At 43.6% G+C, this 492,466-nt stretch overlaps 3 protein-coding genes and 1 long non-coding RNA gene across 10 annotated transcripts; 2 read left to right on the forward strand and 2 right to left on the reverse strand.

Moving 5' to 3' along the window:
* Nucleotides 1-787: 787 nt before the first annotated feature.
* IKZF2 (IKAROS family zinc finger 2) lies at nucleotides 788-137,566 on the reverse strand. Of its 6 annotated transcripts, none has more exons than XM_054070404.1 (9): nucleotides 137,416-137,566; nucleotides 133,985-134,020; nucleotides 132,655-132,703; nucleotides 131,829-131,933; nucleotides 68,552-68,740; nucleotides 56,772-56,939; nucleotides 27,672-27,809; nucleotides 18,657-18,800; nucleotides 788-11,446 (listed from the first exon to the last, which is right to left on the reverse strand). In XM_054070404.1, the coding sequence occupies exons 3-9, from the start codon at nucleotides 132,686-132,688 to the stop codon at nucleotides 10,722-10,724; spliced, it is 1,503 nt and encodes a 500-aa protein (XP_053926379.1). In that variant the 5' UTR covers nucleotides 132,689-132,703; nucleotides 133,985-134,020; nucleotides 137,416-137,566; the 3' UTR covers nucleotides 788-10,721. The 6 variants fall into 6 exon arrangements, with proteins under 6 accessions (XP_053926379.1, XP_053926376.1, XP_053926377.1 ...); XM_054070401.1 differs by having other exon boundaries at nucleotides 68,474-68,740; XM_054070402.1 differs by lacking the exon at nucleotides 137,416-137,566 and adding an exon at nucleotides 134,431-134,496 and having other exon boundaries at nucleotides 68,474-68,740.
* Nucleotides 137,567-187,486: 49,920 nt separating this feature from the next.
* LOC104067403 (sperm-associated antigen 16 protein) lies at nucleotides 187,487-222,843 on the forward strand. The gene is made up of 10 exons (XM_054069929.1): nucleotides 187,487-187,575; nucleotides 194,509-194,555; nucleotides 194,971-195,069; nucleotides 200,298-200,425; nucleotides 206,050-206,187; nucleotides 212,354-212,461; nucleotides 212,927-213,044; nucleotides 214,413-214,482; nucleotides 220,607-220,756; nucleotides 221,505-222,843. The coding sequence occupies exons 1-9, from the start codon at nucleotides 187,536-187,538 to the stop codon at nucleotides 220,711-220,713; spliced, it is 855 nt and encodes a 284-aa protein (XP_053925904.1). The 5' UTR covers nucleotides 187,487-187,535; the 3' UTR covers nucleotides 220,714-220,756; nucleotides 221,505-222,843.
* A 6,463-nt stretch (nucleotides 222,844-229,306) lies between these two features.
* LOC128852503 (sperm-associated antigen 16 protein-like) lies at nucleotides 229,307-483,622 on the forward strand. Of its 2 annotated transcripts, XR_008450376.1 has the most exons (6): nucleotides 277,096-277,181; nucleotides 280,702-280,849; nucleotides 398,941-399,089; nucleotides 424,654-424,839; nucleotides 454,594-454,720; nucleotides 483,425-483,622. XR_008450376.1 is itself a non-coding variant. In XM_054069936.1 (5 exons), exons 1-5 carry the CDS (start codon nucleotides 229,545-229,547, stop codon nucleotides 483,479-483,481), a joined length of 480 nt encoding a protein of 159 aa, XP_053925911.1. In that variant the 5' UTR covers nucleotides 229,307-229,544; the 3' UTR covers nucleotides 483,482-483,622. The 2 variants fall into 2 exon arrangements, 1 of the variants encoding a protein (XP_053925911.1); XM_054069936.1 differs by lacking the exons at nucleotides 277,096-277,181; nucleotides 280,702-280,849; nucleotides 424,654-424,839 and adding exons at nucleotides 229,307-229,559; nucleotides 252,154-252,285.
* Nucleotides 324,675-336,440, reverse strand: LOC128852504 (uncharacterized). Its single transcript, XR_008450377.1, has 4 exons — nucleotides 336,338-336,440; nucleotides 330,014-332,282; nucleotides 326,942-327,226; nucleotides 324,675-325,142 (listed from the first exon to the last, which is right to left on the reverse strand). It is a non-coding gene; the product is annotated as an uncharacterized LOC128852504 (long non-coding RNA).
* Nucleotides 483,623-492,466: the final 8,844 nt, after the last annotated feature.

The following is a 492,466-nucleotide window of genomic DNA, read 5'->3' on the forward strand; positions in this document are numbered from 1 at the left end:
TGACTTTCATCCTGACACTTCAACAAGCACAAACAGCACACTGGCCATGAATCATGGCCAGCAGATTCCTAAGACTCTCTTCCATAACAGCAAAGAATCATAAGGTTGGAAAAGACCTTAGAGATCATCAACTGGAGGTGTTCAAGGCCAGGTTGGATGGGGCCTTGGGCAGCCTGATCCAGTGGGAGGTGTCCCTGCCCATGGCAGGGGGGTTGGAACTAGGTGACCTTTAAGGTCCCTTCCAACCTAAACTATTCTATGATTCTAACTCCAACCACACATGTCTACTACTAAATCACGTGCCCAAACACCTCACATGCTTGGGCACCTCACATGAGGCCATGCACAGAATCTCACTCCTGCAAATGACTCGGCAACCTTAATTGCTATCAATCCCTTAGTTTCCGCCTACAAGCTTTCCCCCTCATCTTCTCAGACCCTTCCCTGACATCAACGAAAAGAGCATCATTCTCTCTAGTAAAGTTTTGGGACAGGACCTCGAGTCGCTCAAGTCAGTCACTTCTGTCTTACAATGGCACAACGCGATTTCTCCTCTATGCACTAAATATTCGGAGTGGTCCATTAGTTGAATCTTGGGTCTTTTTGAAGCAAACCCAGTAATGTCGCAACCCTGACTGAAGGAAGAAGGTTTATCGAACACAAGCATTCCTTGGAGACAACATACATCAAACATGACTTAAAGGAAGATTAAGTTTTATTCAGACGATATCTTAAGGAGTTTCCATTCCCGTGTCAATGATGAACACCTTTATTACGGGAGAGGCTGGTTAATCTTTAACCAAGAATTCACAAGAGATTCTTAAAACAAACAACAAACAACTTACGAAGCCTCATAAGATCTTCCTTTTATTCTGAAGAGCTCGTACCATGAATGCTACCGGACTGATAGCTGCGTTACGAAAGAAAGAACGCGTTAGATGATGTGAACTACTCAATAAATCCCTAACAGGAAGATCACTTCTCAAGAAAAAGGAGGGAAACTCAGCTCAAACCCCACGCTGAGGGAAGGGTTCAGAGGAATTGTTTATGTGGTCTGAGTGTCTTCCAGCAAGAATTGGACCTTGGGCCACTAACTCATTTCTGTAACATCACTGACCATATGGCAGGTGACCAATGCCGCCATCCGACACGGTAGGACCTTAGAGGGGGGACTACTTCACGCTGAGGCTGATGAAAAGAATGTCACTCGCTTCAATGAATAGTTAAAGTGGATCTGCACCCAATTCACCACTCTCATAACCCATAACCCCAACCCCTAACGCATTCAGACCCTCTATTGGATTCACAGGAGTCGATATAAGGTAGAAACGCAATTCCTTTCAGGTGCCAAACTGCCACACGCGTTTCCTGCTGCAAGAAAGAAAAATGTATGCATACACCAGTGCTTCCAGAAAGCTTGAATGGAAACCCCTTTCATGTCAGAAGTTTATTTTTATTGGTAAAATATTAAATAATATACAGAATTAAAAACTGCACTTACACTTCTGAGAAGAAATAATTCTTGGACAAATTATATGCTTGTTCCTGAGATTCCCTACATTTATTCCAGTAGCTGTGCACTCAAGACAGTACAAACCTTTATAATATAATCCTTTTCACAAAGTATTACAAAGTTTCTGCAGCTTTTTTTTTTTTTCTTTTGTATTTATACACACACACGGACTCACACTCGCACGTGGCTGTACAACACTCACACACGTACAGAGTACACACATACAGATGTGGAACCATGGGTATGCGTGTATCCTAAGGAGAAAAAAAAAAAAACCAATAACAAGTCCCACAGTTCAGTCTACAGTGGCAAAACCTTTTTAGCAGGAGATACGGGCTTACATTAGGATTGCTCACATGCACCACTGTCACAGTGATCATTTCTGAATTCCTTTTATAAGAGCGTGTTCCAACGACCACATGAAGCGATGGGACAATTCCCAGCGTCTTCACTGGCTGTTGGAATAAACTCTGATGGATTTTTTTTATATATATTTGTTTTCATTTAAAAGATTCCTCAATTTCAGCTCAGAACGCGTCAGAACTAAAGAAAATCCCGGGAGAAAAGCGGTCATTTATCAGGTTACCCATGTGGCTTCAGGAAAACAGCACTGGAGTGGGCAGAGCGCAACTCTATGAGTTGGGAAGAGGCCGTGACAAATGGGTCAGACCCATTACTCACAAAACAGTGTGGGCTTTGCCACGATCCCACTGCTGCAGTGCGGTCCCTTCTTGCGGGAGGACCTGAACAACCTATGTGAGGTCACCAGAATTTGGCCCTAGGAGTGTGAATCCGTGGGCGACCGCGGGAGTCACCCACCAAACGTGTTTTTCTCTTTGAACTCAAACGCAAGAGTCTGGGAAATTCATTTTGGCAATCAATCAGAATGGGTTACAGACTTCTCAACTCGGTTATTATTAAACAGGAATATCTTAAATACAAATTTAGAGGACAAAAGTGGCTACTGTGCATGCGCAGTAACTGCCTTTCAAAGAAACCTCGATGGGATTTTGTTTATTTTATTACGTACCTAAATGCATATTTACAGAACAGCGGCTTCAGTCTACGGGGCGGGGAGGAAAAAGGCATTAAAAATACACTATATATAAATATGTATGATATGTAAAACAAGTCCCATCTAAACTTATATAAGACAAGGACAACTCTAAAGAAGCTTTTCTGGTCTCTCAGGTAGATAAAGGACACGAGTCCGGTCGTTCTTACGCAGGCAAATCTCTCCCATTAGAGCAAAGGGCAGGTTTGCCCTAGCTAAGGGATTAGGACTAATCCAAAATCCATCATCAAAGCCAACAGGAGCCTCCACTGAGTGGGTTTTGGATCAGACCAAGAGATCTTTTTTTTTTTATCCTTTTTTTTTTTTTTTGTTATTTTTGATAAACATCAATATTAAGTGCTTTTCTTAAAAAGAAAGCCTCAATTAAAAAAGAAAAGGAAGGAAGAGGCAAGAGCAGGTATGTCCTTAATTCCAGCACTGGATGTGTTCCAATGTCAAAGAAAAGCAGGAGTTAAGGTTCGGGCTTTAGCCTTAACTTACAGTTTCTCACCTTTTGTCAGTCACAATCTTAATTTATGCAGTTCCTTGAACCTTATCTTTGAATGTATTTAAGACAGAGCATTTTGTTTCACTGATTTGTGAGGAAAGCAAAAAGAACCCATTATACATCAATAAGATGTCAGGGAAGGTATTGCACTTGAACAGAAAAATAACCCAAAAAGGTGATTTTGTTGGTGATTTTTTTTTTTTTAAAAACTAATATAAGCAAATAATCCATATCTGTAATGAGCATGTTTAGAAAGCAAGATCCAAGAATGAAGCCATAAGAAGCAAATTTGGGGTTGGTAACCCCCACCCTGGAATACAACAGTAGTAAAACTTTTTTTTTTTTTAAAGCATTTTCTTCCAACAGGAAAAAAAAAATTATTTTTTTTTTTTTTTTTTTACTTTACAATTTTAAATCTTTCTAAACATTTGCATTAAAAGTTTCCAGTTTCTCATAAAAAGATATACATTTTAGGAAAAAAAAAATACAACCAGAAAATAAAACCAACTAAAGAGGAAGGCAAATATACAGTATTATAATCACATCACTGTGGAGTCATCTTGGAAGGTACCCTAGGTCTTTAAAGTGTTTCAAAGAGTACGTACCTTAGGGTTTTGCTTTTTTTGTTTTTCTCAAATTAACTTTCTTTTTTTCTTTTTCCTGTTTTTAATATAAAACTATGCTTGAGTACAAAAATATGTAAACAGACTGTACAGCCAATGAACAAAATAACCCCCAAAAACAACCCCCAAACCCCTTCGACAGCCCAAAGCTACGGGAGAGAAGAGCAGGCCCAGACTTAAAGCTCGGAGAAGGAAAGGGGGGAGAGAGGAGAAACCCACTGCAAGCCGGAGGAGACCGAGAGGACGCATTCAAGCTCTGAGGACAATTGACAATTCGTCAAATAATTGATCACAGTTTTGGAATCTACAAAAATAAACCAGAAAGTCCTTCCCTTGTGTGTTCAGGAACAAACATCCGTTTCCAGTAAGCAATGTCGAATCCCAGTAAGTGCATAGTAGGGGATTCAGTGACCTCTATCCCTTCAAGAAGATTTTCTTACTCGCTATCACTTGAGGTAAAACCAAAATCGCCCGATTTACTGCAAACTGGCCTCGTCGTGCCAATACTGGAGTTGTGCTCTCCGCTGCACCTTGTGGGAGAATCCATATTTTATCCGTGACTGGGAATACCAACTAGAGGCTACCGGCATTCGCGTACCGCCGAGTGCGAGGGATTAAGGCTACTACACAACCGTAAGCGACCATGCCTTCGCCGCGGAGCCCCACCACCGAGGACTGGGAACCGAGACCTGCCCAGAGCTGCCGTGCTGCACCGATCAGCAAATAAGGCCCCGATCTCACCAATAATCGGAATTATTAAGCCCACGGTTAATTGCAAAGCTCCTGTGGGCTTCCAGATCAAATCAAAGGGATGGCAGGAGGCTAATCACGTGCTAAAAGGTTTTCTTGGACTGCAATGCAGTTGCCTAAGTCAATACGCGCCGCAGGGAGGAAGCATCAGCCCAAGCTTTGGGCCAAGCTGCTCCCTTTCTCCCAACAGAGTACGCATCATACAAGCCCCTCTCAAGCCACGATCTGATTCAATTCGCCGTCATTCACTCTCCTAAAATACTTTGTGTACTGCTAGTAAACTCATGACAGTATTTGTGTCGTACCTGTAAATAATGTTAAGTTCTACTATAGCAACGTAAGTCCTTGTCAAAATGGTCATTTCTGTCCACTGATTAATCAGGTCTCATGATTTTTATGTAAAGGAAAAGCTTTTACAGAAGGAGAGAGCATGGGCGGTTTTCCCTCCAAATCAGGATCCATGTGAGCATACCGATAACAACCTTTCCGAAGGCTGGAAGTGAACAGGAACTGGGAATGCTTGCCTACACGATCAACTGAAAAGCTGGATGATGTAAACAGACACTTTCCGCTATTTATCTGAGGGGATGGACAGAAATCACACGCTTCCAGGCATAGCTGTAGGAGGCTAAAGCAAAAACCAGTGCTGTTCTCCTTGGCCTATAAGTCAGGACAACTCTTAATGGGATAAAAGGGAATAGCTTTACCACAAACTGCCTCGTTTCGACCCAACTTCTCCTCCTGCAAACTCTCTGTGGCCGCAGAGAGATGGGTGCTGAGGGTCTGACCGAAGGCGTGCAGGCCTAGCACCTATCCCTGCCGGCAGCTTCATGCCATGCCGGCACGCTTAGACGCTGTGCCTGCGCAGGGTGAATAACTCCCTCTGAAACTAGGTCACCAACCAGCCGGGAAAGTACCGAAACACCACCGCGCCTCTCACCAAAGCGTTCCAGCTCACAGAGCCCCGTAGCATCTCCTACAGATGGGCTTCTCTCATCTTTACATCACAGATTAGGGCGGCAGCAGCACCGCACTCCAACTTGCACACCATTTCCAAAGGACTTTTGTTCTTGCCTGATTTCTTTATCCAGGTTGAAGCAAGAAGCAGATGCTTTGAAGTCTGCTCCCGTTCCTCAATGGGAACTTAAAAGCGCAACAAAGTCCATTTCTGAGCGTGCTTTACTTAAAGCTGTGGAGGGAAACCTGTCCCAGCGCTGCGCTGCTGAGGGCTTTTGCAGCGAGTCTCGGGACGCTGTGTTGGTTGGGACCAGCTCCGAGACCAGCTCTGGCTGGAGAGCTGGAACGCAGGGTGATTTTCAGCCCTTCCCACTCCCAAAAGCCAGCTGCCTCCAGGAAATCTCACAGCAAAGCCCTCAGACGGCCCTCTCGCCGGGTCAAACTGCCAAGGAAGGTGCAGAACGGGAGCGGGATCTGCCTCGCGACACCGTAGGAGTAGGGATGTTTACTTTGGGTTGTGTTTCGTCACGCATTCTGAAAGGGGATGGGGAGATACCATGAACGACAGCACGAGCTTCCAAAATGCATTTGAAAAAGGCACATAGACAATAAAGCATATATCTCCTTATACAATACCAGATATAGAAACTAACTTCCTCAACATCTCCAGCCACCCTGGACCACGAGCCATTCCTACCACCCATTCCTACCTTGAAATGATACCAAGCCAAGCTAAAATACAGATTTCTATCGTCAAAAGCCAATTTCATCACACTTTCCCTAAAATCCCACACTGAATTTAGGCGACACAGGTACCCAAGTATTCAGGCACTCCCTTCTTCCTCCTCAGTACATTATATTATAATTACGTTACATTAGAAAGTACAGCAAGAGTTAAGGAAAGGAATATTATCTTGGGAAGGAACTCTACTACTGCAGCTCCCATTCTTGGCTGAACCAGGCACCTATCCCTAAATCACCTCCAAAGTTTCTTTCTGGAGGAAGAAGTGTCTGCTGTCTGGCTTCTTTCAGAGACGAAAAAGCCAGCTCAGGACCTAGACAACACTAATACTGTCCTCTTAAAGGCCAGTTTCGAAGGGTTTGGTTCTGTTCCCGGCCTCCCCTCCTGCCTGCCAGCCCCAATTCAACCCCTGTAAACAGAAATCAATTTGGAAACTCCTAACATTGAGAATTGCTTTTACTAAATATACTACTTTGTGAGCTGTGTCCTCACACTGTAGACGCTATCACTAATAAACCCACAGGAAAAAAAAAAACCAGGCCAATTAACACAGCCGGATTCTTTCTCTCTAATACAGACCAATAAAGGTTAACGCCAAGAAACCTTTCCCATCACATCATAGATAGAAACGCTTTTTAAGGAGAATAAAATTGTTTTAATCCCATCAGTTACTGAATAGAGCACTGGCTTTACTGAAAAATGCTATATTTTTTGATGTGTGCTCCTAACTGACTGCAAAGAGAGGCAGCTGTAAAATTCATTGGCCGTAACAGCAGATAGATAGATAATGCCCTTTGCTCCAAGAATATGGATCATACCAAGAGCAGAAGCAACAGTCACACTTCTATTTCAATTAATAGGCTTGTGATCCTCTAAATTGAGGCAGAATCTTGCCATTTTTGATGTAAAGAGAAGTGAGAGGGTTTACTGGCAGGGATGTGCGCAGAAACCGCTTGCTTTTTTTTTAATGAAAATGGGGAACGCTCACAGGAAGCCAATTCTAAATTTGCAAATGCATGTTTTTAACTGGAACTCTGATTCCAAGAATTTCAAGATCAGCCAGGTTCAATTTCCAGCACCAAATACTTAGAACAAATGGATCTGCAGGCCAAGGATTACCTACTGAAATTCCCAGTAGGCTGTGAATGACTAATGAACTCGACCAAACTCAAGAGTTTTTCTTAGAAATCTTCAGAGAGCAAGCAAGAATAAGAAAAAAATTGCCGATCTCCGAGACCCATTCTGCACACTTTGTGTAGGGGCAAAATGCTTTACGTAAAAAGCCTCCGCTAATTTTTAGAAGGAAGTGAATGTTAAAATAAATGTTAGCCCAACACTTTGTTGAAAATCTGGACTCGAATTGGACTTTTCTCCTTTCCATAGCTCTGGGATAAAAAACTTCAGTCAGTGATTAGTAAAGAACACGGATAATAAAAATTAATGTATGCCCTCAGCTTCTGGCTCTCCAAAAAAACACGGGGTTTGGGAGATAACTAAACCAGCGTGTCCCGCGCCGCCTCCCCAGATCTCGGGTAGCCGTGCTCCCACACAGATCTCAAGTGCTACTATTGGGACAAGAAAGTGGAGCTAAAAAACCACCGTGTTTCCCCACCTGATCTTTTAACCATCGACAGAATATACACTGCAGGAGGTATCAATGAATCATCAATGAATCAAAGTGCAGACTAACAAACTGCAGATATAATTGCAGCCAACTGATTTGTGGATACACAAGAGATTCTCTGCTTTTCCCGTATTCCGGTGCTTTCCCAAACGCAGAGTTTTTGAACCCTTTTTCCCTAGCGCTAACTATTCCAAGAAACCATAGCCCGTACCCTTTCTGCTGACCACACAGCGGAAAAGGGAGTGTTGTCCCCCAGAGACTGAGAGGGATTGCGGGCAACTCCTTTCTCTGGCCCAGGCATGTGCCTTTCTGGTGGCCCAAGCCAGCCTAGTGACCTTCAGGCCCATCACCTTCTTTTCGTGGCATGCTGTATAAGCAATCCTCTCCTATTCTGAATTTCCAAGCACATCCTGAGGCAGAAGATGCCTGGCTGCCTCCTAAACCAACCTTCACAGCCACACGGCATAAAAGCGATGCCCTCCAGCACTTTCCTGTTTTTCTCCTGCACAAACTCCTTTGACTGCACCAAGCACAAGCAAACGAGTCCGGTCCGGAGGGTGGCAGTGGTTAATTTGCTTGAGTTTCCTCAAGAAAGAAGGAGGGGGAGGAACCCAACGACATTAAGAACAATGTTGGGAATAGGTCTTTAAATCTGTCTCTCCAAAGCCCGTATATTCCCAGCCTTGATAGCTCTCACATTACACGAGATGACATTTCTCTCCATATTGTATTATAATTAATAGGCTACTGCAAGACTTTACCAGCTCCTACTTAATAGCATTTCAGTGCTGGGAAGCAGTCATCAGGTAATCTGGCCATGATCTACTGTATCCTTTCTAAACACAGGTTCTTGCTGCCAAGAATGTCACCATAAAAAGATTTCAATCAATACCACTCAGCTCCTACTTTCAAAAGCTCCAGGCCTAGGAAGAGAAGAAGGAAAAAAAAAAACCCAACCCAGTACCCTCAAAACGAACAGCAAACTGTCAAATGCATCGAGGACGCAGATTGAAGTGAGCAGATGGGAATTCATTACGGCCCGATCTTGCTCTCTCTTTTATACTTTAGTAACTTTATAGTTTGGAAAAGGTCTCACCAAATGCACGGAGACCATGTGCACGGAGGGGGTTAAACCCATGCCGATCTCTCCGTTCTCAAGCAGTGCTCTTGTTGCCAAACAACAACATTTCAATTGTGATTGGTACAAACAGTTGGGTTTCAATGGCAATCTGTCACGTAGGTTTAAGCCCAGTTTTTTACTGATGCAACCTGCAGCTTGCGGGGTGGTTGCTGGCTTTGTTATTTATTGGGAGAGAAAGAAAGGAAGCAAAATGGATTGGTGGGGCTTTTTTCTTGTCCGGTGGGCAGCTCAAGGACATGCTCCGGAGCTGGTTTCTCCATTTATTTTCCATACAGTGAAATTAATAAATCTGGAATAAAAATGAAACCCAAAACCGAAGCACAGCACCCGCATCTCCACGTACCACTTTCTGAAGAAGCGGAGAAGGTCCTATGTGATCTGTTTGCTTGCAGGGCTTTGGTGCTCTCCAAGAGCAAAGGTTATCCAGCAAAACCTGTAAACACCTCCACCTCTAAACTAAAGCAGAACGGATGACTTAAAACCAAACGGAAGCCAGCAGTTCAGCAAAAGAGCAAATAAGATGTCAACAAGAGAAAAACAGTCAAGGCTCGGATCCTGATGCAGCTGAAGTAGTTGGAGTAGTTCCATTGAATTCAATGGAGCTAAGAGGATTAATGCTGGCCAAGGATCTGGCTCCTAGAGTTTTCCCAGCTGCAAGTCTTAGTTTAGGCTGCTGCCAAGAGGTTAACACTGTGATAATAGAATGAGAAAGTATTTATATATCTCTATATACCTATATTTAAAGAACACTTTCCTATGAGTAGTTTTGTCATTTTAAAATCCATACTTTTAAAACAAAATTATATCAGAAGAGCAGCAGAACCTCTTGAGTAAACTACAGACTCTCTCACCCACTCCTAAGCCACTTACTGTCCTAGAAGCAAGTTTAAATGTTATTTCTAAATGCTATTTCTTAAAACATAGGGTGCAACTAAGTAAGTAAGGCTCCCGAGGGTCTCCAGGAAGCCGGTGAGTTACCACACAGGCATGGAGTAACAGCAAATCAACAACTCTAAAAAAGGTGCTTCATAAGTTAAGGAAAATAAAAAATACGAAGCCTCAGACTTACCACAGAAGGCCCTCAGACTTATGAAACTAAACTGTTGTAACGTGGTACAGTGTTAAGACGTACAATTCATTTTTCCATTTTTATTATTATTGGGTTTTTTTTTACATTCTAAAAGGGCGATACATACTGAACCCAGGGAAACAGCTCACCCTAGAGAGTGATTCTGAAAGGAATATTGACTTTGATCCGCGCTCCTAAATCCCTAACAGGTTTGCTTTAAGAAGAATTGTTCATTCTGCAGAATAAAGCTCCTTCCACCAACCACCGAACCCCCACACTGTACGTACACTTTTGAAAAAGGCTCTCTGAAATGTTCCTACCTATTCGTTTGAAATCATAAACGAGTGGCATCTCGTTGGGACTTTAAAGCACCTAGCAGGGTTGAGCGATAGCCCAAACCAGGACACGATGTACAGCTGCTCAAGATAGACGCCGACTGCCTTTCCATTCCCCTAGAAAGCGAGGCGGGTCGCTCACCACCAAGCGACGGCAACAACAAACCCGTCTTTTATCCCTTCCCTTTCCATTCTTAAGCTGGGCAGAGAAAATGAGGTTGGGTCCACAAAAAAAAAAAAAAAAAAAAAAATAAGGTTAATAATAATAATTAAACAACAGCAACAACAACAACAGCAACAACAACAAAATAGGCGTCTCAATGTCTGAGGAAAAGGAGGATTGTAAGTGCAGTATTTCTTCATGTGCAGTTCTACTTCATACGAGTCCCCTTTGGATGAGAAGGCCTAGTGGAATGTGTGCTCCCCTCGGACTATGTGCGACGAGAACTCATAGCGGTCCTGGCTTCGGTAGCCACAGATGTTGCACTCTAGCGGGTCCCGGTAGCCGTGGCAGCCCATGTGGATGGTGTACATGACATGGTCCAGGAAAAGGACGCGACAGTGCTCGCACTTGAAAGCCCTAATCTGCTCCCCTTCTCCGTTGATGACCTTGTAGATATCCTTTAAAGAGCCCTTAGAAGCTTTTGTGGCATCCAAAGCCTTGGGGTCCTCCTTCATATAAGCCGGGCTTGGCTTCCTCTTGGGATTTAAGGCAGAGTTTCCTTGGTAGGACTGGCGGTCTTCGTGGCTGCTCTCTGAGTCAGTAGAATCCAGGCAGCTATTGCTGGGGGAGCCCTCTCTATCCTGGGTTCGACTCTTTGGTCTGATGAGGGAGATCGGGCCATCCATGTTGTTCTCGTGACTGTCAGCTGTTTCCCTGCTAATGGGCCTTTCTATCCTGTTGGGATGATAGACCTGAGCGTAAGCTGAGCTGATGACGGGGGCCACCTCTGCAATTGTGCTTGGTGTGTGCTGCATCAGGGGGTGAAGTGCCTCAGCTCCAAGGTAGGTGATTGCATTGTTGATGGCTTGGTCCATCATGTGAGACTGCATCAGCTCAGCCTCCTTCTCATAGGTTAGGTTCATATCAAAGGGAATATCTGGATAGCCAAACCTCATGAGCTTTTCACCTAAAGGACAAAAGCAAACGAATGAGAAAAATTAACATAATCATTCCAAGGTTTACCTGTAAAAGGGGTGGGGAGGGACCCTGAAAAGCCCCTGATTTGGGGTGAAATTAATTCCAGAGTCCAAAGTTAGGCTCCTTCTACTTGTTTACTAACCTCCTACAAAGCTTTTTCCTGAGATGGGTAAAACAGCAACCTCAGCAGCAGCTTTTTTTTTTGTTTGTTTTATTCCAGGTGAAACATGCAGCTGCAGCGACATCCAGACTGATACCAAACCTTCCACTGGACCTGACTGTGCTCCAAGTTAGGAAATACACGTTAACTGGTAGAAAATGGGATTGAACCACTGAGATCCATGAAGCTCCGCTGGTTTAGACCATTAGACGTACACTCCCAGAATTAAGAGGCAGTACCACGTCCCTCGCACTCCAGGGTCCCTCGTACGTACCTTATAGGGCTGCACAGCGAGAAACCTAAGCAATAGGTACAGAGGGCTCATAAAGAGTCACCTTTAGAGCCAGAATATATAAACCCTTCAATAAAATAACTGTGCGCAGCCACAGAACAGAGCAACTGCCAGGGGCACAGCGGGTGACCGTGCCCTTCAGGCTATAATATCTCTGTAATTCATCTCAAAAAAAAACCCCTCTACCCCCAAAGTTTCAAACAGAGAATTAAAGATCCCCCCCCCCAGTGTCTATTTCGGGAAGAAAACAGAATCAACTGCAGGTATAGCTTAGTTTCAGTCGGTAAAAGGCAAAAGCAAGTTTTCTTGACACAAGATAAAGAAATACAAAGTGATGATGAAGCTGGCGGATTGACCACTGTGTGAATCCAAATTCACATCCTCGAAACCTTTTTAAATCAATGGCGTTACAGATAGGGGAAACCAGAACCACACGCTGGTGAAACCATGCTAGTCACAGGGCTCACTGCGTATCGCAGATCTCATTTGAAGTTAATAATTTATCAGGGATGACATCAGGGCTCAGCTCGGCACCACTGCTTTTCCAAGGATGGCTTTAGAGTGCCAGTACAAGTTCATACAACAACTCTTCTTTTGTGTTAGAAAAGGCTATATGTATATAAGATACAAGATATACAGGCTTATATGTGTGCACACACACAAATATTAGCTCATGGTAAGAGTTTTGAAGCTGATTTTACAAATTCTGATAAACAATTACAGTTGGTTTTCACCGTCTCTGTTACTTTTCACCGCCTTCGTACATAAAACCAGACTTTTCTTCAGTTCTGTAGGCAACTAAATTCATAGAATTATAAAACCACAGAATGCTTCGGGTTGCAAGAAACCTTAAAGCCCGTTCAGTTCCAAGCCCCTGCCATGGGCAGGGACACCTCCCACTGGATCAGGGGCTCCAAGCCCCATCCAACCTGGCCTTGAACCCCTCCAGGGATGGGGCAGCCACCACTGCTCTGGGCACCCTGGGCCAGGGCCTCCCCACCCTCACAGCAAAACATTTCTTCCTAAGATTTCATCCCGATCTCCCCTCTTGCAGCTTAAAACTGTTCCCCTCATCCCGTCTCTGCCCTCCCTGATCCAGAGCCCCTCCCCAGCTTTCCCGGAGCCCCTTTCAGCACTGGAAGCTGCTCTAAGGTCTCTCCCTGGAGCCTTCTCTTCTCCAGGCTGAACAACCCCAACTCTCTCAGCCTCATACAGGAGGTGCTCCAGCCCTTGGATCATCTTTGTGGCCTACTTTGGACTCGCTCTGGAGCTCATGGACAGATCCATGTCCTTCCTGTGCTGAGAACTCCAGAACCGAACGCAGGAGTCGAATTGAATTTGAGGAGTCACTACATACAGCTGATTTGGCTATCCAAGAATTAAAGAATTCAAGAATCTTCTATCACCTTTTGCCAAAATTGTTTGGAACAAAACGCATACAAACCACCATAAGAAAGGAACAGAACTGCAATCCCAAATCTCTTCCAAATAGCATCAGTACATTTCAACATAGCTATCACTCAGCATTTTATTTTTGACTATAATAATTCACTCCGCTTAGTGTGGCTTGTCTTAAAGTGATGCATAAAGAGAGAAATAATTTTATATTACCCATGGAACAATCAGGTTCTCCTTGGAGATGACGCATTACTTTAGTTCGCAAGGTAATTAAATGCACGTCTGGAGTGAAGCACGCGAACATTCCTGCTCTCTTCAGCAGTTCTGTTCACACGCTCCTGATCAGACACAACGTTCACATCCCTCACTATGTTTCCCTACAGCCCGCTGTGCTATGCTTACAGCTTAACGAAAGAAAGCATAATGTAGGAAACTGTTCCTTTGTTACACATTATGTATTCGGGGAAAAATAGGGAAAGAAGAAGCAAACAGTACTACAGTGACGGTGTTCGTAATGTAACACCACCTGAGGATGATCTTTGCTATCACACATCCTCTTTTCAGTGTTTCTGCTGTGGGCTGGGAGTCTGTCTGTCTGTGACAGCTGTCCTGATGCTACTAGGATGGACAACTCTGTGATGCCAGGTGGATACTTGGAGTGGCTCCTTCCCAGGTGGGCCAAAGTGGGACTGGAGAAGAGTTCCATAAGGCACATGGTGTCTTTGGCACAGTGGGAAGGAAGAAATCATAGAATGGTTTGGGTTGGAAGGAACCTGACCTTAAAGCCCATCCAGTTCCACCCCGTGCCACGGGCAGGGACACCTCCCACTGCATCAGGTTGCTCCAAGCCCCATCCAACCTGGTCTGGAACCCCTCCAGGGATGGGGCAGCCACCACTGCTCTGGGCAGCCTGGGCCAGGGCCTCCCCACCCTCAGAAGAAAACATTTCCTCCTCATATCGAATCCAAATCCCTCCTCTTTCAGTCTAAAACTGTTCCTCTCCATCCTGTCCCTGCACTCTGTGACAAAGAGCCCCTCCCTGGAAATGAAAACAGAGAAGTCCAGTGGTCCCTGTCACCTGCTCTGGCCACCTGTACTGCTCATCTTTGAAAAAGGAACTGCATCCGAGGAGAGTCTGACCCAGCCTCTAAACACGCTGTCTGGCCTTCGTAGGCTATATAGATCGAGAAGTCATATCTATCTTTTATGGACTACTTGGATGAACGACATAAACCTTACTTTGATTCCTTCTATCTGCCACATTTTGTTACTCCACCACAGACAGCAGAGCACAAAAAGCTGTAAATTGCCAGTGACCTGGCAATTATTCGTTCCTTTAATTACGAACTTGTTCCAAAAACGTCAGAGCCTTAGAAATACGATGTGACAGAAAAGTAAAAGAAATTACAACATGGGGAGGAGGGGGCATAAAACAGAACTCAGAATAAACATTAATAAATCAGTCCAACATGGTTTTCAATTTTAATTCCTCTTTAACCAAATCAGTACTTAAAATTAAATAGTTAGGTTCATAATTTTGAATTTTCATGTTGAGATTCTAGTTATTTTCGCCCTACACTGGTGAACTTGAAGAACTGTTTACCATTGTGGTTACCTTATCATATGATGACCAAAAAGCCCTCAAAGCTGGTATCTAAGACTAGCCCAAAGCTCACCAACACAGTCGTCCTGCGATACCTGTAGTCCACCTCCTCAAGTATCTAAAGCAACTGCAACGCTTGACACTTGGGAGACAGTTGCAATAAATCCTGGGAAAGTAGTTCCAGAACTCACCACTGGGTAAACTTCTTCCTGACCCCCATTAACTAGAAGTTGACTCTAACTTTGAAGCTCGTTGATCTTCGTTCCGAGACGCCTGCGTGTTTTTACTTCTTGCTATAACAACCGTGGTCTTATCGTAAGCCTCATAAACCGCCTCCTTTTGTATCCTGCCAGTTTTTAACCTCAGCGATGCCCTGTGAGAGTGAGCGTCACGTTCAAACAGAAAATACATTAATTGCCTTCATGTGATCAGCTTGGAGATGGTTGCTTTCCGTTTCACTGGTGTCAGCTTCTGCCTTCATTAAGGAGAGGCAAATACAAGTACTTGGACGCGTGCGCATCATAAACTATACTTTTTGCCTTCACTATTTCAACAGGTTTGTTAAGACTGGCACCTCAATAGCAGATGTATAACCAGGTCTCTCACTCAGAAATTAACTCTATTTGCTGTGTGCTGCTTCCTTTCCTCCTAAAATTTCAGTCAGAGAGAGGCTGTGGTCCATAACCAAGGTCCCTTGGAGATTACTGATCAGAAAGAGCAGTAAAACATTGATAGATGTAGCATGCAAAGATTTCAGCTTATGCTTACGTGACCTTCTCATAAACACCATTAAGTTGTTTTGGACAGGTGCCACACTTGCAGTACGCACAGGAAAATTTCCTGCAAGCTCGAGAACCATTACCAGTTCTTCCTGATAGAGTTGAACCATATTGCATCGGGGTGAAAACGGGAAGAAAAGTAAGGTCATGGAGAAAAAAAGAAAAGTAGCAAAGCAGAGACTGCTGTTTTTTTCAATTCAAACACTCTAATGCCATGAAAGAACAGAAAAGGCAGAAAGATAAGTTACAGTAAATAAGAAAGAGGACGCTTTCTCCTTGGAGCTGGATCTGGATAAAAAGCTGTATGTCACATCTAATTCTGAATTGGTACCCTAGAAATACAGAATACCAAAATGATCTGTTACACCTATAGAAAAAATAGGTTTATCTATCAATAAGCACTATAGCCAACCGAAGAGAATAACAGTCTGCTGCTGCCCGTAGGAAAACAGAATCACAGAATGGTTGGGGTTGGAAGGAACCTGAAAGCCAAGCCATGGGCAGGGACACCTCCCGCTGGATCAGGGGCTCCAAGCCCCATCCAACCTGGCCTTGAACCCCTCCAGGGATGGGGCAGCCACCACTGCTCTGGGCAACCTGGGCCAGGGCCTCACCACCCTCACACCAAAACATTTTTTCCTAAGATCTCGTCTCAATCTCCCCTCCTGCAGCTCAAAACCGTTCCCCTTGTCCTCTCCCTGCACTCTCTGATGAAGAGTCCCTCCACAGCTTTCCCAGAGCCTCTTTCAGCAATGGAAGCTGCTCTAAGATCTCCCTGGAGCCTTCTCTTCTCCAGGCTGAACAACCCCAACTCTCCCACTCTGTCCTTGTATGGGAGGTGCTCCAGCCCTCACATCATCTTTGTGGTCTCCTCTGAACTTGCTCCAACAGATCCATGTTTTTCCTGTGCCGAGGACTCCAGGCGAGGATTTGCACTCAGTAAGCTTGCCTTAGTAGGCAAAAAGGACATATAGTCAACTGCGCGTGAGTGGACAAATCAAATAACCTTTCTCGTCTAAAAAAAAGAGACCATGATGTAAAGCTTCCAAAACCAGATTCACCATATACCATCCAAAAAGTGCATTGGCTCAGTTCTGAGGTGTAGTTATCATCAGCTCAAAGAGGGATGGGTACAGGCATGGGCACACCAGGATGTCAGGGAAGGGAGCGAGGTCTCCAGCTTCCCTCTCAGCTACAGCCTCTAGCCCCTGCAAAGATAAACTCGGAGAGGGAGTGCAAACACAACTCTCTCCGAGCCTGTGGACAACGTGGATGGAAATAGAGTGCGAGGTGTGAACTGCCCTTCTTCCTTTTGTAGGAGTCTGTAGCGTTTCTGAGGCCAGGGCGCAGCGGTTGAAGCTTTGCACGGTTAACTGTCGCTGTTGATCGCAACATGCAAGAACACACAGCGCTTGCTGAGACAACACCGGGGAACCTGCTTTGATAGGGCCATGTTTACACTCTCATAAAGCCGTATTTGGCTTGTCAGTAGAGAGTTCTGCTCCCATTTCCACCCTCTTCAATCCCAACTGTTGTCACAGCAGTAAATTACATCAGAGTATAAAGCCTCCAGCTCTTATCAGCTCTACAATAATTCATCCAGACCACTCAAAGACAACAGTTTAACAATTACGCTTTTGTCTCAGAAGGACTAATAACAATATAAGGAAATACGGATGCCTCCCAGCATTCCTCCTGTGGGTCAGATTGTTCCTGACCCAACCTTGGCTCAGCACTGATATTCGGGAATGGTCAGAAGACAGCGAGCAGCCAGGTCAGTGTGTCAGAGCCCCCCAGGTGAGCTGCTGCTCTGCTCCCCCCCACTATTTGAAACCACGGGGGTTAAGATTTACACCACCTTCTGCAGCAATATAACATACACAGCGGAATCTGCATTTAGCTGAGGGGCAATGACTTTTCTAAATGGCCGTGTTAATTGCTTACAGCCTCTATCTCTCTCCAGAAGTGTCCTCAATGCAGGCGAATGAGTATGTGACACCCTTAGAATGCATAGGGCTGTCCTTCCGGGGAGCGAGTGTGGAAAATGTGGGTTACGTGACTTTGGAGTTTAGCAGCACTTACCCCAAATAATTTGCTGTCCCATCTCCCCTGCTAAAAAGTTTAGCAGTGCCCCAGTAGCAGCAAAGTTTTAAGGGACAGCTCAAACCAAGTAAAATTCCCAATACTGTCTCCTGTTGGAAGCTGAGCAATTTAAACATGTCAAGATCCAGAGCAAAACATGAATTCTGGGCCTCGGATTTTATATTTGGTAACCAAAAGTCACCCCGTGCTGGTTTATACTCATGTGTGAACCAGTTTGTGTGCAGAAAGGTGCTCTTGCAGCAAGCACTTCTTCCAACAGAAGTGATGTGATTTTACCTCCTCGTGCTGGTATTATAAGAGCACTTGTTGCCAGGTCTCAAGGATTTAAGATAATTACATGCCTTGAGATACTTGCATTTTTCTTAACACGCACATGTATGGAGACAGATAATTATATGAGAGTCTTAATTTTTATTTGCTGGGCCAAGGGGAGGGAAGAATGGCAACTCTAAATGTCAAAAGGGACAGAAAAAAGGTAGAAAAACCCAAACCAGCCTAATGCACAGTAAAAAGCTCAAGATTTTCTAAACCAATTTCTAAACCATTGGCACCAAACGGTAGCATTATTTTCACAATTGTGATGACGTCGATTTTGAAACCTCTTGGTGGTAAAAGTAATTCAGTAATTTTCATGATTTCTTAAAATTATAGAATGGTTCAGGTTGGAAGGGACCTTAAAGATAATCGAGTTCCAACCCCCCCTCAGTTTCTTGCTGTGGTTGAACCATCTCCATTGTTGTCCCTCCCCATCACAACCAAATTCTGAGCACGATGCTTGTCCTCTCTTGTTCTTTTGGCTGTTACAAATAACAAGTAACCTATACCTACGCACTAAAAATAATAAAAGGCGTATTTCAAGCTTACCCACAAACTTCTGTGGGGTGGAGCTTTTACGCTTTCCCATGTTGCTTGTCAGCTTCTCTATAACAGCAGGTCTCTCAAAAGGCACCAGAGAAATATTGTTGTCCATCACAGGCTCTTGTTCCTTACAATCTTCCATAGGAGGTACTACATAAAACCAAAAAATCGGATCAGACAAGTCTGGTCTACACTTCACAGACAACACAAAGCATTTGAGCCCTGCTGAGCGCAACAAGTGCAACACAAAATAAAGCGAGGTGCGAGAACACACTGGGCATCAATTAGGATAGCGTTCACCTTTGAGCAGAGCCACACTGACAAAACGCCTCTGCCTGGGACCATCTTATTTAGCAGAAGCCCAGCTTTAAGCTTTTATCAGAAGATTTGTTTTGTTCTGAATACTCAAGATCCCCAGCGTGGAGGAGATGCTTTTGCAAACTCACTCTGTAAATGACATTTTCTTTATTCTCCCTTCAACACAGTCACCTGTTGCCTGCATAACTTTGCGGTTATCCTTCTTTGTGCACTCCCTCTTCATGCTTACCAATCTTATTTTCCTTTCCCCCTAATCTCAATAACTAATAAACATACAAGGCATTGATGATTTGTGTTTCCTGGGCCCGACCGTGTATTCCCCAAGACAAAGGCTTCTGGAATGAAGGATCTGTTTGTTAAAGTACGTTTCCTCTTTCTATAGGCGAGTCTGTAAAATCAACACACGCTGTACTGGAATTACAGGATTAACATCACATGGAAATTCCCTTCAGAACCAGTTGCAGAAAATATCCATTGTTTGATTAATATTTTATCCCTTCCAACAAAGACCAAACAAGTGGTGAATGCAGGTGTTCCGTGCCCGTCTTCCCACTTTCTGGGAACATCCCCGTGCTTAACTACATTAGCAGAATGCTCATACACCACCTTTGAGACACCAACAAGAAGTTACTATTCTATCTTTACTTATTTCACTCTTCGTTGCATGTTGGGTTAGGAAATGAAGAGCTAGAGCAAAAGGGTAGTGACCGGCTTGCACAGGGCTTTATGTCACTTGCTGACACAGCTGATCACTAAACACCTGCAGAGTGCTCTGGTTGTGTTGAGCATCCTCTTAGAACACCAAGAAGCGTGGTACCACACTGCAGATCAGCCTCAGACAGTCCAAGTCGCTTGCAATATATGTCAAAAATGTGATGCCACGTGTAGCGCTTCTCACTGCTCCGTTGCCATGAATTTAATACGCGGCCTGATTGTCCCACATTCACCTTCATAAGGTAGCAAGAGAAACCTGAGAAGGATCAGCCACTAGTCCATGCACTAATGGGATGGTGGAGGTGTAAAAAGACTGAGGAGAAGAAAGGATGGCAGAGAAATAGAAACCGAGATGATCTTGTCAAGAATTCCAATGATTTGTAAACTGTGAGCAACCCACTATATTCTCTGTGTTAGATAAACCTTCCAGGAAAGTCCTGGGTGGTATCGCAGAGGTGGCCTGAAACCAACATCTCCTGCAAGTCCTCCTCTGGTCTCTCAGGGCAGCAGACTTTCACGTAGCAGATACCTCCTCCCTGGGACTGAGCCATAAGCAAACACCACCAGCCTACTTCCCTCCCACCTAACTTCACTACCTTCAGGATCCTAATACAGAATAATCACTCCTCTGGTTTTAAACAGGCAGCTGTTTCCTAGCGCATCATATATGAAAAATAGAGTGATAAAAGCCTTGTCTTTGCCTTCTTTGTAGTAAAGGAGAGCAAACACCAGGAAATTACAAAACAGAGTATCTGCTCAGGTGAGCTTCTCAGTTCAGGCATTCATAATAAGAAAACATGGCAATTTATTCATTTGATTCCATTTGTGGCTCTGCAGCTAGGGAAAGCCGAGTACTTTGAGGCTTAGAAGCTACTATACGCTATAAAGTGATTTGCGCTGCTGCTTTTTTATTTGTACAGGATGCTCCCCCTGAGAAACACAATGGTCTCTCATTTAGAAGGCGGCTCCTGCTGGCATCAGTGAAAGAGAGGAAGAAAAAAAGCAGAAATATGAAATAAATCTAATGTTGCAACAAAACGAGATGCAGTGTTCGAGTGACCTAATTAATGCTCGGTGTGGACTGGGAGGTCTGGAATACTTTAATAGCCATGGCTATATTCCTAAGGTGATTTAGATACTGTGTTAGCTCCAGAGCTCTCTGCACTAGGAGGACTCAAGTAGAACTGAGGAGGTTGGGAAGAAGGGAAAGACGACGTCTGTTGATTTTATCCGGGAACTGGTGTCCAACTGTCCTTTTGGCTGACCAAAAACCGGCGTGTGCGGCACAACCCCCCACACTCTGCATGAAACCCTGGGTCCCTGCTCAGTGGCAGCGCTTGTCCTCGCTGCGATGGGCCAGGTTCGGACCCTTCAAGAGCTGCCATCTGTTTGTGTGCAGGACACAAGGCTGATGGTGGGGACCTCGGGAGCTGCAGAGGGTTCTACATCCCTCCTAGGAAGCCTTCCTTAAGGAATGCTGGCTTTGGGGGACCGTACTTACCCCGAAATGAGCTAAACCTCACGTTATTACTCCCACAGCCATGTGAGTAAGCCCCAAATGTAGTGAAATTTGTCTTCTATTATAACAATTAAGTAACATTTAAATAACTCTAATGCTGGGCATATTGTGTGTAAGATTTCCTAGACGGAATTTGAAACCTTTCTTCCATGAAAAGTGAATAGTGCTAAAAAAGACATCTGCTCTTCTCCAAGACAGGCAAAAAATCTGCTTGCATTCCTTTTAAAAGTAAAATCATCACCAATAAAAGCATTTTCTTTTCTACTTTTCATACTGCAACGCCTTTTTCCCACCTCAGAAGTCAACTCTATAATCCAGGACACGGCTCTTTTGCAACAGAATCACTGAATTACATCAATATTTGTGTTAGAAAGGTAACAAATAACTGGAATGTGTTTTGTTAGGTAGATTTCTGAGAAAGGAGAGATGGAAAGAGCTTCATTTCTGAACCCATTTAAAATGCACGCAAAACTGGACCAAACAAGTGAGACGTCACATTTTAAAACCCCGAAGAGTTAAGCTAAAGACCACATTGTGAATTCTAAATACATTCATTCTCATTTCAATTTAAAAATATACAAATAAAGGACAAATATAGCCCAGCCTGCATCGCTTTTTTTTTTTTTTGGTTTGTTTTGTTTTGAGGGAAAAGAAAATAAAAAAGAGGACACCCCTCTGATCACACACAACCAACAGCTGCCACAAATCAGTTGCTCCGTAGTAGAAGCTCATGTGTAGACATTTACTCTGCAGTAAACGCAATTCCTTTCTGTTGTATTTCATTGTACTTCATTACCTCGGTACCAGGGAACAGCTGACACGTTATATCTGGCTTCGATACAGCCATTTATTTTACGCTGCAAACTTTTGGTCTCAGCTCAGGAAGGCTTTTTGAATGTGAAAAATCAGGTGTCTCTCCATGAAAAGCCCACACTTGAGTATGTTTTGGCTCAGGGATGTTCTTCACTAGCGATGAGGGTGCGCTCCTAGGCTACCCATGCAAACGTTCACCTTCTCTGACACAGCTTATGACCTCAACTGCAGTTAACACCAAAAGTGGTTGCTCAGCCCAAACTCTCGATACACAAACCTGGATGGCCTTCAGAACAAAGTCTGTATTTTCATACAATGGTTTGGGTTGATAAGGGACCTCAAAGCCCATCCAGTTCCAACCCTGTCGTGGGGCAGGGACACCTCCCACTGGATCAGGGGCTCCAAGCCCCATCCAACCTGGCCTTGAACCCCTCCAGGGATGGGGCAGCCACCACTGCTCTGGGCAACTTGAGCCAGGGCTTTGCAACCCTCACAGGAAAACATTTCTTCCAAAAATGTCATCTCAATCTCCCCTCTTGCAGCTTAAAGCTGTCCTATCATCCTGTCCCTGCCCTCCCTGAACAAGAGCCCCTCCCCAGCTTTCCTGGAGCCCCTTTCAGCACTGGAAGGTGCTCTAAGGTCTCCCCACAGCCTTCTCTCCTCCAGGCTGAACAACCCCAACTCTCTCAGCCTGTCCTCGTACGGGAGGTGCCTCTCTCACCATTTTTTGGCCTCCTCTGCACTCACTCCAACAGCTCCATGTCCTCCCTGTGCTGAGGACTCCAGAACTGGATGCAGGGCTCCAGGTGAGGTCTCGTGAGAGAACAGTCTTTCCTGAAGACACTGGTCTTTCAGTCATAGTGCTCATAGTGCCTATCTTTTAGTTTTTGCTTCTTAATTTGTAAGAAACCATACACACGACTGAAAAAGTTTACGCTGTCCCAGTGCAGAAAGAATGAGGGGGAAAATGAAGTAAAAAACCCTCCCCAGCGTGCGTTTTGCTGATAAATACTTTTGTGTGCAGACAGCAGTCTCTGGGCTAAGTTTCAGCTGGTATAAATTAGTATTACTCCATCAACCTCAATTTCCTTTCCTAAGCTCACAATATTGCTATTTAGAAAAAGCATGTGTGTGCAGAGAAATGACAGGCAATAATCCCATGGACCCTGGTGCAAACCCTCCTGTGGGACCAGCATTTTAACACCGTTTTAAGCAACTATGCAAGAGGGAATGGCACAAGGCCATTGTGTTTTATGTGAAGCTGGTGTTTGAGCCTCCTGCAGCCTAGGGCTGGGCTTCTTTCTCCTAAAAAAAGTACCCTTTTCTACCCCACCTTCAGAATCTCCCTGGACTTTTCACTTTGTGGAGATGGAGAAGAACATGCAATCAGATGTAAACCACAGTTAGCCTTCAACTTTTCTCCCTGCTCATTCCTGTAAAGGTCATGTTCTTGGCATTCACTTTTTTCACTCCCAACACACCACTAGCAAGGAGACCACGGACTAATTTCTAACTCCAGGGTCAGCTCTGCTTAGCCAGAAATTGCCAACAACTAAGTCCCTGGAGCTCTCACAGCAGCTGTCATGCTCAACAAGGACTAGGACCCAGCCACAAGGAGGGGCAGCTCAGCAAGCAACCAGCACCCGGTGGGGAACGGAGATCTGGATACTAGTACATTCCTACCCACACACTGAAACTAGCCCTCCTTCTCCCTGACACTTCCCTTTGTGGCGTTAGTCAGGTGATTTAGCCAATTGTAAGACAAAGATAATTGAAATTAAAGGCCGCACCAGGCCAAGGCAAAAGCACCTGAGGAGATGTCTACAAACTGATCAACTTGAGGACAACGGTTGAAAAAACTCCACTCTCTCTAAGGGTTGCTTCCAGTTTCTAGAACAATTCATCTCCGCAGAAATAATTCAGACTGATGTTAAATGTTGGACTGTGTTGATGAGAATCGGCACGGCCACCTTCACCCTTAAATCAGGATACTAATAGGGATAAGAAAATCACAGAATAGTTTGGATTGGAAGGGATCTCAAAGCCCATCCAGTTCCACCCCCTGCCACAGGTGGGGACACCTCCCACTGGATCAGGGGCTCCAAGCCCCATCCAACCTGGCCTTGAACCCCCCCAGGGATGGGGCAGCCACCACTGCTCTGGGCAACCTGGGCCAGGGCCTACCCACCCTCACACCAAAACATTTTTTCCTAAGATCTCATCTCAATCTCCCCTCCTGCAGCTCAAAACTGTTCCCCCTTGCCCTCTCCCTGCACTCTCTGATGAAGAGCCCCTCCACAGCTTTCCCGGAACCCCTTTCAGCAATGGAAGCTGCTCTAAGTTCTCCTTGGAGCCTTCTCTTCTCCAGGCTGAACAATCTCAACTCTCCCACTCTGTCCATGTACGGGAGGTGCTCCAGCCCTCACATCATCTTTGTGGCCTCCTCTGAACTTGCTCCAACAGATCCATGTTCTTCCTATGCTGAGGACTCCAGGCAAGGATTTGCACTCAGTAAGCTTGCCGTAGTAGGCAAAATGGACATATAGTCAACTGCACTTGAATGGGCAAATCAAATAACCTTTCTCGTCTAAAAAAAAGAGACCATAATGTAAAGCTTCCAAAACCAGATTCACCCTCCTCACCCTCACTAGAAAACATTTCTTCCTAAGATCTGATCTCAGTCTCCCCTCTTGCAGCTTAAAACCATTCCCCCTCGTCCTACCCCTCGCCTCCCGGATCAAGAGCCCCTCTCCAGCTTCCCTGGAACCCCTTTCAGTACTGGAAGCTGCCCGAAAGTCTCCCCGGAGCCTTCTCTTCTCCAAACTGAACAATCCCAACTCCCTCAGCGTGTCCTCATATGGGAGGTGCTCCAGCCCTTCAATCGTTTTTGTGTCCTCCTCTTGACTTGCTCCAACAGATCCAGGTCATTCCTGCACTGAGGATTCCAGAACTGGAATTCCACACCCACCACTAGTTTGTGCATAACTGTGAAGCTGTAACCACGGGTCACACCAAAAAAAACATTCAAAATGCTCACGAAAATACTTATTTGGAAATAGAATCAGCAGAACTTAACCCCAGTGTGATGCAAAATAAACCAATGATGAAAATCTCCAAAGCAAGCGCTCACTCACCCTCTGGAATACTCCCTTCAAGTGAAAGAAGGAAATGAATGCATTTTTCAGGGTTGGACTAAGATCTAACTGTAAGCTGAGTAAGCTTCTCTATGTTTGTCCCTAGTGTCTTTATAGTCCCAGGGGGGAGGATCTTGCTGTAGACCTCTACAGGCCGGTGCTCATGACCCTCACTGCCATGCTGAGCTTCACTGGTGGGAGTGAGGTTTGTTACTGGTCCCAGCTACATCTGGAGCTGGTTGTTGCTGCCTGTCCTCGCTGTGCCCTCACTAAACAGTGCAACGAAGCCGGTGGATCAAACATCCCTTCAACGTTCACCAGGGGAGATTTAGGCATATTTGCCCAGAGGAGAAAGAGGCAATAGTTGAATTCAAAGTGCCGATTTAAGCTAATTTCGTTGAGGGAAGTAAAGTGGTTGTGTGAACATTCCTATTTAAGCTCAAGCAAAGTCAGTCGAGCTGTAAATAAAAGAACTGTCCACATGGGGTTTGCTCTGGCTTAACTTCAGCTGGTAGAAAAATCAATGCAAGGTCAACCGTTCCAGCTTCTTTGGATAGACAAGGTTAAGGACTTACCCTTCTTGTCACAGCATTAAGCAGCTTAGAAAAAGCTTTGATTTCCTCAGAAGTACACTATCAACTACTCTAAACCCTGTTTTAATAAATAACTGCAAAATAAACCCAAAAGTTGAGTGGAGTTTGGGAAGATCCTCCACAACGCGTTCTCTGAAACACCCTGGCTGTCATAACTCTATTGGGTCTCCGGTTATTCCCCCAAGGAAAGGCTGACTGAAAGGATCACCTTGCTGGTTAATAAGATGAGCACATCCTTGCAGAGCAAAGAGTGCGCGTTTTGTCGGGAAACGAGTTGGTGGTTAAACTCCTTCTATCAACAAAGCACTCCATCTAACAGACCCAGTGCACAACAAGCACCTGCAAAACCCCCAAATCAGTCTTCCCACAGCCTTTTACAAGCATAAAGCAGATAATCACTAACTTCAATGGCTTTAAAGTCACCCCTTACGTTTTAAATGCTGATTTTAGTCTCCAAGCTCGCCTACGAAGATATCAATTACTTGCTAGAGCTGTATGAACATTTTGGCAATAGGTACACTAAACACATTTTGAATGCCTTCATAGGATTAGAGCGTTCACGGAAAAATACTCTTCATGGTTTGTTGGTGCTCTTTTTCACCAAAATACAGCCCGTATTAGAAACGCAGAACAGATTTTATTTCAGGCTGTAATTTTAGGTTTTTAGAAATGACCTTTCCGAGCTTTTGCATAATTGCTTTCCAAACGGAGCCATCTGACTCCACTCAACAATGAAAAGCAGAATGGAAAAAACCCCAGGAAACATTCTTTCACCTTTTCATTTGCCTACAATCAAACTTTTTGGTATTCTATGATAATTTTCAATCAAACAGAAAACATAATCTTGATGTTTTCTCATTAGCAATGAATTTTAAATACTTCAAGTACCAAACATCTAAAGACAACTTTTAAAAGTTAAAAGATGTTCAGTGTTATAAGAGTTCCTGAAATGCTGATTTTGAATGAAATCACAACAAGTTTTTGACAGCTACCATTTAGTATTTGGTGCTACAGACAAGCCTGCAGCCCTGCAGGCTGAGACATTCTGCTCATTATCCATACTAATAGCTACGGAAATTTTTAGAAAACAAATTCATGGAGTTTGACATTTCTTGCTTTCAACAATCTTTTTGGCAATCTTCAGTCTTTATGTATATTAACACATGCAGTGTTAGTTAACATATTAATACTAACATGTGTAAATGCATATAAACATTTCTCTGGGTTATAATTACTTTCATCAATACTGTTGAATCCCATTCTGCTCTGGAGGTGTTTATATCATAGAATCACAGAACGGGGTTGGAAAGGACCTCAAAGCCCATACAGTTCCAACCCTGCCATGGGCAGGGACACCTCCCACTGGATCAGGGGCTCTCCAAGCCCCATCCAACCTGGCCTGGAACCCCTCCAGGGATGGGGCAGCCACCACTGCTCTGGGCACCCTGGGCCAGGGCCTCCCCACCCTCACAGCAAAACATATCTTCTTAAGATCTCGTCTAAATCTGCCCTCTTTCAGCTCTCCTCCTTGTTTTGGGACACAAGATAATATTACAGGTAGGAGAAATAATGATGGAATATCCCTACCATCCTTCTCTTTTATAATTATCAGAAAGGAAGGGGAGGGAATAATACATTTTATACGTGGCTTAGTCCATTTTCAGGATAACCTTGCACAGGTGGCTTTGCTTTTTTTTTTCATGTCTGCATATTTATACATTAAAAAAATCAGCAAACCCAGCACCGTTAACTCAGACAGAGTGAGGATTTAACCCATCTTTTCTCCTCCTGGGTATCTGAGCATAAGCAATCTATAAGATGGAAGTGAAGCAAAGCTGAAAGGAAGGAAGGAAAACAGATGAAAAAAACCCCCAAAACCCGCAAGAGATGCTCCAAGTCCAAGAGACCTCAAGAGGCAGTTTCCACCCACCATGGTGACTCATGACCTGCCCGGCAGCCTCCATACTGACATTCTGCAGATAGTTGTGGCAGCGTTCCTTGTGCTCCTCCAGCGAACTGCGCTGCTTGTAGCTCCGGCCGCAATAGTTGCACTTGTGAGGCTTCCCCACTGCGGAAAGAACGAGAGCGTGAGGTCAGACCCACAGTAACCCACTTCTGGCTATCAAAACCTCACACCTTTGCAACAAACAATTCTTGCAATGGAAAGACACCTAAGAAAGGTTAATCAGATCCCAGACCTGGTTCCCAGCCCCACTTTCCCACCGCACACATCTTCTTCCACCCACCGGGTACTTCACCCCATCCATTTTTCACACTATGAGAAGGAAAAAAGAGGCGGACTTGTTGGTTGCAAAGCAAATAAACAGACGAGAAGAGGGGAAACCAAACCAAATAGCTGAATCACACCCCAGGACTGCCTGTGTGTCACCAAGTCTCGTGGGAAAGAAAATTCTGAGACATCGCGCCCATGGTAGGAACAGTCGCCCACAAAAATGGGCTGCTCAACTGGCCTAATTCTGCTCCCAGCTGTGAGGAAACCCATTACCTGACCCAGAGATGTTCTTCCGTTGAGACAGCTTTACCAAAACTACTAAAGGAAGGTTGGAAAATAAAAGACAACAGAAAATGGCTTTGATAACAGCACTGTTACCTGTCAGAACTGAGCTGCCACCAGTAATTCATAGAGATCAGCTAATATTAAAATACAGCTAATACATATAAAACTATAAGAGGCCACTTTAGGGTTGTTCAGCCTGGAAAAGAGAAAGCTCCAGGGAGATCTCGGAGCAGCTTCCACCACTGACAAGGGCTCCAGGAAAGCTGGGGAAGGGGCTCTGGATCAGGGAGGGCAGGGAGAGGATGAGGGGGAATGGTTTGAAGCTGAAAGAGGGGAGATTGAGATGATATCTTAGGAAGAAATCTTCCTGTGAGGGTGGGGAGCCCCTGGCCCAGGTTGCCCAGAGCAGTGGTGGCTGCCCCATCCCTGGAGGGGTTCAAGGCTAGGTTGGATGGGGCTTGGAGCCCCTCATCCAGTGGGAGATGTCCCTGCCCACGGCAAGGTTTAAACTGGATGGGCTTTGAGGTCCCTTATCAACTCAAACCACTCCATAATTCTATGTACAAGGAAAATCAAGCCAAATGAACGCAAGACATAACTCCAACGTTTAATTTGTTTCTGTTTCACTCCGCAGCATTACGAACAAATGGCAAATGCGTCTTAATACATGCAAAACCTGGCACCGGATTCTCATAAAGCAAATCTGTTTTGCAGTGCGTCATTAAGAAACCACAAGAGTGGCCTAACCCAAGGCCAGAAAGCTGGCCAGACATGTGTTTTGCCAAGCCATGCTAATAAAGGTTTTTAATATAATTTAAACTTGTAGAACACAAACATTTATTCTCTAATAACTAAAGAGCTATTAAGTCAGTACCGCAAGTCCAGTAAAACACCACTGGCTGCGATTTTCAAAGCTGGCTGAGGGATGGGCAAGGTCCAACTTCTTCCAGAGTTTTGAAAATCTTAGGTAAGAATTTCAGTTCCTGGCCAAAGAAGTTGAGAACATTCTCTGTTGGACAATATACATGTTTCTGTTGGGTTTGTCCCAATATCGAGAGCTTTTCATGGCCATTTACTTAATGAAATCTAAGCTGTACCAATTGCAGCCAAAAAGCACCGTCACCACTGGGATGGGAAACGCAGGGAAGAGTGCAGGGGGGATACCTGGAGCCAACACAAAGCCAGGCCGAGGGCTTTTTGCCCAAGGCCTGGAGCTCCAAACATCAAGGACCAAGAGTCAGAGAAACTCTCTGGGGCCTCTGCAGGACCAGTATGTACCCCAGTGTGCACCCCATATCATGTGGTGGAAGGCAATGAAGCCTGAGCCTCTGCTACCCGAGGTGGTCAAGAAGTTTCAAATGTTTTGTGACACAATCAAGTCTTCCACCAGAGACACCGCCCCCATCGCCAACCCCCTTCCTCGCTTTTAATAAGCATTCAGAGTGCATATTTCTTTTTCTTTAGTGAGAGACAAGATTTATCCCCAGGAAAGTATCATGTCTTCAACAAACAGTTGTTGTGGTCTTTATTTTATTGCGCTCACTAGCTTACGGTGTGGCCATAACTAGCATTGGCGCTGGGAATCTCCATGGAGGCCAAGTGTAAGGCTCATTATCATTCCCAGAGTAATTGCCCTTGATGTGAATGATCCAGATCAAGCCTCAGCTCAAACATAGTCCAGCCATCCCATTCTGAAAGCACCTTTAGAAAACCATACTGGCAGCTCCCTAGCATGGAGAGACTCCTACCATCACCTCTACGATGCTTCATCAAGCATCTAGATGGCATCAATGCCTGCCAGCCTGACACCAATATTACAACCTAACTTGGTGTCTCATCAAAAAACCCAATGCAATTGGAAGGGATTGCTACCAGGTTATCACCCCGAGTCCTGCGTTCAGTTCTGGGGTCCTCAGCACAGGAAGGACATAGAGCTGTTGGAACAAGTCCAGAGGAGGCCACGGAGACAAAGTGAGAGCTGGAGCACCTCCTGTATGAGGACAGGCCGAGAGACTTGGGGTTGTTCAGCCTGGAGAAGAGAAGGCTCCAAGGAGACCTTAGAGCAGCTTCCAGTGCTGAGAGGGGCTCCAGGAAAGCTGGGGAGGGGCTCTGGATCAGGGAGGGCAGGGACAGGATGAGGGGGAACAGCTTTAAGCTGCAAGAGGGGAGACTGAGATGAGATCCTAGGAAAAAATATTCACTTGTGAGGGTGGGGAGGCCCTGGCCCAGGTTGCCCAGAGCAGTGGTGGCTGCCCCATCCCTGGAGGGGTTCAAGGCCAGGTTGGATGGGGCTTGGAGCCCCTGATCCAGTGGGAGGTGTCCCCGCCTGTGGCAAAGGCGAGGAACTGTATGGGCTTTGAGGTCCCTTCCAACCCAAACCATCCCATAGATAAGCTGTAAGATGCAAAGGAAAGGGATGACTGCTTTCAGCTATTCCAGAGATTACTACAATTAATTAAACGTATTATCGTTTAGCGCAGATAAACATACTCCCCTCCAAACTCACAGTACAAAAAACTGATTCAACAATCAAAATAGTTGGGATTGCACCTCTTCGAAAGCTTGCTCCCTGCATTGCTAGAATTTCACAAGCTATTCACACACACCCCAAAGCTGAGCTTTTCCAACGATGGTCAGCAATCCAAATTCCATCAATTATCAAGGTTCAGAGAGATGGTAAAACCTCATGATAAATGCATGATTTCTATACGTGATGTGGGATTTGAGGAACAAAACTCCCTAAGGAAAGAAATCCTCCAGCACACACGCTCCTTCCTCCGGGGAGAGGATAAGAGGATAAACAACATGTGACAAACGTTAGTCATGTTGCCTAATACACAACTGGAAGCTGATCAGATGCAACTGTAGAGAAGAAAGTTTGTGAGCTCCAGTTGAGTAGAACTGAACACAGCTCCCTTGGGTTCATTCCCAAATGATGTCTCCTTGCTCTACAGATGCAATCGTATCATAGCCTCATACACACAAAATCTGATTTACACTACAAAATTACCCAAAGTGGCCGTGACTTGGGTTGCAGAGCAATTGATCAGGTCAGACCACAACGAAATCCGTTCTGATAGCACCAGTTTGCATCACCTGTTTGGTAAGAGATGCAGCCAGCCGAGGCAGCAATTACGATCCAAGTCTGGATTTTAGAAACCTTGTGGCTGTGACAAACGTCAAGTGATTGAAACAGCTGCAAATTTCCCCTTGGATTCTCAAAGCAACTCATGAAAAAATATATATGCTTTTGGACATGAAGGATGCCACTTTTCCCTGTTTCGGATTACTCCATAGAAAGATGCAGAACTGTCTATAAGAATTCAGCTCTGGTGATCTCCTCAACAACATACTTTGTTCCACATATCAAACCACCATATGAAACCAAATGAATGCCAAGAGAGATTTCAGCCTTTCTCAAATACTCTACAAGAAGTAAACACGAGCAGTAAAAATTTGCTCTTTGTCAGGGACTGTAGTGATAGGACGAGGGGGAACGGTTTTAAGCTGAAGAAGGGGAGATTTAGATTGAATATTAGGAAGAAATGTTTTGCTGTGAGGGTGGGGAGGCCCTGGCCCAGGTTGCCCAGAGCAGTGGTGGCTGCCCCATCCCTGGAGGGGTTCAAGGCCAGGTTGGATGGGGCTTGGAGCCCCTGATCCAGTGGGAGGTGTCCCTGCCCATGGCAGGGGTGGAACTGGATGGGCTTTGAAGTCCCTTCCAATCCAAATCATTCTATGAAAAGTTGCCCCCAAAACATACGGCTTGCACTACTGGGCAAGAGCTGCCTTGGTCTATAGGCCATTGACTGGAAGGGAAATACTCCAACAATGGTACAGTCTACCTAAATCCACTCCAAGCACCCACTGAAGGCATCTGTTTCCATCATCGAGCTGTTTCCACAGAGCCATTTTCTATGCAAAGCTACTCTAAGTTTGGCTCAGCTCACTTGGTACAGAACCATTAAGTCTGGAAAAGACCTCTAAGATCATCAAATCCAAGTTGCCTTCTTTGAGATCCTCACTGTAGTCCATGGTACAGAGACACCACACTTAGCGTACATAACCACCTCTGCCAATGGTGGTGGCACCAAAGCAAAGTCAGCTTGGAAATTCCTTGTTAAGGTAATTAATCCTTGTTCACCTTTTCAGGGAAACCAATCAGATAAAAAATTACCACCGCTCATTCTCTTAGAAATAACACAATACAACAAACGCAAAAAAGCCCAAAAACCTTGAGAAATCTTTGCTTTGTCGTTGAACTGGGAAAGGCCAGGGCACTGGGCAAAACCCCGTGGCCACGCCTATGAAACAGCTAACTTTGAGAACATAAAAACCCGCTTTATATTTTATATGTCAGAATTTCCACACATTTAAAGCTCTGATTTGTTCAGATGACGATGTGGCACAAAAAACCCACAGTGGAGTCACAGCCTCAAATGGAAAATATTATGACAGTCACAGTGAAAAAGACATTTCAATACGAAGTATAATTTTTACCATGAAACAGGTAAACCACTTGTCAAAATTCACAGAGAAATAGAGTTTCCTTGTGAAATTAAAACGCTCGTGTGGAAGGAGGAGGGGGAAGAGGAGGAAGACTTAAAAGGCAAGGTGTTTCTGAGTTAGGAATACTTTGAGTTCTGTAGGTGAACTTTGATAGCTGAGGAGCCTGCGTGCGGCAACAATGAGATGGTGTAACTCTAAGGTCAAGATTTAAGACAGAAAGCAGACTTGGGCAGAGGGAAACTTCTTTATAGTCATAAAAAAAAGGTCAGTGAAAGAGAAAGAGCCCGTAAGGCATTTGCGTGGCATTTTGTTCTCCAAAGACATGGGAGTGCATAGCAGAACACAAAGTAAGTCAAAGGGAAATAACAAGGCATCCCAGGTAATATCTTGCCATAAGCACGTAACATGAAAAAGGCCTACATAACAGGTTAAGAGCAACGACGCACTCTGCTGAGCCAAAATCCTGCCTACGTTAAGACCAACAACAAAACAAGCACCGGTTTCAGCAGTCAGGATCAGCTTCTCCTTCGTTCCCCCACTTCAGGTACCATGTTCTTCTCTGCTGGAGCGCAGAGCGGAACTTCCTCCCATCCAGCTCCCCAGATCCTGACTCCCTACGACAACTCAACTGCTAACGCAACCACTTCATACAGCAAAGGGCATTACTAGGGCCGCGTGACGTCTGTCAGCCCAACCCAAGGACTAGAGACTTTGCACTGAGCTTTGTACCAGACTTTTATTATTTTTGCATTATTGCCCCACCAAGGCCTTGCCAGGGATGCCAGCCAAGACTTCTGAACTAAACGGCCTTCTGACGTAGCTACTTTTGGTCTGAGGAAGTCCATCCAATAGCAGCACACTGAACATGACTTCCTTCTGTATAAACGGACCTCCCTCTTGGTCCCTCGCAAAGGAAACCCCTGTACTCTCCAACGGAAGTTTTATGAAGAAGCATCAGAGAAGTTTAAATGTCCTTTTGGGCTGATACAACTATTAGTGAGGCTGAAGAACTGTCTGACGTGATCATAACCAGCACTAAGAACATGATCTGAGGACTAGAGCATCTTCTGTACGAGGACAGGCTGAGAGACCTGAGGTTGTTCAGCCTGGAGAAGAGAAGGCTCCGAGGAGACCTTAGAGCAGCTTCCAGTGCTGAAAGGGGCTCCAGGAAAGCTGTGGAGGGGCTCTGGATCAGGGAGGGCAGGGATAGGACAAGGGGAATAGTTTTAAACTGCAAGAGAGGAGATTGAGATGAAATGGAGAGACCCTGGCCCAGGGTGCCCAGAGCAGTGGTGGCTGCCCCATCCCTGGAGGATGTTCAAGGCCAGGTTGGATGGAGGCTTAGAACAACCTGATCCAGTGGAAGGTGTCCCTGCCCATGGCAGGGGTGGAACTGGATGGGCTTTGAGGCCCCTTCCAACCCTAAGAATTCTAATTCTCATTCATTAACTCATTATGTCTCCTTTCTCCCCTAAAACTGGAAGCTGCTTGGGAGAGGAGAGCTGCCCTGCAGTCACTCCGTGCCTACCACCAAGCAGTCCTTTGCCTCAAATTGGGAGTGATCACAGTAAGCTCAGTTTTAACGATTAATACGATTAAGGCGCCTGGGTTGGGTCTAGGCAGCGCAGGGTTCAACTTTTAGTTACGCCACAAATTCTGTGACTGCAGGCAAGTTATTCCGATTTCTCATGCTTCAATTATTCATATGTATGATTAAGCTAATAATTCCCTTCTTCATCGCATGTAAATGAATCCGTGCACTTTGCGAGATGCACAGAGGCTAATTCGGTGAGGCTCACAAGAAGTAGGCAGAAACAGAAAAAAATGTCCCGTATCTCTACTGAGAAATTAAGGACTTAATACACCGTGATTTTATTAGACAGGGGAGCGAACATTAAAGAGCGGGAGGTGATATTTAGGAGAGCAGAGGATGAAACAGGAATAAGAAAATCAAATCAGAAGAAAAACAGGTGGCATATAAGGCGATTTCACAGAGTCGTTTAGGTTGAAAAGGACCTCTGAGATCACCTAGTCCAACCATACCTGTCCACTACTAAACCAGATCCCTGACATCTCGTCTTTCTGTCTTTTAAACCCCTCCAGGGATGGGGACTCCATCATCTCCCTTGGCAGCCTCTGCCAGAGCCTGAGAACCTTTTCCATATTTTTCCTAATAACTCACTTAAACCTCTCCTGGCACAACTTGAGGCTGTTTCCTCTTGTCCTATCACTTGTCATTTAGGAGAAGAGCCCAGCACCCATCTCACCACAACCTCCTTTCAGGCAGTTGTAGACAGTGATGAGGTCTCCCCTCAGCCTCCTTTTCTCCAGGCTAAACAACCCCAGGTCCCTCATCTGCTCCTCGTAAGCCCTGTTCTCCAGCCCCTCCACCAGCTTGGTTGCCCACCTCTGAACAAGCTTCAGTGCCTCCATGTCCTTCTTTGCAAGCACAGTGTCCTTTCAGGCCATGAAATTGTCCAGGGCAATGCAAAACACCCCCTGGCTTGGTGATATTTAACACAAGACCAAAAAGGAGACTGTGCAACAGTCATAAAAAGGTGGATATAACAGCTGCTGTGGTTCTTCTCACCTCCAGCGGTCCAGAGACGAGGAAGCGACTGTGAGAGCCAGGGAGGACGAAGGCCGTGCTGAGGTTTCAGTAGGAGAGCTGAGGCTGTGGGGATGCAACACACAGGCCCTGTGGTTCACTACTGTAATTAAACAGCACACTTTGGCTTCCCTAGAGCTGCCTAGCTCAGAGCTTCACACACGCAAATATTTACATGAATAACAGACCCTTGAACGAATTAATCACCAAAAAAATTAAAGACAGACCTAAGCCCATGCTGGCGCTGAGCAGCGAGGAACATTGCAAAGGAAACTGCCTCCCACTCCGATGCTGCACCGTGCTGCTGTGCTTAATGACTGTAAATGTGTTCATTGAAATTCATGGGGGATCTTGGGTTTGTTGCTTTTATTTTTTTTTTTTTTTGCCTAGGAGATTACACACACACAATAATCGGTGTACACTGGAGTTTGGAAATAACACCCAACCTGAGATTGTCCAAGACACCCTGCATGCAGAAGCCACAACACATAAACAGAATCACAGAATCACAAGGTTGGAAAGGACCCATTGGATCATCGAGTCCAACCATTCCTAACACTCCCTAAACCGTGTCCCTCAGCACTTCATCCACCCGTTCCTTAAACACCTCCAGGGAAGGCGACTCGACCACCTCCCTGGGCAGCTGTTCCAGTACCCAATGACTCCTACTGTGAAGAATTTTTTTCTGATATCCAACCTGAACCTCCCCTGACACAGCTTCAGGCCATTCCCCCTTGTCCTGTCCCCTGTCACTTGGGAGAAGAGCCCAGCTCCCTCCTCTCCACAACCTCCTTTCAGGTAGTTGTAGAGAGCAATAAGGTCTCCCCTCAGCCTCCTCTTCTCCAGGCTAAACAACCCCAGCTCTCTCAGCCGCTCCTCGTCAGACTTGTTCTCCAGCCCCCTCACAGCTTCATTGCTGTTCTCTGGACACACTCCAGAGCCTCAACATCCTTCTTGTGGTGAGGGGTCCAGAACTGAACACAGTATTCGAGGTGCGGTCTCACCAGTGCCGAGTACAGAGGGAGAATAACCTCCCTGGACCTGCTGGTCACACCATTTCTCATCCAAGCCAAGATGCCGTTGGCCTTCTTGGCCACCTGGGCACACTGCTGGCTCATGTTCAGTCGGCTGTCAACCAGCACCCCCAGGTCCTTCTCCTCCATGCAGCTCTCCAGCCATTCTTCCCCCAGTCTGTAGCACTGCATAGGGTTGTTGTGCCCCAAGTGCAGGACCCGGCATTTGGCCTTGTTAAACCTCATGCCATTGGTCTCAGCCCAGCAGTCCAGCCTGTTCAGATCCCTTTGCAGAGCCTCCCTACCCTCCAGCAGATCCACACTTCCTCCCAGCTTAGTGTCATCTGCAAACTTGCTGAGGGTGCACTCAATGCCTTCATCCAGGTCATTGATAAAGACATTGAACAGTGCTGGACCCAGCACTGAGCCCTGAGGAACTCCACTTGTTACTGGCCTACAGCTGGAGTTAACTCCATTGACCACCACTCTCTGGGCCATCCAACCAGTTTTCAACCCAGGAAAGCGTGCGCTTGTCCAGGCGCACAGAATTATAGAACGGTTTGGGTTGAAAAGGACCTCAAAGCCCATCCAGTTCCACCCCCTGCCACGGGCAGGGACACCTCCCACTGGATCAGGGGCTCCAAGCCCCATCCAACCTGGCCTTGAACCCCTCCAGGGATGGAGCAGCAACCACGGTTTCTCTGGGCAACCTGAGCCAGGGCCTCTCCACCCAGGCTACCACAGCACACAACCACACAGCCTCATGATGGGCAGCCTCAAGCACCTCCACTACTGAGCGCCCAACTTGTGACATCTTACAGCAGTCTGATTTTGAGAAAGAACCAAATCTCTTATCACATCATGAAAACTTTGCCTTCACCTTTTAACGCTTCCCAGCTCAAGCATAGGCAGCACTGCCTGGAATACATTTCATAGGATGCAGGTTTCTAGACCTCATGGAGTTCTCCTGTCTCCATTCTGCAAGCACATTAGAGATTATTGTATTTTGGGCCAACTATTAGGGTTCGTGAAAACATGTGGTGAAGGACAGCGTCACTAGATTTTCCGGCAGAGGAGACCACACAGCTAGATCTGTGCTTACAAACATTTCTGGACACCTCAAAAGGTTCAAAACCCAAAACAAAGCATTAAAACAGGAGAAGCCTACATACACACCATTATGCAACTAGTACTTTCTTGACTTGAAGATTAAATTTCATAACCTCGTGGTCCAATGCCTCTTAAAGATTATTATTAGTTGCCTATTGATATATATGTGGCTGTTCAACATCTCGTGAGCTTCCCATTTGAATTTCCCATTCTTCGATTTCAAATGAAAAAATGGCTTGTCCTGACTTTTTGCACAGCGGTCATCAATGATAAATTATTTCTGTTGACAACTACCACGTACTATTACAGGAGTCCTAGGCAGCCAGCAATGAAACACCACCAGTTTACACCAGCATGCAGTAAAACAAAGGCAAAACACTGCACCTATGCACCCTTTGTTTTCTAGACATGCCGGCCTTTGCTATAAATATCTCCAGGGCACAAAACACCGGCTTGACACCCGCACCTACCTGCCGGTTGTTTACGGTGCTGTAAAATAAGTGGCTAGTGGTGAAATACCATACCAGCGTTCAGTCCTTACTTGATCTTTGTGGTTAGCAATACCAAACATGACATTAGAGAGAAACTTCGCAGACTTCATCCATGCTACGTTTGGGCTAGAACCGATCACAAAAGCACACGCGTGCACGTGAAAAACAAGTAAATGCACTGGGCAGGACACACTTGCAAGTATCTATGTCTTCTCTACATATAAAACCACGGATCTGCTGTAATCAGGGAACATCAGCGCTTGTGTACAACAGTTTAGGGGCTGGCATGCTTCTTTGTACCTTCAAGGTGGTTCTGTTTGCAGCCTCTTATTACTTAAACAGTTTATGACAATTTATGGCTCTGTTATTTAATCCGATTCATCAGATTGTGTTTATTTATTAGCTGATCTGCAGGATTTTACAGATAAAACAATGTTCCAATCTGTCACAAGGGTTGTTTAAGTAAGTAGGTGGCTTTTTTTTGTGCCAGAAGTTTTACAAATAGACAAACAAACTAACTCCTGTTGCACTGGCACAGTCACAGCAATACTGAAAGCTCCTCAACTGTCCAAATACTTGCAAGGCTCCTGCCACAGCCTCTCAGCACCCATTAAATAGTTAAAAACGGAAAAGCCAAAATCTTACACCCCATTTTCTTCCTTCACAGCACAGCAAACAGTTCACTCTGTAAGTTTTTATGTCATATGTGTGAATAATGAATGAAAATATACATGTCTACATGAAACCATGCAAATAAACTACATAGTAAATAAAAGAAAATACAGATAAGGATGCTAACGGTGTATTTAGATCTGAAAAATGATAAATCCATGGATCCTTGCTCCAATTCCGTGTCCCAAAAAAGATACAGAATCACAGAATCACTTAGTTGGAAAAGATCTTTAAGATCATAGCGTCCAGCCGTACCTACTGCTAAACCAGATCCCGGAGCACCTCGTCTGCCCGGCTTTAAACTCCCCCCAAGGACGGGGATTCCACCACCTCCCTGGGCAGCCTCTGCCAGGGCTTCACCACTCTTTCAGTAAAGAAACGTTTCCTGATATTCAGTCTAAACCTTCCCTGGGGCAACTTGAGGCTATTTCCTCTCATCTTGTCACTTGAGAGAAGGGACCAGCACCCACCGGACTACAACCATCTTTCAGGCAGCTGCAGACAGTGATGAGGTCTCCCCTTAGTTCCCTTTACTCCAGGCTAAACAGCCCCTGGTCCCTCAGCTGCTCCTCATAACCCTTGTTCTCCAGTCCCTTCCCCAGCTCCATTCCCTTCTCTGGACATGCTCCAGCCCCTCAATGTCCTTCTTGTAGTGAGGAGCCCAAAACTGAACACATTTCAAGATACCACAGCAGATAACAGACAGAAGCTCTCCTCACATATCTCTCTCGGCTTACCTTAATTTCCTTCATTATAAGAGTCTCAAGGCTGGCAAATGGCACTCGATGCTCATATTTTAGTTTCTATTAATGTCAAAGGAGCTCTCAGATCCCTCATATACATCTGAAAATCTCAAGTGCAAATGTCTGAGCCTGTGGTGTGAGGCCACTGAGCTGGGCGTGCTGTCCTTGCCCTGTCCCAGTCCTCCAGGCACCCCTGGCACTGGTGGCCTTTCCAGGAATTTTACACTGACTCCAAAATGGTTAAACTCTATTAAAAAGGGACTCTGTTTACACAGCACTCTCCTGGTGAGATAAACTAACAAAACCCAGGAAGTCCACAAAATAATGGGGTGTTTTATCACCTGGCTAGCTTCAAAATCACTTAAAGGCAGCCAAGTTTATTGCAAATTACTTTTAAAGGGGGACAAGCCCCGCAACGAAGACGAAGGAGGTGACTTTGGGAAGGAATGCCTCCACGCTACCTAGATGTAGGTGGGAACTGTCTTAAGACAGAGGTTGAACCTTAACTATACGTACCAGCTCTATACATTCCACACTATTTCAGGCTTTAACGTTACATTAAAGTCAACTTTATAAGAGGAGCGTCAATTGGTTCACACCACAAACCTCCCAAGGAATGCTCATTGGCTTTCCCTCTCTTCACTTTAACTCTGCTCCAGCGATAGGGTAAGCAGGAAAAACGCAAACGAGTTTAGGTGGGCCTGTTGCTGTTCTCCACTCCTCATCGGTGCACAGTGCAGCAGGAATTTAAGGAGGTGACTGGAGATCCCCACATCATCACAAGCTGAGGTCCAACTGCAGGTGGAGAGTAAAAGCTCACACACGCAGCGCAGGGTGTGGGTACCTCGGTGCAGATCAGGAATGCTGCTGGACAAACACTCCCTTGTGAAGTGCTTTTGTTTGCTTTGGGTTTTTTTTTTTTTTCCCCTTTTGCCTTTGGGTAAAACAAGTGCAGATGTTGGGACAAATTCGGAGGCAGTATCACTGGAAGCAACACCCTGAAGGCAACTCCCATCAGCTGCTTTCAGTTTATATTCATTGCAAGCGCAGCCCCCTCGCCTGTCTCGTAGAACCCTTTAGCATCAAAAAGCCGACAGAAGCTATGAGTTATTTGAAGCAAGCAGCGTCAGAGAATTACCAGTTGTTTTGTACTACACAAACAAAATGAGATGGAAAGAACACATGACAATGAACTTCCACTCCAGTACCAGATATTTTTCTTCTACATAAAACCACTGAACGAGCCCTTAACCCTAGCTCACTTCTTCCCGTCCCATGGCAATGAGCTCCAACTACGAGGCTCCTACACAAAACCAAGTATTTCTCTTAGCGCCTGGCATTTTTCCCCGTTGTCACATATTGACAGGCTGAGAGTTGGGCTTGTTCAGACTTCTCTCCTGCAGAAGAGAAGGTTTCAGGGAGACCTTAGAGCAGCTTCCAGTGGTGAAAGGGGCTCCAGGAAAGCTGGGGAGGGACTCTGGGTCAGGGAGGGCAGGAAGAGAACAAGGAGGGAATAGTTTGAAGCTGCAAGAGGGGAGATTAAGATGAGATCTTAGGAAGAAATGTTTCCTGTGATAGTGGAGAGACCCTGGCCCAGGTTGCCCAGAGCGGTGGTGGCTGCCCCATCCCTGGAGGCGTTCAAGGCCAGGTTGGATGGGGCTTGGAGCCCCTGATCCAGTGGGAGGTGTCCCTGCCCGTGGCAAGGGGTTGGAACTGGCTGGGTTTTTAAAAGGTCCCATCAAACCCAAACCCTTTTGTGACTCTATGATACCAGGAGACAGGAAGAACGTGCTCCAGTTTCCCTTTACATATGTTTTCCCTTTTTCTGTCACTATCAGAAACAAAGTTTTGGAAACACTCTATTAACAGCAAGCTGTCACGAAGATAATAGCCACACGGGAGGGATAATATTGACAGCTCCTCTTCTTTTCCTAACCACTGATGTTGGGAGTTTTCAGTTATTTTGATCAAGGCCAGCACTGAAAGGGAGCCTTGCTTCCAAAAGCAGGTCAGGTTGTGAAACTAATGGGCTCCTTTGGGACATGAAATTTTTATCCATGCTTTCCTTACTGCCCAAGCACCCGTGTGGTCCACGCCTTTGTGTCACCCTCGTGAAGATTTGCTGTTCAATCGTGGTTTTGTCATCTCTTGCACAGACGTCAAATGAGGTCAAACAGAAGAAGAGCTGACTGCCTCCTTTTACCCAAGCAGTTTTTCCTCTCTCCTCCTGTTGCTCTCTGCCTGACAACACAGATATTTACTGAGGAGCTCGAAATAAGGGTGGTTTTCTCCAGCAAGCAGTGCTGAGCCAAGCTATGCTGCAGACTTCAGAAAGCCTCACTTGCTGAAGGCTCCTCCAGGGTGAAGCTTTTTAGCCCAGCATTTGCTCCAGGTTCATCGAGACAAATAAATCTGCTGCCACCAGGGCTGGACAGACACCTTCTTTCTCCTCACAGACACTTGTGGTCTTCACCGCTCCACACCCAAAGTTAGTCAAAGTATGTGGGAAGGGGAATCGGGACTGTTTTGTAAGATAACAATTCTTAGCACAACAATAAATTAACAGAAAAGAGATCTCTTAAAAGCTGATGTGATCCTTTAACTCTCGAGAGATGAATCTGGGATACTGGACAGCTGCTGTTCCAGCACAAACCTCTACCTCACACGTCCATGTCTGATGTTGAAGCTACATTAGTCTTTTAGGTAATAAGATTCAGTGATTCCCGTTAGCATCAAGATCTTTCCTGGTTGCTTTTTTGTAACACAAAAAATAATGAGTGTTCCAGAGCACTCTCTAAAGCCCGGGGTCTTTCAAGCTTCCTCAGTGCAGAAAATAAGAAAGCAGGGAGGAAGGAAAAATCTGGGATTTCAGGGTGTTTCTCTTTTGGTGCGATTAGTTTTGCGCTACAAGCCATGGAAAGATTCAGAAACTGTTATCGTGGTTGAAAAGAAGGCAGACAGAATGAAAGGAAATTAAATATGGGTGTGAAATTAAACCAAAAGTAAGAAAAAGAAAAGAAGGAACCAAAAAGCAACCGCATGAGCTGAAAGTAAAGACAGAAAAGGTAGAGAACACAAAACAGCTCTCTAAACATCCAGAAGCACTTTTAGGTTTCCTGTTAAACCATGGAATTTAGGAAGCTCTGGACATACTTAACTGCACTCCTTGATGGAAAAACATCCAAACAAAAATTCATACCAAAGGTTCCACGAGGCGGTTAAAGAGAGGCGATTTCTCTGAGAGGTCTGAATGAAGAGTGATAGAGTGTAAAAATTCTCAATACCTGGGAGAAGAAAAACCTCTCTTTCTCATTTTCCTACATGTAATTTCTGTTCTTTGTGCATGGAGTCTTGTAACCGACTCAGCAGACAAAGACTTAGGACATCTGGGTTCATTCCTATCTGTGACATTCATGCCTTGAATGCCACAGACAAGTCTCTTTCTGTCTGCACTCTAGGTTCACCCTCTGCAGAAGGTGGCTGGGCAGCAAACCTTGCTGTCATCTTGTCTTGGGCTTCAACAATCTGATAAACGACTGTCTCTCGCTACGAGTTACATATCACCTGACACAAAATGGTCCTTACCCTTCTCTTCATCAACAGCACAATCCTACGCAGGGGACTGCACGCCAGCCAGGTCAAACCCATCCTGGACTTCACGCTGATCAGAAATCTCATCCATCTCAACCAAAACTGTGCTCGCAGTCTCCTCAAGTTGGCTCATCATTAGCCCCTGGGACAAACTCATCGCTGGTAGAAGACTAATGATATGAGCATAATGGACACATTTTTCACAATATCGCTAACGCCAACATTTTCCTGTGGCACGCAAAAGTCAAACAAAGCACTTTTCCTGGTGGATGATCTATTTGTTGAAGCTGAGCAGCTTCATTCCAACTAAACATGCTAAATATGCACCCTTTGATGCCGCTCAGTGGAAATGTAGCTATGGATATGGAGACAGACCTGATCCTACGGCGTTACCAGCACCTTTGTTTTCACACTAGCTCAGATGCGATGCTGTGCTTCCCTTCATCTCCAGCTCCTAAGACTCTTAACCAGAAAGAAAAGTTAACTCGTGTGTTCTCTCACTCCTTCCCCACTCGTGAAATGAATATCATAAGGTAAACAGAAAAGCAGATTTATCACCTTTCACTCTTCTCATTTCTAAGTGTCTACGACGTGGCAGATCCAGATTAATGATTTTATAATTCCTGGGGTTAGAAACACATCAACAGCGTAAGCTCTGAGGAATCATGACAGCATCACTGGAGTTTCTAGAGATCAGTACAACTACAACTGATAGCAAAAGCTCAGTCATTTTGTTGAAAAACACTTCTGCAAATCACGTTTTCCTCCTAGAAATCTTCCATTTTCCTGTTTAAAAATCCAGTGGAATTAAGGTGATTTTGCTCCCCAAAAGTGCTTTTACTTATGCTTTAAATCATTTTGCTATTCCATCTTAGTGTTTTATAGGAAGAAAACTAATATTATATATGAATCACAGGATAAAGTGCCTCCTACAGAAGACATCACTCTACAAGGAGCACATTGTAAGTAGCACACTCACTCTGCATTTAATTCTCATTTACAGATGAGCTCCACAGCCAGAATGCTGCTCGTATCAGTTTTTGTTTTCATAACCTATTCCTGACACTTGACAAGAACTGGGAGTGCTGCTCCAGGATTTGGCAAGAAGGAACAGGTTGTGGATGAGCAGGTTTCTCTGACTCACCTGCACGGATCAAGAAGGAAAAATAAAAGGGAGAGGGTGGAGGTTGCAAAGGGAAAAAAATAAAATAGAGAGAGAGAGAGGGAGAGAGAGAGAGGAGTGACGTGTTCCCTTGGATGCGGTGTGTAATGCAGCTGGCAGGCTGCCTGCTCGCGGTGCCACAGAGTTCCAGACATGCCAGTCCAGCTGACTCAGCTCTTCAGAAGAAGGAAAGGGAAGGGAGAGATTTCACCACCGTTTCTGATATCTGAGGGACGGGAATCACTCAGCTCTCCTTGAGGATCTTTGACCCAGCCTTTCACACCAGGGACTCAAGCGGTGTCCCCAGCGAGGTATTAAAAAGAGATGCTCCCTCGATAACCTTGTACAGAATTGCTTATGCTCGTATCAAATCGTGCCTCTGCGGCTGCTGGAAAACTCAGCAGTGCAGATTCAGCCCACAAAGCAGAAATGTCAGGCCTTTCCTAGCCAAGGCTAGCTGCTCTCAGACAAGCCACTGTCTCCAAGGAGACGAGCGAAATGCGCGCACACGAAGGGTATCCAAGTGAGAGTGAGTCTATGGCCCGTGTCGCCTCTCTATATAAAAATTTCATCATCAGACTCTCAGCAGCAGATCTTTTGCATGCGATTTATTTTCTAGGAAAAGCCTGAAGCCCTTGAAGGGTCTGGGCTCTGCCTGCCTGTGAGACCCATGATACAACACTGTGCTGTCAGCCGCTCGGAACAGCCCCGGTCCTATTTGGATGGGGACGGACCCTGTGCTGTCCTAGACCTCCATTCCAAACCAAAGAGACAGAAAGCACCTATTTCCCGGCAAAAGGAACAGAACCACAAGCTAACAGCCAAGCCGTCAAAGCCTCAAAATGAAGCAGACCTCAGTGCTTTTGAAGATAAGAACCATGGTGAACTAGCCTGAAAAATCAGAATGAGGAAGAACTTGTTTTAATGTTCCAAATAGGATCCTCACCACAGGCCCTCGACCTTCTCGGAGCACGTGAGAGCATTCACACTTGGAAGGGAGGAAGGGACATGTGCTTGGGGAACGCATTCCCCCATCCTTAACCCAGCCCAGCTGGCTCTGCGGCAGGACGAGTCTCAGGGTGGCTGCAGCACCCGGAGGAACTCCCTGCCTTACACTGAAAATCCTACTTGGATTCCAGTGCCCCACTGCCCCCTCACAGCCCTTCCCACAGAGCCGCAGGAGGAATTCCCTACAAAAAGAACACCTAACCTTTGAGTAGAGGCTTTTCCGAAAGCGAGGGCTTTGCAGTGTACGGATAACTGGGTGGCTGGAGAGCCTCCCAGCCAGGTGCTCTTTGTCAACGTTGCAATAGGTAGGGGCCTCAACAGCATTTCTCCAGCTTCAGGAATGAAGATAGGGATCTTGGCTCTCTGTTGCAAGGGAACTTGGGGCACCCTGTCTGAAATCAACACAGCACAGTTATGCAAAACATGTGTGCAACTGGCATCTCTTGTGTAATCCTGGCTGTAATCAACCTCGCTAACCACTCCAGAAAGGAAGGAGGGGCAGAGGGTGGAGAAAGTTCACACTTAGATCAAATAAAAAAATGGGAAAATATCCAGAGAGCTTTAGTCAGGTAAAAACACAGTTCCCTCTCACGGGAAACCTCCAGGACAAATTTCCTTGAACTTCACGCAGGGTTATAAATAGGAGGGAGTCACACAGAGTTCAGTACGGGTTCACTGTAAAAAAAAAAAAAAAAATCTACACATTCTCATTTTCCTTCTTGAGTGATATCCATCAATATCTTAGCTGCAAGCCAATTCATAATTACAGGTTGCTGAGAGCTCGGGAGAACAGATCCGAGTCGGCTTTCTGCAGCTCTGCTATGGCACGGCCTTAACTGGGTTAGTTTTTTCCCCTTTAGTTTCTCTTGGCTTCCTTTCCGGATGGCAAAAATACCCCTCTTACACCTTAAAACACTCATATGTTATCAAAAACATCAGTGGCGGTTCTCCATTTGGCACTGTCCCACAAACCAGCTCTAAGATAGCAATGAAAGATGGCCTCAAACCACCGCTTCATTCCAAGCTCAAACCTTCTTGAGCTGAAAGGTGTCTCAAACTCCTTCACGAGCTGACAAAGGCCAGCTCTAAATTCTGGCTCTCCTTTCCTCAGAGGCAATGATTTTTTTCCTCCTTAGAGCTGCTGTGGTATTCTGCTGCTCAAACGGAGGACGTGTAAGAAGTGCTCTCAGTATGGCTGAGATGTGGCTTATAGAATCACAGAATGTCCTGAGTGGAAAGGGACCTATAAGGACTACCGAGTCCAGCTCCCGTCCCTGCACAGGACAACCCCAACACTCACACTGTGGGGCTGAGAGTGTTGGCCAAACCCTTCTGGAATATTGTCAGGCTGTGCCTGCTTCCCTGGGAGCTGTTCCAGGGCTCCACCACACTGCGGGGGAAGAGCCTTCTCCTAATGTCCAATCTAACCCTCCCCTGCCACCTTCCTGCCATTCCCTCAGGTCCTGCCCTTGGTCACCAGAGAGAAGAGCTCAGCCCCTGCTCTCCTCCCCGCCTCGTGATGAAGCTGCAGAGCACCATGAGTTCTCCCCTCAGTCTCCTCCAGGCTGAACAGACCCAGTGACTTCAGCCGCTCCTCACACAGCTTCCCCTCTAAACCCTTCCTCCTCTGGATGCTCTTCAGTAGCTTTAGATCCTTATGCTGGCTTCATCAAGTCAAAACCACGTTCTCATCTCAAGTGCACAAGGAAGCGCTCACTGCAGCTCCCTCAGAAGGCCGCCTCTGGAGTAGGAGGCCTCCTGAAGCTCTGCATAGATATAACGTTTTGGATTGGAAGAGACTTGAACGATCATCCAGTTCCAAGTCCCCTGCCATGGGTGCAGGGGTGTCCCTCAAGCTTATCCTAATGCAACCCACTCCCACAGACAGTCTGGAGCCTAGCCGTGCAGCAGCGCCGTTTACAGCCACAACTTAAATTCTACTTTTGTACGTACATACAGCAACTCAAGCATAAAACCCATTGGATTTGTTAAATGATCCCCGATGACAAGGAAATCAAGGCCGAAAGAGGCCTCTATAGCATGAATTTCAAGGAGCAAAGGACTACCCACCTTCAAATGGGCTGACAGTTGGACTGGATGATTTTAGAGGTCTTTTCCAACCTTAATGATTCCAAGAAACACCTAAGCTACTGCACCCTCATCTGCCAGCTTGTCCCTGCCAGTGCTGGTGTAGAAAGGCAAAGAATTCACATGAAGCGACCTTGGTGCTTCGCTACCTGAATTCACGAACTGAGTCTCATAGGGGGTTTTTTTTTATTCTATTTCACTTCCCATCACTGAAAAATGGATAACGACGAGGCAACAACACATCCCCACTTCACGCAGGCTTTGGGCTGATGAAACAGATAGGGTTCATAAAAGAAACAAGCACAAAAATTGCAGGCTAAGTAGCAAGTCCTTTAGCATTATTAATAATCACCTTACTATTGTGTCGAAGGCAATCACGCTGGTATCAGGGTATAATACCTCGGTGGTTACGGGAACAATACAAAGTTATTATTCCTTCCACTTTGTAATTATCTCATTTCTCTGTTGCACAAAGGCTAAGAAAAACTAAGGAGATAATATGCAATGCCATGCAGCAAGGGCGTATGGAATACTCTGCTACGCTCCGACACGACCTTCATTGCAGCAAACTGTGAGTGCCTTGCAATTGTTTGTGCATCCTGCCCTCTCCCCATTGTGACAAGGTTAAGAAGTGCTTTTTATTTCGATTTCACCGCCAGGCAGCCGAGGCAGAGACGAGGTTAAGGGTCTGCATCTGTACTGGCCTGTGTTTCCAAAGCATAAAGTGACTTTCGCAATTTAGGTCCCTCGTAAATGAGTGAATAAGAGTAGCAAAAAAACCCAAAATTAGTACTAAAAGTAAAGATGAGAGGATTGGAAGATAAAGACAGACTAGAACAGAATCGATGCCAGACATATGACTACAGCCTCTCGCAGTGTAAACTGAGCAGAGGAATTACTCACAGTCAGAGCAGACAGTGCTAGGAAGAGCAATAATGTACAGCGAAAGAAAGGACAGTTTAGGTTAAATATCAGGATGAGAGTCACAGCTATAAAAAGCAGATGGGAAGTGGAATTGTCTCCCTAGGGAGGCGATAGAAACACAGCCTCTCTGGATGTTTTAAGACGAGGTTAGGTGTGCTCTTCAGAAGGATGGATGCTCTGCATGCAGTAGTCTCATCACATTCATCTGCTTTGTTGATGCCACTGAAAACCCACACAGAGCCCTGTGGCAGCATAAAAGCCCAGGGGAAAAAGAAAGTCAGTGGCTTGTTTTCTCCTCCAGAGCAGGATGGCTGGCATAAGAACCGGCATCCCCCAGCACTGGGGAAGGGTCCATTTTCTCTCCAAAGAGCAGTGCCAGGTGCTTTGCTCTGGTTGTCTGAGGCCTGAGGCAACACAAAGGACAGAATCTGGCTGGTGATGCCAGGATGTGAACCGCTAATGTGGAGACGAGATTGAAAACATGCAGAAAACTGGACATCAAAAGTCCCATCCCATATACACGCTTCCATCTCGGCCCAGGCATCCCACGAGGAAGAAAGGAACCAGTCAAATTTAACAAGGGAAGATCCCACGTGAATCTTTCCGGGTGCTGATGCTCTCTAAACAAGGACCTTGTTACCCCCAAGTACTGCGGTGCTGTCTGAGCTTCTGGATGCAGTGACGGCAGGTTCAGGAGGTCTGAGGAAAAGGGCAAAGGACACTCCGTCCCCTCCTCAGGAGCAACTCATTGCGCTGCAGAACAGCCATCTGCCCTAGGGAAACTTTCCCTCATGGTGAAGCTGCAGTGTTGGGGCATTTTGGGATGCAGGACCTCCTGCCTTGACGCAAAATAAGGGTCCAGGGACCTAACCTGACACCGATTCTACCATCCTGTCTCAATAAGGAGAGGAAACCGGGATGATCAGGAAAAAGAGACGATGATGCAACCTCCCTCCAGGCCTGTCCTCTCGCTTCTCTCTGCTGAGGAGCAGAGGACCTGCTGGTAGACCTGGAGGAGCTGAGACACAGGAAGGTCGCATTGCACCGAGACAGATAGCAGGAGGCACAAGACTTGTCTTGCAGACACCATGAGAGATCTTAGCACCTACGAAACTTGCTGTGAACTGATATTTAGAACGAGGATACTCCCATGGTGCTGGCATCTCTCATCACTGGCAGAGGGAACGCTTCTCTATTCAGCCAGTTTACAGGAAGCCCTCGGCACCAAAGGAACAGGTCATCTCCTGCTCACACTGGGGCACCAGGAGAAGCAGGGAGCTGCGCAGCGTCTGTTCCCCTGTCAACTCAATCGCACTCTCCCGAGAGAAATAAACAGAAAGGGAAAGAAAAATCAGGAAAAAAAAAGCTGATAGACAGTCCTAGGAGAGAGATTCATGAGGCTGGCGGGACACATCTACCTTTGCTTGCCAGGGCCACTTCTCCTTATTCTTCATCTTATCTGTCAGAAACAGATCTCCTGGTTGAATCATCAAAGATCAATCCGTAACTACTATGACAGAGGGAATCTTGATGGAATTTCAAGACTTTTAGAAGTCTTCAAAGTGAACACTTCTTGCTTTGGGTGGAACCGTATCTTTTCACAAGCTCCCGCCGCAAAAAAAAAACCCAAATGCCTAAATGCACGTTTTCTGGAGAGAACCTACAGCATCTTTAAATCCAAGATGATTTCTCAGTGACAATTATGCGCTGTGAAAAAGGCTTAGCATGACCAAGCTTGTACACGGAGATAACTCTGGGCACATAAAAGACGATCTTTTCATCTAGCTGCAAACAAGACTTGTCACAGTAGTGCTCTGGAGGGGAAGAAGACCCCACCACTTCAAGGATCAGGTTCAGAGGGGGCTTTAGTGAAGTTGATTCTACAGAGGATTAAACTTTCAATAAAGATGCTAAAAGGATGAAAGATCTAGTGTATCAAACCCTTATCCTCGTACACATTCTGGTCTTACCTTCCAAAAAAACACACAGAGAAACAATGCAGAAAGCAGGATATCAGAGATTTTTGACACCCTACAATACAGAGTGAAGGCTTCCAGGTACTGGAAACATTAATGAGCAAGCAAGGCTGCTGCAGGATTATCTACATGCTAACAACAATTTGGAACCTGGAGTCTGATTAGAAAGAACACAAACTCATTTTGCGATGAGGTTAATTCCACTGATTTTAAGTTCAAGAAAACCGGAGAAAAAGAGCAGCTCTGCCTGACTAAATAGAACTCTAAGCATCAGATCAGCAGAATAAATGTCCACTGGCTCAGCACAACCAAGGGAAAATGCTCTTTGCTCATCTATTTGCAGATTTGTATGCAAAATATCCCCGAGCCTCTTCACATACTTGATTCATTTTTCACAGACAGTATTCCAACTTGCTCACATTTAGGTTTTCTCCCCATTTGCAATGCATTTGAGTCAGTCCAGCTCAGAATATAACGACAATTTCAGGTGCCAAGATTCTTCTTCATCCTCAAAAACATGGTAGCAGAGTAGGTCCTAGGCCTTTCGAGAGCGGAAACGTTAATAACGGTAAAAATGTGTTCAAACTGAAAAAAGCAGCTTAAAACATTAGCTCTTCATTATTCTGAATAACCATCCTTGTCACGGTTTCTGTAATTCTTACTGGCTTTTGACAGGCAGCACTTTGAGCACAACATCGCGGTTTTTCAGCACTGTGCTCGTTCCTCCCGTTTTTCAGCCGGGCTGAGACGCTCACAGGTGGGACGACTCTCCCCAACGTGTATTGAGGCAGGCACCTCGCCAGGATTAGGAACCAGGTTCCTTCTGCCTCAGAGCAGAGTGGCACACGCAGATATCACTTGTCAGTCGTGCCGACAACAGCCGCGCGACTGCAGACGTGCAGGACATCTCAAATGGCTCGCTACCACACAAGAGGAGAAGAAAGCCCGGATGGAGAAGAGGAGATGAGAAGGACTTGCAAACCAAGAAACACAGAGTTCCTCAACAACCTTTCCATGAACAGACTGCTTACCTTTTTAATTATACATGCCTTTTATCCTGTGCATTGTACAGTTCGCTGAAATTGTGCTTTTGGGATTTTTTTTTTTGTGCCTAAGCTTTTCTTTTCAAAACAAATGCTTTGCTGCTTTTCTTTCACGAATAAAAAGGTACCATTAGTTCAGTGCTGTTGAAGAGCTGAGCAGTAACAATGCACAGCAGTCACACAGGAAGAAGAGGAGCAGGAAAAAGCAAATATTTGTTAAAAGCAGAAAAGGAGGGAAAAAAAGCATTTTTCTAAGGAGGAAATAAGGAACTTGGACGGAATATTTAAAATATATTCTGAGGAAAAGCTTCTGCGACAGGAAAAAATAATGATCTGACTACCAGGTTTTTAGAAAGAAATAAACAGTAAAGCTGCTTTCATATATGAATAATGCTTAAACACTCTCACAGTAAGGGAAAACGACTGAAGTTGCCAAAATAAAGAGAAAAATCAGGAAATTCCCGAATGCAGGTTGCCGGAGAAGGCTTTGTGTGGCCAGCTGGTATGTCTACATGACAACATACTCTTTAACCAAAAAATTCACAAACTAATTTGCCCACAAGACCATCCTCACCGAGCGCAAAGGACGGATCGACGGTTCTCACTTCATCAAAATCTAGTCTATGTTTTGTTTTCCCCTCAGGAAGCGATCCCATCCCTCATTCATGGCTTACTGCCGAGCTCTGCTCTGAAAGATAATGCACTGATGTCTTCTCTACAGGCTTTTCCAGGTCGCTCATCATCGCAGCCCTGACTTTTTTGAGAAGCATTTCTGTTAACAAAAGCATTATGAGGGGATGGCTGACTCGGCTCCATTTCAGGCACAAGAGAAATTCATGTCAAAACATAACTTTTAATTTTACGTGCCCGTTTGAGGACACCCGATTTTTCAGGGCAAAAGAGCATCAGGTTGTGCCTAAGTAGGGAGGTCAAAATCAAGATGCTTTAACTAATCAGGCTGATCTGTCAAATCAACTGTCCTCCTTAAAACTTCGGGGTTTTGTTCATTAAGTGCCTACAGCACGATTCATTTCAGCTGTTTTGTACCTTCTTTTGTCTTGTTGTGCAATTCTAGAGCTGATGGAGAAGACAGACACATGGCAGGGTGAGAAAGCAGGTCCTCTGTGACCACCACGAGGAGATGGGCTTTGCCTGGATGTTTTCCTCTCTAAAACCAGCAGAAACCAGGCAAGGTGAAAGTCAATCCCTGCTGGTTTATCACCCTGCAGGAGGGGGCTACCAGCCCCTACCCTAGCCCTCCACAGCCTGTTCTTATGCTCGTGTCCTGGAAGCCCACGCAGGCACTTCTCCTGGATTATCTGTGTTGTGGAATGACGGAGTTAATTCTGATAACAACATCTGAAAGTCCTGTAAGTGCCTCAAGGCTCGTGCCCACTCAGTGTAATTCTGAGCATGAATCTCTCCCCAGGCATTATCCTACTGATGTCCTGAAGGCATCATTATATTCCTGGAATCAAAGAAGCCGCGTGTGGGAGGAAAAGAGACACAAAGTTCATCAGAACTCCGTATGTCAGTAAAAGGTAAATAATTGCAGGAGTAAATCACTGCAAGACAAGTCCTTAATTATTTAGGGTTAAACAGCAGCAGCATTACGGATGCGAAGCAATATTTTTGTTCAGCGCTCATCCTAGTAACACTTACTACATAAGATATTATTCTGCATAAAAAGGGGAGGCTAAATGTGCATTGTGAGGCTTAGACACATTTTTGAATAAATAGGAAATAATATTAAAAAGCATAAACCAAAAAAAAAAAAAAATCACAGAATCATAGAATGGTTTGGGTTGGAAGGGACCTCAAAGCCCATCCAGTTCCATAGGTGCCATGGGCAGGGACACCTCCCACTGGATCAGGGGCTCCAAACCACATCCAACCTGGCCTTGAACCCCTCCAGGGATGGGGCAGCCACCACTGCTCTGGGCAACCTGGGCCAGGGCCTCCCCACCCTCACAGCAAAACATTTCTTCCCAAGATCTCATTTCATCTCAATCCCCCCTCTTTCAGCCTAAACCCGTTCCCTCTCATCCTGTTTCTGCCCTCCCTGATCCAGAACCCTTCCCCAGCTTTCCCGCAGACCCTTTCAGCACTGGAAGATGCTCTTAGGTCTCCCTGGAGCCTTCTCTTCTCCAGGCTGAACCACCCCAATGACCCATTCAAAGCAAAAAAGAAAAGCTGTCATAAAATATTTGTTAAAGTTAATAGTAATTTCAGCTATTTCAAGTATCTCCGAGGTGCTTCTGCTAATTTCTGCAATAACATTTCCTTGTTTTTTCACCTTTCCTGTCTTACTCTATGAAAACCCTGCACCAAGCACAGGAAAAACTGAGTAACTGGCAGCACTGAGAGGGTGTAACTGTCGAAGCGGTGACACAAACAAAGCGCTTTCAAATTCACAGATCAAACTAGCTCGGAGAAACAAAAAGATATATATATAGATATATATATATATATATAAAAAAAATCTTCAATTCCTTTCTTGCATGCTCTGCTTTCCATAAAAAATTAGTAATTTAAAACCTTCTTGGGAAGGAAAAAAGAGCGAGGGTTTTTTGGTAAATAGTACTCTCTTATTTAAGGAGGAAAAGGACACAAAAACAAAAAAGGAAATTGGTCTTGCATTTATGAAATCATGTGCCAGATCCTCAGCTGGTGCAAACAGCAGTACTTCCTTGCTTAGGAGATGCAGCTCTAATCTAGATCAGCTGTGGATTTGATCTAAAGAGCTCTTCTCTTCTAAAAACATATTCAGATTCACCCCAAATAAGACATTATATCAGACTGAAATTGGATTGAAGTCTCATATTTCAAAAGAGTTTCCAACTTCTTTCTATGTTTTACCTGATATCCTCTACTCTGGTGAGAAATGGCAGGAGATGTGATCATTCACAGAATCACAGAGGTTGGAAAAGATCTGCAATTAAGTTTACTAGATTTGCTGTACCTTCCAGATCTACTTACAGACTTTGGTGCAAGCTTTATTAAAGCAGAAATTGCTTGTATAGGAATTATAGAACCGCTTGGTTGGAAAAGATCTTTGAGATCATCAAGTCCAACTGTACCTGTCCACTGGTACATCCGAGCACCTCATCTACCCATCTTTCAATCACCTCTAGGGATGAGGCCTCGACCACTTCCCTGGGCAGCCATTCCAGGGCCTCATAAACTCTTTCGGTGAAGCAATTTTTCCTGATATCTACTCTGGACGTTGATATGAAACCATTCAAAATCTCTAGGGAACACCTAGTCATCTTCTCCATGAACCAGGTTAGCATATGTATGCACAAACCAACCCAAGTTACCTATATGACAGGGACAGAAAGACATCTTAACTCCTGTGGACAGCCTGATCCAGTGGGAGGTGTCCCTGCCCATCACAGGGGCGTTGGAACTGGATGATCTTTAAGGACCCTTCAAACAAAAACAATTCTATGCTAACTTTCAGGTTGGCATTTCACCTTCACACAGATGGATGACAGGTTTTAAGACAATATCCCAAGTTTTTGACTCTTCATCTGTGAATGCTACTCTAAGGATTATCTTGGAGAGGACCACTTGTCTGTTCCTGCTGGCCCTCTGCTCAAAACTGATTAGAGGGGCAATACTTTCTACACTGAAAACAGAACACAATAAAAACTGAGCACAGGCAAACACAGCTAAGTCAGTTAGGGATGGAGCTCCAGGGAAACGGGTCTGCCCAAGCAGCTTAGGTGCTTTCTGAAAACCCCACACCTCCACGTTTCCTCCTCAGGCAAGCAGCAGAACCACCGGCCATGTACTCTTCGCACAGGAAGGACGAGCAATCTCTATCAATGGCTGTATCTAGGTAACAAAATCTATATTCATGTTATGAAAACAATCTTCAACCACAATGTTCAATGTTTTGTAATGTGGGCTATTCTGTATCACATTTCCCTTTTTTTTCTTTTAATTGTGAATATTTTTATCGTGTTTTCTTTTTTACCAAATTTCAAGTTGAAACTGCAGCTATGGTCAGATGTGTGAAAACTGCACCCCACAGTTCCACAGACATCTTTCCTTTTGATTTTCAGATCAAATCCTCTCAGCCGACAGCTTCCAAGCAATGCTGTCTCAGTCCAATCCCACAGTTGCGCTCCCTCATGCTTTCTGTCAGCAGTATGTTTGCACTAATACAGCCTCCTGCCTGCTCCAAATCCTACCTGGAGAAGCTCACTAGCTCATCCTACATAAAGGGTGTCTACCAAGAGGATGGGGACTCCCTGTTCACAAGGAGTCACGTGGAAAAGACAAGAGGTAATGGGTACAAGTCGCTCCTGGGGAAGATTCCAGTTGGACTCTAGAAGGAAATTCTTGTTGACAACAGTGAAACATTGGAATAATTTCCCCAGGGAAGTGGTGGAGTCCTCTACACTGGACACTTTTAAGGCTCAGCTTGCCAGGGTGCTGGGCCATCTCATTTAAACTAAAAAAGTGGGATCGGATGAACCTTGAGGTCCCTCCCAACCTGGCATTCTGTGATCTTACAATCCTTTCCACTTCTTGGAAATGTCAAGTCAACTCCATATCCTAAAGACCAACCTGATGTTCATAAAACAAAAACCTTGAAGCAACGCTGATCTCATAGAGGAAACACTAATAACGAGTCAGTAAGCTCCACAATTACATTTTCACATGCAGAGTTTCTGTCTGCGACTGCACTTCAACCAACGTTTCAGTAGCCACACACTTGCTAACACCTCAAAAAAGTTCATCTGCAATGCTGTCACTTGTAACCAGTCCAATTATCTCTGCTCACTCAACAATGAAAAACACAGTCTCCTATAATGGCCTGGACACAAAAACTGAACATCCTCAGAGATAAAAAACACAGCAAGTTAAGATCTGACTCAAGAGTTCCCTACACAAATGAGTAAGTGGGCAGAATGTGGCCCCTTGGTGTAGCACACAGGGACTAGAGACACATCTGATCCTGATCATCAGGGCTACCAACGTGATTACTAACATGCAGTTAAGCGACTGGCATTTCTTATAACAAGAAACTATCAAGTAGAGGTTATGTAGACACGATACTATCAAGTCGCAAGGCGAGATAAACCCAATTTCTCTCTGTCACCTTCTGCTTCATGGTAGGTGCTGTGGCTGCCGCGAATTGGGACTTCACAGCAAGACTGAATCTAAAATGCAACTCCATCAGCACACGGCATTTCTGAGATGAACAAATGGGTATGAACTGCGAAGCAGGCTTCCAAGAGCACAGAGTCCTTCTTTGGAATCCGACAGCCTCTTCGGGGCTGAGTGTCAAAACAATCTGCCAGCGAAGCCTGGATACACCCAAGGAGACACTCAAAGGGAAGCGTGATAGCATCACCAGAGGAGCTCAGTTACACAAAAGGAGAGGTGCGGCTGAACCACAAGTCTTCTGATTTGCATCAAGGCTTTCCCAAAGTTCAGGGCTGTGCTATCTGAACAGGATGGTGCAGACCCGGAGGCACCAGGAACGCAGCTGTTTTCACAATCTGCTTCACTTGAACGGTAACAACAAAGCAAAACGTGAGTGGGAACAGAAGTCGGACTCACCAGAGTGCGTCCTGAGGTGTCCTGTGAGGGCGTCCCTCCGTCGGCAGGCGTAGCTGCAGAAAGGACATTTGAACGGTTTCTCCCCAGAGTGCAACTTGATGTGCCTCAGCAGGTTCCCCTTCTGGGTAAAAGAAGCTCCACATTGGTTACAGTGGAAGGGGCGTTCACCTGGAAGGGGAATGGAAGGGAGAGAGCTGTCAAGAAACATCAGAGTCCATTATCCTGCTCTTTGTTACAGTGCCATATAACCCAGGCACAGTCCCCACCACCCCACAGCCCTTGCTGAAGTTCGAGACAGTTTCTTTTGCACAATGGAAAAAGCTTCCCACAACAATTTGAGGCTCTTTCCTAGAGGTGATCAATGCAGCCTGATTTTCTTAGACTTCTCCACTTCAGAGGTTTTATCCTTCACAAAAGATGAACTCTGCTCAAAATTTAGATCCATAACTGTGGTTTTGTAGTGTTTATCTCTATGGTTTTGCGCTTATTTTTAGCATAGGTCCAATCCATATGGATATTTAAACCAATCATAACAATTGGACTTGGACAGACGTTAAGGTCTTGGCTTCAAACCAAATCTTTTGCTTACATTATACTTGAACAGAAATCCATTTTTAAAGGCTGCTTAGCACTCTTAAAGTTGTACCAAGAGAATCGATGCAAGCGAGGATCAGGCCCACAAGCTTCAGGCAGTAGCAAACGCTGACAAAATTCTTACACCATTAAACTGTGAAATAGGCAAATTGGTGCTCTAAATAAAACCAAATGAAAAGACTTTTTTGATGAATAAAAACTCCTAACAGAAACTCTACACTTTACCCTTTTCATTGACCCCATGCACTCAAACACACACATCCAAAACATGTTTTCATGTTAATACTTTATATTCGCCCAGGACGGTGGGGACTGGGACCATAACAACACACATCACTTGATATTTTTATTATTATTATTTAGAGGAACCCCCCTGAAAAACTCACCCGGGTTCCGCAAAACCTTATCAAAACTGTACTCTGTGTCAACAATTGAGGCCACTTGGTTTGTTCCAGCATTCTTCTGCAGGCAGTCAGCTCTAATCACCTCCTTGCGTCCCACCAGGTACAGAGCAGATCAATAGGGCACAAGCACAGACTCGTGCTGGCCGCTTGCCCGAGTGCTTTAAAGCAGCTGGGCTCTAGATACTGAAATGTTTTCACCAGCCAGGGCCCCTGTTCAACAAAATCTTGAACATCAGATCTCAGACACATGTGGTCCCGTTCATTTTTATACCGTATTGCCTAATACAGAGCTTTGGCCAATGCTTGGTGGGACTTTGGGGTCGAATTCATTGGTCTGAAGCACAGTACCCATGAAAAACATATTCTGTGATGGGTCACAGCACTCCAAAGCTTTTTTTCAATTGTTTCAAACTGATTATAGAATCATAGAATGGTTTGGAATGGGAAGAACCTTAAACCCACTCAGTTCCAACCCCTGCCATGGGCAGGGACACCTCCCACTGGATCAGGGGCTCCAAGCCCCATCCAACCTGGTCTTGAACCCCTCCAGGGATGGGGCAGCCACCACTGCTCTGGACAACCTGGGCCAGGGCCTCCCCACCCTCGCAGCAAAATATTTCTCCCTAAGATCTCATCCCTATCTCCACTCTTTCAGCTTAAAGCCATTCTCCCTCATTCTACTCCTGCCCTTCCTGATCAAGAGCCCCTCCCCAGGTTTCCTGGAGCCCCTTTCAGTACTGGAAGGTCGCTATAAGGTCTTCTCAGAGCCTTCTCTTCTCCAGGCTGAAGAACCCCAACTCTCTCAGCCTGTCCTCACAGGGGAGGTGCTCCAGCCCTCAGATCATCTCCATGGCCTCTTCTGGACTCGCTGGACAAAATTAACACTATATTTTTACCAAAGTAGTTCATGTCTCTGTCCGTGTAAGGTCCGACACACATCTGTTGATTCAAATGGAAAAAGAGGGAGGAAGAGACCTCTTAGGGATGTCCACAAGCGATTCTTGCTTCAGCGGTTGCAAGCCCTGCCAACGTTAACAGCAGGTGAGCCATATATATGCCACGTATATCTGCCATACATCTGCTACTTCACTGAGCTGGAAATTACACCTGAAACCACTGCAGCTGCACTGAAGAAGATACTAAGGTTTCTACAACCTTGCCAAGAACATCATGGAATAATGATGAAAAAAAAAATCAGGGCATAAAACTAATCTTCCCATAGACGGAACACGAGCTCATTGGAATTGATAAGAATTTGTGGTTTCCCTTTTAGACTCCCACACTATAATTAAAGGATGTGATTATCTATTATCTTCTTCTACATCATTTCAAAATGCCCATAACAGAGAGATGTAAAGAGAATGCAGTTAAAAAAATATGAGCTTTTTTTTTTTCCTCTGTTTTGCTTTCACTGTTTGAGAGAATGGGCAAAACCCCTTGCTTTGACACGTTTCTCAGTATTCAGGAATGATAGCTTCAGTTTCAGGATGACAACATTAAAGCAGGTAGCGAGTTTCTTACCAAGTCTGAAGCCTTTCCTTTTACCTGTGCTGTATTCAAAACGATGCAGTTAATGCGTTTTACCCACTACATCGCCCACTTATCTTTGATATCTTGGGAGGCCCCAGATGAACAGGTATCATTCCTCGATAAACTGACGGCTGAAGAGAGATCTGCAGTGAGTCTAGTGATGAAGGGGAAATGTTTGAAGCTGCAAGAGGGGTGATTGAGAGGAGATCTCCGGAAGAAATATTTCGCTATGAGGGTGGGGAGTCCCTGGCCCAGGTTGCCCAGAGCAGTGGTGGCTGCCCCATCCCTGGAGGGGTTCCAGGCCAGGTTGGATGGGGCTTGGAGCCCCTGATCCAGTGGGAGGTGTCCCTGCCCATGGCAGGGGTGGGACTGGATGGGCTTTGAGGTCCCTTCCAACCCAAACCATTCTGATTTTAAGAGATGTTGAAAGTCTTCGGTCAGGAACTCAAAGACTGCACTAAAGTTCAATAGCAAAGATGACACGAAAACACTCACCACAAAGTCATCACCAGTCTGCCCCATCTTTTGCAACAGACAGAACCTGCTGTGATTGCACACCTTACCTTAAATAGCCTTTGTATCTATTTAAAGGCAGCATGAATTATTTTTTCCTACTGGCTTAAGTCTGGGTAAACAACTGCTCTGATCTGTTTGTTATACTTCTGCCCAATCATTTGATTCCTGCTCCTTGTTTGAGCTGCTGGCTTATGGGGTGACCACAGTTCCAGTCCTACCTTCACACTATTGATTAACAGCTTTTACGTCTAGCACAGCTAACCTGAGAGACAATAATTCAACAGAAGAGCGCACAAACAAAGCAAAAAGTGAATAATAAGAACATTTTGCTGGGTTTGCAAGAACTCTGCTGTGCGATGCCCACTCTGGATACTAGCAAACAGCCTTCTTGATCACTTCAGTGCCTTAAGAAGACTGTTTTCCAATTACCTCTCCTGCTGCCTTTTCCTAGTAGGCTTGTAAGCAGTTTTCCAGTATTATTATTTCCTAATAACAAAATAACAGCCTTGACATCCTTATTCACTCTCATAACAGTTCTGTGAAAAATAAGAGTTTCTATCCGTAGGTGAAATTAATTGCACTTCAAACTAAACATCTACTGACGGAAAGTCTTTACCTGAACACGTCCTTTCTCTACACAACAGCCCATGGCTGAGTTTAACATGTTTTGGGGTGAGGGCAGTGCAGACATTTCATAGACAAATCAAACAAGTGACGTACATGACTACGAGAGGCTGCTGACAATCAGAAGCATTTATAACTAGCTATAGATTTACCATTTACTTCCTAAATTGACTCCGATTTATTAAAATAAGAAGTCTCTCTAAGAAGGACACGTGCAGAAATGTGACTAAGCAAGCTTTTAGCTTTTCAGCAGTGGAAAATACGCTGCAAAATATTTTTAGGCCATTTTAGCTATTCAAACTTTTCTCTATTTTAGAGCACACCCAGGGCGAAAACCCCTCAAACATTAGCGATTAAAATGGTTTCTGAGTTGGGAGAGGGGGAGGAACAGCTAAGCAAACAAAAAGCATGTTTCTTTTCAACTCTAGATTTAAAGATCTAAAATCAAACAAAAGCAAGAATGCCTAAAAAGCCTTGTTCTCCAGTGCAGGGAATTTAATTATCTAAAGTTACTTCAGGAACAGACCAGGCAAGGTGAGCCACAGCTGAAAAGTATTGCCTTTCCTAAAGGCTTAGAAAGAGGGGCTTGTGCCAGGGAGCACCTCTTATAATTAAATTCAATCAAAAAATCCATGGGTTTTAGAATTTTAGAGTTTAAGTATTAATTAAAAGGTACGATTTCCAATATTTACCTCTAAATTACAGTAAAATACTGCTGAAACGTCACAATTCAGCGTTTAACACACAGCCATCACAGCTGTCTGTCCTCCAGTAAAAGATACAATGAACTACTGTTGCTCTTTCGACACTAAACTACAGAAGTTAACTTGCTATTTCTTAACAAACACTGAGCTGAGAGGTGCGGTGGAACATGGGAGTTGAGGTTATTAGCAAGACGTGGTCCTTCACAAGTATCTTTAATACACGGCAGCTGGAGACTCCATGGCACAAGCTACCGATGGCGCCAAGCTGATACAACCTGAAACCCGGCGAACCAACCAATTAACTTCCTACTAAGAGCTTTCATATTTTACCACGTCTATGTCAAACGTTCTTGCAGAAAGCAAACCTTTTTCTGCTTAATTGGAAGCTTCCCTGTGCAGTAATTCTCCTTTACCGCCTCAGCACGGAAGTGCTGCGCAGAAGTTTCAGTATGAGTTATCCTTCTTCGAATCTCATACTGGTGCAAAACACATCAGTGATATTTGCTGTATTGAAACAGAAGTTTAACTGAGGACAGAGAGCCTCACAACCAAAGAGATGTAGATTTTTCATAACCTTTGGCTGGCAATTTTTGTCCCTTTGAAATCAAGTGGAGGAACTCACTAACGGGCTAATTCTCACTAACAGCGAGGCCTGGTTCTTTCTACAGCAGCGCTCCACTCATAGAATCATAGAATAATCTGGGTTGGAAGGGATCTCGATGCCCATCCAGTTCCAACCCCCCTGCCATGGGCAGGGACACCTCCCACTGGATCAGGGGCTCCAAGCCCCATCCAACCTGGCCTTGAAACCCTCCAGGGATGGGGCAGCCACCACTGCTCTGGGCAACCTGGGCCAGGGCCTCCCCACCCTCATAATGAAGAAATTCCTCCTTATGTCCAGTCTCAATCTGCCCCTCTCCAGTTTATACCCATTGCCCCTCATCCTATCACCACAAGCCTTCGTGAACAGTCTCTCTCCAACTTTCCTGGAGCCCCTTTCAGCACTGGAAGCTGCTCTAAGGTCTCCTTGGAGCCTTCTCTCCTTCAGGCTGAACAACCCCAACTCTCTCAGCCTGTCCTCATATGGGAGGTGCCCCTTCCTGTGAATCTCTTAATTGCCTCTGCTAAATAAAACCCAACAAACTGGTTGTAAAGTCTCTTCACCATAAGAAGAAAAGCCAGGATAGAATTCTACATAGTAGAACTGGGTTCAGAGGGACTACACTTGACATTTGTCCTGGCTAAAGGTATAAAGACCTCAGCCTTTTTGTTTGACACATCTTCTTGATATGTGAAGGATGGCTGAAGCACCTAGAATCACAGAATGGTTTGGGTCAGAAGGGACCTCAAAGTCAATCCAGTTCCACCCCCTGCCATGGGCAGGGACACCTCCCACTGGATCAGGGGCTCCAAGCCCCATCCAACCTGGCCTTGAACCCCTCCAGGGATGGGGCAGCCACCACTGCTCTGGGCAACCTGGGCCAGGGCCTCCCCACCCTCACAGCAAAACTTTTCTTCCTAATGTCTCATTTCAATTTCCCCTCTTTCAGCTTCAAACTGTTCCCCTCGTCCTGTCCCTGCCCTCCCTGACCAAGAGCCCCTCCCCAGCTTTCCCGGAGCCCCTTTCAGCACTGGAAGCTGCTCTAAGATCTAAGCTCTAAGCCGTCTCTTTTCCAGGCTCAACAACCTCAACACTCTCAGCCTGTCCTCATAGCAGATGTTCTCCAGCCCTCGGATCATCTCCGTGGCCTCCTCTGGACTCGCTCCAACAGGAATTTTATTTAATCTCTTAATGCAGAATACCTGAGCCCCTGCTGCCATCGGGAAGCACCTGCTCATACAAACAACACTGATTTTCACCCCTCAGTAGTTGCTTTCAATTAACATTGAGTTGAACTGAAACATTTCTCCCGATTCCTCAGGTGGTCCAACTGCTCCATCCCTGCTCTGTCCCAGGAGCACAAATGAAACACCGGCTGTGCAGGCAGTGAGTTACGACCTGCCTTCACTCAAACAGAACACAGAGCAGCAGCCTTCGCTACATCCCTGCAGTTGTTACTCCAGGAACTACCTACTCTGCGTGTCTACTCGCTGTTCTATCAGATTCACTTAACCGGCTCCACATCACTTGAAATCAATTATTTCACTGGTTTTATTTTGTTGGGAAAAACCTACTTTCAGATAGGGCAATTTATTATAATCCAACATGGACAAATCTCTCATGGAAAATTCCTGCCCCGTCTCTACACTTATTTATGACCGGATCCTTAAGAGATAAAAATCCTTCACAGGAATTGGTATAAAACATCAGATGAGTTTAGTCACCAAGTAAAACATCCTTAGACAGAGCGACTGGAAAAAATCCGAGCTTTCCTTCCTTATGCTTAAGTAGAAAACAAGACTTGTGGAAAAGTTGGATTGAGGAACCTAAGGAGAAAACATCAATTGTAGAAATTTGGCCCTACAGTTCTTGATTTGGTGCCAGCTTGACTCATACAGCAAGAGGTAGGAGTCTGCGCTAGGTTACAAATTAAACCAAATAAAATCTTTCCACTAGAAGAATAAGTCAGGCAGCCCAAGGGAGCTAATTGCAATGTGTTAATAGGACCATTTGCTTAAATTCATTCCTGCTTTGCTTCTTTAGACATAAAAGTCTTTTATACTGAACAGCGTGGTTGGGTTTTCTTAATTTATTAATTGTGTCCCAAAAACTTGAACTCTGCATGAAAAAAAGTATTAAATAGCATTCAGAGTTCCAGTGCTGCATATGTTCAGTTGTAACACGAGGGATGCTAACACAGAACTTGAACACGTCCCTCACGGGCCCATCATGTATCTCATTTCACCGACCTTATGGTATTAAAATGCAGTAAGACATCAGAGAATGACAGAATGGTTTGAGTTGGAAAGGACCTTAAAGATCATCCAGTTCTACTCCCCCACCAAGATCTGAGACCCTCCTGCAGCTGGCACCCCAAAAAGCCTGAAAATAACCTCTCAGCAGCCCCAAGCGAGCGTTTAACCTCTAGGTATTCTTAAAACGAGAAGGAGGATCCCAACCCTCCCTTAGAAACATCAATGTTTTGGAATCCAGCAGCGGACTTGATAAAGGACGAGACGTCACAGTGGAGAAAGATCGCAATTGGCAGCAGAAGGGAGAACAATGCGTGGACCTAGCAAAGCACTGAGGCAGCAGCACGGCTGTCCCAGCAGATGGTTTCTCCATTGCCAAAATGGCCATCTGATATGATCAGTTAAAGCATCATAGAACCATTAAGGTTGAAAAAGCCCTCTAAGCTCATCCAGTCCAACCGTCAGCCCAACCCCGCTATACCGACAAACCATGTCCCAAAGTGCCACGTCTACACACTCTTTAAACCCCTCCAGGGATGGAGACTCCACCATTGTCCTGGACAGCCTCTGACAGTTCCTCACCACTCTATTAATACAGATTCTTTTTCTAATATCCAACCTAAACCTCCCTCAGTGCAACTTGAAGCCAGGAGATCATCTCCTGCAATAACAAAAAAAAAAAAAAGAAATAAAAATCTGATAAAGACCCTTTATTTTTAAAGATAAATAAAATTGGGGCATGTGCGGGGGAATACGGAATTTGGCCCAAAAGAAGACAGTATGGACAAGGAGGAAAGCAGATCAACCCTGACACCACGTGTTATTTTTCTGACGTGAGGACAGGACAACGAGGGAGAGGGTGTGGGGTTACCCCGCTTGCTAAAGCAGGAAGCACCATGCTTCATTCCCACACGAAGCGCTTGATTTATTTCCTGTCAGTGATGATAAATCAATAGAGCGGCCTTCTCCTGATGGCCATGCAGATTACGATACCACTTCACCTCCGTTATCAGGGCTTCAGAGAAAGGTTGTGTTCAACAGCCTGTGATGCGCAACGCCAAGGGCTCTGTGATAGAGGTGCCGTGGACCAAAGCATCACTTGCACAACTGTGCAAGGCAGCATTTCTGCATATCCAAAGGATGAACGGGAAATCCCTGGCTCAGTCTAATGAAGCAGGCAGCAGAGAAAATGGATCCTCCAGCACCTGCCCTACGAGGACAGGCTGAGGGAGTTGGGCTTACTCAGCCTGGAGAAGAGAGGGCTCCAGGGAGACTTTAGAGCAGCTTCCAGTAATGAAAAGGGGCTCCAGGAAAGCTGAGGAGGGGCTCTGGATCAGGGAGGGCAGGGACAGGATGAGGGGGAACGGCTGAAAGAGATGAGACTGAAATGAGATCTTAAGAAGAAATGTTTTCCTTTGAAGGTCAAGAGGCCCTGGCCCAGGTTGCCCAGAGCAGTGGTGGCTGCCCCATCCCTGGAGGGGTTCAAGGCCAGGTTGGATGGGGCTTGGAGCTCCTGATCCAGTGGGAGGTGTCCCTGCCCATGGCAGGCGGTGGGACTGGATGGGCTTTCAGGTCCCTTCCAACCTAAACCTTTCTATGAGAATGAGAGCTGGGACACTGAGCTTGTCTACTCTGGTCTAATCCACGGCACAAATTAATTTTCCCCTTCCCTATATTTGACAGAACTACCACGGTGTGTCACGGGAAGACATCTGCTGCTCAGGAACTGCACCCGTCTAGATGGGTAACGCGGCCAAAGCCATACAGCAGGGCTTCTCGCAAATCCTGGGTCCCCAGTGTAAGGAAAGCCACACTCTCTTCCCAGTGTACATGCAAATTACAGCCTCTACTATGGACCGCAGCATTTTGGATGATTTATGATGTTACATTTCTTGGGAAGGGACAAGGACTTCAGTTTTTGCCAATGCAAACAACTGGCCAGGCCATGTTGTGGTTGCGTGCAGATAAAGAGGAGAGTAAGGCGGGATGGATTCAGGTCCCAAACTGACTTAAATTGGCTTTGAGAGGTAAGGATTTACGTGCCAGTTGCATTAGCTGATAAAGAATATCATCCGTTCCCACTCACTAGGGACAACCTCCCTTCCCTCCACTGTTCTCCCTTGGGCTGCAAAACCAGAGTCCCCAGAGGTCAGGGCTCATTCCAGAGCTGAGGTCAGCCCATCACACTCCTCTGGCCAAGGAAGTGGTGATGTATTTTACAGTGCTGCACTTTAAGAGCTAAATACCAGTACGTTAAAAATACTCCTAAAATCAAGGATGTGGAAATCCAAGCAAACTTCTCCTTCTGTTGTGGACAGTGAAGTAGCAGCATGTATTAAAAAACAAACAAACAAAGCGGGGGAAAGAAAAAAAATCCCCCGCAAAATGTGCCAACTGGTTCAGAGCACCGAGCTGCACATTAAAAGGAATGCCATTTCTATCTGCTTGAAATCATCTGTATAGAGTTATACATCACAGCTCCTCGGCTCAGATGGGAAAAGAGTCAGAGCCCGATGAGGAACCAGCAGTAGCCTGAAGGAGAAAGCCACCGGTTATGCAATTCCTACTCATCCACGTGCGCGCAACCATCCTGCCTGCCCGCAGATGAGATTGTGCTCCCTTCGCTTTGAATTTACATGTTGTCTTCAACACGAAAAAGGCAGCTTGTCTGCCTTGAAACGATGCGCTGGCTGTTCAGTATCTCAAAAGATGCAGACCATTTAATTAAGTACCTAAATCTATATTTAGCTGGTCTAATTTAGCTGTTTGAGTTCAAATACGTGGATTCCAATGCACCTACCATACATATGCTCAGATATGTGTGAGTGCCAATGAAAAAACTTCTAGGGAGGTTGAAAGCTGGGGACTCAGTCTGTTACGTTCTCTGTTCTCTTTCCCTTTCCTAGTAATAGCATGTCAAATTGTTAATCAAGATTTCGCTTCTCTACCTAATGCTTTCCCCCTGTTGTAATTGCTGTCTAAAACCGTGACTGCATCATAAACGATGCTGCAAAGCTTACCATTATACATTTATGTTAAGTTATTATCAATACAACTTATATACAGCGCATTAACTATGTAATATATATTTATTATTCCTCTGTACAGGAATTCATTGATTTCTTTCCCATCAAGCGCACGCTACTTGACTGCAAACTACCAGGTTTACAAAGGGATTACACAAAGTCTGTCTTACTCTACCTTAAATCCCCATTTTTCTTTTTACATCCTAGCAGACATCTCGCAGTCAGTGGGAGTCTCTCACCTCATTAAATAATAGCAGAGAAAGATAAAAAACAAACTATCTTTCAGTTTCTCCGAAAATGATGAAGAACAAACACCCACTGAGGTTTCAACACAGAAACCTGTGCTTAACCTTAATAAGATTTAAGTGGGTATCTTAAGTTAAGCCTATACGGTAGCACTTCAAGTGCCTTACGTGTGCCTAAATCTCATAAAAGTTAAACACATGCTTAAGTGCTTTTTTGAATCAAAGGCTCTGCCAGGTAGACCTTTGCAAGATGGGAGGGCACTGCCTTGCGGCACCATCTCTGTTGGAGTTAACTGTTATTCCCACCTGAGGAGAAGGAGCCTCTTAGGCACTCCGATTTGTCATATTGGCCCAAACTCCCCTGAAATTCCCTGTTTCGAATTTGAGGACTCATTTTTCAGGCCCCAAAGACCCACTTAATCACCACAAGGTGAAGATTTTGGCTGGCTCTTGCACTCTCAAATGGCTAAACTTAGTAAAGCTGGTTTGGTCTCCAAACAGCAGCAGTACTAATAGCAATAAAAATAAATGATAAGGAAGCGCAAGCTTTGACCAGTGCCACAGAAATAGTACCTAGATGGTGAGGGGGAGCCAAGCACCAGCCCACGAGAGCGGTTCAGGTGAGGTTTCCGTGATGGAGATGTTAGGCCGTGAACAGCAAACCCACTCTGGCATCAGGATCACTGGGTAGAGTGTCTGCCCTGTAGAGCTTGCTAATCTCAGGTTTGATGGGCCACCAGCATCACCCCCAGCCACTTGCAAAGGACGTGTGAGATTCCCAGCAAGCTGCTGCTCTCGTCCACCTGGAAGCACCTCCATGGGAAGATCATCTAAGATCCACCTTAAAGACTCAAAAGTCTTGTGTGTGCACACACACAAACATACACACACCCCCCATGACAGATAATGACTCTAACCATCTTGCCCCTGGTCAAGAACAGTAAAAAAAAAAAGCAATTTCCAGACTTCTGTGGTGTTTTTCAGAACCAAAGACTGGAAAACAATGTCATGGAAGCACCATGCTTGCCAGAAAAACAGCATCACCGCAACCTGCAGAGCAGGGGGAGAATCAAACCAACGAAGCCCGTTTTTCCCCTCCCCAGCCTCCTGCTACCCCACAAATGGAAAGGGAAGAGAGGAGAGTTGTCAGGTAATATCAACATCAGACGCCACAGGCAGTCATCGGATTTTCTTTCAGCTGCTTACCAGTGTGGCTCCTTTTATGTACCATTAGCACATTGGGCCCAATGCAAACCATGCCACAGACGTCACATTTCAGTTTACCATTCGGAAGCCGGATTCCTCCCTCGCTCGATAGCTCCTGGATCTTTCTGTTATCCATCATCTCGTTACTCTCAATGAGGGGCTCTTCCAGGCTGCTTCCTTCATCATGAGCCCTGATCTCATCTTCCTGACTCAGGGGCTTCCTGTCACATTCCTCATCACTTTGCATTTCTAGCTTTACTGAATTTGCTGAAATAAAAACAAAAAAATTGAAAAAATAATTAAAAATGTGTATTTTCTAAGTTCCCAATCGCTAATATCGTGATAAATTTCTACTGTTATCAACATTAAAGCACAGCCTTGAAGCTCAAACCAATACAAGCAGAGGGGCTGGGACCGGATGTTCTTTAATACTCCTTCCAACCAAAACCATTCTATGATTCTATAAAAGCACCACAAGTTAAGAATGTGTTTCTTCAAGGCTTTTTGTTTGTTTGTTTGTTTTTTAATTCCTAATTTCTATCCTTATTTTACAGCCTAGATGCTAAGGCACGACATGATCCAGAGACCTACCAAATGTTGTAGAGATGCAGCAGGCTGAAGAAGTGACTTTCTGCTTCTCTGTTGGAAAGACAGGAGCCTCCTTCCCTTCAAGGAACCCAAGTCATAGAATTATAGAGTGGTTTGGGTTGGAAAGGCCCATGAAGATCATCCAGTCCAATCCCTCTGCAGTGAGCAGAGACATTTTCAACTAGATCAGGTTGCTCAGAGCCCCATCCAACCTGACCTTTGAAGTCTCTAGACGGAAGGACTCAGCTCCAGCTGCTTCCTCCGAGTCCCTCCTGCCTAGTGCAGCATTCCCAAAGACAGGACACTGCACCACCGCAGCTCACGGAAACAAGAACCATTCATGGGCAGGATTATTCAAAACGCAGCAACCCAGTGAAGCCAAGCTTATGGACGTGTCGGGAATCTCCAGATGAGCCTGCCTGCACAGACAGGTTCCTGACGGAGGGACGACCAAGCTCCAGGTGCCTCCAGTGCTTCCTTGCTATCATCCTCTGGTTCATTTAGATGGGACCCTGCCAAAGCAACAGGTCTGAAGTTAGACCCGTGCTGCTGCCTTATTTACACCTGCAAGTGAAGTAAGCACAGTTGAAGACCTTTCCTATCTGCCTGGTTAGACTGACGGGCTCACCACTGCTTTTCATGATCTTCAGGTCACAGGACAAACCTCCTCCAACCAGCAAAAGCTTGAGTGATAGCAAATCTTTGAAGAAAACAGCTGCATCCGTCTTTTTCACACAGGGGTGTCCGAGCAAAGGTGTTTTAATCCCCAGACAGCCCCCATTTCAGCGCCTCACTGGTGGGTCGAGACAGCTGAAAAGTCTCTGCCAGAGCCACTTTCTCCATCCATGCCGCCAGCCGGAAGGCGAGCCCACGTGCCTGCCTCCCTAAGCCTTGATCCTGCTGAGGGGTTTAAAAAGGAGGTGATTCAGCCTTCATATCTAAGCAGACTTTGACCTCTGTACTAAGACCATTAGCACAAGTGCCGGTGGCAGCAGGGGACCCGGACTGCAACGGTGTGCCAGAGGCCCGGCTGGTGTCTCCCAATCCCAGCCAGGAGGGCTCCAGAGCGGCTGCCCAAGGAGATTCTGTCCAGGAACCCAGGGAGAGAGTTTGGAGTAAATGTGTCTGATCGCTGTGAGGCATCGCAGTTTCAAACAGCTGGCCTGGAAATGTCAGAAGAATGAACCCTACTATTTAGATTTCCTCCTTCAACCTCCTTTCCCAGAATTTACGGTTAAAGAAAACACAAGGTTCAGAAGCTGATGTTGATGTTGCAACTCTAAATCACTGCTGTTACTCCTCCAAATCACTGCTGTTACTCCTAGGCAAAGAGTAACGAGCAGAGCAAAGGCACTAGAGACCGAAAGCTGGTAAAATGATGCTTTTTAACCATAAAACTGTTATAATGCATCTTTTGCAATTCATCACGGTGCTAAAGGGAACTAAGAAATGATAGTATTATCACAGCAAAGCTCATCCAGAGCAAGGACATAGCCAGATTGGATCACAGCAGATGAGAATAAGCTCACGCACCACCACAAAAGGGTCTCTAGATACCAAATCATAGAACAAATCATGGAATGGTTTGGGTTGGAAGAGACCTCAAGGCCCATCCAGTTCCAACCACCTGCCATGGGCAGGGACACCTCCCACTGGATCAGGGGCTCCAAGCCCCATCCAACCTGGCCTTGAACCCCTCCAGGGATGGGGCAGCCACCACTGCTCTGGGCAACCTGGGCCAGGGCCTCCCCACCCTCAGAGGAAAATATTTCTTCCTTAGATCTCACCTCCCTCTCCCCTCTTTCAGCACAAAACCATTCCCCTTATCCTCTCTCTGCCCTCCCTGATCCAGAGTCCCTCCCCAGCTTTCCCGAAGCCCCTTTCAATACTGGAAGGTCACTATAAGGTCTCATTGGAGCCTTCTCTTCTCCAGGCTGAACAACCCCAACTCTCTCAGCCTGTCTTCTTACAGGAGGTCCTCCAGACCTCGGATCACCTTCACGCCGTCCTCTGAAAATACTTAAGCGCTTCTTTTACAGAAGGGAATGGATATTTTTTTTTGCCACAGAGATATGTTTAGATATGGACTGAGATCTTGACCATGCCCTGGCCTCAGCCGGTTACTCGGGGGCAGCACGTGGCTGGGTGATGGCCATCCCCACCTGTCCCCAAAGTGGTTGAAGAGCACTGGTCCCCAGGGACAGTTTTGTGCCCCACAGTGCTGACTCTGGTAGCAATGCATGAGCAAACACAGGGACGAATGCAACCTCTTGTTGGCAATAGGAAAAGATGCTGTAAACCTTATGCAATTGCAAATCATTCCCCAAGGACAGGATACATTTTCCTTAACAGCTTCTTCTGTGAGGCCACCATCACCTCAATGAGGGGAGAAGAAAAGTAGAAACCAGTCAACAGGAGGCTGGCAGGCATGTCAAGAACAAAGGCAGGAAGAGAAGCAACAGTCAGTCATCTGATGCTTGTGAGGAGCCCAAGGTACAGTGGGTGGCACAGCCATCGCCAACCTCAAGACCAGGAGGATGCATCCTCAGCGGAGGAGCTGAACAGAAGGGTGGAGGAGTGGGAGCTCTGCCAGCTCCAAAGGCCAGCAGGGAGAAAGCCGAGGTCCTAGTCCCACCTCCATGTGGAAAGCAGGCGCTGGTGATTTATGGACAGCCCGCTTTCAGAGCTAAGGAATGGCAGTTCCCTCTAATAATAGAAGCCTTTTGGGGTATTCAGCAAGTCTAAGAATGAAGCCCGAATAAACACTGCTGTCTTCAAGAACTGGATTTAATACACTCGGCCACACAAGAAGCTAGGGCAGAGCCAGAAATAGTGCCCCGTGCTCCGCACCTCAAAGCCTGGGTTGCTGCCACGAGCCTGTGCACTCTTCACATGCAGCGATGCACAAAATAACTAAACGCCCTCATACCGATTGTGTATATTTATACCTACTCACAAGACAGAGAAAAAACCTTGTACCTTACATCTCTTGCTATATATACATACTCATTTTTGTCTCTATTTTTCTGACATAGAATAATAAATGTTTGACTGTGACAAGTGCTAAAGCACCATGAGATCCCATCCGAGTCTGTGGACGTCTGCCTGCTCAACACATATGAAAGAAGGCTACAAGAGCTTGCAAGCTTGAAAACTGCTTAGTTTATCTCACCCTAGTGTTTCTTTCCGGTAAAGGACACCTTTCAACCAACAGGACAAACAGCACAACAAAAGAGTGAGTCCTTTTCCAAAACGTAACCTCCCCAAGCAGATATTGCTCCACAACAGCAAGCATAACTCTCAAAGACCACCTAGTACACAGAATCATAAAATGGTTTGGGTCAGAATGGACCTTAAAGCCCAACCAGTCCCACGCCCTGCCGTGGGCAGGGAAACCTCCCACTGGATGAGGGGCTCCAAGCCCCATCCAACCTGGCCTTGAACCCCTCCAGGGATGGGGCAGCCACCACTGCTCTGGGCAACCTGGGCCAGGGCCTCCCCACCCTCCTTATGAAGAATTTCTTCCCAATGTCCAATCAAAATCCTTCCCCTTCCAATTTAAAGCTGTACTCTCTCATCCTGTCCCTGCCCTCCCTGATCCAGAGCCCCTCTCCAGCTTTCCTGGAGCCCCTTTCAGCACTGGAAGCTGCTCTAAGGTCTCCCCGGAGCCTTCTCTTCTCCAGGCTGAACAACCCCAACTCTCTCAGCCTGTCCTTGTACGGGAGGTGCTCCAGCCCCCCCAGTCACCTTCGTGGCCTCCTCTGGACTCGCTCCAGCAGCTCCATGTCCTTCCTGTGTTCTTCATGTCACATCTTTCCCAATATCCCAGCTATTCCGCAGAGCTGGTCAGGCTGTCTACTCTTCTTACTTCCCTCACCTTCACGCACAGACAGAGCACCGTTGTTGCCATTTTCAGCAACCCTCCGCTAGCTCTTGTTGCTGCGGAAAGGTTTCCTTCAGCTGGGACCAGTCACAAGTCTCCAAGGAGGGGAGCACTGGTGCAGCAGGGATCTCCTCAGCTAATTGCGAGGGCTTTGCTAATCAGGTCATCTCTGCTGCCTGGTGTATGTATTAGGGTTGTGTGGTAGACTGCATACAAACAGGTGATTAAATTGCATACAGTTGGTTTTCTCTGCTCTCAGCCAGCCTTTGAAACTACAAACATTGTGTAGCACCGTCTTCGTTTTCACCTACAGCCACAAACTCGGAGAGCATCATCCACATGTCTCCATGGCAAATTTCACCCCGAGTTCCCTTGCCTTTCTTGTTCACGCGCTTGCTAAAAGCGAAGGGCTTTCTCGTTCCTTGGCAAAGCAAAGCAGAAATAAGTAAGTGGAAGCATTTTCAAAAGTTTTTAGCTTTTTTCCTAAAAATCACAGCGAAAGGGATAAGCTGAAACCCAGCTCACTAGGAAGTTAAACTACTTCCACCCCCGAGTTAGGAGAAGTTCCTTCAACTTCTTCCTAGTCCACCACAACACCACGTGGGAAGAGAGAGAGACCACCCCAAAACCTACTACCTATGGACACGGAGCTCATGGCACATTTCACCACACCACGCAGCAATACTTCTTTCCTTTATTTCTTCTTGAGCACCAACCAACCGATCCTGAATCATACTTTACCCCGAGTGGCCAAATCAAAGACAATTATCGTTAATGTCTCACAAGTGCTAATTAAACTGCGATTCCCCGTTAAACAGCATTTTGGCAAGTTTTCAGTACCAAAGTACTTCCTTCACCCACAAATTAGTGCAGCTGCAAACCAGAAGTTCTTAGATCCACCTAAGAAAAATATCCCTAGTTCTTAATCCTCTTTCACAGAAGTTTAGTTGGTTTTTTTCCCCCTCAAAAGTGAGATCTGGGGCAGGATGGGGAGGAGACTCATCCTGTCTTGCAGAGAGATTTGATCCCCATTTGGGGTGTAAATTAAAGCACTAGTGATTTTTTTCTTCAGCGAGTAAGCAGGAGAGTAATTCCTACAGGACAAAATTCCTTCTGTCCAACGCACCAGGAAACAAGCAGCAAGACTATGGCACTCTGTCTTCTCCACTGTCTGCTGTCCTAGGTCATTGCTTATTTTATCTGTGGCCTTGGAAAGCCAGGCTGGCCACTGTCACCAAGGGTTTGTGGTCTCCAGCTAGAGGTTAGCCTTTCCTGGCAGCAGCCATCCACCACCAGCCTCTTCCTGCTGCCCCCGGAGCGGCAGAAAAAGCAAGGCTGACCCCTCAAGCCCTCTCACTCTTCTTTCCTCAGCCTTCTTCTCACACCAGCAAGAAACAAAGCTTTGGCCCAGCTTCAGCTACTCATCCTTGAGGAGGCAAAATTCAAATCTGCCGCCCCCGAGGAGCCTTGGGGTGGCTCTGTGGGCGAACGAAGCGAAGGACATGGGTTAGAGAACACAATGTGTCCGCATCGGCTGCCAAACGCCTCCGGGAATGGGGGGCAGGTGGTGCAAACTGTCTCGGGGTCTCCTGCAGATTCCCCATCCAGGACACAATCTAATGCAATATTCAAAGCCTGGATTGTGTGTCTGTCTTTACCGCAGGACGCAAAGAAACTAAGACATTGTTCCTTCCCGCTGGAAAATAAGACTGAGCTCCAGCTACCCCAGCACAATGACAGGCAGCGACCACACAACCTCCCGCATATCATCCTGTCAGCGGTCAGTGACACTGCCTGCTTTAATCATCAGCTTCTCCTAGGCAGTGGATTAATGACAGTGCTAATTGGCAACTAAAGACAAATAGAAAACGACCCAGCTTCTTGCACGGTTTGAACTCGGGTACCTCGTTCGTACCCATTGCAAGGCTCGGATGAAGAGTGTTGCTTCACTATTAAACACTCTGTTTCCATACTATCTAAAGCACTCGTTAAAGGCGAGTGGAATACAGTTACTTTTACAAACTAGACCAGCAAACCAGTGTTTTGTAAAATGAAAATTAAAAGGAGGAAGAGAGAACTCTTCTGTCCTGATGATTTCGAAAATTCAAAGTAAGGAATGCCAAAAGCTGGAAACAATGAGCCCTGAGTCTTTTTCAGTCTAAGGGCACTTACGGAGCAAAAAGGGTCCTTAGAGAGGCTGTTTACACCACTCCAGAAGTGTAGCGAGACTTTAATGCATGTTTAAACATACTTTCCTCCTGGAATAGTATGGGGGTTTAGTAAAAAGAAAACATCATCTCTGAGTTTCTTGGTGGTGGTAGAACTTGGCTATTAATTAATGAGGCTTTTCAAGTCTATTTTGGCTTAATTGCGATCTATTAAACATGTAAGCACTGACAAATCTTCCATTTTTCAAAAGTTAAGTGTGCAAAGGGTGAGAATGCAAGCCAAGCAGTGGTGACACCGAACCAGGCAAGGAAACTGCTCTGTTGTCACCCTCAGAGCACTTGGCAAACAGGTTGACATTAAAAAGCAAATTAGCTGGAAATTGTATTTCCTTCCTAAGAAACAAACTTCTCCTCGTGTTGCGTTGGTGCAAAGCAGGTATCGTTCCAAAGCAGCGTAGGTGTGAGGCTGCGGAATAAGGAGAGTCGGGTCTGCGCAAGGCACTGGCAGCACATCTGCTGCTTTGGGGCTGATAACTGCGATCTTCAGGAGAAAGGAAGACGTCTCTGAAATGACACCTGCAGGCAACGCTGCCCTGACAACACTGTAATGGAAAATGTTTCAGTTGGGGGTTAGGAAGGTGTATTTCAAGGGAGCCAGCTCCGCTTTCATGGTAGATTGAGGCTTTCTGGAGGCTTAGAGAGAAGTGAAGCTGCATCTGGATGGAACAAGTGAGGGTGAACATCACCTGCAAAGGAAGGGGAATTACCCAACTCCTTTCCGAAGTCAAGAGACAGAAACTGAGGCAGTACCTCTTACATTACACACGGACATCCCCAACGCCGGCTGTCAAATCTGTTTATTGCAAACAGCCAAAAGTTTAGCTTTTGGCCACGGAGCAAGCACAAAGCTTAGATGGTGACACCATGCTGTCACGGTGACCTCAGCGGCGTTATGTCCAGTCCTAACGGTTAAATCAGCCCAATTATTTCATAATTAATAAAAAGGAGGATAGAGAGAAGAGATATAGAAGCTTTGTAGCATGCAGAAAAGAACTCGGCACAAACGGGATTCTTCAAGCCCACACAGAGGTGGTTAATACGCCAAAAATGCAGTGAGAAATGATCGGCTTATTTAGGCATCCTCAGAAATTTTTAGTTTTCACATTGAGGAATCACAGTTTAAGCCTGCTACCTCTGAAGTCAATTTAAACAGTCACTAAATGCAACAGAATCCTTATTTCATGTCTTCTGGAGGTGGTGTGTGCAGTAAGTGTAGACTAACAGGTCTGTTACACCCAAGTTTAGTTTAAATTAGGATGTGGTTGCAAAGCTAAGCCAAGCTTCAGTCAGGCCTTAGCTGACACAAGCTGTGGTTGCCATCCTCACGTTCCCGCCCCTTCCACTTTTGATACCGGCACCAGTGCATGTGGAACTGGGTGGCAAACCAGCCTGGCTGCAAACCAACCTTCCTGAGACAAAGCAACTCTGACCAGGAGTGCTGTGCCACCTCAAGAACCGGCTTCGGCCGATAAGAAGCAGCCCCTGGATGTCCCCGCAAGCTTTCAGAAGCAATGGTTTCAAAATACCAAGCGGCTTCTCCCAACCCAGCTGTCCGTGGCCAGACACAAGGAATGAAGACCGCAGCGGAGGAACCTGTGGAACAACTTTTCTGCTCAAACGGCTGTAGAAGCTGACAGTAACACAAAACTGCAAAGACCACAGTTACGGTCAGGAGGGCTCTATTTAAGCACCCAGTGTCCCAGAAAGTGCAGCAATACAACCTGAAATTTCTTTTCCATCCTAAGACCGAATTCTGATGGCTTCAATGATTTTTTGAGTCCCACGCAGTGAGAACCCCGCTGAAGTCCAAAGGCTGAGATGCTGAGCAAGAAGCACCGTGGTATAAGGATGGGAGTACCTAGACCAGAATTTGCCCCAGATACCCAACCTTTAGGCACGACCGTTTGCTCACCACAAGTCACCTGCATGCAGAGTAAGATCTCCTAATTGAATATGTATGATTGCTCAGTGTCGCAAGATTCCTTTCCAGAAGGACTTCAGGCCAAATTTCACCCACAAATGCATCTATGCAACTTGTACTTACACAAGTGAGAGTCGTGTATTCGTATCCCAGGGTAGGAAAAGTACTCCGGATGACCCATCCTCCCCCTCCTTTTTTTTGCCTATGCTTGCGAAGTAGTTACGGTGCAACAAGTATTGTGCTCAACATAATACAAGGTTTATGCCAATTCCCTTTAGGTGCAAGGAAGAGCTTCCTCACACCCCCCTTATCCATTTGCAATGCCAGAATCCGGTGAAGGATGACCGGAATGCAGCAGGGCCTGGCTCCAAGCTGCTGTCCCCTCTACTGATGGTCCAGCTAAGCCAGTTATTAGGCTTAGTCTCATGGATTTTTCCCTAAGGTCAAATTAGGAGCAATTGCTGAACACCCATTTATTTATCCTGCTGGTTTTTGGGCTGTTTTGGGAGGGAGTAGGATTCTTTATTTCCTCTCCTTTTTCTGCTACATGAAACATACTTTACGGAGCAAATCTAGCAAACTTTACGCAATGCCTTCTCAGCCTCTTTGCTCCCTCCCGTATCACCCAACCTTCCTGCCTTCATCTCCACGATTTCACGCGTGTCACGGACAGGCGGGCGATGCTGAGGGAGTGGCCGTGGTGCATTGCAGGTGCTCTCCAGGGCCCCTTTTCACCCTAAACTCCTATTTCACAGTCAGGGTGAGCTGCAGGAGGCAGCGTTCGGGGATGCGGGTGGGTTTTGCAGCCCTTTCCCTCGCTGACCTGCAGCAAGTCTCCTACTGTCCGCAACACGCATGTTAAATACCGTCAGGCTCCTCTCCTACCACAGCTCTGCCACTCCGATAATTCCTGATGCACCGCCGAAAGAGGAGAGAGGAGGAATCAGGAAATCAGGCTCAGACCTGACACCATCTCCCAAAACATGAACACCGTGAACAGATTTTAGTTTTACAACCAGTTGGAGTTCCAATAAGGGAACAAAACCACACACTCATTGAGCAATGACACAACAGTCACCTCTAAGTGGATTTTCGAAGATGCTGTTGAGAGCTCTATATGGTACCCAAAACTGGAAGTTTGTAATGGAAAATGCTGACACACTACAGCTATATATGGATCTAATCAACAAAAATAAAGTGATTTATAACATCCATTTAAAGTGACCAAACCCTCACTGCTCACTGTCATCTCTGCCGCTTAAAAAGTGCACGACTTCCTAAAATGCTTTCCAACGTACGCAAAGAGGAGTAATTATAACAGTAATGATTATTTCATTTATAAGGAACTTTCCATTAGGGATCTGCGCTATATCTGAAAAAACACCTGTAGAAGTTGTTTCAGGCTAATGGAATGACTTGGACCAGGTACTTCACTTCATTTTCTGGCATTTTTACCACTAGAAACATTATTTTAAGTAAAAGGCTTTCATTAAAGTTATACCTCTGGATCATTCACAGCTTTCAGGAAAAGATGTATTTATTTTCAATTATATAAACTCCAAATCATCTTAATGCAATCTGACCTAGCCACGTCCTCCTCTCCTCTGAAGGAGGCACCTCCCCTGACTCATCAGCCCATGGAAAATTATAGGATAAGCACCTGCCACAAAAATATTTTCAGTCTTTGTCACTACATTGTAAAAAGGAGATTAACAACAAACCCTGTGTTGTTTATTTGAGGCAAAGCCTTGTCTGCACCCGCGGCTGATGCACAGGGATGGGCAGAGCCCCAGGTACAGGACCATTGGCAGCCCTGGGTCACAGCCAGCGCCGGAGCACAAGGATTTCTCACCGTGTGCTTCATAGTCACTGTTGTGCTGGATTCTACTGTAATTATAAGAAAAAAGAACACACAATTTTGCCTAATCACACCAGGACTGCGTAGAGTAGAAGGAGAAAACTCTTAAAAGCCAGAGACTGTAAATGCCCAGTTCTCTCAGTGCTGCTTTCAGACACGGATTTCTACCCAAGACAGCTAAAAAGTGCATTTCCCTTACGTTATTATTTCTTTACTGATTTCAGACGGCAAATAGGGAACAGGATTTGGGGATCTGGGATCGGGAGAGCCCTGCTTACAGTTCAGTGACCCTGGCAGTACTGAATCAAGCACATTACGGGAGGATCAAGAGCACAAAAAGATCTCCTACATCTAAAAACGCAAATGAAAAGTACCTGAAGGGGCTACAAGGAAGCTGGGGAGGGACTGTTCACAAAGGCTTGGAGTGACGGACGAGGGGGAACGGGTATAAACTGGAGAGGGGCAGAGTTAGAGTGGACATAAGGAGGAATTTCTTCATGATGGGAGAGGTGAGGCCCTGGCCCAGGTTGCCCAGGGAAGCTGTGGCTGCCCCATCCCTGGAGGGGTTCAAGGCCAGCTTGGATGGGCCTTGGAGCCCCTGATCCAGTGGGAGGTGACCCTACCCATGGCAGGAACTGGATGGGCTTTATAGGTCACTTCCAACCCAAACTATTCTATGATTCTATGACAAGGCTACGCTGAGAGCTCAGCGCTGACAGTGTGTTATAAAAACTGGTTTAGGACAGAACAGCTTATAATCATTTTCCACTTTGAGAAGTCACTTCAACAATCTAAATCTATTTAAACCCAAAATTTAATACACTAAAAATGGGGGAAGGGTATCTCTGTTGCCTCCTTCCCACAACTTAAAACACACCAGCTATTAAAGCAGCAAGATATTTAAATGACTATTCATTCTGATTTTTTTTTTTAAAGCACTGCTAGGCTTTCACCTGTATCATTATTATGTAGGCAGTGACAGATGGCAATGGAAAAATATAAAATAACTCTTAGAGTATTAACTTTTTTTCAGTACCGTATGTGTCAGATTCTTTAGCATAAATAAATGGCATTACACAGTCTCATTAAATCTATACATCTGTGTAGTAACTTGCAATTTATGGATATTTTCTGACACAATGTTCAAACCAACAGGTTTAGCTCACATGTTTCTTTTCTCACCATGCCATCTCCAAGTCACCAGAAAAAGCAAACAAAAGCAAAACCCTACAGTAAATATTCCTGAAGAACTCTATGAGAAGATTTGCTATTCATCATCTGCACATATTTAAGGGAATAAGAAAGAAAAAGGGTGGTGGGACCATGGAAGAAAAGGGCTGGAGGGAGTTGGCAAGTAAAACAGATAATTAGGTACCTAAAAATTTACATATCTAACAAGTAATGAATTTTACCTCAAGTCAGATGAAAACAATAAGACTGTACACACTACACACATTCTCACATCAACCCATTAAACACCAAAAGCACCCACCACACTTCACCACAGTGCTGCAGATCATCGAGCAGATACCCCCCCATCAACTGCTGAAATGGCAAAGGATTTGGGAATGGAGAAGCCAGCTGTAAGCTGAAACACCTCAGGCTGCTGAGGAGGCCACATCACGGACCACCACCCAACAAGCCCAAAGAGGCCGTTAGTGGCTTTGAGTGCCGCTCGGTGAAGAGTCAAGAAGATGGGAGATGCAACAGACAGACTGAAGCATCTGATACTTCCTAGAGAGACACATGCAGACCTTCCAAACACATCCCATAAACTCAGCTGCTCCGTGGAAACTGCACATCAAGCCGTGCACACAGCCTCCCTGATGGCCAGCAGAACCATCTCCTTAGTTTGCCTTCAGCTGGCTGTGAAGCAGAGTCTCCTTTGTTTTATTAAGGGGTTGAGGCTGGACAGCATCACGGAATGTCCTCGTTTGCCTCATTCTGGCTTCTGCAGCCCAGGTTATACGAGGAAAGCAACAACAAGGCTCCTTCTGGGTTGGGAGGAGAGGACTGGCTTGTCCATTTGTACACACAAACCTACCCCTGGGAGGATTCCCAGGCCCCCCTGAGTCATCCTTGAGCAGGACAGCTGCCAGGACCTGCTACAATCTGTCCCAGTTAGAGGAGAAAGAAGTTGTCTTTGGGAGCCTCCCCTTTAAGACAACAACCTGAAGGTCCAGACCGGTGGAACAGGATGCAGCACCACTCGCTGTTATTAAACGGTCATTAAAGACATCAACAAGAGATAAAAACCCCATAAACACAGCCAGAGAAGATGCGCTGCCACAGAGGAGTACAGCAGCCCTGCAAGTCCATTCCTGATTGCCACGTCTCAAAAGGCACCTCCTTTTTCAACTCCTGCAGTAGTATCTTTGGAGATGTTCTCCAAAGACCTCCAAAGGGTCCGGAGAGCTGTTAATACCACCAAAACAACAGAGGATCAAAGAACATCCCTGCTTGAACGTCAGGTCGCAACTTATGGACAAACTCAAACACATGTATGTGATGCGCACCCATTGGAAAGCTTAAATATGGCATTAGCAGCAACTTGTGCGCGTCACCCTTTTGTCTCCTTGGGTGAAGGATCTGCTGGGAGCTATTTGCGTACTGGCTCTTTTCCTCTAGGAGGAGCTGGTATCTCTGCCTAAAATTAAGATTGCTTGACACTTCCTACGAGGAGGCCCTGTTTTTTACTTGCTAATCGCTTTGCCAAAAACAATTTAGGCTGAAATTTATGGGCAATATTTTAAAGTTTTTTGTGTGAAAACTGCAAATCAAAATAGCTCAACTGGCTCTGACAAAGAGGTCGGAGAAACCACCACCACTGGTTCCTAGTGTTCAAGTAAGGGGATTCACGACCAGCCAAACTACCAAAGCCTGCTCTTCCATGGATTTGCATCCATAGCCTCTTTCAAGCCCCCTTCCCCTGCAGGAATCCCAAGCTGAGGTACCTGTTGCCAAACAATGAATAACATTTCAGCTCCACCTGCCCTTCCCCTCAATATCAAAGCATGGAGGAAGCAGCATGGATGGCTTCTCCAGGGATGGAGAAAGCAAAAGTCCAGCCCATCATCAACCCGAGCAAGCAATCCCAAGAGATCCTCAGGCTGTGCTCCAAATTTCATCTCCTGGATACACCTTCTCCTATGTCAATCCAAGGAAATTGAGATCCAGAGATACGAGACATCTCTGACAAGCTTCGCCTTACTTTGTTTTTGAGGATGGGTCACATGCATTTAAAAATCATTACTCACTGCAATGAAAAGAAGAGGAGGGAAGAAGAAGAAAAAAAAAAAAGACAAGGAAAGAATTTGGCATCCTAAGAGCCTCACTAAAGCTCTTTAAAGTGCATAATTCCATCACCGTACTGTACGCAGCACACAATCTCTGAGGGGTAATTATCCATGGATTGGAAGTCAGTGTGAATATACACACAGGCAGTCGATATGATGCTGTGCTTGCTGCTGCTTCTCTTTTTCGTTTCTTTTTTTTTTGTTTAAATCAATTTTAATTGTTGTGGATCTATTTCTGCTAATAAAAGAGAGTGAACCGATTCTGGTCGGATAGATTTCTGGATACGGAAAATGAGTGAGCAAAACATGTGAGAGTACTTACTGTATTACCAGAAATATTTATAAATGGCTCTTCCCTCCCTTTGTTGGCAGAATGTCAAAGCGGGGAGGAAGCAGTACGGATGGCTTCCGAAGGGATGGAGAAAGCAAAAGTCCACTCCATCATCAACTTGGGAAAGCAATGCCACAGAGCACCGGCAGAAGCCCAGACTGGAGCTAACAGCAACATCTCCCCTCTTATCAAAGGGGTAATATTATTCTGAGTACAAATGGTGTTAGAAAGGATCCCAAATAAACCTCTCCAGGGAATACATACTGTGTCTAGAAAATCACAGGATGGTTTGGATTGGAAGGGACCTCAAAGCCCATCCAGTTCCACCCCCTGCCGTGGACAGGGACACCTCCCACCGGACGAGGTTGCTCCAAGCCCCATCCAACCTGACCTTGAACCCCACAGGGATGGGGCAGCCACCACTGCTCTGGGCACCCTGGGCCAGGGCCTCCCCAACCCCAGAAGAGAACATTTCTCCCCCATATCTCATCTCCATCTCCCTTTTTTCAGCTTCAAACCATTCCCCCTCACCCCGTCCCTGCCCTCCCTGATCCAGAGACCCTCCCCAGCTTTCCTGGAGCCCCTTTCAGCACTGGAAGCTGCTCTAAGGTCTCCCTGCAGCCTCCTCTTCTCCAGGCTGAACAACCCCAACTCCCTCCCAACCTGTCCTTGTATGAGAGGTTCTCCAGTCCTCGGATCATCTTCATGGTCTCCTCTGGATTTGCTCTAACAGACTCACGTCCCTCCTTTTCTGAGACTTCAGAACTGAACACGGGACTCCAGGTGAGGTCTCACAAGAGCAGAGACCAGTGAATTATGACAACGTATGAACTGCAGACCCAAGTTCTTTGTAATTCAGATGTGATTCCTGGGACTGCCACCCATTCCATCATATTTTCTGAAGGCTTCATGCCTGTCTACACCAAGACCAACTCAGAATCCCTGAGCTTCATAGCATCGCAGCCTTCTCTATAAAACACAGCGCTATCACCGTACCCTAGGTGTATTTAGATCAGCAAAATAAAAACGTGGAGAGAAGCACATTAAGGAGGCACACGGATAATAATCCACATCCTTGTGCGAGAACTCAGCTAAGAAAGAACAAACTCTGTGCCGTGAGCTCCTGCAAACAGGGTTTCTACAGAGCTACACTGAGATGGAAATTCCTGGCACAGACACGTGCTTTTGCATAACTCATACCTGCACACAGACTAATGAGGCTTCCTAGAATTGGATTAACCGAAGACATACTCTGAATGCTGTCTAACACGGTGGTTTGTTTCCGCACATCCCACCGGCGTTAATGCACGGGCAGATCTCCCTCAGGGTAGACGAGCACCCAGTCAGGCTGCTGTGTTCCCAAGCCAGGAGCTCACTGTGACGGCCAGGCTATGGGAGTGTCCCCATCCTGCTGTTCATTCCCATCGGTGGAGAGCTACGGTGAGGTGCACCAATTCCCAAGATCGCTTGGGCATGTGAAAACGCCTGGGGGTCCTGATTCAGTGCAATACTTAAGCAATCACTGATCTTTAACGTTAAAGTCAACAGGACTTCGGTACATACATAGGTAATTACATGAATTCATCATTGGGCTGAGCAAGCATGTTCCAGCTCACAAAAGCAATGAAAGGACAACGTGCAGGAAGAACGAAAAGCCTTCAGGAAAGGATTAGTAGTGTCACAAGTTAAACATCTCCTCCCTGATGACATACAGGATCGGGTCAACTGTGCAGACAAGCGAGAACGGTGTAGCATGAAGTCAGGGACGGTAACAGCCTGCTCGAACTACTGCTGTAGTAGCACTGCAGATAACAGACGCAGAATACTAATGTACAATCAGCGATAGTTTTAATAGCTCTCCTGTATGGGAGAGGCAGAGATTTTTCAGCCTTTATCCGCACATAATTTCTATTCCAGACCTCCTACTCAGCTGTTTTAACTTACCTAGCAGATTTAAGCATAAGAAATAACAATAAACTTCTCTTCGTAAGCAACCGCTGAAACCCTGCAACTCTTGTTTTACCGTTCTAAAACCCATAACCCAGGAAGGCTACAGCCTAATCACAATCTGCTGTCATTAGCAGGCTACTGAATTACAACAAATAACGTAGAAGGATCTGAGTGACAACCCCATCCCACTGCTTTAAAAACAGATAACAGGGGCTCGGTGACAATACGAACATATCTCAGTTGTACAGCATCAAGTAACCTACCACTGGTTATGACTAATCTTGGTCTTTTAAGAAAAAAAAGCATTAAAATTGGTCCTAATCCACACTGAATCGGCCAGTTCCTCTGATGAGAATGTCTTCTCATAAGCAGAGGGAATAGCCAGAATTTACATTAGGTCGTTTGAGTACCCTTGTTCACAGCGAGCAGGAAGTAGTTCAGCACCTGCTGGAATAATTGCCAAGCAAGGTAAAGATAAAGATATAAAACAAATTTATTGGCTGTCTAACGGATTTTACATTCAATTTTCTCTTGTCACAGTCTCATCAAGTGTGTGCACCCACACAATTCCAGCTGCAAAGGCTACTATCTGAACTGTGTCAGCTTCAACTACCTTGGTGCCAAATTTGTTCTGGAAGGCAGAACGCATACTCCGAGGTAGAGCACATAATTTTATATATCAAGTGCGATACTTCATTTATCTGCTTTCACGTGCAAAGCAGATCCATTGATTTCCTTTAAGGCTCCCCAACATTCATAACCACTATTATTCCTGCATATATGCTTAACAGCCTTGGCAGAAAGTGACTTGTTCACGTAAGCAATGCCTCGTTACTGCTCTGTTGTCAAGTCCTGACCTGGGGCTTTGGGATCACTGCCTTCCTTAAAGATATCATCAACAGGGGATTCTCACTCGAGGGGAAGAATAAAGCAACTACCACGAGGCAGAGCCTGAGATGCATAAAGCTTGGAGATTTATTTTAGGCACCTGCACCCCGCACACACGGAGGTGGAATATTCCAGTCTCCAACTTTCAGTTCTGGTGGGAGACATAAGGAAAACAGTTTTTTGCAGTGACGACTGAAGACAAAAAGAAAGAAAGAATCACATGGGTCAAACAAACAAACATTTCATATGCTATGACAATAATTTGAGTTGTCTCAAGACATATATTTAAGCAAAGAGAAAATGAAACGTTTCTAAGGTTGTATAACCTCTCCCAAGCGTTGCTTGTTTTGAGCTGAACTACGTAATTTAGAAACAAACAAGGAAACGTTTTCTACTTTCAAACGTCAAAAGCCATTTCGACGTTGCTGAAATGTTTTCTCCCCCAACGTTTTCATCTAACTTGACTCAGATTTCATTCTGGTCCTGCTCACAAGCTACCCGTTTTGACAAATTCATTACTTGCCATTTCCACCTAGTGGTTTCCACAGCGAGCTCGGTCCCAGCAGGCTGTCAGGATGCAAAGAGGTCTCGCGTTAACCTTCTGTATCAGGAGCTAAGGAAGCACTGAACTCATTTAAACCAAGCAAATTCTGAAACAGCGACTGTGTAAAGCTAAATAAGTTAATTGGAAAACATTCAAAACTAAAAAGCAAGCACGTGAAACCTCATTATGTCCACAACTGTATGATGGCATAGCTACCTAATATGTTGGAGAGAGGAACACTAACACAGTTGTGTCTCCTATCCCTTTCTTCAGCACAGACAGTCAATTTGGAAGCCTTCCCTGTGTTCCTGGTCACCCAGCCACAACAGGGATACAGAAACTTTGTGGTTACTGCACCTCTGTGAGTCCTTGACCCTCTGCTGGGTCTGGAATTGGTCCACAGAATCACAGAATTGCCAGGTTGGAAAAGACCTCTTGGATCATCGGCTCCAATCATTCCTGTCTGCCACTAAACCACATCCCTGAGCACCTCGTCTACCCGTCTTTTAGACACCTCCAGGGACGGTGACCATCCTCCTCCCTGGGCAGCCTCTGCCAGTGCCTCATGACCCTTGCTGTGAAAAATTTTCCTGATGTCCAGTCTGACCGTCCCTTGGGGCAGCTTGAGGCCATTCCCCCTTGTCCTGTCCCCTGCCACTTGGGAGGAGAGGCCAGCATCCTTCTCTCTACAACCTCCTTCCAGGTAGTTGTAGAGAGCAAATTTGTCCAGCTGACAAATAACCAGAGATGGGAAGGGGGTTGCTGGTAGAAGTATGAGGCTGGGAATAAACGGAAAGGGGAAATAGTGGCAGCCTGTCTGTGTGCGTTGTGCTGTCCCTAAACCCAAGCTGCGGGCTCCTCAGCAACCCAGCTTTCATCTCCACAGCAAGCACTTTCTGCCTACGACGAGGTACAAGTCTGGTTCAGCTCCAGCTCTGCTCCCAAACACAGCTGAGTCCAGGGAACTGCTGTACATGCTCCAGTGCCTGGCTGAATTGATCAAACTACCTTACTTCCCCGGGCCCTGAATTTCCATGCAAAACCAGTTCAGACACTTCCATAAGTCTTACTGGGCATCTAGGTGCATCCTTAGGTGCCTAAACACATGTTTAAATAGGAATCTAAATCTCTTTGCAACTCAATTTATCTACAAAATAGAGACAGTAATTGTTTACCTTATGGGGGTTCAGCAACAATAAATTGATTAGTGCTGGAGATTCATTTCATGCGCTGAAGTCAATGGCAGTGGAAACAAATCCTAACTCAGCACGAGCAGCGTATGCTGCTTATAGGAACCCCAGCATTTGTAGAAGCAGAGTCTTCCCTATCCGGGACCAGATAGATCTGCTCGCAAAGAAACTTGCTCAAATTCTCACTGTGTAGGTTTTGGCTCAAGCCAGTAGTAACAGCCTGCCTCTTTATGAGCCCTTCAGGAAAAATATCTCCATACATCCTTTAAGTTCTCTACTGTTGGGTTCAAAGAAATGGATGCAGAAAAGCTTGGAACATAAATTCAAGTGACAACAGAAGTTTAACACAGGCTGTAAGAAAAAGGCAGGCAGGACTTTGCACATGTTTGCACAAAAGAGAAATTGTTCAAGCGAGTGGGAAGAAATTTCGAATGCTAATTTCTTCTAACATGACCCCATGCCAGTCAAGACGTCTTTCACAAAGACTACACCGCGTGCTGTTGATTCCATGACTCATTATTTCCCGTGCTAGAAGAAAAAGTATGGCTGGATAGTGTGCTAAAAGTTTCTCTTATACTGCAAACAGAATATATTGATAAAAAAATTTAAAATAATGGATAATATGTCATGGATAGTAGTTCAGAATGAAAAAGCAACTGTATCTACTAAAATAGTATCTATTTGAGAAGACACGGAATAAATCCCTATCTGATACTTAATGTGTTTTATTTTCCCCTTCTATAAACACAGCAGAAGAGTATTGTTGGTGTAAAGAAGGGTTTCATTATACAGAAAATCACCATCATAAAACAGTTTGAGTTGGAAGGGACCTCAAAGCCCATCCAGTCCCACCTCCTGCCATGGGCAGGGACACCTCCCACCGGATCAGGGGCTCCAAGTGCCATCCAACCTGGCCTTGAACCCCTCCAGGGATGGGGCAGCCACCACTGCTCTGGGCAACCTGGGCCAGAGCCTCCTCACCCTCACAGCAAAATGTTTCTGCCTGAGACCCCCTCTTTCAATTTACACAGAATCACAGAATCACAGAATCACAAGGTTGGAAAGGACCCATTGGATCATCGAGTCCAACCATTCCTAACACTCCCTAAACCATGTCCCTAAGTACTTCATCCACCCGTTCCTTAAACACCTCCAGGGAAGGCGACTCGACCACCTCCCTGGGCAGCCTGTAAAACCATTCCCTTGTCCCACCCCTGCCCTCCCTATATAAGAGCCCCTCCCCAGCTTTCCTGGAGCCCCTTTCAGTATTGGAAGCTGCTCTAAGGTCTCCCCACGGCTTTCTTTTTTTTCCAGGCTGAATCACCTCAACTCTCTCAGCCTGTCCTCGTGACAATGAGGCAGACCCCAATTCAAGCAGGGGGTGGAACCCCACCCTCCTTGGGTCTATGGTGCCACTTTGAGCATCTGCTCAGGCTGACTGAGCCCAAGCTCTCCACGGCACTGCTGCGGCCCCGAACTTTTCCCCTGGCAAGGGTGCTGATCAGATGCCTATTTTCATCAGAAATTCCAGCTGGATTTCAGGAATCTTCTCAATTTAGATCTCATCAAACTCACACACATCTGCAGAGAGCTTTGATTTCTAAGACACCAAAGGCTTCCAGTAGGGGGAAAAAAAAAAAGCTTCTCTGAACAGTTTCCCACCCACTCACGCAGAAAGATTGATCACAGCATATTTGTGCCTGTGATTTTGGATAGAAAAGGGGCGCACACGTATACGTACACGCATGTGCTTCTGTTGGTGAAGCTACGCTCCCTTCTTAGCTTGGGTTTGGATGCCCTTGCTTGAAAAACATCACAGCACCCCAAACTCATGGGAACGCTGTCTGTCTCAGAGCTGAGCAGCACAGGTTTGAACGAGGAAATGTCTACGCTGGTAGGTTTTGTTTCTGCCATATCTCTATCTGCTGGCTGGAAAAATTAGGCGCAGGAAAGAACGTGGATGCCAGCTGGATACTTAACACCATTGGCCACTGGTGAGTCAAGCAAACGGCAGGACTGAATGGAACAGATTTGACCCAGAGGTCACCAACTTTTCAAAACATTACATGTGACCAATTCCTTAAATAGATCAGATGACACATCCTCAGCCAAACACAAACCAGAAAACGGGAGCGTTATCTTCCTGTTTGCCCTCTTTTCAGGGAAAAAAATAAAAATAATAAAAGGAGGGCAAACTTTCAACCCTCTCAAAAAGGCAGTGAGCTTTCTGCATTCCTGACCTTTCACTTGCAGAGGGAATGCCGATTTCTTGCTGAGCTATGGCTCTGATCATCCTTGCCAAAGCTAAGATGTACACGAGCTGGCTTACCCTTGTTTCCACGGGCTGCTGGAGCGCGCCAAAGAGACTGTGTGCCCTACTGCCTTCCGCACCGAGCCAAGCAACGCGATACTCCTCAGAACCTTATATAGCGCCTTCGGAGCTGTATAGAGGAGCTCAAAACAGGATGACACAGGGCAGCGGTGGAGAAACATCTGCTTCTGCTCTCAAGCAGATCAAATGGTCAGTTCCAAAACGGGGCTGATCAATTCCCTTAATTTCTGGAGTCAAAAAGTGAGTTGACAGACTAGAATAACACAGAGTAGGAGGGGAAAGGGGATGCGATCACCCACAGACAAACCCAGAAGGTTTATTCAAGCATTGCAGCGTGACAATCATGCACTGCAAATGCCTCAGTGAAGGGAAAATCTGCAGTCAGTACTGGAGGCCCTGTTGCTGTCTGAGCAGACTGACCACGACCTCTTCCTTCCACCAGAGTCGTGCCCCTGCAGGTCCCAAACAACGCCAGGGGCCCGGCGCTCTCTTTCACCCAGGATAAGAAAGAGAGGCAACAGCAGAAAGCCAGGACGGCTGTACCCGCAGCACCCACTGCTCTATCCTGGCCTCTACTGCAGCCTCACCACCCCAATTTTAATTCTGAACGGATAAAAAGGGGAGCAGAGTTTCATTTTAGCATCATCGCCGCATAGATCTGGGGTGCTCTCTACCAATATCAGCATGGACAGACTGTATCTTCAAGCCCAAGGAGAAGAAACTTTGGCCCAAGATGTTAAAGGGTTATTTTAAGGAATGCCTTTCTCTCTCTCTGTCTCCATTTGTTTGTTTTGGAATTGATACCAGGAAAAAAAAAAAAAAAAAATGTAACTAGGAAACAGAATACATAACCGCCTGAGGTGATGTACAAGAAGTTTCTTCGCATTCTCTGCCTTTTTCCTGGTTAAAACCAGTTTGCCTGGGGATGGGCCAGCTCGGTTTCGGCTTCTCCTGCTTTCCCAGCATTCCGCAGACTAACATGACCTTCATTAACTCAACACAGCAACTGGATCCAGCTAACAAAATCCAACACATGTAGGCACTTGTCCCCCTCGTCCTCAAGGGTAGAGAAACAAGGATACAGTTGTTCCAAAACTGGCCTTGCCATTTCCAATCCTCATTGTCGTATAACAGATGCTATCAAGACCGCAAGTTGCCGGTCAAAGGCTGCAGCAGCTTCTTGGAAGCAATCCCTGCCTGCTTTCTGCTCTCTAGATTAACACCCAATTGCTTTCTTAAGGAACTATGGACCCAGGGAGGGAACGTCATGAAAAATAGGTTACAGCAAATGATAAATAACCAGTAGCCAGCCCTAGACTTGTGTTGGCTGGGTCTCAGGGTATTTGTTACCGAGAACATGGACTTGTCCCAATTCTGAAGCTAAAAAACAAGCAACAGCAGCAAACCTCAGAGTTGGAGCAATCTGGACACGGTTTGGTGGATTAGAGGGCATGGGGGAGGGACAGATCTCGTTAGCCTGCAAAGCTAAGGATCTGGAGATGCCACCGAGATAGTGGGGAATGTGCTGCAGGTAACAGGCTGGCCTCGTATTTCATCAGTTATTCAAACTTTTCACGTTTTCAGCAGAAATTTCTCTAAAAAGGAAAATAAAAAGCAAGTCCAACCGTTATCAGCCGCAGAAAGCAGGACACACTTATGAGTTACACAGGAAATCTCTCTCTCTATCTATCATTGACGCTCAGGACCAACACTCGCGAGCCCAGGCTCGGCAGCGGCAGTTCTTACACGCTGCCTACAGCCCACTGCCTTCAATAAAGCTGTTTCTTCTGAATTTACACGTTAGTGAACAAGAGAAGCTTCAGAGCCAATAACTCCAAAATTGGACTCCGCACCTCACCTAGAGCAGAGAACTACAGTACATAGAGGAACTCTGATATTTTATTGACTACGCTGTTTGTCAGGCTGCACAATTAGTTGTGACAACCTTACAAATGTTAAATTAGATCTTAATCCACACAGGCTCCGTCAGTGAAAGCAGCCCTTTGCGAAGTGGCCATGCCGTTCAGCTACGGATGCAGATGCTTAAGCCTCGCTCTAGACAAAGCCTAAAGTCACTCTGAATCCATCCAGCTGTAAATGCATTAGCCAAGAGAGGGAACCAAAACCAGTCAGGGGTGATGCTGCTCTGACAATTCCCAGGAGGAGACAAAACATAGCAGCTACTACTCAGGGACCATGTAAGAACAAGACCTTTGACATGTTTCTGACCATGATATATAAGCATAAGCCGCTTCTAGGCTGAAATCTTTCCCCTGTTCCTTCTTAAACATCACAGAGAACTCCCTGAAGTCGACAGACTCAATAACCAGAGTGGAAACGGGTAGTGGGGATGGTGGAGGAACAAGCCCCAGTGAAGCGTTGCACAAGGAGCGTTCAGGTTTTAGCGGCGATGGTTAGTTTAGCTTGTCATATCAGCAAAGTAAGCAGAGAAAAGCTAAAGCGTTTCCTACTTATGAAGTTAAATAAATACTTCTGGGGACTTTGCTCCTTGGTAAGGTTTCCGGCTACCACAGTAATATCAGAAGGAATAAACAGTGTTATCAAGCTTGCACAGCAATTATTTGGTCTCTCGTATTTGAGCAAATGGACAACTCTCTGATTTCTATCCCCGGTTTAATTCTCCGGCGGTGCATGTATTTAACCAAACTCCCCTCTACAGTGCACGCGAGGTCCACTGGCAGACGGCACCCTGGGTGATGTTACAAAGCTCAGCGCTGTTATGAGCATACAGTATATCAAAACAACCACTGTATTTAAAGCAACCAACATGAGAGATGTCCTCACCATGCTCAAATTCCAGACTGGTTTTGTGCACACATTCCCATCTTTGTCCTTCCCCCATGGTGAGTTTAACTATCACCTCACCGTTCGCTGCTGCAAGGGCAAATTTATGCCACCTCACTTTACACATCTAACAGCTACCAAGCCAAGTCCCAGCTAGCACTGTCTAGGTTCCCTCTGAAGTCAATCCAAATAAATAAGCATCTCCAGAGGGCAAATAATTTCATCCCACTTGCGTGAGATTTTGCGTTTTGGAGGAGCCTACAGAATAAAATGAAATCATTAGTTTGGAATAGGTATCTGAAGTTCCTCGAGATGAACTCCACGTGGACAGGAGTTTCTTCCCTGCAGAACTTCACAGATCCTTCCATGAAAGTAAGAAAATCTTTCACCAGCGATTTCAGCTGAAACTATTTAAACGGTCTTCAGAGCAAGGCATCCTCCCTAGCTAATGAGCAAGGCTGGACCATATTCCTCTGCCTGCCTGACCTCTGGGGGAACACCTGAGATTCCCCACCACTGCCTCTGGTCTACATCTTTGCCCTTTTTATCCCTTCAAAAATCCCAGAAGGACATGGCTTACTTGTGCCTTCATTTCCGTGTTTTACACATGATGCTGAGTCAAGTTCTTACAATATTATAAGCCCTGTCTGGATTGAGAAAGTTTTGTATTTTACGTTACTGGAATTTCTTATACCAAATTTCTTTTCACAGATCACGGATGAATTTATGCCAAAAAAAAATCTTGCACTTATTGTAATTATTTTGTTGATTCTTGGTGAAAAAAAAATGAACTTGAATTGGGAAGAGGGAAAGGCAATGCACACTTAGGTATTAGGAAGAAATTCTTTACTGTGAGGGTGGAGAGACCCTGGCCCAGGTTGCCCAGAGCAGTGGTGGCTGCTCCATCCCTGGAGGTGTTCAAGGCCAGGTTGGATGGGGCTTGGAGCCCCTGATCCCGTGGGAGGTGTCCCTGCCCATGGCAGGGGTGTTGGAACTGCATGATCTATAAGGTCCCTTCCAACCCAAACCATCCCACGGTTCTATGATAAAAAACCCTTCAAATGATCCTGGTTTTAATAATACCTGAGATCAATTCTTCTGTCCCTCTTTTTTCCCCTTTTCCCATGGGAGAAACAACTGCAGAGAAGCAGCAGGAATGGAAAGACATGGAGACACATTCACCTATGAAAGCTTTCACATACTAAAATTCTGCAACAAGGCTACAGGGATCGACGCAAAGCATCACATCGTGAGACGGAACCAACCATTAAAGTCACCGTCAAACAGTGAAAGCAAAACTAGCAATAGCACAGCGGGTAGAATGGTTTGAGAAGTTCAGAGCCAGGCAGGATTTGGACATCAGAAGAGGCTGTGATGATGTTCTAGTGGCCCCTCTCCCCACAGAGCTCCTCCTCTCAACGCCTGCCCAGAAGCCACAGCTCGCTGGCCGCTCTCTCTCCCTGGCTGACGCTCGCTCTCTGCGGGTAGCTCCAAAGTTTCTATCCTTTTACTTCACTCTCTTGTAAACGACAAGCGCATTACTTACACGGCTCTTCAGAGGACAGTCCTGAACTCTAATGGTGTGATCAAAGTAATTAACTTGGGATTCATTACGGGCATGCTGTGATCCGCCCTGAAAATACCGGGACACATGGCTGCACTCGGCTGTCCACCAAGCTAAGTTTTCCTTCCCATCAAGCTTCCAGCCAGGACACCAGGCAAGGTTTAATCCCAGGTTATGAGCACGTTCTCAGAGCATATCGCTGCAAACGAGTGGATTAACAGAAGCTGGAGTTCCTCCTAAGCCCACAAGTACTGCGAGGGCAGGAGTCCTGCAAGCTGACTCACAGCTCCCCACCCTCCCCGAGAGAAGCAATCTTGTTGAAGAGACCTATAAACTTAAACGGACAACAAAATAAATACGGGTTTCCTCAAAGGTCAAAAATAAATAATGAAAGAAACAGGCAGAAAAAGGGTCCTAAATAAACAGACTGAGAATTTAGCTAACTTGGGATATCTTCTAGGACATTAAAAAAAAATTAATGAGGAAAGAGAAATATTTTATTAAAAAAATAAGAACCTCTAAAAATTTAAGTAATTTTTACGAATGTTAGCGGTCCAAAGAGTTGTACCAGCTATGTTCTAAACCAGATCCACAATATAAAAACTAGAAATTAAAACATGCTCTTGAAAAAAACATGGGGTTTTGGTTTAAAAGCTGGCTTTTCCAGCTCCAAGTTTTCTCCCTATATTTGAAGCACAGCCTGGTCACACATAACTCAACTAGAAGAGCAAGCAGCGTGGTAGAAAGGACATGAGAACATACAGGCAAGGGATAAGGGTCCTGTCCTCTCCCTGTGGCCAGCAACACTCTGCTGGAACAAAAACATGGCAACACCATGTGAACCTGGAATCTGATCTGAGGGATCACAGATGGTTTGGGTTGGAAGCGACCTTAAAGATTGTCCAGTTCCAACCCCCCTGCCATGGGCAGGGACACGTCCCACTGGATCAGGGACTCCAAGCCCCATCCAACCTGGCCTTGAACCCCTCCAGGGATGGGGCAGCCACCACTGCTCTGGGCACCCTGGGCCAGGGCCTCCCCACCCTCACAGCAAAACATTTCTTCCCAAGATCTCATTTCAATCTCCCCTTGAAAAAAAAGAATCACTTCTTCCTACAGTAAAACTGCGAAGGATGAACAGGTTTTCTGTGTTACTTAAGGGGAAAAGAAGTGACTACTTGGCTTATACTAAGAACATCTGCTCTCCGGTTAGACATGATTCTACTGGGCACCATCGCCAATTAGTGCGACCTCTTTGCCTGCTGCCTGAGCAGAGCCGGAAAACAGATATGCACTCCTGCAATAAATTCCAGACTGCTCTGAGTCTCGGGAAGCCCAAAGGTGTGGTCCTGGCGGGCAGCGAGAGAGTGGTTGGTTGCCAGCCTTTCCCTCAACTGGAGGAAAGGTGCTCATAAAGTAAGGCGCTCACCAGGAGAGGAGCAAAAAGCAAGAGCCAGGATTGCCCTACGTGACTTTTTTGTGTTTGGGGGACACATACGTTTTGGCCACATTAAACAACCGAAGTGTACATTGGAGCACAAAGGCACCACGGCAGAAAACCAGAGTTTAGGCTGGTCTGCACCCAAATCCGGGGAGACAGATGAACCTTTGCTACATCCCTTTCTTCAGAGCCAAAGGTTAACAGTGAGGAATGCAGAAAGCATAGAACACGCATGCATCGCACGGACCGATCGCAGAGCAAATAAGGACAGAGCATCACCGGGTATCAGACCTCTGTTAATACCCACTAAAGGATAGCGCCCCATTAGATGAGGTTTCCAAAGACTCAGGTGTGGTGTTTCATCAGCTATTCTACTCAAAACCCATCCCGAGAGGCAGGCAGGGAAACGTCTTTACCCCTTTCCTACCAGAGGGAAGAAAAATGAAACAGAAAGGTGAAGCAGCTTGCTTAAGTCTGCCCTGTGAGCCAAAACTGGATTTCACCATCTCCCAGCCCAGTTCTCATTCCTGCAGACACCACCACCTCTCAGATCTGCTCCAGGTGAGCAGATAACAGGCATGTACTTCATACCACAGGGGAGAAAAAGGCACAGGGAAAATGACTCAAGGATTCAAAGGTTTGCCGTGATTTATAACTGATGATATCCAAAAGCCAGTAGGTAAAAGGATAAAATTAGGACTGGAGCTAAGGTGCTGTGCCAAACCCAACCACCTGACTGCAAAGAGCGACTCCTCTTGCTCTTCTCCAGTGCTCTCAGATGCCTTCAGACATAAAACGGCTCAGATTTCTTTCAGCAATCTCAGGTACTACATCTAGCCAACAACTCAGCACAGTCTTCCCACCTTTTTCCTCTTCTTGTAGCAAAAATCAGTTATAAGTTTCAGGGGGAAAAAGGGTATCATCTCTTAAAACCCAAATTAAATGCCTTGTGTCCTTCAATCTTGTGAAGTCTGAATCCTAGGGGTTTTGGTTCCTGACGCGTTCAAACGATACCAGGTAGTTCAGAGTTACCCTTCATCGGTGCTTTTGCCATTCTGAATTCCTATTCTTAAACACAACTGTTAATTCCTCTACAATAGGAATTGTATTAAACCAGCCCGTTCTGTCTCATATCATTACAATGTAATACCTTTTGCTATTTCCCGCTTGTAAGAAGTTGGACTTTAAAACAAAAGGTCGGCTCTGGAAACAGAAAGATCTCATGTCTGGACTTAGAGCAGTTGGAAACGTAAAAATATTCCAAGGTGAAATGCCCTATGGCCAGCAGCTCTGGAAAAGAGCAGACTTAAAAGCCCTGTAGCTACAGGCTAATTTCAGTACTTGGTGAATCTTAAAATAAAGCCTCCATGCAAGCCTTTTTAGGATTGTGGCCCTCGTTTGTTTCTAACTGAAGAAATGAAAACTATCATTATATAGCTCTGGAAAAGGCTTATTCCCAAATAGATCCTATTTACAGGCCAAATTCTACCCTCTCATGTTTACACGCAGCTCCCATAAAAAAATTAAATGCCGTTCCCTGAAGATCATGAGATCGTGCAAACACACACGGGCTTGCAGGCATGCTCAACACAGCCAGAGCCAACTTTAGAGGTTGTTCTCCAGCAGCATCTGTGGCTTCGTTGCTCTCCTGGGTACCAGAGCCGTGGCTGCAGTGCCCACAGCCGGGACTGGTACCCAGTGTGTGCTGAGCCAGTGCTGCTGGGACGCAGGAGCTGCGTTCACACCTCTGACTACATCAGAGACGCACTTTAGTAGAAATATTCAGTTGCCTTCCAGTACTGAAAGGGGCTCCAGGAAAGCTGGGGAGGGGCTCTGGATCAGGGAGTGCAGGGACAGGACGAGGGGGAATGGTTTTAAGCTAAAAGAGAGGAGATTGAGACAAGATCTTAGGAAGAAATGTTTTGCTGTGAGGGTGGGGAGGCCCTGGCCCAGGTTGCCCAGAGCAGTGGTGGCTGCCCCATCCCTGGAGGGGTTCAAGGCCAGGTTGGATGGGGCTTGGAGCCTCTGATCCAGTGGGAGGTGTCCCTGCCCATGGCAGGGGGTGGAACTGGATGGGCTTTGAGTTCCTTTCTGACCCAAACCATTCCAGGATTCTAAGACCCCGAGTTCTTGGGATAATCTAGCCTTTGACGGTGTAATTTCAAAGACAAACTTTTTCACTTATCGCAGACTGGACAAATTTACAGTTACAGAAAGATGAGTTTCCACACACATAAGAAAGGCGCTGCACGTTACCTTATTGAAGAGTTAAGACCTTCAAGATCACAGGCATTTTCCCCGTCTCGGTGAAAGCCCCACCTCAGCCATACCTCGGTGGGCCAGCATCGGTGAAACCGAAAGGGCGTGTCAATACGTTAAATCAAAATCACCACCTTTCCGGATGATGGATTGCAGCGTTTCTTGCTGAAAATAATTTTCAGTTTCTTTCGGTAAAATATACATTTGTTTCTTTCAAACGCTCCTTGTGACTAAGTAAATCCGCCTGGCAACCCCCTCTCTCCATGGAGCTGCTGGATTTTGACTGCGTGGGGAAGACGGGATTGCTGTTAACCTCTGTATCATCGGGTCAGCATCACAACAACACGCTCCTCTGACAATCCTACACCTCCCATCAGAGCATTCCTCTACCTCCGCTTGTTTTTCCAAGTTTAATTAAAATCCACCACAATTTCTCCCTCCCACCCCGTCTGCTCCATGAGGGGGGGGTTGAGCGCCTCTGCCTTGTTTCTGCTTTCTGGAAAGCAGCAGGAACGGAGGGGTTAACGCTCCGTATTCAGAACAAAAACCACAACGCCGAGGCAGATCTGCACTCATCCAATCCATTCCCTGACAAAACTTGTTGCTAGTCCTGTCTGCACCATCCTAGATCTCCCAGGTTTCACTGGCCTCTAGCCAAGAGTGTCGGTTTACTCTCATAATGAAGGGGGCCAGAAGGATTTATCTTTCCCAACCTCTCCCTGCATTATTGTCCATCCCTGCAGAGCAATCTTCTTGTTTTTCCACATTTTCTTGCAGTCGGAAGCCCTCCCAAGGGCATATCCCCAAGGACCTGCTGAGACGGAGGGCTTCTCAGCTTACAGCTTCTGCCTACAATGCTGTATTTAGCCCATTAAAAATCCCAATAAGGTTACACATAAAAGCTCCTTCAAAGTTTTGGCCCCGACACTTTACTCCTCGCCTTCTAAATCAACTTATGCCTTATTTGAAAATCTTTAGAAATTGTTTGGAGGAGCGAATGACCTATTCTGCGGGTTTAAAATTAGATCAAAAGTCTAAAGTTGCTTCCTCCCAAGCCACTGTATTACTAAACAAGGAAGCAGTCGCACAATAAAATTTCCACAAGAGGAATGGAACCTGCAAACCGAGGCTGTCGCAGGTGAAGCAGGGAAAAAAAAGAAAAGGGAAAAAAAAAAGCAAAGGCTGATGCTTCAGATCCTGAGAATTAAATTCAAGTATATACAAAATACAGTTCCCACCTTCCAACATGCATTGAGAATCACCTCCCTCAAAACAACCACTCCTCCATAAAACTAGACCTCGGGGTCAAACATTTTCCCTAGAAACGTGGTGCAGGCTGAGAGACTCAAGTTCATGGGGGCAATGCCAATTTTATCTTTATCTGCTCAAGGACCTTGCTAATCTGCCCAAGTCAGGGGACTATAGACAAACACAACTACCAAAATCTGCCCAGTGGTTCCTTCCTTTCCCTTCTCAGTCTCTTCTTCCCCTCATTGACCAGGTTAGTCATGACATCCCCACTGATAGCCCTCACAAAGCACCAAAGCACACCTGAATAGCCAACAAAGCCCAGCTCACACAACGCTATGCTAGTTTGCTCTGAAAGGATGTCTTTTCCCGAGCCCGGAAGGCTAATCCAAGATTTAAATTGTTCTCCTGCGCTGCGAAGGAAACTCAGCAGTGAAGGTTCTGCAGCGGGACCACCATGGCACAAATACCTGTTCTTCTAATGTGGCAGTTAGGACTCTACTGACTCAGTCAATGCCATGGTTGGAGTGGAAACCAACCTTAATTGTAGGCAAAAAGAGCAAATACAAGTCTGAAAGCAGGAGGACGGATCCTCAAGCCAACAAGTGTTACTTTTACACACTAACTGCCAATAAACCCACACTTAAGTAAAGAATGAACTTCAGCAGCACATCTATTGTTCCCCATTACCATGGTCTATTGAAGGGAATCTCAACTAGATTGAGCCTGCCTGGAGTTATACTTTGTGTTTTGATTCCAGCTTTGATAAGGTCACACCTTAGAAGAGCCATGCACAGTGTAACAGATGGGAATAAAGCTTTCAGCTACTCCCAGACTCTGCTAATAGCATTTCCAAGAGAAGAAAAATGATTTTTTTTTTTCTATCTATATAAATAGGTACGAGTTTTCAAGTTACTTTTGCTCCCACCTCATCCCACCAGCCCACACGGGGATGATTTCTGCTGCAGCGGAGGCTGCAACAGCCCAGAGCGCAGAGGCAAATACCCACTCAGGCAGGTGGAGCCCTGCAACTGCCTCCCCCCGAGGACTGTGATCGTGTCTGGCCTCCTCTCTGCTAAGCCACAGTCCTCCAGGAAGCATCTCCTACCATAAGCTCTGCAAACCACCCAGATCCCCCAGCCCAACCTACTCGTACCGTATCAAAGATCAGCTTCTGCTCAGACCTGCCTTCCCAAACAAGCCAGACACAGAATCATGGAATGGTTTGGGTTTGAAGGGACCTCAAAGCCCATCCAGTTCCACCCCTGCCATGGGCAGGGACACTCCACATTGGCTCAGGCTGCCCAAGCCCCATCCAACCTGGCCTTGAACCCCTCCAGGGATGGGGCAGCCACCACTGCTCTGGGCAACCTGGGCCAGGGCCTCCCCACCCTCACAGCAAAACATTTCTTCCTAAGATCTCATTTCAATCTCCCCTCTTGCAGCTTCAAACCGTTCTCCCTCATCTGATCCCTGCACCCCCTGATAAAGAGCCTCTCCCCAGCTTTCCTGGAGCCACTTACACCTCTTTCACTGCTGTTCCCCTCCTAACACTGACTTCACACACTCAATTCACCCCTCGGGAGCCTCAGACCTTTCCTGTGGTCTCCTTCCTCCTGTCAGCCAAGGATCCAACCCACCCGACCAGTGGAGTGTCACTGGTCCGACAGCAACAGTGTCAACTACAGGATTTAAGGAAATAAAAAATGAAGTAGTGAGGTAATGGTGACCTAATTTCCTAGACTGGCTGGCTGCTAACCACAACGTTAAAGTTTCAGAGTCTTTGGCTCACTATCAGCTCGCTCTAAAATTGCCTTCTCTGCAAACCTGAAATAAGCATGTTATGTTGTTTTCAGATAATACCATCCAAAGAAAATAAAAGGAAGGCAGGCTACAAACTCGCCTCCCCCTGAGTAACAAGCAAAAAAAACTCTTTTATTCCTATTAAAACTTGAAATAGATACGAGCAAATAAATAAATATACAGGAAGGAGCTTAACTCTACCCCATCACAAGAATGATGCTGTCCCAGAAATGATCCCGTACCAAGACTTGTACAACACAGCCTTAATCTTCAGTGAATTACGTTAGAAAAGCCTTCGGTTTAGTATCACTTTATCTCAGGTCAGAGATAAGCGGTAACATTATTAGCCACAAAGCTGAAAATCGACTGCAGGGAGAGACTTTTGGAAACTGCATGCCATAAAGGACGAAACGCCAGGAAAATGTGGAATGCGATGAGCTTGAGGCTGTGGCGGCTGGAGCGAGGCAGAAGAGGTCACGCTTAGCAAAGCCTCAGGAATTCCCTGGGGACGGTACTGCAGCGACACGAAGGAATTTCGGGGGATGTTGTATACTCTGAGCGCTAAAAAGCATTTCACAGGACTCTGCACCAGGCAGCAACAGCTAGAGGTGAAGAGTCTTGGAAGAAGATCTAAAGTAGGAGCCTGCACAGTAAATAGAATTAAGAGCAGGAGTCAAAGGGTACCCAAAGTGAAAATATTTCAGGTTGGAATGAAATCAGAAAATCACTCCACAGGTCAGTTTAAACCTCTTTTAAAAATACATAGATACTCATTTATTTATAAATACGTAAGAAAAAGCCTGTATATGTTTGACAGAAGTCCATAATGTGGTTTTGGTTCACTCTTCCCTTCCACGTTTCAGTGTTCTACATTTGCACATCACATTACAGTTGCTGAAAAGCAAAGGAACGAAACTAAATCAAACCAGAACTGGATCAGTGAAGGAACAGAGCCATCATATGTCAAGTTTGATGGGTGAGCCTGAAGCAGCTTCATCAAGATACAGCCCTGTGTGCCTAACCGGTTCACACCTGGCGTACACGAGTGCTCAACATCACAACCCACCACAATGGTCAAGAAAAGAAAAAAAAAAAAAAGATTAGGCTGCTTTTATACCGGTCACAAAGATGCTGTGGAAACCAGAAAAGGTCTAGGAAGAATGGGGGCAAAAAGTCCAGCTAAATTCAAGATCGAGCTTAAGAGAACAGAGACAGTTGCTCCTACCACGGCTAAAACAGCCAGATTCCTCCATTCTTAACTGCGGACCACGGCAGAAACGTGGCTGAGAAATTCTAGTATCACACAGGGGAACGACTGAAAGAGCAAAGTACGTGGTTATTTTTGTAGAAGGCTTCATTCAACAAGGCTTTTTAGTCCACCGTCAAATCCTGCACAAGCTAAAGGGGCCTGCAAGCATCTTCAGACCCTGGGTTGAGGAGAGGATAACTCACAGGTAACCAAGCGGAAAACCAAACACCGTGCTATCAAAGTTGGACCGAAGCATTTGCTAAATACTCATATTGATTAACTTCTATAAATCCCAATACAGTTCCTCAAAGACATTTTATTATTTCAATGAAAAAAAGCCAGGGAGACGGCAAATACCAAACCCCACACGCTCTGAAGAACAACCGAAGGAGGCAGGTTGGTTCCCAGCAGAAGGGACAATTTCTAGGAGACCTTTATGAAATGTTTTATCAGTACAGGAGGGACAGACATCGTTCACGTGCCAACTGTTTCACAGGAGTAAAAGGTCCAGAAACGAAGGGGCAGTGTGAAAAAAGGAACAGAAGTAAACAGATTTGCTTCGATGCCTGGCTCACTTGGGCCAGTATTGTAACTCGGAGAAGAAAAGTGAAGTTTTTAACTGAGGAGATTTACTAAGTAGCAGCTCTGGATGAATCCACCTAAGCTCCCCGATCAGCTGGTTTGTGTTGGACTGGTCTCTGCTGAAAAGCCAGCTAACAGCAAAAATACAGCTCCAGGAGCTCAGAAGGAATAAAAGACAGGGAGCACAGGCCACGTGATACTTCCTTCAGCAAATAAAAGTAAAAAAAATAAAGTTATCCTAAAGACTGTCTCCTCTCCCTGAAGTGCCCTCAATTTTGCCAGTTTCACCGCCATCAGGCAGACACAAAATCAGATTTGATCATCTGCACCGAGCACCTCAAACTCTGCAGATCACCGACATGGTTTAAGAAAAAGAGGAAACAACGTTCTTATCGCACAGCACGTCTTACATCCAGCTAAGCGTTAGCTTCTCAAAACATCCTATACCTAAACTGCAGCTTCTCTAACGTGTCCCGGCAGTTTGCCAAGTGATTATTCAGCAGAACTACTATGAGAACAGAGCAAGACGCTTCCCTGCTGCCTGGCTTTTAGACACTGAATTTTCTCAAGTCAACTGTTGTACTTGTCTTCAGCTTTACTGCCTGCAGTGGGTATAGAGAAACCCTGGACCAATTTGGTCTTAGTAACACTGGTGATGCAAAGGCCCTTGTATCAAACCAAGGTCTGTCCACACATGCAGCTCCCAGGTTCCATTTTTCAGCTTGGCTCCAGCAAAAAGGTTCCTTTACAAAATGGAAATACACTACGTTCGCATTTAAAGGAAATGGGCAAAAACTCAGTCGGTGACAGTTTTCACCACTGTGCTTTTCCTTCGTCTTGTTAAGCAGCCCTGATAGAGACAGGAACCCAGCAGGGGAAATAGGACCTGAGGGGACAGCAGGAAGATGTGCCGGAGGAGGGTTAGGTGGGACATTAGGAGAAGTTTCTTCCTCAAGAAGGTGGTGGAGCCCTGGAACAGCTCCCAGGGAAGAAGGCACAGCCTGACAATATTCCAGCAGGGTTTGACCAATGCCCTCAGCCCCACGGTGTGAACGTCGGGGTTGTCCTGTGCAGGGACAGGAGCTGGACACGATGGTCCTTGTGGGTCCCTTCCAACTCAGAACATTCTATCGTTCTATGAAACAAGTGTAGACACAGAAATAAATTTGCAATAACCAATCCCTATTTGCCACCAAACTGTCCATGAGATAAGAAGTTATCGTACTCCAAGAACCAACCTCAGGTACTAATCTGCGGCGACTCTTCTCCCCCCAAAGAAATCACCAAAGCACCAAAATTATATTCAGTGTGGATACGTGCGCTATTTCTTATTGTTCACATTTGACAGACAAGATATCTTGAGGCAAGAGTGGCTAGAATAGCCTTTCTTCTGAATAGCACTAGAGATATACACTAATACATAAATATAATGAGCATATTTATCTCCTAGAAAAGCCAAGCCTCTTTCACTGTCACATCAGACAGCTCAGAAATGTGAAAATTCTGTATTAAAAGATAATTTTGAGGTTGACTTTGGTTTGTTTGTTGTTTTTTTTTTAAGAATCACCTGTAGTTTCTTCCAGTATATACTTTAGACGCAACACAAACTGACACTACTGGGAAATGCCTATTCTGAGCCTGTAAAAAATACAGTAAGTCTTCAACACTGGTTCAGAAAACTTCTGACACTTACAGGTACGCTTTCAAAGCAGCTCGCAGGAGGTACATGCACAAATTGCATTATTATGGCTATAAACTGGAGAAGGGCAGATTTAGACTAGACATAAGGAGGGATTCCTTCACGATGAGGGTGATGAGGCACTGGAACAGGTTGCCCAGGGGAATTGTGGCTGCCCCATCCCTGGAGATGTTCAAGCCAGGTTGGATGGGGCTTGGACAGCCTGATCCAGTGGGAAGTGTCCGTGCCCATGGCAGGGGGATGAAGCTGGATGGTCCCTTCCAACCCAAACTATTCTATGATTCTATTTGATAACAACATTAGTTAGCTTTTCAAGCTGCTTTGAAAATATATGCCGGCCTGCTTGGCATTAACATGCACATTTACAATTCTCAAAGTCGTTATTACTTATTCTTCATAGGACACCACCAGCTGACCGACTATTGCCTAAAATCCCAGTTAGCCAGCTCCGATGAACCCCTCATCTCATTTACTATCGGGGCAGCACACTGTTTGTTTGACAAGTGACTTTGCACCAGCCTATTTCATAGCAGAATCAAGGTAAATTATAAAATGGAATTGTGATCACTGCAGTGAACACACTACAGAAGAACGGCATTCCTTCTCTACAGAAAATAAATACCTGGTTAAGGAAACCCAACGACGGTTTGCTACCGAGCCTTGTGATAAACAAAAACAAGGACACATTTTTTAAAAGATATAAAAAATTTCTGCCACCACTCATTCATTTAAAATTGAGGACTAAATTTGCCCTCAGCAAAGCAAGTGGAAAAAGGAACCCACGGGGTTTTCAGACTCCACATGTACCGCTGCCTGTGAAGAACACAGAATCCGCAGACATACTCTTTCCATCTAACTTTCCCTTTGTACTCAAGATTACAATCTAAGTAGAGGGGTACAAAAAATCATATGAAAGTCAATTAAAATGCACATGAGAGGTATGAAGCATAATTTTCAAGGGGAAAATGTCAGACTAGAAACTATGCATTATGAAGACATTTGTTAGGAATAGGGACATATTGCTTAAAATGTTCTTTTACTCTATTCCTTCTTCCCCTTCTCAAAATATTTAGGTTGCTGCATGGCTGGCCTCAGGTTTGGATAGCAAGGGTTATTACGGAGAAATGAAGTCACCTTGCTCCCACAGCTAATGAAAGAGCAACACTGAACAGTGCCAAAGTACCACATCATTTAGACTCCTTCCACAGCTGCTCAGCGAGACTGTTTTCTTTCTTTCACCTTCCTCTTGTAAGGAGAGGAGGAAACACAAATGTCTGAAGACTCCAATTTTGGCATAGCCTTGCGGCCCAGAAGAGACTCGACTCCTAACTAACTCCAAGCTCGCACAGCTCTGTAGTACAATACAGAGCATGTCATCCAACTACGGGGATCTCATACACACGCCTCAGGCATCTTGGGACTTCTTGCAGGCAACCACTTCTTTGCTGTAGACCTAGTGCAGGTCTCGTCAAGGAAAACCCTGGCTTCCCTACTACAGCCCACCTCAAACACAGCAAACTCATGCTAGAATTGCAAAAAGTAATCAGAAGTACATGGAAATGAGGTTGCTGTCGCAGCACAATTGAACTGCGGCCCATAGAATGGTTTGGGTTGGAAGGAACATTAAAGCTTATCCAGTTCCAACCCCCTGCCATGTGCAGGAACACCTCCCACTGGATCAGGGGCTCCAAGCCCCATCCAACCTGACCTTGAACCCCTCCAGGGATGGAGCAGCCACCGCTGCTCTGGGCAGCCTGGGCCAGGGCCTCCCCACCCTCACAGCAAAACATTTCTCCCTAAGATCTCGTCTCAATCTCCCCTCTTTCAACGTAAAACTGTGAAAAGGATGACCTTGTGTACGTGTACAGACGTTGCCGGCCTTGGCCTGGGCTTCAGAGCAGAGAGGGAATGCCGCCAGCCTTTCAGTGAGAATTTGAGACGATGTGGAAGGCGTTGCTTAGGATCCAGACAGGCCACACCATCGGTGACCTCTATAACATGAAAAGGTGCCTCGTAGCCCTACGTGACTCTCAGCCCTTCGCCATCAGGCTGTCGCGCCATATGATCCCGTTCAGAACCGTGTCTGACTCCTGCCCTCATTCTGGCAGGAGCGAAATGGCGACTTGGCTTTATTCATTGTCTGCTGCTCCTCGTGACAACTCAGTAAGTTTAAACAGCTTGTCACCCTCCCCAATATTCACCCCTTCCCTTCCTTTTCGATGGGCCCCATCCCATGCCCTTTAACTCACCGGGCTGACTAGACTTGGCAGAACACCCCTTCATTTCTTGACAGAGAGGAGAGATTCCCGAACTAGTTTTAAGAGCGAGTTCACGAAACGGAAGACGTCTAGTCGCTGCAGCGCAGACCTCTGCGTGGGCTCACCTACCCTGCTTCTCAGGCTTGTGAAACGGCGTCAACATTTCCCTTCTCCACTGGAAACGCTTTACCTGCAATATCACATCATGGCATGGGCTTTATCCGTAACTTTATCATGTTGCTGCCTGACATGGTGTCACCTACAGTCAGATCTTTCTCCTCCCCTGTCATTTTCAGGCATGCAGGCTATAACAGAAATCTTTATTAATCCCCGTGTGTCCAACCTTGCCCCGTGCATTATCACCTTTCATTTCATTTTCATCGCTCCAGCCCAACTGCGTCAACTCCTTCCGTACAATTCTCCGATTCTCTTTCACGTTGCCTTCTGATTCGACTCAGAAGATAAATCAGTACCTCTTCGTTTTTAATGGCAATTCATTAATGAATATTTGAAACAAATCCGTTTTGAGACTGAACGAGAAGGAGCTTGCACCCTTCTTGTAGTTTGATAATTCCCACCTATTATAGCCTGCCGTGATCTTCCATTTAGATCTTTTCTCATGCGCTTTATTACAGCCACATCAATTTCCATCTTCTTAGTCTAAATAACAACTTTCTCGGTAAGAGCATATCAGCTACTCTACCGAAATCAGACTATTTATACTGTGTTTCTTGTTTTTAAAGATAAATATATTTTATTGAAGAGAAAGAGCTGGTGAATCAATTCATAATCAAGTGATTTAATCACCTTTTAAAGTTGGGGCCTAAAAAAGCAACCAGGAAACTTCAGTTTAAAGACTTAACCCTGTCCTGCGTTTGGACTTGTCAGTTGGTTTCTAAACACCAACTGTTAGCCACAGAGACCAGTGACTTTTTAAATAGACCCAAGATATAGTAGCTTATAGCAGCTCGAGCGCTCCTTTTTACTACCTCAGGGGATATTCCATGCACTTATTTAAAAAGCTTAACATGCATTTATTCACACGTTTGGTTTACATGTTAATATATTAAAGACAATTAAATGCTTCATTTCCAAGATGAATTTTTAATTTATTATTTATGTCAACCTTAACCTGAATGCAAATTGGAATTGGCCTCAACCTCTCAAACCAGTTTTTATTTACCAGCTTACAGAGGACAAATCCTTCTGCTTTTTTACCTCTGAGCTGACTTGCCTGCTTTGACTCAACTCTGAATAAACCAATATCCCTGCACTAACAGAAAAAGCAACAGCAACAACAATGATAACACACTTTCAGCAAGAGGCTCTCCTTTTAGGCACAGATTTTGAGACACCCCCAGTTTTAGTAGCTAGGTACACTTCAACATAGCAGCAGCAAATATTTAGGCAGTGCTTTTGCTGTTATTAAAGCTATGTTTCTGTTACAGATGACTTACGTTTTAAAACAGGTTCTCAATTTCCAACTTAAGCAGGGTTCTATAAAGTTATTAAATCAAGCCTGAAAATCCAATTGACACTTTCAAATTTCCTTTCTAAGTCATGGGATATTTCTGCACTCTGGCGTTTACCTTGCTCACCCTGCCTTTGGACAACTTGGTTGCATAGATTTTAAACTAAAAGAGGAGAAGTTCAGAGCAGATATTACGAAGAACGTTTTTTATGCTGAGAATGGTGAAACACTGGCCCAGGTCGCCCAGAGCAGTGGTGGCTGCCCCATCCCTGGAGGTGGTCCAGGCCAGGTCGGATGGGGCTTGGAGCCCCTGATCCAATGGGAGGTGTCCCTGCCCATGGCAGGGGTGGAACTGGATGGGCTTTAAGGTCCCTTCCAACCCAAACCATTCTATGATTCTATGTTCCCAAAGGCATCTTAAAGCATTTCCCCCCTCACCCTCTCTCTTTCCTTTCTTTCTTCAATTCTTTGTCCTATTGAGGTCACGTTAATCCAGCTATAGTTGCTCACATGACTTATGTCCTGAGAGATGCCAGTAGCTACTGTGCCATCCCTCTGAGTGGTATTTATGTTAAATTCTGCCTTTGTGGGCATTTATTTAAAAACCTCAGGCTTGTGCAGAATAGCGTTAGCTAAGAGGAAGTACAGGGAGTTTAATAGACAGGGATGGGCATGTTTTGCTAACCAGCTAATCAGACTCAGAAAAGAATAAACCCATTTCAAACTTCCTGGTAAAACCTGGTGCTGTCACAACCAGTCTCTGGAGCACAGAGGAGTCGCTCTCCGTATTGTCCTCCTCCCTTTATTTTCTGCTCCGCTCACTCTGTGGGTTCCTGCTTTGAGCAAAGCAGTGTTTAAGGCAGCGTGCGCTGCACTCGGCTGCACCGGCTGGCCAGGTCAAACAGCTTCCCGGGGACACCGAGCATCCACACGCTACAGGATAATCCTGGAGTCCTGCCCAGCATTCCTTCTCCTGCTTTCATAATCACACATAAATTAACTGGCACTAATGAAACATTCATAACTGTGTGTGGAATATTGTTGTGTGCCTAATGTCTATCTTCAGGTACATAATTAATTGCTCTGCGAGGCATTTTTGAGGCAGGGGGAATAAAAGCTCAGCATAAACGCTGATACGACAGTCTGTAAAGCCAGTGGACTAGAACAGAAAGGCCTCCGAGATCAGTAGCTTTCAGCTAAGACTCCCGCTATTGTTACGCAGAGGACTAATTAGGATATTATTTGTTACCATTTGGAGGAGCCGCTTCTCAGTTTGGTTAGAGGTGAGCACTAATCAGCTGCTGAAATTTAAACTGATTATGTCTGAAGTGCCAGCAGATGCAGAACTCCCCAAGTGAACAATGAACATGTGTCAGCTTTTTGTGACAAGCCGAGGGAATACTTGTTCAACAGAAAAAAAATAATAATCTGTATTATCTAATACCGTGCAACGGTCGTGTACAAATGGAATAAATCACATGGAGAACCATGGGATTAAATCTACCGGACTAACACACCAAAATAATTAGATAAAAAGTCCTTTTTCTTCCTAACGCAGAAGAGAATCATGGAATCATCAAGGTTGGAGAAGACCTCTCAGCTCACCCAGTCCAACCGTCAAGTCAACCCCACCGTGCCGATTAAACCATGTCCCCAGGCGCCACGGCCACACGCTTTGTGAACACCTCCAGGGAAGGAGACTGCACCACCGCCCTGGGCAGCCTGGTCCAACCTTGACCACTAACAGAACCAAACTCTTTCCCCAGCGATGCTTTTCTCTTAACAGAGACATTTGGGATCAGAGAGGGCAGAAAGCAAGCAAAACCTCTCAGACTTGTCAGCACAGCATCCTGGCTCATTGCTTTGTAGAACGTGCGTTAACACTGTTGTTTCAACAAGTGTTATAACTTAAGTTTTCCATTCCTCAAATACTAAGCTCCAATCCTTCCCCGGATCCCAAAATGACCTCTGCATTTACATTTTTACACAGTAACCTACCCGATATATCTACACACAACAAAACAGCAATCTTTGCCCTAAGGAATTTAGAAGGGAATTTAATAGTAATGCTCCCATCCCTGCTTCAGGGCAGTTCTGAAGCAGCAAAAAGGTCCCAGTTCTAACCAGGACACCTCGAGGGCGGCCAGGTAGGACTGCCGAACTTGGCAGGCCCATAAAACATTTTAAATGTTGCCAGAGGGGCACTCCATCCTGCTTGCAAAATGCCATGGCACTGGAAAGGAGAGAAAACCAACTGATTCCCTTTGATCTTTCCCCTAGAGCAGTGGGGTCTCATTCAAAGTGTCTCATAGAGCCAGGATGGAACAGCCCAGCACCTCGCAGGGATAAACATCAACGCTCCTCTCCGTACAAGTTATGCAAACGTGTTAGTATTTGCAGGAACGGGGCTTCAAAGACAAGATTTGAGAACTGAAAAGAACAGATGGATGCAGCATCAAAACTGGGATGTTTCAGCATCATCACCTGTGCACACAATTACCAGATACAAGACAAAGCGTTGCCGTCGTCATGCTTGTTGCTCTCAGCGAGGCAACAACTTGCACGCCGATCCTGTCCACGCTCGGCTGTTCCAGGTACGTGGCTAAAAACGTGCAACAGTTCAAACTGCTCTTTCCTAAGTGATGCGATGAGTTACAAAGCCACTCTGCAAAAGCATCTAAACTACATAACGTGCTGAGTATATATATATATACGGAAAAGAGACAGCCCATATCCCAAAAAGCTTTAATCCTCCTGAAAATTAAAATCCAAACGAACGTGTGGGTTTGAAATGTCATTGTTCAGCACCAGCCAATGAAATATTCCAGTCTGAGTTTCTGAACCATCTGGTAAAGCATCACAACAGCTTTAAGCATCCAAGGATCTGTCAGGGGCTTTAGTTTAGAAATACTAATAATCCCATCATGTGCAGCTCCTGCTGAATGGGAGATAGACCTACTCAATGATTTACTCCCCCCTTTTTCTCCTGACCAAGCAAGGGAGAATTAGCCTGAACGAGATTTGTTAACATTTCTCCACTGGAGACAGCGCATTGCTCAAATGATTTGAGAACGATCGCACTCCTTCAGCTTACGAGTCCTGGTGAGGACCTTTGGTGGGACAAAATAGAAAAAGAATTTCCAGGACAAGCATTTAAGGAAGAGAAAGCAGTTTGTTTTGAACTACTTAGAATCATGGAATGGTTTGGGTTGGAAGGGACCTCAAAGCCCATCCAGTCCCACCCCCTGCCATGTGCAGGGACACCTCCCACTGGATCAGGGGCTCCAAGCCCCATCCAACCTGGCTTTGAATCCCTCCAGGGATGGGGCAGCCACCACTGCTCTGGGCAACCTGGGCCAGGGCCTCCCCACCCTCATAGGAAAACATTTCTTCCTAAGATCTCATCTCCATCTCCCCTCTTTCAGCTTCAAACCATTCCCTCCCACCCACAATTCTACCGACTTTATGGTAGGGATTTCTTTCTTTTTTACAGTTGACCTAGACTTTTACTGGGTGGGGGGTGAGGGGAAGAAGGGGGACTAGGAAGCAAAATAAATAGGGAAGGAGCTTCATTAAACACGTTTAACCCTTCCACACAACCCACACAGTGAGAAGTTCTGGTCTGGTGCAGTGAACTTCTAGGTGGAAGACAGGGATTCCAGCTTTGTTGTGGCTCAGTCACTGACTCACTGCCTCTCACTGACCGAATCACATAGGAGCAACTCTTGAAGAGTCCAATTTCAGATATACTCAACCCATTTGCAAACGGTCTAGCAATCCACATCATCTCTAAAAGTCAAGCCTACAAACTCCCAAGCGAGACACCCCAAAGACGGGTGGCTTTTCCTGAAAGAGAGCATGAGCTCTTATCACTGTTCTCTAAACAGACAGAGGATGCTGTTTGTTCATCCTTAAAGAAGACTTTGAAATTTTTGGATGAAATACCCTTTCTGAACCTTATCCATCACTCTTCTAAAAAGTGAGTTTGGGGTTCCTTCTCCCTTTTAATTCTAAAATGTTTTCAGCCACATCTACAAGCACAAAGTTGATCAGGCAGTTTAGGAGTGTTGGCCCTAACATGTGGCTTGTGGTCAACGTGTTGCACTTGGGAGACTCCGATAACGCTCACAGCAACAGAAATAGAAAAAGGAGGTGACACAGAGACCTAAATACGATATGTTCACAGCAGTGTTATTGCCCACGGGCTGAGGGTGGCTGGCGACTGTTTCTAGAGCAGCTGTTTGCAGTCGCTTCAGCATGGGATACTCATATGGGGGCACACACAGAACAGAAGAACCACAAAGCTGTTATAAACAGACTTATTCGCTCAGTGAGGCCCACAGCTGCAACACAAAATGGGTTCGGGTTTGGAAATGAGGAAAATAAATTGAAAATACGCACTTTTTAGAAGCGACCAGCCTTACTAGAGAGGCACTCTAAGCCTAACATGCAGAATCTTCATGGAAGTCATTTAAAAATGCTTTGTACACAGCCAATTAACTCTGACTTATTGATTGAGATGGCAGCTCTTAGCTGTTCAATTTGTTAAATATTTCTCTTTGAAGAATTTTCTTTCCGAAGAGCCTCTTACACTAATTTCTGTAACTCGCCACTCAAGCTATCGGTGGACGCGTACACGCTCATAGGTGTTACGGACATGGTGATGAGCTTTCTGTACCTCAATAAAAGAGCATCAACACAAAAAAAAAAAGGCAGAAAAGGTTTGTTTTAGAAAACCACACTGGAAAATAACCACTCAGGTAATTCTAAATAGAGACTTGTGAAGTAAAGACATGCAGCTGAGAGCTAATGAAGCCCTATCTGTTAACTCAGCATCCTGTGAGCTGATATTGGGCTTTAAGCACTCCCCAGTTTGCAAACCACTGGAAAAAAATGGTAATGGGTAAAACCCAAAAAGACGTGATAAAGTCTTACTAGTTCGCTGAAAAGCCACATGTCATTTGCATGAACGCTTCAGCAAATCATTGCAGAACAATCAGCTGTCAATCAGCTGCTACTTCCACATCACGAGTTGACCGGAGGTACAAAAAAAGTGGTTTTTCAACATGAAGAATTGTGCTGACGTATAAAACCCATTGATCAGTACGTGCGCCAGCAGAGAAGTGGCATAAAACATTGAATTAACAAAAGCCAAACCCCACAAAGCGCCACTCCTCGCTAAATTCATAAGCTTCCAAGATGCGAGCAGGACGGGCAGGTTTAGATAAATGAAGAAGTATTCTTCACCGATAGGAAAACAACCCAGTATGGGGTTTGTGGCCTTAGAGAAGTTATAAACGCAACTCGCCAGACAAAAAGTTCATGCTGAATGGAAACCAACTGAACATGATTGACAAGACCCATTTTTTTTGATGGTATCTGGGCCTTTTCCTGTTAGCATCACAGCTTCACGTTTTCCACTGCAAACCAGTAGGAGTCAAGCCGCCCCACCATCAAGCCACGCATGAAAGCTTTCCCATGCAGGATTACAGCGAGGGAATTTACCATGACAGCAGCTTGAAACTGTTTTAGAGCAACCAAATAGACGAGAAACAGTGTCTGCTTCCAAGTGCCCATTTTCACTCATCACCAGCTCTTCCACAACCCCTGGTTAAGAGGAGAGCCTGTGAACACAGAAATATATGGACAATTCCAGACGCGTGGGTATTCTCACGGCTTGCTCTGATAAACCAAGGTACACATGAGCCAAGTTACAAGTAAAACCCACGCTTTACATTGCTGGTCCTCTGGACATAACCCGAGATTCCCAAATGGCAAAAAGAGAGGTCTGATGAAAGCTCTGGTCTTGGGTTAGAGGGGACCTCAAAGCCCATCTGTGGGCATGGACATCTCCCACTGGATCAGGCTGCTCAAAGCCTCATCCAATCTGGCCACGAACCCCTCCAGGGATGGGGCAGCCACCACTGCTCTGGGCAACCTGGGCCAGGGCCTCCTCAACCCCAGTAGAGGACATTTCTCCCCCATATCTCGTCTCAATCTCCCCTTTCTCAGCTTCAAATCGTTCCCCCTCATCCTTCCCCTGCACTCCCTGATCCAGAGCCCCTCCACAGCTTTCCTGGAGCCTCTTTCAGCACTGGAAGCTGCTCCAAGGTTTCCCCGGAGCCTTCTCTTCTGCAGGCTGAACAACCTCAACTCTCTCAACCTGTCCTCGTAGAGCACAGGCTCCAGGAAAACTCACTGAAAAAAAGCCAAAAGGCCGGTGAGTGTCCATGCACTAGATGATAACGTTCTCAGAAGAGTAAGAGGCAGGCACCAAGTTATCCCACCCATTCCAAGCTGAACATGCCTTTCATTGGTGCAGATGAACAAACAGGAGTGAAGTTAGATCTGGACCACAAATATGTAAGAGCTAAGTCTATCATGAGACGATGCCCCATTTTTCAATCAATAGCTAGCTAAAAACAATAGTAATTTAAACTCAAATAGAAAATGGAGGTATTTTCCATTAGAAGTGAATTTGCAACCTGTTCTCATAAAAAGGAAGTAGAGGAAGAATGAAAATAAAACACACGGAAATGTAATATTAAAATATGCCATGTTTGGTGGCTCATCCTACAGCAACAGCACCTCCCTGCCCATCCGCAATTTTGTTTGCGAGAACAAAACCAGACGGGACCAGTACCTCGCTCCATATCATTTAATCTTCCACTAAGAAGCATAAGTAATACCCTCTGTTTCCCTCCTACAGCCTGCTATTTATCAGCTACAAACACCGTTACTCCAAGCTAAAGCAGGTTCTGAGCTCTGCAGGTCAGGGGATAACTCATAGCAGCATTTCAGAACGATGTTTGCCCAACTGGGGAGGATTCAGAACGGAAAGGCAAGTCCTGCAGGATGCGCTAAGCTCTGACAGCCAAAGCTCTGTTCGGTTCTGTGAAGAGCCAAGGCTGAATGAGGAGGAGGAGGGAGGAAATGTACACATAACGCGACTTCGCATTTACCCAACACTTCCTCTCCACAGCCCTCTACGGAGAAACAGGGCATGAAGCTTCGTTGCCTTCAACTATGAGGGATGAAATCCAGGCAGAGAAGAGGGGGAATTTCCCCAAGATCGAAAGGGAACTGGGGAGAAAGCAAAGCTCACAATAAAAAGTTTTACTGGCTCTTGTGCTTATGCTAATACCACCACCCTTGTTTTTCCAAGAGAAGAGTCCTACCAGATGATTGCTTCTCCAACACGGCAAAGGAGTCTGAATTTGGAGTCGAGGGAAGCAGGAGGAGGGGGGGCGGAGAAGGGGAGACAAGCAGACTTTCAAATCTTTGGTGTGCATTTATAACGCTGTAGAGAAACTGCATTTCGGGATGGAATGATTATTGATTTCTTAATGGATTACTGCTGCACAAATTTACACTGCCCCCCCTACCCCATCAATCTTAGGATAATAATTATAAACCTATCACGGTGTAAGGAGCATTCTGACAGAGTAGAAACTTCTCGCTCTCTGCCAGGAAATGGCCAGTTTTCTATTTCTCCCCCTCCGACCACATTACAGCACGGCATGGAGCTACTGAAAAATACATGCTATTATAAAACAAAGTTTGTAATAGCCACAGGCTGTACCTCCAGTCAGCTTCCGTTAAACACACTTTTAAACTGCTCCCCTTAAGATAATGCTCGGTCCATTAATAAACAACTTAATTAGTTGTTATAATCCTTTTCTGTTATTTTTTATCATAGTACTGAAGCAGCCCCAGCATAGAACGAGACTCCTTAATGGGCAACATACATTCACAAACCCACACACACTCACTTTTTCTGCTTACCAGCCTACAGTCAAATGTTTCTGTAGCTAAATAATTTCTTTGCGAAGGCATCGGTAAAACAGCTTTGCTACAAGCACCATCGCTTTGCAAAAATGACTGAATAATTGCAAGGACCCTCCCTTGACTTTAGGAGGTGTCAGACCAAGTCACGGGAGACGGGGCACTACGGAAACTTGAAAAGAAGTTAATTCTAGAACAAAAAAAAGCCTCAATAGCCCCAAGTTTCTGCAAGGTGCAAGACCGGGGAAGACATCGGCCGGGCTCCGTTTAGTGGTTCCCACCCATAACACCGCCTAGCTTCACCCCACTGTTTAACTAGAGACATTATATGGGGTTATAGTCCAACTGTGAGCCAGGAGCTAAAGGTGACCGGCAAACAGGTTGGCTGTGAAGCCGGTGCCTCGCAGCCACTGGCCTCATCTCTCTGCAAGAGGTAACTGGGGCAGAGACAGCAGAAAAAACAGCTTGCTGCCTCCTTGACCAACGCCACGTACAGATGCGTCAGCTCCAAGCGTCATTTCAGCTTACACTTGCCTCGGCAGAAACGTTGGCACCAGCAGCTTCCACCCCTGCCCAGACCCTCGCACTGTGTGAGACCACACAGTAAACTGAAGCGATCCAAGGCAAAAATACCCTATTTTTGGAGTTTGTTTTTGCTTTTTTTTTTTTTTTTCAGACCAACTGCTGGCATTTTCACAGAGAACGAGGCACGCAGAACTCCGCTTGGAATGCTTGCCGTAGGAACAGTCACCTCCGCTAGAAGATCACGTGAGGCACTTGCCAGTCTTGACTTCTTTAAACAGTCCTAAGTCAATAAAGCCCATCCGTCCAGTGCCACTGAAACGCAGGCAGGTTAAAACCGGGCACACAGCAGGTTTTCATGCTCCCATTGTGCTGTTCGACTGTGGCTTTCTCCGGAGCGGAGTTGAAGTTACACTCTGCTCAACACCAGTCCAGCTGAGCTTGCTCCAAGTTGTGGGTAACAGAAGAGCTCAGAGAAGCCAATTTAAATGAAAAGACAAGGTACAGCTGAATCGTCACCTGGCTGTTCCCTTCCATGCCTAAAACAATTCCATATACTAACGCAGGCATTTGATATTCCCCCAAACTTAAGCTTGTCACTACCTACGACTTCCTAACCATGGCAGAGAGCAGCTCCAAAAGTGCGTGGAACTAGGCACGGAGTCTCCCACGAAGTGCTGTGGGCTTTGGATGGGTCCTAAACGACTCCTGAGGAGGCTCTCCAGTTACACAGCACAGGATCAGCCCCTTAACTCCCATTCTCTCTAAGAGGCTACAACTCAAGTAGTGCTGTGACTTACAATCATAGAATCAAAGAATGGTTTGGGTTGGGACACCTCCCACTGGACCAAGGTGCTCCAAGCCCCATCCAACCAGGCCTTGAACCCCTCCAGGGATGGGGCAACCACCACAGTAAAACCGCTCGGGGCCTCCTTACCCTCACAGGAAAACATTTCTTCCTAAGATCTCATCTCCATCTCCCCTCTTGCAGCTTCAAACCCTTCCCTCTCATCCTGTCCCTGCCCTCCCTGATCAAAAGCCCCTCCCCAGCTCTCCTGGAGCCCCTTTCCGTACTGGAAGCTGCTATAAAGTGTCCCTGGAAACTGCAGAAATTGCTCCCAGCAAAAGCATCTCCAAAAAAAACCCCTCATTTACTCCAAAGGGGGTTAACACAAAAAGAGAAAGCAGCGTTCTCCGAGGTACACAGGCCACATAAAATGAAAGCAAAGGGCCCAGAGCACAACACTTGCCATCAGCTTCAATTAACAGCCAAGTGGGGCTTGGGAGAAAAGGGGCCTCTTCCGAGCTGCTATAGGGCAAAGAAGAAATCCCAGAATTAAAAACAAAATCCCCACATGCACATTAATATTCAGAGGCAATTACCTTTCAGCTTAAAGTCAGCCAACATGCATCTTACTCCAGCAGCTCTTAAAGCAATCTTGTTTACAATTGGAAATGGATTACATTATCCCAGCTCCACCTATCCACATAATGCCGAGCAAACTGTCAAACATAAAATTACAAAACGGTTATTGTAAGGTATCCCCTTCAGCATCAGAATTAATTTGACCTATTTTATTACTAAATTATTACTCCCACACAAATTTTCTATCATAGATATCTATCAGCGCTGACATTTATATTCCAGCGAGGCGCTCTCAGATGCCTATTTTCTTCTTCTCCATCTCAAAGGTGTATTGAGCAGATTTGATGTAAACAGCCTCCTGCCAAGCTAGTTAAAATCTTTAAACTTTACACATACAATTAGATTGTGACAATAACAGTTTGGTTATAAAAAAAAAAAAAGAGAAAGACAGAGAGAGAGATCTACACAGAGTTTCAGATTCGGAAACAAAATGCTTCACAAGTCAAAGAAATGATTATTCTGAATTTAAGGAGGACCTACAAATATTTTTACTCCGGCTCCCGCAGGTCGTTCCGATTGTCACCAAGAGACATGGTTTGACACAATGGCCCTGATTAAGAATGTGCTTAAGTCCTATTAAAGCCAATGGAAGTTAATCATCTGTTTAAGAGCTTTGCTAAATCAGGACCAGAACAGGAGCCATTTCCAAAAAATCTGGCCCTAAACTGAACGCACACTAATTAGCTGCGCACGCCAATTACATGATTAGGGATGAAACGGGGTTGTTTAGCATTTACAACAGCACACTTTGGGTGGAATCATTCAGAAATAAGGTCTAATTATCATCCTGTAACAGGTCCCACAATGCATTATAACCCACATATAGCATGTTAATTTTAGTCAAAGGAAGAGCTTAAAAGGCAAAAACAGAGAGGAAAAAAAAAATCCTTCCAGTGATATTTCTCCAAATTCTCCAGTGCATCAAGATCTGACCCTTTTGGAGCTTCCCTGCGTTCACAGCCAGAGCAGCCGAGCACTCCAGCTCAGCTCTCTTTCCTTACTGCTACATTTTGCTTACGGAAAAATCCTCACTCCTGCATTTCCAAACCTAACATTTGTACTCCGTGCTGCCCAAGGACTTAAGCCCTGCATTCGGGGGAACAAACGCGTCGGCACAGATCTGCACATCCAGGATTACAGACACCAGCAAATTATTCCTCGCAAATCATTGCGCCATAAACCAGGAGGTGCTAAAAGCGTAAGAATATGAATGATCTCAACCATCTGAACTATTTGACATTAGCCAGGATTCCCCACTCTCACCTTTATGTCTCTTGGCCCAATATTTACTGATTTTTCAGCTTTTTACAGGAATCTCCTCTTCCATTAAACTAAGAACAAAAGTCATTCCCAAACGCAGAGCTAGCTGGAAAGCCACACTTCAGTGCAAAACCCAGCTCAGAAAGGCAAAGGCACATCGAGAATTACATTTATTAAACAAACACACACAAAATCTCACGGCATGCGAGGCAATCTTGCGCTATAAAACTTGACTCATGGTTGTGAAAGTTTGGAGTTGGCACGCCAACTCGGTGAGCCATCTGCTCACCAACAATTTATAAACGCGACTGCTGCCAAAGCCACCCGATTACTCACTTCTAATATTAGTGATGTAACTAAAACACGTTCGGAGGGTTTTTCTCCTCTTGAACCAGGAAGCTCAAGGAAAAAAAAAAAAAAAACCCACAAAAACTCACAGAGGAAAAGTTAAAAATAAAATAGGTACAATGTATTAATGGTCAATATCCCTTTCCGGACTGATTAGTAGGGACATTCAAGATTAATTTCTGTAATTCTCTCTAAACTAAGTGAGAGGGACAAAAATCAGTAGCAATTACACGTGATGAGACAAAAATCTTCAGGATGACGGTGGCGAGGCCCTGGAACAGGTTGTCCAGGGAAGCAGTGGCTGCCCCATCCCTGGAGGTGTTCAATGCCAGGTTGGATGAGGCTTGGAGGAACCTGATCCAGGGGAAGGTGTCCTTGCCGGGGGCAGGGGGTGGGAATTGCATAGGCTTTGAGGTTCCTTCTAACTCAACCCATTCCCCAACTCTATATATCCTGCATCCAGTGCCCACTTCTTTGTTAATGATTCAAATAGGAGTTTGTTAAAATAAAACACACCCCAACGCCCCATAACAGCATTTAACGTGTTTTGACAACAGATTAAAAAAAAAAATACATCAAGGAATCGTGCATCCAGGCTAGCAGGTACAACTGCCGATTTCACTGGAGATTATTGTTAGAACCGGGCAATTTGGGATAAAAACACTTCTCTATTCAAACAACTCCCGTCTTATTAAAATTCCAGGTTTCGTCCAGCAGTGAAAACCTGCTGGAAGTTAATCGACAGTAAATAATCCTTGGGGCAAAAGATGCTGTAATGAAACCACATGGAAAATTACTCACTCAATCATTTTTAAAACGTTGAGTCACCATTCAGTTTTGTTGGCCCGAAACTCCCGATCTATCTCCATGGCAAGCAGGTGGCAAATCCCGAAGCGCAGTCAGTATTCCCAGAGCTCAGAGAGGTGGATGCGCTGCTACAGAAGTAAAACCAGGAGCGTGCGATGTCTTACGCCAGTACCTTCCTCTTGTAGAGGTGAAAAAGCATTTCAAGTTCTGGCTTTGATGGGAGCAGGATTAGGACATTTCCCAGGGACACCAATAAGACTTAAAAACCAAGCAATCCTGGTGGCATCACGTGAGAGGACAACGACAGCGATAAGCACCCCACTTCACTTCAGAACACCTTGCTCTGGTGCTGCCAAAAGGAATAGCTTTTAAATCTGCATTTTGAAATTAAACGCGTTGTCATCGCACAATTATCATTCCAATTAGCCTCCTCAACAACAGATCGCCTTTATTTACAATTAATTTTGGTTAATGAGTTAGTGGTAGTTTTATCTGATGGGTAATGGTGAGAATTAATAATTGCTTAATCCACAGAAAATTTTGTTGTTCAGATAGTGCATGAAATTTTGACAAATGTTTCTGAACCGGAGCCAGCAGCCACCAGCACATTTTCACTATCTGAACGCAGCCAAAGCTCAGCAAATGTTACCGTAGTATATTATAGTAGATTAAACTGTTTATATATATAATTAGAATTATTATTATAAACTACAGTCATAATTATAAATTGAAATTTCATTGCCAGCTCATAAGGAAGCTTTTGCCTTCCAAAACCCCTGGCCACAACAATTCATTCAGGTCATCTCCTTGATGGTCTACCAAGACCAATTCCAGTAAAAGTCATGTGAGAAAACGATGCAGAGACCCAAGCTGGAGAATCATGGAGTGGTTTGGGTGGGAAGGGACCTCAAAGCCCATCCAGTTCCACCCTCTGCCATGGGCAGGGACGCCTCCCACTGGATCTGGTTGCTCCAAACCCCATCCAACCTGGTCTTGAAGGCCTCCAGGGATAAGCAAGTACTTTACAGAGCATCGTAACTAATTATTTCCTGGAATGTGCTGCAGATTGCTTTGGTTTTGAATCCATATGTGATATATATTCATTATTGCAAAAATCTCACTACTATCGATTTTTCTATAAATACTTAACGGTTACCAGTCCGAAACTAAATTTAAGTAACAATAGCGCTAATGACATTAAATAAACGAAGCGCTTGAAAAGCGCAAGAGAAAAGCAAATACCTTTTCACAGCGTTCTGACGCAAGAGCAGCGAGACGGCAGCCCAAAACCACACTAGATGCCGATACCCCAAGTCACATCTGGTCTCATAGCCCGACCAGCGAGGTGATTTTGCACAAAGGTATAGCAAGAAGTAGGTTCTGCGAGCAGCAGGCTCTGCAGGGACCGGCTTCTAACAACTTTTTCCACATGCATTTGACAAGGTTGGTGCTGAACAGCTTTTTAATCAGCAGAGGCACAATTCACACTCCTCTCCTCTTTCAGGCTTCCTGGCTTTGTGAGACTTGCACGATTCCAGTATCTGTCAGGCCTGTACATCCATCATATCTGACCAAAACTCTAAGTGCCTTCAGTTTGTATTTACACACACATCACACGTGCACAGGCTTGTTATAAGCCAGGGCTGGACATGTTTTTTTTTCCTCCCAGTTGTCAACCTTTTTACTACTCCAAATGAACTAATTCGCGGGCAGCTGACTGGTGATAACATTTACACTCTGAGAACACTCTGGTTTAGGATTCACATGGGATATTGGAGAAATAAAGAAATAGTGCAATTGATAGAACACAAATTTAAGAGAACACAAGAATAAACTCGCAGAGCTCTCATCGTCTGCTAACATCAGCCTACTCGACCCTTACACACACAATTAGGACATCATTCTTCCAGACTTGAGAGCTACCTATAATCTGACATTTTGAAGTCACACACACAAATGATGACCGCCTCCCACCTACAGAGGCTGAATTTATATTAATACTATCACTAATTGCTCTGATTTTCCTCCACCTCTTCAGCCTATAGTTTTATTTGTTTCTCTTTAACTCGCAGCCTTTGTGAAGCTCTTAAAGAGTCACTGTTGAAAAAACATGATGTAACAAGGAGATATTATCACACTACACTCCATAAAAATGGATTATGCCATGGACAGTACCTAACAGGGATGGAGAAAGAGGCCTGTGATTTAAGCTAGAGGAAAAATCTCAAACAGGGGGTGTCAAGTTAAGCTGATGCCCCTGATCATTCCATGCAGCTGGATGAAGATGTATTAAACTCACCCGGGAAGCACCTGTGCTGGTAACAAGGTCAAAACAACTGCTCAAGTTGACCCAATTTTGGGAGATTAAACCTTAAAACTATTACAGGCATCTATGTCTAGGACATGCCTACATCTGAAAGGTGATGAGGATTAAGGCACCGTGTGAATTTAAGGCCCAAGGGTGTATTCTGAAGTGGTTTTGTACTGGGGCAAACAGTGCCAGTGCCAGACCCTGGCAGACTGAGCCGCAGAGAGAGACCCCTCAGCACAACTCTACACACACAGCACCACGGCCCTGCCGAGGAACAGGCAATTAAAAGCAGCCTGTAAAATAGCTAATTAATAAGATTTGCTCCCCTTCAGGGGCTACGATTTGGACAAGGCAAAGCACACACTGCAGGATATCAGTTTTGCAAGATTAAAACCCACCAAACTCCGTTTTCTTCTTCTGCCTGAGCCTTCTCCCCCGTCACAGATCCGACTACTGAGCAGGACAAACTCTCCACTCTACAGCAACTCCTTCCCTTAAACTTTTCAGTCATCCATGATTTAAAGAGAAGAGCTGCTCTTCCCCAAAATGAACAGATCTCAGCCCTCTTCGGTGTGAAAAGACTTGCCATCCTCACACAGAAAGAGGCAACTTCTCTCATTTTCAGAAGTCATGCTCACTGCTCTTTGGACAGAAGGGGTGTTGAATTGACGCTGCTGGAGTTTAAAGGATGCACAGATACAGTTACCAAAAATTCCCTCAGTTTGTGTTTTATGGCTAAATCATTACCCTAAAGGAGCTCATCCCTTGCAGAGGGAATCATAAAAGGTCCAAAGGCTAAGCTGGAGACTAGGAAAGAGGTGGTGTGAACTCTTGTATGACTGCGTACACACACACATCCCCAAATCAAAAAGTAATTATGAGAGAAATATTGACACAGACTTAAGCATATCACCAGCTTCTCCAGCCACCCTTCTGCGCCAATAACCAACATTCATGGACTGACAGAACACACCCCTTGAGAACAAACAGGACAAAACCACTTTCTTCCAAAGAAATTAAGGGGGTCGGGAGGGGAACGCAAAGGAAATATGACTAATAAGGAGCTGAGAAGAATCCAGCTTACTGTTGAAGGTAACTTGTTTTGTTCAAGTGAAGGAACAAAAAGGATAAATACAAAAACATCTCTCACCGGAAACTCAAGCTTCATCACGTATGGGGTTTAACTGCATGTGAAGCACCTCTACTGTAAGCCCTGCCCAGATCATCCATTAGCTAGAGACGAAACATGGACTGTCTCACCACCTCACAGAAGAAGAAACTTCACAAGAAAAAAGGTGATAGACAAGACAAACAGACAAGATGAATGTATTTTCCATGCTTCAGTACTTCCTACCTTCTTTGGAAACTTTTTCAGTCTTCCACTCCCCAGGACAAAGGATCTGACACTGGCAGCACCAAAACATCACTGCGTCTTCTATTCCTACCCCACAAAGCTTCACAGTAGAACAACAGTAGAAGTACAGTTCCTAGTAGAGCTGACCCCCTCAGGAGTCCTTCTCAGCCTAGCGTTAGGAAAAGCACTAATATTCCCACTGCTCCTCGCTCTCCCTCTCCCTGAGTGACTACACCTGGGTGCAGGACCGATTCACAGGTGGTACCAATACATCAGCAGAAAGAGCAGGTGAGAAAAAAACCCAGATCTGTGCAGCTTCTCCAGCTAACACGAAGGTATGGTGGAAATAGTGAAGTTCACCCTGGAGCCAATCAGATTCCTCAGTTCATTCCTTACCTACAACCCACAGCCTGCTAAGAGGGTCTCCTATGTGTTTAGGATGCACTTGAACCCTGCTGCGTGTCTCACTCGCCACCGGCTTGTAGATGCAGATATTCAGTCCCTCCACACCACAGCTGAGAGAGCAGCTTGGCCCGAGGACTGACCCCCAACCACATACCGGTGTTCTCCATTCCCAAGGTAGCACACGGGTCCCACCAGCAACCTCAGCTTTGCCAGAGAGGGGAGCAAGAGCCCCGTGACCTCTCAGACCGGGCTGAACACAGACCAACAAGGAGCTAAAAGAACAGGTTCGGCGCACATGGAGCCCACCAACTCTGTGGTGCTATACCTTGGCCACACAGTGTGGAAGGAACAAACCCCAAACTGGAAACCAGAGCCAAAAATAAGAGGAGGGGAGAAAACAGAAGTCATTTTTTTAACTGACAAAAGTCAGGTTTTTAACCTATTCACAGAAGTTTAGATGACTTATCAGCACGGAAATGAAGGAGATTAATCAACCTGACACTTTCCCTGGAACAGTCTCCTGTTTTATGGAATAGTTTATGGAACGCCTCAACATAACACCCGCAACACCACCTGCAGTTGACCCTGCCAACGAGGGCTCTGCTCACAGCAGGAGCTTCTGCCAGCATCTCTCCATCTGGGAAGGGTTAGAGCTCTTCGAAGCCACCGGCTGACACAGCAGTGCCAGCAGAAGCCGGTAACGCAGACCCGGCTCCGCACCAAGGGCGGGCTTTGCTGGGCAGTGTAAACACGGGCTTGTCCGCATGGAGACCTGGTAATGCTCAGCTGCACGGGAAGAGTTAAAATGCTGTGGTTGCTCTAATGTCATTACAACAGAACAAGGTGCTTTAGGACTACCGCGATTATTCCTGCATGGGATAGAAAATAAACTACACTGGTATTCAGAGACTTTGGAGAGCATCACGTTACAGGGCCGCAAAAATTAAATGTAAAACAATCCCCAAGCAAAGCGGCTATCGTAATAGAATTCCTGCTTTTGACACGACCATCCAAGCCTCCATCCCAGCTGATCTGTGATTCAGAATCAAAGGCAACATGGCAAAAAAAAGAAAGCAGCACAGAAACATGGAGTTAATCCCCTATGACAAGAGTCCAGAGAAGAATCAGGCCTGTGGTCACCTAGCCCAGAACCGTAACTGTCAAACACAGCTTCTCAGTGATCATCACAGCTCTGCTTCTTCCCGTTGGGACGCAGCACTTGGACTCCCAACAAACGTTGACTGCCCTAGACAAGGGACAACACATCATGGCACGGGCTCCACACCTGAGCTGGCAACAGGTCTTCCTAACTACAGAGAGCAGTGGCACAGCCTTCTCTTCAGTCTTTTACAGAGCTGCTTCAAGGTGGACCATCCAAGGAGTTTCACTCCCTGGAATTACTGAGGACAAAGCAGAAGGTGGCTACACCTTTTCCTCCTGGCCAAGAATAACATCGCTCCTCCAAGGTGCCCTCTTGGCACTGGAAGGGGATTGAGCACTGCTCACCCTCGGTAATGACTCAAGTAGCTGCATTTTCACCTCTAAAACAGTCCTGCAAACTGTCATTTAGCCAGAGGATTCGAGTCAGTGGCACAGAGGAATGGGAAACAAGTCCTGGATCCAGTTTCCCAGGAGAAAATACCAATCCGTTTCAACAGGAGTGGCACCTTCCCTCAGATTCTGCGATGGGAAAGGCAGAGAGCTCTCTGTCTCCTCATCTTGCCGCTACCCAAGCGCCGCATTCAAGGAAGATGAGGCTTGCTCTTTTTGTTGGCATGCCTGAAAAGGAACTGAAATTCCAGAAGCAAATGTTGAAAGCTTGCTGACTGCAAAGCTCGCAAGAGCACCGAGTGTCATAACAGGGTGTGGACCGAGGAAAGTTAACCGAACCTGACAGTCCCAGAGAACAACAGGAGCTCCCCAAGAAAGGTGTGGGCTGCAACAAAGCCCTGGCGGGTGACCTCTGCAGAGACTGCCATCACAACGAATAAAAACCTATTTAATGAGATTAACTGATCATTTCGCTCCACCCTCCTTATAACACCCGCCGAGAGCGAGGAACGTTTGTGCAGGCGAGTATCTGATCCCATAAGGAATGCTGGGGAGACCACGACAGAAGAGATGCAAAATAGACAGGAGAACTCCTCGCTGTTGGAGTGAGAGCTGCAGACAGGAGTTCCTAAAACACTCAGTACTTTCAGTGACCTGGGTTGCATCTACGCACAGAGTTCATAGCGGAGGAACTATTTCATGATTTTAACCACACCAGAGAGAAAACTCTAAGCTGATGTGTACGAAGGTAAAACAATCCAAGACGCATTCCAGAGGCAATTCATTTCCAGGTAACCTTTTCTTTATTTCTTACGAAAAAAGAAAAGAAACAAAGGGTGTAACACTACTATAGAGCTTTGGTTTCATAGAATCATAGAATGGTTTGGGTTGGAAGGGACCTTAAAGCCCGTCCAGTTCCAACTCTCCTGCCATAAGCAGGGAGATACATGTGAACAATCCCCTAAATTTCTGTTTAAAGCCTGATCACAACCTCTTTTTTATTATTTTATTTCTCCTCCTTAAGCGTCAATAAAGCTAAACCCATCGGCTAAAACTTTCATGACTATTATTGCCGTTACATTTCATGACCATTGGGAATTCTCAGGGAGTCCGAGGTTAAAAGGCTGAAGTGAAGTCATTGCTTCTGTAAGTGTCAAAGTAGCTCACTTTTACCAGTCCCCTGCCACACTCTGAGCTCATCCCTTACACCTAAGCTCACCTTCTCCTAGTGCATCTTCTTCAACCTGTAAACCACAAGTACGACCGTATCGGGCATCATCCACAGTTAAGCTCTCTAAACACCAAACTATCAAGGTTGGAAAGTGAGACAAAAAGGACTGAAGGACATCTCAACTGCCAAAAAGAAGGACTGCCAAAAGTCCACCTCCCTCCACAAAAGGTACAAAGGTGCCCACAACCAACAGATGTTGCCTACCCTGCTCCTCAAAGGCCGCTGAGGAAAGATTCCTCAGGATCTCGAGGTTATCCAGTCCAAGGTTTTAGCACCATATGCAGCATTTCACACTTTCCAAGATACTTGGAAGAACTGGAGACCTGAATCGCCACTTCAGAGCACAGCACTTAGGCTGCCAGTACTCTTCATGCCTCAGCGCACATCTCAGGGGAGTGACTGCCCCAAAGCACTAATTCAGTCCCCTCACCGCAGCCGAGCCCCGGCTTCAACCAAACACCGTCCCTAAAGAAAAGCTCCTGCAGCAGCTCAGCCTCCAACACCTCATCCCACTAAAAAAAAAACCACATTCCCAGCCAAAAAGAACCCCAGTGCAAGATTCAGCCTCATGTGCTTGGCTCTGGCGATGGCAAGGCTTGTTTGCCACGTAGCTCAGACATGAAGTAACCCCTGATTTTACCCAGTTTCATTCGAAAAGGCAGATTCCACGGTTACATTTCTTTATCCATACAGATGTGGTGCAGATACAGCTGTGGTGCATGAAGCTTTCTGCTTGGGGCAACACAATGGTGAAAAAGTAGAGCTTGTATGACAATTTAGAGTTGAAAAATGATAGTGATCATAAAGATCTGGGGCTGTGAAGTTACAAAACGGCAACTGTTAGTCTACCACAGTCTATCCCGAACTCTGGGAATACCATATTGGCTACATTATAGGACAAATTTGCTAGAGTTCTCTTTAGACATAGCTGCTGAAAGCACTTGCACTCACTACTCTTGTCCCAAGAGCTATGTTGTCAGTGCGATCATTCCCCACCGCACAGAAAATGCAATCGCCTCATTCGTTTCAGCAACCGAGGCAGTCGACAATCCTTATTTTCTTAATAAACTAATTCCTCATAACTTACTAACGCTTCAAGCTACTATAAACACATCTTGAAAGTGTACCACAATTTTAATCAGTCTCAAACATCAGATGTCGGGTTTGATATTTATGATTGTTCTGACTCCATTTTATTTAAGGGCTCTTTTTGTTTACGAAAGCGGAGATAAGAAAGTTATCTAGGACACCCTCTGTAAAGTCTCTAATTTAAGAGGAAGTTTCCTTTGTCACTGACTGTCAGATGCTGGTAACTGCTGTTATTTTCTGTATGTGGTCTTTATATAGGATGGAGGATTCTTCTCTGAGTGGCCACCGAGTCAACGACTAGAACAACCATGCCCCTGCAATTTCCCAAGGGGACGCTCTTCCAAGTCCATTTTAACCTACAGGAAAAACAATAATATATCTCTCTAATAATTATAGTAAGAACTGTGTGGTATCATGAGGAGGTGACTGAGAATTATTTCTTTTTAAAACTGCTTTTATAAAGGATTCCCTGTCAGCCTTTAATTAATAACTAGTTGCTCTTCAGAGGTTTCCGACCGCTTTCAGCCCAGTTCAACACTCACCAAAGGCAACAAGACAGACTCCCTTGAACACCATGGGGTTTACAGCGGGGCTTGAGGCCATGCAGGGAACTCTACTACCAGTACAAAGTTAACTGAGCCGGTCTTTGATGCTCAGCTCTGGGTGTCAGCCTTTGGAAGAGCTTTTCTATGGAAGATCAGAAGAAAACTCAGACTTCCAGATATTGGGGCTATGTAAACGTATCAACGTATCGTCTGTACTCAGCAGGTATATCACCGATTACTTTTGCTGTAGAGGTAAATGAGATGATCTCTCAAACCTACTCAGTTTGACTATTTACATGTATTTTGAATCTTTGCTTACATAAAGCTACAGTAAAGTATTTTAGAACAGAGCACCTGCCAACATACATACAGCATTCTGCCGAAAGCAGATACGTACCGTAAGGTACGTGTAAGATCATTACTTAGCTATGACAGGCGATTTACTGTGATTTATCTTCCAGGATCACCTCATTCACAAGGAAATTTGAGCGTTAACCCCATCCATAACCTATACATTCCATCTGAATACTTGAAAATGATAATAGGTTAAAGGATGCCGTAGACACCTCTCAAATACAAGCCAAAATATTTAACCTGAAACCTTTTGGAATAGAACCTGAAAACATCAGTAGCCCTGCCAGAACTCCTACTAACACGGATTGCCAGGGGCTAATGAATATAGAAAACTCTCTACCTAGCACATTATTTTACTGTTGCTGGGAGAGCACTGCTCAGTCATTTCGGTACAGATCCAACAAATTCGCTTCTTACAGATTGCCTCTATTTGAGCCAGTCACAAATTCAAGCTAAATAAAGCGCTGTGGTTCAAAACAATTCAGTGGGACTCATGAACAAAGTTCAAATGTAGTTCTCTACCCCGCAGGTGCACACACTGAGCGCACAGCTAAATGCCATCCACAGGGCCATCCACCTTCTGGGGAAGATAGGCAACACCATCAGGAGTGAAACACTCAGGGTCTGAGCCCTGTCCCACCTTACAGACCTTCTCCTCCTCCATCACTGCATCCTACCCAGCCAGAACACCGTGCCTTGAGCTTCTCTACAGCAGCTCAGCCGCAGTGACTCCGCTGAAAACTAAACCATCCTGAAATACAACACAGCCACTGCCTCCACCAACATCGAAGGATGATGGATCGATCCAACAGCAGCTACCGAATCCATGTAAAATATTTTGACCGGCTACCCCCTCCTTCCACTCCCACCTCCACCTCTCCTTCAGAAAAACCCAACCCAACACACACAGAACAAAACAACCCCCCACGAAAAAATAACCCCAGAGGTCGTGGGCCCCTGGGTTACCGAATCTTTCAAAGGATTTCCTGTACCCCACAAAACAGGGGGAAAGCTCCAAAGCACAGCCTGGAGATTTTGTCTACACATGCTAGACTCGAGATTTGGTCAAAAAAAACAGTGAACCAAGGTAACAGCTGCCACAAAAGCCAACAACCTCTAATCAATACCTTCCACGTTTAAGGCAGAGCAAACCACCTCTCCGCAAAAACATTCCTGTGCCTGCAAGGAGTAAATGAATTGTGACAAATTTAAGAAGGTCGAGTTTTGCATGGCTTCAGAACCCCAGGCAGAGCCCCTCGTTTTGCAACAGCAGCACACATTTAACATTGAGCAGCAGTGATGAAAGCAGCCGAGACATCTGTGAGATACCACAAAACACTTAAAAAAAAATAAGATATTCACTCAGTCTACAGAAACATGTGTGATGCGAGAGCTAACGAAGCTTAAAAATCATTGAAAATGTTAACACAGTGAGCACAAAAATATTGAATGTGTTAAAAGTATTTTTGCATGACTTCATCCTAGATCTTTTTATTCCCTAATTTCACTCTGGTTTTTAGTCTAGATTATAAAGAAGATTTAAAACAGGGAGCTTTTTTCCCCTTCCAATGAAGGCTTCCCATTAATAAAAAGGAAACAAAGAAAATGAAGAAAGTGAGTAGTAAAACTTTTACAACATAATAAAATACATCAGAATCCCAGTGCAGCAGGATTGGAATTGTCTAAAGATGCTGAATTATGATCGGTTGTCACATAAAGTTCAGTCCAGAGTATTAGCAATCATACTCTCTAGAAACATGTATATAATTGGGAGATCTTCATAATAACCCTCCGTTTTAAAGGCTCATAAAACCTGCGTTTTACTCATAATTTGCAAGGGGAAAGAAGAATTCTTAAAAGGAAAGGAACATCTTTTTCTCAGTAAGAAAGACTTTGAAGGCAATGCACAGTGTATTTTAAAACAAGCAACCCTAAAAGCTTTCAGACTTTGAAGGCAATGCAGAGTGTATTTTAAAACAAGCAACCCTAAAAGCTTTTTCTTTCACAGCTTTCGGTGGGGTATCACACAAACACTTTAAAAAGATTAATACGGATCTATTGGACACACAGTAGAGAGAAAATGAGCATCACAGAGAGAGGAACCCTCTGAAAGTATATTGGAAGCAAAGCATCTGACATGATTTGGAATATAAGTACGGAGGTAATTTAAGGTAAATAACTTGATGTAACATTGCAACCAGCAGTAAAACAAGCCATGGCACTCACATACACAGAGAAAAGGGTTGGGTTTATGAAATGTGTGATCTACACTGATCCACCTCCAGAATACAGCATGAAAATAATTACACAAATATTATCAGCGCTTGACACTCGCAATAGAATCCCAGATCTCTACATTTTCTCAGTTTCTTCCCTGACATTCTAAACCCAAATCCTTTCAGTTTGTAAGAGACAACTACCAAGTGCCATAAACTTTCAGCTATCCCACTAGCCACTTCTGGAATTGCCAAGGCAAAGCTGAGGAAACAAAGGATGCTAAAGTTGCTGTATGGAATAGTAAAATACAACCTGTCATCAAACCCAGATATTTTAACTTTATACTTTGCCAGAATAAAGCCATATTGTAAATAAAATGTGTTTGTTTACAAATAAAGCTACTTCAAGCTGTTTTGGGAAGCAAAGTAATAATAGTAATAACAAAAAATTTCCACTTGGATTTGAAAACCCGATGAAACAAAACCAGCACACGTCAAGCTTAGTGTTTTCCTACCTGGAACAGGTAAGGACCAGCTCTCAAATGCCACCTTGGGATAGTTCAGGCTAGTAATCCCGTTCATGTTTAGATGAGACACCAGCATGAACAAGAGACAGAAAAAAAGAAATCTACTCTGTCCTTCTCCTCTCTGATGAGCAACGCCCACAGCAGCGGTTAAGACCCAGTAAGGACACCGAGGACCCGGAGGAGCAGACTAACCCAGACCCGCTGCTAGGGAGAAGGAGGTTGGAGAGGAGACTTACTGCTTGCCATGTGACTGGGGGAGGCGTGCTGCCCGTTGGGTGTACTGGAGGTGAGGTCAATGGCCATGCCGGCGTGCTCCCTTTCAGGCGAAAACTCATTGTCACCTGCTTGCACAAAAGAAGCCCCCCGTAAGTTTCCATCCCCTTCTTCACGATTAAAAAGTATGACATGCTCCCTCCCTTCACCCTTTCCTCCTTTACTGGTGGGGTCCTCCACAGCCTGTGCAAACCAGGCTCTCAGTAGCCACAAGTAAAGGTCTGATCGATTTTAAGAGCCCCCCTCAAGCCCCCAGTCACTAATCTTCCACGCACACACCTGTGACAAACCTTGCCCCAGTCGCTTTGTCTCAAGAAAAGTCAGGATTACTTTTCCATTTGCAGACGCCATGAATTGGGGCTGGGCAGGAGAAGACTGAACTGATGCTTCCCCACACTGACCTTCCCCACAAAGCTCTCAGTTAACTGACAATCAAACAGAACACTCAAACACACCGAGATGCTTCGCTCCGACACAAAAAAAAAAACAGGAGAAATGCACAGTGAAAGGCATAAAAAGTTTTTTGCTGCAGTATGAATTTCTGAAGATGAACTCTCCCTCACTGGCAAAGTTCATCCCTTCTCAGCAAAGATTTAAACCTCGAGCTACTCTCCCATGCACCCATCCCCATGCATTTTTCAGTTTATGTTTAAATGCTTCTCATTCAGCATCACCTCAAAGCACAGACCGTGCAGAAGGAAGCTGAAGCTTCAGGTGCCTGCGTTACAGAAAGGACAGTGGGGGAAAAAGGAAAGAATTCAGCACAATCAAAACGAAATGACTACTTACATGTTATATATCCATCAGCAGCCTCTGCTTCCATAGTCAAAGTGCAGTGCTGCAAGGCAGAAAAGCACACCCTCAGAGACGCCTGTCAGTACCAACCATTAAATGATTAAACTTATTTCCAGCCCTGAGTCTCTGCCCATGCTACCGCTGTTGCAACCATTGCCTAGAGAAACACACAAGTGTTCTGCATGTGCTCGTCTGCGAATCACTGAGCTCTTCCTGCAAATTACGTGAGTAGGAAATCCAGCTGCCTCCTGGGTGGGGAGCACTGGGATCAGCTTGGTCTGACCATACCCCTCCCTGTTCCCCACCTGCCTTTTTACCTGCTCTAAGAGGGTTTTTTTTTTTTCTCCCCGACTCGTTTTGTTCAAGCCGGGATGGTAATGCTTTATCAATTATCAGCTCTCGCAGCCAGAACAGACTTTGAGGAGATGGATACAATCAACAACTGCTCTTTTCACACGTGCTCCAAGAGACTCCATCCTGATCTTACACAAAATAAAGCCCCCCCCCGTTCCCCTTGTTACACCTCTTTGTGTCGCGCCGCGGTACCCGCGCGCACACCTGTACAGGCACCTGCTCGCGCTAACCCTATTTATCTGCCACAGCGTGGGGCCGAACGTCACACTTAATACTCCCAGATCATGCATTTTGTGGCGTGAAGCAATCTTAAAGTTTCTGGAAGCACTTTGCTGACACAGAACAAGCTATTACTTTCCAGAAACCCAAGTAACTGTATAGAATGACACCCCCTAGCTATCATTTGATATATATTGAGGGGGGAGAAGAAAAAAAAAAAAGAGACAGAGAGGGATCAATAATCATAACTATGTTCTTTTAAGTGGAAAAGTTAAGAATCTGACATGACCAGAGGAGAATTTTATTTCCTCTCTCCCTCCACGGCCTCTTTTTTGCCTTTAGTTTCAAAACTCTCACTGCACCAGGCAGCTAAATTATTCACAATGAGCCATTTCTGTATTGATCGCCAAGTATATTTAGCCCTGGCTCCTGGAATTTCTCCATTACTTACTGGAAAACAGGCAGCTTCACTTCTTGTCTCCAAAACCACTTCCCTCCCCCTCCCTTAACCCGCTTTCCTTCCCCCCTCCCCTCCACCCGCCTTTCCCCCAATAAATAAATACTTTTCTCTGTGCTCTTCTTTAGTATAAAGCAGATCGAATTCCCAAGGCGTTCAGCACATAACACTTAAATTTCAACCTGCCCAGCTGCTACCAAACTCTCTTCGATTACTGATTTTCACACAACTCTAAAATCTCCCAGAAAGTTTTTCCAAAGAGGTAATCCGCTTCCTCGAGCCCTTCAAAATTACCTTCTCTTCCCCCTAGTCCAGGTAGGCAGGCACACACTGGGAAAAAGAAAGAAACATCAGAAGCAACAGGGAAAGATCATCCCAGCCAATGAAGTGGAAGGAAGGAAAGGGGAGGAAGGGAGGAGGAAGAGAAAGAAAGACAAAAAAGAAATGCAGAAACATCCATAACCAAAATGAAGACATGGTTTGGGTTTCTATTTTATTTCTTCAAGGGTGGGGATGAGGAGGAGGAAAGGAAAAAGTTTTGGTCACCGTTTTTAGGCTGGTGATGGCAAATCCCGGCTGCTAAGCCGTAAGGAAGGGAGAGAGAGAAAGAGTTTTGCTTGGGCTGGAGACACAGCAAGATGGGGAAAGTTGAAAAAATTAATGTTTTAAAAATGAGAGGAAGAAAGGGAGAAGAAGGTGGGGAGAGAAAGAGGGGGGAGCAACTCACCCCCAGCACTTACAGGTGGGGCATGCGGAGCCAGGCAGCCCCGGGATGAGCCGGCGGGGAAACTCGCTCAGGAATGGCACATACTTTGAAGGAAGATGAAGAACAACAGAAAAAAAAAAAAAAAAGAAAAAAAAAAAAGGAGAGGGAGAGGGAGGGAGGTCAGCCGGTGCTACAGCAATGCGATTAACCAGCGGGGAGAGAGAGAAAAACTTGATCCACCGGTTCCTTACAAACCAGGAGGAAAATGCAGGGAGAGGAGGGGATGCGGGGAGGGATTGGGGAGAGGGAGGTGGAGAGGGGGACGGGGAGAAGGGGTCGGGGGAGAGAGATGAGGTGAGGGATGGGGTAAAGGATGGGGGTAGAGGGATGGAGTGAGGGATGTGGGGAGAGATGCAGGGAGGGATGGGGTGAGGGATGCAGGGAGAGAGATGTGAAGGATGGGGTGAAGGATGGGGTAAGCGAAGCGGGGAGAGGGATAGGGTGAGGGATGCGGGGAGAAGGCTAGGATGAGTGATGTGGGGAGAGGGATGGAGTGAAGGATGCAGGGAGAAGGATAGGGTGAGGGATGTGGTGAGGGACACGGGGAGGGATGCAGGGAGAGGGATGGGGTCCGCTCACAGCCCGCACAGGGAACCCCAGGCCAACTTCCCAGCGCCCTGGGTGACATCGGGCTCCGCGCCCCATCCCATCCTCTCCCCACCCATCCCACAACCTGTCAAAGTCACGGGAGCTCTGCCTCAGCTTTCATTCCATATTATCCCTCCCCTTTATCCTCCCCACCCCAGGGCCGCAGGTGGCAGAGGGAAATGGCAGCTGGAGCCTGTGCTGCCTCACAGAATGCCCATCCCACAACATTTTGGGGCTCTTCTCCTGGTTTTTGGGGGTGAACAGCAACAAGTCACGAGCGGGAGATGCTACACGGCCGGACTTTAGTGGGGGAGCCTCCATACAGACACAGACAGACACACAGAGAGAGACAGACAAACACAGGCACAGAGATAAACAGAGACACAGACACACAGGTACATACACAGACAGACACAGACGGACACACAGACGGACACACGCAGACAGGCGCACACATATACACATGCACACAGACAGACGGACAGAGATATAAACATGTACATGCGCACACACAGATAAACATATATACATATGCACACAGACAGACAGACAGGGATAGACACAGACACACACACAGACTGACATGCAGACATGGAGAGACACACACGGAGACACACAGACAGACATACAGACACACACAGAGACTAACACACACAGACTGACGTACAGACACAGACACACAGAGACATAGACACATATTGGGGGGGTTGGAACTGGATGATCTTCAAGGTCCCTTCTGACCCAAACCATTCTATGGTTTACACACAGACAGACAGACAGACACACGCACACACAGACAGACAGACAGACACATACGCACACACACAGACACAGAGCACACATATTGGGGGGCTGGAACTGGGTGATCTTTAAGGTCCCTTCCAGCCCAAACCATTCTGATTTACACACAGACAGACAGACAGACACACCGACACGCACACAGACATACAGGCACATATACACAGACACGCACAAACGGACATACAGCACACATACTGGGGGGTTGGAACTGGATGATCTTTAAGGTCCTTTCTGACCCAAAACCATTCTATGATTTACACAGACAGATACACAGACATATATATTGAGGGGTTGGAACTGGGTGATCTTTAAGGTCCCTTCCAACTCAAACCACTCTATGATTTACACAGACACACACACACACATATTGGGGGGGTTGGAACTGGGTGATCTTTAAGGACCCTTCTGACCCAAACCATTCTATGATTTACAGACAGACAGATGCACACACACAGACAGACAGACACACACATATATATTTGGGGGTTGGAAGTGGATGATCTTTAGGGTCCCTTCCACCCCAACCACTCTATGATCTACACAGACACACACATACACATATATTGGGGGGTCGGAACCGGGTGATCTTTAAGGACCCTTCTGACCCAAACCATTCTATGATTTACAGACAGACAGACGCACACACATATTGGGGGGTTGGAACTGGATGATCTTTAGGGTCCCTTCCAACCCAAACCACTCTATGATCTACACAGACACACAGACACACACACACACATATATTGGGGGGGTCAGAACCGTGTGATCTTTAAGGACCTTTCTGACCCAAACCATTCTATGATTTACAGACAGACAGACACACAGACAGACTCACACACACACATATTGGGGGGTTGGAACTGGGTGATCTTTAAGATCCCTTCCAACCCAAACCACTCTATGATTTACACAGACACACACATACACAAACTGGGGGGGTTGGAACTGGGTTATCTTTAAGGACCCTTCTGACCCAAACCATTCTATGATTTACGGACAGACAGATGCACACAGACAGACAGACATAGACACAGACAGACTCACACACACACATATTGGGGGGTTGGAACTGGATATCTTTAAGATCCCTTCCGACCCAAACCACACTATGATTTACACAGACACAAACACACATATATTGGGGGGTTGGAACTGGGTGATCGTTGAGGACCCTTCTGACTCAAACCATTCTGATTTACACACAGGCACAGAGACAGACAGACAGACACACACACACATATATTGGGGGGCTGGAACTGGATGATCTTTAAGGTCCCTTCTGACCCAAATCATTCTGATTTACACACAGGCACAGACACACACAGACAGACAGACAGACAGACATATCGGGGGGGCTGGAACTGGATGATCTCCAAGTCCCTTCCGACCCAAACCATCCTATAAGACACCCACAGACAGACAGACAGACAGACACCCCCCCAACCCCCCGCCCCCCCCCGGAGCAGCAACACCGGGAAGCGGGAGGGGAAAGGGGGGGGAAGGCGGAGGGGGGCAGGGGGTGCAGGGAGGGAAAGAAGCAGCCCCAGGCGGCAGGCAGGCGCGGCGTTACCTCAGTGAATCCCTTCCATGCCCCTTTTGTGTGTGTTTTTATTATGTCGGGCGCGCGGTGCCCGGCGGGCGCGCAGGGGGTGCTTGTGCACGGCTCCCGGCTATGGGAACTAAGGCAGCGGGAGCCGGAGCTCAGGGTAATCCTGTTTTTACTTCCTCCATCTTCAGGGTTAGCCTGGGACAGCTGGTCAAACCCCGAGAAACCGATCCACACGGACACACGGACACACGGACTGATCGCATCACACACATCCCCCCCACACACTCCCCCCCCCTTTTCTCCTTCTCCTCCCATTCATTCCCCACCCGCACCCCTCGCTCGGCGCGCTCGGCAATCGATTAGAGCGACCCGAAGTGCCGCCCCCGCCGCCCCGCGGCGCCTTCTTCTCACCCGGGCGCGCGCGCGGCGGCGGGGGCGCAAAGGGAGGGGGGGGGAAGAGCGGTTTGCCCGCGCTCAGCACGCTCGGCAATCGATTAGAGGACAAGTGCCCGCCCGCCCGCCCGCTTTGCCGGCTCAGTGCCGCGTGCGCTCCGCGGCTGAGGCGGGCGGGGACGCGCGCGGCTGCGTGTGCGCGCCTCTCTCTCAAGCACATCGGTCCCTTCATCGCCCCCACCCCACACGCGCTGCTCTTAAAAGTTCCCACCAGAGTCGTGATTCAGCGCTTAAGGGGGTATTTGGGACAACGGGTGCCATCGATTCTCCTGCCCCTCTAATAGCATGGGGTGGAAGTGACCTCAAAGCCCATACAGTTCCACCCTCTGCCATGGGCAGGGACACCTCCCACTGGATCAAGGTGTTCCAAGCCACATCCAACGTGGCCTTGGACACCTCCAGGCATGGGGCAGCCAGGGCTTCCGTGTACAGTCAGTTCCTCAGCATCCTCATCATGAAGAATTTCTTCCTAATATCTCATCTAAATCTTCCCCCTTCCAATTTAAAGCCACTCCCCCTCATCCTATTGCTCCATACCCCCGGAAAAAGCCCCTCTCCTGCTTTCCTGGAGCCCCTTTCAGCACTGGAAGCTGCTCTAAGGTCTCCCTGGAGCTTCCTCCAGGCTGAACAACCCCAACTCTCTCAGCCTGTCCTCATAGCAGAGCTGCTCCAGCCCTTGGATCACATCTGTGACCTCCTCTGAACTCGCTCCAACAGATCCATGTCCTTCTCTCAGCCTGTCAAGCCCTTTGTGGGCTTCACACCCCAAATCCGGGGGTTGACGCCAACGGGATGGGGTTCAGCAAAGCTCAGCGTGGGGTCCTGCCCTTGAGGTTATTTGTATGGGGTTCAACAAGTCCAAGTGCTGGGTCCTGTGCTTGGGACACAACAACTCCATGCAGCGCTCCAGGCTTGGGAAGAGTGGCTGGAAAGCTGCTTTATCGAAAGGGACCTGGGGCTGTTGGTTGACATCTCCTGAACATGAGCCAGCAGTGGTCCAGGTGACCAAAAATGCCACCAGCATCCTGGCTTGGGTCAGCCATGGTGTGGCCAGCAGGGGCAGGGAAGGTATCCTTCCCCTGTAGTCAGAGCTGGTGAGGCCACACCTCGAATCCCGAATTCAGTTTTGGGCTCCTCACTACAAGAAGGACATTGAGGGACTGGAGCGCGTCCAGAGAAGGGAACGGAACTGGGGAAGGGGCTGGAGAACAAGAGTTATGAGGAGCGGCTGAGCGCCCTGGGGTTGTTTAGCCTGGAGGAAGGTGAGGAGAGACCTCATCACTCTCTGCAGCTCCTGGAAAGGTGGTTGTGGCGAGGTGGGTGCTGGGCTCTTCTCCCAAATAACAGACGATAGGACAAGAGGAAACTGCCTCAAGTTTTGCCAGGGGAGATTTAGATTGGATATAAAAAAAAAAATTCTTCACCAAAAGTGTTCTGGGGCCCTGGCAGAGGCTGCCCAGGCAAGTAGCCAAGTTCCCATCCCTGGAGGTGTACAAAAAACGGGTGGATGAGGTGCTCAGGGATCTGGTTTAGTAGTGGACAGGTACGGTTGGATGCAATGATCTCAAAGGTCTTTTCCAACCAAAGAAATCTAGGTTTTATGAAGGGGAATAGCACACACATTTTGCCAGTGAGTTCCAGGAGTTCACGGACAAGAGTGCCTTCCTCACTACACAACCATGTTCTTTGCCTATCAAGAGCCTGCAAAGGGTCTCAGTTCCTGCAAGTTTTGCTACCAAGCAAAATTCTTAACCTCAACTCCTGCTCCAGCTTTGTGTGAGTGCAACACTGCTGTTAGAGGCAGGAAAGTAAATCCCAGGTTTTATTGGCCCGGCCGCTTCTCATCAAGTGGCATTCTGCTTTGCAGTGGGAGATCTGTGCTGTCCAGAGACAGGGAGACAAACCCCACTTTTAAAAATGCATTATTCAGCCAGCCAGAAGTTAATAGAGAGCACTCTCCCCGGCGCTACAAACTTTAGCCAATTAGTCATTACGCCACATCTGTGAAGTGGGTTAATTTAACTCTCCTCATTTTTGCATAGGAAGGAGGCAGAAAGGTTTGGGGACTGGCCCAAGGCCACAAAGAGCGCTCAGCTGAGCCTAGAAAGCAGAATTCTTGTTTCCCACGCCTACGTTTCGACAACTAGACTTGGCTTGCCTACACCAGAAAATAGACTGGCGCAGCTATAGCTGCCTAATTACACCAGAACAGTCTATGCTGGAATAACTCTCCTTGCGGACATTCTCCTCCAGATGGGAAGTAACTTCCCAAAAGCTGTCCAAATGAATTCTGTCAACAGCACACGCTTTCGGTTTTTGCCTTTCTTCCTCCCTCTTCATTTTGGGGGGTCAAAATTCCTGAGGTGCGGGAATCAGCAGTGTTTTGAAGCCTTTGATCACTTTTACAGACCACTGAAAAGCAGGGACAAATGCAAACCATGTCATTGAAATGCTACAAGTTTTGTTGTCAAGATTTTTTACGGTGCTTTTCATCAAAATGTTGAAAACTGAAAGCTTCCAGCTGGCTCTCCTTACAGGTAATAATTTAATAGCTAACAGCTTTTCTCCCAAAGCTGCTGGAACCAGCGTAGCTGATGGGAAAAGCCAGACCCATCCTCTCCAGTAATTATTTCTCATTTTTTAATCCTGCTGCTCTATAAGCTTTCAAAACCAAATGAAGCTGTGAAAACAAGGAGGAGTGACCAAAGGAAAAGTAAAGGACAGGGAATAAAGTGAAAGGGTTTGCCTTGAAAAATAGTCTCGTTAACTCCAAGGGCTGCAGGGGCGAGTGCCTCTTCACTGCAGCAACACAGAGGTGAATCACTGGTTTCGATGCAAAACTCCTCTCGGGGGCTGCAGCGGGGACTCTGCGGGGATTTACATTAACAGTACACCAAATGATGTTTGGCAGAGCAGCTGCGATGATCTTGAGGACCAAGCAATGGTTTGGGGATCAGGAGACTGGAGTTCACATCCAACCATGGTCAGAGTTCCTCCACGTAACTTCAGCCGAGTCTCTGCGTTTCGATTCTCCATTTCTGAAATGCAGTGAATAAGGCAGTGAGAGGTTTTCTCCTGCCAAGCAACGCCCCAGGAGCCATTCTCAGCTTTGCCGCACTGTAGAGGTCACTTCAGCACATCTCTGGAGCTCCTGAGAGCCCAGTGAGGAGCCCCTTTCCCCTCCATTTCCATCAACAAGACCCAAGAAGCCTTGGGACAGTGTCCTGCTGCACCACCCTGGGATTTCACCGGCTGTGCCATCAGCCACCCACTCTAGAGACCCGTGATGTTCCTCCAGGAACAGTCAGTCTCCGTGGGCCTCAGTTCTCCTCGTTTGCTGGAGAGGATAGAACTCCCCTGTCTCGCAGGGACTCTGGGAGGAGGATTTAATCCCTCATCACTTGTCAATAACACGCTTTGATAGGTCAGAGATGGGCTCAGCCTGCTTTCCCTGAAATATTTAAACATTTAACCCCTACAGAGGTGCACGCGTCTCAGAATTAGTATTCATAGCAACCATAATGCTTTTATGTAAATCCTGGTTTAAATTATCTAGTTCTCTTTTTTTTAATGTGCCTCTATAAGGTCAAGGTATTCTAGGAGTTCACTTCCAAAAAGCTCCTGTTACGTAGTCACAAGCAGTAGCTCACTACGGCATAAGATCCAGATTTACTTATATTTCACTGATTTAAAAAGACATCTCTAACGCAGTGTTGCCTTGGACGGCTACGAACAGCACCGAGCCGCAGACTCCTGCCTCAGCTTCCTCGCCTTTAGACCGAACGCTCTCTGCTCTGCCCACAGAAGGGGCACTTTGAAGGCAAACTGGATCAAATCCCAATATCCTTTGAAGAGGACAAATGTAGACCTTTCTTGACTTAACTGTGCGTTGGGCACTCTAAAAACCATATAAGCAGTAATCTATTCATTATTCCATCTCCTCCTCTTTGCTACAATAAAGCACTGTCTTATGCTTATATGCATCAATAAAGAGACCTATAAAGAAAATAATGAACATCCTTGAATATCTTCAGAGCATACCCTATTAATTTTAAAAGGGACGCAACATACTGTACCCCTTGTATTTCACCAAGATAAAAGCCTATAGATTAATTCCTATTAAAACAGTTGGTATTTTCAGGACATGCAGATGTAATTTATGGAGAGGCACAATACTCATAATAGCTCAAAGGCCACAGAAACTGTAGATCTGTGTCTGTTACTGTAGTTGTACAGGCATTCATTGTACAGAGAGCAGTTGAAAAGGCAGACTATGTAATCTGAATACTAAATTTGTGAATAGTTTCTCACTTGGGCTTGTTCAGCTTTTCAAGAGCAGCGGATGCTTTGTGGGGGACTGTGTAAAACATTCTGCTAATATATCACATGGTTGCTGTATTTTCTTCTCTTGTCTTCGCCGTTAGAGCGTTATTCATGAAGACACAATATTTGATTCTTAAAAGGGGACCGGCTCCTGCTCCATAATCTCCACCTGAATTCAGTGTGCTCTCTGTGAGACAATTTTCAAAACAAATACTTTTTCTATAAAACAGAGAACTTTAGGTGTACGCAACCCAAAAGAACACAAGAAACAAAGATCCTTTCGCTTACCCCTGTGTATTGCCATTGCTATATCAGAGTTACTTGGAAAACAGCATTATATTTTCTCTTTTATGATCAATAATAAAATGGTACAGGTTTTCTCTTTTATTATGGAGATATAAACGTCTATAGATATATCATTTATGAGGAAGGGCAATTCTAAAGCGCCCTAACAAAATGTAATTATGACACAAGTTCCTAACAGAGAAGCCTTGAGCCTGGGATCATTTTTATTCTTTGCTTGTACAGCACCTAGCACAATGAGGATTTATGCGTGACCTAGCTTCCCTCTTAGCACTTCAACAAAAATAAGAATTAACTCTTGCTACGCTTGTGGCTGGAGATCACAGTCCCAACAGAATTACGTACGTCTCATACTGAGCCGTGAACCACACAGAACTGAAGTTCATGAAGCAGTTGATGCGAAAGTGTGCTGGATCCCTTTAAATTGCTGGAGCTGCTAGAGACATTTAGGCAGATAAAAAGTTGTTATCTGAGCTGAAATTTGGCAAAACAATAAGTGTCATTTCTGTTGAATATTGCAAAGTATCAGGGAACGTTCAGCGACAACCAGCCAGGCACGTGGCTTTGCAACATCTAAACACTTAGTAGGAATAGAGTTCCTCCAGTCCTGTATCAACAAGAAGGTTGAATCAAAAAACTCAAAAAGTTGCCATTTGCCTTTGAAGGAGCTTCTATAAGACAGAAGACTTCTGCCCAAGTAGCCTACAAACATCATGGGAACAGGTCTTGGGAGGCTCCAGACACTTAACCTCCTGCGTTCAAACGGATATGCTACAGCTATAATCGTAATTCTTACCCTGGGTGAAACACAAAATAAGTAAGGCCACTCTATGCATACAATTTCAAACCTGAAAAGTTATTTCCACTACAGCTCTTTAAGGCTTGGCAAAGAATTGAGGAATAAGGACACTTACTCTTCGTATCCAGCTTACCTGTAAGTGCACAACACGAACCAGTGGCTCCCTGAGGGCCAGGAGCCACAGGAGCAACCCAGGCCAACATGACAGGAACATCACCAGCCCGGATCCACCCCACAACCCCCAGCAAGGGCATAGGGCAGACCAGAGGTGATGGCCGACTCTCACCAAGAACCCTGACCTTCAGGCATGTCTACAGCAATGAAGCCAAGCTAAGAAATCAGTCTGCTGGTCAAGATCAACAACGTCCATGGCTACGCAGAAGCAGAACTACAACCAGGCAGAAGACCAGCACCCCCCAAACATAGCTCAAGTAAAGCACGAGGCTGAGCCTAAATGGGCTCTTGGCCCAAAAGCAGGAGTGTGGGTGGAGGCCCCAGCTGAGGCTGAGCAGGGTCATTAAGGTCCCTTGAGGTTCCTCATGCTCACATTGCCAAGCTTCAACTCTAAAGAGCTACAGATGGGAGTTTTCAAACAAGGAAACAAATGGCAGACCTTATCACAAAGTTAGATGGTCCAATTGACTGGGCATGCTCTTGCTCAGCAGGACCTGGTACGCATCAGTTTCTCCATCAACTGTGTTGAGAATGAGGAAAATGTCCGTGAGAGGGGCAAGGACGTGGGCTCAGCTGTGACAGAGGCCGTACGAGGGAGCCCTTTGAAAAACAGGAGGGTTGTGGGCCTCTTCTGTGCCCATAAGCAAAGTGTCATCAGAGACAGGTCCTGGGGCTTTGATAGTAAAAACAGTCACCTTCAATTAACTGGCCACATAATCAGTTTTAAAGTGGAGCCAGGTTAACTTTGATTAACCACAGCGAACAATTCACATCATAAAACCAAAACATTAGCGTCTTTTTATGCTGCTGTCAGTGGTAAATGAAACAGCGTTTGACCACAGCCTTTTAAAGCTGCATGTTAATTTTTATTGCAAAGCATTCTGCTGTCTCACTCCAACAGCAGAGCTGATGCAGTGCTCCACAGCCTTTTCTAAGGGGGCCGGTTCATTCAGTAGTAAAGGGTTTCTTCATTTTTCAGAGTTTTATTTTTCTTACTTAACTCCAGGAAAGGAATAAGATTTCTCTGCATCCAGACTTTACCCGCACATAACTGTGCAAGCAAAGAAAACATAACTTCATTTTTGTGGTTTGAAAATGCCTCCTTTTTCCTGTTTGTTTGTTTGTGTTTAAGAGTGAGGCGTTCCCATTTTTCTAGTTCTTCAGGGATTTAAGTCAATGAAGACATCGTTTGGACTCCATGTTAAAAAGACAATCTTTTACTCCTGGCTGCTCCGTTACACTGTCATTTTCGTCTGAGAGCTCAAAGAACAAATGTTATGTTCTATTTATTAACAACATGAGGGATTCTTCTAATTAAGATTTTTGGATGGTGGAACGATGGCTAAAGATGATGTTATTTTACCACGTATCTTTTCTTCACTGCACAACCTGGAGCTTACACCACTTGTATCAGTAGAAATTCTCCCAGTGACTTCAGCTGAAAATATCCCATCTAAAATCTACAAAAGCAAAAAAAAAAAAAAAAAAGAGACGCAAATTTTACAGCGTTATAAATGAGTGCACAAAGAGAAGAATCTTTGCAGTTATCATCATCATCTTCATCTTCAATTCTTCTCCAAATTGGTTGTGCCAGTTTATTGCCTCTGTACACTGCTAAAGAGTGTTCTCATACCAAAACTTTCCTCATGCTCACAGAGTTTATTATGAAGCCCTACGGAAGGTCTCGGCTTACTCATTGCATTAGAAAGGCAAATGCTTTTCATAGTGGCTTGCTGCCGGTTTGGGTTTGTTGGGATGGGTTTTCATTCACCAAGGGTATAATTTTACACTCTGCCCTGAAGTTTGGTTAAAAATAGCTATTGAAAACGATCCTTAAAATCTGAAGATGGAAATTGTATCCACAGTGGCTATAGGTCTGTAGTGTTGACTTGATCCTAAAGTGATTTCCACGCTATATCGAGTTGTCTTAATTGGCTGCCAACAAAATCATGACCCTGCAGTGAGGTTAGCATAGATGGCTCCTGCAAGACTTGTGCGCATCTGCACGTGCCAGCCCTTTGAAATAAAGTGTTTGCCTGGCTGTAGATGCTGGCTTCTTCTTTCGGAAGACAGAAGAACTCCACAGAAAACCCTCAATGTGTCATCCTCTCCCTAAAATCCGAGATACTGAAAGAGGAAAAAGTAAGACGATGACTTCTCTAAGAATTATTATCCGTGGCTTCTCTTCAAGTAGACAGAGCTATAAAAATACCAAAATGCCAAACTGTGGGGCTGACCTCACATTTCTCCATGGGAATGTTTTTTTTTTTTTCCACGGCCTCTTTTAAGAGGTAGTTTGTTACTTTAGACAAGGGAAGCTCCATCAGCGGCTTCATAGAGCAAAACTGACACCCACTGGCCACCCCCAGTATTTGAAGCGCGTTGAGCTGTTGAGCAATTCTTGCTTCGGGCAGAGCAGGAGAAACGAGAGGTGAATCAAGCTCCTGGCTCATCTCAGCCCTTCTTCCTTACAGCCCACGCCCTGAATCTTCTCAGTTGCAGCCCCCAAAACTCCCATGAAGTGGGAGGATGTGTGATGTAACACTCAGACTCCCCTTTGCTTTTTAAGGTATCAGTCACGTCAACTCCTTTTCCATGACAAATGGCAGGGCTCCTATCTCTTGATGTAGGAAGATGGATCACCCTTTGTGTCCTTTTTCCCCCCTGAAATTCAGGATGACATTTCCTAGGATCAGTCTCAGGCTTGCTGTGCCCACAGTCCACCACGCTTCCCTGCATCAGCTGCTCGCGAGCAGCCATCCATGTGCTCGTTGCCACTCAGGCAGACTCACTCAATTCTGCTCTGGTGGAGGTCTGTCTCTCTTGCGTCCCAAATTTCTCTGCAGTATCCACATTCCTTGTCACTCTGTCACCTCCGATCGCTGGAGCTCTATCATCAAGGCTCCCAAAGGTAATGTTTCCTACCAAGTCCTGTCGCCTGCGCGCTGTGTGCAGCAGCATCCCTTTCTGCCTCCCTGTCACAGCACAGGCCAGAATCATATTGGTATTTACACATTTATTTTCATATCGCATTGCAGCCTCCCATCTGATTTCCTACCTCCTTAGGCACTTCCAACATGATTGCCTTGCAGGCAGCTCCTTCCCACCAAGTATCTGCGGTTTAGATTATATTTATCCCCTCATGGAGAACTTCCCTCTTCCCCAAGATTGGATCCAATTCTCTTGTTTCCTCCACGTGTCACATATCATCATATGCTGCTCTCTCATATAATTCCTTGCCCTCATCTGGTCTTTGAAACTCTTCTCCACTCTCCTACGTGTTACTGATTTCATACAGCACATTATATCCTACATGGAACATGTCACTCTGCTGAATGGTACATTATTATATTTGATGTAAGCACCGTGCCCTCTTATGCCCGCGTGATCAGTTTGCGCTTTTGCCGTTTTAAACATCACGGTAGCACATTATTCAAAATTTAAAGCATGGTATCTACAAAGCGCTGTCCTGTTTCTTATCACAGTTTCCAGGCAGTGCAAGGTAACTCACGTTGTTAAACAAGGAAGATGTTTTTCATCACTGAGCAGCTCCATCCCTGCACTCTCTCTCCGTGCCTCTGCCTGAGCCAGCTCAGCCTCAAGGGAAAAGGAAACCAGGGTAAACTGTGCTCTCCCTTTCTGAACACTCCCACATTCTAATCATCTCACCGGGGGTTTCACAGACAGGCAAAGTCCTCGTAATATTTGAAATATTTTTTGAAGACCCTCAACAGAAATTAATACTGTGACTTTCTTTTACAGCGCTTCTGTAGCTTTTAGTTCCTCCAGGTGAGCAAAGCACCACCTTGCATTGCTTTAGGGGAGCTTGATGAAGTTACACAGTTATTGGAGAATGTTTAATAGCTGGTTAACTAAGAAGTTGAGGGCAACATGTGACAGCAGCCTCTCTGAGATGAATAGAGGCCACAGTGTTGCTCTGTATTTTCCCTGATGCTATTTATATCTCCTTCAGCCTCAAGAAATTCCTCCTGCCTGTGGCGTGACTTCAGGACAGGCTGTATCCCAGGCTGGGGTGTTCACAAATACCTCTGCTGGTGCCCTCAAGGGAACCGGTCAAAGATTTTAAGGCTGCTCATTGCCACATATCCAGCGTAAATATTACAAGTGATGCAGATCCCACATTGACTTCCAAAGCGTCCAGCTGCTTTGATGTAGCCTAGTTGTTAGTCCAGACCTGGCTCCGAAGCATTAGCCTTTCCAGGAGTCTGTGAGGGACAAGTTGTGGGTCTGGGTTAACAAAACTAAGTCACTGGGCCCACGGCTGTACAATGTTCTTCGAGAGTATGCAGAGATGGCCATCAGCCCAGGCAACTGGGAGCAGCAGGGAAGAAGCTGGAGGGAGGGTCCCATCCAAGCACAGGCAGACTAGGAAGGCTTGACAGCTTCAGCACAGTTATCAAGGAAAGCACCAGCTGGGAATCTGTCCATCACAGTACAAATGCTCTTTATTGCATGTCCCTTTAGTCTCTAGTCTTGCCTGGATTACAGTTTCTCCCAAACTAAAATGTGCAGCCTCCTGGCTAGAGGATGAGGTGGTTACTTGAAGAACATGGAGCCCTTTCATCCCCAGATATCACCATTTCACAGAGGTGGTGGCTTGCTGGTAGGACGGAGTGGATGCCTTGCTCCTTGCCTAATGGGGACTGGGCTCCCCGAGCTCCCTCTGCAGAGGGGAGGTCATGCTCAGCACTGGAATGAGGCAGCGGATACCTCTCCTGCCTTTCCATCTGCAGGGATAATGTTATTAAAGTTAAGTTAAGCTGCCATGCACATGGCTGACGGCTACACATCATTTATTGATTTCCCTTGTTTAAAGCTTAGCCATGATTTCAGGCATGCAAAAATCCAATACATCAGAAAGATCTGTCAGTAACTTGTTTTTTTATGTTAAAAAGGAAGGGAGAAAAAAATGCATTCAATAAAAATTCCTGGGATTTTCAGGCTACACCTCAGGTAATGTTAAGGTTGTGAGAACAGGGGTCAGTCCCCACCTCAGTTCGTGCCCACACAAATGATTTGCTTCCTCTGCTGGCTACTACTCTGAATAGTCTTTTCCTTGCTCAGAGTAGGTTTCTATATAGCAGGATTCCTGAGGGAGAGAGTTGTTTATACAGGCAAACCTCGCCTTGTTTAGCTCTCAAATTTCAATTTCCCAAGCAATTTCTGATAAAGGACCCACCTGCTTGCCCTCCTGAGTATTTGCTGATTCAATATCTGCAAAGAGGTCTCACCAGAGCTGAGCAGAGGGGCAGAGTCCTCGCCCTGCTGGCCACACTACTTTTGATGCAGCCCAGGATATGGTTGGCTTTCTGCGCTGCATGCACACATTGCCCACTCACGTTGAGCTTCTCAGCCACCAGGACACCCAAGTCCTTCCTGGCAGGGCTGCTCTCAAACCCTTCATCCCCAGACTGTGTTGGTACCTGCGTTGCCATTATGCGGGTGCAGGACCTTGCACTTGGCCTTGTTGAACCTTCTGAGGTTTTTCAGAAGCCCACCTCTCCAGGTTGTCCAGGTCCCTCTGGATGACAGGGGTGTTGACCTCACCACTCCGCTTGGTGTCATCTGCAAACTTGCTGAGAGCGCACTCAATCCCGTCACTTGTGTCACTGATGATGATATTAAACAACACCAGTCCCAGAACAAACCCTTGAGGGACACCACTCATCACTGAAAGGAAGAAGCAAGGACAGAGACAGAAAGGGCACCATCAGGTGCAGAAAAAGAGTTCGTTTCCAGTGATCTAATACTTTTTTTTTTGCAGCATCACGGATGTCAGGGAGAGGTTTCAAGAGATATTGTGTATTCATCCCTATTTTTTGCCCTTCTTTGCAGATTTAAAATCCACAGCTGGTTTCCAGGCTTTCGATGACTCTTCTGTTGGGGATTTTTTTTTTTTTATTATTTTTAAAGATATTTGAAGATAATAAACAACCTGATCAAAAGGCTTTCTGGAATTGTAGCTTGCTTTCTACCTTTTCATAAATAATGGAAATGCACAGCCCAGGCGCAGTAAGCGTGTGGCTGTACTATTTATTGCTTTCCTCTGGGGAGCCATTTATCTTGAAACTACTACAGCTTACTTTGGGAAACGTGTCTGATAGTAACACTTGCAAATGCAGATTTTGAAAGTTGCCTCTGATAATTTATGTGCTCACGCTTCCAGATCACACGTTATTTTTAACACTTCCCTTTTCACAACGACGTTCCCCATTTTCACTAAAACAAAGCGGGGGGAGGGAGGGGGGAAAAGCTGTGATATACCTAAAGGGAAACCGCTGTGGGCAAGGAATAACATCTCCATCACATCGCTGTCTATCACATTAGTCATAGAATCACAGAACGGTTTGAGTTGGAAGGGACCTCAAACCCATCCAGTTCCACCCCTGCCATGGGCAGGGACACCTCCCACTGGATCAGGGGCTCCAAGCCCCATCCAACCTGGCCTGGAACACCCCCTGGAACACCCCTGGGGCACTAAGGACCGTGTGGGTTGCTTGCTCTCTTCTCCAGCCTGAGAACCCTGGCAAAAGGTTTTAGAGCAGGAAAGCGAGGGGTGATTTACAAAACCATGCCCAAAACTTTCCACGACACTTGAACTTTCTTTTTTCTGTGATAAAAGGCAGAGGAATCTGATATTTATTATCAGTTTTTCCTATTGTCATTGCATAAAGCGAATGTAACTGCCGTGCTATAATAATGCACATCTGCTCTTTGAAATGCACCGGTGAGTGTCAGTTAAGCAGTAGTTACGCTTTTCCTGGTGTCAGAGTAATTAACATCCCCTTCGTTTTAAGTATGTGATGAAACAATACATTAAAAGCCCCCTCAGAACATACCAGAAAATGTTTAAATGATAGGAAAAAAACAAAAAGCCCTAAGATGGAGGCCGCACTTCAGCTCATGCCTTTGAGCATGGCAAAGCTTAATCCCAGGGCAGAATCCCACTAATAAGAATTAAGAGTGCCCACCTATACACCAGCACGAGGATGAGGATAGAGGAGCATTATTTGCTGAGGATCAGTTCTAGAGACACCCAAGCTACTTGGATTCCCTTTTGTTCTCTGTTTGTCCACCCTAAAGCCTCCCTTTCTCTCTGTCTTATTTTATCCCTACAGCGTTGAGTTTCATTAAATGTTTATGACCCTATTACAGGATACAGTTGTAGATGACTATAATAAAAGGCAGTTGATAAAACTTCATTATCTGTGGTGGCAGAGGAAAAATAAAATCTCACACCTTCCAGTTTATCCATAACATTGGTTGTAATAACTTTTTAAAAAGCCAAAGCACCCAAAAATAACCCTGAAAAGCCAAATTCACTGTCAGTGAATTCAGTGCCACAAAGTCTCTATAGGACACCGACATATCAAGCACACCAGGAAAACTTTTTAGTAAAGCCACAATTTCTTTGTCTCTGGAGGTATTATTTTGTCACCACACCTGTTTGTCCCCTGTCTTACCATGGTGGGAATACACAGTGGTGAAAGCACCAACTATCACCCCAATGAGGGCAAATTTCTACCTGAATTAGGGTGTGGAGCTCAGAAATTCCTGTGATCTTTTCCTTTAAAAAATAAATCGCTGGTACTTTAATCATTTATCAAAAAGAAGAAAGTGTTTGTTTCAAAGGCATGGAATGAGGGCTTTAAAATTAAACTCTGCTCATCTTCGGCTTCTGAGTGAATGCAGGAATAATAAGGGTTTTAGGATCTGCAGAGAGGTTTTAATTCATTTACATTCTGTCTGCAGGTAAAAAAAACCAAACCAATCTCTTCTATTCCTTCTTGCCAGGTGTGCAAGAAGAGACATATTGACAAAATCCAGTCCTCTATTTAAAAAAGTACATCTACCAGTGCAAAAACGCTGTACTAACAGCATTTAAAGTGCTCTCTTCTTCCCCGCCCATGGCATTTTAAGAGTCTCCTCTCTCCCCTGGTGCCCTCAGTCACAAAAATACAGTGCGCCGCTTGTTCCAACCATGGTCCACCCTCCGTCAAACACAGCTAAAACGCTACTGGGGGCACGCAGAGGGGCTCGTGGGGAAATGGGAAAGGAGCTGCCATGCGGTTGGGATGCCCCCAGCACGGCGTGTGGGCAGAGGAAGGAAGCCAACCAACCCAAGAGAGGGGCAGGTGTACAGGGGGAAGGGCAAGGAGATGAGAGATACAGGGCAGGATGAGGCACTCTGTAGGAAATGCTGCTTTTAAGGAGCAGTTTTCATATCTGAGAGACAGAAGGAGTACACAGACTTATCCTTGCTCACGGCACTGAGACCTGAGAGCTGGCATTGCCTCTTTCTGGAGGGGTTCAGCTGTGTCTCCTTTGCAACGTGCCCAGGGGGATGAGATGACCTCTCCCTATATTTAATGCTGGTTCGATTGCATTTGGAGTAACGGTGCTCTGAATTGCCAGGACTGGGAAGAGCCTGTTCTCCCTTCACCTACCTGGAAATGCATCTTCAGTTTGTGGTCCTGGTCCTTCCTATCACTCTGGTTTGGGCTTTTGGCACACACAGGTCCCACGCTTGGCTTCTTGGCTGGAAGCATGAGGGCTAGAAAAGAAAAAAACCTCTCAGTCAAAACGCTCTCCATACATAAACAGAAACGCTGTGAGATTGGGCAAAATCAGGAGCTTCCTGGCTGTCCCATTTATTTCTAGAAGTTAAAAGGGTAACTTGGAGCTTTCCTGATCTTGAAAGGCCCAACAGCCAACTCATAGAACAGTTTGGGTCAGAAAGGACCTTAAAGATCATCCAGTTCCGACACCTTCCACTGGATCAGGCTGCCCAAGGCCCATCCAACCTGGCCTTGAACCCCCCGAGGGGTGGAGCAACCACAGCATCCCTGGGCAACCTGGGCGGGTGTCAAACTCCTTGCACTAAGCCCTGTTGCACACACAGGGTGATGAATGTGTAAAGTCTGGGCACAGGATCATACGTGTGCTCAAGCCAACAGCCCTATTTTGTAAAACCAAAGCAGGTCCAGGCTTTGGCTTTCCCAACTGGCACATGCCCTCACATCCCACTGAAGCAGCTGGGGCTGGAAACGCAGCAAGTCAGCAAGCAAACTCTTTCCTACCTGTGAAAAAGATGGGGAGGTGGAAAGAGCAGGTTGAGGGGAGGTGGGAGATGTTTAAGTGGTCTTTGAGCAAGATCCGTTTTCTGAAAGTGGAAGCAACCATCTCATGGCTGCTTCTTGATGGTTGGCAGCAGCCCCCCGCCTCCCCTGGAAGAAACCAGCCTCAGGTACTCATCGTACCTCAAAATAAAAATTCAGTTCAATGTCTTGTATGGAAACTGCTCGACATGAAAGTGGTGGTTTCATATAGATGCTGTGAGTATTTGGGCCTTCTGCCCACACGCAAGAGGGTGGAAAGCTGCTTTTAAGACACTGATGGAGCAGCCTCGTTTGATACATGGGTTTGTGGCACGGACTGCGCCCCCGAGGGTTTAACTAAGGCTTTAACTTAGCAGGGCTGGAGCCCTGGGGGGTTAGCGAGTATCTGCCAAGGCTCTCAAAGGCAAGAATGAAGCTGGCGCCTATTAGTCAGAAACCACCACAAAGCTGCAGAGCGGAGGATGCTGGAGCGCCGGGTGTGCTATTTAACACCTGCCAGCTCGCCGCGCAACTGTATCCTACGAGGCTGTTTCCACTCGCATTGTGGTTAGCAAAACCAAACCCCAAACCTGCAGCAGTGACTGGAACCGGTCTGCTAAGGTTTCAGTCTTTTCAGGATTGTCGCTTCCAGGTCCAAGTCCCATCGAGGAAAACACAGGTTGAATGCCCGAACTGTCTATTTTTATGGCTTTGGTTTCAGGAAAGACAGATGTGGCTGAGTGATGGGGAGAGAGGGATCAGGGAGATGAAAAGACAGTGTAAGAAAAGGAGGCCGCTGAGGACACAATGCCTCCTGGAGTAAAAATCTTTCTGTATACTCAAATTCCTTTGAAAATCCAAAGCCAGGGGATAAAGCAGAGAAGTGCCTGCCTTTTAGCTTCTTTTAAAAGACCCTCCAGCCGGTGGCTATTTAAACAAGGGTTAAGGAGGGGGGATTAACTCCTGCTCTCCCAAAGCCCTACCTCCTCCATCCCGTTTGGGCTCCTCCATCCCGGTTTACAGGCACACAGAGAGCCGTAGCAGGAATTCCATCCTTCAGCTCGCCCCCTCTGCAACAGGGCAGCCTGGAAACAGGCCCAGAACTCCAGAGATGCTGTTTTACTGCAGGCGTCAGTGAATTTTGCTGCCTTGAGGATAGGGTGGGTGTCCTCCCAAAGCAGGGGAAAAGCCATACGAACCTCCACTTGCTGCCAGGTCAGAGAGCAGGGAGAGGAGTCATAGAATCATGGAATAACCAGATTGGAAAAGACCTCTTGGATCATCGAGTCCAGGCATTCCAATCTGCCACTAAAAGAAGAAAAGAAGAAGTTAACTTCATGGGAGAGATGGGGGTCTTCTCTGGACTCCTGCCCAGGGAGCCATCGAAGCTGCTGCAGACGCTTCTGTCCCCTCTCCCCAGCGCAGTACAGACTGCATGGACATAAGGTCCTTAAAAAGCTTTGGAAGCAGAAACATCTTAAACTGTGGGTGTCCCCTGGGTATCCTTCTTTAACAAGAGAAAGTAGAGGAATCAGGCACTTGGGAGCAGAAGCAAATATTTATGTGTGAGCTGCATTTATTAAATTCCCTTTCATGGTTGACCTCATTTTTTCTTCTTTTAAGGGGTTAAATAGCTTAGAAACAAACCCTCTTTGGATCAGCATTTCAGGCTGCTCCAGATCAGGCGTCCCCAGTAATTGTGCTGTTTTAACTGCAAACACAGCTCATTGCAGGCTGCTCCCCACCAAACATCTTCCATGTCCTAAATGGGAAGCCCTGGCTTTGCCTGACTTAAATCAACAGAAAGAAATGGGAGGAAAGACATTCCCCAGCTATTTCAGTCCCAGAGCTGCTGGGCTGCTCAGGGATAGAGTAGCACTCCTTGGTCACTGGCAGGTGGCAGAGGTGGGAAGAGAGAGGGGAAAAAAGGAGAACAAAAGCATCTACACACTGTACTCACAGCAGCTGAGGCTGTCCTCTTCTCCTCTCCAAAAACCAGAGGGCTTGGACAAGACACCTGGATGCTCGGAGAGAGTAAGTAACACATTAGGTCACAAAATACCAAATGCAAGCTCCCGTATGTGTAGGGTTTTCTCTAAACTGAGTCTCAGGGCAATTCTGCACTGCTGAATTAAACCAGCACTGTGCCACAGCTGCTGAGGGATGTGCCGGTGCCGTGGGTCAGCAGCCGCGTGGCTGGTACCTACACATTATCCATGTGGACCGGGGTGTGTATTTATATAAGGCCTTCCTGCTGGAATGAACCACTGGGAAACAGGAACCCAGATTTCCCATGGGCTTTCACATTACCCCATAACACAGGGAGTGACTCCAGTGCTGTACTGGGAATGCTTTCTCAGAAAGCCTCCCTGTTTCGCTTCGTTATCCCGGCAGCGAGCGGGTGCCACACCTCGCCGTGACACATGCACACAAGAAGTGAGTCCTGTAACACCCTTACCCAACTGACACGGTAAGTTAGACTGCATTCCTGTCTTTCAGTTGTCAGGAGAGTGTGGAAAGAAGATATTTATCGCATTAGCCCTGCATGATCAAGGAGAAGCCTGGCTGTTTAAGGATGCTTTATTAATGAATGCTAGAGGACATCTACCCCTCCTAATGTACAAGTGGTTCGTTACTGAAAAATGCAGGGAGATAAACAGCCAAGTCCTCTGTCTTCTGTGGCTGTTCAGTAGGTGTGTTACACTCGACATGGGTTATTTATGAGGCTCTGATAGAGCCCAAGGCTAAACCTACCATTGCCATTAAAAAATAAAAGCGGATGTAACCAACAGTGCTGTTCTGCTGCTGTTTAATAACACAAATGTCTTTCACGTGACTTAAAAGGTCCCAGCCGAAGTGTATCAAAGTCAAGGATAATTTCTCTATTGACTCCAAAGGGTTTGGAATCAGGCTTAATCACGCAGTGAGTCCCTTGCCCCCCTCTCTCCCGCCTTCCCCCTGCACTCACCTGGCTGGAGGCATATCGATACCTTAGACAAAACCAGTGCTGGGTGTGCAGCTACGGCAGCTTCCCTGCTCTGTGTAAACACTTAAACGATGCTGGAGCATCCCCCATCCTACAGGGAATGCTGCTTGGGAGAGCAGGGAGCCAGAGCCATCTTCTTCCCTGCTACCTCTTCCCTCGCAGCACAGCAATAGTTTGTGGGAAGCTCAGAGCGCATCAGCTGGCCCAGCTTCTCCAGTCCAGGGCACTAGAAACGCGACCCTGTCCAGAATGCAAAAGTAAAGGTGGTCTGCTGTAAAGGTGGTCCCTTCCCAACAGCTTCATCCACCTGCTTTTCTCCCTCTCTCCCAAATCCTCACGCACCTCAACCCACAAACAGTATGGAGGGGGAACACAACTCATTAGTTGCGTTAGACACGCTTCGTGTTAGACAGTGAGACCTGTTTCCATCCCTGGCATTCCCAATGGCTCATTCCATCCTGCTTCAACTGAGTGAAGGGCAATCTTGCCAGCAGAAGGTATAACGTGACTGTATTGCTACTGTACACCACCCTATAGCAACCTTTTCCACTCCAACAGAGGGGAGCAGGGAGGCAGGGAGGGGCCGTATGCTTCCACATTTGGCCATCGCGCTGCTCACTCTTTTGTACCAAAGGCTTAGATTTTTACCAGCCAACCTTCATTTCCACAGCAAACAATGATCTGGAGGTCCTCCTGACTGCATGGCCTCGCGAGCTGGGTAGTTAAGGCTTCTAATTAGAACCACAGAATCGTTTATCACAGAAAAGACCTTTAAGATGATCGAGTCCAACCACAAACCCAACACTGCCAAGCCACTGCTAAACCGTGTCCCTAAGCACCACATGACTGTCTTTCAAATCCCTCCAAAGATAACTCCACCACTTCCCTGAGCAGCCTGTTCCAGTGCTTGGCAACCCCCTACATGAAGTAATATTTCCTAATATCCAGTCTAACCCTCCTCGGGTGCAACTTGAGGCCATTTCCTCTCATCCTACCCCTTGTTACTCAAGAGAAGAGACCACCACCCACTGCACTACAACCTCCTTCCAAGGAGCTGTAGAGAGCAATAAGGTATGCCCGTCCAAGCCATATGCAGTCAGTTTTTTCCTGGAGAAAGCCACAGAAATGGTGTCAAAGGCTTTATTAAGATCTAGGTACACAACATCCACAGCCTCTCTCTCATTCTCTAAGTGGGTCACCGTTCATAGAAGATCAGGTTGGTCAGCCATAAACCCATGCTGACTGGGTCCGATTCTCTGGGTATCCTGTACGTGCTCCGTGATGGCACTCAAAACCATCTGCTCCATAGTTCTTCCCCAGCACTGAGGTCAAGCTGACAGGGCTGGAGCTCCCCAGACCCTCCTTCTGGTCCTTCCTGTATATGAGCGTCACATTTGCTAACCTTCAGTCAATGGGGACCTCCCCAGTTAGCCAGGACTGCTGGCTAAACTGATGAGCCGATGACTCAAGCGTCTCATCATACCTGCTGGCATCCTGGCTGTGGGAGAGGGCTCTGCTGTCCCCCCAACCTGCACAGCTCTGCAAAGGCTCAGGAAGGAACCCAAAACCATCTCAAGCTGGTGGGGATGGGGACTTTGCAAGTAAGAAGCCAGGCATGCATCAGCCTCAGTGGAGACTGCACGACCAGGAACACCAGGTACACACACGAACACATGGCTGGAGTGGAGCCTCTCAAAACATTCACTTAATGAAACCCCAGCTGCTAACGAGCTGTTAGCGTTTCAGCTCTCCATATATAAAGGAAGGCATAAGGGCACTGCCATACGCAGAGCTGTCCTGAAGCTGAGGTATCAGTGGTAAAACACCCTGGTCGCAACGAATTGGACAGGAGAGATGCCCATCAAGGAACATCAGATACCTGGTGGCAACTTCCTCACAAAACTACTTCTAAAGTGAAATGACCAAAAAAAGCTTCCCTCTCCATCCCAGTTGGCATCCCGCTTGCTGCCAACACACATTGCAAGCGCTCTGCAAAATGCTGCTCACTTGCTCTGTGGTTGCTCGTGACAGCTTGATTTGGATGAGAATGGAGAACTAAAACAGCCTTCTGAGGAAGATGAGCGACCTGCATCCAATGCTGCCTTTTTTGCTTTCTTGGTTTTTCCCTTTCAAAGCAGCACTACCCTTTAGAGGGTCGAGTCCTCAAGACACCATGAGCACTGATGCATCTTTAAGGAGGTGGTCGCTGCTCCCTAGGTCCCCTGTTGTTGCACACTCACACAAAACACAACACCAAAACATGTTTATCCGAGTCCTGCCAGAGTCATCCCCTTATGATCAACTCCATGCAGAGAGGACAAGTTTGCCCATAAGCAGTTACACCACCACCATACTCAGGTGAGCCAAGCTGGATTTCATAGAATCACAGAACCGTTTGGGTCAGAAGTGACCTCAAAGCTCACCCAGTTCCAACCCTCCTGCTGCAAAGCAGGGACACCTCCCACTGGATCAGGGGCTCCAAGCCCCATCCAACCTGGCCTTGAACCCCTCCAGGGATGGGGCAGCCACCACTGCTCTGGGCAACCTGGGCCAGGGCCTCACCACTCTCACAGCAAAACATTTGTTCCTAAGATCTCATCTCAATCTCTCCTCTTTCACATTCAAACCGTTCCTCTTCCTCCTATCCCTGCACTCCCTGATCCAGAGCCCCTCCCCAGCTTTCGTGGAGCCCCTTTCAGCACTGGAAGCTGCTCTAAGGTCACCCTAGAACCTTCTCTTCTCCAGGCTGAACAACCCCAACCCTCTCAGCCTGTCCTCACATGGGAGGTGCTCCAGCCCTCAGATCATCTCTGTGGCCTCCTCTGGACTTGTTCTAACAGCTCCACATCCTTCCTCCACTGAGGACTCCAGAATTTATCCTGCCATGCCAGGTACCAGCCCAGGGAAGGGTTAAACCAAGCCCTCCTTCTTTAAAACAGGAGAGCGCCTTGCTCCCCAGAACAAAACTCCTTTCGGCACAGCAGACATTCATTTTAATGACTATACTTTGTTGTAAAGCTACCAGATATTTTAAAGAGCATATCGCTTCAGCAGAAGCCACTGCCATCTGTGCTTCCCCAATTAGGAATGCAAGCAAATATGTATTTTACAGTAACATCAATAAAATGTAACGCTCAAGTGGTGTATCTTTGGTTTTGTTTTTTCTTTTAAAGACACAAATTAGGGAACCAGTCAGTCTTGAAACTGCGGAATTCCCTCGCAGGAAGAATGGGGTTTTGTAACCAAAAGAACAATCCAGGCAGGGCCTCCTTCGCATGGATTTCAGTTTTCAAAGCAGAATAAATGGGCTTTAATATATTAAAAAAAAAGAAAAGAAATCATCACGTTGAGAACATAGCCTACACTTTTTATTACCAACCCACCCCGCTTGCCAGGCTGTTCATTAGCGAGCGTCCCATACGATGTGCCTGGAACCTGCCTCCTGTCACAAGGCAGGTGTTGAGCACTTTCCAAAATATCAGATCTTTTTTCCCCCCTCTCACTGCTGGCTCAGATTGGTCCCTGCAAGCTGAGCCACCGTAAATCAGCGATTTGCAGAGGAAAACACTTTCCTGTCCTCATTACTTGTAACAAGGAGATGTGGGTGCTCCACTAGTGGTTCTCCCAGAAAGTCCTTTCCTTCCCCACTGCCCCACAGCGCTCACCGCCCTGGATAAAGCGAGACAAGCTGTCAGAAAGCAGGAGGAGAAAGCACCAGGCAGAGAGGGTGGAGATGCCCAGTGCAGTTGGGTCCTTCAGTACAAGAAGGGCACTAAGCCGCTGGAGCGCATCCAGAGGAGGAGAACAGAGCTGGGGAAGGGGCTGGAAAGCAAGGATCATGAGGAGGTGCTGGGTGCTGGGTTCTTCTCCCAAGTGACAGGACAAGAGGAAACGGCCTCAAGTTGCACCAAAGAGGGGGGGCTTAGGCTGGATATTAGGAAAAATTTCTTTACCAAAGGAATGGTGAAGCACTGGCAGAGGCTGCCCAGAGCACTGGTGGAGTCTGCTTCCCTGGAGAGGTTCAAAAACCATGTAGATATGGCACTTCATGACACAATTTAGCAAGAACAGTGGTGTTGGGCTGACGGTTGGACTGGATAATCTCAGAGGTCTTTGCCAACCTTAATGATTCTGTGGAGAACTCAGCTCCACGGCAGAACGAGGAGATGCCCTTGGGGGGATGCTGGGCACCACAGCATCTCTCACTGGTGATGCCTATCAGGCTGAGGAGGTGTTTGAAGTCAGAGGGGAGCCATTAGAAACCTCCAACCTGCCGAAACAGCACTTTGCGCTGCAGTCACTTGCCTATTTCTGCCTTTTTTTCCCCCCCCATCCAACTGTGTCTTAAACTGTTTCTCTGGAGCACGTGGCCCCCGAAGGAGAGGGGAGACCAACCCAAAGAAAGGGAAAGAGCAACATACTGTCTGCAACGGCCAGCAAGGCATCCCCTCCCTATCTCACGCTTAATGCAATAATGAATCTTCCCGTAGGAGCTTTTGTGGTTTAGGGCTTAGTGAAAAATAATGTAACACAGAATACACACAAAGCCACATTGCTCCCTCTCCCCTCCTCTTTCCCCCCCCCCCAAACACACATCTGATCTAAAGCCAGGCTGCAATTAAAGTGTAACATAGTTCGAGAGGGTTTTTGGTTGGTTTGTTCCTAGATGGTATTTCATCAGCAAATGAAAGCTAAGACAGCGTCAAAGTTTTCCCCACCACGGTAACGGTTAGACTCTGTAATTGTGCTTTAGTGCTCAGCCCTTTTAAGAACATCTGAAGTTAAATTACTCTGCAGGTAACAAAGAACTGTGTCACACAGAAGGGTTGTACCCATGTCACAAGGGGAGAGAAGTGCAGGGCTTGCCTTGCTTTACCCAAGTTTTCCATTTCAGCATTCCTTGACCCCATTTGTAACGGTGTTGCACTCAGGTGTGCATCTCCTCCACCTGTTTATCCACAAATAATGTTTGTCTAATGAAGATCTTGGAGTATCCCTACCTGGCGGTGCGGGGACTCGGAAGCGATGCACCTTTCAATGGCAGAGAAAGCCATCAAGCTGCTGCCGTCTTTGTCTGGGTTTTTCAGCAACTTAATGGCAGAGAGAAGAACCAAACGGAGTTCTTCCATGGCCTCTCCTCCTTCCCACACCATAACTTGCTCTCTGCATACATGTTAATGTACTCAAAGGACTCCTCAGCATACCTGGAGGCTACACACCACCTAAGGGAGCAGAGACAGGGTCATAAACCCCAACTGATCCAAGTGAGGTGAACTGTGAGCATCTATGAGGTCCTTCCATCCCACCATGGCACCACCAGTGTCAGTTGTGGCATTGGAGAAAAACTTTGTGGCACCAGTGTTAATTCTGTTTTCAGCCTCTTCTTGTGCAAATCCAACTATAAAACAGTCAGCTCTGTTTTGGTGCAGAGAGACCCCTCCTTCAGACCATCGGTGAGGAGGGACATTAGTGGGAAAGAAGCTTCTCTACCCTCCTCAGCTTGAAAATTTTCAAACATGAAAAGCAGAAGGGTCACCAAATCTTCCTTCTCCATATACCTTCCTAGACACCAGGAGTTATGATCTTCCTCAAGGGATACAGATGCAGCATCTCACTTGGAATCCTGATAGAACTCACTCCTATGCACAATTAAAATCAATTACATAGCTGTAGGGATGTCCCTGAGCCTTGCTAATAAAGAAATAATTCAATTTGTCCATCAACTTCATTTCTATCTTAGCCATAGCATGTAAGATTAGAAATACATGTGTTTCACTTCAGTTCATTACTCTGGGCACACAAACAGATGTGTGCTCCGCAATTAATTACTCAAAGCTCAATGAACTTTTCAAGGACTCCACTGCAGTCAATAAAAGCCTTTTTCCTACTGTTTGGCCCTAAATTTCCCCATCCCTGCTCGGGAGTCCCTTCCAAAGAGAGGTGAGCACAGAGGTTTTTGGTGCTCCAGGAGCCACAGCCATGTATTGTGCTGCTGGCAAGGAGGTCAGGCGAGGAAACGCGTCTGTCTTCTCTGCCTCACAGCCACTTCTGATCTCAAAGAAAAACACCAGGGAAAAGGGAACTCAGGTCTAGCCGAGCACAGCTGCTCTTATCTCCTCAGGTATGAGAAGAAAGCCTTGGCAGCAGTGAGCAGCTTGAATGAAAGTCTCTTAAGTGCCTCCAGAAAAAGTTCTGTGTGGGAGCCAGCCCAGAGGAGCTGCAGCTCCAAAGAAAAGACTTCAATGCTGCCTTCCAGGGTTGCCCTCAGCTCCTACCCTCCAGAAGTTACCCCACTTCACCAGGACAGCTTTCTGTATGCCAACAACCATGTTTGCACGGGTTCCTGTAGCTGTTGGCCTTGTGCAGCCTGCCAGACCTCCTGGGGAGGGCTGCCTCCTCCCCTGGGCTTGTTCAGGACAGGACAAGGCAAGCAGGAGATGCCACCTGCAGCAAAGGAAAGCTTGGAGGGGCAGTAAGGAAGAACTCTCTAGTGGCAGGGTGACAGATGCATGGCAAAAGATGGTTTGTCCATGGATGTTGTGGAGTCTGTTTTCTACTATTAGAGAAACTTCTCAGGAATGACATAAGCAGCATTTGCAAGCCTCAAGACAGATCAAGACATCTTCAGGAGTCTTCTGGACAAGCGCACATCAATTCCCCAGGGCCTTATAACACACCAGGTTCTGTTGAGACCTTCTAGTGGCCTTCCCATACCTCAACAGGGGCCTACAGAAAAGCTGGGGAGGGACTGTTCACAAAGGCATGGAGTGACAGGATAAGGGGGAACAGCTCTGAATTGGAGAGGGAAGATTTAGATTAGACATTAGGAAGAAATCCTTCACAATGAGGGTGGGGAGGCCCTGGCCCAGGTTGCCCAAAGCAGTGGTGGCTGCCCCATCCCTGGAGGGGTTCAAGGCCAGGTTGGATAGGGCTTGGAGCCCCTGATCCAGTGGGAGGTGTCCCTGCCCATGGCAGGGGTGGGACTGGATGGGCTTTGAGGTCCCTTCCAACCCAAACCATTCTATGATTCTGACTCAGACTCTCCCCTACAGCACCAATAACCAATATAGGAATTTATGTCCCATTCAGGAATTTCACATGCTGATAAAATTTTGAGTTGAAGACCTGGTTGTGAGCAACAATCAGGACCCTACAAAATCCGCAATGAAAATTCGGCAGATCCCATTCCCGAAGACACGAGCTGCTGCATTATGTTTATTTTGCATTTAGAGGCTTGTGCTTAGCGACAGGTTGCCAGTGTCCATCTGTAGCTTGTTTTTTGTTTTCATCCATGCTGCACATTTGTGTGACAAGACGTGGGCATGTTCAGTGTGGAACACACCCGCTTGTTTTTCACCTCCAGTCTACCCACAGGGAAAGCTTAGCAGATCCCAAGCCTGGCAATGTTTTCCCCAAAGGCACCTGGTGAAGCTCCGCATCCCCATCCACCACCCCAGGCATGCCAGGTTCAGGCAGGAACAGGCTCTGCCCTGAGCAGCAGCTTCTTCTGGCCAGGAGAAGAAAATGCTTGAAGTCCTGATGCTCTAAAGGAGTTGGGATAGCTTCTTCCAAAAAAACAGAAAACCACCCAGCTATAAGAGGCATTACTCTACTGAGACTTCTCTTAGCCTTGTCCATGGAGTAGGAGATAGCCTTACTACAGCTGGGTCCACAGACAAGGAGCATTTGGGGATTAAACACAAACCTTCCTTTAAGGGAAGAGATGAATCCAACCTGGAGGTGTTCAAGGCCAGGTTGGATGGGCCTTGGGCAGCCTGAGCCAGTGGGAGGTGTCCCTGCCCACAGCAGGGGGGTTGGAACTGGATGATCTTTAAGGTCCCTTCCAACCCAAACTATTCTGTGATTATATATTACGCAATTGCCATCGTAAGACAAGGAAGGACCTCCGCCTGGTCTCTAAAAGAGGCAAGATGATGCCAATATCTCCCTAACCCACCGAAAACAAGGTAGGTCATGCACAGTACATATCACAGAAGCCTGAATTTTGCCTTTCCATTCCCTGCTCTCTCCTCTGCAGAGAGGATCTCCCCTTCAGGGCAGTGAGGCACAAAGCCTCAGGAGGAATATCATGTGTGAACCCAGGGCTGGACACACGCTGCTGCACCGCATCCTTCACATGGTGCGGCTGGTTCCTCACCAGCTGAAATGCCCGAGATGCCCTTCTGCAAGTGCCAAGCACTGCGCAAGGCACGCACTGCTGTCAGATGGCAACGTAGGAGATCCAGAAGTTGTGCCAAGGCTCTGGCTGGGGAGGGGGAAAGAAAAAAGGAAAGGAAAGAAAACAGTCACCCTGCAAAGAAGCCTTTCTTCACAGGCTCACAGCAATGCAAAACTCATCGGTGTGCCCTGAAACAGCACCTGAACATCCGGAATACAGCAAACAAGAGCCAACCAGGCAGCTGCCAGCCACAGTTGCATGAGTTTTCCTTCTGCAATGTGCACTTTTTGGGGAAGTCTTAGAAGCAGCAGCAATCTCTCTCCCTAAGCACAGAAGCCAACACTGTCAAGGCTCTTCTCTCACTAAATTTATATTTTTACAATAATTCAGCTAAGGGAAAACAAAGAAAACCTCAATGGCAGCAAATTCGTATGCGACATTTGGGCAAAGCCTTTTTGGGCAGCACACCTGGAGGAGGTGCAGAGGCTTCCCAGGAAGGTGCGCAGGAGGAGAGCAGGGGAACCAGCTGACATGCGAGATGGGTTCAGCAGCATGAGATTTAGAGGGAGCCTTCCCCGTGTGCACAAACTACAGCTTTGGTATTTTCAGGAGAAGTCCCCTGTGAAACAGGAAATTGAGCAAGAAAGGGTGAAAAGCAAAACTATTCTTTTCACAAGGTGTCCCTCCCCTGCATGGAGGATACAGGAGCTGCCAGCCCACTCCTGTTGTGGGAGCTATGTGCAAGCTCTGCGAGGACAACAAGGAGCAAAGCCCATATCTGTCATTAGCCCTGCCCCAAGCCATCCTGTAACCTGGAATAATTCCCTTCCTCCTCATGCAACTCTGTTGAAGCAGCAAGATCTTCAAGGCAGAGACTTTCTGTCTGGCCCTTGGGAGAACAGGGTCAGAGGATAATGTCTAAGATACGATATTTTCCAAAATAATAACAATAACAGTGCCTGGCTGCCACCCACCCTGTGTTAAGCCACAGGCTCTGACAGTTCGGCCAGAAATTCAATTTATTTGTTGATGTCCTGATAGCATTAACTTCCATCACAGAAAGCCGCTCCCTTTGATCCACACACAGTGGGAGACTCCAGCAATTTCAGAAGCTCCCAGCAAACTCCTCAAAAAGAGCAATCAGCCCAGTGTGGGGCTGGAGAAGATTTCTGACCTTGTTAGCACGATTGAAGCTTTTCTACCCAGAATATAACTGGGCTGAGATGGGGCCCTGTGGTGCACAAAACCAAGCGCTTTGCCGCAGAAAGCTGGGCAAGTTGCATCTTAGCAAGCAAGGTAAGAAAAGCATCCAAAACGGCACAAACAAGGAATATTATTGTCCTTATTTATGCTCTGCTTATGGCTGGAGGACTAATTTAGGACTTGGGCCACATGGTAAGAGATCACACATGTAGTGAGCAGCTACACCCACTAAGACATCCAGCAGTTTGAATACTGCCACAGTTCACTATTATTTGAAAGATCTGGCCAAGCTGAAGAGATATGAACAGTTCTCCTGGTTAACAGTCATGCTAAGAAAAAAACATCCCCTCCCTCCTTTCACCCAGCCTGCTCCACTTGTCAGGATGCTCGCCTCTCTCATCCCATACCCAACCCACTATTTTTCAATTCATGCTTAAAAGGCTGCTCTTTCTGAGCCCACTCCCAACATCGTACATGCTTTGAAGTACCTGAGCCTCATCTTCATCACCAGCGAGGGGATTATAAATAGAGCCTGAGGCAAGAAAACCCTTCTGCTGGCAATTCTGCCTGCAGAACTGGTGCCCTCTCCCCACTTTCCTGCCACACCTTGTTAAAAGCTTGCAGGAAATTGCCTGCTTCCCTGGGGTCTGGCTCTACACAAATGCAGGAGGAGGATTTAAAAAGTTATTAGTCTAACCTGGCTGCGTTTTCCACCTGCCTGCTCTGGTATAAGGGACTGCAGGAGGTGTAGGGCAACAGATCCAAGGGGCAGCTCTCACTTCAGTTTCAATCAATGAGGCAGAAATCTCTTAAAAAAGGTAACCCTGGCTGAGGCCCCTGGTAAAACCTCACTGAAACAGGCACCGAGACTCATTACTGACCTCTGACATCGCTCCAGTGGCAACGCTGAATGATGGAGCAGTGTTTTATAGGTAGTAATTCTGCAAACCTATCTTCTTCTGCTTCCAAAAGCTGCACATCCCTCATGCTCCTGCACAATCCAATGGCTGGGGTAATTAAAACCAAGCCAGACTCAACTAATTTGATACTCAAGCAGTTCAGATTTAAAATACTCTGGAAAAAAAACATGCACCATGCTGTTAAGAAGCAGCACATATGTTTATGTATGGATAATGAGCCTTGCTGGCAGGGACAATTAAGTCTACTGTAAGCATCTGTGGTCATTCTCCACCAGCATTTCAGAGGGAGGCTGCCTGTAAAACACTTGCCATTCTCTCAACTAACTGTACCATCCCTTGTACCTGGCTCTCGTGGTGCTCAGGAAACTATGGAAGACTATTCCTTGCCATCTTCCTTCCTATCTCAAAGGAGGACAGCATTCGTCACCTAAAGTTAAGCACATTTTATCTTTATTCTCCTTTTCCATCATATTTCTGCCTTGGACCTGGTCTTGCATTTCATTATAAATTAAGCACAGCCTGAAAGACTGGATTGCCAAGCACAGGGATAATATTTCTAACAGCAATTTCCTTCAGCCAGGTGTTTCCAGCTTCTTGATTTGGCCCCATCCTACATCCTGGCTGCCAGTGAAATAGCTCATGGAGTTTTGTAGGTGTGGAAATTCAGCAAGAGGCTGATGGGAGCTTTTTCCATACTAGAGGGAAGCTGGATGGGGCCAGTCTTGCTCAGGGACAAGACAAGATACATTAAGCAGATTGGGTGATATCACTCCCCTTCACTGCCAAAAGTGAGCACAAATAATTTTTTCAGCCTCCCCTTCCCCCAGGTGGGAAGATTTTTCCCTGCCCCTGGAAGCAAGTTCTATGCACTCATTGCCAGCAGGCAGCTTACAAGCAGCCCAAGCACGATGCTTTTTTGCAGGCTCTCTGCCAGACAGGCCAGGTTTCTTGCAGGCAGCAGGACAGGGGAGGAAAGGGTTCCCTGTACCTGCAGCCATGTGCAGTGAGGAACTACAGCTCTGTGGGAGAAGAAGGCCTCTGTGCTCAGCTTTCTGGCTGCTCCCAGGGGAATGCAGCAGCTTTGTTGCATTTAGACCAGCAGGATACAGGAGCTGCTTCTGATTCTTTGTTAAATAAAACTTTTCCTGCAGCAAGATGGAGCCAGCGCAGCATTAGCGTGCACTGAGGCTTTGCTCAGGCTGGAGCTGTTTCTAACACATTTGTCCCCACATTTGTCACAAACGGGGAGTTTGTGAAGCTCTTTGCCATCCCAGTAATTCCCATCTATTATAACCTTAGGGACACATACACTGAAATAGCTCATGTTGCAAAGATAATGCACAGGTAGAAAGTTTTATACTGGGTTGCATTCATAGAATGGTTTGGGTTGGAAGGGACCTTGAAGATCATTCAGTCCCAATGCCCCTGCCATGGACAAGGACACCTCCCACTGGCTCAGGCTGTCCAAGGCCCATCCAACCTGGCCTTGAACGTCTCCAGGGTTGGGACAGCCACAACTTCCCTGGGTCAGGGTCTCACCACTCTCATCTTAAAAAAATTCCTCCTTACACCTAGTCTCCATCTGCCCCTCTCCAGTCTATACCCATTGCCCCTCATCCCATCACTCCAAGCCTCTGCAAACAGACCTTCCCCAGCTCTCTTGTAGTCCCTTCAAGTATTGGAAGGTTGCCATAAGGCCTCCTTAGAGCCTTCTCTTCTCCAAGCTGAACAATCCCAACTTTCTCAGCCTGTCCTCGTATGGGAAGACAATAGGACCCAAGAAGGGAAGGCATGAAGTGGTAGATTCCTCTACACAGGATACTTTTAAAGTTCAGCTTGACTAGGTGCTGGGCCATCTCATTTAAACTATAGATCATCTATAAAGGTTGGACTAGATGACCCTTGAGGTCCCTTTCAACCTAGCATTCTATGATTATCCTAGGAGCCAGCCCTACCTTCACCGAGCTAGTGATCCCCAGTCATCATGCTATACCCATACCTCACCTAACCATTTAAGGAGCAGCTGGACTGGGTAGCAGCAAAGGTAGCCCTGTACACTGCAGCTCTCTTGCTTTATAAAATTCGTGTATCTATGCACATACTTTGTGGGCTAAGAATAATCCAGAGCCATCCTAAGCAGTTCCTTCTTGAAAGCATCCTTTGTCCACTCACACCTATCTTGCAAGTAACACTTTTGCTGTTAAACGCAGGGTGAGTTTCCAAAGCATTACACTTGGAAACAATTATTTGGCTCTGGACCCATCCATCTACTAACACCCGTATCCACCCCTTTCCCCCTGTTATATTTTTGGCATCTTTAATATATGTCAAATTCTCAACAGAAGAATAACAGTCCCAAATTGGAGGCTTGGGAACAGCAAGCAGAGCGCGTTACTGAAGGACCAGCTCGGCGGAGTTGCACAATGAGGACCTGTCCTGAGGAGCAAGGCTGTTTGAGGCATTAAGACCAAGCAGTACAGTTGTCCCCCTTTTTTTTCTTGAATTCCTTTTATAAGAAGGATTTTATTATTTATTCACATTCAGAAAGCTGATGTTACCCTAAGCTCAGGTGGAAGCAAGAGGCAGCACTAAAACATCATTAAAAATGATAGAAGGTTCTAGGTCAAGTTGGCTATTGCAGATAAAGCTACGATCATCTCCCCTTAGTGACTGGGACCAAGCGCCAAGTGTTTTCATTACACACCAAGTAAAAAGTACTTTATAAATCACAATAACTTCTGACAGGCAATAACATCCAGTCTTATTAATACAAACTGCTGGATTTTTTTTTTTTTCCAAGTCTGCTGGCAGTAAAACCACCCCTTCCATAAAACATTGGCATTCACACTTGCCCTGCAGCTTCTCACAGCACCTTTATGCACTAAAGATGTTCATTACCTCATGCATTGAAAAAAAAAAAGTGGGATTATATCATTGCTTCAAAATATTTTCCCCTACTCCCCCTTAAGTGTTAGTAAAGTTAAAAGACGTAGGCAGTCCCAGACCCCCTGGAGATACCCAGCTTGGAGCAGCCAGCCCTAGTCCAGCACCGCCTTGTCTCCCCTTTGCTGATGCTCCACTGCTTTCAGCACCCAGCTAGGGCTCAACGCTCTGACTTAGGGAGGAAGAGCATCACTCTCCATGTTTTCTTCCTCTTTATGTTTAGAGACAGCAGGATTTTATTTGATTATCGTGTTGGAAAGGACTGCATCTCCCTCAAATCAGCTTTTCAACACAGACCTTAGTCTCCCCTAGCTTCGAGGTTGCGGATAGGATCTCCTGCGCTGCAGGGTCCTGGAAGTTGTCCAAGCCCTTCTTTCCCCAAGGAACTTCAGTCAAGCTGGCAACGTGGTAGCTCCGATCCCCATTGCCGAGCGGTGGCAGAGCAGTCTGAGCCATGAGGATCCCACAGACTGCCAGGGCCCACCTCACTGGCTCACAGTCCTTCCTCCTCCTCCTCTCTGCCACCTACCCAGGAGTTCTGCTGTGCTCAATATCCAGAGTGTAAAATGAGGGTCTGCAAAGACCCTAAAACAAATAAGCATCACCGCAGGAGACATTACGCTCCTTTGCTGGAGGAACACAGGAGCCCCCCTGCAAGGAGAACATCAGGGCTAATCGCAAAGACGTGGGATAGAGACAGCACCATGACCTCCCTGGTCTTCCTGCACCAATCCATCAAGCAAACAGCTCTTTACAGTACATATGTAGAACAAACATGTTGCAAGAGGCAGATGGTGTTGCAATATAAATACTAGGCTAGAAAACAGCTCAGAGAGATATCACTTTTGTCTCTTGAAAAAACAAAATAGTTTTTCTTTTTTGAGGCCCTTCCTTTCTGATTAAGAGCAACACAGCATTGTTGAAGCAAGAGACACAGTACTCCGCCACAGTAACCAACACCAAAAAAAAAGACAAAAAAGAGATTTGAGCCCAAATTGAGAAACAAAGAAACTTAGCTCAAGCAGTCCAGCATACCAAAAAGCCCCATCATTACCAACCTGCCTAAAAAGTTTCTTCCCTTAATGACAATTTCCAACAACCCAGCTGCTGCCTTCATCCCCAGAGCCTCACTACAACCATCACCCCTGCTTAAATACACCTTGTATTATAGTTAAAATGCTCATCAGGTGTTGTTCTTACACAGTTTTGTGCCAATGCACCACAGCTGGGCCTCACTCATACCCGCTCTGAATATTGAGCAGGATGAGGGACGAAAGACAAGCCCGAAGCTTCTGTTATTTCCAAGTGACTTTTGATGAGACACGTCAGAAACAGTGGGATCAATTCAGAAGTCAGTTGTATATTACTCCAGTAGCTGCTTGCTGTGCGCAACGTGTCAAGGAGATGCTGGCAGGAATGGCTGTGGTACCAGTTTGTAAATAAATTAGTTGCTTATCGTTGGGATTGCTCTCAAAAAATGGAATTAGCTCATCTCACAACAAACTTTTACCACTTTTTAACACACAACTTTCAGCTGCTTCACTTGCATTGCTGTGCGTGGAAGCAGTGGATTCTGCTTGTCCTCCCTAATGTATGCACAGCCAATTTCTCTGTTCCTATTAATTGCCAGTGTCTCTCGGTATTGCATTAGGTTTGCAGTTTCAAGGTGTTTTCCTCCCCCACCTGATGGTTCCTGTAATGCACACAGCAAGGGGCTCCTGAATGTCACTTAAATGTTACTGGAGACGCAGCACTCAAGCACAGCAGCAGAGGCACAAACACCATTATAAACCTCATTTGTAATCTTTAAGGCTTTTTTTTTTTTTTTCCAGTTTATTCTTTCTTGCTGCAGGAAATAAAACATGTTTCCTATCTGCACTGTGGTGAAAAAAAAAGATTTTAGCATTAATTGGATCAAAGAAACTGTAAAACTTAACAGAGAAAATAGAATCATAGAATCATAGAATAGTTTGGGTTGGAAGGGACCTTGAAGAACATGCAGTTCCAGCCCCCCGTGCTGTGGGCAGGGAAATGTCCCACTGGATTAGGCTGCCCAAAGCCCATCCAACCTGGCCTTGAACCCCTCCAGGGATGGGGCAGCCACAGCTTCCCTGGCCAACCTGTTCCAGGGCCTCCCCACCCTCATGGTGAAGAAATTCCTCCTTATGTCTAGTCTAACTCTGCCCCTCTCCAGTTTATCCCCATTCCCCCTCATCCTATCACCACAAGCCTTTGTGAACAGGCCCTCTCCAACTTTCTTGTAGCCCCTTCAGATACTGGAAGGTCGCTTTAAGGTCTCCTTGGAGCCTTCTCTTCTCCAGGCTGAACAACCCCAACTCTCTCGGCCTGTCCTTGTATGGAAGGTGCTCCAGCCCTTGGACCATCTTTGTAGCCCTCCTCTGGACCTGTTCCAATAGCTCCATCTCCTTCTTATGTTGAGGAACGTAAATCCAGGAGGGGGCAAGAATTAATGCTTAAATACCCGTGCGTCTCCTAAAGAAAGCAGATCTTTGCCTGTGCAGAGTACAGATATTTTGTAGTAGTTACCTTAGCTCAGGTACAAACCAGATCAGTGCAATTCACCCCTCTAGAAACATCTGCACTTGGGATCTTTGCCTGGGGTGGAACATCACGGGATTAATTGCATTTCCTTGGGTTACTTACTGGGGGTGTTTGCCTTCAGCCAGTCGTGTTCTCCATGGCACCAAGCGCAGCCCAGGGATGTGCAGGGGACTCTCTGCTGCAGACAGTAGATGTCAGCATTGCCATGTGCCTAACGGGAGCAGCCCCACCTGGGAGGAGGAATTAGGGAAATGGTCACACAGAGAAAAGATTAAACTAATAGGCAAGAGCATTTATTTTAGCTATTCTGCACATTTTTATGCTTTCTTAAAATATTCATGTCACCTAATGTACTAAGATGGATAAAAATGACAGTGCTAAGTCTTTTCCCATCAGTTTAATGCTCAGCTGGACAATCTTTTAAGGTTTCTTTTAACAATTTGTCACGTCAGATGACTGTGAGAAAAACCATAAGAGAAATTATTTAGTCTTCATTTGACCATACAGAGGCTGAGAAGGGCAAGTGAGAGAAGGGCAATCTCTCTCCTGCCTGCTCTCCATCAGCGAGGGGAGCACCTAGAGCACCGCACATCCCTTTTACCAGCCAGGGATGGCTTTCTGATAAACTCCTGTGCCTCGCAGGAGGCTGATTGTGCCTATTCTTGACTCTCTGAAAATCAGCAGATAAACCAGCTCCGTGCTCCCAGTGTGGTTCCTTAATGGGCTCTGCACGTACACAGGGATGGAGGCTCTCTACCTGCTGCAGGTCTATTCTTTGTTTTGCATTAGGGTGGCAGCATTGGCCGCGTAATGAGGACCTGCAGGAGCTGTGCATCCTGCATGAGCTAAAGGTGCTGAGATATAAGGGCTGTGCAAGCAGGGGAGTGACAGAGCCCCCGGTGTGGGGGGACACAAAACATTCCACTAGTGCACACATCACTGCTAAGCTCCTCCAGAGCTGCTGTTTCACCACATTGAAACCAGAAGGCAGCTCTGGGAGACTTTATGGTGTGAGGGCCGCAAAGATGATCCAAGGGCTGGAGCACCTCTGCTGTAAGGACAGGCTGAGAGAGTTGGGGTTGTTCAGCCTGGAGAAGAGAAGGCTGCAGGGAGACCTCAGAGCAGCTTCCAGTGCTGAAAGGGGCTCCAGGAAACCTGGGGAGGGACTTTTTACAAGGGCCTGGAGTGATAGGACGAGGGGGAATGGCTTTAAATTGGAGGGAGGAAGGTTTAGAGTAGACAATAGGAAGAAATTCTTCTCAATGAGGGTGGGGAGGCACTGGCCCAGGGTGCCCAGGGAAGCTGTGGATACTCCCTCCCTGAAGGTGTTCAAGGCCAGGTTGGATGGGGCTTGGGCAGCCTGATCCAGTGGGAGGTGCCGCTGCCCATGGCATGGGGGTTGGAACTAGATCATCTTTAAGGTCCTTTTGAACCCAGACTATTCTATGATTCTGTGAGGTGGCCCCAGGCAGCCCCATGTGGCCAGCTGGTATTCGCTGAGCTGAATCCCACTGTGATACTTACCATAGTGAGGACATGGGTGAGGAGCCAGCCTTCTTGTCTCCTGCTTTCAGTGCTTTGGAAAGAGGACAGATGGAGCTTGGGGACAGAAAGTTCCCTCTGAGGTGGTGCAAATCTCCAGTGGGGCAGTGATGCTAATGAAAGCTTCATCCAGAGGGCACTTGAGTGACAACAGAAATGGAAAATGGAGCAGAACTGGATATAGCATTGCAATTATTTACATGGGAGGTTTGAAAATGATGATGGGGTTGGTAAAGATGGTGGTAAAAATTGCTGGTAAAGATGAGAAAGGATCATTCATCTTGGAAAACTGCTCCCCTCTCAAGTTCTACCACAGCCTTTTTCTCGTGCCAAACGTGTTCTCAGGAAGGTGTGTGGGATATTAGGCTTTCAGATATCTAACGCTTTATTGGATAGACTTTCACATCCAAAGCCTTGCAGTCTTGCTCCACCAGCCCTCTTGGGATCCTGAAGTAGCATTGAACTACTCTGCCAGATCTATGCAGTGCCATAACATACTTAAAATTTCATTTTATTTTGCGCAGGGGGTTGAACACCTGTGGCAGCATCGTTTATGAGCAGTGTATTCTCCCTTCTCTTGCCCTCAGTGGTTCACTGGTAGGAAATATCATTTGAAGATTGCCACCATCACCTTAAAAATGTTCTCACCAGCTACAGCTTTTGGAGCAAGTGAGACTTGTTTTTGGACTCCAGAATCAGAGAAACCACAGCCCTTTGAACAACGTGAGGCTTCAGATGGTGCATGAGGGATGAAAACCACAGACGATCAGAATTTTCCATTAAAATTACACAGGCTTGTTTGGACCGATCGCCGCGTCCTTCGTTTCTGTGGTAATTACGCTGGCCTTGAACGCCGTGTACTGACATCCTGATGTCTTCCTGGTACTCAGTAACTGCTTCTGATCAATGCTGATGTGAATGAATTAAAGTTAATAATATTGCCTTCTATTAGGGCAATGGTTGCTGGGCTCTAATTCAATCCTGCCAGCTGAGAGCCAGCCTGAGCAGGTGCTTTCACTTTGGATGTGAAAAGAGACTTGATTTAAGGCCCCAGTGAGGAGGCTGAGTTGTTTTTTTTTGTTTTGGAAAGGAGTTAGAAGAGGTAGGAGGTGATTGTATGTTGGAGAAATACTTAACTAAGTGTGTTTTTAATAGAAGTTTTAGGCCTTTTTGTTATTACGGTAAATATTAAAGAATGGATTTTAGGATGGAAGGCTTTACTTGGCTTTTGCCTTTATGCAACAGAAGGAAGAAAAATGCTTATTTTAGTTTGCTTCTATATTATAAGTGGGTCTTGTTGGAATAGGTAGCTTTACAATGAAAAATATAATGTGCAACATATGAAGCCTTAACCAAAATGCTTTAGAACTATATGTGTTTATATCCCTTTTGAAGTCTGGGGCATGAGTTATCCATTGTCCTGAACTTTTTTCGTTTCATTGTAAAGCAGATGTGAAATCTAATTTATTTTTGCTCTGGATGGGTGAAATTAAAAACTAAGATCCTAGTGAAAAAGACAGCCTGAGACAGCTAGGACAACTGGCAACAGCTACTGCTCCTTGGTAGCACTTTCCTTCTGGTTAGGTCCCCTTGCAGGCTGACAAAAGATATATCTTTGCAAATCATTTTTCAGCCTGCACATGTGTTTAATTAGTCTCCAGTCTGCATAAGGAACTGCAAGGAGAAAGATAATTATGCAGGCTTCATGCTGTTTTGAGCTCTTGCGCTTTGCAATTTCTTTTCCAGCGTTCAATTAAAAGTTAAGCACTTTCTGAGGCTATCCAAGTAGACAGCTATTGATTCTTCATTCTGTAGCAGGAGCCCTTCTTATAATTTGTCAATTTGTAAAGTTGCTGGTTGGGAGAGGAACTGGGCAGCACAACCTCCTTGGGGAAACACCACAATGAATTTAAGGCGTGAGCTCCAACGTGGCCTCACAATTAAGAACAAAATATCTGAGAGTTTGAAAATGCTTTTCTTTTCTTTAAATTCTAAGAAGCTATGCTCTTGTGAAACGAAAGGACAATCTGTGATGCATGGTGAAGTTTTGAAAAGTTTGTCTGCTTTGGTGGAAAGAAACATTTTGTTAGAGATTCACTGTTCCTTCTTCAGCTGTGACCAACACATAGGTGTCTGCTGTGGCCATGGTTTGTCAGAGCCACAGGAGGCAAGGGGATGTGGTGATAACTGAGCAGAAGAGAAGGGAGGAGAATGGCAAGTATTTTACTTTTTGCTACTAATGGGTTGCTTCAGTAATGCGTGGTTTGTGGAAACGGACTCTGTCAGGAGGAGAAAATGCTTTTCCAGGCACCTAACCCAAAGACTATTTGCCCCCATGGGATGCTTCCCTTTATTTTAAGAGACCTTGAGGTTTCCCCCTAATAAAGGATCAGCCAATATACCGTTAGAGGAACTGGCACAGTTGGAATATGAATTCCCTGTAGAGAAGTAAAGATACTTATGCAGTAATGTTTGAGTTGAGGGTGCCTCAGGCAAAGACTATAAATATCTTCTCTCAGGGCCCTCATTTTCACTGATGTAATTACAGACAAAACAGGGAACTTATGTGGGCAAAGCTGACAGTCCTTGTACAGACTTTGTGCGTTGATAATGGCACGTGACTTAATGGTGACCAAGTCAAATGGTCCCTTCTATAAGCGTTTGGATGTGGAGACCCTCTGTTTTACCAGCTTTTCACATTTGATCCGCTGGTTGTGGACTGCTCTTCTCAGCAGTCAGGTACAAGCTTTGGTGTTGGAACCACCTGAGCCCGGTTTAAGTTTTGTTCACTCTTTCCTTCTGGGCAGCTTTAAGGAGGATGCAGAAAGCAGGAGAGCAAGGATGTTGCTCTGGAGAAGACTGCTTCTTCATGAGGTTCCTCTAGACCTCCTGTGTTGAGATATAGAAGGAGAACGGTCCGAGTTGCGTGTAGCATCAATGTTTTAGATCTGCAATAGCTTAGCTCACTCAGTCCTGATTAGCTGTGACCAGTGAAAACATAAAGCTGACACAGTGCAGGGAAAGAAATATAACTGAATGCGTGCCTAGGAGGATAGCTGTTAAAAAACAGTGTAGTGGAAGATGAGTCTCCCTTTAATTAACAGGCTTATGGTACTGTGGGTGCATGATGGATTGAGATGGTATGGCTAACTGGTGAGCAAAGCTGTATCCTAACAACCAGTGCCTCTATAAAGCTATGCTTGCGATGGAATGTCATCATGCTTGATAACTCCAAGGCAGACTAGGCTGCAAAGCTGAGATCTAGGTTTACGTACGCGTGGAAAGAGAAATGTTCAGGCATGGAGTCTTTGGCTGGCTTTACAAAGTCCATCTGGGAAACCTGGGCACAGAGCTGGTTTCCAGCTTTCAGTGCCAGTTCTGACTGGATTTTTAGAATGAAGCTTTTGGTCTGTGTGTATTGGTACTGGTGGCATATGCAAACACGGGGACCAGTTTCATCAATGTTTTCTTAATGTCGAGAGAATTGTTGTTACTCATTAATATTAATTTACATTAATAGTAGTGTTTAATCAAATGCTAATCAAGACATTGTTTTCTGTGTGATGATGAAAAGGGCAAAGGGCTTTAATGGTCACCGTGCTGTTCATATGCAGACTGCAGCCTTCTCCTGAGTACATCAGCTGAAGCTGCCTTAAGGACATCTCCATTTTCTAGCTGGGCAATGAGAGCACTGTCAGGGCTGTGGCTCGAGATGCCTGTGGCTTTTCCTCAGTTCAAATGCTGTTGTGCTGTGAGCACTATTTCATACAGGGTGTCTCGTGGTGGATTCTGGAAGCTGGTGCAGATCATGGAATCATTAGGCTGGAAAAGACCTTTGAAGTCATCAAGCCCAACTGTACTTGTCCACTACTAAATCATATCCCCAAGCACTTAATCTACCTGCCTGTTAAACACCTCCAGGGATGGGGACTCAAGCACTTTCTTGGGCAGCCTATTCCAGCGCTTGATAACCCTTTCTGTGAAGAAATTTTTCCTTAGGTCCAATCTAAAGTTCCCCTGACGCGGCTTAAGGATGTTCCTTCTTGTCCTGTCACACAGGAGAACAGACCAGCACCCACCCTTCTACCACCTTCTTTCAGAGAGTTGTAGAGAGCAGTAAGGTCTCCCCTCAGCCTTCTCTTCTCCACGATAAACAACCCCAGCTCCTTGAGATGCTCCTCAAAAGATGAGATGTCATGCCTGAAAATGTCCAATTAAAGATCTTAGTGCTGTGAGAAAACCCAGTTCTCTGTTATGCCACGTGCCATAAAGCCAAAACCTATTGGGCTCTCTTGCCTATTAGATAATTTAGCATGTGAAGTTAAGTTCAGAGGTTATTCCAGCATTCCCCCGTGCTTAAAACTGCTGGGTTTTAGGCACAGTTTGGGAGTAGTTATATTTTTTTAATTAGATTAGCTGATGCAGTAAGGTAAAACTGGAGTTAGCGGTTGGCTCTACCTCTCCTCCTTCAGATACAAGAGGATTTGGGCTAGGCATTACACTTGCACTGATCATGCTGGCCATTCTCGGCATGCAAGAAGACTTGGGGTTGGGGAGGAAGGTTATGTTTTTACGCTTCGTTGGAATTGCTATTTAACACAAATTATCATTCCTGTGTAATCTAATTGCCAGAATTTCAGCTATTTCATTTACATAAAGTAAGGTAACCCAGGGGATGTTATACAGATGTAAGAAATACATCTCTGTGCTGTCTTAATATATTTATAATAGAGACTTGCACAAATTGGGAGAAAACAGACTTAACTACGTGTTTACGAAGTATGGCAAATTTCATTTAAAAGAGGAGGGTTGAAGAAAACATTGCTGACATCTGCTTTGCTTTCCTTAGCTCTTGATTTGTTGGGCAGTATTATATTGTGGCTATTGCTGGTTTTATAAGCTTTGTGCCAATCAGCGTGCCCTGTGGCTGTTGAAAATAAAGAGTAGCTTCCAAAAAGCTGATGATTTAACTTGTGGTGATGAGAGCCTGTGAGTGATGGACATCATGGGCTCAGCTTATTAGATCCAGTCCAGATTCATCTTAAATTGAGGGAAAAATCTCATATGATCTCATTAAGGATTGGGCCAAGAGGTTGCTTTTGGCCTTTAGCAGGAGGTAAAATCACTGAGTGATGTCTGCATGCAAGGTACACCAGAGGTTTTCAAATAGGTAATTCTGTAGTCAACACATCTCACTAGGTTCAGTGGGTGCTTGTTAGAGACAAAGCTTTGAGTTGGAGAAATGGACCATGAAGGTGATTATTTCCTTCTGAATTATTCATTTGGTTATCTCCTGCTTGTAAATGAGATAAATGTATTTGACACATGACCTGACCACATGCCAGTCTGAGTAACTGCTGTCTCACTGTGCAATCACTGGGCATGGGCTAAGGAAGGTGAAAACTTGGCAGGATGCTCTGCCTTGCCAACTGGAGTGCAAAAGAAAGGCTGTCCAGGTGGAAGTGTTTGAGCTGATGGGCCACCAGTGGTCTCGCATCATGTTAAATCTACTAGGACAGCTGAAGACATGTGTGATTTGCATTGCACTATGCATGCATGCTCCCCCCTCAGCAGAGGGAGGAGGGATATGGATCTCCTGCAACAACTCCCTCTCCATCAGAACCTGCCTTCATGTGTAAAGATGTCTGTCCACAGCATTGTTTGGTTTTCTTTTTTGAAGCGACTGATCTTGCCTTCTGCAAGAGTGGGAATTACAACTGTAGTCACTTGTCATATGTGCAGAAACACTGATTTGTTGTCCCTAGCTTATAAAAACTGGAACATTTCCCTCTGCTTTGGAAAACTAAAGCATAGGCATTGCAGATTGCGTATCTGTGATGGAAATGTCGAAAGGGATATGTATGGGCTACTCAGCCTATTTTCCTTCTCTTTCCACGCGTGGTTTCTCAGTATTGTCCAGAAATGGCCTATAAGGAGCTATGCGGGGTTTGAATCAATTCTGGCCCTGGGAGAAGGGACTGCACATTGCTGAGCTGGTATTGACCTTCCAGTACCTGAAGGGGTCCTGCAAGAAAGCTGGGGAGGGACTGTTTGCAAAGGCATGGAGTGATACGATGAGGGGCAATGGGTATAAACTGGAGAGGGGCAGAGTTAAACTAGACATAAGGAGAAATTTCTTCTCAATCAGAGTGGTGAGGCCCTGGCCCAGGTTGCCCAGAGCAGTGGTGGCTGCCCCATCCCTGGAGGTGTTCAGGGCCAGGTTGGATGGGGCTTGCGCAGCCTGATCCAGTGGGAGGTGTCCCTGCCCATGGCAGGCAGATTGGAACTGGATGATCTTTAATGTCCCTTCCAACCCAAACTATTCTATGATTCTACCATTCTATGCATAGTCAGTCATTTCTGAACAGAACTATTTCATGTGATCAACTCCCCAAAGCGCAGCAAGGCACTTTGTGGGCCTTCTCTAAGGGAAACAATGGTCAGGCAGAGTCGTGCTGACCTGTGAGGATATTTGTGTTATGTCCTAGTGAAGTACAAATACCTGTTCAGAAGTTATTACAGGTGAATTTAGCTAAGGGAATTCTGATTCTTCTCTTCTGAACCAGCTCTCTATTTTGGAGGGCCAGAAATGCATTTAGAGAGGTATTGGATAAGAAAACAAGTGGTTAATTTAAACAGATAAGTTTTGTAGTCCTTCAAAACCTGTATCATCTTACGTTCCGCTGCTGTAAACTGCTATTAAAGGTCAGGCTATGTTTTTCTATTCCTGATGAGCTGGAGAGGAGTCAGCAGCCCTCAGACTGCATGTTTTGGACAGCCAGCAGCCTCGGGACGGTAGTAGTCATAGAGGGAAGAACTGCCTCATCTAGTTAAAACACAGCCTTGGGAAGAGTGGTGTGCGGAATGGCATCCTTCTGGAGGGCTTGGGTGCCTCATCCCTGCCTTGAGGGACTGGACTGGAGGGGCAGCCCATAGACAGCAAATGTCTTCTGGACACTTGCACTGCTATCGCTCCTTTTCAGAGGGGGGAAAAAGAATGGCAGAGCCAGTTTTAAGGATTCACAGTTAGTGAAAGCCTTGAGGATTTTCCTCTTGGCTTCAGGTGCCTAGATCCCTTTAGGCCTTTCTGGATTCTCAGCTTATCTTGGGGATTTGGCTCTAAATTAGTGGGAATATCTCTGAAGTATAAAGTAGCATGAATTACAGTAAGAGCTTCTATTAAGTTAAGCTTGCATTGTGTGAGCGAGCACATTTTAAACCAGTTTGGGAATCTTCAAATGCATCACAGCATGCCAGAGATTTAGCTTTGTTTAAGGAAAGCTGAATTACCAATATTTACTCATTCTATTCTATACCAAAATGAGCAAATGGCTTCACAGCAAAAGCTGTGGCTGTGCTGTAAGCAGTAGGAAGGTAAAAGCAAAGAACTTAAACATAGCATTTTCAGACTTCAATTTTGTGGTACTTCAATATTTAAACAAAATATTAGAGAGCCCACAAAGCAAGCTCTGACATTTAAGTATAGGGTATCAATATTGTACTACAGCTTCTGTCAGAGAGATGTGGAACAGAAACCCACAAAATGTGTCATGCATATCACAGACTGCAATCAGTGTTGGATATAAAACTCTTTTTATTGAAAATATTGGATTTTTTTACGGAATTTTTGCCCAAGTCCTATATCTCCGCTAATAAAAATGAAGCAAGAAGACGGACATGAGACTGTGCAGTCTCAGTCATGTATTAATAAAGAGTGTCGTGTACACTGTCAGCTTCAGCTGAGTTAAAACAGATTGGAGGTGGATGATTTGATTCCTTATTACTTTTTCACCTCCTGTATGTGAGAAAATTATGCTGCGCTAAGAAAAGAAAAAAAAAATGCAGAGAGGAAGTTGAAATTCCCTGCTTGGTCTTGATCAATGGCTGGCTTTGAGCAGCTGGCAAAAAGCTTGGTTAAATATTCTGGCAGCATATGTTGCTTTTGGCTACAAATGACCTGTTAGTCCTTGCCCATCTTGCATTAAATTCTGTGACCTCTCTCAGACCAAGGTTTTTTTGTGGTTTCCAGGCTCTTTTCTTGGAAGAGGGATGCCTGACATCTTCTAGGCATATTTTGAAAAGATGCATGCTGAGGAAAAGGCTGAGGATTGTCAAACCTGCTAAAAACACAAGTGGAAATGGTCGAATTGCCAAGGAGGCTGATCAGAACAGTGAAAACCCAACCGAGGAGGATACAATGGGTCCAAGCAAAGAGAGCAGCAAAGAGCCGACAAATGGGTTTTGGGGCAACAAGGGTGAAAAGACATCAAGTGCTCTGCACAGACTGATTCAGGTACAGGTAACAGAGGGGAGGACTGGGTGCGGGGTAAACTTAAATTATTTTTCTTCAAGCACCCAGCAGTTTCAAGCAATTTGGTTTTGCTATATATCTTCTTTTATATATTTCGTCTGATTTTTCATCTGATTTTTGACAAAGAACGTGTTAGACATTAGGACTTAATGTGCATACATACGCGCTTGCTCTCTCAACAATGAAAAAAATCAAGTTGGGAGCCAGCTAAAATGACACTGGAGTGTGCTAATTAGTATGAGGCTCAGAATTCTGAAAGGAGTTGTATTACCTGTGTAACAATTAGTGGGTTACTTGGAAGCATGGTACAATAAACAAAAGCAATAATTCCTGCTAGCTTTCCTATTGTTTGTCCTTCCGTTTGTGCACTTTCTGACATGGTGGCATCTCAGTTCTTGCCTCTGTTGCTAAGCATGGATAGCTTATGGACAACATAGCACTGTTTTCTCAGGTCGTTCATTTTAAGGTTGTGGCTTTCATTTTTACTACTGTCACATACAGTTACAAAGCATTTTTTTTAACTTGAAGTAGGAGTGTATTGTCTGTGTTGTGGTCCAAGTTACTCAAATCTGAAAAGCATATTAACTAAACTGAAAATCAAAGAGAAGAACATATGAAATGAAAAGGCTGTAATTATCAGGAACAGATGATCATTAGTGCCTATAAGCTGCATAAATAACTTTGCGTTCATAGTACTGGAGTTTAGAGAGAACACAGGTCATTTACACTTCTAAACGAAAGAAAAATGACTGTGCCACCTCTCTCCTCTCTCTTAGCATGATTTGTTCTTCTCTGCGATGCAGAAATACTCCTGAATTTAGTACAAGGAGAGCCAAAATGTACCATCTGTCCAATGCTCCTGAGAATTTTCAAAGACAACAACAGTAGAAGATGCGTAGGCCGTCGTTCTTGGAAATGACAGCATCAGGGTGGACAGGAAAACTCTTTTATTGCACATTGCAGTGGACAGGCTAGATGATAGACATCACAATTCCAGTGTCTGCAGTGGCAAGCCTGCACTTCCCAGCCCTGTGCCCTGTAAGCCCCACTCTGTGTGATCGCATTGTACTGATATCGCTCTGCATTATTGACAAAATACTTAACCTTTCACTCCCATATTTTTCTCTAAGTGCAGTCAAACCTCTTTCAGCTTCTTTTTGCACTCATCATTGGGTTCTGAGCAGTACATTGTCTCTTTCTTTCCTGTCAAAAAGCTGTGAGAGGATGAAGCCAGACTAAGTTTTAGAAATTTATCATTTAAAAACAGCATTTGGGTTAAGTAATTATGTAGTATAACCAGTGTTCCAGGTAACGCTCAGGCTTTCAATAAATGCTTAGGATAATAAACATTAGAAGTGCTATCCATTGGGGAAAAATTACATTCTTGTTTTCATACGGTCTGAAATTCTTCTTTTCAGATTCTGTATCCGATCTAGGGTATATTAAGTAATATCTGGAAATACAATAGGAGTTTATATATTGAATGCTTTTCTACATGGTAGAGACAATGGTACTACATTTAATAATTCCACCTTAACTCTGAATGTTGTATCCCTAGCATTTTAGTAGTGCTTTTCCTATAACTTTTTGATCTGAATTTGCTGCTTTTTTTTTTTTTTTTCCCCAGGTTTTACATTATTTAAGTATTATTTGAGCGCCAGCACAGGAGTAAGGAAAGACAGGAATGCACAGCAGGAGGTAGAGTAGAGAAATTATGGATTTAAGCTCTCATGGGATTGTATTTATTGAAAATACTACTCCATCTTTTAAAGCACCCCATTTTGTTGCATTTAAACCCCAGTAAGGTTACTACGGCTCCTAAGCTTTACAAACGCGACTTTTATAAGTAAGGAGCCCTGGTATTACAGTTATTACGTTGTCCTTAACGTTGTAGTTATGCTGTATTTAGCAATCCTTAATTTAGATGAGGTTTTTGTTACAATACTGCCTTTTAGAGACTGTTTGTACTAATCAACACTTTTAACTTGCTTTCTTTATCAAAACTACCTCTGGCATACATAATGACACCAAAAATGTCCTGCTTCTCTAATTTGGAAAAGTGAATCTATTTCTATACCATGGCAGAAGTGTTGATACTTTTCAAGAAGGAAAGTTTCATTGGATAAAATGTTCACATCCTCTGGAAACTTGTATGACCCTTCCCTTAGTAACTTTTGTGGGAACTCTAAAATAAATACATGTGAAATTCATGGGTGTGTGACTTCCCACTCCCTCTTCCCCACCCTCTATGCTCTGTGTATATAATGCCAACATCTTTCCACGTAACCTTTCTTCCCCTCACTTCAGAGACTGTTGCAAGAATCCTTGATGTGATTCTTGGGTAACTGTTAGCCAAATTCTGCATGTTCCTCTGTTGTTGTACAAGCAGCTGCCAGATGGTAATGCGGAGAAAATACATTTAATGTCAGTCACCTCACTGGAAGGCAGATGGCGTAGCAGAAGTTAGAGCAGGATGTTTGCCAGCTCAGTCTGGCTTCCAGCTGTGGTCCTGTGTTCCACCATGACCATGTGGATGGTGGCCTCTTGACTGCCACCATGGTATTGCCTTCATAGCATTTCTGGCCACACTGCTCATTCAAAAAGCTAAATGGATGACGTTCCTTTGTCCTTTTCCCCCAAAATATATACTGAAGAGTAATGGGAAATGGGTGTATAAAATCAGTGGGGCAAATAATTCTTTGCTGGCTCCTTGCCTGTGCAACAAAGTGCATAACTGGAACTTTTGGAAGTCTTCCTGCAGAAGATGGGAAGTCACTGAAAGCAGCTTGTATGGGTGTTCTGTTTTTTTCTTTAACCAACTTGTCAGAATTACTGTCAGTTTGCCTGTTGAATTTCGTAGAAGGGGGTATTTTGCTCTGAAGGAGAGGATAGTCTCGCTATGCTTCAGCTGGTGGGATGAAGCTGGAAGAGTGTATGTTTTTTAGGGCTTGTGAGCCTTCCAGTTTCCCCAGTTCTCATGAGTTACCTTTTCAAATGCTGTAACTTGTCTGGCTGATCTATCTATAAGGTGTGTGGCTAAATCTTTGTTGTTTGAGAAAAGTAAACAGCCTGTCCAATGAAATGCTCACACTACGGCAGATGCTGCTTCAGTGTCTTTCTCATGAGAAGTTATGGGATACAGTAACGACATTGGTTATTGCCATTTAGGAGACGATAATAATTTATAACTCAGACTGTTATGAGGCTATAAAGCAGGGTGAAGCGGGTGTTTGGAATTCAGCTAAGCAATAACCAAATATAATGTATTTATGGTAGGTGGCTCTCAACAAGGTAGGGAGAAACAAGTTGGCTTGTTATGCCTTTTGAAAGCCAATTATTGCACTGTTGAGTCATTTATATAGTCGTGATGAAATAGCATAAACAGTCTATAAGTTGCCAACCAAACACTGTTTCCAAACAGAGCTTTAAACCTTTGGAAAAGTAAATGACCAACTAATTCTTCATTAAAAGCACATAAACTCTGTGGGTCCTTTAGGATAGTTGCGATTCTCCATATAAATAACCACTAGAACCTGTTATCTCATGTCAATATTATTCTTCATAGAAAGTACCACTGCAATCACAACATGGGACTTTCTGAAAATGCAAGCAAAAGACATCCTCGGCTAGCTGGTGTCTCCATGTGGAGCACAGATTTCACGAAGATCTGTCATTGCTAAAATTGTCCAGGAGCAGTTTCCATTGACCCTGAAAATAGTCCAACTAGGTAAAAATTTTCTCTGTGGTTTTAGTTGTATTTTATTTTGATTTAAATCTCAGTATGTTTGGATATATTTATATCTTTGCATAGCCCCTCTTATTAAATAAATGATCAAGCTGTTTATTCCCTTAATAAACTAAGATGACCAAGATCCTTTTGCCCTTCACTATTGTTTTCCCATCTTAATCTTCCCTGGAGCACTTCTCTGAGCCCCTCTTAAGCTTTCATGAGCCTTCTTCAATTGTGGATATCATACACTTCCATGTTTTAGTGCGATGGAGAAGTCTTGTGAAAAATTTGTCAGGAGAAGTTGGGCCTGAAAAGGCAGAAAAAACAGTGAAGTGGACAAGAAAGAGAAAGGTGCTCCTTAGCCTTTTGTTCAAGTAATGGCTAACAGCAAACCTCTTGTGGTATTAACTTAGAGCGTTTATCAGTCGTGCTGGCCTGTATGACATAAGTAGAGATGTGCTTTGTGATTTGTGGTGGAAATAGGAATTTCCCTAAGAGAATGAGACCTTCTGAAGCCCTCCCAGCTGCATGGTGACATCTTTTAATCCTGCGGTTTAGGAAGTACTGACTCATGGGTGTTCTGCTTTATGATGCTGCATCTGCTTGTTCTTTATGGGGTTTTTTTTTGAGATGCTCTGCTGGACTTAAGGAATGCTCTGTTGGGTTGGATATGGATGAAAGAATGGGGTTCTGGTCACACCACTTTGCTCTGAAAGGGAGGGGGGGAAAAAAACTAACCCTACAAGACTAAAAGAAAGGTATGTCAGCATTTGCCCTCCATCTATTGAACCCAGATGAGTTCAAGCCCTGACACGTATCAAACAAAACCCAGTGGTGAAGCTGAAAATAGGGAACTTATGAAGGACTACAACAGTTCTTGTTGCCCTAGCAATGTTGTAAACTTCTTGTGCCAAAAAACTATTCTTGTATTGCAGTTTTGGGACTGTGACAGTACCAAAGTACTTACTGTTTCTCAAGAAGGTGTCTACAATGGGAGAGGAATGGCAAACCTGCGTGACAATCTCTGAAAAGGAAATGCCAAAATAATAATTTCACAGGTAACAGGCCCTCTTGTACCTTAGAGTCTTGATTTTTCAGGCTACGGACTGAACTGTATAATTCAGTTTCACCCACTTCCTCTGATCTTCAGACTGTATTTCAATTGTTAGTTTTGAATTTATTTCTTCTTAAGGCTTGCAAGCAAAATTGGTGCTTCCCCTTCCAGACCAGTTATTTGTACTTCTTATTGGTTTTTTGTTTTCAGGTGCTTTGGGCATTTGTTTTCAATTGCTTCGCATGAACTGAAGCACTGATTCTGAATTCATATTGCACACAAAGCCCACGAACTCAATGGAAATTTATGACTGGGGACCTATGAGGTTATTTTAAAAGGAAAAGGAACAGAAAGTCCTTCAAGTACTTGAAATGGGCTACAAGGAAGCTGGAGCAGAACTGTTTACAAAGGCTTGTAGTGACCGGACGAGGGGCAATGGGTATAAACTGGAGAGGGGCAGATTGAGACCAGACATAAGGAGGAATTTCTTCATGATGGGAGTGGTGAGGCCCTGGCCCAGGTTGCCTAGGGAAGTTGTGGCTGCCTCATCCCTGGAGATGTTCAAGGCCAGGTTGGATGGGGCTTGGAGCTTCTTGATCCAGTGGGAGGTGTCCCTGCCCGTGACAGGGGGTTGGAACTGGACAATCTTTAAGGTCCCTTCCAACCCAAACTATTCTATGATTCTATTCTAAAATTTTTCTGTTGAATCCACCATTTTTCAAGCTCCCAAGTGTTATAGTATGGTAAACTTCTTTACTGGAAACTTTCTCAGGCACTGGAGTGAGCTGCCCAGTGAGGTGGTGGAGTCCCCATCCCTGGAGGGGTTTAGAAGCAATGAAGAGGTGCTCAAGGATGTAGTTTAGTAGTGGACAAGTAGAGTTGGACTTGATCTCAAAGGTCTTTTCCAACCAAATTATTCTATGCCTCATAAAAACATCCCTTTTACTGTAATATCCTTAACGGTAGAAAATAGTGGGGTTTTTTGGTGTTTTTTTTTTTCTTTTTTGGGTGAATTATCTTGGCTTTGAAGCTCAGTCCCACAGGGCTGAGTTCAGGTGGGTCAGCAAACACTCGTTTCAGCTACAAAAGTCAGAGAATGGAATGGTTTGGGTTGGAAGGGACCTTCAAGATGGGTTAAATAAGTTCCCTTTGACGAGATTGGAGGGGTTTTTCCCCTCCCCTTTTCCTGTTGCTTTCCTTCCGTTTAGGGAAACGCGATGTATCCTGGTCAGAAAGGGCACAGAGGGCAGCAGGAAGGTCCCTGTGGAGGTCACAGCTCTGGAAATCTCATCCTCGGTAGAAAAAAACAAACAGAAAGACTCCCTTGTGTTGTGGGGCTTCTCCTCGCTGGGAAAATGCTTTGCAAAGCTTCGCCTCGCCTTGGGGCCTCGCCGAGGGGAAGGAAACCGCGTGGGGAAGGCAGAGAAGCGTGAGTGGCTCCGAATTAAAGGATATGGAGTGAAATGAGGGGGGAGGGAAGGAGGGAGGAGAGGGAGCCTCGAGCGGCGCTGCCCCGGACAACCGCCAGGACGCGGCGGCCATGGAGGAGGAGGAGGCGCGGGGCTCCTTCTGCCTGCAGAGTATCCTTATTTCTATCCCAGGAGAGCTCGCCTTCTGGGTTTTAAGGGGGAGATTGTGCAGGCTGAGCTTGGCCCCTCAGCTCCCCAGCCCTTCCTCGGGCAGCCGCGGCCCCGCGTGTGGCAGAGGAGCTGAGCGGGGGGGGAGCATCAAACCCACCCCCGTGAGGGGGTTGGAGGCTAAAAAGGGCTCATCTCGGGGTTTTTTTAACCTGTAGAGGGTGTAGGGTTTGTTTCCGTTGCTTTTAGTCCCCGAGGGAGCTTAATTTGATGGAAAAAGTAGTTACTATTGCAAAAAAAGGGAGTATGGTTTGATCCGAAAAGTAGTTGAGATGGGGGGAAAAGGGGCTGTAGTTTGGTGTAAAAGTGAGTTGCTATTGGAAAAAGGAGGGGTGTAATTTGGTAGAAAAAGTAGTTGATATTAGAAAAAAAAAGGAGTAGAATTTGATAGAAAAGGTAGTTGGTATTAGGAAAAAAGGGGGCGGTGTTTTGATGTGAAAAGTAGTTGCTATTGGAGAAAGGGGGATATAGGTTCAAAAAGTAGTTGCTATTGGAAGAAGGCTATAGCTTGATATAAAAGTGAGTTGGTATTAGAAGGAGGGGTATAATTTAACACAAAAAGTAGTTGATATTAGAAAAAAAGTATAATTTGATACAAAAGGCAGTTGGTATTACAAAAAAAGGGGGTGATGTTTTTATATGAAAAGTAGTTTCGTTTGGAAAAAGGGGGATATAGGTTCAAAAAGTTGTTGCTCTTGGAAAAAGAGGCTATAGTTTGTTATAGAAAGTAATTGCTATTGGAAAAAGGGGGATATGGTTTGATATATTAAGTAGTTGCTATTGGAAAAAGGGACTATAGTTTGGTATAAAAATAGCAAACTTTTTTGATAGAAAAAGTAGTTGATGTTAGGGGGAAAAAAAGGAGTATAATTTGATACAGAAGGCAGTTGGTATTAGGGAAAAAGGGGGCGATGTTTTGATATGAAAAGAAGTTGCTGTTGGAAAAAGGGGGATATAGGTTCAAAAAGTAGTTGCTATTGGAAAAAGGCTATAGTTAGATATAGAAAGTAATTGCTATTGGAAAAAGGGGGATGTGGTTTGATACATGAAGTAGTTGCTATTGGAAAAAGGGACTATGGTATAAAAATGAGTTGCTATTGGAAAAAAGAGGGGTATAATTTGATAGAAAAAGTAGTTGATATTAGAAAAAAAAGGGGTATAACCTGATACAAAAGGCAGTTGGTATTAGGAAAAAAGGGGGCGATGTTTTGATATGAAAATTAGTTGCTCTTGGAGAAAGGGGGATATAGTTTCAAAAAGTTGTTGCTCTTGGAAAAAGAGGCTGTAGTTTGATATAGAAAGTAGTTGCTATTGGAAAAAGGGGGATGTGGTTTGATACATAAAGTAGTTGCTATTGGAAAAAGGGACTATGGTATAAAAATAGCAAACTTTTTTGATAGAAAAAGGAGTTGATGTTAGGGAAAAAAGGAGTATAATTTGATACAGAAGGTAGTTGGTATTAGGAAAAAAGGGGGCGATGTTTTGATATGAAAAGTAGTTGCTGTTGGAAAAAGGGGCTATGGCTTGATACGTAAAAGTAGTTGTGATTGGAAAAAGGGGCTGTAGTTTGGTATAAAAATGAGTTGCTATTAGAAGAAGGGGAGGCATAATTTGATACAAAAAGTAGTTGATATTAGAAAAAAAGGGGTATAATTTGATACAAAAGGCAGTTGGTATTACAAAAAAAGGGGGTGATGTTTTGATATCAAAAGTAGTTGCTATTGGAAAAAGGGGGATATAGTTTCAAAAAGTTGTTGCTCTTGGAAAAAGCGGCTATAGTTTGTTATAGAAAGTAATTGCTATTGGAAAAAGGGGGATGTGGTTTGATACATAAAGTAGTTGCTATTGGAAAAAGGGACTATAGTTTGGTATAAAAATACCAAACTTTTTTTTGATAGAAAAAGTAGTTGATATTAGGGGAAAAAAAAAGGAGTATAATTTGATACAAAAGGTAGTTGGTATTAGGAAAAAAGGGGGCGATGTTTTGATATGAAAAGAAGTTGCTGTTGGAAAAAGGGGGATATGGTTTGGTATGAAAAGTAGTTATGATTGGAAAAAGGGGCTGTAGCTTGGTGTAAAAATGAGTTGCTATTAGAAGAAGGGGAGGTATAATTTGATACAAAAAGTAGTTGATATTAGAAAAAAAGGAGTATAATTTGATACAAAAGGCAGTTGGTCTTAGAAAAAAGAGGGTGATGTTTTGATATGAAAAGTAGTTGCTTTTGGGAAAGGGAGATATAGTTTCAAAAAGTAGTTGCTATTGGAAAAAGAGGCTATAGTTTGTTATAGAAAGTAATCGCTATTAGAAGAAGGAGGATATGTTAGATACAAAAATGAGTTGCTATTGAAAAAATATAATCTGATAGAAAAAGAAGTTACTATTGGAAAAAGGGGGATATGGTTTGATTTACAAAGTAGTTACTATTGGAAAAAGGGGGGATATAGTTTCAAAAAGTAGCTGCTATTGGAAAAAGGCTATAGTTTGATATAGAAAGTAATTGCTATTGGAAAAAGAAGGATATGGTTAGATATAAAAAGTAGTTGCTATTAGAAAAAAAGGAATATAATTTGATACAAAAAGTAGTTACTATTGGAAAAGGGGGGATATGGTTTGATATAAAAAGTAGTTGCTGTTGGAAAAAGGCTATAGTTTGATATAGAAAAGCGTTGTTATTGGAAAAAGGGGGATATAGTTTCAAAAATTAGTTGCTATCAAAGAAAGGGAGGATATGTTTTGATAGAAAAAGTAGTTGCTATTGGAAAAAGGGGCTGTAGTTTGGTACAAAAATGGGTTGCTACTGGAAAAAGGGACATATAATTTGATACAAAAAATAGTTAATGCTACAAAAAGTGGAATAGTTTGAAGCTAAAGTAAAGTTCATCCAAGTAACTATTTTCTGAAAGTTGGACAGAATGCCCCACTGATAGTGTGGTTTTTTAATAGCATGTTTTTTTTTCAAGCGGTGTTTTTCCAGACACTGTTATGTCTGTTAAGTCTGATCTGTGTCGAACAGGTGTGTCTTCTTCTGTCATCCCCTCTGTTTGCAGCCTTTCCCCATCTCTAATGCTAAGTCAGGCAGAGCTGGAGCCACCTCCAAATTAGTGAGTGCTTTGACTGCTGTGGACTTCATAATGGCATTAAAATTAATCCTTAAAGTCATAGAATAGGCATAAAATTTCGGGGAGAATTTATACATGTGCTTATAAGTGGAAGTACCTTCTGTCCCCAGCTCTTATCTTGCTATACATGGTTGATGGAGTTCATTCCCACGTGTTACTCAGGTCTGATAATGGGTGCTTGCTTTCTAGAACTCCAAAATAAGGATTAGAGCTTATTTGCTGGTGTTTTCTGTATCAAAATCGGGGGAGTTTCATCCCCTCCTGCTGATGGGGCAGCCCAAGGAGGGCTTAAAATCCTGAAAAGCAAGACTCTTCTTGTCATTTGTGCCGGTGGGTGATAAGTAAATGCGAAATACCTGTGGAGAGGTGATAAAACTTAGCAGTAAGGCTCCCAGTCTCTGTGACCGTGTATTTTTCCCCAGTAGCTGTGTAGATGTCCATGGTTTTCTTCAGTACTGTGTGTGACCAAGTTGTAAAGATTGGGGTACAAAAACCTAGGTGTAATTCTATTTGCTGTGGCTTTTAGCAGAGAAAAAAGAAATCAGTTAGAGTTCTTTTCATCGTCAATTTGTTACAAATTGTTAGCAGATTAGAGCTTCAAAATGTCTTAATTTTTGGTCAGAGGACACAAATTTCAGTGCTGTCATGAGGTCAGGCTATGCCTGCCTTCTTTTATTGCTATGAGTTGCCAAATCAATGTCTTGAGCTTTGTTTTTGGAGGCTAAATCATGGAATGGTGGAAGTGTTTAGTATGGAAGGGAGCTTAAAGCCTCCACCCAACCCCATAGAATCACAGAATGGTTTGGTTTGGAAGGGACCTCAAAGCCCATCCAGTTCCACCCCTGCCATGGGCAGGGACACCTCCCACTGGATCAGGTTGCTCAAAGCCCCATCCAACCTGGCCTTGAAGTAATCAGAGCTTAAGTGTTAGGCTGTATGAGTACCTTAGTTATTCCAGCCTTGCTAGGATCAAGATGTTACCCAATATAAAAGTGATTAAACAAAAGCTGAAGACTGCCTTTTAGTAAGCTTGTGTCTCGGTTTCTACCTTATTGAAACTGCACGGCTTTTATCCCTGTGCTGTGCTCAAAGCACTGCATCAGTGTAGATGTTCAAATAATCAACACTGTTTGCAAAGACACAGTAGCTTTAAAATCAGATTCCTCTCTTTAACTATGCACCTGGCTGTCATTCTTGGAAACAAAGAATAGGAAAAAAATAAATAAATCACAATTTAAAATAATATTTTAGCCTGTGCACAGGGTTTGCAGTGGTTATTTATTTTAGGTCATTATTTTAGGTCATTATTTTAGGTCATTATTTTAGGTCATTATTTTAGGTCATTATTTTAGGCCTTAGAGGGTCACAAGGATGGTTAGGTCAGTAGAAATGTCAGGAAAAACAGTGTTTGAAAGTGGTGTATTTATCCAGAGTTTACTGCAGTGATGTTTCTATCTGCACTGAAAGATTTGATAATCGCAGAGCGAAGTAGTTGAGATGGAGAGGGGAAGGATCATACAAAAGGTAGGTTTAGGAAAAATGTAGTCTCTGATCAAATCACTAAACATGGTGCGAAGAATCATTTGGCATGGTATTTCACTTAAAATGAACTTTTATTTAAGTGTTTTTAGTTAATACGTGCTGTGCTGTCAAGTAATGAAGGCTTAGGGGTTTTGGGGAAGTATGCAGTTAAGTTTGTGCGTACAGTTATTACATGTACTTGGAAACTGCCTCCTGCTTCATGCAGACAATGTTGTAACCATGTGTTCATGTACTGTAAACATGACTACACTTATAAAAGTCTTATTCTTTAAAGAAGGGATGTGTGGTCAGCTACTCACTGCTAGGAGTCCTTAATCTAGGTAAAAATAGAGGCTTTTTAGGACGGTACCCTAAGTAGACAGTATAACTGTGTCTTTTATTTTGGTTTCCCTGCTGCAAGCGTCCTTCTTGCTTTTCTAAGCATTAGAGGATGCCTATTCCTCCTGCCTTGCACTCACACATTGCTGTCATTCCCTTTTCTTTTGGAAAACTTCTGCTGAGCTTTTTTTTCTTCCTCTGAGTTGAAAAGGCCAAGATTTAGGCACTGTTTTATTAGGATGCCCGGCTAGGACAGAGATGTTCCTTTTCTACCGGGGAGCGGGCAGACCTTTGGAAGGTAGCCAGATGCCCAAGTCCCTGATCATTATTTCAGGTCTGTTGGGTCATCTCTTGAAAGTCATCTCTCTGGAGATGAGTTTCTGCATAGTTCAGATTTTAGAATTAAATATTCCAGAATCATTTAGGTTAGAAGGTGAAGCTTCTGCAGGGAACAAAATTACAGATGCAGAAAAGTGGTGACTTGTGATCAAGTCCTGTCTGTGTTCCACCTCTGCAGTCCAGGATGCAGCGATTTAGGAAGTAAATTTGTGAGCCTGCGTATTTGCTTTCATGTACTAAGCATAAATAGGAGATTCTTAAGAAGCATTCGTGCCCGCTGGCTATTAATTTATGCACTTTTATAGTAAGCCTGTGGTGTTATTTTGCAATTGGAGGTACACAAGTGCACTTTAACTTGGTTAGTGAAAACTATGCCTTCCTCCACTCAAAGACTTCCCTATTTATTTTTGTTGGCAGGACAAAATGATGTCTATCTTTTATTTTAAACCTCACTTCTATGAGAAAGGTGGTGATTATCCTTTTTTTGGGGGATGTGATCTTCAGCTGTTTGCCTTCCAGGTGGTTGCAGTTTAACTGGTAGTTTTATTGGTGCTTTGAGGGTGGGGCCTTGAATGCAGATGATGGTTTTAACAATAGGTATTTATTGTACTCAGAACTGTAGCAAAACCGTTGTTTTTTTTAGGAGAATAATTCAGATTTAGGCACTGTGATGCAAAGCTGGAAAATCATCTCTTTTTCTCTACATAAAGAGAAGATACCATTTAAATTAGTGTGTTAAATACTGAATTGCCAGCTTTTCTTTTCTTCAGAAGATAACTTCTGGTTTATTTACGTGGGTCATTTGTAGGCTAACTCGTTTCCTAGGGAAACTGTCAACAGAGCATCTTGCTAAAATTGTTTTCATTATCTTATGCTTTCATGGGCTGTGAGGCTAATGGATGAAAAATTTTTGTTTGGGTTTAACTTTACACCGTTTGTGGTGGTTCTTAATGAAGAGTTGACTGAAGCATTTGGAGGAACTGTAGATATTGCCAAATGAGTTTTTACATTTTGAAAGTTCCTTATCTTTTTTTGTTGTAGCTGTGTTGTAATTATGAAGGCACTTGTCGCAGCTTCATTAAAGGGTCCTCTGGTATGCGCTGTTTGTTCTCAGATGTTAGTGTTTGAACTTGTACATATGAATTTGATTAAAAATGCTGTTTTCTGAGTACGTTTAGTTCCACTTAGAAGTGTGAAGTCCGTGGAAGTCTCAGTGCATTAAAACCCCTGTGAAAACGGATGATTGGGTAAGAGTAGAACATTGCTGCTGTTTAATTCAGAGCAGTACTTGACCTCTAAATCTGACAGATCTGAGGAGGCAAATTTTCGTGGTGGTTAAACCTGATATGAACGCTTTGAATCTAAATTCTGTCTTTGTTCATGTAATTTTCACTGGAGCTGGGCATGTTCACCTGAAGGAAGCCTGGGATGTATAAAATCCTGTGTTGTGCGGATGACGGGCAAAGGTGATGAGAACAGATCTTAGATGGTTGTTTTAAGATACTTGAAGTAGGAATTTATGTGCATCAGCTGTTTCAGCCTTAACAAAATCTGCAGAATTTGTTTTAACAGATGACTCTAATGATGATTATCAGTATGAAGAGGTAATTTACTGAATTGATTATCTTTTATATAAGTGGTAATGTATTCTTGTTTCATTCTTTTGTTGTACTTCATCAGTCAAAGATATCTTAGGAGGAATGACAGGAATCTTCTCCTATCAAGTGCAATGGTGCCAGGCACATCCTTATTTTTCAAGAGAAGATTTCCTGCAGTTGATTTGTTATGTTTTCCTTATATTTGAACTTTAAGTACGTTTTAAAGATGCAGCGATGTCTGTTTAGATGTCTCGGCTTATCTATAACTAGTATTTCAGTAATAGAAATTCTATTTAAATGTAGTAAGATGGTTTAATGAGAAAAAGGATTTTTTTCAGTAGTTGTGCTGGGGATGGGTGCAGTTGTATTGCATAAGAAAGATGTACAAAATTTATTGATATTGAACTTGAACTTCATTTAGGTTTCAACAGATGACGAATTTAGTCTTGAAGAAGGTGATGAGGATCTGTCGCAGGCTTTGCAGACTGTTCAAAAGCAGGCTGAAGATGCCCACGTTTTAGTAAGAACTTCCTAAACTTTAAGACTTGTTAATTTGTCATTACTGACTTAAAATTTGTACATCATAATTGATTTTAATTATGCAATATCTGTGTGGGAAAGGTACCTGCTTATTTTTTTTAGTTTTCTAGGGTTAAATATATGCAGCAGTGGAAAAGGCAATTTATTACCTGAGTTTGGTCTTCGTCTAACTATGTTCCACAAACAACCTGATGCTGCAAATACATTTAGGGAAGATATAGATGATTTTAAATATATCCGTGTTATTATAGTGTATCTTTTTTTAGGATTTGTTTCATTGTCTGAGTAGATTGTGACCACTGACATAGGAAAAACTGCATGTGCTTAGGACCCACGGTAGTTTGGACTTGAATATTTCACTAAAGAAGATTATTTGTATATCAGAATTAAAGAATGGGCTATTAAACTGTTGAATCAAAATATTAGTATTTCACACAATTAGTTTCTGTAACTTCTGACATCTACACTTTGTTTTCAAACCAGTCATGTAATCGTTCAGAGTTACGCAATGGGATTGTCATATTGCATTTTCCAAAACATAATTTACCTGAATTTACTTGCTTATAAGAATGTAATGGAAAAGTGCTTTTCCCTGCTATGTTTCTAATACCACCAATACCTCATAGCCTCATCAGCAAGCTGTTGTCATAGTCTTTGTTTTGCGAAAGCAAATGATTAATAGTGAAAAGGTGAAATTATCGAATAATTCTTAGTATAAAAATGGGAAAATATGCATTTTCTCTGCCCTGGTGTAAATCAACAAATGAGTTTTGTCGTTTTCTGTGAAGCTTAGAATGAAAACTGACAAAATGGAGTTTTACGTTTTGGAACAGTGTGTGTCTGAAAATGAAGGGAAAGATGGCAGAAGTTTAAGATTGAATATCCTTTGTTAAAAAAGTAGTGGAAGTGCTTAGTTTTGTTTGGGGATAACTGAAGTTCTCTGCTACTGTGAGACTTGACATCCAAATTAAAAGTGAAACAAGGAAGAATATTTTTCATCTGTTGATTGTTTGGCACTGCTATATTTAAGTGGTCTTTACCCCCTTTGTTCAGTTGTTGGACACTGAATGGTAAGAAACAATGCGCTAACATCCATCCCGTTGAATCAAACAGGAGGAGGTGTTATCTCCCTCGAAACAAGAAGGTTGTACATCCTCAAATTCTTTTTGATTTGTGTGCTTATGCTAGTAAATGTCTGTTGTCTGAAGTTGTCATTTTTGAAACTGAAATAGTATTTCCAGCCTTCGCACAGAAAGACGTGGATAGAAAAGAAAGTTGTAATGCACTTACGGTTTCCTTGGCAGCTTTCATGACAGTTTAAGGTGTGTTCTGTGAGGTTTGATGACTGGATTGTTTGATGCTAATTGACTGGGGAAAAAGCCCAAGAGCTACAGTGAGTACTTTGGTGACCCAAGTTGGAAGGGCTGTCTTCTGTGAATTAATAATGAATCAATATCTAAAGTATGCGCAAAGAGGCACAGTGGAAGGCTGTCTGCTTCACATGATGAAAAATGTTGGGTAAAATAGGCTAAATGGGTTAATAACCATGTCTTGCAATAACTACTCCATGGTAATAACTTAAAAATGTTTATATATATTTGCTGTTATAGTAACTTGCGAATGTTATCCCATATTAAAGATGGCATTTCAATGTGAGGTGCCAGTCTTTTGGTTAAGAGAAGAAATTATTTAGAGAAGGCACAGATCAAGTGAGCATCCAAACATACTGAAGCTGTTTGACAAATGCAGAGACTCATTTCAGGAACTATGGATATTTATAGTAACTGCAGTTTTTTTTGCACTCCATAAAAAGGTCAAGTATAACCAGCAAGAAGTCTAAGTGAAATGCTTATTTTCAAACTTCCTTATGAAGTAATTAGCATTAATTACTAAATGAAGAAGAGCAAACATAAGCATGTGGGAGATAGCGCTATTTACCTTTTGTTGTTGTTTAAATCAAACTGGTATGTAGGAATAAAGCAGTATTTCTACAGGGCCTACTGAGATGTTTACTTTCCCTCTGGGTCTCTGCATGGATGCTGTGAAACTACTGGGCCTGAAGGAGTTTGGGGCTCCCTCACCTGTTTCTATTCAAGTTTTTGTTTGGATCCCAAAAGGGATAAGAGGGTGATGGGACTATAGCCTCTCAGTGTGGCTTTTTGTCAGCCTGGATGTGAAGATTGGACTGGATGACCTTCATTGTCCCTTCCAATCCAACTGTTCTAGGATTCTGTGATTCTATGGCAGCAGATTCAAAATATGGCTGTGCTGGGAAACACCTGCTTTGGGGAGCAGTGGTTCTGCCTCCTTGTCCCTGTTCTGAACATAATTTATCCTGTGCAGTCGCTGTGTGTTTTTTTTTCCTCTGTTGCCTTTGTTTTGAGGCGTTGTAAAGTAATTTATATTTAAACATAAGCAACAGCACTTTTTGCATATGAAATAAAAATCAGCTGGTGGGGCACCCCAGGGAAAGGATACAACTTTCGGACAGCCACATACATACACAGAAAAGCTGTCTGAATTACTTTATTCAATAGTTACAGCTCTTACACTTCCATTCCAGGATCTTTGTTTTTAATATCCCAAATGATACTCTGAAATCCTTACCCTTCATCAGCTTTGTTTCATGTGGGCTTGATTTAAAATTTGTTTGATTGTGTTAAAAATGTTAGAATTCCCTTATTTTTTTTAGTCTTGCAAAGAGATACTATTTTGTTTTCCCGAGAAATGATCCATTTATTTGGTGCTAATCTTTCTTCTTTGGAGAGAAATATTTGCAAGTTTGTTGAAGTCCTTAAGGTTGAGCTCTTAGCATTTATTTTACTGGCCATGTTTGCAGTCCTTAAAGATGTTCTGACGATTTTAATTTGAAAAGTTAAACAAGATATGTTTAATAAATACTTAGAGCAAATATTTATTTATTTGGACTTAATGTCAGAATTAGTCAGAATACTTTAATAAGGTGGTTTTGCCTATGTAGCTAACAGGTTTGCAGCATGTTAGTAGATGGTATTTTACTCATTTCTAGATGTGTAAATATATAAAAAGGATTACTGTTACGGCAATCTATGGGTAGTCATCCAAGGTTATGATTAAGTTAAAGGAAGTGGTTAGTCTAATATCGCTCACAAAGTCTGCAGAAGAGGGGGGTATTTAATTCTGGTTTCCTGAGGCCCTGTTCCAGTGTTGTGCCCATTAGACTGTGTTCATTTTCCCTATATTGTTCCCTGCTTGAGCTTCTGTTCTTGAAATGATTCTCAGCACTAGTATCCAGCTAATAAATGCTCTTCTGCATGGATGAAATGAATTTCTATCGTATTTCCATTTATTAGGGGAATCAAGCAGTGTGATTTCTTCTGAAGATGGCCTTCATAGGTGTGTTTGGGAAACTAAACCCAACAATATTGGGCATTTGCCTCGCTCAGGATAATGAAGGAAAAGGAGCAAGAGAAGGGCTGCAGCTGCATGTCTGCAGATGTACTCTTCGTTTCTTGTATTACCACAATTAGAAAATAGACCCGTCTGATGTACTGTGTCTCTAGTAATGAAAATACCCTAAATATTACATTGCACTTGGCATGTTGTATTATTCATAACACAATTTTACATGGCCTTGATCTACACACGGTATGTGTAGAGTTCTTTCTATTTAGATTAGATAGGCTGTTTGGATGAAACACAACATTTTCTGTATGATACAAAATGGCAATGAGATTTTCCTGTGTAGGGAATATTGCGTGTTTTAATTTTAACACGAGAAATGCCTTTATTTCCAGGTAATGCATGCGGTGGTATTGATAAAGCTCCCACTAAGAACATGAATAAGCCATAAATGGATGGAGTTATCAAAGATCCCTGACCTACAGATTCTTTTTTGAAGGGACGGAGGAGATAATTTGTGGTCACAGCCTTTAGTATGTTTTGATGAATATCTCGATGGGCTTTTTTCAGTTTCGCTGGTATAGAAATGAAGAAAAGGCAGGCATGTATGGAAGCAGCTTTTGCTTCTCTGAAGTGTTTTTTAAATACTATGTAGCTCACGTTATCATAGAATCTGAGCCTCTTTGAAGAGTGCACTAAGTGATAGTTGTGGAGCTCAAGATTGGTTCTGTCATCCTCTCATCCAGAGGACAGGCATGTGCAGTATCTTGTCACAGTAGTTTGTGTTGTTGAGCGAGGCCGTTGTAGCTTTGTGCCCATGTGGAGTTTCCTAATGCTGAGTGCTTCATGTTTAAGTATGTCACATGTCACTAATCCATTTGAAGTCTGAATGAGTTAAGGCCATCTCCTAGGCTTCCAAGTCGTGGCAGTTTCTCTCATCTGGTTATCTTTAAATGCATTTTGCAGGGGAAATCATTTTGTTATGGGTCATGCTTTGCTTTTCTCATGTCTCCTTGCATCCTCAAGTCTCTCTAGGAGAGCTCAGTATTGAGCTGTGCACTGAGTGGGCTGAACAGGGTTGGGTGAAGGTGAGAAATTTGCATTTCAACAGCAAGCTGTGAAAGATTGGTGTTTTTTTTTCCCTCTGTAGTAGGATTGCTCTGATTTGTTTTGATCCTGCTTTTGTCAACTGTGCTTGACCCATGAGCTGATCTTGTCTGAATAGCTGTCTGTCTTGATAGCGCTGGAGGAGCAGCGTATGAAACCTTGGCGCACCATCTGCACGCTGCTCACACTTGTAGCGATGTTGTCTGGCAGCTTCATTCAGTGTCTGCATATGGATGTTGGGAAGGAAAGGGAGGATTGATCTTTGGGAGACTTCTTAAGAGACCAGAAGATGGAGATGCAGTTCTTTCAGTCTCTCCATTCCACGCATGATTACAAAAAGAATATGAGCCATTTCTTTTAGCACCTTGGACTTCTGCATTTTTCTCTAGATGAAGTACTGTTTTCTCATCAGTGGTTTTGAAGGTTGCTGAATGGTACAAGATAGAACTAATATTTTCCCTCTAGTCAGTGATAGAAGATTATCGATCAGTTTCAACCGTTTCAAGTCTGTATCAGTTTGTCAGGTTCAGAGTACCTGCTTGAATTAGGTGATTTCTTAGTTATTTCTCTAACCTTTCACAGACCTTGACATTAGAAGGATCAGTAATGGCAGATCTGCTGTGCTCCAGGAGATCTGCAACTTTACATGACTTCAGAAATAGACGCTATAATTGCATTTCTCTTGTAGGTTTAATAACAATTATTAAACTTTAATTGCAGGCTTCACCATCATGTCTGACTTCTGAGAAATCAGTGTCTGAAATACCCGAAGCGATGGATGACTTCTTCTGCAATTTCCTTGTCAGATTGGGAATGTCCAGAACCCTTGACTGCTTCCAAACGGAATGGTAAAAGTGAACATGTTACCCTCAGAGTTAGGAAGTAGATCCTCAGGATTCGGATAATTCTGGTATCATGGAAATATATCCTGAAATGTTGTTCTGGGTACAAGTAATTCTTAAATATGTAGTGTTTTACCAAATAAATATATGCAAACTATTGTTTTAAGGACAGACTTTCAAGAAAGCTGACCGTGAGGATTCCTTGAACAGGTACCATTGAAGGTCTGTGTGCATTTCACCAAATTCCAGATATTTACAAGCTTGAATTGGTCACCTTGGGCCTCTTCTGTGAACAGTGAAGACAAGTTCTCATTTTCAGGATGCAACTGAGATGAGTTGCTTAATTCCCCTCTTTTAAGGTAGAATGAATTCAGTTATAGTTTTTGAAGCACATTCTGCTCTCCACACATTGCTAACAAAAACTAGAAACCAGCTGCAGCGCAGAAGTCGTTGGATCAGAGGAGTCCAATGCAAAATGGCCAGTGTTTCATTTCAGCAGTGCTGAAAAATGATGTGGCTTTAATTGTCTTGCTTTTCCAGAACCTGGGAGCCTGCTTAAAAACTGACTGTTCTGTAGTATAGCATAATATTTTTACCCTACTTGTTTGGGTCTTTTTGGACACTTGTCATAATCACTTTGTATTTTGAAGCAGAATAATCACAACTTTTGTATATGTTCTTGGTAGTCTTTGGTACATCGGTCGAAATAGTATGATTGGTTGGTTTGGTTTTTTATTTTTTTTTTTTTTGTTTTATTTTAATTCATAGTAATCAGAAGAGTTTTTACTCTTAAGCTGTTGCTGTCATCTTTTCCCTGTCTTTTAAAGGCTGGAGAGATTTTGTCCATACTACTTGCTTTGTCTAAGTGCTCTAATTCCTCCACCACTCTTCATATAGGGAATTAAATAGGAAATAGGTTTTTCCAGTACTGATCAAGTAGTATGTGCAAGGAGTGCTGCAAAACTTGAGGTGTGGAGCAAAAGATTGCACTTGTCAAAGTTGTGCATACATACATCCAGTTTCAAGCCTGCTTTGAATGTGCAAGTCATCTTGGAAAGGTTCTGAGAAGTGGAAGCACCTCCCTGAATAAAGTTTTCAGTCTTTAAACATCAGAGATTCAGAGATTTGTTAATAAGGTCTTTTAAAATTGTTTAATTAGGAAATGAGTAAACTTGCAGAGTTAGAAATGCCTTATTTTTTCTTAAAGAAGCCTTGAAGCTTTTAAATTCTCTTAAAAATGTTCCTTAATGGGCAACAATTGCTACCGTTTGCAAGGCTGTGGTTGTGTTAGTGTAGAGCTTTCCAATCAGGGATTGTCTTTGGAATTAATAGCGCTTGGGGTTTGTTAGTGTAATAGTGTGACTTAAGAGATTCCTTAGAGAAGAGGCTGTGTAGGTCTGTTTTCTTTCTTGAGAAAAGAACTGATATGAATCGCATTAACTTCCAGGAAGTTTAGCGTTTTTTATGGAAAAAAATAATTAATACTAGACAGATACAAACAGTGGCTTTTATGAAACTCCAGCATTCTTTGAATTTTTCCACTGATATAAATTCAGACTCCAAGTACTTCAAAATGCTTTTTAAAAGAGCAAGAGCGGAGCTTAGGGGGCTTCATCTTGTAAATCCTTAGCTGCGTGTATATTTTTTCCTCTGTAAGTAATATTTTTAATTTCGTTAGCATTACAAATGAGCTCAGGATGTCAGGATCTAATCTTACTGTATTGAGACTTTTCCTGCATTAATGCCTTATTTAAAAATGTTACATGTTAGTTTGAAAGAGGTAATTTACAATATTAATGAAAGTGAGAGCAGATTAGTGTACTCGGGTTCCTCATTAAGTATTGGGATGACACAGCTATCGTGATCAAGTACTAATGGAATTTAAAATGAGAAATTAATTAACGTAGAGAAAATTTATCAAAAACCTTGCTTTGAAATAATTGTCTTTCTGACATCTAAAGGTCACTTAAATTGGACCAAATTATGTGTTGATTTCAGAGCTTGAAAAAACATTCTGTTATGCTGGCCAGCTGTATGAAAAAATCATTACTTGATTGTTTTATTTTAAGCCAAACGTTTTTTTTCATGTAGCGAATAATTTTATTGCATGTCTAGTGATTTTTTCACTTTTTTTGGGCATGCTATTTTTTTCTTCCATTTACACCTTGAGAAAAGTAAAATTAGTGTTAATTGTCTTTAGAGTGTCTAAGGTACCACTACATTTTTCTATTCCTCGCATACACAAAACTTGATAGTGCTTTTGTTGCCTATTAATGATATTGGACTGGCAGCTTTGAAGTGTGAGGGCTGGTCACCTGTAGCTTCACACATCTGATGCTCTCTACCCCTCTAATCCCAAAAAGTCTTGCTGCTGCTGGCAGTGTTTCCAGTCTGAGCAGTTGAATCCTTTGCTGTTTCCACATGCACACAGGGCTATGGGTGTGTTTGGTGCACTCGTTGGGCTGGTAACCTCTGGCTGAGTGTTCCTAGAGACCTGGAGGTATTTTGGCGTGGGAGTGAAAGGAGAGCTGCAGACTAATTACAGAAACATGATTTGAAAATTGTTTTTTCTTTGTGGCTTAAGTTGTGAATAAACTTATGTAACAGAGCAAGGTGAAAAGCAGAGTCTGTGAGCACATGCATCAAAACCCCTTCGACTTCTCTGAGCATAAATGTAGGCTCATTACAAAAATTCCCTTTGGCAGAATCGAGGAAATGGGTAGAGTTTGTGATTCTCCATGTGAAAACTTGCTGGAGAGCGGAAACAATCAGCTTATTTCAGGAAAACATAGCTTTTCTTCATCTGGCTTGGAAACAATGTGGTCATGGTCATGTATGTGGTCCTCTGAATTAATAAATTGTGAGAGAAGAGAATTTTCAGTTCTACGACAGCCTCTTGCTAAAAAAAAGTTTTTTTGGCTCAGAATACAAGGGAAATAACTTCAAGTCTCATTTGCAAGAAGCCACGTGAACATATCTACCTTTTTGCCTCTGTAATAAGCACAACATATTATAAGTTTTCTGCTTATATGCCCCAATATGTTGGAGGAGTGCACTAAGGCCAAGAGGCGCTTTATTTTTGTGTGCTCATTTCTTAGCCGTCTGTTGTAACTATTAAGAGGTTATCAATTACAAAGATCGTTTTCAGTTAGAAGCTTTTCTGAAAGCTAAAACTTGAAAGTCTAATTCCTGAATGCATCTCTAGGTTAGGGGAGTTATCTCTTGGTAAAGAAGTATCTTGAGCTACATCTCAGTTTATTGTAGGGCCTCTGTGCAATCTGATTCCTTTAGAACTCTTTAACTTGAATTCAGCAGAATGTATATGGTAAAAATACATTATTTTTAGTCAGTGTGCTCTGCTTTTGATCATAAAATCAAAATTATAGTGGAATATCTCTTTCTTGGGTTTCCAAATTCCTGGTTAATTTTAAATAGCAGTTCAAGAATATAACTCTTGTCCTGAAAAGCTTAGAAAAACACCTGTGTGTGCATGGGGCCAACTGATTTAAGTTGCCACAGCTCTGTTGTGTAAGGGAGAGAAGTGAGAATCGCTGTTTAGCGGTAGGCTGGGCATGTAGGGCTTCTGTAAGTTGATGAAAGATACTGAGATTTCACAATGCAATCTTCCTGTGTTGTTTTCTATTCCATTCCCACTACACGCACAGAAGCCTTCCTTTTTAGTAGTGTTCTTAGACAAGGGCATAGTGAATTTATTGATATTAATTGTATTTCATTAAAATTGTCTTTCAGAGTTCTTAGCTTTGCTGGGGGCCAAGTTCATCAATTATCCACGTCTGATGTGATGGGTTAGGGCAATCGGTGGAGATTTTTTTCCAGCAAACAATTTTGTAGAGGTTGTGATCGTTTGCAATGAGAAGTGCCCTTATTTGCTCTGTTTCCAATAGGAATTGTACCTACTCATCAGTCATTGTTCATATGGAAAAAAAAGACTAAGCTTGTTTCTTAGTATTAAAACCTGTTGCTACTGCAATTGGCTTAGGAAAACAAAGCGCTTATAACATGTCCAAAGCAAATTTCACTCTCATTTTAACTTTTCAAAAGCCTTTCATCTGCTGGTGGTGTATGTGAGTGACAGCTTAGTTCATAAGGAAAAGCATTCCAAGAAGTATCCACAGAATGCAGATCAGCAGCTGGCTGTAAGGAGTTGTTTGGACATGAGTTCCTCACATTCCCCTCAAGTTTTTTGGGCTATGTTAAGAGTTGCTTGTCAGGTAAGAATCTCTTACTCTCGAAACACTTTTTGTTGCTGCAGCGTATTTTATTGATGTAGGAATACTGTGCTTACTCCCCAAGCTTCACATGTGCTGCGTGTGTCCTGCTGCAGTCACGGTCAGCAGGCAGAAGATGGTGAGGCTCTGGTTTGTCTGATAAATTGTTTATAGCTCCATCGTACTGATGCTGAACCGATACTGTGGCTACAGAAGTGCACAATGTCTTTTTCTTCAATGGGTCTATAAAAGTTTTTTACAACTGAAGAACTTGGTCTTTTGTCTTCCGGTACAGAAATAGATGAAGAAATAGAGGTTTTGTATGTGTGTGCACTGGATTCTGGAATCACCTCTGTGATGTCCGCACAGAAACATCCTACACTCCTATACATAGACTTGAATCTTGATGTCTACTTCAATCTTGATGTCTCTTGAAATACTTGGATAAAAACTGATAGCTTATAACCATTCCTTCAATATGCGTGGAAGCATTTATTTTGTGTAGTGACAGTCATGTTTTTTTAATCAGATTTAGCTTTTCTGAATCCTTTGTAATATCACTCTGCTCTTCTTGTCCTTGCAGTGCTTCTGTGTTTAAATGCTTTCAAATTAAGCCTAAAACGAGTAGTGTCAATGCCTACAAACTTTCTACTGCCTGTTGGAATATTCTTTTCTTTTGTTGATATCCTGCTGGAAGCTGGATAGTCCTAAAAGATGTGAGACTGACTGAGGAGACTTGAGTGCCAGAGGCTATGGAGATCCCCAAGCTGCTACGCAGCATTAGATGCTGCTCCAGATTCTCTTTCACCTCTGAAAATGCAAGCTTAGTCTGTACAAGTATTTAACTGAAGCTTCTGCATCATGGAATTGTGTTTGCTGAGGGGCTGGTAAAATAGGTAGATAGAATTAAATAAGGAGAGGGCAACACATGTAAACAGGAAGGCATTTCCCTAGGGGAGCTCTGTATTCCATGTTGAAGACAGCTCATAGAATTATTCATCCAGGTTGTCAACAGCTTTGTCATCACGTGTCAGTCCTCAAAATAATAGTCTTGCATGTATTTGAGTATGAGATAAAAAGGACTGAGTGTATACAAATGTTATTTGAACAATAGTATTTTTTACTGTCTTTTTCTTAATCAATTTGGATGAAAAGGAGAAGAACAATTGTTTAGCTTGAAGTACTGTGTTAAATAGGACATAGCTTGTGTCTATTATGAACAATAATATGTTTTGGAATGAAAAGCAGTAAAATAGAACACTGTGGGAAGATGATACTGCTACAAGTTGTTAATGATGGTAACCTTTGTGATTCCACTTTAGGTAAATGCTATCATTGAAATGGAGACTTCAGTAAAATGAGAAAAAGGAAACATGAAATAAACCATATTTATTTTACTAGGTACGAACTCATACAGAGAGGAGCGTTAAAAGCTGAAGATACTGGGTTAGTTCCAACTGTGTACACCCGCAACCAGCAACTTCAGGATGAGAATATGCGTTTGAGGAAAGATTTGGAGAACTATAAAATTGCTGCCAAGTATGTTATTTGATCTAAATGAGACTTTGATATAGAGTGTTAAATTGCCATTTAAAGTGAACTCAAGTACTTAATGGAAATAATAAGTTCCTGTTCGTTATGCTGTCTGCACATATTTTTATTTCTAGGTGACATTGATAATTAAAATTCAATTTTCTCTGAGCTTTCTTAGAAACCTAAATCTTCATTTCTTCTAGTTGTATTTACTGGGCTATAGGAGATAATTTTCTATATTCAATAATTGCAACAAATTACTACAAAGAGTTGTGTGTATTTTATGTAGAACTAGAAAATAAATTGAGTGTTTTGTATTAAAATACAGCACTATAAATTACAGCTACTGAAAAACATCAGCCTAGGAAAAATTGCTGTATGTTTATTCCTTAATTGCAAAAAGTCTTATCACTCTGGCCTTAGTGTTAAATGCGTTGTCAGTGCAAATTATCATCACTGACTGTACTTGTGTACGTTGTATAGGTGATTTGAAGAGTCAGCTGTGCATCAGTCATAAGAGTTAAAGTAGGCTGTGCGATGGAGAGCTGCAGTGAGGAACTGTCTACGTGTTACAAAGTGTTTTCTGAAGAACAGTGGCTGCGATGGGTGTGCTCATTGAAAAATGTCTCTGAGAACTATTAATGCACTCATTTTGGTTCTCCTAGTGTGTAGTTGTAAAATACGGAGCTGTAAAACAATGTTTATTCCATCTCTTTGATTTTTTTTTTTTTTCCCTCAAGATTGCTCAAGCTGCTAATTTTCACTTAGGTTGTTCCTTTGTGAGAATGATAGCTACTTGTTTTGTAAATGATTGCAGGTGATTATAATGACAATCAGATTTTTTTATGATAAAAATGGTTTATTATATTTGTAAGTTAATTTGCCATAGGCTAATAGTTAAGTAAACAGCTTTAATGATAAAGGCAAATACTGTGCAGTGTAAATATGCTGTTGCTCCTGGAGACGGGCCATGTAGAAAACATTCCTGTACATGAATTGTGGCTTCTCTGGACATTTGAGAGTCGGGGATTATCCCTCTCATTTGAGTGAGAGAGTAAGAAGCAGTAAAGAATAGGAAAGACACAATCTAGCCCTTCTGAAATTTATTATTGTTGGTGGTAGTTTTAACAGGCTTTCCATTCTTTGCTCTCCTCTTTATCTTTCTTCCTCTGCCCCCACCCCCATCCCCCTTATGAAGTAGAAGGTTATAACAAGATAATCTGAGTGCATTATAACTCGATAAGAGTTTTCCTGGGTTTGTTGCCTTCCTGCATGGTTGTTTAAGAACATAAAGCTCAAAACCATTTCACTGTGGTCATGAGTGAGTTGGGTTTTCCCTGTAAAACTGTATATGCTCTACAGGGTGCCAGAACATTTCTTTTATAGCAGATGTCTAGTTGAGAGGCTGAGATGACGTGATATTGTGCACCAGGAAGAAAGCAGGAGACGGGAAAGATTGTCGATATGCTGTGTTCCTACAGGTTATCTGTTAAAAAAATTCCCAGCATTCAAGTCAACTCTGCTAAAAAATAAATTAATGAACTGTGCTTGTCTTTTTCACACTGCAATGTGTGATAAAACCTGGAATAGCAGTGCTCTGGTGGCTTACAAATGAGTCACGTTACCTGTTTGGTATTCCAGGCAGCTACAGGGCAATTCCATGTGAGACAAAGTAGAGGTGGGTAAATTCTTTTTGTTGGCGTTGACTGCTAAGTACTGTATTTATTCTGCACGTAGCTTGTTAAAGCACTATTCCTCCTTTCCCCACCTGTAGGGTGAGCTTTATTTTTGTTGCTTTCTTGCTGATACAGGGATGGACTGCAGGTAGATGTGAAACTTGGTTTTGGTCACAGTCACTGCTTTAGTTTTCAACCTTCTTATTTCAAATAACTTTCAAAGTTTTTGTTGGTACTGATGTTACAGTTCAGCACCTCTGTGACATTCATTTTGTTTGTTTTGTTTTGGACAATTTATGAATTAAACCAGTATCATTTCTGGAATACCGGGTTAAATTGAGCGTTTCTGTATGTACCACGTGCTAGTGTTCCCTTGTGTCTCTTGGACAAAGTAATCATAATACTCTGTACTAAATCCATTTACTGCAGTGACTGTTAACAGCATTTTTTCTTGTTCATTCAATAACTAGAGTCAGTGCTCTGACTGTGATAAAGCAAATTCCAGCAGGAGTCAAAATTACCTGGAGAACAATTTGAGCTCTCAGGTATGGAGGGAGAATCCACCAGCTTATGCTGTAAATGGAACACCTAAGAGGGCTAAATTTGATTTGGCCGGTTAGAAACCAAAGATTTATGAGCAAAGAAGGTCTCCCTGTGTTTTCTGGATTAATCGAAAAACTTTGATTGTGAGATAGTGCTGTGAAGTGTATTAGAAGAAAGCTTTTAATTACATTTGGTATTTCTGAGCTTGGTACTCCCGACAGTGGTCTTGGAGAAATGAAATGATGTTTGGGACTGTGGTGGCATGGGAGCCCAGGATAAATGTGTGAACCAATTACATCTTGCTTTGATCTTGTTTAGGAATTGATGGAACAGATTCAGTGTCTAGAAGCTAACTATGGTTGTATTTTGGGTATTTTAATACAGTATTTATGTGATTGCATGGTAAGCTGGAGGGCCAAGGGAGTGGATTGCAGGCTGTTGGTGACATTTAACTGTGGTGTTTTGTTATTTAAAGTGAAAAATCACAATCAGCTTCATTGTCAGTATGTGATGAGGATGTATTTTTAATTGGCTGTTCAATGTCAAAGAGCATCTTGATGCTAGAAAATCCCTGCATCCCTGTATACATTAACAGAAATAAATAGCAGCATAATTCTTTTATTCCAAAGCTCTAGTGATACTTATTGCTTTAAGGCTTAGATGCACTACTAAACCTTTTAAAAATGATTTCTAAAAATAGGCATTGTGTTGTGACAGAAATCGGAACTAATTTCTTGTTTGTTTGCTTTGTGACAGTAGTTGAGGTACACCTTAAGTGTTCTCTCTGTTCCTTTCATCTTAAAGGCTACAGTTGAGCCCTGATTGACTGGTAAAGGATGTCATCTGCTGCAGTATTTCTCTAATGGAAGTGTAGGTATTGTTTCCAGTATGGGACACACTTGAAAGTAATATCAACCTGTGCCAGCAATGTGTGCTCGCAGCCCAGAAGGACAACCGTGTTCTGGGCTGCATCAAAAGAAGTGTGGCCAGCGGGACGAGGAAAGTGATTTTGCCCCTCTGTTCTTCTGTTGTGAGACCTCATCTGGAGTATTGTGTCCAGTTCTGGAATCCTCAACATGAGAAGAATATGGAACTGTTGGAATGGGTCCAGAGGTGGCTACAAAGATGATCGGAGGGTTAGAGCGCATCCCTGGAGCACAGGCTGAGGGAGTTGGTCTTGTTCAGCCTGGAGAAAAGAAGGCTCAGAGGAGACCTTATAGTAACCTTCTTGTACTGAAATGGCTACCAGAAAGCTGGGGAGGGGCTGTTTGTGGAGGCTTGTGGTGATAGGACTAGAGACAATGGGTATAAACTGGACAGGGGCAGATTTAGATTAGACATAAGGAGGGATTTCCTCACGATTAAAACACAACAAGGCTGGTTGAGGCCCTGGCCTGGGTTGTCCAAGGCCAGGTTGGATGGGCTTTGGGCAGCCTGACCCAGTGGGAGTTGTCCCTGCCCCTGGGAGGAGGCGGAAATGGATGAGCTTTAAGGTCCCTTCCAACCTAAACCATTCTACGATCTCTGAAAATTATTAACTCTTCCAGGAGACGGGTTATTTTAAATTCATTGCATTCAGTGATGATTTGTCATTTAAGCAATTAATATTCTAGTAATATTTGCTTGAGTTGAATAATAGATCATCATTTCATAGTCATATTAAACTGCCAATCTGATGATTTAAAGTAGCCTGAATACAGTGTATTTTGGTGTCTTCCTATGGCAAGACCACTTGTATTGCTTTTTTTATTTAAACCTGTAGATAGACAAAGCAGTCAGTGGTGTGTCGGGTTTAAGACTGTGTTAATCACAGGGACTCCTAGGAGTTATTTTAAATTTTTCAAACACTTAGGAATTTATTAGGTAGATGGGATGAAAGTTGTCTTTTGTCTGAGGTTTGTAACTGAGTTCATGGACAAGTCAGGAAGTTTGAACCTCTGTAGCTAACTTGTCCTGATTTTTTTTTTTAAGGGTGCTCACAAGCACACACCCAGTTTACAGCCACAGTAACAGTCAAACTATGAGGCAGTCCTGGAAATAATGTTTATTACTGTTAGTGCTGTCACCAGTGATAAAATCTTCAGCTGATCTCCTATTTCTGTGCTGACATGTAACCATTCCTGCATGTATTTCTGCACTTACGCCATGAAAAAAATGGAGTGCATGCTTTTTGTATCGCATACCATATGTAAATGCCCCTGTTTATGTGATGGAGTTGACATCCTTGCTACTAAATGCTATCTAAGCTGGATAGAGTAAAAACATGAGTTGGTTTCCTAAAGCTTTCTTTATTTAGATGAAAACTTTAGGGCTACAACTTGCAGCATCTTGGGTAATAAATTCCCACCTAAATTCAGTGGGAACAGGGCACATAATTCACCTTTGAAAATCCCTGCTTTGGTTTATCATGCCCTGCGCTCTTCTGCTATTGTTAGGGAACTACTTGCTTGAGAAGTTTAATGGAGAGACCTGCAGTCTGACAGGTATCTTAACTAGAAAAAATGGATATTGGCTTTGCCATGGCTGTAGCAGCAACTCTTCCTCTTGGAACAAGCTTCTGCTTAGCACTGAAGGGGGCAGGTTTTGTATTCATGATCTCATGGCAAGTCAGATTTTGGTGAGCGGTGTCATGATGCAGCTGTTCTGCAGAATAGCCTCAGACCATGGTTTCCAATGCTGTTGGTAGGAGCTTGAGCAGAATTGTTGATCTGTACTTTGTATTCCAGTATCCCAACTTAGTGTTTTGCAACTGCTGATGTTTGTGCTTGTGTGCTCAGAAAACCATCTGTGTATCTACAGCTCATTTGAGGTCTTCATGGTGTTAACTGCAGGGGCAGCGCTGCCTGTGCTCATTACCCTGTCAGGTTTTTCTCTGCTTTGACTGATGTATAGCGGCATTAATTGACTCTGCTCTTCTGCAGGCCTTTCTAACTGTTCCAGCTATGAGCAGCAATTCACACATAAATATGGTAGCTTGCATAGATAATTAAAAAAGCAAAAGCATATGTAGTAAATAGGAATTATTTATGCAATTAAATATAACGCACTGGCAGTTATGGGTCTTCTTTCTATACCCATGATTTTGGCACAGGTCGCGGCGGTTTTCCTAAGTCTTCAACTCCTCTTGCAGAGGAAATGAGCCTCAATTTTGCAAAGAACAAATTCTAATTCCTGTGCAAGATAATTTCAAGCTCTGTCTGCAATTAACCAATTCACCCTTGTCATCTTCCCTGTCAGACCTGTATCAAGGCAAGGAGAAACTGTAGGGAATAAATAGTCTTTTATGTTTGAGTATCTCACCGTGTCCCACAGCTGTGGGACGTACTTGGAGAGTATTTCTATCAGTATGTTTGTGTTTTACTTCAAACCGGATTCCTTTTGCTTCCTGCTGTCATGTACAGAAGACTTGGGAATGGGCTTCAATGTGATTGAATAGAGCCTAGAACTTTTCTAGCACTTATTTTCCCAGAAGCCCTCTATATTGTGTGTATTTGCAAGGCAAGGATACGGTTATCCTACTGTGTGACCTTCTAGCTCGTACCATTACATTGGGCTCCAGGTGTGTTGTAGCTGATAGAAAATCAGCATTGTGATACATTTTCATATAGGATTTCAAACCCATGTGAGTGGTGTCTTCTAATTACCTGTCATTTGAATGTGAACCTCCACAAAACCTCTTGATCTTAAAGTAAGGTTGATGCCCAAGATTGATCATGCCAGAATATTTATGGGTTTTATTTAAAGGAACTGAGCGGAGATATTGGTGAAGAGTAGCCACGGGTTTTGTACAGCACCAAAAAAACCTCAAAAGTATGTTTTCTCCACCACTGCGTTTAAAACTTGGGTGCAATAGGCATTTGCATATCTGGAAATCAACTCTGTCTGCTCAACATATCAAGATGAGCAATTAGTAGGAGACTAATTCTTCTCTTGCCTTTTCTATTTGCATATAGCCAAGCAAAAGAGGCTTTTCTAAAAATGCAGAAAGAACGTGACTTCCATCGAATGCATCATAGGCGAGTGGTTCAGGAGAAAAACAAGCTTATTAGTGACATTAAAAGGTAAAAAATGATTTTAATTACCATTCATGTAACATTATCTCTAAAGTCTTCAATTGTTGACTGGTGATGAAATAACATTGTCATATTATGACTGCTTAGTCTAGATTAGGATCTTCGCTGATAATCGGATAATAGCTTTAATTTTTTCCTCCAATGACATATCGTACACCTGCAGCAAAAGAGAAATTAAGTAAACTTAATATGCAATATATGTTTAAAGGATTAGTAACAGGTCATAACTAGATGGATTGTTTCTAAAAGATATGACTAAAACTGTGGAACATATTATTGATCCATCTTCTGATGTTTTTTTTTTCTTGTGGTATTCCAGTTGAGTGGCTGCATCCTAAATAACTTCCTCTTCCCTCTTGACCTTTTGACACCTGAATTTATTTGAGGAGGAAAAAAAGTTACATGGACTCTCATTTAACTCACCTTTGAGTTATCATTTGTCCTTCTTCTCAGGCTGAAGACGCATTACGAATCGTATGAACCGGTGCTGAAGCAGTTGACTGAAAAATATGAGGCTATCCTGAGACAGAAGACATTAACTAGTTTGGAGAGAGACAGGGCAGTTGGGCAGGTAAAACTGGTGAACACCACTTCCAGGGCTGTAAGCAGTGCTTTGGGTTTTTACTTTGCTAAGTAGGGCATTTCTGTTAAAACAACTCACTTAGGCAATAAGTCGAAGCAGAATATTTTAGCGAGTTTCATTTTAACGAGTTTCATCACCATGGGTGAAACATTAATATTGAAAGTATGCGCAATTCAGGGCCGCAAAGGAGTAGGGCTCAGTCTATACTTGCTCAGTGCTGCTCTACACGAGTCAGCAATGTGCATACCCTGTTATATTTTCAGTGTCAACAGCTTGAGCAAAGGTGTGATATTTCCACAGATTCATATGCTTCCACCTATGACTTCAGAAATCTCTTATTTTAACTTTCTTTTGTGCTTTTTTTTTTCCTAAATACATCCTGGAATGATCTACTAGCTCAGGAAAAAAAAAATACATAAAGGTGTATTGGAGACAGTTTCTCTGTCTTATGGATGGAATAATAGAATAGTATTTTTATTCTCCCTGTCTTGTCTGGTGCATAAGTTGGTATATGTGATAGTCTGCCCCTTCAGCAGGAGTGCACAGATAGGCTGGATGAAGAACAGCAAATTATCTTCTGTGTGTTCAATGAGTAGATTGTTTTAACTTTTTTCCTACTCTTTTTTCGAACAAAGCTTCCCCAAATGCAATGCATTGTTTCAGCAATAGTGTCGCATGTATGTGGGTAACATGAAAAGTATTTACCATGCTTACACTTTGTTCTAATAGTCCTCACCTCTTCTTTCCCCAGACTTTGATTTTTCATAGGTCACCTGAATTTAGTTTTAAAAGACCAAGGATTATGTGTTGGAGACTTTAATGAGTAAAAACATCTCCTGTAGAAAAAGAAATGTTGCTGTCATGTATAGTTATGCTGAATCAAGAGCTCAAAACTTAAGGGCTCTGGTTCTATTGAATTTCAGGAACATTTGTAAGACTGATCTAGTTATGAACTGCTGGTGATCATTTTCTAATGTATCATGCCTTGATTTTTCTTATGTCACAGTTGTAGATTGTGTTGTGCTGTTAAGGTAAAGATCGGTGCAGTGAGAGCAGTGGTTAAAAGCTGGTGGTAGGAAGAGCCCTGGTAGTCAATGTCTGCATTCTTTTAATAGAGCTGTAAAGGTGTTTTGAGACGTTCGCAATGGCTTGTGCGCCATTATTTCACTAGGCCTTTCCAAAATCTTGGGTTAGCAGTCATGTCTTTAACTTACAGACAATAATGAAGAAATTCAACCGCTGTAGGTGAAATTTAGTATTAAGGATGCAGGCATAAATGCTGTGTGTTGTGAACAGATAGTTCAAAAGCAGTTTTTTTCATGTCACCTTCTTCTTCTTTCTTCATTTTCAAATAAGGTTACAGATTTGCTGGCGATGTTGCCCAACTTAGACTCCGGACGTGCAGATCGGATTCCTGTGAGAAAAGGTAAAATATTCCCATAGCCAAGCTCAGACTGGATATAAGTGGTTTTTTTTTTGTTGTTGTGACTTCAAAATCTGCTGTAACAGTAAATCAAAACTTCTTGTGCTATAAACATTTCATCAGGTGTCCTGGTGATAGAACAACAGTTTGATCATTTCAATATTGATTCTAAAATATATCCACTAAGGACATCGAGGCTGCTGAAGGCAATATGTGAGCAACTAAGGAAGGACTTCATCCTAGAAATCTATCTTATGTCTGGTTTTGTTATTTTTTTTCCCCCTAATCCTCTTCTTATTTTCATGCAAGTGTCATTTCACTGTAAGAAGCTCTATATGGTGGTCAGGAAACACTTTGCAAATACTGCAATCAATTAGAGCCTCTTATTTCAATGTGTCTCACTTGCTGGAGGCTACTAAGATTCTATAGTCCCTGCTGAAATAATATCTTTTTGTATGGTACTTTGCTACTTCCCCGGTGTTTTAAATAAATGTATAATTATTGAATTGTCTTCCTAACTCCATGAAATTTACTGTTCCAAAATAAAGGAAGCCCATGTTGTCACATTTTTTGCGAGCATCACTCCTGCTAATAAATTTGAAAATGTTACTCAATTTCAGCTACGTTTCACAGTTCAACTCTCAAATAAATGAGGTTTGTAAGACTCCTGAAGATAAATGGGATAATGAAAAAGGGGAACAGTGAGTTGTAACTGATTGGAAAACAGAGTGTTCGTGTGAGAAGGGGATGTTGCACCTGCCCTGGTCATGAGCAGGACTCCAGAGATGGCAATTTGACATCAAAGAACCCCAGATTTCTGTGCCACATAAGTGACCAGGTATTATAAAACTTACAGGTGAAGCATTTGTTGCAATTAGGACGTTTTTGTCTCTTTTTGTGGGGCTGTATTTTCCAGTGTGTTAAAGGCATAAACTTTCCTTTGCATGGCTAATATATAGCCTGTATATAATATATAGGTAAAAAGGCACTGAATTACCCCCAGCCTTTGACAATCGAGCTTCATTAGTTCCCACATTCATGGAGTTAATTCCGTTGTATGAAATTCATGCAGAAAAGGGAGGCTGAGAACAACAGTAGCACATACTTATTGGTTTCTTTTTGGATTCATAGTTGAGTGAAGAGAATCGCAAGCATTTCCTTGGCTATTGAGATGGTTTGTTTACCTTTAATGTAGATGTTTCTACTGCAATTTGCTACTCTGCTTGTTATAATTACAGCACATTTGGTTTAATATTTTCCTTCAAATTCTTTCTAAAGTATGTTGAAGCAATTGATCTCCTAAATTGTCTCGTAATGCTACGAGCGCTGGACTGAGTGAGATCTAATTGTCTGAAAGATGGCCCTCATGGTAGCTGAGGTCTTAGTTTCCATGCAACGGTGTTTTCGTAGCTGAGGAGTTCCTTGGAGCACACCCTGCTGTGTTTCGAAGCTGCTGTGTAGTTAAGGGCATAGCTGTTACTGTCTGGCAGAACCTGAAAGGGTTGTGTAGTCTCGCGCAACGTGAATAAAGCTATAATTTTAGTTCTGTGTACGAGCAAGTAGATACTAAACTAACTTTGGTGAATATGGGCTTGAGGTGTGTTAATACAGTGTGATACTGAAGTACTGGGAGCAAACCTCTTCTGTGTTCACAGTATCTCTCTGACTTTGGGTTCTGCTGCCTTTTTCTGTATTAATTAGTATTGCACCCCTCAGCAAGGCATGTTTCAAGCCCCCAAAGTACCTTTCTGTGGCCATATGTGCTGGATATGCTCTGCTGTAGTCTTTAGACCTTTTTAAAACTAGAACTATAAACCTCTGCCCCCCTTAAAGAGCACAGTGCTCACTTTCATCCACTTCACACAGGGAGATACAGAACAGGCTTTTTATTTTATGTTAGTTTGGGGCATGTAGCATTCCACTTTTCATTATCTGGCTTGAGGATATATAGTGTGGGTTCATCCTCCGTGCTAGTGTTTTACAGTGTAGATGCCCCATCTGTCTCTTTCGTATTTCATTTGTTGTTTGAGCAATTCTGAAAACCACTCTCCGGCTGTTCACAGTACTTGTTTGTTCTCCAAAAAGCTTAAGAGCCATTTATCTTACCAAAAAGTGACAAGCAGGGGAGTGCTTTATAAATAACAGTATGAAAAAAAAATCACTTAGTCTACAATGCAAATTATTAAGCTCACCAGCCGTCCACGTGCTTGTACAAGCCTTAATTTGCTTTATACCCTGTGTAAAATAAATTAAGCGATATTTCAATTAATTTATTTCCAGTTCTTTGTCTTCTAATACTACATAATTTTTATTGCTCTCTGTGGGTTACACTCATGTTTCAGGGGGTGATGTCTCTTATTCAGATAACCTTCTGCGGTCTCTTGGAAGATGGCTGTGTTCTGTTGCCCCTTGAGTTCTTATTCCTGAGACAGTCTAAATGCAACCCTGAGAGCAAGCAGTGCATAGATGTTGGCGAAACATTCACTGCTTTCTTCTGCAAATCGAAGTTTGTGGTTTGAAAGAAACCAGTGCTGCTGGACTTGCAGATCTGGGCTGTAAGGAGACCTACTGCTGCTTTTTTTCGTTTGCCGTCTCTTCAGGGATAACTTTTATTGCACGTACATTGCAGTTAGAGTGCAGCAAACATTCAAACTGGCAAGTTACAGTTTGCCAAGATGAGAGACCTTTTCTAGCCAACTCTGCTCTCATAGAATCAACAGATTGGAGAAGACCTCTTAGATCGAGTCCAACCATTCCTGCCTGCCACTAAGCCCATGTCCCTGAGCACCTCGTCTACCTGTCTTCTAAATACCTCCAGGGATAGTGACTCCCCCCTGCCCTTGGGCAGCCTCTGCCAGTGCCCGATGACCCTTTCTGTGAAAATTTTTTTCCTGATATCCAGTCTGACCCTCCCCTAATGCAGCTTGAGGCCTTTCCGCCTTGTCCTGTCCCCTGTCACTTGGGAGAAGAGGCCAGCTCCCTCCTCTCCACAACCTCCTTTCAGGTAGTTGTAGAGAGCAATAAGGTCTCCCCTCAGCCTCCTCTTCTCCAGGCTAAACAACCCCAGCTCTCTCAGCCGCTCCTCGTAAGACTTGTTCTCCAGCCCCCTCACCAGCTTCGTTGCTCTTCTTTGGACACACTCCAGAGCCTCAACATCCTTCTTGTGGCGAGGGGCCCAGAACTGAACACAGGATTTGAGGTGTGGTCTTGCCAGTGCCAAGTCCAGGGGCAGAATCACCTCCCTGGACCTGCTGGTCACACTGTTTCTGATACAAGCCAAGATGCCATTGGTCTTCTTGGCCACCTGGGCACACTGCTGGCTCATGTTCAGTTGCTATCAATTAACTCCAGGTCCTTCTCTTCTGTGCAGCTCTCCAGCCACTCTTCCCTTGGTCTTTAGCTGCACAGGGTTGTTGTGCCCCAAGTGCAGGACCCGGCATTTGGCCTTGTTAAACCTCCTGCCATTGGTCTCAGCCCAGCAGTCCAGCCTGTTCAGATCCCTTTGGAGCCTCCTTACCCCTCCAGCAGATGGACACTTCCTCCCAGCTTAGTGTTGTCTGCAAACTCTCACTGCCGAGTAGAGCAGGAAGGAAGGACGATGGCTCTGCTGGCAGCACGGGATTGCACGTCACTGTTCCTGATGCTACTTCTGTGCCACAGCCTGACTTGACCCCAGAACACCTGGCTTTGCCTAGAGGGCACAGAGAATGGGTTTTAAATTAGTTTTAGGTTTACTGTTTTGTTGGATGTTTTAAGTAGTGGTAGTTATGTTTGGCACTATCCACTCTGTGGGTTTATTTTGGGATGTTTTGATTGGTGTAATGCATCAATGAAGAATGAAGAGAAGCTTCCTAGTGCTCACAATGAATTTGTATCATAAGCTTCTGTCTGGTGGGTAGATAGGAAAAAAATTAATAATAAACAATGTCAGTTTTCAGACAAGTGTTCTGGACTTAGTGCTTGAGCATTTGATGCAGCAGCTTCCAGCCTGATGCGTTTCGGTTGGTCAAAGAGGATAGCACCCATAATACAGAATATGTAATTTATTTGCTAGGGTTTTTGGTTTCCCACCGGATTGCTGTTTAGCTGTGCAAACAGAGTTTTGTACACCAGTCTTTCAAGAGGAGGTTTTCATTACATGTCTTAATCATTTGAAACAAGTTTTTATTTCCGATTTGCTTGCCTTGCTTGTTTAAAGTCAGTATGAAGGACCCTTAACAGTTAACTAGTTTCTCTCCAACTATTATTAGAACTCAGTCATCTTGTAGGCACTTTCTCTGTCCCTGCCATGCTCACTCAGAAGCCAGCAATGAAAGATAAATTGTATTTTGGGATCAGATTGTTTTTCAAAAGGACTGGATGTTTTGTGTGGGAATTTTTTTCATTCTAAACCGCTTTTATTTCTGTTTTAAACCTGGTCCTCACTGATGTGGTAGCGAGATCATAGAAGGATCTAAATATCCAGAAGAAATAACTGATTTGATTTATGCTTTCATTGTGTATTAACCGAGCGCTTGCACCCTTACTTATGGATCAAGACACAGTGCTAAGTGGTGCTCTGAAAAAAGACCACTTTTGCTTGAAGGAATTAAGCACTGTTGATTGTGGCTTGCTTCTAAACTTAAGTGAACTCTGCTATAACAGCTGGTTCTAAAAACATGTTATAAAACTGTTCCTTGCTCAGTATGTTTCATGTGTTTTCTAAAAACAACAGCTGCTTATTTATTACCCAATTATATTCAGAAGTTGAACTCAATGCGTTTCTTTACTCATGGTTGAATTAACTCATTGCTAAGCCTGTTAACTGTGCTTTTCCTTTCTTTGATCCGATGTAATTGCTGTTAGAAGGTCAGGCAAAAAGAAATTTAAAATGCACCAGTTAAAGTACTTGAACCTGGTTATCCCCTTTTCAGTTACAACGCAAGCAGAATAGAGAATTTAAACACCAGCTATTGACAACTTAGTGCAATGGCAACAGTTCTTCAGAATTTTGAATGGTTGCTGACTTTTTGAGCCCTTCAGCTTCCATAACTATTGGTTTATGTGTATTTCAAACGTACCAGCTCAGAAAACGCTCTCTGAGCAATGTAAGTGGGGAGCAGTTGTAGAAAGGGTTTGACATGCAGACCAATTTTGCTGTATACGCTTCCTCAGAGTAAGTTATTGGGGATCTCTGTGGCAGTAGTTTTGACTTTTAAAGCAATGAGAACACAGATGTTTTGTTAGACCAGGCACAGTTTTTATCAGTTTGACTTATGTTGGCTCTACAGGAATGTTTTCTTGGCTTGATCTGCCTTCCGCCTACCCTCAGGAGTGAAGAGGGTGTTTACCCCCCACCTTTAAGTCAGAAAGCTTACGTTTTTATGTCAGAGTCTTAATACAACTGCTGTACAGGAGCAAGCATTTGGGAATCTGCAGTGCGAAGTATGTTTGTTTCATCTGGATTTTAGCTGTGTAAAATGTGTTTTTTTCAACCTGAGATTTCCTCTTGGAGATAGAAAGAAAGATATGCCCAAATCCTGACAGAATTCAGTATTCCCTTTTTCCTGTGGAGCTATGTGCACATTCTAACAGTGTACGTGGATCGTGAGGGGCTGCTTTCAGATGTGTGAGCTGCCAGCGCAAAGGCTGTCAGTGTAGAATCCTTTCTGCGGGATCATGGCAGATACTTTATATGATGGTCCACGTGTGCTGTACTGTTCCTCCTGTTTCTTTCCGCCTTCCTTGATGACTTAAAGCGATGCTAGCGCTCAGCGTTTCCTGGAGTTACATGTTTGTAAGTTGAAAGGTGGGTTGGGAGAAAGTGCAGGGAAGCAAAAGGCAACACAGCATGACCATGGGAATAATCCGATGGTGGTAGATATTGGATAGTATGTAGCAATACATTCCTTGTGACTTGGAGAGAAGAATTGCATCCATTTTCCTCTTAAGTCTCCTGTACTGCAGGATTCAAAGTCATTGTACTCTTGGAAAACTCTATATGCATGGTACAGTAACCTCAGTATCTTTTTATGTGAAATGGTGTTTCTTTTAGAATTTCACTTTTATAGCTAATATGAAGTGAAGAGACATCTTCCAGAAGAGCAAGTAAGAAATGTACTCTATTTTTGTTGATTTTATTTTAAAGTAGGCCATGAATGTCAAGGGAAGAAAGTGTTGGAAGGTCCCACCCAGAGAGCTCTTCGGGAAGCCAGGCAGCAAAGAAGTTCTTCATGCCGAAAGCTCTTCGTGTGATCCAGGCAAAGATGTAGAGAAGATGGGCAGGAGATACCCAAAGGTATGCAGCATTATTTGCAGTTGCTCAGTATCTAATCTAAAGTACACTTTAAACGTTTATTAAGCTGTGGTGAAAAACACTTGTCTAAAATAAGTGTCTAAAGAAAGTAAGAAGCCTGTCACCTAGTGACAAGTGCTTGGTAAAAAGAAGTAGGACAGGTAGGTAGTAGATTTTTAGTTTTAATCAGTTTCTATTACAATTAATTTTTCAGGGAATAAGAGGAACTTTGATTAGTTGATGCTTGCAAGCTCCTTTTTGAGATCCTGATGTAAATATTCTCCAGAGGAAGAGCAGTGGCCTTAAATGTTTGTTGCTTTGTTTTGTTTTCTTTTTGTAACTGGAGAAACTCTGACCTATTCTGTGGCGCTTGCAAACTTTGAAAGCATTTCAACCTGTCTGGTTCAGCTAGGTCGGAACAACTGTAACAACTGGGAGAATAAGGGCAATAAATGGATGCATTTTTAATAGTCAATGAAGGTTTCTAAATTTGACGTGAAAGGGGTGTTCCTGTTTCAGCTTAGAAGTTGTGCGAAATCAGAATTAATTCCTAATTGGATTTAATTGTTGAAAGGAATTTGTTTTGCAGTTGTTACACGGGCCTAATTCTATTTGAGAACCAATTGAAATTGTTTTTTGAGAAAAAAAAATAGCTTTAGTAGTTGGAATTGGAACAGTCTTTTCTTTACTTCTTTCCCCAAGCGTACGGCTGTGGTGATTAATTTTTTGTATGCTTGTCTGTTTTTGCAAGGACATTTCTTCTGTACGATGCCAGCAGTACACCTCTCTTCTGAGAAATGCTCCATTTTATTTGTTTTCATTACTTTTCCTTCTCCTGAACCTCCAAATAAAATAGTAAAATAATAAAATAATGTATGTTCTGGTGTTTTCTAAAATGCTTCTTACCACAAATTGGAAATAAATCTGTGCTGTCTCTTCCCCTGTCAGTTCCTGAGTGTTACTGAGGCACCTGTCGTTCAGCCCATCCCAAATTCCCCTGTTCTCTGTTCTATGGTTAGAAACTTCTGTCTTAGGCTCTTGTAGGTATCTCTTCTTTTCATTTTGGCTTGAGAACAGGTGAGTATTTCTTGGCATATTAAATCTTATTTTTTTTGTTCCTGTTTTTACTGAAGTCATCAGGGTTTTTATAGTAAACTTCAGTTGGAGTTGTTTCACTCCTTGAATACATAAACTCTGCACAGGTAGCCTGCCTGGCTCCTTCTTGCTCTTTGAAATTCATAAGCACTGTTACTGACTGGTTCTGGCAAGCATCTGTGTTTCTGCAGCTCTTATGTTTCCCAGATGAGTCCTACCAAAGGCCCTGATGTCTTTATTTAATCAATAGATTAGAAAACTGGAGTAGCTCCAGAAATAAGACATCAGAAAATAAGGGTATATTTGAACGTACTGTATTTTTACCATAGCTAAGCAAAATTCTAGAGCTTGAGGTGTGAGACTAACAACTTCTCCAACAGCAGAACAAGACCCTTTTCCCACTTCAAATTTCCTGGATCTGTTATTTCTGAAGATTTTCTTGCCGTGCTACCTTAGATCCTGCCTTTGAATTGTCTAATTCTTTGGCTGTTAGAAATAAGTGGCAGAAGGAATGATGAGTCAGAGGGCAAAGGCATGAGTTAAAATTTTGTTTAAAACGATGATACTCGCAGAACTCTGTCCTGTAGTGTGTGTTTATTGAACTGCAATTCTCATTTAAGCTATGTTTTTAAAATAATGTTTTCTTACTTAACAGTTTAGTTGTCTGAATATACGTTCCAGCTGAAAGGATTGGGTGTAAATGATGGCTTTGCCTTCTTTAGATCATTTTGTGACATGTGGATTCACACTTGTGTGGTTTTGACCTCATCTCCTTTGACCTATATCAAAAGATCTTTTGAATTCTACTGTGACTTAGATTCTCTCTTGCAATGATTCAGCATGACAAGGTCTTTATTGAAGAGTGTGCCATAAATAATAGTCTTGTTGTCATTTACAGTGATGAAAATAACACTTTGAGTATTTGGTGAGGGGTTAAATTCATTTGAGGTGTAGTATTAAGCTGATTACATGTAGGCTCTTTGTACCACAAGTGAAGTAAGAGTTGGAGCATAAATTGGGCAGTTCCACTGAGTTCAGGTGAGCAAAACATAGAAGAAATTAAAGACAGTTAAAAAGCACGTGTTCAGACAGTGTGTTTATGACAGAATAGGCAAAATGAGAAGGAAGTGTAGAAAATTTAGGTGAAATTCACTGTCGGATATCATTTAGCCCTCTTTTCAGTAAACGTAAGTGAACGTGTGAAGCTTAGAGAAGTTCAGAGTTGAACGGTTTATCCAATTTTAGAATTTAGGCATTTGGATTATATCGTGTTGAGTAAAAGGCAAATATATTGTAATGAAATTGCATCCTTGAGACAAAATGATAAATGTTTGTGTTAACTGCCCTGATACACAGGAGTGAACTATGGTGATGAAAATGATTTAAAATCATTTGTGTGTCATGCAGCTAAACAGTGATCTAACAAATGCCCGGGCTTGCGGCTCAGTAGATGCAAATATGACTCATAGCTGAGCTAGAACACCTCCTTCAAGGACAGACGTGTATTGTGTTATTGTAATGTCCTGTAAAAGCTGAGACGTAGTTCAAACTTCAGGTCTCTTTGTGATATTTGCCACCAAAACCAGTGAAAAAGCGATTGGAGTTTTTCTGAGCGAGCATGTATTCTGATCTTAAAATCTTTGTGATCAGACTCAATTAAATTATACAGTAGCAAGCAATTAGGCTAAACTGTTTACATACCTAGTCCTTAATAAGCCAGTAGCAATAGCATAAATAGTCGAAGATTAAGAATATGCGTGGAGCACTGCATTAAACATTTAAATGAATTCAAATGCACTCACAGGTCATTAAAATTGTTGAGACTCTTTGATAATGTGATTTTCATTATCCTGTTGAAAAATACTTTTCCTGTTGTGCTTTTATTCCCTTAGCTTCCTCATGGAATGTGATCTGTGTTCTGTTGTTCACTATGTATTAGCAGAGCGATTGCAGCTTCTTTATTTTTGGTAACTTCTATTTCCCTGTATGTATTACAAGCTGATTTCATATTTTCAGCTTTTATTTAGTGTAAAACTTAATCAGAAGATGCATTGGACGTTTCTCGACTTGAAGCATTATTTCTGTGGAACAGTTTGTGAAATTATGGCCAGTGGAAAAGTGGAAAAAAAGTCAAATCCAGTGATCCTACGAACGTAATAGGTTGTGTAGTTGATAATACTTTGAGTCACAATATCACATATATACATGTAAAAACCCCATATTTCTCCATAAATGTGTTGAAAAGTGTGCAAAACTTGAACTTCTTGTTCTGTGCTCTGAAAGAGAAGGGAAGCTAAAACCAAGTTATTACTTAATCAGATTGAGCTTGCATATAAATGAGCCCAAGCATGTTGGTACAGGATTAGAAAGATGAGGTCCCAAAGTAGACAGGGAGGGTCGTAAATGAAGCAGGCAGTCATTCTGTGTTTGTAGTAAGGCTACTACGGATTGATAGCGAGTAGAGGGGAGAAGACTGACAGATCATCCCGGGAATGCTTATTTCTGCAGCCCTTCACTGGGACAGTAAAACTCCAGACAAGAGTTAATACCAGTTACAAAGATATAAGGCTGCAGTCTAGAGAGGGAAAAAGAAATACAACATCTATTTCAAATGAGATAAAAAGTAAAGGCTAAGAAATTGTAGACTAGAGAGTGTAACTTAAATCCTCAGATATATTTGTAGTGAAGAAATGAATTTTTATTGGGCATCTGGAAGAAACCAGGAAAAGATGTAATTGTGATAATGGATTTTCAAGGAAAAAATGTTTCAATCCAGTCTAAATTGCATCCATGAGAGGATAAAAGGTCTCGGGGATAGAAGAGGAGCAATAAATGTAGTAACTTTATTTTGCTCTTAAGATATAAGAGCTGATGTAATAAGTTAGCTTTGGATCCTGTCTCATGGATCATTCATAGCAGCAGCTGTGGGAATCTGGCCTGACAAACTTCCCGAATTCACGGAAAACTGTTTGGAAACCAGGAAATACATTAAATACTCTTCTGCTGGGATCTGTTTTGCTTAATGATCCGGAAAATGGAGCAGGAAATATGCTGACCAACCTTGCAGACCAAGGGAACTGGGTTTGGTGGGGACCAAATAGCAAATGCAGTTGAGGATGGGAGTGCAATTCAGAACTTGACCAATTGGAGGATTGATCTGCACAAATAACAGACAGTGTGGAGGGAGAAAGCACCAAATTCTGCCTTTAAACTGATCAGATGTACAAATACAGAACAAAATGAGGAGCAGTTGGTATAATAGCTTTTATTTAGAGTAGGCTCTTGTGTTGTGCACAGAAAACTAGCTTAATATGAGCCAATGATGATGTGATGTTGCAAAATAGCTGAAAACCATACTATAATGTGAACAGAGACTATTGTATGGAGGAATGTTGCATGTGGAATACTCCTTTTGGGTTGTTCAGATGGCATGTGGGACTGTGCACTTTGGTCACGGCTCTTCAGGGGACAAGCGGAGCATCGACGCTGGGGTGATAAAAATGATTAGAAGTCTATGAAGCAAAATAACTGTCAAAGTAAAGGTAAAAAGAGTGAAATTATTTAGTTAAAGAACACTAAGGGGAGACAGAATACGTCCTTAAAATCTAGGAGAATATTCTTTAAAATACAAAACAAAACCCACAAAATAACCTTTTAGAACAAGAAGTATAAGAGATTGAACAAGAAAGGTTAAGAATCCATAATAAAATTTATGGAAGTAAATACAGCGAATGGAATAGCACTAGAATAATGCATATTGATAGAATAATAGCACTAGAGCTGGATCATCTTTAAAGGTCCCTTCCAACCCAAACCTTTCTCTGATTCTATGAATATATTGCTTAGGGATTTTGTGCTACTGGAGTAGGATACTCATTTTTTGAAGATTAACATAGGTGCCGTGTCTCCTTGGGAACGAGAATGTACTGATTTCACCAGCAGAGAATTTGTTTAGCTGTCATCATTATTGATTTGTGCCCTGAAGTTGCTCTTAAGGGAGAAAAAGCTTTTTGCCTTGCTCTAAGAACAGCAGTATCAGAATAAGTTTCTTCTAATTCCTGTTAGACTTGGTGGCTGGGAAAAGGGAGTGGTTCCTCTATGTCTGTGCTGATGGGGAAGCATCTAGAAGATGTGCCAGTGAGCAAACAGGTATTTGTGAAGCAATGAGCACGATTGTAGCTGTAGAGCAAGTACGGCTCGTGCAGCTTCTTGTGCAGTGGGGCATTAGGTACACAGGGGAACCGGCCCTACTGCTGTGATAGTAGATATTAAGCAGCAAAGAATGTGTGTGTCTTTAAAATACAATACCTTTTTATTCCTACTTATGGGATAATGTTCTGTGACCCAAGTATTAAGAGTGTGATCCAAGATTAACTTCAGGTAAGCTAAAAAGTGTTGTTTAGTTGATTTTGAGTTTTCATTTAAAAGAATTCTTTTCTTTGTTACGCAATACTTTTATTCTTCAGGAAACTACTATTAACCTAAATGGCAGACAGGAAAAAAAAAACCACTTTTTTTAGACTAAATCCATGCTTTTGTTTTTAATTTGTGTATTATATTCTGTATGTTGTAGATGATGTGAATGGTGGCTTTAGTTATAAGGCTTTGCTTAAATGTGCTTTGAAATGACAGCTCTTTCTGGAAAAAGTAAGAAAATATTTAATGCTACCTACAAATAAAGCTGTACATAAAAAAAAATGTTAGTACATATGTAAGAATTTTGTAAAAGACAACATAAGTGTAATTTTTTGTCATCATTGCAGCATTTTTAATCAAGACAACCAAAGCTGTGCATTTCTACAAATAGATTGTTTGATATTTGTGGCCATTATTCCTTGATAAAATTCCCTTGCCAAGCATCTGAAGAGTTTGTATGTGCCAAAGAACGTGGCTTACTTTCAATCATTACTGCTAAGAATAATGAAATAACGGGCCCGTGAGACTGGAAAGAAATACGGAAGAATGTTGGCAAGTAAGATGCATTTGACTCTAATTCTAATTGTAGATTTGCTTTGCATATTCATATATTTCTTTCTGTAGTTGAGTGTAAATAGTGACAGATTTCAGAATAATAGCCCATCTTCTGCAAGACTCAGTCTTGCACACTAAAATAATTTGCCAACACTACTGATCATAAAACTGCTAACTTTTAATACGCAAATGCTTCAATGTGCTGGAAAAGGAAGCTACTGGAATTGTGTTTAAGTTAAGAAATAATTTTGCTGAGCAAATGTAAACATTAAGTAATTTATGTAAATATATATTAAAAAAAGACTTTAAAATGTGTGGTTTTCTTTATTTTTATTGATGGCTGTTGCTGTCTTCTCCAGGACAGATGCCCCTGTCAAGTGGAGGGAGGTGGGAATCATGTTGTGCATAAGGGTTTCCTTATCCCACGGGAGTTCCTGCAATGCTTTCCCTTGTTCGCTTTGGGCTTTATGGTGGGATTTGACTTTGTGATTTAAGAAGGAACCTGACAACTGAGCGAGGGCCTCCGGACTAAGCACGTGCAGCGGGTGGACAACTAATGTTGATACAATGCTCTGATGTTAGCGTTGGAGACCATGACTGAATAATTTCATTAGCTCTGGAGTAATGCTTTATTTTCCTTTTCATTAAAGTGTTTAGATCTTCAAGTTTCTCTTAGAAATTGGGAATTTTAGACAGTTCAAAGAGGAGAATGGCTCAATTGTAATTGTCCTTTCACCAACAAATGTGTGGTGCTTACGGTACAGCTTTTGGAGTTCTGCAGATGCCACTTCCCTCTGTAGGTGTGCAACAGCGGTGCTCTTCAGAATGTTTTGCTTTTCCTAAGTTTGTTCTGTTGAAGGAAAGAGAAATCACTGAGTATTGTTGGAGCGCATAGCACTAAGCAGTGCACCTTTGGTTGGGTACCTTGGTTAAGCTATTATTGGTGCAAACTACGTTATGCTTGAAAGATGGTGATTAAGAAGGTTTTTTTTTTCTGTGTGAGTGGAAAAAAATCTGAATTCTACCCAAGTCTATTTCTAGTTATAATTCTGTTTATTAAGATCTGTTTAATAATAACTATATAATGCAGGAGGTAGGAATGGCAGCAGTGATTGATCGTTTGGTATATGTAATTGTTGTTTCTAGTACAATAAAAGAATTTTCTGCTTTCGTGTTTTTTGGGTATTGATCAAATAAATAAAATGTTAATTAGTTAATTGCAATCAGAATACAATCGCAAGTGAAAAGGTTCGGAGTGGTCATAGAATGCCAGGTTGGAAGAGACTTCAAGGATTATCTGGTCCAGTCTGTGTAGGAAAAACATAGTTTAAATGAGATGGCCCAGCACCCTGTCAAGCTGAGCCTTCGAAGTGTCCAGGGTAGAGGAATCTCCCACTTCCCTGGGGAGATAATTCCAATGTTTCACTGTTCTCATGAGGAAACACTTCTGGAATCTAATCAGAATCTCCCCAGGAGCAACTTGTACCTATTACCATTTGTTTTTTCCATGTAGTAAATATATTGGAAGTCGGGGAATAATCAAAGCTATATTTTTTTCAAGAAGTGTTCTTGCAGAAGGAACTTCTGGAGTGTGAAATCCAGCAGTTCCTTTACATTGGACTTCTGGGATGTGGCTAAAAGGGCGGGCAGTGTGCGACTGGCTGCATGATATACTGACAGAAATAGGAGCTTAAATGAGGCAAAAGTTAACAATACTAATTGGTTTGTGTTTTTCCATTTCAGTGTAGTTCAGTGTAAGTTATTTGTGCATAAATTATTCATGTGTAAAACAAGATCTCGTTCAAATTAGTGAAATGTGATTGAAATACCAAATAAGCACTCAAGACCCCTAAAATCTGGAAGGAAGTCTCCAGTGCTCACCAACTGGGGTGTTTATATTTTAAATTAACTGTTCTGTATAAAGTTACGGATTTTGGTGTTTCAGTCTTTTTTGCTAATATTTAAACAAAGCCTTTGCATATGTAAACATCACTTTAAGGAAAATGAAATTCACCGTTAGCATTTAGTTTTCATGGTAATGAATCTCTCAAACATACTCTTAAGTACGGTGGTAGGAACACGCACTGCTCATCATATTTAGCCTTGTTTGTCTTGTGTATCCAAACAGTACCTCTGGGAGTACCGAGCAAAGTCTTAATTGGTTTTGTTTGAATAAAATGAAATTAAATAAAATGCTAAGGCAGCTGTATTGCAGGCAGCGAATGAATTAATAATCTGACTGCTTCCTTCAGGAAATTCAATTATTTTTCACTGGAGTGTCACATTCTATGGAGATAGTGTTAATGGGTTACAGGACTTCTTATAATTGAATTTCAGTTCAAATCTAGGCCTGACAGGTTTGATCAAGATTAAAACTCATTGCGTAAGTGTGGAATTGTTGATCGTCATCTACACGCAACAACCGAAGTGAGATCTCTGTTAGCAAGGAGATTGGGGTCTGACAGAGCAGTGAAAACCTGTCATCTCTCAGTCTTCAGGAGAAACGTAGCCAGGATGGAGAGAAGCTTTGGCCTGGCCTTCGCATGGTGTCTCGGACCCTTACACGTTGCTGCCTTCCACCTCGATTTGTCCGTTCTTTGTTCTTAACACCAGCTTGATTTACACAGATGTCAAATGATAACATCTTCACTCCTGTCAAGTACAGGGCTTGTTTTCCTGAGGAAAGAGTCCTTGGAGAAGGATTTCTGCTGGAAACAAACCTTCAATGATGTACTTACAGGTAGAGTTTTATGCCAATTGCGCAGAAATCATTTCAGAGTGGTGTTTAAGCAATCGAAGTGGATCAAATCTGCTGCTGTGGCTGAACACAACTGCTTGTGTGTAGGACAACTGCTGGGCATCTTGAACTCAATAACACAAAACAGTTTTGTGTACTCCTTAAGAATGCTTCCGTGTTACATTGCAAAAGTATTTGGTTTTTATGTAAATGCAGTCTAATGTCTTACTGTGAATTCTGGCTGTGATCTCAGAGCTTTGTTTCTGGGGGGGAAAAAGCAAAATGTATGTTTGGTCATCAAATTGTTTCGCATGTCATCTAAATGAATTCCTCTTCTTAACTTTCAATCTCACTCTGTTCTCCCTAACAACTCTCCTTCTCTTTCCTACTTCTGCTCTCCTTGTAAAGACTTAATTCTTTCAGCTGAGGTGCTGTATCAGTTGTTTAAATATGGAATTCCGTTACTCAGAATGCAGCCCAAACCATGCAGCGTGGACAGCAATATTACCTTACCCGTAGCAGATGGTTCCAGTTAGTGACTTGTGTCCTTACTATTTTTCTGTATTTAATTTTACAAGTTTTTATCATCTTGTGTCCGTACAGTTCAGATAATGTGCTGTTTGTTGTGAGTCATCCAGAGCAGATCAGCCAATCAGACATTTAACTTCCTACACATCTGAGGTCCTTTTAGTCTTGCAGGAATGCTTCACTCATGGGAGCAGGTGAAGTGCCCAGTGTTTCTGTAACACCTGTAAAGTAGTTGTTCTTGAAGCAATACAGCAAAACCAGATTGTTTGCTGTGAATCAGATCTGTCAACCAGATTTTTATAAGTTAAAAAGTAAAAGTGTAACTATACATAATGCTTTTAAGAATTTATTTGTGTGTACTAGTAGTGTTTGTTACTGTGAGAATTCTTCATGTACACTCAGTTTCCACTCTTCTGATGCATACAGGTTATTAGGTTTTTATTTTTCTTTAGAATACACTACCTCTTCCAGATAATTTAGGAGAAATGCACAGAGCTCTCATGTCTCTCAGCTGTTTAAATATATACATTTTTGCATGCCCATAGCCTAAGAAAATGGCCATTCAAGGTTTTTATAGTAGTCAAGAAATTCACAAGCCTTATCCTTCGTGCTTGAAGCTAAAATGGTTACTATGCTCTACAGTGTACGTGCCCTGGCTTGAACCCAGCAGGTAAAATAGAGCAGCATGTGTCTGTGTTACGATTAATAGAGAGAATGCCCCAACTATGTGTTTCAGCAGAGATCACAGGGTTAGTTAATGTGAATATATTGTTGGTTTTGCGTTATGACAAGTAAGAAAAATAGTAATCAAGGTAGAGATTACATAGGAGCTATTTTTGTTTATAAAGATTATTATTTGGGGAAAAAAACCCCCTCATTTTGAGTGTTTGTAATTTTAACAAGTCTGTTAAGTGATAGTTTTTGTCCAAATATAGCAGTGATTTGTAAGAGATGTTCCCTCAAATTCCAGGGTCTGAGGCTCTGGCAGTTCTTTCTGCTGCTCTTGATCTGATATTCACCGATTTCATTGTTCTGATCTTGCCTCTCCAGCTTCTCTTCTGTTTTGCAAACTAATAGTTCACAGCCAGTTTTTGCCTGCAAACAAAGCTTTCAACAACCAGTGTGCGCAGACTTGCTTTTGTCTCAGAAATCAACCCAGGCGAAGGTTCTTTTGGAAGGAAAAAATGAAAAGAAGCTGACAGGGTTGTGCTAGCACTGCTGTTTGTTTATAAGTCTGTTTAGTTTTAATAGTGGACAGCCTATTATGTGCTAATTAACTATTTTAGGAATTGTGTAGGGATAAAAAAATATGAGAGTGGAAGGCTGACGATACTTGGAACACATTGAAAGCCAATTGGATGCATCCTGGGTTGTATTCTTTTAACTCCTGTATTCTTTCAAAAAACCTCAACGAAACCAACTAACGTACTTGTTTTTATTCTTAACCTTGGTGCTACTTTCACTGATTTTTGGTTCAAGAATCATATCAAGGAGCTCTTTGCAATCTGTGTGTAGTTTCTTTCCACTGTCATCAGGATACACATGTGGCGAGTTCCCAGCTGCCATCTGGTGATGTGGATGAGCTGCCAACTTCGGAGGCTGTGGAAGAGGTTGTTGGTGTCTGTGGTGTGATTAGGACCTCAGAACCTGTCCCTGCCTGTGCAGGAGGCTGTTCTTATTCCTCTCTACCACGTTCTCAGCTGTGCTTTAATGATCTTAAATCTCATACTTTTTCAACAATTCTGTTTCTTTGGAATAAAAAAGTTTGTTTTCTTAAATTTATGAATGTCAGGAAGGCTTTTTAATTGGAGACTTTGGAGCTATAAATAGTGTTCATAAAGTTACAAATCCTGGTTGACTTTTACTTTTAAAAAGCTTTTTACTAGAAATTTTTTTACTGATGGAATTCATCCATCATGGATTTTTTTTTGTCAAAAGTAGCTGTAATAAAAGTAATGGGATGGAATAAGAAAAAAATGAACTTTTTTTGTTTCTCTTCCCAGCTGAATCTATTTCAATATCACTTTGAGTCCTTGGATAGTTGCAACCTTAGAGCAGCTTCCAGTACATAAAGGAGCTCCAGGAAAGCTGGGGAGGGGCTCTTGGTCAGGGAGGGCAGAGACAGGATGGGGAAGAACAGTTTAAAACTGCAAGGGGGGAGTTTGAGGTGAGATCTTGGGAAGAAATGTTTTCCTGTGAGGGTGGGGAGGCCCTGGCCCAGGTTGCCCAGAGCAGTGGTGGCTGCCCCATCCCTGGAGGGGTTCAAGGCCAGGTTGGATGGGGCTTGGAGCCCCTGATCCAGTGGGAGATGTCCCTACTCATGGCAGGGGATTGGAACTGGATGGTTCGTAAGGTCCCTTCCAACCCAAATTGTTCTGTGATTGTATATATTAATGATGCAGCTGAGATTTTATTTTTATTAGTGTTCTTTGAGTCTCTCTCAGCTCTAATTTGGGTATTAATTTCAGTGGGCAAGTTGATGAACTTGTGTTTTCATCCTAAAATACTTGATGCACACCCAGTACGTTTAAGTTGTTTACCGAAGGGTTTTGTGTTTGGTTTTTTTTCACTTTTTCTTCTCAAAATGGCACTTATATATTTAGCAGCAATTGGTATCTGAAGTTCCAGGTGTGTTTGCAGTTGTAGGAGTTAGCAGCAGTCGGTGCCTAAATACTTTTGAGAATTTAAGGCTAATGGGATGAGGTTAGGTCCGCAGTTCTGTCTTAATTTTCTAAGTGTGTTGAAGAGTGATGGATCGAGCTTCTGTTTGAAGTCGACTATCGTTGTATAATGTTGCACCATGAAGGCTAGTTTTCTGATTATCTAGTATCTTAACCAGTTAAACATATCTAATGGCTTCTTGCCACTGATACGCTCCATATTTCTGCTCCCTTTTTGCTCTTCTGCTTCCACCCTGTTTTTTTTTTCTTGCAGAGAAGAAGCAATTTTTCTGGTGGTGGTTGTTTTCTGCTGGTTTAGTTTGGTGAACAGGGGCACCGTGGGATGACAGTGATGCCCTGCGGTGCGAGGGTGAAGCTGTGTTAGCGTTTGTGAGGGCACAGGATCATCTCTCGGGCTGCAAGCTGTTAGGTGAATATGTAACATGGCATCTCATTTCTGTTTCCCACTAATAAGAAGTAGGGAACCATTTCTGCGAGTGATTTCAAGTCTGTTATGACTCTTGCGGAATCTTAAAAGCCTTTGTACATCTGAGGCAGAATTCTGCTGAAGCTCTTGAGTAGTGTGTAAGCTAATGAAACCAGTGGCCAGAGTTTATCGTGGTGTAAAGAGGACTTTGCATCTGTGTGTATTCTGTGTATTCTTCTTCCTAACATATGGCTTTGATTTCTGCCTGGTCCTATATAGATAGTCAGGTAAAACAAGCCTAGCTTGGGTGTTTTTTCTTTGAGAAAGCTGTAATTCTAGTGTTATGATAGCCTTATTGCTTTGTGAATCTTCATGCTTTATCTTTCTATTTAAGTGCATTTAAAAGCTACAAATACAGAGACCTTATATCAGTGCGAAAACCATCGTGGTTATACAGCAGGACCTTCTGTTCAGTGTCTTTTTTTTTCTGTACGTATTTCAACTGCTGCTCTTGGCTGTTGCTTTGAAAGCTGCTTTTTGTGGTTGTTCCCCCCCCCCAAGGAGCATCCAGGTAATTCCATGTTGTTTTATCCCTGTTTCCTCTATGCAATGTTACAGCTTGAAATTTGTAAACTTTACATTTAAAAGGAAAAAAAACTGCAATTTTAAGGCATTATTCTTTGGGGTTTCTGTGATGATAGCAATTTATCCTCTGCTTTTCTTCTTTACGTTCTCTTTAAATTTGGGGTCAGAAAAGGGAAGTTTTGCAGGGAATGTACTCATCAGTTTGATAGAAGCCTCAAAAGAATGTGATGAATGCAGTATTAAGGTCCCAAGCACACACAAATTGTGTGAGTTGGTATTGGCAGTAAAACCTTGGATGAAAACATCCCACGTAGCTTATTTTAGATGTGGAGATGTAGAGTTAGGATCCTTGTTATGGAGCTGGTTTTAATTATGATCTCACAGAATGCTTTTTCTTCATGAAAATGCATTTGTATGTTGTAGAGGGTTTTTCCTATCGAAGCTTCATCGCTGTATATAGAGGACATTAGTGAAAATCATAGGATCACCAGGTTGGAAAGGACCCACTGGATCATCGAGTCCAACCATAATACTGCAGTTCTTTAGGAATCAAATGGAACTTTCAATTCCCTAGCAAGAAGGAAAATGAACTCTGACCTGATCCAAAAGCTGAGGCACCCAAGAACTGGATTTTTCCTATATGTTCCCCTCAGCACAGTAATGTGTCTGACTTTCAGTAGGAGACTTGACATTGAATAGAACAGGAATTCCGTGGGATTTGCCAGTCTCTCTAGATGGCGCATTGGTAATAGAGTGTAGATTAGGTGTTTGTATAAGATGTTTTGTAGTTTTAAAATATGCTTTCTTTAAATGCTTCTGTTCTGAATAAATGAGAGATTGTTTTTTAACTATTGGCCTGTAAATCCTTAAAGAGCAGAGTTGGAAATGCTGCAGTTTTCAGCTAAATTCATCATCTCTAGGTCCGTAATTCAAAGTTTTCTTCAACTTAAGAAGGATAAATATGTTTTCAATTGTGGCAATGATAGATGTTGAGAGAGGAATGATTTCTGTTATGTTGTAGTGAGCGTTACTTTATGCACTTGAAACACAATCCTGAATGTATCCTTTTGTTTTTTCTCCACAGCACAAAAATTTGATTGCTATAAGACCTAAAAAAAATCCCAGTGTGATTTCAGGAAATTTGAATCTAATTTGGAGGCAGAGTATTGCAGTATTTTTTTTTTTCCCAGTTATAGGCTGGAAGTTGGAGACTTTGATAGGATTTTTTTCCAGGGCAGATACAAAGAGGGTGCAGAGGTGTAGTTTATAGCTGAGACATTACAGGCTTTTATCTGATGTGCAGCAATGGCTGAGATCGCATAGAAACTTATCTTTATAAACATATTAAACGCCTTTAGTAATAACAGTTCTGTTGAGCGAAAACTTGTGTTTTTTCCGTGGTTTTACTGTGTGGAAGCTTTTGCCAATGTTGCCTTCATTGCCCGCAAATAGGAGGCAGAAGCACAACAGAAAATGAAACTTTAAGGTGTTGGTATGAGAACGGAAGGCAGAAAGATGAAAGAATGAAATGGTTCGTGAGGAAGGCAAGGCAGCTCTAAGTTAGATGGCTGGAACTTTGGGAGCCTGGAGCAAAAAAGCAATTTGCAATGCAATACAGGCATTAATGTGAGCTTGGGGATGCACAGACGGGAAAAGGTGACTGAATCCTGCGTTACAGATGAAAAGTGAGCTGTAATGATTCTTTGTTTGCTTGAATGCCAACAAGTGGAAGTTTGCAATCACGCATTCTAGATCAGACACGTGAACCTGAAGAGGAACTGCCAATAGAACTAGATTTTATATCTAGGTCCTAAAGGCATTTTCCAAAAATGCTATTTTCTTCCTACTGTTCGTATGTTGGTGATTTACTGTAAGAGCACTTAAAAATACCTGCCAGTTGGAGTAGGACTTAAAATGAGAAAGGTGGCAGTGCAGGTCTCTCCTTCTATGTAAGTGGAATTATGTTCTACACACCATTCCTACCGAGGAATAGAGGGAAACTAAAAAGAACAAAGAGTGGAAGGTTGGGAAGAACACAGCAGATGACTATGAACTGCAAGTGAAACAAGAATAAGGCAGTGATAGTGGTTATAGGTGATAAATAAGGTGATGGAACATGGTTGTGATTTAGTATTTCAGAGGACAAAAAATAGAGCAGAAAAAGCTACAATTAAATTTGTGTGTGGGAAGGCACAGTACAATATTTGTGATGTGAAAAAAAAACAGAATGGGAGAGGACTTCAGATACAGGTAGGATATTAGCAACAGAAATGTAATTTGCCTATTCCTGTCCTTTTGGATTTACTGTGAAGAGGAATATGTTAAGGTGCTTTGCTACCCTAAAGCTTTTACTAAAATCAGAGAAGGATGCCTAGAAGATGGGGAAGGAGATGGCCATGTACTAAAGTTATTTTGTATTACAAGTGGGAGTGAAATTCAGATTTAGAACTTACGAGTTGCATTTTTGTCTGGGTTATTACAGTGGATAAGGGGGAGTCATATTCAAGGAGCAGTTAGACATAACTTTATGTCCAGTGAATCAGGGCTCAAGGGAGAATTTGTACTGCTGTACACGAGTATTGAATTGGGAAAGCTACTAGAAAAAGCGTTTCCTAGGGGAGCAGGTTAAGGAAGCAAAGGAGAGATGGCTTAAGTTATAATAACGGCTTGAAAGGAGGGTACTTCCTCAACACCTGGGTGGTGTGCCCTATTTGCACAATTTATTTATTTGATTTTTTTTCTAAGCTATTTCTGCATGCTACGGGGTTCAGTAACTTTAAGACAGAGTTCTTCAGTGTCCACTTCTCAGCCGTTTTTTCCCCATAGCATCTCACTTTCCTTCTATCCAAGCTGTTTGCTTAGTTTTTCTGAAACTTAACTTTAAGATACAAAAAGTGATTCGTAAAATGGAGAGCTAGAGTAGTATAGGAAACTAAAGTTTATACGGTTAGTATTAATACAAATGAGTACTTACATTAATATGAGGTGGGTGCTGGTCTCTTCTCCCAGGCAACATGTGATAGGACAGGAAGAAGTTGTCCCAAGTTGCACCACAGGAGATTTAGGTAAATTATTAGGGAAAACTTATTCACAGAAATAGTTCTCAGGCCTTGGCAGAGGCTGCCAGGGAGGTGGTGGAGTCCCCATCCCTGGAGGGGTTTAGAACACGGGTGGATGAGGTGCTCGGAGATCTGGTTTAGTAGTGGGAGGGTACGCTTGGACTTGACCTCATTGGGTCCTTTCCAACCTAAAGATACTAATATTAATATTATTGATTATATTCATGGTATGCTGTGATTGCAAAAGATTTATCCACATGAAGTGGTTGTTGTACATAAGCAACCCAAATTATTTTACAACTATGATCAAGTCTGACATGAAGCCTTATATGATGAATCATCAAATGTTTGCAGAGTTGTTTTTTTCTCATGTGCTGTTTTGCGTTTCGTATGTGACTTGGTGGAGAGGGGGAATCTCAAGAATCTGTTTAAGAGTAGCTTCAGAGCTACTAAAAAGTTTATGCATGACACTCTGGAGAGGTCCTCATAGAGACCAGATAAATGAGTAGGAAAACTCTGGGTCACTTGGTAAACTCAGTAGTAACAAAAATCTACTTTTTTCTTTCTACAATGTCTTTTAAATAGAAATAGTCTTACAGAACGGATGTTGCTACTGGAAAGGAGTGGTAAGAGATTAATGTGATCCAAGGGCTGGAGCACCCCCTGTATGAGGGCAGTCTGAGAGAGTTGGGGGTGTTCAGCCTGGAGAAGGCTCCAGGGAGAACACAGAGCATCTTCCAGTGCTGAAAGGGGCTCCAGGAGAGCTGGGGAGGGGCTCTGGATCAGGGAGGGCAGGGACAGGGTGAGGGAGAGCGGTTTGGAGCTGAAAGAGGGGAGATTGAGATGAGATCTTAGGAAGTTCTAGAATTAGTATTAAGCAAGGGGGGCGGGTTTGGAGAGCTGAATGATCTTTAAGGTTGTTTCCAAACCATTCTGCGAGTCTGTGAATATTGCAAATGGTTCAACAAGAGGTCCCTTTGCAGTGCTGTCTAAAGACAGGGATGCAGGTCTAAGGCAAGACATATTAGGAATAGGTAGGAAAGTTACTTGTTTTTCTGTCTGTGGTCATGGTACGATCAGGGTGGAGAATAGGAGGCTACCAAAAAAAAAAAAAAAAAGGAAGAATTTCCCAATATGCCATCATCAGTTTCAAAAAGTTAAGAAGTGTCTCCATCATTGACTCTGATTTATTTAGAAGGGGAACAAAGTATATTCCTAATAGGAGTATTTACTTAGCAGACTAAAGGAGAGCAGGATTCCGTAGATGAAAAGGGAGTCTAAGGACATTCTGGGTTAGAAACAGTGTTGCTGCTTAATGAAGAATGTAGTTGGGCATTTCATGGATATACCAGCAGTTACAGTAAACTCTTTAGTCTTGAAAGAAACAGACAATTTCTAAATCTGTCTGTCTCCGGTAGAAATTAGTTTGGGAAAGTGTAACAGCCTGGGTTTTAAGGGGTGCAAGTACAGACATTGTCTGCTCTGGCTTCGTCATCTGTATCTGTGATGATGAACGTGGAACAGACTGGCTTCCTTGCACCTTCAGGCAGTTCTTAGCAGCTTTGGTTCCACTGCTGGCACGGTTGTTAAGTCCATCTGGCAATGCCTCACTTACATGTTCTGTTGTATCCGCTTCCTACGGCACTGAAAATATTTATGCTGAGTTAACAGTGACAGATAATCAGCGTTCTCACTATTTGATATAGTACTTACTGCTAATAACTACAGTAATCAATTAATTACCTTTTCTTTATAGAGAATCCGTTCCTCTCCAGTATTGGCAAGTTGAGTGCTTTGTACCCGCATGCCAAAGTACTCTTACAGCTTTGTTTTCATTATTTATCATTACATGGAGCTTGGAATAATGGTTACTACCTGCCCCCAAACAGAATCTGTATGATTAAATGCAGAAAGGAGTAATATGGACAGCATCTGCAACGGATAATTGCAAATAACTCAATAGCTAATGGTCCTTGGATGTGTTTACTAGTTCATTGCGGTGATATACGGACATTTGTGAACCTGATGTGCCCTATAGCAGTTACTGAGATGATTACAGTTTGTACTTTAGTCATGTGAAAAAAATCACTGTATACTAGATACACAGGATTTGAGGCTCCTGAGAGCGTGTTAAAAGCAAAGTATGTATTTGAGGAAGAACCACAGAATCGTTTGGTTGGAAAGACTTTAAAGATCGTGCAGTCCAGCCATACCTGTCCACTGCTAAACCACTTCCGAGCACCTGGTACACCTATCTTTAAAATCCTTCCAGGGATGATGGCTCTACCACATCCCTGGACAGCCTCTGCCAGTGCTTCACCGCTCCTTCATGAAAGAAATTTTTACTGATGTCTAACCTGAACCTCCCCTGGTGCAATTTGAGGCTGTCCTATCACTTGTCACTTGGGAGAAGAGACCAGCACCCAGCTCACTACGATATCCTTTCTGGAAGCTACTGACAGTGACAAGGTCTTCAGCTTGTTTGCTAATATTTGGTATGTTTATAAAAGAATTGCAAAATATAAGATTTAATTGAACCTCTAGCATCAATATTGATCACCATTACAGGTTGAGAGGAGAACCTTGAGGAGAAGATATATTTTCTTATTAGATGTGCAAGATAGGATCATATCAGACTAAATTTCTAAAACCATTTTTTTCCAAGCCTTTTTACAGTGCATGCTTTAGAAATAAGATCAAAATGAACTGGGATGATGTATATTTTGGAACATACATAAGTGGATGTGTGATCTTGTACTAGCTTCTAAGGGATTTGTCCTCTGTTCTGGCACTGCTTGCACTCGTGATGTTTTTGGGACGTTTGGCACTTTTTCATCTTCACTTTGCACAGAAGTCTCGGGGACAGTGCTTACAGATCTGGGACTCCAATCACCTGTAATGCTGCTGCTTAGCTTACGTAGATGGTGAGAAAAGTGTCTCTGAACTGGCTGGTAACCCTGGAAAGCTGCATGTCGGGTAGAGGAATGCAGCAATTATTGTTTTGTGTGGGTTTGAGCATCACGGCAAATGTGCCCAATAGCTGGGGATGGGTCTTTGGTCACCCTCATCCTGTGGGAGATGTCCCTGCCCATGGCAGGGGGTGCAACTGCATGGACTTTGAGGTCCCTTCCAACCCAAACCATTTTGTGATTCTGTAGTAGGGAAAATTCATATTATGAACATTTATATATATATAAATCCATCTCCATCATGTTATCAGCATTATCTCTAACAGGCTGAATCGAATAGCATGGCACATGCAGCACGTGCTGCTGTAACTGAAAATATTATTGAAGTTTAATTGCACAGTAATAAAAATTTAAATCTGCCAAATAAAATTATAATTGGTAGAAGTTTCTGTGTTTTATGGCACCGTTGTTTATTTTAATGTTGATCATAAATGCGGTTGCGTTTCGAAGCATAGGCCTTTTAAAGGAAGGGATACGGAACATGTTTGGAAGTAGCACGTGGTTATTTGTGACTTACAGAACTGCTCTGAAAATCCAGGCAATGGAGAGTGCCTTGTATCATCGTAATTTATTGCGGCTCTTTCATTTGTGTTGTCTTATTTCTCCTTGGCAAATGATCAGACTTCGTTTTGTAATGGTGTTTTCACTTCTTCATATGAAATTAAATTATATACGTGGATGTGCTGTACTCTGTGTTGTAGGAATAGAGACGCTGGTTTGTGCCTTGGAAGGGGTTGATTATCCATGTGAAATATTATAGTGTTTTAAAAACCAAATGGGAGTGGATTCTGTTGTCATGATGTGATGACGCTGTGATGACAAATTCAGGTACACGCTTTTAGAATTGATAGAATCATAGAATGTCCTGAGTTGGAAGGGACCCACAAGGATCATTGAGTCCAGCTCCTGTCTCTGCCCAGGACAACCCCAACACTCACACCGTGGGGCTGAGGGTATTGGCCGAACCCTGCTGGAATATTGTCAGGCTGTGCCTGCTTCCCTGGGAGCTGTTCCAGGGCTCCACCATCTCCTAATGTCCATCCTAACCCACCCCTCATGTCTTCCCAATATTCCCTTGTGTCCTGTCATTGGTCACCAGCCAGAAGAGCTCAATGCTATGATTACAGCAGTGCTGAATTAATTCTTTCACGTGTCATAATTTTACATTTGTGAGTCCTGTTAATGGTAATCAGAAGCAGGTATTTAAAATCTACGTATCGGTACTGGTGTAGACTTCGTACCTTGGAGTTGTAATATTGAATTGCTTAATTTTAAATTAAGAAATTAATTTTAATTGCATGTTTTAAGTTAAATTCCCACCATCAAGGAGTAGTAAATTAAAGTTGGATGATTATTATATCACTTTATTTGGACTGTAAGGAATTTATCACTCAGAATTTTTAGTACATTCAAGCACTAGGATGATTTTACCGTGACTCTTCAGCTCGTTGACTCAGCAGAGATTGTTGGTCATGCTGTATCTTGTAGCAGACTAGGTTAATCAAAAGAAGGGGTTAAAATGGATTTGATGAGATGTCTGGGATCACAGAAGTGTTGGAAGATGCTGCCTGTAGTACTTCTGCATGGCACAGGTGTCCTTTCTAAGACGGAACAGGTCATCTTGTTGATCTTGGTAAGTATTTGTATTCCACTCAGTGAAGGAGCGGAGCTTAAGTTTATGGATTGTTCTGTGGTCAATCTTGAACAAGCTCTAGAAGCTGTTCTGTGGTTCCTGAGACTCCAGGCTCTCGGGCCTCTAAGCAACTGTGCAGCTCCTGGGGCTGCAAAGTCGCTGTCTACGCCAGCGTACGTGGATGTACGTCAATGGAGATCTGTGGTTTTGTGGATGCTGTGAACTTCCTTAGAGATGTTGGCTTCTAAAGCAAAATATTCTGAAATGCCATGGATGCCTGTTGTGCCAGTGGGTGGTTCCTTGCTCCGATTCTGTGCTTCGCTTGTTTTAAATACAGAAGTGAACGTTCCCATTTGTCTCTAGAGTACAGATCACATTACGGACCTCACACATGAGTGGTGTGTTTATTTCTCACAGCACCATCCACAATCATGTTGCTTTAAACTGAGAAATATGGTTAACTTGGATGTTTGCTAAGAAGATTTTAAGTTTTGGCAGAGGCTGAAGTGTTAAGGTTGCTTTATTTCTGGAGGGCTGGGCACTGGGTTTTGCATAGAGGACGTTTTTTCCTATTATACTTTCTGAAATAGTGGCAATAAAAGTTAAATAAACTGTAGCACTAAAACTCAGAAGAAAATTATTACATTTTAGTGATCGATCTTCTTATAATTATCAGCTTCTTTGTATTCTTTAAAGCCTTTGTGTTATTAATCATTTAGAAATATGGTTTTGTATAGCCACAATCATAGAATCAGAGAACGATTTGGGGTGGAAGGGACCCCAAAGCCCATCCAGTTCCACCCCCTGCCATGGGCAGGGACACCTCCCACTGGATCAGGGGCTCCAAGCCCCATCCAGCCTGGCCTGGAACCCCTCCAGGGATGGGGCAGCCACCACTGCTCTGGGCACCCTGGGCCAGGGCCTCCCCACCCTCACAGCAAAACGTTTCTTCCCAAGATCTCATCTCAATCTCCCCTCTTTCAGCTGAAAACCATCTCCCGTCATCTTATCCCTGCCCTGCCTGATCCAGAGTCCCTCCCCAGCTTTCCTGGAACCCCTTTCAGCACTGGAAGCTGCTCTAAGATTTCCTCGGAGCCTTCTCTTCTCCAGCTGAACAACCTCAACTCTCTCAGCCTGGCCTCATATGGAAGGTACCCTTAATCATCTCCCTGGCCTCCTCTGGAACTGCTTGAACAGATCCATGTCCTTCCTGTGCTGAAACAAAACACCACTGACGCGCAACAGCTTTCATTTTTTAATTTTATTCTTTTTTCTAGTAGAAAATTATGTGTATTTCTTGATGAGTGCTAATCAGTGCTTTAGTCCAAAAGGTTCACATGTCCATGGTACAGTTACACATTGATGGTAGTATCTTCATGTTTACTTTTGTATTTTTTAAGAAAGGAAATATTGTCAGGGTTATAAACTGAATTAGGAGGATTTATGTGGCCACAGCCTTTGTTAGGTGATTTTTGGTTTTTATTAGCAAGCTGAGCAAGATGTAGCATGCAGTAAAAGTTTTACTGTGCTCTCCTGCTCTTGTTTTCATGTTGTCTTCCTTAGAAATCAGATGTTTGTCAAATAATTGTGATGGTGATTAAAATAGTGCAGTGAACTGGTGGTGTGTTATACTACAGTTACTATGGACACTGGAACGTTTTGGAGCTGAGTTGTTTCAGTATTAATAGTTGTATGGCTACTGAGTGTTTTGCTGATGGCGTTCTGTTGAGTGGATGCACTAAATATATTCATTGATTTTTTTTCATAGCCTGCTAGAAAGGAATACCTTATTCCTTTAATCAAAGAAAACATGAAAAAAAAGATAAAATAATGGTTTGGCTACTATATTTGATATTAATTCTTTATCTGTCTTGCAGCAGAGCACTTATTCGATAGTTTCCTGTTTAGTGTTTGGTTCCTTTTGAATCCATCAATCTTCCTTGCACCAAAACTGAGCTACGTGCAGAACAAAGTGGAATATCCCGATTTTTATCATGGGAAAAAGAGAAACAGGATCAGGTTTCAATCTCTTTTAAAAACGTACTTTGAACCTTAAAATAAATTGGAGTCTTATGTCATCTTAATAGTGGTTGTTGTTCACATCTTTCCTCAGGAATTGTCAGATTCTTGTGAAAACTAGAAGCTGAGGAAAAGCAAAATAGGGGTTTAGACATCTCATACTGCAGTTTGTTTTTTTTGTAGGTTATTTCACAGACTTGACTTTATTTTTGATGATTAAGATTCATTCGTTGTGGGCAATTACAGCCAGGACTGTTTTCATTCTTATGTATTTGTATTAAATTCTGTTTGAATGTGTAGGCTTTTGGTGATCCTGAGATTGCTTTGAAAGCTGTGATAGTTTGGACAAGAACAGAGATAGTGTGGAACAAAATTCCTCTTATGAAAACTCTGTTTATGTAAGGAGTTTCTGAGTTGGATTACTGATTTCCATGGGATTGTTTTAATATTTAACATCTCAAATATGGCAATTTGAAGATATTGAAATGAGCTTAATCTAAAAAGAAAAAACAATGAAATATATTCCCTACAATAGAAACCCACCAGATTTTTTTTGAAAATTATTAATATTATTCCTCACACAGCTCTGTGTAAAAAGATAATGGTACGTCAGTGTTTCTATTAGTGATTACTGCAGTGCTTTTCCAAGTACAGAAAAGGTGAGGATTGAGGATAGAGTATTTCCTTGAAAGTATTTAGTGATGCAAGTCAAGGCATCTTGCGGGATTTTGGATGAATACAGTAGCTGTATCCTAAGAAGTATCCAATTTTCATAACTTTTTTCTCATTTCTGAATAAAATATTTGACATTTCCTTTTAAATTGAATGTATGCAGAGACCAGTGTATGTGACTGATTGTGCCCCTTTTTACGTCTTCAGTGCAGTCTTAGGATGACCTTGATAATTCCCACATCAGGACTGTTGCTGCTGGTAGTGAATTTAGCCAACAAAGAAAAGGTTGTTTCTCCTCTTCCCTCCCTAAAGAGGATGAATCACCGGATTCCTTTCTGATGATCTTGGCCTCAGTTAAGATTGCTTTTTTCTTAGAAATAAATTAACAAGGCTTGAGCTTGCTCACGGTTGCATAGCAAAGCGACGGCTTTCGATTTCCATTTTTGACGTCCAAGTAGAGAGAAACTGAGAACTGTGTGTAATGATGGTCTAGACAAGGCTGAGCTGTGATTTAGATCAGCTGATTTGGATGCTTTCTGGTTTGTATTAAACTACACTACGTTTTTCTTTGCTGTGGATGATTTAGATCAGTTCCACTTATCTATTCATTGCCTTCTCTGTGTTTTGACAAATAAGCCTCTTGTGTCTTCCTCAAGGAAAACGGAGGTTGTAGACTCACTCTGGAGAACCCCGCAATCAGAAGCTGGAAGAAATCATTTTCTTTCCTGTCCTGAATTCTTACAGTAGATTCCTAAGAGCTTTTAAAGGTGAATTATCTTAATTGCGTAACCGTTTCTATAGAATCATAGAATGGTTTGGGTTGGAAGGGACCTTCAAGATCATCCAGTTCCAACCGCCTGCGATTGACAGGGATGCGTCCCACTGGATCAGGCTGCCCAAGGCTCCATCCAGCCTGGCCTTGAACACCTCCAGGGATATCTCTATCAAGATACATATCTTATTAGGGAGAACTGAGTAATGATTTGTAGCTCTGAAGGTGTGAGTTTGGTTTGCAAGCTCTCCTAGAGACTTTCATCTTGATCTGGGATAAATTACTAAATCTTCATATGGTTCAGGGTCTTGAAAAAAAAGGCATTCCTCTTCTCTTGTGGTTTGTTTCTGTACATGAGCCCATGAGATCTTAGGGCAGGGGATGCTTTTGTGGTTTCCTGCAATCCTGAGCTCTGTAGGGCTCTCTGGGTAAATCATCAGAATCAGTGATAGGTCAGTTTATTACTTGGAGGTGTAGATAGGTTTGTATTATTACTTTTGCTGGGGACCTACTGTTCAAGCCTTCTCTGCAACAAATGGAGATGATGGTGCTGACTCCCATCTGATTGTGTTTTTGAGGAATGGGAATGCTACACGTAAGTGGACTGAGGGTCATGGCTGACTTCTCAGAGTGGGTGACAGTCTGTTCCACCTGTAGCTGCAGATAACGACGAGTGTAGTTTATTAATTGTATTTTGGGTGGATGCAATGCACTGTTTGCTTATAGCGTTGCCAGTGACCAAGAACACTCATTCAGTGTAGTTGTGCTTTGTAGATATTTTCTAGGATACTGTTTTCAGTGCAACATTTCTTGGCTTTGAAGTGCTATGATATTTAATTTCACAGGCAGGAAATGCAGCACTTTCTCATTTATACTAATGTAAGACAAAAGCTTAATAGCTTTTTATGTTCGTCATAGTAGGAGTGTTCGGGACTTTGCAGGTACAAGACTGAAAAAAGCCGTAATAGATCACTTTGGCTCCTCAGCACAAGCATTCCTTGGATTTTTGGCAGCACGTTACCATTGCCAGTGCTGTGGCAGTGTCAGTCTTGGCAATCAATATTTGGGAGAAATATGTTTCACAAAGCCTTGTGATGCAAGATCTCAACGTGTAGAATGGATGGAGTTACCTTTAGGACTTGGCAATTAAAAACAATAGCATAAGGGTGAAATAATGACTTCATTGCGAAAATTTGTTGGGGGGAGGAGAGCTGTCTTTGTTTTTTTGAGCCTTATTGTAGGGAGTTTCTAGGATAAAGATACCATATCTATTTGACAGAGAGAAATATTTGTATCTGGGGAAAAAAACAAACCTATACTGACCTTTGGTATTTCATAGGTAGTTTGTTTTTCTCCTTCTTGGAGGTGCTGAGAACCTACATACTGAGCTCTGCCTCGCATTAATTGAAATTCGGATGAAGCTGTGATAAATCAATACAGTAATGATATATTTTGGAAACAGTAGGAAAGAACACTTTAAGCAGAAATTGTTTCTAAACTCCTTAGGAGCTTTCTTTGGGCAGAAATCAAATCAGCTATGGACTTGATATGTTTAAGCTGTGGCTTCTACCTGGTGCGTACTGGGGAGCTACTGGAATGCACGTTTCACTTGGCCAGGGTGAGTGCCACCGGTCTTCTTGCCGGTCAGACCCTGGTTCATTAAAGTATGAACCACGAGTGCTAATTGTCTCAACAACTAAGGCTGAATTTCCTGTTCTAGTAAAATAAAGGATTAGCAAAGCAAAGGAGGGGAAAATCTACCCTTTCAGAAATACTTAAGAAATTCAGTAAAGAGTCATAAATACTAATATTTTTATATTATCCTTTTTACTGTATTTGTGAATTTTACAGCAGTAATTTTCAGCAGATCTGCAGGAGATCTGCAGGAATGTTATGGCTGAAAAGCAATCGGAACTTGACGTGTGTTTCTATATGAAGGTGTAACTCTAACCACAAACTGAGTCCTTTCCGGAATAACAATGCAAGGCTTTTTTTTTTTTTTTTTTTATCGCTTACATATTCTTCATGTGTTTATTTCCTAATCTTCAATATTCTAGATTTTGGGTTGGTTTTTTTTTTTTTCTTCACATAGTTAACTTTTCTCTCTAAAACTGTTCTTATTTGTGAGATAAGATTTTTTTAATTCTAGAACAACTTTTATCTGCATGTTTTAAGTAGAATTTTAGGAGTTTGGGTGTTCATTTGAGGCTGTTTTTTTTTTTGTGGGCTTTTTTTTTTGCTTGTCAGTACACACCAAAGTACACAAAAGTATGTGCAAAACTGTGTAGAGAGATGATTGATCTATGTGAAATGGGTAGTTCAAGACATGTTTAGTTAGCACCTTACTACAAGGTAGAGGTATCTTGCTAATACCACAGTTAAGACAACATAGGGTGATTTCAATCATCTGCTCTCTGCGATTCCCAGATTCTGTGTTCCTTTCCAGTCAGAAGAGAATGATCAGACTAAGTCCCTACCATTCCATGGATATTGAGCCCAGTGTTCTAAGAATGTGATCTCTGAGCATCATTGAAGTGGTTTGAAAGTAAAGTTTTGCCTGTCTATAAAAGCTTCCAAAATAACTGCATAGGGTAGGAATATTGTGAAGCTTTCCTGCAAACAAAACTGTGTGTAGCTTCTTAGCTTCAAAGAGGAAACATAAATATGATTTAGGTAGAACAAAACGTAGCAGTGGACATCTCCAGCTTCTGTCAGACCCAGTCTTACTTTTTTCTCAGCATCATAGAACGGTTTGGGTTGGAAGGGACCTTGAAGCTCAGCCAGTTCCAACCCCCTGCCATGGGCAGGGACACCTTTCACTAGATGACTACATTTTATAATCAAGTATAAAATTAAATAAATGAAAAGCTAGAATTCGGAGTGGCTTTGTTAGCCTTCATATGTGATCGAAGCCAAGTCCACTGAAAAATATCCTCTTGGCCTTGGGTCTGCGATAGGTGCATTTGCACTGATCATGAAGCCGTTGGCTTAATTACTTCTTGTAATAATTTAAAAAGTTTAGTTAGGTTAATAGCGTCCTTATAGAACATGAAGTGCTGAAAGCTTCTGAAATGGGAAACAAAATGATGCCTTCTTGATAGTCTGTAGCTCTGAAACTTTACTCTACGCGCCTTCCTACAAATTAACGGAACGGCTGCCATCAAGTTAAGTGCAGACCAATTTGAGGAGAAAGTTAGTGGTTATCCCTGCTGTGCGTGCGCATTTTCAGATTAAAATACATTGATTTCATTCCATTTGTAATCTTAGTGGTTGATGGGCATTTTAAAGTGTATGGTAATTTCAGTCTTTCCTTTAAAGCCTCTCACAGTGGGATGTCCTGAAACTGTTGCAAACATGAGTGATCAGCCAAGCCCTCAGCAAACTTGTATCGGCTTTATAAGTGGTTTTGTAATGTCTAGTGTGGCTCTTAAAATATATTGTGCACAGTTAGCCTCCTTACATTCTTTAGTGACAATCTATTTTTAATAAAGCCATTTAGCTTGGTTAATTAGAGTTAGTAATAAATCTCCCAGGCTGCTGACAAATCTTAGGAACTATCTTAGACCGCACTGATTGAAGATGTAGCTGCAAGGTTATCTGTACGTATAGATGTACGTTGGCTTTCTGTCAGCACTATACTGACAAGAAAAGCGTTTTGAAGAATATAGATATGCATCTTGATGCCGGTCACAGAGCTCACCTGCTTGGAAAACAGTGGTAGAGAAAAATATATAGAATCATAGAATAGTTGGGGTTGGAAGGGACATTAAAGATCATCCAGTTCCAACCCCACTGCTATGGGCAGGGACACCTCCCACTGGATCAGGCTGCCCAAAGTCCATCCAACCTCGCCTTGAACATCTCCGGGAATGGGGCAGCCACAACTTCTCTGGACCACCTCTTCCAGGGCCTCACCACTCACATAGTGAAGAAATTCCTCCTTCTAATCTAAATCTGGGACAGTCTAAATCTGCCCCTCTCCAGTTTATACCAATTGCCCCTCATCCTATCCCCACAAGCTTTTGTTGAACAGCCCCTCCCCAGCTTTCTTGTAGCCCCTTTCAGGTACTGGAAGGTTGCTATAAGATCTGCTTGGAACCTTCTCCAGGCTGAACAAGCCCAACTCTCTCAGCCTGTCCTCGTAGGGGAGGTGCTCCAGCCCTCGGATCATCTTTGTAGCCCTCCTCTGGACCTGTTCCAACGGTTCCATCTGCTTATTATGTTGAGGATGATATGCGATGAAAAAGTGGGGAATAGCCCATGCCAGTGGTATCACACAGGGAGGCTGATATGAGCCTTCCTTCGCAGCTCTAGCCCGGTGGTTTACGTCAGTAGCACACCATTTCTCTTACCTGTTTTTTTATCTTGAGGCTTCTTGTTCTTTCTGTACAGTTCAGCCCTGTGTTGTGATCCAGCTTCTCTCCTCTGCGTGGCGTTCCCAGAAGCTTTCTCGTCCATGCCCTCACCTTCTTAAGTCTCAGGTCAGAGTAGATCTTTGCTAATTCCACCTAAAGTGGTGCATTCCACTATAAGCTCACGTAATTCACTCTTGGGACTCACAAGGGAGTTTATTCAGCTTTCCTAAGAATATCTCTGGAGCAGACTGTAAAGCCTGCAGGCTCGGATATTGGCAGCTTCATAGTGCTTGATCATACTTGAACAATCCATTACTGGGATGTGTAACTGTGCACAAGTGAGACCCGGGGGACAGAGTCATTGTGGCTTTAGGCTGAGCTGCTTCTGCTCAGGCTGCGCAGTGAGTTGCGATAGGTCAGGGACTTTGTGGGTCTGGTACTAATGTGAAGAATATAGATTTAATTCGTGCCAGAAAACATAGTGTAATGCCTGTTGGTGCACGACCTGCAAATTAGCATTACAGACGATAGTGAAAAAGGCCTGCTGGAGTGATTCGGAGCCTGAGTAAGGACCCCCTAAGGAGGCATGGAACAATAGCAGGAGACTGCGGATTAACTTGATAACGACCTGAAAGATACCTCGTGCAAGAAACCGAGTTCAAAGTACAGAAGTGAAGATAAGGAAAATGAAAAGGAGATCGCCACATGGACAATATCGACCTGCAGAATAATATAAAAGGAACTGAGAACTCGGACTTAGGTGTGCGTTGTTGGTGGAGCGGAGACTCCCCAGTGCACCCAGCGCTGTTTGCTTCTAATGCTTTCCCATATAAATATAATAAAGCAATCTTTTGCAGAAATTACGATTGATTGAGTATTTATAACACTAAAAATACTGGCATTTCATAGAACGGTTTGGGTTGGAAACCCATCCATTCCCACCCCCTGCCATGGGTAGAGACACCTCCCACTGGATCGGGCTGCCCAAAACCCCATCCAACCTGGCCTTCAACAGCTCCAGGGATGGGACAGCCACCACTGCTCTGGACAACCTGGGCCAGGGCCTCACTAAAGTAATTTGATCCAGTTCACTCTTTTCACCCAGTTCCATAGCAGCAGGTTTTTTGTCAGGTCTGGAGAATCCATTCACTATTTTCAAGCACATTGTTAAATGTTAGCAATACTTTGACTCTTAGATGTAGTTCATACCCTCGCGTGCAGCTACCGACAAACAGATTCAAGGCAGATGTTGTCTCCCTGGGTTACTGCTTTGGAGAGGCTGTTAAATAGCTTCAAATCTGGAGCTGCCTGCTGGTGTAGTCGATGCAGTTGAACAGCACCGGCAGCTGACTGGACAATCTCTGCTGAGCTGCAGCCGGGAATTCCAGTTTGTTCTTCAACGCGGGCTACTGTATTGGTAAATATTACTGAGGATGATACAGCCTATGTGAAACTGGTCCTTCAGTCTTCATTGAAGTAAAGAAAGGGATCTTACTGTCCAAGTGATAGTGGCCTCTGGGAAGGACTATCTGCAGTTACTCACGGTCTAAATCTACATGGCTACATCAAGTCAGAGGAGAACAAAGACTTTTTACCTGTAGCTTCTCTCCTTTGCTTTTGTGTTATGTGCATACACGACCTTCCTCTCCCTGCTTTTCTGTGATTTTTTTCCATTTATAACATAGTGGAAGCTTTCATTTAGCTAAGGAATCAATAATTACAGCGCAAACCATGCTCTGCTGTGCTTAGTAGTAGGACTACGCTTTATTCTTTTTGTCTCCAGCGTGGCAGGTATGCATAAGGGAAAAAAAGGAAAGGAAATAAAATGTTAATGGAGTGATTTGGACAATGAAAGGAGATCTTATGTTCCACTTTGAAGGAACTTTCTGGCTGCTAGTTGATGAAACTAGAAAGGTTTCTAGAAGTTAACTCTTTTAATACCAAGACAGTCCAGCACAGGGTAGATCACTGCGTCTGAAATTGGTAGTTTTAAACTTAGTGTTACTTGTTTAAGGAGGAGTAATTAATTTACTTGATTTTCAACTTTAAGTGTTTTTCCCAAAACACTAAAACCAGTGATTGTCGTGAATTGAATATATAGGATTTTATACTGACACTTTCATAGCCTTCCTTTTTAAACATCAAATCTTTTTCCAGTAACAGATAAATAAATGGTATTAACAATAGTATCAGACCAAGGCTTTGTCACATACACCCACATCATTAACCAAACTTTGTTATGAGTTCAAATGACAGTGGCATTTTATTTGCCTTTTTTACTATACCTCACCGTACCTACAGTGTTGAGTTGCTTCTCTCCCATTGCTGCAATATCGAACTACGTAAGTGGGTGGTTTAATCTTTTGGGGTAAGAAAGGGTTTGGCTGGGATAAATAGTGAATTTATATTTGGTTGCAGGTATTGGTAAGTACTGGTGGCTGCTCTCTTTCTAAAGCAATGATGTGTTGATACAACTGCCGAGAAGTTAACTTGTAGGAATATAATGCTAAAAGAATAAGCTTCTGATAGAGAATAAGCATCTGATAGAGTTCAGTTGTTCACCTGTTGTCTTCCAATCATACCCCGCTCTCTGCTTTAATATGTATCAAAACTAATAAAATAAGTATTTTTTTAACTAAAGAAAAATTGGTGGAAGCTTATCAGAGAAGAAAAATAGATCGGAAAAATAAGACAACGTTGTGACTTCAAAGTAGTAGCAGAAGTACTATTTTCAAGGCCAGGTTGGATGGGGCCTTGGGCAGCCTGATTCAGTGGGAGGTGTCCCTGCCCATGGCAGGGAGTTGGAACTAGATGGTCTTTAATGTCCCTTCCAGCCCAAACTATTCTATGATTCTACTACCTTGCATGAACTTATGCAGCATTTCTGAGAATTAATAGTTCTATTTTTTTTTCTCCAGGATTCAGAATGCCTTGTTGATACCCAAGTGAGCCCAGACCTTGTGCCTACTGAAGAACATACTCAACCCCTGAAATCTGGAGAGTATAAACTGAGCAGCGTTTTTAAAGAGCACAACTCTAGCAGTGAGCTGGTAGGAACCATTGACAGCACATTAGTTTAATTGTTAAGTATTATTTTTCAACAGGTCATTGAGAAACACTTGCTTTAAGTACGCTTCTGAAAAGCCACTGCAGCAATCAGGGGACATCCTCTCTGAAGGCTGTGAAAGTGGGAAAAAAAAGGATCGTAATATTTGGTGGCAGCATGTAAATGCAGTAGAACACCTGGGCAGAATTGTTTACAAAGGCTGAGATTCATCTTTTATGTAAGAAGGGTGGGATTTGGTTAGTAGGTATAAAAATGGGAACCAGAGCAGGCTATAAACTCAGGTTCCAGGGAACTGAATTATAATGCTGAATATTTTTGCAATTTGGATTTGATTGCAGTTTGTTCCCTTGGGTTAAAAATCAGAAGAGTTTAAATTTAGATTAGTTTGATGGTGCAAATAGTCGGTAAGCAGTGATATTTCCAGGCTTGCTAGGAAGAATAAGCATAAATATATATATATATATTTAAAAAAAGAGCTAGTAGCAAAACTCAGATTATTCTGACATGTTACTAGGCATGAGTATGTTTTAATTTTAAAAATAATCCATACTTTTGTCTTTAAGATAAAATTTTTGTAGCTTGATGATATTCTTGATGCACTCAGATTGCCATTAGATGGCTTCTGGATGTACCACCCTGAAGAAAAACTGTTTCTACACGTAATTGTAGAAGCTTAATTACTTCTTGCATCCAAGAAAGAGAACCACAAAATATTTGGGGCTGGAAGGGGCGTTAAAGCCAGTTCCACCCTGTGCCATGGGTAGGGATACCTCCCACAGGATCAGGTTGTTCAAAGCCCCATCCAACCTGATCCTGAACACCTCCAGGGATGTGAGAACCATAATTCAAGGTAGTTAAGTTTTAAAAGTCCAAGAACTTGTGCCATGTGATTCTCATGCCGGTTAAGAGTTGGGCAATCGATTGACTTGCTAAAAACATCAGCGTTGTGCAGAAAGAGTGATACCTCGTGGAAACAGTGCCAGAAATCAGAGCCAAGGAGAGCAGTGGCGTAAATTAAACTACGCTGGTGTGGGTGTAAGGTAGATCTTGTCTGTGAAAATGGAAACTACTTACACATTTAGTAATGGCAGTGCAGCTGTCACACAGGTCTGTTCTTTTGGTGACTACGTGCGTTTTGCAACACGTACACACAGTACTGCTTTGAGTTCTGACTGAGCTGGGCAGGTTTCTGCTTAGTTTGTCGTGCTCAGTTCTGGCTTTCTGTTTGGCTGATCCCTAACCTATATTCATAAAGTGATATTCTGAATAATTTTATCTTGTACTGACTATTCAATTTGGTCCAATCGTGAAAGAGAACTTGCAACTGGCACCCTGTGCTGCCTCTCTGAGGAGGCTGCGGTAAATCCACCTAAAATATTAGTCGGCACCCAAAACCAAAGTAAGCCCAACACCTCGGAGAAGGAGGAAAACACTTCTACACAAGATTTTCAGTGAATCGGGTGGGATGATGATCAAAATGTCATCTTTAATGGCTCCGTTGTCTGAGATCTACATGCATGACAGGCTGTAGAGGGGCAAGTCTGAAGTAATGGTTTATCTGAATGTTTATCTTAAGTTTGCCTTTACCTGTAGCAGGAAGCCAGGTTGGGTTGCAAATTGCTTTTGGATGTTGTTGCAAAGGATTTGTGTATGTTAAAATATATAATATGTAACAGAAAGTAGTAAACGCTCATTGGGTAGTCAAGAAAGGAGACATGCCTAAATTTCGCTGTTATCTTACACTTGAACAGAACCAGGTAAATATTGTTCATTTAAGACTATTCCTTGTGTTCCTGACCTTTCTTGAGTTGTATTTTTATATCTTACTGAAAATGTTATTGTAGATCCTTATATCCGGTGCTTCTGGTTATTGCTAGAAGAAAAACTCTCTGTACTGAGGAATGGTAACTATTTTCTATGGCTAATAACTGGATATCGCACCTTAAGGATACAATGCCACTTGAGAAAGCAATTTACAGGAATAAAAATAAATTCAATGCCTTTAAATGTATTTGGAAGCACTTTAGAACTTGCTTGAAGAAACAGCAACTAAACTGAAAAAAAGGCAGTGAGGATGTGTATTTAATTTCATATCCTGCCAATATGATATTGGCTTTCATGTTAAGATAATGCTTTAAAGAAAGTGAGAGCCTAGGATAGCGCTCTGAAATTAACTCAAATGCCTATTTTCAAAATGGGAAAATAGAAAAGCAGGTGAAGAACAAAATAAGATTTTTAAAATGTCTGTGATAAAGTGTGAACGTTGTGATTGAAATTTTCATTCACTTAAAAAAATCTCTTTGTGAGCACAGTGGTTTCTCATTTCCACGTGTTCAACACTGTTTGAAAAACGGCATTTAAAAGTTAGTCATCTCAACTAACAAAGCCTGGTTTGCTGAAAGGAGGCTTTTTATTGGCAGCATGTACTACAGTTTAACACCTCACCCAAGTTCAAACAAGATTGGTAGAGAAGTGCACTCAGAAGTATTGGGGTTCCCATGTGTTTCAAGAAAACAGAGTTGAAGAGGTTGCTTTTAGTACCCACTTGGCTGCAGATGGCTGAGAATTCAAAGAGGAGAGAGAAGCTGAAAATACTCTATTTCTGTGCAAGAGCTTCAAATGGAGCTCCTGCCTTATTTGATGCTGTAGAATCCACTTTTGAGGTACTGCCGATGCACATCGAGCTTGGGTTATCATTTTTAGTTTGACACAGCAGCTATTCAGTCCGGAATTTGGCTTTCCGTGGAAGCCGAAAAGGTTATTAAACACATAAATCGTGATTTTCCGGAGAAGAATGGCTTAGATTAAATTATCTGTATAGAGAATTAAATAAAAATGACCCATTTGAAGAAATTCTGAGCTTTCACTAAACGTATTGATAGCCGTTATGATTGTCTATTAGATTTTACAGACAGAAGGTTGAAATCAGAATCCAGTGGATGAAAATGAATTCTTTCTTGTAATTCGTAAGATAGATAGGAAATCTTCTCTTGACTTAAAAGACTAAGTTGGCTGGTTTAGGACTTAGGTTTTTCTCAACAAAACCAATGTATCCAAAAGAGCAGTATCGGACTTGGTTTGTGTATGTGTGTTACCAGGTTCCTTTATGTTACTGTAGAAGTTGGAGCTCCTGCAAACCCAAATTCACGAGTTTTTACATGCCTCAAAGCTGCTGTTGGTTAGTTCTTTAGCCCTTCATCAGTATTCATCAAAACTTGTGTTTAAGGGGGAAAATCCCTTGGGAAATCACGTTTGTTTTCTGCTAAGCTGAACGTTTCCCACTTTTCAAATCATTGCATTGGTGTTCCTTGTCTGCGTTAAGCTCACATTTCTCCGGTGTCCTTTTAAATATCTTGGTAAATCTTACTCTGCCTACAAGATTCACTGTAAGGCGCGTTATATAAAGCCTAAATGATCTCCCAACTTTCCTTCCTTACGGTTCACTTTCTTCTCACCTGCTCTCCACGTCTTTCTGGTGACACCAAGGGCTCTGCCTGGCTTTCTGTGGAGGGTGTTTCCACAGTCACCATATGCAATGCATCTGTTGTGGTTTACGTTGTCTTCACTGGGGAAAAGAAAACTGCCTGTGCAAACATTATTCAGTGCCTTTTTCATGGTTAGTGCAGTGTTGGAAAATGTCATGGATTATTTTGGGGGTGCTTATCTCAGATGCAGCTGAAAAATTAGCGGTACTGGCATGGGAGTTTCAGATTTGTACGATACTGTATTTAGCATGTAATTTAATTTTTTTTTTATAGATGGAAAGTGGCTTTATTTCTCTTGTTCACATCTCAGATCAGAAAATTAGTGTTGTGAAAATGCTGGCTATTTGCTGTTTAATGATCGTGTTTTTAAATACCCCTTAATTTAAGCAGAATCACAAGTGAAGGCTCAATCACTTTCCTTTTCTGGTTAATTTTATAAAATATCATTGCCTTGACCTCTTCCTTTCCCCCCATGCCTCACACACAGAGGTTACAGTTCTTCTTTTAAAGCTTATTTGATGGTTATCGTGTAGTAATTGCTGTAAAAATGCCGCTTTCGTGGGTAGAATTCATGAAGTAGATGGGTTAATATTTTAAATGAATGCTTTACCTGGTAAGTAACCTGCATAAATAGAAGAGGTATCCTATATTATTCTTGTTTACCTGTACCTGATGTTCCCAAGTCCTTTATCCTTGTTCCCCATTATGTAAAAGAAAAAGATAGGGAATCACAAATGCTCTGCCTGGGCACGGTAAAAACACAAAGCTGGAGATAATAAAGGAAAGCAAATACAAAATATTTAGTGATTATCTAGGCTTTCTTGATGGGCTCAGTAAAAGATAACTTTTCCTATAGGGACTAATTCATCAGGATATCTTATTATACTTGTTTCCCCCACTTGTTATCAGTAGGTTCCAGAGAAGATTTTTAAGAACTTATCTCCTTGGGAAGAATGCAAATTGCCTTGCAGAATAAAATGGGGGAGGTGATTGTATGAGACTTAAGCACAAATTGAGATCAAACTTAGTCTTGTGTCTTCTGCAAAGTTACGGATGTAAGGCTGTGCAGGAATTACTGCGGAAACCTGTGCTCTTCCCCTATTTAGTTCCCCACAGCTACGTTTTCCCCTTCTTGACAGACACGTGTAGTGGCACACGCAGATGCAGAGATGTGCACACAGAGGAATGATCTTTGCTGAAAGAGCATTCTGTGAATGTTGACATAGAATCATGGAATGGTTTGGGTTGGAAGGGACCTTAAAGATCAACCAGTTCCAACCCCGCTGCCATGGGCAGGGACACCTCCCACTGGATCAGGGTGATCAAAGCCCCATCCAACCTGGCCTTGGACACCTCCAGGGATGGAGCAGTCACAGCCTCACTGGGCAACCTGTTCCACGGCCTCACCACTCTCATAGAGAAGAAATCCCTCCTTATGTCCAGTCTAAATCTGCCCCTCTCCAGTTTATACCCGTTCCCCCTCATCCTATCATTCCACACCTTTGTAAACTGCCCCTCCCCAGCTTTCTTGTAGCCACTTCAGTTACTGGAAGGTCCCTGTGCGGTCTCCTTGGAGATTTCTGTTCTTCAGGCTGAACAACCCCAAGTCTCTCAGCCTGTCCTCATACGGAAGCCTTCAGATCATCTTTATAGTCTCCTCTGGACCCCTTCCAACAGCTCCATCTTGGCGTTGGCCAAACCCTGCTGGAATGTTGTCAGGCTGTGCCTGTTTCCTTGGGAGCTGTTCCAGGGCTCCACCACCCTCGGGGAGAAGAACCTTTTCCTAATGTCCAACTTAACACTCCTCCAGCACATCTTCCTGCCATTCCCTTACCAACTTTTCTCATAGACTTTATTATTGCTCCTTGATATTCTTTTTTCTTGCAGTGCCTGTAGGGTGTTGATAACAGTTACCCTGATGCTTTGCTGAGACTGCTGCCTGTCAGACTGACAAATGCCATCTCCCTCTTTCCTGTGTTCTGCCCATTTGTTTCCACCTCTTTCTTGTCTTAGAGGTGGTGAAGTAACGTCATTTAGTTCCATGTCTGAAAGACACCGAGCAAAATAGGGTCCGTCTACCAAGAGGTGATCAGTCATACGAATTGTATCATGTCCTCGTATAACACCAGCTAGAAAATGGAGGATTCAAAGCCCAAAATTCATGTGGTGAAATTTCCTGTCGAAATGGAGGTAAAGAAAATCCTTACTAATAATTTAAACCCTCTTCTTGCCTCCCTAGAGCATTAGAAAAAAATTTTTTTTTATTAAACTACATTTTTCCATTAACAGTAAAACTTTTTAATTGTGCCATCATGTGCTGATTTTTTGCATGAGTGGCCACAGTAAATTGAAGATTTGCATTAGCAACATTAGCTGCGGCTTAATTTTCCTATGGAAATTATACCTGCTTTTCCAGGAATATGACAAGAACAGTAGCTTTTTCTTATCCTACTCTCTCGTGTTGTAGCCCTTTCGATCAGTTTGGCTCCAGCACAGCAGATATTGAAGCTTTTTGGAGCGTTTCCCATAGATTGGTGGGGCAGTATGACAATCCTTGCCTTCCAACTTCAATCGTTCAGGAGCCACCTGGGGTTTATTCCGTTCATTTTGTGTTGTGTCTTGCATATGGGATGAGAGGAGATGTCCTCAAGTTGCACCCAGGGACGTTTAGATTGGGTATCGGGGAGGATTTCTTCACTGAAAGGCTTCTCAGGCCTCGGCAGAGGCTGCCCAGGGAGGTGGTGGAGTCCCCGTTCCTGGAGGGGTTTAAAAGATGTGCGGATGACTGCTCAGGGTTCTGGTTTAGTAGTGGACAGGTGTGGTTGGACTCAATCCCAAAGGTCTTTCCCAACCAAACGATTTTATGATTCTGTTGTTCTCAGATTCTCACTTCCGTTGCATGCTTCAGACTCAGTCCATGACCCAAGGAAATCTGGGCTTTTATTGTGTGGATTTTCTAAGCTGGATCTCTGACAGCTAGGGTTTAGCTCCAGAATGGGATTTGTTCTCTTTATCAAACTGCTGTTGAACTTGGAGGCATCTGGATTTCCCTGGCACTGACCATCTCAGCATGGCATCTTTCACATGGGCACTTATAAACCATTTACGTGATTTGGCTGAGGCAGAAGAGCACCTTTCTTAAAATGTCCTTAGCAGAGAAGGCTCTTCTTTTCAGATCTCAGACTTTCCATTAAAACCAATTTATGCTCTTGGAATTCTATGAGCAAATAATTTGTAATATTGAACCTTTCAAAGATTTATGATATAAGGAGGTAACGTTTTGTTAGAACTGCAGGTTTTGTTCAATTTTTGTTATTCAAAAGCCAAAGCTTTGATTATTTCTTCAATGTGTGTGCGTAACAGTGAGGGCAAAGATGAAGAAAGTCGATCTCACCTATGTGTAAAAAATACTCAATCCCTTACTCTATCCAGTCATGACATCTAGGCATGACTTGGATTTCCAGTCTGTGAGGTGGGTGGGAAGTTGGCTGACTGGCTGGGTCCAGTGGGGAATGATCAGTGGCACAAAGTCCAGTTGAAGGCTACTAACTAGCAGTGCATCCCCCGGGGTCAGAACTGGGTCTAGTCCTGCTTAACCCCTTCAGTAATGATCTGCACAGTGGGGTATGGCACACCTACAGTGAGTTCACTGATGACACCAGATTCGGAGGAGTTGGGGACACACCAGAGGGTCACACTGACGTCTGGAGGGATCTCAGCAGGGTGGAACAACGGGCTGATGGGAATCTCATGAAGTTTAACAAGGAGAAATGTCAAGCACTAGACCTGGGAAGGAACAGCCTCAGGTACCAAGATGTGCCGAGGGTCACCCAGCTGGAAAGCAACCTGTCAGAAAAGGACCTGGAGGTCCTTGTGACAAAGAAAGTGAATGATGTTTGGGGCTTCACTGTAGAAGTGTTTCCAACAGGTTGAGGGAGGTGATGGTTCTCCTCTACTTAGCAATAAGGAGGCCTCCCCTGAGAGCTGGGTCCAGTGCTGGGCTCCACGCCGCACGAGAGATACTTTCTGGTTGTCCTAGAGAGAATACGGCCAAGGGCCAGGAAGGTGGTGGACTGGAGCCTCTGTCCTGTGAAGAAGGGCTGAGAGCTGGGACTGTTCAGCCTGGAGAAGAGGTGGCTCAGGGGCAGGTCTTATCAATTGATGTGTGAAAATACTTGAAAGGAGGATGCAAAAAGATGGAGTCAGGCTCAGCGGCGCCCAGTGATGGGACAGTGGATACAAATCAAAGTGCAGGAAGGTCCCTTTGAATATCGGGAAATGCTTTCTCGCAGTCAGTGTCACCGTGCACGGCCTGGGTTGCCAAGGGGTGTTCTGGAGTCTCTATCCTGAGAGTTGTTCAAAAGAGGTCTGAGCATGGTCCAGGGCTGCTGGCTCCATGTAACCCTGCTTGAGCAGGGGGGTTGGACCAGATGATCTGCAGAAGTCCTTTCCGATGTCAAGCATTCTCTGATTTAATTATATAGAGAAATGCACATAAGCACATATATAAGCATTTCTAAATTATATATAGTTAATAATGCTTTTAGATGTTGTGCTGTTAACTTTAACATCTGCTGAATAACTGCAGTCAGTGTAGTTGCAGGATTGCATTTTTGTGTGTGCTTAAATAGTCAAATATTCAATTCTGCCTCTTTTTAAATACTCAAATATTGCCTTGGTTTTCGAAAGTAGAAGGAATATGAGGGGCAGCTTGGATTGATCCTTATCTCCTTGTATGTATTCAAAGAAATTCCTGTTTTTCCTATTGTTTTTCTTCTCTCTGTACTTGAACAACCTTTGAATGTGTTTGAAGGAGCTAATGCAAGAGACAGGTAAATGTTTACGGGGGTCACTCAGTGCATCCTCCTGGCACAAGGGGGAAAGGAGCAGCTTGGCCTGGGTTACTCCAGCCAGATCAGAACCTATGCTTCCAGCAAACTTATTTTGCAGTGTTTTAAACTGTTAACTTCATCTGATGTATCTTGTTAAGTATTTTAGTGTAAATGCTAATAGCAAATTTGTTATCTCTATCTTTTCCATACAGGACATCCAAGTCATTTCCTACCATAAGCACTTGCTTTAATGCCTCTTTTCCCCATGACTTGAGAAGTCATTTCCCTGGCCTTGATAAGAAATATGAAGGTGTGTTTACACTGCAAATAAAGGAAGTCTAAGTATTTATAATGGCTTTCCAGTACTTAAATGGGCTCCAGGAAACCTGGGGAGGGACTTTTTAGCAAGGCCTGTTGTGACAGGACGTGGAGTAATGGCTTTAAACTCAGGGAGGTGAGATTTAGAGTGGATATAAGGAATGAAGGTTTTATAATGAGGGTGGTGAAACAGTGGCCCAAGTTGCCCAGGAAGGTGGTGGATACCCCATCCCTGGAAACATTCCAATTTGGTTTGGATGGGGCTCCGAGCAGCCTGATGGGGTTAAAGATGTCCCTGCTCCTGCAGGGGGGTTGGATTGGATGAACCGTAAAGCTCCTTTCTAAACCAAATCGTTTGATGATTCTGTCTTCAGTGATGAATAACCCTAAAAGCTCTGAAGTACAGTGGGTTCACCTGGCGCACGTGGCCAATCCCGGGCGCGCAGACCGGCCCTGAGGTCATTTCCCCGGGCACGGTGGGGTGAGATGCGCAGGGCAGCCTGGACTCTAGCAGCTCTCAAACATGGAGCGAGCGCCGGACTGGGGACTCAAAAGCTGAGTCAGGGCGTGCCGAGTGCCAGGCTGCAGCGGGCAGCGCAGATTTAATTTAGATCTAATGTTCAGTAAAGACAGAGTAGGCATCTATATCTGTGTGTGTGCTTGTACGGCTCCGGCTGTCCTGCGAGCTGAGACTTGACGCACGAACTTATCTCTCCAACAGTCCTACGAGGTGGCATTATCCTCCTGTAAAATAATTCCGGCAAGATTACCTAAGTGGAAAATCTGGAAATTAAATTCGTGTCTTCCAAGTCACAGTTCAGCGCTTTAACCTTCGATTTCAGAGTATCGCTGTTTCCTATAGAAATTAAGTTCTTAATTTCTTTCTGCATTAAGGCCCACATTGTAATGGAGAGATTATTTCATGGACTCCGGTCTGCTCATTATCGTACAGTCTCTGTAACAGCTTTAATGCAGTTTATGGGGAAGAAGTACTCACAGGAAAATGTCAAATGCAGTTTAGCTCCCTGTAATGCAGTTCAATAAGGATAAAAAGCGAGTTCTCCATGAATAATCGGCATGAACTGTGTGGATCACACTCTGATAAGTTCTGTGAGGGCTTGCTGCGGTGTCAGTATGAATGCATAGCTCCTGGCTATGACCCTTTCAACCTCATATGTGGCTTTTTCTGCCTAACACAGTAATAAGAGAAGTAAATGGTTCCCTTAGCTTCACATTTGCTTCTTCCCCCACTCACTTTTTTCCTTGGTAAATGTCCCTTCCCGTTACTCTCTATAAGCTTCTGGTTATCATAGCCTTAAGAAGTCACTTTGTTTCTCATTAGTTTTGTCTGCAACGTTGGCCACAAGTGCTTATTCCTGGGGGAAGGCTTTGGCCGTGGCTTTAACGGGCAGCTTGGAGCCGTAGCAGTCATAACGTGAAGTCGTATTTTGCTTTTATGATGCACACGTGAAATGAGCTGCGTATCTCTGGAACTTTGTTAGCGAACAAGCATCTTGCTCAGAAAGCCGAGCAATTCTCAGGGAAGATCAGCAGAAGGAAAGCAGAGAGTGTGTGGGTTTTGGGTTTTTTTTTTTGTTACCTTTTGTAGTTTTTGAAGCAGACGTCTTAGAAAACCCTGGTAGTGCTTGTTTACAACACTATACTTCTATAAAGATACTGCCTTAATGTTAATAAGGCTCCTGCATATTCTCCATACACGGAAAGGTAACTGTCAGCTCTTCTAAATTTGGTTTATTTCCCTTTTATTCCCAGTAGATCATAGACGAGAAAGAAGTTGATTAGGTTGGGTTGGGAAATGGCTGAGAAGCATTAAACTGAAAACAGGCAGTGTGTGGCGATTCAATATTCCCAAAGCCCTGGGAACTAAATATTCAATTGCACTGTGCTTATTTTGAAAAAATGTCACTTATAAAAAATAAACGAAGTTCAGATTGTTTTGTTGCTTGTCAGATGGGATGAGGTGCTACCCTGAAGTTATTTTGATAATAAATTTGTGGAATAACAATGTGCCGAGTTGGAAGGGACCAACAAGGACCACCGAGTCCAGCTTTTGTCCAGGACAACCCCAACATTCACACCGTGGGGCTGAGGGCGTTGTCCAAACCCTTCTGGAATATTGTCAGGCTGTGCCTGCTTCCCTGGGAGCTGTTCCAGGGCTCCACCACCGTCGGGGGGAAGAACCTTCTCCTGATGTCCAACCTAACCCTCCTGTGGCATCTTCCTTCAGATCCTGCCATTGGTGACCAGAGAGAAAAGCTCAGCGCTTGCTCCTCGTTCTGTGTGTGGAAGCTGTAAACTGTGATGATGTCTCCTCTTCTCCAAAGTGTAAATGAGGTCTTGGGTTTTTCTTCAAGTGAAATATTTTGTTGACCTTCAAGATGGTGATTTTAGGGGGAAATCACATTGTAGAAACATGGTTGTTTGGTTTTTTTGAAATGCTCGTTCTATTTTAGAGTAGAGAAATACTGAACTCAAGGATTTCCAAAAGGTGAATAATATCGATCTTGACGCTTTATTGGCCTTGATACAATTCTAACAGCTATCTGCAAAAAGATCCTCAATTAATGTACAACACCAAAATAGCCTTGTAAATTGAAATTCCATTTCCATTTTTATTATATTTTTAGTACCCATTCAGAACTGATCTTTAAGAAATTCAGGAGGTGGTGTTTATCTAAGAGTTTTGTCTTGGTTTGATATGTCAGTTTTTAAATTTCAATGTATTTGGCAATTAATTTTTCCATGTGAAGAAACATCTCTGGGAAAAGTAAATTTTTTTTAGGAAGTAAAGTTTTTAGGCACTGACATCAGGGCTTTATGAATATCAGAGTCAGCAACAAATACACTGTTAGCCTACAGCGAAGCAGTTTGTTTTCTGGGAAAATAAGGAGCATTGATGAATGATGTTTCTGAGAACCAGTGTTCAATGCTTAATATGTTGTGATACAGAAAATCGAAGTGGAAGATAATGCTAAATTAAAATGAATGTATTCTAAATAGATACAAGTGACAAATACAAAAGTAATGCATGATGTAGAAAGATCAGTTGCTGCTCTGAAATACTATGTGAGGTTGCACGTGCTGTGCGTTAATGAAGAATTCTATTTGCCAAAACATTTAATGCATCACAATTAATACCGTAAAGCTCTTTTCATTCTCCTTGATTGCAAATATCTTGTGGAAATAGTAAATTGATGTGGTAACGCTGCTGATATTTCCTTTCAAAGGCCAGGTTGGATAGGTCTTTGAGCACCATGATCCAGTGGGAAGTGTCCCTGCCCATGGCAGGGGGTGGAACTGGGTGGGCATTAAGGTCTCTTCCAGCCCAAACCATTCTGTGATTCTTAGTCTGACGCGGGATAAGATGTTGTGCATGTATTAGAAACCTACTGTATGAGCATTTCCTTTTTTATGGGCTGAAGTAATAGAAACTGAACTCACCTACCATTTATTTATAGGTGAATTCCATAATCGGAGTGTGAAATCGCTGAAGATTTTGGGTGTTTATGGTTGTGATGATTTAGAGATACAAGATTTAACCCATAGGTACATAAAGACGGCAGTTCCTGTTTGCGTAACTCTATCTCCTAATCACTTCTCACATTGCTGTTTCATCCTGCGGGATGTAAATAGCTGAAATTTAAAAAGTCTTTGCTTCTTTTTTTCTCTTTCGAAATAACCTTAAAGGCAATTTCAGTTATTAAAGTGAATGTACTCCATGAACTGTAGTAGATGCAGTGGCTGTGAAGAAAAGCAAGACAAATGCCAGAGATAGAAAGAAGAAAACGGGTGCATTTACACTTGTGTTTGAGAGAGTAAATAGCCAGTAGTCCTCGAAGAATTATTGGGTTGTGGGCAGACTTGCTGCAGTGAGTGAAAGTTCATGCATACAATAAGTATAAGTAGAAATATCTGTGAAAACTGAACTGTTGGAGTCACTCCAAGAATGATAGAAATGTTCCCTCAGGACATTTGCATCATTTGCGTTGCAATATGGTTAAGAGGAAGCTTAACTTTTAATATGTATCATAGAGCTTTTGCAGATATCGTCTTGTATGTCATGATATAACCTTTAAACTGCCACAAAATGGTTGGAATTATTCAACAAAGACACAAAGTTCTGAATTTTTTGCCTAGGACAGTGGAAAAGACAGTGTGAGAAATGGTCTTAGCGAATTCTCTCTGCTCCCCATGAAGGCCAGACAGGACACAGGGTAAAGTTATGTGCTTAAAATAATGGAGGAGAGCCTTTTTCTTTACACTTACCAGGTGTGTCTGCCTGAGAGAGAAGGTATAGCAGCACTTCCTTGGGGATTCGCACTTAAGAGTGATCTGAGCTGCCCAGGAAAACGCATCTCCAAGGCTACAGCTTCAGGATCTTCGTCTCTGCGTTCTTGAACAAGTGCCACTTCCCATGTGTTTGAAAATACGCTGTATTATAGAGCTGTGCTTTGAAGATGGAATTATATTTGGATGGAATTGAAGATAACACAAGTTTGGAAACGTTTGGTAGGATTGCTAAATGCTGCCTTTCTGATTTTCTTCTAAATCAGATTGTGGGAATGACCCCGCACTTGTCCCAAGTGATGAGCGATAGGACCAGAGGAAATGGCCTCAAGTTGAGCTAGGAGAGGTTTAGATTGGATGTTAGGACAAAATTCTTCACTGAAAGGGTGGTGAAGCCCTGGCAGAGGCTGCCGGGGGCAGTGGTGGAGTCTCCATCCCTGGAGGGGTTCAAAAATTGTGTGACTGTAGCACTTGGGGACATAGTTTAGTTGGTACAGTGGGGTTGGGCTGTTGGTTGGACTGTATAATCTTAGAGATCTTTTCCAACCTTGATATGAGTCTGTGATTCTATGATTTCATTTCTTAAGGAGTGCCTATATATTTTCTTCTTTAATTTTTCTCATATGCAAAAGTGTACACATCAGCTGGACTCACAAAAAATACAATTTTTTTTCTTTTTTTTTCCACTCCTGATGATAAGTGTTCCTTTTGTTCTATTTTAATTTCAGTGTTTTCTGGTAAATTCTCAAAAGATCAGTATTGACACACTTCGAGCTACGCAACTGTGCCTAAGATTAATAGAAAAAGCAAGAGCTGAACTCTGTTTGAAAGGTGAAGTTTTAAAACTTGAAAACATATCGCAGTCCTATGGGAGGAGAGTCAATTCCCCTGGGTTTATGACTCGGAATGCTGAGACAGACTTGTAAAACTTTGTTTCACCTGTTGGCCTGTTCTCAGCACAACTCGTTTCTTGTTTCTCTACTTCTCATTTCCATTCTTAACCTTGCTCTCAAACTCTCTCCCTGGAGGGTTTGCAGCGTTGTGTTATAAAATGCACAAATATGATTGGTCAGAAAATCAAGCAATAAAGAATTCTTTCTATTTGGAGTGTTTTTCCGAAGTTTGATTTGTTTCTGAACAACCCTGTTTTCCAGTAGTTTCATTTCTGTACCTTATGTCCATTTTTATAGTAATATTTTAGGCCAAGAATGTATATATTTCTTACTATATTTAAGGGAGCTTGGAATAATGTGCCACTGGCAGGAATTGAGAGGTTTTGAAGAACATGCCTTAAACACAAGATGCTGTGCACTGTTTGTCGTGGCTGCTTTTGTTCCTCTGCAAGAATCATGGTTGGACTGGATGATCTCAGAGGTCTTTTCCAACCTCTGTGATTCGATGATGGTGTGTCCTGTATTGAAACAAGTACTTAGGAGCAGGTAGAAGGTGCGGGACATTGAGTTATAGCTCTGGGTTTGTTTACTGAATAGAAAAAATGACACATTTTTATGGTCTGCTTTATTTAAATATTTGGATTTAGAAATTAGTTGGAAACCACATTATTTAAGGTCTTTTCCATTCTTTTATTGTATTGGAAAGAGCAAGCTTGTGCTTTGCTTGGAAGGAAAATATCTTGCGTGTGTTTCCATAGATGATATTCGAAAGCATCTTCCTTGTGATGTAGTCTTTGAAATGGTAGAGCTTTGACAGCAACAAAATAAGGATAAAATAATCCCACCATCCTATTATCTAGGTCTGCAGGACAAGTTATTCCATATCCTAGAAGCAGTGACTGAGGAAGAGAGGGATCTCCATGAAAGTGTTGGTGGGAAGTCTTTCCAGCGTTACTGTGATGGATGGAGCCTGCAGCCGGGGTGCCTGCCATCCGCTGAAGGATGTGGTTTGAGGGGAAGCTCAGGTCTCTCCACTGCGCAGCTCAATAAAGTTCTTCACTACACATTAATATCACTTAAAGTTGCACACCCATGTGCCTAAAATGATCAGCAGGTGAATGCAGATTGCGTTCTAACACCAGCTTCTGGTTATTAACTGGTCAGTCGTTACTGGTTGGACTTCTGTCCTCTGTTTGTGGTGTCAGTGGGCTGTGGGTTGGGGTCTGCAGGATGCTTTTGTGGTTTTCCTGCTTGTCGTGTCATTGCTAGATCGTTGCGTCATTAAAGAGCTATTCAGTGTTGTCTTACTGTTGATATTCCTGTAGTCCCTTTATTGTTGATATCCCTCTGTTCCTTTCTTGTGAGGCCTCATGTGGAGTACTGGTGTCCAGTTCTGGAATCTTCAACATAAGAAACAGATGGAGCTGTTGGAACACATCCAGAGGAGGCTACAAGGGTGATACGAGGGCTGGAGCACCTCCCGTACGAGGACAGGCTGAGAGAGTTGGGATTGTTCAGCCTGGAGAAGAGAAGGCTCCGAGGAGACCTTAGAGCAACCTTCCAGTATCTGAAGGGGCTACGAGAAAGGTGGGGAGGGGCTGTTTACAAAGGCTTGTGGTGATAGGACGAGGGGGAATGGGTGGAAACTGGAGAGGGGCAGATTTAGGGAGAATTTCTTCACCATGAGGGTGGTGAGGCCCTGGCCCAGGTTGCCCAGGGAGGTTGTGGCTGCCCCATCCCTGGAGGTGTTCCAGGCCAGGTTGGATGGGCCTTGGGCAGCCTGAGCCAGTGGGAGATGTCCCTGCCCATGGCACGGGGGATTGGAACTGGATGATCTTTAAGGTCCCTTCCAACCCAAACTATTCCACGATTCTATATGCTTTTGTATGCTTTGTGGTTTGCTGTGTCATGGACTTAACACAGCGCTCTTCCACCCCCTTATACCTCAGGTAATAGATGAGTACTCTGACACTGCACACTTGGTAAAGAAATGGAGCCTCATACCAGAAGCAGTTTTGGTAGCTTCTGTCAGCCAGAGGGGCCTGATGTGAGCAGCTGCTGTTTCCGTGGTGTAGCTGTGTGCCACTCCTGATGTTGGCACCTCCAGTCAACTGACAATGATGAATTTATTGGTCTCATGTTTATGATAGATAACCGTTACAATCATAGAATGGTTTGGGGTTGGAAGGGACCTCAAAGCCCATCCAGTCCCACCCCTACCATGGGCAGAGACACCTCCCATTGGATCAGGGGCTCCAAGCCCCAACCTGGCCTTGAACACCTCCAGGGATGGGGCAGCCACCACTGCTCTGGGCAACCTGGGCCAGAGCCTCCCCACCCTTACAGCAAAATATTTCTTCCTAAGTTGTCATCTCAGTCTTCACTCTTTTAGCTTAAATATCCCCATGCTTCTGTTTGGCATTTGTTTGGTTTTTCCATGTGTTTCAGAGTTATGGATTGACAGTACTGGGAAACCAAACCTCATAATTCTGCTGTCTAAACAACAGTAAATCAACTTTTAAGACATCTTTAAGGTGGTCGGTAAAATTTTACAGGAATCGATGGCTGCCAAATATTATAGTGCTTTCTCAAGCACTGTTATTTTAATGTACCCCTCCTTATAAAAATGTCTTTCTTGATAAAATATGTGCATATTTACATAGCTGCTTTCCAAAGCCGAGGTGTCGCCAGCTAGGAATTGAGTAGCGTTTGTTGTTTTACTCAATCTGAACTATTTCTGCTGCAGTTCCATGTAGTTTTTCAAACCATATTAGGTAGCATCCTTTAATTACAAAGTACAATATTAACTGTAGAGTTACTGGTTGGCTTCAGGGGGAGTTGGGGAGGTGAAAAAATTCTTTCTGCTTTTTGAACAGCGTTTAAATGCATCCATTGTCTATCACAAGATAGATGGTGGCAGGAAAAGGACAACCAAGACAACAGTAAATGAAAAAAGATTGATAGCTTCTGAGATCAGAGAGGTTTTTGTCTAAAAATACCTTCCTTGAGCTTCTGAATAGTCAGGAAGAAATGGGAAAAAATGTTGGTTTAACACTATATTCTGATGTCCAGGCAAGCAGTTAAATGTGTGTGGAACTTATAGTGCCTCAGAAAATGAAGCAGTACTGTGTGATTTAATGTTTTTTGGGGGGCTGACTTTAACTTTGCTCTGTAGTGAGTGCTTAATGTTGCTTGTGTTACAGTTGGTGTCTTTAATACTGGGATGTCACCCTTTTCTGTTGCATATGGTGATGGGATAAAGCGAAGCACTGCAGTGCATGCTTCGGGCGTTGAAAATATTCTGTATCTCAGTGCAACGTGTGTCATATCCCGTTGTAACGGTGCGTTTGGACAATGTGATCTTCTGTGCACTTTATACTACGCGGCAGAGTCGTTGACTGTGCTTCTCGTGTGAATGTCTGTGAGAAATTCTGCAGCACTGCAGTTACTCCAAATTCCCTTCTCCAAGTTTAAGTGTGTGTTTGTGGAAAGGAGCAACACAAAGACCATTTAATAAAATGCAGACCAAGAGGTGCTGTAAATACTTTCTCTGGAGAAAGTCAAGACAGCATCCAAGAAGAAGAAAGCTTGAAAGCAACAGACAACAGGGATAGACACGGTTTGTAAGTTCTGGATTCATCATTAGGTGACGGTTTGTTTTTGTTTAATGCAAATAGAAGATATGTTATATCTTTGACAGATTGTAACAAAGGCCATTGAGGTGATCCAAGGGCTGGAGCACCTCCCATATCAGGATAGGCTGAGAGGGTTGGGATTGTTCAGCCTGGAGGAGAGAAGGCTCCGGGGAGACCTTGGAGCGGCTTCCAGAGGTGAAAGGGGCTGCAGGAAAGCTGGGAAGGAATTCTTGATCAGGGAGGGCAGGGACAGGATGAGGGGGAATGGTTTATAAGCTGAAAGAGGGGAGATGGAGATGAGATCTTAGGAAGAAATGTTTTCCTGTGAGGGTAGTGAGGCACTGGGCTGGGTTGCCTGGAGCAGTGGCTGGAGGTGTTCCAGGCCAGGTTGGATGGGGCTTGGAGCCCCTGATCCAGTGGGAGGTGTCCCTGCCCATGGCAGGGGTGGAACTGCATGGGCTTTGAGGTCCCTTTCAACCCAAACCATTCTATGAAAATAACCATGGCTATTGACTCTTAAAGGTTTTGTTGAGAGAAGGATCAACAGCAGAGAAGGACTGTGAGTTGCGTGTGTTATTTCTCAGGGAGCTGTAACTCTTCAGTAACGCACATGCTGTAGGTGCTTTGGTATGGCAAACCTCGACAGGAGAGCTTGGTCGAGTGCAAGGAGTGGCTCTCGTAGCTACTGAAATTCAAGTGCAGGAAAAGCAACAGAAACAGCTTTTATTCTGGTTTTTTTTTGTTTTGTTTTGTTTTGTTTTTTTTTTCCATTTCATTGCCTGTCCCTTTCTTTGGGACAGGTTGAACAAAATGTTTTGGAAAAAGCAGGGAGGACGAAATCCATCAGGGAAGGACGCTCCAATGAAGGACGTTATCATAGAGTAGCAGTTATATAACTATGTCAGAACCGTTGCTCTGAAAGGCTTATTATGTGCAATTGTGATAATAAATCATAGTAAATTTCCCTAGCATTTAAAGCAATTTTTAAATATCACACTCGTGTAAGCTTTTTTGAAAGTCCTGTGGGAATTATTTAATGTTAAACTGAGGATTTTTGGTATTTTTAATGAGCTGGGAGTACGTGCAGAGTGGTTTGGCAGTAGTTCAGTTTTTGTAGATTACTTGGATCTGTTAATTAATATAGCCCTGTGAGCCCTCTTTGTGAAGATTAATGGGTTCCCTGAAGAATAACATTGCAAATGCAAGAGATCTGCAAGGCTTTTGAGACGAGCGCTATTTTAAATTGCACCAAAGTTTACTACATTAAATGTTATCTGTTGATGGAGGAAGGACAAAAATTCACAAGAGGCATGCTAAAGATAAACCGCCACTTACACTCGTTTTATTTTCCTTGTCTACACAAAATATATAAATTAAAGAAGTTTTAGATAACGGTACGATTTAGAAATACTGAAGTGGGAGGGAAACATATCAAAATAAAGCCCAAGAGGAACGATAAAATTGATAGTTTGGAGGCCTTTGAGTCCAACTGTATCTGTCCACTATTAAGCCATATCCCTGAGCCCCCTCATCTACCTGTCTTTGAAATCCTTTCAGGGAAGATGACTCCACCACCTCCATGGGCAGCCGTTCCAGTGCCGAAGATCCCTTTTGGTGAAGAAATTTTTCCTGATGGCTAATCTGAACCTGTCCTGGTGCAACTTGAGGACATTTCCTCTTGTCCTATCGCCTGTCACGTGGGAGAAGAGACCAGGACCCACCTCGCTACAACCTCTTTTCAGGTAGAAAGAATCATGGAAAAAACTGATAAAGTAAAAGTTGCCCAGGAAGAGAAGTCCAAGTGCATCACTTGGAGTGTTATCCTCCCCCTATCTATATGTTGGGGAGTTTTCATAACTGAGATATGAGGATTGAGTCAGCCCTGGTCTTGGGTAGGTTGTGACAGAGTGAGTGATGTTGGAGGCAGTTTGAGAAAGAAAACGGACCTATAGTAACTTGAGAGAGCCCCTCAGTTTTAAGAAATTTACTGGTCTAGACTTCTTTGTCCTCGCAGTTGACTCAACATTTGCAGGAAGATTATCACTTGGAACCGTAGAATGAATTTGTATTCTTTACCAGTCATAACCTAAGCAGTCTTTCAATCCTTAATTTACTATTAAATAGACTGTGAATTGTTGATGCGATCTTTAAATTCATCCACATTACTCTAATCATGCCTTGATCTGTGCTCTTGTCGCTTCCAATCAGCCATCACCGTTGTCTTTGGAAAAACTGGGTAGTGTAGTTAACATCAAGATTTTGATATACAGAGAATACGTGAGCGATGCTTACAGGCATATCTTACAAGATGTTTTTAATTTGGCAGTCTTTACTTTTGCTGTTTATTAAGTCTTATACAATCATAGCATCACAGAGGTTACAGAGAAGTACGCGTGGTGGTTTGGGGATGACATCTGGACTGGATGATCTTACAGGTCTTTTCCAACCTTATCTATGATGATTCTGTGTTGATCACAGAGGTTGGAAAAGACCTGTAAGATCATCCAGTCCAAATGTCATCCCCAAACCACCATGCGTACTTCTGATCATCTGTTTTGCGTATCGTTGAAGTTTGGAGCTGGACTTTGTCGTGTGGTAGTCTGAAATGTGGTTTGGTTTGCATTTTTGATGACTCAAGTTTTCCGTACTTGAGTACGTTCTAAGCACTTCCAGTTATTCTGGTCTAGTTCAGGATGGAGTTTGAAGACGCTAATCCCTCTTTTTAGTTTTCTACTTGCTGGTGGTTTCAGGTGATGAAAGGTCTGGAGCACAGGGCTTAAGAGGAGCAACTGAGGCAACTCGGGCTGTTTAGCCTGAAGAAAAGGAGGCTGAGACCTTATTACTGTCTAAAATTACTTGAAAGGAGGTTGTAGTGAGGTGGGTGCTACTTGGATCTCTTCTCCCAACTAGCAAGGGATATGATGAGAGGCAACAGTCTCAGGTTGCGCCAGGAGAGGGTTAGATTGGAAATTAGGAAACATGTTTTCAATAAAAGGGCTCTTAGGCACTGGCAGAGGCTGCCCAGGGAAGTGATTGAGTTGCTGTCCCCGGTGGGGTTTAAAAGTTGAGTAGATGAGGTGCTCAGGGATGGTTTGGTAGTGCACAGATACGGTTGGACTTGATCTCAAAGGTCTTTTTCCATCCAGGTGATTCTGTGATTCTCTGGTGTATAATCTTTTAACTCTTTCTGCAGCTCCCTTTTGGTTGGCAATTTTTTTGTAGCTTCTGTCCTGATTGAGGAAGCAACAGTTAAACAGGTAATCTAAAGAATCTTGAACAGATTCTTTTGTGCATCCTTCCTTTATGACTGCTTTCCTCTCTGAGGTCAGGCCAGCTCCGAGACGGCATCACGCTGTTCTGCAGAGAACAAGGAGCACTGGTACCTGCAGCTGTAACAACTTAAGCGCCTTGTTAGGAGCGGAGTCAGGTTCGTGGGCTTTTTGAGCACCCTGGCATTAATTTTGCACTGGGAGCTGCTCTTTGCTGTCCTTTCTGCCTTTGAAATTCTCTTTTTGCTCTACTTTGGAGTATGCAGTGATGGATGCTTATCAGTTTGAAAGCCATCTTTTCTAGATAAAAGCTAGCCCTTTGAGCTGTTTGTCATCTACTGAAATGAAGTCATGTGAAGCTCTGTTCTCGTGTGTCGTCAGTAACTTTCATACTCTTTTAATTTAGGACCGCGGTTTAACTTTTATCACCAAATTTAGAATTCAATTTTCATGTTGACTTTGATTTTGTGACCCACTGGTACCATCAGCAGAACCTTTGCATTTCAAAGTAATGAGCCCAGTTTTAAAGTTGATTTCAGATGTTAATTTGCCGTGAAATTCACATGTTTCCAGACCTTTTGCAAGTCCTAAATACCTGCTGCTTCCCAAGTGATATGCTCTTTTGCCGAGCGAAGTGACTGACAGTTCCTACCCTGAGCGAAAGGTACAATCAGGGAGTACTTTTTTCTGGGTCAAGAGGCACCAGCTTTAATCCAGTTCTCATTCCACGCTGTTACGAGCCCTGCGGAGCGTTTTATGCTTCTTATTGCGTTTGAAACTAATAGAACAGTGTTAGTGGAAGGTGATTGGATGATAAATGAAAGCGCTTTCATTATAAAAATTGGATGTTCAAGGCATTTAGGAACTTCTGTGAATTAAACGGCACAAAAAGTACATGAGCTGAGAAATCACAGCTTCTTATCCTGAGAGAATGGGAAAGCTTACAAAATTCAGGTGATCAAGTATCTGTTAACAGGAGAGTTTTGGCCGTAAAGGCTTTTGGGTTTGCTTTCTGCAGATTTATACCGAATTGCTGTAAGGAATGTCTTGCCTGTAGAGTAGGGGTGTTTGTTTGGAGAGGGAGAATGTTTGATAGAGTTGTTATAATGCTTTTTAATACGTAACTTTTCCTTAATTTAATTTCATTAAAATCAAAGTCCTCTGGAGTCGTATCTGGAGACCTGCTTTTGCAGATGGAAGATACCTGGTGCTTTGCAAGTAGTGACAGCGGCTGTAAGGGGCAGAACAATTTGTTCTGTTGTTCAGCATCGTGACTTAGGGAATATGCAGTCCCCAATCCATTGTTCTCCTACTTATAACATATAAACCCTTTAAACTCCAGGGATTATTTGTAGTAAGCCAGTTCCAGTGTTGGTGACTCATGATTATATGACAAGTTTTATGGATATGGCTTAGGTTTTGCCTTTTTCTGTTGCTTCAGGTCATGTTGTGTGACTGAACATGTGACCAAATGCATGAGAATCATAGAATGGTTTAGGATGGAAGCGACCTCAAAGCCCATCCATTTCCACCTCCATGCCTTCCCACTGGATCAGGGGCTCCAAGCCCCATCCAACCTGGCCTTGAACCCCTCCAGGGATGGGGCAGCCACCACTGCTCTGGGCAACCTGGGCCAGGGCCTCCCCACCCTCACAGCAAAACGTTTCTCCCCAAGATCCCATCTCAATCTCCCCTCTTGCAGCTTAACACCATTCCCCTTTCTCCTGTCCCTGCCCTCCCTGATCAAGAGCCCTTCTCCAGCTTTCCTGGAGCCCCTTTCAGCACTGGAAGCTGCTCTAAGTTCTCCGCGGACCCTCCCCTTCTCCAGGCTGAACAACCCCAACTCTCTCAGCCTGCCTCGTATGGGAGGTGCTACAGACGTTTGTGCTCTGTACACCTTTGTGAAGGCTACACCTTGATGGCCTCCTCTGGAATCTCTTCAACAGCTTTACCTCCTTCCTGTTCTGAAGAAAGCTTTGGTGAAAAAAATCAACAAAATCATAACCAATAAAAGAGAGCGGCTGTGTTTAGCCTGGAGAAGAGGAGGCTGAGGGGAGACCTTATTGCTCTCTACAACCACCTGAAAGGAGGTTGTGGAGAGGAGGGAGCTGGCCTCTTCTCCCACGTGACAGGGGACAGGACAAGGGGGAATGGCCTGAAGCTCCGTCAGGGGAGGTTCAGGTTGGATATCAGAAAAAAAATTCTTCACAGAAAGAGTCATTGGGCACTGGAACAGCTGCCCAGGGAGGTGGTCGAGTCGCCTTCCCTGGAGGTGTTTAAGGAACGGGTGGATGAAGTGCTGAGGGACATGGTTTAAGGGAGTGTTAGGAATGGTTGGACTCGATGATCCAATGGGTCCTTTCCAACCTGGTGATTCTGTGATTCTGTGGAGAGCAAATCCAAACCAGGGTAGTAGGTATTTTTTCTCTTTGCTTGTAGACTCCGTTATTTTAATTGTAACTGGGATTGTAGAACAGACAGCATTTCTGGCAGCTTTTTGCTTTGCCTGAGGACTCTTCGCTGTAGTTGCTATTCAGAGCTGTGTGTTCCAGTGTAGAAGCTTTCTGTGTCATCTCTTGATTTTTGCCTTTTTTGTTCTATTGATTCCTTTAAGCATTTTATGTATTTCTTCTTTCCCCCATACGTGAGTAAACATTTTTTACTTTCTTGTGGATCCACGTTATATTTCAATCTATGTAAGCCTTATTGGTGGTTTGGTTTTTTTGGCTTTGAGGGTTCTTTTTTTTTGCTGTTTATGGGTTGGAGGCTTTTGAGGTTGTAGGGTGCTGTTGATGTATTGATATCGTCACTGAATATGAACAATAACACTGAATATAATCAACAAAGCTGAATATAACTTCCTTAGCACCACAGAAGTCAGTTTAATAATAGTCTGAGTAGATGGTCAGAACGTTGGTCTGGTGTTAACCTTGTGACTTCTCAAAGAGCAATCGCGTCCCGTGACTCTCTCATAGCAGCGTTCCCTCAGGCTCCGTTTGGCTTGGATAAAATGTCAAAGCATGATCAATTGTCATATGCTAATCAGTGGACACACAAAAACTTGCTTCACTTTTAACTCCTTTTCAATTATTAATCATTCCTCATTGAGAGGCCCTGCCCTCATAGAGCTTGGGTAAAGGTCCTGTAGAACTTTAGCAGTGTGACCTTTTCCTTCCTTCATTATTCTTCATGTTATTGATGTTTAAATAATGTAGTAGTACAAAATAATATCATTTAATTTAGGCTTTTAACAGAAAAGTGATTTAATTTTTAATCTCTGTTATAAACCTCCGTGCACTGAAGTTTTTGAACATGTTTGTAATAAGCATTTTAGCTGTTGTAGGGTTAAACAGTAAGAACTTAACTGTATGCATTTCATAGTTAAGTAAATTAAATGGAATTTGGAATATTTGACTAATAAAAAAGACATTAATTCTTCTTGAAAACTGAGGATAGGCTTTCAGTGATGCGATGCTTTCACTCTAACAACTTAATGCCTTTCTGCTTACCCAAAAGGCAAAAACTCTGTGACAAATGATGGAACTGCAGTCTCTTCTTACTTTGTCATGCCATTATCTGTATTTTATTCGAACACGCTGACATTGCTTGTGTGGTGCAATAACCTCAGTCAGCAGGAAATGCGCAAAATAAATAATTGCAACTCGCCCATTAGCTTAGTATAGTTCAGTACGCTACGAGCTCTATAAAATGAGGAGAATTAATGAAGTTACAGGCAAAAGACCCAGAGTAATAATGATTCAGGGTTATTAAATTAACAAGTAATTGCATTAAAATAAAGTCACAGTCCTGACTTAATTCACAATACCTTTTTTTATTGATGAAAAGTGGGCTCATGTGCTTCTCCTCTTCTTGGGGGGCAGAGCTTGACTAGAAGATCTTCCACTACTCCGCAGTGTGACCATTTTTTGTTACCACCTGTGATTGTAACGCTGACAGCAGTAACACCTTAAAGCCATGACTATGCCTGGGGCAAAACCTTGTTTTGGACAAGATATCCAATAACTGGGATTATCTTTTCTAGCTTCAGTGAGGTGACAGGTCCAAGGCAGCTGTCTAGCACAACACGGGACAGGCTGAAGTCATCTCTGAAGACATCTGCTGCTCTGAAATGAGATGTGGTGAGTCCTGTTGTTCTCTGCAAAGGCAGCGAGCTCAGAGACACAAAAGGCAGAAGCAATGCAACCGTCAGCTGCCCAAAAGCGAACATAATGAGTCTCTGTTGGTGTCTTTTACCACACCAGGAGGAGCGCTATGGGCAGACTCTTGGATCATCTCCTGTCTTATCTGATCTAACACTGCTGCTCCATAGAGGGCGGCGCACTGCATCCTTTCTACTAAAATAGTGCTGTCCCCACATGGGCAAATATATATTTGATCAGATGTTGAGTTTATGGGACTAATGAATTGTCACGAATTTTTGTTTGTCTGTTTGTTTACAACTGAATTAGGGCTTCATTTCTCTTCATAGGAAGAGTTGAAAGAATAAGCAAGCAGGGGAGGAAATAAATTGGGAAAGAAGGTGAAATCAACTTGTGTGTGAGGAGTAGTGTGATTCTGTTGGCAGTACTCTACTGACTCTCTTTATTTCCTGAAGAATAGGAGATGTACGAAATGATTTGATGTATGTGTGGGAGCGTTGGGTCTTAACAGGGAGTGTCTGTCTGTTACTGTAGTCACTTTAGAAATCAGCAGCCACATAAAAACAAGATTAGAGAGAAAAGAGATCATGTGAAGTGCACAAATAGGGAGAGACTGGTCTGTGATCCCACATTAATTGATGACAGAGAATCCAGGACTTCTCGTAATGTCAGAAAAGTTGGAAGGAATTGGAGTCGGTTTTCAGTCAGTGATGACGTGGGCATTTGTAGGCTTTGTAAATTCCTTTGCTCCTGGAAATGCTTTTGTTTCCATCTGTGCTGTGTTCCTATTGAAGTATTTCAATAATTGTATCTTTAGTTTTCAAGTACTGCAATTTTTACAGGCTTTATTTTTGATGTACAACTTGAATGAAAACCAAAAAGGAAACAGTTTACTGACATTCAGGGAGTGACCTGCCTTGAAGAACTTTAATAGCCTGTGCCCGTGTATGTGCTTATTGATGTATTTTGGTGAAAACCGTGTCGTGTTGTTGGTGTTTAGATTTTTGGCAGAACATGCCTGGTTGGGGCAGGCAGGGCTGTTTCTGTAAAAAATCAGGTATTTGTTTTCTGTAGTACACGCAAATTGCCTTGCTGTACAAGTCAAGTTCGATAATGATTCGTGGAGGTGCAGTTTTTAGACCTCAAAAGGAATTTCCGCATGGTTACCTTCAGTGTCTCGTGTGTAGGATCAAGAACTAATCTAAGTGGTAGATGAAAAATCTCCAACGTGTGCAGTTGTTGAGGGCTACAAAGATGATCAGAGGGCTGGAGCACCTTCCCTACGAGGACAGGCTGAGAGAGTTGGCCCTGTTCAGCCTAGAGGAGAGAAGGCTCTGAGGAGATGTTACAATGACCTTCCCGTACCTGAAGGGCCTACAGGAAAGCTGGAGAGAGGCTATTGATAAAGGCTTGTGGGAGTAGGACGAGGGGGAACGGGTACAAACTGGAGAGGGGCAGATTTAGACTGGATGTTAGGAAGAATTCCTTCACCATGAGAGTGGTGAGGCACTGGCCCAGGTTGTCCAGGGAAGCTGTGGCTGCCCCATCCCTGGAGGTGTTCCAGGCCAGGTTCGATGGGCCTTGGGCAGCCTGAGCCAGTGGGAGGTGTCCCTGCCCATGGCAGGGGTTGGAACTGGATGATCTTTAAGGTCCCTTCCAACCCAAACTATTCTATGATTCTATGGTCTTGGATGCCGCCTTCTACCTGACGTTTCAGCTATAGCTGCGCATACATGGAATGAGAAACTATTTTTTGGTACCGTGCTATTTCTTGTGTGTTCATCTGATTTCCATAGACTTCAGGGACTATAACCAGCACTTTCTGAAGCTTGTATTTTACATCTCTTAACTGTTGAAATGGATATGGTTTATGTGCATTCGCTTATGGAAGTGATGTGGTTTCCTTTCCATACCTGCACTTTACATAACATCTTTTAAATGTCATTAAATAAGGAAAAACTACAGAAATAATATATTCTGAAATATATTTGATGCATTTTGTACGTGTCATTGTGCTATGACATAAATAAATGAACTATCTACGCCGCCAGTATTTTGTTTAATAAGAAGGAATTCAATTATCTTGGTGGCTTTTTTTTTTTCAGCTGCTAAATCTAATTATTTTTGTCTGCCTTGGGGGGAATTTAAACATCTTGATTTTGTTCTGAACACATAAAAGGAAAGAGAAATAAGCCAAAGCTGCTCCTTCTTCAGGCTGCTAGCCAGTTAGCAGTCTTCTGGTAGCCATGAGCCAGTGAAGAAATACTTGTACACTGAAGTCAAGGGTACAGTAGGAGATGGACAACATGAAACAAGACGTACAAGCTGCAGGGTGTCCCTGTCCCGGACACTAACAACCCTACAAGTGTCGGGAAGAGCGTATTCTAGGTTCTCTAGCCCTGTTTCTTCCATAATTCTTGTGTTAGATGTTCAATGGCACAGACTTTGTATATAAAAGCCGTTCAAAAAGCCTTTTGTGGGATTCAGAGAGCTTCACCTGCTGCAAAGATGAATGATGAAAATGAGCCTAAGTGTGCTTTACATTCAAAGGCTTCAGGGAATAATGACCAAACCGCATCTGCTAAGGTCGCATAAAAGATGATATTTCTGGGTTTGAACAAGCCAAACTGTGGAATGAGCATGGAAAGTGATTACTTAACAGTGGATGAAAAAGCCGTGTACTACAACTCTGAGGTGCCAGAGATTAAATGTTCTGACCGCAAAGACACCAATTAAAGAAGGAGGAGAACATGAACATTCCTTAGAAAGGAATATTCATCAGTAATAACTGCAGAAGTCACTGCTGACTTCAGACCCAGCTCTGTGTCTTAAGTGTTTCAAGATTCTTGGGGGGTAAAAGTCACAAAATCAGGTGGGTGCTGAAGGGTAAGCGTCAACAGGGGGAGGACATATTAAAGCTGATTTAATCTCAGATTGAAACTGGCTTGTCCAAGGAGGTGACCGATTAAACTTTCCTCTTCCCATTCACTTTTTGTATGATTGCTGATGTTCAGAAGACTATGAAGATTTTTGGGTGGGGTTTTGGGTTATTTTTTGGTATATTGACATTTACCGTGCCTGTTTATGGATTTTTAAGGCAGCCATTCTTTTTGATTTACAATCGTTTGTCTGTTCAGACTCTGTCAGACAGTGAAATTTTCGGCGCCACAGTTTTTATGTCAGTGAGGTTCAGTTGAGTTAAGCCTAAATGTTAGGCTGCTGCTACAATTGCATAGGTGATAAAGTTTACAGTCACAAAGGCACTTGTGAATTTGTCATTGTATACAAATACTCCTTCAAGACTAAGGGAAAGCTTTTGAGAAAGTAATCCTTACTAAACATCTTTAAACATGTTTGTGCTTGGGTGTTGCTTTCATGGTTGACTTCAAGTAGAAATTCTTCCACTCAGCAGTGTTAACCAAACCAGTGGACATCCTTACGCACAGCGCTTCAACAATTTTGTTTCATACTGTACTTTTCTTCTGTTTCTCTTTTACAGATGAGTAACATGAGTAAAGGTGAATGAACCAGGGAAGCAAGATGCATGTGCATGTCCAGCGTGGCCCGACTGAGATAATGTGGGAGTCTCTGGTGATGATGGGCCCAAGTTCTCAACACTAGCTGGGGAATTTCTTTTTGTAGTGAAGGTGAGCTGATGTTACGCTTGTCTGACTTCATAGTTAAACCCCGAGTACCTGCAAAATTACTCCAAGGTGTGGAGTCTCGTCTTGAAGCAGTGACTTTCTAGAGGAATGGAGCTTGCTGGCCTGATGGCCAAAGGTAGCAGAAGCTTCCTGTCACAACACAATTTTCTATTTCTATTTCTGCAACTATTGAGTTGCAGTTCAATAGTCACTGTAAACCACACTGCTGAATTGCTAGGTCTTAATATTTTGCTTCTTTCATGTTTAAGTGTTTAAGTTAAAACATTGTCCAGAAGCTTTGTATGTAGACTCCGAGTTGCTCCTGGAGTCCTGAAACAGCATTGGGTGATGTTCTTTTAGTACTTTTCTGTTATTGCAGTGTTTGTTGGCAGGATGGTTCAAGTATTGCAAGGATTATGTGCAACATGAGTAGTTTGTTATTTTTCCTTTAGGTGATGGGTGTTTTATTGGGATTTGCTTTGCAGAAGCCCTGAGTCGTTGTGTCAGTGGATTTTCATCCTGTTGCATGAATCGGGCAGTGATAGATCTTGTGTGTTCTTCAGTTTTACTGAAATGAATGTTTATTTTTAAGAGATACCTATAGGTAACTTTTCCTTAATGTGTTTATATCACTCATTTCAGTGTGGTCATGAGAAAATTAGACATGTGCTTAGGTGGAAATCAGGTCTAAAATAGCGGACCTTCAAGATCTGCTCTTGATACTGCATTTAGGGACAATGTGAACTGCAGTGTAGTTGCTCTTGCAGCACTGAAGCAGTTCGTGGGTAGCCTCTCCCTGGCAAAATGCAGTACAAGTTGCCCATGGTAAATTCTGTGTGACAACTGAATGTCCTTCTCCCTCTAATTCTTGTTGTTGCTATGAAGCTGTGGGACCAGTCAATCCCAGCCTGTCAGTTTGCTCATAATGCTGCTGCTGTTAATGGCTGCAGGGGACGGGGGTGTGTTTTATTCCTAAAAAAATGAAATTATATGATCTTTGAGGTCTTTTCAATGTCTTTAAATTGTCAGTCTGCGCAGGAGGAGAATAGTATGTGTTACATGGAAAATGGGTCACCCTGTCTGGTGAGATGAGCCTTATATAAGGCAATTTCCAGCTAGCCCAGTGCCTCCATCTCCACCCACAGCACCTCTTCTGCTGCTGCTTGGGGGAAGATGGATGTGCAGTCTCTTGCATGAAGCGCAGACACGTGGGGACACGATACCATCCAGAGCGCCCCCCTTCCAACTCTGGCACAAAGTTCTGTCTGAGATACAGGTTTTGTCCAGTGATAAGTGAAGGCTGGCAATGCTCCACTGTATGCTGAGAAAAAACAGTCATTTCATAGTTGGAAGTCACCTTCTATAGTGTCTCTGTAGGGTGTTCAGAGGCTGTGGTTTTGCATAGTCCAGAGTTATATCGATAACAAATTCAGTCTGCATGAATCACACCAGAGTTATTCGATTGTGTAACTGCTGTAAGTCAAGTATCCGCTCTTATTGAGATGTGTGAACTAAGATTTTCGGTGGTGTGATTGAGGTCGGCACTGGCTCCTTGCAGGAGGAAAGGTTAGTTGATATAATCGGCGTTTCCAAAGCCTGGCAGAATCACAGCCAATATCGATGGTCAGTTCCACCAGAACACTAGATTGTGAAACCTATTGACTGTTTCTGCCGTGGTGAGGTTGACAGCATGACCTGATGCAACTACTTTTAAGTAAATTGTTTTGTCAGACAATGTTTGTTTAAAGGAACAAAAAAAGTATGATGAGTATCCAACCCCGTGCTGAGCATGCCACTATGCTAAATTGAATTCATAACTCTGTGTGTGTGATAATTATGAGCAAATTACCCTTCTTCAGAGTATTTTTTGACAAAAAGATAATGACCTTAACTCAGTACGGAACGTTTAGGCTGTTCTCTATTGAGAGAAAATCAATTAGAATCTTTAATTATTTTTGCACAGCTTCTGGATGATGCTGTGTGCAACAAAACTGGTGTGGAACTGGATGATGGACTGTAATGATGCTCTGATAGTGATCATAAATGTTACAGTAGGATAAACTCATACGTGTGCCTTGGAAGAGTTTGACCTGTGAGAGGCAATTGTGGCCAAAATCCAGAAGTGTGACGATTGCTGGGGTGGCAGAAAATGGTTTCAGGTGGCTTCTCGACCTCATGTGTGGTGCAAACCCAAGTGGATGGAAGAGGAACCAGCCCCGAGTGATACCTGGGGAGCAGCGCAGCCCCTGGGGCACTGCCTCTGGCCAAGGGCGTTTGTGGCCCTGTAAACATGGGCAGCAGTCGGTATCTGTTCTTCCTCTTTCTGGCGTCGAAGAGCAAAACTATAGATTGGTGGGCCTGAAGTGGCTTTTTGTTTTTATCTAGAGTCCCTGTAACAACCGCAGCGCGTGTGACTCTGTTATCATTGCACACATCTCCTCCTGCAGCTTCAACAGATGTTTTATGTAAATCATGTTGTAAAACTTTACTGTTAAAAATCTTTTTCATCGGTTATTATTCTCCATGGGGAGTTCATTGCTGTCTCACAGAAGAGAAACTGGTACACAGAGGAGAGTTTCTCCTTAAAGCAGGCTGAAAGGTTTCTGTTTTTTCTTTACAGTGATACAGCTGCGCCTTCTTTTTCTGTTTCTCCATCGCCACTGTTTTTCTGACCTTAAAAATGGGGCCAGGGAACTCGGTTTGTAATATGGCAAAGCTCATTTCACATGTAGGTATGTTATTTTCTGCTCTCGTTGGCGATAGACTACCCTACAGACAGTTATGGCTTAAAAATTGTATCTTTGTCCTGCTCTAAATGCTATCTATATCTACTATATTCTCTCCTCTGTAGCTCATCTGTTCTGGATGGATTGACCACATATGAATTGAATTCTCTTGGATTCTGAAATGATATCACATTTTCAGTTTTCTTCTTGTGTTTTATTCAATCTGACCAATTGCTTTTTTTTTTCTTTTTCATTGCCATTCCATCTGATAAGTACATTATAGCAAGTGAGATCATTGATTTCAGCTTGCGGAGCCGTAACCAGTGTGCATGGCATAGCAACGGCTGTGCCTGTGGAAGTGCAGGAGATGCAGTGCCTGCTCGAGGGTTGGCTGCTATAATCTAAATTGTTCCTTGATCAGCTCTGAATCCTGACAGAGCAGCAGGTGGGTTTTTAATACTAAGATGCTGCTTTCTTGCTGAGAAAATGGCTTATATACTGGAGCAATAGTTTCACTTCTATCTGCATCTCTCCCCTTTTCAAGAAAACAAAAGTACTGGCAGAGTTTTCTTGTTTGTAACCCAGGTTTCGTGACTTTATTTTTTCACCTTCACAATCTGGAGTCCGAGCTTAAGGCGAGCAGGCGGTGTAACGTTGGGTAGGAGGAGGCGAGGTAGGGCAGAAATCATTTGGCTCATATAAGATGCAGTTTTTGGCTATGTTTTAGGGAAGCTTTTGTTTGCTGTCATGCCCAGAAGCAAGCTTTGTCATCCCGGTTGTCAGTATCAATTCTGTTGGTTTAGAAGCTTGGTGGTTTTCAGTGCAGATGCAGTTTGGTATTGTTAGAGCTGAGTGACTTTTAAAATATTTACTCTTTTTACCTCCTTTTGAATTGTAAAATGAGATTATTTCCTACTGTCCCTTGCACAAGTGTCGGAGTTGAGAATGAAAATTGTTGTAAAGGCTGAGAGAGGCTGTAGGTGAATAACAGGCATTTATAGTGACAGTGACTTACAGTTTAATTTGGCAGGCTGGGATTAATGACCTGAAAAACGTCACTTCGGTCAATACTGAGAAGCTAATCAGTATTTGCTTTGGTGTTTGTTTAAATGATGCTTTGAGGTTTTTGTTTAAATTTTGTTTAAATCCATGTCTGTCATATTTTTGTTTAAATAGTAAGAATCTGGTGTACGCAGAGGCTCAAGATGTTATATATGCCTATAAAAAAGCATGGACAATTATAGACTCAGTGTAATTTTAGCACAAAAATGACTACTACAGTTGTGCATTTGACTTTTATCAGTCACAACCGTTATTAATCTTCCTACTGTGGCAGAAGATATCTTATTTCAAGTAAGGGAACATTTTCAAATTTAAAGAAATCATGAAGAGAAGATACATTTACCTCTAATTAACTCGTGTGTAGGTATTAGAAACCTGTAGTTATGAGCAACAAGTCAGCATTGGATATTTAGTAAGCGTCATATTATGATTTAATAGCTAAGGGTTGACAATGGAAGGGTAGCCAACACCCATGCAAAATCTTAGCCTTGTGAGAGTAAGTGCAAGTTGGAGTTGGAATTCTGTTTTCCTCATTGACACTGTTGTGCCATTAGTCTTGAACCGTTACTCTGAGAATCAATTTGAATTGCACTTCAGACATATGTATTCTCTCCTGTTTTGTGAACTTTAACTTCAGTATTTCTTTAAAAAACAACTTTCCCATAGCAACTAAGAGATGTGGTAACTGAAGATGTACAGAAAGTCTTAGAACATAAAAGTATAGATTGTAAAATAAAGTTGTTCTTCTCTAAGTCTTGTTTTGAGCTCCAAGAACGGGTAAGAAAAGCCTAATGGAAATGGAGGAATGTTAGTGATGTATGAGCAATAATAATGTGAGATCAAAGGTGATTAAGAACACCCAGAAAACCCAACTGAGGAATAGAATAATCGTAATTCTTTTCTGGGTCCAAGGCTGAATTTTTTCCTCCGCTGTGCTTCCTGCATCTGTTTGTGCATCTGTCTCTCCCGATAGGCTCTTATAGATGTGTCCAGTACTGACTCCAGGAAAGCTGGGGAGGGCTCTTCATCCAGGAGGGCAGGGACAGGATGAGGAGAAGAGGTTTGAAGCTAAAAGAGGGGAGATTGAGATGAGATCTTGGGAAGAAATGTTTTGCTGTGAGGGTGGGGAGGCCCTGGCCCAGGTTGCCCAGAGCAGTGGTGGCTGCCCCATCCCTGGAGGGGTTCCAGGCCAGGTTGGATGGGCTTTGAGATCCCTTCCAATCCAAACCATTCCATGATTCTATGATCTGTCTCTCCTAACAGGTATTTATGGCTATCCTGTTTATAATTTTTGTAGGGGTTTTCTCATGAATGGCATAGAAAAGTTGAGTGAAGTGACACCAGTGTGGAGCTCTGTACTCTAAATACCAACGTGTTTCACGACTGAAACACAGGAAGTAAGCCTGTAAGCTTCTTTTCCAAGTTCCCCATAGAGCTGCACCTGAATGGGCTCTCGGGGGTCTCAGCACCTTTTTAGTGGCTCTCCTAAGCAACTCCTTTAACTGAATCAAATAACTGCATTTTCTTTATATTTCAAAGTTTTATGGAGGGTTAATTGCAGAAGTTCTATTGTTAGAGAGCACTATGCCCACCTTTGAATAGGATGGTGGTGTGATTATAATGCCATTAAATCTGAAATAATGAAATCACAGCCTGATAGAAGTGGAATGTTCTTTTACAACTCAATAAATTAGTTTAAGGATTCCTGCATAAGTTTGATTTTCACTCGTCATCAGCTGAAGTGCCGTATTGGCAGGAAAGATGGGCTTATTGCTTCCGTTCTGAACACGAAACTACACAAAACTGGATTCAAAGACCGATTTTTGGTGAAATTACAACATATACATGCAATTTTAGGCAGATTAGCAGATGACCTATAGAATATTATACATTGAGTGCGTTCTTAGTAAATTTATGTTCAGTCATGTTGTAGACCTTAAGGATCACTTAATTTTTATATTAATTGCTGTCTTTTAAAATCTATTCATTCAGTCCTGCAATCACTAAAGCTGTTAAGCAAAGTATATTTGTGATTATGAATTGGAATTTCACTAATGAACTCATTGAGCTTAAGAGATATGCAAAGGTAGCGAGTTTCAGGTAAAGTCCCTTGATCCCACAGCTTTGCTGTTGATGGTGAAACAGTTCAGAAGAAAAGGACCAACTCGGTCTCTTAGGGAATTTGTTTTTACTCATGAACTTGGCGTACTCTAAAAAAGTAGTTTGACATAAGTACCACATTGAACGCATCAGAATGGCACGCAAGTGATTTAAAAGACGTTCAGTTATTTCATTTCCTCTTTGTATCCTTTAATAGACCATTTATGTGTCTTCCACTCCCTATTATCAAAAGGCTGTCTTCCTTGTAGTAATATAATGCTTGTTTAACAGGAAATTGAATTTAACCTATCAAAATGTAGACCTGTGCTAACATTTATTAACTGTGCTATTTGGACAGTTGGAAAGCTTTGAATGTTATTTTTGCAGAGCTGTGCTGTCCTTCTCCCACGTTCGCCAAGGCTCCGTGTAATAAAATTCAGAAATGCGAAAAGATGACATTGTGGTAATGCTTTCTATTTTCTCTTGTATTCTACTTGAACACTTAAGCGCGCAGAATCACTCAGCACAAAGCTTGGTTTTAAAAGTACTTTTATTATTCAAGCCGTAGTCGCAGGAATATAAGTTACATGGTGGGATGGTGTGTGTGCGAGAGCCTTGTTGATTCCTGTTTGAGTTCAAATCCCAGGAAATTCAAATGAGTGAATTCTGGGGGCTGGGAAGGAGGTGGGCACAGCTCTGCCCTCCTCTGGATGCGCTCCAGCAGCCCAATGTCTTTCCTGAGAAGTGCCGATTGTCACTCATTCGTAGAGACCTTTCTTTTCGTAGACACCATCCATGGTTTAAATGTTTTAACGCATCAAGTGTTTTAAGGCATTCTTGGACTATTTCCTGAAGACCTCTTGAAGGCTTCAGGCTGAGATGTTTTTTCTTTAACACAGGATCAACCAACTGCTGACTGTGAGCTGCGGCAGAGTTGCCAGTTTGTGTTAGCCACTGGGACACCTAATTGATGGTTGCTTTTTGCAAGGTTAGCTAAAACTCGTTGACCTTACGCAAGGCACAGGACATGACAGTATTAACACAACTGTACAAATCAAAGAGTCACAGCATGGTTTGGGTTGGAAGGGACCTCAAAGATCATCTGGTTTCAACCTCCCTGCCCTTGAGGTACAGAACTTTGAACTACTGCTCCTTATCTGCTCATAAGAATAGAAATAAGAATACATAAGATGAATAAGAATCAATGATGGAAAGGAGAGAATGGTAAATGAAACCCAAGATAGGATAGAATTTTACATTTGGAGATGCTTGTAGCACTCGCTTTTCAGCAAGACTGTAATGAAAATCAGAACAAAGGATAAAAGGCCTTCTCAAAGTGGGATGAATATGAAAAGCTATAGAGAAGGAAAGCGAGAGTTAATGACTTGCTCACACTGGTTGTTTGGACAGAAGTGGTCTATCAATAAGCTGTTCTGGGCCCGGAACGCTCTGTGAAAGGTAATAGCAATGTAAGAATCATAAAGTGCAAATTAGAAGATGGTCTGAGGTCACTGCAAGATCGTTATGGATGAGGTTGTGCTAGCAGGAAAGGCAAAATTCACAAACCTACAAGTCAGGTTAACTGAAGGAAAGAATAGCACTCCTAGAAACTATTGAAGCTTCACCGTGTTACTTTAATTAAGAGACAATTGGATTTAACATTTGTAGGAGTAGGACAGGTTAACTGAAGCCCTTGTTATAAAAGATGGAGTCCATGGCCCAAGAAATAACTTCAATTTCTTCAGTCTTTACCTAAATTTGTGCTGAAAGAGCGAGATATTAGATGTGGTTTCTCTTGGATATCTGTTGATAAGTCTCAAAGCGAGGGTGGAAGGACAGCAATTTTAAAGTGCAGTTGAATTTGGATGTGTGGGTAATGAAGAGTCTCTAATGAAGCGCAACGATTAAGTGCATTTGTATGTCTGTATGATTTCCTGATGTGGATGTATAAAGGAAGCACACAGCACGGTGTATGGAAAGCATTCCTAGGGGAGATACTCATGGTGCCTTCCTGGGTGAGAAAGAGGACTCGCAGTGTGAATGAGTAGTAATTTATGAACTGCTCAGTCAAGCACAGCCATCGTTTGTCTGCTCAGCCTGTAGAAGAGGAGACTGAGGGGAGACCACATCGTGGTCAGCAGCTTCCTCACAGGGGGAGGAGGAGAAGCAGGCACAGAGCTCTTCTCTTTGGTGACCAGTGACGGGACCAGAGGGAATGGCAGGAAGATGTGCCGGGAGAGGGTTAGGTGAGACATGAGGAGGAGGCTCTTCCCCCAGAGAGTGGTGGAGCCCTGGAACAGCTCCCAGGAAAACAGTAATGGCACCAAGCCTGACAATATTGCACAAGCGTTTGGTCAATGCCCTCAGCCCCACGGTGTGAGCGTTGGGGTTGTCCTGGACAGGGACAGGAGCTGGACTCGGTGGTCCTTGTGTGGCCCTTCTAACTCAAGACTTTCTTTGATTCAATGACTCAACTGTCAATGAGGTTTTGGGAGTTCGAAATGAAGCAAAGGTGGTCAGCAAGCCACCAGGAGGGAGTATGTTCCTTGAGAGAATTAGGAGGTGTTTTACCTAAGCTGTAGGGCTGCTTTTGCCAACTGCTAAGATGGAGGTTTGTGCAAAGGAAGTGCCTTTGGGTGATGAGGAGGAGCATCCTGGAGACAGCAGGGCAGGAGAAAGGTTCCCTAAGCATGTGCGGGGTTGTGATGGTGTAATTTCTTTATTCTGTTCAGTAATACTTTGTACAAAATTAAATGTTACCGAAACACAATGTCATTGAAGCAGGATATAGATCTTTGTTGTATCTGAAAGTGTCCAAGTAGCTGGCAAATACAGATGTGCAATTTAATATGGATTGTGCTTAGAAGAAGAAAACATATCGTTGATCTGAAGAGGGGTTTTCTGAAGCAATATTTTATTTACAGTTGGTGAGGATAATGATAGATCGAACACCTTGCTAAAAGCAGAAAGTTTAAAATACCTACTTCCCCTGCCCCCAACCCTTCTTTTTATCTGCAGCCTTTTTAGGCATCGCAGCCAAGCAATTAATTGAAGCTTACTAGGAGTCTGTAATGAAAAGTTTAACATCATATTGCTGCTTTCATTAATAATATCATTGTCTTTTGTCAACTTTAATAGCCACTGGGTTTATCCAGCTGGAAAAAGTTAGACAAAGACAGATAGACAGGCAAGTCTGTTTACTGTCAATTGACTTAAAGAAAAAAATGCAGCTTTGCTTTTTAAATATATCAAACCTGACATTTTATTCACTTTTTGGGTTCACTTTAAGAACTTTGTCTCTGGGTGCTGTCAGCAGTTTGACTAATGGAATACAGAGGTAGTTGTGCAGGACAATGGTTGTGACTTAATGGGAGCTGCTGTTTGCTTCTTGTTGTGAGGATAAATAACTTTGGCAACCCGAAAGAGCTAGGAATTGTAGGGAAAATCAGAATCACCGTTAATGTTTGGTGAGATATTAATATATTAATGTATGTTAATATTTGTAAAGCTGGGAAAAGGGCTTTTTATCAGGGAGTGCGAGGATAGGACAATCGGGAATGATTTGAAGCTAAAGGAGAGGAGATTGAGAAGAGGTATTGTGGAGAAATGTTTTCCTGTGAGAGTGATGAAGCTCTGGCCCAGAGAAGTTGTGACTGCCCCATCTGTGGATGTGTTTGAGACCAGGTTGGATGGGGCTTTGAGCACCCTGATCCAGTGGGAGGTGTCCCTGCCCATGGCAGGGGTGGAACTGGATGGGCTTTTTGAGGTCCTTTCTGACCCAAACCATTCCATGATTCTATGGAAGTTTTAAGTAAGGATTATATGTTTTTATTGGGCTGGCCATTCTGTACAATGTCCATCTCCAATAGGACTTTTAAGTGACGTGCCGTTAATTAGTGTGGGTTTCATATCATAGCTGTGAACTGCTAAATGGTGTCAGCACAGATGTCAATACATCTCTTGGCAATCAGAACTTCCCAGTGAGGCGTGGTTGAGTTACTGGTGGTTGAGGAGTGCTGGTTAAGCACTGATCACTGGAGCAAACCCAATTCATCGTTATTATGCCGCAGGCATCGTACAGGCATTGTGTTATTGAAAGTCCTGGTTACCTGTATTTCCCATGCTGAAATCGTACTGGAAGTTATCTTAACATTAATTATTCAATAATATGCTACTGAAAATGTACTCTACAATCACCCTTGTGTGTTTCATCATTGTGGTTTTGCGCTTCATTAAATAGTAATTGGCTGGAAGTAAACGATCATCAGGTGTCAGTCTCCACAAGATGCATTGGTTTGGTGCTCGCTGCCAGATTAGAAAGTGATTGGAAATTATTTTCATAATTTCTTCATTCTTTTGGTTTATAGCAGACTGATTAAGTTAAATGATAGTTGTTTAATAACAGTATTTCGTTAGAATCTGCAAGTAGCCTGAGAGTGATTGCTTTATTGATGGCTACAGCGTGGTGGATCGTACAGCACTGTTAATGGGAAGCATAAAAATATTGTTTTGTTTTCTTCTGTTCAATGTTACCTTTAAGTGCTGTTTCTATATGGAACGGGGCCAACACAAAATGCTCTCTTTTCAGACTGGTGGCAGTGGTGGTGAGCAATTTCAGCTCTTTAAAGGGGAGAAGATTCTTGAACGCAGATTCTTGCCTTCTCCAAGATATGTTGTGTGGCACAGTTTCTCAACAGCAGTGGTGGGCACAGAGGAGAGGCAGATAGTGGTGATCTGAATAATCACAAGGGTGTGTTTGGTGCTGGATGTGGAGGCAGACACCCTAATGGACCCAAATTATTTCAAGGTGAAGCAGTGGAATGCATATCAAGAGAACCGTTAACTAAACTAACTCAGGATGGGGTCTTGCTGGTAGTATCCAGAATGGCATATCCCTATGAATGGTGGGTTTTAACTTTTTGAGGGCCAAGGGATGGTCCTGACCCATTTAACTATAAGCCTGCGTTGTTCTGAAAATGGTGACTTTATTATTTGTTTTAAAAGAATTGTTAATGTATTCTTTTGGGAAAGTATTATACCAAGAATTAATTCTTGTTTCCAGAGAGAGAGCCGAGAAGTTGGAGATGATAGTTGGAATCCTGAGTCCCCCTGAATTTCTCTTGCTCCAGCGATCAGTGTTAATGACAAATTACTGATATTACTCTGGCAGCTCTCGAAGTCTGATACGCGTTTATGGAGACTGATGAAGCAGAACTGGGCTGTGTAGTACTCAATTTGGCATTAATTAGGATGGTCTCAGGCGTTTTTGAGTTGTACAATATACAGGATAGCCAGGAATTATGAAGACTTGTTTTTGTCTCTTGCCTGCTGGGCAGATGTTTTGTGTGCCTGAGGAAGGCATTGAGTTTCTTTTCCATGTTTGATAGTTCTACAGTTCTTGGACAGAGTTATTGCCTTGCTTGTATTCCGAATCAATTTGAAATTGGTGTGACTTCTCTTTTACGAGTGCCATCATGCTTCTGCTGCCTCAAAGTTGTCTTCAGTAGGTTTTCTGTGTCCCATATTTCACTTGGGCTTGAATGTGCAGCCTGTTGAATTGGGTAACGAGAGTCGAAAACCCCGCAGGTTCTCGTCTCTGAGGAGCTTTGGAAACAGTCACTGTTATCTCTCAGTAGAGATAATTCTCAGTACAAAATATGTGAACGATTGATATCAAATATCGCTTTCCAAAAGGGCACAGTGGCAACCAACAGCATTTTTGTTCTTGCTTACTGAATAGGTTTCAAACATGTTGTAGTAACAAAATTAATGTTTATTAATAGCCTGTCAGTTGAAATGGCACTGAGTGGGAAGCAGCAGGGACTGAGAGATGCTAATGTCATTGGAGTATAAAATGCTGGCTGTCTTGTATTAATGTGCACTGGGAGGAATACCAAACAAATGAAAAGATTGGGGCCCAGCAGAGAAAACATCTGAAAGAACTGATGAAGCTGAAGTCTGGCTTACAATGGATTTTAGTTGTTATTTTTTTTGTACAATTACTTAGCTTTAGGATTGCACGAAGGAAGCGGTGTGAACATGAGCCAAGAAGACCAGTGGCATCCTGGCCTGTATCAGACACAGTGTGGCCAGCAGGAGCGGGACAGGGATTGTGCCCCTGGACTTCAGCACTGGTGGGGCTGCATCTCGAATTCTGGGTTCAGTTTTGGGCTCCTCACTCCAAGAGGGACACTGAGGAGCTGGAGCATATCCAGAGGAAGGGAACTGAGCCGGGGAAGGGGCTGGAGAACAAGCGTTACGAGAGGTGTCTGAGGGACCTGTGGTGGTTTAGCCTGGAGAAAAGGAAGCTGAGAGGAGACCTTATCACTGCCTACAACTCCCTGAATGAAGGTTGTAGTGAGACGGGTGCTGGTCTCTTCTCCCAAGTGACACGACAAGAGGAAATGGCCTCAAGCTGCACCAGGGGAGGTTTAAAGTAGATATCAGGAGAAGTTTCTTCACAGAAAGGGTTCTCCGGCACTGGAACCGCTGCCAGGGAGGGAGGTGGTGGAGTCCCCATCCCTGGAAGTGTCTAAAAGAAGGGTAAATGAGGTGCTCAGGGATCTGGTTTAGCAGTGGACAGCTGTGGTTGGACTTGATGATCTCAAAGGTCTTTTAGAACCAAGCAATTCTACGAAGGACGTCTTGGCTCCAGAACCATACAGTGGTAGATTTGCTGTTATCTTGGCACTGATTTGTCTGAAAGACAAGTAATTCAGGTGTTCCACGTCAGTAGGGTTTACACTGGGTCCAGCAGTATTTCTATCCATTTCTATTTTGTGCTGTCTGTTAATAAAGGAGTCAGAACATATTTTTGTCTTCAACTTCTTCATGTCTATTAAGTTGTTAGATGGAGCAGCACTGAAAAAAAACACCCCAACTTAAACCACCAATGAAGTTTGACAGCAAATCTTTGAAAGAACATCATGATTTCTAAGCTGTAGTTTATGCGCACGAAAAGATGCTGTTTAACAGTCTGTAAATCTCAGTCCTAAGTAAACTGTTGATTTTAAGATATATCCGTACACAAATAAGCTGCTTAAAAACCAGACAGTTTGGCCTTCTTGATGTACATCAATTGTGTGCTCCATTAGGTGTCACTTTCCGTAGGAGAGGCCACATAAATCATAAGCATCTTCCACAGAAGAAATTCAAATATGAAATTTTATTGGGTTTTTATTACTAAGCACATCACAGGATTATATTGTTTAATGAAATGTGACAGGCTTTGCTGCAAGAGGTATAATGACTACAACAGCTTTTTTACATTTAACAAGATAAGGTGCCAGCGCTTCATTTTCAGGATACAAAGTGATTGTTTAGATTGGAGATAGAGGAATTCAGCGTAATGTATGGATGTATATAGAAGTGTGAGTTTGCAGACATCTGGTGATTTCATCCTACAATCACAGAATTGCTTGGTTGGAAAAGACCTTTGAGATCGTAGCGTCCAGCCCTACCTTTAGTTTAGCCCACTGCTAAACCAGATCCCTGAGCACCTCCTCTACCCATCTTTTAAACCCCTCCAGGGATGGGGACTCCACCACCTCCCTGGGCAGCCTCTGCCAGGGCCTGAGAACCCTTTCAGTGAAGAAATTTTTCCTAATAGCCAATCTAAACCTCTCCTGGTGCAACTTGAGGACACCTCCTCTCATCCTGCAGCCTTCACCTGGGAGGAAAGACCAACACCCACCTCACTACAACCTCCTTTCCAGGAGCTGAAGAGAGGGATGAGGCCTCCCCTCAGCCTGCTCTGCTCCAGGCTAAACCCCAGGTCCCTCAGCTGCCTCTCATAATGCTCTCCAGCCTCTTCACCAGCTTGGTTGCCCTTCTTTGGACATGTTGCAGCATCACAGTTTCCTCACAGGTGTTCAGAATGATGGATTTTGACTTTCAAAAGAAAAAAGACTGCTTTCCCATTTAGAACACGATCCATTCTAAAGTGTAAATTGGGAATAAGACTTGAGCTGATTTTTGTCTGACCCTGCCGAGAGTACTTTAGGTTTCCATGTCCGCAGAAGAGTGCCAAATAGCATTTCCTTTTCTCAAGCTTTCAAATCTTTATTGAAGAAGCATTTATAATTAATAAGATTTCAATATCAGCAGGAATCAATGCTTCGACTGACTTTGATTTGACTTTAAGAAATAAAATGCTTTCTACCTAAAATATTGATAAATTGTGTTTAGTCATTTACTTTTAAAAACCTGCATTTGTTTTTTTTTTTCTTTTTACTTTTTTTGATGGATGTATTCTGTACAGCTAATAGTTCTGTCAGCCTCTGCTCCAAAATTGCCCTCTTTGTAGTTAATTCCTTGATATTTTTTTTTTTTACCTGCAGATGTTCACACTGGGGCAAATTTGAAATAGAGAGCTGAAACAGTATTATAGACTCATGGAATCTTTTGGTTGGAAAAGACCTTTGAGATCATAGAGTCCAAATATACCTGTCCACTGCTAAACCAGATCCCTGAGCACCTCATCTGCCTGGGTTTTAAACCTCTCCAGGGATGGGGACTCCATCATTTCCCTGAGCAGCCTCTGCCAGTGCCTGAGAACCTTTTTGGTGAAGAAATTTTTCCTGATGTCTATCTTGGAACGTGCCCTGGTGCAACTTGAGGCCGTTTCCGCTCATCCTTTCCGCTGTCACTTGGGAGAAGAGCCCAGCACCCACTCAACTCCTCCTTTCAAGGAGTTGTAAGCAGTGATGAGATCTCCCCTCAGCCTCCTCTTCTCCAGGCTTAACAACCCAGTTCCTCCAGCTGCTCCTCATAAGACTTGTTCTCCAGACCCTTCCCCAGCTTAAGAGATGTTGAGGATCCCATAGTTCTAGAATATATAGCATGAAGTTCAATACCTGTAGTGCTGCAACTTCTCTGGAACAAATATTCCTGTCATTCTGCGATACTGGAATGCTATTTATATTACCAACTCAGTTTTCTCAGTATATTTAGAGTTTACTCATCAACCAGTACTTCTGACTGAATAGAGCTTCCTGCTGAGACTCTTATCTTTTAAGGTAGTTCAAGATAAAACATCATTTCTTATGCCGTTTATGGCTGCTTGCAAAATACAAATGATTATTAATTACCTAAATACAAATGATTATTAATTACCCAGGGTTTTCAGTAATTCTCTGCATGGTTGGTGGTGTAAAGTTACTTTAGTGGGTTTTGGTATTAATAGCCACGTGTGCTATGTGTAAGAACTACGAGTGCAAAGCACTGCTTGCTGTCATGTCAATGTAGAGGATTAGACTAGATTTATTTTAATTGATGAGTTCTGAAATGAAGTAGGTTTGGTATTGACATGGAAATTGGCAGTAGTTATTATGTTGGGGTTGTTCAGCCTGGAGAAGAGAAGGCTGCGGGGAGACCTTAGAGCAGCTTCCAGTGCTGAAAGGGGCTCCAGGAGAGCTGGGGAGGGGCTCTGGATCAGGGAGGGCAGGGACAGGATGAGAAGAAGAGGTTTGAAGCTAAAAGATGGCAGATTGAGATGAGATCTTGGGAAGAAATGTTCTCCTGTGAGAGTGGGGAGGCCCTGGCCCAGGTTGCCCAGAGCAGTGGTGGCTGCCCCATCCCTGGAGGACTTCAAGGCCAGGTTGGATGGGGCTTGGAGCCCCTGATCCAGTGGGAGGTGTCCCTGCCCACGGAACTGGATGGGCTTTAAGGTCCCTTCCAACCTAAACTTTTTAATGGATTACAGAGAGCTGGCTTTTTTTCAGTGGATACTTATTGTTTTATGAGATTACTGATGCTTTTTTCTTTCTCACAGGCAATAACATCCTTTAAATAAGAAAGAAAACACCACTGTGCTTACAGCAGGAGAGGGATCTCTTTGAAATGTTCGCATATGGAAAATCCCTCTCAGTTTTTTGTTTTTCATTTTCAGTCTCCTCCACTGTCTACCCAAGATCATCAATTTCAGTGTCTTTATTTTGAGCTACAAAATACAGATCTTTTGGTATGATAAAATAGGAAAAAACACCTACAAATCAAAAGGATATGAAAATATTGTTCTTCCAACTTTAATCATAAAGCTGTGACATAACAGCTGAACAGAGTTTCTCAGTAGTGTTCAGAAGTCATTTCATCTTCTGGCCTTTATTCCAGGGACTGTCCAGACACAGACAGGACAGAGTAAGATCAAGGCTGTCACTTTTCACATAATCCAGGTAGGGGAAGTCAGGGTAATAGATGTTTTTATTAGGTATCTCTGACTAAGCAGCCTCACCTTCTTTGTTGATGGTTTGTAGTGCTGCTGTGTAGATCACCTGATTAAATTCTAAGCCCTTAATTATAGAGGTTATTAAAATAATTGATTGTTATTTCCTCACCTCTCTTTCCAGGTATTTTTTCTTGTAGGAATACAGTTGCTTATAGAATCATATAATAGCTTGGGTTCAGAGGGACCTCAAAGCTCATCCAACCCCAGGGACACTTCCCACTGGATCAGGTTGCTCCAAGCCCCATCCAACCTGGCCTTGAAACCCCTCCAGGGATGGGGCAGCCACCACTGCTCTGGGCAACCTGAGCTAAGGTCTCCCTATCCTCACAAGAGAACATTTCTGCATAAAATCTCATCTCAATCACTCCCCTTTCAGCTTAAAACCCTTTCCCCTCATCTTTTTCCCACTCCCTCCCCCCGAGCCCCTCCCCAGCTTTCCTGGAGCCCCTTTCAGCACTGGAATCTGCTCTAAGGTCTCCCTGGAGGCTTCTCTTCTCCAGGCTGAACAACCCCAACTCTCTCAGCCTCATAGCAGAGGTGCTCCAGCTCTTGGATCATCTTTGTGGCCTTCTCTGGTCTCGCTCCAGCACCTCCATGTCCTCCTTGTGCTGAGAACTCCAGAACTGAACCGCAAGGCTCCAGGTGAGGTCTCACCAGAGCCAAGGGGTCACCCTGCTGGTTTCCCTTCTTCTACCGCAGCCTGGGATACGGTTGGCTTTCTGGGCTGGAAGCACACGTATGTCTTATGTTAGTGATTGCGTCAATGGTTTAAAAATACGATCACTTCCTACAGTATTTTACTTATTATTTAATTTTGTATTTTTGGGGGGCCTTCTGTGCAGTGGGGATAAGAATAACAATTATTTTAAGCTTTGTTGTAGCGTTTTGTGTGGCTCCAGTCGTAACTCCTCTCACCAGTTGGTCACTTGTTTTGCAAAGGTATCAATGTGCAATATAGATGTAACTGTTGTTGCTTTTATAACTGAGCCTCTCAAACGCTGTTCCATCTCAGTAACTCTCGGCGGGGAGTAATGGTCACAAAGGGGCCTTATTTCCCAGTACAACTTACAAAATAAGTGAGATATTAGGCTGGAAAGCCTCCAGGCAAGGAGGAATTGTCATTGCTGGCTGTGTTCGTCTGTCGCATGTATAAGGTCTCGGGCAGCTACCTTGATCGCTCTTAAGTTGGTTTCTGTGTCTTTTTTCAGTTCTGAATGGTGGTAGAGATTTGAGATTTCTTTTACATTTAGCACAGAATGCCGAAGGAGTTGATAAAATAACTTTTAGATGCCAGAACCAGAAGAATTGCCACAGGACTTTGCACTTGTTATTACATTACTTGCTTCATTTTCCTCTTCTCCTTCCTGTAATGCTAAACTGGGAATAAGAAACTGCAGAATAAGAAACTTCTTCCCTTTCTCGGTCTCTAATATTTCACTTTTGTTCATTTGCACTTTTAAAACGGCACATTTGGTTGCGAGTTAGGAGGTAAGTGATAACAAAACGCTTGGACTGCTTTGCTTTAATGCCAAGATTTGCTGCAAAGGAATCATCGGGTTCTCTGAAACACGGCTCCTTCTCCTTTTGAAATTCAGAGAAGGCGTTCTGTGACATCTCCATGTCCTTCCTGCGCTGAAGACTCCAGAAATGAATGCAGGGCTCGAGGTGAGGTCTGACCAGAGCGGAGTAGAGGGGCAGAATCATACTTGCCCAATTTATTATTGATTGCAGTGCGAATATAGACTATAAATACCTTTTTCATCCTTTTAGCGTGTTTCTATCTAACAAACCCAGTCCTGTGTAGAAAGAGTTACAGGTTCTGTTTATAATTAAGCTATAATATAGGTCTCTTTACAGAACCTGTGAGCAAACAGAGCGTATAGACTGACTTGCTCTCCGCATAAACAAGCGGTAAATGGTTTGCAGGGCCCTCGCTTCATTTGCTTCTGGAAGTTTGAATGCATTTACCTGCCAGGAAGAGAGACTCATCCCAAGGAGTTTTTGACAGAGCCAGGTGTGTTGCCTTTGTAACCCAAATACATTTCTTTTTAACGTTGACTGCAATACGTCTGGGGAGAAGTACATAGCTAGCAGGAGAGGTTTAAAAATAGGATTGTCAGTCTTCTAATGTGTCCTCACTTTTGAGCTTTCAACACCTGACTGAAGTATGCTGTGAATCAAGGGAAAATCTAATTATAGCAGCATAACTATTGTCTCACATCCTGATGTACTGCAAGGAAACCGAGTAAAGGAGAAATAAAATCTCCTTTTATTGCAGGGAAGTCAGCACTTGAAGGACAGTGCTGCTTCTTGACTGCAAGTAGTGGAGGCTGGAGGAATGTTTCTGTAGACAAATTCAGTTGTTGAGACATTTAAATGTAATGAAATCTGAGATTTTTTTTATTGATGAAAGATTTAGCCTGCATGAATACAGTATTATCATGGGATGTTTGGACTGCTGTATAAAACATTCTGAATATTTCAAAGTATGATTTATAAGAAAAAGTGTTTTGTTTGACAGATTGGGCTTTTTAATATGCAGTGCAAGTGTATTAGGAATTAGACTTCCAGCTTCTTTATTAGTTACTGCAGTGGAAGCAGCGTTTACCAAGTTGTCATCTGAATTTTCATGAAAATTAGAGCTAGTTGTCTAATTTCTTATGCTTTGTGGTGATTCAAAATATCCCATGTGAACTACAAAACTTTGTCCCCAAGGGAAACTCCGAAGAGCATTTAATAGCGAACCAAGAGATTTCATTGAATACTTTGCAGTTTAGAAGCTGAATGGTAGAATCAGAGAATGGTTTGGGTTGGAAGGGACCTCAAAGTCCATCCAGTTCCATAGGTGACATAGGCAGGGACACCTCCCACTGGATCAGGGGCTCCAACCCCCATCCAACCTGGCCTTGAACCCCTCCAGGGATGGAGCAGCCACCACTGCTCTGGGCAACCTGGGCCAGGGCCTCCCCACCCTCACAGCAAAACATTTCTTCCCAAGATGTCATCTCAATCTGCCATCTTTTAGTTTCAAACCTCTTCTCCTCATCCTGTCCCTGTCCTCCTGGATGAAGAGCCCTTCCCCAGCTTTCCTGGAGCCCCTTTCAGTGCTGGAAGGCTTCTAGGACTTACGTTTGCTCCAGGTGGTGATATCAGATGTGGCAGAACCTTGAAGATCTGGTTTTTAAAGGCGATTCATACATAAGTCCCCAAGAATTTTTGGCTTGGTCTCTACCCCACTGAACTGGAGGAGAGGCAGAAAATCTTTAAGTATTTTGAGTAGACACTTTAATTGACTAAGATTGCATTAATAGGGCTATATATGACTTTTATGTTCTGTATATAATGTAGTCTTTGTTTCATTTGCTCTGTGAAGGTGGAAAAGAAAGAACTCTACCTCGTCTGAGCATAGGAAACTGGAGCTCATAATGTCAGTAGGCATTTAAAAACCTTTCTGTTTGGTTATCAGCTACACTGAAATATAGGCTCTGACAGTGCTCATGATTACAGCTTGAATCTCTTTGCTAATTAACTGGTGTTTCCCAGATACGGGAGTTTCAAGGCCATCACTGATGATAAATACCATCAGTCTGAGCTTGAATGCAGAAGTAAGATTTATCAATATGATCCAAAAAAGCACCGTGGAAAAAACTTTGACCAAAAAATTAACTGATTGCATTGAAAATCAGCTCAGGGCTACAAAATGAGCTGTGCAGAAACGTTTTTGAAAGGAGCTGAGTTCAATTACAGTCAGACTTGGGAACCTGGCTGCACACAGAAATAAAAGATATTCTGTTTAAGCAGCAGAACAAACTTTTTCACGTTGAGTGTGCTCAAGAGCTGAAACGGGGTGCTCATAGAGGCTGCGGAGCCCCCACAGACTTCGGGGGTGTTAAAATCTGACCGAAATGGTCCTGAGCAGCCTGGTCTGAAATGACCTTGCTTTGAGCAGAGGTTTGGGCTGGATGATCTCCAGCATCCCCTCCCAACTTCAGTTATTACGGCTGTGAACCAAAGACCCACCTGGACGTTCCCATAAAAATGTGTTATTTATCAGTCCAGAAAGGCTTCTGCAAGATCTTTATTCAAATGTGGAAATGAGCTCCAGGCTGTATCTGAAAACTACATGAGTTCAGCTCAAGCCTTTGATAGTTTCCCATCAGAATGCGTTAATGCATCGGAGTACTTTAATTCATTAATAAAGATGTTGTTAATTCTCCTATACTATAATTAATACTGACTGCAAAGCTTAAACATCCTGATTTGACACTGTGTTTCTACTGTGGAACATGCTCGTGTGTTAAATCCTCAAACCAAGCGGAAAAAACTAATTAATACATCGGAAGTGCGCAAGCCTAACTAACGTGGTAATTTTCCTGATTTCTCATAGTTATGAAATAAATAAAACTATGGAATCTTTCAGGGTCTAGAAGCAGGTTCCACCAAATACTTTAAAGGAAAGCGCTTGCCCTAAAATACCCGAAGTGCAATTCGCTTCAGGAGAGCAGAAAATAAGGGGCATGAATTTCATTTATTTGTCTTTGCCAGTCCTGTGCAGATGGATTCATAAAGGTGTCGGTGATAATAGCTTTATTTTAAGTTATCCTGCAAGTGGAAATTAGTGAACAGATTATAATTTTATTAGGAATAAGCCTCCAATTTTTTTTTTATTCAGGTAAAAAAGGTAAAGCTTTGACAGGCTTCTGCTTTGCTCTGATTTAGTAAGGAGAGAAATGGGTATTTAACTTGGGTAGGATGAAAAGGCATCTGGTTGGCTCCCCAAATGCTTTTTGGATACAAATTCCTATCTGAAATATTCCATCTCTGTTTTAATGATGGGACATTATAATGAGAAAGAGATTTGTCAGCGAACTGGCTCACAGATGGTGTTCCCAGGTGAGAGTTTTGTTTCAGATGCAGAGAAATGAGGTACTCTGCAATTCAACACTGCGTCCCGTGGAATGAGTCACGACTGACCAAGACAGGTTTTGAACAATGACACTGAAATATCGAGGGTTCAATGGAAAAGCGAGAACTGTCTGTTCCCTGACGTTATCACCAAGTTCAGTCATGGGCGAACAGATAAGGTTTTACAGCTTACCAGGAAATGATACAGGAAAAATAAATTGGGAATTGAAATTGGTTGGAAGAGCTATTTCATGTTTCTGTGAAGGTGTGTTTTCAGGGAATTGGAACTGGAAGCCATTCTTTGTTGAATGGGAAATGCTTGTTTCGTGTCAAGCTACTACAGTTCCAGAAACATTTCACCCTCAGCCTCACGGTGTGAAAGTTGGGGTTGTCCCATACAGGGACAGGAGCTGGACTCGATGGTCCTCCTTGGGTCCGTTTTATCTCAGGGCGTTCTATGAGTCTGTGATAGGGCTTTATGATTCTCAGTGCCTTTATTATGTTGATAAAAAGGTCTCAAGTTTTTGCAGAAGTTGTTGGCATAGATCTCTAACCAACACAGAAATTAATGTGGTGGTGGTATCTAAACATCAGGATTTCACCTTCCTCCTGTGATAGAAAGAGCTACAAAAGAGATTTGCAAGCGAGTGCTGAGTTTCTTGATTTGTTGTTTCCTGCTTTTATTAATAGTAATAAAAAAAAGCTGATTTGCAAGCTGAATTAAATCAGACAATTTTGCCTTGGAAAAATTATCTTATTAACCGTATATCACATAAAAATAAGCTGAAAGAGGGGAGATTGTGATGAGACCTCAGGAAGTCATGTTTTGCTGTGAGGGTGGGGAGGCCCTGGCCCAGGTTGCCCAGAGCAGTGGTGGCTGCCCCATCCCTGGAGGTGTTCCAGGCCAGGTTGGATGGGGCTTGGAGCCCCTGATCCAGTGGGAGGTGTCCCTGCCCATGGCAGGGGTTGGAACTGGGTGGTCTTTGAGGTCCCTTCCAACTCAAACCGTTCCAGGATAAAATATCTTCTACAGAATGACTCGGGTATTCACTTGTGAGAGTAAGCTGTGTAGGGTTCTTCAGCAGTTGCTGAAGGCTAAACATAGAAAGAGGATAATTATCTTTGTATTCAGTAGATGAATGAACTTGGATTCAATGTCAGTTGTGTAAATCTTTTGTTCTTTGAGAATTTTAGAGGATGTTGTGGAGTTAGATCTATGGTTACCAGTTAAGCTTTTTTAGGGCATGATGATCGTCAGTCTTTAGTATTTCTGTGTACAAATATTTGCATTGAATCTGATTGGATTTTTTTTTTCGTTTTTTTCCTTAAGCTACAGCTTGAAGGAACACCGGGAAGTGGCACCACTTTGTCTCTGATGTCTGCACTTCATGGTGCATCAGGCAGAGTTAAAATCTGTCCAAAATGGTTAATGACACATTAAAAATAAGTATTAGAAAATATATTTAGAACACCAACCACATACCACCACCGCAGCCTCGTCCTGCTTCCATTATGTTGGATGAGCAGCCTGTTCCATCCATCCACTGGCCGGACTCTCCACTGCTCGTGACCTGTTAGGCACCCAGTTTCAAGATATCTCATAACCAAATCTGAGATATCTCCAGCTTCCAGATTGCAGATGGATCTCATGCAGAGTTTGTGACTCAGCTAATGACTAAGATTGTTCCAGGAGCATTCTTCTAGGGGAGACCTTATCACTGTCTACAACTACCTGAAAGGAGGTTGTAGTGAGGTGGGTGTTAGTCTCTTCTCCCAAGTAACAAGTGATAGGACAAGAGAAAATGGCCTCAAGTTGCAGTGGGGTGGAGGTCAGATAGTCTTTTCTCCCAGGAGACAGGTGATAGGATGAGAGGAAGTGGCCTCACGCTGCACCAGGGGAGGTTAGGTTAGACATAAGGAAAAATTTCTTCACTAAAAGGATTCTCGGGTCGTGGCAGAGGCTGCCCAGGGAGGTGGTGGAGTCCCCATCCCTGGAGGGGTTTAAAACATGGCTAGATAAGATGCTCAGGGATCCGGTTTAGTAGTGGACAGGTATGGCTGGACTCGATAATCTCAAAAATCTTTTCCAACCAAACAATTCTGCGATTCTGTGAATCCTGTTCTGTTGCACTCTGCTGGATTGGGGACAGCAGAGGTTGTCCTACCATATAGGTTCATGGAAGTAACTTCTGCGGGGCTTTGCTGCTGCTGCTTTGGTTGTGGTCTTGGCTGAAGTGTGAGTAGCAAACAACCTGGTTGCCCCTCTGTGTTAGAAGGTACAGTCTGGTCACCCTTTTCTGACCAGTCCTGTATGAAAGCTGTGCAAATGTCACGCATAAAATTAGTAACCGGCGCGTTTGAGAAGGAAAAAAGTAAAACAGCGTAATAACAAAAAGTACTTTTAGAATTTCACTGTGACAATGTTACTTAAATTATTGAAACCAGTTGGATCACAAGAGAACTGGCACAATCGTGTTATTTTCTTAGACTCGTGGAGAAGTGATCAGTATTCTACACAAGCGTTACTCTGTTCCCTGAAATTTAAAGGCTGAGTTTATGCACTGCACACATTGATCTCATGCACACCGGAGAAACATAAAACTAACAACGATTCAGCTGGAAGTCTTAGGTTTGTGCTCCCGTGTTCTCATCTTCTGATGGCTTTAACCAAAAATGCCAGCAATATGCAGGCTCGCTGTGCAAATGGAATAGTTTGATGTTTGCGTAGCTCTGCTCTGCAAAGAATTTAGCGTGCTTTGCAGCAATAGGGTCTCCAATTCGACTGCAGAATGCACTCGTTTACAAAAGATAAACTGAGCCCTGAAGTTCACAACCTGAAGGAAATTCCAGCTCTATCCCATTGTGAAAAGAAACCGTTTCAGAGCAGCGTTTCTCCGTTGCTGCTTTTCCTGCAGCTGCTCTTGTCTGGAGAGGAGATTAATATGTTAGAGAGAAACCTGAGTGCCGGTTCTTGTTCTTCTTGGTAATTGGATGCTGAGTTTTGTGGAAGGGGTATCTGATCTCATCTGCCCAGAGTGCATCAAGAATGCATTGTTCAGCAAGGACAGAAGGAGCAGAGCATTGAACTGAATGCCTCACTCGGGTTTTTCAGGCATTCAGGCTTGCAGAATGGTAATCAGATTCAAAATGCTCTCTTTTATGGTGACTAACAGTGGAGGTAGAGAAAGGAGCAAAATAGAAAGCCAAAAGGGGGAGGGGGAACCTCCCCAAACTCAAGGTCACAAACAGATAGTTCCTATCTCTGTGTATAGAAAATAAATATATACTTCAATAGAGAGCCTGTTATAATACATTCTGTGAGATGGTATCAGTCCCTGGAAAATGCCTGGTGCAGAGATGTGTGAGGTAGCTGGTGTTCCGTTTGTAATTTTACACAGCCTTACAGTTCTTGTTCTGCGAGCACAGTGTGAGATCAGGAAGACAAAGGAGGAGTTTGGGTTGCTTTCCAGTGTTGGTACAGGCGGTCACAGAGGATGGGACTTTCATTTGCAACTTAGCAATTAGTTTCTGTTTAAAACAAGATTTTACTTTTTTTTTTAATCAAATTAATTTCATATCCATTATTCACTGTTCTTTCAGCTTTAATCAGGCGATACCTGTTATTGGTTTTACAGTGTTGTTGCTTTGCTTTCATAATTTAATCCAGAAAACACTGTAAGAATCCATGTCTCTTTCAGCCTTTGGTTTCTTGAGCTAAGTCAGTCAGTCTCCTCTCGTAACCCCAGCATCCATTTCGTTGTGCGTGTATTCCTTCAGACTCTTCTAGTTAGTCTTCAATTTAAATAACCAGAATATAAACATGTTTTAAAAGAGGGTTTGGGGCTTTGTGAGGGACAGTCCCTCCTTATCCGATAGAGTTCCAGGCTTTGTTTTCACAGATGCGATGGGCCAATGTCACAGAATCACATAATCACAGAATCGCCAGGTTGGAAAGGACCCACTGGATCATCGAGTCCAACCATTCCTAACACTCCCTAAACCATGTCCCTCAGCACTTCATCCACCCGTTCCTTAAACACCTCCAGGGAAGGTGACTCGACCCCCTCCCTGGGCAGCTGTTCCAGTACCCAATGACTCTTACTTTGAAGAATTTTTTTCTGATATCCAACCTGAACCTCCCCTGACGGAGCTTCAGGCCATTCCCTCTTGTCCTGTCCCCTGTCACTTGGGAGCAGAGCCCAGCTCCCTCCTCTCCACAACCTCCTTTCAGGTAGTTGTAGAGAGCAATAAGGTCTCCCCTCAGCCTCCTCTTCTCCAGGCTAAACAACCCCAGCTCTCTCAGCTGCTCCTCGTCAGACTTGTTCTCCAGCCCCTTAGCTCCCTGCTGTGGAAAGAGGAATGTCCTCTTCTTTCTCTGCTTCCCTTCCCTTTATACAGTTCGTGTGAGATGATTTAACGTGGTAACCCAGGACGAGGGATTAGCACTCGAGATGCTTTTTTGTTGTGAGCGTGACCAAGCACTGGCACAGGTTGTCCACAGAGATCGTGTAGTCTCCCTCCTTAGAGGTTTTCCTAAGCTGTCCGGACATGGTCCTGGGCAGTTGGCCCTGCTTGAGCAGGGGTGTTGGACCAGATGATCACCAGAAGCTCCTGTCCAACCTCAAACAGTCTCTGCTTCCGTGGTACCTAAAAAAAAAACCACTGCAGCACTGTGTCGAATTGAGTCCCGGATGGATCCGAGGCTCCTGCTAGAGGGAATAGGTGGGGCTGTATGGCCTGGAGCTGGTGAGGGAAGAATAGAGATCATGAAAGGTAGAAACTGGGTTAAGATAAGCTTGCTTTGATTCAGCTGTTGGTGAAACTATGGCCAAAGACAGTGGCAGCCTTTTCCATGGTCCCGCTAAACAATTTTTTCGTATAAGTTACGTTGTTCATTTCTTGCTGTTGGCATCTCCAGAAGTTAGCAGAATGTAGACAGCTGAATTATCTCTTGGTCTGTGATATCGAACTATATCCTCTCTCTTGCTTTGACTCACAGCGACATCCAGATCTATTACTCCAGTTTGTACTGGCAGCACAGTCTCAGCTTGCGATGCCCTTTGCTGGACACCAGTAGTTGTGTGAGAGTTGTGTATGGAAATAGTCAATAGTACTTGACTCCTCAGCTGGCCTTGGCCCAGCGTAGCCCCCAACGCTGCCTGCCTTTGCTGAGTGAGTTCAGAACAGTGTGTTTAGGAAAATCAGTGGGGTTTCTTCAAACGCTTCTGTATTTTGATTATTGTTTTCTGCAGAAGTTATTTCAAAGCTTTTAATGCTTTCAAGATCGCATCGAGTTTTAGAATGGCCCAGCTGCTCCCTCTGCCTTAACTACACTGCAGGCATTATTCGTACCGTGATTGAGTTGCTGTTTTCCAGACAGACAGGACCAAGGTTAGTATTCTTTAAAATCCTGGTTAATGGGTTTACCTTTTCTTTTCCAGTTCTTTTATTATTCTAGTCTGAAGGCAAATCGTTTTTTTTCCTCAACCTTGTTTCTTTTGATGGGCTGCATTCCACTCTGAACGACAGTTTGTGTAGCTGGGGCTCGAGGAAGGAAGAGAAACTTATTCTTACGATTATCTTCTTCGTTTATGAGATGAACGACTTGCACAACCCTATGTCTGTCTTCTCACATCCAGTTTCTTTGAGATTTCCCTGACCAGCAGGCACTGGCTTAAGTTTATTGTATAGCACGGCATATACTCAATAAAATCTTTACTTTAAGCGAGTATTTAATTGTACTTTCAGTTAAGAGCCCTTTAGAGTGGGTAAAACACCTCCAATCCTATTTAACTGAAAACTGGATGGGGACATTGCCGCCTGATGTGGCTCTTTCTGGTCTGGATGGAACCCTTAGCCAAACTGGCCTTTGGATTCCCATGAATGCAGCAGCTGGCAGTCAGCACTCAGGCAATCTTTAATATCTAGTCATACCACAAAGAGGCATGAAAAAGCATTATAGTAGTAATTGTCACTCTGATAAAATGTTTTCAAATGCAAAGGCCCTAAGGAATTGCATAATGTGAGCATATTTGGTTTTTATCTTGGCATTTTTTTGCTTGGCAGCTGTTTTTCTTCTTGGCACACCTTAGAAGTATAAGTGGCCGTTGTATTATAAATTAATAGTGTTATAAACAGATACAAGTATAGGAGCATGTATGGATTTAAGATACTGATGCCAGATCTGTAATACTGTGCCAGTATTAAGTGCCTTCAACCTGGAAAAAATTGCATTATCATAACTCTTCCCTGTTTCAAAATAGGGTCCTCATTTTGCAGATCAATTTACCGCCATGTATCTGTGTCTCTGGAAAAGTGAAAAAGCGATATATTGCCTCTCCAAGATTATTCTTGTACGTTGTCTCACTCACGCACGTCTTCATCATATTTGTTGCATGCTTTTAGTAAAAGGATCTGATGGAAAATAAACAGCAAAGAAAGGTAGAAGAGGAGTTCGTTCTAGAAATGCAGTTCAAAGAAGAAATTTGAACAGGCTTTCCAGAGCAGTGGTGGCTGCCCCATCCCTGGAGGGGTTCAAGGCCAGGTTGGATGGGGCTTGGAGCCCCTGATCCAGTGGGAGGTGTCCCTGCCCATGGCAGGGGGTGGGACTGGATGGGCTTTGAGGTCCCTTCCAACCCAAACCATTCTATAATTCTAAGACGAAATTCATGGTGAATCCTACATGTCACTGCTTACAGTAGTAAAAGGTCATAAATGGTGTGTTTGGGTGAAGCTCAATTTCCACTCCTGGCTAACTTAAGACTCCAAAGGCTCATCTTCCCCAGGGCTCCACCAGTGCCTGGGTTTGGTGCTGTAAATTCAATACTGGAAAACTTAATTTGAATGCGCTGCCTTTTTCCCCCGTTCATAATGGAATACTGTAAATCTTCTGACATGAGAGGAAATGAATAATATTCTTCATCCTTCTAGAAAGTAGTTTCAAAATTAATTGGACCTCGCTATAGAGAAGCCATGTATTAAGTGTCCGTGTACAGCGAAGCGAGACTGTTAGGTTTATAAAGTATTTTTTTTAACCCATGTAGTCCTGGCCTGGGTAGAGCTTAGCTCAGTCTAGTGCCATTAGGTGACCAGGGTGAAACAATGAGTTTTGTTTGTGTTTTTCATGATTCTGATTTTTTTTTTTTCCTCCTCTTACTTTATTTTCAGTGAACTTGTTCAGGGAAATCTTTGAAACAAAGAAACTTTGACTTGTTTATTTGAGAATCAAGTTGGGAAAAAACAATATATTCAGATCAGTGAAGTTAAAACTAAACTTGGAGGCAACTTTTTGGCCTCTTAATGCATTTGTCTTGGCATAGAAGCCAAAATTAATGCAAGCCTTCTTAAATTCTGTTCTACTTAGTAGATCATAGAGTCATTGAGGTTGGAAAAGACCTTTAAGCTCATCCAGTCCAACTGTTGGCCCAACCCCATCGTGCTGAATAAACCATGTCCCAAAGTGCCATGTCTACATAATTTAACGTCTCCAGGGGTGGAGGCTCCACCCCTGCCCTGGGCTGCCTCTACCAGGGCTTCGTCGCTCTCTCAGTAGAGAATATCCAAGAATATCCTATCTAAACTCCCCCCTGGTGCAACTTGAGGCCGTTTTCTCTTGTCCTATCACTTGTTACTTGGGAGAAGAGACTAACAGCCACCTTGCTCCAACCTCCTTTCAGGTAGCTCAAGGGAGTGATGAGGTCTCCCCCTCCGCCTCCTTTTCTCAAGACTCGAGTTAAAAAGACTCCCAGTACGTTACAGGTTAAAAATGGAACCGAGTGAGGACCTCACGGAGTTTATCTTTGTGCCCAATACTTTTGTTAGCAACGGGAATAGTCAGAAAGCTTTCTTGTCAAGACTTGTATGTGGTAGATCGTAAAGGACAGGATCTACTGATGGTGGATTGCAGCCTGTAAGCCAGCTTAGCTCTCTAGTCCTGCACTCTGTCCGTCCCCCTCTGGCACCACAGTTTCGATTTTTAAATGATCATAGCATAATTTCACTTATTTTGTGTTTTGTTAAGCTGATAACCCCTCCAAGTGCCCACTGCAATATCTTAAACATGGACCCACGTAGGGTCTCGTCGGTGGGTGGGGGAAGGACTCCTACAGCGATGAACAACTGCCGAAAGAGTTGTATCGCTCAGATTATGCTAATGCTAAAATGATTATGTGCACTTGAACTGAATAGTTGTCTAATTCTTCCAGCTGTGCCTTGACAAATTACCATAGAAATAGCAATTAATTAGCTGATCTATAAAGGCAGAAATCATTTGATCTTTTTCCAATTATTACAGAGTAATTCAATTACAAATTACCCACGTGTAAACTAATCTGCATATAACAAAACAGCACCTAGAACTGTGTTATTGTGTTACGGTGGAAGTTAAGTGGGGGTGAGTGTTCAAGGATTCTAATTCACGTGCACACTGAGAAATGTGGGGCACTTGATCCAATGGAAATGTGAGGAATAGGGAGCCTTACAGACTTATTTCTGGTCTTTATAGTTCTCAGTTATATTTGCAGTTACTGTGAAAAATTACTCTTCACTTAAAGGCCTTTATTAATAACTTTTTTTTTTATCAGCAACCTGCTGTACAAGGACATCTCTTTCTTTGACAACATAGTAGTAATATGTCTGATCTCGTGAGACCACATCTGGAGCGCTGCGTTCGGTTCTGGAGTCCTCGGCATGGGAAGGACGTGGAGCTGTCGGAACAAAGCTAAAGGAGGACCTAAAAAATCTAAAGGAGATGATCCAAGAGATGGAGCACCTCTGCTATGAGGACAGGAAGGGAGTTGGGCTTACTCTGGAGAAGAGAGGGCTCCAGGGAGACTTTAGAGCAGCTTCCAGTAATGGAAAAGGGCTCCAGGAAAGCTGAGGAGGGGCTCTTGATCAGGCAGGAGAGGGAGAGGAGAAAGGGGGAATGGTTTGAAGCTGAAAAAGGGGAGATTGAGATGATATCTTAGGAAGAAATGTTTTGCTGTGAGGGTGGAGAGGCCCTGGCCCAGGTTGCCCAGGGAAGGTGTGGCTGCCCCATCCCTGGAGGGGTTCAAGGCCAGGTTGGATGGGGCTTGGAGCCCCTGATCCAGTGGGAGGTGTCCCTGCCCATGGCAGGGTTGGAACTGGATGGGCTTTGAGGTCTCATCCAACCCAAACCATTCTATGATTCTGTAAGGGCACTTTGCCAGGGCTGGTGGAACATCTCCTCCAAGTCAGCCAGTGCTTTTCCTGCCTTAATGGGATTTTTGAACCCGGAACTTGAGTCTCCTTTTCAGGGGGAGTTATTGGGGTTTTTTTTCCCCATATTGCCTTCATCAATTTCAATGAGCAATTTAATCAACACTTTATCAAGATGATCAGCCATTGCTGTGTCTTCAAAGGACAAAGAGCACTGTTAACAATTTTCCTTGGAGTTAACCTGAAGAAAAAAAATAGATAATAAGTTTTCTGTCCCTTTTTCTCCTCTTCCTTCCCCCGTTTCCTTCTTTTTTTAATTTCCCAGAAGATATTTTGTTAAGAAGGGGAGAAACTGCCCGATTTCAGCCTTTGCAGCCCGTTCTCTACTGTGACTCCAAGTCCGGAGCAAGGTGAGACAACAAAATCATTGCTAAAATTATAGACATCCATACTGCCTTGGAAATTTTGTTCTCACCTGTGTTTTTAATGAAGCATCTTTCAAATATCATGATTTACCAGTCAGTTCTTGCTGTACGTGGGTTTAGTTTCCTGTAGAAATTATTACTGATTCAACAATCAAAGTGGGGATAAAACTGCTTTTTCTGCTAAGGATTCTCCTGCTGATGGATTATATACTCAGAACTGTGGCAGTTCTTAATTTTTCCTGGTTTTAAGTGCTGAAAACAACTTGGGAAATTAATTAATGATAGAATTTTAGAGCTCACTTCAACACTTTAATTCTTCCTCAACTTTTGTTCCCTTGTATTTGCTAGAAGTATGAAAATGTGAAACATCCCAAGGGCTTTCACTTGCCGTGGAAAGAATGGGAATATTATTTGGCTGTTTTTCAAACGGGAAAATACAAGTTAGGGAAGAAAACAAACTTTGGAAAGTCAGTGCTTCTATTGCCGTGAGGAATGCGACATTTTTACAGGGAGATGTTAGTACTCAAATGCCTTTTTCCCCTTTATTTAAACAAATGATACCCTTTCAAGCTAGGTTTTAGAGGTATGAAATTAAGCACAGTGACAATTCCAGTTCCTTCCTTTTAATGTTAGCTTGGGAGTCAAGCACAGTATCGCTGTTGCTGTCACATAATGAGATGATTACTACCTATGGAAAGGCCTTATTAAATTAAAAATCACTTAGTAAAGCAGCCTGGCTTTGATAATTAGAGACATCACTGGCAAGAATTAGCCTATAATCAATCTTTTCAGCTAGTAAATGGGGATGCATAAAACTTGTGGAATATAAAAGCTAATCCAAGTGTTGAGGAGGCACAGGAATCCTAGGATGGAGTCTGGCTCTCAAGTGCTACTTCAGAGATGCCTTTTCTTTTCCTTAGTTGCTAGGGATTCTTCCCAGCACTGACAGGGTGGGCTGCTCTTGTGTTCCTGGTGGGGAAAGCTATTCCAACAGCTGATGGTCTTCAAAACTGATTCTTATTCACTAGATAGGCCTGTGACGAGCAGATACTCATTTTTCAAAAGCATGGGATTTTAGAATGGTTTGGGTTGGAAGGGACCTCAAAGCCCATCCAGTCCCACCCCTGCCATGGGCAGGGACACCTCCCACTGGATCAGGGGCTCCAAGCCCCATCCAACCTGGCCTTGAACCCCTCCAGGGATGGGGCAGCCACCACTGCTCTGGGCAACCTGGGCCAGGGCCTCCCCACCCTCACAGCAAAACATTTCTTCCTGATATCTTATCTCAATCTCCCCTCTTTCAGCTTCAAACCATTCCCCTTTGCCCTCTCTCTGCCCTCCCTGATCCAGAGCCCCTCCCCAGCTTTCCTGGAGCTCCTTTCAGCACTGGAAGCTGCTCTAAAGTCTCCCTGGAGGCTTCTCTTCTCCAGGCTGAACAACCCCAACTCCCTCAGCCTGTCCTCATAGCAGAGGTTCTCCAGCCCTTGGATTATCTTTGTGATCTCCTCTGGACTCGCTTTAACAGTTCCACGTCCTTTCTGTGTTGATGGTCTATAAATACATTTTGGCATTGCAGATATTAGGAGTGAAGAGAAGTTGGTGAAGGTTAACCGTTGTTGTGCTTCTATTGATGATGTATGTTCTTCTGTGATCTCTCTGCCTAAAGGACCTTTATAAATGGTTGGATTTATGTGCTTCATTTGTTTATCTTGGTTTACAGCAATGCTACAGGATATTTTTGTTGGGCGGGTGACTTTCAACAGTGGGAGAACTTTATTGTTCTGTTAATGTTCTGAACATAGATAGTAGTGCTGTCTATGGTGAAGTTTGAATTGAAATCCTTAAAGAATTGAAGACTCCGAGCCTGCTTTCTGGTAGGAATGTGGTACGTGTTGGATTGTTGAGCTTCCTCTGCTTCTGTCAAGGTTCTGCCTTTTTTTTGGAGTTTTCCTGTTGATAGTATTGGTCTTATTTCATCAACTTCAGTAATATTTGTTTATTTTTGAAGTAGTAAAGCTCCCAGTTAAATCAGTAATCATGATTTTGAAGCAAGACAACTTCATAAATCAAGAGGAAAGGCAATATCAAGTGCAGAGTTTTTGGAGTGACGCGTGTAGCCATCATCAGTCTAGCAGTGACGTGCTCCATCAAGAACTAGATAGCTGCTCACCTTGCGTTGGGCTAAATTAAGGTAATATCTTGCAAAATTGCCACATCAGTAGAAGAAATTGAGAAGAGCACCCTGCCTTCATTTTTTTTTTCTTTCAGGCAAGGGCGTTTGAGGGAAGAAGGCAACTGAGTAATGATTCCAAAAAACGTGGAGAAATCAGAATATGTGGGTGTATTTCCAGTCCAGGAATTGTGATGATACTTTCGTTTTATCTGCTGTTCCGCTACAAAAGAATGCTGTATAAACAAGAAAAGATGATCCTTATCTGGTAAACAGAATGATACAGAGTGAGGCAGTGAAAGGGGCTTATAATCGTGGTTCTTTAAACAATAACGTGTTTCTTTTAGGGAAACAGTCCTGATGCTCACCTCTGAAAGAGGCTTATTCCTTTGTCTTAGGGGAAGCTTCTAGGAAGAAACATTAGATACATGTGGAAAATACAGGTTTTTTTCCCTCAAATCCCCCTTCCTAAAGGCTTCTGGAGCATCCTCTTCTGGTTGCTTTGGTCTTAAACTCTTTCTGGAAGTATCTGATGCTCTCTAAAGGTTAAAAAGAACAAACCCATTGACTGAGCGCGATGGAAGTAAATGCAATCCGAGATGGCCCAGGATTCTAGGATTGTCATTCAGTATCATGGCCCCAAAGGTATTCTTGCCAATTAACTGGCTGTATGCACACAATCCTCATGTTTGCTGAAGGTCCTGACTACTTTTCAGCCTAACTGCCCGGGAAATTTTTGTGGCCCTCCAGATGAAGGCATCGAATTACAAAGTTTCTGTGTCCCTTCTGAGAGGTTTTACAACTGTGATAGGTAAAGGCAATGTTTTTTTCACAATCTTTCAATCCTTATGTTTGTCAACTAGCTTTTTAAGTGAAGATTTTAATTTTTTTTTTATCTTTAATGTGGGAATAAGACAGGGAGTGAGCTGTGCTTCATGGTTTTTAAAACTAGGACGTTGAGATTAAGTATCTAAGCTCCCTAGAGGACTTCTTGAGGACACAAAAGGTGTGATGGATGTTGTAAACGTCTTATTAGACAGACCCAGGAATAAAATGTTCTTCCGGGGACCAGCAGTAACCAAGAAAAGTCTGACAGAAGAGCAACGTGATGGAGTACACAGCCCAGCGCGTACTGAGTGAGCTGACACAACTCAGAGTAGAAAAGGTGGGAGAACTGCTCGGATGTCAGATCATCTGAAATATGTCATGGCTCAGCCTGCTAGGTGTGCAAGCCTTCCTCTATTTCTTACTGTCCAAGTTCACGACAGCCTTTCAAACCCAGCATCTTTGTAGCTAATGTTTTGATATTTGTGTGGAGAGGTTTTTTTTGTGAACTAAGCTAAACGCAGCAAGTAAAGACAGCTTTGCACTTGGTTTGTTTTTTCCCTTGCATCCTCTTGCAGCCACCTCATGTCAAAGGGTGGTCACATCTTCTGCTCTGTGCCTTTGGAGACGGCAGAATTCATTGCCTGGTGGTCAGTGAGAGACTTTGTTCGTGCTGTTTTCATCTTTGTTTTTCCATCTCTATATGGATATGTATTACCTATACTGCCTTATGCATAATAGACATAATGCTGTCGATGGATATATATGTAGTATATTATATTATATATAATACTATGTATAATACTATATATAATACTATATATTATATATACTATATAATACTATATATAATATATATAATATATACTATATATTATATATGTGTATCATATATAATAGACTGATATGCACAGTACTGAGGGTTTTACTACTGTAATTCTTGCTAGCTTTCCTTTAAAACAGTAAGACTGTGAATAATGGCTGTTTAATCGCCTCCTCCTCTTGGCAGCTGTTTAGACAGAAGACTTTGCAGCAGCGTGTACTCCTGTAAGATCCTGCCATGCTCGCTTTGCAGGTGTTAAAGAAACTGCTGTCATATTTTACCAACAGCACCAACTGGCATACAGCTGTCTCGGCTTCAGTGTATGCAAAACTGCTCAGAAACTGCAGCAAATTATATACTGCGAAGCGGAAGGAGTGGCTTAAAAGACTTGAGCTTGTCATATCGTAGAATTGTGGAATGGTTTAAGTTGGAAGGGACCTTAAAGCGCATTCAGTTCCATAGGTGACACGGGCAGGGACACCTCCCACTGGATCAGGGCCTCCAAGCCCCATCCAACCTGGCCTGGAACCCCTCTGCAGGAATGGGGCAGCCACCACTGCTCTGGGCAACCTGGGCCAGGGCCTCTTCTCCCTTGCAGGAAGACATTTCTTCCTAAGATCTCATCTCAATCTCCCCTCTTTCACCTTCAGACTCTTCCCTTAACCTGTCCCTGCCCTCCCTGATCCAGAGCCCCTCCCCAGCTTTTGTGGAGCCCCTTTCAGCACTGGAAGCTGCTCTAAGGTCTCCCTGGAGCCTTCTCTTCTCCAGGCTGAACAACCCCAACTCTCTCAGCCTGTCCTCGTACAGGCGGTTCTCCAGCCCTCGGATCATCTTTATGGCCTTCTCCGGACTCGCTCCAACAGCTCCATGTCCTTCCTGTGCTGAGGACTCCAGAACTGAACGCAGGGCTCCAGGTTGAGGTCTCAGTAGAGCAGAGGGGCAGTTCTGATGCAGCCTAAGATACAGTTGGATTTCTGGGCTGTGAGTGTTCGTTGCGGGGTCATCACCAGAATTTGCAGGAGTGGAGTTTAGACCTTTTGGTAGCTAAATCAGAAAAGGTCTGTGATGCTGATATTCCCAAAGTGCTTGGAAAAAAAGACTTAAATTGAAGTTCTGTTAAACTTCTGTCTTTAGAGCTGTTTTTTGGGGTTTTTTTTTTTTTTTTGAAATGCAGCGTCTATCACCACTTTTCTTTTACTGCTGACAGGAAGTGGTTTTTTGATTAATATGCTATTACTTGTGGGGAAACAAATACGCATGCTAAATTCTATTAAAAGTCATCCCAGCGCTCACCCACGCATGCAGTAATTATGATTGTGAGCATCCCAGGAAAATGCGTGTATAATATCTTAATTAAAGCAAGGTAATACAATTTTAGTTACAGCTTAGATAATTTTTAAGACTTCAGAATGTTATATTTCCTTTTTATTTTCGTGTCATTAATATTGGTATAGCTATTTTGATAGTACATAGGGTTTTTTATGGGTAGGAAAATGTATAGAACCTGGAAGTCTAACTAATGAGAAAAACTCTATTTTTTTACTGTTTACTTTAAAGTCTCTTACTTAGTTGTTCAAGATGAATTTCATGCATGAGAGTGAAGAAAACAGTTTCTTTAGTACAATTGTGGTTTTGTCTTTCTCATTAACTCCAGTGCTATACTAGAATTTGTTATCCAAATCATAGAATCGTGGAATGGTTTGGGTTGGAAGAGACCTCAAAGCCCATCCAGTTCCACCCCCTGCCATGGGCAGGGACACCTCCCACTGGATCAGGGGCTCCAAGCCCCATCCAACCTGGCCTGGAAGCCCTCCAGGGATGGGGCAGCCACCACTGCTCTGGGCAACCTGGGCCAGGGCCACCCCACCCTCACAGGAAAACATTTCTGCCTAAGATCTCATCTCAATTGCCCCTCTTTCAACTTAAAACCATTCCCCCTCCCCTAACCTCCCTGTTCCAGAACTCCTCCCCAGCATTCCTTTCTAGTTTGGTGTCTTTATGGTACGTTGGAGCTCCTGTACACATTGATGCTCTCCGGGAACTGACCTATTCTCTGAATCTTCACAGTGCTCAGCTGGTTTTGCAGTGAAATAACAGCACAGGCTGGAATTTTCTCTGTTCTGTTTAGACATCTGTGTGGTCGCTGTAGGATTCAGTATCTATTTTACTGCATTTTGCTACATAGCTTTGAATAACTACACTTTTTCTATTAAATGCAAGGCTAGAAATCACAGATAACTAAAACTACGTCTACGCCTCCTCCAGTGATTACTATATTGTGTACACTTAGGAGAACCTGTGTGAAAGTAGTTAGTTTGAACACCGGCAGCATGAAGTTTAGCTTGGGATAAGTGTTTGATTGTTACCCATTTTCTTGGGTAGCCTACCGTGAATGTCTTTCCGCTGCAGCTAGATTGATCTCTAAACTGCTAAAGTGAAATTACGGGTGGTACAATCAAGTTGAAAACGAGCTCCGGTGTTTTCACACGGCACTGCCATCATAGCAATCTTCTTACAGTGTCCTGGCTGCTACCTGGTGTTGGGAGGTACAGCATCAGGCTCGCTTTATTAGGGGCAACCATTGTTTCTAGTCTGATGGATGATTGTTTAGATGCTGGTGATGTTGTCCTGAATATCGCTATAGTGGGGCTTAATCATAGTCTGCAGAAGAAAATCCTCTCATCCTCAGCTTTAGAGGGGCACGAGTCAAGTGCTGTGCTGTTAGCAGGACCAAGGCCGGCTTGTCTGTGCATGCCACCGCTGTCCTCCAACACTGTCACTGCCGAACGCTCCCCTCCTGCTGTCTGCCAACCACTTCTTCTCTCATGCTGCCTTGAGTTCTTTCCACCTTGCTGTGCTCGCCTTGCTTCTGCCTCTCCTAAAGTATGGAAAATACATGGAAATGGGTTCAGTTGCTGCCACACCATCTTTAGTACATCTTCGGTACAGCTGTTGTTTCCCTATAGAACAGCAATTGGGTCTCTTTGTGGACTTTTTGATGTGGAGACTGTTAGGAAGGTTTGGTATAGAAAGGGCTATGGAAAGGCTGCAGTTACTCCGACTGGAGCCCCTTGTTATCCGACTTGTCTTCCCAAGTTCTGTGCGAGAGGTGAGCCACCATCTAACATAGAATCATAAAGTGGTTTGGGTGGGAGAGGACCTTAAAGATCATCCAATTCCAACCCCCCTGCAATGGGCAGGGACACCTCCCACCGGATCAGGGTGATCAAAGTCCCATCCAACCTGGCCTTGAACCCCTCCAGGGATGGGGCAGCCACAGCTTCCCTGGGCAACTGTTCCATGGTCTCACCACTGTCATGGTGAAGAAATTCCTCCTTCTGTCCAGTCTCAATTTGCCCCTCTCCAGTTTATACCCATTCCCCCTCGTCCTATCGCTCCAAGCCGTTATGAACAGCCCCTCCCCAGCTTCCTTGTAGCCCCTTCAGGTACTGGAAGGTCGCTAAGTTAGAGAGGGAGCTGCGCTCTGGATTGAATTTGGGGGCTTTAAAGAAGTGCACCCAGACGAATCCCGTTGGACTTCTGGACACGTTAACAGATGTGTAGGGCCCTCTGCACTGGGATGCTCCATCCCAGACAGAAACCATCCTGACTGAGAGTCGTTTCTGGTGTGTTTACGCCACGTGTGTGCAATTTAGGAATCTTGGTACCAAGCCTTTGAAGCAAATCAAAGACTTCATTCAAGCTGTATGGGAACCCTAATTTTGTGACTAAATTGCACAGCTCTGACTATTGCATTTATGTTTTTAAGGGAGGTTTCTGCCCATCTCACATTGCACATTCTGTCTCCACAAATGCATCTTTAATTATAGTAGATACTTCTTGCAATAATTACCAAGATGTATAAGAAGTATTAATCAAGAAAACACAGGTATTGGATTTTGCTGAATTAAGGTAATCTGTTAATTGATTGAAGACGATTGACTGTGGGTTGTGGGACTGAACTCTGAATATGCTTTATGATACTTTCCTGTTTCAATGATTTATGGACTTGTCATTTTATCTTATATGAGGAATGGGGTACAATGACCTTGGAAGGATGTTTTCATGATTGTTTTTAATGCGTAAGGGAAAAAAGGCAGGAAAAATTACCCAAAGTACAGCTGTACTCTAGAAATAATTCAGAACTCCAATAGTGTTGTCAAACGCCGGTGCTGTAAACAGGATTTAGACAGATATCGGCTGCGTAAGGAGATTCTGGCTTTTTACTTCTTTGAGCATTAATAAAGCCTCTGAGTCCATTCCCCAATTTAAATAATGAATGAGCTATTTTCTTAGCTCTCTCACACATAAATACCCTCAAGATATGTGTCTTATGCACTAAATAAAGGCTGGGAACATTTTGTTGTTTATTCCTTAATGTCCTAGGAGTTATATTTTATGTGCCTGTATCCACGCTCCCACGGGCATGTCTTAATACTTGGAAAATGTCTAGGAGAGGCAGGCTGCTGCCCAGAAAATAGGAATGCCATGTCATAGAATCAATAGTTTAAGTTGGAAGAGACCTTAAAGCCCATCCAGTTCCACCCCTGCCATGGGAAGGGACACCTCCCACTGGATCAGGGGCTCCAAGCCCCATCCAACCTGGCCTGGAACACCTCCAGGGATGGGGCAGCCACCACTGCTCTGGGCAGCCTGGGCCAGGGCCTCCCCACCCTCACAGCAAAACATTTTTTCCCAAGATCTCAGCTCAACTGCCCCTCTTTCAACTTAAAACCATTCCCCCTCCTTACCCTCCCTGATCCATCTCCCCAGCTTTCCTGGAGCCCCCTTCAGGTACTGGGAGCTGCTCTGAGGTCTCCTCTGAGCCTTCTCCAGGCTGAACAATCCCAACTCTCTCAGCCTGTCCTCATACGGGAGGTGCTCCAGTCCTCAGATCATCTTCGTGAGTAACTTTGAATGTAAGTAAAAAGAGAAAAAGAGTAAAACTAAAAGGTTTTCGCAGAATGGGAAATAAAATATAACTATTTCTTTAATTAAAAAAAAAATCTTATTTTTTCACCTTCATCGTGGTCCAAAAGGCACTAAATTTGATTTCTTAAGTTTTCTGTATAGACTAGATGTAGGCTATATGAAAACACGAAGGTTAACATAAACATAAGATTATAGGAATACAAAACGCAGGCTTGCACCACAGCTGTATCCCAGAGATGCAGTTCTGGGAAGATAAAGAAAGGACGTTTCTGTGACTGCTGTATTTGAAACCATTATCGAGTTCAAAGAAATAGAACATAGAACGGTTTGGGTTGGAAGGGCCCTCAAAGCCCATGCAGTCCCAACCCCCTGCCATGGGCAGGGACACCTCCCACCGAATCACTCTGCTCAAGGGCCCATCCTAAGGACAAATGACAAAGGACAGTACCTGAAGGGGCTACAAGAAATCTGGGGAGGGGCTTCTCACAGAGGTTTGTAGCCATAGGATGAGGGGCAATGGGTATAAACTGGAGAGGGACAGATTGAGACTAGACTTAAGGAGGAATTTCTTCACCATGAGGGTGGGGAGGCCCTGGAATAGGTTGTCCAGAGCAGTGGTGGCTGCCCCATCCCTGGAGGTGTTCCAGGCCAGGTTGGATGGGGCTTGGAGGCCCTGATCCGGTGGGAGGTGTCCCTGCCCATGGCAGGGGTGGAACTGGATGGGCTTTGAGGTCCCTTCTGACCCAAACCATTCTATAAATTCAGTGTAACCGACTCTGTAACCCTGAGAAATGGCAGTAAGGCAAATTCTGAGCTTGAGTTTAGGAAAGGAACATTAGTGCAATCAGGTTTGGGTTACAACTTAAGAAACATTGAGGTCCGTACACATTTCTTGCCGTGCATGCTGTTGTGTATTACCTGCTTTGAACTGTCAAGGGAATGGGAACATTTGACACAGCTACAAGTAATGTGACTGTCAAATACCTGCTGCTGCGGGGTGTCGGAGTCTTCAGCCTGGCTGCCAGGGCATCCCCTTGGCGTCACGTCGATGATATTTAAGTGACAGCTGAAAATAGAGTTCTGTCAGTGCGGTCTCTGTGTTAGCTACCAAACCGCAAGACAGAGTCAATCTTTTCCATCAACACAGATGTTTGAGTAGCTGTTAATTAAATCTGATTTGACTTTCCTTACTAATCTGCCCGATGGATCAATCAATACCTGCCTCCTCCTCTGAACCTGAGCGTTTCTTTGTATTTATTATCAGTGTGTGGTATTAATACAGTATTTCAAATGCTTTGTGCTTTGCAGACAGAGCGCGGAATGCTTGCCATGTGCAGAAGGCTTTTCAGCATTATTTTAGTTGTGTAGTAACGAGTTAGGAGAAACAAACAATATCGAGAGAATAAAGTAGGGAAGAACTTAAAATAAATTGTGAATTGTATGTGCCTATGTATTTTGTTGGTGTAGCTGGGATGTTTTTAACTATTATTGTTTGGGGAAATAAAAGCCTGACTCCACGTCAAAGCAGATGGATTGCATAGTAAATTGGAAGAAGCAAAACTCAGATTTTCTATCTTCTTTTTCTTTTTGTCTTATTATTTAGAGGTTTGAGAATGTGTTTTGTGTAAAAAGAGGAAAAGCTGGCCTGAACTGTGACTGCAGGTTCCAAGTTCATATAAACTGACACACTTGAAGCCAGTGTTAATCCCTGTTTTTCACACCTGTGTGGACCCAAGTCATGTCATGGGTCTCTAGGGAAGCGAATCCTTTTGCAGAGGTGTGGTTATTCATCCTGAATGACTTTAGTTTGCTGTTTCTATGAGCTGGGTGTCCACCGGGGCCGTGGTTTTACAAGGGTCACGGAGATCTCAAGGGTTTTGTAGTGTCCTATCCTTATTTTTTCCTTCTCAGAAACCAAACCTCTCCATCCTTCTGCTGTTTGCCCTCGCCGTGTTGAGAGGGAGGATGCATTGGTGCTATTAAAAGCTGCAGCGCAGAAAATGTGCAAATTTGACAACTCAATTACTACTACTTTGAGAAGGGCAACACGGCTGTTGAAGAGGCTGGAGCACAAGTCTTATGAGGAGCAGCTGAGGGAACTGGGATTCTTCATCCTGGAGAAAAAGACGCTGAGGGGAGACCTCATCACTGTCTAAAATTACTTGAAAGGGGGTTGAAGTGAGCTGGGTGCTCATCTCTTCTCCCAAGAGACAGGCAATAGGACGAGAGGAAATGGCCTCAAGCTGCACCAGAGAGGCTCAGATTAGACAGCAGGAGAAGTTTCTTCACCAAAAGGGTTCTCAGGCCCTGGCAGAGGCTGCCTGGGGCAGTGGTCAGTCCCCATCCCTGGAGGGGTTTAAAACTGGGGCAGATGAGTTGCGCGGTCGTCTGGTTTAGTAGTGGACAGGTACGGCTGGAATCGATCTCAAAGGTCTTTTCCAACTTTAGCAATTCTATGATTCTATTCTACAGTTTGTAGTTAGAGAGAGGAGTTACTGCGTAGAAGAATGAGGCCTCCTCTTTACTGCCAGACATTCGTCTTCAGCAACGCTTTAGTCTGTGCTGGCTGAGGTTTCCAATTCAGTTCTGATACAGGATGTTCTGAGACTTTTGAAGACTTTATGCTCCTATGTCAAGGTCTGTTGGGTTGGTTTGGATTGAGGGGGGCAAGAAAGAATGCCAAACACTAGATATTCAGTGCTGTAAGAAGACACAGTGAGCTGAAGAGTTTGGTGGTGTGAGGCTGATGTGGAGTCACTGCTAGGAGGCTGCTGCAGCCTTGCTTGGTATTACAGTCCTTTTGTTGCTGAAAAGTAGCCAGGTCTTCATGCAACAGAAGCGCGAGACTGATGTACACGACAGGTGTGGAAGATGCTGACTTTTCCTCTGTGATCTAGAATAGAGGGGTGGGTTTTAGTACCCTTAAGAAAAAATTGGTTTATGTTTTATCTTTTCTATAGGGTTAAGCCCATAACATCATCTTAGCATCCAATTTAACCACTCCAGTGGGTTGAGAGGGGAAGATTGTCTTCTGATGAAAGCTGCTGAGCTTCTGGAGTTCCTTACGGTTGGCAAGATGTAGCAGTAGCATTACAGAAGTGCAGTCGAGCACTGTGGGAAATGCAGTTGCCATAGTCAGAAAGAGTAGAGCCAACCCACCCAACTGTTGTGTCCTCTGGGAAGTCATTGCTCAAACCAAGGGACAAATTTGAAGTGAAGCCAACTCACTGACTGTAGGTTCAATTGCTTCCTATATTTCTCCTGTGGCAAGGAGGCCACTTCCTCTTCTATGTTCCTTCTCCTAGGTTATGGGAGAAGAGGGGTTTTTACCCCTTCATCAGCTTCCAAATGAAATTCTCTGTGGCTTCTAAGTTCCAGTAATTAAGATGATGCTTCCAAACCCCTGTCAGTAGATCACATAAGAACATAATGGGATCGCAGAGGTCCGTTGAGCTTGGTGTTGCAAGTGGCAAGTTTTTCCTTGACTCAATTCCACATCTGAGACCAAAGCTGGTGTAGCAGAGATCCAAGTCAGACGACTTGAGGCAGTATTTTCAGTTTATGTGATGAATCACATGCCACAAAACACTTGGTATCCCTTGAACTTTTCTATTAACTCTATTCACAAGTCATCCTAGGGTTGATACTTTTAAATTAATCCAGTACTAACGTTTAAGTTAAATATTTAGTAGTGAATCATCATATTCAAGTTACAAAATGGAAAGAAATAGAGAACCATTCATCTAAAAGGAATATTTATTAGACATTTACCATTTTCTTCTCGGTAGTTACCCATGCTTAGCTCAAATTGCTTTCTGTGTAGAAGAGCTGTCATCCTATTTTCTTAAGTGCTGTTTTACTTTGAGAACCTATCAGCTGTTTTTTGCATAAGTGGATTTGTGATATGAAGGGAAGTAACATTGTCTTTTTTAAGGCAGATCACGTTTAAGATGGTACTGTCTTGTTTTGAGTATGTGTTTTGGAAGAGGAAGTAGCAGAGTAGTTTTAAAATCTCAGTAATGTAATTAAGAAATATTCAATAATAATTTTTGAAATGTTAATTTAATATCCTGAGGAGAAGGACTTGGGGTGCTGATTGATGAGAAGCTTGATATCAGCTGGCAACATGTGCTCACAGCCCAGAAGGCCAACCGTGTCCTGGGCTGCATCAAAAGCAGCGTGTCCAGCAGGTCAAGGAAGGTGATTCTGCCCCTCTACTCCTCTCTTGTGAGACCTCATCAGCAGTATTGTGTCCAGTTCTGGAATCCTCAACATAAGAAGGAGGTGGAGCTGTTGGAATGGATCCAGGAGAGGCTACAAGGATGATCGGAGGGCTGGAGCACCTCCCATCCGAGGACAGGCTGAGAGAATTGGGGTTGTTCAGCCTGGAGAAGAGAAGGCTCCGAGGAGAGCTTACAGCAACCTTCCAGTGCAGAGGAATCCACCACTTCCTTCGAGAGATAATTCCAGTGTAACTTTGTGTCTTCGCTTTTGTTAGCAATCAAAATCACTTAAGATTCAAATATAAGCCAAAATGAAAAGATTACAAATAGCACTAAAGCTGGATTTTTGTTAGTTGTTAGCTCCTAATTTTGTTTATACTGGGTTCTGAACTCTGAACAGCTGCAGGGATTGGGCTCGAAGAGATCATTGAATTCGTAGGCGGGTGATAATATAAAGTTGATATGCAGTGCGGTGTCTCATCTATGTGGAAATTAAAGCTGTCATCCAGTCCTGTTCCCCACCTGAGTCTGAAGTGTTGACTTCTCCGGGAATGAATCTCAGTCCGAGCATGCTTGGAGGAAGCTCTCTAAATGAGGAGGAAGCCTGCTGCGCTGGAGGGAGGCTCGTGCTGCAGCTGTACGCTCTCTACCTTTACACGAGGGCAAAGAAGACGCCGGCTGAGATGGAGCCAAATAAGAGCTCCTGGAACAATACAGGATACAATAAATGCAAGTTAGTGCCCCACTGAAACACTGCAGCCCAGGTAAATCATGGCTGTAGGTCTTATATTGGTGAGGGGAAGGTTTAGTTTAGACAGTAGGAAGAAATTCTTTGTGATGAAGATGCTGAGGCCGAGCACAAGGTTGCCCAGAGCAGTGGTGGCTGCCCCATTCCTGGAGGGGTTCCAGGCCAGGTTGGATGGGCCTTGGGCAGCCTGATCCGGTGGGAGGTGTCCCTGCCCATGTCAGGGGGTGGGACTGGATAGGCTTTGTGGTCCCTTCCAACCCAAACCATTCTGTGATTCTGTAATCTTGGATGTGGGTCTGTGCCATTTAGACCAGAGCTGTACAGACGGAGCAGGAAGAGAGTGCCCTAAAGGCACCCGAGCTCTCAAAGATGGGCTAAGGCACCCTGCAGCTCTCTCGAGTCATTCCTCATGATCAGCCCATGTGGGTGTTTCTAGAGGACTCGTTCTCTTTGTGGTCTGCAAATGTGTACTTTGCTGAGTTCAGTCTCCGTGTGCTAAAGACATCTTATATTAGAAATCAAGTTACAAGGATGGGAAGAGATGCCTATTTCCTGGGTTATTTGCTTGGGTTTTTCTGTCTAATGGCTTTGCCCGTAGCTATTCAAGTCCAAACCACGTTTACAGTATGAGTTTATCTGTGCTCTGTAATTCTTGGCATGGTAGTCTGTGCTTTGCTTTTGCATGGATGATGTATTTTTCTTTTCAAGATAACTTCTGCGATTCACTGAGGTGGCATGCAGAGCAAGCTTCAGATATTGTACTTGATCTCTTTCCCTTTTGATTCAAGGGCATCTTCCATGCGTGGAATATTATAGAAAATATCTTTATACTGGAAGGGAATTACGGGTATCTTGGAGCAGAACTATTCTCTTAAAAAAAAAAAATCACTTTGGTTCTGAGTTTTGACAGGCGAATTTACTGGAAAGTCGCTTTCCAAGCAGCAGCTTTCTGCAGGATCACACTTGAAAATATAGCATTTTATTTCTTGATCTACACTGATGAACGTAACCCACAGCCTTCCAGTGTTGAAAGGGGCTGCAGAAAAGCTGTGGAGGGCTCACGATCAGGGAGAAGATGTAGGGAAATATTTTTGAGCTGCAAGAAAGGAGATTGAGATGAGAGCTTAGGAAGAAATGTTTTCTTGTAAGGGTGGGGAGGCCCTGGCCCAGGGTGCCCAGAGCAGTGGTGGCTGCCCCATCCCTGGAGGGGTTCAAGGCCAGGTTGGATGGGGCTTGGAGCCCCTCATCCAGGAGGAGGTGTCCCTGCCCACAGCAGTGTGTGGGGCTGGATGGGCTTTGAGGTCCCTTCCAGCCCAAACCATTCCATAATTCTAATTTTTAATACCTTAAGAGGGCTCAATAAACATTCCCAGGCTGAAGTCTTGGATGGGGAAGATATGAATTTACAGTTTGTTTCCTTTGGATATTTTGGCAGTGCACTAACTATAGTGCAGAGTCTGCTTTAGCAGAAAGACTTTGTGCCCACCTCGTAGGGAAAATGAGTGACTGCTGTCCCAGAGATGGTCCCTTTTGTGGCAGTGTAGGTAATGCCGGGACATCTGCAGATCAGCGTGCTCCCTTCCAGCTTTTCAGGCCTGTTCCTGAATTTCCAAGCTGCAAACAACTGAGAAACCTTTGGAGACGCAGTTGTCTTTGGCACTGGTCCCCGAGCCCTGTGCTGATCAGAGGTAGTACAAAAGCTCTGGGGGGGAAGCAATTTCAGAGAACAGATTGAGCAGCAACGATCTATTTACCGTTCTGTGTTGCTGTGATGGGACAAAATCAGATGAAGCGGTTCAGTGTTGGATTGAATCTTTACTGTCTGGGAGTTTTTTTGCCCCTCACTCTCCCGTCTCACAGAGAGAAACTGTTTTCTCAGTGCTTTTCTTCACTTTTGTTTCTGGAAGGCAATGCCCAAAGAGTATCCCCTGTCCCACGGAATGAGTACATCCAATGTGCTCTTTGAGTTATTAACGTACTGAGCAATCTTCTAAAAACCTATTCTTCACACGAAGTCTCCACGTTGTAAAAATGAGCACCTGAAAGAAAGCAAGGAGGGTTGAGTTCTGCAGGAAGGCTCTGCAGTTACTGCAGCCGAGCTGTTCAGAGGACAAAGCTCAGCGTTATCTCACGCCACTTTCCGAGTGACTCCAGGGTTAGCGTGTTTAGCTACAGGAAATTTGGGAAGGAGGAATAAGTTTTACTTAACCTACACAAAGAAAAGATAGATGGCCTCAACCTCAACATAATGTTGAACTGTGAGTATATTCTTTTTTATTGGAAATGATTCTTGTTTGCTCTTCTTGTGTGCCTCATTTTGTGGTTTAAGGGAAGAATGGCATAAATAGAGGTAAAAATATTTTTGGGCAAAATAACGATACCAATCTCTGAAAATTCCAGCGTAACGTTGAGTTAAAAAGTAAAATACAAGCAAGTAAAAACCTTGGGCAAAATACAAAGATCACAGGGCATGGTTGGATAAGTTTGTTTTTACATCAGGACATCAAACCGGTTCCGGACTGCTTGGCAGAGAGACGTTCTCACTTGTAGGTGTTTGGATGCGGGGTGCAGTGAGCCGAGGTTGGTTGGTCGTGGCTGGGGCAGCATGGGCTGTCCTGGCTGCAACCAGCACCGCGGTTCTGCGGGCACGGTAGCGAGGCGCACAAGCTGTTGTTGCTGCCAAAAGGAACAAACCTTGCCTTGTGTGGTTTTCAGCTCCTTTTCCAGCCTCCTCCCTGCCCTCGTGCCTGTAGGGGCAGTTTCATACGGCTGCAGTATGAACTGGCTGGTACAGGTTAAAAAGAGCCCAGTAAAATGAAATCTGGTTATTTTTAACACAGATAAATTCCCCAACTCAGGCTCATAGTCCAGGTCTTACACCAACAACGCCTCCTATGCAAAGAAGGGAATGAGGGGAAGCGAGGAGTTGGGCTGCGGTGTTTTCTCAGAGTGCTGTCTGATTCTGGCATAAGACATGTCTAGAACTCTCAAACTAGTTGGAGAACACCTTGAGAACCAGGAGTTCGGCTCAAGCTATCGCATGAATTTGTAAGCTCTGCATCTGCAATTAGACCTGAATTCAGCTCAAGATAACCCATGGATACATCACCTGTGCATCTGTGTTAGCTCTGGTGGGTCTGTTGTTGTTAACTACTTCAATATCTCAAGGAGAACTGCTTTCTATCAAATAGATGTGTATTTGACCCCTCGCTACAAGAAAGGCTTTGAGGTCCTGGAGAATGTCCAGAGAAGAGCAAGGGAGCCGGGGAAGGGAGCACGAGTCTTACGAGAGGTGGCAGAGGGAACTGGGATTGTTTAGCCTGGAGAAAAGGAGCCTGAGGGGAGACCTTATTGCTGTTCTACAGCTGCCTGAAAGGAGGGTGTAAGGAGGTGGGTGCTGATCTCTTTGCCCAAGTGATAGGATGAGGGGAAATGGCCTCAGGCTGCACCAGGGCAGGTTCAGATTAGACATCAGGAAAAATTTCTTCACTGAAAGAATTCTCAAGCATTGGAATGGGCTTCCCGGGGGAGTGGTTGGATCACAATCCCTGGAGGAGCTTAAAAGATGGGCTGATGAGGTGCTTAGGGGTATGATTTAGTAGTGGACAGGTATGGTTGGGCTTGATGATCTCAAAGGTCTTTTCCAACTTAGTGTGATTCCAACCATTCTATGATTCCATGCTATGATTGTGTTACTCAGAATACGCAAAGATATACACAGTACATGCACAAAAGCAGAGTTTACTCAATGTGATTAGAGCAATTAAAGGTCCTTTTAAACTCATTTTACCTCTTGGTACTCAGGTCCCTCATGAAAATGATCTGCATGCAGTGTGGAAAGTCTCCTTTGAAAGTAATTTCTTAGTCAAAACTCTACTAAACTTAGTTGCAATGTCCTAGACTGAGTATAAGTGGAAACTAAGGATTCGAGATGCAGTCTGTGGACTGGCTGCAGAGCCTTTCTTTGGCATGGCAGGTCTAAAATGTATTAATCTGAGCCTGCTGCCTGGCGTGGGGCCACGGAGGGCTGTCAGCATAAGCAGGAGCGAATTAACGTGGCAGTTCTCACGCTGGAGTCCTGCTGTGTTAATGCGAGGCTTCAAACTAGATAATGTGAAACCTGAACTGAGAGGGTAATATCGAGGGCTCCGCAGTTGGAGCCGTTCATCCCGATGATTACAGCCACGCGTGGGATCTTGGCCGGTCAGGCTGCCTTGTTTTACATGCTTGGTTTCTAATGGAATACAGACCCAGTGGCTCTGCAGGCTGGCACAACACAGACTTGCAGCTCGTTTATAATGACCAGCTGAGGATCGAGAAGCCTCCGGAGGAAGAGAGCGAGCTTGGCGGTTACGCTTGAGCAGGGAACAGCTTTGGAGAGCAGCCGTTTCATCCGGGTTGCGACAATAACATGCTTGCAAAAGCAAGAACCCAGCCCCGTGTGGCTTAAAGATGTAAAACAACAGTAAGGATCTTTGGTGTCACGTATCATACTCTATTTCTTTTATCAGACTGAGAGCAGATCCTCTTATTCTTTTCATTTCATTGAATTTCCTGCTCTTTAGCGACTCCTGCAGCTGCCTCTGTTAGCATTTAACCTGAGTGCACCGTATAATTGACACGTTGCTGGGTTGTGTTTCTCTGATTTGACAGGATGGGCTCATTTCTCAGTGGTTTTATCCAGACGGCAATGCCAGACAGTGCTAATTTACTAATGCAATCATCTTCGCATTATGAGATCTGGTAAGACCCTGCATGGTGCTATTGCCCCATTAAAGCAGGTACTCTACACAAGCAGGAAAACTTATCTCCTTAGAAAAACTTACCGTCAGAGCTCAAAATTGGATTGCAAAACTTGCCGTGCCTTGTGTACAAGCCAAGCCCATTCAGGTCATTACACCAGCGTGGTTGTATCTGGATGCAGACATACACTTAAATTGTAAAAGAATCAATAAATTAAGTCTTTCAGAGAGACGTGGTAGATGTTTGTGATGCTGGCACCCATAAACATTTGCAGAAGCTCTATCTGAGCATTGTACTTTCAACTCAAAGGGCTTATATTTTCATATCATTGTTTATTTTTGTCTCTGCCTCGTTTTTTTTGTGAGCTTTCCAGGATGTTTTTGGTGTGTCTGTACTTCTTTAGTCTCTGCCTGTTTTACTTGTTGATTAAGCCAGAAAAGGAGGGTAAAGCATAGCCAAGGCGATGGTGGCAACAGGCAGTGTAAGCATGAAGGACAACTAAAGGGATCTTAAATCCAAAATATTAAGTTTCCATAGGTTTTGCCTTTAATTCCTGATTTCAGTGTGGTTGTGAAATGCTGATGCTCCCGAGGCTGATGTGCAGAGTAAGGATTCATGAATCCGACTGCTCTTTCTTACTTTCGGCAGTTGGCAAGTCATGTACCTTCTCTTTACCTTCACTCCGTGCTCATAACTTGCTTCGACATAACTGTGCCGCTGCCACCATCCTTTTCCAGGTCCGTTCTCTGCATTTTTCAGTGTCCGGGATAACGTATGGTACGTGCGGCTGCATTTCTCACACTGTTTGGGTTCCATTTCATAGCCATTTTTACGTAAAACCACAGACAATCTGTATGCTGAGTAAATACATTAACAATATTCGTCATTGACATAATTTCCTTGCGACGTAATTGATTTCAGAGGCGTTGCAAAACCAAGTTCTCGCTCATTTTTTTTAATCACCTAAACTATACAGACTTTGCTCAGACTTCAAAAGGTTACTAATGAATTTTATGGCTTTTTTTGCATGATCATTTAAAGGTATCTCAGTGCTGTATTGATATTATCTCATGGTCATCTTCTTGTGCAATACATAAATGTAATTTAATGCTTGTCAGGGTTTTTGGTAGGCATAGACAGTTTGGTGACTAGAAGCTCTAAGGTGCTTGGAGCAGCATCTCCCAAATCCACTGTCGTTTACTTTCTTTGTCTCATTCCTTAAAAGCAGATGATGAGAATAGAAAATGTCCTTTGACATTAGAATGTTGGGTTTCAAATCATAAAAGCGTGGAATTATTTAGATTGAAAGAAACCTTTAAGATCATTAAGTCCAACCCTTACCCAAACACTGCCAGGTTCACCCCTAAACTGTGTCCCTAAGCACCACATCTACATCTTAAATCCCTCCGGAGATGGGGACTCAATCCTGTCCCTGGGCAGCCTGCTCCTGTGCTTGACAACCCTTTTGATAAAGTAATCTCCTAATATCTAGCCTAAAAAATGTATTTGTCGCTTTATTTTTTTTCACAACTGTACAAACTTTCAGGGTATAATTTAAATTGCCTTAATTCCGAATATCAAATACAGGTATTTTGGCTGAATTGCAGTGTCTGGGGACCACTCTGAGTCTGTACCATCTTAGTGTGCTCTTCAGAAGGAATTTCTTCACCATGAGAGTGGTGAGACACTGGAACAGGTTTGCCCAGGGAAGTTGTGGCTGCCCCATCCCTGGAGGTATCAAGACCAGGTGAACATCACAACACAAGTGGTAATGATGCCAACTTCCGCTCGTTTCTTCTTGCACCCCCAGCAGAAAGCAATGACAGGGGTAGGTGAAGCATTTCTGAGGGAACTTTCAGTTGTTTGCTGAAGAAGGCATTCAAGTGCACAGTGATGTGGTTGAAGTGGTGGCAATTCAGTGCTTTCCATTGCAGCTTTTGAGCTGTATATTTGTCCAGAATCACGACTACTTAGCACAGGATAAATCTCCCAATCAAGAAAATGCTTTTGACTGGAGTCCCAGTATCTGTAGGCTCTAATTTTTAACATCAAGACCCAACACTTCATGTGAGAAACAAACCACAGGCTACTATTTTACAGAAGTTAACACATTTTTAAATGATCATAACTGACTTGCACTTTCCATATCGATGTAGTTGTTCGCGGTCTTCTGTTCAAGCAATGTTTGCCCAAATGTGAGATAAATATCAAAGCTCTTCTAATTATCGTTGACAGCAAAATGGCAATGTGAAGACGTTACCCCACGAACAGCTGGCCTCTCATGTTTTGTTTCTTCCCTTGTGTAAAGCATCTTCTGTGGAGTTGGCAGTTCTGGAGGGGCTGAACTTGATCCTAATGAGAGGAGAAGCAGTGACACTTGAAATGAGGGGCTCATATCGGTCATGAAAACAGAATGTGCAGATGTTCTTTATTAAAAGCAATGTCATGAAATTGTGTTTTCGTGTATCGAGTACAAGGAAAAAAGAAAAACTGCTGTAGCTTAAGCCTTTGTAATACCATATTATCAATAGCTGAAGTCAGTTATTTTGCTAATATGGGCTATTTAGCAGATGGTTTCTTGTGATATATATCTCCCTAAAGATATTTTCGACATGTTTGTGAACTATATAAAGGGAACTTTGTGGCATATTTATCGTCTATTACACATGTATTAATTGTTCAAGAGAAATATCTTGCAGCTTAAGATGTGAAGAGATGATGCTTGATGATGAAGAGGGGGCGGTTCCGTGAGTAGGCTGCTGTAGGTCTGCTTTTTGTGGGATGTGGTGGAAGGAATCGGGGTCTGGAGAAAGAGTGCAATTCATCTCATTCCTCATAAATGGGTAATGTGAGGGTGTCCTGAGCAGAAGAGGCTGTGCTGTTGGGGCTTTGGGTGGAAAACTGGCTGTCACACAAACTCAGCAGGAACAAGGGCCAAATTCAACTGGGTGAATGCTTGTAGAAACCAACAAACACCATGCAGTACTACTGATGGTAGGTTTCTAGGCGTGGAGTCTTCATGAATCCAGCTGCAGAGGCCCAGCGAGGAAAAAAAGAGCTCACAGATGCTTTGGGAGTGTGTACTAGTTTTTTTTAATATACAAAATGAAGGCAATTTTATTTTACGGTAGCTTTGGTAGCGATCTGTTCAGTTTGTCTCCTTGGTTTGGACGTACTGGATTTGCAACTGATTTTGAATTGGGAGAGGCACCTTTATTCTCTCCCCTCGGTGCCGTTCCACTGCCCATCTCTATGGGCTGGGAGTCCTCACAGAGCTTATCATTGCTGGGACACTTCTAGGCAGAGCTTAGGTTTACTCTGTAATGGGTACAAGTTCCTCGTGGGGAGATTCTGATTGGACTCCAGAGGAAAATGTTTCCCCACTAGAACAGTGAATCATAGAATCACAGAATCACCAGGTTGGAAAGGACCCACTGGATCATCGAGTCCAACCATTCCTAACACTCCCTTAAACCATGTCCCTAAGCACTTCATCCACCCGTTCCTTACATACCTCCAGGGAAGGCGACTCGACCCCCTCCCTGGGCAGCTGTTCCAGTGCCCAATGACTCTTTCCGTGAAGAATTTTTTTCTGGTATCATTGAAATATTGAAACATTGAAATATTGGAAACATTGGAAATATTGAAATATTGAAACATTGGAATAATCTCCCCTGGGAAGCAGTGGATTCCTCTACTCTGGACACTTTGAAGTCTCAACTTGTCAGGGTGGTGGGACATCTCATTTAAACTATCGATCACCTAAAAAGGTCAGACCGGATGATCCCTGAGGTCCCTTCCAACCTGGCATTCTGTGACGCCTTTCCTCCTTCCTTGCCAATACTTTTTCATGTGGAGAACCTGATAGTCTAGCAGTTTAGGTTTGTTTTGAGAATGGAGCTGCCCTATGAGGGAGAATATTCAACAAATAAAGATCTACGTTTGACATGGATTGGGGCTGAGCCCATTGATAAAGGATTTAGAGAAATGACAGTTTGACTGGAGTTAATGGAGATGCTTATATGAAGAAGTATTTATTGTACAGACCATTAAAATCTCAGAATGGCTGTTATTTTCTTAGGAAAAAAATTCTGTTTAGATTTCATAAACATGCCTTTTCTTTTATGCCTATGGATAAGAGAGACCACCGCTGTGTGGATCGTCTCTCGAGTTAAACCATTGGGATGAATTGCAATACAGGAATTGAAATTCATTGCTTCTCCCTATTTCATGAGTTGATTTGTGTGGAGCCACCATTAACACTGGAGTAAAGAAGAAAAATGGAGTTATAATCATGAAGGATATCAATATTTCAGGATGTTAGATTGAACTGTTTCTGAGAAGAAAGCCAAGATTATGGAATTCACTATGAAAGCAAACCCAGTCTGGGTTGCTGTGGAGGGGCAGATTGACTCCAGTGTTTCATCAGGTGGACAAGTGTACTGAGGACCTTGGTGGGCAAGGTAGGAGGAAAGAATTAAAAATCTAGCAAGGATTTTCCTGGCTTTCAGCAGAACTTTTGCTAAGCTGGTATTGCTTCCATGAGGTGTTCAGATTTAAAGAGCCTGGGAGAAAATGAATAAAACCCACAGTTCCCTCAGCAAACATGATAATTGATTTGTGAAAGAAAGGCTTTTTCTTCTTTCTCCACGCTTAGCTCTGGGCTTGGGTAGAACAGCTCATCATAATTCCTCTCAGTAGATGTGTTGGTAGCACTGGGGGAATTGCTTATTATGCACATGATGTTCATCTTGCTGCAGCTTCTGCTTTCTCTCTGCTTCGTCTTTTGTGTCTTTTCCTAAACTTAAGGTGGGAGCTCTCAAGGCAGGCACTTCCTTCCCTGTTCACACAGCACCGTGCAAACCAAACTACTTGGTACCGACAGGGCCATCCGCAGCCTGTGTCGGGAACAAAAAGGCAGACTGAGCAGCTTGAACTGGTTCTTCTAAGTTCTTAAAGCAGAACGTGATCACAAACACCTTCTTTAGTCTGGGTAGTAACCTCTTCCCTTTCCTATTTGTTCCACTTGGGAAATGTTCACATAATATGTGACTTCCAAGTGTCAGATAGCCATGTCACAGTGTGATATCAAGGCAAACTGCAAAGGCGCTGCGTGAGTTGAAGCTGCTCAGTGAATCTGAAAGACCATGTCTTTGAACGGGCAAACACAAAGCAATCTTTCCGACCAGGTTATTAATAAGTAATGGTTTATGTAATGTAAAGGAATTTATTCACATCTCTTGCAGCGCTAAAATGTATATGCGGTGTTCGCTTTGGAAGCCAACAGTTCTAGAAACTTATTGTCATACTTCATAGAGTCATGGAATGGTTTGGGTTGGAAGGGAGCTCAAAGCCCAACCAGTCCCACCTCCCTGCCATGGGCAGGGACACCTTCCCCTGGATGAGGGGCTCCAAGGCCCATCCAACCTGGCCTTGAACATCTCCAGGGATGGGGCAGCCACAGCTTCTCAGGACAGCCTGAGCCAGGGCTTCACCCACCCTCACAAGAAAACATTTCTTCCCAAGATGTCATCTCAATCTCCCCTCTTTCAGCTTAAAACCATTCATCTCACCCTGCACTCCCTGATCCAGAGCCCCTCCCCGGCTTTTCTGCAGGTTCCTTTTCAGCACTGGAAGCTGCTCTAAGTTCTCCACAAAGCCTTCTCTTCTCCAGGCTGAATATCCCAAACCCTCTCAGCCTGTTCTCCTACGGGAGGTGCTCCAGCCCTCAGATCATCTCCATGGCCTCCTCAGGACCTGTTCCAACAGGTTCGTCTCCTTCCTGTGCTGAGGACTCCAGAACTGGTTGCAGTCCCTAATGCTGTACACCAAAACACGGTGCTAAGAGGTAACTTACAGAAGGGAAAACTGCATTTATGTTTCATGGAAGATTTCTGTGGGTGAGAATGGGTACCAGCTAGGCGAAGCTACCGGGAATGTCGTAAGGAGTCACTGAACTCTGTTGATCCTCTGCTCAAAGACCGTGGTGGAAATGAAGGCTTCTCTGGTATCCGGAGACTGGGCATGATAAAACAGCCCAGGATATGGCATGTCCTGGAAGGTAGATTTTGGATTTGTGGCAGGGATGGGTTAGATAATGATTTTAGCCAAGAGATAGAAACATATTTGGAGCATAGCTTGTTGCTTTGGTCACCTCTCTGTTCGCAAGATCCTATGAGAACATGATTTCTGAGGCTTTGTGTTTGTGTGTGTGCATTGTGCCTGTTTCCATAACAAATTCTCTGCTTCTGTGGTGAGAATCTCATCTCTATTTAACAAGCTCCCCTGCTGATTCCTGTTGGTCCCAAAATCAGAAAGCAAGTTGGTGAAAAGCGAGATGTTATTACTTAAAAAGAAAGGGTTGTAAAGGAAGAAGAGAATTCCTGATATTGTAGGAAATAGGTTACCTTGTCTTTGGTGATGGGTAGCAGGTAGTTGAGTTCTGTCTGAAAGAATTCACATATAAATCATTCCGATGCTGATCGCCTTCCTGCTTTTTTGACGTTTCATCACATAGGGAGGTAAATAATTAACGAAATGATCAGCCTCAGAGTAACGTTCTTGTTTGCTACTGTGATTGTGATTCAATCGATGTAAGTTGTGTGGCTGTGTGCTTTGGAAATATTTCATTTGTACACCTTTTCTAACCTGACCACAGGGTTTTAACTCTTCACTGTTAGAATATCCTAGTGGCTTTCCTATTAGCTTCCTTTTGGATGGGGAGATGAAGGAATAACGCTGCGTTGTTAATGGAATGTGGCTTGTTTCATATCAGTGTTGCTTGAGAAAACAACTCCTCCAAGGAAAGAATCCAGATGAAACTTTAGTTGTGCTTCCAGTCTCTGAAACTTTGGGGAAAGAAACAAGTCTGAGTCTGAATCTTGAGTGCTGTCACCATCCCTGTGGAGAAACCTAGCTTGTCCTGCCTCAGAAACCACCCTGCGCCTCTGTTGAAGGGCAGTGTCTCAGTCTCTTCGTCCACGCTCCTAGGTTAAATTACCAGTCAGCACAATGGAGCGTCTTAGGTGGGTATAAATGCAATTTTGAATTTTCTACCTTGTGTTCATGACCACAGGCCGAGGATCCAGTTAAAATATTGACCATAGCAAAACGAGCATAGCCTTCTACTGGAGATGGCTGACTAAGCACAGATGCTTCCGTGTCGCTACTCATTTTGAGGTCATTCTTTGGCCATTGCTTTGGTCATTGCCTTGGTGCTTTGACCACTGGTTATTGGTCCATGCTTGGAGACTTCCTTATACTAGCATGCTCTTCTGCTCCCAGGGTAACTGGTTTTATAGAGTCATAGAATGGTTTGGGTTGGAAGGGACCTTAAAGATCATCTAATTCCAGCCTCTCTGGGCTGAGCAGGGACACTAAGTCCCATCATAAGGCTTACTTGCCTACTTCTGCCAAAGACTCATGTTTTTCCCCTGTCGGGAGGAGAGCGCGGGTGGGATTTGCTAATCTGAACAAATAGTTTTCTGTTCCAGTTTATTTAAGCTACTCTTTAATGTGTGATGACATGCTTTTGTTTTGACAGATGAATGTTGTTTCTGTAGATCTGCAGTGACATTGCTCCATTTTGGCTTTCTTCTGTCAGCTCGGTACATTTATCCTGACGCTGTTGTATTTCATCTTGATACCATAGTCTTGATTTGACATTGCAATGCCACCTACATAAATTTGTATTGACGTTCTTAACTCGTTCTCTTGGTATTTTTCAAAGTGAATGAAAGCCTGACACAGTTAGGATGGGGAACAACGTAAAGGCAGAATTGTGGAGATGTATCACAGAGGAATGGAAAGAGCAGAGATGGTGCTCACCAGGTGTGCGAGATGCATGGATGGTGCTTACAGGGAGCTACATGATATTCGGGTAGGAGGCCATTTCAGAGAGATAAATGTGTTCTACTGGCTCATTGTCAATATAGTCAGCTTCTTCGGTGCCTTTGCAAAGGCTCTAAATGAAAGTTGGATGGCCGCGCTGGGAACACGCTCTGTTCTCATATGCTGTTGCTGTTCAGGATCACGTAATCATTCTCTTAGTGCTGCATCTTTGCTATTATGGGAGTAATCATTTCCCCTTGATATCTTTATTGACTTAGAGCTTCACGTCAATACCCAGACAATCTAATCCTTTCCTCTTTCAGGTTAAGGCAGCCTATCTGCTCTTCAGCTGAGAGAGGAGGCAGCAAGGTATGGCATGTTTTGCAGGTGTGCAAAAGGTATCTTTGCAATTTTAAAAGGAATATTTGCTATAGAGGGTTTATGTCTTTCAGAATCGCCACACTTGCTCTCTCCTCCTCGGGGCATTCTGGTTACATTACGTCTGTCGCTCTGTAGATGCTTGCGCTAAGACTGGAGAAGACTTATTTGAGCATCTCATCTGTCCCGTGTATTTTGACACCTCCTATGTGGTTCATGAGGCACTTTTGACACCTCCTGTGTGGTTCATGAGGCACGTTCAGATTGCAAACACCAGTACTGGTGGCTGAACAGAAACTATATGTGCTTTTTGGTGATCGTCAGTGTTTAGAAAGGCGTAGGTCAATAAGAAAGTGGTGTCTGTAGCTCTGTGTACGTTGTCGAGCGCGTTTTTGTCTGCACTCTGTGTGCTTAATGTAAAAGTCGTTCAAACTCATCTGTAAATATAGGAGATAATACAGAAGCATAGAGTGGTTTGGGTTGGAAGAGAACTTACAAATCATCCAGTTCAACCCCCTGCCATGGACAGGGACACCTCCCACTGGATCGACCTTAAAATTGTTGAGTTAAAATCAATCTTTTTTCTTTCTTTAAGAAAAGTTTTAGTGATTTAGTGCATAGGACTTTTTTTTATCGACTATGTTGCCAAGTTAATTTTTTTCTCTAAATTTGAGCACGCTTCATCAAAATAAATGAAAATAGAGGCAAAGTTAATGACACCCTTGTATCTCCATTTTGCCATCATCATAAAATCCTCAATCCTACTCCACATGATTAGTAAATAAGATGAAGTAATTTAGCTGAGAGAATTGACTCGCTACAGTGCATGAACTGTAATTGTGGTATTAATGTCAAATAGAGTTAGTCATTTCCAGTCATCTCCTGCTCTTGAGCATGAAGTACTTTTTCCTCTGAAACCCTCAAGAGCTGTGTGCACGCAAGTGACTGGAACCTGAGTCTTGAGGTCCCCTCCAACAAAATGTATTTTGGCCTGTGAACTGGGAAAAAGAATATTCACGCGCTGCCCTTATCCTTTTCTGTGAGAGGATTCCATAATACAGATCATGAAGGACATCTGTGTTACTGAGGTCAGAGTCTGACTGGATATAAAGAGATATTACTGTTGGAAGGGGTCCAGAGGAGGCTACAAAGATGATGCGAGGGCTGGAGCACCTTCCATATGAGGACAGGCTGAGAGAGTTGGGCTTGTTCAGCCTGGAGAAGAGAAGGCTCCAAGGAGATCATAGTGACCTTCCAGTACCTGAAAGGAGCTACAAGAAAGCTGGGGAAGGACTGTTCACAAAGGCTTGGAGTGATAGGATGAGGGGCAGTGGGTATAAACTGGAGAGGGGCAGAGTTAGAATAGATATAAGGAAGGATTTCTAAATGATGAGAGTGGTGAGGCCCTGGCCCAGGTTGCCCAGGGAAGCTGTGGCTGCCCCATCCCTGGAGGTGTTCAAGGCCAGGTTGGATGGTGCCTTGGGCAGCCTGAGCCAGTGGGAGAAGTCCCTGCCCATGGTAGGGGGTTTCAAGTCCCTTCTGACCCTAACTATTCTGTGTTTCTGTGATGCTGTATTTCTTTCCCCATTAAGAGAGCCAAACCTCGGGACAGGTTGCCTAGAGGAGCCGTCAATCTATAATCTTGGCAGTTTCCAAGAGCCAACTGGATTAAGTCTTGAGCAATTAAAGTATAGGTGTGGTAATGTCGTAGGTCAAAGTTGTTATAACTTTATAGTTATAACAACTTTTTGTTATAACTTTCTGAGGTGTTTTTCCTTTTTCATTTGTATAAGGCAATAAAAGCCCTGTCCCTCACTCCATGTCAATCTCCCAACCCACCAAAGTCATTCCTGAGGCTTTCCATGGGCACCAGAGTCAGCAGTTGGAGACTGGAGACAATACACACGACGTTTCACAGGTGTCCCTTTACCATGTGGTTGCTTTGCAAGAAGATTGCCAGTATGCATGGCGAAGCGATGAGTTAAACAGAGCACAAGACACCACTGAGAGCGAACCCCTCTGTTCTGGTCTTTTGTGATGTCTTTCTGGTTTTCCACACTGGAAAGCTGCAGTTACACCTTGACATCCACATAATAATTTATAATGTGTATATTCTTAGGATTAAATCACTTTAAATTGTTTTTAAAACTGATCAGAAAAGAAGAAAAACAAAACTTTACTTGTGTTGTAATAATTTTCTTGTAAAGGATACACTGCAAATTACAAAGGAGGGGTTGGGGTGGAAAGCAGGGAAGTGATTGTGCCCCTGGACTTGGTGAGGTGACACCTCAAATCCTGGGTTCAGTTTTGGGCCCCTCACTACAAGAAGGACATCGAGGGGCTGGAGTGTGTCCAGAGAAGGAGACGGAGCTGGGAAAGGGGCTGAAGAGCAAGGTTTGTGAGAGGTGGCTGAGACGCCTGGGCTTGTTTAGCCTGGAGAAAAGGAGGCTCAGAGAAGACCTCGTTGCTCTTTACAACCACCTGAAAGGAGGTTGTAGTGAGGTGGGTGTTGGTCTCTTCTCCCAAGCAGTATGTGGTAGGACAAGAGGAGATGACATAGTGGTGAAGCACTGGCAGAAGCTGCCCGGGGCAGTGGTGGAGTCTCCATCCCTGGAGGGATTCAAAAGACATGTAGACGTCGCACTTTGGGTCATGGTCCAGTGGACAGGGTGGTGTTGGGCTGACGGTTGGACTGGATGTTCTGAGAGGTCTTTTCCAACCTTAATGATTCTATGAAATTATTCCAGTAGGTCACAGTCTGTACAATTAAGGGATGTGCATGTTGTTCCTGCCAGAACCCGTGTGATCTCAGTGGCCTAAAAGAGGGGCCAAAAGGTTCTTTAGGGCAGTGTTTGATGTGTCTGGTTTAGCTTGGACACTACAGTTTAGATCTTAGACTTTGCTGAAATTGTTTTTCTGTGGTTTAGTGCTGTTCTCCACAACTTGTAGTGGGGTGGGCAGATTATAACCTGATGGTAACAGTGATATTTGACTGTTTTTCTTCATTTACAGACTTAAAATTGCTCAACAACTTCTCCTCACTCTTCCAATACAACAACTATTGGTAAAAGGTGTTTATTTTCCTACCTACCGGTCTCATCTTTTAGGTAGGGGAGTTGTGCAGCATTTTTGACTCATATCCTCATAATTCTTCTTTAGTTACCAGGCAACTCGTGCTGGCATTATACCATCATGAATGTATTTTGGAAGTGAACACTCTTTGCAGCTGACAAGCGATAGTTGAGCCCACCAAATTCTGATTGATCACCTCTGGGTGGGACTGTGGCTTTTAAATCGGTGAGTAGTTCTTTCCCAGCAACACCACCTTGAAGACACCGCTTTTGTTACAGCCTCTGGATTAGGCTCTCAATTACATTGAGTTCCAGTTTCAATTAGACTAAACTTGGAAGAAATTACTGGCCTGCTACAAAGGTCTTTGGAACAATAGAGAATGAGAAATTGCTTGTTTTCCAGGCGGCATCCAAACTAATTGCGGTCAGGGATGAGCTGGGCTGCAGCCAGGCTGGGCTCATTCTGCTGCTTGCGTTGCTTTGTGGCACTGAAGAGGGATATTTAAGATATCCTACAAACTTCTGGATGACCTCAAGTCGTGTTTCCCCTGGAGGATTTTTGTAATCATTCTTTAGTGCAGAACTGCAGGAGAAGTTGATACGGGAGATATTAGCGAGGAAAAGCAGATCCTGCCGGCTCTGGGGGGGGACCATATGGATGCTGCCGCTGTCAATCTGCCAAGTGGGTCCATAGATGCCTCTAAATATCTTTTTTTATGCTTTAGGGTTGCTAGTGAGGCTCTTGGAGTGCAGCACAGCTGCTGCACCAGATCTGCACGTCTGATTGTCTCAAAGAGCGCTTCTTGTACAGGTCACTAAGCCAAGCAGTGCACAGCGCTTCAAACTTCCCAGAGTTCCCATACATTTCAATCTTGCTATTACATAAATACTATATGGATTTAAAAGTAACCTTTCCCCCCATGTTTACCATAAGGTATATTGTGAAATTTTCTGGCTTTATGCTCTTCTGAAACCACAGCACATCTGTAGTGGCTGTTTGGTTACAATTGTTAAACTTTGACTGCAAAGCTGCCTAGAATATAGAAAAAAAAAAACCACGAGGTTAAAAAGAGAAGTGAAAAAGAGAGCGAAGTGTAAAAAAACTTAATGAATACACAAACCCATTAAAATATAATTGTGCCTCTCTGTTATAAATAAACTGTGCAACCATGAGCTATGTTGAACTTTTGCTGCACACGACTGGGGATGTTGTAGGCCCTAATTCTGTAATCACTTTTATGAGAATACTCCTTCCTTTTAAAGCCATTTGATAGGCTGAGAGCATTGCGGTTGTTCAGCCTGGAGAAGAAAAGGCTCCAAGGAGACCTTAGAGCAGCTTCTGGTGTTGAAAGGGGCTCCAGGAAAGCTGAGGAGGGGCTGTTCGCAAAGGCTTGGAGTGATAGGGCAGGGGAATGGGTTTAAACCGGAGAGAGGCAGAGTTAAACTGGACAGAAGGAGCAATTTCTTCACAATGAGGGCGGTGAGGCCCTGGCCCAGGCTGCCCAGAAAAGCTGTGGCTGCCCCATCCCTGAAGGTGTTCAAGGCCAGGTTGGATGGAGCTTGTAACAACCTGATCCACTGGGAAGTGTCCCTGCCCATGGCAGAGGGTGGGACTGCATGATCTTCAAGGTCCCTTCCAACCCAAACCATCCTATGATTCGTAGTGGTGAAAGGCTTGTCCTTACAGATCAGTTTGCTGAGAGCCCTGTCTTGGGATTGCGTCACAGCATTCATCCCGAGCAGAACTGTCTATGAATCAATAATAAAAGCCACTGCAAAAAAGCCCCGTCGGAGTCAAGCTGTTTCCCAAATATGTCAGTGAGTTATTGTTAAATGGAACACTGATGTTTTAACAAAACAGTTCCCAAATCATTGAAATTAAGAAAGCCAGAAGGCTTTTTTTTCATAAAGCACATGATAGCTTTCACCTGGGATAATTGCAGTGTGTCATTTGATTTATTAAACTGGTAGCTTCCCTCTGGTTTCAGTGTGTTTCATTCCAGAGCGATAGCACGTATGTGGGCAGGGGAGGGGAAGGAGCAGTTACCTATCTGGTTTTCAGTAAGAGATGGAAGTAATCTGATCTCAACATGCTTGATCACTTAATTCCCACAGTGTTATGGAATTATCTCTCTTTTGTAGTGATACATTATAATTTTCCCCTTTATGTAGTTTAAGAGTGAAGTGAGTTTCTTTGCCGCCTATAAAATTAACTCTGTAACAATAAAATCATAGAATGGTTTGGGTTGGAAGGGACCTTAAAGCCCATCCAGTTCCATCCCTGCCATGGGCAGGGACACCTCCTACTGGATCAGGGGCTCCAAGCCCCATCCAACCTGGCCTGGAACCCCTCCAGGGATGGGGCAGCCACCACTGCTCTGGGCAACCTGGGCCAGGGCCTCCCCACCCTCACAACAAAGCATTTTGTCCTCATGTCAAATCTAAATCTTGCCTTCTTTTAGTTTAAAACCATTCCCCCTCATCCTATCCCTGCACTGCCTGATCAAAAACCCCTCCCCAGCTTTCTTGCAGGTTCCCTTTCAGTCTTGGAAGCTGCTCTAAGGTCTCCCCGGAGCCTTCTCGTCTTCAGGCTGAACAACCCCAACTCTCTCAGCCTGTCCTCATGTGGGAGGTGCTCCAGCTTTCAGATCATCTCCGTGGCCTTCTCTGGACTCGCTCCAACAGCTCCGTGTCCTTCCTCTGCTGAGGACTCCAGTATTCAAATATGTCTTAGAAGTCCTGTTCTTATATGAATAAGAACAACCCTGTGTGTATTTTTGTGTTACACAGCCCGTGTCCTTCACTCTGGTTCTACCATCCTGTATGTGTTGGCGTAGTAGTCTATGCTAACCTGCAAAACAGTGGCACGCCCTTACACATAAATGATGTTTTAATTCTCTCAGCCCGAAGTATGATTTGTCAGCGAAACAATTGAGTTCCTTTTTCTCTCTATGGCTGTGGTGGAGCCTTTCTGAGCAGCACCACTCTACGGCTCTTCACTCATCTCCACCCACTACATAACTGTGCTGCAGGAGTATCCTGGAGGTGTTAAACATGATTAAGCACTGCTGATTGCTCCGATGGCTCTAAAGAGAGAGAAGGAGAGAAATAGGATGCCCTATTCCCATATGTTCTGGAAGGCGGCTGCTTTCTGAGAGAGTTTAGTGGTTGTCTCAAAAGAGGATCCTACCGGTGAGCCAAAGGCCGGTGGCACTTAACTGATGTTAAATATGAAGTGCTATAAAAGAAGAAAGCTAGAGCGTCTTGTAGATTGTCAACGTTGCTTTATTTTAAGCGAAGAGCCCACAAACAATGGAAGAAAACAGGATGCCGAGAGAAAACAAACCTGACTTGAAGGAAATTAAACCTTTTCACGATGGAAACAAACACCCAGGAGCTGCTGAGCGTAGCCTGCACATTACAGCAACACCTCGCTAATCCTCTTGCGTTGTAATTACCACACAGAAGATGTGCCGTTCTCTTCCTGCTGTTTAACAAAGGTTTAACAACAGGGTGTTGTACCGAGGGCTCGTGTTCCAGTTGATTTTATTGACTTGATGGAGTGTTCTATATTACATTTGCTATAGAATTATGTTAAACCACAAATGTTGTGCAACAAATTGCAGTGTTGAAAACAAACAAATAAATGAGCCAGATTAACTAGCATGCACCAGTAGTTTTCTACTGCTCTAGTCATGCAAAACAACTGTACACAGAGTGTAAACAGCCACAAAGAGCTCAGTTATTTTTCTGCTTGGAGATTAACATGATCTTACTCTCCAGTGAAGTGTTTTGAACGACTGATGAGGTTCGTTTACACCGGAGTAAATCTACAGCTTCTGGGTTTTGATTAGAGTTTCATGTATGAAGCTGTTTGTGGCTTCTTTTAAACGTTCCTGTTTGTGTAACTCATAATAGAGATGAGCTCTATGTATTCAGTGAAATGGGAGAGAAATCTAAGGGTTTTTAGATGTTTGTTCTTGTAGCGTATAAACCCCATGTACCAGCTTACAGCAAAGCTTCCAAGATGCTAATTTAATATATTTTTGAAAAGATAATGGCAAGAGAAATTGCCTGCTACCGAGGAAGCAAAATGAGATAGAAATGTTATGCCTTTCAATGCCAATATGCATTTTGATTCATATTACAGTCAGTAATAGAAAGTTGTCACTGAATTGCTCCAGAACTGCTATTGCTGACTTTATGGCTGTCAGTTTGTAGTTGCAGGTAATCAGTTATTTGAAAACTTATTTGTTCTTAAACTTTATCGGCCATCCCATTGGTGGGAGGGTGCTGCAGTAGTGCGCTAATACAAGCAGTGCCGTGATATTTGACTCCTTTTCATGCTGAATAGCACCTTGCTTCATAAAATTGAGAAAGTTGGTAGGTTTGTTGTTCGCAGTCTGAGCCCCTGTGTTTTAGGCGTTTGGACTAACGAGTCACAAAAGCCATTCGAAAGAACATTGCAAAGGCTTTCTCCTTTGCAATGCTGCATATCCTTTCTAAGATACGGTATAGATAACTTCTCGTTAATGAAGTGCTATTGTAATAAATCTTGCTTAGGTAATGAGAAAATGCATTGACTGCAGGAACCAGAGAACACCTGTAAATTATAGGCTCGTTATTGTTAGCAGGGTGTTTTTGTGCCAAAGAACAGGTTTATGCTGTAGAAGGAAGAAGTCTGGATTGTCAGTCCAGGCAACATGATTTGAGCGTGGGAAGGTGAACGGCCGAGTCACGGGATGACGAGTTAGGAGATACGGAGCTGGGAAATCTGTGTAGTGTTCCTCATTTCAGAAGATTTACCACAGTTAACACATGGAGTTCTTGCATGTTCTTAAGACAAAACTCTCTAATGGGTCACATTGATCGTGTAATCCTGCCTTTTGTAGTCTCATAATGCGAGAGCCACACTGACTTTTGGCTGTTCCCGGGCCCTTCCCTTTTCCGATGCAGCACACAGCATCGCCCTGAGCCACTGGGACAAATTGTAATGTGAAAATCCAGAGGGCATCTGAGGTGTCTTCTGAGAGCCTGTCCAGGTTCTGGCCTTAGGGTGAGTCCTTATTCACTCATCTTTATTTATCTGACAGTTTAAGCCTTTGCTCCCACCTTCCTTGTTTGATGTCATAATTTGGATTTGTTACGTGCATGGAATTCTCTTTTGGTTTCACTTGTTTGCATTAATAGACTTTTTTCTTTCCTCTTCATGATTCAAAGTTTTTCATAGTTATTCCTCTCCTTAATCTGTAATGAACAGAGTATCTTTTAATGACTCCCTAATCTCTCCTGATTCCTTTTTCCTCACCTTGCCTGGTTCAGTTAATAGTTTTGTACTTTCTTCTCCCACTTTCCTCCTCTGTAACTCCTACTGCACAGCTGCTTTCAGTGCTGTTGTCCCAGTGCCACTGTGATTTTCTCACAGAGGTAAGTTTGTCTTCTAAGCATAGGGGCGCCCCAATACCTTCATTTCCATTTTGTTTCTCTTGCTTCTCAGTCAAGTACTTCATTCATGGCTTATGTGTTTCCCCCGGCCTGTCAGACCCAGCTGAGTGCTAGTGTCTGCCTCCGCGTCCATTTGCTTTTACAAATTACTGGTGATTACTTTCTCATGTCTGTTCTGAGGAAAAACTACCGTTACTACTTTTTTTCAGTCTTTAGCTGCTCCTACTCAAGTCCATCTTCTCATCTTGTGTAGCTGCAGTAACATTTTGGTGACGGGAATTTATTACATACAAGGCCATCATGGAATAGTTTGGGTTGGAAGGAACCTTAAAGATCATCTAGTTCTAACCAACCCTCCTGCCATGGGCAGGGACACCTCCCACTGGCTCAGGCTGCTCAAGGCCCATCCAACCTGGCCTTGAACATCTCCAGGGATGGGGCAGCCACAGCTTCCCTGGCCAACCTGGGCCAGGGCCTCAACACTCTCATCGTGAAGAAGTTCCGCCTTATCTCTAGTCTATATCTGCCCCTCTCCGGTTTATACTGATTGCCCCTCGTCCTATCACTCCAAGCTTTTGTAAACAGTTCCTCTCCAGCTTTCTTGTAGCCCTTTCAGGTACTGGAAAGTTGCTCTAAGATCTTCTCTGAGCCTTCTCTTCTCCAGGCTGAACAACCCCAACTCTCTTGGCCTGTCCTCATATGGGAGGTGCTCCAGCCCTCGGATCATCTTTGTAGCCTTCTCTGGACCCCTTCCAACAGCTCCATATTTTTCTTAATTTGAAGGTTCCAGAAGTGGACACAATACTGTGATGAAATCTGTTGTGATGTCTGGACAGACCACACTGCCCATGCTGCGTGGGAAGGTGTATGGCTGTATTCCCACCTTTCTCTCAGACTATTCCGTTTCTACCATAATCACCTTAACGTTTTAGCAATGAAGGCAACATTTACAGTTTGGCAAAACCCTGAAAATATTTCTTGTAATGAATATTGACCGCACACAGAATAATAACCGTCATGGTTGAACCTCCAGTTGCCACAGATTTCTCTCCATCCTCCTAGACACAAAATTTATAACATGCCAGGCCCTGTAAGTTCTTTTTTTCACTATTAATTTTTCTTAGTCTACTCCACTTTTCCCCCTTCCCATATATTAATGTGGTCTAAAAATGTTGCATTCCTTAAATTTACTTCAAATTACACCACAGTCTAGTTTCTATCTTTTTTTTTTAACAACAGACACTGTTTCAGTAAGGTTAAAACAATAATTTCTTGATCAAAGATCACAGACTTTGCCTCCTGCTTTCTCATAGATCTCCTTGGTCCTCTTAGGAATGCTGATCACTCATTCACCTTTCTTTCATAATTTCTGCTTCTTCTGTCACTGTAGAGTTTTCTCTCTCCGCAGTTACCACTCCGGCTTCTTGCAGCATCATTTTTGTAGATACTTTCTTTGTTCCTTTCTCTAGTTTGTAGGAACGCTGCGTCGCTGTTGACTGTATTCTCTCTGCGAAGCTTATCACTGACTGACCTCCTCTTCTCATCCGTAGCCAGATGCTATTTTTATGCAGATCATTTACTAATCCGTTTGTCAGCACAGGGTTTGTTTGCCTCTGTTCAGCATGCGTTTCATCTAGCGTCTTCAGCAGTTCTGGCCTGACAGCTTGCTGATAACAAAGGTAGAGCCAAGCTCTGGATCTCCCCCCTACAAAACTCTCTTGTGTCCCTCGCTTTTTATCCTCTCATCATATTAACAACATCCGCAGTCCGTTGATGTTTGGTATCTGGACACATTCAGTTATGAATCCTTCTTCTCTAGCTTTAACATCATTGTTATCTCTTCCATCATCTAGAATGTGTGTCCCTGGTGTCGTTTTTTTCCTCTTCAATCTTCTGTTTAGGTTTCGTATAGCTCGCTCTGCTTTTCTCACTTTCCTTCAGCCGTGCTTTTAGGTTACTATTTATATTATTTTAGTTGCCTTCCTTACCATTCGGTGGTTTTAGTCTCGTCCATTCCAGCCACTCCTGCTGGCATCATCTTTGTCTGAGCCAGTTCCTCTTACCAGAGTAGAACTTCTGTATTTATTCCAAGTTATCAGTGAACGGTTTCATGGTCTTTTCATCTAGAAAGCCGTTGAGACATCTCTTACGGAGCGAGGAGTCTGCCTTAATTTCCTCTAATTCTTTAAAATGCTTTCTTAACTATTCTGTTCTTGGTATTTCTTTCTTTGTGCTTTCGTGCTTTCTCAAATACCCCTGCTCTCTCCCTTCAAATTTAATTTCTTAATCTTGTGGCTTTGAGACTTTTTTTGCATATCCTTGCATAAATATCTCTTTCGTTTGCCATCTGTGCAGCGTTTGTCTAATCTTTTTAATAAGATAAGGCCAAGAACTTAGTTTTTACTGTGTCTTCTTTTATTGCTAGTTTTTACGGTATTAAGACACTGTAGATATTTAAATTGTTATCAGTAATACTTCGTAGGTTTTCTTCTCTCCACAAATACGCTTTAATGGGTTTTAGGCATAATTGTTAAGATAAAGATGATAATATATACAAAATGCACTTGCTGAAATTAAATTATATGGAGATCTGTGAATGGAAAGCTCTGCCAAACCTAGCAATAGGACAAGGGGTGATGGTTTTAAACTAAAAGAGGAGAGGTTTAGTTGAGATATTAGGAAGAATTTTTTTTGCTGAGAGTGGTGAAACACTGGCCCAGGTTGCCCAGAGAAGTCATCGATGCCCCATCCCTGGAGATGTTCAAGGCCAGGTTGGATGGGATTCTGAGCAACCTGATGTGGTTGAAGATGTCTCTGCTCAGTGTAGGGGGTTGGACTGGATGATCTTCATGGTCCCTTCCAACCCAGACCATCCTATGATTTTATGATTCTTTGGAGACTGCCTGCGTGGCATGTTTTCATTTGCACACAGAAGGCACTGCGGTGAATATGTGGAAGCTGTGTTTTATTATCATCTGTGCGAGTAGAACGGCAGCATCATTTTTCACTCTTACAGGTTTTCTTTAAAGCAGTAACAGTATCTTGCTGTATTTTTCATAAACCCGTTGCAGGCTGCATGAATCCTTGACATTTCTTTTAAATAACAAGCTCTTATTAATATAAGTAATGCTGCTGCTTTTACTTTCTTTGTCTGACACAATCTGCATATCGTAGGAAGTGATCTGAGTCCTCCTTCATGATGAACTCCTGCTGGAGGTTCGCCACTTCTGCTTAATTATCTCCAGAACTGACTGAAAGCTGAACGTTTCCTGGGCTATAAACAGACCTTGAGGTTTTCCAACAGGGTGTTTAGTTCGGATGGTGCCTTTGCTATTAGTAAGAAGAAAGGAGAGCTCAGGAATTTGCAAATTGTAGCATTATAGTTATATTTTAGAAAAACCAAAGCCCAAACAGGTTGGCGTTGGAGGACAGAAGCTTACACTCATTTTTCACAGATCAAATGAGAATAAGTGAATTTACATTAACTGTGATGCCTGAACCAGTTTGAAATTCAGAAGGAGAGAGACAAAGCAGATATTCCTATCAAAGTGTTTAAATAAGAACATTTCCAGGTGGAAAGTGGAAATTAATGGAGCTGGGACAATTCAGGGCAGCTTCTCTATTTGTGTTTGTGGTTTGTTCTTTGATGTCATTCAGTTCAAGGAATTAAGGTTGTGTTCTGTTTATCTCCTTCAGCTGGATGGTGCTTCTCCTTAAAGATTTTGAACATCACTTCATAGTATCTGTTACTATTGGCCTGAAAATAGCTTCTCATTTTAATTTTTTAAATTATGATGTTGTAGGCCTAGTTCTCCTCCTCTGAGAAGTTAATAATAATTAATTAATAATTAGTTGTTGATTATTCTCTTAGCTTTTTTTAAACCAGAGCAGTGTTAAACGTTTGGGTAAGAGCTTGACTGGTTTAAGGATGGCATCAGAATGGACACGAGTAACAAGCTATAAGAGTTAATCAGGTTTTCTTCAAAGTCCTAAGGTCCTTCAACACTCAGGTGAAGCTTGGAAAGATAAGGGAAAGATGCAGAAAGCTTGTGTGCATTGTATCAGCTCCTTCCTCTTTGTTTTCCCTTCCTGTGGAGGCCAATAACGCTGTCAGATTGATATAACCCTTCTGGCTGGTTAAATTACAGCAGGTAGATTTACATTAGTGTAAAGCATTGAAAATGAAAAATAACCCATTGCAGAGCAGCTAAAATTTGTTTTATTTTTACAACTGGTTTTCTTACGAACTTTGTTAGAAGTTCCCTTCACTTTTTTTTTTTTTTGTGTGTATGTGTGAAAAATGAGAGGTTTTAAAAGAAAGCAACAAAGAACAGTTTTACGTTTCCCGTTATGGTGTCTGAGAGTACAGGCGTTGTTTCCAAGAGAAAATGTATCACTGCAAAGATCAGGCATAGGTTCTTGGGGTTTGTTTTTGGAATTTGCAAGAATTTTGAAAAACAAAAACAAATTGCTTTTTGTTTATAAGAAGATAAAGCATTTCCAATATTTTGCAATTACTGTATGGATCATTACTTCTTCCAAGCAACAAGCGATGGAACGAAAGGAAACAGCCTCAAGTTGCACCGGGGAAGGTTCAGATTGGATAGAAGGAAGATCTTCTTTGTGGAAAGAGTGGTGAAGCACTGGCAGACGCTGCCCAGGGCAGTGGTGGAGTCTCTATCCCTGGAGGGGTTCAAAAAACCCTGTAGACGTGGCGCTTTGGGTCATAGTTTATTTGGCGCGATGGTGTTGGGCTGATAGTCGCACTGGATGGTCTTGGAGATCTTTTCCAACGTTAATGATTCTACGATTCTAAAGGCTAGTGGAGTAATTAATAATGCAGCCTTTTTTTCCCATCAACATCAAGTAATTTAATTTTAAGACTTGGTTGAATGTCTATTATTCTGTTAACTTTGTGAATAATTATTAAATGAACTGCAAGCTAAATTGCTAAGGAGGGCTGTTAAAAATCAGCACTCATTTAACACAACTACTTACGGAGGTAAGTTGTGAAACATGTACCCTTTGCCACGATCAGGATAGACTGTAGGTGAATGTTGGCTATTTTAAGTGGCAAAATGGAGAGCAAATGTAAGGCTTGGCTGAAAAATGCCTAATTTCTCATTATTTCCTCAGGAACATCCCACCTGAAAACACGCATTTCAGTCAAATAGTGTCAGAGCTTCTGTTTGGGTAAAAAATAGTTTCTGAGGTGAATACCTGAAATGATGTTTGAATTATGCACGTAGTGTTTAACAGAACTTACTGTGCCCAACTGTTCATCTCGGTTTTAAAAAGATGATCCTTCAGAAACAACTTTTATAAACTGTGTGTTCTTTACAAATTAAAAAATGAGGTAAATGTCACCTTAGAATCATAGAATGATTTGGGTTGGAAGGGACCTCAAAGCCCATCCAGTCCCACCAGTCCAGTCCAGACCCCAGTGCCATAGGCAGGGACACCTCCCACTGGATCAGGGGCTCCAAGCCCCATCCAACCTGGCCTGGAACCCCTCCAGGGATGGGGCAGCCACCACTGCTCTGGGCACCCTGGGCCAGGGCCTCCCCACCCTCACAGGAAAGTGTTTCTTCCCAAGATCTCATCTCAATCTCCCCTCTCCCAGCTTCAAACCATTCCCCCTCATCCTATTCCTGCGTTCCCTGTTCAAGAGCCCCGTGTTTAACCTTTGGAGTGCAATTGTAGAACTCTGCTTTTACCGAAGAGTCTATCGTAAGACATCTTCTAAGACTGTAAGTTGGGCAACTGTGGCCACGCGTTCACGGCGGTGGAACAGCAGCTGAGCTCCTCTGCGCTACTTGAGGCTGTGAGAAGCGTCCTCCCTCGGATGTGCTGGTGGGGACTGCTCCAGGGTGGAAAGCGCAAGGGGATGGTCCAAGGGATAGTCAGAGGGTTTTGGAGCACTGACTGTGTTTTTCAACCCGTTTTGGTTTTTTTTTTGGTGTATAGAGTGGTAAATTGTTTTGGGGTGACTTTGTTCTCCCTCTTTTTCTGTCCTGCTCCCTTAGGACACAGGCACCTCTCGCTAGTAAGAACCATGCCCATGGCCATAGGATATTTTTACTTACTGTTATCTAAAGGACCTTCCAGTACCGGAAGGGGCTACAAGAATGTTGGAGAGGGACTATTCATAAAGGCTTGTGGTGATAGGACGAGGGGGAACGGGTATAAACTGGAGGGGTCAGATTTAGGTTTGATATAAGGAAGAATTTCTTCACCATGAGAGTGGTGAGGCCCTGGCCCAGGTTGCCCAGGGAAGCTGTGGCTGCTCCATCCCTGGTTCAAGGCCAGGTTGGATGGAGCTTTGAGCACCCTGATCCAGTGAGAGGTGTCCCTGCCCATGGCACGGGGTGGAACTGGATGGGCTTTGAGGTCCCTTCCAACCCAAACTGTTCTATGATTCTAAGTTGATCTCTCCAGGCACAAGGTTGCCATGGGATGGGAGAATCCAAAGTTGCTCGTAGTTTTAATTCAGATGACAAAAAAGTCCCTTTCAGATGACACAGTGGCTTGAGGTTGGGCTGCTTGCACATATGAGAAATAAAGGATTGGGAAATGATTATTAAAATTTAATACTTTAAAAGCCAAAGAGCTGTAATAGAGTATTATATAACAGTACTAATCCATAAAACCGCTTTGATCTCACCGTGCAGCATTTATGATTTTAAATGTTATGAAGTATAATTTTTGCATTTCAAGACTTTTAACATGAAAAATGAATTACAATAGTGCAGATTACAGAATTGGAAACAATGGATTTTAACCCTCCTTTGTCATAAGGAGTCTTTAAAAATTTCCTTCCACTTTCCTTTAGCATTTATGTCTCTCTGGGTTGCTGGATTGCACATAGGAATTGCTTTTGCTTGTGTCTGTCTCTGTAAAGGCATCTTAGAACGAGATCCTTTGTTCTCTTGGCTTCACTGAGCACAGGAAAAATAACTTGGCTAAAAGTTGGAGCAACCCATGACTCCTGTGCTCTTCTCTTGGCCTCTAACGCTAAAATTACTGTGTCTTGTGAGCTTTAACTGGAAAATGCTTATATGAGATAAACAGTAGTGGTAAAAGAAGTGTTTTGTTCTCTACAGAAACATTGAGATCTAAACAACTGCATTAAACAGAGGAGGAACAATAGTGGATTACAGGATAACCTCCATGGGCAATGTGTTTTTCTTATTTTTGTTTACACCGATGGCTATGTGGCTTTTCCAAGCACAGATGGCTTGAGAAGTGTGACACCCAATAACCAGAGACTGCTGGGCAGAGGAACGGTGTACAGCTGATAGCATAATTGAAGGTCCTTCACTGAAATAAGTTATCTTTGAAGTGACTGTCTTGTTAACTTCTTACTTAGCACATCGGAGTAAGAAAAGGATGCCTTTATTTCTCATAAATGCAAATTACAGCTCTTGACTGTGTGAAGCCCTGCTTCAAAACCCAGCAGATGCCCCAGCTGATTTTGATCACAGAACCGTAGAATCACCAGGTTGGAAAAGACCTCTGAGATCATCAATTCCAACCATTCCTGTCTGCCACTAAACTGTATCCTTGAGGACCTCATCTACCAGTCTTTTACATACCTCCAGGGGTGGTGACTCCACCCTCTCCCTGGGCAGCCTCTGCCAGGGCCTGATGACCCTTTTGGTGAAGAATTTTTTCCTAATGTCCAATCTGATCCTCCCCTGGTAGAGCTTCAGGCCATTCCCCCTTGTCCTGTCCCCCATCCCTTGGGAGAAGAGCCCAGCTCCCTCCTCTCCACAACCTCCTTTCAGGTAGTTGTAGAGAGCAATAAGGTCTCCCCTCAGCCTCCTCTTCTCCAGGCTAAACAACCCCAGGTCCCTCAGCTGCTCCTCGTAAGACGTGTTTTCCAACCCCTTCACCAGCTTCGTTGCTCTTCTCTGGACACTTTGTGGTGTTTGTTTTGTCATTGTTAATATAAGAATAGCATGGTTTTTAACGGAAGTGATGTACTTTGGTGATCTCACTGCAGCTAACTGCAGATGGCAATAGATTCCTCACAGGATTTCCCTGTTATGGGGTTTTTATTGTCACCCTGAAAATCGCTAAACAAAAACTGAAGCGTTTTTATAGTTTACCATAATACCCAAATCACAGAATGAATGTTGCCACCGCTCTAATGTTCAGGATGGCTGGGCTTCTGTTGATTTTCTGTAAGATATAATTAGATATAAATGGTTTTAAATTGGAGGGGGGAAGATTTAGTCTGGACAGTAGAAAGATGTTTTTCATGCTGAGGGTGGGAAGGCCCTGACCCAGGTTGCCCAGAGCAGTGGTGGCTGCCCCATCCCTGGAGGTGTCCAAGGCCAGGTTGGATGGGGCTTGGAGCCCCTGATCCAGTGGGAGGTGTCCCTGCCCATGGCAAGGGTTGGAACTGGATGGGCTTTGAGGTCCCTTCCAACCCAAACCATTCTATGATTCTATGGTTTTCCCAGTGATGCTTAAAATGGTTGTATGATAAATGGCTGTTTCTTAGGTAAATAGTATTTCTGGACTTCATTTTTTTTGATCTCTGTATCATCAGGTGCTCGCTGATCTTGTTTTCCTGCTGCAGTCTAGTTTTAGTACTACACCTGTTGGTGTGTTAATCTGCTGCTTAGCACAGTTTGGTGAAAGGTAAAGAATAGTATGTGTTTTGCTCCTTTAGTTTATTGCACTGACTGAATTATAGCATCAGACATGTATGCAATCTTTCTCCTAAGGGGATGGTACAAACCTCCCTGTTGGGTTTACTGAAAAATGCAAAGGAAGGTTCGACTTCTTGGAAAGCGGCGCTAGCTGTCTCCAAATGATGGGTGCCTTGATGGGGTGAGGAGAGCAAGCGAGCTGGAAGGGGGCCCAGATGTTGTGAAGGATGGCCTCGTTTGTTAGCCCAGGAGTCCATTCTGCAGTACAGATGGCTGCAGGAACTGCACGGTAAGCCTTTTCTTTGTCGGAAATAGATGAGCCTCCACAATTCTACTCTTTGCTGTTAAACGGTGTGTATAATATATCTCAATATATCCGAAAGAAAGGAGGAGTTATAGGAACCTTTGATCCTTTTCGTTTCAAACCCTCTTCCTTGAGAAGGGGCATTGTAAGTGGAAGCAGCTTTCTTGACACTGCAGATGCCAATGCCCACATTAAAGGTGGTTTTAATGGCAGAAGCATTATCTCTTCAGTCTGGAGAGGCTGAGAGGCAAAGAAGGGGTTCTCAGGCACCAGCAGAGGCTGCCCAGGGTGGTGATTGAGTCCCCATCCCTGGAGATATTTAAAACACAGGTAGAGGAGGTGTTCGGGGCTATGGTTTAATAGTGGACGGATACAGTTGGGTTTGATCTCAAAAGTCTTTTCCAACCTAGTGATTTTATGATTCTATGATACATCTTCTAACACTACAGAATGCAGAAGTGCTAAAGCAACTGGGGAAACCAAACCTCCAACATGTAGTAACAGAAAGGGGATAGTTCATTATGTTACCTGAAAAGCAAAGAAATACCAATAGAGGTTCTCCAGGTTCCACAAACAGTCTCTTTTATCCATCCATAGTGGAAGGATGCACACGTAACAGCAGATCAGCTGAGCAGAAAGCTCGTTTAGCCGAAGAATTTGTCAGTGATCCAGACAGCGTTTACGTGGGTAGTAAGATTGCCTGACCTTCAAAAAAAAAAAACCAAAAAAACCCCACCAAAACCTTTCCCACTTTTCAACAGAAACTGATAAATGAGCGCTGCAGTCAGTGTTTCCATCAAAAATACTGTCTGTATGTCTTTATACAGTCCAGCAGTGCTCCAGTGTGTACCACTGAGCTCTTCTGTTCCACGCAGCTCCTCTGGATGTACAGCTCTAAGGGCCGATAATGCATCACACTCGTGTACTTGGACCTACACAGCATCAAATGGCTCAAGTTCCAATCTCAGAGTGATTAGTCATAATCAGAAGGGATAATTTACATGTGTAATTAACCATAGCTGGATGCTCAAATGATTCTATCTGTCTTCTTGGAAAGGTTGGCTGAACTGGTGGTATTCTTGGTATGATCTTCTGTGTAGCGCAGAAATCTGGAGGTGGCAGTTGAATTATGGGCTTTTTCCATCTCCTGCCAGCACTGACAGCTCTGGCTTTCACAGTAAGAGTGGAATTTATTTGCTAAAGATCTAAAATTGTAGAATAATAGAATCATGGAATGTGTTGGGTTGGGTGGGACCTCAAAGCCCATTTCAGTTCCACTCCCCCTGTCATGGGCAGGGACACCTCCCACTGGATCAGGCTGCTCAAAATCCCATCCAGCCTGGCTTTGAACACCTAAAATATTAAAAGAAAGAATTGAAGAAGTGATAAAAAAGAGCTTTCGTCCTAATGAGTGAATGCTCTGCTTTGAATTTAAATATTATGATGAGCAGTCCTATCACTGGTGCCAACAGACAACAAATCCCTACGATGCTAGCAAAGATGAATTGCAGCTTAGATGAAAGATCTACTCTTCTTTTTGACGTATTTCTGACCTATCTGCTCTGCTTAGTGAAGATGATCACTGATGTAGTGTCTTGCAAAAATTCATTACCTTTCTCTTGAGCTCAGTCTTAATACTATTTCATCCAGATACTGTGATGGAAATTCAAATAACCGGCAGAATTTATTTCTTTGATGCTCAGAACATGAATTGATAATAGGGTGGAACCTCTGCAGCAAGTTGTGAAGTGCGTATAAAATTACAAAATAAAACCTATGCTCAGGCCGCAGAATGATGGCTTCAGACTCGTAGGCTTTGTGGTGGTTATTGCAGCGTTTATTTTGGTTCCTGAAATGGAAAGTCCCCCAACCAGTGAAGTCAGAAATCCAGAACTTGCTTTCAATATCCCAGTTTTAGATTTCTGCCTTGTTTTCCTAAATACCCTCTTTCCTAACTGTTTTTAGTTTTCAGGAAGGTGTGCCTAATGGATATTTTAATCTGTTAAAACGGTGGCAAAATAAACTGGTTTAGTGTCATAATTTCATATTCCGTATCGCTACGGTAGAGCTGGGGATTAGGAGAAGAATATACAGAAGTAGCAGTCAATAAAAAGCATTCACTGACTCCCATCAGTCCCTGTTTCAGTGCCGGCTGAGGCAGGTGGAACAACTTAACCAGGTGATCAGTGACCGTTTCCAGGTGATTTAAATGATGAATATATGCTAACTCTCACTTTTATGTACTCATGTAACTCAGTCTTCAGACACATCTAAAGATACAAACTAATTCCTTGCCTGGCTTAGCGTATCTTCATCATCTGTCTGGATGTACAGAGTTATTCGGCTGTGAGTTTGCAGCTGAAGCTCTGAAAATAACGCACGAGGGAATAGCGTGAGACAGGGAAGCCAGAGAAGAACCTGGTAGGAGCGAGGGATAAACCAACAACAAAACCTCAAGAGGGTATCCCTCAAGGTTGAGTTTCTGTCCTGGGGTAAATAGCCGATATATTGGCGCCAGCTGGAAGGCAGCTTAATCACAGCCCTGCTGGAAGAGACACAGCTGAATATGATTCAGCCACGTGTGCTCGTCACAGGGAAGGAAAACAGCATTCTGGGTTCTACTGGGAGGATGGCATCCAGCAAGGTAAGCAGTTTTTGTCCCTTCATTTGGTGCTGCTGAGGCCACACTTGAAATATTCTATCTGGTTTTTGTCCTCTCGTGTCCACATTGGTTTTGAGAAACCAGAGGGGGTCTAGCAGGTGGCTACCAACAGGAGTGGGGTCATAGGGCCCACAGCCTGGAACGGGAGGTTGAGGGAGTTGGTCTTATTTACTTGTCCTCCAAAATGAGACTGATTGGTGACTTTGACCTAAAACAGCTCGTGGGAGGGGGAAGTTACAAAGATGATGAAGCCAAACTCTTTCTGATAGTGGTGGATGATAACGTGGGACTCCCAAGATGGGAGGGGCAGGCCGGACATTGGAAAACAGTGTCACCAGGATGACAGTGCAGCCCAGAAACAGATGTCTAGAGGTGTGGTGTAAAATCCGTTCTTAAAGGTTCCCAAGAGTTGATTAGAGAAAGCCACAACTGATTTGATCTGTTGTTGGTGATGGTCCTGCCTCCAGCAGGAACTCAGACTCTGTGGTTCTTCTTCTAGTTTTGAGGGAAAAAGAAACCAACCCAGAGCAATCTACTTTATTACTTAGCAGCTGATTAAATTTAACGAAATATGTATGGAAGACAAATCTTAAACAGAATCAGCAGAAAAATAAGGCAAAGAACATGTTTCCTCGGTGTATACAGCGCACAGAGGAAGCTTTGCAAATTGCTAATAACCGTATCGGCACACGGCTCCTTCATTTGCATTTGTACTTCAATTAATTTTTGTAATTTAATTTGTGCAGTTCTGAATATTTCAGTTTATCTCTGTGAAGGGAAAATATTTTTGAAGGGACGCAGCTGTTTGGGCTTCCAGTGAGTTTCTCCAAATACGAGTGCTATCAGTATTTTATTTCTGTGCTCAGAATTACCTCTCTGTAGGTGTGTTTGGAGTAGCACCGTCATCACTCACAGCTCTCGGTGTCTGCGCGCTCTGATTTGTGGTGGAGCAGTCAAAGCCAAGAGTGCCGCTAGCAAGCAGCTCGTACTTTCTGCTGTGATTTCTTGAGCTGTACGCCTTGCTTGTAAATCTGATTTTGTATTTCTGCACCTGTTTTTTAGTTAACATGTTGTTAGATTTTAACGCATAGTTAAATTAACTGAGGGTGCTGTTTGGGCTTATTTTCTGTTGAAGTCCTACAACGTACTCAGCAGATCTGAGTAATCCTGGGGAAAGAAAAGAAGTATTGAAGGTATTTGAGTTTTACTGTCGCTCATTCTGAGGCTGAAAGATAAGAAGTTGATAAATAACGTCCTATGAGAACAGGCCGAGAGGGCTGGGGTTGTTCAGCCTGGAGAAGAGAAGGCTGTAGAGAGACCTCAAAGCAGCTTCCAGTGTGAAAGGGGCTCTGAGAAAGCTGGGGAGGGGCTCTGGATCAGGGAGAATAGGGAGAGGATGAGGGCGAATGGCTTTAAATTGGAAGGGGGAAGATTTAGATTAGACATTAGGAAGAAATTCTTCACAGTGAGGGTGATGAGACCCTGGCCCAGGTTGCCCATGGAAGATGTGGCTGCCCCATCCCTGGAGGGGTTCAAGGCCAGGTTGGATGGGGCTTGGAGCCTCTGATCCAGTGCGAGGTGTCCCTGCCCATGGCGGGAAGTGGAACTGGTTGGGCTTTGAGGTCCCTTCCAACCCAAACCATTCTATTATTCTACGATCAGCAACACTGTGATGTTTAATAGATTTTTCATGGGTGTTCCTATAGTCATGCATTGTTTGGAAATCATCCCAGAGTTTGTGCTGGCTTGTCTTAAGTCAGAATGCAACCGAGTCACTTGAAACTTGTACATCCTTAGGAGAGGCTTGGTCGTTCTTCAATAAATGGATTCTCCTGAGGCAGTACAGAAGTATGTTAAGACAAAGTTCCTCTCGTTATTGGTAGTTTGCCAACTGACAAGTAAATTGTGCCTGTGGTGGAACATTCTAATTGGTAGAGGACTTCACCTAGTATTAAGTTTGTTAAGAAAATATCAAGCCAAAACATCACTGGCTCATTGGTTTTAGTGTGAAAATCAACGGGGCACAGGGTTTTACACGCAAACAAGCTATAAATATCACCTCATGCTGTATGTCTGGCGCGTGAGCTCTGTGCACTTGTACTACACGTGCTGTGTGTGCTCGCGTGCTGTTTCTCTTTTCTCATATAGCTAGTTGCCTGTATTCATTCTCTAAGAGGAAAGCAGTTGTGTTGTGAAGCACTGCTGACCTGCAGCCTTCTGCCAGCCTCAGCCGTGCTCGTTAGCTTGCCTGTGGTTTCATCTAGGACAGAGCTCTCCAAGTGTCAGAGGCCTCCTTGGCTTGGGTCGAACTAGATCAGCTGCTGGTTCGTTAGTAAACTCCGGTTTATACCATTCCGTCTTGTTGCCTGGATTACACACGGAGTCCTTCACTCAGTCACAGAGCTCTCAGGAAAAACAAAACATCTCTACTTGGTATCTGTGATCTTCTCTGCCTGATAAATCACTGCCCCTCAGTGGCTTTAGTGCAGTCTTAAACAGCCACTGTCTCAAATGCAAATGGGTTCTGTGTTGCTCTGCCTTCTTTTGACCGGTCTTGTTCCACATCTCTGGAGGGCTTTGGAAGATGTGTGGATGAGTCGTTCAGGGATACGGTTTAGTATTAGACAGGTACGGTCGGACTCAGTGATCTTAGAGGTCTTTTCCAACCAAAGATTCTATGTTGGTGTCAGTAAGGTAAGTAGTGGCTGTTTTACCAGGAGAGTTTCTTTTTGCTTATTTGTCCATAAGACAAATGACAGGAAAATTCTGTGCTCCTTTGTTTGCCTTTAATATTCTCCTTCCTTATGCTCTCCATAGGTTTTCTCTCCAGACCTTCTCTTTGATTAGAGGAATCTGTTTGGGCCAGCATTTCTATTAATGCACATCAGAAACTTAATTTCAACTTTCTAAATGCTTTTAGGATAATCACAGTTTCCAGTGTTGTCCGAATTAAAGTAAGTTTCAAAAGTCAAGGGAAGAAAAACTGGTTTTTTTTTTCTCTAAAGCTGAAGATCTTACAATGCGACTTTGAAACTAATGATTACGTGTTGGTTGCAAATTGCCAGCTGCGTTCCTTGCCGCTCTGTGAGATTCTTGCAGGGACAGATGGGTCTGGCTAACAAGGAGATTAAAGGAGTTAAAGGGATCTTCTGTTCTAAGTTCAGAAAATGGATGTAGAAAATAACAGCCTTTAAAAGAGGGAAACTCGAATGTTCATTTAAATTAACAAACCCTGGAGAAATCCTGTCTTCCAAAAGTAATGAGAAGGGTTCTTTTAACACTTAATCAAAAAAGGTTGTTGACCCGTAAAAGCAAATGTGGCAGCTGCAACTGTTTGGAGGTTTTAAAAGGCTATCAGTGAAGGTCAACACGTAGTAGTTTCCTCTAGTCTTGGCTGGGGTATTTTTTCACTGAGGGTTTTAGATAACTTTTTGTATCGTTAAGAATGTGTGTGGTTTGCATTCACATTGTTTCCCTAGAAAAGTCAGAATAGAAACGGAGCATTTTCTGAAGCTTATTAAACAGCCGAAATGCACCATGTAGTTAAAAAAGAAGAAAGAAAAATCTATGTGCAGAAGTATCTGCACCCAGGGGTGTTTCTTAGCATGGGTCCGGCTCTGTTCAATGTCTTTATCAATGACCTGGATGAAGGCATTGAGTGCACCCTCAGCAAGTTTGCAGATGACACTAAGCTGGGAGGAAGTGTGGATCTGCTGGAGGGTAGGGAGGCTCTGCAAAGGGATCTGAACAGGCTGGACTGCTGGGCCGAGACCAATGGGATGAGGTTCAACAAGGCCAAATGCCGGGTCCTGCACTTGGGGCACAACAACCCTATGCAGCGCTACAGACTGGGGGAAGAATGGCTGGAGAGCTGCACAGAAGAGAAGGATCTGGGGGTGTTGGTTGACAGCCGACTGAACATGAGCCAGCAGTGTGCCCAGGTGGCCAAGAAGGCCAACGGCATCTTGGCTTGTATCAGAAATGGGGTCACCAGCAGGTCCAGGGAGGTGATTCTCCCTCTGTACTCAGCACTGGTGAGACCGCACCTCGAATACTGTGTTCAGTTCTGGGCCCCTCACCACAAGAAGGATGTTGAGGCTCTGGAGCGTGTCCAGAGAAGAGCAACGAAGCTGGTGAGGGGCTGGAGAACAAGTCTGACGAGGAGCAGCTGAGAGAGCTGGGGTTGTTTAGCCTGGAGAAGAGGAGGCTGAGGGGAGACCTTATTGCTCTCTACAACTACCTGAAAGGAGGTTGTGGAGAGGAGGGAGCTGGGCTCTTCTCCCAAGTGACAGGGGACAGGACAAGAGGGAATGGCCTGAAGCTCCGTCAGGGGAGGTTCAGGTTGGATATCAGAAAAAAATTCTTCACAGAAAGAGTCATTGGGCACTGGAACAGCTGCCCAGGGAGGGGGTGGAGTCACCTTCCCTGGAGGTGTTTAAGGAACGGGTGGATGAAGTGCTGAGGGCCATGGTTTAGGGAGTGTTAGGAATGGTTGGACTCGATGATCCAATGGGTCCTTTCCAACCTGGTGATTCTGTGATTCTGTGACTCTAACAAATTGGTAGAAACTGAGATTCCTGGTAAGCAAGAAGGATCTGGGCTTTTAAACAGTAAAGTTCTTCTTTTCGAGTAAAGTGGTGGGCAAAATAGAAGAATTAACTGGATTGTGTGATGAGATCGAATGCTTTGGCTGGATTACTCCTTCTGGCTCTGCTCAGGGCTGTCGTAGTTGTACAGTGGGAAAAGGGATAGGATCTCCTTCTGGAGAGTGAGGAGCATAACGATTTTCCTCTGTAAAAGGGGAAGACATCTCTGAGAAACCGGGGGGGGGAAGAGGAGATTAGGCTTGAAATTGCAAGGGGGGAGAGAGAGTGAGGGGTGTCATGGAAGATACAATGGACATAGGCGTGTCCTGGCTATGCGTATATAAATTTGGGGGTGAGCACCACGTGAAGCTCTGCTCACCTGGCTGCCCACATCACAGATGACACCTGCTGGAGCCACTGATCAAAGCTATATTTTTCTGTTCCACTCTAGAGCATTTCTTCCAGTTGCAGGGCTTGGAGGAGGTCCATTTGCTGCAATGTGTAGCAATTTGTATGCCTTAAAACACCCGATGAAGGATTCGTACAGCAGCATAAAAGCAGAAAAAACACCTTTTAAAGCTATAGAGCGGTGCTGGTGTTTTTATAATTCAATCAAGGAGATCCAGCTTTGGTTTGTACACAAGCCAAGGACTCATTCCAAGAATGGAGTTGCTCCACCTAGAAGAGTGTTGTTACTACCTATGATGAGCAATTTCAGAGAAATACGATAATAGAATTTCTATTCCTGTATTATGACTACGCTAGCAATAGTCGTAACCATTATTTATGGTTTATAAGCAAATTATTAGTTGACTTGATTGAGGGCTGATTTTCACGGGTCATGTGGTGTTGTTTATTCCCTTCGTTTGTATCAGAAGGGAAGAAAGCAAACATCTGTCTCCGAAAGCTTACCCGAATTTTTCTCTGCAATTTTAATAGAATCATGGAATGATTTGGGTTGGAAGGGACCTCAAAGCCCATCGAGTTCCACCTCTTGCCATGGACAGGGACACCTCCCACTGGATCAGGCTGCCCGAGGCCCGTCCAACCTGGCCTTGAACACCTCCAGGGATGGGGCAGCCACAGCTTCCCTGGGCAACCTGTTCTGGGGCCTCACCACTCTCATCATGAAGAGATTCTTCCTTATGTCCAGTCTAAATCTGCCCCTCTCCAGTTTATACCCATTGCCCCTCGTCCTATCACCACAAGCCTTAACGAACAGCCCCTCTCCAGCTTTCTTGTAGCCCCTTCAGGTACTGGAAGGTCGCTATAAGATCTCCTCGGAGCCTTCTCTTCTCCAGGCTGAGCAACCCCAACTCTCTCAGCCTGACCCAGATGTAGAACCTTGCACTTGGCCTTGTTGAACTTCATGAGGTACGTTTCATATTAATTTCAGTATATGTTTCAGTACAGATGGTACAAAGGCTTTATACTCAGCGATCAATTATTGTAATTATTATTATTTAAAACCCAAAGGAACAAAATTATTTTTATTTTCATTTTTGCTGTGCAAATACATAGCAAATTGCAGTTCTTCTTGAAGTTTGTTATAGTTTTCCCATCTAAAATGTATCAGCTGTAGTCACTAAGAAATCGAGAAGGTTCTCTCAGGGAAAAAAAAAAGACTGATTCTCTCCCTGTGTGTTGAAATGCAAGTGAAAAGTTGATTGTTACCTATGAGAGTTCTTTGTTTGACATCCTTTGGAAACTGGGCATCTTGCCTCTCCTAGGTAAGAGCAAGAGCTGAGTGGAATATTAATTGGGAATATTTCTCTATCGACTCACTGTTTATTTATCTGTTTTCTGCAGGAGTGCATGATTTGATTCTTTGGGGATATATGGCAATTTTTTATGCCAGAGAAGGATAACATTTCACAACTTCAGCTTTACCTATTTTCTCAGATCTCATTAGTTTTAATTTGCTTTTTCATGTTTACTCGCTTCCTCCAGTCTGTGTAAATGGGGGCTGGAATGAGGTTTGAGGATGAGCAGATCATGCTCAGGTTGGAAACGCTCACCGTTTCCACAGAAAAATGTGGTTTTCTTTACTTCTATATAAAAGCCCAAGGAAACTTCTCAACCTTCTCCCCAGGCTGAGGTTGCCTTTCTTGTGCTGTTCCTCTCTCTTTTCTACTGGTATCATCTCTGTGTGAAACAAGGCAAGAAGCAGCTTAGCCAAACAAAAGGGCTTTGCTCCATCTCATCCTGAAGCCACCAGCAGAGAAGTCTTGGTAGTAGTGTTTTTCATATATAAAAGGCAGGATGGTATCCAGGTGTGGGACAGGGACTGCTGGCCTTGGCTGCCTTCTGACAGTGGTGGCCGCCCCATCTCTGGAGGGGTTCAAGGCCAGGTTGGATGGAGCTTTGGGCACCCTGATCCAGTGAGAGGTGTCCCTGCCCACGGCAGGGGGTGAAACTAGATGGGCTTTAAGGTCCCTTCCAACCCAAACTATTCTATGATTCTAAGTTGATCTCTCCAGGCACAAGGTTGCCATGGGATGGAAGAATCCAAAGTTGGTCGTGGTTTTAATTCAGACGACAAAAACGCCCCTTCCAACCCAAACCAGTCTGATTCTACAGGAAAAAAAAATCCCAAAACATAAAAAAGCTTTACTTTTAGCATTCAAAAATTAATGGTTACTTCAGGATAAGTTTTTGTCTACAAAATAGGAGTGAATTTGTGCCACCTTGGTCAAAAAAAAACCTAGAGAAACTTCAGGTCTGCTTTATGTGCATGTTTAATTGCAGCTGTTGGGATTGGCTAAGGAATGTGAAGCTCATCCTATATAAAATTGACCTTACAGACTTTATCTGATGAGGGCATTGAAATTCTAACGCACAGCCAGCAATATTCTGATGTTTCAGCAGGTGTTTCTTTTCTTTTTAATTACACGGCTTCCAGTGTTGTTAATATTCCATTATTGACAGATGAATAATGTCAGCTATGGTAATATTAATCAGGGCAGTGTTCAAAAATATCGATAAATTATGCTGATTTTAAAGGATTCCTTTTGCATTAATCCTGTAGACATAAAAAATGCTTGGAGAACGGGGAGGTGGGTTTTTTTTTTTTTCTAGGTAGGCAGAATTTGCTTCTTGGAGATTCCCTTCATCTAAATCCTAATTAAAAGAAATGCTTCACGGTGTCTTGTAGAGCTGCAACAAGAACTCTGGAGTCAGGTTTATCAAGAGAACGTTTATTAACTGTGCAAGCACGAAGTGTCTTCAGATTGTTGCAGATTTGGGAAAAGCCATGTTTACAGTGGCGGATTCAGAGGCTTGGTAGAAATATTAGCCTAAGTGTTATTAAGCTAAAGGTATGACATTCGTGCTTCTATTATGCTTGAAAGGTTCGTGGATTTGAAGGAAAATAAACAAGAACTCCTACTGTTGGCCCTCTGCTATTAGTTTCCTTAGTAATTATTTATGAAATCCTAATTCGTTTAGAGAAATGTAATGTTTTCGTTTGAAAGCTGGTGATTAATATTAGGTTTGAAGTAGTGACAGCTGCGAGAGGATTTTGGAGTTGTGGCTTTGCAAATCAAACTGTTGAAGGTAATGCTGCTTTGGCAGTGCTTCCCTCAGAACCAGTCGACTTCACAAATGTGCATTTTGGAAAGTAGATACTGCTGAAAACACCAAAAAGATAACAAAGGAGGTGATTATATTATAAGGAGGGAATGATAGTTTTATGAAAAGCACAAATTTATTCAGCTCTTTGGAGAGGAACAATAAAAGGTTTGGAACAAACTCAGGCTAGGAAGAAATGTTTTGCTTGTGAGGGTGATGAGGCCCTGGCCCAGGTTGCCCAGAGCAGTGGTGGCTGCCCCATCCCTGGAGGGGTTCAAGGCCAGGTTGGATGGGGCTTGGAGCCTCTGATCCAGTGCGAGGTGTCCCTGCCCATGGCACGGGGTTGGAACTGAATCATAGAATGGTTTGGGTTGGAAGGGACCTTAAAGATCATCCAGTTCCAACCCTCCAGATGATCTTTAAGGTCCCTTCCAACCCAAACCATTCCATGATTCTGTGTATGAACAAGCAGTAACTCCTGCTTCCAAGCCAGGGAAGATTGTTACCCCTTACAGACTGATTAAATAGCATGTCCCTGTCTCTGCGTTGTGATTAGTTAGAAGCAGTAAATAGTAGGGGTTTTCTGGGTCCTCTACTCTCGGTATCTGTTTACTGGTGATATTGTTATTACCAGCAATGCTGAGATACTGCAACACTCTAATTAAATCCAGGCAGTTCAGGTGTAACATTTAAAATTGATTCCGCAGTCTCCTGGTGAGAAGATTATACTCTTTTGTTATTCTCTGGTATGTAGCACCCCATAACTCTGTCACCAAATGGTTGTGCGTTAGGATGAACTATTTTATGACAGTTTGGCTCTAAGCAAAACTATAACTCTGCCTATATTGTGGGAAGGAGATTACATTCAGAAGTCCTTTCTGAATCGACGCGCAACCTTATAAATGCTTGAGCCTCCGAGCCATATTCATCCCTAGTCTGGCTGTTGCATCGTGATGAATGTAATGTTGATTTCTTTGGGCGTTTTTATCACTAATTTCAAGTATAGGAAGAACTTCTTTAAATAATCTATTTTTTTTCTCATTAGCTTATTAGTAGTCAGAATATGTAAAATCTTAATAAAGCTCCTTCAAAGGTTTCGCTTTGAGATTATCTGTTGTGCCCTGTGGATATACAAGGGAGAAATGCCTGTTAAATTGTGTGCTTGCAAAGTCAATTTGGAATAACAAGATTTCAACAATAAGTTTACTCTCTAAGGGAGGAGGTGCAAACACCGGAGGATTTATTACATGCATATATATATATTTCAGGACAAGATAGCTGAGACCCAGCTCTCGCTTAACTTTCTTAGCCCCCAGCGCTCAGCTGAAGGAGCTTTAAAAAACTAGAGGCAGTTACGATTGCCACGTTACAGTCGGAGAAGCTCAGAGGATCTGATTAGCAGTCATGCTGTAGAAGCCGTGTGCCCCAGTACTGATTCTGCAGCCCTTTATTGAGTAACCTCAGGGATCACAGAGAAGAGGGGCAGCTCCTCTTGCGAGACTGACTTTATGCTTTTTAAGCAACCAGTTCCCATCTCTCCTTCTCATCCTGGTGCTCCTCCTTTTCACCCGTTGTTACTTATGAGCTCTGTGCCCTACAAAGGAGGAGCCGGTCTGGTCCCAAACCACTTCAAAAAGAATACTTATGATGCGGAGACTTAAGGGCTTGTCAACCATGACGTGGTTCTCCAAGGTTATTGTGGCACGAGTGTGGAACCTGCCCTGCCAGGTGTGTGTTGCTCACAGAAGAGGCACGTGGGCAGCAAAGCCCATGTCAGGCACATCCCATAATGTGGGTGTAGTGCTTAGGGACATGGTTTGGCGGTGACCTTGGCAGTGTTTGGTTTATGGAGTCAATGATCTTAAAGGTCTTTTTCGAACCTAAATGATTCTGTGGTTCTGTGGCTGTATTTTCATAGAATCACTGAGGTTAGAAAAGACCTTTAAGCTCATCCACTCCAAGTGTCAACCCAACACCACCATGCCTACTAAACCATGTCCAGAAGTGCCACATCTACGTGCTTTTTGACCCCCTCAGAGGATGGAGACTCCACCACTGCCCTGGGCAGCCTCTGCCAGGGCTTCACCACTCGGTATAGAAATGTTTCCTAATATCCAGTCGAAACCTTCCCTGGTGCAACCCGAGGCCATTTCCTCTCATTATATCACTTGTTACATGGGAGAAGAGACCAGCACCCACCTCGCTACAACCTCATTTCAGGGAGCTGTAGGCTGTGATGAGGTCTCTCCTCAGCCTCCAGGTGAGGTGGATGCAGAGGTGGATCAGGATGCTTTATCTTTTCCAGTCTCTGGTCGTATTTGTGTGTGATGGTGCTTGTATTATAGTATAATGAGAACGCTTGAATTTTTCAGCCTATTTGTAAACAGAATAAAACTCCCCACCTTTTGTCATCCACTTCACCGGCTGTATTAACCGGGTGATAATTGCAGCTAACAAGATACTGAGGAGACACGGGAGAAAAAAGAGACTCCAATGCAGCCTTATTGACTGCAATGCTTTAACATCCACTGAAATTTCTTACTTTCCTCGTTGTCTTTAATCTATATTTGACTCGGATTTATACAGATACAGTCTCTGCGGTTGTGTTTAGTTGCCTTTTGGTAATTTTTGCAGTTTCTTTGAGGTGTATTGAAATGAAACCCTGCATTTCCCTTGTTAATCAAACTTTCTGAATATCATTGAGCCCTGTCTGTGTTTTGTTTATTTAATTTTACGTTACTGAGAATCCCTTTGAAATATTCTCCATAGGACATGCTTAAACATTATCTTAAAACATCCACGTTCTTCCATATACGTCTCTTCCCTACCTGCCTTGTGGAAATGCGAGATCTTGGAACAGGATGCATATAAGTCTTTCTCTTGTGCTTTGTCATACACATCACCAGAACCTAACTGGTATTTCAAGGGGGTTAATAACTGTCTTGGAAAATAGAGGAATTGGAGGTAGCAATTACAGTATATGCCTTTGCTTGCATCAGCTCCAGATGTCTCCTTTCAGTGCTGACATTTTGAAGTGCATTGTTTTAGTTTTCGTGGCCCCACTAAAGAGCCTGTGGCTATCTGAAAAAGATCAGCTTTTTTTCATTATTTTATATATAAGCTTCTATTCAGCTTTTTCATTTTAATAAATCTTGCATTATACTTCCACATATATTCCCAACCTTGGTGTCGTGTATCCCCTCTTCTTTTCCATTAAGACTGTCCTGTTTCCTCTTTATTGAAGGTTTGCTGATGTCTGACAGTGATGCCTGACAACAGTTAGGGGTCTTAATACTCAGATTTGTGGAAATTAAAACCACTGCCATCCTGGCTTCCCTTCACCTCATTCATATCCTCCCAATTTGTCATCTAAAGAAAATATTGCTGCCAGAATTGCCTTTTTCTCCCTTTCTCAGGGCTGTGTCACCCATTTGTCAGTGATTTCAGGCTTTTGTCTCTTTCCTTCAGCTCTTCAGCCTTCTGCTCTCCTGCTTTCTCCAGCTCTGCTCCGTTTTCCTTGCATCCATTGCTGTGTGACCACCTTTATTTTCCACTTTAAGACCCTTAGCGCAGCTCAGTATTTGTTCCTGGGTTTGAACCTGATAGGATTATCCATGTGAGCAGGAAGGTTTGTGCTAATACATATTTGTAAGAACAAACTCATCACCTGGATCAGGTTCCTAAAGGATTAGGTTTGAATTCAGAGTTGTGAAAGCTCAGAGCTCCCCAGTGCCGAAGCAAAAGCAGTTGGAGGGCAATTCCGACTGCACGGAGGTCAGTGGGCAGTGTTGCTCTGGTCAGCAGCCGGGGCAGAATTTCACACCCCGCGTGTCTTATCCCTTCCAACCCAAACGATTCTATGATTTTATTGTGAGCGTGAAAGCAATGGAATTTTTAAACCTGAACACCGATGTGCGAGTTTTAACGGAAGCCTCTTAGTTCCTTGTTTGCCAAGAATTTTGCATTATACATGGCAGATATTTCCATACAATTTTCCATACTCCATCCATTCTTGGACATTGTACTTTATCACTGTATCTTCCCCATTATCTACTTTATGATTATCTTTTAATAACTTTTTATTTGCAATTTTTACGTAGCTTAGAAAGCCTGAAGAATTCAGATGAGTTTTAATGTTAATAAAACAGAGTTTAGCTTTTGTCATCTGTAATTTTACTTCCAGAAGCCGCTGTTAGAAATGCTAACATTTGTAGATGTGAAACTTCCAATTTTGTGGCTTTCTTTTCAGCTGTAAAAAACAAGTGCAGATTTTTACGTTAGTCGCACAATCTGGTATGTTGTTATTTTGGTTGGGGGGGAAATAACATGTCATTTATGTGCCAGTGTTATGAAAGACAGAAAACGCCCTAGCATAAAGGAAAGTGAATTTAACTATAAATAAGGCAGTAGTTTTCTTGTACTGAATTGACACAGTTTCTTTAAAATGTGGCGTGTTGACGGCTTTTTCAATAGTTTCATTGGCTTTTGTAAACAGCGTTAATTCATTCTGTCTTAAAATACCTTTCTCCTCTATGGATTCTCTTTATGGCCCGTACAGCAAGGAAATACAAATTCAAATAGTTTTGTTTTCTGCGTCAGTAAAAATGATTTTCTGTTATAACCAATTCAATGGTGACTTTCGTCTTTTGAAATTGAAACAAGGTTCCAGACCCAACTCTTTGAACTCTATAACTTGTTCTGCCTTTGTTATATTTGCTTTTGAAATGTGGGTGTTTGTAGGGGAAACCAGAAGAGGAGAACTGAGACTCATAAATCTCCAGGGAGAGTTCTGCTTAGTTCTGATTTGTTTCCTTGGGCTCCTCACTACAAGGAGGACATTGAGGGGCTGGAGATTGTCCGGAGAAGGGAATGAAGCTGGGGAAGGGGCTGGAGCTCAGGGTTTATGGGAAGCAGCTGAGGGCACTGGGCTTGTTTAGCCTGGAGGAGGCTGTGGGGAGACCTCATCCCTCTCTGCAGCTTCTGAAAGGAGGTTGTGGTGAGGTGGGTGCTGGGCTTTTCTCTCAAGCAATGAGTGATAGGGAAAATGGCCTCAAGTTGCTCCAGGGGAGATTTGGATTGGATTGGAAACACTTCTATGCTGAAAGTATGGTGAAGCCTTGGAACAGGAACTGCCCAGGGCAGTGGTGGAGTCTCCATCCCCGGAGGTGTTAAAAATGCCTTTAGATGTGGCACGTCAGGACATGGTTTAGGAGGCACGGCGGGGTTGGGCTGGCAGTTGGACTGGATGATCTTGGAGGTCTTTTCCAACCTCATTGATTCTATGTATACTGAACTGATCACGGTTTGGGGTGGGGTGGGGAAAGTCTGCATGATCAGACATCAATGAATAGATACAAACACCCCGTTGAGTAGTTTTGCATCCTGTGTATCACTTCACAGCTCTCTGTGAAGGCCGGGAGATCAGTAAAGGACTGCTCTAACTGGAATGGGAGCAGGACAAGGGACATAATTTGATCACTTACTTCTGCTTTAGGACAAACCATCTGTCAAGCAACTGTGAACCAAGATGAAATCTGTGTTTCAGAGAAACAGGCTGGTTTCTAAGTGGGATAGGAATGCCATTTGAACACAGGGAATAAGCTGGAGTTCCTTTGCCCAAGTCATTAACAACACCCAGACTGGTGGAAGTGTGCAGAACATCAGATGAAGAGTTGTACAGTCTGCGCTCAGTCCTATGTGTCGCTCCAAGTCAGTATGATGAAATGCTCTGGATTGTCTGGTAAGGAAGACTATAGCTTTGCTGTCCAGAAAGCACCTGAAGGTTACTTTGTGTGTCCCAAGAAAGTTGTGTTACTTTGTGCATCCCAAGGGCTTTGTGTTACTGGAAAGCAGTAAATCTTGAATCGATGGAGCTTCTCTTGGATCTCATGAGTACTCATTTGGCATCAGAATATAACTGAATTCATTGAAGTTGCTTTTGGATTGCAATGGAATGAGCATTGGCCTCTCAGAATTCTCATTTTAATTAGTAGAAATCTAACAAAGATGTTGTTTTACTCTGTTAGTTCTGTTTTTCAAGATAAAAGACTCACCCTATTTGGCTGTCTTTCCTGGATGACACTAAGTGGGTTACTATTGTTTGATAGCACAGGAGGAAAGTGGAATTGCTATGCGTTAGGTGAGAATTGAGACTGATAGTAGGACTTTTATGGGACTGAGAACATTGCAGCCTTTCCAGTATGGCATGTGCTGCATCAGGCCCCCGTCACACTGGCAACCCTCCACTGGGTTCACTCCAGTTTGTCAGTGTCCATCTGGGGACATCTGTCAGTGTCCAGATCTGGACAGTACCCCTGCTACGTTCTCACAAGCGCTGGGCAGAGGGGAATTATCGCCGCCTCAACCTGTTGGCTACAACCCTGTTTCTAATACATCACAGTACGTGTTTGGCTTCTTACTGCTTCGTACCCACTGTGGCTGCAAAGTGGCGAAGGATGTGTTCAGGTCTATCATTCTGGTCATGGATAGAGGTGGCAAATGGTATCAGCCCCGTTACTCATCCTTGAGGAATGCCAGGTCTAACTCAGTGCCAGCTGGATTTTATCCTACTCACCGCACCCTTTGAGCTCAGGGCACCAGGTAGTTTTCTACCCTTCTTTATAAAACGTATCTCACGCTTCTGCCTGTATGAATAGTTCTGGAGGTTTGCCCCTGACCTGTCGAGTCAGATGGGATAGCTGGTTGTCTTTACTGTAGAAGGCTGAGTTAACCCTGAGTTTGTAAAGTAACTCCTTCAGAGCTTAGAATAATGGCTTAGGTCAGAAAGGATCTTAAAGCTCATCCAGTTCCACCCCCCTGCCGTGGGCAGGGACACCTCCCACTGGATCAGGGGCTCCAAGCCCCATCCAGCCTGGCCTTGAACACCTCCAGGGATGGGGTATACATGATTTCTCTGGGCAACCTGGGCCAGGACCTCTTCTGCCCTCACAGGAAAACATTTCTTCTTAAGATCTCATCTCAATCTCCCCTCTTTCAGCTTAAAAGTGCTCCCCCTTGTCCTACCCCTGCCCTTCATGATCCAGAGCCCCTCCCCAGCTTTCCTGGAGCCCATTTCAGTGCTGGAAGCTGCTCTAAGGTCTCCCTAGCACCTTCTCTTCTTCAGGCTGAACAACCACCCCCCGTTCAGCCTGTCCTCATAGGGGAGATGCTCCAGCCCTCAGATCACAACTGTAGCTTCCTCTGGACTTAACTCTAACAGATGCTTTGAAACATATGGAAGCCCTCCAGCTTTGCTTCGTGTAAAGGAAGCTTTCCGCCCCTGCAGACCATGGGGATACTGACAAAGCTGCCTGCAAATGCATTGCGACAAGTTTTTTTGTGTGGAGTGTGGTCTAGTTTGTGTGTGGTAGGGATTCTGTGTCGTGCTTACGGGAACTGAAACAGCGTCTCTCTAGGAACTGACTGGTACTTGAAGGTTCGGAACAAAATGGATGTGATCCCTGTAAAATGGGTTTGTCACTGGTATAGAGGGTTGCACTTTGGTGGAGCTGTGCTGCCCCTTAGGGATCCTTATAGGAAATTCTACCTCTGGGAGCACCAGGGAAAATTAGGGGCTGCTACAAAGAGGTGCCATTTGAAACAAAAATCTGCAGGTTCACTGAAGACCTGATTAGTCATCACGACTCTCCCCGTATTGACCACATGAAGATCTGCTGGAACCTCTGCCATGGATCTGCTGTAGGGAAACCTCTTTCCGCAAGCCTGACACTGGTGCGGAGATCGGTAGCGTTTCATCAGCAGTATCGCCCTTGAGAAGGGAATTGGATGAATCAGTTGAAATAGATCTGCTTCTGACTGTCATTTTGTGTGCAAGAAATGGAAATGAGGAGCTTTAAAATCCTAGAGAGTGCCAAAAAAGAACACAAAGTACATTTGAAGATACCTGCTTTACTCTTTAATTTTAGCTATCTGTTAGCAATTATTCTTGTCGTGGGTGGATATGTCAAAACAGAAACTAAAAAATACACAACAGTATTATCACAACACAGAGCGCTCATTCTGAACGGTCATGTAGTCACTCAGTAGTGGGTTTATCCCAAGGTTTGGAAGAACATAACTATAACCTGTTTAAATGCAACGTGAAATCATATCCAGTTACGCTTCTATAGCAGCAAATACCATCTGGCCTTCATGATTTGCTGTCACTGATCTCCTCTGCCTGTTTTGCTATAGATGAACCACCCCAAACCTTACTTCTCTTGTCCTCCTGATGTTATTTCTCTACCTGTTACCATTTGTTCTTCTCTACTGAGCCCTTCATCCCCACCCATTTCAGCTCTAATGCCACAAGACGAAGAGAAGGCTCTGAGGAGACCTTGTAGTCACCTTCCAGTACCTGAAAGAGCTACAGGAAAGCTGGGGAGGGGCTGTTTACAAAGGCATGGAGTGATAGGACAAGGGGCAATGGGGATGAACCGGAGAGGGGCAGATTGAGATTAGACAGAAAGAGGAATTCTTCACTGTACGAGTGGGGAGGCCCTGGCCCAGGCTGCCCAGAGCAGTGGTGGCTGCCCCATCCCTGGAGGGGTTCCAGGCCAGGTTGGATGGGCGTTGGGCAGCCTGATCCAGTGGGAGGTCTCCCTGCCCATGGCAGGGAGTGGGTGGGCTTTGAGGTCCCCTTCAACCCAGACTATCGTGTGATTCTACGACCCCATCTAATGCTTTTATTACTGTAAGGATTCTTTTAAGGCCAGAACAAATTGCTGTGTTGAGCCTGCTAGACCCTTCAGAGAGCTTAAGAGATCTGATTTGTTTCCATATTTTCAATCCATTCTATACATAACTGTGTTTCTGATAGAATAAATCATCCATTGTCTTACCCTACTGTTATATTTTTATGAAATTTCAGCCCTTAAAGATGGCAGCACATAAGGGAGGAACTGTAGGGAAGTTCCATTAATGTTTTCTGAAATGTAATTTGGTTTCTATTAACCTAGGGGGAGAGATTAATGAAAATTCACTGTGTTAAGCTCAGGAAAAAAAAAAAAAAAAGTTTGCTGGAAAGAAAATACTGAAGTTTTTTTTTTATATATTTATTGAATGTGTAGGACACCAATCTACAGCTCCAGGTGCTATAGAAGAGTTGGGAGACACAAATTTCTGTGTGTGAAATGTTTCCTCTCCAACTGATTATTGAATTCTTCTTAAAGTTTACAAATCAACAAGAAATTGATAATCCTGTGTGTCCATTCTCTCCCGGCATAGGGAATTGCAAGAAGCCATTGCAAGAGAGCTGGGCTTTTTTAGCCTGGAGAAGAGGAGGCTGAGGGGAGACCTTATTGCTCTCTACAACTACCTGAAAGGAGGTTGTGGAGAGGAGGGAGCTGGGCTCTGATCCCAAGGGACAGAGGACAGGACAAGGGGGAATGGCCTGAAGCTTCGCCAGGGGAGGTTCAGGTTGGATATCAAAAGAAAATCCTTCACAGAGTCATGGGGCACTGGAACAGCTGCCCAGGGAGGGGGTCGAGTCACCTTCCCTGGAGGTGTTTAAGGAATGGGTGGATGAAGTGCTGAGGGACATGGTTTAGGGAGTGTTAGGAATGGTTGGACTCGATGATCCAGTGCGTCCTTTCCAACCTGGTGATTCTATGATTCTAAGCCTGACACTGGAAACCCTTAAACATTACCCAGGAGAAACCAATTCCAGTTTGTGTGAAATATGAGGATGTTCTGTACTCATATCTCTCTGCTATACCAGATCTAGTGTGATGTATCAGGTTTTTTTGCCCTGCAGAGTTCTGCTGTCTCTGTGCTGCCTGGTTCCAAAGCCACCTGCATCCCACAAGTGTCAGACCGTCATCTTCCTCATCCTCAGCTTGCAGGGAATCCTCTCTGTGTGTCACATGTAGTCAGACTCCTTCCTCCGGGCAGCACAGTGAGGATCTCTCCGTGTGTCAGGATCTCTCTGCGGCACCTTTGTCAAGCACTGGCATCACTGTAGCAGCGATCATGTATCAGGTATTAATAAATGATGGGCAAAAACCGCCACACAGCCCTTTTACGGGCTGGAAACAACCTGTATGCATATATGCACCTTGTTGAAAAGAACATTCATTGCAGAATCTAAACCTTTACGTTAATTATCTCTCTGACACAAGCACATGGATTTTAAGAGCGTTCCTTTGTTTAGAGTGCTATTTTATATACTATTTTAGTGCTATTCTAACAAGCTGTCCTATAGACTATATGCAAAACTGCCCTTTTTTTTTTCTCCCATGGGATGCGTAAAATCAAGAGTAAAACTAACAGGAAAGGCGGACAGGTCTGTAGGGTTGCTTAGTCTGGTGTCGGTGGATTGAACTGAACTGTGTTGCTGTGCTTTGAATTCATGCAAAGCTGCTAGAAGATAATTTCTTGCGTGTATATATGTGTGTGTGCATAAATGTATGTATAAATAACAATATTTTATCAGAGTAATTAGCTGTTACGGCAGTGTCAGCGTACAGCAGAGAGAACTGCTGTGTCTCTCATTCTGAGGATTCCTGTGATCCTGTTTCTCTCTCTTGTCAATCACTGTGAAACACTATTCCATCTTCCCGTGTTTATTCTGTTGGGCCTACGTTTTCTTCCTTTCTTTCTTGTGAAAAAAAAAAAAAAAAAACAAAACTGTCACAGTTTTGTCTATTTGAAAAAAAAAAAAATCCCCTTTTCATATTTCTTATTGTTGCAAAGGATTTCTGCTCAAGTATCTGTCAGGGTGTCCTTCATGCTTTGATTGCACATAGATTTCATTTTATATTTCAAATGCACTTTGTCTTCTCCCTTCTCCCTGTGTTGTAGCTGCTGCTTCTGCATCAGAGAGGAAGCTGCATCCTCTCACTGGGAGAGGATGTTTTACAACTCCTCTTCTCACCCTTTGGGGTGTGGCACAAAAAAATGGTCTAAACAGCCAGCGTTTCTTCCATGCTCGACGTGGGAAAATGTGAAAAGCGGGTGATCCATAAAGGAAAACGGCAGGTAGAAATGGCAACATTGGTTTATTCATGGGATTCTTTATGCTGAGTCTTTTCCCTTCAAAGGGAGTTGTAAAATAACGAGCCAACCCACCCCCCTTTCATCGGAACATTCATCATTTGGTAATTTGAAAGCTGACAGCAGAAGAGACCTGATTTGCAAAACAGGGTTAGGAGTTCGTTCGGAATGTCTTGCAGTCAATCCAAGGTGAAAATGTAAAGTATTTCACTGTATTTCTTCGTTTTGCACATCTGAGAGGGAAAGAAAAAAAAGAGAGTTTGCAAGTTGGTTTGTGTTATATATTTCTGCATGGATGCATCATGTAGAATCCTTCAGGGAGCTAAAAAAAAGTAGAAAAAAGTGACTGAACTCTGGATGTATGAACAGGAGTTTGTAGTACAGAATGCATTTAGATGTGGATAGCACCGTGCATCTCAGATTCCTTCCCTTCTAACCTCTCTGCTGTCCCGAGCAAGTAATGGGTAGGGGAGCAACTTATGTGCTTATCTGCTTCCTTAGGGAGTAGGTTTCCATTTAGTAAGTGAATTCTGCCCTCTGGTGATTGCTGATGTTTGTGTGGGGTTACGGCTTGGATGGAATTTGGCCCTTTGAATAAGCAGGGAAGGAATTTCCTACCATCTCTTTACTCATCCTCTTGTTTCTGGTGATAGGTCTTTCTTTGCATGTCGTACTGCGTTTCATGATGTGATTTTGGGTTGAAACTTCAGACATATAGTGGAGCCACCACATGCTTTTTCAGCAAAGTGCCTCGGGATGAGCCTTGCCGGTTTGTGACAACAGGTTCTGTGCTCCCAGCACTTATTGATGATGTTTGTGAAGTGCAGCGCAGTAGCTCACAGCCTCGTTGCCTTGTTATAGCAAGTTTGCTACCCCTGCTTTCCCTCTCCCTCTCCCTCTCCTCCCCTCTCTTCCAAAACACGCGCATTATTTCTTGCCCAATTTAACCACCCAAATTCCAGTCCTCATGTCTTTGTGTTTGAGCCAGCAGTGTGCCCAGGTGGCCAAGAAGGCCAATGGCATCTTGGCTTGGATCAGAAATGGGGTCACCAGCAGGTCCAGGGAGGCGATTCTCCCTCTGTACTCGGCACTGGTGAGACCGCACCTCGAGTACTGTGTTCAGTTCTGGACCCCCCACCACAAGAAGGATGTTGAGGCTCTGGAGCGTGTCCAGAGAAGAGCAACGAAGCTGTGAGGCGCTGGAGAACAAGTCTGACGAGGAGCGGCTGAGAGAGCTGGGGTTGTTTAGCCTGGAGAAGAGGAGGCTGAGGGGAGACCTTATTACTGAGAGAGCTGGCCTCTGCTCCCAAGTGACTGAGGACAGGACAAGAGGGAATGGCCTGAAGCTCCGCCAGGGGAGGTTCAGGTTGGATATCAGAAAAAAATTCTTCACAGTAAGAGTCATTGGGTACTGGAACAGCTGCCCAGGGAGGGGGTTGAGTCGCCTTCCCTGGAGGTGTTTAAGGAACGGGTGGATGAAGTGCTGAGGGCCATGGTTTAGGGAGTGTTAGGAATGGTTGGACTCGATGATCCAGTGGGTCCTTTCCAACCTTGTGATTCTGTGATTCTGTGTCCAGCATCCCTCCTGCCGTGCTGCTGATGACATCTCTCCTGGAATTGTGCATTCAGTTCTGGTGTCCTCAGCACAGAAAGGACATGGATCTGTTAGAGCGAATCCAGAGGAGGCCACAGAGATGATCAGAGAGATGGAGCACCTCTGCTATGAGGACAGGCTGAGAGAGTTGGGGTTGTACAGCCTGGAGGAGAGAAGACTCTGGGAGACCTTAAAGCAGTTTCAAGTACTGAAAGGCACTCCAGGAAAGCTGGGGAGGGGCTCTTGGTCAGGGAGGGCAGGGAGAGAATGAGAGGAAATGATTTTCAGCTGCAAGAGGGCAGATTGAGATGAGATCTTGGGAAGAAATGTTTTGCTGTGAGGGTGGGGAGGCCCTGGCCCAGGCTGCCCAGAGCAGTGGTGGCTGCCCCATCCTTGGAGGGGTTCAAGGCCAGGTTGGATGGGGCTTGGAGAAACCTAATATAGTGGGAGGTGTCCCTGTTCGTGGCTGAGGGGTTGGAACTGGATGGGCTTTGAGGTTCCTTCCAACCCAAACCATTCAATGATTCTGTGATTGCATGGCATTGAAACTAGTATTATTTTTTCCTTTACAATGGTGGATAAAGATCTCTCAAGCCAACCAGCCTTTTACCTCTGCTCCTACAACTCTATTCCTTATCCTTCTTACTCCTGTCCTCCCTGCAGTTGCTATCCGCTTGCCGTGTAGAAGCTCTCAAAGTCAGAGCTGAGCACGGTGTGGGCTGATATCTCCAGTGCCCCTGGACGTGCTCCGTATACTCAGCTGCTCTCGTTTGTTTTGTTTGCTTTTTGGGAAGGATGCAAGGAGGAGGAAGCTGAGGCATTCATCTTGCCTCAGGAAAACTTTTGCATTTATCAGGCAGAGAAACACTTCTGTAATTAAGCATCAAGGACAGTGGAACAAAATGGCAAAGAGGATCATGCCTTTCCCGTGTGAGTTGTAGCAAATCAGCATCTGTGTTTAGAAAAGCTTTGAGTCCCACATCAACCTGTACGTGCCGTGAGCCTCAGGGAGGGCTCTGCCACAGCAGAGGGGAGCGGAACAAAGGGATTTCGGGCAAGGTGGTCAAACGGTTCTTGCAGCTACACAAACAGGAGCTTTACAAGTCATTAAATTGAGTGAAGGGGGTCTACAAGAGAGCTGTGGAGGGACTGTTCACAAAGTCTTGTAGGGGTAGAATGAGGGACAATGGCTGTAAACTGGAGAGGGGCAGAGTTAGACTAGACTTAAGGAGGAATTTCTTCAAGATGAGAATGGTGAGGCCCTGGAACAGGTTTTCCAGGGAAACTGTGGCTGCCCCATCCCTGGAGGTGTTCAAGGCCAGGTTGGATGGGCCTTGGGCAGCCTGAGCCAGTGGGAGGTGTCCCTGCCCATGGCAGGAGGTCTTGGAACTGGATAGACTTCAAGGTTCCTTCCATCCCAAACTCTTCTACGATTCTAACTGCCTGTATTTAGGTACTGGATCAGTGGAACAACGTAGCATGTGTCATCGCTGCTGGGTTTCTGTGCCAGTCTTGCTCTTCCTGGTGTGGTTTTGCCTTAGCCTTCTACTGGACTTGCTGCCTCGCGCTGGTGTCACCTGCAGGGGAGCCAAATGCCCTCGCTCAGCAGCTTTGGAGGAATTTAAGAAAGTCTTTTAGGAGGATGATTGCATGATATTCCTGTGACAGGGCCCTCATAAAAAGTGTTAAAGACACATCTTAAGCATTTCTCCCTTCCTGTGGAAAAGGAATATTTGGCTCAGTAACAAGAAAGATGGAAGTTTTTAATAGTAGTATAGCAGTAGTTATTTGGTGCTGGAGAGCTGCAACTGGAATCCTGTGTTGAGTTTTGGGCCCCTCACTACAAGGAGGGCATTGCGGGGCTGAAGAGCATCCAGAGGAGGACAACAAGGCTGGTGAAGGGTCTGGAGAACAAGCGTTATAAGGAGCAGCTGACGGAGGCTGAGGGGAGACCATATTGCTCTCTGCAACTCCCTGAAAGGAGGTTATATTGAGGTGGGTGTTGGTCTCTTCTCTCGTGTAACAAGTGATAGGGTGAGAGGAAATGGCCTCGAGTTGTGCCAGGGGAGGTTTAGATTGGATATTAGGAAACGTTTCTTTACTGAAAGACTGGCAGAGGCTGCCCAGGGAAGTGGTGGATTGTCCATCCCTGAAGGTGTAGACATGGCGCTTCAGGACATGATTTAGTAGCCACGGTGGGGTTGTGTTGGTGGTTGGACTGGATGATCTCAGAGGTCTTTTCCAACCTTACCAATTCTATGATTCGGAGGACCACAGCTCAGAGCACCCTGCGCGTGAGCAGGTAAGGAGAGGCTCATCACGATGCTGAGGCTGCCAACTGCGCATGCGTGGTGCTGCGTGCCCCGGCACGCAACCGCGCCTGGTGGGATGGTGGTCACTGCTATGGAGGCTGCCGAAGCCGTGGCTGTGGAAATCTGTGTACTTCTAGTGGTTTTCTTTATTTTTTATTTTTTTTTTTGCTTGTGGTGAGCTAATTAAGAATTTGCATTAGTTATGGTGAGGGAGTTTATGGAGAAGTGAATTAATACTTAGTTTATATTAAAGAACAACATGATTGATGTGCTAATTACATGGATACTTGTTCTCAATATTCCACTTTTATTATATACAAACGCAAAGGCCAGCTGCAGTAGCAAGCTCGGGTAATATATATATATACACACACAATAACGAGGGCAAGATGTATTATTTTTCAGGTTCATAAAACATATTTTTCTTCACCATGTGTAACTCATGGAACTGGAGTAACTGCTCAATGGATACAAGGGAGCTGGGAATAGGGACTCCGAAGTAGGTAATGCTGTGTTGATCTCGGCTGCTCTTCCGTGCGAGTGATATAAGTAGACAGGGCAGCAGTTAAGTTTAAGGATGTAATTAATCCTTCTGACGCAAGAATAAATTGCCCTGGTTTGCCGTTCAGCTCTGCTTTGTGGAGCTAATTGTGTGCGTGAAGTTAGGCGTGTAACATAAATGTTTGACTTCATTGCAATCGTAACTTAAGGTGCAATACAGGATCATATTTTAAGATATCATAATGACATCCCATTTCTCTGTCCCCCTCAATTAGCCTTGTTCTTCCACGTTTGCCCTTTTCCAAAGAGCCCAAATTGCTCTGTTCAGCTCGTTGTATGTGCAGGAGTAGATCTCAAATAGAGCATTATAAAGCTCAGCTGTTACTTGCTCATGTACATGCATAACATCTGATGGATTTATTACCTTTAAGAGGGATTTTAGGTCTGGTTTAACAGACTGACATGTTATGGTACAGCTACCTTCTGTATTTTCTGACTTGTAAAGCCTTAGCGGCCTGAGTACATTTATTCGCACAGGTTTGCAGGGGTAAAATAAACTAGACCAGATAAATTTCAGAAGCTTTGAAAACAGTTTAAAGTAGATGTTCCTATAAATCCCCATTTCATTACTGTACGTGCAGGTATTTCATGGGATTGGACATAGGGTATTGTTTCCTCTTGCACTGCAGCTTGGTACACACAGCTGATCAGTGGCATTTACAGAGCGAGAACCGAGCACGTTAAGCAACTGTTTGCACAGCGCTATAGGCTGAAATACTAAGTCAGTCCAGGTTCCCATGAACTTTAATGGTATTTTTCTTTTCTTCTAAGCCATTCTATGTACAAGTTCCATTAAATGAACAAAGGATTTCTATTGATTGCGTTAGTTTTAGCGTCCGGCTGGAGGGATTCAGGCATGAACACTGCAAAACTATATCTGTGTTACATGCAAAGGAAAAGAATACTGTGGTTCATAAAGAAATCTCTTAATGCAATGGGTATAAACTGGAGAGGGGCAGATTGACACTAAACATAAGGAGGAATTTCTTCATGCTGAGAGTGGTGAGGCCCTGGAACAGGTTGCCCAGGGAAGTTGTGGCTGCCCCATCCCTGGAGGTGTTCAAGGCCAGGTTGGATGGGGCTTGGGCAGCCTGATTTAATTGTATGTCCGGGGGGGTGGAACCGGATGACATTTAAGGTCCCTTCCAACCCTAACTATTCTATGATTCTATGTTAAAGAGATTTCCTGTGGCTGTAGCCCTAAATGCTGCTTTGAAAGGATATTTCTTGCTGACCGCTTATGAGCCGTAAAGAGACTGCTGGGTCATAGGATGGTTTGGGTTGGAAGGGACCTCAAAGCCTGTCCAGTTCCATCCCCCTGCCATGGGCAGGGACACCTCCCACTGGATCAGGCTGCTCGAAGCATCATCCAACCTGGCCTTGAACACCTCCAGGGATGGGGCATGGGATGAGATGAAAACAAATGTGTTGGAATAGATGTTGCATATCCCAGGAGCAGCCCTGGGGTGCACAGCGCAACTATAACCACTGCTTTTTTTCACGTCACGTTATGAATTTTGCAAAACCAGGCTCAGACTTGCTGTGGATATTCTTTTGGATGCTTTTGGTGTGGACTGGGAATAAAACAGTTCAGCATCTATGTTGCTAGCATTGTGAACTCCTGCTGCACACAGCAAACGGCGCTGCTCGGCGTGGGACGATGCTGAGTGGCCACGTGGGAGAGAACAGCGTTTCCTTCACTGGCTCAGCTGAGCCTGAGTACCAGTGCTGCTCATTTACTGACTGAGACTCTGCTTCTGGCTCTCTGTAGCTATCGTAAGAGATTTTTTTTTGCCATACAGTTGCTATTTTAAGCTAGAGAGTTAAAACCATTCATGCTCAGACCGCTTCCTTTTTTACTCACTATGGTAGAGGATCTGATTTACAACTTCATAGAGAGTGGTTCCCCTAAAATCTATTTTTTTTATGTTCCTTTCCAGTGGACGTTATATTTGGGTTTGGTATTTTTTTTTTTAATTATATGTTTTTTAATTAGAGAATGAAACAACATTCATACTAAAATTGAAGTTAATATGATGTGACGTATTCTGCCAAATTGGAGTAATTAACGGTAATAAAAATAGTCCATGTAATCCTGATTTAATGGTGATTTACACTCCTATGTTTTGGCATTTGTAATGTTGGAACAGAATCTTTTCTGTCGTTTTTACTTCAAGCAAACCTACTTTAAAGTGCTTTTGTACTTTAAAGCGTTATTTACTGCTTTTAGGATTACACAAAACTAATCTAAGATGTGCCTCAGTTTTCCTACTGCGTGGAATAAAAAAAAATGCCACTATTGGTCTTTGAACTGCATTTTGCACTTCTGGAATTACCATATTGATGATTTTTTAATATGACAAATAGGCTACGGAGTTCTGTTGTGCTCTCTGCTTTCTCGCAGTCCTTCAATTCACAGTAAAACTGAGGTTGCAGTGGCCGTGATGGAGGGGCACAGACTGCAGAGTGAGTGGGGTTATACAGCTCTTGGCAGCAGAATGTGCGAGTGCGATGTGTACACTGGACTGGATTTGCTGTTTTTGTAAAGCTCATCTGGAGTGTTGTGTCCCGTTCTGGGATCCTCAACATAAGAAGGAGATGGAGCTGTTGGAACGGGTCCAGAGGAGGCTACAAAGATGATCTGAGGGCTGGAGCACCTCCCATACGAGGACAGGCTGAGAGAGTTGGCGTTGTTCAGCCTGGAGAAGAGAAGGCTCTGAGGAGATCTTATAGTGACCTTCCAGTAGCTGAAAGGGGCTACAAGAAAGCTGGAGGAGTGCTGTTCATAAAGGCTTGTGGGGATAGGATGAGGGAAAATGGATATAAACTGGAGAGGGGCAGATTTAGACTAGACATAAGAATTTCTTCTCTGTGAGGGTTGTGAGGCCCTGGCCCAGGTTGCCCAGGGAAGCTGTGGCTGCCCCATCCCTGGAGGTGTTCCAGGCCAGGTTGGATGGGCCTTGGGCAGCCTGAGCCAGTGGGAGATGTCCCTGGGGGGTTGGAACTGGATGGGTTTTAATGTCCCTTCCAACTCAAACTATTCTATGATTCTAAGAACTGACTTTTAGGCTGCTGGTTTTTAGTTCTACAAAGTGTTTATTTTTAATGGTAGAAAATATTTTGAGTTTAGAGAAACTATGGTTTAAAAAAACCCCTCTAATCTTGCATGGTCTTTTTGGACATATTATGTAAATACCACTCATATCAGCAGTGCTGAAAAATGTAGACTCATCAGCGAGCCCCTCTGCAGCTTCCCTGGAGCCCCTTTCGGTTCTGGAAACTGCTCTAAGGTCTCTCCGGAGCCTTCTCTTCTCCATGCTGAACAACCCCGACTCTCTGTCTTCATACAGGAGGTGCTCCAGCCTTTGGGTCATCTCCGTGGCTTCCTCTGGACTCGCTCCAACAGCTCCATGTCCTTCCTGTGCTGAGGGCTCCAGAACTGAACGCAGGGCGCCAGGTGGGGTCTCATGAGTAGAGCAGAGGGGCGGAATTCCCCCCCTCACCCTGCTTGCCCCACTGCTTTGGCTACAGCCCAGGACACGGTTGGCTTTCTGCGCTGCAAGCACGCATTGGTTGGTCATGTGGATCTTCCTTATCCACTAATACACCCAACTACTTCTCTTCAGAGCTGCTGAAACCAAGATGGTTTTAACTCTTTTAAGACTCAGCTATAGGATAGCAAACACTCAGAAAGACGGATGTCTTTCTATAAGTGGATTCTATGCTATTTTCGTTGCAGCTGTGGCTTAGACTCTCGCAGCTCTATGAAAGACATCTTCCTCTCTCTTTCCTGCTGCAGAAGCACGACTGTGCAGTGTACTTTAAAAGTACATTTTTGTTACTTCTCATTAATGAGAACTGAAGAGAGCAGTAGCTGTCTTTTGAGACTGATCATCATCCTTCATTATAGCCCAGTTTGAAGTGAATCTAAAGCCATTTGGACGCAGGATAAATGTTGAGCCGTGAGGTTCGTATTGTTATAAATTTGTCCTTGGTGCAAATAAGTAATCATTTGAGTTGTGTGTTTTCATTTTCCAGCACAGTCTTTGCAGGAGTCTGGTTTTTGGATGCTTACTATTGATGATAACACCTAGCAGAACAGTTACACGGAGGGCTAGAAATTCTTTTTGATGCTGTATGATAGTGTGCTCAAGGAGACTAATGGGAGCTGGCGAGTTAATAGGCTCACTCCACGGTACAGCAGAAGATTTAGGTTGTTGAGGCCATCGTGAGATTTAGAACCGCTTCTGAACACGCGGTTGGGCTCTGTAAATGGTAGCAGATTGTAAGAACGCTAAGATGAAAAGCTGAAATCTGGAATCTCATCATTTTCAGTTGGATGTGACTTGGGAAAAGACTTTTTATTGTGAATATGCATTGAGTTGAAAATTGATATCTTGCATGGCTCTGAGTCTTCAGAGGTTTGTTTTGTATATATCAGTAAATCTTGAAAAACATCACATTTTTAACAGCATGAAGACAACTCTCAGATAAGTCCTTTGAGAGAACTCCTGCAGCTTGACTATAAGGCTCCAAAGTGTATCAGAGAGACTCATGTGTACCAGAAGTAATTTTTAATATATATATGTTTATTATTTCGAATTCTTCTGTCAATCTAGCAGGATGTAGAGAGACACATTACAATCAAGAGATTCAACCATGAAGGTTGTTATTCAGTGTGCAGTCAATATGTGTTACAAGGAATATTTTCAGGGTTTTATCAAACTGTAAATGTTGCGTTCATTGCTGAAGTGTGAGCCTGACAATGGTAGAAATGAAATAGTCTGAGAGAAAGGTGGCAAAGCAGCTGTACACCTTCCTACGCCAGTGAGGGCGGCACGGCCTGTCCAGACATCACAATAGACTTGATCGTGATTGTCTTCTCATAGAATGGTTTGGGAGCTTAAAGATCATCTGTTTCCAACCCCCCTTTTATGTAATACGTTCTTGTCACCAAAACGTTACTTGAATCCTGACCACTTCAATGGAATGTGTGGGTTCCATTCCAGTTTTGCAGGTGTGTATTACACTAAAGAACTGTAGGCCTTCAAGAAATGGTGACGTTTGCCCCATTTCTATGCTTTGTAGGGCTGGGTAAGGGTCACAAGGGCTATGAAACAGATAAAGCTTTCGTTTTGTTGTTGGTTGTTTGTGTTTTGGGGTTTTTAAAATCTCTTACAGCACTTGGAACATGTCTTCAGCTTGTGCGTGTGTCTGTGTCCCAGAATTAATGTCTTATTTCTTCTATCTCAAGTTGGTTTTCGCTGCACACGCTAGAAGTTGAGGGCATCCTGAGACCTCTTTCGAGTTGTCATAAAGAAATGTGTATCCGGGTCTCTCTAAGGTTGTTTTAAAGTATGGAAGAGCTTTGCTTTCTGCTTCATTCCCCATAATGCCTATGGACAGCAAATTGTGGGGGCAGGCAGGGAGAGGATTTGGCAAATATGCCAAATATCTCATAGCAAATATTCTAGAAATTGCATGGTCTTAAAGGGCTTAGCTTTGCCCAGTAGGGTAATATTTTTCTGCAAGTGATTGTACATAATTCCATAGCAGAGCCAGGAACTGCAAACAAAAAATACGACTTGATTCTCTTGAAACAACATTACTTTGTTCAAGTCTCACAAAACATTGCAGGAATTTTTAACCTCAGCTAATACTGTCTGTGAAGATTAATCCATAAAAATTTTAAGGAATGTTATGGTAGAATCTCTCGGTAAATCTATAAGTCAATCTTTTCTATGGGTATTCTCTGTCTGATGTAGTAAACAGTATAATACGGAGCTGGAGAGTGAAGCTGGTCTGATAATAGTATTCTGCAGAAATGAAAAGAGGATAATTAACTACTGCAATAGTTCAGCAGACTAAATGGTGGCTTCTCTTAGATTTAAGGTTTTAAGGTACGTATTGTGTGCCTTTCTAAAGAACAAGTTTTAGTACAGACCACTGTAATGGATTGGGCACTGGAACCTCTTGGTTGAACTCTACAGCCTGTGTTTCAGTTTTAGGATTTACTTCGGAAATCAGTTCTGCTCAGCGTTTTCATTAGCAGTGAGGGTGATGGAATACAGAACAGCTTATAAAATATGCAGATGACACCAAGCTGTGAGGAGTTGCAAACACCTTTCTGTATCTGATCAGAATTCAAAATAAAATTGGCAAATTGGAGAGATGGTCTGAAATCAGCAGGATGAGATTCAATAAAGCGAAGTGACTTCTGCGATATTTAGGAAAAAGAATTCAGGTACGCAAATGCAGGATAGGGAATGTCTGTCAAAAGGAAAAATATGGGTAGCAAAGTCTAGCATGCGTTGCTGTTGCAAACTAAGGAAATATAATCCTGGAATGTGCGAAGAGGGATGTACTGTCTATAATGTTAGGTAATTATTCTAAATTAGGGTCAGTAAGAGCTGGGTTGACATATTCCCAGAGAGGCAGTGGAGGCCCCATCCCTGGAAACGTTCAGGGTCAGGTTGGATGGGGCTCTGGGCAACGTGATGGAGTTAAAGATTTCCCTGCTTATGCAGGGAGGTGGATTGGATGAGCTGTAAAGATCCCTTCCAACCCAAACCTTTCTATGGTTCTCTGATATTGTATCCATGTACGGTCCTGACTTCTTAAAAAGTTTAGAAAACTGCATCAGTTGGAGAAGTGAATTTGCCTAATTTAAGACGATGTTACTAGCAGCCATCTGATAAATAAAGATTTTAGACGAAAGGTAGAGAGGAATTCTTCTCCATATCCCTGAGAGAAGAATTAAGGGAAATACCTGTAATTTGCATTTGGTGTGATGAGGGTTGTGTTTTAGAAAATGCTTTCTGAAGAATGAACCCCAGAAGAAGTCATAGAGGTGTTGTAGAACATTCTTTTCAAAGAGAAGTTATACACATGTTGGTTGAGTCTACACAGTCCTTCCTTAGGTGAACCAGATGATGCCTTTCAGCATACATTTCTGTAATACTGTGCAGGAGATGAGAGTGCAGCAAATAGCTTGAAAATCTTCTCTTTTGAGAAGTCGTGGAATAAGCTGAATGGCCTTATTCAGTGGGGAAAATTGTGCAGCCATTGGGGCTGGCAGACTACTCATCTGAGCTTTGCACACCACCCAGGGTCTGCAGCCTAAAACTTAGGGATCATGGGGCTGGAGAATTACCATGATCCTTTCTGAACCTAAAATCCATTTCTCTTTCATCCCTATATGCTCGGAAGATCGTCAGGGGAAGAACATGATTCATAGTAATCAACTTTGCCTCTTAGTCCTCACTGTGAAGAAGCTATTTATGTAATTTTCTTTCCGCAAGAGTTTGCTTCCACTGACAGAATTAAAGGATTCTTCAGTACCAAAATAGAGCACAGAGGATAATGCCTTTTCCTGCCTTCAAAAGTGAGAAAGAAACACAGCAGGGAAACTGAACCATAGAATCCGAGGTTGGAAGGGACCTCAAGGATCATCTGGTCTAACTGACCTTAAAAAGTTAATGCTTTGGTTTCTTATTAAATTAGATATGAGCTGACAGTTTGATGCTCTAATTGCAAATTACATCTTAAAATATTTTCTCTTATCAAGCTTGACATTTTAACAGAATTTACCAACTGGCAAGTTTCAAGCAGTTTCTTTCCAAACTCTTCTACACTACAACAGTGCTTCTACTCATCTGTGAAAAAAGCTGCTGTGCCACAGAAGACTGGGAATTGCTAACGGTGACAGTGAAAACTAATTCAAATAGCACTAATTCAAACTAATTCAATAGCACTCTGCATGTTTTCAGGCTGGTAAAGGTAAAATTGTGGTTTAGAGAAGCAGTTTGTCTTTCATTACAAAGGAAGACAAGCCGTTACCTCCGTACCCGAAGAGTACCTAATGCACAGGTCAAAACATAGGCAGCAATTATATATTGAATAGGGAAAGTTATATACAAGTTTGCCTATGTTGCCTTTCCCTTTGCTTCTCTGCCTGTAAAATGGTTCTGAACCACAGGTGCAGTGTGAAAATACATGAGCTGTTCCTTTGTTAAGGTTTGTGCGTGGTCGAACCCTGGTTGTGGTACTGTGAGCTGCGATCTCTTTCAGAATTGGCTTCAAGACTGAGCAGGACTAAGCCAATCCTGTTTCAAAACTATTTTGGATGCTGTAATTTAATACTCATACGAGACTGCCTTTCCCTGGCAGAAAATAATCTAGCGTATTTTATAAAGGAAGCGGTAGTAAAAGGTTAGTTACATGGTGATGCGTGCTATGAATCATCCTATAAATCATTTCAGATGAGGAAGCACGGCTTTCACTCCAGAGGGAACATATTAGGAAGTGACGTCAATAGTTCTGAATTTTAATTGCATCTGCTTGTTTGTGGCTACTTTTATTCACTCATTTTCCTTTTGGCTTAATTACTCGTCCTTTAAGTACACTGTAACCTACTAAGCCGACTAAACTTGAAAAATTGATTTAGAATCATAGAATCGATTTAGAATAGAATCATAGAATGGTTTGGGCTGGAAGGGACCTTAAAGATCATCCAACCTCCTTGCCATGGGCAGAGACACACTCCACCGGATCACGTTGTATATGAAATAAGAGCTCGTCAGCTACTGGAATCACAGGGAACGACTTCTGAATTACTCGGGCTTTTTAAAAGCACTCTCAGCCTTTAAAGAAATACCCCAAACTATTTGATCTTTCTACCATTTTATTCACACCTTTGTCATCATCTAAACTGAATGACAATTTAAATAGATAAAAATCGGTACCAAATCCTCATATAGATTCTGCAGGCTGAAAATAAACAGTGGATTTTGATGAGGAGTAAGGTGGAGACCTGCCTGCTGCTTTGGCTTAGGACAGGTTAGAGATGCGCTGTTTCTGTAACGTGTGACGGCTGACATTGTAGACCAAGTGATTTGCCTTTTTGGTCAGTAGTAATTATCAACAACCTTTTAAGCAACGGGCAGGAATGGATAAGTAAAGATTCACTAAGAAGTGATTTAGAGTCTTGCCGGTTGGTATTTACAACCATTGTAGATAAAAGGTTTAACATTAGGTTGGAGAAGTTCACAGTGCACGAGACAGTAATGACATAAACAATTTGCATGTTATTGTATAGGCTCTAGAAAAATTCCTCTTTCTTTGATCTGATTAAGGTCTCTGTCTTGAAACGGACTGTTTAATATTGTCTTAATATATGCTGTGAAATCATCAGGACTCCTGGCAGTGTGTAATACAAGAACGTGCATAGATCTTCAAAGGACCAAGACCTAAATAAAACACACAGATCAACAGGAGAGTCCTGAGACCTGATGAAGGGCCAAACCTAAAGAAAATGATTTTAGACTGGTACAACATATGCTTAATGCAGCAAAACCTATGCGGGATACATACTCAGTTTGATAATTGCATGCAGAGTGGATAAACCGAAAGTAATCAAAGACAGAGCATCCCACGATGGACTTCAGTCATATATTACTACAACTATGTCTGTAACTGTGAGTTATAATGTTTAGTACAGGTGTTTGTTGAGGCATTGTATGTTATATGGAGTGGTGGCATCCTGAAGGTGGTTTTTTTCCTGGATGAACTGGTTTCGACAAGTTAGAAAGTGTGTGAATTTATTCTGCTGCTTTACCAGAATAAATACGTTTGCTACTGCTGTACAGCTGAGATTGAAGATTCTGTGTGCGTGGTGAACAAGTAAATTAGCTACCACTATAAATTATGAAGTCTTTTGGCTTTTAGAGATAGGGGTTTAAGTTTCTGGAAGACTATTTTCTAATTATTTTCTAAGGTGTAAACAGATCTGCTGGGCAGTCTAGAAGGTTAACTTTGGGTATGCTGAGATCCTAACAAGTTTTCTTCTTCCCAAATCCTGAGTCATGGGAGCTTGGGAAGCAGCCAGGAACTTCAGTAGACAGGGTAGTGATTTTTAAGCACTGCTGTGAGTGAGATCTATCACCGACTCCCAGACAGACATTTACATAAATGAAACAAAAGATATGAGCTTCGGAGCTTTGCGTTATGGGTATTTTCCGCTACTTATGTTATTTTTGTGGGTTTTTTTCTTTATCCTTTTTGTTTGGTCGGTTTAGCTTTTATTTTGTCTTTTGAAAGCATTTTTCCCTCTTCCATTTTGTCATGAAAAGATGAATTTTAAGGCCTCAGACAGAAATGCAAAGCTTTTCAGTTATGCTACCTTTGCATAATAAAGCCCTGAATTACATGTCAGGGTTATAATTATTGCTGTAGTGTGCTGGCAGGTGAGACTGGTAACCCAAGCCAAGAAAAAAAAAGGTGGCAGAGATAACTATATTAGAGAGATATTGTTAAAAAAATACACATTAGGATAAGTTTTAGAGGGCAGAATGATCATAGAGTCATAGAGTGGGGTCTGGGTTGGAAGGGACTTCAAAGCCCAACCAGTCTCACCCCCTGCCATGGGCAGGGACACCTCCCACTGGATCATGTTGCTGCACGTCCCATCCAACCTGGCCTTGAACGCCTCCATTGGGTTTGGTTTTAATCCCTTGGTGGGTCAGTGTGGGCTGAAGACCAGGCGCCCATCCAACCACCCGCTCACTCCCCGTCCTCAGCAGGGCGGGAGGAGGAGATAGGCTGAGAGAGAGCATGGCTGGAGATAAAGGCCAGTCGCTGTCATGGGCAAAACAATCTCGACTTGGGGAAAATTTCTTTCATTTCTTGCCAGTTAAAATAGATTTGCGTAGAGAGAAACAAAGACAAACGTGAAAGCAGCATTTTCCCGCCGCTTCCCTCCCTCACTGCAGCCCCTCCGTGAGGGGCAGGGGCGATGGCCGCTCCACAGTGGTTTCTCTCTGCTGTTCTTTCCTCCTCACTCTTCTCCTCAGCTCTGGCATGGCCTCTCCCCATGGCTGCAGTCCTTCAGGAAAAGCCTGTGCTAGTGTCAGCTTTCCATGGGCCACAATTCCTGTCAGGAAAAGCTGCTCCGACATGGACCGGCAGCAGGTTTTCCCTGACCTGGGAGTTTCTCACTGCTTTTGTTCCTCTCTTCTCTCTCTCCCCAGCATTTTCTCCCTTGTTTTTATCTCATTTTCCCGGAGGTACGACCAGTATTGGTTATGGGCTGCACCGTACCCAGCAGTGGAGCCACAGCGGAGCCGGTGCGAACCATCTTTGCCCACCCCTCCTGACAGAAGCTGCCGCTGCCTTTGCCCCCCACCACCTCCCTGCTGAAAAATGCTTCTTTGTCCTTTGGGATTTTCTCATTCCCATGTGTCCAACACAGCGTTTTTGTAGATAAGGCAGAAAATAAGAGATGTGCCTAAAGGTTCTGTAAACTGAGGGATTCACTCCATGTTTTCCTGTTGCTCCCTTTCTGCTCGTAAAGTGAAAGGATTTTCATGGCTAGCAGCTGTCACCTTTCAGTCCATCATGAGGTAATCATTGGCTTTTTTATGGATCTGAATTTTTTTTGCGTGGTCTTTTACCGCCTCATTTGTCATAATTTTAAGAGATTGACCTAGGTTGTAATTATATCCTTGGAGTTGTAGAGGTGAGGAAGCAGTGCCGATCCTCCACACGCAGTCCCACAGCTCGGACCAGGCTGGATGGCGGTGGGTCTATTGCCTTACAAGACGGTGCCAACGCTGGCGGTCAAAAAAAGTGTCTAGGACATGCAGTCTGCCCAGTCTTTGCTACAGGAACTGTCCCTCATGGCTCAGTTAACTTGTCTTGGGTCTTGGCATGGCTGCCTTGTGGCCAGCAAAATTGGGACTGGAATAGTATTTTGGCTTTTACAAATTCTTTACATTTTTAGGGTGCAGTCCAGCAATACTCCCCTCTTGTGAGACCTCATCTGGACTACTGTGTCCAGTTGTGGAATACTCAACATAAGAAGGATATGGAACTGCTGGAATGGGTCCAGAGGAGGCTACAAAGATGATGCTGGAGCACCTCCCGTACGAGGACAGGCTGAGAGAGTTGGGGTTGTTCAGGCTGGAGAAGAGAAGGCTCTGAGGAGATCTTATAGTGACCTTCCAGTAGCTGAAAGGGGCTACAAGAAAGCTGAAGAGGGACTGTTCACAAAGGTGTGTGGGGATAGGACGAGGGGGAATGGGTATAAACTGGAGAGGGGCAGATTTAGACTGGACATAAGGAAGAATCTCTTCGTGATGAGAGTGGTGAGGCCCTGGCCCAGGTTGCCCAGGGAAGCTGTGGCTGCCCCATCCCTGGAGGTGTTCCAGGCCAGGTTGGATGGGCCTTGGGCAGCCTGATCCAGTGGAAGGTGTCCCCGCTCATAGCAGGGGTTTGGAACTGGGTTATCTTTAAGGTCCCTTCCAACCCAAACTATTTTATGATTTTATAATCTTTAGGTCCTTTCCAACCCAAACTGTTCTGTGATTCTATGAATATAATTAAGTATATGAACATGGACAACATCACTGATTTCAGTACGGCTGTTGGTGTCCTCGTGTTTAGGCACATACTTGTTCTCATTTGAGTCTCTAATCAGCAGCCGTCCTCTAGAATTCAGTGCATGTTTTATCTTTGCCTTCAAAACCCATCTCACTCTTCCCTTCCAACACACTTAGAGAGCCTGATGGTAAAGGGAAAAATTCCTGCAATTTCCCAACAGTTTCTGGTGTAAAACTTATTTTTTCGGCCATCTATAACGCGCTTAGGCTAAAATCTCCCGTGCTGGGTATCGTGAGTAAGGCTGGATTTTGTTTTTTGTGAGGAAAGGTTAGCTGAAATGTTTCTGTGACCAAGAAAAATGTGTTCGTTCATTTTTTTTAATCTTGGAGGAACTCTGCTGTAATTTCTGCTGGAAATGCAGGAGAAGAGCTTTCTGGTCTGAAGGCAGCTACTGGCATTAATGACAATCCTCTTTGCCAGTTTCCGGGAATGCAAATAAATTTGATCAAATCATGAAGTTCTAAAAATTACGTATCACAAGTGATATTCAGTACAATGCTCTATTAGAATTTGGCAGCTAAATGCTGTCTATATCGAGAACATACTTTTCTGTATAACTCCTATTTGTGAAACCATAGAAAATGAGTTTTTTCCTTTATTTCTGCCCCAGAACAATTGCGTTAGGGTGGATAAGTCACTCAGAGTATTAAGCTGGTCATGAATTTTGCATCCTTCATTCTTAGAGTGCCTAATTTTGAGGCTATTTACTTTAGATCTTTATTTCTGAGCTCCTGCAGTCTGCTGAGATCTCTAAGAAGCTACTAGAGAAGGCTGAATACGTAGCGATTTTGTGAGATATTTTAACCACTGAAATAGCTTTAAAATTGTAGAGGTTTCTGTATGCTTTGCTGTCCTGCACGTGTGCGATTGGGTTTTTAGCAGAGGTTTGAGGTGATGCTTTTATTGTCTTACAATAACCATTGTCTGTTCCGCGCATCGAATGAACCTGAGGCTCAGTAGGAACATTGCTACCTTAGGACTTGTAGGAACCTCAAGACATCAACCAGTCCGTTCTTCTAACTGTGATGGAAGCAATCCAGCTAAGTAATACGTGATAGATGTGTTAAGAGCTCTGAGAAAAGGCTCATGGTGGCAGATGGCATCAGTTCCAGTGTTTCACAGACCTCATTGCCAGAAAGTTTCCCTTCCTGTCTAACGGAGATCTTTCCATCCTCAATGTGATGCCATGTTTGCAGTAAAACAAACGCACGGTGAAGGTGATGCAGCTTTGGATTTAACACTTTTTAACCTGCAGGTTGATTTTTCTGTGTGAAATGATCAAATGTAGTACACGCTGAGACCGAAAGTGGTTGGAATCTGAAGATATTGTATTTTTATTTATGGTTTGGTCAAAATAAATTAAAATAATCGATGATAATTTTGAAAGCAAATTACTGGGAGCACTATATACTACCATGGCGAGTGCTGAAGAGATGAGAATGGTTTATAATGCTGGAACGAGTTGTGTAAACATGGGTATTTATACACTCAACAGCAGGAAATCTCTGGGAGGCTTTTGTTGTTTTGTTGATTTTTTTTTTTCTTGGCTGATTCTCCTCTGATCCCACTTCTATTCCAAAGGAGGAGGAGGAGAAAACTGATGTTCCTATCACACATGTTCCATTATTGATTTCCATTACCGTCTATCCAAAGTCTTCTGTGCTGGAAATAATTAGACCCTGTGAGCAGAGATGAAGCAAAAATCTGTACAATGCTGGATTGCCAGAATTAAAGACAAGGGTGCCTAATTAATGCCGCATATAGAACGCCTTTTGGATGAATGGGTTTCCCTTTCTGAGAAGCAGCTCAACAGTGGTTATATCACAAATTTGCTGTTAATTAAATAGCGTTCACTGTGTGCCTGTAAAAATGGCATGGAGGGAAAAAAAGGAGGTTGGACAGCAGCAGCATTTCACATGAGCTCTGCAATTAAAAGCAAAGCCTGTGAAAAATAGACCTGTGGGCTTCATGCTGGCGGCAAGATATTGTCTTTGGGATTAAATTCACTTTATGGATTGTCTCAAAGCCCTTTAGGAAGGTCTTGTCACTGAAGAAGTTTGGACATTTCAAAAGTTGGACCAGAAATGTGCAGGGAGGGGTTGAGACAGGAAAATTGTTCCTGGGAGCTGAGGGTGGATGACAAAGCAGCTTATGTTCATCAGAAGCTGCAGCCAAGCCAGTGGGAAAGGATTGTTCGGAAAGGGAGCTGGGATTCGGAGGAAGTCAGTGGATTAACTTTTCTTTGAATGAAAGGTGGACTGAAGGCGATTTAAGGTGTGTGTGACACAAGTTGGGAACTGAGAAGGCAGATACTTAGGAAGGGTGTGAGAGAACTGATGGAGAGTCTTCACAGTGCGCTCATCTGATAGCGGAAATATCTGGAGGGTATCTGCAATAGCTTAATAGAAGAATGAAAGCTGTATCCGTATGACCCTGTTTGCTGGTTTGTTTTCTCCAAATAATGAGAAACAATGACAAAGTTGTTTCCAAAGCAGAAGAATATAATCTTTTAACTGCATCATAGACAGACCTGAGTCATTGATTAAGCTTCCTGCAACAGCAAAAGCTGTCAAGGGTTTTGCAGCAGGCATCCTCTTCTCTCTTTCCAGTCTTCCTGAATCTAATTCTGTTTGGTTTTCCCTTGGAGCATTCCAGAGGAGCTCAGGGTCTTGTTGCTAGCAAGCAAAAAACATTCGTGCACCAGTCTCTTTTCCCATTCTTTCTTAATGGTTGGACTCGATGATCCGGTGGGTCCTTTCCAACCTGGTGATTCTATGATTCCCTGCAGTGCGTGGCCAGATGTGTGCTGGTGAGGCAGGTGCTCTCTGTTAGAGGCCACGAGAAGAGTGTATGTAGCAGCCCTGATGGATTTATCTTTATAGCTATTGGCTCTCTCGTTTTTTTCTGGGAAGCTGGTCTCATTTTTAGCAGCCTCCAGCCTGCATGCACTGCAGAAGGCAGCAGTGGGATTTTTGGTGTGTGAGAGGTCTCCAACAGCAGAGGGATTCTGGGACAGTTGTTCTTATTCTGTAATTTGCAGCCCACTGGTGTGCCTTCTTTTTCAGCCTTTAATCCTCTCCTTTTATCTTTATTCCCTCCTTGCTCTTCTGGATATCTGTTGTGGCCAAACTAAATGATACCATTGCTCTCTGTGCATCTTTGGAGAATTTAGATGTCATCATTCCCTCCTCCTCTTTTCTGCCTATAAATGCAAAGAAAGTTTCACTTCTTTAGGTAATTATAGAAAACATTCTTTTCTCTCTAAGCAGTAGAGAATGAGTAAAATCTATCTGCTCATTGGTCGAGAAGATGAATTCAACTGGTGAACCTGTAGGAATCTTCCTAAAGTGTGCCCTAAACTGAAAATAGATGTGTTTGCTGATGAAAATCTAGTTGACGTAAATACGTTTTTAGCATGGATTTAGTAGAGGGAATTATTTTTCCCAGTAGACTAGAAACTGCGGTTCTGGTTTAGGAATTTTATGAAATAATTTGAGTGCAGGAGAAAGGTACTATTAACAAAGAGATTTTTATAATAGCGTGCCTTCCAAGACCTCACTTTTCTTCCCATTTGGCTGCTTAGCATCGTTTCTCTCTATTCTCATTCTGATATAATAAGCGTTTGTTTCTGCAAACTGTCTGCTCTGATGCACAGCAGAAATAGGCACACACACAGGTTATGATTCCTCTCCCCATTGTTGCATTTTAATTCTGAACTCCAGATTTAATCTGTTTAATCTACTCCTGGGACTTTACTAAACTCCGAGATACTTTTTGCCGTTCAACAAATAGTAAAGCATTGTAATAATTTAAATCAAATAACCAAATCCACGTGAAATATGGACCTGTTATCTTTCCAACAGACTTATTTTCTTCCCTGGATCCATTTTAAGCTGCGCTGCAGTTGCCAAATCAAAAATAAACTGAGTTTTCAGTACAGGGCTGTGATAAGTGTATGGTTTCCATTACATCTCAGTGTGCTATATAATAAAAAATGAAAACATGTAACACGTTTTGAGTACAGAATTGAAATGGATTTTCTGACCTAGTCCCGGTGAATAGGTGCTAAAGCGCTGGCAAAGACTGCAGCTCCTGGACTGTAATTATCATTTGAGTTATTTCTCAGGGATAGGAGACTGTAAACTTTCAGGCACAATGGAAAAAATAAAGTCAGAGAGTCCTTTTGTCCTTTTTCCCTTTGGCCACAGGCAGCCGGCTGAGAAGCCAATGCTTTTGATGCTGATTTGGGTGGGGGAAGAAGTGATTCACATTGGTACAGCTCGTTCTGGTGTTACCCTTTAGCATCTCTGTGAGAAAATAATCTAACGGAGTTGACATATTTGAGCCTTTTAGTCAGCTGGGGCTTCGAGGGAGTGTGAAGACAGTTCTGGTTTCACAGAATTCAGACATGTTTTATTGTTTTCTAGAGCAGCAGCAGAAACTCATCTACATTCTTATGAGCACTCAGAGCATCGCTGCTTGTTCAGTCCATCCAGACGCCGAGTCCGCTGTAGCTGTTGCCCTGAGTTAAATGAACCTCACTGCCGCGTACTTCACATACAGTGGAACTGTTACAGAATATAATCTGCCTTTCTTTTCTGTTCTAGCTTGGCGTTACATCCCCACCAAAAAAAGACATCGTAGTCACTGGCGGTGGTGACCGCCTCTGGAAAATGTGGGCTTTACGTGATGGGAACATCATCCTGACAGGTGAAGGTCACACTGATTGCCTTTCGGGCTGCTGCTTCCATCCGAGGTTAGTGCAAACAGTCCCCTGAACTAGCACTAATCCCTCCTGGGGAGTACTTGTTTGCTCTCGCTTTGTTCCCTGGCCTGCTTTGATGACTTTCCATTCTCAGTCTAACCCTGCGCTCTCTGCTGAATTTCCAAACATGTAGATAAATGTTCCTCTGGCTTTCGGTGTGTTGACTTAAGATTGATTGCTTTTAGTATTTTGTACATCTTCAACTTTGTCCGTGTGCCAGCGCACGTAACAAGGAGTAATAAGCTTTTTAGGTCTCGCTGTATTCATTTTCTCCATGTTCGCGCACTATAACAAACACAGTTCCGTTATTAATACAGAAAAGTTGATTTCTTATACTTTGTCATATGTCATTATTTGTCGTATGACTAAGTGTTCGAGTTTACCTAGAAAAAAAGGAAACAAGCTTTCCTCCTTTCCCTTTATACAGATTTCAAACTGAATTAATAAATGAAAGCGAAAATAAAAAATAAGAAATAAATATTTGAGTTACAAGAGTCATGGAAACAGGCCAAACATGAAGTAGATTTCTTGGTCATTCTGTTGAAAAATAGAATGTCATTTTACTCCCTCTCAAACAAAAAAAGATTTCCATTTGTTAAGACTGAGCCTCTACATGTTAAAATGATTTTGCATCAGATTTGTGAGGCTGCAGCTGTAATAGAGTCCTTTACTGTTAATGTAATAAAGATCTGCCAGGCTATTCACCTGAGGTTCACTTATGTATAAAAAGGGCATTATTAAACCTCCAACCTTGTATTTTCATTTTATTTATTTTATGAAGCAACATTAGCCCGTCATGAGAAGGAAAATATTTAATTTCATGGTTCCTACTCATTTCTGACATTGCAAAGAATTATCAAACGCACGCGCAGTCCTCTAAACACAAGAAAATCCTCTCCCTCTTTTTCAAAACTCAAGACCATGGAGTCTTGCTTTCTGGGATGAATTAAACATGCACTTACTCTTCTCTTGCATCTCTTTCTCCTCAGGAAAATAGGCTTTTTCTTAAGATGTTTTCTTTTTCTTGTGTATATCCTTAGAAATAATTTTATATATTTAAACTAAAAGAATAATATTTGACTTAAATGTTTACCTACAATAGAGGAGAGAAATGGAAGGCTCAGCTTTGTATTTTAAAATGGTAGGAACCTTTTTCTGTCGCTGAACGAGAGGCTGCCCGGACTTTGTGAGCATGCTGGACATTCTAAGTCTGACTTGCAGATAAACAGAACGCTGCCTTACCTCTTAGCTGTTATGAATATAAACCTCATCACAGGAAAGAAAGGGAAATACAATTAGAAGAGCATGTTATCATTTATAAAGCTGCTGGGCATGCTAATCAGATTTCGATAATGCAATGTTACCATGACACCCGCTGACTCAGAGACTCCAAACTATTTTCTCATTAGTCTTTGACCAGAATACAGTCCTTTCAATAGGCTTGCCTATTTCTCATTCAATTATAGAAATTAAAATGAGTTGAGGGTACATCATTATTCTCTTGCAGTATAAATTGACTCCTGCTGAATGCTCTGGAGTGATTCAAAAGCAGTGCTGTTCAAATATTGTCTTCCGTTACTGGATAAAATGTATATAAAGCGACAGAATACATTTAATCATAATTTTTTTTTGTAATAAGTAGAGGACTTATATATATCAGGTGTTCCAGAAGCCAAAATAATTAAATAAAAATGGAAACTTCTCATGGAATTTTTCTGGAATCAAACAGAGGCAGTTTTATTCCATTTTATAGGTTTAAAATGTAGAACTTCCACACATCTTCATTCTTGCCTTGTTGTCCTGTGTTTGAGCGTTTCTCCTCTGTATGTCTTCTCTCCATCTGTAAAATCCAGTTTATAACAGCCTGTGGTCTGAGAAATATCCTATGTGTAGCGGCACACACGTGCAGTCCCACCTGCACATCCACTTTCAAACCACGTACAAACATGGATATGAATAATCCACAAACTGACACTTAGTGCACTAATAATTTGTGGAGAAACAAATCTAGGACTATGGTTTGAATTTAACTGCTGCTTCTCCACACACGAATGACTCAAAATCCCAGAAATCTATTTTTACCCGTTTGCAGTGTACTATGGCTTCAACAAGGGTCCTTCTCAGGGTCGCGATTGTGCTAATGCAGTAATGAGATGTGAAGTTGCAAGTCTTGTAGGTAGTTGTGGAGGTCTGTAATCTTCAAGCGGAAGGTGCTACTGGGTTTATATCTCCTCAGCTTCTCTAAGAGCAATGAGCAAGTGAGGGTTGATAGTGGGAACTTGCATACAATAAAAGGGTAAAGGCATGTTTGGGGCTCTGGAACTTGGTAATGGATTCAAACTTAAGAGTGAGTAGGATCGTCACGTTAATCTTTAAGTCTTAAGACTCAATGACATTACGATACTTAGGGACGAAAGCCTCTGGGTTTCTGAAGAGCTCGGGGATGGAGAAGCCTCATTTCGCCCCTCAAAGACCATATGCTCCATTCTGTGGTAATTTTTTTGCTTAAAAACACAGAGACGTGTCCTTCGCATGGGAGCAAAGGAGAGTGAGGTGAGAATGCGCGGTTTCCTGACTCTCTGCAGCCTGGTGTTGTATCATTTTTTGCACCATGCCCAGTGCTTTCTGGTCTGAACAAAGGGCTTGGTCTCCTGTGTGTTCTCTCCACGTGGCGGTGGCTCCCAGGACAGCAGATGAAGGGGAGCGACGTAGCTCTGCGCCTGTGAGGAGAGCAGAGCACCTCTGTTGTGATGCCATCTGCAGATCCGACAGTAAAATTTTGCCTTAAGCTTTTTAAATAGAAGTACAACTTCAGTTGGGTCCCATCCTCTACAGAGTGCAACAGCTGGAAGGAGGAAGGGGAACGGGGTTTCCTTTGTGAAGCTCAGGTGGCAACTGGTCAAACTGCAAAAACAAACTCTGTTTTTACTCTGTTCTGCCTGAATAGTACTTTGCAGATGAATTGGCTGGTGTGCGTTCCTCTCACTGTTGAAGAATCTAGGAATAGTTTCCAACATATGTTTTAGAAGCATGAAGGAGTGAGGGAATCAAAAGGACTCCTGCCACAGTCATCCCCACAGGCTTCATGTTAAAAACATGGACAATACAGGAAAGACAGGGCCTGTTGGAGCAGGTTCAGAGGAGGCCACAAAAATGATCAAAGGCCTGGAGCACCTCCTCTACGAAGAGAGGTGGGATTGTTCGTCTGGGACAAGACAAGGCTCTGAGGAGACCTTATTGCAGTCTTTCAATACATAAAGGAGGCTGATAAGAAAGATGAGGGGAAAGTTTTTAGCTGGGCTGCTAACAGTAGGACAAGGGGGAATGGGTTTAAACTCAAAGAGGAGAGATTTAGACTAGATATCAGGAAGAAATTTTTTTTTGCTGTGAATGGTGAGGCACTGTCTCAGATGGCCCAGAGAGGTGGTGGAGGCCCCATCCCTGAAAACACTCAAGATCAGGTTAGAGGGGGCTCTGAGCAACCTGGTTGCGTTGAAGATGTTCCTCCTCACTGCAGGAGGGTTCAACTGGATGATCTTCATGGTCCCTTCCAATCCAAACCATTCTATGATTTCAGGGCATGTACTAGATTTATTTATCTTTATTACTGACCTTCCTGGGTCCATAAACAATCGAGCCGTGCAGCCTAACAGAGGGGTTTGTTAATGTCTGATAAAATCCTGATGAACTGTGAAGTATTGCGTTCTTGCTCTACATGTACTCAGTTATAACAGATAATGTCCGTAATATTCATAAATATTAATAAACTCTTCTAAGATGTCTGCAGCCCTTTTCATGCAAATGTTGTTTGAGTTTGGAATACAGTGATTTGAAAGGAAGGACAGACTGTAGGTTCTTACAACTATTTAAAACTCACACTGAAAATTGACAGATTCCAGTACTGAAAGGAGCTCCAGGAAAGATGGAGGCCCTGTTTGCAAGGCCTGTTGTGACAGGACAAGGACTAATGGTTTTAAACTAAGGGAGGGGAGATTTAGACTGGATGTAAGGAAAAATTTTTTTACCATGAGGTTGGTGAAACACTAGCACAGGTTGTGCGGGGAGGAAGTGGAGGAATCACCATTGGAAACATTCAAGATCAGGTTCGATGGGGCTGTGAGCAATCTGATGATGTTAAAGATGTACCTGCTCTTGTGGGGCGCTTGGACTGGGTGGCCTGGAGAGGTCCCTTCCAACCCAAACCTTTCTATGATTCTATGAAGTCCCTGTATTTTATTTTTCACATTATTTTTATTTTTTTATCATGTCGTCATTTGGACTAGTGAAGAAACTATCCAGAGAGGAATTTCAATGTGAAAAAAAAAGGTCAGGCAGTAAAGCCCAGCAGAACAATAACCCAGAAATGGAGGGAGGACGTGGAAAAACCTCTGAGGAATGATGGGAGAAAGGATGGAAGGCCTTCACAGGAAGGAGAGCAAACGGGATTTCAAGACAGCTATGATCAGTTGCTCAGAGGTAACAGGCAGAATCTGACACTGCTCGTTGCTCACTGCATCTCAGAGGACTCGTACTTAGAGAAGGAGGGAAATGTTGAGGAGCAAAAATCAGACTTGACAGGTTGGCAGGTACATGTACAATTTCAGAATTTCACGGTGGACTCACTTTTGTCGTTTGAGAGCCCACACTGCTTTGATTATCAAGGTGAATCACATGCAGGGAGAACGCTTCTTTTTTCATCTCCTGCCTCTACAGCTCTTGGGCTCCCTATGGACTGAACTGATGGAGGAGCAGTCCGTGACCGTAGATGGTGAAGTGCCGATCTCCCCCCAAAGTCTTCTGTATTCTCATGTGGTGAGAAAAATTTGCAGGATGCAAAAAGAGTCAAACAGACAATCTGACACTAAAAATAAATGACTGCTTTCTGTTTGGTTGCATATTGCAAATAGTATCTTTTAAATAACTAGAACTGTGCATGGCTCATGAAGCCTCAGCAAATGAAAAGCGTTTGATGACATATTGAGTCGCTACTTTCTTCAGTCACAATAACAGGATAATTTGAAAAATTCTACTGGCAACAAATATATTCTTCCTTTAATAATTCTTAATGCCAGGCTTAGATTTATTTCTCTTTCTATGAGAAGAAACGGGAATTATCTATTATGCCATTTTGTTTAATGTACTGACTTTCAACTCTTGATGCTGTTGTTATTTGGTTGAAACTAGGGGGACTTCCAGATCAGTTACTGCTGAAGTTAATTCCAGGACGTACAAAACGTTGCCACGAGCTAAGGTTTGCTACTTTTAGTTAAATACAGGAGCATTTGTCTCTATGTAAGCTGTAAATTAATGTTAAGTTATGTGGTTTTACTGTGCTACTGGAGGCTCTTCCTAATTGAAGGCCTTCTTGAGGCTCTTTGAAAAAATCCAACTGGAAGAAATGTTTGGAATCAGGGATTTTAAAGTGTTGGGATTTGGTACCATTTATCCCTTGGAGCGACACACGTTAACTTACTCGGGACCAAAGGCAGTTGTCTGAGAGGTTGAGGAAGAAACAGGCTGAGGATTTGGATCCATCAGAGACCCTTTTAAATTTCACCGTGGAAGAGTTTCATTGGGGATGTGCTCAGGTACTCTCCTTGTTTTTTGTGCTCTGGATTGTTTTTCCAGTGGCGTTAAAGAATTGTGTGTATTTTCATGGGATTACTGCCCAACCCCAAGCTTGCCAACACAGGCCCTGGGCTTCCCAGATGTTTCACTGAGCAAGTGCTCCGCTGCTCTGCAGTTTGGTTCTGGTTTGTTGTCTTCTTCCAGGTGAGCTGGCAGTGCTGCCCTGGTGGCCTGCAGATGTGCAGCAAATGCCGCACATCCCAGAAGAGTGTTTTGCCTGTTCATGGGGCTACTGGATTCATTATGGACAACAGAGTTTTCTATATTCAGAAACCCTGGAAAAAGACTGAGGTGGTTTCATGATCTCGTAAAAGTATGAATCTTCTCTAAGGTTTGGAGTACCGTTAGTTTCATCTTTCACCTTGGGAGTAAAGGGGTGAAATAATGTGAAATCAGCCCTTGTAGATAACAATAGTGATGGCTCATGGCCTGTAGAAGCACATGAAGAGACCACGCTGCCAGGGAGGTTTCACAGGGGTCATTGGTTGGAGAAGTGCTGCATTCAAACAGAGTAAGACTGGTCAGGCAAGCTGCTGTGTAAATCTAAGAGATCCAGGAAGGAGCAGGAGTTAAAATGTACTTATTCACTCTTTCTGTCTGGCTGCTGAGTCAACCTGACTTACTGTCCACTCAATGAAATGATCTCAGATATTGCTGTTAATATTATAAGAATCATGGAATGGTTTGGATGGGAAGAGACCTCAAAGCCCATCCACTTCCACCCCTTGCCACGGGCAAGGACATCTCCCACTGGATCAGGCTGCTGATAGCTTTATCCAACCTGGCCTTGAACCCCTCCAGGGATGGGGCAGCCACCACTGCTCTGGGCACCCTGGGCCAGGGCCTCCCCACCCTCACAGCAGAACATTTCTGCCTAAGATCTAAATCTCTCCTCTTTTAGCTGAAGAGGTCGCTTAAGAGATCAGAGATCTCTGTCCATAAACAGTGATCTTCTGAAGACTTTTCCAGCTCAAGTTCCACATTATACGTGCAACAAGGCTGAGACTTAAAAGGCATCAACTCCACTCTAAACACTGACATTAGAAAGAGTTGTAAGACTCACATTAATCATGAAGGTCACTGTTGGCTCTCAGTGGAATAGAATTATTCTGATTTGTGTCTTGAAATAGAGGCTTTAAACCCTAATTCAGGGTTCAGCGCAGATACAGATGCTTTTTATTTATCCTTTTATTACTCTGGATAGCCCTTAAAGAAAGGCAAGGTACTTTGCTACATGTTACTTAGGGCTTTTGAACAGCATTTCTGTTGCAAAGGCACAATGAGTTAATTTCTCAGAGAATCTTGGATTCTCATATAGTTCAACAAAGCCTTCAATTACCACATTACATATTAAATTTTGAGTTGCGTGATTAGTTTTGCAGTTATCTAACTGGTGTTATGTAACACGATCATTTTAGCAGGCTAGACATTTGTTAGGCGGGTTCGTTAAGCTGAGCTAATGCAGGAAGTTGAAAGAAATAAAAGTTGCAGTCATTTATTCTGTAAAACAGAACTATTCTAGAAGTATTCCAGTCAGTTCCCCAGTGTGCAGTATCGACAACGTACTTGAAAACTTGGTGCGTTTTCAAGTATAGCAAAATTTTAATTTCAAAAGTAGCTTTGTTTATTTCAAAACCTTTGGTAAGCTTTAAACTTCTTATACACAGAGACAGTCTTCACACGGCATCATTCTCTCTCAGGTCTACAAAGCCTACTATTTTTACTTCACAAACGTGTTTGAGTGGGTGGGCATTAGATTTCCCTTGGGATTCTCAATCTCATTATTTTTATCAATAAAAAGCCCCTGCTGGAAAAAGGAATAAATCACATATAAATGAAATATGAGAGATTACACGAGAAGCTCAGCTTCTGCTTAGTCTAATCCAATATCTTTGGCCAAACGTCTCAATGTCAAGGCTTTATAAGTATTCCACAGGATCAGTCTGGCAAAGAGAAATCGATAACCAGGTAATGGAGTTGATTAAAATTTTTCCCCTTCCATCCACTCCCACAAGCCAAATGTTTCTACCCATACTAATCTCTTCTGGCACTTGTAGCCGTGGGTTACTCTCGGTGGGGTTTGGGGTTGTGTGAGTGTGTAGATATATTAAATATGGTTTATATAATTTCAGAGGGCTGAGTTAACTGTTGGTTTCGATCTATTTTATGAAAAAGCAGTGTTTGTATCTCGTTTTGGTTTTTCTTAGACCGGTTCTGCGATGTGCTTTTGGGAAACACAGGGCGATAATTGTAACTCTGCTGCACGTTTAGATCCTATTTTGTTATGTAGAAATTGCCTTTTTTTCTACTATGCCAGCCACGCTGCAGAGCATTTTCTGTGTCAGGTCAGGGTACCCAGCAGATGTCCAGGCTTCTGGAGGTTTTTCTTTGTTGCCGAATCATCAGATGTCTCCTTTACCCCATACCTTCTGATCTTCTGTCTTTGAGATGGCTCTCTTGGCAGACCACAGGCCATCCACAACAGCACTAATTAGAGACGTTACCTCTGCTTTAGAGCAGTAGGTTTCCATGCCGAAAGCAAGAAAAAACAGATTACTCTTGTATAGATTACTGTGTAGATCTTGAAGTTGAGTCACAGCTGCTTTAGTCGCAGAAATTTGTTGGGACTTTCCACCACTTTTTCTGTTTTTAAATATGTCAGTCAGTTACCAAAACTGTCCTTGAAAGCCATTCCAAACTGGGAATACTTTGCGGGACAAAATGCGGGACTTCTTTTATATCAGGGACCATAAGAATCTATAATTATATTGATTTTAGAAAGCAAATAGCCTGGAGTTCCATTGTGTCGTTGCTGAATAGGCTCCGCTTTCCATCCAGAGTGACCATGCTTTAATGAAAAACTCTCTTTGCCTTCTATTTCTTAGCTGGAGATATTGACCACTCAAAGTTCAAGTGTTTCACTAGTAATATCTTCAATACACTAATTCGGCAAACAGCAGGAGAGAGAAATGCTGATGATAGTTGAAGAGAGGAAAGGGAGGGCACAGGCTGATAGGAGGAGCAGTCCTCCTGTTGAGCAATCCAAATGCCTATCAGAAATAATTACGGGAAGAAAATACTAAAATATATAAATATATAGAAAAAATATATAAATATATATAATATGTAATATACAATACACAATGCATAATAATATATTTTATAATAAATATATATTATATTTTTATTAAAATACATAAAACAGAAAATATTTATTGTAATAAAATGCTGCCCTTCAATGAAACCGCTCTGTATTTACTTTCACAGGTGGCTTTATGTACATATTGAATTTCAAAACCAGTGATTGAAAACCTATTGAAGTTTTTGTGTAAAACTAATAAGTAGTAGGAAAGCTTTCCAATATTTAAGATAAAACACGGTATCTTATTTCGAAGACCAAAGATTTTCTATCACAAGCATCTTGTTGATCGTCTTGTTAAGTATTTTCTGCTGGTTAGCAGGCATGGCTCAGATTTTTAGAAGCTCTTGTACAGGAGGAGCCTTTAAGAGGTGTCTGGATCTGGTTGTGGTGTTTTAAGTGCTTTGCTGTAGCCTCCACGGCATTATTTTAACTGAAACAAAGTAAGGTCTCTTACATTTTAGAAATGTATGATAGGATGCTTACACAGATTGGGTTTTGTTTCTTTTCTGTTGGTAAGGATTTGCAGTTGTAAACATTGTGAGAGGTGTAGTTGTTTGTGTGTTTTCTCCTGTATATTACTTTTCTTTTGTGTGGATAACACAGTGAGAAACCTCACTTCTCTTTGTCTCGGCAAAGAGAGAAAGGAACGTGGCTTCTGAAGTCTAAATCCCATTTCACAAGGCATTCATAGGAGCGTGCATCCGCCTGCTTCCAAGCAAGCTACCAAATAACGTGGTTTTTCTGAGCTCCCCGGAGTTCAGACTATCTGGGTTGCAGTTTGCTTTCAGCAGAAGCAAAGACCGTGCTAGGAAAGACAAGGTGCGTGTAAGAGGGCAAAGAAGAGAGTTGGAGGCAATCTGCTTCAAAGGGGCATTACTTGGACTTGGGAAACACCTAGAGAGATGCTCAGTCCCCACCATCCCCTGAGCCAGGTATGACATCAGGAGCAGCAAGTCCCTCCAGCGTGCTCCGCTCAGAGCAGTTGATGCTCGGGCATTCGCTTTGCTGCTGGTGCCAAGCGAAGCACCGTAGCTGCTTTACTCCTCTGGAGGAGACAAGGGGCCAGGCGGGGAAAGATTCAGCCCACAGGTCACTGCCAGGAATGTCAGCAGCTTGGAAAATGGAAACTGTGATAACATCAAACTCTCATTTCTGTAACCTTCTAATGAAACCAGCTGTTCATTTGTACAGCTGTAGGTCTGAGGTTCTCGTCTCCCTTCTCGTCTCCCTTCTCGTCTCCCTTCTCGCCTCCCTTCTCGCCTCCCTTCTCGCCTCCCTTCTCGCCTCCCTTCTCGCCTCCCTTCTCGCCTCCCTTCTCGCCTCCCTTCTCGCCTCCCTTCTCGCCTCCCTTCTCGCCTCCCTTCTCACCTCCCTTCTCGCCTCCCTTCTCGCCTCCCTCTTCTTTCTTTCCTATTATAACCTAATGCTGTTTTTTTCTGATTAATTTCTTGCCCCTCCATCACAAATACAAAACATCTCTTAAATCTTCTTTCAAAATGAGCCCAGTCTTTGTACAGACAGTACGAAACACTTGACCTTGGATACATTTGAATAATGGGAATAAAAAGATAGCGAGTCTTTGTATGGTATTATTTAAATTATTATTTAGCTATCTTATCTTTATAATACATCACTTCAATTTTATGTTCGTAAGGTAAATAGTTTTCAAATGTACCGATTGCTTTGCTTACATAGAAGTAATTTCATTATTCTCAAATGTTCTACACTCTCTCATTACCTGAATTTTACACCTGAAAACAGCCACATTTAATACTGGGAGCGTTAGACCAGTCTAGTCGTGGTGGTTGGAAAGGCGTTGTGATTATCGATTTCACAAAACAGGTGTCAACTTTAATCGTTTATGACAAAAGTTAACTCAGTTATTCAAGTTCAGTTATATTTTGATGCGTTTGTTTTGACTCATAGAAATTAAGAGGAAACTTTCTGATCAGCTGTGTGGGTAATTAGATCTGGTGTTTACTTGAAACAAAGAAAATGCTGTCTATATGATAACCACTTTGATAGAGAAAGGGAGGAGGGATCTGCAGTTGAAATCTCTTTATAGAGCACCAATAAAATGCTATACTCCTAAACCTATTAGTTCAGCTTCAGTGAAGCCATGAATATGTTCTGTGAAAGTTTTGCAGAAAATTGCCTGCTCTTCAAGGAGTTCTTGGGTTTCTTTTCCTGCACATTACTCCGATTTCACTTTTTGCTGGTCCTAGTGCAACTGTTGCCTGGGAACAAGGAAACCTCCCATACGAAGTAAAGCTGAGAGAACTGGGTTTGTTCAACCTTGAGAGGAGAAGGCTTAGGGGAGACCTTACTATCATGTATCAGTACTTAAAGGGTACTCCAGAGAATGGAGACCCCATTTTTACACGGAGTCATGTGGGAAAGACAAGGGGTGATCAGTACAAGTTGCTCCTGGGGAGATTCCAATTGGATTCCAGAAGAAAATATTTACCCATGAGAGCAGTAAAACATAGGAATAATCTCCCCAGGGAAGTTGTGGCTTCCTCTACATTGGACGCTTTTAAAGCTCAGCTTAACAGGGTGCTGGGCCATCTCATTTAAACTATAGATCACCTAAAAAGGTTGGACCAGGTGATCCTTGAGGTCCCTTCCAACCTGGCGCGCTGTGATTCGATTATTCAGTTTTGCAGATCTTCCAGTCACTTATTTAGGTTGTGAGCAAATTTTTTGTTCACTGTGGTGGCTTCGTGTTTGGAGTAGTTCAGATTTGCTTCTAGCTTCATCAGCATCCCTGCTTGAGGACAGGGAGCTGGAATTACAGAGCGCTCGTGGCCTCCTCGCTTGGGTTGGTCTCGGTTTTGCTGCTCTGATCCTGTGTTTCTGCTGAACGTCTTTCTCTCTATTAAGAGTTGTTATACACGTCACAACATCTCTCTTTAATAGAATCTCTTCTGTTATGTTTTTTTTGTGTGCAATTATAATCTCGATGCCTTTAACATTGTTGGTTCATTATTGTTTTCTTCTGTGCAATAAAGGCAATTGTTTTTTCCCTAAAGTCTGCTGCGAGGGTTCTAGTGGAGTAGCTAAGGAGACATCCGTGTTTGTTATATTGTTAAAATGTGCATTTCCTGAAGTGTAGCTGTTAAAATAACAAACATTAGTGTCAGACTTGACTAGAGATTGGCAATTCAGCTGAGGCAGTGTCTAAGATATTTGAATTGGAAATAAACCCCAAATATTTAGAATGTTCTCACAAATTGAATTGCACTCTAATGTCTCTCTTCAAGGTAGGAGGCTTTGGTTTTATATAAATATCACTTTGATATTTTGGACGGTGAGGGGGCTTTTTTTGTAGTATGACTGACTTATTTGGTTACATTTCTGGCTTGAAGTATTTAGGCAGAGGTTCCAATCCCTGTGTTGACTGATGCTGCAGGTTGTTGCTATGCGTGTACCGGTGCCATGGCCAGCTGGTGTGGAAGGGATGCTGAGCCTTTCCTCCTCAGTCTGTATCGTCACTGGCTTCCAACAGCTGGCCTTGGACAACTCTGGAGCACAGTGAGCCCATTTGGAGAATTCGACTGCCAGGAAACTTCATTTTCTTTTTTTTTTTTGTTGCTGATATAATGCTAATGAGAGGAATATGTGGCTGAGGAACGCAACGTGAAAGCTCACCCAAGCCCCAGTGATCTCTCTGGGATGAAAATAGCATTCTGAATTAGGTGGAGGAAAAACTTGATTACCAGTTTGTCACATTTGAAGTCAGGACCTTCGCTTTCATACCAAACCGTCATTGTCCTTAATTTGTTTCATCTTGCCAAAAATGATCAAACCAGTGCACTTCAGTAGATGCTGGAATGATGAGTGCTTACTAGTTGGCGATGCATTGCCTTTAATTAGATACTTTAGCTCAAATATACAAGATTATACTTGCCAGGATTTCAATATGGTGCTTTTAGTCCCGGATAGTATTTAATTTCATTGTGTATCTGTAGCATTTCCAAATGTGTTTATTTTGTATTTAATACGTTTCTTTAGGAAACTGTGTGGAATTTATGCTCTAATCCTTGGGCGCTGCATTTTGGGATCGATCCACAGGGATTTTGAATTTCCTGGCATGAATCTGTTTTCAAGGACTAGACGTTAAGTTAGTGCTTTCAGTTGTGATTACTTTAACAATCATCATTAGCATGCAATAGGGTTTAATTGTTGAAAGAAGAGAATTTTTTCTTGAGAGCAGTCTCCGGGTATGATTTGTACTTTATTTGTTGTATTTATGGATTTTTCCTTAAGCTGTGTTGCTGCAGTTATTTGGATAACTTTGGGTACAAAACAGTCGCAGTGGCGCAAGTAGCTGGGAGAGCTGACTTGAGCATCGGAATTTGCTTGACTGCTGAAGGGACGTGAGTGCGGAACCGTGTTCTTAGCTTGTTTCTTTACATTTGATGAGTGCATATATAAAAGGGATGGGGCACAGAAAGAAAGAATGCCACAGTGCGCTTGTCCTCCCTTTCGACTAGCTTTGGAGTTATTAGGTCGAGGCTTTCAGGTTTTGGGGGTTTTCTGTCTTTTTTGAGCGATCGGGTGTTAGACCACATGGACTCATGAAATAGACTTCGGTTTTCAGACAAAGCCTTTCTGTGGAAGAGGGTTTTTATTTTGGTATGCTGCTTTTCCCTGTGCCAACCCTGGATTCTGTTCTTCTTCAGCATTTCCATTCCTCCTCCACTCTCAGACTTCAAATTGTTATCGATCCCTGTCTCCATTAACTAATTCTCTGCCTTTGGTTATATTTGTATCCCCTGGGCACGGCTCAGTAAGATCATCAGTTGCCCAAAACACACACACTTGGCTAGCGCCCTGCTCTGTGTGTTTTCTTGGGCTCCGCCATCGAGATCACGACACAGTGCGAGTTAAATATTCTTCCAGGTGCCTGGGAGATAATCGAATCCCAGAGCAGAACTTTCCACGTGCTGCGAAATCTCTATGCGCTCACTGAACTCTCTATGCATATAAATATGCAGCTTAAAAATGATGCTTTGTGCAAACATGCAAATGGGATTAATGGCTGTGGTTCATTACCGGCTATTGATTGAGATTAGACATCACTGGACAACTATTTGGGAATGATAATGGATTCGAAATGAGTGAACCACAACTTTGCATTTAAGAGGAATTGTGTCACAGGATTATCATTGTTAATACAGGTCATAAATCTGTCCTGTACATGCAATTCATGTATCTGAACTCCTTCCAAACCACATTTTCCCCTATTTCAACAGCCCTTCATTAAAATTTGAGGTTTTGGAGTCATTCCAGGGGAGGAAAAATGACTCTTGCTGGATGGGATGGGTGTTGAGATGAAGTGTCACACATTATTAGGATGCTATTTAGTGTATGTTATGGATATTGATTGGTACTAAGCACGGTTAAATACACTAATTTATGTTAAAAGTATAATAGTATATAGGGAGAGTTGAACTTCCATTGACATTGTTTGAGGGACAGCATTGGAATGGTGCAGAATAGATACTGTTTCTGGGAAGTCTGGTGGCTTTGCAACGTTTGTTCATTGTATTTATTTTCAGGCAAAATAATTATTCCTCATTAAGTTAATGGAGGAAAAATTACTTGGCACCCATCCTAAAGCAAGATCGCGCAACTGGACTCAAAACCAGTGTTTGCCTTCAGCATGAGCAGCTTTTGTAAGTGTTAGAGATCTCACCGGGTAGGTTTCTACAAGCTCCCTGCTTCCAGTGGGATAAAGAAATGCTCTCCTGCCTTTTGCTATGATATGTCGGATTTTGGTGTGAGATGCTGGACATGCACTGGCAGGAAGCTTTCAGAAGAGACTTTTTTTCTTATTCTAAAAAAAAAAGGGAGCTTTTTTAAGGTTAAAACGGTAGTTATTATTTAGTTTTTAAATCTTGTGTCGAGTCCTGCGTTCTCCTGCGCCTGCTGTCCTGCAGAGATGTACTCTGCCTATCTAATCTCCATGTATTTTAACGAGTTTATCTTTTGTCTTTTCATTTTAATTCCTTCCCTGATCTGCTTCCAAAGCCTGCTAAAAGGCAATTTTGAGGGCACTAATAGCTGCCTGTTACCAGGTGCCCAAATTATTTAAAAAAATCTCATTTACCCACTTTTAATCACATGACACTGAAAGACAGCAAAGTCATTTTTTATCCCCTAAAATCACCCTGCAGTGAACGATGCCGGTCCCCATATTTTCGTGGGGGTAATAAGCTCATCTTAGCTCGCTGGTGGATTTGCCTCCCTGCCTGAGGTCCGCGTGGATCGTAACCTGAATTGGGGCAATCTGCTGCCCTGTGGAGAGGACAAAAAAACCCCCATCCTAATGATCCTGAATGGAGAACTATAGGCTGTGTTCAGAGCGGGTCAGAACCTTGAAGTAAAGGTATAATTGTGCGCTGGGACAGAAATAAGCTGGGAAGAGTGGTGGGAAAGGTGCCAGGTGGAACAGGATTTCTCTGTGTGCGTGTGATAGATGTGCCAGCTTCTGTCATCAGTGCTCAGCTCAGAAAGGGAAAATGCTTTACGATACAGAGGACTCATTAGATTGAAACGTGTTTTTAAATGACTCAAATTCGTTGTCTGTAAATTCATATATACCATAGTTGGATTCTTTTGGTAACAGGAACATGTTATAGTTAAATTATTGCTAATGTAAAACCATCGCTTATCATAGAATGGTTTGGGTTGGAAGGGATCTTACAGGTCATCAAGTTTTAACGTCCTTGCCATGGGCAGGGGCACCTCCCACTGGATTAGGTTCCTTAAAGCCCCATCCAACCTGCCCTTGAACATCTTCAGGGATGGGGCAACCACGACTTCTCTGGGCAACCTGGGCCAGGGCCTCCCCACCCTCAGCGTGAAGAATTTCTTCCTAATGTCCAGTCTAAATCTTCTCCCTTTCCAATTTAAAGCCATTCCCTCTCACCCTGTCACTCCAGGTCCTTGTAAAAAATTCCCTCCTCCCGCCCCGATTTCTTAGAGCCCCTTCTATCACTGGAAGCTGCTCTAAGGTCTCCCTGAAGGTTTCTCTTCTCCAGGCTGAACAACCCCAACTCTCTCAACCTGTCCTCATACGGGAGGTGCCCCAGCCCAGATCATCTCCGTGGCCTCCTCTGGACCCATTCCAACAGTTCCATATCCTTCTTATGTTGGGAATTCCAGAACTGGACACAATACTCCAGGTAGGAATCTCACGAGAGTGGTGTAGAGGAAGAGAATCCCTTTCCTCGCCCTGTTGGCCGCGCTTCTTTTGATGCGGCCCAGGATGCAGTTGGCTTTCTGGGGTGCACGCACACATTGCCGCCTCGTTTTGAAGTGTGATGTAGCCTCAAGGAAGTTTTAATAAGCAAGGTGAACATTAAACCAAAAGATGACTACCTTTACGATGCCTGGTCTCAGTGTATGTCTTACTTAGAAGCAGTGACAAGTGGTGCTGTGCCAAAAGGCTGCTTCATTTCTCCCCCTTGACGTCGCACCCAGCTGCCAGCCGGGCAGAATGGCACAGGGAAGCAGTTATCCTGTCTGGGGTCAATACATAAGCGTGAAATATGATAAAGAAATCTAGCAATTAGGTGATGTAGAATGAAAAATTGCTTTGAGTTTGTACTTGGCATGCTCTGCTTTGACAGTTTTCTGATGGTTTCCAGCCCGTAGCCTTGTGTCACAGGCTTCTGCAGGATGGTTGTGGTTTTCCCTCCTGGACAAAACGCTGTGTTCTTATGTACCGGTCCACCATCTGCTGGTGACTGCCATGCTTCCTGGCTTTGAAACTTCTTTGCTGGTTAATAGAATGTCAATTTCTGACTGATTTTGCATTTTTGAAATGTAATTCTTTCCCCCCCCCCCCCCTTGGTTTTGATAATAAATGAGGGGGGAAAAAAAGGTATTTTCATGTTTCTGCTTCTGAGTATTGTGGCATTCACCTTCTGTACAAATGACATTTTATGTCTGTTAATAAAACAGGAGAAGAATTGGGCTTAAGATTGCTCTGAAGGGTGAAACATATTGCAATTATTACACAAGGTGTGTCTTAGGTGCGTTGTCCGTGAGGATAGTGAAAGCAACACCCAAATGAACCACGCATACCAAAAAATACTAAGGGTTTTAATAAGAAATGTCACTTTGAGTAATTGTGAATCAGATCCAGCAACACAAAAAAGGGAGGTTTTAAATCTGTTTCAAGGTTACAAAATCTATTAGAAACAAACGCTTTGCTACTGAGTGTTTTGTGTAAATACAGGCTGAGAACACCAGGATGGCTGCACACGCCAAGCCCTCTGGGCCATCATCCTGTCCCTGGCAGCGAGCACCAGGAGGTGCCAAGGAATGGGTAAGAACAGGAAAGACATTTGTGAGGCTTTGTCTTAGCACCTTCCTGGATTCTGCTTTTTATTTCAAAGGTTCTTGAGCTAGATGCAGTTTCCATTTAATCCTTGTTCTATTTGTCTTGTCCCATCTTCGTTTGTACGCACAAAGAGCTGTAGCCACATCATCTTTTATGAAAGAACTATGCCAATCTCTTGCCTGAAGTGGGGAAAAAAAATCACCTGTTTCCTTTATAATATATTTTAATGGGAACTTTAAAAATAATCTATTGACCCCAAACTTTTAAAATCCAACCGGATTTTTGCTTTCTGTCTTGGGCGAGGAGGAAACAAAGGGCTGTGACAAAACCACACCCCAACGAAGTCGGACGGTAAAGAAGAGTTAAAATGACTGCACAGCTGAACTGGTGGTTTGGTGTTCCCATCCCTTACATTGGATTTGGTATCAAATGGAAAAGAGAGTGTTTAAATACAGCTCTTGTAACCAAAGGTGAGACCCTATTGGTAGGTATATTCAGGGAATCATAGAATAGTTTAGGTTGCAAAGGAGCTTAAAGATCCTCATGGGCAGGGACAACTCAGAAAGATATTTTTTCTAAGTGCAAATGTTTATAAAGATCACTGGTTTTAATCTTGTTTCCAAGGAATCTTAAACTTACAAGGATATATCCCCATGTCTTCCCCCCATTACGCTGCTTCTACCTGTTTCTTACACCCCCTTCCACGCTCTCTTGTAACTTTTAACCTGCAGGCGAATTCTGGCAAAACTTGGAAGGCAGAGTTCTAAAGGATCCCTCAGTTTCTGATACTTTTGTGTAATCAACAGCTAAGATGATGGGATAAAGAAGCAAAAGATGCTTCCATAGGTATTCAGGCTTCATTAGGTCTGTTTTTCATCAAATAGCTCAGTTTTTTCTAGATGTTTCCTTGTTTTCTTTCTCCTCTTTGGCCCAGCATAAAGTCTCAGCAAAATTAAACTAATCTTTACCAGCATTTCAGTTCTTCCCTTGGGCTTTGCTGTTCTGAGGGTCCATCTGCGCTGATATTGCTAATACCAGCATAGCATTTAGAATTTTTGCTTTAGAATAATTGCATGGATAGAGGTCAATAAGAGAGACATCATTTTTACAATTAAGCAGTTGGAATATTGATCTTAAAGTGTTTTTCAATTACCAGGGTTAAAAACTATTAATCTCATAATGTTTTAGTTTGTATGATTGAAATTTTGTTGTTGAGTTATGTCAGGTGCTGTATGTAGCCGCAGGTCTTTCAGGACAGGAGACTTCAACACCGCAGCATGAAACTTTAACAGAAAGCCAATAATATCCTGGGCTACAACAAAAGAAGCGTGGCCAGCAGGTCAAGGGAAGGGATTCTGTTGCTCTACTCTGCTCTTGTGGGACCCCACCTGAAGTCCTGTGCCCAGTTCTGGAATCCCCAACATAAGAAGGATATGGAAATGTTGGAACAGGGACAGCAGAGGCCACGGAGATGATCCAAGGGCTGGGGCGCCTCCCGTACGAGGACAGGCTGAGAGCATTGGGGTTGTTCAGACTGGAGAAGAGAAGGCTCCAGGGAGAACTTGGAGAAGCTTTCAGTACCCAAAAGGATCTACAGGAAAGCTGGGGATGGACTTTTTACAAGGGCTTGTAGTGACTGGACAAGGAGGGATGGCTTTAAATTGGAAGAGAGAAGATTTAGATTAGACATTGGGAAGAAATTCTTCCCTATGAGGGTGGTGAGGCCGTGGCCCGGGTTGTCCAGGGAAGGTGTGGCTGCCCCATCCCTGGAGGTGTTCCAGGCCAGGTTGGATGGGGCTTTGAGCCCCCGATCCAGTGGGAGGTGTCCCTGCCCATGGCAAGGGGCAGAACTGGATGGGCTTTAAGGCCCCTTCCAACCCAAACCGTTGTATGATCCTATGAACACGAGCTGTGTTTGTTTTAGTGTGTTGGTTTGAGAACTGCCGTTTGACAGCACCGGTTGTAAGGCTTTGCTCACCGTCTTTCCATTTAGGCTGTAATTGTCTCAGGAGAGGAGCCATATCTTTGCCTGCAGAACTCTGGGCATGGCCAGAGCGCTACATAAATAACACGTACAAATGTCAATAGCACGGACAATTCTGCCTTCACTTAATGCCGTGTGGAACACAGTAACAAAATTGTCTGATCTACAGTACTATCACTGGCCACTGCTAAAAAAATACTCCTGCCATTTACTTTTCAGATAATATATGTTGAACAGAGCAGTCTACCTTGCTATTATTTACCAAATAAACTGTAGAGCAAGATGTTGTCTCTCTCCACCGGTACTCAGAATAAAGCTACCCAAGAACCCTTAGTAGTTGTGAAGCGGTATTGCTCCGGTCAGTGATACGAGAGGTTGAAAGAAGGATGTCATAGACAGATCTAACAATACAAATGGCTTTATCATTTTTTTTCTGGCTGATGCAAAATGACAATCCTTGTAAATTTTGAAGGAAGTGGTCAGTGGGACTGCTTGGCAACTGATGTTGTGAAGCAGAACAGCTTGCTAGCTCTACGTTCTGCAGCGTCCTCAGAGGTAACCTGAGTAACACCCCTGGAGTAGCTCGAGGTTCGGATCCAAATCCAGCATCCAGAAATATTCAGATGAGGTGCAATATATGAAACTTCTTTGCCTGTTGATGTCATGTTTGATATGTTTACGGGGCTACGCTATCAGTGTAGCTGTTGTTTTTGTTTGACTGGTATTCCACAAAGGTAATCAGCCACCTGGAATGTTGTAGAAAAATTCAGTGCCAAAGGCTCGAGTTGTTGCTGAATGTGATTCTGAATTATTGATACGTCTACAACTCAGAAAGTATTAATGGAGAGGCACCTATAGCGAAAACAGTGAAGCTGGAAGAAGGATAATGTTTGACGAAAGGGGATGTGTGTTTAGTCTATAAGGGAGGAAATATTTGTTATGGCTCGAGAAGTTAATGCTCCATCTGCTTTTGTGGAACACAGAATTAACATTTCCAAAGACTTTTTCCACTCTAATTGGTTCTGGAAGGGCAGGTTTAATGCATCAATGAAGAAGACCTGAAATCAGTTGAAAGGTAGGGACTGTGTGTGTTTATTTAGCATGAAGAAAAATGTATCCATAGAGACAATGCAGCAGTTACAGGTGTCCTTCCTGGACTCCCTATTGCCTAGAACTTTTGAAAGCTTTTTCTACCCAAATACTTTATTCTAAACTATACAGGCTCGTTTCATCCCTTATAGTGCTTTGATCTGCTAGGAGGTTTGAAGAGGACTCCCCCAAAGAGACAAAGCAAGGTCATACAGAGCCAGATTCTGACAGCTTACAGAGTTGTTTGCATATATGTGGATGTGTTCCAAGAGACAGAAAAAGATAGGGTTTATGTTGTTCCTGTCTCCTAATATGTTTTGTGGTTCTTTGATTTGTTTGGTAATAAAGATATACAAACTATACAGGATTACTCAGAGCCTTCTCAGTTAGTGATCAATCTTAAAGTCAAAGGGAGTTTATATAGAGAGATGGTGGTAATTAAGGCCGAGCATCTAATGTCATATTTACGTATGTTTTTTAACATAAAAGCCAGTATGCAGTTTGTTTGAAAATCAGTCATACGGGGCAGGACTGTGGGTCTGTTAAACTGACAGCTGAAATCATTAAAAACATCAGCTTTTTCTGATATGGGTTTTTTTTTCACACAATGGTTTGGGTTGGAAGAGACCTCAAAGCCCATCCAGTTCCACCCCCTGCCATGGGCAGGGACACCTCCCACTGGATCAGGGGCTCCAAGCCCCATCCAACCTGGCCTTGAACCCCTCCAGGGATGGGGCAGCCACCACTGCTCTGGGCACCCTGGGCCAGGGCCTCCCCACCCTCACAGCAAAACATTTTTTCCTGAGATCTCATCTCCATCTCCCCTCTTTCAGCTTAAAACCATTCCCCCTCATCCTATCCCGTCCCTCCCTGATCCAGAGCCCCTCCCCAGCTTTCCTGCAGCCCCCTTTAAAGCTGGAAGGCTGGTGCATTTTTCTCCCAGATAATCTTGTATTGTACATATAGAGCAATAGTGCCATTAAAAAAGTGTTGAAGCTGTGGGTAACAAAGCATTGTCTCAGAATGTGGAGTGTTTCTTTTATCTCCCAGGACCAAAAATTGCTGCAAATCAGGCAAAATATATCAGTATCGATCAGCTATTAAGCAGGTAGGGTTTTTTCTTTCCAAGAGCAGCATTTTGATGTAGATGCCCGCCTTGGCTTGACACAGCACTTCTTGTTCATTATGTGTGTCGGGTTTGAATACTGGTTCCCGATGAAGATTTCCTGACCCTGAAGTGCAGGCCCGGTGCTAAAACAGTTCTGACAGCCATCATTCCTATGAGCTTCCCAGAAATGCTGGCGTTAAGATTCTACGTGCATAATTAGAGATCCTTAACCGATGCAACTCCTCTTTCTTTAATGTAGTGAAGTTTGTTGTTATGCTCAGGGAGTATTAGAAGGCTTATGTAGCACGGGATGGGGCGATTGGGTCCCTCACTTCCTGGGTAATTAAGCTGAAAGAGAGGACATTTAGATGAGATCTTAGCAAGAAATGTTTTGCTGTGAGGGTGGGGAGGCCCTGGCCCAGGTTGCCCAGAGCAGTGGTGGCTGCCCCATCCCTGGAGGGGTTCCAGGCCAGGTTGGATGGGGCTTGGAGCCCCTGATCCAGTGGGAGGTGTCCCTGCCCATGGGGGGACACTGGATGGTCTTTGAAGTCTATTCTAAAACCATTCTATGATTTTGTGATACCAATGACCTCAAGAGGTAGTGACTGTGTTAGAATCTTTATACTGAGTCGGAAGAGACAAAACTGTGCTGTTTAAGCAGCTTTTTAAATGGGCTTCAAGGTCCTTTCTGACCCAAACCTTTCTATAACCTTTCCCCTTGCTTCCATTGTCACTTTGTCCTCAAAACCTCTTCCAGCACAAGCTCACTGCTTTTAGTCTGCACTTGTTTCTCCTTTGATCTGTAAGGAGCATTAAACTTTATTTGTAACTCTTTCCCCTGCCGCAGATTGCCAAATTGAATCCATTTGAACCACCTTCCCGCTCATATCTGTTTTCTGAAAGATTTTCATCACTGCCTGGATGGTGCATTTAGAAATTCAACCCAAGGAACCGGTTCTTCGTGTAGCATTTGGGGGATTATATATTAAAAAATGCATAGGCAATAAATCTCTTTTTGTGATTCGCAACAGCAGCAGCGCGTACTGCCCTCTGAATCAGTTATAGGTTTCATCAGTCCCGCTTTATACCTGCTTCTGCATTTGTTTTAAAATAGGTCTTATTTCATAAAGGTATAAGGGGTAAGATAATTTGTCATTTGGCTAATTTTATCTGTCTCCAGAAGTGAGATCTAGCTTGAGTTATTGAAAGTACAAGTATTTCGTTAATAAAAGCACATTTGTTCTTAGCAGCTCGACAAAATTAGGGTCTCCTCCGAACCCTTACTCAGCCTTCAAGCCTTTCTGCTTTGGTATATGCGGAAAAAAGCCAGAATTACCCCTGTGCTGTTGTAAAAGTTTTGAGAGATTAATCTCTGCAAGCTTTGTCTTAGGCATGGGGGTGTAACTGCCTTAATGAAGATTATAATGATATTTTCACCAAAAAAATAGCAACCTAAACCGTAAGTGGTAAAAATAGTCAGAAGTTTAGGTAGGTGATATTTCATCGTGGCAAGCTCCCCCTTAAGATCTATCAGGTAAATGATGCACATATTTCAAGCTGTCTTAGTAGGTACTTTTACAGAACAATCTGGTGGACATCTATTGGAAAAAGCGGAAAGGAAGAACCTAAAATAAAGTTTGACACTTTCCCTCTCAGACCTTTCTTTGTATCCTCCAGCAGTGAACTGAATCTCTCTTAGTGTATTCTTAGGATGAAGTTTTACAGTGACGCGTAAGATCAACACTTGAGCGCCTTTCAGGTCCCACAGTTTTATATCCAGAGATTTGGAAGAAGGATTTCAAACACCTCTGACAGCACATTTTGCATTATTCAAATAAAAGCAGAGTTTATTGAATGCCAAAGGGAAGATCTTTTTGATACTGGTGAGACAACATAAGAAATCAGTCTGAAAACCCATGGTTAAAATAGTTTTGACCTGTTTTTTTGTATATTATCCCGAAATATTTTCCTCTATGGTTTTTTTTTTAGCAAACAAACTAGAACCCCTGCCTTATTCCTGGTATAATCTGAGAATGCTGCATTAACTTTTCCCAGGACTTCAAAAGAGTTTGGGATGAAGAGGCTATAGATCAGTTGATCTAACCTTTATACTGGGAAGGCTGGTGGGAAATATATTAAGAAGCAAATTACAGGATATATGGTTGCACTTGTTAAAGAATTGGGTGGTGTCAGCACGGCTTTGGGAATTACATCTCAGAAATGTATTGGAGTTCTGTGAAGGGCTTGCTGAGAATTTGGTCAAGGAAGAATTGTAAATTCTGAATATTTGAGTTTTCAGTAAGTTCTTCTTAAGGTCATTTGACAAAAAACTGTTGAAGCAGCAAAACTCTCCTGATGAAAGCTGAATTTATCTTGAGAATTTAAAACCTGGTAAAATCATAGGACTGAGATGTCACTTTCTGAACAAACTAACAATTTTTTGAATTCCATAGGAATATGTGCTGGGACTAAGTTATTAAATTGGATCTAGGAAAGTGGGGAAGAGAATGAGGTGGATGAGCTTGAAATGCAGGTGAACGTGAAGTAATGCTCATGAGAAGTGGTCCTGATGGTACATAGCTAATAATGGGTAAAAACTACTTGTTAGTACTCGGGAGAGGAATTTGGGACCCCCTGCGGTTGGTTTCCTGAAGATCTCTGTGTAGCAGTGCTAAAAATGCTCATCAAGTAAAAGGATATGGAATAAAGCAGAGGGCGCTACTGTACCTCCACTGGGTACCCGTTTCCTCAGTCTCAGATCAAAAGATGCTGCGGAAGATGGTAAATGTGATCACGGAGATGGAATGAGGTCTATATGAGGAATGAGTCAGTAGAGTAGGAGTCTTCGGCTTTCCAGATAAAATATGATATAATAGGGAACCTGCAATATCCCAGTTGCCTTCAAGAAGGTAAATCTATAGTCAGTGTTTACTTTTAATCACAGCATTAGAATTAGAAGCATCAAATGAAATGAAGTAAGGTATTTGAGACCACAAAATAGCTTTACACACAATATATAATTGAATTTTGGAAGTCATTGACACAAGAGATTTTGGTTGTTGGAAGTTTGCAAATGTTCAAAACCTAGTTAGTCCTGGGAAAAAAACCTCCATGGATGAGGTTCTGTCTCAAAGAAGTCATGAGCCTTGGGCTCAGTCTGGGAGGGTTTAATAGGAGAGTCACACTACATGCATTTTCTTATGATTTTCTTTTTATAAAGGATCCCCTTTGAGTTGTGGTGTAATATAGCACCAAACTAGATGGACTGAAGTCTGAAGCCGTATGCCCATACCTTGATGAAACAGAACTGTACTAGTTTATATCTGAAGATTTGACCAAAATATTTGAGTTGGACTCCGTAGTTTTCATTTATATAACATATAAGAACAGGCTGAGAGGGTTGGGGTTGTTCAGCCTGGAGAGGAAAAGGCTCTGGGGAGACCTTAGAGCAGCTTCCAGTGCTGAAAGGGGCTCCAGGAAAGCTGGGGAGAAGCTCTGGATCAGGAAGGGCAGGGATAGGATGAGGGAGAATGGTTTTCAGCTGAAAGAGAGGGGATTGAAATGAGATCTTAGGAAGAAAAGTTTTGCTGAGAGGGTGGGGAGGCCCTGGCCCAGGTTGCCCAGAGCAGTGGTGGCTGCCCCATCCCTGGAGGGGTTCAAGGCCAGGTTGGATGGGGCTTGGAGCCCCTGATCCAGTGGGAAGTTCTATGATTCTGTGATATCAGTGATCTCAAGAGATAGTGAATGTGTTTGGTCTATACTGACTCACAAGAGACAAAGCTGCGATGCTTTAATCATAATTTATATGCAGGAAATGGTATGGATTTGGGAAAAAGAAAATGTTCTTCCTTGAAGCTGTGTTATTCTATTTTGAAATCAGTTCTCTGGACTGATGTTATTTTACTGATAAACTCAAAATAGGTTACAAAAAGTAAGGATATAATTTTTGGAACCCATATTTCCTTTCCTATGTAACATAGCTACTTCATGTCTCCTTATCTGTTCTTTTGACAGCATATGTAATATATGACTGCTTCGTCTATGATGTGTCAGAAAACTGTGTAAAATAAAAATATGAATGTTTTCAAAGACATTTTTTTGTTCGTATGCATTTTAATGTAAAATCAACTGTTGCTGCTTGATTTGTCTTTCTAAACACAGGTGAAATACTTTGTTGTGTGCTTTGAAAAAAAATCTTCATCTATACCTTTGCTAAAAACCATTCATGGTTTTTATTTCTCTGGACAGTGGCACCCAAGTGGTCACTTTGAGTGGAGATAGAACAGTGCGAATATGGGACTTGGCAAAGCGCAGGTGCATTCTGACTTTAGGAGGACACATCTGCACCGTGTGGGACTGCTCCTGGTGTTCACGTGGGGATTTCGTGGCTTCTGCCTCCATGGACAAAACGGGCAAAATATGAAGTGTTAACAGGTATGGAGTTACTGGAGGTTTTATTTTCCTTAGTAACCACTGGTTGATGCTTTAGCCCAGTGAGAGTGAGATGTGTAACATCAATCTGTGGAATTCACTTTAAGAACGTGGATAAATTAAAGGAAGTGGTGCAAAAAGAAGGCTTTGATGTGCTTTGCTGGATAATGACTTTACTGATAGGGAGCAGGAAAGGTCATATTTTGAGTATTTGCTTCTATCTGTCATCTTTTATTCTGGCGGGGGTGGGGGGTTAAGGTCAGCGTTGTGGAACTTCAATATGTAATTTAAATAAGTAACTGAGCAAAAGCTTAAATATGTTTTCTATATAATATTTCTAGCATATGAGTATCCAGCACAATTCAAATCAAGGTTCGACAAGTGGAAATGTATTTTATTCATTGTATACATTTTGGTGAGGTGATTCCCAATGAATAAATCAATGTATAGCTCTTTGTTTTCTTTATTATCCAGGCAAATGGATTTTATGGAGGTGGTTCTAGAATAATGATACATTCCCACTTACCAATTACTTCTTAGTTCCTCAGCTTTCTACAGTTCTATTTGAGGTGACATCTTTTGATTAATTTATGCCTTAAAGGAATAGAACGCGGTGGTCTTTTCCTACTAGTCTCCTGAATAACTTGGGAGTAGTGTTACTGACACCACTGTGCTCTGCTAGGTCTGACTGTTAAGAACGGAATGTCATCAGTCCACAGGCAAGTCTCCGGTCTCGTAGGTGTTTTGACTGGTTCTTTATTATTGAGTCCTAATGGATTTTTTTCCATTTCCTCAGTCTTTTTCTTCCTTTGCATTTAAATGAGGTGACATTTTGGCAGCAAAACTGGTGAAGGGGCTGGGGAACGAGTCTTATGAGGAGCAGCTGAGGGAACTAGGGTTGTTCAGCCTGGAGAAGAGGAGGCTGAGGGGAAACCTCCTCTCTACAGCTTCCTGAAAAGAGGTTAAAGCGAGGTGAGTGCTGATCTCTTCTCCCAAGTAAGTGATAGGATGAGAAGAAATGGCCTCAAGTTGCACCAAGGAAAGTTTAGACTGGATACCGGGTAACGTTTCTTTACCAGAAGAGTGGTGAAGCCCTGGCAGAGGCCGCCCAGGGCAGTGGTGGAGTCTCCATTCCCAGCGGGGTTCAAAAACTGTGTAGACATGCCATTTCAGGACATGGTTTAGTAGGCACAGTGATATTGGGCTGATGGTTGGACTGGATGATCTTCAAGGTGTTTTCCAACATTAATGATTCTATGAAATACTCCTTCAAGCTTTTGGCCATGGCAGGGGAAGAAGCTTCTCTGAGAAGGCAAGGGAGACCTTCTTCCTTTCCTTGCTCTGCTGCAGTTGCACTGCAACTGGGACCTCGAGACTTTAGCAGCATGCTCGGTCAAGTTGGGACCGTTGAGAGGTGCTTCACTTGTACAACAGAACTTCTCTGATAAGCTGTGTGTGAGCGGAGGTTTCTCAAAAAGTTGTAATTCAGCCAGATTGTTTTGAGAGCTAATTAAAACTGCCAGTATCAGTTTTTCAATCTTGCTTTCAAATTGTGAATTGAGGAAGCATTAAATAATAATAATAATAAAAACATTGTTTTCCACGTGGGAGAAGCAATGTGTCCTGTCACGAATTATTCCAAATTATTTTTGGCTAAGCTGAGAGCAGTTTCTTAAGCAAAAGATTGAAACTAATATTCAGTTTTTATAACATCATAGACAAAGCAGTTACATTCTGGCAAAGTTGAAGGCAGCTGAGAAGTGGGTTTTTTAACAGCGATTGTCAGCCAGTTCTGCTAACAGATGATGCTTCCACTGTTGCTCTCAGTGATAAGAATTCCTGGTCAGTGTTTTGCTTAGCAATGAAAACACCAGAAATCTACTGTATTGTTGCCACTTTTCTTAACCTGCTGTAAGATTTTAACGGTTTGATCATCCTTTATGACATATTCATGACCTTTGAGCACTAAGAATAGCTTTAATTTTATGTCAGAATACTTTTGAATTTGCATAGACAAAGGTTTTGTTGCGACACTTTAAAATATCTTCTCTACCGAGGAAGCTTTTGTAGTCAGAGGAATCAAAGCAAATCTTCATCACCAACCCATGCCTCCCACTCCCACTCATTACCAGCTCTCATTTCTACCTTCAACGTACCTGATGTGCATTTTGCATTTGAAAATAAGAGAGTAAGGAGCACGGCCAAGATGTGGAAGGCGAGTTATCAGCGTGTAATTACTGAAACCTTAAGTTATGCAAAGATCTCCGAGGCTAAAAGGAGCAGGACGTGGCACAAAACGTGGCATAGCGTGCTCAAAATAGGAGTATCCAGAGTATGAAATAAATCGGCTTCACTTGGACACTTCGCTGGTGGGCTCTCAGGCTGTTCACAGCAAAAACCTGTGTGCTTGTTTATGTTGCATTAGCTGAGTCCGAAAGGTGATTGCGTAGCTGGTCCGTTTGGATGGATTTATAGGATGTGTTGTAGCAGTGGGTGTGGTGAATGCACTGTGTCTCAGATGAGTACAGTGGGATAACGAGATGCTCTTGAAGAGCTGCTGTGAGAAAATATTGTTTACAACATCCCATCTGAAGGCCTAACTCTGCCGAATAGTCTCCTGCAGCTGATCCTTATGCTGATGCTAATTCCAGTGAAAAATCAACCCGCGCAGAACGCATGACAGGACATGGAAACAAGGAAAAGCTATTGACAGACTAATCGGCCTGGTAGTTTCCAGCCTAGATTGTTAATTTGCTGATGTTTATACACAGAAATACTATACAAAACACCCTGCAGTGTATTTTGGCTTGGCAGTACTAATTGCCAAGCTAATTTGCTGAATCTGGCGCTACTGCGCCTTGATGTTTCCCAGAGTATCACCTGTAAATCTGTTGTGTGCCTGGAGTTCTCCGATACAAATGAAGCCAGGTGTGCTAGGTGTCATATAAAAACATCACCTCCTTCAGACCCCTGACAGTCTGTGTGTGTGCAACAAAACGGGAAGGCGGAGTAGGCTGATCCCAAAGTTTTTCCACGCTTAGGGTATTTTTTCTTCCCATCCTCACAGAATATGCGCTTATCTAGTAGTCATTGTTCTGCTTCTCCCTCTCCAGACGTCTGCCAGCTGACACAAGCTCTGCACAGGGGACGGAGTGTAAGATAACATACTTGCGGTAGGATAATCATCAGTGGTCACCATTATTCTGCTTCATCTTGTGATTTATTCTTTCCACTAATAAGGAATTAACATCTTATAAATGAGAGCTGTCTTTCATCCTTAATGTTATATATTGGATGGATGCCTGCTTTCAAATTAAATGGTTCTGGAACACAGCACACTGTGGGGGGAGAAGCAAAATGACTATCAAAGCTGTCACTGCCACCTTTCTAAAACCTATACTGTTCACGAGGCTGAAATATAAACATATACATTTGTAGGGAGTGAGCTTTTTATCAGGGAGTGTGGGGATAGGGTGGGGGAGGTAAGAGTTTGAAGCTGAAAGAGGGGAGATTGAGATGAGATCTTAGGAAGAAATGTTTTCCTGAGAGGATGGGGAAGCCCCGGCCCAGGTTGCCCAGAGCAGTGGTGGCTGCCCCATCCCTGGAGGGGTTCAAGGCCAGGTTGGATGGGGCTTGGAGCCCCTGATCCAGTGGGAGGTGTCCCTGCCCATGGCAGGAGGTGGATCTCGATGGTCTTTAAGGTCCCTTCCAACCCAAACCATTCTATGATTCCATGATTCTGTGATGGGTGGCAGTTGTTTTTCTATTTCCAGATTTCAAAAAGCTGCTTTTATGCAGTAATGTACTTTTATAAATCTATAAACGTAGCTTTTAAAATACCTATAACAGAGTTCTCTGTGGCAGAAAGCTTGGTATCGTAACAGTGAGGAGGCTCTTTCCTATCTTTTAGCACCAAAACCCAAGATGCAACTTTCACAATCATCAAATACATTATTGAGGTCCAAAGAATACAAAGTGCAGCATCTCTTAAATAGGAAAAGGATGTCAACAGGTTTAATAAATTGTCATTTTTAACCAATGGTAAGAAAATTTGGCCTGTTAATGGGTTGATTTTAGTTTTATTAGAAGGTGAAATTACTACTTTTTTTTGTTGTTATTGCAGCAGGTATTGTATTATTATTCTTTAGTGTATGTTGGAAGTGTTTGTCATATTTCTAGCCACAAAGGCATTCCTACCAGGAGGATAATGTGAGCTTTGTAGTTAACGGTGTACTTCTCCTTGACAATTTCTGTGCCTCTATTTAAAGATACCATCTGTGTTTAAAAACCAAACCAGTAAACAATCAAACAAAAAATTCAACCACTTTTCTTCTGCCTTGAAGACACAGAGATGTGCTGAGACACAGCCGTGATCTAAGTTACTGAAACATTTGAGGGAGTCGGAGTTCTGGTGTTGGAGCTTGTTGGAATCGATGATCTTAGAAGTCTTTTCCAATGAAACTATTCTGTGATTCTGTGGTTGGACTCAATCTCAAAGTTCTTTTCCAACCAAACTATTCTGATTCTGTGGTTGGACTCGGTTATCTCAAAGGTCTTTTCCAACCAAATGGTTCTGTGATTTTGTGATGCTTTCTACTGGGAAATTGGCTGTTTACCTAGGAAATCAAAATGAAAATGGTATGTTTGGCGTAGTGGGAGAAAGTTGACTAAGGTACCTGCCATGGTTAGGAAAATAAACCAACCCAAACCAGCTAAACACAGGCACATCTGCTGTCTTCAAGCTGATTCCATCTTCTTCATGATTGTAGGAAGCAATCTGAACATGAAGCAGGGGAAGACAGGAAGAGGCTTATAATTTGTGAAGAGGTTTTTATTCAGCATTATAACTCCGATTGAAAATATACAGCCAGCCATGCTAATAGCTTGGCAATCAGTTCCAGGATTGTTTTCTCAGACCATAAATTCAGGACTGTCAATGTCATTTTGGCAGGATTAATTTCAATTATCCGACTGTAAATATCATCAGGGATTTACAGCCTGATCTCTGATATGCAAATCAACCTGAACATCATATATCTCATGTAAACACAGGCAGTTGTTTAGTTTTGCAAACATATGTTCCAGACTGTATGTTAAATGCAAACATTGTTATTCATGCTTTAAGCTTGAGAAATTATTTGCACCAAAGCCAGAACATTCAGATTTTTTCCCCTCAGATTATCCATTATATATTGGACCAGGTCTCCCTTTTTTCCTCCTGGTTTCTTTCAGTGAAAAAACTGATTGCTGCTTTAGTTCAAACCATGACACAAGCCTACAGTAAGATTTTTAGCTTCTGTTAAAACTTCTCTCCACTGATAACTGCTGATTATGGGTTTATTATATGATTTTCTTTCTTCTGATAAGCGTTTTAATTTGGGGAAATTTAGTATACGTTTAGTATACAGGGATAGATTTTGTTTAATTAGAAGCACCTAATCAACTATGGCTTTCCTTGGAATCATAACTTGCAGTGACAGTGCTGCACATTTTTTACTATTAGCACACCTTGACAGAGTGCAGTGCAAGACGTGATTAAGTTGATTTTAAACTGCTGTTATATTTTTTTTGCTTTAGTCTCAATAAAGAAGTTAGTTAATGTTGCTGAAATTGCCAAGTTGATCAGTCAAACTAGTAGAATTGTGGGGTTGGAAAAGATCTTTGAGATCATTGAGTCCAACTGTACCTGTCCACTGCTAAACCAGATCCCTGAGCACCTCGGTACCATCGCTGGTTGGGACGAGGGGCAATCGGTATAAGCTGGAGAGGGGCAGATTTAGATGAGACATAAGGAGGAATTTCTTCACCATGAGGGTGGTGAGGCCCTGGCTCAGGTTGCCCAGGGAAGTTGTGGCTGCCCCATCCCTGGAGGGGTTCAAGGCCAGGTTGGATGGGGCTTGGAGCCCCTGATCCAGTGGGAGGTGTCCCTGCCCATGGCAGAGGCGTTGGAACTGGGTGACCTTTAAGGTCCCTTTCAACCCAAACTATTCTAAGATTCTATAACCAGAGCTGTGTAAGTTTAGCCTAACTTCTGGCACCTTTGACATTCAGAATCTGTTTCTTTTTCTTCCCTTTCCTTTAGGCAATGGACAGCTTTTAAATGAAATATTTACTATCATACTTGTAGTTATTTTGCACCACACCAAATATATCTGTATCTGGACTCTATAAAGTCTCCTTTTCACGAATACTGTTTAGTTTCAAAACAGAGCCGTACATTCACATTTTTAATGAGAATGAGGGTGTGTAACCAGTCCTTGTCAAAATGCCCCATTACAGATGACACTTATTTGAGTCTCTTTTCGGTGGGACAGAAGCCACAAGCTGTCCTGGCCAGATACCATGTTTAATTGATTCCAGTAAAAGTGAAGCTAATCTATTTTCAGAAAAGACAAATGTCCTCCAGGAAATGAGAAGGCAGGTAGAAGAACTCAGAGGAACTGTTGAAGGACCATCTTCGGGTAGTTTGTAACGCCCATCCTGACAGCACATCAGGAAATGCTTGCCATTTTGATAAAGGAGAATTCCCTTTGGAATCCTCTGAGGAGTATTAGAGAGACAACCAGCTATTAATCCCTCAAATCAAAATGAGGCCTATGCCCAAGTCTCCACATTTATAATTATGCTAGATTTCCATAAAGCATTTTTCAGGACCAAAGAAAGTCTCTAAAACCTAGTTGTTAGAATTCTCAGAGAGCCAGTTGTAAAAATCAATTTGAAGATGTGAATTATCAGGGAAAAAAAATGATATCCAAAGCATATCTCTTCGCTTGAGGGGAAAATATGGCTTAATCTTCGTAATACTGAAAAAAGCTGAGTCTTGAAGTACAAACCTCAATCAAGAAGTGTAGTTTGAACTCCGTATTGTATAATTATTTAAATCATCTTACAGAGTTAGTACAAGACAAGGGGCATTAATAATGAGAAGTGTTTAATGTGAGTGTATATTTGCAAGTCCAAAAAACTGGATGAGTCTTGACTAATTCCCATGAAGTACATAAACTGGGCAAGCAGTACAGTTATTTACATTTGGGGAAATGAAGCAGAGAGGTAAAGTGCTTGCCTCTAGGCCATACGGTGAGTTACTACTGAAGCCATCGTTAAATTCCTACCCTTCCCTTGCATTAAAAGAATGTCAAAATGAATTGCCTTCAAACTTTCCTACAGAATGAGAAGACAGAAAATGGCAATTGGAGTTCTAGCAGTAACGTAGATACATGAGACGCGTGTGGGCCAGGCTGCCCAGGGCAGCGGTGGTGTCACCATCCCTGGAGGCATCTAAAAGACGTGCGGATGCGGCGCCTAGGGATGTGATTTAGTGGCGAAGTTGGCGGTGTTAGATTTACAGTTGGACTCAATGATCTTAAAGACCTTTTCCAGCCTCAATTCTGTGATGCTGATTCTATGTTTATCCGCCTTATTTTTCTGTCACTTAAAGGGTGCAGCGATGAGGCAGTGCTGGACTTGTTTGCAGTTGCACAGCAACATTCGAAGCAGGCATATGCTTAGGGAAATTAAAAGCATATGCTGTTAGCGATATTACAAAGACTGACATAAGCTAATCACCATTTGGGACACAGTAGGAACGTGTCTCCATGGAATTACGCTGTTAAACATGACAGGTTTTGTGCAGCTTCCACTGAAAGGTTTGTATTGGTGGCTGTTGGCTGCAGGTCCGGATAAAGGAATGTTCTCTGTGGGTTTTTCTGGAACTGTCTGGCAATTTAGCTCGTACATCAGAAGCCTATTTGAATTTCTTATAGTTAAAATAATGTATTTTTTAAATGTCGAAAATGTTTTGAGTTGTTTTCTGAAGTGTTGAAAAGAGACATTAAAAAGCTTTGCTTTCTGCTACTGGTTTTGAAATGTACAGTACTGTTTTTGGTAAAGGAAGGAGGTGAAAAGATCAAGTTACTACTTTATTTTTTTAATCGAGGGTGTGGTGATTGGAACTGCTTTGTGAAATGCCTGACTTCTCGTCTCTGCAAATATTTCTGGTAGGCTTATCTGAATGCTACAATTGGTTTTCTACATATTTATACATTTTTTCCATCTTCTTTTATGGAAAGACAGAGAAATTTGCGCTTAATTTGCAGAAAAGGATATATCCTTTTGTCGTCTCAACAGTTTTCTTGCTACCGTTGTTTAAGCATCGAATACAGCTTGGAAAAACTTATTAGATGGAGTTGGGTTTTTCTTTATGTTCCACCTGCCTTCTGTCAGCCCCAGGATGCGCCGTTTTCCTAAATCACGTGTGGTTGACTGAGAGATTCCTGTTGGGCAGCAAAATGCTGTGTTTATTCAAACTGTTAAGGTAACGTGGTCTTCTGTGAGCTGGACGCCTTTCTACTTGGTTTACCTTACGTGTCAATGTGCCTCCTAGCTTTGCTGAGAGCTGTTTCAAGAGCAGGATGAATTTTGAGGTGAATACTTAGATGTCCTTTCCTCAAATCCTGACCAAACTGACTGGCAGGTCCAGGAAACTTAGTCCACTTTGATCATGTAACTGCAGTAGGCTCAGCTGGTTTTTTTTTCCTCTCTCTGACAACGGGCAAGTTGAATTCCTTGTCTTATTTGCAAGCATGCAGGTATTATAACTACGACTTCTGCGAAATCTTGTTCTGATCTTGACAGGGTGTTTCCACCATCCTACATTCAGTATTCAAATGCAAAGGAACAGCACTGCAGATATTCAGCACATTTAAGTCACGGTACAGTTTTTCACTATATATTCAGGCTCGTTACCTGGCTGTTCTCTTTCCCTTTCACGTTACGTTCCGCTTGTTCCTGACACTCTTGCCTTCACCTGTTTCCCTCAAAATTGCGCCTTACGGTATCTCAAGCAAAACAAAATCGAATTGTACCAACACAGAATAATTCCTACAGCAGTGAAAACTGTCAGGAATTATTACAGAACTCGGTGAAGACAACAGTTCATTAAAAATGATGTATTTCAATCATCACAACCATATCTTGTCGGTACCAGTTAGAGCAAATGTTACGCGTATGGCCTGTGATGCATCTTAAAGTGGAGTCCTGATACCAAGAATCACAACATGCCGTCGCACAAGTAATTGTAGATTGTTTCCTTGCTTGTATCTCTAGGGAACTGCAAGCACAGGAGTACATCTCACTGTTCGTAGGCAGCAGTGCTTTGGTAGGCATAGACGCCTGAAAGCTCAACTGGTTTTAGCTGCTAATGTCTTCTAGTTTGAAATTTGAGGAGCTGGCCATTTAATTTCGAAACAGAGTCTGCTGTAGTGAATACAATAGGCATTTGTGTTTGAATTCTTGTCCTCTGGCTCCAGGGTTTGGTTTTTTGGGTTTGTTTTTTAATTTTTGGTGTTTTTTTTTTCTTTTCTCTAGTCCCATTCCCTGCCTCCCCCTCTCGCTTTTTAAGGATTTGGGTTTTACATGAAATCCTGCATTGCCAGCTTATTTTCTCTCCCAAACACTGTAACTCTAGTTGTCTGCCATGTGAGTACTGTTAGAACAAACTCCATTCAGCTTTGATTAGCTTTGGTTACAATATGAACACAAGTCACATCTTAATCCTTAAACAATGACTTCTTATGCACGAAAATGGTCTCTGGAGTCTTTTCTTGAAGCTGGAAGTCATTGAATTGTGTTTGTACCTTCTTGAAAGGAATATGGAATGAGTATCGTTTTCAGCCCAACAGTGGTTTCTTTTCTCAGTGACAGTTTTCAAACTCCTCGGAGCTCGTTTCTGTCCTAAATCTTAGATTTCTCTAAGTGGTAGGACCACATACAAATAATACAACCCTATGTTACTGTGTGTGGAGTTTTCTTTGAGCCAGATCTCTGAATCTTCAGAACAGACTTTGAAAGCTATAAAGCCTATATCCTCCTGATACAAAGGGTTAAAGCTTTGAACTGTTTATACAGCTGGTCCGAAGCTTCTCATGAAAATATGGGAGGTTTTTTTGCCTCAATGGAGGTAAAAATCGGGATGCAGAAAATGAAAATATTGGCAGCATCCTTTCTGCACTTTGAATAATCAGAGCAAGTTTTCTGATGTGAATGGAGACACACCATCCCAGGAAAATATCGTTATATCATTCTAGGCTGGCCGATATCTTTCCCAGCTACAAGCACTTTGCCATCTGAAAGACAATTTTTATGCATCTATTTGCTGAACTCAGAGCCTGCAAAGGCAAGTGTATCTGTGGGAAACCTATTAAATATGTATTGGAATTATCCAGATGATGCAAATCCAATGAATTCCTTTATATTTCAGTATCTCCTTCAAATATATTTCTGTCACCGACACAAAAATTCTAAATAATAGAGTCTTAATATTGAGACTGCGGTAAAATGTCAACAAAATTTGTGAATTATTTAATACAGAGCAGAAAGCCGTGGACTGTTGCTGTTGCATAAAGGGCACGCCAGTTAGCAGCACAGTGTGAACATAGCTGGAGTTATACTCCTGTCGCTCCTCTGAAGTTACAACTCTCATCTACAACAAAAAATGTACTCTACGTGATCTGCAGTTATGTTCTGCTGGTTAAAGAGCCCTTCTCGTGGATTTGTTTCATATCGGGGTTTGTTTCATGGTAATATAGGTCTAAGTTCCCTTTGTTTGGAAGGTTAAGATGTGAAGAAAGGCCAGAGGACGTAGAATGAGATACTAGGCGGGAAGTTAGCAATTAGCTCTGCGGGTGGATGAAAACCTAATTCTAAGCGTGTCAGCTTTTTGAGTAATCTTTATTAGTTTATCACTAATGCATTGAAAACACTTCAATTATATATTCCACAGTACAAACTTCGTTATCTGCAGCTGAAGATTTTAGTACTGTCTTGCTGGAGGTGTCTTCCCCAACAGGATGAGAAGATAGAATCATAGAATCACCAGGTTGGAAAGGACCCACTGGATCATCGAGTCCAACCGTTCCTAACACTCCCTTAAACCATGTCCCTAAGCACTTCACAACTGTCCCTAAGCATGTCACAACTTCTAGAACTGCAATGCCAGCGTTAAAGTCTTAGCAAGTATCAATCTGTTAGTTATCAGATATCTTGGTTGGGTTTTTGGGACTAGAATCTGAGATACCAATCACCGAGCTTCTCTTCAGTATGCTTTTAGGTGTACTGACACGAGGAACTACTTTATGTGCCTGTGCGTGTAAAGTGAGCAGTTTTAACGTTTGCAAGTTTGGGAAGAAAATAGGATGGGATCTTTCCACCTCAGTAGGAGATATCCTACGTCTTCTTACTCTGAAGTGTCCAGTTCTCAGAGAAGTTGTGACATTGTCCAGTCCTATGGAGTCAAGCGTTGAAAACTCGCACACTCTAGGGAGCTGATGAAGGGTTTAGAGGAGAAGCGGTGTGAGGAGTGGCTAAAGTCACTGGGTCTGTTCAGCCTGGAGAAGAGGAGACAGAGGGGAGAGCTCATCACACTCTGCAGCTTCATCACGAGGGAAGAAGGAAGAGCAGGCGCTGAGCTCTTCTCTCTGGTCACCAATGACAAGACCCAAGGGAACAGCAGGAAGCTCTGCTGGGGCGAGTAAGGTTGGACATTAGGAAAAGGCTCTTCCTCCAGAGGGTGGTGGAGCGCTGGAACAGTTCCCAGGGAAGCAGTCACAGCCTGACAATATTCCAGAAGTGTTTGGCCAACGCCCTCAGCCCCACAGTGTGAATGTTGGGATTGTCCCCTGCAGGGACAGGAGCTGGACTCAGTGGTCCTTGTGGGTCCCTTCCAACTCAGGTCATTCTATGATTCTGTGATTGGATTAGCTGTCCCAAGCAGTTCTAATTTTATATCACACCGATGCCAGATTCTTATCAGAAGGACTCAGAGGAGCACTGCTCTAATGTGCTTTGGTCAAATCTGTCTATATTGCAAATAGTTGCATATTGTTTCCATTCATGCTTGAAAGTCAGTAATTTTCTGACAAAACATAAGTATTTTAAATTAATTAGTAAATAAAGCCAAGGACTCTCTCCCCTTGAGAAGAGCGTGTATGTTCAGGTCTATAGAAAGAAGATACTAAACCAGTACTCCTATTTCGTGCACGTGCTTCAAGCTAAATTTTCCCTCCAGCTGTCCACAGAGGATAAAACCGCCCTTTTCCAGCTCTGTTTGAGGGATTTAGGGGGTGGTGTGCGATATAGAACTGGGCTTGTGAGAAGAAAGCAGCAAACGAGAGTGGTAGGAGGTGGCCTTAGGAACTCAGCCCTCCATCATAGAATCATAGACTGCTTTGGATTGGAAGACACCTTTGCAGGTCATCTGTTCCCCCTTCCCTGCAGGAGCAGGGATATCTTTACCTCTGTCAGGTAAGCCCCACCCAACCTATCCCGGAACGTTTCCAGGGATGGGGACTCCACCACCCCCTCTGGGCGAGCTGGGCCAGTGTTTCACCACCAGCATATTCTGGGTTTGAATAATTTTCCTTGCTGAAAACACAGAGCCAGTCCCATGCTTTGCTATGATGATCTGAACAAAAATGCTGGCACTTGTCGCTTCAATCGGTAGGCCTGGCTTTTTATTCCTTACCCCAGCAGCTGCTTATTAGAAAACCTAGAATGATACTGTTTTTGTTGTGTCTCCCTGTCTAAGAGCACAGCAAATCCATTATTCATATCTTCCCAAGTTCACAAAGCCATTGAACAGTGCTGCATATCTCCTTAAAGCTGCCACCCACTCAAATCCATTTTATTTGGACAAATGAAGAAGCTCTGCACTGAAGAAAACCAATTTGAAAACACACTGAAATTCATTTTCCTCACTTAAATATTGAAGTGCTTATATTTATTGCATTTCTGCCATGTTGTACTGTTTTCAAAAAGAATTTGCTCATTTATTAGGTCTAAAGGAATTTCACAAAGTTTAAAATATGGAAGAGAATAAACCAACATGTGACAAGAATGAGACTGCTTTTCACGCAGGGAATCTGCACACTGTAGATTAAATCCATCCATTAATATTCTGTGTAACTGCATTCTAATTCACAATACCTCAGTACCGGCCAAGCTCTCATGGTTCTCTTGCACTATTGCAACTGACTGTTCTTTTTCTTCTATAGAACAGTTTTCTGTTTGAGAAATTAGAAGAACTAACGTTCCTGGTTTGCCATATAGTAATTGGGGGAGGCTCTAACATTCATTTGCGCTTGCATTTTTGAGTTTGAGACTGTAGGGTTTTCTTTATCTGACTTTTTTTTTGGTAAGGCAATTTCTATTTTCTATCAGAAAGCAGTAAGGCAGCTTCTGGTGGAATCTTTCGTGGTGTAATTTTGGTACCGAACACATTTGTATGCGATGTTCAGTGAGCACAGCTTGCAGAAGTCTCTTTGCGTGTGCATTGAACACCGAAAGTTACCCATGTTACTTCCATGAGTCTCCATAACTAAGGGATTAAGATATAGAGGTGTCAGTCTAATCGCAGATGAAAATAATAAATTAAGAAGCTGGTGAAATTAAATTGTGAAGTGCTAGTACTGCTTTCTCTATCCCATGTGAAATTTCATCACTATGCAGCTAGAGCGGTTAAATGAATTCTGAAGTTAATTAACGTGAAGGTTTTGGTTGGTTGGTTTGGGGTTGTTTTTTTTTTGGAGGATGAGGGTGTTGATTTTGGTTTTACGTGTTCTTTCTTTTGAGGGCTGATAGCTGAATTAAGTCAGCTTTGTAAAAACTGTGGGTATAGTTGTGTCCTCTCAATTTACTCTGCTGCTCTCCTATCTAATTCTTGTTTCATTTTTTCCCTTTTCTTGGTAGTTTTACAACAGTTGGGATTTTTAGGAAGGCAAGAACTTTGCTTTAGAAACAGTGAAGACCTGCGTCACCCTTCATGCAGTTCAGCATGGACTCATAGCAAACAGAAGCTCTGAGACAGCCGCTTCTTGTTCTTCAGTGAGACAAGTCTTTTCGCTGTCACCTTCTGCCTAAGGGTGGTAAAGTCACGTAGCAAAGTTCTCCCCTAAGCAGGTGCTAGAGGGTGGGCACAAAGAGTTGAATCAACCTGTGCCCAACGGATTGATTGAAAAATCCGGTGAAGCAGGCACATGGTGACAGTTGAAAATCCTGTTAATAATCTTATTATTTAGGCACTCAAAAGCTATACGAGTCTGAGACTCTGCGTTTTCAGAGAGGTTTGGAAATCTCATCCTAAATGTACAAGGTTAGAGAGAATGTGGTATGACAGATCTCTACAGGATGAATTCAGAGTAGGCTCTGACAAGGTATTTTAGATTTTAGAGTTACAGGAGTAACGTGTTTTAAAAGTTGCAGGCTTAAGATTGTATAAAAAGCAATTATTTGTTATGTTTGTCAGTGCCTTTTCAGAAGAAACAGATCAGATCAGCCTCACAGCCAGAATTCAACAGAAAATATGCGTTCTAGTATAGCACAGTAAGTTCATTTGGTCTTCTGGTGTAAAGACATTTCAGATCTTATTGTTTGTTGTTACGTTTCTCACTTTCTGTTTTGTGTGTGACCAGTCATTAGCTGTGCATTCCATGTTCTTTATCTGTTAACATAATCAAGAAGAGTTGACATAAATGATGAGAAGGATAAAAATGAAAGAAAGGACAAAGAGATTATTCAGGCTGCTTGACATGCACCATAAAGGAGACCTGAATATCGAGTTTGGATGGCTCACCTTTTCCTCCGTAGCCTGTTTGAACAGAACAGTTCTAACATAAGCATTGATATAAAAACACACACAAAATTGGATCGCTTTGCGGTGATCCATCAAAATATATAAGTGCTGTTATCTTTCAAATTCAACAGCAGTAAGTTCTTGGATGAATTAAGAGGCCTATGAAGATGATCCGAAGGCTGTAACACCCCTGCTATGAGGACAGGCTGAGAGTTGAGGTTGTTCAGCCTGGAGAAGAAAAGGCTCCGGAGAGACCTTAGAGCAGCTTCCAGGACTGAGAGGGGCTCCAGGAAAGCTGGGGAGGGGCATTTACAAGGGCCTGGAGTGATAGGACGAGGGGGAATGGCTTTAAATTGGAAAGGAGAAGATTTAGGTTGGAATTTAGGAAGAAATTCTTAACGCTGAGGGTGGTGAGCCCTGGTCCAGGTTGCCCAGGGAAGTTGTGGCTGCCCCATTCTTGGGGGTGTCCAAGGCCACGTTGGATGGGGCTTGGAGCCCCTGATCCAGTGGGAGGTGTCCCTGCCCATGGCAGGGGGTGGTACTGAATGGGCTTTAAGGTCCCTTCCAACCCAAATCATTCTATGATTCTACAATTCTATGTCTGGATGTAGTTGTTCAGGCTTAGCCATAAAAGTGTGTTCTACCTATAAAATTTTTGTATTAAAAAAAAAAAAGGGGGGAGGGAGGGGGGCAAAAATGATAAAAGCATGGCATCTTCCGTACTGACTGCAAAAACAAGGCATCGGCTCAGTGCTGATGCCAGCGGATATGATAATGGAGGGTAACCCTCTGCCACCGGGGAGCCAGTCTTTGCTTATTCGGCTGCAGAACTGCTGAGAAGAATAGATGCTCGTACTAGTTCTGCAGTGTTTAATCTTGGCTTACATGGTTTAGATCTATTTTATTATTACCAAGGTTGTGCTTATCTGATTATCCAGTACCCATATGCCTCGAGGGAGTCAGAGATAATTGTTTAATAAAATAAGGCAATGCTTTTCAATAAGCGATTTCTGATGTTCCTGTCTTTAACTGCCCAAAACAAAAAAAAAACAAAAACCAAACGTTATGGAAGCTTGATGTGCAAAAAGTGCTGAGCAAGAGCTAAAGTCAAAGAATAATGTAAGCATCACCATGTACCTTTCTGAACCCGAGTGCACCTTGCCTTGGATTGATGTCAGTAATTCTGGGATAGATGATTATGCTTTCTGTACAGTGCAAGGGAGATCCAGGCATCCCAGAGGAGGAGAAGATTGTGTTCTAGCTCCTGTCCTAAAGACTGAAGTGACATTTTATTCAATAACTACGAAATACAAGAGCTGACCTTGGAGGAGGACCACTTCAGATCTTGTCACTCTGAGTTCTGGCACTATTGGTCTGCAGGATTTTTTTTTCTTCAGCCAACTTTTTTCTGCACGGGGTCAAACTTGATGAAAAAGTTAGACAGAGCCATGAACGGATGGTTTCATACATGTGCATTGACTTTCCTCTGGTAGAGGGAAGAACTAAACCTGGCTTTTCAGTTCTGATTGAGGAATCTAGAGCGTGTGCTCCTGCGTTGCGTTGGGAGTCGATACCAGTGCTGTTTGTGTGGGGTGCAGATCCATAGGTGTGTGTGCAAGATGTTCAGGGAATGCCGCTAAGTTGGGTTCCTTGGAGGAGTGTTAACAAAGTTTCTGACAGCTCAGCAGTCAGGAAGATCACAAATTGTTAAATATTGTCAGGAGAAACATATTTTGGACCATTCCCAGGCATCAGTATTTTTACTGATATTTATGAGCAAAACCATGTGTGCAACAAGATGGTCCTTGAAAAGGGCACTTATTAACATCTCGATTTTGGATATCGATGCGTACATTTTGTTCCTTTTCCATGGCTTTCAAAGTTTTTATTGACCTGTTTCTAACCTTGGGAAAAATAAGGCTCTTTTCAAATACAACATAATCCAAAGTTGAAGCACATGAAAATACATCTCGCTTCTGAAATATCTGGATGTCAAGTAACATGGTTCTGTTCAAATTGAAGTAGCTGAAATCAATTATCGATGCTGATTTGGAGCCCAGTTTCCATGGGAAGGGAGTTTGTGCAGCACCTGGGGCCACAAGCTGGAAAATACCCGGTGCTGCCAACAATCAAGTGTTGACTGCTGGGATGTTAAAGAAACCTTGACAAGGTACGGAGTTCGACTGACTCTACGCAGTGATAGGTAATGAGGAGTGTCTCACAGTCTGCAATGGAAATATATGTCCCATATTGCAAACATTTAATCTCAGCAGTTGTCCTTTTGGAACAGACTGCAATGTTACGAACGTATTCCTCACCTGGCAACTGCAACCCTTTTGCTGCTGGTAGGATGGATGTGGTTTGCTCCTGAGGCATTGGGGCTTCTTTGGGCTCCCTTGCCTTTGTGACTCAGTCCAGAACAGCTACAGACTCACAAAATTATTGGTTCTGTTTATGGCGATCACTTGTTGGTGTCTCTGTTGTGTTATCTGTGGAAGTACTAATTTCCATTGCTATTTTGGAATCATAGAAAAGTTTAGGTTGGAAGGGACCTTAATGATCATCTAGTTCCAACACCCCGTGTGATGGGCAGGGACATGTCCCTCTAGATCAGGCTGCCCATGGCCCCATCCAACCTGGCCTTGAACACCTCCAGGGATGGGGCAGCCACAACTTCCCTGGGCAACCTGTTCCAGGCTAAGTTTGGCAAAATGATGTGTCTTCTGGTCCTGTTTCAGCTGAACATTTAAGAAGATACTTCCATATAAGTTGTGCTTAGTTCCAGATCTCATCTATAAAGGGCTCTACAGTGCCACTATATTGCTTTAAGAATCAATCTGATCTCGTAGTTGTGAATATTGTTCTTCTCATACAATGACACTTATTTTGGGTGTGCACCGTAATTAGATTGGACTTAATTATATTTATATAAAATTATACCCTTAATGGGGGAAGTTAGAACAAAATGACCATAAACCATTGTTAAGGAGAGATCTTAATGCCTTATTGGTTTATCTTTCCTTTTGAAAGAAAATTAAGCTTCACACTGAAAACATTTTATCTGAGAGCAGAAAATAATGCAAATAATACAGCTTCTTACACAACACTTATTCAAAGAAATGTAAGATGTTAAGAGGCTAAATCTTCAGTACAATAAAAAGCAGATTCATTATTCATGTTTCAAACCAATAAAAAAGGAGATAGATTATTGGCACGCGCTGTTATTTTTTCAGACCTTCTAGCGAAAGCCTAAGTAGAACATTACTAATTCACTAATTTGCGCTTTCACTCGTAGAAAACAAATAGACCTATTGCCAATCGTTTTTATTATGTTCAATGTTTATCAAACTAATCTTGGATTTGAGCAGTATTCGAATGACTCAAAGAACACGACGTAATTGTTTATATTTATTTTTTGTGTATTTTTTGCTAGATGGGTCCAAGCAAACGTGGTACCTGTGCAAGTTGTCTGTCCTGTAAAACCCAACCAAACGCCATATGCTCTGTGCAGAAACACACTCAGTCAGTGGTAGAAAAGAATCACAGAATCACAGAATCACAAGGTTGGAAAGGACCCATTGGATCATCGAGTCCAACCATTCCTAGCACTCCCTAAACCATGTCCCTCAGCACTTCATCCACCCGTTCCTTAAACACCTCCAGGGAAGGTGACTCGACCCCCTCCCTGGGCAGCTGTTCCAGTGCCTGATGACTCTTACTGTGAAGAATTTTTTTCTGATATCCAACCTGAACCTCCCCTGACGGAGCTTCAGGCCATTCCCTCTTGTCCTGTCCCCTGTCCCTTGAGAGAAGAGGCCAGCTCCCTCCTCTCCACAACCTCCTTTCAGGTAGTTGTAGAGAGTAATAAGGTCTCCCCTCAGCCTCCTCTTCTCCAGGCTAAACAACCCCAGCTCTCTCAGCCGCTCCTCGTCAGACTTGTTCTCCAGCCCTTCACCAGCTTCGTTGCTCTTCTCTGGACACGCTCCAGAGCCTCAACATCCTTCTTGTGGTGAGGGGCCCAGAACTGAACACAGTATTCAAGGTGCGGTCTCACCAGTGCTGAGTACAGAGGGAGAATAACCTCCCTGGACCTGCTGGTGACCCCATTTCTGATCCAAGCCAAGATGCCGTTGGCCTTCTTGGCCACCTGGGCACACTGCTGGCTCATGTTCAGTCGGCTGTCAACCAGCACCCCCAGGTCCTTCTCTTCCATACAGCTCTCCAGCCATTCTTTCCCCAGTCTGTTATGTCTCAGGCGTGCATCAGGCAGTCAAGTCTGTGCTCAACACCGTAACATCCAGTGTGTCCCTTCACCTTTGTGTTTTTTTGTCCGAACGGCTCAGGGCTGGGTCCTGCTTTTGGGCCACAACAACCCCGTGCAGTGCTCCAGGCTTGGGGAACAGTGGCTGGAAAGCTGCCTGGTGGAAAAGGACCCATGGGTGTTGGTTGACAGCAGCTGAGCATGAGCCGGCAGTGGCCCCGGTGGCCGAGAAGGCCGACAGTCCAGAGGAGGGAAGGGAGCTGGGGAAGGGGATGGAGAACAAGGGTTATGAAAGGCAGTGGAGGGACAGTGGAGATTGTTTATCCTGGAGAAAAGGAGGCTGAAGGGAGACCTTATCACCCTCAATAGCTTCCTGAAAGGTTGCGGGGAGGTAAGTGCTGGTCTCTTCTCCCAAGTAACATGTGATAGGAAGAGAGGAAGTGGCCTCACATTGTGTGAGGGGAGAGTTAGATTGGATATTAGGAAAAATGTCTTTACTGACAGAGCGGTGAAGCCCTGGCAGAGGCTGCCCAGGGCAGTGGAGGAGTCTCCACCCCTGGAGTTGTTCAGAAAGCATGTAGATCATAGAATCACCAGGTTGGAAAGGACCCAGTGGATCATCGAGTCCAACCATTCATAACACTCCCTTAAACCATGTCCTAAGCACTTCATCCACCCGTTCCTTAAACACCTCCAGGGAAGGCGACTCGACCACCTCCCTGGGCAGCCTCTGCCAGTGCCCAGTGACTCCTTCCATGAAGAATTTTTGTCTGATATCCAGCCTGAACCTCCCCTGGTGGAGCTTCAGGCCATTCCCCCTTCTCCTGTCCTCCACTACTTGGGAGAAGAGCCCAGCTCCCTCCTCTGCACAACCTCCTTTCAGGTAGTTGTAGAGAGCAATAAGGTCTCCCCTCAGCCTCAGGTTAGTAGGTGCAGTGGGGTTGGACTGGATGATCTTACAGGTCTTTTGCAGCCTCAATGATGACATGATTCTAAGAGTATTTTTTTTTAGCGATACATCTTACTAAGCTGATCAGTATCTCAGTAGTAGTGGAAGTTTCCACAAACCGAATAAATACACAACTTATACTAAAATACGTTGAGGGGAGCTCTTCCAGAAAATAAATAAGGTGTTATAATTGGCTACTTTTCCAGTAACGTGCTCTGATACATAAATTACAAGGACTTGAGTCAAATAAGCATTTTAATCCTGTGGGTAAGGCTTGAAGTTTCGCAACCTTTTTCTTCTGCATTTATAGAACCCTCTTTCAAGGACTGTGATTATTTGACTGTTATCTAATTTCACTGCAGAGCAGAAACCTGACTGGAGCTTTGCTTTCTGCTGGGTAATTATAAATTTATTAGGGGAGTTTTGACCAAATGTCCCTCACTATTAGACTTCGCTGAATCTGAAGTTCAAGCTATTAGACTTCATTTGATGTAATGCAGTGCCCTCTTTTTCTGTTCTGCGTGTGCTTTTTGTACTTTCTGTGTTCTCAGGTGTGTTCAATTTTCCCTTTCTGGGTATTGTTTGCCAAAGAGGCTATTTCATGTCGTAGAAATAGGACAAAGTAATTTTTAGAACAGCAAAATATGTAAGGAGGCAAGGTCCCTGGGGATGAAATAAATTTCCACCGCAAGACAACAGAATAGCTTTCCTGTTCTGTTTGGGTGTTGCTGTAGACTGAGGAGCTTGTTAACAGCACACAAAGGCATAAGCGGTAGGGAGAGTGTGTGCTGGCTGTGGAGGTGACACCACAGAGTGAGAAAAGACCTTGTTTGTATTTTGGCTTGGAGGAACCTGTGGACCTGGACAGGCTGGATCAAGGATCTGAGACCAATTGCATGAGGTTCAACAAGACTAAGTGGCAGGTCCTGCACTCGGGTCATGACAACCCCATGCAACACTACATGGAGAGCTGCCTGGAGGAGAAGAACCTCGGGTGTTGGTTGGCAGTCAGCTGAACGTGGGCCAGCAAGGTGCCCAGGTGGCCTAGAAGGTCAACAACATCCTGGCCTGCATTAGGAGACAGCGTGGCCAGCAGGAGCAAGGAAGTGAATGCGCCTCTGTACTTGGCCTCACCTCGAATCCTGTGTTCAGTTTTGGACCCCTCACTACAAGAAGGACATTGAGGGTCTGGAGCACGTCCAGAGAAGGCCAATGGTGCTGATGAAGTGGTTAGAACACAAGCCTTGTGACGAGTGGCTGAGGGAGCTAAGGTTGTTTAGTCTGGAGAAAAGGAGACTGGGGTAAGACCTTAACAGTCTCTACAACTACCTAAAAGAAGGTTGTGTTGAGGTGGGCATTGGTCCCTTCTCCCAGCTAGCCAGTGACAGGACAAGGGGAGGTGGCTTCAAAATGCACCAGGGGAGATTTAGGCTGGATATTAGGAGGAATTTCGTTACTGAAAGGGTTGTCAAGCACTGACAGAGGCTGCCCAGGGAGGTGGTGGAGTCACCATCCCTGGAGGGGTTTGAAAAATGAATAGATGTCGTACTTGGGGACATGGTCTAGTGGTGCACTTAGCAGGGCTGGATCGATTATTAGACTTGATGATCTTAGAGGTCTTTTCAGAAAGAAACCATTCTGTGATTCAGATTCTGTGGAGGCTTTACAGACAAGCTCATGGACACACTGTGATGGGTTTGTGTTTGACCCATGTTCATGGTGTAAGAAGGTTTTAACACTTATATGGTGCTTGCAGGATTGAACCCTAAAATAGGTGGGACTGCACTGGGCTGGGCAGCACCCAGTGTGCTCAGACCGCATAAATGAGATCCAGAGTTAAGGGCCAGTCTTTCTTCTGGGGTTTTGCTGAAAGGGAAGGCTCACAATGTGTTAGACAAAGCTGGTCTAGACCGCAGACTTACCTGAACGTGTAGTTGCATCCTAGGTGAGCGCAGAAGCCTGCCCTGTGTGTGGTGTGCAAGGTGTTCCTTCTCCAAGCAGTGCCAGAAAGGAGTTGTGGTGATAGTTCCCACTTGCAACACTGTGATATCTGTTCACCTGCTAAATCCCCGGGGGTTTGTTACTGATGTCAGTAGGAGGGCTGTAAGGATTCTATTAAAGGAACATTGTTCATGCTCGGTTCAGCTCCTGAGAAGTAAGGAGAGAAGAACTTTGCAGCTGCACCTTTCAAAGCTTAGCAAGGAAGACAAAAAAAATCTATTACTGTTGACTTATATCTTTTTAATTAAAAGAAAGAATTTGATCCATTTCTCTGTGGTTGAAGAGTGTGACTTCCAAGTTCTCATCTTTCTCAAGGAGGTCTAAGGAAAGGATGTAACAGTATTTTATTGCAGTCTTGTAAACCTGCTGAGTCAGATGAGTAATGTTTGTTTATATCCCTAGAAAACACCAATAAAATATTTATATCGTGTTTAGGGTTCTTTCTTCCTTGGCCAAGCCTTCCTAGTTGCTAAGGCTTCGCTTTGCTTTTGGCAGAAGGATGAGGAAGGGAAAGAGTTGCGCCCTTGAACTTAGAAGGTAAGTCCGTGCTGCTTCAGAGATCACTTTCCTTTTACATGCTCAATTTACTGCGCACTAGACCAAAAGTGTGAGCTGTCAGGTTCCTGTGGTGATAAACCCGGACCTAATCCTGCTCCTGCTGACATCGGTGGCCAACCTTGTGTCGCTTTCAGTGGGAGCAGGAGTCGCACACCGTGCTCGTGTGATTCAGCCAGCCTTACCTGGCCGAGCTCAAAGCAGCCTCTGATGTGAGCGTAGCAGGAAGGTTTGATACTTAATCCTGCTTCTGCTCACTGTGAATGTAAAAAGTGTAAAATTATCTGAAGCCAACAATAGAAATGGATTTCACATGATTCAGTAACTCAGGAGTAACTCTGCAAACTGACACTTCATAGAACCATAGAATGGTTTGGGTTGAAAGGGAACTTAAAGCCCATCCAGTCCCATCTGCTGCCATGGGCAGGGACGCCTCCCACTGGATCAGGGGCTTCAAGCCCCATCCAACCTGGCCTTGAACACCTCCAGGGATGGGGCAGCTACCACTGCTCTGGGCGACCTGTGCCAGGGCCTCCCCACCCTCATCGTGAAGAATTTCTTCCTAACGTCTAATCTAAATCTTCCCCCTTCCAATTTAAAGCCATTCCCCCTCATCCTATCACTCCAGGCCCTTGTAAAAGCCCCTCCCCAGCTTTACTGGAGCCCCTTTCAGCACTGGAGGCTGCTCTAAGGTCTTCCTGGAGCCCTGTCTTCTCCAGGCTGAACAACCCCAACTCTCTCAGCCTGTCCTCACACAGGAGGTGCTTCAGCCCTTGGACCGTCTTTGTGGCCTTCTCTGGACCCATTCCAACAGTTCCTTATTCTTCTTATGTTTGGGATTCCAGAACTGGACACAGGGCTCCAGGTGGGGTCTCACGAGAGAGGAGTAGAGGTTGAGAATCCCCTCCCTCAACCTGCTGGCCGCTGGGGATTGCTCTTTGTTTTGCAGAGCACACAGAGTATGAAAATTAAAACGGTCCACGTGTGCTGATTATGAAGATAAATGACACAGAGATGGATTTGATTTCTATTTTCTTTCTAAATATTTATAAATACGGGAGAAGAGATGTTTACATTTTCATCAAAACAGTAGTAGCATCTCCTTGAGAACTGCGTTTCAAAATGTCAACAACCAGTTTGAAAGAGGGCACAAATGAATGTTCACAGTTTGAAGAGACCTTCATTTTATTGAAGATAAGTTATAATTGAACAAAGTGGCTGATATTGACGGCACCGTACTGGCACACAGCTTTTCAGAGACAAATGTTCTTTCTATAGAGGAAGTGTCCCCACATGTCAATGTCTTAGAAAATGTGTTAGACTTAGTGAAATAATGGGTCAAGGAAAAAAAATATCATTGTTATAAATGATGGTAGGCACTTTTAACTGAAATACTGGTAGTTTTGCATTCTTGACATGAGTAATTGGATGTGTCATATGTGAAGCTACCTAGACATAAAATAGAGGTCGTAAAATGTAAAGACATGATAGGATGCGTTTATAACAGCATAAACTAAACTGGCATTTTAATGTCTTAAGCCAGCCCATTTGCTATACTGGCCCATTGATCTTGGCTGGCAAAGTTCTGCGCTTAATTTAAACACGTTTTGGAGATAAAGCCACATAATGGGGAAGCGATAGGGTTTGTTTTTGTTAGAAGTTTTCGCCTTTTAACTGTTACAATTATATCACTGTAGCGCGATTGCAGGCTGGTTGTTGTGTGACCTTACAAAACTTCCTCAAAAATCACAGAATCATGGAATGTTTTGGACTAGAAGGGACCTCAAAGATCATGCAGTTCCAACCCCCTGCCATAGACAGGGACACCTCCCATTGAACTGGGTTCCTCAAAGCCCCATCCAACCTGGCCTGGAACCCCTCCAGGGATGGGGCAGCCACTGCTGCTCTGGGCAACCTGGGCCAGGGCCTCCCCACCCTCACAGGAAAACATTTCTTCCTAAGGTCTCATCTAAATCTCCCCTTTTGCAGCTTAAGCCCTTTTCCCCTCATCCTGTTCCTGCCCTCCCTGATCAAGAGCCCCTCTCCATCTTTCCTGGAACCCCTTTCCTGGAAGCTGCTCACAGATCTCCTCCGAGCCTTCTCTTCTCCAGGCTGAACAACCCCAACTCCCTCAGCCTGTCCTCATAGCAGAGGTTCTCCAGCCCTTGCACCATCTTTGTGGCCTTCTCTGGACTCGCTCCAACAGCTCTGTGTCCTCCCTGTGCTGAGGGCTCCAGAACTGGACCCAGGGCTTCAGGTGGGTTCTCATGAGAGCAGAGGAGGAGCATCGCCTCCCTCACCCTGCTGCTCCCACTGCTTTGGATGCAGCCCAGGACGCAGTTGCCATTCTGGGCTTTGAGCACATGTTGCCAGCTGATGTTGAGCTTCTCTTCCACCAGCACCCCAAGTCCTTCTCCTCAGGGCTGCTCTCAATCCATTCTCCACCCGGCCTGTGTTGGTTCTTGGGTGCAGAACCTTGTGTTTGTGTCCACCGTCATAGCCGGTGACTTTGTGGTGTGATTTCCCTTGGCGTTTTACCTGCTAGTGATTGCAGGTCACGTGGAATAATGTCATTCAATAGACTTGAGAAAGAGTTTAGTTTGGTATTCGTTCCCTGGGATGATCTCAGAGAGCAGTTGTTGGGAAAGAGAGTACGGTTTGAGAGTGTTTGTGCATTTAATGTATTCCTTTGAAAGGTGTGTAAAAAGGTGTCTGGTAGAGGCTCTGACTCAGATGTACGTGCGTAAAGTCTCATTAGTTTTGACTGGCTGTACAGGTGCTTTTAATTATCATGCTTGAAATGAGACTTAATATGGCACAGCAATAAAATAAGTAACTATGACTACCTAACTAATCACTGAAATGATATCCCTCCCCACCCGCCGAATTTTTCCAACTCGAGCTGAGCATAAAAACCACACGCTTTAAAATACAAATCAAAGCAGGAGGCAGAGCTTGTCGTGTTTCCATCAGATCGCTAGTAAGCAGTTGTTATGTGTTTTTAAAAAGCACTTTTAAATAGAAGAAGAATTAGCACCGTGTAATCTCACCTGTCGCTCTGATTCGTTGTGTGTCTTCGGAAATGAGTACCGAGCGCAGTTTGTCCAAGCTTTGTGCCCTGTATAGCCCTCAGCAATAAATATGTACTGGGCCATTGTAAAACGTTCCCACCAGGATGTGCCAACTTGTTGCTCGTGTTGAGTTTTAACTCCATCTCTGCAGAGAGGGAAGTATATGGGTAAGAGGAATCTATTCTCTATCAGTATTCTCTTTTTAGTTATATAAATATCTCACTAGTGCGTTATTTGGCTGCTGTCGTACGTTAGTGCAGAGCTGGCAGCCTCTTAATACTCGGCGAAGTCTTATGGAAGTGGAAACGTCTCCTATCTTCTGCGGTTTTACTGAAAGCCCTTTTGAATTTGAATGAACCATTCTGGAATGCAGTTCTCAAAAGAGACGTCTTTAAAAATTGAGCATGTAGAATTTTCCCGTCCCCGTTGAGCCAGTGATATCGATTAATAGTATGATTCATTTAAACACCGGCGTTCATGGTATAGGTGTGATTCTTCTAACAGTCTGTCTGTGTTTGCTTGGACCGGTTAAGAAAAATCGAAACCTGATGAGATAAAGGTTGATTTATTGATGGATGTTGTAACCTTACCTGGATTTAAGGGAAGGGGAAATGACTTTGTCGAGAAAATGAGAACACTGAGGATAATTAGTTATGAGTCAAGAAAATGTGTTAACTGATGGTTTACACTGAGAAAATAGTAATAAACCAGGTAAAGGGTGAGGGTTGGAATCGATGTCTGAGATGAGGTTCAGAATGCAACCATCAAAGTACTGAACTGCTGAGCAGTATTTCTACCACGAGGACCTCTTTCTCTGTCTCTGAACGTAGGCAACAAGAGCGCTGCAAATGCCTAAGCTGCTGTTCGTAGCTGATTCCCTCTCTCTTCTGAACCAAAACATTCGGAGACAATGAATCCATGAGGCTGTGTTCAGAATCAAAAAAAAAATTAGTTAATAAATGTTGCTATAGATTTATTCTAGTGGAGATAAGCTAGAACTACTGGACAGAAATACAAGCTCCCGTGGAAATCGGAGTGATATTCTACCATTCATATATGGTACCTTCATTTTTGTGTGGAAAAAAGTACATCTAAATAAAATGTTCCCCCTTCTGACCAAAAGATAGCTTGTATCCAAGAGAATCTCACTGAAATTATATCCCAGCTGGAAGGAAAGATGAGTTTATTTCATGTAGCAGTTGGAGGTTCTTAGAAATATCAGTCAGTTACTAGAGTGGTAAATTAAATCTTGAGAGCCAGAGCTCGCTCATCAGTACACAGTGATACGGAAGAGGCAAGGAGAGGGACAGACAACTGCATCGTGTCTGGGTGTTTGTGCTCTTGATGGAAAAGTACAAATCATTTCCTTCCCTTCTGCTGCTGTCATGGTCCATCACTTCAGTCCATTTTCACCTTGCGAAGGAATTCTGAATGGCCCTTCCTGCTTTGGCACCTAATTAATCTCTCACAAGCCTGTTCTTGCAGCCTGGCTGCCTGGGATGGTCCGTCTCTTATGTCAGTGACTCACAAACGAAATATGCTTTTTTTCCTTTACTTTCCTTCCTTTTCCTCTGTTTTTTTCACCCCAAGCCCCATCAAGCAGCTTGAAGATGTAGTTCCCCCTCCCCGCCTTCGAAAAGGACGTGTGCGCATCCTGTTACTACAGGTAAATATCTCCTTTTCCTCTAGAATAGTATCACCCTGTGTAAATTTTTCTCTGTTTTCAAAACTAGTAAGTGCCCGCAAAAGTGCCCAGAAGGGTTTTGCTGGTCAGAAACTCTTTATCCTCTCCAAGTCTTGCAGCGGAATAGGCAAGCAGAAATCATTGGCCGCTTTTAACAAGTGGCATACCTGTAGACAAATAAAAGTATATGATTTGAGGTGAAGACGGCACATTCTGTGGTGTAAAGCATTGCCATGAGACTGTGAAACAAAAAGATATTGTATTGTAGTTACTTTATTGTTATATATCAAGTGATCGTGAATATCCGATATCTTGTTGCGCCACGCTCTAACAGCCACAATACTTTATGACCAGTTTGAAATGAGTCCTTGTGATAAAATAGCACATGCAGTCTATATAAGAGATAATACTGAATGGGATAATGCATTATCTGTAAGAGAAGGACATAGATTCTGTGAAATGATATCAGTCGAATCAGATACTCCTTTGAAATATATTTCCTGGATAATATTTCTACTCAGAAAGAACTTATCTTGCTTCTGCGGGGACAGGCTTCGTGTTCAGCTCAGCACAACATGTGCATTCCAGTCTGGGGAACAAAAGGGAGTTAGAATAGGGCTGAGAAGTCGCTGTGTTAGATCAGAGATCGGGGCAGTGTCCTTCAAAGCCCTTCAGATCTGCTGCAGCCGATCTTCTGTGCTGCGGATACAAAACCTGCAAGAGCTCTGAGACTTCTTCTGGTGACACACGGGCAGGAAGAAGAGAAAAACAACCCCCCCACATCTTTAATTCCCCCTGCTGACAGCTTCCTTAATAAATACTGTAAGAAATTTCTCAGTTAAGAGCCACCCAGTAATCTAATTTGCGAGCCCCGATGATATATTCAGCAGCCAGCTCTGGGGAGGTGTTGCTGCTGTCAGAATCACATGAGTGGGGAATAAAATCCAGAGCCCTCGCTGAAAGCTGCAATAATTTATGATGAGTTGTTGCTTTTTATTTTTTCATGCTATTTTTGACTCAGCTGAACAAAGAACTGCTTCCGTCTTTACATTGATGAGGTTTTACCACAGCGTGCTCACCTACCCGTGTGTTCTCACAGGATTCAACAACATAAACACTGCGAATTCATGAAGTTTCACGTACATCTAAAGAACTCATGGGCAGAGATTCGTATCAGCACGAGTGACTCTTGCATACAGCCAAAATGAATGGTGATTGTCTCTTCATTTCAGTTATCTCCCCATCTTGTCTTGTTTGCATAGGAGTTAAGCCTTTGCCATTCTGTTCTGTTTGAATAGTCTCTCTCAGCTTTCATAGATTGGTTTGGGTTGGAGGGGACCTTAAAGCCCATCCACTTCCACCTCCTGCCGTGGGCAGGGACACCTCCCGCTGGATCAGGCTGCTCAAAGCCTCATCCAACCTGGCCTTGATTTGTTTGTTACCTTCTGTGTTGTCCTGGGGAGGCATTCTGGGGCTCTTCCTCCTCTTCCGCTGGACTCTAGTTTAAGGAATGTTCTCTGGCATACACGCAGAAGACAAAAGAGAAGCCAAAGAGCTTTTATAAAATTGTAGCTATATAGCCAACTTCAGGTTGTTTTGCGAGATAACTCTTTCTCTGCTGGAGTGTTGTAGTGGTTGTGTCTCTATCCCTGACAACAGACAAAGCTTCCGGTTTTGTGTTCTCTCTGTATCAGATTCGTCCCCTGAGCTGAGAAGGATCAGCAGTGTTGTCTCAGAATGAACTCACTGAAAGATAAGAAAACAAACCATACACAAAACAAAACCTTCTAGGGTACTACTTCGTAGCTGATCAGCTGGGAGAAGGTGGGATAGCTGGAAGTCTTTAGCTTTGAAAGAACTTCCAGAACCATGCCATGGATTAATTCCATGTGAGGCATGGTAAAGACCTTCACGCGTGGGGTTTATTTCTCTTCCCTCACATCTGGTTTAGGAACTTACAGTTTATAGTAGCTACTGGTGGGGCTCATCTGTAGTCAGAGACCTCTTCTTCAGGGAGAAGGTCTCTTGGCTCTCCACAGTGACAAGACTTTACCTTCAGAGAAGAACTCCCAGACATTACTTAATTTCTGTAAGTCTTTCTGCAGACCTTCAGAAGAAAGCGAGGCTGCCGGTACCCTCTGGCTTTCTTCGTGGTGCGTGTTGGCATGGGGCTATAGATCTCTTAGACCCTCTGTAAACAAGAAGAAGATACTTTTAAAAAGGAAATGATGTCTGCAGTGAAATACTCCCTATCCTACATTTTTGTCTGTGTTCCTTCTAAATTCTACATCAAACAGTGTTTTTGAGGATGCCCCCAGGAAAATTAAAGTGGTGCTTTGATTGTTTATCCTTATAACTCCATCTTTTAAAGCCCACTTCTCCTTTTCTTTTGACCTTCTTGCTATAGCCTTCAGTACTGGGAAGCAAATGCTCAACTGCTATGGGGTTTTGTTTCCTTTGTGGTGTAGTCCTTTAGTGATGAATAGCACTGTTCATTTTTTTAAGAGATTAACTATGAAAGGTATATGAAACGCGTTGCTAATTTACCTAAACTCTTGTCATTATTATCATGACTGGCAAGTGCTGTATTTCTGTTGTTTTCTTTTGCAGTGAGAGATGCCGGTGCATGATGGGTGGCCGTAAAGATTCAGTCAACAGCACTGGGGTTCTTCTGTTTTCCAGCACTGTGCTCACTAGCTCTGCTGACGAGACTTTATCTCTCTGGGATGCCAGTAGGGTAAGCAGCCTTTTTCTTGCACTTCCTTCAATTCGAGCTAAGTGCTAGCACATTGGTTTGAGAAAAATGAAAGCCGGTTTTGAATCAGAATAGAGAGTGAGGGTGATGTGGCAAGGGAATATTCACTAACGCAGTGATTATCTTCTGACCAAAAATATCCCCATATAACACTTCCTTGACATCCGAAATGACTGAGTCCTCACAGTGCACCAAACGCGCAGGCACTGAGATCGCGGAATAAACAGATAGGCTTAATGAGGTGGTGTTGGTTAAGCAACTGGTGACCTGGGTCTGGCACTGTGTGAGTTCGATGGATGGGGCAGCTGAAGGTCAGCTTTATCAGTCTCTTTTTGTAGGTGCTGCCATGTGCTTTAAGTTATGTACAAAGGAAATGGTGGGAAATGCCATGGAAGAAACACAAACTGCATAGAAGTCTAATATATTTATTCTTCCTCTAGAAGTGATCCCCTGCCCAACCCCAGAACTCACTGCTGATTTCTCATGGATTATGTATTCTTTTCTCCATAATATTTCACTGTAGGTAGTATCAGAAACTCTGCATCTCTGCCTTTATTCATCTCTACCTTCATTCTTTAGTGTCGGTATAAATGCCTTTAGTACATAGGAGAATATATTTGTCCCTGCTGCTTTGCAGACCAAATATGTAAATCCTGTTCAAGTGAAATAGAACAAGCATGGAGGAGTTTTTTTTTTCTTTTTCATCAGAAAATTCAATTATTGCTGCTGTTGTAGTATTTCTCATAGAGCAACTTCTGAAACTCCAAAGTTGCTACTTTAGTTGGTGTTACGGTCACTTTGCGTTTCTCAAATAGTATAAACATACAAGATTCCAGCCCGGAATAGAATCATAGAGTGGTTTGGATTGGAAGGGACTATGAAGGTCATCCAGTTGAACCTTCTGGCAGAGAGCAGGGACATCTTCAACTCGATCGGGTTGCTCAGAGCCCCATCCAACCTGTTATGTTTCCAATAACAGGGCATCCAGTGGGCCTCTCAGTGGGCCTCTCAGTGGGCCAGTGTTTCACCACCCTCAGTGAAAAGAATTTCTTCTTACTATCTAGTCTAAATCTCCTCTCTTTCAGTTTAAAACCATTTTCCCTTGTTCTGTTCCTACAGGCGCTGCTGAAGTTTTCCCCTTCTTTCTTATCAGCCCCCTTTAAATCTTGAAAAGCCTCAGTAAGATCTTTTTGAAGTCTTCCCTTCTCCAGCTGAACAACCCCAATTCTCTCAGCCTCTCTTCACAGGGCGGTGTTTCCAGGTCTTGGATGATTTTTGTGGCCTCCTCTGGACCCGCTCCAAACATTCCATGTCCTTCCTGTGCTGAGGCCTCCAGACATGGACACGATATTTCAGGTTAGGTCTCACCAGAGCAGAGCAGAGGGGCAGAATCCCCTCCCTCGCCCTGCTGGTCACACTTCTTTGGATGCAGCCCAGGACACAGTTGGGTTTCTGGGCTATGAACGCGCGTTGCCAGCTCATGTCCAGCTTCTTGTCCACCAGAACCCCAGGTCCTGAGTTTCCTGAATAGCGAAGGCTGTATTCATGGAAAGGAATTGAGGCAGATGAGTGGAAGAGCTGTTGCTGTGTTTTAATAGTTATCGTCAGCAGAGCTATGCAAATATTGGATGAGAAAAACTGACATAAAAATAACAGTGGGATATTTGAGCTGCTCATTAGGCGATTTCTATTTATGAATCATAGAAACAGACTGAATAGAAGGTCATTTAGTAATAATCCTGGGCATAAAGCACAACAAGTTTAAATGAAGCCAGTCAAGACTCATTATTCTTAAATGCCTTGTTTTGTAAGAATATTTGAAATCCAAATATGAATAATTCAAAAAGAGAAAAAAATACTGAAACACAAACAAAAGTGAAAACTCAGTGGAAAAAAATGGATTTCTGCTTTGTTGGGTTTTCAGTAAATCCTGCAGGGGACTTTATCTTGCCAGTGTCCCGGTAATCTCATGTTCGTAGTGGATTAACAGAACTAGTGAAACTAATGAAAGAAGATTTTTTGACAAACTTATGGAAAAAGCCTGCTTGGTTTTCACCCACCAGCGCTGCTTTTCAGCTCTGGGTAATTTTGCTAAAGATAGGAAGGACCTTTAGCAACAAGCAAACATCGTATATGACATTTTGTTGCGTATTTATTCTGTTGGACTGTTCCCCTGTATGTGTCCACATTGAACCATCACTTTAAGTGGTGGAATCGCTGTGAGGTGATCTCCCTCGAATTACTGAATGATCTTAGATGTTGCCTTCAGAAAGAAGATGAATGATTTCCTCCCATTAGTCTGGAACAGAATATTTTCTCATCTCTCTGAGATCAATTAGCATTAAGGAGTACATTTAAGATAATTTTAATGAAACATGAAAATCATACTCCAGTTTGTTTTCTCATAAATTAGGTTCGTATTATTAATCACATCTTGCTCTTCAATCATTAACTTTAGTCAGCTCTTTATTATTAGGGATAATGGATGCAGAGAACGGTAAGTCAAAGCGGTGCAAGTTGAATGGACGATGAGCTGTGGATTTGGGGCAGAATGGAACATAAATCTTTGTAATTACTAAGCTGAAGCTATAACACAGCCTTCAGACTTTCAAAACACATGACTTAACTTTTTTTACTTCATTTTTTTCCCCTTGGATGCCCTCGGGTCAGATCTAGCTGTACAGAAGAACCAACAGCGCTTTGACTGTGATTTTAAAGCTCAGAGCTATGTTGCCCATAGGGAAATGAGAACAGAGAAGGATGAGTAGTATTCAGATGATTATGGCTCTTTCCAAACATTCTGGGAGCAAGCGGTGTTGGATTTGGATGGGAACCATCTTCATACCGTGCCAGACTCCCAGTAGATGAGATGTATGAGGCTGAGGCTGCAGTTCATTGGTAGGAATTTCTTGCCAATAAAGCTGATGGCTCTCGTGCCAAGATAAGCTGCGGAATTTATTTCGCTTTATGCCAGTTTCATAGAAAGACGAAATATTCTGGAATATTTTCTCGCTGACACATCAGAGGGAGCATCTCTGCTCATGAATTGCAAAGTGTGTCCAATGATAAGTGCGAGAGGTGCAAAAGAAGATGAGACCTCACGAGTACAAGTTCACCTGCCTGGGTTAATTCTTCTCACGATAAGCAGTCTGCCACTCATCTGCATCTCCTGCACTCTGATGAGGCGTTCCTTGGGGCTAGTCAGATTTGTCTGGATAACATTTGAGCCAGGCTGAATCTTTGCTCTTTCTCAGGCAGATAAAATGCCAAATATTTATACGCTTAAATAATTAAATAGAGGGGGAAAAAGCTACTCACATTTTTCATTCTACATGTTTGAAACTTATTGATTTAGCAACTATCTTGTCTGTGTTCTGACTTTTGAAATGTCAGGTTCTATAACTGGATATTTCATTTCTTAAAAGTTGTGCAGTGACTGTCATTTAGAAGTCCGTGTTCAGGAGTAATGCCCTGTGGGATGTGTCCGGCAAGGAACTGGCAAGACTTGTAATTAACTGGACAGTCCCATTCATATCAGTGATAGTATTCATAGAAATCACAGAATCGTTAAGGTTGGAAAAGACCTCTCAGATCATCCAGTCCAACCGTCAGCCCAATGCTACCGTGCTGACTAAACCATGTCCTGAAGTGGTAGGGCAAGCTGGACTTTGAGGGTCATGTAACTCATGTAACAATGAGTGGAAGACATTAGGAAGAAGTAGGCAGTGAAAAGAATGAGGTGCAGCCGGATGTTCCTTTAGGGCAGGGTATTTTTCTTTAAATGCGGCTGAGTTGTGGTTGTTCAGCGCGGAGAAGAGAAGGCTCCAAGGAGACCTTATTGCGACCTTCCAGTACCTGAAGGGGCTACAAGAAAGCTGGGGAGGGGCTGTTCACAAAGGCTTGGAGTGATAGGGTGAGGGGAATGGGTATAAACTGGAGAGGGGCAGATTTAGACTGGACATAAGGAAGAATCTCTTCATGATGAGAGTGGAGAGGCTCCAGAACAGGTTGCCCAGGGAAGCTGTTGCTGCCCCATCCCTGGAGGTGTTCCAGGCCAGGTTGGATGGGGCTTGGAGCCCCTGATGCAGTGGGAGGTGTCCCTGCCCATGGCAAGGGGGTGGAACTGGATGGGCTTTGAGGTTCCTTCCAACCCAAACTGTTCTGTGATTGAATAAAAAAAGCTCTTAGGTGCAGCCCGTTTTAAAGCATTGTTTCCTAATAAATGGAGGCTTCTGTACTCGTGATGTCTGCTGATCATTTTCTGCTGATGGCTTTTGAATGTTAGCCGAGGTTTGGTAGAGTTTAAGTTTCTACTCAATTAGGTCTCTGGGCAACAGCAGAGCCCGGGGTGAATGCCCCATCTGGTGGGAGAAGTCCTGCCAGGCATCGCCTTTCCTGTGGTCCTCAGCAACCTCACCTTGTCCTACTGAGTGGTTACAGGTAATGATGAGATACTTCCTGGGACTGTTCTTTCTTGGCTTTTCATGATCCACCCCATAGTCTTTTAGACTCTGACATGATCCATCTGTGACTTCAAAGAAACAGTGGAGTAAACCCAGAAGAAACCGGAGTGGTGTCATTTGCGTGGTGGCATTCGTGCAAAAGGTGTCTGATTTAAGGCATAGAGATCACCTAAGGACAGCGGGTATTTAAAAGGGCTTCTCGCGCTGTGTCCTGCCAGAAATGAACACTTACACACGCCAGCTGTTCAGCTCTCTGCTGAGGTTGCCAGCTGTGCTGTGGCATTTTAATGATGAGGGCTTAGCTGCTTAGTTGTTTCGTGTGGATGGAGAATAATTACAATGATGCTGATCTAAACTCCAGTCTTGCAATTTTTTCCTTCACAATACAGCCCATCATCCAGTTCTGTATGGTCTCTGCGGCACAGGACAACCCTGCTGTGATTCCTGTTGCAACCAGATTGTGCCTAAAAGCTTGTTAACCCTTACTCGATTAAATTTAGTGGAATCCTTCCAAACTAGTAATTTCCTTCGACAACCTTCTTCCTTGCTCTAATGAAATTATCTTTTAGATATTAGCTTCTAATGAAATTATCGTTTAGCCCTTTAGAGTATCTTTTAGTTGATTTTTCAGTGTTGATTTTGTCAGAATTTAGTCATTTTCAATTAGTGATTCCTTGAATTAAGCTGGTCTGGTTTTGTTTCTTCCTGCAAAATATCCATTATCTTTTAAACTGCTTTTCAACATGGCTTTTGTCAGAAACTTTTGTCAATGGCTTTAAAGAGTGTTGGAACCTTAAGATCTTTGTAGGGATGCTGCCTGTCTGTGGTGGGGACTTTTATGCCCGTGTTCTTTGGGAATAGTCAGTCATGAGGTAAATTCAGGAAAAATGTCAGTGTTAAAGGACCTTAAAAGTCTTTTCCAACCTAAACAGTTCTATGATTCTATGGTCAGATGTACAAGACAGGCAGAGAAAATCATAGAATAATTTGAGTTGTCTTTCCGTTTTTTGGCCCAGTCCAGTTGATTTATCCCTAAGTAAACACCTTAGACACGAAATTATCAGTCAGAATATCCTCAGGGTATTGGTTTTGTCAGTTTTATTTGAACCCTTCCGAACTCCTGAGGAATGGTTTCAAGAGCCGAGTGGATAGACAGATGGGTTGTCTCAAAACCCTTTGACGGACAGGTTATGGTTCCAGTCAGTTCTCTTCAAAAGCAGCTCAGAGATTGAAATCATCAGTGATGGAGACAAAGAGCTCTTCCATGCAAACTTTGAATCTCTTAGTGTAATTGGATTATTTTGCTGTAAATAAGGGGCATGCAAGGATAAGTCCGGTTCCTGGCATGAAGTGTAACAAATTCTGTGTTCCTGATTCTATTCTACATATTTGTGAATAATGGGTTCATATTTTAAAACTCCCTGTCTTAATATGAAAAGGAATTTCTGTGTCACAGTAAAATATGAAACCATGAACAAATAGCTGTGAATACAGATTATGTTTTCTCCAAAAAGTAATGACACGAAAGACAAAAGTAAAACTTGAAAAGGTTTATGTTAAATCTGTTTGGGACACTTTCCTAGAGATATAATGCTAGGGTTTTTTTCAAAACCAAAAATATAGCTGAGGAAAAATGGCTTAATTTCTTTCTAATCTTGAAAAATAATTGGGAAACAGGCTTGATGCGGTCACTGCTGTTTTTAAATTGCATCATTCTGACTTTCTTCCCAAACAACTTCTGTGCCACAAGATGGATCAAAATGAAATATTTCAAATGGTAAGCATAGAACTCTGCAATTTGGATCAGCTGACCCAGATGCAAGCAAGAAAATATCCTATGCTCTTATTTGGGTGTGGGTTTTTTTTAATTCTGTGGGTTTTTTTTTCTTCCTGAGAGGCAGGAAAGCCATTGCCCTTCACGCTGTATTTGACTGCTGTCCCCCAGACAGCCTCAAGACTGGAACTGTGACTCTGTCTTTCGTTTGGCCTGCCAGTACTTACTTGTCCCTCCTTTTCCTTGCCTTCCTGACTTTGCTCCCAAATAACTAAATCCCAAGTTTAACAAACTGTATCATCAGTTGATCTCATAGGCTTTTTTCCCCTGTTAAACTAGGTTTAAGTTAGACTATAAACGTTTTAGATCAGACAAGTTGCCTTGTTCTGCAAAGCTCCAGGTGAATTAGTGGCCTTGAGAGGTTATAATTATTGCTTTATTAAGCTATTCCTGTTTATTGACTTGCCTGAACCTGTCTGCTGGACATCAGAGTCCTTCTGCCAGTGGGAAGACAGACCCTTTTAACACCTTGTCTTTCCCTGTTATGTCTCCGCAGCGTAGAAAAGTTGTGTTCTTAGTTCATTTCAGGAAGGCTTTGACAAGACAGGACAGTTCTGTATGCTCTCACACACACAATATGACTTCTGGGGTTGCCCTGTGCAGGTACAGGAGTTGGACTTGATGATCCTTGTGGGTCTCTTCCAACTCAGGGCATTCTGTGATTCTATGTTTTTTAGTATCCAGCTTGACTCCGAATTCATGTGAACTGTATAAATGGCTTTATATTGGCAGTGATGTCGCTATTTAGTTAAAGTTGCACCTTTTCATCACGGTATTCACAGTCATTTAAGCTGCTTCTAGAGGAGAGAGCTCCAAGGTCCCCCGCAGCCTCTTGCTTACGTTGCTGTGTAATCATAGGTTCCCCAGGGGCTCTACCCGAGTTTCCTTCTGTAGCTGGAAATGCTGTCACACCCTTAAGCCAAAGCTTTTTGCAGTGCAGCTGGCCTGGGTTGAAGTTGCTGCGTGTCTTAGAGTGAGTCTTGGCTCCCGTCTCGTATCATTGAGCTGCTCTGATCCTTGCCTAGCAAGATATAGGTGTACGCTATGTGTTTGTATTCCTGCTTACTGCCAAGCTCACAAACGTCCCAGCCCACCTGGTTGCACAGCTCCCTCCCAGCAGGTCACTGCAGCCGCTCTTCCCCTCTGCAAGTTTTTCTGCCTTTCAGTAAAGCAAGAGAAGTTGTGGAGTCTCCTTCTCCGGAGATGTTCAAACTCTTCCTGGGAGTACTCCTGTGTAACCTGTTCTGAGTGAACTTTAAATTGAAATGGGAGAGATTTAGATTAGACTTTAGGAAGAAATTCTTCACGGTGAGGGCGGTGAGGCACTTGAAGAGATTGCCCAGGGAAGTCATAGATGTCCATCCCTGGAAGTGTTCAAAGCCAGACTGGATGGGGCTTTGAGCAACTTGATCCAGCGGGAGGTGTTCCCGCCTATGGCAGGGGGTTGGAACTGGATAGGCTTGGAGATCCCTTCCAACCCAACCCATTCTATGATGAGCCTGGTTCACCATGGAGGTTGGAACTGGCTAGGCTTGGAGATCCCTTCCAACCCAACCCATTCTGAGATGAACCTGGTTCACCATAGGGGTTGGAACTGGCTAGGCTTGGAGATCCCTTCCAACCCAACCCATTCTGAGATGAACCTGCTTCACCATGGGGGTTGCACTGGGTGACCTCCAGAGGTCCCTTCCAATCCCACCATTCTGTGATTCTTTTCAGATTCAAAGACCTCTCTCATCCACGTGCTGTTTCCCTCCTATTCCCCTTAATCTAATGATAGATGATGGGGAGGCACTTCGGCCCCACGTGTCTGTGTGCTCCGGTTCCTATTTACTCACGCCTTCCCTGCAAGGACCTTGCTCCTGGGCAATGCATTTTGGAGGGATGGAGTCATGCGAAAGACATGCCTGTAATTACAACTGAGCGACATCCACCTTCCAGGCAGCAGGCTGTGAAATTCGCAGCTCCTCTGGTAGTTCCCTGTGCTGCATCGCTGACGTGTTCTAAACTCGCCAGGGCAGGCAGAGGCGCAACAGTGGGATGGAGGATGGTGCTAATTTGCTAGTGATTGAGTCGCATTTCATCAGTTGTAAAATTAGAGCGGATCAGTTTTCAGTTGCCGCTGGTTATTTTAGAATATTAGTAGTAATTAGAGACCTATAAATAGATCCATTTAAGATATTAGACGTTCTAGCCAGGGGAAAAGTCTGGCTGTAGAGCTCAGTGAAGAATTCGCTAGCGTGGCTGCTGGTGTGGGCTCTGGCGGAGTGCGGAGTGTGATGGCATTTGGCTGTGTCACGGGTTCCGTGAGGCCCTGGAACAGGTTGCCAGGGGAAGGTGTCGCTGCCCCATCCCTGGAGGTGTTCCAGGTCAGGTTGGATGGAGCCTTGGGCAGCCTGATTTAGTGGGATGTCCCTGCCCACAGCAGGGGGTTGGAACTGGATGATCTTTAAGGTCCCTTCCAACCCAAACTATTCTATGATTATGTAGAAATGAGGTGAGAGAAGCATTCCTGTACCCCTGTCCAGCCAGCAAATAGATTGACCTGAATCCGAACGTCTTCCCAGCTTCCTGTATCTATAATGTGGGTGCACGATGTATCGCGGTAAGTACGAGTTTAATTTTTGTGTCAATGTCACTTTGAAACAAAATGGGAGTAAAGTTCTTTCAAAAGCTTTGGGAAAGGCCTGGCTGCAGAATAACATTTGCATTGACTTCTTGGTCCTGAAACTCTAATTAAATTATTGATTATGAAGCTGGCTGCTTTCTTAATAGTTCCTAATGTAACAATTAAAGCAAAGAAAGTAATTAAAAATGAAAAGATCGGTCCACAAGTACAATCTTCAAAAGGTCATTTTCAACTTAATCGCTTTTCTGAAAGAGGCAAGAATAAAACAAATGAGTCATTAGTAAAAAAGCAATTTAGTGTATGCATGTGTGTAATAATGTTCCTACCAGATTACTGCTGGCCCCACAATACCTAAATTAATTAAAAATAATAGCTAAATTTACTTAGTTGCTATTATATTAAAACCTCTCTGCCCAGAGCAGGCCTCCATTGTGTGAAGCGTGGGAGAAGGTACGTAGGCATGGCATCCTTCTGCTCCGGATGGCTGAAAGGCAGAAGCCAGAAGCTTCAGCCTTGAGAGAGCACGAAATTGCAGTGAAACCATTATATTAATGTTTAACATCAAAATCGACGCTTTGTACTACGCAGGCCGTTTATTAGCAACTTTTCGTTAGGCGTGAGAAGTAAGAGGGAGTTTTTAGAGGTCAGTCAACTTGGCCCATGGGTACGGTCGCCTTTGACAGAGCAGAAGTGAGAGCTGACGCTGGAGGAGTTAAAATTGATAGAAAGTTTGGAATCTATAGGCAAAAAAAATAGTCAGTCGTAAGCAGGGTACACAGCCAGGCGCTGTTTGCCTTCCCCTGGATGGAGAACTACTGAGTGTCATCCTGATCGTCTTCTGCACTGCGGCTTTTCGCAAAGCGCTCATGATGTAAAATCAATTACAGCTTTTGCATCATCTCTGAAATTTAGCTATCACATCCTGACAAGCCAGGGAAGGAAACGCATTTGAGGTGAAAGCTCTATTATAAATACGTTGCGCTCCGCCACAGCTCTTTCGGTACAAAATGTGTAGCTTGCGTATCAACGCAGAAGTAGCAAATTGGTGCGGGAGTTCCTAGGTATGAAGAGAGCCTGTTAGAAAAGTGGGTCCGTGCCACCATACTGCTTCCACGCGCGAGGTAACGGGAAACTAAGCCAAACTTTGAAGCACAGATGTGGAAATCTGCTAAGCAAATGCCTATCGTATTCAGCACCTCCTGTGCCTTTTAAACGTGTGTATTCCTATGTTCAAGGAAATCCATTAAACCGTGGCAGACAGGATTCGGATAAGCACACACATCAAAGAAATACACGTCAGGTGTATCTGCCCAATGTTGTGAGCTTTATCGGGGAACTGAGCTCCCCTGAATAGCTGCTGTGCACAGCAACTGTAAATGCTTTCTCTAGACGGTCATAGCCACGCTTGCTGTGGTTGGATTCTGTTTCAACACGTTTCCTCCGAACCAGATGCTGTTCTTGATGAGGCTTTGGGGGCAAACGTTACTATGCCATTCAGGTTGTGTGGGAGATCGATAACTCTGTTAGTCTGTTAAAGGCATTGCATATTAAATGCCCTTTTTCCTTTCCGCAACTAATTGTGGGATCTTCTTTCCTCACACATCAACCGAGGAAAGCAGATTATAGACATAGATGTTCTATGAAAGGTCCTCTTAGTGGATTGATGTGTCCACCTTTCTACCTGCACACCTATAGTGCTCTGCTATGTTATACTGAAGAAAAGGAGTGGTAGTTTATCTTTCCTTTTGTCTGGAATCCCATGAGCTGTCTTTATCTGCTATGATGCATAGAGCTGCTCTTCTCTCAGGTTGGAGCAAGACACCTGGACGCACTTGTCTACACAGAATATGCTATGATGGGTTTTTACTTTTCGTATTCAAAGCTTACACTGGACTCCTTTCTAAGCACGAGCTGTTAGATATCACACCATGGATTGCACTGTCTCTTCCCAGACGTAGCTGTAAGAACTTAAGTTTCTGAAGTCTGATGACACAATGATTCTCAAAAGCTCGATTAAAAAAAAACAAACCCAAACATTACAAATCCTTTTCCTTTCAACCAACAATAATGGTGTGAAATAACTAATAGTTTTCCAGTTTGATAAATACTGGATCAAAACGTTGGTGGTGAATCAATCTGTTGCTTTGTATGGATTACTCCCCTCTAAGCACTACCGCTTGCGTATGGATTTATTCCCTCTCTGGTTGCCCACAGCCTCAGTGGGTGGCTTCTTTAGACGTTCCATTTACACATCATGATAGCAAAAGAGATACTGTCTGGGCAACAGGCAGGTCTTTGGGATGACTGCAACTGTGTGTTCAAAAAACTGAAATTTCAGGGCTTGCAAGGTATTAGCTTAAAAAATACTTTCGTGCTGCTTCCAGAAAGCTTAAGGAGTCAGTTTGAAGTGTTACCTGCCAAAGAGTTGAGGGTTCTAGTTTTAATAGAAAAGCTCTGTGCTGTCAAATTGGGTTTGAGTAATTTGGATGCCCCATGCAGCATCGATAGAGGGTGGAGGTTTGTAGCGGTAATTCCTACTTCAAACATTTCCCGTATGGTAGCGTTCTTGTAGTACATATTTAATGGACAGAGAACTGCCAAGCAGACACAGATTTAAAACAGTTTTATGCTCCGATAGCCCCAAGGAAACAGCACGGAGAGGTGGTGTTCACATTTTATGATCCAAGGCCAAAATCCAACTCTTTGATTATAATTGAATTCGGCTTCCATATTTATAGGCATGATAAATAGTTGAGGACATTTTACGTTAAGAGGCAGCATGGCTGGTCTAATACGAAACGAATATGAAATTTGGGAGGTGATGCTTCTCTTTCTCACATAGCCACGAATTTGCTTATGAGTAACAAGAGTATCACTTCACCTCTTTTTCATCTATCCTTTCTCCCTTTCTTCTTGACGTAGGCTGCAGCGTAGGGTGTGAAAACAAAACCACATTAAAAAGTAGGAGTCTTGCTGTCTCACAGTGCGCTGTAGAAAGGATCCAAAGATGATTCAGCTGAAGTCTTAAAATATGAATTTATTCAATTCTCTCTTTCTGGAATCTTTTTCTCCACTTATGTCTTTTGGGTTGTTCTATAGAAAGGATTAAATTGATGCAAATGAGAGATAGACTTGGTTGCTGAAGTGGCGGAGATGGAATGGAAAATTATTGTCCTATAGAAGGAGCTCCCGGGGTTGTACATTGCTGACGTGGACATGGGGTGACATTAGCATGGGGTTTTGGAGAGGAGAAGCAATGAGGTAACACCTAGTTTGTGTTGCACAGTTCTGTTTAAAATTGCTCCAGTAGACTGTCCCGATGGGATTTTGTATTGCCTATAGAAGCAGGAGTGCATCTTCCTTTGTTGGCTTTCAGATGAGGTAATGTGTCGGCGTTGTGAGATTGTCAGAACTAGTAGTGACTCACTCGGTGGAGAACTCTCTGTGCTGGTAGCCGGAGAACCCCAGGTGTCCTGACTCTGCAGCAAGGAATACAAGGCAGTGCTAATCACCTGCTGTAATTTATGTGATGCAACTACAAGACATCTGTCTCCGTCAGCGTGCTGGTCTGGACTTTCCTAACAACGGGAAGGTGTCCCGGTCAGTGGTGTGAATTGCTGTGTCATTCTAGTTAACAGCCAGGTTTTCTTGCATCATAGCGTTTTGCCAGGCTCTTCATCTGAAGGCAAGCAGCTCCTCAGAGTGCTGTGGGATTGCTTACAGGATTTCCTCTGTGTGTTTTCTCCTCCAGTGTTTAATGGCATCTCCTTTGTTTTCTTAGAACAATTAGGCATGCCTCAAGGAGGCACATATATCAAAGCAGTCAGAATGCAATTCCTCATCCCTACCATAAATCCCAGTCACACACGCTATCCCATGCCAAATCCAATCATGAGTGCGCTAATCCCCTCATAAATACTATGTTTGGATGCTTTCTGTCCTGCTTTCCTGGCAGGATGAGTTCTGTCAGCTTCTTCTCAGGAGTGCAATCTTAGAGCCTCTCTTGATTTCAGAGCTAGGGCAGAGAAACAAGCTTCAGCAGCGGCGTTGTTGTTTCTCAAGTTCAGCTTTCTGGCAATAGTTTGCTGCAGCACTACTAAAATTAATTGTTTTGGGACCTCAAGTGTCCTGGCACCAACACGGGAAGAACAAAGCACTGCCAAAAAGGTACCACCAGTTGATCCCCTGAGAACTGAGTGTTCCTGCATCACTCTGCGTGAGTTTCAGGACAGAAAGGATTTACGGGTAAAACACTGCTTTTATAGATTATTTGGCTTTTCATTTTCTCTAAAAATAAATATGTAATTACCACATTCCTGCTTTTCCTCTTCTGTGGCTCAAGCCCAGTTCTCTGCCTCCAATTGGGTTTCAGGCCAGCGTTTTGCAAATGATAGTATTTTACATGCCAGTCCCTTACTCAGCTGATTGTTTCTTTCCTCTCTCTCTCTCTCTCTGCTCGAAACTGTTTTATAGAGAAGCAATAATCTTTCGGAAAGAAGACATTTATCACACACAGATTGGAAACACTGGGACAAAACCGATAGGCGAGATGCAAAATTTAGCAACGTGACAAAGCCTTTGTACGTAGTCTTCCCTTGCTGGTGACTAGAATAAATATCAACGGTCCATTTTTCCACTGCGAACAAGCTCAGCTCAGCTCGGGAAAGGAGGTGCTCGGTGATGGATGCTGATATGACTGTGGCACAGTCCTCCTTTTGTTTAAATCTCTCCTGGTTTTATATTAGGTTTGTGCAAAAGCATAGAATCATAGAATGCTTTGGGTTGGAAGGGACTGTGAAGGTCATCCAGTCTTCCCTTCTGCAGTGGGCAGGGACATCTTTAACCAGAGTAGGTTGCTCAGAACCCCATCCAACCCAACCTTGAATGCTTCCAGGTATGAGACCTCCACCACCTTCCTGAGCAACCTATGTTCGTGTTTCACCACCCTCACAGGAAAACATTTCTTCCTCATATCCAGTCTAGATCTCCCCTCCCTTAGCTTAAAAGCATTGCCCCTTGTCCTGTAGACAAAGCAACAAAGAGTTGCACTGACAAGAAGCTGCAGAAGAGCAGGAGTGATCAGGACTAGAGTAAGTGTCTAGAGCAGAGTCTGTCCCTCGGCAAGCTTGCAACCTCCTGACAAATGGCCTTGTGTTAACTCTACTGGCCTTTTATTTTGAGGTTTGTCTTTATAATTGCCACAATTAGAGACTTTTGGATTTTTTTCCTTTGTTTTCCTTCTGTGCTTAGTGTGAAAACGTGCATACAGTCTTTAAACATGGCCATGTCCTTGCTGGTCCTGTTCCTCAGGAAGAAATGGAGAGACTTTACCTCACGGGCTCCGCAGCACTTGGGAGACCACACGGACATGGTCTGTCAGGTGTCTTCTTCCACCAGCCCCTAAAATGTGGCTCTCCTGCGGTGCCGCTGTCACAGAGAAGGGCTGTGGGATAACTTACAGTTGGACCGTCTCGCATGAGAAACTCAGGGCATCAATATTTTGTTTTTCACAGTTAAAGTGTTAATAGGCTTCATCAGATTTGTCGTGAGTATAATTTTAATGTGATAAAAACTCAAGTTTGTAGGAAATAGGACAGGAAATGGAAGATGCTTTGAAGGAAAGAAAATAAGGAAAGAAACCCCACAGTTTTATCCTGGGAAAAACTGTAACACATTTGAGTAATTTTAGTTTAGGGACAGGGTTTTGGGTTTTTTTTGTGAGTTTAGTTCCTTCTACAATCCTTCCTTTCCAAATGTAGAAAATGGATTTTGCGAGACCTGCTATGGATTTGCAGAGCATTCCCATTTTTGCTTCCCTGTTAATCACGTTATTAAAAATTAGCCCTTTGTCAGCTCTCCTCTGAATAATGCAGAGGCTCACGGCTCGCCATCCCCTGCCACCGCCGGCAGCAGACGTGACCCAGGATGATGAAGTTCAGCAGGATTCAATTGAGCAGAGGCAGGGAGAGGGCTGACATTCCCCGTGGGGGACTGCCGTAGCGGGGCTGGCTGAGAACACCCTGCAGCCGAGCAGCCCCAAGGGCACGTGTGCTCTCCTCTCCTCTCCAGTACAGGCATTCTGAGACCTGACATCAGGGTCCGTAACATCTTTACAGCTTGAGGGCTTGATTTTAGGAATAATTGTCCTACTTTAAATAGAGCAGCTTTGCTGTGGCTAAGACTGAGGGGTTTGGGTTTTTTTTTTCCTTTATGACATTACTTCATTATTGCTTTTTTATTTTTTCAAATCGAGAAACTCTTCTTTCTCTGGGGGCAAAATGCACGTATTGATATCAAGATTTTAGTTTTAATGTAGACCCTAACGTTTCGAGTGGACCATGACACGCTGTAAACGAGGGTTAAACAGTTGTTAAACACGTACTGGAGTCCTTTCAGTTCGGGAGTCCTTTCAGTTCTGGAGTCCTCAGCACAGGAAGGGCATGGATCCATTGGAGCTACTCTAGAGGAGGCCATGAAGATGAGGCCTGGAGCACCTCCCATATGAGGACAGGCTGAGAGAGTTGGGGTTCTTCAGTCTGGAAGACATTATACCAGCCTTCCAGTACTGAAAGGAGCTCTGGGAAAGCTGGGGAAGGGCGCTTAATCAGAGAGTGCAGGGATGGGACGAGGGGGAATGATTTTAAGCTGAAAGAGGAGAGATTGAGATGAGATCTTAGGAAGAAATGTTTTGCTGTGAGGGTGGGGAGGCCCTGGCCCAGGTTGCCCAGAGCAGTGGTGGCTGCCCCATCCCTGGAGAGGTCCAAGGTCAGGTTGGATGGGGCTTGGAGCCCCTGATCCAGTGGGAGGTGTCCCTGCCCATGGCAGGGGGTGGAACTGGATGATCTTTAAGGTCTCTTCCACCCAAACCATTCTGTGATTTTAAGTTAAAAAATGTGTGTCTACAAGTGTGGAGGACTACGTGGGCACGCATTTCTCTAGATCTATTTTGCTCTTTCAGAAGCGTTAATTAGTAATCAAGAGTAAATAGTTTTATTAACGTAAAACGATAAAGATGTTGTGATTTGACATTGCATAATAACTAAAAAAAGAAGAGTAAATAACACCTACTAGTGTAATGCTCAAAATTGGGTTGGTTTTGTGATGACAGCCCATAGCTGCCTGCTGTTTGATTTAGATGTGCCACTCTTGCAGTTTGATTATTAAACAAATTAATGAAGCAACTTGTATTACTTACTAGTCTCACTCGACATTAGCAAGTGGATTGTGTTTCCTAATTAGCATGTAAGGAAAGGGATATTAAAGCTTCTCCCTAACAATATGTATTGCAGATTTTCACACCTTTATTCCAAATTTTCTCATTTTTAACCTGTCAAAATGAAATAAATGCCTGTTGAGGGTATGAAAAAAGTAATTACTTTCCTTCTTCTTTAACTTCCTCTTAATTAACTTTTAATGTATGCTGTTACTCAGGGAGCATCCCTTAATACTAAGTGTGTCTGAAACGGAAAAGACAGAGATTTACATGATTTTAATAAACATCTGCCTTAACATAGAGGCACAAAGTTACAGATTCAAAAGCAGGGGCTTACTGCCAGTATTTGCAGGCAAAGAAGCCACAAAAAATGTTTTCCTTTTCTATAAGTCTTTGTTCTTTGTATACATGGGGTTAGAGGAAATTATGAAGACTTCAGGTGCAGGTAACATGGATAAAAAATGGTGTTGGATAATATCAGCTTGCTGAATGACAACGCATTGCTCTGTGAGCATCACCAAGATAGGAGAAATTTGGAAGCAGGACGTGTTCTTCCTGGTATAAATATGGGTGTTTTGACTTAGAATCGTAGAGTGGTTTGGGTTAGAAGGGACCTTAAAGCCCATCCAGTTCCACCCCCTGCCATGGGCAGGGACACCTCCCACTGGATCAGGGGCTCCAAGCCTTATCCAACCTGGCCTTGAACCCCTCCAGGGATGGGGCAGCCACCACTGCTCTGAGCAACCTGGGCCAGGGCCTCCCCACCCTCACAGCAAAACATTTCTTCCCAAGATCTCGTCTCTACCTTCCCTCTTTCAGCTTAGAACTGTTTCCTCCTTGTTCTCTCCCTGCCCTCTCTGATCCAGAGCCCTTTCCCAGCTTTCCTGTTGCCCCTTTCAGCACTGGAAGCTGCTCTAAGGTCTCCGCAGAGCCTTCTCCTCTCCAGGCTGAACAACCCCAACTCTCTCAGCCTGTCCTCATATGGGAGGTTCTCCAGCCCTTGGATCATCATCGTGGCGTCCTCTGGACCCCTTCCAGCAGTTCCATATCAGTTTGCTGAATGGCTACACGTTGCTCTATGAGCATCACCAAGCTAGCAGAGATTTTTAAGGAGAACATGTTTTTTCTGCTTTAAAATTCAATGTTTTGTCTTCTTCTAGAGTAGCTGTCATTTTCTTAAATTAAGAAATAAACAGTTGCAGTTTCCATACAGAGTTTCTGCCTACCTGACACTGTAATGGTAATCTATACTCATATTAAATAATTCTGTTTGGATAAATTGTTTCTGGTTTTAGCAGTTTAGAACAATCTTCTAAAGTAATGTGCAGGAAGAGTGTATTAAAATAATTGCCTGCTATTTGTTTTCAGCAATATTCAACTGTCAGAAAAGGCATAATAAAAAGAAACATTTTGCCAAAATCTCTGGATTTCCAATAGTTGAATCAATAGAGTAAACACAGTTATTGTTGTATATAGTTGATCAAATAATTACAGAGGATGAGGATGTGTTACAAACCTGACCACAGAATCTCTCTTCACGTTGTTTGAACATTACCTGAAAAATGAGAGCTTAGTCATAAAATGCTGATTGACCGGAATGTTTATGTGGAAGCATCTCTATTTTACAGACTTCTCCTATGCAGTAGGCCCTGTCCCAGCCAAACTTTACTTTGTGCTGTGGGAGCAGTGGGTTTGGTGGGAGGAAGGCAGTGAAGCTGGTGAAGAGTCTGGAGAACAAATGTAATCAAGAGCAGCTGGCGGAACTGAGGCTGTTTTGTCCGGAGAAGAGGAGGCTGAGGGGAGACATCGCTTTCTGCAGCTCCTGAAGAGGAGGTTGTGCGAGGTGGGTGCTGGGCTCTTCTCCCAAGTAACAGGCGATAGGATGAGAGGAAATGGTTTCAAGTTGCACTAGTTGCAGTGCTACAGACTGGGGGAAGAATGGCTGGAGTGCTGCACAGAAGAGAAGGACCTGAGGGTAATGGTTGACAGCGACTGAACATGAGCCAGCAGTGTGCCCAGGGGGCCAAGAAGGCCAATGGCATCTTGGCTTGGATCAGAAACGGTGTGACCAGCAGGTCCAGGGAGGTGATTCTCCCTCTGCACTCGGCACTGGTGAGACCGCACCTCGAGTACTGTGTTCAGTTCTGGGCCCCTCACCACAAGAAGGATGTTGAGGCTCTGGAGTGTGTCCAGAGAAGAGCAACAAAGCTGGTGAGGGGTCTGGAGAACAAGTCTGACGAGGAGCGGCTGAGAGAGCTGGGGTTGTTTAGCCTGGAGAAGAGGAGGCTGAGGGGAGACCTCATTGCTCTCTACAACTACCTGAAAGGAGGTTGTGGAGAGGAGGGAGCTGGGCTCTTCTCCCAAGTGACAGAGGACAGGACAAGAGGGAATGGCCTGAAGCTCCACCAGGGGAGGTTCAGGCTGGATATCAGAAAAAAATTCTTCACAGAAAGAGTCATGGGGCACTGGAACAGCTGCCCAGGGAGGGGGTCGAGTCACCTTCCCTGGAGGGGTTTAAGGAACACCTTAAGGAACATGCTTAGGGACATGGTTTAAGGGAGTGTTAGGAATGGTTGGACTCGATGATCCAGTGGGACCTTTCCAACCCGGTGATTCTATGATTCAGGGGAGGTTTAGACTGGATATTAGGGAAAATTTCTTTATTGTCAGAATGGTGAAGCCCTGGCGGAGGCTGCCCAGGGCAGGGGTGGAGTCTCCATCCCTGGAGATGTTAAAAAAATGTGTACATGTGACACTGTGGTATATGCTTTAGTAAATGTAGTGGCATTGGTCCGGTGGCTGAACTTGATCTTAGAGCTCTTTGCCAACCTGAACGATTCTATGATTCTCTGGTGCTGCCCCCGCAGAAGGCAGATGGGCTGAACCTTGGGCGTGCGGTCCAGGCAGGGGCTGTGCTCTGCTGCTGCACGCCTGAGGAGCCCAAGTGTATCTGACCAGAATTGGTGCTGTCAGAAAAATTATCACAAATGGGCATTTGGATCCCCAGGTCTTGTGTAAAATTAGCTGTGCCGGCTTTGTTGTTTGTTTTTTTTCCTTTTTTTCTTTTCTCTTCTTGACTTCAGCATCAGGCTGTGCATCTGGAGATAAACCCAAATAGAGCAAACTGAATAAAACCTTTATTCTGCGGCATCTTGCTGTGTTTCTCAAGAGCCCGAGTGAGGTGTGAAGGGAACAGGGTCTTGATTTCTTTGGTGAGAGACATCAAATCTCAGCGCCACTCTGCTGTGTAAGCCCTGCTGTTTTCATGGCCCTCTTCTACCCCGCTGGAAAGCAATTCCTCCGCAGTCCTTATCCCACTGCTTTGTGCTCCTGTGTCGTTATGAAAGCCCTACTCCCACACTGCAGTAATTCATCTGGTTGTAGAACAGGACTGACATGAACAGAGTCGTGCAGTCTACCTTACAGCAGGGCTGTCATAACTCAGAGATGTCGCTTGCCGTAGCTGGCGTACTCCAGAATTCACAGTGACTGTTGCACACAGGGGAAATGCTGCTTCTGAAAGAGGTGTATCCAAGTTTTCCACCCTAATTTTGGATCCCTGAAGAACAATCAAATGACATCCTGCCTAGGGGGGAGTGTTTTGGTTTTTTTAATAAGATGATCTTTAAGGTCCCTTCCAACCTAGAGCATTCTATGGTCCCGTACGAGGACAGGCTGAGAGAGTTGGGCTTGTTCTGCCTGGAGAAGAGAAGGCTCCGAGGAGACCTTATCACAACCTTCCAGTACCTGAAGGGGCTACAAGAAAACTGGGGAGAGGCTGTTCACAAAGGCTTGGAGTGATATGACGAACGGGAATGGGTATAAACTGGAGAGGGGCAGATATAGACTAGACACAAGGAAGAATTTCTTCACTATGAGGGCAGTGAGGCACTGGCACAAGTTTCCCAGTGAAATTCTGGCTGTCCCATCGCTGGAGGTGTTCAAGTCCACATTGGATGGGGCTTGGAGCAACCTGATCCAGTGGGACGTGTCCCTGCCCATGGCAGGGGGTTGGAACTGGATGGGCTTTGAGGTCCCTTCCAACCCAAACTATTCTATGATTCTGTGATAAAATCTCTGGGTTTTTTTAACAACCAAACCTACAGCATCACCAGGGTTTTGAAATAGCCCCCTTTGAAAATTTTGATCTGTTTTTCAGTTTCTAAAAATACACTCAAATCGAAACTTGTAAACATTTTAGAACAGAAAGTTCTAAGTTTTGGCTCACTAAGGCAGAGCTTTTTAAAAGGGCATTTTCAGCACCTCAGTTGATTTATTTCAACTGACCTGTTTATTGGCCAGGTTTATTGTTAAAAAAAAGGTCTGTTTCCACCCAACAGACACGTTGTCAATGCCTACCTCACTTGCTCTGGTTAACAACAATTCTGCTAATAATCGGACATGAATTAAAACACAAAGAAAGTGTAGATGTGAGTGAAGTCAAACCCATGTACTGGATGTTCAGGGTTGCTCTCGAATGCTCTGGAATAACAGTGTATTCAGACTTCTACCGACTCCACCGATGATCTACCTGATAAAATGAATGCCCTGATGAGCGGTGTTGCACCTGTGACCCGTGTCCCGTTCCGAGCTCAGCAGTGTGGGTGTACTCTGTTGCATGGGAAGCTTTCATAGAATCACAGAATGGTTTGGGTCAGAAGGGACCTCAAAGCCCACCCAGTCCCACCTCCTGCCATGGGCATGGACACCTCCCTCTGGATCAGGGGCTCCAAGCCCCATCCAACCTGGCCTTGAACCCCTCCAGGGATGGGGCAGCCACCACTGCTCTGGGAAATGTGTGCCAGTGCCTCACTTCTCTTATAATAAAGACTTTCTTTCTAACATCTTGTCTAAATCTCTCCTCTTTCAGTGTTTTCCCTGGATTTTTTATAATGTGGCTGAGGGGCTACAATCATCTTTTGCCAGACTCTCTGTTACCTTCTTTCCTTATTGCGTGTCCCCTGTTGTACCAAACCCAACACACTGCTGTGAGCAAAAGCAGCCGGGATGATATATGAGATGGCTTCAAGACAAAAAAAATTAGGTAGACCGTGCTCTGTTCTCTGTCAGCGTTGCTGTCCTGGTTTTTGAGAAGAAGGATCTGGGTGTGAAAGAAAGGGAAGATGACAGCGTAGAGGAGACAGATCATCTTTTACTTCTCTATCAGGTAACTATGGATGGTGCAGTTAGCAGTGCGAAAGATGATAGAAGAATAAAATCAAGCATAAATGAGAAATAGTACTGAGAAAGATAGAAGTATAATAAAAACACAGAAAGAAGAGGAAGCGGTGTCGGGAGGAAAAGAGGGCATAAAAGAGCTTAAGGAAAGGAAAAAGCAAACAAAAAATCAGGACATATTGTGTATTTTTGGTGTCCGTTTTCTGCTCGGAAGCTTCCACCAAATAAAAGGCTCTATAATAATGATTGGTTTGTAATCTTTGGTGTCATTGCCTTTACTTCCCCCCACAGCCATGCGGAGGGTGGCTGTAGGCAGCCCACGGAAAAGTATGAATTGCAGCAAAGAAATTCTGCCTGACAGAAAGAGGGATCGGTAATCAATTCCCTTCCTGCCAGGCAAGGCTGCTTTGCTCCCTTTGCCTTTGCTGTCTGCTATCCTGTCTGCGAAATGCCGTCAGAGCTGGTAGTCGGGGAGGAGCACAGCGATACCAGGGATTACAAATCAATCATCTCCATTGTTGCTGGAGCCTGCCTTTGAACGCTGGAGACACACAACACATCCTTCATTCGATAATTTATTTGTTTTTAAGGACGAACAAACAATTGGGTGTCATTTCAAGGTTGCGTACTGTTTCTGGTGCCCAGGGCGTCGATGTGCGGCTGGAGGGTGCGATAGTGATGGTGCTGGTGGCTGGTGGGACAGATGTTCTCCTGCGTTTCTGCAGAACTCCTTCTTTTCAAAAGCTGTCTTTTCCTCTGCTTTCTTTCCCTTTTGTATCTCCAAGGAGCTGGGCCGGTGGCATTTTGAGGAGAAATATGTTCTGTCTGCTTAGAAAAGGCCGGGGGACGTGTTGGTAACGAGGAAGGGCGGTACTGGAAGAGGTTCTGCAGCAGTAAGATCCTCAGGGTTGGAGGAGGAGGAGAAAACGGCTCTGAACCGAAAACCCAGAGGAGAACAGCTTTGGGGCAAAGTGCCAGAGCCGGCAGCACATGCTGAGTGTGAGCTCTTCCCTCCTCTTGAGGCCAAGGTGCTAACAAGGGTCTTCAGCAGCTGAGGAGGAGGTTAAGCTATTGGATAGGAGCACTGTCCTTCCACCCCGCTGTGCCGTGCTGAGGTGGGATACGAATGTTTAGCAGGTGTCACGTCACTGCACCGTGCGTGTTGTTGTGGCCCCGGCACAGAAGGTGCAGAAAAACACGTCCACGCGTCGCAGCGCCAGGCTGCAGGTGCCGCGGTGGCAATGTCCCACTGCCGCACAGCTCGGGCACGGCCCTTTCAGCGCTCCTGCTAGGGATACCAAAGGGATAAATAAAAATGTAGAAGAGGAATTACTAAAACTGTCCCTTGATAACTAAATGGTTCATCATAAATTGGAGTGTCTATGCAAATGAAGTAAATAATTAAAACCTCCAAGAACAGCACTGACTAGGTGGTTGATGGCTGGCAATTATAAAAGCTGAATTTTTAATACGCATACATCTAAGGAGCCAGTGAAAATTAGCTCCTAGACTAATGGACTTGCCTTTCTTCCAAGGCAGAATGTTAATGAGAGCATTATTTATAGCAGAGCCCAAGAAGAAGCGTTTTCTTGCTTAGTCTCTTTTCTTCTTTACTGACACTTTATTCATTAACCTCTGAACTTCTTTAGAGAAGAATAATCCCCTACACAGCGAAGGGCAAAGATCATCTTGACCCTCAGAAATTAGTCATGGGTCATATATTGTTAAGGGAGTTCCTTCTTCTAACAAATAATGTTTATCAAACCCCGCTGGTGATATGTCCTCATTTCATGCTGGTTTCTGAGTCATTTATTTGCAGTTCACTTCACTGAGGAGAAAATGAGCATAACGTGATATCTCACGGTGCGATGCTTCTTGTGCCATCTTGTCTTGTACAGTGGGTGGATGTACACCCTGATGAGACCTGAGGGGCTACCCTGACCGTATATTCTTACCGTGGAAAAGAGGTGCTTCGTGCGTGGCTTGAAGACGTGCAAGGGCACGGATTTATTTCTGAACTCAGGCACCGGCTCTGCCATATCATTATGGTGACCCCGCTGTAGAGCACTGGTGAGACCGCACCTCGAATACTGTGTTCAGTTCTGGGCCCCTCACCACGAGAAGGATGTTGAGGCTCTGGAGTGTGTCCAGAGAAGAGCAACGAAGCTGGTGAGGGGCTGGAGAACAAGTCTGACGAGGAGCGGCTGAGAGCGCTGGGGTTGTTTAGCCTGGAGAAGAGGAGGCTGAGGGGAGACCTTATTGCTCTCTACAACTGCCTGAAAGGAGGTTGTGGAGAGGAGGGAGCTGGGCTCTTCTCCCAAGTGACAGAGGACAGGACAAGAGGGAATGGCCTGAAGCTCCACCAGGGGAGGTTCAGGTTGGATATCAGAAAAAAATGCTTCACAGTAAGAGTCATCGGGCACTGGAACAGCTGCCCAGGGAGGGGGTCGAGTCGCCTTCCCTGGAGGTGTTTAAGGAACGGGTGGATGAAGTGCTTAGGGACATGGTTTAGGGAGTGTTAGGAATGGTTGGACTCAATGATCCAGTGGGTCCTTTCCAACCTTGTGATTCTGTGATTCTGTAACTCGTACAAAAAGCAGAGCCTTGCCACGTCAGGGGTCGCAAACCCAGAGTGGGAGCCTGGGGCATCCTACTTCCTGCTAATTCCCTGTGGGCAACCACGTAAGAAGGACGTGAGCCCACCAGAGCTCACTGCAGACAACCCCAGAAGCTCTGCCTGAAGTTTCACTATTTCATTTGAAATTTTGCAGAAGTGGAGTGCAAGTTATAGGTCATTTGCATTCAATTTGTTTTCTTTTAGAGCTTCTTTTTGTTAAATATGTTTTTTTTTGAATTTGAAACGAACCCCACAAAACTCTTACTCATCTGTTCTTTCAATACTCAGGAAAGATCTGGCTTAAATTGAAAACTTACAAACCTAATAAAATTAGTGAAAGAGCGCTGCTTCTCACATCTCAGAATAAGTGAGTATGCTGTCCCTAGAGAGGAGGGAGACAAGAAAAGAGAATGAGCAAAACTAGAAAATAGCACTTTGTATTTGTTGGGGCTTTATGAACAAATGAAAAAAAAATGGAATCATAGTATCATTGAGGCTGGGAAAGATCTCTAAGATCATCCTATCCAACTGTCAGACCAGCAGCACTGTGCCACCTAAACCATGGCCTGAAGCGCTGCGTCTACAAGCTTTTTGAACCCCTCCAGAGATGGAGAATCCACCACTGCCCTGGGCAGCCTCTGCCAGGGCTTCACCAATCTTTCGGCAAAGAAATGTTTCGGTGAAAAATATTTGCTAATATCCAGTCTAAACCTCCCCTGGCCCAGCTTGAGGCCTTTTGCTCTCGTCCTATCACTTGCTTCTTACGAGAAGAGACCAACCCCCGCCTCACTACAACCTCCTTTCAGGCAGATGTAGAGAGCGATGAGGTCTCCGCTCAGCTTGCTCTTCTCCAGGCTGAACAATCCCAGTTCCGTCTGCTGCTCCTTATAAGACTTGTGCTCCAGACCTGAAATTACACATTTCTCATTTAAAAAAAGAATCTGATGGTATCTTCTGGAAGACAAACTTCTACTTGCATTTCATTCTCTACTAATTGAATTAATGTGGTTGAAAATTTTGACCTGCAAAACATATGTAATGGGGCAAGTGTCCTACTGAGTGGTTGCTCTGTGAAATGGAGTTTTGTTTTGCTTTGCCCTGCTCTGCTCAGTGCCAGGATTCCTCCCTCATCTTTCAGCCACGTATGCCAATGTATTATTTCCTTTTCGCTGCCTTGTAAAATGCGTATTAATTCCATTTGTGTTGGAGACTAAGGCTTCACCTGTTTCAGGGGGTAAAATGCTGTGCAAGGAGTACTTATTATTTATGACAGTTCTTATAAGAATGCTCTTGAAATGTGGATGTTCAAATGATTGAACACTGAGGAGATGACTACACGAGAAGTAGCATTTAATTTGGTAACCGCCTGAGCGTTGTTACGGAGCGGAGTTGTTGATGTGCATGTCTAATGCAGGTAATTTTTTTTCTGAATTAATATTTAAAACTCTCTGGGTTTTGACAGTAATATCTGCTTTCTGAGGTACGTCCGTATATCTTAGGAAGTTATCAGATCTGTGTGTGGCTCAGGTACTCTTTCATCTTACTGAGTGCACGTGATAACACTCAGAGAGATAGAAGGGAGCTCGGGTATATTTTTCACTTCCCATCACTGGAGCTGCAAACAGGTTGGAGATGCTAAAGCCGAGACTTCAGCTGGATACCAACCCGCATGGATATCCGCATGCATGGTGAGAGCGTACGATGTGTCAAACACACCATGTATTTCATGTATTTTTAAGGTGCATAGCAAGTTTAGACTTAGAAGACAAAATAATATTTAAGGGCAGTACAACTACCTGTTCCGTATGTAGAACCTTCCTCAGATGTAGCTGCTTTTCTGGGCAACTGGACTGGAAAACTACAGCACGCATAGGAGGGCACGGCACTGCCTGGGGCCTGGATAGTTGCAGCTAGGTGAGAAAGGACTGGGTTCTTACTCGGCGTTAGTAAGAAGTGTGGAGGTGACGGTAAACCCTTGGCTGAAAATTAGTGGCTCAGGAATTTTCACAGAGCCTACAGAAGCCTGAATTTTAGTGGATCTTGAAAAAGATAGAATAGCTTGGGTTGGAAGGGACCTCAAAGCCCATCCAGTTCCAACCCCGACACCTCTAACTGGATCGGGTTGCTCCAAGCCCCATCCAACCTGGCCTTGAACCCCTCCAGGGATGGGGCAGCCACCACTGCTCTGGGCAGCCTGGGCCAGGGCCTCATCACTGTCACAGTAAATAAATTTCTTCCTAAGATCTCACCTAAATTTCTCCTCTTTCAGCTTAAAACCGCTCTCCATTGTCCTGTCCCTGCACTCCCCAATCAAGAGCCCCTCCCCAGCTTTCCCGGAGCCCCTTTCAGTACTGGAAGCTGCTCTAAGTTCTTCCCAGAGCCATCTCTTCTGTAGGCTGAACAATCCCAACTCTCAGCCTGTCCTCATAGAGGAGGTTCTCCAGCGCTCACATCATCTCTGTGGCCTCCCCTGGACTCACTCTAACATTGTAAAATGTTGCAAACAAAAATTCTTCCTTTTTCTCACTGTCAATATATGACCATTCACCAATGAATTGCGGTGGCAGGAGAGCAGCAGTGTCAGGAAAAGGGAATGAATGATTTTTACCAGGATTGTGCTGCAGCTGCCCCACCTTTTTCCAAAACTTATTCACAGGGGCTTCAAGGCTTTAATTTTACTTCTTCGAAAGTCAGAACACAGACATTTGTGTTCTCCTCACTGCTTTGTATTCCTCCCTGGCTACTCCCCTCATTGCACTCCTGAAAGTCATGTTCTCTTCCTTACCTCACACTTTAATTTCTAGGGGCTTTTCTGTAATGCTGGAGTATGCCCTGCAGAGAAGGACTTGGGGTTCTGATTGACCAGAAGCTCGACATGAGCTGGTAATATGTTCTCACAACCCAGAAGGCCAACTGTGTCCTGGGCTGCATCAAAAAGCAGCGTGGCCAGCAGGATGAGGGAGGGAATTCTGCTCCTCTGTTCCTCTCTTGGGAGACCTTATCTGGAGGATTGTGTCCAGTTCTGGAATCCTCAACAGAAGAAGGAGATCGAGCTGTTGGAACGGATCCAGAGGAGGCTCCAAAGATGATCTGAGGGCTGGAGCACCTTCTCTTTGAGGACAGGCTGAGAGAGTTTGGCTTGTTCAGCCTGGAGAAGAGAAGGCTTCAAGGAGACCTTATAGTGACATTCCAGTACCTGAAGGGGCTACGAGAAAGTTGGGGAGGGACTGTTTTCAAGGGCTTGTAGTGGTAGGACGAGGGGCAATGGCTCTAAACTGGAGAGGGGCAGATTTAGACTAGACGTAAGGAGGAATTTCTTCACACTGAGAGTGGTGAGGCCCTGGCCCAGGTTGCCCAGAGCAGTCGTGGCTGCCCCATACCTGGAGGTGTTCAAGGCCAGGTTGGATGGGGCTTGGAGCTCCTGATCCAGTGGGAGGTGTCCCTGCCCATGGTGGGGGGTTGGAGCTGGATGATCTTTAAGGTCCCTTCCAACCCAAACCATTCTATGATTTTATGATTACATCTCAGCATGGGAGGTCTACCAACCATTCCCAGGGTGGAGGAGGCAGGAAGAGAAACAGCCCCAATATCAGTGTCCAAGTGACAGTGGCCTGTGGCAGAAACCCATCTATGCACTGAACAAGAGCAGGTTTTCATCAAAAGCAGCTCCTGGAAGGATTGCTTACTTTGAATTAAAGCACTCTAAAATAGTGGGTGAAGAACCGCATAACGTTTCCGCTGGGTTTTATGCTGGGCTGAGCACTTTTTTGACCTTCATCTCCAAATGGTAAATGGAAATACAGTTTTGAAAGCCTGCGTACACACTGGTAGCGCAACTTTGTCGCTTCCTCTGCAGCTCTTCCTGGACAGCAAAAAAAAGCAGCAAAAATATGATTCCGTTACCATATTTGCAGCTGAAGCTGTTTAGAGCCCAGGCAGAGTAACATTAACAAATGATGATAATTAGGCTTGATTTGCATATTAAAATTGTCTTAATTAAACGCTGATTCTGTAAACGTTTAAAGGCTATAATCGATCTTCTGCAGGCTCTCTTGGTTATTTATATGATCTAATAAAGGCTAGAGGCTTTGTTAATGAGACCTCTATTTCCTAACTTGTATGTGTCAATGAGATTATTTCACCGACAATTACGGAGCGGGCTGCGTTCATCACTCACAAAACTCAAAACACTGCAATCCTTTTGTCTGGGGCTGCACACAGTGGGAACCTGCTGGTTATATTTTCTTCCTGCTCCGAGAGGGGTCTGTGCCACAACCCTTACAGGGAGAAATCCCAGAGAAGGTATTTCACGGGGAGGTTTTGTCAATGTAAAATCTGTTTGAATAATGGATCTAATATTTATACAGCGTTGAGCTTAGTCATAATGCCTTTTGGTCCCAGATCTAATCCCGGCAACTCTGACAGTTAGACTGAACTTTAAGGAATTTTTTTAATTTAAAAGGTAATGTAATCACGGTGTAATTTTACCAGAGGCATCTGAAAAGGCTTCCTGCAGTTGTACTTCTTTTCATTATCTCTAAAATGTTGTGTCATGCATTGAGCATCATGGGAAAACAGTGCTGAAACAGCTAAAGAGCTCTTGCTTCTCAGATGCCGAATGCTTTTATCCTCCCTGCCTCAATAACCTTGTTAGCTGCAGACAAAAAACATTTTGGGCGAAGTGTTCATATTGCTTTGTGATATATTTTTTTTTTCAATATTTTTATTATTTGACTTCTCTTCTTCCCCCAGAGGCTGATGGAGCGCTGGAACAACTCCCCAGGGAAGCAGTCACAGCCCCAAGCCTGACAATATTCTAGAAGCATTTGGCCAATGCCCTCAGCCCCACGGTGTGGACGTTGGGGTTGTCCTGTGCAGGGACAGGAGCTGGACTTGATGGTCCCTTTGGGTCCCTTCCAACTCACGATGTTCGATGATGCTGACACGTGAAGGCGTAGGTATTTAGGTATACGTGTATGTCTGTCTGTCTTTATAACTTATGATGACGTTTGTTTTGTTGTAGAATATTCCCCCTAAGATTTTCTGGTTTCAGCCCTCTCCACGTGCTTCTTTGAAGGGCACATAAATAGTCGCACGCTCTGTAGTCTCGTAAGTCCGGTCGCCAGCACCAGCGTTGATGGATTAGAAACTATATTTATTCCTACTTCATTGAAGTCATTAAGTTTATTGGGAAATATTAATAAGCTTAACAAATCTCAACCACTAGAGTGTATTTTTAGTGGGTAAAATGTTTGGGTTTTTTCTGTGAAATGATTGATAAGCTCTATTAAGCAGGTGAGACTTTCAAAACTGGTCTTTTGCCTAATTCCTTTCCCACTGAGATTGAACATAGGTTTCTACGGGGAGCAGCAGGATGGTGAGTGATGTTGGTAGTCCTTAAGCTGAGATTCAGCAAGGTCCTTCCAGTGGGAATGCTTTGCGTGGTGAAAGTCAGAGGGATGTATTTATTATATGTACACGTCTTTTGGTCTGAGCATATTTATAGGCATAGATAATTTCATATGCAACGAAACTTGACATCAGATGGAAGGCTTTTTTTCTGGCAAAAGCATTACCAAGTGTTCTTCTTCTGCGAGTGAAACTGGAAATCAATTTGTCATCAGCTTCAGCAGGCTCCAGACCTGTTTCATTTTGTGATTCGGCCTCATAGTAGCATGAGGCAATGACAGAACGGATGGTGCCTTCTCACAGAGTGTCTGAATTTCAGCTAAACAAGAGGCCAAGAATATGTAATGCCCATAACATATAAAACATGCAATTTTATGAGACAAAGTTTGCCAGTTGCCAACTGTAATGGAAGTTAAACATCCTATTATTGAGATACTGAGATAGTAATTAAGTATTTGTGCTTTGAATGCTGAATAAAACTTACTGAAAAATATAACTATTTCCATCGCTACCCAGGCCTTCCTGCTTTGCTTTCACTTTTCTCCAGAAAATCTCACTTTTTAAAATATTTATGTGAATTTGGTTTTGAATACTTACAAAATTCTGACTTTGACATCGCAAGGAGTATCTTTAATAGGCATTTACAATCGTTTTTTCCTCCTCTCACTCAGAATCTGTAGGCCGCGTAGGCAGGATCTGGTGTAGAATCTATGGGGAGTGCAGTTGTCGGAGTAGATTTCGATGTTTTCTCCTCTTCCAAAGGTGATAATTTCTTTTCTTTTTCTTTTTGACATCTAAAGACTTATAAAATGAAACTGTTCAATTTAATTTTTAATTAGTATTTCAGTGATTTCTTTTGCCAGTTAATAACTTCTTCAATGCTTCTAGGATTCTCTTCTCTGATCTCAGTCCCTCAGGCCAGTAATGCTGTTGCTCACAAAGCGGCAATAGTTGGGAAACCTGGGTTATGGTAAACAAGCGATGTGCTTTCCATTCTTATTCTCTTCCTGATTTCTTTGTCAAGACTTCGACTTTGGGAACTGGTCAATCCCTTCCTGTTGGTTAATGGAGAAAACAGAGATCAAAGAAGACCTCGACTTGGAGTACCAATCCAGCAGTTGCAGGTCAACAAAAGAGAACTGCAGACACGTTCTGCTGAGTTTGCCCTCTTTGGTTTTCTCGTGTTGGCATTTTACTCCGTGCATCTGCCATTTTACATTTGAGTGAGATGTATTTGATACACGACGACTGCCCAAACAAAATTCACTGTGTGATTGCAGGAGGCTTATGTATTAATTTATACCAATAGAAGTAAATACACTCCAAGTGGCAGTCAGACAGGGATAACTTTGATCTTATTGGCTTACTTGTGATTTATATGGACTCTTCGAAGGGAAATTCTTCAGCTTTTTCTTTTTTTCTTAACTTTTAGGCTACCTTATTTGTCTTATTTAATAATCACACTGGTATATATACCTGCTTTTGCCTCTGTGCTGTCCTTTTCAGTTCAAAACACTTAGTTTTTCCTTTCTCCTGTTAGGAAAAATAACCCCTATGTATTCGCATAAGGCGACAGTTTGGCATTTGGGCCAAACCTGAACTTCAGGTTTTCAAAGCACTAAAATCCTTCAGGCTGCTACTCAACTTCTCACCTTTAGCCAAGATCAGATGAGAGCGCATCGTATTGCTTTGCTCGGTTCCTGATTTCTGAAGACCGTTGTTACAGGAGCAGAATCGGATTAGCAGGTGAAGGAACAATTCTTGAGGCACTAAAGACAGGAGTCGCAGATTCAGAGGTAGAAGAAGCCTGATGTGTGCAGAAGCCAAACTGTACCCAAGAGAAGAGAGCTCTCTTGCAGGCCGGGTGCTGTTCACTTCTAAACAGAGGAACACTGAAAACTTCCTAAGCGTGAAACTTAAATTTCATACCCATCACCTCTAAAAGTGGGAAAGAAAAAAGTGTTTTCCATGTAGCCCTCTTTTCTCATGTATAATTCAATTATGTATTCATTTTTTTTATTCTGCTTTCATGTAATTTCTGTTGTGAAAGCCAACAGGAATTCTTTTGTATTACTTTTCTGTGCTTTCACTGCACTCCTAACTTTTCCAGTTATATTTTACCAGCTCATTTATAATTAATCTTTTTGATCTTTTTTTGCATTAAAGCAATAGGGCTCATAACATTTAACGCTAAGCGGCCCTATGAGCTTTCTGTCATTCGCTCACTGCTCTCCTGAAAACAGTTGGGATGTTTTGCAAAGAACTGGAATACTGAGTTAATTTAAACTCTAGTTATGAGAGGAGTCAGCTGCCTGATACTGTGGGGAAAAGGCTGTATCCCACACCAAGTTAATGGGTTTCAGCATAAGGGTTATCCTTGGCCATCCCTGCTCCGGCACCACCGATCCTTCTCTTGCTGGAACATTTCAGCTCCAGGAGCTGTGTTGGATTGGAGGAGGCCAACTACTGAATTCGGCTTTTTTGGCACTGACAGAGTGCTTTGTGGTCATCTGCCTTGTGAACTCTTGTTAAGACGTAGTAGCTTCTGTTGCTGAAGATGTTGCCCAGTATCAACCAGGGGAATAAAGATACAGCCCTGCTTTTAGGGAAAGAATTCCAATACCTTTGAGGGATTATTTTTTTATTAATATTTTATTACACGTATAAACTGGAGAGGGGCAGATTTAGGCTAGACATAAAGAATTTCTTCATCATGAGAGTGGTGAAGCCCTGGCCCAGGTTGCCCAGAGTAGTGGTGGCTGCCCCATCCCTGGAGGTGTTCAAGGCCAGGTTGGATGAGGCTTGGAGCCCCTGATCCAGTGGGAGGTGTCCCTGCCCATGGCAGGGGGGTTGGGAACTGGATGATCTTTAAGGTCCCTTCCAACCCAAACTATTCTGTGATTCTTCTAAAAGAATAATAGGTTCTGCAAAGAAATTTCTCCCTGCCCCTCCGCGTGTGGGCTGCCGTGGCCATGCAGGTAGAACTGTGCTCATGTGAGATGTCTCCAAGTAGAGATGACTTTTCTCTGTCTTCACAGAAATGGGTACAGGAAGGGATCTGCTTGCTCTAAAACCATTTTTTCCTTCTCATATATTTAGAAGTTTGATGTGTTTTACAGGAGTTGAGCGAGGAGAGAATCCCACACGGTCATGTCTGTTTAAATATTGCCTGTGGTTACAGGTACCGCAGGCAGCACTGCAGAAATTCAAGTGTTGGTAGAAGACAAAAAGATAATTCGCTTTCATCTCGAGAACAAAGCTGAACAGAGGAGCTTTTTTGAACTTTTTTAATTCATGAAACATTTATCTTAGTGTCCGGTTATATTATGCTGGCAAGAATATCATCTGTCAGCATTTCTACTATAAACTCCTGGTTTTAGTCATTTTAGGAGAGCCTTAGAGGTTCGCTTTGAACAGATTTAGCATGCAAGGTCTTGGCCTAGAAACATACTTTTCCTCCCACTTAAGAAAAGTCTGCGTGTTCAGTGCAAAAACACATTAATGCTGCATTCAGGTGAGAGTTCAGATGCAGAAAAATGAGATCATTCATTCTGGAGTGTCCCAGAGCAAGGTTGCTTTAGTTTTTTCTGTGTTTTTAATAGCAGGCGTTACTGGTTCTGCAGTGAAAGGAAGGCTGGTCTGTGATGAAAGCACGATGCTAGGCTTAGCTGGCAGGCAGAGCTCTGTTGCTCTGTTTCTATTACCTACCAGCTTTAGTAAAATGCTGTTTCTCAAGTTTTTAATGTTTCACAGTATGCAACTTGGTCTATAAGTTCATGCATTTTAAAGAGATTCAAAATTCTCTTCCGTTTCTTTAGGAGGATGTAGTGAATAAAGTTAAAACGGAAAAAGAAAGGCTGTCTGAGAAAGGGAGCTCAGCATAATTGCAAAGAGCCCAGCAGCTGATGTCCTCCAACCTTGGTGTGCGTACGTGCCTTTGTGGATCCTCGTGTCGTAAGAAACACCAATGACCATTGCAAGTTAATTCTATTCCCCAACAACAGGATTAGAAAACATTCGAGTAATCCCGTAGTCTTCCTCTTGGTTTAACATCACAAAACAATCTTCTCTGCATGATGTTTTCCCCCTGGGTCTATTCCAAGTGAGGAGAACAGAAGCAAACTTCATGCTGAGGGTGCAGCGCTTGAGCTTATCAAGGAAAACCTGGGCTGACAGATGGTAAAATTGTTTTCCAAATTTACTCGCTGCTTACTGCACAGATTCTGTACGTCATGTGCTCATAAAAAACTCGGAGAGAGTGGCTGGGAGATGGACGCGGTTTTGCTTTGCTTTGAGTGGTGCCCTCTGCGTGAGACGAGATGGGGCAGATGGAGGAACAAGCGGTTCTTGCTGCGAGCGGCTGGGCCGGCCTTGCAGGGCAGGCGCAGAGGCTTCGTGTGGTGAAGAAGCTGCTGAAGTGTGTGATCGTGGGCTGGGCTGAAAGGAGTGGCGAAAAGAAAGGAGCTGTCTTGCAAAGGTAGAGGAGGGAGATCGTTTTGGATTCTTTCCTCCGGTTTCGGTGTTTACCTGTCATATCTCATAAAAATGAGTTTTCTCTCTTTCAAAAATCACCTCGTTGTAATTTGTGCTTGGAGATCCAAAGCCCTTTTGATGTTTCCAGTGCACCATGCAGGCAATTCCCCTGCGGCATGCAGGGACTTCCGAGCCCGATGCTTCTGCGGGATGCATCACGTTTCCTTCAGAGCTTGCTAGTGCCGTGCTGGTGCGAAGCACGAGCAGACCGAGCAGACAGACCATGTTGTGATCAGGGCAAGGATTTGACCAGGAGTCACGCTTTTAGTTTTACGCTCTGCTGTAAAAAGGGAAACCCTTGGCCGTGTTCAGCAAAGGAGATGGAGAGAAAGGGCAGACCTTCGCAGCGAGTCAATTGCCCATAATCACTTAACATGACGCTTGTTTTCAGGGGAAGTTCAAGTCTAGCGAAATGAGCTTTCTAGGCATTGGATAATATGACTTTCTGGGAAAATTTTACCTGTGTAAGGTCGGAAGTTGCATTCAAGATACTAGATTTTTTTTTTTTCCCAAATAACATTGAACCATTCATGAATTTCAGTTTCATTATAGCAGCCTTCAAGTACTTCAAGGACGCTCCAGGAAAGATGGGGACAGACTTTTTAGAAAGGCCTGTTTTGACAGGACAAGGGGGGATGATTCTAAACTGAGGGTGAAGGGATTTGAATTAGATATCAGGAAGAAATGTTTTGCTGTGAGGGTGGGGAGGCTCTGGCCCAGATTGCCCAGAGCAGTGGTGGCTGCCCCATCCCTGGAGGGGTTCCAGGCCAGGTTGGATGGGGCTTTGAATAACCTAATCCAGTGGGAGGTGTCCCTTCCCATGGCAGGGGGTTGTAACTAGGAGAGCTTTAAGGTTCCTTCCAACCCATTCTATGATTCTATAAGTCTATGAAAAACTATTGGGAGGTTTTGTTTGTTTTTAATAAAGAGAACAAGGTGAGTGGTGCCACTGCTGAGTGTTTCGTGGTTTGAACAGTTTTCTTAGTCCAGTCCTCCTGAATTGATGTCTTTCTTTGAGCTAATTTGTAAATGAACCAAGAAATTACAAATAAATCTTTTGTCTCAACGCTGTTAAGATAAATCTCATGCTCAGATATTGTTATCTAAAATCTCATATCCTATCAAGCTAATAAAGATAATTACATATTGCACCTAGCGTATTACGCTCCGCTTGATCTAACACGTATGTTAGCTTGATTTTGAGCTTGGCGAAGTATGTTTGTTCTTATCAGACTTTTAAGTATAGGCAAGCATTCAAAATCCAGAAAAATAATCAAAACAACAGAGATTAAAAAACATGAGTAGTTTCTAAATGTTGCTCAACAGCTTTGGGCTGTGCATTTTCTCCAGAAGCTCTTGCTGGGTTTCAGGGTTTTTGTTGCTGCTGCTAAACTGTTGATTAAAATAACTAGAGAATGATTCAACTGCTCTGCTACATAGCTAATGGTTGGACTTAGTTCTACCAATGCAAAGGAGTTGTAGTGCATTGTGTCCGTCTTCAGCCTTTTTTATTTTACCCTGGTGTTTGTGTGTCTATATGGACACAACAGGGAGGATTTTCAGCAGAATTTCGCTATTGATCCCAAAATCTAAGGCTTTTATCTTGCCAAAGTAAGAACAAAAAAATCATTTGAATTTAGTTTCCCCGTTTAACTACTTTTGCAGCAGGATTACTATTCACAGATGCAGAGTTCCAAAGGTCAGGCTGCTTTTCGACAGTACTGGGTTGCATTTTAAAAACAGAAATGTTTTCTCTAGCTGAAGTTTTTCACATAGCTCCAGTCCAAGGCAGGCAATTAATGTCTGTGCTTGGTGGAAGAGAGGTTGATAGGCCCCGTAACGTAATGCCATGGTGTTTCTAACCACCGATTCTAATGGTAATGTCTGAGTTTCAAAATGGAAAATTATATGTATGTGTGCATGGATTAATAATACTTCAGCAAAAGAAACCAACAATGCAGAATATTTTATGCTTTGTTTTCCTCGAACGTTGCTATTATCTCTGTGTTTTCGCAAAGGAAGAATGTGTGGTTGTTCATGTAATTGGGCAGGAGCTCAAGGAGAGAATAGAACTGAGATTTCCTCCATTAACATTTCAATCTAGACCTGATGACCTCAGTTAACAATAATAATCTATTCTCCATAGTTTATTTCCTTCTATACTTCTCTGGTGTCGTACACAAGGAGACTGGATAGACCCTGTGGTTTAGATATGTTAAAAATAGGCCTTTCTACCACTGTGGAGTTCTGCTCCGGTGTTTTTTTGTTTCTCCTACTCTCGGTTTGTGATGTTATCTCTGTCAGTGGGGTAATGATTGCTGAGACCTTGAAGGCAGCAGCAAAGGAGCCTAATTTTCCCTACTGACAGCTCTCCTAACATTAATATAACACCAGTGTCTACCCTGGAGGTGTTTAAAAGATGGGCCGATGAGGTGCTCGGGGATGTTGTTCAGAAGCAAACAGGTACGGTTGGACTCGATGATCTTAAAGGTCTTTTCCAGCCGAACAATTCTATGATTCTATGAATAAGACAAGCTCCTCCTTTTTCCTCTGCTCTTTTCCTTACGATGAAAGTCTCAGATGTTTGCCCCTGCTTGTCTTGACCTCTAAAGACATTTTGCTAAGTGTCGGGTGCCTACAGCTGGTTCCTGGGTGACAAGAAGCTGTCACTAAGCCAAGGACCAGTTTACAGGTTGCTCCACTGAAACTCCCCTGAAGAAGAGCTGCGTCAAACTTCACTCCAAGAGACGTTAAGCCTGGGAGTTGGACATCATGTTCATGCCTGGTTCAGTTCCACATTGAATGAGACAAGGGTCTTGTAGGTGTTATAGTATATTATTGTCATAGAATCACAGAATGCTTTGGGATGGAAGGGACTGTGAAGGTCACCCAATCCAACTTTAACCAGATGAGGTTGCTCAGATCCCCATCCAACTTGACCTTGAATGTTCTCAGGGATAGAACCTCTACCATCTCCCTGGGCGACTTTGTGCCAGTGACTCCCCAGCCTCGTGATGAAACATTGCTTCCTTATAGTCTGAATAATTTTATAACTAAGTCTGCAAAGCAGAATGCGTGTGCAGAAGGAGCACCGTTAACAGACTGCTGATGTCCTGATGCTGAAAGCTCAGTGCTATCTTAACATGTCATCTAATCCAGAGAGTATTTATTACTGTTTGATTTTCTTGGGACATTACAGCTAAACGGTAAGCTTTCCAGTTTTGTTTTTATGGCGTCTCCGTCTGCAGGACTCAGATTTCCTGCTGTCGGTAAAGGAAACGCTCGCTGTGCATTGAATAAAAATAAAGTGGCACTTTGGAAATTAAGTTTCAGCGATAGAATTGAGAAACACTTTACTAAACCATTGCCTTCATCTAGCTTGTCTTATTTTTATCATTATTACTATTATTAAAATCCTTTTCAGGGGCTTTTTACTGGAATGGCTTGTGGAAGGGAAATGAGAAAGTTCACATTCATTTTGTGGCACAATGTCCATGTGGTTTTCTTTTGGTTTTGGTTTGTGTTTGGTCTCTTTCTCTTTTGTGTCTCTGTCTCCTTTTATATTATCATTATTAAGTTCAATTTGTCTCTCAATATCTGGGAAGTTTTGTGTAATCACATTTCTATTGCAACAGTGAGTTGTCAGTTCGATAATAATTTAAATATTCTTTGTATCAGGATGTATTGGCTCATATTGGACAAACAGGAGAAGTGGGTCTGTGTGAACCTCGGGAGGTTCAACAAGTCCAAGTGAAAGGTCCTACACCAGGGTTGGGGCAATCCCCGGTTTCAATAAAGAGTTGGGGATGACGTGATTGAGAGCAGCCCTGCAGAGAAGGACTTGAGGTTGAT

The sequence above is a fragment of the Cuculus canorus genome, chromosome 6 (genome assembly GCF_017976375.1).
Source record: "Cuculus canorus isolate bCucCan1 chromosome 6, bCucCan1.pri, whole genome shotgun sequence".
Taxonomy (NCBI): domain Eukaryota; kingdom Metazoa; phylum Chordata; class Aves; order Cuculiformes; family Cuculidae; genus Cuculus; species Cuculus canorus.

What these genes read in the sequence shown, in the direction of transcription:
- IKZF2 (XM_054070403.1), bottom strand. Translation starts at nt 132,688, where the DNA reads ATGGAAGCAGAGGCTGCTGATGGATATATAACAT. An exon ending in ACATAAAAGGAGCCACACTG is followed by an intron (nt 56,940 to 68,473) that starts GTAAGCAGCTGA and finishes TTCCCCTTCCAG; the next exon opens with GTGAACGCCCCTTCCACTGT. An exon ending in ACACCTCAGGACGCACTCTG is followed by an intron (nt 27,810 to 56,771) that starts GTGAGTCCGACT and finishes TTCTTTCCGCAG; the next exon opens with TGGGGAAGCCTCACAAGTGC.
- LOC104067403 (XM_054069929.1), top strand. Translation starts at nt 187,536, where the DNA reads ATGGAGGAGGAGGAGGCGCGGGGCTCCTTCTGCCTGCAGA. An exon ending in AACTATAAAATTGCTGCCAA is followed by an intron (nt 206,188 to 212,353) that starts GTATGTTATTTG and finishes ATTTGCATATAG; the next exon opens with CCAAGCAAAAGAGGCTTTTC. An exon ending in CTTATTAGTGACATTAAAAG is followed by an intron (nt 212,462 to 212,926) that starts GTAAAAAATGAT and finishes CCTTCTTCTCAG; the next exon opens with GCTGAAGACGCATTACGAAT.
- LOC128852503 (XM_054069936.1), top strand. An exon ending in ACAACTCTAGCAGTGAGCTG is followed by an intron (nt 252,286 to 398,940) that starts GTAGGAACCATT and finishes TTTCTGTTCTAG; the next exon opens with CTTGGCGTTACATCCCCACC. An exon ending in GGCTGCTGCTTCCATCCGAG is followed by an intron (nt 399,090 to 454,593) that starts GTTAGTGCAAAC and finishes TTTCTTTTGCAG; the next exon opens with TGAGAGATGCCGGTGCATGA.